The sequence below is a fragment of the Felis catus genome, chromosome B4, assembly GCF_018350175.1.
Source record: "Felis catus isolate Fca126 chromosome B4, F.catus_Fca126_mat1.0, whole genome shotgun sequence".
Classification (NCBI taxonomy): Eukaryota; Metazoa; Chordata; class Mammalia; order Carnivora; family Felidae; genus Felis; species Felis catus.
In genome coordinates this window covers 141,241,335-141,757,500 of record NC_058374.1, presented here as the reverse complement: position 1 = coordinate 141,757,500, position 516,166 = coordinate 141,241,335, and the positions used below count along the sequence as shown (strand labels likewise).

At 56.1% G+C, this 516,166-nt stretch overlaps 22 protein-coding genes and 7 long non-coding RNA genes across 89 annotated transcripts in view; 16 read left to right on the top strand and 13 right to left on the bottom strand.

Moving 5' to 3' along the window:
• PPP6R2 (protein phosphatase 6 regulatory subunit 2) overlaps positions 1-38,361 on the bottom strand; it is an 84,386-nt gene extending 46,025 nt beyond the window's left edge. For all 6 annotated transcript variants that reach the window (XM_023257665.2, XM_023257666.2, XM_023257667.2 and 3 more), the window contains exons 1-2: positions 38,130-38,361; positions 5,222-5,348 (exon numbers count right to left, since the gene is read on the bottom strand). The gene's annotated coding sequence lies outside the window, so the exon portion shown is untranslated. The remainder of the gene's footprint in view (positions 1-5,221; positions 5,349-38,129) is intronic.
• Positions 38,362-54,385: 16,024 nt separating this feature from the next.
• On the top strand, positions 54,386-66,629 carry DENND6B (DENN domain containing 6B). 5 transcript variants are annotated; one of them, XM_019835773.3, is made up of 20 exons: positions 54,387-54,632; positions 58,842-58,880; positions 58,954-58,996; positions 59,478-59,590; positions 60,115-60,195; positions 60,841-60,946; positions 61,066-61,145; positions 61,232-61,294; positions 61,516-61,571; positions 62,062-62,184; positions 62,287-62,382; positions 62,479-62,573; positions 62,720-62,785; positions 63,103-63,167; positions 63,255-63,344; positions 63,420-63,473; positions 63,798-63,907; positions 64,008-64,110; positions 64,210-64,287; positions 64,368-66,629. In XM_019835773.3, the coding sequence occupies exons 1-20, from the start codon at positions 54,471-54,473 to the stop codon at positions 64,488-64,490; spliced, it is 1,746 nt and encodes a 581-aa protein (XP_019691332.2). In that variant the 5' UTR covers positions 54,387-54,470; the 3' UTR covers positions 64,491-66,629. The 5 variants fall into 5 exon arrangements, with proteins under 5 accessions (XP_011282669.2, XP_019691332.2, XP_019691333.2 ...); XM_011284366.3 differs by having other exon boundaries at positions 54,388-54,632; positions 64,213-64,287; XM_011284367.4 differs by lacking the exon at positions 58,954-58,996 and having other exon boundaries at positions 54,386-54,632; positions 60,153-60,195.
• A 1,165-nt stretch (positions 66,630-67,794) lies between these two features.
• PLXNB2 (plexin B2) lies at positions 67,795-96,765 on the top strand. 6 transcript variants are annotated; one of them, XM_045062572.1, is made up of 37 exons: positions 67,795-67,932; positions 79,178-79,230; positions 83,101-84,187; positions 84,489-84,671; positions 84,762-84,890; positions 85,532-85,632; positions 85,735-85,861; positions 86,053-86,206; positions 86,797-86,911; positions 86,989-87,097; positions 87,179-87,280; positions 87,774-87,866; positions 88,133-88,214; positions 88,292-88,452; positions 88,569-88,717; positions 88,863-88,971; positions 89,170-89,306; positions 89,492-89,662; positions 90,136-90,265; positions 90,376-90,603; positions 90,709-90,885; positions 91,001-91,140; positions 91,242-91,342; positions 91,527-91,756; positions 91,881-92,062; positions 92,387-92,453; positions 92,586-92,732; positions 93,165-93,321; positions 93,469-93,569; positions 93,658-93,742; positions 93,891-94,045; positions 94,214-94,374; positions 94,455-94,602; positions 95,114-95,178; positions 95,320-95,395; positions 95,756-95,830; positions 95,915-96,765. In XM_045062572.1, exons 3-37 carry the CDS (start codon positions 83,114-83,116, stop codon positions 96,017-96,019), a joined length of 5,526 nt encoding a protein of 1,841 aa, XP_044918507.1. In that variant the 5' UTR covers positions 67,795-67,932; positions 79,178-79,230; positions 83,101-83,113; the 3' UTR covers positions 96,020-96,765. The 6 variants fall into 6 exon arrangements, with proteins under 6 accessions (XP_044918507.1, XP_044918510.1, XP_044918508.1 ...); XM_045062573.1 differs by lacking the exon at positions 67,795-67,932 and adding an exon at positions 74,638-74,769; XM_019835766.2 differs by lacking the exons at positions 67,795-67,932; positions 79,178-79,230 and adding an exon at positions 79,759-79,782 and having other exon boundaries at positions 95,915-96,054; positions 96,133-96,765.
• Positions 96,766-101,434: 4,669 nt separating this feature from the next.
• MAPK11 (mitogen-activated protein kinase 11) lies at positions 101,435-108,057 on the top strand. Of its 3 annotated transcripts, none has more exons than XM_023257660.2 (12): positions 101,435-101,593; positions 103,973-104,102; positions 104,187-104,245; positions 104,343-104,454; positions 104,531-104,560; positions 104,636-104,683; positions 104,774-104,888; positions 105,279-105,350; positions 105,546-105,625; positions 106,088-106,166; positions 106,255-106,428; positions 106,751-108,057. In XM_023257660.2, exons 1-12 carry the CDS (start codon positions 101,478-101,480, stop codon positions 106,828-106,830), a joined length of 1,095 nt encoding a protein of 364 aa, XP_023113428.1. In that variant the 5' UTR covers positions 101,435-101,477; the 3' UTR covers positions 106,831-108,057. The 3 variants fall into 3 exon arrangements, with proteins under 3 accessions (XP_023113428.1, XP_023113429.1, XP_023113430.1); XM_023257662.2 differs by lacking the exon at positions 101,435-101,593 and adding an exon at positions 101,653-101,793; XM_023257661.2 differs by lacking the exon at positions 104,531-104,560.
• Positions 108,058-110,159: 2,102 nt separating this feature from the next.
• MAPK12 (mitogen-activated protein kinase 12) lies at positions 110,160-119,011 on the top strand. The gene is made up of 12 exons (XM_023257659.2): positions 110,160-110,433; positions 110,523-110,652; positions 113,124-113,182; positions 114,075-114,186; positions 114,318-114,347; positions 114,628-114,675; positions 115,253-115,367; positions 115,597-115,668; positions 115,789-115,868; positions 115,950-116,028; positions 116,112-116,285; positions 118,386-119,011. Exons 1-12 carry the CDS (start codon positions 110,309-110,311, stop codon positions 118,463-118,465), a joined length of 1,104 nt encoding a protein of 367 aa, XP_023113427.1. The 5' UTR covers positions 110,160-110,308; the 3' UTR covers positions 118,466-119,011.
• An 869-nt stretch (positions 119,012-119,880) lies between these two features.
• Positions 119,881-126,210, top strand: HDAC10 (histone deacetylase 10). 6 transcript variants are annotated; one of them, XM_045062571.1, is made up of 22 exons: positions 119,881-119,947; positions 120,319-120,628; positions 120,861-121,020; positions 121,091-121,225; positions 121,455-121,551; positions 121,783-121,880; positions 121,980-122,084; positions 122,241-122,309; positions 122,401-122,527; positions 122,718-122,783; positions 122,970-123,029; positions 123,107-123,196; positions 123,337-123,443; positions 123,516-123,583; positions 123,663-123,927; positions 124,025-124,109; positions 124,471-124,562; positions 124,703-124,759; positions 125,083-125,161; positions 125,303-125,485; positions 125,582-125,741; positions 125,903-126,210. In XM_045062571.1, exons 3-22 carry the CDS (start codon positions 120,962-120,964, stop codon positions 125,917-125,919), a joined length of 2,019 nt encoding a protein of 672 aa, XP_044918506.1. In that variant the 5' UTR covers positions 119,881-119,947; positions 120,319-120,628; positions 120,861-120,961; the 3' UTR covers positions 125,920-126,210. The 6 variants fall into 6 exon arrangements, with proteins under 6 accessions (XP_044918506.1, XP_044918505.1, XP_044918503.1 ...); XM_045062570.1 differs by having other exon boundaries at positions 119,913-120,494; XM_045062568.1 differs by lacking the exons at positions 119,881-119,947; positions 121,091-121,225.
• Positions 126,211-133,822: 7,612 nt separating this feature from the next.
• Positions 133,823-165,849, top strand: TUBGCP6 (tubulin gamma complex associated protein 6). Of its 8 annotated transcripts, XM_045062564.1 has the most exons (27): positions 133,823-134,974; positions 136,245-136,408; positions 140,256-140,466; positions 143,595-143,768; positions 144,767-144,888; positions 145,671-145,728; positions 146,080-146,189; positions 146,329-146,420; positions 146,518-146,657; positions 147,542-147,691; positions 148,356-148,437; positions 148,535-148,623; positions 148,706-148,821; positions 149,738-149,876; positions 150,199-150,267; positions 150,476-151,174; positions 151,418-151,991; positions 152,169-152,221; positions 152,432-152,573; positions 152,661-152,829; positions 152,986-153,127; positions 153,220-153,414; positions 153,497-153,629; positions 153,700-153,913; positions 155,174-155,373; positions 155,477-155,581; positions 156,019-157,261. In XM_045062564.1, the coding sequence occupies exons 1-26, from the start codon at positions 134,234-134,236 to the stop codon at positions 155,566-155,568; spliced, it is 5,070 nt and encodes a 1,689-aa protein (XP_044918499.1). In that variant the 5' UTR covers positions 133,823-134,233; the 3' UTR covers positions 155,569-155,581; positions 156,019-157,261. The 8 variants fall into 8 exon arrangements, 7 of the variants coding, with proteins under 7 accessions (XP_044918499.1, XP_044918497.1, XP_044918496.1 ...); XM_045062562.1 differs by lacking the exon at positions 156,019-157,261 and adding an exon at positions 165,653-165,849 and having other exon boundaries at positions 150,476-151,991; XM_045062561.1 differs by having other exon boundaries at positions 150,476-151,991; positions 156,437-157,261.
• On the bottom strand, positions 155,653-170,420 carry SELENOO (selenoprotein O). Its single transcript, XM_023257658.2, has 9 exons — positions 169,813-170,420; positions 164,610-164,813; positions 163,100-163,280; positions 161,716-161,846; positions 161,064-161,344; positions 157,669-157,819; positions 156,576-156,761; positions 156,247-156,403; positions 155,653-156,144 (listed from the first exon to the last, which is right to left on the bottom strand). Exons 1-9 carry the CDS (start codon positions 170,391-170,393, stop codon positions 155,980-155,982), a joined length of 2,037 nt encoding a protein of 678 aa, XP_023113426.2. The 5' UTR covers positions 170,394-170,420; the 3' UTR covers positions 155,653-155,979.
• A 1,704-nt stretch (positions 170,421-172,124) lies between these two features.
• LOC101080391 (angiopoietin-related protein 5-like) lies at positions 172,125-175,157 on the bottom strand. Its single transcript, XM_003989417.5, has 6 exons — positions 174,726-175,157; positions 174,621-174,648; positions 174,005-174,096; positions 173,120-173,246; positions 172,787-172,972; positions 172,125-172,467 (listed from the first exon to the last, which is right to left on the bottom strand). The coding sequence occupies exons 1-6, from the start codon at positions 174,810-174,812 to the stop codon at positions 172,166-172,168; spliced, it is 822 nt and encodes a 273-aa protein (XP_003989466.1). The 5' UTR covers positions 174,813-175,157; the 3' UTR covers positions 172,125-172,165.
• Positions 175,158-175,308: 151 nt separating this feature from the next.
• Positions 175,309-185,036, bottom strand: TRABD (TraB domain containing). 6 transcript variants are annotated; one of them, XM_045062557.1, is made up of 11 exons: positions 181,283-181,362; positions 180,852-180,989; positions 179,671-179,739; positions 179,185-179,263; positions 178,589-178,755; positions 178,127-178,267; positions 177,568-177,678; positions 177,336-177,475; positions 176,934-177,106; positions 176,738-176,849; positions 175,309-176,607 (listed from the first exon to the last, which is right to left on the bottom strand). In XM_045062557.1, the coding sequence occupies exons 3-11, from the start codon at positions 179,701-179,703 to the stop codon at positions 176,430-176,432; spliced, it is 1,134 nt and encodes a 377-aa protein (XP_044918492.1). In that variant the 5' UTR covers positions 179,704-179,739; positions 180,852-180,989; positions 181,283-181,362; the 3' UTR covers positions 175,309-176,429. The 6 variants fall into 6 exon arrangements, with proteins under 6 accessions (XP_044918492.1, XP_006934260.1, XP_044918493.1 ...); XM_006934198.4 differs by lacking the exons at positions 180,852-180,989; positions 181,283-181,362 and adding an exon at positions 184,908-185,036; XM_045062558.1 differs by lacking the exon at positions 180,852-180,989 and having other exon boundaries at positions 181,283-181,304.
• A 4,084-nt stretch (positions 185,037-189,120) lies between these two features.
• Positions 189,121-196,605, bottom strand: PANX2 (pannexin 2). The gene is made up of 3 exons (XM_023257656.2): positions 196,352-196,605; positions 190,924-192,381; positions 189,121-190,411 (listed from the first exon to the last, which is right to left on the bottom strand). Exons 1-3 carry the CDS (start codon positions 196,575-196,577, stop codon positions 190,068-190,070), a joined length of 2,028 nt encoding a protein of 675 aa, XP_023113424.1. The 5' UTR covers positions 196,578-196,605; the 3' UTR covers positions 189,121-190,067.
• Positions 196,606-200,842: 4,237 nt separating this feature from the next.
• On the top strand, positions 200,843-208,781 carry LOC123386788. The gene is made up of 3 exons (XR_006601226.1): positions 200,843-201,815; positions 206,053-206,958; positions 207,385-208,781. It is a non-coding gene; the product is annotated as an uncharacterized LOC123386788 (long non-coding RNA).
• MOV10L1 (Mov10 like RISC complex RNA helicase 1) lies at positions 204,874-277,608 on the bottom strand. Of its 7 annotated transcripts, none has more exons than XM_045062544.1 (27): positions 277,429-277,608; positions 275,748-275,932; positions 265,085-265,247; positions 258,160-258,272; positions 257,411-257,598; positions 254,978-255,121; positions 254,244-254,485; positions 253,698-253,830; positions 252,179-252,373; positions 249,524-249,638; positions 242,722-242,899; positions 242,246-242,445; positions 238,972-239,063; positions 232,068-232,126; positions 231,555-231,652; positions 220,012-220,120; positions 219,374-219,552; positions 217,997-218,143; positions 217,427-217,548; positions 215,939-216,038; positions 214,850-215,014; positions 211,968-212,141; positions 207,171-207,320; positions 206,231-206,338; positions 205,510-205,647; positions 205,328-205,419; positions 204,874-205,131 (listed from the first exon to the last, which is right to left on the bottom strand). In XM_045062544.1, exons 1-27 carry the CDS (start codon positions 277,526-277,528, stop codon positions 205,122-205,124), a joined length of 3,699 nt encoding a protein of 1,232 aa, XP_044918479.1. In that variant the 5' UTR covers positions 277,529-277,608; the 3' UTR covers positions 204,874-205,121. The 7 variants fall into 7 exon arrangements, with proteins under 7 accessions (XP_044918479.1, XP_044918480.1, XP_003989463.3 ...); XM_045062545.1 differs by having other exon boundaries at positions 220,021-220,120; XM_003989414.6 differs by having other exon boundaries at positions 242,375-242,445; positions 277,429-277,605.
• On the bottom strand, positions 227,746-229,116 carry LOC109501880 (small nuclear ribonucleoprotein G-like). The gene has a single exon (XM_045062556.1). The coding sequence runs from the start codon at positions 228,974-228,976 to the stop codon at positions 228,788-228,790; it is 189 nt and encodes a 62-aa protein (XP_044918491.1). The 5' UTR covers positions 228,977-229,116; the 3' UTR covers positions 227,746-228,787.
• Positions 277,527-279,383, top strand: LOC123378962. Its single transcript, XM_045033186.1, has 3 exons — positions 277,527-277,617; positions 277,785-278,093; positions 278,680-279,383. Exons 1-3 carry the CDS (start codon positions 277,527-277,529, stop codon positions 279,381-279,383), a joined length of 1,104 nt encoding a protein of 367 aa, XP_044889121.1.
• Positions 279,384-280,562: 1,179 nt separating this feature from the next.
• MLC1 (modulator of VRAC current 1) lies at positions 280,563-304,515 on the top strand. 5 transcript variants are annotated; one of them, XM_006934189.4, is made up of 12 exons: positions 280,563-280,705; positions 281,087-281,331; positions 282,853-282,942; positions 284,332-284,385; positions 284,768-284,869; positions 291,333-291,431; positions 291,939-292,010; positions 292,940-293,056; positions 296,348-296,404; positions 297,055-297,177; positions 301,067-301,219; positions 302,466-304,515. In XM_006934189.4, the coding sequence occupies exons 2-12, from the start codon at positions 281,152-281,154 to the stop codon at positions 302,538-302,540; spliced, it is 1,122 nt and encodes a 373-aa protein (XP_006934251.2). In that variant the 5' UTR covers positions 280,563-280,705; positions 281,087-281,151; the 3' UTR covers positions 302,541-304,515. The 5 variants fall into 5 exon arrangements, with proteins under 5 accessions (XP_006934251.2, XP_019691322.2, XP_044918490.1 ...); XM_019835763.3 differs by having other exon boundaries at positions 302,370-304,515; XM_045062553.1 differs by having other exon boundaries at positions 280,569-280,705; positions 281,148-281,331; positions 302,370-304,515.
• LOC111561436 lies at positions 295,575-303,050 on the bottom strand. Of its 5 annotated transcripts, none has more exons than XR_006601221.1 (6): positions 302,913-303,050; positions 301,664-301,774; positions 301,064-301,266; positions 300,781-300,868; positions 299,976-300,233; positions 295,575-299,607 (listed from the first exon to the last, which is right to left on the bottom strand). It is a non-coding gene; the product is annotated as an uncharacterized LOC111561436 (long non-coding RNA). The 5 variants fall into 5 exon arrangements; XR_006601222.1 differs by having other exon boundaries at positions 299,976-300,237; positions 301,678-301,774; XR_006601220.1 differs by having other exon boundaries at positions 301,678-301,774.
• A 1,095-nt stretch (positions 304,516-305,610) lies between the features above and the next one.
• TTLL8 (tubulin tyrosine ligase like 8) lies at positions 305,611-367,153 on the top strand. Of its 5 annotated transcripts, XM_045062550.1 has the most exons (15): positions 305,611-305,755; positions 306,306-306,416; positions 314,130-314,221; positions 317,513-317,651; positions 318,313-318,386; positions 320,151-320,279; positions 321,373-321,487; positions 322,938-323,045; positions 329,602-329,788; positions 342,276-342,424; positions 344,416-344,659; positions 346,678-347,113; positions 347,716-348,196; positions 357,070-357,310; positions 357,485-359,540. In XM_045062550.1, exons 2-14 carry the CDS (start codon positions 306,350-306,352, stop codon positions 357,294-357,296), a joined length of 2,448 nt encoding a protein of 815 aa, XP_044918485.1. In that variant the 5' UTR covers positions 305,611-305,755; positions 306,306-306,349; the 3' UTR covers positions 357,297-357,310; positions 357,485-359,540. The 5 variants fall into 5 exon arrangements, with proteins under 5 accessions (XP_044918485.1, XP_023113417.2, XP_044918484.1 ...); XM_023257649.2 differs by lacking the exons at positions 357,070-357,310; positions 357,485-359,540 and adding an exon at positions 363,206-363,824; XM_045062549.1 differs by having other exon boundaries at positions 357,070-359,541.
• A 659-nt stretch (positions 367,154-367,812) lies between these two features.
• Positions 367,813-392,445, top strand: IL17REL (interleukin 17 receptor E like). Its single transcript, XM_045062552.1, has 17 exons — positions 367,813-369,765; positions 374,304-374,331; positions 386,919-387,068; positions 387,249-387,358; positions 387,589-387,703; positions 387,961-388,005; positions 388,256-388,395; positions 388,597-388,668; positions 388,749-388,803; positions 389,284-389,447; positions 389,516-389,560; positions 389,841-389,898; positions 390,103-390,266; positions 390,460-390,540; positions 390,727-390,784; positions 391,500-391,688; positions 391,952-392,445. Exons 1-17 carry the CDS (start codon positions 369,451-369,453, stop codon positions 391,975-391,977), a joined length of 1,815 nt encoding a protein of 604 aa, XP_044918487.1. The 5' UTR covers positions 367,813-369,450; the 3' UTR covers positions 391,978-392,445.
• Positions 382,101-388,411, bottom strand: LOC109501876. Of its 2 annotated transcripts, none has more exons than XR_006601225.1 (3): positions 388,273-388,411; positions 386,900-387,873; positions 382,101-382,457 (listed from the first exon to the last, which is right to left on the bottom strand). It is a non-coding gene; the product is annotated as an uncharacterized LOC109501876 (long non-coding RNA). The 2 variants fall into 2 exon arrangements; XR_002160221.2 differs by lacking the exon at positions 388,273-388,411 and having other exon boundaries at positions 386,900-387,165; positions 387,694-388,261.
• A 9,965-nt stretch (positions 392,446-402,410) lies between the features above and the next one.
• Positions 402,411-406,859, top strand: LOC109501877. Its single transcript, XR_002744082.2, has 5 exons — positions 402,411-402,514; positions 404,074-404,206; positions 404,518-404,674; positions 405,479-405,541; positions 406,507-406,859. It is a non-coding gene; the product is annotated as an uncharacterized LOC109501877 (long non-coding RNA).
• A 10,410-nt stretch (positions 406,860-417,269) lies between these two features.
• PIM3 (Pim-3 proto-oncogene, serine/threonine kinase) lies at positions 417,270-420,394 on the bottom strand. Its single transcript, XM_023257647.2, has 6 exons — positions 420,025-420,394; positions 419,801-419,910; positions 419,646-419,696; positions 419,193-419,562; positions 418,472-418,648; positions 417,270-418,387 (listed from the first exon to the last, which is right to left on the bottom strand). The coding sequence occupies exons 1-6, from the start codon at positions 420,107-420,109 to the stop codon at positions 418,200-418,202; spliced, it is 981 nt and encodes a 326-aa protein (XP_023113415.1). The 5' UTR covers positions 420,110-420,394; the 3' UTR covers positions 417,270-418,199.
• Positions 420,395-429,016: 8,622 nt separating this feature from the next.
• On the bottom strand, positions 429,017-430,375 carry LOC109502002. The gene is made up of 3 exons (XR_002160324.2): positions 429,680-430,375; positions 429,404-429,572; positions 429,017-429,128 (listed from the first exon to the last, which is right to left on the bottom strand). It is a non-coding gene; the product is annotated as an uncharacterized LOC109502002 (long non-coding RNA).
• Positions 430,376-450,190: 19,815 nt separating this feature from the next.
• CRELD2 (cysteine rich with EGF like domains 2) lies at positions 450,191-459,318 on the bottom strand. Of its 3 annotated transcripts, XM_011284354.4 has the most exons (10): positions 459,036-459,304; positions 458,431-458,513; positions 457,783-457,893; positions 457,215-457,306; positions 456,122-456,298; positions 455,180-455,275; positions 453,657-453,740; positions 452,247-452,342; positions 451,517-451,663; positions 450,191-450,465 (listed from the first exon to the last, which is right to left on the bottom strand). In XM_011284354.4, the coding sequence occupies exons 1-10, from the start codon at positions 459,159-459,161 to the stop codon at positions 450,419-450,421; spliced, it is 1,059 nt and encodes a 352-aa protein (XP_011282656.2). In that variant the 5' UTR covers positions 459,162-459,304; the 3' UTR covers positions 450,191-450,418. The 3 variants fall into 3 exon arrangements, with proteins under 3 accessions (XP_011282656.2, XP_044918478.1, XP_044918477.1); XM_045062542.1 differs by lacking the exons at positions 450,191-450,465; positions 451,517-451,663 and adding an exon at positions 451,673-451,962 and having other exon boundaries at positions 459,036-459,314; XM_045062543.1 differs by lacking the exons at positions 450,191-450,465; positions 451,517-451,663; positions 455,180-455,275 and adding an exon at positions 451,670-451,962 and having other exon boundaries at positions 459,036-459,318.
• Positions 450,622-453,073, top strand: LOC109501874. The gene is made up of 2 exons (XR_006601219.1): positions 450,622-451,022; positions 451,718-453,073. It is a non-coding gene; the product is annotated as an uncharacterized LOC109501874 (long non-coding RNA).
• LOC109501875 lies at positions 455,080-457,578 on the top strand. The gene is made up of 2 exons (XR_002160219.3): positions 455,080-455,574; positions 457,393-457,578. It is a non-coding gene; the product is annotated as an uncharacterized LOC109501875 (long non-coding RNA).
• ALG12 (ALG12 alpha-1,6-mannosyltransferase) lies at positions 457,893-469,115 on the top strand. 5 transcript variants are annotated; one of them, XM_019835750.3, is made up of 10 exons: positions 457,893-458,035; positions 463,072-463,296; positions 463,368-463,500; positions 464,994-465,167; positions 465,811-466,005; positions 466,335-466,438; positions 466,887-467,110; positions 468,080-468,249; positions 468,347-468,422; positions 468,548-469,115. In XM_019835750.3, exons 2-10 carry the CDS (start codon positions 463,129-463,131, stop codon positions 468,783-468,785), a joined length of 1,482 nt encoding a protein of 493 aa, XP_019691309.1. In that variant the 5' UTR covers positions 457,893-458,035; positions 463,072-463,128; the 3' UTR covers positions 468,786-469,115. The 5 variants fall into 5 exon arrangements, with proteins under 5 accessions (XP_019691309.1, XP_011282653.1, XP_011282655.1 ...); XM_011284351.4 differs by lacking the exon at positions 457,893-458,035 and adding an exon at positions 459,522-459,674; XM_023257646.2 differs by lacking the exon at positions 457,893-458,035 and adding an exon at positions 459,724-460,000.
• A 145-nt stretch (positions 469,116-469,260) lies between these two features.
• On the top strand, positions 469,261-472,259 carry LOC123386787. Its single transcript, XM_045062541.1, has 2 exons — positions 469,261-470,347; positions 470,487-472,259. The coding sequence occupies exons 1-2, from the start codon at positions 469,723-469,725 to the stop codon at positions 471,119-471,121; spliced, it is 1,260 nt and encodes a 419-aa protein (XP_044918476.1). The 5' UTR covers positions 469,261-469,722; the 3' UTR covers positions 471,122-472,259.
• A 9,324-nt stretch (positions 472,260-481,583) lies between these two features.
• Positions 481,584-509,393, bottom strand: ZBED4 (zinc finger BED-type containing 4). 3 transcript variants are annotated; one of them, XM_023257645.2, is made up of 3 exons: positions 509,226-509,393; positions 500,077-500,175; positions 481,584-486,743 (listed from the first exon to the last, which is right to left on the bottom strand). In XM_023257645.2, the coding sequence occupies exon 3, from the start codon at positions 486,394-486,396 to the stop codon at positions 482,893-482,895; it is 3,504 nt and encodes a 1,167-aa protein (XP_023113413.2). In that variant the 5' UTR covers positions 486,397-486,743; positions 500,077-500,175; positions 509,226-509,393; the 3' UTR covers positions 481,584-482,892. The 3 variants fall into 3 exon arrangements, with proteins under 3 accessions (XP_023113413.2, XP_023113412.2, XP_044918474.1); XM_023257644.2 differs by lacking the exon at positions 500,077-500,175; XM_045062539.1 differs by lacking the exons at positions 500,077-500,175; positions 509,226-509,393 and adding an exon at positions 508,492-508,786.
• Between the last annotated feature and the right edge of the window lie 6,773 nt (positions 509,394-516,166).

Here is a 516,166-nt window from a genome sequence, read left to right as displayed (position 1 = left end):
AGTTGGATGCTTAACTGACTGAGCCAACCAGGTGCCCTTGATTCTGGAACTCTTACTCAGATTACAGTACATATGTGGCTTCCAAAGGTTTCTGGTATCCCAGCAATTGTGCACTACTCTGCACAGAGATGCTAGCATCTTGTCAGTTGGCACTTACCTACATGGAAGGTCATAATTTTCCTTCCCTAGATGACTGAAAGACCCACCACTGACAGCATCTTTAGGACAAATAATTGGCTCATGAACTGGCTTGAGATGTCTCTGGTATTCACAAAGTATCAACACAGCCCAAGGGTCCCTGGCACACCCTGACAAGGCCCTGCACAGTCCATCTGCAATGTCAACCAAACTGTTACCAAAATCTTCTGGATGCTTATCCAACATTTAAACAAAAGGAACCTGAAATTCTTTATTTACTTTTACAGGTTAGCATAACCATCACACAGAAGGTAGATTCTAAAGAGAAATGTTGCCCATATGAACCTATATAATTCCATGAACAGAGCTCTCCAGAAAAAGAACGTTCTGTGGTAGAAACTGTTCCTAAGAAAAACTAGAATCCAGAATGCACCCTGTACCCATCTGGCCACAAATCAATTGGGTTTTTGTTGTTGTTGTTTTAATTTATGATCAAAGCCCTGGCTCTGCTGTATGACCTGAGGCCAGTTATAAGACCTCTTATGCCTTGGATTCCACCCCTGTAACCCAGGGATAATGACCATCTCACAGAGCTACTGTGAGGGCTGACTCCAGAACAGTGGCTGGCACATTTTACCCTCATGGATTCTGACTGCAAAGAAGAGAAAGAAACAAATGAGGTCACCTTGCCACAGAGGACAGATTCACAGTGGCCAGAGAGGCACACGCCTCTCCCAACCCCACCTTCGGTGGCATCACACTGCCCACTTAAATCAGACATGATGGAAGTATTTGCACTATAGAAATCGACAAATGCTTCAAACAACAAGGTTTTTTTACTCTTCCAGAAAGCCAGTTGTTAAACATTTACCAATGTACCACTGGAATTCTGTTTGGCCTAAAAAAACGGCAATTCGAGTCCATGGAGAACAGTAATTTTTGCCCAATCAACAAATGACACCATGTCGATAATGGACACACTGCACTGGAAGAAAGATCAAAACAAGGGTCTGGGGCGCCTGGGTGGTTCATTGGTTAAGCAACCGACTCGATTTTGGCGCAGCTCATGATCTCACGGTTCGTAAGGTCGAGTCCCACATCAGGCTTTGCGCTGATAGTAAGGAACCTGCTTGGGATTTTCTCTTTCTCTCTCTCTCTCTCTCTCTCTCTCTCTCTCTCTCTCTCTCTCTCTCTCCCCCCCCCTCCCTCTCTGCCCCTCCCCTGCTTATGCTCTCTCTCACTCAAAAATAAACAAACTTAAAAAACTTAAAAACTTAAAACTTAAGTTTAAAAAACTTAAAAACTTAAAAAAAAAAAAGAGTCAATTCTAAAAAAGGGTTGGGGTTGGAGGAACAGATGAGCAAAAACAGAAAATCAGAAGAGAAGAAGGATGCCTGGGTGGCTCAGTTGGTTAAGCGTCCCAACTCTTGATTGCAGCTCAGGTCATATCTCATGGTTCATGAGGTCAAGCCCCGGGCTGGGTTCTTTGCTGACACCACAGAGCCTGTTTAGGATTCTCTCTCTCCCTCTCTCTCTCTCTCTCTCTGCCCCTCCCCTGCTTGTTCTGTCTCTCTCTCCTCTCAAAATTAAATATTTTTTTTAAAAGCGAAGAGAAGAAATAACCACAAAGGTAAATTAAAATGACTGTAGAAGAATAATTTACACAGATCTATGCAATGCATTCAAAGCAAGTTGCAGCCACCTGAGACTGTCAGAAACACACTGTGCCAGCCTGCCTCTTGGAACAGGGCCTGGGCTCCACAAGCTGAAGCTCAGAGGGGCTAACTGAGTGACCAGAGTGTGCACCTTGCCTTCTGTCCCAGCTCTTCTCTTCACTATATATAATTCAGTATGAAGCCTATACGTGAAATTCTTAACAGTGGATACTGCAATCCGGATTTCTAGAAGTTCTATTTGTTTTGTTTTTCAAATATTCTAGACCACTTATTATACTTTCCTACAGATATTTTTATTTTTTTAAATACTTATTTAAAAATAAACAGCATGCTTGTGTTGAGAGTTTATTTCTGATAATTCCAAAAATGAAGTCTTGGAAGGCTTCAGATTTTGGGTTTTACTCATGGTGACTTATTTCCTTGTGTGCTTGGTCAGTTTGGTCTGTGCACAAATCCACGTCCTTAAAAAATATCTATAGGGATTTTTTCACATCTTAGGATAAAGGTAACTTCCTCCACAGAGGTTTTATGTTTGCTCCTGCAGGACGCCTGAAGGCATAAACCAAACCAGAAAATCTTAAACTAAATTTGTGCTTGACTTCCCTGAACTACAGGTAATGTGAACCTAGGTTATAAATCCTCACAAAGGCTAACCCATAGCTGCAAACATTTCCCCCCCCCCTTTTTCCTGCTGTGTTTAACAGTAAAAGACAACCAGGTGGTAGCAGGGAGGGATAGAGTGAGGTAGATCTGCTTCTAGTTCACTCTTGCTCTGAGGATAGAGCCTTCAGAGCCCCTCTCACACGGGGAGAGTCTCCTTTGGGCTCTCCACCTTGAGAAGACTGTGGATCTTAACTCCTACTCTTCCTACCCTACAAGACCTCTGAAATCAAAGTCCCACTTTGTCCAGATCAGCAAATGCCTTCGGAGCAAAGGCAGACCCTCTCGTGCTTAAATTGTCTGGGTTCTTACTTTCTGGTTTTGGTCTAGAACTTCTTTGTTACATTCTCACTTGTTTGTTTTTGTTTTTTCAATCCAACGCTTGTAGTTGTTTTCCAAAAGGTAGGGGGTGGGAGGTTAGAAGGTAGTCCAAATGAACTGGCTCAACATTTATCAAAAACATTAGGGATGCCTGGGTAGCCCAGTTGGTTGAGCATCCAACTTCAGCTCAGGTCAGTCTCAAAGTTCATGAGTTTGAGCTCCTCATCAGGCTCGCTACTGTCAGTGCAGAGCCTGCTTTGGATCCTCTGTCTCCCTCTCTTTCTGCCCCTCCTGTGCATGCTCGCTCGCTCGCACTCTCAAAAATAAGTAAAATATTTTTTAAAAATTTATCAGTAACATTGTTGGGAGTTTTTACCAAATATACCTGATACACAATTCTATACTGAAATTTATATTCGCTTAACACTTTGACGAACTGTTCCTCTCTCTATTGGCTTCTACTCATGCTAATGTGACATCTGTTGTCAACCTAACAGATGTTCTTTTGTAGGAAATCTATCTTTTACCTACAGCTTAAGAGCTTTTTGTCTTTGTTGCTAAATGATTTCAATATATAGGTGTGGGTTTCTTTTTGTTTATACCACTTGGTACATAGTGTGCTTCTAAATCTGTGGATTTATCTCTCTTATTAGTTTCTGAAAAGTCAAAACTATTAATACTTTGAACAATGCCTCTCTTCCATTTTCCCAACCCTTCCATTCTGGGATTCCAACTACACATTTATGACACATTTTTATTCTATCCTCCGTCCTCTTATCCTCGTTTTTCCATTCCCCATCTCTCAGTGCTGCTGGTAATTTCTTCAGACATATACTACAGTTCACAAATTCTGTCTTCAGCCACATTTAATCTGTTTAATCCACATACACTGAGTTTTTAATTTCAACATCATTTCCATTTCTGAAAGTTCCTCTCGGATCATTTTGCTACTTTGCTTTTCATTACTAATTTGTATTCTGTTTTGTATTACTTCAAACACTCTATACTGCATCCAGTTATTCAATCTGCAGGCCTTGGGGCATCTAATCATGCTAACTTCCTCCCAGGGGTGTGTGAGTTCTGACTATTAAGTTCAAGTTTGCTTAAATTTACTCTATAGAGGGGCGCCTGGGTGGCTCAGTTGGTTGGGCAACCAACTTCACTCAGGTCACGATCTCACAGATCATGAGTTCGAGCCCCGCATCAGGCTCTGTACTGACAGCTCAGAGCCTGGAGCCTGCTTCAGATTCTGTGTCTCCCTCTCTCTCTGCCCTTCCCCCACTCACATTTTCTCTCTCTCTCTCTCTCTCCTTCAAGAGTAAATAAACATTAAAAAAAAAAATTACTCTATAGAAATCCTGAGGGCCAACACTGAGTATGCTTTCTTCTGAAGAGGACTGGTTTTCTTCAGTGAGGAACAAAAGACAGCTATCACAATGCTCATTGTTCATATTTTTTTAGTTTTTTTTAATGTTTATTTATTTTCGAGAGAGAAAGGAGGAGAGCTTAGGGGAGTGGCAGAGAGAGAGAGAGAGAGAGAGAAAGGGAGGGGGGAGGGAGGGAGAGGGAGGGGGGAGGGAGGGAGAGGAAGAGAGAGAGAGGGAGAGAGAGAGAGAGGAGACCCAGAATCTGAAACAGGCTCCAGGCTCTGAGCTGTCAGCACAGAGCCCAACACGGGGCTCCAACATGGGAACGGTGATATCATGACCTAGGTTGAAGTCAGATGTTTAACCTACTGAGCCACCCAGGTGCCCCTCATTGTTCCTTTTTAAAATTTTTTTCTCTATTGGCCTTTGGAGAGTTATCTCAGCTTTTAATGCACTGAAGTGCTCACAAGAAATCACATTTATTGTGGGGCACCTGAGTGGCTCAGCCGTTTAAGGGTCCAGATTTGGCTCAGGTCATGCTCTCACAGTTCATGAGTTTGAGCCCCATGTTGGGGTCTCTGCTCTCAGTGCAGAGTCCGCTTTGGATCCTCTGTCTCCCTCTCTCTCTGCCCCTTCCCCCCAAAAAGAAATTACATTTGTTGCAATTTACTCAGCATCTAACTGGATTGCAATGGTGAGCCTTTTGACATTATCTTACACTGCAGGAAATCAAGTCCTCTCCTCAATTTTCATGTTGTAAGAGGAGTGTATGTTCTGGATGGCAACTGTGACAGTGTCTGTGCCCTGTCTCATGTGTTCCCCCGAAGTGAGAATGTGCCTCACTACACACGACTCTGTTTTTTTGTATTAGAGAGACTAAGTGACTTTTCCACAGCAGAGCAATTAAAACCAGATACAGAAGGATCAAAAACAACCAAAAGACAATAATTATACAACACCTTCTAGGCTAATTTTGCTGTCATCCATCTTTGAACTTCCACTTATACAGTATATTTACATAAATTACAAAAAAAGAATTAAAAAGGAAAATTATCTTACCTTCTATGAAAACTTGTTTATGTTTGAATTCAAACAAAATATAAAAACATTTGGGTTTTTTTTCCTGGACTATATGCAACTTTAAGAAAGATTTTTTCATTCAGTGGAAGATTTATAATCTCTTCACCTGGAAAATAAGAAAAAAAAAAACTTATTTTAAGTTCTGTCTTTGTAAAGTTAACTTACCAAAACAGTAGAGGAAAGGAAAACAAAAATCAGAAATTTTACTTAGTATTCAAATTATCAGATTTTACGATTATTATTATCAAATTATTTTATGATTAAGGAACTAAAAATCCCCTGGTCTTTGCTCGTGTTAGAGAGAATGGAATTGATGATACAACCCATTCTACATCTGGATAACTAGTGCCATGGTTTGAATATCACTCCAAAGAATCCATATGAGAAGGATCTCAATGAAATTGTCCAGTTTCATAACTATACATTAATACCACCTCACTCTCCACCACTCCCCCATTGGTTCTCTCTCTCTCTCTCTCTCTCTCTCTCTCTCTCTCAAAAAAAAAGACACGGGGCGCCTGGGTGCCTCAGTTGGTTAAATGGCTGACCCTTGGTTTCGGTCAGGTCATGGTCTCAGGGTTCGTGGGTTTGAGGCCCACATTGGGCTCTGCACTGACACTGTGGAGCCTGCTTGCAATTCTCTCTCTCCCTCTCTCTGCCCTTCCCCTGTTCACACTCTGTCTTTCAAAATAAATTAAAAAACTTGAAAAAAAACCTTTTTTTAAAAAGACAATAAAGTTGTGCTAAGCCACAAATCAGTGTTATCATCTTCTAGATAGGTAACTCTTTTTACATTTGGCACTTTAAATTATTAAGCTAAATAATTCAACATTGGCTTTTCAGCACTTTATACAGTTTTCAAAGTAAGAAAGTATTTCAGTAAGACTGACTTTAGGCCTGTTTATTCTAAATTTGAACCAGTGTTTATTAGAATATATTTATATTTAACTGGGGGAGGGGGGTTGCCTATTTGCTATTGTTTTTTATTTAATTTTGCTTTCAACTTATGTAAAATATTTACATGGTTGCAAAGTAAAAAAGTACAAAGAGGTGTCCAGCTACACAGACCCAGTCACTGGAGAGGTATTGGCAGTTCCAACCCAGGCAGACAGAGCACCACGAGGTACACAGCAAACATCCCAATAAGGCCCTGCCAGCAGAGTAAAAATTACAACCTGGAGCAAAGGCCATAGCCAAACACAAAGTTCAAATCCAAAATACACTACTCAAAGAGTAAGGCCAAGCCTGACAGGATCAAAATGATCTTCCAATAACTTAACCATCTGCCAGAACAAAACTCAAGATCATAATCCAGATACAAACATATAAAAAAATTATTAGACATACAAAGCAGCAGAAAATGTAACTATAATTTTTTTTTTTTTTTTAATTAAAAAGCAGCTAGGAGGCACCTGGGTGGCTCAGTTGGTTAAGTGTCTGACTCTTGATTTTGGCTCAGATTAGGATCTTACTCATGGTTCATGGGATCGAGCCCCACATTGGATGTAGAGATTACTTAAAAGTAAAATCTTAAGACGTTTTTTTTCTCATACTACCCAAAGCAATCTACATATTTAATACAATCCCTATTAAAAAAATACCAGCATTCTTCACAGAGCTAGAACAAACGATCCTAAACTTTGTATGGAACCACAAAAGACCCCGAATAGCCAAAGCAATCTTGAAAAAGAAAACCAGGAGGTGCCTGAGTAGCTCAGTTGGTTGACTGTCCAACTTCGGCTCAGGTCATGAATTCGCGGTTCACGCGTTCAAGCCTCGCAATGGGCTCTGTGCTGACAGCTCAGAGCCTGGAGCCCGCTTCAGATTCTGTGTCTCCCTCTCTCTCTGTACCCCTCCCACCCCCAAAAATAAATAAACATTAAAATTAAAAAAAAAAAAGAAAGAAAGAAAGAAAGAAAAGAAAATCAAAGCTGGAGGCATCACAATCCTGGCCTTCAAGATGTATTACAAAGCTGTAATCAAGACCATATGGTACTGGTACAAAAACAGACATTAGATCAACGGAACAGAATAGAGAACCCAGAACTGATCCCACAAACATAGGGCCAGCTCGTCTTTGACAAAGCAGGAAAGAATATCCAATGGAATAAAGACAGTCTCTTCAGCAAATGGTGCTGGGAAAACTGGACAGTGACATGCAGAAGAATGAACCTGGACCACTTTCTTACACCATACACAAAAATAAACTCAAAATGGATGAAAGACCTAAGTGTGAGACAGGAAGCCATCAAAATCCTAGAGGAGAAAGCAGGCAACAACCTCTTGGACCTCACCCACAGCAACTTCTTACTCAACATGTCTCCACAGGCAAGGGAAACAAAAGCAAAAATGAACTATTGGGACCTCATCAAGATTAAAAGCTTCTGCACAGAGAAGGAAACAATCAGCAAAACTAAAAGGCAACCGCTGGAATGGGAAAAGATGTGTGCAAATGACATATCAGACAAAGGGTTAGTATCCAAAATCTGTAAAGAACTTATCAAACTCAACACCCAAACAACAAATAATCCAGTGAAGAAACGGGCAAAAGACATGAGTAGACTTTTCCAAAGAAGACATCCAGATGGCTAACAGACACATGAACAGGTGCTCAACATCACTCATCATCACGGAAATACAAATCAAAACCACAGTGAGATACCACCTGACACCTCAGAACGGCTAACATTAACAGCTCAGGAAACAACAGATGTTGGCGAGGATGCGGAGAGACAGGATCTCTTTTGTGTTGCTGGTGGGAATGCAAACTGGTGCAGCCGCTCTGGAAAACAGTATGGAGGTTCCTCAAAAAATTAAAAATAGGGGCGCCTGGGTGGCTCAGTCGGTTGAGCGTCCGACTTCAGCTCAGGTCACGATCTCGCGGTCTGTGAGTTCGAGCCCCGCGTTGGGGTCTGGGCTGATGGCTCAGAGCCTGGAGCCTGCTTCCGATTCTTTTTTTTTTTAATTTTTTTTTTCAACGTTTATTTATTTTGGGGGCAGAGAGAGACAGAGCATGAACGGGGGAGGGGCAGAGAGAGAGGGAGACACGGAATCGGAAACAGGCTCCAGGCTCTGAGACATCAGCCCAGAGCCTGACGCGGGGCTCAAACTCACGGACCGCGAGATGTGACCTGGCTGAAGTCGGACGCTTAACCGACTGTGCCACCCAGGCGCCCCCTGCTTCCGATTCTACGTCTCCCTCTCTCTCTGCCCCTCTCCCGTTCATGCTCTGTCTCTGTCTCAAAAATAAATAAACGTTCAAAAAAATTAAAATAGAACTGCCCTACGACCCAGCAATTGCACTACTGGGTATTTATCCAGAGGATACAGGCGTGCTGTTTCGAAGGGGCACGTGCACCCCAATATTTATAGCAGTGCTATCACCAATAGCCAAAGTATGGAAAGAGCCCAAATGTTCACTGACAGATGAATGGTTAAAGAAGATACAGTATATATATATATATATATACACACACACACACACACATATATATATGCGTATATATGTGTGTATATATATACATATATATGTATGTATATACACATACATACAATGGAGTATTACTTGGCTATCAAAAAATGAAATCTTGCCATTTGCAACAACGTGGATGGAGGGTCAGAGAATAGACAAATGATGACTTTGCTCATATGTGGAATTTAAGATACAAAACAGGAACAGAAGGGAAGGGAAGCAAAAATAATAAAAAATAGGGAGGGAGACAAAACATAAGAGACTCTTTAAATACAGGGAACAAACTGAGGATTGTTGGAGGGGCTGTGGGTGGAGGGATGGGCTAAATGGGCAAGGGACTTGTTGGGATGTGCACTTGGTGTTATAAGTGGGGGATGAATCACTGAATTCTACTCTTGAAATCATTACTGCACTATCTAACTAACTTGGATGTAAACTTAAAAAAAAAAAAAAGAAAAAAAGATACACTAAAAAGAGTTGAAAAATCAAATTTCTAGAAAATGGTGGGAAAGGTTCCACTACACTGTATATAAGAATCTGTAGCCTTGGGGCGCCTGGGTGGCGCAGTCGGTTAAGCGTCCGACTTCAGCCAGGTCACGATCTCGCCGTCCGTGAGTTCGAGCCCCGCGTCAGGCTCTGGGCTGATGGCTCAGAGCCTGGAGCCTGTTTCCGATTCTGTGTCTCCCTCTCTCTGGCCCTCCCCCGTTCATGCTCTGTCTCTCTCTGTCCCAAAAATAAAAAAAATAAAAAAAAAAAAAGTTGAAGAATTTGTAGCCTTATTAGTAGCAGTCATCATTAATAAAAATTAATATGATTTATTTTTTTTAAATATGAACAAATCAGGGGTGCCTGGGTGGCTCAGTCAGTTAAGCTCCAACTTCAGCTCAGGTTATGATCTCCCGGCTGGTGGGTTCGGGCCCCAAGTCGGTCTCTGTGCTGACAGCTCAGAGCCTGGAGCCTGCTTGGATTCTGTGTCTCCCTCTCTCTCTCTGCCCCTCCCCAACTCGTGCTCACACACGCTCTCTCACTCTCTCAAAAATAAACATTAAAAAAAATTTTTTTTAAATCATCTCATCTCAAAAACAATTTTTTTAAACAGCTATTAGGAAATAAATAAATAGCAGCTATTAGAAACAGACCATAGGATGTCTCAGATGATAGACTTACCAGAAATACACCTTAAAGCAGCTATAATAAATGTTTATAAAGACTTAAAGGAAAAGATAGTGATAATAAGTGAAAAAACAAAATTTCAGAAATAGAGATGGAAAGAAACAGAAATTACACAGAAAAACAAACGATTTCTAGAACTGAAAAGTAAAATATCTGAAATAAAAATATATACTGGATAGATTTAATAAAAAACTGAGACTGAAAAAGAAAATGTCAGTGAACCTAAGACAGATCAACAGAAACTAGCCAACCTGAAGAGAGAGAGAGAAAGGTTTTATTAAAAATGAATAGAGCCAAAAATAAAGAAAAAAGAAAGAAAGAACAGAGCCTCAGTAACCTGTGGGACCATACCTGCAACTGGTAGTGGCCTACCATACCTGTACTGAAATCTCAGAGGAAAATGAAAGAATAGAGCATAAAAATACCTGAAGAAACTACACCCAAAGTTTTTCCAAATTTTGTAAAAGAACTTCATAAGAAAATAGCTCACGAGTCTCATCCCATTCCTGCCCCTTCATCATGCTTCCCTCCTCCCTCTCAACATAACTATTTTTATTAATTTTCTGATTTACTGCTTCACTGAAAAATTTTTTTTGATACTTTCCAACATTTCTTGTCCAAAAGGTAACAAATTGCTATTGTGTCTTGTTTTTTTTTCATAAAACTCTTCCTTATTTCTTTCTTTAAACAAACTTTTTACTAATTTTAAATACACAATAAAAGGACATAAATCATAAGTGAATAGCTCACTGAATTTTCACAAAATAAACCCATCTACGCAACCACACCATCCATTTCAAGAAACTAGATTACTGGGGCACGTGGGTGGCTCAGTCAGTTAAGCGTCTGACTGTTGGTTTTGGCTCAGGTTGTGATCTTGTGGTTCGTGAGTTTAAGCCCAGCGTTAGGGTCTGCACTGGCAGCACAGAGCCTGCTTCGATTCTCTCTCTCCCTCTTGCACTCCCTCTCTCTCTTCCCCTCCCCTGTTCGCATTCTCTCTCTCAAAATAACCAAATATTTTTTTTAAAGATTTAAGGGAAAAAAAGGAGAAAAGAAAAAAGAAACCGGATTAAGAGCACCCAGAAGTACCCCTCATGTCCCCAAAGGTGCTAGCCAGTACTCCATCATGTGGACTTATCCCTAGTGGTGGACACATGTTGTTTCCAGTCTTTTGCTATTACAAATAATTCTGCAATGAAGAGCTTCTAACAAAGTGATTTAATATTTTTGCCAGCATATCTTTAAGACAGATTCCTAGATGTGGGATTGCTGGGTCAAAGGACAAATGCACATATAAATCTGCAAAATATAGACAAATCCTCCTCCAGAAGCATTGTATCATTTTTGCATTTCTATTGGCAAGAGATCAGTTTCAACACAGTTTTGTTTGTTTGTTTGTTTGTTTGTTTTGAGAGAAAGAGACAGAGCACAAGCAGGGGAGGGACAAAGAGAGAGGGAGACACAGAATCCGAAATCCGAAGCAGGCTCCAGGCTCCATACCATCAGCACAGAGCCCCCAATGTGGGGCTCAAAACCACAAACCGCGAGATCACGACCTGAGCTGAAGTCGGATGCTTAACAGACTGGGTCACCAGGCACCCCTCAACACAGCCTTGTCAAAAGAATATATAAACTTTTGGATTTCTGCCAATATGTAGGGTGATCAACTGTCCCAGTCTGCTGAGGACTGAGGGGTTTCCCAAAACAGAGGACTTTCAGTGCTAACACCTGGAAAGTCCTGGGCAAACCAGGAGAGTTGGCCATTCTACCAATATGGTAAGCAAAAAGTGGTGTCTCCATAAAGCTTTGATTAGTATTTTTATTACAAGAAATGGTAAGCATCTATTCAACTATATAAGGTCCATTTTCATTTCTTTTCCATAAACTATTCCCATCTTTTGCCCATTTTTTTCTATCAGGTTGTTTTATTTTTCTTCTCAGTTTCTACTGGTAATTTTTTAGATACATTTTTAGTAATCTCTACACCCAACATGGGGCTCAGACTCACAATCCCAAGATCAAGAGCCACATGCTTCTCCAGCTGAGCCAGCCAAAGCCCCTCTACGAACGAGTATGTATGTATGTATATATAGTTTTTAGTTAAATTCCAGTTAGTCAACATACAGTGTGTGTTCATTAGTTTCAGGTGTAGAGTTCTTTTAAATATTTGAGATAAAAGCTCTTTGCTATGACAGAAGTTCAACATATCTTTCTCTTTGTCATTTGTCTTTGACTTTGCTTACGGTGATTTTTGCAATGCAGTTTTTCTGTTGTTAATGTAATCAATTTCTGTGAATTTTCTACTGTTTCTAGATTCTGAGTCATAGTTAGAAAAGTTTTCCCCATTCCTAAGTTCTAAAGAAACTCACCTTTGTTTTAATACTCACACGGCTTAATTTTTTATATTATAACCCCTGATCTATTTGGAGTAATTATTTCATTGTTTATTTGACTATACAAGGGTTAAAATAAAAGAATAATATAAAAAACTCACCATAAGGACTATGACCTATATAAGATACCTGTCTCCAGGAAAGGCGTATGTGACATTCACCTCAAAATGTGTCCCACGTATTATCACTCTATACCACTAGATTTTGTTTTTGTTTTCTTTTCATTTATTTTTGAGAGAGAAAAAGAACGAGTGGTGGGGGGAGGGGCAGAAAGAGAGGGAGAGAGAGAATTCCAAGCAGGCTCTGCACTGTCAGCTCAGAGCCCCAAATGGGTTTCAATCTCATGAACCAGGAGATGACGACCTGAGCTGAAATCAAGAGCCGGATGATTAACTGACTGAGCCACCCAGGCACCCCATTTTTGTTTTCTTTAAACATGTTCTATTTGGTTTAATACACTTGTCTGTAGGGGAATAAGCCAAAGAGAAGCAATTCTACTATTTTCCAACAGCTACTGGAAGAAGCCCAGTGAGCAAATGAAGGTAGAATGAAAAAAAAAAAAAAAAAAAAAAACGTTTGAACACCTAATCAGACATCACACACTAAGAACCAGTCTACCTCAACAGAGAACTGAACCAAAACCTAAAGGAATAAACTGCTATGTGGACAGACATCCCCAGAGTTTAATGAAATAAGGATAGTCAACCCATCCTAGAATGTACATAAAATGGAAAGGGAATGTTTTAAAATCCAGGTCTCCTGTGGAAATTACATTAAAATCCATCAGATCCACACCTGTTCAGTTTTCCTACCTAAAAAAAGTTGTACCTAAGTCTAATCACCCTGTCAATCTCTTTACTGGAAACATGAGAGAAAGGGGAACAAGTTAACACAAAAGGAAGCAACTAGTGAAATTCGGAATGTAGGAATTAACAGGACTAATAACCAAATTTCTCCAACAAATCAATGATACAGAATGGGGAGGCACTCTAAGAATAAGAGATTTAAGAGACCCTCAACAAAGTGTGACACTTGGACTTTGGTTCAAAGAAACCTACAGAAGACACTTCTTAGGCTGAGTGTGGACCCATCTGCAGGCAGGTAAAATGGCATGATTGCTAGAATTCATTTTTTAATGTTTTTTTTTTTTTTTTTTTTGAGAGAGAGAGAGAGAGCAAGAGCGAGAGAGCGAGCAGGGCAGGGGCAGAGAAAGAGGGAAACACAGAATTTGAAGGAGGCTCCAGGCTCTGAGCTGTCAGCACAGAGCCTGACACAGGGCTCGAACTCAGATCCGTGAGATCATGACCTGAGCCGAAGTCGGACGCTTAGCTACCTGAGCCACCCAGGGGCCCCACTAGAATTTGCTTGTAAATCCACCAGGGGAAAAAAAGATTGGGAGGAGTACAGATAGACAAAACAAGATTGGCAAAATGTTGTAACTGTTGAAACTATAGGGGCCAAAGGCAGGCTGCCCCAAGATAGACCACTTTGGCATGAAGATTATTTTGAGTTGAAAAGCAATCAAAACCCAGCAGATCCAAGAAGAGCTCTTTACCTCCCCCTCAAATTGCCTAAAAAAATTTTAGATAGAGGACCTCCTCCAGGAAGAGAGCTATCACTATGAAAACTACATCATACTATGAACTAGGTACAGCAGACGGGGAGAAATCTAGCAAGGCCCGTTTGATCCAAGTCCTCTCTGGGTCCCATTGTTCCTGGGGAGCAGCAAACATTTCTTTACAAAACATTTCCTCTTTTTCACCTTCCTGTGAATTGCATCCCTTCCCCCCTTTGACATCCCAAACTCCCACCCCATTCTCCTTATTTCAGAATGACATATATACCAGTTTGACCATCTTTGGAATTTCGGTGGGGGGGGACAGTTAGGGGTTTTTGGTTTGTTTGGTTTTTTTTAATTTAATTTACATCCAAGTTAGTTAGCATATAGTGTAAAAATGACTTCAGGAGTAGAATCCAGGGATTCATCCCCTACATATAACACCCAGTGCTCATCCCAACCCATGTCCTCCTTAATGTCCCTTGCCCATCTGGCCCATCCCTCCACTCCCAACCTCTCCAGCAACCCTAAGTTTGTTCTCTGTATTTAAGAGTCTCTTATGTTTTGTCCCCCTCCCTATTTTTATATTATTTTTGCTTCCCTTCCCTTCTGTTCCTGTTTTGTATCTTAAAGCCCACATATGAGTGAAGTCATATATTTGTCTTTCTCTGACATTTAGCATAATACTCTCTAGTTCCATCCATGTTGTTGCAAATGGCAAGATTTCATTTTTTGATAGCCAAGTAATACTCCATTGTATATATGTGTGTGTATACATACACACACACACACACACACACACACACACACACACACACACATACTGCATCTTCTTTATCCATTCATCTGTCAGTGGACATTTGGGATCTTTCCATACTTTGGCTATTGGTGATAGCACTGCTATAAACATTGGGGTGCATGTGCCCCTTCGAAACAGCACGCCTGTATCCTCTGGATAAATATCCAGTAGTGCAATTGCTGGGTCATAGGGCAGTTCTATTTATAATTTTTTGAGGAACCTCCATACTGTTTTCCAGAGCGGCTGCACCAGTTTGCATTCCCACCAGCAACACAAAAGAGATCCTGTCTCTCCGCATCCTCGCCAACATCTGTTGTTTCCTGAGCTGTTAATGTTAGCCGTTCTGAGGTGTCAGGTGGTATCTCACTGTGGTTTTGATTTGTATTTCCGTGATGATGAGTGATGTTGAGCACCTGTTCATGTGTCTGTTAGCCATCTGGATGTCTTCTTTGGAAAAGTCTACTCATGTCTTTTGCCCGTTTCTTCACTGGATTATTTGTTGTTTGGGTGTGGAGTTTGATAAGTTCTTTACAGATTTTGGATACTAACCCTTTGTCTGATATGTCATTTGCACACATCTTTTCCCATTCCAGCGGTTGCCTTTTAGTTTTGCTGATTGTTTCCTTCTCTGTGCAGAAGCTTTTAATCTTGATGAGGTCCCAATAGTTCATTTTTGCTTTTGTTTCCCTTGCCTGTGGAGACATGTTGAGTAAGAAGTTGCTGTGGGTGAGGTCCAAGAGGTTGTTGCCTGCTTTCTCCTCTAGGATTTTGATGGCTTCCTGTCTCACACTTAGGTCTTTCATCCATTTTGAGTTTATTTTTGTGTATGGTGTAAGAAAGTGGTCCAGGTTCATTCTTCTGCATGTCACTGTCCAGTTTTCCCAGCACCATTTGCTGAAGAGACTGTCTTTATTCCACTGGATATTCTTTCCTGCTTTGTCAAAGACGAGCTGGCCCTATGTTTGTGGGACCAGTTCTGGGTTCTCTATTCTGTTTCATTAAGTGTCTGTTTTTGTACCAGTACCATACGGTCCTGATTACAGCTTTGTAATAGTCCAGGATTGTGATGCCTCCAGCTTTGGTTTTCTTTTTCAAGATTGCTTTGGCTATTTGGGGTCTTTTGTGGTTCCATACAAATTTTAGAATTGTTTGTTCTAGCTCTGTGAAGAATCTGGTGTTAATTTGATAGGGATTGCATAGACTATGTAGACTGCTTTGGGTAGTATCAACATTTTAACAATGTTTGTTCTTCCAATCCATGAGCATGGAATATTTTTCCATTTTTTTGCGTCTTCTTTAATTTCTTTCATAAGGTTTCCATAGTTTTCAGTGTATAGGCTTTTCACCTCTTTTGGTTAGATTTATTCTTAGGTATTTTATAGTTTTTGGTGCAGCTGTAAATGGGATCAATTCCTTGATTTCACTTTCTGCTGTTTCATTATTGGTGTATAGAAATGCAACCAATTTCTGTGCACCGATTTTATATCCTGCAACTTTGCTGAATTCATGGATCAGTTCTAGCAGTTTTTTGGTGGAATCTTTTTGGTTTTCCATATAGAGTATCACGTCATCTGCAAAGAGTGAAAGTCTGGCTTCCTCCTGGCCGATTTGGATGCCATTTATTTCTTTGTGTTGTCTGCTTGCAGAGGCTAAGACTTCCAATACTATGTTGAATAAGTGGCGAGAGTGGACATCCCTGTCGTGTTCCTGACCTGAGGGGGAAAGCTCTCAGTTTTTCCTCAGTGAGGATGGTATCAGTGGTGGGTCCTTTGTATATGACTTTATGATCTTGAGGTATGATCCTCTTTCCCTACTTCCTTGAGGGTTTTTATCAAGAAAGGATGCTGTATTTTGTTAAATGCTTTCTCTGCATATATTGAGAGGATCATGTGGTTCTTGTCCTTTCTTTAATTAACATGGTGTATCACATTGATTGATTTGCAGATACTGAAGCAGCCCTGCATCCCAGGTATAAATCCCACTTGGTCGTAGTGAATAATTCTTTTAATGTATTGTTGGATCCAGTTGGCTAGTATCTTGTTGAGAATTTTTGCATCCATGTTCATCAGGGAAACTGTCTACAGTTTTCCTTTTTAGTGGGGTCTTTGTCTGGTTTTGGAATCAAGGTAATGCTAGTCTCATAGAATGAGTTTGGAAGTTTTTCTTCCATTTTTATTTCTTGGAACAGCTTCAAAAGAATAGGTGTTAACTCTTCTTTAAATGTTTGGTAGAATTCCCTGGGAAGCCAACCAGTCCTGGACTCGTTTTTGGGGGGAGACTTTTTGTTACTAATTAATTCAATTTATTTACTGGTCATGGGTCTGCTCAAATTTCATTTACTTTTTCCTGTTTCAGTTTTGGTAGTTTATACTATCTTTGGAATTTCTATGTCTGTTTGGATTCCCCCTACCTACATCAAAATTAAATTTAATTTCTCCTGTCTATTTGATCCTTGGTCTGGCCAGAAGGACCCTGATGGGGACAGGACATTCTTGCTCCCTGACAAATCTGAGTAATGGGTACATAAAGATTCATTACATAATTATCTCTACTTGTGCGTATGTGTAGGTGTGTGTGTAACTACCCATCAGAAAACTCTGGCCTAGTAAGCCACATTCTAAAAGTCCTGGGGGCCTTTCACGGGAGATCACCAAATCTAAGAGAAGATAACTATTGCCCTTGCCACACAGACCAGTCTCTGCCAAATGCCCAACGGTGGGACTTCCCCTGGATGTGGGAGGCCAGATTCCTCCAGTTTAAGATGGAGCACATCTAACCAGTCCCTGGAAAGAGGGATGTTTGAAGGCTTTCTGGGACAAGTCACCCAGACTGGATGGGGCTCCTTGGTGAATCAACCCTAGGAGTACTTTCAGCAACCATCCCCAAGACATAATCAGCCAGTGGAAGTGTCAGACAGCAGAGGAATGGGAGATGTTCTTTTACGACCACAGTGGTCAGGCTGTCTAACAGTAGAGGACTCCGCAATGTCTTGCACGGTCACCCAATGGGGTATCATAGCAGGTCCAAAGGTTAATGGAGCTGAGCTTCAGAGTCCGACCTTCTAAGAATTATATCCTCTTCTCCCTGAGGCAGGCAGAGGGCCATGGGCATCTATCCTCAATCACTTCCTGGGCCTGAAAAGTTTTCTAGAAGCTAAGACCCATGGTTATGGTCAGAAAGCAAAGTAGGGCAGGCACCTCCATTCTATAGTTTGGGGGCTCCAGCTACCCAACAAGGAGCCTAACAATTAAAAGGATCTCTAAGCTGGGTCAAAACAGATGTTTTGTTTTTTAAAGATTTTGTGTTTTTTTTTAAGGTTTCTTTTTTTTAATATTTATTTTGAGAGAGAGAGAAAGAGATACAGCATGAGCAGGGGCAGGGCAGAGAGAGAGGGAGAGAGAGAATCCCAAGCAGGCTCTGCACTGTCAGCCCAGAGCCTGACACGGGGCTTGATCCCAGGAACCGTGAGATCATGACTTGAGCCAAAATCAAGAGTCAGATGCTCAACCGACTGAGCCATCCAGGAGCCCCTAAAGATTTTATTTTTTAAGTAATCTCTACACCCAACATGGGACTTGAACTTACAACCCCGATATCAAAACTAGCATGCTCCACAAACTGAGCCAGCCAGGTTTAATGGTTCTTATAACTCCTCAGAGTCATCTCTGCTCCTGCCAATTTGCCTTGATCCTCATGAGGGGCCAGGGTGGCTGAGCTCAGCACAGACTGGGAAGCTTAAACAACTAGAAATTTCCTTTCTCACAGTCCTGGAGGCTGGGAGTCCAAGATTAGGGCCAACGTGGCTCTGGCGCAAGTCCTTTCCTGGCTTGCAGACGGCTGCCTTGGTGTGTGCATGTGAAGAGAGAGGCCTCTCTCTTCCTCTACTTTTAAGGCCACTGAATTAGGATTCACCCATATGACCTCATTTAACCTTAGTTACATTTCTAAATTTTTTTTTACATTTATTTATTTTTGATAGAGACAGAGCACAAGTGGGGGAGGGGCAGAGAGAGAAGCAGACACAGAATCCGAAGCAGGCTCCAGACTCTGAGCTGTCAGCACAGAGCCCAACGCAGAGCTCTCACTCACAAACCGCGAGATCATGACCTGAACCTAAGTCTGACACTTAACCGACTGAGCCACCCAGGTGCTCCTACCCTGGTTACATTTCTAAAAGTCCTATTTCCAAATATGATCACATTGGAGGTTAGAGCATCAACATATGAATCTCGGGGACACACAAAACAGTTCATAGCACAGAACCCCCAAGAGGGTCTTCCTGTGACCATATCAAGAAACAAGTTGATGGGGCACCTGGGTGGCTCAGTTCATTGGGCATCTAGCTCTTGATTTTGGCTCAGGTCATGATCTCATGGTCATGGGATCGAGCCCCACATCAGGTTCCACACTGGGCATGGACCTGCTTGGGATTCTCTCTCCCTCTCTCTGCCCCTCTCCTGCTCGTGCTTTTTCTCTCTCTCAAAATAAACAAGTATTTTTTTTAAAAAGAAGAAGGTGACAACAGCAAAAGGTGGAAGCAACCCAAATAACCATTGATGGACAAAGGGATAAACAAATTGTGGCCCATCTATATAATGGAGTATTATTCAGCCTTAATAAGGAACTTCTGCGGCGCCTGGGTGTATCAGTCAGTTGGGTATCCAACTACTCTTGATTTCAGCTCAGGTCATGATCCCAAGACCCGTGTCAGGCTCTGTGCTGAGCGTGGAGCCTACTTAAGATTCTCTCTCTCTCCCTGTGCCTCTCTCCCCAACTCGTGCAGTCTCTCAAAAATAAGATTCTCTCTCTCTTCCCCTGCTCCTCTCTCCCGCTCACATGTGCGCTCACTCGCTCTCTCTCTCTCTCTCTCTCTCTCTCTCAAAAATAAAAACAAAAAGGAAAGAACTCCTCACACCTGCTGCACCGCAGGTGAACCCTGAGGGCACTGTGTTCGGTGAAAGAAGCCATCACAGAAAGACAAATCCTGTGTGGTTTCACGTCTATAGGAGGTACCAGAATCTGGAGTGGTCAGATTCACAGAAGCAGAAAGTAGAGACAGTGGTGCTGGGGAGGGTGCTGGGGGGGGGGGGGTGGTGAGCGTCTGATGGGGAGGGAGTTCCAGTTTGGGAAGATGGAGAAGTTCTGGAGACGGGTAGTGGGGTGGATGCACAACAACATGAATATACTTAGTGCCCCTGAACTATGCACTTAAAAATTATTAAAATAAGTTTTTTGTTACATATATTTTTACCAGAATTTAAAAATTAAAAGACAAAAAACAGAGGCCCTGGTCAAGTCGCCTCTGTGCCTCATTTTCCTCATCTACGAAAGGTGGGTAACAACACCTGCCTTGTACACTGCCAGTGAGAACTGAAAGAAATCAATGTAAAGATCTTAGGAAGGTGCCTGACACGTGAAAAGCCTTGATACATGCGAGCTGCTACTAGTTTTTACTATTATTAACTTATGGAAGTTAACTACCAGAATTAAACAGCTATCAAAAGTTCAAAAATAGTTGTTTCTTTGAAATAGAACTAGAAGATGGGAAGGCTCCATGTAAGAATAGATTTTTTTAATTAGAAGCCCCATATATTTGTTACTGTGTTAGCAATTAAACATCCACTTCTTTAAAAAGCTCTATTAGAGAATCAGACATACAAATATATAGAAATAAACTTGAAATTCTACAGGAAAACACTTTCTAGCAAAATAAATAAATGGGGAAACAACAGAGAAAAACTGGACCCCAAAGCAAGTGCCGGTGGGAGGGCTGCAATCAAACTCCTTCCCCAGCCTGCCCGTCTCCAAGAGCAGGAGGGGTCAGCAGGCTGAGGAGGGAGCAGCTGCTGACAGCTGAGCCGGCTGCCTCTTCTGCATGCAGCTTCCCAGCTCCTAACTCTGGTAGGTGTCCCCACAAAGAGGGGCCAAGAAAAAGGCGGAGAGTCTTCCTGGAGAATGAGTGCACGAGTGTTGTGGTCAGAAAACAGGAAAGCACAGCCTAGCTAACTCCAGGTGCCAGAAGGATGCAAAAGAATTTTTTAGAAAGGAAGCTAGCTCCACTAAGAAGCGAACAACCTAAACCCTACGCTTCTGGAGCAAGAGCTGTCCTACGATGGCAATAGGAGAGCGCCCAGTCACCGAACTTCCAGTTCTTCGGCCACATCCTAATGCAAGGCTACAACGCAAAAAAGGCCTGTAGAGCAGGAAGGTGTTAAGTGGAAGGAAGCAGCCAGACAGAGAAGACAGAAGGAGGAGTGAAGCCTGCAGGAGAAGCACAGGGCCGTCCACGGGCAGGAGCAGGGAAGATCCATGGCAGCCGCCTACAGGCCTGCAGGGACACAGGGCACGAGGACACATCTGCCAGTTTCTACAAGAAAGGCCAGAAACCCAGATTTTCTTAAATCCCCCAATCTATTCAAATGTTAACTTATTTTTTTATATTAAATATAACTTATTGTCAAATTGGTTTCCATACAACACCCAGTGCTCATCCCAACAGTCGCCCTCCTCAACAACAAATTTTTTTAAGTGTATGTATTTATTTATTTTTGAGAAAGACACAGCATGAGTGGGGGAGGGGGAGAGGGAAGGAGGGAGGGAGGGAGGGAGGGAGGGAGAGAGAGAGAGAGAGAGAGAGAGAGAGAGAGAGAGAGAGAATGCCAAGCAGGCTCCACACTGTCAGCACAGAGCCCGACACGGGGCTCGAACTTATGAGCTGAAACCAAGAGTCAGTCACTTAACTGACTGAGCCACTCAGGCGCCCCAACAACTAATTGCATTTTTTAACACTATGTGGGCCAACACTGAAAAATAAGTGAAAGTGCGTCTTCAGGCTGACAGTGTCTCTGCCAGAGAGCTAGCCTGCCTTCTTGCCCCTGCTGACCCCAGCCCAGGAGCTGTGAGGACGAGATGAGACCCACATGCAGAGGTAGCATCCACCCCACACCTGGCCTACAGGGAAAACCCAACAATTTGCCATCAGCCTGAGTGCCACCACCCCAACCACAGCCTGCCTAGGTGGCTGCACACTCCTGGGGCTCCAAGCTACCAAAAGCAGCATTTCTCCCCTTGGTGGTGGAGCCCAGCTGGTCTCCCACCAAAGTCTGATAAAGGTGTTCGATACACAGCCCCACCAGACACCTTGAGCAAGAGCTCTGTCGGGCCTGAGAGGGCTCTCACCTTCTCCTGGTTTTCTCAAGAGCTTCCTCCTGGCTGTTGGGTGTGATGAAGAGAAGACTCAAAGTGAAAGCTGAAGACCTTCTGTCTGCACGCTGCTAGTAATCATGGCCACTCTGCCTGGTTAAGGACAGAGCCAACTGGCACTGTTGGCACACACTCTCTCCACATATGCTAAGCACCTGGCCCCCATCCTCCCTCCTGGAGACAGACACAGAACCCAAGCAAAGAACCCACCAGCGCAGCAGACCTGACCATGGGAGGTGTTCTCTGGCATGAAGTCCAGCCTCCACCACTGACTAGTTCTGCAATCCTGGTCCAATGTGTATGTGATGCAAGTAAAAATGTGACTCACTGACAGAGAGATGTCATGACTGCTACCACCGGTCTAGGACAGAGAAGAGGAATCAACTGTAGATCTTCCTCAACCTACATGTTAACATACTGAATGCTGGATTCAAAATGACAAACAGAATGGTGGTCTGGGTACAAGATGATTGTTGCCCTCGTGCTGATGGGCTGACCGGGAGCTGAGGCCACTGCCCAGAAACACAGGAGGATCGTACCACATACCGCTAGCCCAGGAAAAGATGTACATTCAAAATTCCAAGTACAGTTTCTATGGAATGCATACCATTTTCACACCATCATAAAGTTGAAAATATGTTAAGTTGAACCATTCTAGATCTGGGCTTGCCTGTACAGGGACCCAAAGACACACCACAGCAAGGCCCCAGTGTACATGTGCCCCACACAACAAACAACAGACCATGCCTGCACTGCATGTGTTCTCAACACTGTGGTCCTGGAAGGACCAGCTCCAAGGGCAGGCAGGGCACATGCTGGGCCGAGACTCTTGGAAGGACAAGTAACTGGAGACATGTGGCTAAAAAGCATTGCCAAACAGGCAGAGAAAAAGCCTCAACAAGCACAGGGCAGAAGCCAGGGCAGTGGACAAAGCTGAGTCCAAACAAGAGCACAAGAGAATTAACTCGAGGAACTCTGCAGGGTTACACCTGCCACAAGAAAGGGAATCGACAAGAGCCGTTTCACGGACACTCTACTGTGTGCAAGCACTGCATGAGCCCAGGAGAACTCAGTGCAGCAGGGAGTTTACCACTAATCCCAGTTCACAGGTTAAAAAGCAGAGGTCTCAATAATTATAGGACTAGCCCAAGGCCACAGGTTAATAAACATCAATTCAAAACCTGAACCCAGATTGTCTCACAGCAAAGTCAAGTTCTCAGTCTCCACATGACACCAGATACTGGTCCAGTCAATAAAGAAAAAAAGGAGGTATCAAAGGAGATACAAAAAGAATTATCATGATGGAGGGAGATAACATGAAGGTACCAACCAGGACTGGCCTGGTCCACGGAGGACTATGCGGCAGAGCCAAGAAAGGGTGAGAAAGAGGGTCTCGTAGGCTTGAGGGGAAATGAGGCCCTGAGGAGAGAAGAGCAAGTCTTAAAAATGACGCAGTCAATGGGCTTCTCTGTGGAGTGATAAACTGTTCTGGAATCAGTGATGCCGGCTGCACTTGTGAATGTACTAAAAGCCCCTGACTTGCACACTTTAGAAGGGCGACTTTATGGCATATGACTTCCATCTCAGTGCTGTATGGGAGCAGTCGGTGGGCTCACAGATGGGCACATCCCTGAAGAGGAGCTCTGAAAGGTTTCTTTTTTTTTTTTTTCCAATATATGAAGTTTATTGTCAAATTGGTTTCCATACAACATCCAGTGCTCATCCCAAAAGGTGCTCTCCTCAATACCCATCACCCACCCTCCCCTCCCTCCCACCCCCCAACTCTGAAAGGTTTCAATGCTGATAACAGCCCACAGAGAGGACACTGGGTGTCCTCTACTCAGCAACAAATGAAGAAAGGACACAAACACAGCCCCACCCCCCGAGGCCTGACCTCCAGTAAATCTTGAAGGACCCTGCCCAGAGAGCTTCCTACCTGCAAGCCCTGAGGACAGAGTCACTGGTCCCCTGTGCCCTGGGGTGTCCTGGTGGACAGGGATAAAAATAACATCCTCCTAAGGTGGACGTGAGGACTGTCCAGGGCAAAGTTCACTGCAAGGAACCAGAGGCACCAAGAGTGCCTGCGTGTGTCAGCTACCATGGTGGTCACGCGTGGAAGACGTGACGTCTGCAGCCAGTGCGTCAAGGTGGCTACAAGCTCAGCTCCAGATGCGACTGCCTGGCCTGCATCAGCGCCTCCACATACTGACCTGAGTTACATTTCTTAAACTCTATGTCTCGGTCTCCCCAGCTATGAGATGGAGATGATGATGGTATTTACCTCAAAGGACAGTGTGAATATTAAGCAAGATAATCTGAATCAAGTGCTCAAAATACCTGGAAAACAGTAAGTGCCCAATAAATGTCATCAATTATCATTAGTCAGGGAGCAGGAAGTTGTTGGTCAGAGAGGGCTTCCGTGAGGAAACCTGGCCTGAGTTTCACTTGTTTTAAATTAACGACCACACATCTCAAGTGAACATTAAATACAGCCTAGCCTTCGAACTCTTAAGAAGCTAGCTTCCCTCTCTTGAGACAACTGTGACAAATATCAGATGGGTACAAATTCTATATAGCTCCTTGCATCAAGAAGTCAAGTCAAAAAATAAAATCATAAAATATAAAGTCTATCCACCCACCAGGTGCCTCCTGGGACCTGCTGTAACCACCAAAAGGCAGCAGAGGACAGGTGCCATTTTGAGAACCAGCTGCCAGTCTTGCCCTCTTGGAGTCCTGTGACAATGTGGCCTCCCTGAGGCTGACAGAACCCTGGAGAGAGGCCTAAACATGCAGCTGAAGCCCCAATCATACAAGAAGCCAGGCAGACAACACAAGGAGCAGAGAGGAGCCATGCTGGCCACGCCTGGACCAGCCCAAACTGGGCTCAACCCACACTCATAACCAAAAACAAAGATTGCTATTTGAAGTTCCCAATCATTGTTGGGATGCTCTGTTACAAAGCAATAGATACTTTCTTTCAACTCTTTCTTCAACTCTCCAATAACCTTACCCCTTAATTCACAGAAAAAGCACAAGGCTTCAAGTGTGAACTCTCCCAACTTCCTTCCATCAAACCTACCAACCCTAATCACCACATCCACTGCATTCCCTCCTATTACAATGGAGAAATGGTCCTTGCTCCCACCAAGACCAGCCTCTCCACCTATGCTCTGGACCCCACCCTTCATGCCTTCCCAAGACTGCTCCTCTGGTATCTCCAGTCCCTCCTCCTTTGCTAGCACAGTCCCGTCAGTGTGCACACACTTACACACACACACACACACACACACACACACACACACACACACACACACCTCTGCCCCACAGACATTTCTTTTTTTTTTTTTTTTAATTTTTTTTTAATGTTTATTTATTTTTAAGACAGAGAGAGACAGAGCATGAACAGGGGAGGGTCAGAGAGACGGAGACACAGAATCGGAAACAGGCTCCAGGCTCTGAGCTGTCAGCACAGAGCCCGATGCGGGGCTCGAACTCACGGACCGTTAGATCATGACCTGAGTCGAAGTCGGACGCTTAACCGACCAAGCCACCCAGGCGCCCCCCCATAGACATTTCTCCAATCCCCGTTGACGCGATGCTTCCTTAAAGAGCTGTCTGCACTTACTGTCCCTAATCCCTCTCCTCCCATCGAACCTCTCTCCCCAGCATGCCACCAGACCACTTTTGTCAAGGAAGCCAATGAAGGAAGCCAATGAATTCCCAGGACCACCTCTCAGTCCTTCCCTCACTCTACATCCCAAAGCTTATCACAGTGAAGTACCAGCCTCTCTTAGCTTCTGCGACACCACACTCTCCGGGTTCCGTCCAGCACCCAGAGCTACTCCTGGTCAGCTTCCATATCCTGTGCTCACCTCCACAAGTGGACACACCCCCACGTTCCCCGTGGTCTCCCTTCTCTTCCTCTGTCAGGCATGTATAGCACAGGGTTTAAAAGTGCAGATCTGACAGTTCTGGTTCCAGCTTCTATCTGACTGATCTTCTTACTGATAATAATTATAAACTGCACAAAATATTTTTAAAAAACCCGCTATCTGAAGGTGTTGGAGAACAACCAAAAACACAAAGAAACTGGAGGGAGCACAATCAGTATAAGGAGAACAAACTATGAGCTCTGCACTGAAATGTCTTGTGACCTGCAGGCACTGCCCAGCTCTCACTGAGCATGAGGCAACAGTGCTAGGTGACAGCAGTGCTAAGCATCTCACTACAGGAAGAAAAGAGGTCAGAGTTCAGGACTATCAAAATGGCTGAAACTGAAAGGAAAAACCCAAAAGAAGCAAAAATCTCACACATCTGCATTAAATTCCTCCCAAATCCTTGACTGACTCCTAAACTGCAGATGGCGGGATGAGACACCAATAAAGCAAGCAAAAAAAAAAAAAAAAAAAAAAAATCAAACTCCCAGAAACAGAGCAGAAAAGTGGCTGCCAGGAGCTGGGTGCAGGGCACACAGGGAGAGGCTGGTCAAAGGGTCCACACACAGATGACTACGGTCTAAGAACGTCATGTAAGACACGGTGACTACAGCTGAGAACGCTGTAGAGAGCACAACTTAACTGAGGTTTTTTTGTTTTGTTTTGTTTCTTAAGTAGGCTTCATGCCCAGCACAGAGACCAATGCAGGGCCTGAACTCATGACCCTGAGATAAAGACTTGAGATCAAGAGTTGGATGCTTTACCAACCAAGCCACCCAGACACCCCAACCTAAGTGTTCTCAAACACACACACACTAAGATAAATATGTGAGGTGACAGATGTAACAACTAACCAGATGGGGAGAGTCCTTTCACAATGCATACATACATCAAATCATCATAACCTACTTCAATAACTTACAACTTTGTCAATTATATCTCAATAAAGCTGAAAAACTAAAAAGAAAAACAAGCAGAAAGCAACTGTTGTGAGAACAAAGAGCTAAGCAAAGACGCCAGCTGCTGTCCAGTCCTGGGAAGACAATTTAGAGTTTCAGTTCTGGCAAATTAGAAAGGTTTTCCATTAAAATCCTAGACAGGTCACACCTTAGAGGAGTAAAAACCATATTCCAGAACTAAAGGTCATGTCTTAAAACACAAGGCAAAACAAAACAGATCCACCCTACAGGCTACAAGCTTCTACAGGGTCAAGATGATCTCCCAGTAATTTAAGTCTGCCCTCACAAAACTCAAGATCCTTCATAGGATTAGAACCCCAAAGAGAGTCTCTATAATGCACCGTGCATAATGTTCATTGTATGATAAAAAATTACTAGACATGCAAACCAGGAAAAGGTGACCCATGATGAAGAGAAAAAACAATCTATAGGACCCACAAAGATCATATGTTGGAAGTGGCAGATGAGAACTTCAAAACAGCAATTATAATATATTAAAACATTTGGGGAAATGGTCAGAAGGAATGAAAATATTCATTAGCAGAGCTAATATTCATTAGCAAACGTGATGGAAAAACCAAAAGGAAATTCTAAACTGAAAAATACAGTATGTTAAATCAAAACATTACTGGATAGAATTAACACAATGATCACAAAACAGAAAACAGGGACTCAACATAGATGAATAGAAAATATACATATATAAATAGAAAGAAAAGGAATATTACAAATACAAACATTCAAAACCTATGGGAAAATGTCAAACCATGTAAAATAAGTATCACTGGAGTCCCAAGAGGAGAAAAAATATGAAGCAGAAAAAATATTTAAGAAATATTTAAGAGTCAATGGCCAAAAATTTTCCAAAGTTGATTAAACACATCAACACAAAGATCCAACGAACTAAATAAATCCCAAAAAGGAAAAACACAAAAACACTATACCTAGAAAAATTATAGTCAAATTGAAAAAGAAAAACAATAAAACTCATTTAAAATAAGTAAATAAAATACCTTAAACACAGTAGGAAAAAAGATACCAGGTGAACAAGAACGATAGCTGACTTCTTAGAAACAACAGATGCTAAAAGCACTTAAAAGTGCTAAAAGAAAAAAAGCTGTCAACCTAGAATTTTATATTCAACAAAAATGTCCTTCAAAACTGAAGGAAAAAGACCTTCACATCTTCACTGTACAGAACACACTGATGGTCACCAGAGGGGAGGTGGGTGAAATAGGGAGGATGGGAATTAAACACGGAACGAGAATTAAAAAGTACACTTATCATGACAAAATAAAATAATAATAAAAAAAAGACCTTTTCAGACAACCAAAAACAGAGACTCTGTTCCCAGCATATCCACAATGTAAGCGATACTGAAGGAAGTGCTTCAGGCTGAAATAAAATGATCCCACATAGAAAACGGATCTGCAAAAAGGAAAGAACAACTTCCCAACTCATTCTAAGGTGCTAGTATTACCGAAACCAATGATATCATATAAAAAGAAAGTCATTCACAAATCTCTTATGAATATATATAAAGTCTTCAACAAAACACTAGCAAACCAAATCCATCCACCTATAAAAACCATTATAGGGGCACCTAGGTAGCTCAGTCATGGTTGAACATCCACCTCTAGATTTCAGCTCAGGTCGTGATCCTGGAGTCATGGGATCAAGCCCAGCGTGAAGCTCCACACTGGTGGAGCCTGTTTGAGAGTCTCTCTCTCTCTCTCTCTCTCTCTCTCTCTCTCTCTCTCTCTCTCTCTGCCCCTGTCCCATGCTCAAGCTCTAAAATAAATTATAAAAAAAAAAAAAAAAAAAAAGCATTATATACCACACCAAGCGGATTTAACCTAAGACTCCAGAGTTGCTTTAACATCTGAAAATTAATATAATACACCGTATTGAGGGGCACCTGGGTGGCACAGGGTGGCTCAATCAAACATCCAACGTCAGCTCAGGTACAAGATCTAACCATTCATGAGCTTGAGTCCCCCACTGGGCTTGCTGCTATCAGCGCACAGTCCATTTCAGATCCTCTGTCTTTCTGTCTCTCTGCCCCTCCCCTGTGGGTGTGCGTGCTCTCTTTCTCTCAAAAATAAACATTAAATAAAATAAAATAAAATAAAATAAAATAAAATAAAATAAAATAAAATAAAATAAATCTACAGATTCAATATAACCCCAACCAAACTTCTAGCAAAAATTTCTGTACATAGTGAAGAGGTTATTCTAAAACTGGCAAGACAATTTTGTGGAGGATTAAAGGTGGAGGACTTATACTACCTTTAAATTACAGCAATTAATACACTGTGGTATTGACATAAGATAGAAAAACAGACCAAGAGAATGTAACAAAACCCAGAAAGAAGGCTGCACACGCATGTTCAATTAATTTATGACAAAGGCTCTAAAAAATGATGCTAGAATGATTACATAACCCCATGAGGGAAGGGCAGGGAGGAAGTATCCTGATTTCACCTGACATTAAAAACTAATGCAAGGGGCACCTGGGTGGCTCAGTCGGTTGAGCATCCGACTTCAGCTCAGGTCATGATCTCATGGTTCATGAGTTTGAGCCCCACATCAGACTCTGTGCTGACAGCTCAGAGCCTGGAGCCTGTTTTGGATTCTGTCTCTCTCTCGCTCTCTCTCTGCCCCTCCCCAATCACGCTCTGTCTCTCTCTCTCTCTCTCAAAAATAAATAAACATTAAAAAAAAAAAAAAAAAACTAATGCAAGAACTTAGCCTGGGTGGCTCAGTTAAGCGTCTGACTTCGGCTCAGGTCATGATCTTGCAGTTCACAAGTTCGAGCCCTGCATCAGGCTCTGTGCCTGACAGCTCAGAGCCTGGAGCCTGCTTCAGATTCCTTGTCTCCCTCTCTCTCTGCCCCTCCCCCTGCTCACGCGCGCTCTCTATCAAAAATTAAGTAAAAACATTTACAATTTGTTTAAAAATAAAAAACTAATGCAAGAAGGATTCAGAAAGGAAATCTGTATTTGCTTGGAGATGGAGGCAGGAAAGGGTGGGAGGGACGGTTCCCAAAATGAAATGAGGAAATCTGGGGGATGATAGACATTCACTACACTGTGGTGATAATTTCACAGGTATATACATGTCAAAACTTATCCAATTTTACACTTTAAACATGTGTGGTTTATTGTACATCAATTACATCTCCATAAAGCTGCTAAAAAGAAAAAGGTGAATCATAAACCAAAATACAAAAGCTACCACTATAAAACTTTCATAGGGGTGCCTGGCTGGTTCAGTCAGTGGAACGTGTGACTCGATCTTAGGGTTGTGAGTTCGAGCCCCACATTGGGTGTAGAGGTTACTTAAAAATAAAATCTTTAAGGTGACTCAATTAAGCGTCCAATTCTTGGTTTCAGCTCAAGTCATGATCTCGTAGTTTCATGGGTTCAAGCCCCACATCCAGCTCTGCATTGGCAGCACAGAGCCTGCTTGGGATTCTCTGTCTCCCTCTCTCTCTGCCCCTCCTCCACTCGTCCTGTCTCTGTCTCTCTCAAAATAAATAAACTTAAAAGAAAATGTTTTTGTTTTTTTTTTTAATTTTTTTTTCAACTTTTTTTTTTTTGGGAGAGAGAGAGAGAGAGAGAGAGAGAGAGCATGAACGGGGGAGGGGCAGAGAGAGGGAGACACAGAATCAGAAGCAGGCTCCAGGCTCTGAGCCATCAGCCCAGAGCCTGACGCGGGGCTCGAACTCACAGACCGCGAGATCGTGACCTGGCTGAAGTCGGACGCTTAACCGACTGCGCCACCCAGGCGCCCCAAAAGAAAATGTTTTTAATAAAATAAATAAAATCTTTAAAAAAGAAAACTTTTACAAAAAAAAAAAAAGATAGTGTCTTCACAACACTGGTGCAGGCAAAATTTTGTAAGGACACATAATAAACATAAAAGAAAACTACCAACAGGGCACTTGGCTGTCTCAGTCGGAGGAACGTGCAACTCTTGAACTTAGGGTTGTGAATTGGAGCCCCATATTGGGTGTAGAAATTACTAAAATATGTATATATATATTGACAAAAATTTACTTCACCTAAATTAAAATTTTCTGTTCATCAAAAGACACCATTAAAAAAAATAGGCAAGGAGTGAGTGCCTGGCTGGCTCAGTCAGTAGAACATGCAACTCTTGACCTTGGAGGTCATTTTAACTCTTAAAATGAATAAAAAAAAAAAAAAAAATCCAATGAAGAATGGATTAAAAACCTGACACTTCACAAGAAAAATACTTAAGTAGCTAATTAGCATATAAAAAGTTGTTCACTGGGGCACCGGGGTAGGTCAGTCCTTTAAGCATCTGACTTGGACTCAGGTCATGATCTCTCAGCTCTCTCTCATGAGTTCGAGCCCTTCAAACCCGTGTCAGGCTGTCTGCTGACAGCTCAGAGCCTGGAGCCTGCTTTGGATTCTGCTGTGTGTGTGTCTCTCACTCTCTCTCTGCCCCTCCCCCACTCGTGCTGTGTCAGTCTCAAAAAGAAAAAAAAAAGGTGTTCCCCAAAAAACCAAACCAAACCAAAGTTGTTCACCATCATTATTCATCAGAAAAATGCAAATTAGGGGCACTTGTGTGGCTCAAGCAGTTCAGAGGTTAAGCATCCAACTCTGGCTTAGGTCATGATCTAACAGTTGGGTTCAGTTTGTGAGGCTTGGTTTGTGAGTCTGAGTCCCGCATCGGGGCTCTGTGCAGACAGTTCAGAACCTGCTTGGGATATTCTCTCTCTCTCTCCCCCTCTCTCTCTCTCTCTCTCTGCCCTCCCCACTCACACTTTCTAAGTAAACTTTAAAAAAAAAAAACTTAAAAGAAAAATACAAATTAAAACCATAGTGAGATATCACTCACTACCAACTGAATAGCTAAAATTAAAAAGGCTGACATACATACATACATACATACATACATACATACATAAAAGACTGACAACGCCAAGGGCTGGCATAGATGTAGAGAAACTAGAACTCTCATACGTTACTGTGGGAGTGGAAAATGGTATCAGTTTGAAAAATAGTTTGCAGTTTTTGAAAAAAGTTCAAAATGTATCTACACTATGACCCTCAGCAGTACCACTCCTAAATATTTACCCCAAAGGAATAATGTACGTCCACAGAAGACATGCATAAGAATCTTCAGTGACTTTAGTCATACTAGCCAAAAAGTAAAAACAACCCAGACACCCATCAACAGGAAAAAAAACGTAAATTATATTTTCATACAAATGAGTACTACTCAAATGAAAAGCACAAACTACAGATATAGGCATTAAAATCAATAAATCTCAAGGGGCACCCGACTGGCTCGGTCAGTAGAGCACGCGACTCTTGATCTCGGGGTCATGAGTTCAAGCTCCATGTTGGGCATGGAGATTACTTTTTTTCTTTTTTTAATGTTTGTTTATTTTTGAGAGAGAGAGAGACAAAGTATGAGCAGGGGAGGGGCAGAGAGAGCAGAAGACACAGAACTTGAAGCAGGCTCCAGGCTCTGAGCTGTCAGCACAGAGCCCGATGTGGGGCTCGAACCCACAAATGGTGAGATCATGATCAGAGCCAAAGCCGGACGCTTAACCCACTGAGTCACCCAGGCACCCTGGAGATTACTTTTTAAATAAGTAAATAAGACCTAAAAACGTTACACTGAGCCAAAGAAGACATACACAAAAAAGCATATATTTTATGATTTCATTTACATGAAGTTTGAGGACCTGCAAAATTAATCTGTAATGACAGAAATCAGAACAATGGTTGCCTCAGGATTTGGGGTTGGTTGTAGTAACTGAAAAGGGACACAAGGAAACTTTTAGGAGTGATAGAAATGTTCTATATCTTGACACGAGTGATGGACACACTTTTGTGTACACACTTGTGGTGTACACATTTGCTAAAATTCATCAAGCATATTTAAGATCTGTACATTTTACTGGGTATAAAATATTCTTCAATAATTTTTAGTGGTAGAATATTTTTAAACAAATAAAAAATCGTACATTCTGTGTTAAAAAGAAGAAAGCTGCTTGCTGTACATGGATGTGACATGTTTTCTAAGAAGTCAATGGCTGAGGAATGGGGTGAGAATGAGACTAACTTCACGATACCCATTTTGATGCCTTCCGGAATTATACTCTGAGTTCAGACTACCCTGTGTATGAACCACAGGAGGTGAGAATGAAAAACACAACCTCTAGAGTCTGACCACCTAGGCTGAGTTCTGGTTCTCACATGTATTTACTGTGACCTTAGGTACATTTCTTAATTTGTGCCTCAATGTTCTCACATAAATGGTAATAGGAATATTGAGAGTAGCTATAGGAGCACCTGGGTGGCTCAGTTGGTTGAGTATCCGACTGGAATTCAGCTCAGGTCATGATCCCAAGGTCACAGGCTCAAGCCCCACATCGGGCTCCACACTGAGCGTGGAGCCTGCTTAGGTTTCTCTCACTTTCCCCCCCTGCCCACCTCTCTTGCACGCACATGAGCGCTCTCTCCCCAAAATAAAATTTAAAATGTTTAAAGAAAAAAAGATTAGCTATATCATTAAGTTGTTTTAAGAATTAAATGCTGGGGCACCTGGGTGGCTCAGTCAGTTAAACATCCAATTCTAGGTTTCAGCTCAAGTCATGATCTCATGGTGAGATCAAGGCCCGCATCAGACTCAGCACTGTCAGTGGTTAGGATTCAGCCTGCTTGGGATTCTCTCTCTCTGCCCCTCTCCCACTCCACTCATTCTCTCCCTCTCCCTCCCTCTCTCAAGATAAACAGACCAAAAAAACAAAAACAAAACAAAACAAAAAAAAAAGAATTAAGTGCTGTGTTAGATGCCAAAATAGAAAATTTAGCACTGGCTTTCACTCTCTGGTTTATAATAAATTCTGTACAAGTCATGTACCTGCTTTCTGTCAAAATGTCTGTTAGATCTCACAAGGATACAAAGATAATAAAACGGTAAAGCACTTTGTTTAAAAAAACAAAAAAGAATTAAATAAGATGGTATAGGTAATGTACTTTAAAATGTGCCTGGGCTTGTTTTCCTAAATAAATAAGGCTTTATTGGAACACATGCATGTGTGCACACAAATATGCCTGGTACGTAATCAGCTACCATTATTTAAAAATTTAAAACAGTATTTTGAAAGTCAGCCTTTTCCTTAACCTAAAGAAAAAGTAGGGGGAGGGGCTTTAGTCAGTCTGGCTGGGGTATAAATCCTGAGTCAATCACCTACTTTGTTGTGTACCAGTTTTCTCATCTGTAAAATGGGAAATAATAGTTTCTATACCCTTGAATTCTTGTGCAGATTAAATAGTTCATTCATATAAAGCATTTTAAGCAGCAGCACACAATAAACGATCAGTACATTCTGCTGTGCGTCTGTGTAAAAAAACTGCCATTACCAAGGTTTTAAACGTTACCCCTGTGCTGAGGTCCTATATGCCTGCAGCCTGACCTCTCCTCTGGGCTCCAGATTCTTCTGCGAGATACCTTCGTGCCAATGACCCGTGGGTAAGTCAGACATCGCCCACTACTTAAAGCCAAGAGAAAGCCTTACTTTCTACATCTAACCTACCATTAACGCCCTGCACCTGCCACCACCCCATCCTGCTTCCCCATCTCAGCTGACAATGCCACAGTCCCATCAAGAAGCCCAGACCTCACCTTGGGCCCTCTCCCCCACACCCTCTTCTCATCTATCAGGAAGTCCTAACAGCTCTGCCTCCCAAACATCTCCCTAAGTCGACCCCCAAGGTCTAAACTGCAACTACACCGCTCCCACCACCTCATCTCGCCCCCTCTCCTGCACGTCCTGCCTCCGTGATGATGGCCCTTCCCACCTTAACGTCCATCCCGGTCCCCCTCACAACTCAGGCACACACCTGCCAAGAACAGATGATTGCAAGGCCCACGCTGTACCCTGTGCTCCTATCTCCCCCTTACCCCAGCCACACATTAGTCTTATCTAGGTTCCTAGAGAAGATCCACTGCAAGGCCACTGCACGTGCTGTCCCCTCAATCTGGAACGCTCTGTCCCCCCGCTCTGCGGGGCTTGAACGCACAACCCTGAGATCGAGACGTGAGCTGAGATCCAGAATCTCGCACTAAACCAACTGAGCACCCAGGCGCCTGTCCCCCACTCTGCTCATAGCTGGCTGCTTCTCACCTTCCAGAGCTTAACTGACATGACTTAGAGTGGCCAAAATGGAAGAGAAACCAGAAAGGAAGGAACATGGAGAAGTAAACAGCTGAGAGTGTCAGTGATGGCCCCAGCACTGAAAGGCCAAAGGCATGGCAGGGAGTGGCAACAGGGGCAGGTGACAGGCGGGGCTGGAGAAGGCCACAGGGACAAGACAGGTGGGTACAGTGACGAAATGGGGGAGAGGCGAAGTGAGAGGCAGGGACTGAACAGAAATGACAGAGTGGGTGAGCTGGGGGTGACAGGGCACTGTTTCAGTGGTGAACTGAGAGCAGTGAGTGACTAGGGGGTGAACAAGGTAAACAGGTGTCAAGGCCACGAAGAGGCAGGTGGAGGTGTGTAGGAGACACCATAGCAAGGTCAGGAAGCCACTGAAGAGGGCCGATAAGGTGCACGGTGAAGGCAGAGATGATGGAGATGGAGGAAGAAAGGAGGCAGTGAACGGTAAGGAGACAGGCCAGGGAAGGGGACAGGTTCATGGAGCGCTGAAGCTACAACAGTGATAGAAAGAGGGGATGCTGACAGGAAGAGTGAGGGAACAGGGGACTGATTACAGTGGGCACTGGGGAGGGGAGTCCCAAAGCAATAGGCAGAGACGGGGACAGGCAGAGAGGGGGGACAGGTGGGAGGGACAGGCGGGGGGGGGGGCAGGCTGGGGGGAAGCAGGCAGGTGGGGAGCAGGCAGAGAGGGGGACAGGCAGAGGGGGGACAGGCAGAGAAAGGATAGGCAGAGGGGGAGCAGGCAGAGGAGGGAGGAGGCAGGGGGACATAGGCAGAGGAGAGATAGGCAGAGGGGGAGCAGGTGGGGGGAAGCAGGCAGTGGGGGGGAGAGCAAGCAGAGGGTGGGAGTAGGAGGTGGGGAGACAGGCAAAGGAGGGATAGGCAGAGGAGAGACAAGGCAGAGAGGGAGCCAGTGTGGGGGGGGGGTGGGCAGAGGAGGGAGCAGGCAGAAGGAGGGAGGGAGGGGGGAACAGGTGGGGGAGCAGGTGGGGAGGAGGGAGCAGGCAGAGGGAGGGAGGGAGGAGCAAACGGGGAGCAGGTGAGGGGGAAGCAGGTGGGGGGAGCAGGTGGTGAGGAGGGAGCAGGCAGAGAGAGGGAGGGGGGAGCAAGCAGGGAGGAGCAGGCCAGGGGGTGGGGGAGAGCAGGCAGAGGGGGGAGCAGGCAAAGGTGGGGAGCAGACAGAGAAGGGGGAAGCAGGTGGGGGCAGGAAGGGGAGGAGAGCAGGCAGAGGGGGGAGCAGGCAGAGGTGGGGAGCAGGCAGAGGGAGGGGGGGGAGCAAACGGGGGAGGAGCAGGGGGGGAGCAGGTGGGGAGGAGGGAGCAGGCAGAGGGAGGGAGGGGGGAGCAAACGGGGGGGAGCAGGTGGGGGGAGCAGGTGGGGAGGAGGGAGCAGGCAGAGGGAGGGGGGAGCAAATGGGGGGAAGAGCAGGTGGGGGAAGCAGGTGGGGAGGAGGGGGCAGGCAGAGGGAGGAAGAGGGGAGCAAACGGGGGAGCAGGTGAGGGGGGAGCAGGTAGGGGGAGCAGGTGGGGAGGAGGGAGCAGGCAGAGGGAGGGAGGGGGGAGCAAATGGGGGAGCAGGTGAGGGGGAAGCAGGTGGGGGGAGCAGGTGGGGAGGAGGGAGCAGGCAGAGAGATGGAGGGGGGAGCAAGCAGGGAGGAGCAGGCCAGGGGGTGGGGGAAAGCAGGCAGAGGGGGGAGCAGGCAAAGGTGGGGAGCAGGCAGAGGAGGGGGAAGCAGGAGGGGGGAAGCAGGAGGGGGAAGCAGGTGGGGGCAGGCAGGGGGGGAGAGCAGGCAGAGGGGGGAGCAGGCAGAGGTGGGGAGCAGGCAGAGGGAGGGAGGGGGGGAGCAAACGGGGGGAGCAGGTGGGGGGAGCAAGTGGGGAGGAGGGAGCAGGCAGAGGGAGGGAGGGGGAGCAAATGGGGGGGAGAGCAGGTGGGGGAAGCAGGTGGGGAGGAGGGAGCAGGCAGAGGGAGGGAAGGGGGAGCAAGCAGGGGTGGCAGGTGGGGGGGGTGGGGGGAGCAGGCAGAGGGAGGGGGGAAGCAGGAGGGGGAGGGGGAAGCAGGCGGGGTGGGGGCAGGTGGGGGGGGAGAGCAGGCAGAGGGGGGAGCAGGCAGGGGGGTGGAAGCAGGTGGGGAGAGGGGAGCAGGCACAGGGAGGGAGGGGGAGCAAACGGGGGGGGGGAGCAGGTGGGGGGGAGCAGGCAGAGGGAGGGGGAAGCAGGAGGGGGAGGGGGAAGCAGGAGGGGGAGGGGGAAGCAGGCGGGGTGGGGGCAGGTGGGGGGGAAGAGCAGGCAGAGGGGGGAGCAGGCAGGGGGTGGAAGCAGGTGGGGAGGGGGGCACTAAGAAACAGGTCAGGGCACTGATGGTAGGGGTCCCTACTGAAGGGAAGAGAGAAGGAGCAGGGAGGAGGTGGGTGGGACGCTGACAGGACTGACAGACGGGAGACCTTGACAGGCAGGCACGGGGTGGACACTGATGGGGGGATGCTTCCTCGGGGGGCACTGACATGGGGGACACTGGCAGCACAGGGCAGGGCACTGATGGAGGGGACTAGGGACAGGAAGGAGGAACTGACAGAGGAGCGCGCTTGGGGGGGGCACCGATACAGGGGTCACTGACTGGGAGGGCACCAAGAATGGGGGTGGAGGTGGACACCGCCTGGGGGGGGGAAATGAGGGGAGGGAAGAAAAGAGGTGGGGGGAGTGACAGGGAGTGACCACTGATGGAGGGACACTGTTGTGGGGAACACTGACGAGGGAGGACACTGACAGGGGAACACTGACGGGGGGGAGGGACACTGTTGAAGTGGACGCTGACGGGGGGACACTGACGGGGGGACACTGACGGAGGACACTGACAGGGAGACAGTATCGGGGGAGGGACACTGACGGGGACACTGTCGTGGGGGACAGTGTCGGGAGGGACACCTGACAGGGGACACTGTCGTGGGGGTCACTGACGGGGGGGGAACACTGACGGGGGGACACTGTCGTGGGGGCACTGACGGGGGGGGGGGAGACACTGACAGGGTGCGCACGGCCGTGAGTGACAGAGGCGAACACTGACGGGGTGGACAGACGCGGGTGCACTAACAGAGGGGTGGCCACTGGCGGGTGAGCACTCGGGGTGGACACCTCAGGGGCACCGGCAGGCGCGGGCACGGCGGGGTCGGCGGGCGGCCGCACTCACCTGCCCCGCGGGCCGGGCGTCGCGGCGGCTCCTCGGAGGCCCGGGTGGAGGCCAGGGCGCTGGCGGAGGCGAAGCCCGGGCGACCTGGGGCTAGCCGCACGCACATGGGCCCGGCCGGGCGCGGCGCCCACGGACACGGCGCCCACGGACACGGCGCGGGCCGGCCGGCGGCTCGGGACCGGCTCGGGCCGCGGGCGGCGCTCGGGTCGCTCCAAAATGGCGGCAGCGGCGGGAGCGCGCGCGCACGCCGGGGGCGGTGCCTGGCGCGGAGGGGTGCGCGTGCGCGCCGGGGCGGGGCGGCGGGCGGAGCCGCGCTCGTGGGCGGGGCTGTGTTGTGGGAGGAGGCGGGGCCGCGCGCTCGCCACGAAGCGCCGGCTAGCTCGAGCGCGGGGGTTGGACCGCCTTGGAGCGCGGTGGGGTGGCGAGCGGCCTTATTTCGCTTTTCCCTCTGGGGTGCTACTGAATAATGATGCGAATATACAAGCGTAATTAACTTGCTTGGGGGTAATGCACTTGCGGTAATGAATTTGCTAATGCCATGTCAGCAACAGAGCAACCCCTCCAGATGCCCGAAATGATTTGAGGGTCACATACCCCGGGCAGGGGTCTCCCTGTTTTCTGCAGGCCTTCCTCTCTGCTCGAAGGTCTTTCCCACTGGGTGTTTCCTGAACCCCTCAGCATGTGGGGTGGGCACGGCCAAAGCAAGAGTGAGCAGTGGTCAGCCGTCTGTACCCCGTACCGAGGTCCCCTCTCCGTCCTGAGCAGCAGCCACCAGACTTATTCTTTTTTCCAGATGCAATGTTTTGCACATTGAAATATGTGCAAATTAAATTTTTTTGGATTTGTTTAATCCAATCAAACTAATCTCTAAGATGAAAATTATTATTTCAGGTGTCAGGAATATCCAACTTGCCAGGTACAACTGCACACCCCTCCAAACTCACCGAGGCCGTCCGACAGTGCATCCGAGCCCTTGCTATGCTAAACTTTATCAGTAGACGGCGCAAGAGAGACGCTGCGCTCTGGGGGAAGGGGTTTTTGCTCTGGGGCTTGCTCTGCGGTTGCAGGAACTGCTTCCCCAGTTGCCTGTCTTCCCGGCATCCAGGTCCGCGGCCCGCATCTCAGTACCCCTTTGGGTTACTTTATAGCAGATGTCTCTAGTGAGACGTCTTCCCCTGAACACTTTTCCCCAGCATTCTGCGGTGCAGATATCTGGCAAGTTCTGTAGGGTGAGCTTCCAGGAATTGGAGGTTAAAAAAAAAGCATCGGCCTTACAATTGAGAAAAGAAACGCCCTTCAAGCCCTGCAAATGAAGGCCCCTTACAACCAAAGCTGGAGGTGCAATGGATTGAGCAGCAGAATGGGGGGCTCAGGGCCAAGGGGCCTAATGCCAGAGATGTTTCCAGTGATTTTCCCACTATGTAAGCGCCTGCAACCCTCTACCTGATCTTGTTCTTCCTGCGCTCAGGCCAGAGAACCTGAGGTCTGCCTGGGCCCTTCTCTTAGATTCCACACTGGATTTATCAGCAAATCCCTCCACTTTTAAATATGGCCAGTTCTCCACAACCACACCCTGGTCCAAGACCAGTTTCTCTTACCTGACTGACAACAGCAGCCCCCCATGGATTCCCTGCTTCTATTTTGGCATTTTTGCTAGAGGCCAGCTTACATCAGCATAACACCTAGAGGGATCAAATGGAAACAAGTCCATCACACCCCTCTCCCAGGGGCTTCCAGCTCACACAAGGAGAAAGCCTCGTCCTTGCTGTGGCTCACAAGGTCCTACAGGATCTGATCCCATCTCCCCTACTCTACCCGTGTTTATTTGCTTCTAATTACGATAACCTCCTGCCATAGCCCACTTGCACGTGTCCTTCCTCTAGTTACTGCTGTGCCTACTAACTTCCCTCCTAGATCTTACTCATTCAGCCCCTTCTCAGTGAGGGCTTCGCTGACCTCTCTATTTCACAGCTGAAGCCTGCATGCACACATGCACACTTCAAAGCCTCTTTCCCCTGTTGTTTTTTTCTGCCTTGTATCAATAGTCATGGTCCAATAACCGGACGGAAACCACACAATGACTTCAACAGAGAAAGCTTGGTATAAAACTATTGAGGGGCGCCTGGGTGGCGCAGTCGGTTAAGCATCCGACTTCAGCCAGGTCACGATCTCGCGGTCTGTGAGTTCGAGCCCCGCGTCAGGCTCTGGGCTGATGGCTCGGAGCCTGGAGCCTGTTTCTGATTCTGTGTCTCCCTCTCTCTCTGCCCCTCCCCCGTTCATGCTCTCTCTCTGTCCCAAAAATAAATAAACGTTGAAAAAAAAATTAAAAAAAAATAATAAAATTATTGATAGCAAGGGATTATCATAAAAGAGTAAAGAGGACTCCATATTCAAGAAAGGACATAACCTGAAGGGGGTCCCCTCCCGAAGGTGGGAATTCATTCTGTGTTGGTGGGGTTTGTGGCCGCAGCCTGGTGGGTAACAGAGATGTTCCTGGGTTGTCCAGGGATAGAGCTGATATAAGCATTGCAAATGAGCACATGCCCGTTCCCAACTGTATCACTGTATCTATGATTGGCTTCATTCATTACTCCTCAAATTGTGCCATTGTCCCTTTGAGCATTCTCTCATGCTCTTACATTAAAGCTAAATAATAAAGCTAACCTCTGAAAACTTGTATATTTAAAAGAATGGAAAGGAGAAAGAAGAAAATGATTAGTATATGCAAATAAACACTGTAACAGTCAAAGAGAAAATACGTAAAGTTACCACAAGCCCTGTTTCTGTAACTGCTTACAAGACATGGTTGACATGTATGGCTGTTCAACAGACTTCTCTTCTAAACTGCCTTATGGTGTATACAACACAGCTAAAACAGAGCCAAGCTGATTTCAGTATTTCTGACACAGAAGGATCAACTAAAGTAAATTCTATCACTAAGAACACCAAATGCAAAATTACTCGCCAATAAATTGGAAAAGGGAAAACTTGTGTAAATGAGTGCTGCCTAGGGACACTCAGCTGGCTCACTCGGCAGAATCTCAGGGTTGTGAGTTCAAGCCCCACGTTGGGTGTAGAGATTACTTAAAAATAAACTCTTAGGGCACCCGGGTGGCTCGGTTGAGCGTCTGACTCTTGATTTTGGCTCAAGTCGCGATCCCAGGGTCATGAGATCAAGCCCCACATCAGGCTCTGCACTCTCAGCTGCTTGGGATTCTCTCCCTCTCTCTGCTCCTCCCCAGCTCACACTGTCTCTCCCTCAAAATGAATAAGGAAAAGAAAAGAAAAGAAAAAGAATATCCATTACTGACAGATCTGCCTTATCAGAAATACTAAAGGGAGTTCTTCAAGCTGAATGGACATGACATAAGATGATCACTCAAATCAACAGGAATGAATGAAGAACCAAGTTCAGCAGCAAGTAAAAAGTGTTACCTACCAAGATCAATGGGGCTTATCCCATTGGAATGCAAAGTTGGTTTAGCAACAAAACTCAGTCACTGCAATACACACTATTGAGAGAACAGAGGGCAAAAATCACAGGATTGTCACAATAGCTGCAGAAAAGGCATTTGACCAAAGTTAATACCAATCATAATAACTACTACTCTGAACCAACTGGGGATGGATAGGCAACTCCTCAAGTTCATCAAATACATTCGGAAAAATCTATAATATCAGACTTAATGGTGAAATGTTTAACAGTCTTCCACTAAGACTGAAAACAAGACAAGATTGTCTGCTTTTGCCACTTCAATTCTACCTTCCAGGACTGCATGTTGGGAGCTTGGAAGTTTCCATTCATCCTAACAGGTAAAAAGCTGAACAGAATGAAAAAGCAGCTCTTCTTGGATCTCTAAGAGAAGCGGGACCCAGCAAAGCCCTGCTCCTGAGATGACAGAACAGGTAAATCCCAGCCATCGTGGCCCAGAGTGAAGACTCACCAACAGGAGCCGCCGCGGGAGCTGTGACTCATGGATCTCCGGAGGCTCCGAGTGCACAACTCAGAGTTCAAAACCTCGGGAGATCCAGCCATCGGGGTCCCACCGCATTGTGGGGTTGAGCCCCGGGACCTTGGCCGGGTTCCCACAGTAAACACCTGAGAAAAGGCCCCTGATGCTTCCTGCAGGGGACAGAAAAGAGCCCTTTGGTCGTTCTGCTCACCAAGGCCTGACCTCAAGGAAAACCACTTAACCAGAACCTCACTTTCCTCAGGGAAGGGAAATACCCACCTCCAGCCCCTCTGGACACCTGTCCCAGCTAAAAGGAGAGGAAAACAAACAAACAAAACCCTGAGGAGCACCGACAGTCCAGAGGCACAGGCTCACGGAAGACTGAGGCCTAATCACAGGACTAGAATTCTTCCTCTCCCCCCACACCTCACCACCACGTTACTAAAAGCCGACTTGACCCAGCACATCATGTCTGCCTATCAAGAAAAATTTCCAAGGCAAATTACACGATCCAAAGGCAAAAAACACAATTTGAAGAGACAGAAGCAGACGTGGCGGGGATGTTGGGACGGTCAGAGGGAGACCATGAAACACTGTGACCAATACACTAAGGGCTCTAATAGGTAAAGTCGGCCGCGTGCAGGAACGGGTGGGCGCTGTAAGCGGAGCGATGGGAGTCCTGAGAAAGAACAACAACAAATGCCAGAGAAAACACACTGTGGCGGGAGTGGAGAATCCCTCTTGTGGTCCTAGTAGACTGGACATGGCTGAGCAAAGAATCTCTGGGCTAGAGGATGTGTCAGAAGCATCCTTGAAAACCGAAAAACAAAGAGAAAGACTACACAAAACAGAACATCCAAGGGCTACGGGACAACCACAAAAGGTATAACATGCATGGAAAGGGACACTGGAAGGAGAAGGGACACTGAGGAACAGGAGAAATATTTGAAATGATTCTACATTGTACTAAAGGTTCTAGCTAGTCAATAAGGCAAGAAAAAAAAATAAACGCAGATTAGAAAGGAGGAAGCAAAATCATCTTTATTCACAGAAGATATGATTATCTGCTTAAAAATCATAAGGAGGGGGCGCCCGGGTGGCTCAGTCATAAGCATCCAACTTTGGCTCAGGTCATGATCTCACGGTTTGTGGGTTTGAGTCATGCATCAGGCTCTGTGCTGTCAGCACCACTGAGCCCACTTGAGATTCCTTCTCTCTTCCTCTCTCTCTGCCCTTCCCCACTTGCGCATGCACACGCTCTCTCTCTCCCTCTCTGCCTCAAAAATGAATAATTAAACTTAAAAAAAAAAAAAACATAAGGAGGGCCGCCTGGGTGGCTCAGTCAGTTAAGCGTCCAACTCCTGATTTCAGTTCAGGTCATGATCTCACAGTTCCTGGGATCAAGCCCCGCCTCAGGCTCTGTGCTGACAGCTCAGAACCTGCTTGTGATTCTCTCTCCCTCTCTCTCTGCCCCTTCCCCACTCTCACACTCTCTCTTGCTCTTGCTCTCTCTCTCTCAAAATCGATAAATAAAAAAAACTTTAAAAAACAAAAATCATGAGGAATCTACAAAAAGAACCACCCTGCTAGAAATAATAAGCTAGTTTAACAAGGTCAGAGGATACAATATCAATGATAAGTAAGAGTTATATTTCTATATACCAGCAACAAGCAATCTGAAAATTTTTAAGAAAAAACTCCATTCACAGGAGAAGTGGATCGGGAATGGGTGAACTAGATGATGGGGATTAAGAGCAGGGGTGCCTGGGTGGCTCAGTCAGTTGGGTGTCTGACTTCGGCTTGGGTCACGGTCTCGCAGCTTATGGGTTCGAGCCCCGCATCGGGCTCTGTGCTGACAGCTCGGAGCCTGGAGCCTGCTTCGGATTCTGTGTCTCCCTCTCTCTCTGCCCCTCCCCTGCTTGCACTCTCTCTCTCTCTCTCTCAAAAAGTAAATAAACATTTAAAAAAAAAGCAATATGATTTATACTGAGCACCCATTTTCTTTCTGGGTGTCTGGAATTTGGGCAGGCACTAGACGGAGACTGCCTATCTGACCAGCCCTGTCGTGGGTTGAATGGTGCCTCTCTCCCTAAAGATATATCCACTGAAAACCTGTCACTGTGGTCTGTGGAAATAGGGTCTTTGCAGATGTAATGAAGTTAAGAATCTTGAGATAGATCATCCTTGCTTCAAGATGGGGGTGTGTGTCCTAAATCCAATGACGAGTGTCCTTCTCAGGAAAAGAGAGAAGACACAGAGGACAAAGTGACACAAAGACAGAGATTAGGATGATACATCTACAAGCCAATCAGATTTGCACGTAGCAATCGGCAGTTAGCAGAGAGGCCTGGAACACACTCTTTCTCACGGTCTCCAGAAGGAACCAAACCAGCTGACACGTTGATTTCTGACTTCTGCCTACCAAACTGTAAGACAATAAATTTCTGTTGTTTAAAGCCACCTAGTTTGTATCAATTTGTTACAGCAGTCTTAGAAAAGAAATATAAACTCCAGATAAGAGGATAAAAGTCTCTAATGAGCTTCCCTGGTTGCCAACATTTCACACACTCTTGTCACCGCTCATGGAGACAATTAAATGCCTCTTGTGTGACTCCATTGAGAGAGGGCCCTGGAAGCTGGAGGCTGGTCTCCCCCAAACTTTTCCCCAAGGGCCTTTTCTCTTTGCTGATTTTATTTTGTATCCCTTTACTACGATAATGATATAATGTAACAATATAGAATGACTATTTGCTGAATCCTATGAGCCCTGCTGGCAAATTGTCAAACCTGGTGTGTTTCTGCAATTCCCAACCAATAAAAACATTGCTAAGGGGGCCTGGCTGGCTCAGTCAGTTAAGCATCTGGCTCTTGATTCAGCTCAGGTCATGATCTCACGTTTCCTAGGATCAAGCCTTACTCTGGGCTCCATACTGACAATGCGGAGCCTGCTTAGGATTCTCTCTCTCTCTCCTCTCTCTCTCTCTCTCTCTCTCTCTGCCCCTCCCCCCCTTTCAAAATAAATAAATAACCTTAAAAAATTGCTAAAATAAGTTAAAGAAGACCTGAATAAATGGAGTGACGTGTCACGGCCATGTCATGGTTAGAAGACTAATATTAAGATGCCAGTTCTCCCCAAACTGATCTATAGGTTCAATGCAATACCTGGGAAAATTTCAGCAGGTGGTTTTGTTTTGTTTTTTTGTTTTTCTTTTTTTGTAGAAATTGACAAGCTAATACTAAAATTTATATAGAAATGCAAAGGATCAAGATAACCAAAACAATTTTGAAAAAGAACAAAGTTGAACAACTTACACTACTATTTTTAACTATAAAGCTAAAATAGTCAAGAAAGTATAGAATTGGCATAAGGATAGGCATATAGATCAATGGAACAGAATAGAAAGTCAAAAAATAAACTCTCACAAATGTGATCTTTCATTAAGTCAATTCAATAGGGAAGCAATATCTTCTTAACAAATGATCATGGAAACAGTGGTTATTATAAGCCAAAAAAAAGTGGGGGGGAATGGGGGACTCAGCTGCTTGAGTGTCCGACTTTGGCTTATGTCATGATCTCACAGTTTGTGAGTTCAAGCCCTACATCTGGCTTGCTGCTCTCACCCTGTCAGCACGGAGCCCCCTTCTTGGATCCTCTGTTCCCCTCTCTCCTTGCCCCTCCCTCGCTCATAGACTCTCTCTCTCTCTCTCTCTCAAAAAATAAATAAAACATTTTTTTTATTAAAATTTTTTTTCGACGTTTTTTATTTATTTTTGGGACAGAGAGAGACAGAGCATGAACGGGGGAGGGGCAGAGAGAGAGGGAGACACAGAATCGGAAACAGGCTCCAGGCTCTGAGCCATCAGCCCAGAGCCTGACGCGGGGCTCAAACTCACGGACCGCGAGATCGTGACCTGGCTGAAGTCGGGCGCTTAACCGACTGCACCACCCAGGCGCCCCAATAAAACATTTTTTAAAAAAGTTAAATCCTTACTTTACCCATACGCAAAAATTAATGATTCACAGACCTCAATGTGAGAGGTGAAATACTTTTAGAAGAAAAATAGGAGAAACTATTTGGGTAAGGGCCTTGGATTAAGAAAAGATTTCTTTGGGGTGCCTGAGTGGCCCAGTTGGTTGAGTGTCTGACTTCAGCTCAGGTTATGATCTCATGGTTCATGAGTTCCAGCCCCGCATCGGGCTGTGTGCTGACAGCTCAGAGCCTGGAACCTGCTTCGGATTCTGTGTCTCCGTCTCTCTCTGCCCCTCCCCTGCTTATGCTCTGTCTCTCTGTTCAAAAATAAATAAACATAGGGGCGCCTGGGTGGCGCAGTCGGTTAAGCGTCCGACTTCAGCCAGGTCACGATCTCGCGGTCCGTGAGTTCGAGCCCCGCGTCGGGCTCTGGGCTGATGGCTCAGAGCCTGGAGCCTGTTTCCGATTCTGTGTCTCCCTCTCTCTCTGCCCCTCCCCCGTTCATGCTCTGTCTCTCTCTGTCCCAAAAATAAATAAACGTTGAAAAAAAAAATTTTTTTAAAATAAATAAACATTAAAACAAAATTTATATATATGTATATGTATATATATATATATTTTTTTAATTTACATCCAAATTAGTTAGCATACAGTGCAGCAATGATTTCAGGAGTAGGTTCCTTAATGCCCCTTACTCATTTAGCCCATCCCCCCTCCCATACCCCCACCAGTAACCCTCTGTTTGTTCTCCATATTTATGAGTCTCTTATGCTTTGTCCCCCTCCCTGTATTTATATTATTTTTGTTTCCCTTCCCTTATGTTCATCTGTTTTGTCTCTTAAAGTCCTCATAGGGGTGAAGTCATATGATTTTTGTCTTTCTCTGACTAATTTCACTTAGCATAATACCCTCCAGTTCTATCCATGTAGTTGCAAATGGCAAGATTTCATTCTTTTTGATTGCCGAGTAATACTCCATTGCGTATATATACCACATCTTCTTTATCCATACATCCATCGACGGACATGTGGGCTCTTTCCATACTTTGGCTACTGTTGATAGCACTGCTATAATCATGGAGGTGCATGTGCCCCTTCGAAACAGCACACCTGTATCCCTTGGATAAATACCCTGTAGTGCAATTGCTGGGTCATAGGGTAGTTCTATTTTTAATTTTTTGAGAAACCTCCATATTGTTCTCCAGAGTAGCTGCACCAGCTTGCATTCCCAAAAACAACTTTTTATTTATTTATTTATTTATTTTTTAAATTTTTTTTTAACTTGTTTTATTTATTTTTGAGACAGAGAGAAACAGAGCATGAACAGGGGAGGGACAGAGAGAGAGGGAGACACAGAATCGGAAGCAGGCTCCAGGCTCTGAGCCATCAGCCCAGAGCCCGACGCGGGACTCGAACTCACAGACTGCGAGATCGTGACCTGAGCCGAAGTCCGACGCTTAACCGACTGAGCCACCCAGGTGCCCCAACTTTTTTTTTTTTTTAAAGAAAAGATTTCTCAACTGTGACACCAAAAACATGACATGGGAAAGAAAAGAACTGATGAGTTAGACTTTATCAAAATTAAAAATCTCTTCTCTTCGAATGATTCTACTAAGAAAAATAAACAACAAGCCACAATAATTTCAAGCCATATATCTCATAAAGGACTCGATTCCAGAACATATATATCTATATACTTTTTAAGTTTATTTATTTATATTTTTAGTAATCTCTACACCCAACGTGGGGCTTGAACTCACAACCCTGAGGTCAAGAGTCACATGCTCTTCTGACTGAGCCAGCCAGGCGCCCCTCAGAATATATATTTTTAAAAACTCTGACAACCCTGTGATAAGAAGACAACCCAATCTAAAAATAGGCATAAGATTTAGGGGGGCCTGGGTGGCTCAGTTGGTTGAGTGTTGTATAATCACTTGGGAAAGCAGTTTGACACTTTCTTTAAAAGTTAAACATGGGGGCACCTGGGTGGCGCAGTCGGTTAAGCGTCCGACTTCAGCCAGGTCACATCTCGCGGTCCGTGAGTTCGAGCCCCGCGTCAGGCTCTGGGCTGATGGCTCGGAGCCTGGAGCCTGTTTCCGACTCTGTGTCTCCCTCCTTCTCTGCCCCTCCCCCGTTCATGCTCTGTCTCTCTCTGTCCCCAAAATAAATAAACGTTGAAAAAATAAACAAACAAACAAACAAACAAATAAATAAATAAATAAAAGTTAAACGTAGCCATACAGCCCAATATTTTCCCTTCTAGGCATTTACCTAAGGGTGTGTCCACACAAAGATTTTAAAAAAAAAATTTTTTTTTCAACGTTTATTTATTTTTGGGACAGAGAGAGACAGAGCATGAACGGGGGAGGGGCAGAGAGAGAGGGAGACACAGAATCAGAAACAGGCTCCAGGCTCTGAGCCATCAGCCCAGAGCCTGACGCGGGGATCGAACTCACGGACCGCGAGATCGTGACCTGGCTGAAGTCGGACGCTTAACCGACTGCGCCACCCAGGCGCCCCCACACAAAGATTTTTACACAAATGCACACAGTAGCATTACTTACAACAGGCAAAAATGGGAAACGATCCAAATGTCCATCAAGTGTTGAGTGGACTGACAGATGCCATATATCCAGATAATGGAACACTATTCATAAGAAGGAACAAACGGCTGATACAGGCAACGACATGGATAGACCCCAAAAATATGATGTTAAGTGCAAGAAACCAGACAGAAAAGACTACATATTATATGGATTCGTTTGTCATTGCTGCTGTAACAAATCGCCACAAACTTAGTGGCTTGAAACCACACATATTTACTATCTTACAGTTCTGGAAGTCAGAAACTTGAAATGCGTCTGAAATGAGGCTTAAATCAAGGTGTCAGCCGTACTGTGTTCCTTCTGGAGGCTCTAGGGGAGAATCTGTTTCCTTGAATGTTTCAGCTTCTAGAAGCTGCCTACATTCCTTGACTCATGGTCCCTTCCTCTGTCTTTTGTTGTTGTTGTTGTTGTTTATTTATTTACTTTTGAGAGAAAGAGAGAGCACGTGAGAGGGAGACAGAGAATCCAAAGCAGGCCCCAAGCTGTCAGTGCAGGGCCCAATGCAGGGCTCGAACTCATGAACTATGAGATCATGACTTGAGCCGAAGTCAGTGGCTTAACTGACTGAGCCACCTTGGTGCCCCTACCTTCTTCTATATTTAAAGCCAGCAGTGAGGCATTTTCCAATTTCTCTCTCTCATCACATTGCCCTCTCTGACTCAGATCCTCTTGCTTCCCTTAAAAGGACTCTTACAGGGGTGCCTGGGTGGCTCAGTCCGTTAAGCGTCTGACGTCAGCTCAGGTCATGATCTCACAATCTGTGAGCTCCAGCCCCACATTGGGCTCTGCGCTGACAACCTGGAGCCTAGAGCCTACCTTGGGTTCTGTGTCTCCTTCCCTCTCTGCCCCTCCCCTGCCCATGCTCTGGCTCTCTCTGTCTCAAAAATAAATAAAAACATCAAAAAAAATTTTTAATAAAAAAATAAAAGGACTCTTACAATGGGTCCACTTAGGTAATCCAGGACAACCTCCCTATCTCAAGACCCTTAATTAATTTTTAAAGGTTTATTTATTTTTGAGAGACAGGGAGAGAGAGACAGAGAGAGCGCATGCGCGCACAAGTGGGGGAGGAACAGAGAGGGAGGATCGGAAACAGGCTCCAGGCTCTGAGCTGTCAGCACAGAGCCCAACAGGGGGCTCGAACCCAGGAACCGCAAGATCATGACCTGAGCCACAGTTGGTTGCTCAACCGACTGAGCCACCCAGGCACCCCTCAAGATCCTTAATTTAAACACACTTGGAGAGTCCCTTCTACCTCATGTAAGGTAAAATATTCACAGGTTCCAAGGGTTAGAATATGAACATCTTTGAAGGTAACGATTCAGCCTGCTACATGGTATGTTGCATTTATATAGAAATTTTGAGAAAAGGTCAATTTGCAGAGAAAAAATGCAGATCAGTAGGTACCTGGACCTCTGGACCTGAAGAGCGAGTGGGGATTGGCTGTGAACCGGCACAGAGGAACTTTTTTGAAGTACCATATTTCATTGATTGTAAAATACACATTTTGGGGGGCACCTGGGTGGCTCAGTTGGTTCAGTATCTGACTTTGGCTCAGGTCATGATCTCGAGGTTCGTGGGTTTAAGCCCCACATCGGGCTCACTGATTCCAGTGCAGAGCCCGCTTGGGGTACTCTGTCCCCTTCCCTCTCCCCCTCCCCTGCTTGCATTCTCTCTCTCTCTCTCAAAAATAAACATTTTAAAAAATGCACTTTTTTTTCACAATATAACACCTGAAATCAAAATACATCTTACAATTGATGACAGGCAATAAGCACATGAAAAAAATGCTCAACACCATTATCAGAGACATTCAAATTAAAACCACAATTAGATATCACTACCCACCCACTAGACTGACTAAAATTTAGAAGACTGATAATATCAGATGTTGGCGAGGATATGCACCAAACAGGAAGACATTGTTGTTGAATTTTAAAAATATATGGTTGATTCTGGAAAAGTTCTGGCTGTTTCTTTAAAAAGGTAAACAGGGGCACCTGGGTTGAGCTTCTGACGCTTGATTTTGGTTCAGGTCATGATCCCAGTATGGTGGGATCAAGTCCCACATCGGGGGTTGTGCTGAGCATGAAGGCTGATTGAGATTCTCTCTCTGTCCCTCTGCTCCTTTCTCCCATGCTCTTCCTCTCTCTAAAAATTAAAAACGAAAAGGTAAATAAAAATCTTTGTGACTATGCTATGACTTAGCAATTCAGTTCCTAGGTATTCGGCTAGGAAAAATGAAAATGTACTTCCACAAAATATCTTGTACAGGGATCTTCACAGCAGTTTCATTTATCACAACCAAAAACTGGAAAGAGACCGGCTGTCCATCAGCAGGATAATGAATAAACAAACTGTGGCATATTCACAAAATAGAAGCATACACAGCAGTAAGAAGGGGTGAGCTCATGAAATATACCACAAAATTGATGAATCTCAAAAACATGATGAGTGAAGGAAGCCAGACACACAAAATTTCATACTGTATGATTCCATTTTTATGACGTTCTAGAACAGGGTCACTCATGGTGCAAAGAATCAGAATAATGGAGAGTGGTTGTTCAGAGTGACTGGAAAGAGGCATGCGGGAACTGAGGTGATGGTAATGTTCCTTCCGTATCTCGCTAGTTCTTTGGGTTACTGGTTCTGCCCATCTAAGATTCATGTATTTCATTATATATAAATTTTCCCCCCCAAAAAGAAAAAAAACCTAAAGATTACTAGTTAATAATACACATACTGAAGTATTTAGGGGTGAAGGCATTGATGTCTATAACTGTCTTTTAAAAGTAAAAATATGGGGCACCTGGTGGCTCAGTCGGTTAAGCCATCAAAACCCTAGAGGAGAAAGCAGGAAAAGACCTCTCTGACCTCAGCCGTAGCAATCTCTTACTCGACACATCCCCAAAGGCAAGGGAATTAAAAGCAAAAATGAATTACTAGGACCTTATGAAGATAAAAAGCTTCTGCACAGCAAAGGAAACAACCAACAAAACTAAAAGGCAACCAACGGAATGGGAAAAGATATTTGCAAATGACATATCAGACAAAGGGCTAGTATCCAAAATCTATAAAGAGCTCACCAAACTCCACACCCGAAAAACAAATAACCCAGTGAAGAAATGGGCAGAAAACATGAATAGACACTTCTCTAAAGAAGACATCCGGATGGCCAACAGGCACATGAAAAGATGTTCAACGTCGCTCCTCATCAGGGAAATACAAATCAAAACCACACTCAGATATCACCTCACGCCAGTCAGAGTGGCCAAAATGAACAAATCAGGAGACTACAGATGCTGGAGAAGATGTGGAGAAACGGGAACCCTCTTGCGCTGTTGGTGGGAATGCAAATTGGTGCAGCCACTCTGGAAAGCAGTGTGGAGGTTCCTCAGAAAATTAAAAATAGACCTACCCTATGACCCAGCAATAGCACTGCTAGGAATTTACCCAAGGGATACAGGAGTACTGATGCATAGGGGCACTTGTACCCCAATGTTTATAGCAGCACTCTCAACAATAGCCAAATTGTGGAAAGAGCCTAAATGTCCATCAACTGATGAATGGATAAAGAAATTGTGGTTTATATACACAATGGAATACTACGTGGCAATGAGAAAGAATGAAATGTGGCCTTTTGTAGCAACGTGGATGGAACTGGAGAGTGTGATGCTAAGTGAAATAAGCCATACAGAGAAAGACAGATACCATATGGTTTCACTCTTATGTGGATCTTGAGAAACTTAGCAGAAACCCATGGGGGAGGGGAAGGAAAAAAAAAAAAAAGAGGTTAGAGTGGGAGAGAGCCAAAGCATAAGAGACTGTTAAAAACTGAGAACAAACTGAGGGTTGATGGGGGGTGGGAGGGAGGGGAGGGTGGGTGATGGGTATTGAGGAGGGCACCTTTTGGGATGAGCACTGGGTGTTGTATGGAAACCAATTTGACAATAAATTTCATATATTGAAAAAAATAAAATAAAAATAAAATAAAAGTAAAAATATGGGGCACCTGGTGGCTCAGTCGGTTAAGCGTCTGACTTCGGCTCAGGTCATGATCTCATGGTTCATGAGTTCAAGCCCCACGTAGGGCTTTGTGCTGACAGCTCAGAGCCTAGAGCCTGCTTCAGATTCTGTGTCTCCCTCTCTCTCTGTTCCTCCCCTGCTCGCACACTCTCTCTCTCTCTCTCAAAAAGTAAATAAAGATTAAAAATTTTTTTTAAATAAATAAAGTAAAAATAAGATGCATTGATGGATGGGGACAGGAAAGGACAAATGTAGATATAGGATAAAACAGATATAAGAAAATATTAACTATTGATGTAGATTCTAGGCTGTAGGTAAAAGGATGGTCTTTGTACAGTTCATCTATCTTTTATGTATTTTTGAATATTTCATAATAGAATGTTTGAAAACATTTGATTGCACATCACTGTGTAAATAGCAGTTTATCTTGATGACTTATAAAATAGCATCTTAAACTCAATGACACATGATAATTGTAAAGGATAATTGTGTGGCTCATCAAGTATCCCTGTCCTTCATTTTCCCTGCAGTTAGGTTGTATCCATGTGACTAACTTTGGCCCTGGGACTGTGAATAAAATGTTGACACGTCACTTGTTGACCAAGGTGGTTAACAACTAATGGGCCTCATCAATCTCTTTTCCGCTGCCGGTGACCTCAGAGGCATGTATTCTGGGGGTTTAATGAAGGAGAGCCCCCCAGCTCTCCCACCAGTCCAGGCACGCGTGAAAAAGCCACTGGGGACTTGGAGGTTGTTACTCCAGCCTAGGCTAGCTTAGCCTAACTTTGGAACGGATTTTCATACAACTCGAATATACACGGCCTGTCTTACCAGTTATTGTCCTTACTCCAAACTCGCCCTTGGGTGAGGGGACTCTGCAGCCACATTTCAGGAGGCCACATTTCTGCAGGCAAGGCTCGGCCAACAGGGGACGCCAGAGGGACACGGGAGGCCAGAGAGGGAGAGGCGACCTGCCCGCTCAACCTCACTTCTCCCCCGTGGCAGAAAATGAAAAGGCACAGGTGGCTCGAATTACATGTTACAGGCGTTATCTAGTTTCGACAGACAGGCCTGAGTGAGCGTGCAAGGTAGCCCACGAGGGTGACAGAAATATTTGGGAGCGCCGGACCCTAGAGGCGATAGACACGGGCGTGGGCGCAGTCTGCACGCAGGTAACAGCTATGCTCCAGTGTCCGGACGCAAAGCCAGGACGTGACACCTCTGCAGGACCCCACACCTCGAGGCGACCCCAGGGAGGAGACCAGGAATCTCTAGAGAATGTTACAACTAGACTGGAATTCGTGTCCGACGGGTGGTAGGTAGTCAGCAACTACGCAATTTGGACTTGAACACCGGCCGCGTAGGCCCCCGCCCCACACCCCCCTCCAGCTCCCGCAGCGCCCTGGCAGCGCCCCCGGAAACCGCGGCGCCCCCGGAAGCCCCGACCCCAGCCTGGGCAGTCTTCCCCGAGTCTCTCCCGGCTCTACAGCCCTCCCCGGAAGTTCTTCCTCCTGGCTAGGGCCGCTCTGGCCCGCGCGGGCCCTTCTCGCTGGTGGACTCGGCGTCGCCCCGCCACACGACGCTCCTCCGGCCGCCAGGGTGCGGAGGCCGCGGCAGGGCCCCTCTAGCCCGCGGCGGCCGCTCGACTGCTCTGCGGCGCTCTCCCTTCCTGCGCCCAGGCCGCCGCCTTCGAGCAGTTCCCCCGGCAACGTCTCCGAGCCGTTCCCCCGGCAACGTCTCCGAGCCGTTCCCCCGGCAACGCTCTGCAGGCGCAGTCCCGGCCGCCATGGATTCGCTGTCGGGCGCTGGGCCTCGTCGGGCTCGCGGCCGCTTGGGCGAGGCGTCCCCTGGAGCGCGGGCTGCGGCGGCGCCCTGGGCGCGCTTCTCGGCCTGGCTGGAGTGCGTGTGCGTGGTCACCTTCGACCTGGAGCTAGGCCAGGCGCTGGAGGTGAGCGGGGCGGGGGGCCGGGCGGCGGGGCGGGCCTTCCTCTGTCGCCGCCGGCCGACTAGGGCCCGGCCATCGCCCCCAGGCGGCCTGAGCACTGCCCGCGCGAGAGGTACTGTCGGGCCCACCCCCCAGGTGGCCTCTTCCTCTTCTGAAGCCCCGCACCTGTCACCTCCTGGAAGGTGCCCCACCCCCGCTCCCGGCAAAAGCAGAAAAAAAAAAAATTGCCAAGACTTCCCATTGCGGTGCAGGAGAGAGGGGCCCCGCACTTGGGGAAACCAAGGATCTTTCCCGTAAAAATCTGTCCCGTCTTTCCCCTTTCCACCACTAGCCCTGATACCTTCCCTCCCCATTTGTTCCAGCCAGAATCCCAGGGGCCAACAAGGATTTGAAGTGCGTTGCCTCTGTTGCCGTCACCCCCTTCTAATTGTCCTTCAAAGTCCAACCTTTGTGGCTTCTCCTGCTTGAAATCCATCCACACCTCCTTGTTCGCTTACAGTCAGACCCGGACCCCTTGGAGTCACGTTGCAACCACACTAGTCATCTTTCTGTTCGCCAGCCGCACCCACCTCACCGGGCCTGGGCGTCCCCACTGCCTGTACCCCCCTCCCCCCCACCTCAAACAGCTTATCTTCCTCCACCTATAGATGAAAATGTGGTCTCCTCGGGGAGGGGAGGTCTTCCGCAGGCCTGTCACAATGGTCATTTCTCTGCTCTGAAAGCGGTGACCCACACCAGGGAGCTGAGCAGTGCAGGGGCGTCGCCAGGTTGTCAGAGAGCCTGACAGGTAGTTGCCAAGATGAGGCTCAGCAGCCATCCTTGGGGAAGCCAGTGAAGGCATGTTTTCTCAACCTTTGCTGAATTCCGAGAGCCTGCGGGGAACCCGAGTCTTCTAAACACAAAGGGCCTGCCCTTCCTGAGACCTTTTTGGATCCCAGTGCAGTGCCCAGGTCTCTGTGGAGACCCCACCCCCACCAGGCAGGCATTACTGTGATAGCCCCATTTGACCGAGGGACCTGAGCACAGAGGTGAGGTGAGGTGATCTGCCCAGTGTTACAGAGCCCACACTCATGCTGTTGCCCAAATTGTTCCCCATAAAATCACAAGAAAAGGCATTCTTACGTAAGTTTTTCTAGAACTTAACCGTTTAGAAAGCTAATTCTAAGCAAGTACCATTAAAGGCTCTGTGTGCCTGGGCTTCTGAGCCTTTGGTGAGGCTACACAGCTCTGGGAGGGGATGTTGGGGACCCAGAGCCCCTCAAAATCATCAAGTCTGTGCAGGAATCGGGCTGTCACTCTTATCAGTGCAGCCACAGTCTTTATCAGGTCTGCCTCTTGATCAGGGGTCATTTCAGCTGCATCTTCTGGCTTTTGAGGATGTCTTGGACTGCCTGAGCACCGGAAACACCCCGGCTCTGTGCTTGGCGCTGGGATGTGGACAGAACAGCCAGAGGCTGCCTTCCAGGAGCTCCTGGCCCACAGAAACCCCATGGACAAGTGCAGCTCAGAGGAAGGCATAGGGCTTGGCCAAATCTTGGAGGATGAGAAGGAGGCAGCCAGGCAGGGGAGAAGGGGCTGTTTCAGGTAACCCCTCCCTCAAAAAACCAGCAAGAACAAAGGCAAGGAGTTGTCCACTCACTCATCCGATAAACCCAAGTACTAAGTGGCTGCTGCCAGCCAGGCCCTGCAGCACCGGGGCTGGACACGGGGAACACTGACTTAAGTGAGAAGACAAGGCCCTGCCCCCCGGAGTTCACGTTCTGTGCTAGAGACACAGACAGTAAGTGGACAGGACACCCGCAGACACACAATACGGGGAGGGGGTTCCAAGCAGATGGGTGCACTGAAGCCTGTGGGTGAGGCAGGAGTCCCACTTGAGAGGAAGGCAGGCAGGGCCTAGTGGGGGGGGGATAAGAACATGCGGATCAGCCAAGGAGAGGGCCTGGCTCTGCCCTGGATGCCCAACTTCGGCTGGAGGCCCAGAGAGCCCCTCTCCGCTGTGGTGTTGACGTCCTTCCCGGACAGAGCTCCTGCACAGTCTCAGGACCCTTTCTAGTCAAAAGTCATCGAGGATCCCAAAAAGTTTTTTGTGTTGGCGACACCTATCAGCGTTTACCAGAAGTTAAAACTGAGAAAATTTTAAAATACTTATTAAGCTATTGTAAAAAACAAAACCAAATGAAAAACAAATTATGTGTTAACATAAATATTTTCAGGAAAACAGCCATATTTTGCAAAACAAAATTTAGTGAGAGGAGTGGCATCATTGACACTTCTACAAACCTTTTTAATACCTGGCCAGAGAGAAGGCAGCCGGCCTCCCGCGTGGGTTCTGCTGTGCGTGCCGTGACAGTGTGCGTTACAACCTCCGGAAGCATCAGTGCATGTGTGAGGGTACAGCTTGGGCGTCAGAGTCCTGAGGCACCTGGGCATTCTCAAGGGACACTTCACGTCTGTCTTCCTCGGGGAAGACTGCGTCCCAGGAGCAGCGGCTGTGCTGACTGTCTCGGGCAGAGAGGACAAGGCCCTCATGGGCCTACGGGGATGTGGTCCTCAGGCAGCACGACTCCTTGCTTCCTGCCTTTCTCTGAGGGTCTACTCCACTTCTTCCCCCATCGAGGCGTGGCTCAGTTTGGCCTTCCCTCTGGTCTCCATTCTCAGGAGAGACTGCACCAGGCCATAAACGTGTGCTGTCACCAATTTTTCCAGTGGGGTCCGTGGACATAGATGCAGAGGCCAAGGTGGCCTGCTTAGATGCTGCAAGACTCCTGTCAGACCCCTGGTCTCAGTGCAGAGGGTCCATTGCCCCAGCTGCCAGGCACCTGCCTTTCCTTGGCCTTGACACACATGAGGGCTTGGCCTGAGTGGTCCTGTGGCCCTGCCCCTCCAAGCCCTCCCAAGGTTCCTCTGTGGGTCCAGTCCCATAGACAAAATGCCCTTCGATCTTATTGCCTCCTTAGCTGACATGTCCTTGAAGTTGCCACACGACCTGCCTGTTCTGTTATCCCTCAAATATGTGTTTTCACACACGTCATAAATACTGTATCTGGTGAGGGTATAGTCCCTGCCGGGGCCAGGAGACCAAAGTATCTGGGACATGGTCCCTGTCCTCAGGACACTTGGTGTGCAGCAGAGGAGACAAAATGGGAGCACAGCAGCAAGCCCGAGCATAAAAGGACAAGAAGCTACGTCATTCCGACAGTGCAAACCCCAGAACCTGGCGCTTTGCTCTGGGGGCTCAGGGAACACCCCAGGAAAAATCTCAGCTTAAACCCAACTCCTCCTCAGTGTTAGAGTTTGGGGGACAGAGCAAGGGGCCCATGCACACAGGCCCTTGGCTCCTGGCCCATTGTAGACTCCCAGCACTGCCTCTTCCTGACAGCACAAGCCAGGGCAGCAGCAAGGCCCACGGTACGCCTGCTCCCCAGAAGTCCCCTTGAGGCCCACTGAGGGTGAGGGCTGTGGGGCTCCCTGCCATTTTGGTCCCCGACAACGAAACCCATTCTGGCCACGGGCCTGTGCATGGAGTTGCTGAGCCTGAGAGCCAAGCCTCAGCCCCCTGCCCCTCTGGGGCGTGGCCTGCCTCCTAGATCACTAAGGGCCTGCTTCTGACATGGCTGGGGCCCACGGTGTTCTCCTGGGGCTCTCGCTCCAGGTGGGGCACGAGCCAGAAGCTCCTGGATCCCCGAACGGCAGAGGTTGGGGTGAAAGCACTCAAGGTGCTGTTGACAGGCAGGGATGCCGCTGTCTCGGATGACACCTGAATCGAAACCAGGAGATGAGGTTGACAAGTCCCGTCTAGGGGAGCAAGTCTGGGGATGGTACAGCCCGAGACTCTGGCTGAGTAGAGGGGTTCAGGAGGTGGAGAGCAGGAGGGGCAGGGGCCAGCAAGCAGGGCCATGTAATCACACTCCAGAAGGAAGAGGAGGCCACGGGGGGGCTCTGAAAACCACCTTCTGAAGCTGTGGGGGCAGACCTTGGAGATGGTGGAGGCAGGGGGGCCACCACAGTCTGCATGAGGGGTCTGAGGAGGGAGTTGGGGAGCTTGCCCAGGTGTGGCAGCCAAGGCAGGGGAAGGATAGTGTGGTCTTGTGCTGAGAAGGGCCCAGAGGGAGCCCAGGGAAGAGGAGGGGGGGGCAAGGGACAGACTCCTGCCAACCAGCATGGCACTGCCTGCCCAGCCGATGTTACCCGGTGCTTGTGTCCCTGCAGCTGGTGTACCCCAGTGACTTCCGGCTCACGGACAAGGAGGTGGGTCCTGGCCTGTTGGGAACGGATGTGGCCCTGCACTGAGCCAGGCCTCACCGGGTTTCCTGTGTTTCAGAAAAGCAGCATCTGCTACCTGTCTTTTCCCGACTCCCACTCAGGTAGGCAGCCCCAACTGGGATGTCAGCTCTGGGGCTGGCGGGAAACAGGAAGGAGGTGGGAGGTGAGGCTGTCCCAGAGCCCCGCCAGCCCCACTCCCCTCTCTACACTGCCTCAGTGGTGGTCACGTTCCCAGATTCTCGTGGAAAGAAGGGTCTCTGGGCAGAGGGATGGACGGATCTGGTGCCCTTTACTTCAACACAGCGGCCACCAGGACCTGGGACCTGGCCTTTGCTCTTGTCCAGGCAGGCCTGTTTTTCTGTCCCATGCAAGCTGACTGGGCCCCACACCAGAGTGTCCCAGTATCCCACCTGTGCTAGTTGACAGCACGGATGCTTTGGGGCTGTCCCTGGTGCTTCTGTGTGCTGTGTTTATTGTGAAACTCTCAGGGGCATGAATTAGGACACAGCCTTCCTGGCAAGCTGGGCTTTCGTCTCTGGTTCCACCCTGACACAGTCTGGTGGGGGCTGCCTCCCTTCCCAGGCTGCCTCGGAGACACTCAGTTCAGCTTCCGCATCCGGCAGTGTGGTGGGCAGAGGAGCCCCTGGCATGCGGAAGACAGACATTACAACAGTGGGGCTCCCGTGTCCTTGCAAGTGAGTGTGGCTGCCTCTCCCCACAGGCCAGGGTGGGACTGGTGTGAGCAGCCCCTTTAGGGCACCTGGGCTCTGTGTGGGAGGACAGGCACTGGCCAGGCCCAGCCAGTAGGCTTTCCAAGCGCCACCAGCCCCTCTGCGCCTGCAGCACAGGCGCCCCCACCTCCTCTGGCTGTCAAGTCCCGCCAGAGTTGCCAGAGTTGTTTCATCATCCTGGCCTCTGCTGGGGTTAGGCTCACTCTTCCGGGGACTCTCCAGGGTCCCTGGAGCTTTTCGGTGCATTGTGTGTGCGGCAGGGCGTGGCCCAGTGTGTGGAGGCCAGCGTAAGCCTCCGGTGCACCCAGGCCCCGGAGCTGCAGGGACCGCCGTGTTTGCAGGGACCTTCTCTGCAGAGGTGTCACCCACCTTCTGAGCCCAGGACTCTCCTGGCTGGGGAGAGCTGTAGCAGCCTTGGCAGGGAGTTGGGTGGGCGGGACGGAGCGTGGGCAGTGGGCTCAGCCTGGCTGACACTGCTCCCCTTCCAGAGGGAGCCGGCACACTACTTTGGTTATGTGTACTTCAGGCAGGTGAAGGACAGCTCCGTGAAGAGGGGCTACTTCCAGAAGGTGAGCCACCTGGCTGCTCGGGGGTGGTGCTGCTATAAGGCAGGGCTGGTAGCCATCAGGACAGATGGACCAATAGGCTGGGGGTCCTGACCTTCCAGTAGTGCCCACTCCTCCTGCAGCCCCCAGCCACTTGGCACTGGGCAGAGCTCACTGCCCTGGGCCACATAGGCCGCCCCACCTGGGGGCAAGGGGTGGGGGATGGGTGCCGCTGTACCCAGCTCTCCTGCTGGCCTTTTGGGGCATGGGCTCTGCTGCTTGCTCCTTGCTGCTGACTGGGGAGGGGCCCTCGTCACGCTTTCAAGATTAGGAGAACTTCCACCTTGAACTCAGACACCATAAGCAAAAGCTGCTTGCCTCCTGGGAAGATCACCCCAGAAATCTTGGCCACGTACATTTTCCTGAGAAGGCCCAGGGTCCAGCCCCACTCTGCTGTCGCCTGAGGTTTCCCTGTCTCATCAGAGGCAGGCTTTGGGTTTTCTCCTAATAAGCCTGGGGTCCAAGTTGGGCCATTTCTGGGGACAGGTGTCCTGTGGGGTTTGTGGGATGTACTGCCCCGGGCAGACTCTGGCTGAGCCAGGCCTCAGGGGTCCCTGCAGACTCCTGAGTGGCTGGGATTCCATCTCACCGGCCCGGCGCGCCCTGCAGTCTCTGGTGCTGGTATCCCGCCTGCCCTTCGTCCGGCTGTTCCAGGCGCTGCTGGGCCTCATTGCCCCTGAGTACTTCGACAGGCTGGCACCGTGCCTGGAAGCGGGTGAGTGGCTGTCAGGTCCTGCCAGAGTGGTTTCATCATCCTGGCCGTAGCCCCCAGTGGCTTCAACAGGCACCTGCTGCTTGGGGCAGGCTCCTGACGCTGGCCACCTGTGTCCACAGTGTGCAGTGAGATTGACCAGTGGCCCGCCCCCACGCCTGGGCAGACCCTGAAGCTGCCTGTCATGGGAGTAGTCCTCCAGGTGAGCCTGGCTGGCTGGGTTGGGAAGGCCGCAGGTTCATGGGGACACCCACTCCCAGCTGGCGTCTGTTCCTTTTGTTCCCCCAGGTTCGCATCCCGTCCAGGGTGGACAAGCCAGAATACAGTCCTCCGAAGCAGTGCAGCCATGAGGTAGGGGTGCCACTCCTGGGCCCGGGGCCTCACACCTGCCTCAAACCTCCCACCTCCTCGGGCCTCCCCGCCCCACTTGTTAGGGGCCCTGTGGGGGTGGGGGTGGGGGTGCAGGGCAGGGGCCACGGCCCCCAGTGCTCTCCTGGGGTGAGGGGTGCTGCTTGCGGCTTTGGGGATGCCAGCCTTGCCCTCGGCCTCACCCTGCCCGCCCCTCGTCTCAGAGTCTGCTGCCCACCCCAGTGGTCCTTGCCAGTGTCCACGAACTGGACCTGTTCAGGTGAGCCCGGCAGGCTGCCGCCTGCTACCTGAATACATGGGGAGGGGTTCCCCGAGGTAGACCCTGTGCAGGGCGGGGGCCGCCTATCAGGAAGGAACCCTTGGCCAGTTCCATGAGGGACAATTATACAGAAGAAGAGCCCAGGATCCCGGTGCCTCTACCTAGAGGAGGTGGGCACGGTGGGCAGGAAGGTTCCAGAGGTCAGGTGCAGGGAGGGAGCAGCTGTGTTGGGAGATACTCGCTACCTGAGGCTACTCCTCTCCAGGCAGGTCTATGAGGGAGCCAGGCTTTGGAGACTGAGCCGCCCTGCCCAAGAGGCAGGGCAGGGCCAGGCAGGCACGCCGGCGGAGTGGGGGGCGACCCTAGACACCCCTCGGCATGGCCTCATGTCCTCACTGCCTTCCCTCCAGGGCAGTGCCAGGTGTGGGCGGGTCGGGGCTGGCAGGCTCTGCCCCCGCTGGGCTTCCCTGACCGCCCCCGCCCCGCACAGGTGTTTCCAGCCAGTGCTGACCCACGTGCAGACTCTGTGGGAGCTCATGCTCCTGGGGGAGCCCCTGCTGGTCCTGGCGCCCTCACCCGCCATGGCCTCCGACCTGGTGCTGGCTCTGATCAGGTATGCCGGGCGGCACAGGGCGGGGCTGGCCGGGGCACTGGACCGGCCCCTGCCGTGTTTACTGGCCCTGCCACGCTCCCCCCCCGCCCTGCCGCCCCACAGCTGCCTGCAGCCCCTCAAGTTCTGCTGTGACTACCGCCCCTATTTCACCATCCATGACAGCGAGTTCAAGGAGTTCACCACACGCACACAGGCCCCGTGAGTCCCCCGTCTGTGCCCTGTCCCCAGCCTGCTGTATTCCACCTCCCTGGGCCTGCTTCTGCCTCTTCTCTCTCTCTTCTCTCCTCTCTCTAGACCAAACGTGGTCCTGGGAGTCACAAACCCTTTCTTTATCAAAACACTCCAGCACTGGCCCCACATCCTCCGTGTTGGAGAGCCCAAGATGTCAGGTGAGGCTGGCCTGTCCTCTGCCCAGGGGACCTGGGAAGGTGGGGTGAGGGGCTCAGAGGCCCACCCAGAGAGGAGCCTCAAGGGCCCTGAGCCTGTGAGTGGCAGAGCTGCGGCACTGAGGCCCAGCCACTGCCGTGTTTCGTAGGGGATCTTCCTAAGCAGGTCAAGCTGAAAAAGCCCTCTAGGCTGAAGACCCTGGACACCAAGCCAGGTGTGTGCCCTTGGCGGGAGCCCTCCTCTCCTCCAGAACCCAGGCAGTAGGCTCTGAGTTCTCGGGGAGCCTTCTCTGCTTCACAGGGCTGGAGAGGGGAATAGATGTGCAGGTGCATCCAGAGGGGGTAGGGCTGTGGGGGGTGGGAGGGGGCCCTTCGGCTGGGGGCCACTTCTGCCCTCCCGAAGGGTTGGGGCTGTGGGGGGAGGCCTGGCTCTGCCCTCCCTAGGAGGTGGGGCTGTGGGGGGGTGCCCCCCCCCCGCCCTTGGGAGGGGGTGGGGGCAGCGGGGATGGGGCCAGCTCTGCCCTCCTGCCAGGCCTCTACACGGCTTACTCCGCCCACCTCCACCGAGACAAGGCGCTGCTGAAGCGGCTGCTCAAGGTACAGGCTGGGGGGGGGGGGGCTCGGAGGTGGGGAAGTGTGAAGCTCTGCCTTGGATTCGAGCCCACGCCTCCCCCGCTCCCTTAGGGCCTGCAGAAGAAGAGGCCGTGGGACACACAGACAGCATCGCTGAGGCGGCACCTCCTGGAGCTCACCCACAGCTTCATCATCCCCCTGGTGAGGCCCAGGGCAGGAGGGGGAGGGGAGCGGAGGGCCACGGCCCTGGTTCACTCCCCTCCCCTTCCCTGCCAGGAGCACTACATGGCCAGCCTCATGCCCCTGAAGAAGAGCATCACACCTTGGAAGGTTCGGGTCCAGGTGGCATCTGGGGAGGGTCCGGGAGGAAGGTAAGGGAGGAGGTCATGGGTACGCAGGAGGCTCCAGGGCTCCAGGCTGTCCCCACACATGCCAGACGTCCCTCAGAGGACAGAAGAACGGGGCCCACCCCGGAGGGGCTCGAGGCCCTCCTCTCTGAGAAGGGCCATCCTGGGATCTGTCCTGGGAAGGGTGGGGGCTGGGGGTCCTCACGTGGCTGAGGAGTATGGCAGCGAAGGGTCCTGGCCAGCCGAGGTGCGGGGCCTGTGAGGCTGCGTCCCCCACCTCCCCGCGCTCACCAGGCCCCTGTCTCAGACTCCTCCCCAGATCCGCCCCTTCCGCCAGGATGACTTCCTGCGCAGCCTGGAGCACGCAGGGCCCCAGCTCACCTGCATTCTCAAGGGCGACTGGCTGGGCCTGTACAGGTGGGTGGATGGCAGGTGGCCTGGGGCCCCTGCAGTGGTCGGTGTAGACCCTGCCCTCACCCAGAGTCAGTCCACGGCTGCTGTATCTCATCCCCCACAGGCGGTTTTTCAAGTCCCCCCACTTTGATGGCTGGTACCGGCAGCGGCACAGAGAGATGGCCCATAAGCTGGAGGCCTTGCACCTTGAAGCTATCTGTGAGGCGGTAAGTGGGGGAGCTGGGGCTGGGGGAGGAAGTGGGGGTGTGCAAGCCCCTGGGGCAGGGGGCGGGCCCTGGTGATGGCTGGCTCCGTCTTATTCCCAGCAGAACATTGAGACCTGGATGAAGGACAAGTCTGAAGTGGAGGTCGTGGACCTAGTCCTGAAGCTTCGGGAGAAGCTGGTGAGATGCCTCCTGGCCCTGTCCAGCCTCTGCCAGCCGGATGTGGAGTCACCTGCCCCTGACCACCACTGCCCCTGCAGGTGCAGGCACAAGGCCACCAGCTCCCGGTGAAGGAGGCGACGCTTCAGCGGGCACAGCTGTACATCGAGACAGCCATCGGCTCTTTGCCCAAGGACCTGCAGGCTGTCCTGTGCCCCCCCTAGGACAGAGCCAAAGGGCAAGGTCCAGGGATCTGGGTCTGGCCCAGCTTTCTTATCCTCAGTGAGAGGTGGTCCCAACCAAGCGCGAGCTCCCTGCCGCTGCTCCCCAGCCTTGGCCTCCTGTCAGCACCACTGTTGTTCCAGCAGTAAAGGTGGCATTTGGAACCACAGCCTGGCCCCTGACTATTGGCGGATCACATGCTGGCCAGAGCCTCACCTCCCCCTGGGTCCCACCTGCCCTCTGCAGGGCCTGAGGGCTGGGAGGCGGAGCTGGCTGGGAGCCCTCACTGCTCTGGGCACATGGCTACCCGCCCCCTGTGGTGCCCACCTGCCCAAGCCCTGCAGGCCCTGTCCTCCAGCCCCACCAGGCTGCCCAGCCCGAGACGGAAGGAGGCAGCTGTTAGGCAGACCCCTCTTCTCATGCAGCCACCCACCCATCCTGTGGGGGAGGGGGGTACCTCGCTGTGGTCACTGGCTTGGGATGGGCAAAGGCCTGTTTGCAGGGGTGGAGCTCTGCCCTGTAGTTTGCTGGGAGGCTGCCAGGGGGGTCTGGGGCATCATCCTGGATATCACTCTTGGCATACCCGACTGGGCACCCTCTCTGCTCCGCCCAGTGCTGCTTCCTGGCTGACAGGCCCTCGAGCTATGTCCCCTGTGTCCATCCACCCCCACGTGCAGCAGGAGGGGTCCTGGACTCAAGCCTCACCGGGTCCTCTCGGCCAGAGCCCTGCTGCCACAGCCTCGGAGCACCAGGCTGCTTGGCAAGGCACAGAAGGCCCAGAGGTGCGCCATGGTAGAGTGCCGGGCCCGGCGCTGCCCTGGCTTAGCGCAGGTGACGGTGCTGTCGGCCAGCGGGTGGGTGGGCGTGAGGTGTGGACCGAGCGCCGTGGGCCGTCAGGTAAGTCTCCCGACCTCCCGACTTCATCCAAGAGGTGAGGCTGTGTGGGCGCCTGGCTGGTCTTGGCCACCTCCCTGCACGGTGAGTGGGCGTGGGCTGGGCGAGCTGTTCCCCTTCCGCGTGCCTGTAGATCCGAGTACTCACTGACCACTGCGCCCCTTCTGTGCTGGGCTTGGCAGAGTCACCAGATGACAGTGGCCGCTGGTCTCAGAAATGTTGGTGTCGACTTGTGCAGCCCTGACTGGCCTAGGACAGCCTGTCACTGCCGCCATTCTGCAGGCAGCTGAGCCCAGTCTGGCACAGGGTCCAAGGACACGGCTGTGAATTAGGCAGAACGGAATAGAGCCGGGCGGAGGCGCAGATCCACTTTTGCAGGACTGGGCTGGAGCTGCGGGTCAGAGGCCCTACACTGGCCCCAAATGCCACTCTGGCCTCCCTGCCCTGGCTGTCAGCCTGGAGGGGAAGCCTCCTTATCCAGGATGTGGTGTTCAAGGGGGTCTGCAAAGACACCAACACCTTCTTTGTGACTGGCTCTCTAGTGTGCCAGCTAGGGACAGGGCCAGTCCTGGGCCTGGGCCCCCAGAGGGCCATGGCTTCAAGGTATGTGGGTGGCTTGGGAAGTTGACCTGGGCCCCTCTCTCGGCTGTGACCCCAACTGTGAGGGGTATGCTCCAAGCATCACTCTAGCTTGTGCTTGCCACGCTGTGGGCCGGGGAAGCACAGGCTGCAGGGAAGGGGCTGGGAGGGGCCTTCTCCAAACCCCCAGTGACCTCCCGGATGGCCCAACCAGGTTCTCCCAATTCCCTGAGCCCTCCTGTGTGGTGGAGGCCCCGTGGCTGTCCCTCATAGTTCATCCCAAGGACCACTGTGGGCAGGAGCTCGGCGGAGGGACTCCCGGAAGGCTGGGCGATGCAGCCCAGGGCGGAGAGTCCAAGGCTGAAGTGTGGAGGTGTGAGGACGCATCTCTCCTGGAGCCACGAAGGGGGTCCCTCTTCCTTGTAGCCTGACCTCTGGGCACAGTACAGCCTTGGTGGGGGGGGGGTCTCTGGGGTGTTTTGGTTGGTCAGCGAGGGCTCTTGAGGTTGGAAGGCTGTGTGTGGTGGCTGTGGGGACGCCAGTCAGCCACACCAGGGACAGGAAGGACGGTCATCACCCCCCAGCTTCCTGTGCTTTATTTAAAGATTCCCTTTTAGTCTGGGATAGTGGCCTTCCCACATTTTTGGTATTAAAATGTTCTTCTGTGACCATGCTTGTCTTTTAACTTCCTTTTTTGATAAAAAGTTGGCATCCTTGTCAGACCCTAGTAATTTTAGGGTCCTCTGCAGTGGGGATTGGGTAAGCCAGGGTATGAATGCAGTTCAGGGCTAAAGGAGAGAAGGTTTGGCCTGGCTGGTTGGGGTGGAGGGCGGCTGAGATGCTGAAAGAACAAGACATTCTTCTAATGCTCTTAATGGCTTCATCTCGTTGGGGGAGTTCTTGATCACTGGGGGTGGGGGGAGCTGAAGGGGAGGAGATGCTTGAGGGTGTGTGGAGGTGCCGGAGGAAGTGAACAGGAGCAAGTGAACAGTGCGAGGAGGAGCTGGGGCAGGGAGGGGGCATGCTGGTGTAGGAGTGTGGGTCAGGGTTTGGGAAATGTCCCCATCTCTTCTCTGGGTCCCCAACTGCTGCCCAGCACACGCCATCCAGTGGTGGGAGACTGCACGTATCTCAAGTCCAGGCACTGAAAGTCCTGATGCTGGACCTGGATACAGGTCCCCAAAGACCCTCTGGAAGTAGGTGAGGAGGGAGAAGGGCCGCTGGGGGCTGATGCCAAGTCGAGAGGCTGCTCCCAGCAGGCTCGCTCCTCCCCTGAGACACTGGGGGGCTGAGGCTCCAGGGAACTGGTCAAGGCGCAGGCCTCCCCGCCCCCCGGGGAGAGCAGGGGTGTTGCCGGCCCGACCCCCATCTGAGGTGACGGTACTAGTGCCGAACCTGCTTCGGAGCCAACCGAGAGGGGTTCAGACGTGTCGGGTGGCTCGGAGCGCTCCCCTGGCGCTGAGGCCTGAGCTCCCGAGTGAACCCGGGCGCTCCCAGGGTGGTGCCAGGCGGGGGGTGGGGGGCGCACTCTGCCTGCAGTGAACCGGGGCTCGAACGCTGCCTAACATACCCTGCGCTGCGGCGCACTCGCTGCGGGCGCGGGTACGGGGTACGGGGTATTCGCGGCGAGGGCGGGGGGCGGGGGGCGGGGGGCGGGGCCCTCCCTCCTCCTCCCTCCTCCTCCCTCCTCCTCCCTCCTCCTTCCCCCCCCTTCCCGCCCCTCTCTCCTCCCCTTGCCCTCGTCCTCCTCCCCGCCCCTCCCTCCTCCCCCTCCTCCGCCTCCTCCCTGTCCCTCTTCCACCCCGCTCTCCCCGCCCTCCCCCTCTCCCCGTCGGGGGCGGGGCCGCTGCTCCCGCGCGCTCCGGCCCCTCCTCGGCCACACAAAGGCCCGTCTCCATGGCAGCCGCGCGGGCCGGAGCGCAGCGCCGATCGCGGCCCGGGCGCCATCGAGCCTCGGCGGCGGACGTGCAGGTATCGCGGTGGGGGTAAGGGCCCACGGTGCGCCCGCGCGGGTCGGGGGGCTTCGCCGTTAGCGCCGCCCTGTCCCAGCCTGCGCGCCCTGGGCGCGGGGACCCGGGGCAGCTGCGGCTCCGCGGAGGGCGATCGGGCCTCGGCCGCCGTCCGTGTGTCCTCGGCTCTTCCAGGTGGCCGGGGAGGCCCGCGGCGCCGGGGGCGAGCGGGCTTGGCCCGGCCGAGGGCCCCCAGCCGGGCGCCGCGCCCTCTGGACCGCTCGGACCCTTTCTGGTTCCGGACCCTCCCTCCCCGCCCAGGCCTCCCACCTCTCCAGCCACTGAGATCCGTGGGCAGGGCTGCAGTTGTCCCTGCTGTGCAAGAGCTCGGGACCCCCAGCCACCTGCCCCCACCCCGGCAGCGGTTCCGGGGTGTCTCAGCCCAGGCTTCCCCAGGGGAGTGACCGGCAGTCAGGGCTTGGCTACCCGGCCCCCCCCCCCAACCTTTCCCCACACACCCGCTGGGGCTGCTTTTGAGGAGGGCTTCGGCTGGGACCACCCTGTGAGCCCCCTGGTCTGTGCTTGGCCCCGGCAAGAAGGTTGGCAGCAAGCGTTCTGTCTTGGGACTAAGGGCAGCTTAGCACCGACCCCGGAGTACCTGACGAGTCCTGGTGGCCCTGGGCCTGCTTGCGTCTCCCCAGGGCCTGCTAAGGCCGCTCCTGGTGTGCTTGATTGGAATAGTGTTTATTACTGAGAAAATCTCAGACTGTGGGGGGGGGGGGAGCATACCCAGTCCCTGGGCCCTCCCCTCACCCTCTGACCCTACATTTCTGCTGCTTCCTCCTGCGGGAAGCCCTCCTGGATGAGCTTCTCCCCACCCCTCTGTGCTCAGGCTGATTGGCAGATTTCTGGGGTCCCTGAGCTCAAGGGCCCCGGAGTTTCCTGCCACGTCACGAAGGCTTCTCTTCCCAGCAACTTGGAAAAGGAAGGAAGGGGTCCATCTGTCCCCTCTGCCTGTGGCAGTAGACAGGACGGGGGCGGGGGCGTGAAGCAGGGCCCCAAAGCTAGTGGAATATCCTGGGCCTTGGAGGATTTTCTAGCGCATGCCTGCTGCGGGAGAGCTCTCTCTTCCATGTCGAACTTAAGCCCCTGTGCCCTCCCCAAACCCAGGGCTGGGCCCTGTGAGAGCGGAGCGGTGCAGGTCGGCCCATGCCCAGATGTTACCCTGGCGTGTCCGGGAGAGGCCGTCTGAGAGTCTGAAAGTTGGACAGCTAGCACGAGCGGCCATCCCTCTGCCCTGAGGAGAGGGTCCCTAGGAGGGAAGGTCAAGCATTGGCCTGGCTGGGCCTGCTGGCTATGTTTTGTGGCATGTCAGCTTTCAGGAATTCCCAGAGGAGATTAAGGACAAACAGGTGGTCTCCACAGATGTGAACCTACCACCTCTTCCCACCGTGTCCCTGTGGGTGCCCACCTTGGTCTAAGGGGTGGGCCCCTCAAGGAGGGCCTGAGGTTTAGCCAGGGGTTCCTTGCCCCAGGAGGGGAGGGAGGTTACCGAGAAAAACAAGGGTTTGGAATGTGAGTCCCCCCTCCCCCGCCGGCTGCCTGCCAAGAAGGAATTATTTTGGATTATCCAGCCGTGTCCAGCCACCCAAGGGGGGAGGCCGCAGCCCTGCCGAGGGATCCACTTCCGGGGCTGAGGGTTGAGAGCCCTGGGAGGGAGGGACGGGCTAGTCTGGGCAGCTCCACCGCCTCCTGAGGCTGCTCAGACCGGTCGGGGGCGGGGTGGGAGGGGATGCGTCACCCTCGGGTTGGAGATTGCAGGCCCTGCCTAGCCAGCCTGGAGCCGACCCAGGCCCCTCCGAGGGAGGCCACAGGGCTGGAGGAGCCCCAGATCCTGTCCTCAAGGGCTTGGGGGAGGGGCCCAGCCGGGGGTCCCCCTTCAGCCCCAGAAGGCTTCTCACCGTGGCCTGAAGGCCTCTGAGGCCACTCTCCAGAGCTGGGTTCAGGGACACACCTTGGGTTACTCACACCTGGTGCTTCCCAGGGATGACGAGGAGCAGGTAGGGGCGTGACTTAGGGTGCTGCACAGGGGTCTTCTCCGGCTGGCCCTCAGGCCACCTCCCTGTCCCCGCCCCCCAAGACCCACTGACCAGCCGCTGACTGATGCGCAGCCCCCTCGAAGCCCTACTGACAGCCCAGCCTGCAGGTGAGGGGTTCCCAGGTGAAGAGATACGAGCCATTCATGAGTGAGGAGCTCTCTGGGGCATTGCCTCTGCTGTGTGGGCCCCCTGGCTCTGTGCCTGAGTGTGCCCACAAGCCCTGTGCTCAGCAGCCCCTGTGGGGACCCCATTGGAGACACAGAGCTGGCAGCTTGGGCACAGAGCAGGAAGCCCAGGGTCCTGGCCCTAGCCCAGGCAAGTGGGGCAGAAGAGATTGGGTTGGAAAGCACTGGGGTGGGCTGGCAGCCTGGGGAGGGGTCCATATGGCATATGCCTATCTTTCCCAAGAGGGCACGGTTGCAGGCACTTGAGCCATCCCAAGACCAAAACCACTCTGGGAACATGGCATCCTGTCCCCTGCCTTGTCCCCACATCCTGGGGCCAGAGCCAATGATCCCCCTGGGACGTTGGGTGTAGGTGTGGGTGCACCGGGGGAGAGGCTGTGGGTTCCAGCACCCTCCCATTTCGCCCCTGCTCAGATCTGAGCAGGGCCACGCTGAGGTGTGATGCCCTCTGCCACTGAGGGCTGTCTCCCGGTCACTTGCCTCAGTCCTTGCTGCAGCAACAGGTGCTCGTGGGCGGGGACATAAGCTTTTCTCCCCTGTCTGAGGAGGCTCCTGTGTCCAGAGCCTGCCTTGGACTCGGGTCTGGTCCGGGTAAGGCTGGGGACCAGAGGGTGGAGGAGGAGGTGAGCGGATCAGACCTCCTGGAACCGAAGCCCACGTGTGACCAGTTGGGGGGGCCGCAGTGTCCCTCCAGCCCCAACCTCTGAAGTAGTCGCAGGTTCATTGGGGCGGGTTCCTTGCTGAGGGTGGGGGCTGGGCAGAGTCCCTGCACCGGAGCCTAGTGGGAGTTTGTGTTTGGGGTGGGGCTGTGGGGTGGGGTGGGGTGGGGCCAGCCTGCAGCTAATTGTCTTTGGACTCAAATTACAGGCTGAGAGGGCGGGATCAGTGACCTGTAATTGACTGGTGGGTGGGGGGACCTGTGGGGGGGCCCTGCACCAGTGCTTCCCTTTTCTCTCCGTGGTCCTTGTACTCCCTTCCCCTCCATGGTTTCACATCTGACAGGCTCTGCTTCTCTCTGCCCAATGATAGGAGGACCTCGGCCCCTTCAGCTACCCGGGCAAGAACCCTGCCCTGTCCTGGCCTCCCCTGGCGGCCCCTGAACCAGGCCAGCACAGCTCACCCTGCCTCATCTCGGCCAGAGCATTTGAAGGGCTGGGCCTGGCCTCTGCTGCCCTGCCTCCAGGTCCCACCCAAGTGGGTCTGCGTTCTTCTGCTCTGTGGTTGATTCACACTCTTGTGACAATGACTGGACCTGGGCTCTGGAGGGAGCCTGGCGCAGCCATGGTTGGCAACGGGGGCCGTTTGTGGGGACACCCCCAGGGCAGGCCCGGACCTGGAGCTGGGGTTCTCTTTCCCACTTTGTTACTCTCTGTGGTCTCCCCACCCAACCTTTCAGGCATAGAGACTGGATCACTCACTGCTGCCTCCCGCTGTGGCTGGGGGCTAGTCCACCTGAGTGCCTGGTATGTCAGTGTGCTGGGCACAGGAGGGTCTCGCCCTGGGCTGGGATCGGGGACATCTGGGCGCAGGGCCTGGCTCAGTGCCCACATCCTTGTCCTCAGATGACATGATGCCCACCAGTTCCCCATCCTTGTGCTAGGCGGGTCCTGGCCCGAGTGCTGTGGGGAAGGAGAGGGAAGCCTTTTGGGTGCAGCCTGGGTTCTGGCCTTAGCTCTGCCATCAGCGTGGCCCTGGACACATCACTTTCTGGTGCAGGGACCAAACCCCCGGCCCCTCCTCAGGAAAAGCAAGAAAGAGAATCAGGGTTGATGTCGGTCTTTCAGGAGGCCACCTGTGTCAACAGAGCAGCCGGGCAGGGGTGTTGGCCTTTTCCTCTGGCCTGTGTCCCCTGAGCCAGCATGCCACCTATGTAGACCCTAGGCCTTACTGGGGGGTGTACTGGCTCCCCTCCCGGCATACCAGCCCCAAGCTGAGGCAGTTCTGGGGTCCTGAAAGGCCATAGCAGGCAGCATGGGTGACAGGGGAAGAGGGTGTTCTCCCTGCTGGGAGGAAGTATGCTGGGCAGAGGTCTGGTGCAAGGGAGCCTGTGGCACTTGTGTGGTTCAGAGGCCGCGAGGGGGCAGTTGGACAGCATGGGGGTGACCTGGGTGGTATGGGGGCCCAGCTATAAAGCGGTGGGTTTGAAGGCCAGTAAGAGGTCGGGGCTCTGGGCCGCATGTGGATTCTAGCCCTTTCTGTGTATGGGGCTGCCCCCACCTTTCCTGCACATGGTCCCACCCTGGAGGCCAGCTCTAGGCCTGCCCAGCTCTGCCAGCCCTCTTGGCCCCTCTGGGCATCCTGGGCTAAGCCAGTGCTGGGCCTGCCCAAGACCCTTCCCACACACAGCCTCTCACAGCCCAAGAGCCCAGGTCTGGGGAACTTCCCACGGACTCTTTGTCCTGGGGATGCTGTGTGGGTGTTGGGGAAGGACCCCTGCTGGCATCACAGATGTGTGTGCCTGCACATGTGTGGTCACGTGTGTGAGCGGTGGCTGGTTTGCCGGCTTGGCACAGTGCCCCAGGCTAATTGTGGGGTTCCGTAGTGATAGAGGAGGCGGGGCTGGGGTGACCGCCGAGGCGCTGACAGACTGATGGGGAGATTATAGGCCTTGCTTGCTCCTCACTTGCTCAGGCCCTCACCCGTCCGCCCCCCACGCCCACTCCCGCCTCCTGCACGCGGCCCAGGAAGGGGGCTCTGGGTGGGGGCTGGTCCTGGGCCATGTGCAGCTGCCGTGAGCCTCAGGCTGTCGTGGCCTGCAGCATCCAGTCAGCTGTGAGGTGAGCCTGCAGAGGGGAGATGGTGAGGCAGGCAGGCAGGGAGGTGCTGGTGTGCAGGGAGGCCAAACATGAGAACCAGTGGTTCACGCCTGCCACTGAGGCCCAAGTGCCCACAGGACTGCCCTTAGCCTCTCCTAGCTTGGATGTAGGGGCTCGGGGACTCAGCTACAGGGGCCCCTTCCGCAGCTGTCTGAACTGCTCTTACCTGGGTGGTGGCTGGAGGCCCTGCACCCTCAGCTGGCCCCTGCCCATCTCTCACCCCCGCGTCGTCTCCCTCAGTTAGACCATAGGCTACCCACTGGGGAGGTTATCTCAGGACCTAAGGGCCAGGCCCATCCTTGTCATCTATTTAAGTATTGACTGAGGCCACTGTGCCGACTCGTTCCTGGGTCCCCGGCACACAGGAAGCTGTCGGGGGCTTTGGGCTGAGCAGATGGGACAGGCCAGTGGGCCCAGGTTGGGGTTTCCCAGGAGCACAGGGATGTGAGTGGAGGGTGTTGAGCTGTGGAGCGTTCTGATGCAGAACTGCTGTGCAGAGGAGGAACCTGGGGGTGAGGCCAGAGTGAGGAGACCTGTGTGGGGCCCAAGCACGTCCTGGTGTGACACAGTGGTGGATAGGACCCAGGAGGGGTGGTTAGGGTGGAAGGGACAGGTCTTACAGCAGCGGTGGGGGCAGCAGGTGGCCAGCATCAGAACCTAACAAATCCTACCTCTGTCCCAGGAGGCCACCACTGCCTGCAGGCAGGGTCCCTGCAGGATAATTTATTTTCCTGTGTTCTCAGCCATTTCTTTCTCTCTTTCTTTCTTTCTTTCTTTCTTTCTTTCTTTCTTTCTTTCTTTCTTTCTTTCTTTCTTTCTTTCTTTCTTTTCTTTCTTCTTTCTTTCGAGAGGCAGAGAGAGAGAGAATCCCATGCAGGCTCCATGCTGTCAGCACAGAGCCCGATATGGGGCTCAAACTCAGAACTGTGAGATCGTGACTGGAGCCGAAATCAAGAGTCCAACTCAGCTTAGCCGACTGAGCCACCCAGGCGCCCCCCAGGGTTAGGCAATGAGTGGGACGGAACAGTGGCCTGATTGCCAGCAGCCTGTGGACCCTGGTGTACGTGGGCACCCACAAGAGGCAGACAGGGAGGGGCTGGAGCACACACTCCCGGGCTCGGTTGGGCCAGCTCATGAGGCACCTGAGGGCGAGGGCTAGATGCAGATACCCTGGTGACAGTGACCTCAGGTCTCAGGCAGGGTTGCTGAGAGAAGACTTGCGTGCACTCAGGCGGACACACCATCAGAAGCTTGAGTGGGAGGCTTGCGGGGGAGCACCGTGGGGTCACAAGGGGCTGGGGTTTCCCTGGGCACACTCTCCTTAGATTGAGTTTGCGGCCTGTGACTGCTCACTGCCACCAGCCAGGGCTGACTTCATGCTGGGACCCAGAGTCCAGACTTCAGGATGCTAACTAGTCCCCCCAACGAGGCCGAGGCCGAGGCCGAGGCCGAGGCCGAGGCCGGGTTTGGGCAACCTGGCCCCACAGTCTAGGCAGGTGGGAGGGACCTGGGGGAGCAGGGGTCCTGTGGGAGGCTCTGGTGGCGCTGACGCAAGTCTCAGGCTGCGACGTCAATCTGTCCCCAGGGCCCCGCCCCGCCCCACCCCTGCCCTAGGTGCTTGTGTTGGGAGAGCTCAGCCTTCGGCGGGGTCGGGGTCATGCCAGCTGCCGCTGGGGCCCAGGTGGTGCGTGGCCGGCTGGCAGCGAAGGGGGTGGCCGAGCCCTGGGACCGACCCGCTGGGCCCGGAGGACTAAGGCAGGTAATGGGCAGTCGAGCGCGGGGCCGAGCCTGGCGCCAGGTGAGCGCTCGGTGGCGACGGTTCCCTGTGCCCACGTGACCGCCGCCGCTGTCATTGTTACTGGAGGTCGGGCTCCGACCCGCCGGCGCGCCTTGGGGTCCCCGGTGAGGCGCGTGGGGCGGGGGGGCGGCGCCGAGGTCGCCCCTGGCCGGCACCGGGGCCCGGCTCGTCCTCCGCCGCGTCCCCGGGTACCCGCCCCGCGCCCTCCGCTCTCTGCACCCGGCTGGGTCCCGCGGGAACGCGGCCGGGGCGGCCCCCACCCCCCAGCGGAACTCTGACCCGGGTCACCAAGGGGAGGGGGGGGCTGGGCGCGCGGGACCGAGGGGAACCGACCCCTCCCGGGCAGGAGCGCCCCCCTCCTCCCCCCCCCCCCCCCAATCGCGCCGCTCCCTCGCGCTTGTTTTGAAAACAGCCGAGGCTCGGATTTGCCGGCGATTTGCCGGCGTTTCGGCCTGTTTTGTTTCCTCTGATTTGTTTAACGCTCCCGGCTAATTGCAGATTTGCATTTTCGTCGGGAGAGTTGAGGCCCGGTCCCCTGGCTGCCAGCTGCCCGGCGGGGGAGGGGCGACTCCCTGGCTTCTCACGTGGCGCCTGGCCGCCTGGAGGCTGGCTCCCCGCCCAAGGTGGGGGGGCTGCCAGGGGCCTCCGCTCACGGTCGCTGGGGTGGGGTGAGCCGCGTCTGTCCCCACCTGGCCCTGCGCCTTCCCCCGAATCATCCCTTTTTCTGTGTCTGCCTGCACCTTAGTCCTCGTCTTGGTCCCTGGGCACCTCTTCTGCCCCCTTGTCCCTTCCCAGCCCCATCCGGGTTCTCTTCCTGAACTACAGGCTGGCTGGCCTGGCCGAAGACAGCCCCCACGCTGGACCCCACTTCACCGGCCGGATGCTTGTTATTGGTTTGATTTTAGCATTAAGAAGAGATCACTTAGTCTGTATTTACTAGAGAATAGCGACCTGGAAAGAACCCCCACCTCTGGCGCATACCCCAGGCAGAGGCTTCCCTCGGGTGGGGGAGGTGGGGGGAGAGGAAGGGCCAGAGAGGCCCCAGCTCCTGGGCCTAGTCTGGAGCCAGGCCTCTGCCCTTCCTCCGTGGGGGTGCATTTCTGTCCCTGCCGGGGGCCTGGTGGCCCTGGGTTAGAGGAAGCTGGAGCCTGAAGACAGACAGTACAGGGACCCATCTGGGAGGGGACCACTGCTTCCCGCTCAGGCTGAGGTGTGGAGGACAGGTGGGGGCTCCCTGGGCAGCGCCTGTCTCCTGCCCCTGCAGGGCATCTGTGTTTTCAGCCCCCCACTCTGGGATGCGTCCGCCTGCCCGGTTCCCTGGGCTTAGGCCCACAGGTGCCTACCTGGCCAGCTCCTGTGCTCAGATTTGCTCAGGGAAGGCCCATCAATGGAGACCCATAGACCTTAGGGATGAGTGAGTGACCTGCAGGGTCAGGGTGGGTGTCTCAAGACTCTGAGGGAGGGGTAGGAGTTTTCTGGGTGGGGTGTGGGACAGCAGAGCAGGGACAGGGTGACATCAACCCCCTTCGCTGTACACACACACGTGAGGATTTCCACACGTGGACATGGTTACACTTCATGGCAGCTCACGGAGATCGATGCTGTTATTACTCCCATTCCATATGGGGACACTGAGGCACCGTGTGGTTTTGTGAACAACCCACACAACCTAAGCGGAAATCGACAGAGCTGGGGTTTGAACCCAAAAGTCTGGCTCCAGAGTTCTGCCCTTGAGGCCCCTCTGTGCAGCAGTGTTTGGCGTGTGTGACTGTGGTGGAGGGCTGGCCACAGCCTCAGTGGCCTGTGGGTGCTCCCTCCTGAGAGCAGGAGGCTTTGGGGGAAGGATGGACAAGAGGGAGACTGGAGCAGGATTGGGTAGTCGAGAGAGCTGACCTCGAGTTAGGATGGGCCCCAGGCCCGGGTGTCTGAGGAAGGCGAGGGGTCCAGGTTTCATTGTGCAAGAAGTTTTGGCTGGAGGAGCCAGATGTTGGGGGGAGAAGTCACTGGGTTGCCTCTGGGCCGGTGTGAGAGGAGGACCCAGCATCATCAGTGGGTCACTCGGGACAGGTCTCTGGAGGGGGTTGTGTGCCTGTGTGGGCCCAGAAAGAAGGTGTCCCTTGGAAGAGACCAGCCTCCCTTGGCTTTGCCTGCAGCACAGAGACAGACAGACACACACACACACACACATGCGCACACACCCTGCCTGGGGGCCGGAGACTCCAGGGCACGCTGTGCTAGGGGAGGGAACAGGCATGGGGTACCTGGAGGCTGGTATGCTGTCCCTTCAAGGTGGCAGGTCGGCATGAACTGCAGTCTGTGTGCTGTGGGCCCCAGTGTGGTTTGCACCTGTGCCGACCACGGCCTCCGGTCCAGGCTCGCCCCAGCTTTCTCATGAGACTGCGTGGTGCTGACGCCCTGTGGTTTGGCCCCTACATTGGTCTGTGGAGTGGCCTTTGCTCCTTACACAAAGGCTGCCTTTAGGGCCTGTGGCAAAAGGACATCCCTCATCCCTGTGCCCAGAGCCCCGAGCCCCTCAGCCAGGGGCTGGGGGACCCTCTGCCCAAGCGCCTGCAGCCCTTGCCCTCCTTGCCCCTGCCAGTTCCCCTTGGGCCTGCCATAGGTCCCGCCCTGGGTCTTGCCCTCCAGGATGCAGGTAGATGGGGGGGGGGGGGGACTGGTCCTTAAGGAGCAGGTGCTGAAGGCACAGTGCTGGGGGAGGGGCGCAGCCAGTTTGGGAGCCAAAGGGCCAAGCAGGAGTGGCTGAACCTTGGATGGGGGGGGGGGGCATGGCGGGGATTGGCCAGGAGAGACGGTTGACCCAGAAAGCCATATCCTAAGGTAGAGTGGAGCTGCAGGGGGTGAGCTGGGGGGCGGCACTCATTATTATTAGGTACATACCTCTTTTTATTTAGACGATATGCAAATATATTCTTGTAAAAACTTTTCAAAAATTGGCAAAGGAAGTTACTTTGCTATCCCAATTCCCTCCTTCCTGCCCCCAGGCCTTACTACTGTTTTCAGGTTTCTTTTTTAAGTTTATTTATTTTGAGAGCGAGAGGGAGAGAATTCCCAAGCAGGCTCTGTGCTGTCAGTGAGGAGCCTGATATGGGGCTCAGTCCCACGAACCAGGAGATCATGATCTGAGTTGAAACCAAGAGTTGGATGCTTGACCGACAGAGCCACCCAGGTGCCCCTATTTTCAGTTTGAACGAAGGCTTCTAGAACTCAGCAGTTAACCCCACACCCGTATACACACCCATGAAGGCACCTGGAGTCCTGTGCCACAGCCATCACTGTCCTGTCTGGGCTCCGTGGGATTCAGCATGGACCACCCATGTGCGTCGGCATGGTTGTTTTTTGGGGGTCCTCTGGTTGGATGCTGGGTGGTTGCCACATTTTCTTGGTAATCAACCATGCTGAGAAGTATCCTTGAACATGTCTCCCCCCGTGGACACACGTGGCTATTTATCCAAGGTGGTAGGAGGCAGTAGCACTGCTGAGTGCTACAGTGTAACTGGTCTGCCCAGGGTTTTCATGAATGAATCATTTGGCCCTTACAAACTCCCGGGGGAGTTCACTGTGACTCCATTTTACAGGTGAGGAAATGAGGCAAAGGGAAGTAATTGACCAAAGTCACACAGCTAGTAAGTAGAATTTGTATTCTACTAATTCGTAGTAAGTGGGTATGCTCATTTTTCAGAAAGTAATTTATATTTTAATCAAGGTAATATACGTACCTAGTTTTAAAAAGGCAAAAAAAAAAATGGGGCGCCTGGGTGGCGCAGTCGGTTAAGCGTCCGACTTCAGCCAGGTCACGATCTCGCAGTCCGTGAGTTTGAGCCCCGCGTCGGGCTCTGGGCTGATGGCTCAGAGCCTGGAGCCTGTTTCCGATTCTGTGTCTCTCTCTCTCTCTGCCCCTCCCCCGTTCGTGCTCTGTCTCTCTCTGTCCCAAAAATAAATAAACGTTGAAAAAAAAAATTAAAAAAAAAATAAAAAGGCAAAAAAAAAAAAAAAAAAGAAAGAAAAAAAAGTCAGATGATACCGACAGACTTCTAATGAAAGAAAGCTGTTCCCTGCCCCTGTTTTCCCCGGCTTCTTTTGAACAGAAAGAGGGATGTGTCAGGCTTGTATTCTGGGACGACCAAATGGGTGTTTATGCACTGGGGGCCTGGAGGCTGGCATCTGAGGGCCGGGTGTGCTGGGAGCAGGGTGGAGGAAGCAGAGAAGGTTGGGGGTCTCCTGCGCCAGGATAGCAAGGGCCAGATGGGACCCCTTGAGTCGCTCCCCGCCCCCCAGACACGGAGCAGAGGAAACTGGTGCAGCTGGGCCAGGCTTGTGGTGAGACCACTGTTGCTCCTTTGCTTCCTAGAGAATCTTGATGCTGGCCCAGAGCAGACACTGAGCTGGACTACGGGAGCCTCGGTGAGTGGGGGCTGGGCCCCACCTGGGGAAGGCAATGGGGTTAGACGCGCTTTCTACTGACCACGGGGCGGGGTGGGGGGGGGGTGACCTTGAGGCCCCGGTCTGGCTGAGCCCAGTGTGCACACATCAGCGCAGACCCAAGTGTCCTGCCCGTGGGGGCCACTGCCAGCACACATACCCCCCGCCCCCCGCCCCAGTTCTCTGAGATCAAGCTTTCCTTGGGAGGGTGGGCTCTTCAGTGAGACTGGCAGGGGGCTGGGTTCTGAACACTAAGGCTGGGAATTTGGGCTTGGGGGAGGAGTGCCCGTCCAGACATTTTCTGGGCCAGCAACAGGCCGGAGTTTGTGCAACTTTTTGGAAGTGCACCTCTGGACCCTAGCCAGGAAGGAGGCCGTCTGATGCCCTTGAGGAAATCCCCGGCAGCCCCGGTGAGCCAGGGGTCCTGGGGCTCTCTGCAAAACAGGAAGCGCCCGTTCCAGGAACACTAGCCACAGGAAGCTTTGCTGGCTGTGCCTGGCGCCTCCTCAACAGTGGCCTGAGCTCCCTGGTCAGGTGGGTCACCCTTTGCTCCGGGACCTGGCCTGGCAGGTCACCTGAGGCTTTGTTTGGCCGGGAAGTGGAGGGGAGCTGCGGCCTCTGGAGTGTGACCCAAGTCCCTCCTACCACCCCAGGTGACCTGGGCTTGGTATGGGTGGGGGGTAAGTTTGCAGCCCTGGGATTTAAGCCTCACTTTGCCCACCACCCAGAGGGGTCCTGGGGCAGGGAGCCTGGGTCTGGCCCAGCTCTCCTTGGTGACTCACAGTGCTACTGAGCAGGTACGGTGTCCCAGACCTGGCAGGGCCCTGGGGCAGAGGGCAGGGCTGGGCTCCTGCCCTAATGGACTAGTCAAATGGATGTGAACCGGAGAGAGACCGGAGCATTCTTTTTGTGCACTGTGACCCCTCTGCCTCTTGGGTCCCCCCAAGGCTGTGAGTTAGCAGGGCTGAGGGAGGGGCTGGGGTTTGAGTCAAGCTTTTTTACAACAGGGGTGCCCCAGAGCTCCCCCACTTGGTCAGCTAAGTGTTCAAGCCCTGGTCCAGACCAGTAGAGGGGCCCTGGGCTCCTTGGGTCCACGTGGGGCGATCCATCCGGACTGCTGCCAGGGTGGCCTGGGCTCCGGTCCCGCCCCCACGCCCCACCCCCGCCCGCCCGCAGTCCCTCCTTGGGCCCCGGGAACATTCCATTCATTCCGGGCTCCGGCAGGCGGCGGGTGGGAGCCAAGCAGGGCCAGGGGGCTGGGGTCGCAGTGGCGGCGGCGGCTCCGGGACTCCGGGTGAGCGGGGAGCCAGGTGGGGGAGGGCCAGCCTGGCAACAAGACTGAGGGGCTAGGAAGTCCGCCCTCGCCCTCACCCTCGCCCTGGCCCTGGCCCTCACCCTGGCCCGCGCCCTAGCCGGCGCCACTGAGTGGACTTTGAGCCCAGACTGGGCCCTAAGCGTGGGGGCAGGGGAGGGGCCAGGGGGCGGGTCCTCCAGCCCAGGCCCTTTCCTTCCCGGGGAGGGAGGGAGGGAGGGACCAGCGGCAGTGACCGTGCCAGCTGGTGCCCAAGCGTTCAGGGCCTCTTGGTGCGCCTGGGTCTGTGTGGTCTCAGAGTCCGGGGCATCTCCCAAACCCTGATCTCCTCTCCCCACAGATGGGCAGCTGAGACCAGAGAGGAGTCTGTGCTGGGGGGGACCCCCTGCCATTCTGTGGGATGACCTCAGGGGCTTGTGACATCCTAACTGACCAAAGTCTCCCCAATCTAGCTACCCTTATCAGGGGTCACCCTGGCTCTTCTGCAGCCCTGCCCTGGACCACCTTCCCCTCTCCCTGGTACTACCCAGCCTTCTGCCCCCAGCAACCAGGGGCCGGTTCCTAAGTCCCTGCAGTCTCCCCCTGTGGACCCCCTCCAGCTCACCTGTGGGTGTTTTCTCTTCCGGTGGCTGGTGAGGAGGGCATCTGGGGTCGCCAGGGGCCAGGCGAGAACTTCCCTTGCCAGTAGTAGGTGGGGGTTCTCAGAGGCAGTGGCTGCCCCAGAGAGGTGGTGTCTTCCCAAGCCTTGCAGTGATTCTGAGGGAGAGACGGTTTTGTCAGTCGGTTGCTTCTTGGTTTTACTTCCTCAAGACGTTTGAGGAAGGCTGCGGTTGCTCAGAACAGAGGGTTGCAGGGGGGATGGAGAGCAGCCACAGCCTGGTCAGGGTTTTCCTAGCGGCCCAAGCAGAGAAGGAAGTTAGCTTGATGGAAGAATCACGGGTTCCATGCGAAAAAGCCAACTTATTCTAGTAAGCACAGCTTTGCGCAAAGTCAGTGCTCCAGAGCCACGTCTCCCCTGGCCAAGGAGCAGAGCAGATCCCTTTCTGCCTTCTTGGAAGAGATGGACAGGACACAGGGCAAGTCAGGGTGTTGGAAAAGTCATTGTTTCTCAGAGGAGTACCAGCATATCCAGGTGTGTCGTGCGTAAGAGCAGCCACCTTTGCCTGTGCAGGGGTAGACTGGGCCCCTCGTGCGGGGGTAGGCGGTACGGGCGTCTGGGACCGTGCAGGAGTAGGCTGTATGGGCGTCTGGGAGACGGGGGGCCTGGGCCCCTCATTGCCTTCCGCCATCTGGGTCTGGCTCCACTCAACGCATGTGGCATGGGCAGGACTGCTCTAGATGTCATGCCAGGCACAGGTGCCCTCAGGGAAGGTTCCAGTGGATTCGAGGCCAAGGGCTCCAGCATGCACCCAGAGAGGGCAGTTTGTGAGGGAGCCGGCACAGGGTGGCACAGGGGATTCTGACCAGGGTAGAGCAGGGTCTCCAGGGTGGGGCATATGGGACTCTCCCAACATGGAAGAGGCCTAGAGGCAGAGGGGCTTGAGCTTCCCCGAGATCCCTGTGTCCCTGAGGTGGGGAGGGAGAACCATGTGCGTTCTAGGTCCCCTAATCTGGGGACACTTCTACACATGGACGGGGGCACAGGCCTGTGTATGTGCAGGAACGTGCTCAGAGACACCTGCGCACCGACTCGGCCTGCCCTGGCCGTGAGGGCAGCACGCGCCCCACTGCCGCCTCCGAGTGTCCCCACCTCGGAGAGCTGGTGGTGTCTGGGAACTCGTCCCAGGGTCTCTGAGTGTGTCTGTCCACCGGGAGGGCATGGGCAGGGTTGGTGGAGTGTGGCTGGCGCCTCTGCTGGTTCTGGAGGGGAGGTGGGTGGGGAGGCCGGGGTGGGCAAATGCGGATAAGCGCGTGCCAGGCTGGCTCATTCGGAAGGGTGTGCGACTCGGTCTGTGTGTATTTGAGCCTCACGCCGGGTGTAGAGATGACTGAAAAAACAATAAACTTAAAAAAAAAGTGCGTGCCTTCATTGAACACAGCTGGTTCCAGCTCCTTTTCTCCTTATTTGCTGTCAGATGCCCGTGTGCAGCACTTGGCAGGGCTCGTGGCCTGGAGCCCTGGGGTCCTCGGGTTGGGGGAGGGCACGTGCGTGGGGGCCTGAGAGACTTCCTGGAGGGGGTGCTTTGAGAACCTGGAGGTGGAGGTCAGGGCACAGTCGTGCAGGGGCTGCCTTACCCTGCCCGTAGCACACAGTGCTGGTGGCTGGACCCTGCTCGTTAGTTTGCGTTATAGGGGAAACTCTTGAGACGGTCCGGGAGACCGTCTCCTTTGAGAGGAGGCGGGCGGGCGTGCCTGCCCAGACACACGGAAGGCAGAGAAGCGACCGGGCGCTCTCGGGGTATGCGGCACAGCCCTGACTCTCTCTGGCCTGTGTTCCGCTTACTCGGGCGGGATCTGGAGGGGCCCATGAAGCGGGGGCTTCCTGTGCGCAGGTGGATCCTCCGGGCTGGGGCTCCCCTGACCCTTGTCTCTTCCCACAGGGTGCCGGGGGCGATGTCTCTGCAGCTCTGGGCCCTGGCCCTCCTGGGCCTCGTGGGCGCAAGCGCGGGCCTGCGGCCCCGGAAGCTGGACTTCTTCCGAAGCGAGACGGAGCTGAACCACCTGGTTGTGGATGAGGCGTCGGGCGTGGTGTACGTGGGGGCGGTGAACGCGCTCTACCAGCTGAGTGCCAGCCTCCAGCTGGAGCAGCAGGCGGCCACGGGCCCGGCCCTGGACAACAAGAAGTGTACGCCCCCCATCGAGGCGAGCCAGTGCCACGAGGCCGTGCTGACCGACAACGTCAACCAGCTGCTGCTGCTCGACCCTCCCGGGAAGCGCCTCATCGAGTGCGGCAGCCTCTTCAAGGGCATCTGCGCCCTGCGTGCTCTGAGCAACATCTCCGTGCGTCTCTTCTACGAGGATGGTAGCGGCGAGAAGTCCTTCGTGGCCAGCAACGACGAGAGCGTGGCCACGGTGGGGCTGGTGAGTGCCACGAGCCCCGGTGGCGAGAGGGTCCTGTTCGTGGGCAAGGGCAACGGGCCCCATGACAACGGCATCATCGTGAGCACCCGCCTGCTGGACCGGACCGAGGGCAGGGAGGCCTTCGAGGCCTACACGGACCACGCCACCTACAAGGCCGGCTACCTGTCCACCAACACGCAGCAGTTCGTGGCCGCCTTCGAGGACGGCCTCTACGTTTTCTTCGTCTTCAACCAGCAGGACAAGCACCCGCCCCGCAACCGCACGCTGCTGGCGCGCATGTGCAAGCAAGACCCCTTCTACTACTCCTACCTGGAGACAGACCTGCGGTGCCTTGACCCCGCCGACCCCCAGGCCCCGGCCTTCGGCACCTGCTTGGCGGCCTCCGTGGGTGTGCCGAGCGCCGGCAGAGTGCTGTACGCGGTCTTCAGCAGGGACGGCCGGAGCGGCGGGGGACCCCGTGCGGGCCTCTGCCTGTTCCCCCTGGACGAGGTGCACGCCAAGATGGAGGCCAGCCGCAACGCCTGCTACACGGGCACCCGGGAGGCGGGCCGTGACACCTTCTACAAGCCCTTCCACGGCGAGATCCAGTGTGGAGGACACGGGCTGGTATGTGGGGCTTGTCGGCGTGTCCGGGTCTCGCCAGCTCGTGAGGGTGCGCGTGCGAGGCGTCGCTCTGGTCGGGTGCCGCCTTTCTCTTCCACGTGTCTGATCACTCGCTCCATCCCCTGCCAGGCCCGTGCTGGGTGTCAGGGGCGTGCGGCAGTGACACGTCCCTGCTGGCATGGCGCTTGTTCCTGGGGGTGGGGGGGTGGGGGGGTGGGGGAGGGCACGTGTGCTGGGAGCCCTCGCAGGGAGAGGCCTCCAGCGCGAGGGGGTCTGTGCCCAGCGCTGACGCTGTGGTCCACAGGGCGCCAGTGAGAGCTTCCCGTGTGGCTCTGAGCACCTGCCTTACCCGCTGGGCAGCAGAGACGGACTCACAGCCACAGCCGTGCTGCAGCGTGGAGGCCTGAACCTGACAGCCGTGATGGTGACCGCGGAGAACGGCCACACCGTTGCCTTCCTGGGCACCTCAGATGGCCGGGTCCTCAAGGTGGGGCCTGGGGCTGGGGGAGGGCAGCTTCTGGCGGGGGCCGTCTGCACACGGCCCCCCATCTTCATGAACCTGCCCTCGTGCCCACAGGTGTACCTGGCCCCGGACGGCAGCTCCGCGGAGTACGGCTCCATCCTCGTGGAGATCAATAAGAGGATCCAGCGGGACCTGGTGCTTTCTGCAGACCTGGCCAGTCTTTACGCTCTGACCCAGGACAAGGTGGGCCTGTGGAGCCCCTAGGGAAGGGGCCTTGCTGGTCCGGGCCCTTGGGACCGGCGGTGTGGAGGGAGGTGCGGAGGGGGGCGGGAAGGGCTCCTGGCAGCATCCTGATCCCGTGTCTCTCCGGTGCCTTCCCTGTCTGCGGCCCTGCCCTGGCCCCATTCTGATGGAAGAGACAAGTCGGTGCTCTGAGTGGGCCTCCTCCAAGGGTGGGCAAGGTGGCAAGGGACCCCGTGCAGCCCTGTGAGCTTGGGCGGCGGGGGACATGGGTCGGGCCCGCAGTATAGGAAGAGCCCTTCGGGAGCACCGAGGTTGGCCAGGCGCCTCTCTCGGGGTGCGGAGTTAAAGGGCCTGAACTGGCATAGGGAGGCTCCGTAGCTTGGATCCCCCTGGTTTCCTGGACTCCGCATCACCTGGGCCAGCTGTAGCCACTGGACAGGGTCATTCAGAGTCTGGAGGGCAGCTGTTCCTGGACGCTTGTCGGTGAGCCTTGAGTTAGTATCAGGCTTTTAGGCTCAAAGATAAGGGTGGGATCAAGCCTGTGGTCCCAGGAAGGTCCAGGGCCCAAGAGACAGGTGCTTGTGGCTGCTGGCCGGTCGCCTGTGACTGCAGTAGTCCCCCTCACTGCCCTGCTGGCCCAGGTGTTCCGGCTTCCCGTGCAGGAGTGTCTGAGCTACACGACCTGCACACAGTGCCACAGCTCCCAGGACCCCTACTGCGGCTGGTGTGTCGTCGAGGGCCGGTGAGTGCCCGGGAGACCAGGAGTCTCAGCCCTGCGCTGGGGGCATGGGGTGTGGCTGGCTGGTGCCAGGACTGAGCCCCCCCCCCCCCCCGGTCCCTGTAGATGCACCAGGAGGGCCGAGTGCCCACGGGCTGAGGAGCACGGCCACTGGCTGTGGAGCCGTGATGAGTCCTGCGTAGCCATCACTGGGGCTCAGCCACAAAACATGAGCCGCCGGGCCCAGGGCGAGGTGCGTGGTAGGGGCGGGATAGGGGGTCAGTGTTGGGGGCAGAGGTGGGGCTTCCACTGGCCTGGGGGCTCTTGGGGACAACATGAAGAGCCAGCCTGGTATTACCGTACTCCCACCAGAGGACAGGGCCGTGGTGCCCCAAGGCTGGGCGGGCGGTGGGGTCCTGGCGTGAGCCCACGTCCTTTCCCCAGGTGCAGCTGTCTGTCAGCCCCCTCCCGGCCCTGAGTGAGGACGACGAACTGCTGTGTCTCTTTGGTGACTCACCACCACACCCGGCCCGTGTGGAAGGCGACGCCATCATATGCAACTCCCCGAGTAGCATTCCTGGCACGCCGCCTGGCCAAGGTGAGGCCCCCGTCCGGTGACTAGAGTGGGCACTTCACTCTCCCTTCTGCGTGCCGTGGGGTCACGGGGGCCTGCAGTCCCGGGGGTGCAGGATGGAGAGGGAGGCTTGCAGTTCTGATTCTGGGCTTCCTGAGCCGTGTGCGCGGGGACCACGCACTGTCGGCCCCCACTCCCCGCTGCAGGGCTCTGAGTGTGGGCCAGCGGAGGATGGCTTGCTAGTGAAGGCGGGGGCCACACGGTGACATGTCAGGGACCCAGACGTCGGCCAGGAACCATGGCCCTCAGTGCCTGTTGGGACAGAGAGAGGGTTCAGCAGCACAGGCCCCTGGGGAGCAACTTGGACCCATCCCCGGGAGCTGGCCCAGGAGCCGAGATCCGATAACGCTGGCAGGCCTGGCTGAGCCCAAACGACGTCAGTGGGGCAGCCCCTGCAAGGCCCCCGCCCCCCCCCCCCCCCCCCCCCCAGCTCACAGGCTGGGATCTCCTCCCTCGGCCTCTGCTTCTGGCTGGGCCACCGCGCCCCCACCGTGCCGGCCGGGCCCAGAGCTCTGAGGCCCCTGCCTGATGCCGCCCTCGGGTGCCATCCACAGACCACGTGGCCGTAAACATCCAACTGCTCTTCAGACGCGGCAGCATCTTCCTCACCTCTCACCTGTATCCCTTCTATGACTGCCGGGAGGCCATGAGCCTGGCCGAGAACCTGCCGTGAGTGTCTCACTGGCCCCGTGTGCCTGCCCCGCCTCTGCCGGGGGCCCCGCGTCCCTCACCACCCTCTCCCCCAGGTGTATCTCCTGCTCAAGCAACCGCTGGACCTGCCAGTGGGATCTGCGCTACCGCGAGTGTCGGGAGGCCTCCCCCAACCCCGAGGCTGGCATCGTCCCCGCCCACATGGTGAGGCGCTGCGAGCACCTCGCGGGAGCTGGGTGGCCCAGCCACAGCCAGGCAGCACCTGACCAGCCCTGTTCTCTCCAGGAGGACAGCTGCCCCCAGTTCCTGAACCCCAGCCCGCTGGTCATCCCCATGAACCACGAGACGGATGTGACCTTCCAGGGCAAGAACCTGGACACAGTGAAGGTGGAGGGGGGCTTGTGGGGTGCCGGCCTGGGGGCCCTTCGGGGGCCATGGGGGCTGGTAGAGTGTCTGTGGGGCTTCTTCAGAGCCCTTTTCCTGCAAAACCAAAGTCAAAGTGCGTGGTCTGCATTCGAGCCTCCCCTGGCTCAGGACCCAGCCAGTGAGGGAGGCGCTCTACATATGTTTGGGGACAGAAGAAGGCAGAGAGGTCCAGTAGGATGGGGGTACATTCCTGTGGGCCTTGGAAACATAGGCAGGAGCAGGAGACAGCGAGGTTTGAGTTTCAGGTGCTGAGTGGCTGGGGAGCTGGGGTGTCACTTGGTGAGAAGGGGGCAGGGCCGTGGTTGGGAGCAGCCGAGGGCTCAGTGGGGCAGGGAGCGCCCGACTGCTGGTTGTGGGGCACAGAGAGGGCACCAGCACTATGAACACTGGGCTCAGGGAGGGGCGGGCAGGGCGGGGGGGCCCGTCTGGGGTTCCTGACCAGACTGCCTTGCAGGGTTCCTCTCTGTACGTGGGTAGTGAGCTGCTCAAGTTTGAGGAGCCGGTGAGCACACAGGAACCAGGAACCTTCTTCTTTCGGACACCAAAGGTGCGGCTCCCCAGGCGGGCCCGGCTGCTGGATTCCAAGGAAGGGCCCTGGGGGTGGGGGGTGCACAGGGGGGGCCAGCCATTCGTGTGTGGCCTTAGAGTGTCTCTGTCCCTGCCGACGCCGTGCAATCAGAGTGACCCTTTGTATCTCTGAGGCTCCAGCTTCCTGCTGCCTCTCGGCCGTGAGGGGACCACACGGGCCCTCGTGGTCACCCTTGGGCTTGGGTGGGCTCAGGGAGTGCAGCCTGTCCCTGCGTGTTCCCCCAGCTGTCCCATGACGCCAACGAGACGCTGCCCTTGCACCTGTACGTCAAGTCCTACGGCAAGAACGTGGATAGCAAACTCCAGGGTAGGGAGCCGGCAGCTGGAGCTAGAGGGGCTAGGGGGGCAGGGCAGCCCCCTGACCACCGGCTGCTGTCCCCACAGTCACTCTCTACAACTGTTCCTTTGGCCGGAGCGACTGCAGCCTGTGCCTGGCCGCCGACCCCGTGTACAAGTGTGTGTGGTGTGGCGGGCAGAGCAGGTGCGTGTACGAGGCTCTGTGCAGCAACGCCACCTCCGAGTGCCCGCCGCCCGTCATCACCAGGGTGAGCCCTTGTGCCTGCGGGGGAGGGGGGGAGGGGGGAGCTCCAGCCTGGCCCCGGCCCCCGCGCACGCCAGCCTGGCCCCGCTGCCGGGTCAAGCTGGGCTCTGCCGATTCCAGATCCATCCTGAAACGGGCCCGCTGGGCGGGGGCATTCGCATCACTATCCTTGGGTCCAATTTGGGGGTCAGAGCGGATGACGTCAAGAGGATCACCGTGGCCGAGCAGAACTGCGTCTTTCAGCCAGAGCGCTACTCTGTGTCCACCCGGTGAGTGGACGACCTGAAGCCTGTGCTGCCCTGGCCTGGGGGGCCAGGCGACCAGGTGGATGAGGAGGAGGACGGGACTTGCACGGCCACGGACGTGTGGGGAGGGGCTCGAGAGAGTGTCCCACCTCGTCTGTTATTCTCCCAGGATCGTGTGCACTATCGACGCTGCAAAGACGCCCATCACGGCCGGTGTCGTCGTGGATGTCAATGGGAAGCTTGGTCATTCGCCGCCCCACGTCCTGTTCACCTACCAGGTAACGCCTGGCCCCGGGACCTGCGTGGGTCTTGCAGTCTGGGACAGACGTGAGTGGGACGTGGCTGTTGCTGCTGACCTCTGGACCGTCGGGGGCTGCGTGTTGACACGGGGTGGGGCAGAGCTCTGACAACAGTTGACGCACAGTCAGGTCTCCACCGCCCCAACCCTGACCCGAATGCACCTGTCACTCTTGTAGCAACCCCAGCCCCTCAGTGTGGAACCAAAGCAGGGGCCACAGGCAGGCGGCACCACGCTGACCATCAATGGCACCCACCTAGACACAGGCTCTGAGGAAGACGTGCGGGTGACCCTCAATGACGTCCCTTGTAAAGTGTGGGTGTCACCTGCAGGCTGGTGAATCTGGTCTGCCCTGGTCCTGGGGGTGGGGGTGGGGCTCTCTGTGACCTGGCGTCTGCCCTGGGGAGGGCCGTGGAGCCAGCCTGACCCGTTGCCCCACTGGCCTGGGGCTGGGGTTGGTCCTGGAGCCGAGTTCACTGATTAGCAATTTCCACCCCCAGGACACAGTTTGGGGCCCAGCTGCAGTGCGTCACTGGCCCGCAGGCAGCTCTGGGGGAGCTGCCCCTAGAGATTTACTACGGGGGCTCCCGTGTGCCCAGCCCTGGTGTTGTCTTCACCTACCGTGAGAATCCAGTGCTACGGGCCTTTGAACCGCTGCGAAGCTTCGTCAGGTGTGGCCTCCCTCCCTCCTCCCTGAGGGGTCATGGTGCCCCCCGCTTCCACCGCCAGCCATGGGACCCCCCCCCCAACACACACACCACAGCCCACCCCTTTCAGCTACTTCCCAGGCTTTCTCCGCCACTTAGGCTTCGGAGGATGTCTTCGGGCTGGTCTGGGTGCCCCCAGATCAGCTTCCTCCTAGAAACCCAGAGGGGCAGGCCCCACGGCCCCCCACCCCGCCCCGCTCCTGACAGGCAGCGGCAGTGCCCATGGTCATGTGCTCTGAGCTCAGCCTCGCAGCAAACACTCGTTCACACAGACCTGCACCCGTAACCGACTGCACACTGGGTCCAGGGACTCTGGGCCCTGCCCTCCCCCCAGAGGGGAGGGGGAGCTGCTGGGGGCACAGCTTTGCAGGGCACCCCCTCCAGAGCTGGCTCGCCGAGCTGTGCCCACTCAGGCACTGCCCACCTCCCGTCCCCAGCGGTGGCCGTAGCATCAACGTCACGGGGCAAGGCTTCAGCCTGATCCAGAGATTCGCCATGGTGGTCATCGCTGAGCCCTTGCAGTCCTGGCGGCGGAGGCGGGAGGCCGGACCTCTGCAGCCCACGACGGTCAGTCCCGGTACTGGCTGGGGACTCGGCTCCGACGTGGGCCCCCGGGAAGTGCAGGGTAGGGATGGGGCCTGTGCCACGTGGCCTGACGGCCCGGCCTCGGCCTGCAGGTTGTGGGCACGGAGTACATGTTCCACAACGACTCCAAAGTGGTCTTCCTGTCGCCGGCGGTCCCCGAGGAGCCCGAGGCCTACAATCTCACGGCGCTCATCCAGATGGACGGGCACCGCGCCTTGCTCAGGACCGAGGCCGGTGCCTTTGAGTACGTGGCCGACCCCACCTTTGAGAACTTCACGGGGGGCGTCAAGAAGCAGGTCAACAAGCTCATCCATGCCCGGGTGAGGACTGGCCACAGCCCGGGGTCGGCGGGGGAGGCGGCCCCAACTCCACAGCCCTGACGCCCTCCCGGTGACTGTGACCTCTGCCCCCCCACCAACCCCCAGGGCACTAATCTGAACAAGGCGATGACGCTTCACGAGGCCGAGGCCTTCGTGGGCGCTGAGCGCTGCATCATGAAGACGCTGACCGAGACGGACCTGTACTGCGAGCCCCCTGAGGTGCAGCCCCCGCCCAAACGGCGGCAGAAGCGAGACACGACACACAACCTGCCTGAGTTCATCGTGCGTGCGGGTTGGCCGGGTGCCGGGCTGGGCCAGTCGTGGGGACGGAGGGAGGGCAGGAGGGCAGGCTGGGCAGCCGTGGGTCCTTGCGAAGCCACACCTGTCCACAATACAGGTGAAGTTTGGCTCCCGAGAGTGGGTGTTGGGCCGTGTGGAGTATGACACGAGGGTGAGTGATGTGCCACTCAACCTCATCCTGCCACTGGTCATCGTGCCCATGGTGGCCGTCATCGTCGTGTCCGTCTACTGCTACTGGTGAGCCCCGCCCACTCCTGCCTCTGCCCCTCTGGCCACACACCCAACACAACACACAGGCTCAGGGCCACCAGGTCCCAGGAACCTCCCTGTGCCCCCAGGAGGAAGAGCCAACAGGCAGAGCGCGAGTACGAGAAGATCAAGTCCCAGCTGGAGGGCCTGGAGGAGAGCGTGCGGGACCGTTGTAAGAAGGAGTTCACAGGTAGGGCTGCCTGCTAGGGGCGGCGGGATCCTCGGGCTGCCCTGGGAGCCCGCTGCCGAGACCTCTTGGGGGCTGGAAGGCCAGGGAGGATGACCTTGGAAGAGGCTGCATCTGGAGAGGCAGAGGTGGGCAGGGTGGCCCGAGGCTCGTGGCTGGGACGCCTCACCGTGCCCCCCGCCCCCAGACCTGATGATCGAGATGGAGGACCAGACCAACGACGTGCATGAGGCGGGCATCCCCGTGCTGGACTACAAGACCTACACCGACCGCGTCTTCTTCCTGCCCTCCAAGGACGGCGACAAGGATGTGATGATCACGGGCAGGCTGGACATCCCGGAGTCACGGCGCCCAGTGGTGGAGCAGGCCCTCTACCAGTTCTCCAACCTGCTAAACAGCAAGTCCTTCCTGGTCACTGTGAGTGGGGCCAGGGCTGCAGGGCAGGGTCGGGGGGGAGGGGAGGGGGACAGCCGGAGCCTCGGCTGCTGGCCCGTGCCGGGGCCAAAGTGCTCAGGCGGTCTCTGGCTGGTGGCTTTCGCAGTTCATCCACACCCTGGAGAGCCAGCGGGAGTTCTCAGCCCGCGCCAAGGTCTATTTCGCGTCCCTGCTGACGGTGGCGCTGCACGGGAAGCTGGAGTACTACACGGACATCATGCGCACACTGTTCCTGGAGCTCATGGAGCAGTACGTGGTGGCCAAGAACCCCAAGCTGATGCTGCGCAGGTGTGTGGGGGGGAGAGGCGGGAGGTGGGCCAGTACCTGGCGGCCAAGAACCCCAAGCCGATGCTGCGCAGGTGTGGGGGGGGGGGGCGCCAGGTGGGAGGTGGAGGTGGAGGGTTGTGGGGTGGCACCGGCTGAGTCCAGTCTCCAGTTTGTCAGCAGATGTAGACAGTGCAGGTAGGGAGAGCGGAGGGACGGCAGGGGTGGCGCCCCTGGCTTTCTGTCAGGGACCCAGGGCCTGGATAGGGGTGTGTGGGTGCCTGGAGGAGCCGGCTGGGCCCTGGGGCAGTAAGGGAACCCTCAGGAAACATCTCTTTGTACCTTCAGGTCCGAGACGGTGGTGGAAAGGATGCTGTCCAATTGGATGTCTATCTGCCTATACCAGTACCTCAAGGTGGGTTTAAGCGGCCTGGCCAGGGTCGGGGCAGGAGTGAGGGGGTGCTCTCCCCGACCTCCCCCCAAACATCCACCTGCCCGGGGGGCATCTCCAGTCTCACCCGTGGCTGAGCTGCCCTTTGCTCTCCAGGACAGTGCCGGCGAGCCCCTGTATAAGCTTTTCAAGGCCATCAAGCATCAGGTGGAGAAGGGGCCAGTGGACGCTGTGCAGAAGAAGGCCAAATACACCCTCAACGATACGGGGCTGCTGGGGGATGATGTGGAGTATGCGCCCCTGGTGAGCACTGCGGCTGGGGAGCCTGGGCCGCCTCAGGAGCAGACGCTGGATGCCATTCACAGACTCGCACAGGCCCACCTGAGTTCGGGGGGGGGGGGGGTTGTGCACCCTCCGTGGGTGTTGGGCCCCAAAGGTGTCCCTGCAGAGAGGCTCCGAGTGTCCCGAGTCACCTGCCTCCCGGGCACCTGGGTCCCCTGCAGCCCTGTGTGGGGCGTCCAGGTGTGCCTGGTGGTGAGCCTATGTGCACACGAGAGGTGGCGCGTGGCTAGTGATACTCTGTCCTGCTGAGCCAGGGCTTGTGAGGAAAGGCCAGGTCAGGCCGCTCTAGGGGCACCGGAGGGTGTGACCACGGGGGTGCCCGAGGCTGCTCCCACACCGGTGGGCAAGAGAGAGGCCCCCCACACTGGCTCTTCACCCCACGTCCCCCGGCAGACGGTGAGCGTGATCGTTCAGGACGAAGGCGCCGATGCTGTCCCGGTAAAGGTCCTCAACTGTGACACCATCTCCCAGGTCAAGGAGAAGATCATCGATCAGGTGTACCGTACGCAGCCTTGCTCTCGCTGGCCTAAGGCTGACAGCGTGGTCCTCGGTGAGCAAGGTCCTCATGTACCCAGCTCTGTGCCCTGGGGCGGGGTCCTGCCCTGGGGACCCTGGGTGGGCAGGTGGGTGGAGGGACAGCAAGAGGGAGCCGGGTGGGGTGTGGCTGGGTTCCAGGAGCTGGGCTGTGTCCTCCCAGAGTGGCGTCCTGGGTCCACAGCCCAGATCCTGTCAGACCTGGACCTGACCTCTCAGCGGGAGGGCCGGTGGAAGCGTGTCAACACCCTGATGCACTACAACGTGAGTGCTGGCGGCTGGGCAGGGGGAGGGCCGCATCCCCAGCCTCGGTGGGGAGCCGGGGACCCGCTCTCATGACTGCATGCCCCAGGTCCGGGATGGAGCCACTCTCATCCTGTCCACGGTGGGAGTCTCCCAACAGCCTGAGGACAGCCAGCCGGATCTACCTGGAGAGCGTGAGTCCCTTCCTTTTGCCTGTGCTCTTGTGGGCTCTGGAGGTCAACGTGGACCAGTCTGCCCCCCCACCCCCCCACCCCGTGCTGCCCTGGAGGGGCGGGGGGCTACTGAGCTCCAGTCTTGGCCTTCAGTGCCACCTCCCCACAGGCCATGCCCTCCTGGAGGAGGAGAACCGTGTGTGGCACCTGGTGCGGCCAGCGGAGGAGGTGGACGAGGGCAAGTCCAAGCGGGGCAGCGTGAAGGAGAAGGAACGCACCAAGGCCATCACCGAGATATACTTGACCCGCCTCCTCTCTGTCAAGGTGGGCGCTGCGGGGGGGCGGGGAGGGGCGCGTGGGGGGGGCGGGGCAACGTGTGGACGGTCACACGGGGGCGGGGCCTGTGGGCGGAGCAACGTGGGGGGCGATCACACGGTCCAGCGCCCACTCCCTGCTGAGTTCCCCCACACACACACTGCCCCAACCCCGCAGGGCACGCTGCAGCAGTTTGTGGACAACTTCTTCCAGAGCGTTCTGGCACCTGGGCATGCGGTGCCGCCCGCTGTTAAGTATTTCTTCGACTTTCTGGACGAGCAGGCCGAGAAACATGACATTAAGGATGACGACACCATCCACATCTGGAAGACCAACAGGTGGGGGCTCCTCCACCCTGCTGCTGCCTGCCCTGCTCCAGGGTCTCGGCAGCCCCTCACTCCCTGTTGCTCTGCCTCAGTCTACCACTGCGGTTCTGGGTGAACATTCTCAAGAACCCCCATTTCATCTTTGACGTGCATGTTCATGAGGTGGTGGACGCTTCCCTGTCAGTCATCGCTCAGACCTTCATGGACGCCTGCACACGCACAGAGCACAAGCTGAGCCGCGTGAGTGGACCCTGAGGGCAGTTTCGGGGGTGGGGAGATTTAGGTCGTGGCCCTGGAGTTCTGTAGGGTCCGGGTCGAGTAGTGGGGGGTGGGGGGTGGCCCGGGGAAGCCATGGTGTGATGCGGGTGAGGAGGTCCGTTTGGGATGTGCCGGGAAGTTTGGGGTGTTGGTTTGTACATTTGGGGCCCGAACTCATGAGAAAGGCAAGTGCACGGTAACTGGGGCTGTGGGAGGTAGAGGGCCTGGGTCACGGCCTGTGGGCTCTGGAGGTCAACGTGGACCAGTCTGCGCCCCCGTGCTGCCCTGGAGGGGCGGGGGGCTGCTGGGGCAGAGCCTGGGCCCTCCCTGCCTTCCCCTCGCGTGGGTACCCAAAGCACTGGGCGCTCCTCCCCTGTTGGGCCTCTGTCCCCCACACACCACACCTCCGGTTCTCTGTTCCGTGGGTGTCCTGGGTGGGGGCGAGCTCGGCTCTGTCACGACTCAGGCATCTCTTGGCTCCGACCCCCCACAGGACTCTCCCAGCAACAAGCTCCTCTACGCCAAGGAGATCTCCACCTACAAGAAGATGGTGGAGGAGTGAGTGCTCCCGTCCCCCCAGCTAGACCCTGGGCACCCACCCTTGACCCCACCCAGTGGGGCCCCTGGGGGTGGTTCCGGCCTGTGACTGGGGACCCGCTGCCCCACCCCTTCCCTGACCGTACGCCCACTCTCCTGCAGTTATTACAAGGGGATCAGGCAGATGGTGCAGGTCAGCGACCAGGACATGAACACACACTTGGCGGAGATTTCTCGGGTAAGAGAAGGTGATGCAGGCTGTGTGCGCGCCAACTGACCGTCTCCAGGCCGAGCACCCCACCCCTCCCCCAAAGCCCCCCGCTGAGTGGCGCTGGAGACTGCCCTTGCAGGAGGGAGAAGCAGGGTGGGGCCGGGTGTGCCCCAAGGAAAGGGGTTTGCGAGCCGTGCTGACCTGGCCTGACTGCTGTGTGTCTGTGGGTGAGAGCGGATGTCTGTCTGTGGCCATCCCACGTACCTGTAACCCTCCTACGTGTGTGTGTGCTTGGGATGCTACACGTCGGCCCTTTCCTCCACCGGGGACAGCCTCCTACCTGCGGGGTCACACAGCCCCTCTCGGACACCCCCCCCAACCCCCCAGGCACACACAGACTCGCTGAACACCCTCGTGGCCCTGCACCAGCTGTACCAGTACACGCAGAAGTACTATGACGAGGTGAGGGGTGTCCTCCCAGGGGTGGGGGCCGGCACCCAGGCAGCCCCCTTCCCTGGCGTGTGGTCTGACGCGGCCCACCTGCAGATCATCAACGCCCTGGAGGAGGACCCTGCCGCCCAGAAGATGCAGCTGGCTTTCCGCCTCCAGCAGATCGCGGCTGCGCTGGAGAACAAAGTCACAGATCTCTGACCTCTGGCCTCTGCCACCACTGACTCTGGGCACAGGTGCGTGATGCTCCGTGTCAGGCGTCGGGCAGCCCCTGAGAAACGAGGCCGAGCGGTAAGGCCCTTACCCTTCACCAGCAGGGGAAGAGCCCCGGGCATCCGCGTGTGGGTGCAGCGGGGGAGCCCCTACCTCCGCGTCTGTAGCATCTATCTCCTGAGCAATAGTGCCGTGCGCCCTCCAGCGCCAGCTCCCGCAGAACCAGCATCAGGTGTTGTCTGTGTCACATCTCCCGCGCGATTCGCAAATGTGCCTTACGCCCCTGGCACCGCGCCAGGTCGCTGGGGGCAGTGGGGCCTCAGCTCCCCCTGTCTGAACACCAGCAGCCACCTCAGACTCCTGGGTTTGGCCTCTTCGGGTGGGGTCTGCTTGCCCGTGGCCCGCAGGGCCTCGCGCCCAGACTGTGTCTGTCTGCCCCGCCGGGACTGGAGGAGAACAACGGTACGAAGCCTTCCTGACCTCACGTGGCCTGCCCTGCGGGGCGCTGGCACTCCGGGTGGACTCCGTGCCCTGGGCCCCACCTCAAAGGTCAAGCTGGACGTCAGACGTCGAGGCCCAGGTGGCCAGAGGGGACCCAGAAGACTGGGCCGTGCTGGAGGCCCTGCCCAGGTCGGAGGGGTCTGGCAGCAGCTCCACCGGGACCACCCTGACCCCTACCCCCTTTTGTAAATCTTGTTCATTGTAAATCAAATACACCTGTCTTTTTCACTCTGCTGCGTGGCTGGGTTCCTCCTGTGGCTGCAGCAGATTGGCAGTCCCTGCTTCTCCACTCCCATTCCTCCTGTGGACACTGGCCCGAGGGTCTCCCCTCAGGCCAGCATGTGCTTTCTGGTGGGGGGGGGCGGGCAGGGGAGAGTTGAGCTGAGTCCAGGCCCTGCCCTCCCCGCTGCCCCAGGGCTGAGAGATGCGGCCTGGGGCACAGAAAGGGGCTGGGCGCCACCGCCAGTCAGTGATCCTGGAAGGATTGGTTCCAGGCAGGGGAGTGTGGATCAGGCGCCATCTGGTGGCCAGGATGCCCCTGCCTGCCTTCCTTGGGCTGGGCCTGCTTGGGCCTGGGGGGGCACTCGTGGGCCTGGCAGGGGCTACTGTCTGGGCCCCTGATAGGTCAGGGACCAATGATCCTCTTTTCTAAGGAGGGGGTCCAGCCAGCATACAGGTAGTAAGTCACTGCTGTGTGCAGACCCCACCAGACACTGGGTGACTCTGGGAGAGAGGGCCCTGTGTCCCCCAGGGTCGGCTCCTTGGTCCCGAGAACAGCCCCAGGATGACTTAGGACAAAAGTAAGGCTGAGTAGTGCCCCCTGCCAATGCCTCACGGAGGGGGTGGTCCAGGATTCTGGGGGTGGAGGAAGCATGCTGCTCCCGGCCCCCATGTTGCACGCAGGGCGGCAGCAATGAGATGCACCGTCCCGGAGCATCAGCACACAAGCGTGTGCGTAACACAGGGTCCCCTGGGCCCTGGGAACACAGCAGTAAATGGCATAGACGGGCTGCCCTGAGGGAGCCCTGGTGCTCCAGGAATACCGCGCAGCCGAAAGGGGATTCGGTGGCTCCAAGATGAGGGCATGCTGCTGGTCCCACCTCAGATCTGGCTGGACCCAGGTGCTCACGTGTCTCAGGGTTCCATCTTGTCTGAACTGCTTCCCGGCCTATGTGGCTGTGTCCCCAGACAGCGGGGACGTTGTTGATGGGCAGCCCCAGACTGCGTCTCCTCCACTTGGGGCATCGTGGTGGCTGGGCATAGGCTAGGCCTTTGATCGTGAGCTACCTGTGCACTTGGAATGAGGGTGGGTCTCTCCTACAGGGAAGCGTACTAGGCAAACGCTGACACCCCCTACCCCAGGGACCCCTAAATGATACTGTTACGACCCACGCGAGGTTTCCTCTTCCCTGAGATCTAGCTGTTCAGAAGCAGGTGGAACAGAGTCTGGAAGTGCTAGGCTGGGGGTGCCTGGGGCAAGGAGGCCTGGCTTCCAGACTGGACCTCCACAAGCCACTACTGCCCCTAAGAAGCCACTACTGCCCCCTACAGACTACATTCTGCAGTGTGAGGACCCCCTTCCCATTCTGTGAAGGTTAGAGACAGGAAGGGCTCGAGGTCCAACAGATGGGGTATGAAGAGGTCCAGGGGCTGTCCTTTCATGCGGCTGTTGAAGGCATAGATGTTGGGGTGCAAGGTGGCAGGGGGCAGGCCAGCCTTGAGTTGTCAGGATGGTGTCAAACTGAGGGATGACCCACCTTCCTGTTTCTACTTCACCATTTTCCTCCTGATGTAGTGGCTGGGGGGGGGGGGGATGCACACACAACTTCACAACTTCAATGACCTTTCCTTCCAAGTTGCAGGGAACAGCCTAAGGCCACACCCTGCTTGCTTAACGCGAGGACCCTCTCCTAAATCACCAGGCCTCCAGGATAGAGCTACATCAGCTTTTTAGGAAGTTCATTCTGACCACAGGGAGAAGTGCAGCCAGGAGGCCAGCAAGTGGCCAGTGGAGGGGAGAGTGGACATGGAGAGAGTGGGATCTTGATACTGGAGTGTAGGGTGGAGGGAGACCAGGGATGGGGGTCCTGAGACTCAGGGCTTCCGTCTGGGTAGGAGGCCCTTGGGTGTAGCCTCCCCATCTGCGCCCCATCCTCAACCTGCTGCCCCTGCCGCTGCCCGCTGCTCTCCACGCCATGACCACCGACTTCTCTAGGCTCAGGCCTCTCACCCTCCGGACCCGGTGGTCAGGATTACGCTGTGAAAATGTCCAGCGCAGCTTCCCATCACCCTGAGAGCAAAAATGAAATCCCTGCTGTGGCCCCACCCAGCCTGCCTCAACCCTCCTCTCTGACCACCTTCCCCCTTTCTTGTCCCTCAAGCCGAGCTCAGTCCCGGGGAGGCAGGACGGTCTGAAAGCTTGGCTCAGCTCCACTGGTGTCTCTCTCCAGGGGACTTCCTGACCTGTCCGGCTTTGTGCCCTCTCCTCACCCTAACCACCACCGGAAACTCCCTGGTTTCTCTCCAGGACCCTCCCCAGGAGGCAGCTTGGCCAAGACCCGCCAGCCTGGGGCCAGGTGGGCCGACGGGTGTGAATTCTGAGGGAGGGTCTCCATTCTGCCTGACTCACTGAGCCGGCCGGGTAGTCCACTCCGCTCTGGTCAGTTACGACCACTCAGCCCGGATTTGGGGCAGGTAGGGGGAGGCCGGGCGCAGGCTCCCCTAGGGGCGGCACGACTCCACCCCCGGGCCGCGGAAGAAGGGCGGAGCCTGTCGCCCGGGGAACCTGCTTTGGTTGCGGGTGGGGGGGGGGGAGCGCCCGCCTAGCGCGAACAAAGGCCGCCTCCTCTCCCCGCAGCCCGGGGCTCGGCGCGGCTCCGCCCCCCGGGAAGGCGGGGACTCTGGAGGAGGGGCGGAGCGGGGCGACACCGGTGTCCTCCCCCCACCACCGCCAGACCAGCACTGGCTCCCAGAGGGGAAACTGAGGCCAGGGATGGCTCGGGACTTGGCCTAAGTCACGCAAGGCTGGCCGGAGCGAGACTCGGATCGCTTTCTCTGTGGTTTCTTTTTTTTTTTTTTTTTTAATTTTTTTTAACGTTTATTTATTTTTGAGACAGAGACAGAGCATGAACGGGGGGCGGGGGGGGGTGGGCAGAGAGAGAGGGAGACACAGAATCGGAAGCCGGCTCCAGGCTCTGAGCTGTCAGCCCAGAGCCTGACGCGGGGCTCGAACTCACGGACCGCGAGATCGTGACCTGAGCTGAAGTCGGACGCTTAACCGACTGAGCCACCCAGGCGCCCCTCTTTGTGGTTTCTTGGCTCCCGCCAGAGTTGTTTTGTTTTATTTGGTTTTAATGGTTATTTTTGGGGGGCGAAGGGCAAAGAGAGAGAAAGGACAGAAGATCCCAAGCGGGCTCTGCGCAGGCAGCAGCAACCCGGACTGCGGGGGGCGGGGGCTCGAACTCACAAACCCTGAGATCATGACCGGAGCCAAAGTCCCAGGCTTAACCCCCTGAGCCACCCAGCGCCCCCCACCCAGCCACCACCCCCCGCCAGGGTTTCGATTCGCTGGGCAGTTATGTCCGTTTGCCTGGCACTGCCTTGAGATGTCTTGTTTTAATTTGGTTGCCAATATTTAAAACTCAGGAGATTTCACGTAAAAACTCAGGTTTTAGTTTGTCTTTGAGAGGTGGGGGTTCGGGCCACGCAGAGCCTGATTTCCCACTTTTCCAGGAGGCTGCAGCCCAGACCTTACTCACTGCCCTCCCAACATAGAGGGCCAGGAGGCGTCTGTCCTGGGGACAATGCTGTCTGCGAACACGTATCACTTCAAAATGGAAAGTAACTACGCGGGTGCAGAGCAACAGACAGTCGCGGGAGGCTGTCTTGCTGGAATGAGGAACATCTCTCCCCCACTCCCCCCCCCCCCCCCCCCCCCCCCCGTCAGTTACAGCAGCCTGCTTGAAATAATCCTTCCAGGCCAGGAGAGGAAACCAGGGAACGCGCTGAGCGCGGAGGCGTAACAGCGGTTACGCGCCAGAGGAGCTCCTCTGTACATAGGAAAGTCAGGGTGGGCTTCCTGGAAGAGGTGATAGCCGAGGGTGCGTTTAGAAGGAGGCAAGGTACCAGGAACCAGAAAGGACACACTTGGGGATAGCATTTGATGGGTGCAGTGCCTCCGAGGTCCCCTGGCGCTGCCGCTGTCCCTGGTCCTGACAGGGCTGGTTCCCCAGGCCCGCCCAGCAGCCACACTTCTCCCCAGGGGCGGCCGGACGGCGCCCAGCGGCCGGCTTCGGACCACGGAAGGTTCCCAGCGGAGGAACCACACGGCCAAGCCGAGAACGGCCTCCAAGGGAGAGGGAAGCCAGGCTGGCCCGGGATGCAGGGCGCCGCCATCTGCACACCCCAGAGGGGGACCCAGTCAAGTGTCCAGTTGTGATTAGGTAGCATTTTCTACATCGATGGAAAAACCGCTCCCACGGCTTGATCTTGAGGGAGCAGGCTGGGGGGTGGGGGTGTCGTGCAGGGCCCGGAGCAGGAGCGGGGAGAGGAGGGATGAGCGAACCCGAGGTGCCGGCACCGGTGCGGGCAGGGGAGGGTGCGGGGAGCGGAGGCGGCCTGGCAGGGGCGGGGCGCGGCCGAGGGCCGAACGCGGGCGGACGCTGGGGCCAGTGCGGACCCCAGGAGGCAGAGGCGCCCCGGCCGCGACCCCGGGAGGGGAGGGCAGGGCTGGCTTCCGGCCGGCCGCCGCCCGGCAGGGGCAGGAAGCCGCGCGGCCGTCCCCGCGCACCCCCACCCCGGCCCCGCCCCGCGCCGCGCCCGCCGCCGCCTCCTCCCGCCGCCCTCCGTCCGCTCCGCTCGGGCTCGGGCTCCGGCGCGGGGCGGGGGCGGGGGCGGGGGCGGGGGCGCGGGGCGGGGCGCGGGCCGAGCGGCGGCCGCTTCGGACATGTCGGGCCCGCGCGCAGGCTTCTACCGGCAGGAACTCAACAAGACGGTGTGGGAGGTGCCTCAGCGGCTGCAGGGGCTGCGCCCGGTGGGCTCGGGCGCCTACGGCTCGGTCTGGTAGGGGCGGCGGGGAGGGCGGGGAGGGCGGGGAGGTGCGGGCGGGACGGAGTGCGCGCCCCCTCCCCTCCCTTGGCGAGGTTCCTGGCGTGGGGAGGGGCCTCGCCCTGCCTCCGCCCCCGGGCCGTTCACCGATCGCGGGAATGAATGGGGGGTCGGGGGCAGGAGGAAGGAAACTTTCCTACCGGACGCCGCTCCGGGTGAAGGAGAGGGGTCGTTCTCCCCCCCCCCCCCCCGTCCCAGCCGGAGCACCCCCACCGGGCCCAAATCCTGCGGCGTCACAGCCGGCCAAAGGGCGGGTCTCCCGGGCCCCTAAATGTGCGAACAGGCGTCCAGGGTGCCACCCCCTCCCCCGTCAAGGGCTGGGCAGCTCTGGGGTCTGCCCCGTTCCTAGGATGGGTGGTCTTGTTTGCAAAAGAGAAAGCCCAACTTGAGGGAGGGCAGGACCCCTCCCCTTACATTGGCTTCAAAACTCCCCTGGGTCCTGCCCCCTCCCCTGTTTTCCAAAGGGTCTCAGACTCTGGATGGGGCTCAGGCCTGATCAGAGAAGCCTACCATGCCCCCTGCAGTGCTTGTGGGGGTCTACCCCTGCTCCATTTTTGCTCCCACCAAGAGAGCTCAGACCACAGCCCCACAGTTGAGCCCTGGGGCCCTGACAGAGGACAGAGTCTGGAAGTGGGAGACAGGGTTGGGTGTTTGGCTGAGACCTGTGTGGGGCTGTGGAGGGACTGGGGGTGGGGCTTAAGGTGAGGTGGTTCCAGGTGGTGGGGGTGCAGTTACAATACCTTCAGGCTGAGTGTGGATGTGGATGTTGAGAGGTGCTCCCCCCAAACCCAGTGGGGTCCTTACCAAGGCCTGAGCTGGTGGCTGCCGTCCACTGAGGGGGTCTTAGGTGGGGAGGCCAGAGCCCCTCGGGATGGGGCTTTACTCCTGGCTCTGACAGAAGGTTACCAGTGGCCCTTCCTGAACCCCTCCGGAGTCCCAGTGCTGTAAGGGCTGGTGTAAGGGCTTGGCACCCCCCATCCCCACCTCCCATCTGCAGTCATCCCTGCCAGCTTGTCAGAACCCGCAGGCTGGCCGTTTCAGCTGGTCCAGCCTCTGGCCTCTGATTTCATCTCTAAGACCTCAAGGGCAGGAAGAGGGTCAGGGATGATGCGTTAGTGGCCCCGCATAGAGTCTTTGCTGGATTCACCTCTCAACTGGAGCCACCTTCGGGAGTCCCTAGCGGGGGCCAGCTCCCTAGCGAGGCCTGGGTCTCTCCCCATTGCTCTGTTGCCCCGGTGCAGGTGACGGCCCTCTCCTGGGCTCCCACGGTGAAGCTGGTGACCTAGTGCCAATTCTGTGTCACCAGATTGTGCAGACAGCACTGGGGGAAAAGGTCCGCTGCCCCACATGAGGAGCCACTCCCCTGCTTGCCTCCCCGCAAGTGACTTGGACCTTCCCCAGCAGGCGACAGGCTGGGGGAAGGGGCCTGGGTGCCCCAGGCACCTGGCTGGCTCTCCTCCACCACCACCTGGGCCCATGAGCGTCCTGTCCTGTGCACACTCATTCCTGGGGGAAGCAGGGTCCTAGAGAGTGGAGGTAAACTGGGAGAGAGGGAAGTTCTGGGCATCAGTGACCAAACAGTCTTGGTAAAGGCATGGCTGTTAGCACGGCTCCAGTGCTGGGGGCAGTGGGACTCTGAGAGGGTGGGGGTGACAGACTATTTGCATTTGGAGATGATGCCAGTGACCATTTTGTCTCTGCTGAGGAAGAGTAGGTGGGTGAGGCTGGTGAGGAGCAGGGGAGTGGAGTGGGGGTCCAGATACCACCCTCTGTTGAACATTTCGTGTTGCCCAGTTTTTCATTCTTAAAAAATAATAATCCAGTAAACACCCTTGGCCAGCTTTTTGTCCATATTTTGAATATTCAGAGGCGTTGGGGGTCCAGGGGCTTTGGAGGTGGCTCTGGAACCACCTGGGGAGCCCCCCCCCCCCCCCGCCCCCATGCATGGGCCCACAGGGGAACAGGAGAACAATTTGCAGTGGTTGTTTTCCCGGCCTGGTCATTGGAGACCCTCCCCCAGCCTCATGCTGAGTTGGGGGAGAAGATCCGGGTCCTGCTCTAGGACTCCCAGGTGGGGGCAGGCCAGGACCTTGTGGGCCTGAATACTGGTGGGAAGGGGCGGACTGGAGGGTGCGATCCGGCCCAGAGGAGGCTCAGAGGAGAGGCTTTCCAGGCGGGTCAGGGGCTGGCTGCACCGAAGGCAGTGCACCCTAGGGGTCCCCCGAGCAAAAGTGCGCTCAGAGGGCGAGATTAGGCCCAAAAGGAGCAGGGCCTGGGGGCGCACAGCTGGGTCCCCCCTCTGCGCCCGCGCTGCCTCACTTGCCCGCCTTGCAGCTCGGCCTACGACACGCGGCTGCGCCAGAAGGTGGCAGTGAAGAAGCTGTCGCGACCCTTCCAGTCGCTGATCCACGCGCGGAGGACCTACCGCGAGCTGCGGCTGCTCAAACACCTGAAGCACGAGAACGTGAGCAGAGAGCCCTGGGGCGGGTCAGCGGGGCGGGGCGGGGCTCCCCGGGCGGGGCAGGCCTGACTCCCGCCCCCCTCCCAGGTCATCGGGCTGCTGGACGTGTTCACGCCGGCCACCTCCATTGAGGACTTCAGCGAAGTGTGAGTGGCAGCCACCGTGGCAGCTGGGCGGGAGCTTGTACGGGGCGGGGGGTGGGGGTGGGGCGGGGGGGCTGTCCTGACCCCTGACCCCTCCCAGGTACCTGGTGACCACCCTGATGGGCGCCGACCTGAACAACATCGTCAAGTGCCAGGCGCTGAGCGACGAGCACGTCCAGTTCCTGGTTTACCAGCTGCTGCGCGGGCTCAAGGTGGGCGCCACGCAGGTGGGCGCAGGGTGGGATGTGGTGGCCACAACCTGACGCTCGCCCCGTCTCCCCCTTGCAGTACATCCACTCCGCGGGGATCATCCACCGGGTAGGTGTGGCCACCGGGTGAGGGTCGGGGCTGGCGCTGCCTTGCTCCTGCGCTCACGCCCTGCCTGCCCCACAGGACCTGAAGCCCAGCAACGTGGCTGTGAACGAGGACTGTGAGCTTAGGGTGAGCTGGCCGTGCGGGCGGGGCGGTCACCCTGCTGGCCGGCAGACGGGGCCTGCCTGGAGGCACTGACAGGCCTGGTGGTCACTCTAGATCCTGGACTTTGGGCTAGCCCGCCAGGCTGATGAGGAGATGACCGGCTATGTGGCCACCCGCTGGTACCGCGCGCCTGAGATCATGCTCAACTGGATGCACTACAACCAGACAGGTGATGTCAGCCCATATGGGGGCACACGGGTTGTGTTGGACCATGGTGGGCAGGCAGGCCAGGGCCTGGGGAGGGTGGGGGCTTATGGGGCCAAAGGTCAAGGACCTTGCGTGGTGGTGGTGGTGGGGGGGGGGAGTGCTTGTGTCCAGCCTTGGGGACAGGCAAGGTTTGGGACCATCGTTCCAAAACAGACCTTAGAGGTACTGAGCACAGCAGGTCTTGGGCTAACTCCTCCCCCTCCCAGGGTTGGGTCTAGAGGAGTAAGCGGGCTGCTGTCTTTGGGCCCGGGTGTGACCAAGAGGCCACTGGGCTGGCACTGTCCGGACAGCCCCCTGATTCTCTGAGGGGGGCTTGGGGAGGGCAGACTAATGGAGACTCCTTCGCCAACAGTGGACATCTGGTCTGTGGGCTGCATCATGGCTGAGCTGCTCCAGGGAAAGGCCCTCTTCCCAGGAAATGACTGTATCCTTGCCCCAGGCTGGGTCCCTTTCTGCTGGGTGGGTCTCAGGGGATGTGGCACTGGCCCTTTCTGGCTGGTCTTGCCTCCTCTGCCCCCCCGCTGTAGGAGAGCAGGTTTGGGGCAGTGTCCCAAGGTCTGGGATCTGGGGGCTGGGAAGGGTCTACTCCTGGCCAGTGGTCATTTCCTCAGCCAGGCAGACATCGACCAGCTGAAGCGAATCATGGAGGTGGTGGGCACGCCCAGCCCTGAGGTTCTAGCAAAAATATCATCGGAACACGTGAGTCACCAGCTCCCGGCTCCCTCTGCTAACCATGCCCTCAGGTACTCTGGAGGGAGAGGCTCTGTGGGAGTAGACCAGGGAGCCTGTGGGGAGCATGGGTCACAGCGGAATGGAGCCTGAGGCAGTGCCTGACCCCTTAAGGGAGAAACAGGTGAACAGGGAAGACGGTCCTTGGGGCATGAGGGACAACGAGGGCACAACCCCAGCACTAACCAACAGTGCCCTTGCCCAGAGCAGTAGGGCGACACCAGGCCCCGGGGCTCCAGGCATCGAGAGCCAAGTGGGGTGCTCGAGCCGCTAAACCCCAAGTGGGAGATCCTTCTGGTCTGTGCATGTTCTTGTCTAGGCCTGTTGGAGGGAATGAGTCTGGGGGCTTCTCTCAGCAAGCGCCTGCCTGGCTTGGGGCCAGGGGAGGGAGGGTGTGAGCAGCCCCCTCAGGCCCTTCCTCTGTGCCCCCAGGCCCGGACATACATCCAGTCCCTGCCCCCCATGCCCCAGAAGGACCTCAGGAGCATCTTCCGTGGAGCCAACCCCCTGGGTGAGGATGCGCCCTGGGTCTGGGCTGGGCTCCACATCTGGCCCTAGATGCCTAACTGACCACCCCCTTTCCACTGGCCACTCTGTAGCTGTGGATCTCCTGGGAAGGATGCTGGTGCTGGACAGTGACCAGAGGGTCAGTGCGGCTGAGGCCCTGGCCCATGCCTACTTCAGCCAGTACCACGACCCCGACGATGAGCCCGAGGCTGAGCCCTATGATGAAAGCGTTGAGGCCAAGGAGCGGACCGTGGAGGAGTGGAAGGGTGAGCTTGAGGAGGGCTGGGTGGGAGAGGTGGAGCCCAGGGCCTGAGGGCTTCATTCCCCTGGAGGCTAGGAGTTGCCTGCTTCCTTCTGGAAGTGTTCTAGTTCCTCCCAGAGCGCTGCCCCCCCCCTCCAGGGTGGGGCAGGTAGAGATGGGGTGAGGGGTGTCCAGCAGGGACCTGGGGGGCGGGCAGCACAGGGCACACTCCAGAAGGAGGGGGGGCGGGCAGCTGAGGCTGCCCTCGGGGTGATGGGCTGGGGTAGCAGGGGAGACGGGCCAGCCACCAGGGACCGCAGGAGCTCACCCTTTCCTTGGCTCCCCAGAGCTCACCTACCAGGAGGTCCTCAGCTTCAAGCCCCCAGAGCCACCGCAGTCACCTGGCAGCCTGGATATTGAGCAGTGAGGGGAATGTGCCGGCTGGCCACTCGAACTGCAGGATTCCCTCAGCCTGCCGGATTCCCACGAGGAGTGCCTCCCAGCACCTCTGTGGCCAGCAGGCCCGACCCTAGCCTGGGACCCCTCGCCTGCACACTGCTCCTTGTGGGCAGTCCTCGTATGCATGTGAACGCACAGAAGTGTGCCTGTGTGCAAGCCACTGGGGCAGGAGTCTAGGCAGAGCATCCTTGCTCCCCCTGCCTCCTCCCAGCAATCTGGGTCTCCCTCAGGACCTCACCTGGATGCCATAAGGGGTCCCTCTGGGGAGTGTGTCTGTCTCCAGATCTCCTGAGTCCCAGAGGACTGTCTCTGGAGGGCCTCCTGGAGACTGAAGTGGGGGTCTTAGTTGTCAGAGCTTCTCAGCCCCCAAGTACGGCGCTACTCTGGAAAATGCGGAGTCCCGAGTCTGAAAGCTGGGCGGGGTCTTTCCTGGAGGCTGGCAGGGTAGGGACAGCCACCAGGTATCAAATCAGAAAGTCATTCTGGAGCCGTGTGTTCACCTGTGCTGTGTGTGGCACGTGTGCACTAACGTGTGCTCCTGGTACCTACGTGTCAAGGCGTTTGCAGGCACGTGTGAATCCGTGGCTGCCCGAGGGGAGGGCCAGCTTCCATGACCAGCAAGAAGCTTGAACGGAGGTGGCCGCACTGTCACTTCCCCTTCCCTCCGTGCCTGCTGTGGGGGTGCAGGGGTGGTGGTGCTGCTGCTGAGATCCTGTGTGTACCGTTCGAGGGGCTCAGGCGGGCGGCGGCATCCAGTGGACAAAAGCCAGCGCTTTCTCCTTGGCTGTGGGGGCTGCTGCAGGTGCTTCTAAGGTGTGAAGAGCTGGTTGGCACAGGGAGCTCCAGCCTGGAGGGGGCGGGGGGAGGGGGCACACAACCAGTGCAGACTTGGACTCAGGCTCCGGACCTTGGCCCAGAGCTCTGCACGCTCTACCTCTGTCCACCTGGCCCTGCCACTGAGAGCCGGGGGTTCTGGTCTGTGGGTGACCCTCATCCTCCCTTCTTCCAGGATGGAGCTGATCTAGTAAGCTCTGGACACGAACCTGCTCAACATGTTGGGGGTGTGGGTCCTCCGTCGAGGGGCTTCTCTGTGGGGTGGTGGCACCCTATGCAGGAGCTGGTGACCTCCCACCTTCCAGAGGCCTCAACGTCAAGTGCCTGCACCAGGGTTTCACAATAAAGGGGTTCTCTCTCACTCGGCTTGTGTCCCAAGTCTCCAGACCCCGCTGCCTGGCTGTCTGCACTGCCTGGAGTGGGTCGCTGGATCTGTGCACCACATCCCCAGCTGGCTGGCCCCACCAGACCCCGCACTGCCTCCATCCCTTGGGTCTCCAGGCGGACAAGCAGCCATCGCCGGCATAGCACCCTCCCTGCTCCCCAAGAGCTCAGGGGGACCGGGGTGGGGTGGACTGGGTTCTCCACCCAGGCTAATGGGTTCTGAGGAGGGACGAGGCAGGATGGCCACCCACAGATGGACCCCAGCTGCCTTGCTGAGGAATTCGTTGGGCAGGCTCAGCTTCTGGCCCAGATACAGACCTGTGCTGCCTTTCAGTGGTCAGGGAGGCTGCTGGGGGACAATCGGGGGTCTCTGGGAGCAAAGGCCTGTCCTTGCTTGGAACTGGGTGAAGCGGGTGTGTGTGGGGGGAATAGCTTCTTTAAGGGGAAAGAGGCCACCTGCTCTCAGGACACACTTGCATTGCAGTTCAGTGGAGGAAGGGCACTGGCCTCAACAAGGACAGTCGTGCCCTTGCCCTGGGCCTTGGGGGTGGAGACCATGTGGGAGTGGGGCCTCCAGGGGCCTGGTCAGTATGGCTACTGGGCCTCAGGTTCTGGGGAACCCCTGGAAACCAAGCGAGGCTGGGTGGGGGGTAGGGGATGGGAGAACTGGGACACGTGCCACCTAGGGAAGCCAACCAGACGACCAGACCCCTGGACCCCACCACAGGGAGTAAGAAGGCCAGCTAGGGGCCTCCTGGAAGAGGCAGGTGGAGTGCCACAGGCAGCCCAGGGCGTGAAGGGCACAGGTGGCTGTGGCTCCAGTGACCCCGGGCTGCTCCCACTGACTAGTCTCCAGTCCTGGGTGCTGCAGATCACCAGCCCGCAGCCCACGTGCAAAGCTGCTCTGGCCGCCTCTGAGCTGCTGATTCATGGCGGCAGCGGCCGGCAGGGCACAGAGGGAGGGGCAGGGGGCCTCGGGGATCCTGTTACTCCACTGGTTCTCAGGCCTAGGTCGCTGGGTGGAGGAGGTCGTGGAGGGGGCTCTGTCCTCCAGGAGCATCTGGTCCAGGATGTGGCCAGACATGGAAGGACGCTGCCCCCATCGAGGGTTAAAGAGGGCGCAGAGAGCCCAAGTGGGGCCCTCCTTCACCCCCGGGGTCAAGCACAACTTTCTGGAGAGGGTGGAGAGGCTCAGACCAACCTTGAGACAAACCGGAGGGAGTAAGCTGGGCAGAAGGGGGGACGGACAAAGGGACTTGCAAATGCTGGGAGCAGGCTTTCCCACTGGGGGGTGGGGATGGAGAGGAGGGGGTTGGGAGGTGCACAAGGGCCCAAGGGGGGGACCCTACAGGAACAACTTCTCTGGCTCCTGGGGTCGGGAGGTCACAGGGAGGGGTGTTGGGGATGCAGCCTAAGTTTGGGAAACGGAACCAGCTTCTCCACAGGGAAGCGGATGCCGGCAATTCGAGGGTTAGGGGGGAATCCCCATACTGGGACAGGATGGTCAGCCCCAGGGGAAGGGCGTGTCCTGCAAGGTGGGCAGCAGACTAGCGGAACTCGGAGCTCGGCCCGGTGGGGGCGGAGGGGGGCTCAGGGCTGGGGGACCGGGTCGGTGGGGTGGAGTTGGTGAGGCGGGTGGACAGTGACCTGCGGCTGGGAATAAGAGGTCCTCGGTCGGGGCCCAGCTCCCCGGGGGCGTGGCTACTGGGGAGGAGCCGGGAGCCCCAAGGCGCTAAGGCTGAGACACCCCCCGACCCGGGCCGGGGGAGTCCAGCTCCGGTGGGGAGGCGGCGGGGGCCTCCGGCGGAGTGCGTTCGGGCGGGCACTGCCCTGCGGGGCGGCGCTCCCCCGTCCCCGGCCGGCCCTCCCCCGCCGCGGCCGCCTCGGGTTTCCGCAGGGGCCGGAGGGCGGGCGGGGGCGTCACGTGCGCGCGGCCCGGGGGCGGGTTGGTCGGCGGGCAGGGGAGGGACCGCGCGCTACCCCGGGCCCGGGTTGGGGTCGGGCCGGGGTCGCGCGCTCCCGACAGCCGGGAGGGCGGCGGCGGGAAAAGGGGAGAGAGCCGGGAGCCGGAGGACCCGGGCGGCGCGTAGCGGGCTGTGCCCAGGCGGCGGTCCCGGGCGCGCGCCAAGGGAGTCCCGCCGATCCCGGGTGTCCCCCCCCCCCCAACACCGGTCCTCGGGGCGCAGCGCCCACGGGGTCTGCGGCGGGGGGCGGCGCCCGGGGCTGCCATGAGCTCCCCGCCGCCCGCCCGCAAGGGCTTTTACCGCCAGGAGGTGACCAAGACGGCCTGGGAGGTGCGCGCCGTGTACCAGGACCTGCAGCCCGTGGGCTCCGGCGCGTACGGCGCCGTGTGGTGAGCGCAGGCCGGGCGGGGCGGCCGGCGGGCGGCGGGGGCGCGCGGCGGGGGCGGGCCGGCCTCCCGCTCAGCGGTGCGCCCCGCAGCTCGGCCGTGGACAGCCGCACCGGTGCCAAGGTGGCCATCAAGAAGCTGTACCGGCCCTTCCAGTCCGAGCTGTTCGCCAAGCGCGCCTACCGCGAGCTTCGCCTCCTCAAGCACATGCGTCACGAGAACGTGAGTCGCGCTGGTCCCCGCTCAGCCGGGCTCAGGGCCTCCTCGTCGCTCCGTGCAAGTCCTGCCCTGGGAGGCTGAGGCCCTGGTACCCAGCCCCTGGGCGACCCCGCCCGTGTGGCAGGGCGGACGTGCGGGATCAGGGCGTCGAACGCCACGATGCTGGTGGGGCTCCACGTGCTGAGGGCCGGCCCCCCGCCCCCTTTCTGAGAGAGACCGCTTCCCCAGGCTCCAGTCCTCCCTGCTAGGCCAGGCCCTGCCAAGGGCTTAGCTCCTTGGCTCGTTCCTGGGGCCACATCTGGCTCCTCAACCCAGATCCCAGTCAGGGGACGGTGGCTGGCCCAGGCCAAGGGCATCCTCCGGGCCTCACCCCAACCCTGCCCCCAGCCGGAGCCTGGAGGTGAGAGAGGACACAGTCATCCTAGAGGCACCAGCCTCTTCCCTCTCCCCAGGCGTCCTCCACAGCTGCGCCCCAGGCCCCCTTCTGCACCCGTCGGGTCCCTGTCCTGCGCAGTCTGCTCCAGTCCACCGCCCCAGCCTCGGTTCAGGGGTGCAGAGCTAGTCACCGAGCAGGAGTTGGCTTGCCGGCATTGTCACCTCAGAGCCCTGGGGTGTCCGGTGGTGATGGGGTTTACAGAGCTGGCGTGTGGAGGGCACTAGGCAGTGGCCAGCGCAGAGACGCCTCCTCCTGTGCCGGGAGAGGGCAGGTCTGGGTCCCTTCTCTCTCCTAGGGGAGTCCCTGTTGCTTCTCGATGTTCTTCCTGTGGCCCTGAACTCTGTCCCTCCCACACCAGCCATTCCTGCCTCACCCCTAGTTTGGACTGCTGGTGTGAGTACTCAGACCCTGGGCTAATCATGCTCCTGATGGTCTGGCCCCTCCTGGGTCATCAGAGCCACCAGCCTCCTTCGGGGAAAACGAGTCCCACGTCCACCAGGAAACTTGTCCCCTTGACACTGGGTCCTTCATTCACTCTGACTTTCCCTCTCTGCCCTTGGCCCTTCCCGGGAGGGGGGGGCGGGGGGACGGGGGCAGAATCCATTTGGGATGGACAGCAGCCCAGCGCTGCCCTCCCTACCTTCTGGTTACACCCAGTCATGCCCAGGTTGGTTCCCATGAAGGCAGACCCATCTCCTCAAGGCTGCATACTCCTCCCCAACTGCCCCCCTCTCCTGCCTGCCTTGCCCATTCCCCAAGGTCTCAGGGCTTTCCTTCAGTTGCTGGGCCCCCTGGCCCAATCCCCCCCTCTGAGCCTTCCCAGCTGAGCTCCCAACCCGCTAGCAGCCAGCTGCCGCTGCCTGCATGGTGCCTGAACGCAGCTAGGAGGCTCAGCCCATCGTAAACCCATTTTCCTACAAGAACACTGAGGCTATGAGGGGCTGGGTGCCATGGCGGGTCCCACCCTTCCACCCACGCTTCGGGCCTTCTCCCTCTCCTTCCCTGCACTTTAGGCCAGAATCCACGCCGCAGAGGTACGGAAGCCTCCATCAACCTGATGGACCCTCCTTACACTTGGGGACCCTGTCCTCTGTCCTCTTCTTGCAAAGACACTGTCCTCATTCTCTAGTACTTGCCTGCCTCCAGGCCCTCACTGGACCTCCCTCTCTGTCCTCTCCTTCCCTGTCCCCATGGCTCTGGCTGGCGGCTCTGAAGGCCATCTAGCCGTCCCTCCACCTTGTGTCCACTCTTGCCTCACTCCTGTCTGTCCCCATACAGCACACAGAGGGACTCACTCAGCATCACACCTATTTAAACCCTTTCTCGGCAGCTCTTAGGATCGAAGCCAAACCTTCACCTGGCATGCAAGGGCCTACTTGGGCTCCCTCGGGCCTCTCCTTGGCTGCTCCCTGGCCTGGGCCTCGGCCACCTGGCCTTTCTCCCCGTGTTCCTCAAACGCTTGGAGTGTTCTCCCTTCTACCTCGGCCCCCATTTGCATGGCCTATACCAGGGGTCCTCCCTCCTGGCACATCCAGCTGCCCCTCTGGCCACTAGGATGTACAAGCTGCCCAGGGCCCTGCGGGGCTGGGTCTAGCTGTCAGCTCGATCATGGTGCTGTCAGCCTGGGCCTCTCCAGCGGAAACTAGGCTCCCTGGTGGACCTGCGGGGGGCTGGCACTCCCCTGGGGGGCTGTCCCACCCTGGTCTCGAGTCTTCCGTGGAGACAGGAAGAGGGGGACAAAGGGCCAAGGGGCTGGAGCTCCTTGGGTGGCTGGGAGCTGACCCAGACTTGGGGCTGCCCCTCCCCCAGGATTCCTGTGGTCATCACTCAAAAATAGCCTGTGTCTATGGGCATGTGTGCCAGCGCTGGGTTGCGTGGCCAACAGACAGAGCCAGGCCCTGTGGCCAGTGGGAAGGGACGGGGATATCTGTAGGGGGCTTTCCTGCTCAGAGCACAGTGCCAGCCTCAGGGGTTTTCCTGAACCCCCATGCCCTCCACTGTGTCCCCATCCCACCTGTCACTCTGGCCTCCTCCCCAGGTCATCGGGCTGCTGGACGTGTTCACTCCTGACGAAACCCTGGATGATTTCACAGACTTGTGAGTGCCGTCCTGGGAGGGCTGGGCAGGGCAGAGGGGTGTTGGGTTGCTCTTGGGTGCTGACTCGGGTTCTGTGTTGGCATGTGGGCCTGTCCCTGCGGCCCAGCGGGGTCGGGGTGCACACTGCCCACCCCTTCCCCACACCACAGTCCACCCCCTGCCACGCACCCCTGGGACCCACGGCACTGGCGCAGCTGGGTGCAGCCCGGGCCTCCTTGGACCACGCTTGGCACGGGCTGTCCAGTGCTGGAGGTGTGAGCGTTGGACCTGCGTCGGTTAGCCAGCAGGCCCCGTGCTCTGGGACCCTGGCGTCAAGTATGTGGCTTTGTAACTGGAGCTGCTGACCTTTGCTGGCAGGCAGGGGAGGGGCGGCAGGGGGCCCGCCTGTGGCTGCCATCCCTGGATTCATACTGTCGTCGGCCAAGGCTGGGGGCTGAGCCTGGGAAGGGCTGAGGACAGGCTCCTTGCCGTCTGACCTTGCAGAGGTCGAGGACACACGTAGGCCTCAGTGTCCTGGCGAGGTGTTAAATGTCTCTGCTCTGTGTGTCTCTCCCTCCACCTACAGGCCCAGCCTGCTCCTCTGAGCCACGTGTCCTCCTGTCCCCACCCCTGCCCACAGGCACTTCCCTCCTTCCTCTTGCACCCTCTTCTGTCTGTGATCCCTGGTGCTCCCTAGACCCTAGCCTCCATGTGGCCCTGCAGGAAACCCCAGAACACGGCCCTGACCCACCTGACATTCTGGGGCAGGTGTGCGTTGGGAAGGTGGGTGGAGCCTGGTGCTGCACTGTGGAAGGTAGAAGGTGCTGCCAGGCGATCCCCAGGGTCTCCAGGGTCTGAGCCTAGGCCCAGGGGGTGTGATGCCCACTGTCCGCACCCACCCCGGTCCCTGCAGTTACCTGGTGATGCCGTTCATGGGCACCGACCTGGGCAAACTCATGAAGCACGAGAAGCTGAGCGAGGACCGAATCCAGTTCCTTGTCTACCAGATGCTGAAGGGGCTAAAGGTGGGAGCGCACAGGGGTGCTGCAGGAGGGGCAGGGCCCCCCAGGCCAGGCCGGGGCCAGGGTGGGATTGCTCATCCGTGGTTCTGAGGTCCCAGAGCTGACTGCCACTGACCCTCTGTCTGTCCCCATAGTACATCCATGCTGCTGGCATCATCCACAGGGTGAGTCCTGGTGCTGGGTGGGAACTTCCTGTGGCCTGTAGGTGTGGGAGGGGCCCGACTGCCAGGAGCCTCCACTGCTGGCCTGTGAGGGGGCAAGATGGGGCCAGTGGGGAGCGTGTGCGAGGCTCACGCACGGCTGTGGGGGCCTGGGTACCTCTGTCCTTCCTGGAAGGGCATCCGGGTGGGGATGGCCGAGTCTGGCTGCCCCACATTCGGGTGTCCAGGCTCTGGCCCTGGTGTGGTGGGAGGGGCTGCTCGCCCACCTTTCTTGTGCCCCCAGGACCTGAAGCCTGGCAATCTGGCAGTGAATGAGGACTGTGAGCTGAAGGTGTGTGTTGGTTGGGACGGGCGGGGTGGGGGGGTGGGAAGCTGGGCATCTCTCCCCGCCTGTCCATCTGCCTGTAGCCCTGGGCCCTCAGGCCTGGGGGAGTGTTGGCTCGAGCCCAGGCAGAGGGACCAGACCCCAGCCATCCAGGCCATGGTTGGCAGCTGACGGGCAGATGGGCCCTGGGGAGGCACTTGATGCACGGGGAATGGAGGGCCGAAGTGGGCGCACTCTCACACCTGATTAAGGTGAAGGGCGGGAGGTGTCCCCGGTCCTCCATACGTGAGCCAGCATAGGGCCGAGGGGGCCCCTGCAAAGCGCTGGCCAGGTCCTGGGGTCAGCAGAGAGTAGAGGAGCAGGGAGAGGAGACCCATGGGAGTGCCCGCTCCTGAGGGTAGGAGAAGGCAAGGTCGGGTGGGGCTGGCGGCACTGGCCATGGGGAGGAACTCATGGAGAGGCCATGACCTCAGGCCCTGGAGGGTTGGCAGAGGCCCCGGTGTGCCCGGTGCTCCTGGGTCGTAGGCTGGCCCACCTGCTCCCTGGGGGCCGTATTGCCCCACCTTCCTGATTCTGACTATAGATCCTGGACTTCGGCTTGGCCAGGCAGGCCGACAGCGAGATGACTGGGTACGTGGTGACCCGGTGGTACCGTGCACCTGAGGTCATCTTGAATTGGATGCACTACACCCAGACGGGTGAGAATGCCCAGAGACGCAGAGCCACCTGGCCTTGCCCACCTTCTTCCCTTTCTTCATGGGAAGCCCAGCGGTGGCTGCTCCACGGGGAGGCTGCTGACCTGGGATGGGATTGGGGCGAGGGTGTGGCAGGCTAGATGGCCCCTATGTCCACGTCCCCCTCCCGTGTCTGTGTCCCCTGCCCCCCTCCCTGGCCCACAGAGCCCTGATGCAGGGGCTTCTGTCTCAGTGGACATCTGGTCAGCGGGCTGCATCATGGCAGAGATGATCACAGGGAAGACGCTGTTCAAGGGCAGTGACCGTATCCTACACTTGTGGGGGGTGGGCTGGGTCTGGGGGGGTGCTGGGCATGCTGCCCCAGCCAGGTGGGGGGGTGCGCCCTGCTCTCTGGCCCCGTGCTGTGCTCCTCATCTCAGCACAGACCTGGACCAGCTGAAGGAGATCATGAAGGTGACAGGGACTCCTCCCGATGAATTTGTGCAGAGGCTGCAGAGTGCCGAGGTCAGTGGGGAGCTGGGCGGGGGGCTGGAGGGGCTGGGCCCGGGCCTGTGGGTTGGCCCCTTACCCTTTCTTCCTTAAAAGGCGAAGAACTACATGAAGGGCCTCCCCGAGCTGGAGAAGAAGGATTTTGCCTCCATCCTGACTAACGCAAGTCCTCTGGGTAGGGCTGGACTGGGGGGTGGGGTGGGGTCAGTGACCAGGGCGCTGGGGCCTGCGACCCTCCCTAACCGGTTCTCCCCGCAGCTGTGAACCTCCTGGAGAAGATGCTGGTACTGGATGCAGAACGGCGGGTGACTGCGGCCGAGGCGCTCACGCACCCCTACTTCGAGTCACTGCAGGACACGGAGGACGAACCCAAGGCCCAGAAGTACGACGAGTCCTTTGACGATGTGGATCGCACGCTGGACGAGTGGAAGCGTGAGTGGGGGGCTCCGGGCAGGGGCCTGTGCATGGGCTCTGAGTCCTGGGATGCAGGTCAGCTGAGGAACACGACAGACTCAGAGGGCAGTGGGGCTTCTGGGTCAAGGTGACCTCTGGCTGGAGCTGAGGGATGAAAGAATGTTCCTGGCAGGAGGTTCGGCACAAACGAGAGCAGGAGGGGAGTTCTGGAAGTTGCAGGAGGCAGCTCTCAGCTCAGGGCCGTTGTGAGCACTTGGCTTCTCCCAGCCCTGCCGGCCCTGCCCAATGCTGCCCACATCCTCCCCATGTCCTGGCCATTCTGGAGCCCCTCCACTCCCACTCATCCCCCAGGCCTCCACTCTTACCTCTTGAACTCGTCCTTGCCTCTCTGCCCTTTTCAGGACCCCTGCCACCTGCACAACTCACACCTCTCATGTCCTGCCAACAGCAGAAGCCCCCCACCCCCAGCCCCAGCCAGCCCCCTCACCACCCCTCGCCTGTTCCTCCAGTCCCACTGAGCAGTTCAGGTGTACCTGTAACTGCTCTGTACTGCCAGGCTGGCTGTTGCCTTACACTAAGGGCCCTTCCCTTCCTCCCTGAGGGCCAACCAGCAGATATTAAGCCTCAGGCTGGGCTCAGGGACACCTGCCAGGTCCCCAGGCCTCCCTCTGCTGTGGTCCTGAAGCCCTGTGCTGGAACTGTCTTGGCAGAATGGCAGGCAGTGAGGGCTGGGCTTGGTGTCTCTCTCTTGGTGGCTGCAGGACCAGCCTGGAGGGTGCTGGGATGTCCGAGGGCAGCGGTTAGCACTGTTGGGGCCGTGGCACATGGTGGCCACTGTGTCCTAGGCCCCATCTTGGCTCTGCCTCAGACATAGGGCCTTGGTCCTACACATGGGGGTCAGGGTGGGACTGGACTGGTGGTTCCCGAATCACGTTCCTTAAGCCACGGGGTGCTTGTAACTCTCAACAGAGCTCCGCCCTTGGTTGTGCTGTTTTGTGCTTTTAAGTTTCGTTCAGTTTGGGGAAAGTTTTCTGCTGCTAAAAAAGATAACATGAAAACCACGGGCCACAGGCTCCTCTCTGTGGTCCCCACCCACACAGACTGTGGTGAGAGGTTTTACTTTTACTAGAGACCATGGGGAACACGTGACTTGTTTGTGGCTAAGCCCCTGGTCAGGAATGCAAACTCTCATCGCCTCCTGTTTCCCTGGGAACAGCCAGCTTCACATAGACCTTCCGTGTGTGGGTTGAGCCCTGTGTTAGGATCAGATGAAGGGCCTAGGAGGCACCACAGGGGGCGGGAATACATCCACGCCACAGGCAGGGCAAACCGCAGATCGTCTGCTCTAAATGCACAGTGTTTCCTGAACTGGGCTCTGGAGGAGCAGGGTCCCCCAAACAGGTGCTCCACTGGCCAGGTGAGCCTGGAAACAGTGAGGTAGGCTGAGCAGAACCTGTCCCGCTGCAGACTGGCCAGAGGAGAAGCAAATCAGGCTTTCTCCTTCCTCTGGGATGGCTTGCTCTGGGGACGGGGGACAGGACCACTAGGCAAGGAGGGCAGATGCTGTGGGTGGTGGGAATTCCCCTCGTTTAAGTTTCTATGGATAGTCTCGATCCAGAAATCGAGGTGTGCCCTGCTGGGGCCCTGAGTGGCTCTGCTTGAGTAGACACATTGATTTACATTGCCAGGACAGCCTCTGCTCACTGCAGAAGGCTGTGGGGCCAGGGCCTGTCTGGCCACGCCAGGGGCAGTGGGTTTGGGTTACAGGAGCCCCTTCGGGGTGGAGGGGCACAGGTGGGCTGAGAGTGGCCGTAGCCTCGGATGAAGCGGCACCTGCCCTCCAGCAACGACCTCTGGCCCTGATGTTTTTGGGAACTGGCTGGGCCCCTAGGTCAATGGCTAACAGCCTGTGCTCTAGGGCCGGGGAGCTCTTCCCACCCCTACCCTGAGCCGCCCCTCACAGGACTCAGTGCTGGTCAGGGCAGGTACCAGTGAGCTGGGCCCAGTGTTCTTCCTGGGTCACTGGCTTCTGCCTTTGGTGTGAATTGTAGGAACTGATTCTGAAGGGTGATGGGGCCCCTTCTCCCGTGATGATCTGTCTCCCTCACCCCACCCCAGGTGTCACATATAAGGAAGTGCTCAGCTTCAAGCCTCCCCGGCAGCTGGGGACCAAGGTGTCCAAGGAGACAGCGCTGTGAAGACCCCTGGGCCCTGAGAGCGGTGGGGAGGGGGCCTTGAGGACCCTGGCTGGGGCTTCCACCTGGAAGGGGATCCTCATTATCACTGTGACTCTGGCTGGGGTTTGCATCCCAGGAGACCTATGGTTCCATGGACCCCCTCCCCCAGCCGTTACCCTGCTCTCAAGGCTACCACCTCAGTCTAACCTTGGGGGGGCATCTGGACCTTCTGAACAGGATGCCAAACTGACCTGGGACTGGCCTCTGACTCCCTGGGCAGTGGTCCCCTTCCCCAGGTGCAGCAAGAAGCCTCAGAGCCTGTGGGGGATGGGGGTGGTGAGGCTTGGGTCAAGGTTTGGCCTGACCCTGTCCGCTCCAGCCCCTGCTGGAACCCAGTTCACACAGCTGAAAGAGACACACAGGGAGGGCACTGAGTGCCTACTCAGGGATGTCTCTCCTGGGGGGGCGTTGGTGTGGACTCTCCTGAACCCCCAGCCCGGAATGTAAATTGGCCCTGTGCTATGCCCACATGACGGGAAGGAAATAAACCCTTTTGTAGAGATCCCACTCTGGCTTTCCTTCCTAATTCTCGCGCTGGATCTCCACCTTTAGGTCTCTGAGCTGCAGCCAGGCATAGAGAAAAGAAGCTGGCTCCCGAGCCTCAGGCCGGGGCACGCCCTTCCAGGTGCACAGTGAGCCCAGAGCCTGAAGCCCCCGGGGTAGGGATTGGCCCCGCCCCTTCTGAGGACTTCCTCTAAAGGTTTAGACTCTGGAGCCAGGCCCCAGGCAGAGCCCGCTCGGGACGGGGCGTTAGGGCCCAACGTGGGGCTCAGTCCCAGCTGTCTGAGCTCCCAGCAGTCTCCAGGGCCAGGTTCCTGGAGAGGAGGGGTCACGCTAGACGCTTTGAGGCACCTGTCACACACAGTACGCCAGTGGGTTCTGTTGTCATTTGAAACCTCCCGCCCCGGCGTCCACATGCCAGCGCCATCGGCGAGCCCGCGCAGCCTTCTGCCAGCCAGTGGACGTCTCGGAGAGCCGGGCTCTCTAGGCTCCAGGGCTCCTGCGTTCGCACTGGCTCCTCCCACTTGTCCCCAGGGCAGGTACGCCCAAAGCGGGGCCAGGCCGTCCCCTTTCTGGCCTGGAGTTCGGCCGGACACGTGAACAGTTGGCCCAGCCGAGTTGCCACAGTGGACACCGGCCTTCTCTGCTCAGGGGCTCTCTGGTGCTCCCGGGGCCGACCCTTCTCTGGACCCCCAGCTCAGGGAGATCCGGGAAGGGCGGTCTGCCACAGGCCTCGCCTCTGGGACCACGTGTGCCAGGATGGCCAATCAGAGTACGCCAGCCCCATAGCCACCGTGATTGGCTGAGGGGTGGGCACCTGACCCCAAATGACCCAATCGGAGTCTTCCCGGCGCTCGTAGCCTGTCCGTTGTGGACTCTGGCAGGTGCCTCGACCGGGACGGTGGGAACCCCGGTGGGGCCGCGGGCCGCATCCTTCCCGCCGTAGGGGCCATTCCTACACTTCCGGGGCACCCACGAACGGGGTTGGCTGCACTCCCGCCCAGGGCCCCGCCTCCTACGTGCCCCGCCCCCCAGGGCCTGTTCCCTTCAGAACGCCGCCTCCGTGAAGCCCGCCGCCTCAGGATTCGGGCCCTGGGCGCTGTTGCCAGAGCCCTTATGTTTCAGGCCCCTGGCTCCCACTTTCCTCCTCTCTGGCCATCTGGCTCGGTTGCTGGCCTCATGCATGCATTCCTCGCCCAGACCCTCCCTCTGTTCGCCTTGCCCTCCTGCCTTGCCTCGCCCCACGCTTCCGCGGCTCTTGTCTAGCGGCTCTGCCACCCCCTGACCCTCCGAGTGGTCTGCTCTTTGGCCAGGGTCTTTCTGGAGCTCAAATCGGACCCCGCCACTCCCTTCTTACACCTCGGGGGAAGCGCTGCGCGTCGACGTCGCTCAGGCCCGGGCTCCCCTACCCCAAGCGGCCCTCGGATGCGTCCCAGGGCAGCGCCAGACGTGATGGGCTGAGGACGCGTCTGACGCCTTGGCCTGCGCGGTCAGGCTGGGTCGGGGGAGATTTGGGGCGGTCCGCGGGGTCCTGGGCACACTGGACCTCACCCGCCCCCTCCACCTCTAGAGGGAGAGGGAGGCCCGCGACACGCCTCAGGCTCCGGGCTGGGGTGGGGGAAGGTAGGTCTTGGAGCCGCAGCCGGAGCGCAGAGTAGGAGAGATGGGGCAGCACAGCCCCGGCCCGGGCCCCAGGCGTCTCGCCAGCCCAGCTCCCGTCAGGCCGCGCTTCAGGGCGGGGTTTTGGGCGCTGGGTCAGAGTCGGAGGAAGTGGGGAAATCTGGCCCTGGGAGCCCCCCTGTCGGCCTACTTCCCTGCCTACTTCCCTGCCTGGATTCTGCGTGTTCCTGCCCAGGCTCCCTGCCGGTCGTCCCAGCTCCCGGGGGCTGCAAGGAGGGGACAGGCAGTGCATTCACCTGCCCAGCCAGGGTGGCCCAAAGTGACCACGGCTGTGCCATGAGGACTGCGCTGGTGTACCACGAGGACATGACAGCGGCCCGGCTGCTCTGGGAAGAGTAAGTGTGACCTGGCAGAGGTGGGAGGATGGAGAGGGGGCTCTGGACCCTGAGCTCTGTGTCCACTCAGCCCTGAGTGTGAGATCGAGCGTCCGGAGCGCCTGACTGCAGCCCTGGAGCGCCTGCGGCAGTGGGGCCTGGAGCAGAGGTGTCTACAGTTGGCAGCCCGAGAGGCCTCCGAGGCAGAGCTGGGCCTGGTACACAGGTCAGACCCTGGGGAGCCACATGCCACAGAGGAGGCCAGCTAGGACCTGAGGCCACCCAGCCTGCCAGCATCTTGAAAACAGAGCATCTCCCCTACCTGCCTCAGTTTCACCATTGGGTGGGTGGGTGACGAAACAGTGAGGTGGGCGGTGCCCCCAGGGGTCCAGCCCCTCTTTCTCCTCCTCTTCCTGCTAACCCTAACCTTGCCTTGCCTACCTGTGCCCCTGCAGCCCAGAGTATGTGTCCTTGTTGCGAGGAACCCAGACCTTGAGCACCAGGGAACTACAGGCGCTGTCTGGACAATACGACGCTGTCTACTTCCATCCGGTGCGGCCCTGGGGACACACCACTTCCTGGGTGGGGACACGCTACCTCCCCACCGCACATCCACATGCCCGTGCCTGATTTATGGCCTTGCCACCAACCCTGGCCAAAGGCCCCACATTCACGAATGTGCACGTGGCCTACACGCCCTGCTGCCCGCTGTACCCTGCGCGGGCCTGGGCGGAGCCTGTGAGGTGCGGGGGGTGGGGGCTCATTTGCACCCCTGCCCCACAGAGTACCTTCCACTGTGCCCGGCTGGCCGTGGGGGCTGCGCTGCAGCTGGTGGATGCCGTGCTGACGGGGGCTGTGCACAACGGGCTCGCCCTGGTGAGGTGAGAGCTGTCCCCTTCCTGGGTCGCTCCCACCCGTGGGTGGCCCTGCGAGGGCACAGGATGACCCCGATGTGCCCCACACCCAATTTTCACCCACAGACCTCCTGGGCATCACGGCCAGAGAGCTGCTGCCAATGGATTCTGCGTGTTCAACAATGTGGCCATAGCGGCCAAATACGCCAAGCGGAGACACGGGCTGCACAGGTGTGCACTGCGAGGCAGGGGCCCGGGCCTGGCAGGAGGGTGGTAGAGCGGGCTGCTGAGAGACCCCGTCCAGCCCCTTGTCTTCCTGGGGTGGGCTGTGGCCCCAAGGTCAGAGGCTCTGCCGCTCAGTGACCTCTGAGCACTCCCTGTCCCCAGGATCCTCATTGTCGACTGGGATGTCCACCATGGTCAGGGCATCCAGTATATCTTTGAGGATGACCCCAGGTGAGCCGGGGACGCGACCCTTCCCCAAGACCCTTTGCTGGGAGCCATGGGGACAAGGTCTTGACCTCTGGTCGTGGCTGGTTGTCCACAGCGTCCTCTACTTTTCCTGGCACCGCTATGAGCATGGGCACTTTTGGCCCTACCTTCGAGAATCGGATGCAGATGCTGTTGGGCAGGGGCAGGGCCGTGGCTTCACTGTCAACCTGCCCTGGAATCAGGTGCCTGCCTCTCCCGCCAGCCGCCTACACAGAGCCCCTCACCCAGGCCTCGCCCCTGCCCCGCAGCCCCAGGCCTCCTGAACAGAGTTCAGGGTGTCCTTCCAGGGTCACCCCCAGAGTTTGGGCCCCAGGGACGGAGACTTCATAGCCCTCTGCCACGGGGCCCAGCACTGATGCCCCATGGCCACAGGTTGGGATGGGAAATGCTGACTACGTGGCCGCCTTCCTCCATGTGCTGCTCCCCATGGCCTTTGAGGTAACTGCATGGGGGGCAGGAGTGGTCTTGATGGCAGGAGAAGGGGAGGGCGATCCTCTGTCCAGAGTACCCCCCCCACACCATAGCAGAATGGAACCCTCCGGATGGGGAGTGCTATCTGGAGGGGCCTCCTTCACCCCTGCTCCGGTCTCTTTCCTGCCCATCCCCGCGTGGCCCCGCCCACAGTTTGACCCTGAGCTGGTGCTCATCTCAGCAGGATTTGACTCTGCGATCGGGGATCCTGAGGTGAGGGCCTGGCCTGGCAGGGGAGGGCTCCCGGGGTCCCAGGGCCAGGCGCCCATCACGCTGGGCTCTGGTTCCAGGGGCAGATGCGGGCCACGCCGGAGTGCTTCTCCCACCTCACGCAGCTGCTGCAGGTGCTGGCCGGCGGCCGAGTCTGTGCTGTGCTGGAGGTGACCGTGACAGCTGGGAGGGCTCACTGGTCAGATGCAGGGGTGCCATCAGAGGGGGCCTGCTGTACAGGACGGGGTATCCTGCCTGGGATGGCGACGCCCCGGCCCAGTCACATCCCTTCCTTTCTTTCTCCTCCCAGGGAGGCTACCACCTGGAGTCGCTGTCCCAGTCCGTGTGCATGGTGGTGAAGGCGCTGCTGGGTGACCCTGCCTTGCCCCTGTCGGGGCCCATGGAGCCTCATCACAGGTTCGGGGCCGGGAAGGTGGGAAGGGCTGGGGGTGCGATGCCAGGCCTCACTGCTCCTGCTTCTCTCCACAGTGCCCTGGAATCCATCCAGAGTGTCCGGGCTGCCCAGGCCCCTCATTGGAAGAGCCTCCGGCAGCAAGGTCAGTGTGGCCTAAGCTGGGAGGCAGGGTCACATCCTGGGCTCCCACGCAGTGGCTTTGACTCTGAACCACCCCCTAGGGTCGACCCCCATACTGAATCCCAGCACCTACTCCCTGGAGCGGAGAGCCTCACCTGTATCTCCCGGGGGACCCAAATTCAAGGCAGCAGAGGCGCAGGCCTCGGCCGCACTGAGTTCCCTCCTAGACCAGCTGCACCTCAACCCCACACTGCCTGTCCGCACGGCTGTTTCCCTGACTGCACTGGATGCCGCTCTGGTCCTACCCGCCGACGTCCTCCGTCAGGAGGGGTCAGCCCCACAGGAGGAGACACGGGCCTGGGCCAGGTGGGCAGCGTGGGCCTGGGGAGGGGGAGGGGGCTGTGTGTGTACATGTGCTGCGGTCTGTCAATTCCTGTCCATGTGTCTTGGTTTCCCACCATAGGCTACACGAGGCCCTGGCCCAGGACAAGGCTCTCACTGCACTTGGGAAGGTCCTGCACCTCTTGAATGGGATCCTGGATGGGCAGGTGGGTGCACCTGGGATGGGCCAAGGGTGGCCATGAGCCAGGGGCAGGGCCCAGGGCCCAGGACCTGCCCACAGCAGATGGCCTGTCCAGGGGAGTGCTCGGTGGCGCACAACCACATGGACGTGAGTTACCTTGTGCCTGGGCCCTTTCTAGAACAGTCCTCAGGGACAGGGTCATGAGTTCAGGGTCACTCAGTCTTCCCAACTAAATACTCCTTGACGGAGAGGTGAAGGGGATGATGTAAGTTAGTTTTAAGCATCTCACAGATGGCAGCTATGTAGAGGGGGGCCCAGAGAAGGGGCAGATGTGTCTGTTTATCTGGTTGGGAGTGGTCCTGTGCGCCCACTGTCGACCCCTCCAGGTGAGCAGTGGCATCGCAGCAACCCCGGAGCCCGCGGCGGCTCCCACCCTGGATGTGGTCATTCGGCGCAGCTTGTCCCACGGAGCGCGGAGGTGAGTCTTCAGGGCATGGCCCGTGGGCACCCCCTGCCCTGCTGGCCACCACTCCTGCTCCCCGCTGCGTGGGGAGGGCTCTGGGAATGGATTCCAGGTTGGGTGAGTGCAACCTGTCCCGGGGCCAACTTTTCCTCCAGGCTTCTCTGTGTGGCTGTGGGACAGCTGGATCGGCCCGCAGACCTTGCCGACGACGGGTATGACCCTTGGGTCAGGTGTACATCCAGTCTTGTGTGTGGGTGGGCACGCAGTCCTGGGTCCCCATGGGTGATGGGTGGGCAGGGCCTTCCACAGCTGGGGGCTGGCAGAGGAGTCCCTGGGAGGGTCTCCAGCACAGAGGGTCAGCAGTGCCCCCTCCCCCCGCCCCCCAAGGTCTCCTCCACCTCCCCTTCTGTGGTCTGGGCTCTGGAGGGCAAACAGCAGCTCACTCCCCGCGCGTGCTCGCTCTTCCCTGCTCACCCCCCGTGCGTGCTCCCTCTATCCTGCTCACCCCCCGCGCGTGCTCGCTCTTCCCTGGAAGGAGGAATCTGTGGCTGAACATCAGAGGCAAGGAGGCGGCTGCCCCATCCATGTTCCAGGTCTCCGTGCCACTGCCAGGGGTGAGCGGTGATGTCGAGGGCAGGGTGTCCTCGTGCTGGCTGGCCCGCTCCTCCCCCTGCCCTTCCTGGTGGGGCTGTTGGTGTGGCTGCGCACCTGACACTGGGAGGCAGGGTGACCCCTGACTGCCGTTCTTCCCACAGACTACTGGTGGGTTCGTGAGCTGCGTTCTGGCCCTTGTGCTGCCCCTGGCCTATGGCTTCCAGCCTGACCTCGTGTTGGTGGCGCTGGGGCCAGCCCACGGCCTGCAGGCCCCCCAAGCCGCACTCCTGGCTTCTCTGCTGCGGGGGCCGGCGGGGGGCCGAGTCTTGGTCCTGCTGGAGCAGGTGAGCTGGGCAGGGGGCGGATGTGCTGGGGGTGGGGGTGGGGGCAGGTGGGGAGCGACCAGTGACTTGCTGCTTCCACCTCTGCTCCCGGCCCAGGGATCCACATCCCAGCTTGCAGGGATCCTGGCCCGGGTGTTGCAGGGAGAGGCGCCCCCCGGCCTGGGTCCCTTCTCCATGGCCTCCCCAGAGGACACACAGGCCCTGATATACCTGAGAGGGCAGCTGGAAGCAGAGTGGAAGATGCTGCAGGTGGCCGGTGAGGCTGGGGGGGCACGGCCCAGGCTGAATACTGGGTCGGGGGGGGGGGCAGTCCAGTCTCAGAGCTCTATGGGGAGAGGGGCTCACATCCTGGGGCAGTGAGGTGCTGTCCTGAAGCAGCTCACCGCAGTGACAAGCTGACTGTGCACCTCTTCCCAGCTCCTCAAGTGCCGTGACCGGGCAGCTTGAAATCTGCCAGGGTGGGAGTCTTTGCACTCCAGAGGTGACACCACAGACTAGTCCCCCAAGAGCCGGCTTTAAACACTCACGTGTGCACCACTGCCTGAGGCCTCTGTCCTGATGGCCAGGCTACAGAGCTGTCCGGGGCTCTGGCTCAGGGACACTATGTCCACGGCCGTGACCGGGAGCCCCCCCCTCCAGTGGTCTGCCTCTGCACAGATGGTTCCATCCTCACTTCCTGCACGCCTCTTAATCTCAAAAAATAAAAGTCGTTTTACCAGCAAAAATGGGCTTATTCAGGAATAGCAGAGAACTGAAATTCAGGATAAGTAGACTATGGCAAAGCCATAAGCAAGTGTAACTAACAAAGAAGAGGAACGTTATTTTATGGAAAAGGAGGCAGTGGGGAGGGATCGTTTTGAATGAGCATCCGTTGGAGAAGGATGATGAAGATTTCTGAGGATTCTTTCCTGCTGACGCTTCTGTTGGGTCTGGAATTGACGATTCCTCCTGTGATTGGCCGAATGGTGCAGCTCCCGTCCTGGCATCCCAAGCCCATGCCAAAGAAGGAAGGTCAGGAAGGCCAGGCACTCCCATCTAAAGTCTCTCTCTTCTCAAGGTTATAAATATTGGAGATGATTTCCTTATTGTGCCCGGCACATCATTTTTACAAAAGTTTGGCAGGCAACAAAATATAAAACCTAAAATAAGTATATAAAACAAGACAGTAGTGTAACAGTAGTGTAACAATCCCAAAGTGAATGATGGTTCTAAACCAGGACCCTTGGTCTACAAAGAAGCCAACTTGAGGTATTTCTTGGCACTTACTCCAATTTAGGGGAGAAAAATTCCCCCTGTGGAGGCAAGCCCAGCATCCTGTACACCTTCTGCTCTCATGGCCCCCCTCCCCAAACCCCTCCAGCAACCCTCAGTTTGTTCTTTGTATTTGAGAGTCTCTTATGTTTTGTTCTCCTCCCTGTTCTTATATTATTTTTGCTTCCCTTCCCTTATGTTCATCTGTCTTGTATCTTAATTCCACATATGAGTCAAGTCATATGATATTTGTCTTTCTCTAATTTCATTTAGCGTAATACCCTCCAGTTCCATCCATGTTGTTGCAAATGGCAAGATTTCATTCTTTTTGATTGCCGACTAATACTCCATTGTGTGTGTGTGTGTGTGTGTGTGTGTGTGTGTGTGTAGGGCTTTTTCCGTACTTTGGCTATTGGTGAAAGCGCTGCTATAAACATTGGGGTGCATGTGCCCCTTCGAAACAGCACGCCTGTATCGCTTGGGTAAATACCTAGTAGTGCAATTGCTGGGTCGTAGGGCAGTTCTATTTTTAATTTTTTGAGGAACCTCCATACTGTTTTCCAGAGCGGCTGCACCAGTTTGCATTCCCACCAGCAACACAAAAGAGATCCTGTCTCTCCGCATCCTCGCCAACATCTGTTGTTTCCTGAGCTGTTAATGTTAGCCATTCTGAGGTGTCAGGTGGTATCTCACTGTGGTTTTGATTTGTATTTCCGTGATGATGAGTGATGTTGAGCATCTGTTCGTGTGTCTGTTAGCCATCTGGATGTCTTCTTTGGAAAAGTCTACTCATGTCTTTTGTCCATTTCTTCACTGGATTATTTGTTGTTTGGGTGTTGAGTTTGATAAGTTCTTTATAGATTTTGGATACTAACCCTTTGTCTGATATGTCATTTGCACACATCTTTTCCCATTCCAGCGGTTGCCTTTTAGTTTTGCTGATTGTTTCCTTCTCTGTGCAGAAGCTTTTTATCTTGATGAGGTCCCAATAGTTCATTTTTGCTTTTGTCTCCCTTGCCTGTGGAGACATGTTGAGTAAGAAGTTGCTGTGGGTGAGGTCCAAGAGGTTGTTGCCTGCTTTCTCCTCTAGGATTTTGATGGCTTCCTGTCTCACACTTAGGTCTTTCATCCATTTTGAGTTTATTTTTGTGTATGGTGTAAGAAAGTGGTCCAGGTTCATTCTTCTGCATGTCACTGTCCAGTTTTCCCAGCACCATTTGCTGAAGAGACTGTCTTTATTCCATTGGATATTCTTTCCTGCTTTGTCAAAGACGAGCTGGCCCTATGTTTGTGGGACCAGTTCTGGGTTCTCTATTCTGTTCCGTTGATCTAATGTCTGTTTTTGTGCCAGTACCATACTGTCTTGATGATTACAGTTTTGTAACACAGCTTGAAGTCCAGAATTGTGATGCCTCCAGCTTTGGCTTTCTTTTTCAAGATTGCTTTGGCTGTTCGGGGTCTTTTGTGGTTCCATACAAATTTTAGAATTGTTTGTTCTAGCTCTGTGAAGAATGCTAGTGTCATTTTGATAGAAATTACAATATTTATTTTTGAGAGACCGAGACAGAGCGTGAGTGGGGAGGGGCAGAGAGAGAAGGAGACACAGAATCCTATGCAGGCTCTAGGCTCCGAGCTGTCAGCACAGAGCCCGACGCAGGGCTCGAACTCATGAACCGTGAGATCATGACCTGAGCCTAAGTCAGACGCTGAGCCGATTGGGCCACCCAGGCACCCCAGCATGGTTACTTTTATCAGAAGCCATGAGGCCTGTACAGTGTTGAAGTAGATCTCCTTAACTGTAAGTCAGAGGAGGCAGGAGCCAAGTGCATTCACTATACGTCCTGGATATCTCAAAGGGTGGGACTCCAGGAGTTCCAGAGGGGTGGATCTGAGGTTTAGAAGGACCAATTGCCATGCTGTCAGCCAAGGTATTTGGAAGGTCTACGGATGTGCCAGTTGAGGCCTAATGGTGCTGTACTGCGTGTGACTAATGCCGGGATTGCGGATGCAACGTGCAAGGAAAACGTAAGGCCTGCTGAGCAGCATGGATGTCCTAAAGCCTCTGTACAAGGAGACCCCAGTGACTACGAAGTTTAAGAGGGGTTCTCCGGGGTCGGGATAATATTTGCTAACAGAACTTTAGCCACAGAAGAAGCACTGGCTTGTCTAGAAGAGAAAGGTTTGGCCCAGTGAGAAAACCTACAAACCATGGCTGAACCGTTTGTATCCAGGAGACAGGGAAGCTGTATGAGATCCATTTGTGTGAACGGGTTTTCCTGGATGATACTTTGGACAGGTGGAATGGGCGAGGCAGGAACTTTGTGTGGCCTTGTTATTTCTCCCCCAATCCACCAATATTGGCTCACAAACACTATCTTGTTTTTTTAAGTTATGATCTTTTTAAAGTTTTATTTACTTAAGTAATCTCCACACCCAACATGGGGCTGAGACCGGACCGCAGGATCGAGTCGGGTGCTCTACCTACTGAGCCAACCAAGTACCCCTGAACACTATCGTTTTGTCAGTAGGCCAGTAGTTTAATGCATGTACTGTGGTGAGCAGTGGGAATTCTAGAATTTCTGGTAGGGCCAGATTGTTATTGGTCCAAACCAGAGTTCTCCCTTTTTACCAAACTGGCAATCATTAGATTTCCAATATCATTTTTCCTTTTCTAGGGCCAATTGCTCAGGCATCTCTGGTCAGTATTCCAAAATTACCATTTGGGAGAACATCACTTGGGACCATGACAGAGATTTGGCTACTGGTTTTGTTTTGTTTTCATTATTTTTTTTAATGTTTATTTATTTTTGAGAGAGAGGGAGAAAGAGAGAGAAAGAGAGACAAAGTGTGAGTGGGGTAGGGTCAGAGAGAGGGAGACACAGAATCTGAAGCAGGCTCCAGGCTGTGACCTGTCAGCACAGAGCCCAGTGCTGGGCTCGAGCCCACGAATCGCAAAATCGTGACCTGAGCTAAAATTGGGATGCTTAACTGACAGAGCCACCCAGGGGCCTCGTGTTTTTTGTTTTTTATTTTTTGAAGATTTTATTTTTACGCAATCTTACACCCAATGTGGGGCTCGAACTCACAAACCCTGACACCAAGAGTCGCGCGCTGCTGTGACTTCAGCATTTTTTTAATGATGACTTTTTTTTAAAGTTTATTTATTTTGAGAGAGACAGTGAGAGTGGGGGAGGGGTAGAAAGGGGGGGGAGAGAGAGAGAGAGAGAGAGAGAGAGAGAGAGAAAATCCCAAGCAGGCCCCACGCTGCCAGCGCAGAGCCCGCTGCAGGGCTCGAACCCACGAATTGTGAGACCATGACCTGAGCTGAAACCAAGAGTTGTACACTTAACTGACTGAGCCACCCAGGTGCCCCTTTCCTGGTTGGCTATTTTGTTTACTATTGTCAAATTCTAGAATCATTTCCTCCTTTTTAAAGGAGTTCTGTCATGTTTTTCTGAGAAGTCTCAGCCCAGGAAATGAATGCGGCAGGTACCAAGGAGAACAGGGTACGCATCTCCAGAAATCTCCAGAAGAGCCTAGACAAAGGAACAGGTTCAGAGACAGGAAGCTGTTGAGGGTTACTAGAAACTCTCCCCATCTGAAGGGTCTAGTGCTCGCAGCCGATACCGTCCTGACCCGGACAGGGGTTCCTCCGGATGGATTACAAGGGAGGACTGTGATGGCTCCTTGGAGCCCCACTGCTGGGGACTGGGACATTGGAAAGCTGGCTGAGGGCCCTGAGAGCACTGATGTCTGTAACAATCGTTTAACCAGCATCCCAGCGCTCCGCAAGAACACAGAAATTAGGCTTTGGTTTTTGCTCAGGGGCCTTCATTTCCCAGAGTTGAAAATCTAGAATTTTAGTGGTTTTGCTTTTAGGTGACTCATCTAGGATACAGGTGAGCCAGTCTGCCAAAACAGCTAAATCTGGCATGGATGTAGTTTCCCGTTCCAGCCTGGTCCTTTTTTTTTTTTTTTTTTTTTTTTTTAAGATTTTATTTTTAGGTAATCTCTACACCAACATGGGGCTCGAACTCACAATCCTGAGATCAAGAGTCACTCGCTCCACTAACTGAGCCAGCCAGGCGCCCCTAGCCCGGTCCTTTTAACTACCGGAAGAAGACCTGGTTCAGCCTGTTAGTAAACAAAGTTAAATGTTTCCAGGTGGATTCAACATCTAAAGGAAGACCAGGGGCACCTGGGTGGCTCAGTCAGTTAAATGTCTGACTTTGGCTCAGGCCGTGATCTGGTTCACGAGTTCAAGCCCCACGTTGGGCTCTGTGCTGACAGCTCAGAGCCTGAAGCCAGCTTCGAGTTCTGTGTCTCCCTCTCTCTGCCTCTCTCCCACTCACACTCTATCTCTCAAAAATGAATAAGCATTAAAAAAATTTTTTTTAAAGGAAGACCAGAATTTTGTTTGAAAACAATTTGCAGTTAATTCTAGTAGCCGTGAACAAGTCACCAGGCTTTTGTGTGCAAGCCTGAATTTTGCTCCCATCAACAGCCTTGGGAAAGGCTCCTATCGTTGTTCTGTAGATATTTCCAGTGAGTGTTCTAGCATCTTGCCCAACATAAGGGGTTCGTTTCTCTAAGTCCCCTTCAGCATGTACCCGTGGGCCCGGCCCTCACCAAAAACCCGTATGGACTTAACTGACGCAAATCGGAGAAACCAGGTTGGTGAGCTTGAGTCACTTAACGTTAAGTTCTTCAACAAGCCTGTGGGGTCCTCAGTCACTTTAGGAAACTCTAACAATGCTTACGAGCCAGCCTTATTCCAGGCAGTGTCAAAAACTTGGGGTCTGTCTGGATCCTCAGAAGACTTAACTCCAAAGGTGCAGGTTTTGACAGTTTTAGGAAAGGAAGGAGTTGGGGAAGCTTGGAGGAAAGGGAAGCTTGCTGAGATAATCAGAATAGGGAAACCGAGTGTGCAGGAGGTGGGACAAGGCGGCTGCCTCTTGTCCTGAAACAGAAGACAGGGCGGTGGAAAAAGGCTCGGAAGCTTTTTTGTCTGTTTGCTTGCCTCAGTCTAGAAATTGTATTTTGCAGGCAGGCAATTTTAGATTCCTGGCAACATTTTGAAGCTTCAAAATTCCAGTCAAAGTAGGCATCCTATTCAGTTTTTGTTGTTTTTTATTTAATTTTGAAGTAATCTCTATGCCCAACATGGGACTCGAACCCACGACTCTCGAGATCAAGGAATGCACGCCATACTGACTGATCCAGCCAGGCCCCTGCCCCCGCTCCCCTGCCCTTTTAATCAGTTTTGACAATTAAAAAAAACAATTTTTTTTAACGTTTATCTATCTTTGAGAAGAGAGAGAGCATGAGCAGGGGAGGAGAGAGAAAGAGAGAGACACAGAATCCAAAACAGGCTCCAGGTTCCGAGCTCTCAGCACAGAGCCCCACGTGGGGCTCAAACTCACAGAGTGCGGGGTCATGACCCGAGCGGAAGTCTGACGCCCAACCGACTGAGCCACCTAGGCGCCCCAGTTTTGACAATTTTAGAGCCATGGCTGTCCGGTTTTGAAAAAAGTAAGTTAGGGGAGATCGAAAGTTCCTCACAATGGCCCCTGACGTTCTAAATTACTTTTGGTTCCGTGGGTCTGTTTGGTTAGAACCGCACGAGAGGTCACCATAGTTTTTAAACATACAACTGGCTGGGGTCCCAGAAAGGGGGGGGATGTCCTCAAAGGAGTGTGATGTCTGGGCTCCCATTTCTTGGAGGTTTTCAGAGCAAACATGATGAGGGAGAAGGCAAGCGGACACCCCACAACCCTCCCCCAGGTGGGGTACATGTGACGCTCCTCAGGCACTCCCGCTGCCCAAGGACAAAGGAGAGGACAGAAAACAAATGGTCAAACTGAGAGTCTCCAGAAGTTTACAAATGTCTTAGTAAATTACAAGAAAAAGGCAATCTCATCAATAGTCTCATCTGCAGAAAACTGTGGACTCAGTTTCCTGGAGCCCCAACACTACCCTCCCCTCCATGTGATGTGGGAACAAAGGCAAGAAGGAAACGGTAAATAACATTAAATTTATTACCTGCTGCCCGTTGACAAATGCAGAGTATAACATTTCTCCAGGAACCCCATACTGTCCTAATGTTAATGCCTTACTAGAAGAAAACAACCATAGCCCGACAATAGAGAGGTCTCCAGTATCTTAGGAGTTCTCTTCAGCATATCAAAGTCCTTCTGGAAAACTCTCTGTTGCCTTTACCTCGCACAAGTCCATAGTATGTAACCAGTCCAGCCCAACCCAGCCCCTCCTGCCCAGGGGTCCTGTCCTCCTGCTTTAATAAAGCCACCTTTTTGCACCAAAGAAGTCTGGGGAATTCCTTCCTAGCCGTGGGCTCCATACCCCCATCAAACAGCTTCCCGAACCTTCTAGTTCTGAGGAGGTTGACCCACGGCCATCACACAGACGCCGAGGGTAACCTGGCACTCACACACCGAGCGCCGAGCAAACTCGCCCTCCAGCTCCAGGGTGGGCGACAAAGCCGGGCGCTCTGGCAGCTGCGAACCGGACAGGTTCTCGCCTGTCCGCTCGCCGGCTCCGAGCTAGTTGCCGGGTTTCCTGTCGGGACTCCAGGTCACCGAGCAACGTTAACCTTAAAAATGAAAGTTACTTTGCCAGCAAAAATGGGTTTCTTCGGGAAGAGTGGAGAGTGCAGTCCGGACCAAGCGGGCTACGGCAAACCCCAGGCGAGCCCACAGAGGAACGGGGCTTCGCGGGGGGCGGGGGCTGGGAAGCTGGGCGGGTCTGAGCCAAAGCGCACTGGAGGGAAGCGGGGCGCAGGACGGGGGGGATGTCCACGCAGACGCAAACCTGGCGGCGGGCCAGCGGGGTTCGGGGGACACTCCCGTCCCAGCCTCCCCTCCGGCAGGGCCGAGCCCTCCCCCAGGCTCATTTTCACCTTCCCAACCTGACTCCGCCTCCTTTATTTAGCCCGCGGTAGGCCTCAGTTCCCCCACCTGGGCCGCCGTGCTCCCAGCCGGAAGTGCCCTGCCCGCCGCGACCTCCGGGTCTGCCCGCCCCTCCCGATGACGCAATTCCGGCGCGCCGGCTCCAGCGCGCTTGCTGGGTCGCTGGGCAGTGACGCCGCGCGGGGGGCGGCGGTGGCGGGAGCTGGAATCGCGGTCGGTTAGCGGGGTGAGCCCCGTGCGGGGACGCTGCCCGCCGCCAGCCCCACGCCCGCTCCGCCCCTCTGGAACGGCGGCAGGGCGTGCGAAGCCGGCCGCGTGCCCTGTGCCCGGCCCTGGCGCAGGCTCTTGGGCTTTGTCACGCTTCCGTGACCCCCCAAAGGTTGAAGGCTGCTGGACGGGAGCGCTGCCGAGCTGCGGGCGGCGGGCCCGCGGAGCGCAGGAGCCTGGGAGTGCAAGTTGTGAGCCTCTGGGTGTGGGTTTAGGGGGCCGCCTGGCGTTCGGCCCCGTCTGAGCCTCTCCCGCGGCTGGGAGGCTTTCCCGCCCCAGGGCCTGGAGCTGCGACCCCGGGGCCATGGCCAGCGTCCCCCAGCTGTTCGACGACCTGTGCGAGGCCCTCCTGCCCGCGGCGAAGGCCCGTCTGGGCCAGCGGGGCGTGAGCCGCAAGAGGGCCAAGCAGGGTCTCAAGAGGGTGGCCTACAACGCTCTTTTCACAAATCTGTTTCAAGAGGAGACTCACAAGTTGCAGGCCGACCTCTCGAAACTCCCGGTGAAGAACAAGGTCCTCCTGCTGTCCTTCGACCTGAGAGCAGGCGGTCTCGGCCCCGAGGCTGACCGTTTGGAGGAGCTTGTGGAGGAGCTCCAAGCAGCCCCTGGCTGTCCGCTGACGGAAGTGGCGTCTGTTTTGGACCTCCTGGTCCGGCTGGCGGGCAGCGGGCCGCCTCAGGTTCTGCAGCGCAAGCGGGACTACTTCTTTAACAACAAGCATGTTGGGAGAAACGTGCCCTACAGCGGCTACGACTGCTACGACCTGAGTGTGTTTGAGATGGACGTTCAGTCTTTGATCTCCAGAGAGGAGTACTTATGTCAGGACATGGTCCGGAAAGCGCTTCAGGTGATGGAGGCGGCACCAGGCACTGGCCTGCCCACCGTTGGGCTCTTCTCATACGGTGACCCTTGCAGCGACAGGTTTGAGAGAGACACCCGGGTCTCGCTTTTCGGTGCCCTTGTGCACAGCCGCACATACGACATGGATGTCCGGCTGGACCTGCCCCCGATGCCTGACAGCGCAGACCTCTCTGGACTAGCCATTAAGGTAGAGTGTTTGCTGTCCTGTCTCCAGCTCCCAGGGCATTTGGAAATGCCTCTTTTGACCTTCCCTGGGTCATGGTAAAGGTAGGAGAGTTCTCCCGTCCCGGTCACTTGGTGGCTGAGCCGTGGTGAGGCGGGGCTGCTGGAGTGGGCTTCCGCTTCGCGGGCAAGGACACCTCTGCCCACCTGCGGACCCGAGCAGCAGGCTGTGAGTCCTCTGTTAAGAGGTGAGGCGGGAGGTCGCTTCCTCTGTTCTCCAGAGTTGCTAGTTACACTTAGGTTAATTACAAGAAAGTAACCAGTTCAGTCCCTCCTTGTGCCAGCCACATGGAGCACTCAGTAGCCACGTGGAACAAAATACTGGTTTGTACTACATGTGCAGCATTTTTCACCTACAATGTGGGATATGTCCTACGTTATTAAATAAATCGTTGTTGGCCTTTATGTTTTGTGGCTTTCTGTTGCTGGTGGATGTGCTGTCATTACTGTTATTCCCCTGATACGAGAAATTCTCACTATCATGAACATCTTGGCGTGCATACATTTTCTTGTGTCCACTGTGATTTTTTTTTTTCCCTGGGTTCCCCAAAATGGAATTTCCAGATCAGAAGCATTTCATGAAAAATTCTATCGTAAGTTATGTTGACACTTATATGTCTTATCAAATTGGAAAGTGATACTGTTTTTTAAATGTTTACTTATTTTGGGGGCACCTGGGTGGCTCAGTCAGTTAAGCATCCGACTTCAGCTCAGGTCATGATCTCATGGTTCGTGGGTTCGAGCCCCGTGTTGGGCTCTGTGCTGACAGCTCGGAGCCTGGAGCCTGCTTCAGATTCTGTCTCCCTCTCTCTTTGCCCCTCCCCTGCTCATGCTCTGTCTCTCTCCAACGTTTATTTATTTTTGAGAGAGCGCAAATAGGGGAGGAACAGAGGATCCAAAGTGGGCTCCATGCTGTCAGCACAGAGCCTGACACAGGGCTCAAACTCCAGAACCATGAGACCATGACCTGAGCTAAAGTCAGATTCTTAACCGAATGAGCCACCCTGGCATCCCTGGAAATTGATAATCCGTTTAATTCCTTAAATGATTCAGTGGTAGTGAAAATGTTGTGTAGTACCTACGTGCTTGGGAGAAATAGAGGAAATATTCCGCTAGGTATTTCTTGTAATTAGTAACTGGAAGCGTATGGAAAAGTCCTGGAATTCTGATCACACTTGGCTGAAATGTAGACCCAAAGGCATACGTGGTGTTTCCTTCTTCCCTGTGGTCTCCAGGTTCCTCAGAGTGTGGATCAGTCGGAAGATGAAGGGTTCCAGTCAGCATCTAACTTGACTCCTGACTCCCAGTCTGAACCAGGCATGACCCCGGACATCGACCTGTGGGATGCTGTGCTCACCTACGAGGCCAGCAAGCGGAGGTGCTGGGAACAAGTTGGATGGTACGTGTGCTTTTAACCGTGAAATGCACCCCCCCCCCCCCCCCGACGTGTGAGCGTGGCTTTGTAGCCTGGCTCCAATGGGATTAGGAGCCTGGCAGTTTCAGTCAGGCTGCTTTATAGAATTGCCCGGGTCACGGGAGGTGAGAAAGATGCCGAGGGGAAGGACCTGCCGGCCCCACAGAGGTTGCCCTGTGCCAGTGACTTCTCCAATTCAGACAGTCCGTTGGCAGCTGAGTTACGTCCTTACCGTGAGGGCTCCCAGTCAGAGGTGTCAAGGGCAGGCTGGTGGCCTCTGTGGTCAGGGTCAGGAAGAGATGCTCCCTAGGCACAGGGTGCCGGTGAGGGGGCGTTGTTCGTGTGCACGTGTCTTCACATCTGGGGCTGACGGTGCTGCTGTCTGGCTGATAAGTTCCAGTCACACAGTGCTGCCTTGACTGGGGCCAGCATCTCCGTCCCTGGGTTCGACTGGTCCAGAGGCCTCTGCACTCAGGACCTCTCCTGAGTCCTCCCAGGATGGGGACAGAGGACACACATTTCCCAGTATTTACTCCTGGAACCTTCTTTTCCCATGTCATCTGCTCGCAGTTCTGTAGTCTGCCAGTTTGGAGAGCAGTGAGGGGAAGAGTCAGGGCTAGCAGGGCATCGAGTGCCTTCTGATGCGGCCCTGGGCTCTGGCAGGGTCTCCCGAGGGTGGCCGCGGGCTTGCGGACGGGCACTTAGGTGCTGGTTGTGCTCAGGCGTGGCTCCTGCTGGGCAGCCACCTGTCCCTCCGCAGGCAGATTCCTCCAGGGATGGCCCTGCTTCCCTCAGCGCCACTGGTGTTAGTGGTCGTGTGGTCTTTCCTGTCCTGTAACCTCCCGTTAGGGCTTCAGGCCTGTCTTGTGCGCGCAGAGCGAGTCTAAATGTTGCTGCTAACCCTTCACGTGTGTCAAGACTGGGCCAAGAAGCTAGCACTTTCTTTTGCAAACATTTGCTTGGTGGTATCTCATTTATCCTACTTTTCTAGGTCACCGTTTAGGAGATCATTCTGTCCACGCCCCTGTTCTGAATGCACTTAATCACCTTGGTGTCCCCCAAAGGCCGCTGACCACAGTGGTCTTCCCTGTGAAGATGACTGGCCGAGCCCCCAGGACAGGAGTCTGTCCTCTCAGCCCACCATGGGTGGCTTCTCCAGGGAGACCTTCAGGCCACGCTTCAGCTAGCTGTGGGCCCCACATTCACCTGTCCTGGTGGGAACCTGACCCCCCCGAACGCTGACCCCTGACCCCCTGACCTCAAGACCCTGGAGGTCTTCTGATCAAACTCATTTGATAAATCTCTGGTGCTTGTTTCAGTTTGGATCCTGGGCACCTGCTAGTTTCCTACCCTGAGTTCAGACTAGTGGGCACTAGGGAAGGTGCTATCCCGCCAGAGGCAGAGCCGTCAATCCCCCAACAGCCCTAGGATTGTGACCTCTGTCCCCCCACAGCCTTAGGACCGTGGCCTCTGTCCCCTCCACAGCCCTAGGACCGTGACGTCTGTCCCCTCCACAGCCCTAGGACCGTGACGTCTGTCCCCCCACAACCCTAGGACCGTGACCTCTGTCCCCCCACAGCCCTAGGACCGTGACCTCTGTCCCCCCACAGCCTTAGGACCGTGACCTCTGTCCCCCCCACAGCCCTAGGACCGTGACCTCTGTCCCCCCACAGCCCTAGGACCGTGACCTCTGTCCCCCCACAGCCCTAGGACGGTGCTCTCTGTCCCCCCACAGCCCTAGGGCCGTGACCTGTCCACTGAGACCCCGGAGGACCTCTCCTCTGTGCCTCACCCTGCCACCAGCTCCGGCACCGGGCCGCCTTCCCTGCTGCTGGGCTTCTCTGCCATTCCTCTGTGGCCGCCACCCGTTCTGGGCGCAACGGTTTCTTTATGTTAAGGGCTGAGTTCCCTGTGGGGATAGGTTTTCCTTCACGCGCTTTTCTCCCTCGGCTCTGAATTCCCAAAGGGGGCGCATGTGGCCACGGTGGTGCCGGGTCGGCCCTGGAAGGGTGGGGGCAGAAGCAGCCAGGGGTGTGGGAGACGTGCACACACCTGCCCGGAGGGACTCCCTGGAGGAGCGTTTGGAAGGACTTCGAATCTTGAGAGGTTTTTCCTTTCTTCGGGCTTTTCTTTCCCCTGGGAGGTGAGGGCTGATGTCCGTGGTCTGGCCACACCCCACCTGCCCATCTGGACGCCTCAGGACTGGCCTCTCTGCTTCCTCCTGCCCCTCCCTCTCGCCTCCACGCAGCTCGTGCTACTGCCGGCACCTCGTTGCTCCGTCTGCCACGCCGGATGGCTGCCCCTGGTGTGGAGCGAGGGCCGGCCCTCCCGTGGAGTCCTCCCATGGAGTCCTCCCGGCCCCCGGCCCCACTGACGCTGACCCCTTTTCTCTTCTCGCTGCTCCCAGGGCCTCTTGTTCCCTCCCTGGCCCTGGGTTCCGAGTCGGTGCTTCCTTGTTTCTTTTGCAGCGCCGGCCCCTGAGGGCTTGTCCACCTGGCTGCTCCCCGATACTTGCTGAACGAGGGGAAAATCCGTTTATGGTGCGTTGTCGATTAAAAAGCATTTGTATTTTAACAGCTTCTAAGATGTGTTGTTCCTGACCTTGTATATCCCTCCTGATGGGATCCAAACGTGCTGGTGGTCAGACACGTGGCTGATGTGGGAATGTCCTGTAGCCTGGAGCTCTTCCCCCACAGGAAAGATTTTTGTCTTTGAAGAATAAATGATCCTCTTTCTGATATGTTTTTGATATGCTAGACCTAAAATTACTTTTTTTTTTTTTTTTTTTTTTTTTTTTGCAGAGGAGGAGAAAAGAGCTGTTTAGGTATTAAAAATGAGAAGAGTTGTAAAAGGGTCTGTATTCCCTGAGCTCCCTTTATTAAGAAATGACTCTCTCGGTGGGTCTTAAAAACCAGGCTTTCATGCTTTTCAGTAAGGGTTGAGAGTTTTCAAAGGAATACCTAAAAAGCAATACTGGGGTTTTTTTGGCTGCTTCTGAACGATATGGCTGTGCTGTGTAGACACCGTTTGTGAGTTCCTGGCGAAGGACCCTGTGGAGGCAGAGCTGCTCGTGCCCAGAGGCACCGTCTGCGAGGCCCAACGTACCTGTTATGTCCTGAAAGTTTGTGAGACTTGCTCTGAGGAACGGAATAAAGGAAACCTCGATAACACGTTCCGGGGGCCCGCAGGGGGCTCTCGCTGTCTCCAGCTGCTCTGGGCTCTGCACCCTCCCAGGAGGAAGCCTGTGGGAAGCCTGGCCGCACCTCCTGCCGGGGAGATGCTGCCCGGAGTCCCTGACCCGGAGTGGTGGGGACCATGAGCTCCCCCTGCCGGCCGCCCGGCGCGTTCAGCAAGCTCTCTTTCACTCCTTCCCCAGGGCGGGCAAAGTGTACACGACGTGAAATTTGCCATCTTAAGCACTTTAAGGATACAGTTTTGTACCTGGATCAGGCAACTTAGCGGGGTGTCTTCAGGGTTCCTCCATGCTGTAGCGTCTGTCACAGCGTCCTTTCCAAGTCCGGATGGTCCCCATTTTATGGACAGGCCATGTTTTGTTAATCCATTCATCTGTCCGTGGACACTTGGGGTGTGAATAATGCTGCCGTGAACATTGTGCTTATTCTTAACATGCAGATACCTTGTGACTGTCACCCTGAGGGCCTCCGGGTGCCCCTTGGGTGCCCACTGGACGGGTGGGGGCGTTTGCTGCTGCTTCGGTTTCACACCTGGCCTTACTGTTGCGAGTCCCCCTCTCTCCTGCCTTCTGTTCGTGCAGCTAAGGTGTGCGTGTCGCCTCGCCTGCTCAGTGCCCCCTCCTCTGTCTCCCCCACAGCCCCCCCGGCCATAAGGAGGAGCCCTACCTCACCGAGGCGGGAAGGGACACCTTCGACAGGTTCTGCAGGCTCCGCCAAGGGGAGCTACAGGTGCTGGGCGGGGGCCTCCTGCAGGCCCCACAGCCCGTCCTGGTGAAGGAGTGCGAACTGGTGAAAGACGCACTGAATGTCCTGATCGGGGTCGTGTCTACCACATTCTCCCTCTGCCAGGTAAGGGAGCGCCGGCGCGCCGTGACCGCACCAACATGGTGTCGGCGGCCTGCCGTCCGCCTGGCGCTCTACGGGGTAGAAGGAAGCCCCTGCAGGAAGCAGGCGGCTTCATGTGCGAACCTTTGGGTGCTGGGGGTGGCTGGAAGCCGGCTCCGTGGCCTGCCCGGAGATCATGGCGACGGTCTTCTCTTTTCAGTCCTAAACAGTGTTTCTTTATTAACATTCTTGTAAAGCTGAACAAAAGTGAGACGTTTATTACTATTGGTGAAACAGTAGAAGTGTGCCCCCCATTTCCCTGCCTAGGCTTAAGAAGTGTCAAGGGGCCCTCTGAGCCTTCCCTGCGCTCAGATAGGTGCAGACTCAGCCTCCAGGCGCACCTGCCCGGCAGGAGGGAGCCATGCCGTTCGGAGACCTTGTCGCTGGCTTTACCCAGGGCTCTTGGCAGCTCCTGGCTGGTGGGCGGGGCCTAGGGCATCCTTTTTGCCTCTTGCCGAGCACTTGTAGAGTAAACAGATGTATTTACAAGCATCAGGCCTTTTGTACACGTTATTCTGCAAACTTACGGTATCCAGCCTTTCTGTATCTTTTTTTTTTTTTTTTTTAATGTGTATTTATTTACTTAGAGCAGGAGAGCAGGGGTGGGACAGAGACAGAGGGAGAGAGAATCCCAAGCAGGCTCCATGCTGGCAGCACAGAGCCTGACACAGGGCTCAAACTCACTGCGAGGTCATGACCTGAGCCGAAATCAAGAGTCAGACGTTTAACCGACTGAGCCACCCAGACACCCCAGATGTTTCATTGCTAGTATATAGAAGTAACTGGTTTTGTAGACTGCCGCTTTGCTGAATACGTTCATTAGTTCTGATGTGTTTTGCGTGTCAGGGTTGGAGTTCTTTAGGGTTCCCTGTATATGAGATCCCATCATTGGGGTGCCTGGGTGGCTCAGTTGGCTAAGCGTCTGACTTCAGCTCAGGTCATGATCTCACAGTTTGTGGGTTCAAGCCCCGCGACGGGCTCCGTGCTGACAGCTCAGAGCCCGGAGCCTGCTTCGGGTTCTGTATCTCCCTCTCTGTCTGGCCCGCCCCCACTCACACTCTGTCTCTCTCCCTCTCAAAAAGAAGCAAACACTAAAAAAGAATTTTTTTTTTTTAATTAAAAGAGTTTTTTTTAAAGATCCTATTCTCTGCAAATAGACAACTTCTTCCTTTCCGGCTTGGATACCTTTTATTTCTTTCTCTTGCCTCATTGCTCTGGCTAGGACTTCCAGTGCTATTTTAAACAGAAGTGGTGAAAGCAGGCATCCTTGCCACTCTCCTCGTCCTGGGGGGAAAGACTCGCCATCGTTGAGTGTGCTGTCAGCTGTGGGTTTCTGTGCGTGGGCTTTATTGTGTTGAGGAAGTTCCCTATATTTCCTACTTTACTGAGTGTGTTCATCATGAGAGTGTGTTGGATTTTGTCAAACACTTTTTTTATATCAATTGAGATAATCGTATTTTTTTTTCTTTTAATGCAGCCTGCTGCATGGATTGTTGTTTTTTTTTTTTTTTCCACTTCACTTCTTTAACGAGTATTTGTTGTTACTTAAGCCATGATTCAGGATCCCAGGGTGGGAGTCACCACGTACACAGGTGCCCCTTCACCACCCTGGGAGGTAGATGGAGGAGAGGTGGGCGGTGCCAGTTCCAATCTTCCCAGGAAACATGCCTTCTGCCCAGTGATCGTCCTGGGCTGACACCCGGGACAGGGACAGAGAGACTTGTCACCATCTGACCACAGACATCACTTCCGCCAGCAGTCATGAAATCCAGATAGTTCTGCCCACGGTTCCTGGTCTGGTTCTGGTTGGGGAAAGCAGCTGTCAAAAAGGGCAGTCAGGGGAGTGGGGGGGCACCTGGGTGGCTCCGTCGGTTAAGTGCGTGACTCCTGGTTTCAGCTCAGGTCATGATCTCACGGTTCTTGGGTGTGATCCCTGTATCAGGCTCTGTGCTGACAGCACGGAGCCTGCTTGAGATTCTGTCTCCCTCCATTCCCCCCCACCCCCCGCCCCCGATAAATAAACTTAAAAAGGTAGGGGCAGACTGGTAGTTCTTGATCTTGGGTCTTGATGTTTTCTGCCACGGGGCTGACTTCTAAAGACAGCTCTGAAGCAGCTCACAGCTCAGTGTGACCCTCAGCAAAGACCGAATTGATGGATTTTTATAGGTTGAACCACCTATTAATATGGTGCTGGATTTGATTTGTTAGTATTTTATCCAAGATGTTTGCATTTCTGCTCACAAGGGATGTTGGCCTGTAGTTTCCCTCCTCGTACTGTCTTTATCTTTCTTTGGAAGCAGGGTAGTACTGGCTGCCTAGAATTAGGAAGCATTCCCCTCTCTTCGGTTTTTGGAAGAGTTTGAGAATAGTTAGTGTCAGTTCTTTCTTTGGTAGAATCATCTGGTCCTGGGCTTTTCTGTAGTTGGGAGGGTGGTTTGTTGTCATTGTTTTCTTTAAACTGTGATAAGATACACAGAACATTTACCACCTTAACCTGCTGGGAGGTCCTGGGTTGGTGGGAATGATGCCTCGGCTGGGAGTGCCTGAGGCCTTCACTCGGGTGTGGGCCGCCGGCTTGCGTGTTGCCCTTCCGCTGCCCGCCAGGTGCCAGTGCTGAGGGGGGCTGGCCTCTGTGGCTCTCACTGTCATTGCGGGGCGCAGCTCAGCAGCAACCATCCATCATTTCCTTGGGACACGTCCCTCGGAGTCAGTCATTAGATCGAATGGCAAGCACTGTTTTAAAGCTTCTGCCCCCGAGGACGTTGTTGTGTGGGCCTCTCTGGGAGTGTGGGAGGTCACTCGTGTTCCCACACCCTTGTCCACGGTTGGCTTGACCTCCTGGACACGTCGTCTTTCTCAGTGTGGTCGGTGAGGAAGGATGCTGTTGTGTTTCTGCGTGTGTTCAGTACTCGGGGTGGGACAGAGGGCTGTGCTTTCTGACCGTCTGCTCTTGGCTTTCGGCTCTTACTTTTGGTGTGTTGGTTTGGGGCACCCGGTCCGGGGGCGCCGGGCAGCGCTGTGGCTGGGTGCGTGGGTGCAAGGGGACGTGGTGCCCGACCTCAGTAGCCTCTCCTCTGCTCTGCCCTGTCCAGCCAGCTCAGACCTTCATGGTGAGGCGGGGTGTCCACGTGTCGGGAGCGTCCCCCGAGAGCATCAGCAGCCTGCTGTCAGAGGTGGCCGAGTGTGGGACACACTACGCACGCCTGAGCCAGTTCTCCCTGCAGCCTCTACTGGACTCTTCATGCAGCAAGGGCCTCGTGCTCCAGGTACAGGCCTGAGTCTCATGGCTGTCAGACCGTCCTGACAGCTATGACAAACTCTGGGAGAGAGCCTCACAGATTCTGCCCCGGGAGCACTGAGACCAAACCTCGTGCCTCCCTTGGTAATGCCTGAAACCCGGTAGTGACTTTTGAGGAACGGGGTCCCCAGTGATTATGTTTCAGCTCATCTGTCACTTAACTGTGGGCCATGGGCTAGAGGTATGGCCAGCATTTGGGGGGCCTGAGCTGTTTGGGGTGGGTACATGCTGCCTGGTCCCCACCGGTCCTCAAGGAGTCGCCCAGTGACTGACACAAGGTCCTCCCTTGAGGCGAAGTTCTAGGGGCCGACCGGGCCGCCTCCAGGCCGGGCAGAGCTCCCCCCTGCCCGGGGACAGCAGGCATCCAGACGGAGCAGGGGAGCAGGGCGTCTGGGGAGAACTGAGTGAAGAGCAACAGGGAGGCTGAGCCAAGGAGGCAGAGCGCTGGGGCCCACGGGGGCCGGGCCGCACGGGTTCCTTCACGTGGGGCCCTGCAGCAGTGTTATTGGGTGATGCGATGAGGCTCGGGTTTTAGACGGCGCAGGCTGGGCCCGTGGCAGTAAGAAGGAGACTGACGAAGACAGGAGGGACTGCATGGGGATTGTGGGACGTGACGGGTGGGTGGACTGACTTTTGTTCCAGAGCGTTCCATGCAGACCTCCTGTGAAGACGGCTGCTGAGCTAGGGCCAGGGCCCAGGGCCCAGGACGCGTGTGCTGCCACCACCCTAGTGGTTTGAGCAGCCAGAAACCCTCTCGAGTTGGCACCTGCGTCCCCGTGGGGTTTCCTGGTGTGGCTGGGGTGTCTGGGCATGACCCATAGGTGCCTGTTCCTTGGAACATGGAGCTGCAGGCTTGGGGGATGGAAGGCGAGCCTTTCCCAGCTCCAGTGCGTCCTTTCACGTTCTGAGCTTGGCGGCCACGTCCAGGGGCCTGGCCGCCCTCCTCCCAGCCTCCTTGCCCAACAGGCCTTCACCAGCGGCCTGAGGAGGTACCTACAGTATTACCGGGCTTGCGTTCTCTCCACTCCACCCACCCTGAGCCTCCTCACCATTGGCTTTCTCTTCAAGAAACTGGGCCGGCAGCTCAGGTGAGCCTCAGCATGGCGGCTGAGCGTGGGGGCAGGTGGGGGACTGGCTTTGCGAACAGCCCTCCCGGTCCGTGTCTGGACGGCCCTCACCCAGATGAATGCGCTGGGTACTGTGTCACCGGGTGCCATGTGCTGTGTATCTGTTGGTGGCTCGCCACGGCAGGCCCTGTCTAGGGCTGGGGGCTCCTGCCTGAAGGGCACACGGGGTTCCTGCAGACCTGGCTCCTGGCACTCGGGGGCCATCTAGCAAGCACAGGCAGAGTGTCAGTGGCAGGTGCCATCTGGAGAAGGGAACATAAGGGCCTAGGGGTGCTGAGGGGGAGGTTCGGTGGGAGAGGAAGCCTTCCAGGAAGCAGGGCTGGAGGTGGGGTGCAGTGAGGGAGGCAGGAGTCTGGGGGCACCTGGAGGGTGTCATGTGGAGCACAGACTGCTGCAGGGCAGAGAGGGTGAGGGACCCGGGAGGGGTCCCGCCAGTCATCCAGGCTAGAGAGGTGGCCTCCTGGGCGAGGCAGTGGGGGTGCTGCAAGTGTAGGGGAGGGGTCGTGGAGCCAGGGCAGCTCTGAGTCTCCCCCGGGCCTGGCGAGGAGGTGGAGATGCACGGGGTGTCCAGGGAGGGGTCGGGCAGGAACCCTGAACCTGGGTCCTCGAAGTACAGGTGCTCTTCCAGCTGGAGCATGGAGGCCGGCGGAAGTGGGCCTGGGACACGTTTGCTGAGGTGTCACGGGCCTAGGGGCCCTGTGTGTCTCTTGCCTGGCCTCACTCGGGCCCGTCCGTGTGTCCAGGTACCTGGCCGAGCTCTGTGGTGTGGGCGGCGGGGGACCGAGGGCCGAGTTCCCGACCGTGAGTTGTGCACTCTTAAATTTTTTTTTTTTTTCAACGTTTATTTATTTTTGGGACAGAGAGAGACAGAGCATGAACGGGGGAGGGGCAGAGAGAGGGGGAGACACAGAATCGGAAACAGGCTCCGGGCTCCGAGCCGTCAGCCCAGAGCCCGACGCGGGGCTCGAACTCCCGGACCGCGAGATCGTGACCTGGCTGAAGTCGGACGCTCAACCGACTGCGCCACCCAGGCGCCCCGAGTTGTGCACTCTTAACCGAGCGGTGGCCCTGTGGGATCCGGGACTGGGGAGGCGGCCGAGGGCAGGCCCCTTGGTGGGGCGTGCGCTGAGCCCCCTCCCCTGCTGTCTCCAGGGGGTGAGGCTGCTGTCCTACCTGTACCAGGAGGCCCTGGACAACTGCAGTAACGAACACTACCCGGTGCTGCTGTCCCTGCTGCAGACCAGCTGCGAGCCCTACACGAGGTGCGGCCCCGCTCTGTCCACGCGCCTGTGTGACCGCGGCCTCTCGTCGGGCAGCTGCGGGGTGCGGGGGGGGGCGGTGTGAGGAGGGGACCGCAGCTCGCCGGGCGGACCGCCGCCTCACCGCCCCCCGCCCTGGCAGGTTCATTCACGACTGGGTCTACAGCGGGCTCTTCCGCGATACTTACGGCGAGTTCATGATCCAGGTGAACCACGAGTACCTGGGCTTCAGAGGTAGGCGGCTGCGGGTTGCTGGGCTGGGCCTCTGCCGTCAGGTGGCTCAGGGCCGGTGCCTGACGGTGGCCAGCCGTGTGTCCTGTCTCACATCCAGATAAGTTTTACTGGACCCACGGCTACGTGCTCATTTCCAAAGAGGTGGAGGACTGTGTCCCCGTGTTCCTAAAGCATATCGCACACGACGTGTATGTCTGCGGGAAGACCATCAACCTTCTGAAGCTCTGCTGCCCCCGGGTGAGCCCCCCCCACCCCCTCTTGTGCTCTTGCTTCCCGTCCCCTGAGACCTGGCCGTCTGTCCTTAGTTTGTGGTGACCGCTCTCTCAGTTTCCCCCGAGTGTCACCAGCAGCTCTGTTCAAAGGCAGGAGGGAAAGTTGAGGCATTCAGAGGCTCAGGGGCAGGGGGCTCCTCCCTCTCTGTGCACGGGGGTGGGGGGGTGCCACCCCGGTGGGCAAGGGTTCCCTCTGTCCCTCTGCACAGGGAGCTGCCCCAGGCGGGCCAGGGCTGGGCCACATCCGCAGGGAGCTGTGTCCTGGCTGGGAGGGTGGGGAAGAAGGGGTTGCCAGGGTTGCCTCCTCCAAAGGGGAGGCCTGGACAGCAGCTTCCCCATCGTCCGTGGGGCTGAGGCCCTGCGCCAGGGGTGCTGCTGCTGTCTGAGCAGAGAGGCAAGCAGGCTGCCTGTATGGGGCTGGGGAGGGGCCAGGCTCAGCCTGTGGCTAACGGGGCCCCTCCTGCGCTGGGCCAAGAAAAAAATGGAGCTGCCCGGACGTGGGGAGGGCCAGGCCTCGGGGGCGGCCAGCAGTGGCGTCTGGGCCGACCGCGGTGTGTGAGTGCCGTGTCCACGGCCCACGCTCCTCCCAGTGAGGGAGGCTGAGGGGATTGCAGTCTTCACAGCTTCCAGAGGGTTGTTCCTGGGAGGCAGGATGGCCTGTGCCGCAGGGCAGCCTTGGCCCGGGCAGAGACCGCCACAGCCCGTCTGTGATGGCCCTGGAGCTGTGCCCCTTGGTCGAAAGAGGTGTTTCTGAGAAAGCGAGCTGTCCCCACGAGTCACCGGAAACAGGAGGAGCCGGCTGTGGGTCTGTGTGTCGCTGGGCTCACCTCAGGTTCTCCCTCTTGGCAGCACTACCTCTGCTGGTCCGACGTCCCTGTCCCTCGGATCTCGGTGATTTTCTCCCCGGAGGAGCTGAAGGAGGTGGAGAGGGACTGCGCCATCTACGTGGGGCGCATGGAGAGGGTGGCGCGCCACAGCTCCATCAGCAAGGAGGAGAAGGTGCCGGCCTTTCCTTGCCCGTCCTTCCCTCTAAGGGCCTTGGGCTGATGGGGAGGGGCGTAGGACATGGTGAGGCTGGCCCTCGTGTTCTCTGTCCGGGTAGGGTACCTGGGTGGGGGGTGCACGGGGCAGGGGCTCTGTCCTCTCTTCTCTGGGACTGGCTGAGCAGTGACTGCAGGACAGGAGGACCCAAGGCTCCTGTACTCGGTGGCCTCTGTGAGCTCCTCCCCTGCTTGGAAGGGGCTGGTGTACTGACCCGAACTTTTGCGTATTTTGTGTACCCGGGGAGGGGTTTGATGGAGAGCCCTTTGTGGCCTGGCATCTGGTGGCCACAGGGAGATACGGGAGGGTGGTGGGGTGGGCAGACCTGAGAGAGCAAGTAGAGGGGGAGGGGGTAGAGCTGGAGGAGGGGAGGGGGCTGGCCCTCCTTCCCTGTCGGGGAGCCCTCCGGGGTGGGCACACACAGGCCTGGGGTCTTGGCCCTGGGTCTCGGCCCTGGGTTGCTCTGAGGGCGCGTAGACTACCTCGCCTTGTTGCTGTGCAGGGTGGGGCGCCTTCATAGCTGGAGGGGCCGGCCTGGGTGTGCGCAGCCCCCACCCCCAGGCTGGCCTGGAGGGAGGAGGGAGGGAGTTAGGATGTGGTGTTTACAGATGGCTCTTTTCAGGAATTACGAATGGAAATCGCCAAACAAGAATTGATCGTCCAGGCCCGGGAGGCAGCATCCAGGGTCCTGCGAGCGCTCAGTGGTGCGTGGGGTTCGGGGCCTCCCCCTGCGGTTCTGTCATCCCCCCCCCCCCCCCGCCTCCCCGCTGCAGGTAACACCGCCTCTCCCATCTCCACTAGACCGGCAGACGTCTGAACGCATGGCCTTGGATGCCCGGAAGCGAGAGCAGTTCCAGCGGCTGAAGGAGCAGTTTGTGAGGGACCAGGAGGTAGGCCGGGGGGCCTGGCGTGGGTGTGGGCCCACGGAGTCTGGCTGTGACCAGCAAGACCGCGTGTGGGTCCTGTGTGCAGAGGCGCCGGGCGGCCAGGCAGGAGGACCCGGATGGCGACTTCGGCTATGCCCGAGAGCTCCGTGACAGGGAGAGGAGGCTGAGGGCCCTGGAGGAGCAGCTGGAGAGGAAGGCGAGGTAGGTGGCCGCCACGGGCTGACCCTCCTGGGGTGGTCTTGTGATGGTCTTCTCTTTCCTTTGAAGATCTCCCAGGTAGGGAGAGCAGGAGTCTGGACGCAGAACGTCCCCCTGAACTGACTGCTTATGTCGCTTTGGTGCCATTAACTTGTCCTGCCCTCCCCTGTGTCCCTGGTGTCTCCCAGCGGCACCTCTGTGGGGCACTGTCACTTGCTGCTTGTCGTCTGTCTCGGGTCCTGACCCGGGATACTGGTGATGGAGCGTGCATCTGCGTGTGCGCCTGGACCCTGGTGTGTGTGGGTGGGTGGGTGGCTGGATATCGTTCTCCTGTTTGTAGCAGAAAGGCTGTGCCCCTGGTCTGAGGCCGCCAGGTGGGAATGAGCCAGCCCAGGTCTGAACCCGGGTGCTTGCGGTGAGAGGGCCCAGATCGCCAGGAGCGACGTGGTGGCTTTGGGCTTTGCTGCTGTGCACCTCTCGATTTGTGCCGCGTTCTCTGCATTTGGCACCGGCAGATTGGCGAGGCACCTTTTGTGCAGCTCAGGAAGAGAGGCCTGGCAGCCCAGGCCCCCTGCCTGTCCTTTCGCTTCGGGCCTCGTAGGGCTCATTTCCACCCCCCGGGCCCCCTGCCGGCCTTTTGCTTCCGGCTGCGGCTGCATAGGGCTCATTCTGGCATTTGTTCAGCAGTCATCTGCTGAGCCCTGGCGGGGGCCTGCCCCTCCGGGCTCCCAGTCTTCTGGGCAGAGAGACCTGCCCGGCGAGGCCCCCACGGGGGCCGGAGGGAGCAGCTGCTGGCCCGGGAGGGTGCCAGCAGTGCAGACTGCCCGCCGAGGGCCTCTGCCGTGAGCCATCCTAGCCTCCCGGGCACCGGCTGGACGGCACCGGGTGACCGTGGCAACATCTCTGGGCGTGGCTTCAGGCAGGCGCTGGTGGACCATTACAGCAAGTTGTCTGCAGAAGCGGCTCGTCGAGAGCAGAAGGCGCTGTGGAAGATCCAGAGGCACAGACTGGCAGGCGCGCGGCTGCGTTTCCTCGTAGAAGATGAGAGGCGCACTCGGGTATCCCTGTGGTTTCCGATGGAGCCCCTCCCCTGGGCCGTGGGGGACTCGGAGCCCCTGAGGTGGCACACGGGCCTGTGTTCTGGGGGAGGGGCGGTGACTCGCATCCGTTGCTCAGAGGTGCCAAGACTGGAACGTGAGCGTCCTGCCCTCAGACGACACAGACGGGGCCGTGGCTCCCTGTAGGCCCAGGCTGCGAGAGAGTGCGGCACGAGCCTCTTCTCGTCTCCGCGCCACGGGGGTGGTGGGCGGTGGGTGAGGGCGCTGAGGCTCGGGGTTGGCTTGAGTGGACTGGATGCCCACCCTGGTGGTTGAATTTCAGGAGATGCTGAAGGACGTGTGCGAGAAGTCCTCGGAGGCCCCAGCCGTCCTCCCTGGTGCACGCTCCCAGGTGAGGGGCTGGGGGCAGGCGTCGGGGGTGCAGCAGGGGGCTCCGTGAGCTGGATGCCCCGGTGTGCGCTGCCCTGGGGGCACAGTGGGTGCTGGGCCTGGCTCGTCCCGACACTTCCCCACCTGGTGAGCTCTGGTGCTGCTTGCAGAACTGAGCTCGGGGGACGGAGCCGGATGACTGGAGGGACCAACACCCACTTCTGTTTCAGGCTTCGTCTCCAGGCCCCGAGCACTTAGCCGGAGGCAGCACCTGTGACTCTGGGTATGCAGGGCGGCACGTGGCTGCTTACGATTGCCCGAGCGCCCAGACACCGCGGCTCCCCCGGCCTCTGGTGGCGGCGGTCTGTGGCCCGCAGCCAGAGCGGGTGGGCAGGCCGGGGCCGTTTTCCGAGGGCCTCGGTATCCAAGACTTCCTGCCCACAGCCCGGGAGGCTGGAGAGGCTGAGCACGCTGGTGTGGCCCCCATCCTGGAGCAGGCGCTGCAGACCATCGGCTCAGACCTGCCTCCCTCTGCTGTGTCTGAAGTGGCGGGCACAGAGCCCTCTGGGCCACAGGAGTATGATTTCAGAACTATCCTGAGGCCGGCTGTGGTCACCTTGGCTTCCCCAGCGTCTCTCCAGACTGTAGGAGGTGGCTCGAGTAATGAGGGGCAGCAGTTGTGGGGGGACAGTCTCATGCAGCTGGAGAACACATGTGTCCCAGATGGGCCAATGGCTGTGCCTCACTCACACCCCCCTAGACTCAGATCCTCCCAGGAAGGGAGTAGCCAGGCCATGGGGCAGCTCCTTGGGCATGTGCCAGGGGGCAGCATTCCCGCAGGGGGTTATGCTTCTGGGATGGCTCCCTCGCGACCACAGTGGAACGTCCACGGACACGTGTCTGACGCCAGCATCAAGGTGGGAGAGAATGTGTGCGACGTGGCCCCTTCCCGACCACGATGGAACGTCCACGGACACGTGTCTGACGCCAGCATCAAGGTGGGAGAGAATGTGTGCGACGTGGCCCCCTCCCGACCTCGATGGAACGTCCACGGACACGTGTCTGACGCCAGCATCAAGGTGGGAGAGAATGTGTGCGACGTGGCCCCCTCCCGACCACGATGGAACGTCCACGGACACGTGTCTGACGCCAGCATCAAGGTGGGAGAGAATGTGTGCGACGTGGCCCCCTCCCGACCACGATGGAACGTCCACGGACACGTGTCTGACGCCAGCATCAAGGTGGGAGAGAATGTGTGCGACGTGGCCCCCTCCCGACCTCGATGGAACGTCCACGGACACGTGTCTGACGCCAGCATCAAGGTGGGAGAGAATGTGTGCGACGTGGCCCCCTCCCGACCACGATGGAACGTCCACGGACACGTGTCTGACGCCAGCATCAAGGTGGGAGAGAATGTGTGCGACGTGGCCCCCGCCCGACCACGATGGAATGTCCATGGACATGTGTCTCAGTCCCGTGTGGTGCTGGGTGCACTCTCTGGGGAAGACCAGCCCGATACACCCGCGCCCTACCAGAGCCCCACTGACCATGAGTCCCAGTCAGGCCTCAGCCTGGGAGCACAGAGCCCTGTCGGGGGGCATGAGCCGCGGCGGCCTGCAGACAGGGCCTCAGATGGTTCGTGTAGTCACGTGGTCAGCTCCGGCAGTGGGGAGGCGAGTGACCAGGCTTCGCTGTCTGCAGTGGCTGCATCTGGGGCTCTGGGAGACAGTATCCCTGAGGAGCCAGGTCAGTGGGGCCCCCACAGCTGTCCTATCATGGGTGGCACCTGTGGGCCCAAGAGGGGTTTGGGGCAAGGAGGAAGGGCAAGAAGTCTGCGGCCCTGGGGACTCGGGGGGAGCCACCTTGTAGGAGGCACTTGACCCTGATACTCCCTCCTGCCCAACTTGTGTTGCTCACGACCAGGGAGAAGTGGGGACACTGAGGACCTCTCTCCAAGCCACCCTTCAAGCTCACAGGTCAGGGCAGACATGGTTGGGGGTCAGGGGTCAGGGGTCAGGGGAGTAAGCCGTGCTGCCTCTACCCGCCCCCACTCCCCCCCAGCCTGGCATGGGCAGTGAGGGCTTTGGCCTTCCGGCATGGGGCAGCATGTTGGGGAAACCCCCTCCCCCTTTCTTTCCTCTTCCGTACAAGGAAGGGGCGGGTTCCTTGAGGCCTGGTCGTTCTAGGAAGGCGTGGCTACCGGGAGCAGCCCTGGCCTTGGTGAGGAGGAGGCTGCGGCCCAGCGCTGGGGCCAGGAGCAGGCCTACCTGACGGGCCTGGCGGAGCAGTACCGCCTGGAGCAATACCCGGACAGCTACGAGGCCATGTGTGAGTGGCCAGCCACGTGGGCAGGTGGGTAGGCGGAAGCCCGGCCGGACGGGCCTCGCGGCTTGACAGCAGCGTGCCGTCCTGCAGCAGAGCCTCCTGTCGCCCACCTGCTACACCACGGGCTTCCGCGGGCCTTCTCCCTCCCCGAGGAACCCCGGGTCCGGTCGGATGCAGATGAGACAGCGGTGGAGCTCAGTGAGCTGCTGCCGCTGCCCGTGCTCATGAAGCACTCCATCACCGCCCCGCTGGCCGCGCAGTGAGTGCCCTCCCTACGGAAAGCCTCGTCCTGCGCCTGAGCCGTGGCCCCGCCCCCAGCTGGCCCTGCCCCCACCCCGACCCTGCCCCTAGGCACCCTGTCCCCAGATGGCCCCGCCCTGCCCCTGACTCTAGGCCCCGCCCTCCCGCCCGCCAGCGTCTCCTTGGTGAACAAGGCTGCGGTGGACTACTACTTCGTGGAGCTCGGCCTGGAGGCGCACTTCGAGGCCCTGCGGCACTTCCTGCTCATGGAGGATGGAGAGTTTGCCCAGTCCCTCAGCGACCTGCTGTTTGAGAAGGTGACCCCCGGGCCAGGGTCGGGTGGGGGTGGGGGGGGGAGGGCGGTGGCGCCGGGACTCCCTCCGGACGCGTGTGCCCTCTCCTGCCTCAGCTGGGGGCGGGGCAGACGCCCGGGGAGCTCCTCAACCCGCTGGTGCTCAACTCGGTGCTGAGCAAGGCCCTGCAGTACAGCCTGCACGGGGACACCCCGTATGCCGCCAACCTCTCCTTTGCCCTCAAGTTCCTGCCCGAGGCGTTTGCCCCCAACGCCCCGGACGTGCTGAACTGCCTGGAGCTCAGGTACAAGGTCAGCAAGGCGTCGCCCAGTGGGCGGGGAGGGGGCTGGGCTGCAGGGGCACGCTGAGCCACCCCCACCCCCCTCCCCGCAGGTGGACTGGCCCCTCAACATCGTGGTCACCGAGAGCTGCCTGAGCAGGTACAGCGGCATCTTCTCCTTCTTGCTGCAGCTGAAGCTGATGATGTGGACGCTCAAGGACATCTGCTTCCACCTCAAGCGCGCAGGTGAGGCCCGGCCGCAGCCCTCGCCCGCCCCTGGCCGGGGGCCCCGGCTGACCCCTCCGCCCTCCCACAGCCCTGGTGAGCCGCGCGGCCGGCTCCGTGCAGTTCCGCCAGCTGCAGCTCTTCAAGCACGAGATGCAGCACTTCGTGAAGGTCACGCAGGGCTACATCGCCAACCAGATACTGCACGTCACCTGGTGTGAGTTCCGGGCCCGGCTGGCCGGGGTGGGCGACCTTGAGGAGATCCAGCGTGCGCACGCAGAGTACCTGCACAAGGCCGTCTTCAGGTGAGCTGCTCCTGGTGCCTCGAGCCGTGGTGGTGGTAGGGTTCCCCGCCCCCCAGCAGCCACCTGTCTCCCACTGGCTGCCCCCCCCCAAAAGCCGCCTGTCTCCCCAGGGGACGGTCTCCCACTGGCTGCCCCCCCCAAAAGCCGCCTGTCTCCCCAGGGGACGGTCTCCCACTGGCTGCCCCCCCCAAAAGCCGCCTGTCTCCCCAGGGGACGGTCTCCCACTGGCTGCCCCCCCCAAAAGCCGCCTGTCTCCCCAGGGGACGGTCTCCCACTGGCTGCCCCCCCCAAAAGCCGCCTGTCTCCCCAGGGGACGGTCTCCCACTGGCTGCCCCCCCCAAAAGCCGCCTGTCTCCCCAGGGGACGGTCTCCCACTGGCTGCCCCCCCCAAAAGCCGCCTGTCTCCCCAGGGGACGGTCTCCCACTGGCTGCCCCCCCCAAAAGCCGCCTGTCTCCCCAGGGGACGGTCTCCCACTGGCTGCCCCCCCCAAAAGCCGCCTGTCTCCCCAGGGGACGGTCTCCCACTGGCTGCCCCCCCCAAAAGCCGCCTGTCTCCCCAGGGGACGGTCTCCCACTGGCTGCCCCCCCCAAAAGCCGCCTGTCTCCCCAGGGGACGGTCTCCCACTGGCTGCCCCCCCCAAAAGCCGCCTGTCTCCCCAGGGGACGGTCTCCCACTGGCTGCCCCCCCCAAAAGCCGCCTGTCTCCCCAGGGGACGGTCTCCCACTGGCTGCCCCCCCCAAAAGCCGCCTGTCTCCCCAGGGGACGGTCTCCCACTGGCTGCCCCCCCCAAAAGCCGCCTGTCTCCCCAGGGGACGGTCTCCCACTGGCTGCCCCCCCCAAAAGCCGCCTGTCTCCCCAGGGGACGGTCTCCCACTGGCTGCCCCCCCCAAAAGCCGCCTGTCTCCCCAGGGGACGGTCTCCCACTGGCTGCCCCCCCCAAAAGCCGCCTGTCTCCCCAGGGGACGGTCTCCCACTGGCTGCCCCCCCCAAAAGCCGCCTGTCTCCCCAGGGGACGGTCTCCCACTGGCTGCCCCCCCCAAAAGCCGCCTGTCTCCCCAGGGGACGGTCTCCCACTGGCTGCCCCCCCCAAAAGCCGCCTGTCTCCCCAGGGGACGGTCTCCCACTGGCTGCCCCCCCCAAAAGCCGCCTGTCTCCCCAGGGGACGGTCTCCCACTGGCTGCCCCCCCCAAAAGCCGCCTGTCTCCCCAGGGGACTGTCTCCCACTGGCTGCCCCCCCCAAAAGCCGCCTGTCTCCCCAGGGGCCTGCTGACCGAGAAGGCTGCACCTGTCATGAATGTCATCCATAGCATCTTTAGCCTGGTCCTCAAGTTCCGCAGCCAGCTCATCTCCCAGCCCTGGGTCCCGGCTGGCGGCCCACGGGGTGCCGAGCACCCCAACTTTGCCCTCATGCAGCAGTCCTACAGCACCTTCAAGTACTACTCCCATTTCCTCTTCAAAGGTGACTGTCCCCTAGGGCCGGGTGGGCTTGGGGGCCGCAGGGCAGGAGCTACGGGGGGGGGGGGTCCTGGCTGAGCCGTTTCCCCTGCTCCCTCCACCACCAGTGGTGACCAAGCTGGTGAACCGCGGCTACCAGCCCCACCTGGAGGACTTCCTGCTGCGCATCAACTTCAATAGCTACTACCAGGATGCCTGAGGCCACGACACAGGTGCCCCCCCCCCCCCCAGCACCTGGCCTTCCCGGGAGGGCGGGTCAGGGCGCAGTGACCACACGGAGACGGGCCGGGGAAGCTGCTGGTTTATTTGGGGACCGTGTCTGCCCGGTAGGTAGGGGCTGGGGCCGCTCTGCCCACCTGGGCCTGCTTCCCCCTGCTGAGCTCCTGTCGCACCTCCTGTCCTCGCACCAAGCGGCTTTCGTGGGGAGCGCGCTGAGCGTGGGGCGGGGCTGCTGAGTCTGTGTCAGACAGAGACGGGTCAGGTCCTGACTGGACGTCTCGGCCGTCATGGAGAGACGGGGCGTGGGGTTGCCCGCTGGGCGCCCACCGCCTCAAGGACTCTGTGGGGCTCGAGGCCTCGGGGGCTCCACGTGTGGAGGCCTCCGAGGCAGTTACGAGGATCACGTCACACACAGTTCTGCCGCCCACAGCGGGGGCTTGCTGCTGTAGGAGCGTCCCCCGCCGTGTGCCCCGCCGGCCCCCTCGGCCTCCAGGACCTCAGCAGCCTCGCCTTCCCTGTGGTAGGGGGCCTCCAGGAGCTTCAGCACCCGCCGCACCTGGAGAAGAGCAAGAAGAGGGGTTTTAGGGCCTGCCTGTCCCTCCTCACCCAGCCCCTGCTGCCGGACCCAGGGACGGAGGAGGGGCAGGCGTCTGCTCGCCTCTGAGAAGTCTCCGTTCTCGGCAGCCTCGATGGCATTCTGTGCGATGTAGTTCCGCAGGACGTACTTGGGGTTGTTAGCACGCATGACGCGCAGGCGCTCGGCCTGCCAGGTGTCACTGTCGCCGGCGCCCTCCCTGTCCTTCTCCAGCCGGGCTCTGGAATCACATCCAAGTTCATCTTTCCAGCAGATAACCCCTCCCACATCTCCCGGGCTTGGTTCCCTGCATGGTGAGTCGTCTGCAGGCACGTCACGGGGAGATGGTGATGCGGGCGGTCAGCGCCCCGACCTGGAGCCTCACCGACCCCGGATGGCAGGGCCGGCCTCACCTGTACTCCTGGAGCCAGTTGGCCCAGTGGCTCCTGTTCCTGCTCAGAAGCTCAGCCGAGCTCAGCTGCTCCAGCCGCGACTGCTGTTCCACGCGCTCCAGCTCCTTGGTGACGTTGGCTCGGGTGCCGATGAGCGCAAAGAGCTGAGGGTTCGACTGCGCCAGCATCAGCATCATGGAGAGCTGCCTGTGCAGAGGGGCAGCGTGAGGCGCGTCCCGACCACTGGGCACCCGGAAGATGGCTGTCTGGGCACGGAGGAGGTGGCAATGGCTTCAGCGGCTCTGCTGTGCCACCGCCGACAGCCCCGGTGTGTGTGTGTGGGGGGTGACCCGGGCCGACGGGCGAGGCAGCCGTCCACCCCTGCTCTGCGACAGCCCTTCCGTGTCGTGGAAAGAGTGCACCCCGAGGGGCGGGTGCTGCAGGCTGACTTCTCCCTGCTGCTTGGCCCCTGCCTGTGTCCCGACCCCACAGTGACTTCCCCCAGGGGAAGGTCACTGCTGGCTGTTTCTCCACAGTGACCACAGGCGGGGTCCTCGAGGGCCCGGCGAGCAGGGACAGCACTGACACCCCCTTCCCCAGTCACGCTGGCTTTGTGTTCCGTAGGCCCTGCTAGCCGGTCCTCCCTGTGTGTCCTGGCAGCCAGCAGCCACTCACCACAGCGCTGCACTAAATTCTCTCGAACCACAGTCTGTTGGCTTGTTTATCAAAACCCGGAAACCATGCTTCCCACGTCTTACTCGGAGCATGGGCTGCACCCTCAGGACACCGTGTGCTCCTTCAGGGGAGATGGTACAGGAAAGCGTGGCCTGGCTGGTGATACCCGAGGGCCCACGGAGTCCTTCCTGGGCAGACGAGAGCCATTCCGGGAAGCTGCCCCCCCCCCCCCCCCCAGCCTGTGCCACTGGCCTCCCTGTGCGGTGGCAGCATTGCTGCCCTTCCCTCTGACCAGTGGGCCTCAGCGCCGCAGATGCGGGGGCCTGCCTGCTTCCCCAGGTGCCCTAGCTAGCTCTCCCCAACATCCCAACATGCTCTGTTCTGAATGGTCCTCTCCTTCTGGAAGCCCATTCCAAGGAAGGGAGACCGGGGTACCCACCGGGGATCCATCTGGGGTCGGAAGGCGAGCTTCAGCTCTTCCAGGGAGGCACACTGTGCGGTCAGCGCATCCAGGAACTCGGGCATGCCCTGGGGCTCTGGCCCAACTGGGAAGGAGCTCAGCAAGTGGAAGGTGTTTGTGAAGTCGGCACCTGCAACACGCCGGCGCTCAGGGTGCAGGCGGAGGCCCGGCCCTCGCCTCCTGCACCGGCGCCCACGACGCCGGGCAGCCTCGTCAGGGTCGGGTCCGAGGGCTCCCGACCCCTGCTCTCCAGACTCCTCCTCATCCCCGCACACCTGCCACCCAGCTTGGCCACCACTCTGAGGTCAGTACGGCAAAGGCACCAGGGTCATCCCTGGCCACTGTTGCTGTGCTCACAAGCCCCCCAGCCTACTAAAGGAGCCACGGGGCGTCAAGGAGAAGCCCCTGAAACACTTCAGAACGAACAGGGCTCAACACACAACAGATACTCAGAGTCCTCGGCCCGAGTTGTTGAAACACTAGGAAAACATCCTAAAAATACACACAGAAGGAAATGAGAAGGGAACCAGGACAATAAACGAAACACAGAAGCAGAAATGGAGGAAATGAGGGACAGAAAACAATAAAGCGGCAGAAGTCCTCATGGGTAAGGACTTTAAAAGTAAATGGATCAGCAGACGGCCTCTCCTGTGCTGTCCCGCCCACCCCTCCACACTGGTGTCCTCCATGAACTGCTGCTCTAGCTTAAAAAAAAAAAAAAGACAACTACAGGAGCGGCTGGGGGGCTCAGTGAAGTGTCTCTTGATTTGGACTCAGGTCATGATCTCACAGTTTGTGGGCGCGAGCCCCGTGTCGGGCTCTGTGCTGACAGCACTGAGCCGGCCTGGGATTCTGTCTCCCTCTCTTTGCTCCTCCCCTGCTGTCTCTCATGCAGACTCTGAAATTAAAACAAACAAAACTACACACTGTCCATAAGATACTTTCAACTGGTTGAGTCAGACAAGTAGACTTTCAGTAAGAAATCGGTAAATGACCACGGTTTTCCTTATCTACTGGTAAAACAGTTCATCAGAAAGATTTTTATAAGTGTATGTGCCAAACGAGCACCAAAACTTACAAAGCAAACCTATGTAAAACGTAACAAGAAACAGAATGGTTCTCTAAGAGCTGGAGGATTTAGCAGCCCACTTTGGATAATGGATGGGATGTCTGGACCGCAGACCAACAAGGACATGGGGAACTCGAATGCTTGTCACGCTACTGCATCAGACCTCAACAGAACTCCGTCCAGTCTTCTCAGGTACACACGGGACAATCTCCAGGGCAGGTCACATGTTCAGCCATACAACGTAAGTCTGAATATGTTTAAAAAGACGTATCTCTTCCAACCACAGCGGGATGAAGACAGAAATCACTAACAGAAGGAAAGCTGGCAAATTCACAAATAATGTCAAAATTAACCAGTGGGTCCAAAAAACAAAAACAAATCACAAGGAAAATTAGGAAATACTTAGAGGCAGGAAAATAAAAACACAGCATACTGAAATTTACAGGATGCCACAAAAGCAGTGGTCAGAGGGAAATTTATGATGCTAAATACCTGTTAAAAGAACAAATCTCAATCGCAAGAAAAAAGTAAATTTGCAATTGTGTGGTGATGGATGTTAACTACACTTAACGGTAGTGATCATTTTGCAGTGTGTGCAAAGAGTGACTCATGTACACCTGCAACTAATAGTGTTAACATGTCATCTCAAAAAAAAATCTCAATAACTTCATGTTATACCTGAGGGATTAGAAGAACAAAATAAGACCAAAGCTGGCAGGAAGAAAGAAAGGTTAGAGCAGAGGTAAATGAAATAGAGAACAAAAACCAATGAAACCAAGAGCTGGTTCTTTGAAAGGATCAGCAAGACTGACAAACTTTTAGCTACTGACAAAAAGAGACACGTTCAGCTAAAACCAGAAATGAAAATGGGGCCAGGAGTGTTGATTAGATTATACAGAAATGAAAGACTCTGAGAAGAGTGAACAACTGCATGCTGATAAATTAGATGACGCAGAGGTAATCAGCAAATTCTCAGAAACACAATCTGCCACAACAGATTCCGAAGAAATGGAAAATCTGAGTAGTCTTGTAACAAGTAAGGAAACGGAATCAGGAATCAAAACTCTGACAACAAAGAAAACGTCAGGACCTCACTGGTAAGTTCTACCAAATATCAGAGAATTATCACCAGTCCTCCTTCAGCTCTTCTGAAAAACAGGACAGGACAGAACATTTCCTGACTCATTTTATGAGAGCAGCATGCGTAGATATTGAAGCCAAAGCTACCGCGGACCAACCTCCTGTACAAATGTCGACTGGGGCCCTCCTGATGGGGTCTGCGCCCTCAGGAGAAGAGCCACCAGCCCTCGCTGCCTCTCTGTTCTCTGCCCTGGAAGGAGCCCCACCCCAGCAACCTGGCCACGCTGCACCCCGATCTCCGACCTCCAGCCTCCAGAACTGTGACAGATTGAGGTCTGCTGGGTAAGCTGCCCAGTCTGTGTGGTTTATTACGGCGGTTTAACTTGACTAAGACGGGGTGCGAAGGGAGGAGCTTCCCCCACGTGTTCATCTCAACTGATGCAAAATGGTAAAAATACTCCAAACTAGGAATAGAAGGAAACCCTCAATTTCACAAAACCCGTATCTAAAAAAGCCAGACAGCCTCATACTTAACAGTGAAAGACAGAGAGCACTCCCCTGAGGGCAGGAACAAGGGAACACCCACTGGACCACTTCCGGTCAACATGAACCAGAAGCTCCAGCCAGAGCAGTCTGGTTAGGTCCACACGGGATCCAGCAACTCCGCCTGGAGGTGCAGCCCCAGAACCGAGAACAGGGACTCACACGCCTACTGGTATGTGTGTTTCCACAGCAGCGTTTTCCTCAGCAGCTCAAGGGTGAAAACAAGTGTGCATCAGTCCATAACCGGGGAACAAAGCGTGGTCCCTGCACACCACGAGGTACCTCTCAGCTTGCAAGGGACCAGAATCCTGATACCCGCTGCCCCACCACAGATGAGCCTTGGGGACGCTGCTCGGTGGAGGAAGCCAGCACACGAGGACGAATCCCGTGTGGACCCCTTTCACATGAGGTCCCTGGAGGAGTCAGATCCACAGACAGAAGGCAGAACGGGGGCGCCAGGGGCTGGGGAGGCAGATGGGGGTGAGAGTGCAACGGGGACACGGTGTCCGCTTCGCACACTGACGAGTCTGGAGACACTGGCTGTGCCACAGTGAACGTGCTTGGTGCCCCGAACTGCTCACTTAATGGCTGACGCGGTACGTCTTACGCGCTGTATTATTTCACCCAAATGAAAAGGCCCCCCCCCCCCCCCACCGTGGCGCACTTGCCTGGCCACACTCACCGGTTAGGTGCATGGTCTCCAGGAGCTTGGCCACCAGCACTCCATCGTCCTCCAGTTCGGCACGCACGAGGCCCAGCTTCCTGCGCATCTTCTGCAGATAGTGCCGGCGGAACTCGGCGTCAAACTCCTCCGCCAGGATGGCCTCACCCAGCTCGCGGGGCAGCTCGGGCTCCAGGGCCTCAACCAGCTTCTGCAGGTTCCATTTGCACACTTCGGGCTGCTTGCTGTATGCGTAGCGCCCGGCGTTGTCCGAGGCATTGCACACGTGGTCAGGGTCGTACCTGCCACACAGGGTGAGAGAGCCATCAAGGGGACGATGCGGAACCCCCGGGGGTGCCCAAAGGCCGTGCCTGTGTGGCCACCGCTCCCCTGCCCCGGCCGGACCCCTCTGGCCGGGTGCATCCCCCCTGCTCACCACCTGCTCCCGCCCTGGCCCCTTCAGCCCACTCCCGATCTGGGAGTGGAGGCGCCCTTTTAAAACGCTTCTCTGCTCAGAACCTTCCAGGGGACGTCTTCCTCTGGGAATGGCCAGCCAGGCACATCCAACAACTAAATGCTGGACAAAACGTCCAGAGCAGATGCATATACCCGCAGGCCTCTCCCCAGCGGTCCCTGCACTGTCGGCGCCCACTTGCTGCCCCGGGCCACTCACCTGTCCAGGAACCCAAAGGGCCCGTAGTCGATGGTGAGCCCCACGATGCTCATGTTGTCCGTGTTGAGCACGCCGTGGCAGAAGCCCACACACTGCCACTCGGCCACCATCCGGGCCGTGCGACGGGTCACCTGCAGCACAACAGGCGCGGGTTGCCCCCTGCCCCCACCCCTTCTTTCCCGCCCCGATTCCCGCAGGGCCTGTCCTCTGGCCTCCCCGCTGACACGTGTGGGGAGGACAGGACGGAATGCGTGCGGAGGAAAAGGCATCTCGGACGAGCAGGTGTGTGGAGGCTCCAACCCCACGTTCGCCACCTCCCTCTTTCGCATACTCCCTGATCGTGGCTTTTACCCAAGAAACCAAAAATGTCAGGGAACCTCGATATCCCCGCGACTCGGGCCCAGGAGGACAATGGCATGGACATGAGGAAGTCCGCACGCGAGCAGACAAATCCTGCCCTTGGTCCAGGCTGCTGTGCCCAGGGCCCCATCTCGTCCTTCGAGCTGCCGAACAAGGAGGCCAATGACCTACCTGCCGCGGCCCAGTGGGCTGCCAGCGGGCCATTCACGCGGCCCCATCCACTGCCCATGCAGCCCCCCTGTGCCCCCCACCCCCGCGCGGCCTCGAGGGTGCCCGGCCAGCACCCGCAGGCACTGGCCCCAGACACACCTGCCCCATCACCCATCACGGCTGCGAGCGGAACCCCGAGACACCTCCCGGCAGCCCACAGCCCAGGCGCTTGCCCACAGAAGAAGGCAAGAACCAGAGCGTGGCTAAAACAGGTCAAGAGAGTGGCCAGGGTCAGGCAGGACGAGGCCCCACAGACACCTGCTTGGCACTCCTTCTCATGGAAGCCGTGCTCAACCGTGCCCCTGCCTTCTCCTTCACCCCCTCGCTGACACTGCAGGCCCTGAGCTGGGTCAGCTGATGGAGTGCCGCGGCCACATTCTCAGTGTCATGGGTGACCTCTGCACGGAAGCCACGCCTGATGGCCCTTGGGGGGAGGGGAGGCGCAGACGCAAGCCGCGGGGTCAGCACCTCCATCAAACCGAGGGACTGGGTCAGAAAAGGTGTGCGTGGCTGGGTACCCAGCGCATTGGGGTCATTCCCTTCACACTTGTCCTGCGGGGCTCGGCGGGGGCACATGGACACACGCCAGTGCCACTGAAACAAAATGATCCTTGGTTTGTCCCAGGACCCCTGACCTTGACGGAGGGTTTCCAAGAAGTCGGTCCTGCTCAAAGCCAACAAGTGGTGACTGGGTTTGGGACAGGGGAGTGACTGACAGGGGCAGGGATACCAAGTGAGAACCTCTGTCCACCAGCCAAGTAGACCGGGTCCTCAGCAGCAGGTAGGGCCGGGGCCAGGGCACCGCCACACCTACCTCCCGGAAGAAGGCCGCATTCCTTTGCACGCTGTTGTCGGCGTGAGCGGCCTGGATCTCGGGATAAAACGTGCCGATCACATAGTCCAGCATCTGTACTCGAATGTCATTCCTCCCCACACTGGGGCCCTCGCGCCCTGTGTGCTCATCTGCAGACTTAAAAATCTCAAAGGATCCAAACCTGGAGGGAAGACCCAAGTTTTTAACAGGTTAAACGTGACTCTGCCCCGTCGTGGGAAGAAAAGTCTGGCTGCTAGATACCCGCCTAGGAGCGTGGGAAGAACACGCTGATTAAAACAAAACCAACAAGAACAGAACTAATCTTTCAGTGACACAGAACCAGCCTGACTCTGGTCAAGTCCCACACAGCCGCGGGTGTGCATGCGGGAGGCCCAGGAACACAGGGCTGACTCCGGGCACGAGGAGGGCTCTGTGCCCCTCCCCCTGCGTCAAGGAGCACGTCAGTGACGGGCATCCCGTGGTGGGGTGACAAGCAGGGTCAGCAGTGGCTCTGCACTGGGTGTCACCCGGAGGGTGTGAGGCACCGCTTGGAGACATTTTTGGTTTTTAGGTCCGGCATCAGCCCCGGGAGGTGGTGGGTGGAGGCCAGGGATGCCGCCCGACCTCCTGCCAGGTACAGGGCAGGAGCAGTCTGGTGCTTCTGCAGGAAGAAGCCCTGGGTCCCCTGGGGTGAGGCCGATCACTGCCCTGGCTCCTCTGTCCCCAGGGGATGAAAGGAAAAGCCAGGGACTCTGAGCTGTAGGCGTGGGTGGGGCCGGCAGGCACCAGGGGAATGGCCCCGTTGCCCCTGATACACACGGGGTCTGCCTGGCTCCAGGAGGGGGCCCTAAGATGCCACAGCCACTTCCTGACAAGCGTGGGTTCAGGTAAGCAGAAGAGCGTGTGACGCCAGACAGCGCGGTGACGTCACGGAGAACCAGGCTTGCGTCAGGAACGGGAACCAGAGAAGGTTCCGGTTCATGAACTGAGTGGAGAATGGCCGCAGCCAACCGGAGCTCGTCAGGTGTGGAGCAGCCTGCGTTCACGGTGACACAAACGAGGCCATTTTCTTGGCGACTTTGATGCAGTTCCTTCTCACGAACTCCCAAGTAAACCGCTCTATACCGCCCCCCCCCCCCCCCCCCCACTGCTGCCTCGGGGGGCCCGCCCACACCAGCCTCCCTCCAGCTACACAGGCTGTTGCCTGGTGGGAACGGGCCGGTCGGGGAGTGTGGGCGGGCGGGGCACAGTGACCCGCACGCGGGACAGGGTTCCCGGCCCAGACACGCCCAGGGCCTTTTGCACCTGCGACTCCGTCCCCGCAGGTGCAGAGCATCCATCTCCTGGACGGTGCGCTGGCGCTGTTCTAGGGACCCGCCGTGGGATGGGGGGTCCAAACGGCGTGTCACCATGGGGCGTTTCATCTACCAGACTTCCCCGCTGTCTAAGCACAGACCTACAGCCTGACAACAGCAAGCGTTCAGACAGCCCGAGGGGACCCCGGCATTACCTTAGAAAAGTGGAAGCTATACGCAACACAACCGTGCACTTTTCATATTTTGGATTACCATCATAGAACACGTCGCGGACAACTGTGGACTGGGATGTGACGCAGGCCCCGGCCCGCGTGGTGGGGATGCCCAGGTGGAACATGGCCTCACTGCACAGGAACTCTCGGATGCTCGACCGCAGGACTTTGCGGCCGTCAGCCTGTCTGAAATCAAACACAGGTCATCGTGCCATCAGGCAGGCGTCCACTCGACACCAAGGTTCAGGCGGCAGATGGGAGGGACTGAAAGCATTCCAAGGGCTTCCTAAAAATCACCCACGGGCAGCTCTAATGTGACCGCGCGAGAACCCTATCACACATGCTACCTGGCACTGATGAGGCCCGAACGTCGCCCCAGACCCGGCGGCCAAGGCACCGAGTGCCGGCCTGTAGCCGGAGGCCAGACCGATGCCGAGGACGGTGAGGGCCACCTCGGGCCTCCCCAGCGGGAAGCAGCCAAGCGCCACACACTCACCCCGTGCATCTGCAACTTGGTTCTTACAAAGAATTCGTTTTACAAAAGCACTCCTACGGTAACGGTAACGCACGACAGCATCGTTCGCATACGAAAGGGGGATCTCAGAGTCCCTCGGACGGATGGACGGACGGCCGGACGGCCTTGGAGGGCTCGAACTGCTTTTTTACCCCAAGCCTCTATTATGATTAAGACTTTATCAGAGCAGTTCCAGGCTCACGGCAATGACGACAGGCCCCCTGCTGCCCTCGTGGCCTCTACTGTCAACGTCCCCACCAGGTGGGACATTTGTCACCATTAGCAAGTCTACCTGGATGCGCCATCATCACTCAAGGTCCACGTTTAAACGGGGTCACGCCCAGCGCTGTGTACCGTGGGGGTTTGGACAGATGGGCGACGACGTGGACCCATCATTATGGTACCGTACACAGACCGCTGCCGCCCTAACATCCTCGTGCTCCACCCGCTCACCCCTCCCCTGTAACTCATGGTCTTTTCTTCCTCTCCGTACTTCCGCCTTCCTCGGAAGCTCGCAGCCAGAGTCGCAGCGCAGACTGGCTCCTTTCTCGTCGTCCTCCTCCATGTCTTCCCACGGCCCGAGCGCTCGCTTCTCGTCTGTGCAGAGTCCTATTCCCTCGTCTGGAGGCGCCACGGTCCATTTGCCTCCTGAAGGACGTGCTGCTTGCTTCCAGGTTTTGGCAGGTCTGAATAAAACCGCTACGAACACCCACGTGCAGGGTTTTGTGTGGACACAGGCTCTCAGTCTTTCGGGTAAACAGCAGGAGCACGACTGCTGGGCCACGAGGTAACGGCACCGCCTTGCACCCACCAGCAAGTGGGTGGAGCACGTGCTCCTGCTGCCACATGGCCTCCCGGCACCTGGTGCTGTCGGTGCCCCGGGTCTGCCCCCCCCCCCCCCTGCAGGTGTGCAGCGGCATCTCGTCGCCGTGAGAATTTGCATTTCCCTGGTAACTCACGAGGCGAAGCGTCTCTTCAAGGAGCTTGCTTTCCATCTGTGTCTCCTCTTTGGTGTCAGGTCTGTTCAGGTCTTTGGCCCATTTTAAGGGCCCAGGTTGTTTGTTTTCTTATGATTGAATTTAAGAAGTTCTTGGTCTACTTCGGACAACACTCCTTTATCAGATGCATCTTTTGCAAATATTTTCCCCCGTCTGTGGCTTTTCTTTTCACTCTCGATTTTGTCTACTGCAGAGCACAAGGGGTGTTGTTTTGTTTTGTTTTTGCAGAGCAAAAAAGTTTTAACTTTAATGGAGTCCGGCTCATCAATGACTTCTTTCATGGATCTTGTATTTGGTGTTAGATCTAAAAAGTCACGTCCGAACCCAAGGTCCTCCGGGCTTTTTATCTTCTAGGAGTTTTATACTTTTGCACTTAGGTTTATGATTGCTCTGAGTTTACTTTTGCGAAAGGTGGCAAGTTCGTGTCTAGATACCTTTTGTGTGTGTGCTCAGTTGTCCCAGTGCCATCTGTTGGCATGACGATCTTTGCCCCTTTGTCAAGGATCAGCTGGCTGTACCGAGGGGGAGGTCTGTCCTTACTCCACTGAGCAATCCCTTCACCGACACTGCATTTACCTAATGCCTATGGTTTTGCAGTAAGGCTCGTCGTCAGTAAAGCTGGTTCTCTGGTTTTGCCATTCTTTGTGTCATGTCGGTCATTCTAGGTCTTTTGCCTCTCTCTGCAAACTTTAGAATCCTGTCACCAGTATCTACAGAATGACCTGAGATTCTGTTGGGATTGTACTGAAGTCAAATTGGGACCAAGTGACATCTTGACAATAGTGAGTCCTCCTGTCCGTGGACATGGAATGTCTTTCCATTTCTTTATTTTTGGCATCTTTTATCAATTTTACAATGTTCCTTATAAAGATCTTGTATATGTTTTGTTAGATTAATACCTATTTCATTTTGAAGGGTGCTAGGGTAAATAGTATTGTTTTTAATTTCAAATTCAAATTGCTCATTGCTTATACGGTAAAGGGATTGACTTTTGTATAATTTCGGATCCTGCAACCTTGCTGTAACTGCTTATTCATTTTGGTCACATCTTTGAGATTTTCTGTGGATGTTTATCCCCAAACTGAGACAGTTTCATTTCTTCCATCTCCATCTGTATGCCTTTAATTTCCTTTTCTTGTCTTACTGCGTTAGCTAGGATTTCCAGTATGATGCTGAAAGGCAATGGTGGGGGAAACAACTTTCCCTTGTTTCTGATCTTAGTGGGAGAGTTTCCAGGCCCTCACCAAGTAGATGGTAGCTGTGGTTTTCTGTAGAAATTCTTTATCAATTTGAGGAAGTTCCTCTCTTCCTAGTTTGTCGAATTTTTGTCACGAATGGGTGCTGGCTTTCGTCAAATGCTTATTCTGCACGTATTGTTACGATCGTGGTCCTCAAGGCTCCACTAGACACATCTAGGCCTCCTGCCTCACCTTGCCTATGGCTCATCCTCGTGTAAGTGACACCTCTAGAAACCAGACCTGGCAGTCACCCCAGAGCTCACTGTGTCGGCCTCTGGCCAGCGTGACCCTCGGTTCACAGCTGCACTCCACTCACCTCCTTCTAGTCTATGTGAGGACCTGTGACAAGGAAACCTGTCCTCAAATGTCATTCCACCCTTCCCTGGCCCTGGGGATTACTTCTAATCCGGTTAGATTTCACATCCAGTAGGAAGTTAGCACAGCGCAATTTAATCTTGAATCTGATAGAAATGGTCCTGAAAATACGCAGCCATATTCTTGCTCAAGGCAGGGTTCTCAAAGCAAAAGCCAGAACTGAACGATTATACAGCAAGGGTAAAGGGCCTCGGAAAGCAGTCCTGCACCCACAGAGCCAGAGGACACATGACAACAGTCCCTTTTCCTGTACACCCATGTCAGTTCCCAGTGCAGCTGCTGGGATGGACCCAACTGAGGAAAAGCTCTTCCGTACCTGCCAGGAGAGGCATATCCTGAAAGCCCAACCCCGTGGCACGCAGGAGGCAGAGGCGAGAGGTCACCTGTCCACCCCCCAAAAGCCACACCTGGGTATCCAGCAGCAGCTGGCTTTAAGCCACTCGTAGCCACTTTGGACGTTAGCCTCAAGTCTTGCTGAAGCTGGGGACCACAGGACACAGGGAGGGGTGGGGTGGGGTAGGTGGGTGCCAACCTGAATAAAGGGTAAATTACTGCTTTCTTTTAAAGAAAAAATATCCTAGGGGCACCTGAGTGACTCAGTTGGTTAAGTGTCTGACTTGATTTCAGCTCAGGTCACGATCTCACGGTTTGTGGGATCTGTCCCACAGATCATGTCAGGCTCTGTGCTGAGTGTGGAGTCTGCTTGGGATTCTGTCTCCCTGTCTCTCTCTGCCCCTCCCCCACTCGCTCGCTCTCTCTAAAAATAAACAAATGTTAAAAAAAATATGTTAGCAGACCTCAGGTCTGAAAACATGGGACTTAAAACTCAAGTCTTCAAATATAAAAAGCAACTTCCAACAGCAGATTACTCACAAAAAGGTTTGTCTTTATAACTGGCAAAAATAAACGACCACAAAGGAATACATAAAGTTTAAAGGTGCTCAAAAGAATGAACAGGCCTTAGGGTGAGAAGCACCCATTCCAATGAGCAGAAACTTCCGTTAGCCACTGGTGCAGACAACTCTTAGCAGGCGCGGGTTGTTTGCAGGGGGTGGCGGTGGCGCTACAGACAGAAAGGTCTGGAGCCTGGGGGATGAGGAAAAACCAGTTATTCTGTGGGTCAGAGATGGAGCTGCTGCGGGGAGACGGGGAGGGGCGCATTCAGTCCCTGGAGGGAGGGCAAAGGGAAGTGGCCAGAGGGGAGACAGGCCCTTAGGATTTCCCTGCACCTAAAACGCCGACTTGGGTGTAACCCTTTCAGCCATTTAACAAACACGGACTACATGCACGAACCGTTTGACGGAAAAGAGCAGAACAGACTGTCTGTACAGAAGAGGCAGGACGGCTACAAGAGCACCCTGCTGGGTCAGGCTGCTGGGATCTGGAGCCAGGCTCTGGCCCACAAGTGCCTGGAAGCCTGTGCTTGGGAGAATGTCCACTCGGGGAACGGGATCTGAGGAGGTCTTTCTTGTCCCTTCCAGGGCACTGGCCGCATCTGGGATGCCAGTGTTGGAGGGAAGCAGACCGCCCAAGTAGCTTTCAGACTGCTGACAAATCACCCCGCCTCCCCTGAGCACCGTGGCCAGGCCGGGGGTGGGCGGGGGGAGGTGGGGAGGACGCGAGTGTCTCACACAGAACTGATTCCAAAGTCCTTGTGTCGTTTATGAGAACGGGACAAGAGCAACTGCCAGTTGCTCTGAGATCAGAGGCGGCAGGGTCCCCTCACTATACCGGTCGGAGGGGACAAGGGCACTTGGCGGCAGCACTTCAGCAGGGGAGGAGGCCCAGCGGCCACTGCCCCTCCTCCTGTCCTCTCCTTTTGATCTCAGGGCCTTTGCACAAGCTGTTCCCGTCTCCAGGATGCCGGACCCCTCTCGTGTCCTATGCCCTTAGGTGAAACTTCCAGGTACATCTCACCCCCAACTAGGGAGGAAAACGGTGGGGCTGCACACACCGGCCCCGCCCCATCCCACCTGGAGAAGGGCGTGCGGGCCGCTTTCGGGGGTCAGCCCCCTCCGGGCCCCAGCCACCCGCCCCGGCCCACCTGGAGAAGGGCCCACCTGGAGAAGGGCGTGGGGCCGGCGCCCTTGAGCTGCAGCTCCCAGCGCTCGCCGGCCGCCGTGCACACCTCGCCCAGGTACATGGCGGCGCCGTCGCCCAGCTGCCCCGCGAACTGGCCAAACTGGTGGCCGCAGTAGCAGTGCGCGGCGGGCTCGGCGCCCGGCAGCAGCGCGTTGCCGCTGAAGAAGAGCGCGACCTCGGCCTCGCGCGCCTCGCGGGCGGCGGCGTCGGCGGGCGGCGCGCCCAGGCCCAGCAGCGCCAGCGCGGGCTCCGACAGCGCCACGAGGCGCGGCTGGCGCAGCGGCGCGGGCCGCACGCGGCTGAAGCAGGCCCCCGGCACGGGCCGCGGCGCGGACGGGGCGCCCTCGGGGCCGGGCGGCGGCGTCTCCACGGGCAGCGCGCGCAGGGCGCGGTTGTCGAAGCGCAGACCCGCCAGCCAGCGGGGCGCCGGCTCCATGGCAGCGCCGCGTGCGGCGGCCGAGGCGGAGCAGGGCGCCCGCGGCGGGCGCTGGCCCAGGGGCGGCGACCGGACACGGGCTGCCGCGAGCAAAGCCCCGAGCGCAGCCCTGAGAGCGGCCATCCGCGGGGCCGCTGCGGCGGAAGTCCCTCTGCCCCGACAGGAAGTCCCGGCCCCGCGTGCCCCGCCACCCAATCACTGGGGGAATCAGTGTTTACTACTGCGCCTGCGCGGGCCGCGCCCGCGAAGGCCGGTCTCTGATTGGTTGCAGAGTACGCCTGTCCGCTCCTGCGGTTCCGCCCCGCGGCCGCGGAGTGGCGGGCGTGGGGATGGGCCGGGAAAAGGACTAGCGCGCCGGGGGCTGGTCCGCTAGAGCGGACCGGGGAGCGGGGGAACGGGGCCGTCTAGAATGGCTGCTCTGCGTGAGGAGCCGGCAGGTCCCTGGAGGTCCGACCCGGGAAACACCGGACAGTAGGGACTGAGTGCTCCGAGTGGGGTGACCGTGCTGAGCGACGTCCCTAGTAGACCGCCAGGGTGAAGCCAAGGTCGGCCCCGGCCCCGCTCTGTGCCGAGGGTCTGTCTCCGGATCGTCCTCTAGCTGCGCCGGGCACCGGGACAGGAGGGAAAGAGGATGTTTGTCCAGGAAGGTCGGTGGGGACCGCCCGGGAAGAGCCCCAGGGCAAAGCCAAAGCTGAGATTGGGCGAGACTCTGGCCTGGAGCCTCTCCGGTGCAGGAGCGCCTTTGCTCCCGCTCTTCCTCTGCTCGGAGCAGGATTCCTCACAGGAGTTCTGGATTCCATGCCCACCCGGCGCCACGCTGCTCCTTGAGTGCCGCCTGGCACCCTGTGTTTTTGCTTGCATAGCACTTCCCTGAAACGACCTGAATCCCTTATTTTCCTGTTTCTTCTGTCTCTCTCCTCACCCGAGCCGCCGCCGGAGGGCAGAGTCTTTGAAGGGTCTGCCCCCCACCCCCAAAGACCCCCTCAGGGTCACTGTTGCTGAATAACTCAGGTGTTCAGTTCAGAGGAGCCTTGAAAAGACCCCTTGATGCCTGCATGGAGCGGGTGGCCCTTGGAAGGGTTTGCCAGTGTCCCCCGCCCCACTCCCGGCCCCACACTGGAACCGGAGACCAGAAGCTGGACAAACATACAAGCTCCCTCCTGGCTGGATTCTACACTTAAGTTCGAGGAGCCAGCTCTGGAACTTTCCCCTGGGGCCACAACGTGGGTTTCCCAGACCTCGTGTGAACCGTCTCTGCCCCTGCCAGCTGAGTGGCATTGGGAGACCCCCTCAACCCCTCTCCAGCTGAGTCCTCATCCGTGTGGGGGACAGTGAGTTTAGGCCCTCATAGATGCTCAGTGCCCAGAGTCTCCTGCAGTCTGACACTTTCCTCCCCACCTGGGCCTGCTGGCACAGTGCCCCGTCCCCAGCCTCCTTCCTAACTGCCTAGGGAACCTGGCCCGAGCCCATCTCGTCTTCCCCAGGTCCCAGGCCCTTCTGACTCATCTCTTTGCCCCCTGACCCCACTGTCTTGCCCACGCTTTGGGATCTGGTGGGATCGGGTTCTTGAAGGCTCAAGAGCACCAGGCTGTGTCCCGCTGGCTGCCCTCACAGAGGTCACAGCCAGTGGGGGCATCGGGTGGGTGCCAAGTGTTCCAGCAGGTCAGCAGGTACGGGCAGTGCCCTCCCAGACCTGGTGACCTTGCTTCTGGCCTCAAGGTTGGGCTTCGTGGACTTCCCCAGGTGCACGGACAGGTGTCCTGGGTGGGCAGCGCTGGGTCTGGGCAGCCAGGCTGGGCAGGAGCTGAGCTCGGCGCCTCCCCTATCCCCATCCCGAGGAAGACACAGCAGACGGCAGGGCTTGAACGTTTAATGAGGCTCGGCCACCGAGGGGCCTAGGCCTTGTGGGAAGCAGTGGTGCGCACGCGCAGCACGCTGGCGCGCAGGGTGGGCCGGTGGTTGCCGGTGGCCCAGCGCATGCCCGAGGCGGCCCCTCCGCGCTCCGGCCACGGCCCGTTGAGGTCAGCTTGGCCGCAGTCGCTGTACCACCAGCCGGCGCCCGAGCGATCGCGGCTGCAGCTGGTGAAGGGCTGGGTGCCGTCCGTGCAGGGTGAGCAGTGGTCGCGGTCGCGGTCCAGCGTGCTGAAGCCACAGCCCTCTTGGTCATCCGTGCGGCCCAAGCCCCGGAACGCGTCCCCTGCACAGCGTGGTGGCGTGGGTGGCGGGCCGGCTGCCCCTCCGGCCCGCGCTCCCGTCGTGGAAGCTGCTCTGGCTGCCTCGGCGTCTGAGACCGCAGGGCAGACGCTTGGGGAGCGACAGCCTCGCCCGGAGCATTGAGGCTGACAGATGTGGGCCGGAAAGCCAGGGTCTCCAGGGACCCAACCTTCCCTACCCACCCTGGCCCCGTGGCAAGACTACCCCTCCCACCAGCCTGGAGAGTCCAGTGGACAAAGCAGGACACTTGTGCGTGTGGGCGGGGGGCAGGCATGAGGCCCCCTTACCTCCCAAGCACTCACCTGCGTTCCCAGAGTACAGGCCAAGGGTCAATCGGTAAAACAGGTCCTCCCCGTCCACGTGGAAGTTGTCATAGTGGGCCTGAAGCGGGTGGTTGTCCGCATCCAGAAGGTCCACCGTGAGCTCTGAGCGCAGGCCCGGCTGGGAAGTCAGGTCGGAGATGTGCTGCAGCCCCAGCCAGTGGTCACCTGCAGGGGTGGGCACCCAGGCTGAGGCTGCCGCGTGACGGCCACCCCTGGCCTCCTCCTATCGTCTCTGCCCTGTGTGCCCGGTGACCCCCAAACACCAGCCTCGGGGTGCACGCCCCTGTGCCCACGGGCACATGGCCCTCCTACCCGTCAAGTCTCCGAAGCCCTGTTTGTACTCCTGCCAGCATCTCTCAAAGTCCAGACGCCTCCGCCTGTCCCGGTCCCGGCTCTGAATCACCGTCCAGCCACCGTCCTCCCGCATGTCGCACAGAGCCTGGGGAAGGACTGCACGTGGCAGGCAGTGCCTGGCTGGACCCACGTAGGCTGCCCCTGTCCTATCTGTGCCCCCCCCCCCCCCAACGCTTTCTGTTTGAAAACCGAAACTTTTCCTGCTTGTCCGTGTCATGTAAACTCTCATCGTAACGAATCCACATTCTCAGAAGCAGGGCGAGGATCCACGGTAGCGCCCCAGGCCTCGGGAGGGCCGCCCGCTTTCACGTCCATTTGCGCCCGCTTTGTGGCTTTGTTTTTTCACCTAACGTTGGATCCTGGAGTCTCTCCTTGTTCGTACCTTTAAGGTGCAAGCTTGGGTTTCTCCCAACCTTTCCTGACTATAAAACAATGTCTGTGGGGCGCCGGGGTGGCTCAGTTAAGTGTCTGACTCTTGATCTTGGCTCAGGCCATGATCTCACAGTTCGAGAGTTCAAGCCCCGGATCGGGCTCTGTGCTGACAGTGCAGACCCTGCTCCGGATTCTCTCCCTCTCCTGCTCCTCCCCACTCGTGCGCATATACTCTCAATCTCTCTTTCTCTCTCTCAAGATAAGCACTAAAAAATAAAATAAAATAAAATAACCACCCCCCCCCCCCGGCAAAGTCCGTGAACATCTCTGTGCCCAGCTGTGTCTGAGGACAGACTCCACCCGGTCCGGCCGGTCCTTCCCTGTTACTTGAACCAGTAACTTCTCTTGTTTTTGCCCAAGCAAGTCATACGGAGTATCTCCTGGACCCTCACCCCGCTGAGGGCTGCTCACCTGGAAGGGGGCGCTGGCTCCCTCGGGCTGGATGGTGTACACACCGCTGGGGGCTCCGGGCTTCTCCACCCAGATCTGAGAGCAGTCCCTCCCTGTGGGAGACGCGGCCAGGAAGGCTCAGGCCTGGGAGGGGGCTGTGGTCCCCCAGTGACCAGAACCGGAGTCCTCCTCCTGCAGAGGCCCTGGGACAATCTGGCAGATGGGCAGCCAGTCTCCCGAGTTTGGGCCACGCCTGCCTCAGGCCTCTTCTCTGGGAGTGGCTGTTCCTTGGGCTCTGCAAATTGGCCGGGCCGCAACCCTCAGCCAGACCCTCAATTCTTCCCGTGGCCCCCAGACAGAACCTCTCCCCTTCACCTGCTGCCCTGGGAAGGTCCCTCACGGTTCCCCCACCTTCCTCCCCCTGGCCTGGCAGTGGCGGGAGGGCTGCCCTGAGCCCAGCGGGCCCCTCCTAACACAGGAACACAGTGGGGCCTGGTCCTTGTCTGCCTTCCTCCCAGGCCGTCTGGGGCAGGGACCCAGCCCGGTCCTCATGGGGAATGAGGCCTGCCAGGGCAGGGCCCGTGGGTGACAGGCCAGAGGCTGCCCAGACCTGACGCCCCCCCCACCCCATCCTGACCTTGGGGTTCCAGCAGCACCGCCTGGACCTGTGGAGAGAGAGGACGTTGGTCGGGGGCGGTCTTGGTAGCCCGGCGAGACCCACCGGCCCGATGACCACTCTTACCGGCTGTCGATGCCGCACCATGGAGCCGGCCTGGGGCACAGAGAGGCAGAGGATAGCAGCAAGACCCAGTACGGGGCGGGCAGCCATGCTTCCGGAGGGTGCAGCCCTGGTGGGGGAGAGCCCAGCCCGCAGCCCTACCAGCCTCCCTTCACGCCCACACCACCCTGGGTGCTCACTGTGGTCCTTCCGGGCAGATCTGAGCCACTGGTCCCGGCACCTTTTGTTCGGGTGCTGGGCTCGCCCCGCCTCCCCCCACCCTCCCCACCCCCGCCCCCCGTGCCAGGGTTGGGGGAGGTTTGAGTAGGGCGGGAAGCCTGAGGGTGTGGACCAGGGAGGTGAGGGGCAGGGACTACTGCCTGTCCCTGAGCACACTTCCCCTTGGCTGGTGTCCTCGCTGGGCCGGGGTCCGCACTTGGGACAGGCAGGTGCCGGGGGCCCCAGGGCCCAGATCTAGTGCTGAGAGGCAGGTGTTGGCGGCAGGAAGTTCTCCAGACCACTAGGCCCAGGCCGGTCACCCCTGCCGCCACCCTCACCTCCTCCCTGCCGCTTGCGCTCATTTCTACACACTTCACGAAACAGGAGCTTCCAAAATTAGACTTTATTTCCATTTCTCAGGAACGAGTACACGTATGACAGGAAAACACGGTGCGGCCCCGTTCACGGCCGTGGGTTTCACCTGGTTTTGTCAGACATCGAGTCAACACAAACACAATCAAGCGTGGCCCCGGGGCCCGGGTGGGCTGCATAGAGGCCGTGTCACAGACACATGACCCGCGGAGCGTGGCCGCAGGGAGGTGCCCGGGGTGGGAGCCCCGCGTGGGCTCGGCCCAACCTCGGGTCTCCGTCTGTCCCGCCCCACAGCGGACACGCGCCCGCTGTCCACTGAGGTTGGGGCCGAGGAAGGCTCCCGACCGAGGGCTGCAGCCCCAGAAGCCCCCAGCCAGAGGCGGGCCTGGCACCCCCCTGCGGAGGCTGACCTTTCTCCCACGGGCTCACCCTCTCGGGATCGAGGTCCCCCCACGCACACGTTCTCTTTGTCCCAACCAGGTTTAAGGCTAGTATTTTCTGACATTTGCTTCAGTTTTTCTCTTAAGTTAAAATTACCTGAGTAAAAAAACTTCAGACATTTTTAAAAACCAAAACCACACACCGTCTGCAGGCAGAGCTGGTGTGCGCCCGCCGCGACCGAGCGTGGCCAAGCTGCCCAGGCGGGAGGGACGCCCCCAGGAGCCACGACAGAGCTGCGTGGGGTGACCTGGCCCTTCCCAAACATGCCGGCCAGGAACCCGGTGGCCCAGAACCCACTGGGACTCGCTCCCGGGCCAGGGCTCCTGCTGCCAGCGCGTGAGAAGGCACAGTGAGGTAGGGGATGGCTGGCCATGCCCACCACGCCCCTTCACCTGAGGGCCGGGGATGGGGGTGGGGCAGTGTGCACCTTTGGCCCCTCCCCCACCAGCGCGTCCTGATGCCCATGAACCCCAAGAGCGGTCCCTGCAGGGCCGGGGATGAGGGTGGGGAGGGGGCTGCTGGGAAGCCTGAGCTCAGAGCAGTTAAATATTTCTTTATTTGGGCAGGTTGGGGGAGGAGAGGCGTGGCCGGGCCTGGACCCCCACAGGGGGTGGCACCCGGCCGCTCCTCGTTGGGGGGGGGCCAGCCCCAGCGCCCCTCAGCGGTGACACGGGAGCAGCCACGTGTTGGTCCTTCCTATTTGCGCGGCCGGGCCGCGGACGCCCTCTGCAGACAGTACTGAGCGACAGGCAGTGACAGGACCAGGCTGGTGGCGCGGCGCCCCATCCAGTAAAGGCCGTAGCCCAGCAGGCCCAAGAAGGCGGCCTTCACTGCCAGCCGGGACACTCTGCCGGAGATGGACGGCGGGGGGACGCTGGGGAAGGGAGGGCGGGCTGGGCCTGGCTGGGGGGCGCACGCTGCCCCCCAGCCCCCAGCCCGGCCCGGCCGCGACCCCGCCGGGCTCCGTGCTCAGGGACCGCAGGGCGCACGTGGGCGGCACTCACGTCATGATCTCCTGGATGTTGAGGTCGGTGGTCCAGTTCTTCTCGATGCCCGGCACGTGGCCCATGCCCACGACACCCACCACCACCGAGGGGACACACTTCCTGGGCTCGGCTGTGGGGAAAGGGAAGCATCAGCCCCCGCCCGGCGGGCACGGCGCCCGGGGAGCCCCCGCCCGGGGCCGGCCGTCGCTGTCACCGTCAGAGGAGCGGGGCAGCTCCAGGCGCCGGGCGGCCTGCCGCAGCATGTAGGTCAGGTAAACGTCGCGCTCCGAGACGATGGTGCGGTGCAGGTCGGGGAACGCGCCGACCATCTCGGCCATCATCTGCTCCAGCAGGTCCTTCTGCTTGCAGCGTTCCACGTCGTCCTTGCTGGGGGCAGAGGGCACGCTGCCAGCCTCGCGGGCACGGGGCGGCCGGCGCTGTTGACCCAGGGCAGGGACCTCGGTACCCTCTTTGTTCGGGATCACGGCGGAAGGAAGGAGCGGGAAGGCCCTGTTTGAGGAGGCTCAGCCCGAGAACAAGGGGGAACGTGCCACGCGGCGGGGGCTGGGCCCCGCTTCCTGGGTGGGGCTGCCTGCCGGAGGCCGAGGGGCCCTACCTGATGGGGTCTGACAGGAAGCACAGGCCCCAGGCCAGCTTGACTTTCTGCCAGAAGGACAGTGCGGCGATGGCCCTCTTGAAGGTGACGGGGATGGGCCGGTCGCCCAGGTGGAACTTGCAGAAAGGCACCTTGCTGGCCTGGGGCAGGGGCTGGGTGTTGGTCGCGGAAGCCTGAGCCCCGGGGCGGCTGCCGTGCCCTGAGCCCCCGTCCCGGCCGGACCCCGGCCCACCTCCTTGAAGGCCTCCCTGAACTCGCCGCCAGGGGCCATGCCCAGCTGCTCGGTGATGTGGGCCGACACCTTCAGCAGCAGCATCTGCATGAGTCCAGACATGACCCCGTTCTGCAGGGGAGGGGACCGAGGGTCAACGGCCGCGTGGGCACAGAGCACAGGCCTAGCCTACGTCGTGGGGCTGAGCGAGGGCCTTGGGCAGGCGGCCACAGCCACGGCGGATGCCGAGGCCCCACTTCCCTCCAGCCGCCCCCGCCCAGGCCTCAACTCCCCCGCCCGTGTCCCCGAGGGGCACACGTCGGCGTGAGGGAGCGGCACTTGGAGCCGGCAGGCAGGCTGGAGCGCACTCCGTGGCCACCCCCCCCCCTCCCCCCCCCCCGGGCCCCAGGACCTGCTCGGCGAACCCCGGGGTCCCCGTCCGGCCCTCGCCTCGGGGGCCGGAGCACCACCCGCCTGTCCTCCCCCGTCCGAAACCCGGTAAAGGGGAGCCCCTCTCCTGCCTCCGGCCAGGGTGGGCGGGGCAGCGCGCTGCTGACCGGAAGGCCGCCCGGCGCCGCACCTGCCTCACGGCCTGCTGCAGCTTCTCCAGGCTGATCTCCTTGGCCTCCTGGAGCAGCGTGCTCTCGTCCATCTTGAGCATGGACACGCGGTACTGGCACAGCTCCACCACCACCACGTCAGGCTGCACCTCCCGGATGGTCTGCAACGGACAGGCCGGCTGAGCCCCGGGGCCCTGCTCCCGGGCCGGCCCCGGCCCCGCAGGCGGAGGCCGCCCTGGAACCGACCGGGAGGCCCGGCCCCAGGGGCTACCTCGGCTGCCGTGGCCGCAACTCGTTTCTGGAAGCAACCGAGAAGCTACAGAAAGTTCGCCGATCGCTAAACAGAAAAGTGCCCAGGCTGCGAGGCTTCCCCGGCATCAGAAACCTCCCTCCTGAGGGGCGCTGGCGTCGCGGAGGAGGAAGCGGGGGCTCACGGGAAGGGGCCGCTCGGCCCAAGGCCAGCCCAGTGTGGCGGGCCTCACCTTCACGACGTCCCTCTTGCTGTCATCGCTGAAGTGGGCTGTGCCCACCACGTACACCCTGCTCCCGTCCTCGGCCACCAGCTCGGTCACGGTGCGCGGCAGGCTGGGCCGTTCCCGCCGCCTCCTCAGCTTCATCTCCAGGAGCAGGGACAGAGCGTCGGCGTCGGCTGCAAGGACAGCAGGCCAGCTGGGGTGCCGTGCGCACCGGGGCCCACCTTCCTGAGCAGCTCTCTCCGCGGGGCTCCCCCGGCCTCGATGGGCCGCCACCCACGCTCAGCACTGCTCACTACAGCGCACGCGGCCGGCACGGTGCCGTCGGAGCAGACCTTCCCCGTGAAAAGGGGCCGGGGCCTTGGCGAGGTCTGCAGTCTCCACGATGAGAATGACCCGGGCATCGAGGGAGCCAGGACGGGGATGGCCGTGACCATGCAGGGCCGAGGTCCCCAGGGCAGCTCTGAAGCACTTAGCCTCCCACCCAGCAACCTGGGGCCGGCTGGGGCCCCCATTCACCATAAACTCAGCCCAAGCCCCGCCTGGCCAGGAGCTGCCCACCCCCACCGGCCCCCCAGCACTGAATGGTGTCAGGGAGCACGCACACAGGTTCTGGGGTTCTCCGGAAAGCACCCTGGGCACCACCTCGGAAGACCCCACTGGGACAACGGGCTCCGTGTCAGCCTGCAGAGGGAACAGGAGTGTCTGAGTCAGGACACCACCCTCCCTGGGGGCTGCGGGACACTTGGCACCCACCTGTCCCCAGCGGGCCCATCAAGAACTCAGGGGCTGCTGCTCCATGAACTCCGTGTGCTCCCCGGGATGAAATCTCTGTGATCATTTCCTCGGATACGGCCCACCCCCAGGGCTCCCTGCCCCCGGGTCCCCCTGGCTGACCCAGAACCCGCCCCCCGCCCTCCAAAAGCCACGTAATGCTCTTCTATGCGTAGAAGCAGCCACGGTGACCCCAGGCGACCACGCTGAGGGGGAACCCACACTCTGCTGAGCAGCTGGCCAGACCCCGAGCCCGAGGTCGTTCAGGAAGCAGCCGCCCCCCTACCCCCCGCCCAGCATCCAGCCCAGGCTCTGACCTCCTGAGGTGACCGCTCCTCCTCCCCCTCCATGGCTGGGAGGCAGCTCCTGGCACTGATGAGGGATACCTGAGGAAATACAGGAAGCACGTTTTCACCTGCGCACGGGGCTCAGGGCACCACGGGGCTCAGTCTGATCTGAAAGATCCGTGGGTGGCATTACCGCCTCTGCCCTTCCAGACTGACACCTGTCAGTCACCAGCTACGGACGGCCGGGGTCCAGGGTCCCTGTGGCCGGCACAGCAGGTGTGAGAGTCTGGCTGTGAGCGGCATACAAACCCTGCACCACGGGGCTAAGAACAGAGCTGGAGAGGCCTGGCTTTGCCCCGGCCAGTGAACTGGGGGTCCTCTGCCGAGCAGACCTGTCACCCCCATCTCCCGTTTACCCCACAGAGAGCAAGGCATTGGAGCTCAGGGACCAGCCCTGAGGGGCAGTCAGGCAGACCGGGACGTTCCCTTTCCGGCTCTGGAACAAAACACACTGCGCCAAACTCCCGCAGGTGAGAAAACCCAGCAGAAGACGTGAGTCTGAGTATCAAGTTGGTGCTGAACGCCTTCAGCGGAGTCATCCAGGCGTCTCTGGAACTCAGACTCAGCGCGACGGCCGCTGCCCCGTCGGGAGCCACAGTGTGAGCGTCAGCATCGCGGAAGCGGGAAGGAGCAAGGCTCTCCGGCCGCCCCCCTCAGAAGGAGCCAGGAGCTTGGGGGGGGGGGGCAGTCATGTGGGCACAGCAGGCGCACTTCCTGGAAAGGGCTTTGTCACCGGGACAAAGGACAGCGTACCATCCGGACCTCCGGGGCCAAGGGGAGTGAGGGGCCCGAGGCCCGTACCGGGACGTGTGGTTCTGGTTGCCAGGCGCGAGACAGCAGCATCGCCAACGCGGGCTTCACCTGTGCTTCCCCGAGACGCCGCGGAAACTCAAGCCGGGGTCTGCTGCTGCCTCCGGGGCCACCTCTGAGCGCAGCTCGAAATGACCAGGCCCCCCGAGGAGTCTGACCAGTGACCTCGTGCAGACTGTGGGATTAGGGAACCACCCCGACCTGTCTGAAGTGGGGCCGCGGTACCGCGGCTGGGTTCTCAAGCCCACCCAGCCCATGAGTGTTACGTGTGCCTCTGGGCAGTGCTGGGGGAACAGGGTGCGGCTGCCCCAGCCCCAGGGCGCCACGGACCCTCGCCTCACCCGTTTTCCTGGGGCTGCACACTTCTCTCAAACTTTCACAAGAAGGAAGGGCAAATGATAAGGCCAGTGCGACGCCGGGCCAGGTTCCTGTCCCTCAGGCCCGTGGTCACGCAGCAGCAGGGAGCAGACAGGGTTCACCTAGGCCATGACCACCGGTGGCTCACCGCGCACCCCTGTGCAGGCAGCCCCCCCTGCGCAGGCAGCCTGGGGCAGGGCAGGGCTCCCTCCCAGTTTAACCAACACTCTCACATGCCCCGGGGCTGACCAAGGGTGGGAGGGGGCGGCCCCTCTAGAGGATGGCCCAGTTTCTGGAAGAGGAACTGGCTTAGGGCTAGAGAACACAGTTGGGCCCCGGCCTCTCCGGGCCAGCAGAAAGGGGTGGCTGCGGAGGGGAGGAGGGCCTGGCCTCCTAAGCACCCCTCCCCCAGTACCTCCTGTCCAGGATCCCCAAAGCCCCTTCTTCCTGCTTCACAGAAGGAAAGCACTCCACCATGCAAGGTGCCAACTGAAATGCAAACAGGAAGCGGAGCCTGGAGCTGGAGGGGTGGGGCTGAGCGGTCACTGGAGCTCCTGCCACCCCGCCCCCCCAACCCCCAGGCCCCAGAGCCGGCCCAGTAGGGCAGCCGGGACGATGGCCCTTTGTCAGGCTCCATGCAAAAAAGCAAACAGTTCTCCCAAGCAGCACACGGCTGCCAAGGTACTAGAAAAACTTTTTAAGAAAACATCCTGTGCCCTGGCAGGAAGGCTCCTGTAAGAACACGCAAGCGGGAGGTCACCACGGAGGTCACTGTGGTGCCTCAGCCCTCCCTCCCACGGTGTGGTGGCTACAGGTCTAGGGTGCAGGTCCAGGGCGAATCCTCCCTCCCTCCCCCTCCCTCTGGCCAGACGACCCTCTGTGCCCACAGGGGACAGGCAGGCCCCACTCTGTGCGGGCCAGGGGCACCTTTCTGGGGAGGCCCTTCCAGGTCCTGCATCCTACAGGCCGGGGGTGGCAGACAAGCCTTGAGTCGGCAATGGCTCGGCCCCCCACTGTGGCGCAGCACCCGGGTCCCCTCCTGCAGCTGCTCCCCAGAGGTGGGCGCCTGGCCTAGTGAGGCAGGAAGGCCACCGAGGCTCCTTCAACACCAAGAGTCTGAGATTCTGAGAAGCCTCTTTGTCTGAGGCTGTTGCCTCCACACACCTTCCGATACCCTGGTTTCCCTCCGCTGCGGGGGCGGGGTCCCCTGGCAATACCCTCGTAGGATGTCATTTCAATGGCTTAACCGCCCCCCACCCCCATATGCAGTTTCAAATATTTACAGCTGAGGCCTGAGCCTCTCCCAGCTGCCAGGAGGGCAGCAAAGTGCCTCCCGCCTCCCGCAGACCTCTGGGCTCAGCCTCCACTCCCTGCACCCGCAGGTAGCTGCTGTGGGGCGTCCACGCGCCTCCTGGTTTCCCGCCACACGCTGTCCGGATCTACAGGTCCTAACAGCTCCCTCCACCACCGCATGCTGCGGGGACCAGGAGACCCCTGGCTGACACCCTCCAGGGGAGATACCCGTGCCCCCTCCTGAATCCACGCTCCAGCACGTGGCCCTGCTACCTGGCCGGGCCACAGCCACCGATGCTGGGAGCCTGTGACCCTGGCACGAAGCAGGAAGAGCCTCCTCATCCCCCTCCAACCGGCTGTCGCTGCCAAGCAGGACTGTCCATGGAGACGACCTGTGGCCAGATGCCAGCGACCAGGCTGCAGGGGATGGCACGCTGGGCCAGACCTCAGACCGGCAAGGCCAGTGACGTGGTGCGGCGAGGCCCCGGGCAGGACCCTTCAGCCCGCGAGGACTCAGCTCCTGCCTCTAGGATCGAGGTGCTCAGAGCAGTCACCCAGCCGTCCCATCTGTCTGCACACACTAGGCCCTCTCCTGGCTGCGAGACAGGTACCACACTCAGTCTTCACTTCAGCCCGTGACCTCCAGACCTCTGTGCACTTACTCCTGTCGGGGCAGGAAAAGAGCCAGCAATCTGGTTCAGAAGACACTGAAACGTGAGTTTTCCCCAACTGTCTCCTTCTCTGGAAAGGGCCACACCACTATCTGGCTCTAGAAATTATAGTCCTGCACACACAGGACAGCAGCACAATCACCCGCACGCTTCCAGGAAGTCAGACTCCAAAGCAGCGGGAATCCCCAACAGCTTTGGGACCCATCTTGTCCAGGACTCCAGCGAAGGGCCTGCTGAAAGGACAGGAAAGCCCCGCCTCCGTCAGGGTCCCACCCGAGCTGTGAGCCCTGAGACACAAATCAGAGTAGCGGGTTAAGCGGTTCTGCATTGGAGGAAGTGTCGGAAATTGTCCTGCCGGGTGCGCATTTCAGGATGGAAGCTGAGAACGTCAGACAGGTCAGTGTGAGTGACACAGGTTCCTGCCTGCCCGGCCCAGGCAGCCGACCTTCTCCTGGGTCCCACCTCTATGCACTGAATTGTGTCCCCCGGAGTTCAGTATTGAAGCCCTAATCCCCATGATGACAGTGTTTGCAGGTGGGACTTCTGGGAGGTGACTAAGGTTACACGAAGTCATGAGGGTGGGGCCCCATGATGGTACTAGGGCTCTTATGAGAAGAGACACCAGGCCGCTGGCCATGTGAGCACACAGGGAGAGGAAAGCCGTCTGCAAGCCAGGACGACAAAGCCCTCAGCAGCAACCAGGTTGGCCGGCACCTTGATCTTAGACTCCCAGCCTCCAGAGCTGTGAGAAAACAGTCTGCTATTTAAGCCTCGTCTCTGCGGTTCTGTTACGGCTGCAGAGCAGACGGAGACACCATCACCGCCCCCTCCACGCTCTAAAAACTGAGAAGCCACAAACTGCCCCCCGGATCCCAGCCCGCTTCTCAGTGTGGCCAGGGCTGACGGGCACCAAACGGAGTTCCCAGAAAAGCCCGCATCTCCGAACCAACCCACTGGGCTTGCTCAGGAAGCCAAAAGTCCCAGACCGGACAGACCAGCGGGCTGCAGACACAAATGACCAAGTGGGAGACAGCGGGATGTGGCCAAAGCCCTGAACTTCCCAACACCCCCACTTCTTAAGCCTGGGCCCCCCTGGCAATGGACACCCCCGGGTCTGGCAGCACCTGCTTTATGGAAGTGTGGCAAAGTCTGGGATTGGGGTAGAGGCCACAGGCCAACTTGCATTTGGGCTGGAGGCCTGAATGGCTCCTTGTCCACCACCCCTGGCTGGCCCTGCTGGAGCCTGCACCCCGCCCAACCTTGGGCCCCCGCCCTGATCACCACTGCAGGGCGCTGTGTAGGGAGCACCACCAGCCTGCAAGACTGCCCAGTGGTCCTAGGGTCAAGGCCCCTTTCCAGTCACACTGCAAGGGGGCGAGCAGGAGAGCAAAGGGGACAAGAGACCTAGGGAGAGGGGAGCCTGCCCAAGAAAGCAGTGAGCCTGGCGGCCTGCCCATCTTCCTCTCCAGGGAACCCCAAAGCCAGTAAGTAGGCTTCCACCTGGAAGCCACCCATTCTCCTAACGAGGCTGTCCTGATCTCCAAAGGTGGCAAGGACTTCCGAGCAGACTTCCTGGCTGTTTTTGAGATGCCGAAGCCAAGGCAGCCTTGCCTGTGCTGGGACAGTTTTACGGAGACTCTCCTACGCGGTACTTCGTGGCACATAAGTTACAGCTCAGTAAAGCCGCTTCACGGAAACGGAGCGCAGACTGCTGCAGGCCTGCGGAGTTCGGCCGCGCCGTCCACCCCGCCATATGGCAGCCCCGCTCGCTCAGCCTGACGGGCAGAGGCCACCGGCACTCGGGAAGAGCCCAGGGTCTCCACCCGCAGAGGTGCGGCCCCCGCTTCTCGCCCGCGGCCCCCGCGCCGGGGGCCCCACCCGAGCCCGCAAGCCTGCTCCGCCCGCCCCCTGTCCCCGCGAGCCCCGGCCGCCGGCCCGGCCCCGCGCGCACTCCTCACGGGCCAGGGCTGACCCTTCCGACCCCAGGCCCCACGCTGGGGGCTGACTGGGCCGGGCCCAGAACGAGGGGGCCCCCGCCCCCGGCCCGTCAGCCGGGACCCTCGCCGCGCAGCGTACCGAGGCGGGGCGGCGCTCCTCAGCCGGCCTCCATGCGGCTCGTCGCCCCACCGGACGGGGCGGACCGGGGCCGGGACCGGGGGCGGGGCGGCCGGACGGCCCGGGGACGGGGGCGGGCGGCGCTCGGCATGCCGGGAAGCGCAGTTCCACGCGCCGCCCGTCCGCTCCGTCGGCGCGCCCGGTTCGCGCCGGTGGACTACACTTCCCAGGGGTCCGCGCGCAGCCACCCGCGGACTACACTTCCCAGGGGGCTGCGCGCGAGCGCCGGCGGACTACACTTCCCAGGGGGCCGCGCGCGAGAAGCCCCGCCCCACCCTGCCCCGCCCCCGGCGCCTCCGGTTCCAGGAGGAAGGAGGTGACGGTGGAGACATGAGTTCGAGTCCCCGGGCTTGTGCCCGAGCACTCTTAAATTCTCTGACTGCAGCTCCCAGTCTGGAAAAGGGATGATGTTTCCACGGGTAATGTCCACGGAGAGGCTTGCAGCCCCTGGTGAGATGCGAGGAGCAGAAAACTCTGGTTGTGGAGCACGCCCGCGTGACTCATCCTGGGTTGGGGGGGTGCCGAGACTCCCGCCCGCGGGCGACCGGGCCATCCCTCGACTTAGTGGGTTGGGTCCCCGGGGAGGGTGGGACCGACCAGGCTGAGACCTGGACCCCAAACCCCGGAGGTCTGTACGGGGAGGGGGAGGGTCTCAGGACAGGCGGACCCTGGTGCGTCTGGAGCTCCCGTCCCACTGCCAGCGGAGGGGCTCCAACCGCCAAGTCTCCGGCCCCTCGTCGTCCCCATGTGACCAAGTGGGCTGTGGGGCGTGGGAGGGGGACTCTCAATGCCCACGACCACCCGCAGTGGGGCGTCCTGAGCCGGCCCTCCGTCTTCTCCGCATGCGGAGCGCTCCCGACCCCTGACCCCCATTGCTGGGCGCTGGAGCTGCGGCGAGCGGGGGGCTGTGGGGGCCCCGGGGGCTGCTGCCCTCGCCGGGCCCTCCGCCTCCGTCCTTGCAGCAGGGCTCTGGGGCTGGGTACCCTGCAGGCGGTGGATGTGGAGATGGCTTGCCTCTTCCCCCATCCCGGATACGTGGACCCCCATCCTGTCCCCCCATCCTGTCCCCTCCCCTCCTCCCCACCCCCCCCCCCCCCCCCAGCCAGCTCCACTGAGCTTGTGCCCACATCCTAGACATCCTAGACCTGACTCAGGGGCCCTCACATTCTGGCCCTGCCCTGGGGCCAGGACTCCAGTCTCCACAGAAAGCTGGTGAATAGCAGGGAGGGATGCCGTTTAGAAAAGGAAGAGGGAGACATGTCTGCACTTCGGGGCCCTGGGACAGGCCGTTCTCTGGGGCCACTGGCTGGAGTGGGGGCCTCAGTAGTGCCTGCCTGGAGCAGGCTGTCCCGCCCCCAGCCTGGAGCCGCTTGGGAGTGAGGGGATAGTCCAGTCCAGACCGGCACCGGGATTCCCCTCAGGTTCCAGGAAGAGAGGCAGTGGCCGCAGTCCCAGGCTTCTGAGCGGCTCTGGCACTGGTGGCTTGTAGGGGTCACAAGCTCCCCCGTTCTTTGGCGGGTGGTTCTCCTGGGGTCCAGCTGATGTGGGAGGCAATGCCCTGGCCACTCCTGGCCGGCAGGCTGGGCTGTTTGCCGGCTGAGCTCTGTATACGAGAGACTGCATGTGGGGCCTCCGGGCTGACACTTCTCTCCTGCAGCTTCTTGGTCCCCAAAGGGCCTAGCTGGCCTCCGGGTGGCCTCTGTCCTAAAGGAGGACACTCTGGCCCGTGCGCCTCTGGTGTGCGCTCGTGTCCAGCTATCGTTCTCCCCTGGGGGCCGCTCGTGCCTGTCCTCCCGACCACCTCGGCCATCTTCACATAGGAGAGCAGCAGGGTTTTGCCAGGCAGTATGCTGAGGGGTGGGGGCACTTCCCCGGGGTCTGGAGTGAGTCTGGTTGAGATGCCCCCGTGGTGCTGGCATGGCCCGCCTGGGGCGTGTGGGATGGAGCGCGAGGTCTTTCCTGAGCCGTCTCCTCTGAGCCGGGGACGGTTGCCCACACCTGCCACAGTGCCCTGGCCAGAGGGAAGGAGAGAGGAGATGGGGCTTCAGATGAACACTGGAGCCCGTGGGGCGCCCCCCTGCCCTCACCGGGTCGGGTGGCATCCCTCAGCACCTGCGCTAAGAGGTGTGCTTCTGGGGGATGATTACAGGGGCTCTCCTCTTCCCCAACAAACCAGGGCAGGGGCTCAGTCACACTCCAAGGACAGACCTCTGGATGAGACTGGGTCTGAAGTGTCCTGCTCGGCCTTGGCCCAGGGGACGGGTGGCCGGCAGCCTGGCAGAGCCTTCTCACCCAAGACATAGAGGTGGCTCCGTGGGACCGGGGGGACTCTCCAGCAGGGGTGCCCCTAGCCCTGCCTGGACCTGCGTGTGTGCGGATGTCCCTCACCCAGCGGTACCTGTGTTCGCTGGCGGGAGGAAGGGTGCGTGAGGCAGACTCGCCGCGCCTCTGCGGGGCCCTGGGGCCGCATCCACTCTGAGTCCACTCTGAGCAGAGCCACGGGGCAGGATGAGCCAAGTGGGGCTGAGCTCTGCATGTGGACGGGCAGCGGTGGGGAGGTGAGCGTGGCCTTGGAGGGTTGGGGACTCCAGCTCCACTCACGAAACGGCAGGGAGGCTGTGGCCAAAGCAGCTGCCTGAGGCCAGCACGACTTGAGTGCCCCAGGTGGACACAGCCACCCCGCCCAGGGTCACGGGGGCGGTTGACGGCGGGGGGCCAAGGGGGGCGCTGCCGAGGGGCCAGGGGCCGGTCCCACCTTGTAGGACCAGCTGGGCTGCTCAGGTCCTACGGGGACACAGGGTCTCTTCCCTGGACACATGGAAACAGTGAGTGCCAACCCGAGGGGCGGTGGGCTTCACGGCCTGGGATGCCCGGCCGGGAGGAGTGTCGTGGCTCAGGTGAGGGGGGGTGCTCTCTGGGGACAGGGCGTATTAATGATGCCTTTTCGTTGCCTCGTGTTCTGACACCGGGCTGTGCCGACTCCTCCCCGGGCTGGCTAATTCCTAGAGACAACAAACTCCCGTGTGCAAACCGGCCAATCCAGAGTCGGCCCAGCACCCCCTCTGTGGGACTCCCATACTCTCTGTCACCTGCCCCCACCACCCAGGGCGGGTGCCCGACAACTAGGGGAACCCCGGGGCCCGCGGACGTGACTCACACGAGCCAGTTCTAAGCCTGCACCTGCCTCACCCACAGGAAAGTCTCCCTCTCTCGTTCCCGCTCTGCCTCCCGACCGCCTGGTGCTTCCCCCTGTGGCCCCCAGCCTGGGCACGTCGTGCCCCCTCCCCTTGGGACCTGTGAGTGATGAGCTGTCTTTCCGATGGCAGTTGTCCCCTGATCTGCTGGCCTCCCCAGACCAGAGTGATGGTGAAACTTGCGTTCAAAGTCAATGGAGGGATGCAGTCCTTTGCTTGTGTCTCTGAATGATCACCCAGCTCTGGGGAAGGTCAGGCTCCCCCCACGGACAGGCCTGCCGAGGGGATCCCAGGGGGCCGGGCCAGTCAGGTCTTTGTGGCACAGCAAGTGGGCCCGCTTGATCTCTGCCAAGCCTGACCGTGTGAGGCCGGCACCCGCCTGCCCTAGCGCCCACAGTTTGCTGGTCTGGCTGCCCCAGCTCGCTGCCTCCAAGGAGCCCCTGTTCAGATTCTCGGGGTCATCAGCCATGGACTGGAGGGCGTGTGGCTGCAAGGTGGACCCATGGGACTGCCCTCGGCCCCAGCTGAGTCCTGGGCCCAGTGTTGAAGGTGCCCTGTCCTGGGTCCCTGTAATATCACGAGCACCCCCAGACCACATCAAGGGTGCCTCTTCCGGGAAGTGTTCTCGGCTCTCCCTGCTCCCCTGAGTGTACCCAACAGGCCCCTGCCCCCCAAGCATCCGATGGAGGGGACAGCTTCCTGGGGGCTCATGCCTTTGTCTTTGCTGCGTCTGCGAGCCCCGATGGGGCAGGGCTCACCTGAGTCACCCCATGGCGCAGAGGGCGGGCATGTTAGAGGCCACGACCTGTCAACCACAAGTGATAAACGCTTGACTGTGGGTGCGGTAGAGCCCCCAAGGTGACCTGGAGGGCAGCGGGGCACCTCCTCGGCCTCCCGTGACCGTGGTGAGCGGAGGTGCCCTGACGCAGGAAGCTCAGAGCTCAGGCCTCCTGCAGACGGACCACACGGGACTCGGGCGGTATCAGAATAATATTTATTGATATGCTCGGTGCTACCTTGTTAATACTGTCACGTTGTCACCGTGGCTGAGGTAATAGGGACAGACCCTCCGAGCGCCAGCCCTGGGTGCCCACGGGAAGCAGCGTGGGCCCTCGGGTGGGGGCTGGTGGCCTGGGTGGGGGGACGTGGTTATTGCGTTGGACTCCTTCCCTTGCACGCTGGCGTCCACACCGTCTCAGCCCCGTGCCCAGTCGCACACCCGTGCGTTCGCGCTGGCGCCCGCCCGCTCGTGCCCACTCACGCACACATCCACTTGCACGCTGGCGCCCTCACCCTCTCGCTCACGCGCCCACGCACACGCCGTCCTGTGTCCTGATAATACGTACACTCGGTAGTTACAGTAATCATAGTAAAATAAAGTACGGGTATGTCGGGGTACGAGGAGAAAGTGCATATGTTGATCTGATGGAGGGTGGGCCCCGGCACCTCCCGCCCCGGGGCTCCTGGTCCCTGCAGCGGGGAAACCTGAGCATGGCCCCTCGGGCACGGCTAGGCCTGGTGGTGTGCTCACCCCCAGCCTCCTTCCAGGCTCAGGACCAGAGGCGTCCTGCCACAGCCTGGCCCCTCAGGGCCGGCATCCTGGACCCAAGACAAAATGGACTAAAAAAATACACTCTTCAATCTCACAGCTGAACGCCTGCTGCGGGGGGAGGGGGAAGGCGGCTCCAGGCCTTGCCGGCTGGGGGCTCCGCTGGGGTCGAGGCCAGCCCCTGGCCCGGCCAGCACCCCGGCGGTGCTGCCTCGGGGGCCGGGTGGGCAAGGTGCCGGGCCCCGTGGCATGCGGACAGGAGGCCAGGAGGTGCGGGCGGTTGGGGGGCAAAGCAGAGGGGCCACATCCACTCGGGGCTGCGGTCAGCGGCACTGCCGGGCCATGCGCTGCTCTGTGGCGGCCGGGCAGCCCTGCCCCTCAGAACTCCACAGTGCTCACTACTGTCCTGGGCTCGTCAAAGGTGGCGATGAGCATCTGCTGGGGCGGGGGGATGGCGATGAGGCTGCCCACGTCCGGGGGAGCCCGGGGGCCCCCGTCCTCCTCTTCCCGGGCTTCGTACAGCGTGCTGATGTGCAGCAGCGGGTGCGTGGCGTTGCGGCTCAGGATAGCCAGGGGGTCGGGCTTGCCCAGGCTGGCTGGCGACAGAGGAGCTGTGGCGGGGGCTGCGGGGGGCGAGCAGACGTGAAACGGGCCCCCGGGAGGAAGCGTGGCGCGGGCTGGCTCTGCGGGGTACAGGATTTCCTTCTCAGGGAGCGGAGCGTCTGCCAACAGCCAGGAACACAGGCACATCACACCCTCGGGCCACCCCTCTCTCCACCGGGGCAGACCCACCCATGCAGGCGGGCTGTGGCTTAAGCCCCCCCCCCCCCCCCCCCCCCAGTGCCGCGAAAGGGCTTGATTCTCTCTCTTTCAGCCTCCTTAGCCAGGCGGGGCCAGGCCAACCCCCTCTGCGCCACCACCTCCCACCCAGCCTGTTTGGGCTCAATCTCCCGCGGCCTCGGGAGCGGCAGTGCCCATTTCCAGACCCTTCTCTGGAGCCGGAGTGACCCTACTGTCCTATCCCCCTGGGGCTCTCCTATCTGCTTCACGGGGGCCCGGCAGGGCCCGCCTGCAATGTCCCCTCAGGTTGGAGGCTGCCCCCCCTCCCCCTCCCCCCCAGCCGCCCACCAGCTTCGCGCACCCAGCCGGCTCCTCAGCGCCTTTCACACGGTTCCGGGAGGACGGCGCGCGGGAGGGCTGCCTTCCCCGGGGCCCGGGGTGCCCGGCTGCCTACCTTTGGTGGGGGCTGCGGCCAAGCCGAGCGCGCACTCCTCCGCCTGGGACAGGAAACCCCCTTCCTGGCTCCGGGAGGCGGGCAGGGCGGCGGCGGGCACGGCCTCGGGCTTGGCCTTCTTGGTGCCCAGGATGTAGGGGTGCACGTCCAGGGAAAAGTGGCGCGCATGCTTCTTGTCGGGGGCGGGCCCCGCGTCGCCCCCGCCGCCCTTGTAGTGGTGCGCGGCGCGCGCCCCCGCGTCCAGCAGCGGCGCGATGAGCGTGTCGGTGGCCGTCTTGCGGCGCACGGGCTTGGGCTTCTCGGCCTTGCTGTTCTCCACGCGCATGATGGCCAGCGGCTCCTTGAAGGGCTGGGGCAGCGGGTTGCTGGTGGGGATCCACTTCATCTTCTTGCGCGGCCGCTTGACCACGGGCGGCTCGGCGGAGCCCTCGGGCTCGGCGGGGTTGGCGCTGGGGTCGACGGTCTGCACGCCCGCGTCGCGCACGGTGGGCGTGGCGTCGTGGTTGGACTGGGCCAGCGCGGCCAGCAGCTGCCGCACCACGTTGTCGTACATGAGGTCGCTCTCGTTGGTGATGAAGTCCAGCCGGTTGAGCGACTTGATGTGGTCGCGGTTCTCGTTGCAGAACATGGCCAGGATGTTGATGTCGCAGAACTGCGAGCGGCGCCACTGCCGGCGCGTCTTGATGCCCACCTTGTGCAGCTTGTCGAAGATGAAGTTGCTCTTGCGGAAGATGAAGAGGTGGATGAGGTTGACGAGGATGATGAGGTTCATGGCGCACAGCAGCACGATGTCCACGCCCGCCACGATGCGCTGCAGCTGCACGGACGGCAGCTTGCAGCTGACGCGCACGGCGGCCGCCCCCGCCGCCGCGCCCCCTGCCGGCCCGTCCGGGGACGCGCCCAGCGCGCACGTGAACTCGTTCTGCTTCTGCGTGGCGTAGTAGGTGCACAGGTAGGAGATGGGCGCCACGCTGAGCAGCAGGATCAGCAGGTGCCGCGCCAGGTACAGCTTGGCCAGGAAGTTGCTGCGGCCGCGGCGCTCCAGGTACTTCTCGAACAGGTTCTGCTCCGGGCTCTTCTCCTTCTCGGCGTTCTCGATGATCTCGCGCCTCTCGCGCTCCGTGATGCCGGGCCCCTTGGACTGGATCTGCTTCTCGATCTTGGGGGCGCGGCCCTCGGCGGCGCGGTGGTAGCAGTTGTCGATCTCCTGCAGCAGGAAGTTGAGCTCCGAGGTGAGGCGGGTGGAGGCCAGGAACTCCCAGCCCAGCGCAGGGACGTACATGATGGCCGCGAAGGCCAGCAGCGAGTAGGGCAGCAGCTTGTGCTCAAACAGCGACGGCCACAGGCTGGCGTCCACGCCGGGCAGTGCGTCCCGCAGCTCCGTCCAGCAGTAGCCGCGAGCGTACAGCGCCTGGTCGCGAGTGAAGTTGTGCGGCGTGTAGCAGTAAATGGGCTCCTCTGGGGGCAGACAGGAGACTCGGGGTGGGGCCTGCTGTTCCCCACACAGAAAGGCTCCGGGGCCCAGGAGATGCTCCATCCCTTACGACCAGCCCGGGGCACGGAGGTCTCACCCAGGTTCCCCCACCCCCCAGCAGTTGGCTGTGGCACAGGGTGGGGGCGGGGTGGGTACAGCCCTGCCAGCCCCAGCCCCCACCCGTGACTGACCTGCACTTCAAACCTCAGGTCCCTCTCCGTATCCAAAGAGTCTCTCTCAGTGTGCACCGGGGGAAACCCAATCCCAGAGGGCAGCAGGACAGGCCCCTCAGCCCAGGGCCCTTTTCCGGCGGCAGAGTTAGACCCTTGGCCCTGCACTGCCCTCGGCTTCATCTTTAAGAGGGCAGATGGCCGGGGCAGGTAGCACCTGGCCAGGGGCACTTATAGATGTGGGCCCTGCCTGCCGTGCAGGGGTGAGGGGTGCCCGTCCAAGACCCATTGTCCCGGAGAACGGCAGACCTGGGAATCCCAGACGCTAGGTGGGCAAGGGCAGGGACCTGGAACCAGACACGAAGCCTCACCAGCAGGACCGCAGTGTCTGCCACCAGGAACAGTGGATGCCACCCGAACTGCGGGAAAAGTGGCCGTCCCTGGGCTTTGTTTTCCCTCCCCGGTGATGACGGCACAAAAACCACAGCAAAAGAATGCGTCTGGTGCTGCAGGGGGCCCCCACCTGGCAGGCTCGGTGCACTGGCTCCCCAGGCTCACGGCCGCTGAAGGACCCGGCCACTCTGCCGTCGGGCCAGCTGGACCCCTCTCACCATGCAGAGCCGGTCAGCGGCCTTCCTCCAGTGCTGCCGAGATCCTACCCCCAGACCTGGCTCGTGGCCCCCACGTCCTCCCAGGGAGACTTGGCCCTGACATGTGTGGCACCCCTCCCCCGAGACCATTCAGCGCCCCCCCCCCCCCCCCGGGACCTCAGGCTCACCAGTCCTGGGAGGGGCAAAGCGCTTGCCTTCTTTTCTTTTGGAAAAGGGCACACACTCTGGGGACACCTGCAGGCCTCCAGGCTAGAGTGGCTCACCCAGGTCACGTGGGGCCACTTCAAGAAAAAGCAGTTGTCGGTTCCCCTGCGCAGACCCCGTATAACGTCTGAGGAACCCGGCTTCCCTTGAGGCTGTCTGCCCATCTGGCCCCTCTGTCCACTGCTCAGGGGTCGGTGCCGGTGGGGGGGGGGGGGGGCTGCTCGCAGCAACCCCGGCCGGGAGCCATGGGGTCTTCCTGCTGCCCGCTGCCCCCCACCCTGGGGATGTGCCAGGTTCTAGGCCAGGAGGCCGGTGCCACCGCATCAGCGCCTCACCACGCTGGGTGGTGCCACAATGTTTACTGTCGTGTCCCCGATGGGCAAACCCTGCTCCAGGGGGACCCTCACGCAGCGAGGACCCAGGCACCGGGCATCCACCCTGGGCAGAGTCGGCGGGGGAGTGTTGGAGGCCCGTGCCCCCAGCCAGCTCCCAGCAGGCAGGTCATGGATCCTTCTGGCCGCCACAGGGCGCATGCTGGACCCTTGCCCCTGGGCCGACACCTTCACAGATGGATGCTGATATGGTGCTGGGGGGATGGGGTCCCCAAGTGTGCTCCTGTTCGGGGCGGGGGCTGGGCAGAGGGGCCTCCAGAGCCTCTGACCTCATGTCCCTCTTGCAGTCCTGCCCCAGCCCGTCCCCATGTGTCGTCGCAGGGTCTCTCCTGGAAGTTCGCCCTGTGGACATGTGGTTCCTGCCTGCAGGGCGCTGTTTCCTGCGCCCCACTGTCCTTGGGCCTGGGGAGGGGGAGGGGACGTGGGTGCTTCTAAGCTCTGTGTGAAGCACCAGGAGATGGGTCACTTCAGACTACGACAAAGCCACTGTCCTGCCTCGAACCTTAGTCCAGGCGAGGGGAGCGACCGCTGGAGCAACGCATCTCAGCGACGCAAGAGAGAACACCTGATCAGCTGGTGCCAGCCCTACTTCGTTCCGTGATCTGGGACACACTATCCTGGGGCAGCCCTGGACCCCCAAGGCCAGGCGTGTTCCACGGGGCATGCCAGGTCACAGGGGGCCAGGCTCACAAGGCCTGCCTTGTCCATGCTCAGGGGCCCAGGTGGACGCGTGCATGTCAGTGTGCAAATGTAGGTCAATGTGGAGGGGCAGGCCGGCACAGGAAGGCTCAGGGCGCCCCCCGGACCAGGGATGAAGGATGAACTTGGGAAACGCCAGCAGCCCAAGCCTGGCTGGATGCAGAGGGGCGCTGAGGCTCCACATGGGGTGAGCTGGACTCACAGAACCTCAGAATGGAGGAGACAGGAGAGTCACCTGAGGATGACAGTCCTGAGCCTGCCCCACTGTGCACATCTGTAGGGGACAGAATCGTGTCCCCCGAAAAGATGTTCCAAGTCCCGACCTCTGGTACCTGTGAATCTGACCTTGTTTGGAAATAGGGTCTTTGCAGATGTGATCGAGATCAGATCACACTGGAGTAGGGTGGCCCCAACCCAATGACTGGAGTCCTCGTAAAAAAGAGGAATTTGGACCCAGACACCCAGGGAGGAGGTGCCCTTGTGAAAATGGAAGCAGAGACTGGGTGAGGAAGCCGCAGAAACTGGAGAGACAGGAGGGACCCTCCCCGGAGCCTCTGGGAGCCAGGCCCTGCCCACACCTGGATTTTGCACCTGTGGTCCCCAGACTGTGACAGCTGTTCTGTTGTTTTGAATCACCAAGTTTGTGCGTATTTGATCCAGTAGCGTTAGAAACAGAACACATCCACATGTGCCCTGAGTGACACTTGTGGGTCACACCTGTGTCTGAGCGCGTGGAGCCTCCCGTCCCCGAGGGAATGTCCTGTCCTGGGTGTGTCTGGGCACGTACTCCATTCAGGTCTGAAGTTCCCAGGTCATGAGGACCCCTAAAAAGCGAGCCCTTTGGGGCAGAACCAATGCAGAGTGCAAGAAGGTCTGCCAATGTCACTCAGGGGACAGGGTCACATGTCCCTCCTGGAGGGGTGCACAGGAGCCCCCACCCCCTCTGCCTTGGGCCGGCACCTCTGGCCCTCGAGCGTGGCCAGTGGAATGCTGAGGGGCCCCCTGGACCCATCGCCAGCCAGATCTGGGTGGGGGGGCGCCACTCCCTGCCTCCAGCCAGCCAGCAGCCTCCGCCTGGCGGACCCGCTCCTTAGGGAGGGCCGGGGCACTGCCCACCACTCTCCTCCTCCTCACCGCCCCCGGCTCCGTGCCTCCTCCCACTCCTCAACCCACCTCAACCAGGGTCCTCCTGGTGCCCTCCTGACAGCCATTTGCGGCCTCGACATCTCAGACTCCCCCTGTGCTGGTTCCCGTCTCTGCCCCTGTCGAGCCCCGTCTTCCACCTGCACCGGCCTCACAGGCTCCCCGCCTCCGGCTTGGCCAGGAGGGTCCACTGCCCGCCAGCAGGGTGCTCGGCCCAGCCTCCCGGACCTCCGCGGCGTCCCTTCGCGGGCTCGCGGCGCCCGGACCAAGGCCTCTCCCCGCCGCCGGCCGGAACCCGCCCGCTTCTCAGGGACCCTCGAGGCGAGCCCGACCCCCCGCACTCCGCCTGCCGCGCGGGCGCTCCGCCGGCCTTTGGCATCAGCTGTCCTTCTCTCCACTCCTCCTCCGCTCAGAGCCTGCCCACTCCCCCTCCCGGGCTCGCCTGCCAGACCCCGAGCCTCATTTACGCCTGAGACCACCGGGTCCCGGACGGGTCCACCCGCTGCTGGCGGGGCGCGCACGGAGAGTGGGAACAATGCATCCGAGGCGGGGGGTGGGGGTCTCGCAGGCAGCCCCGGGCGCCTGGCGACGATGCGGGGAGGAGGGGGGCGGCCTTCGGGGGCGCGCTGGGAGGCCCCCCACCCCCAGCCCCAGCCCCAGCCCCAGCCCGGGCCCGAGCGGGTGGCCGGCGGCGGGCCGCCGGGGCGGGGACTCGGGGCGCGCCCCCAGCCTCACCTGCGAAGTTCTTGGTGAAGACCAGGGTGACGAGCAGGATGGGGACCAGCACGGTGCCGATGGTGACCACGCGGTCGAAGGGCAGCTCCAGCTTGAGCTGCAGCAGCAGCGCGGCGAGCGCGCCCGCCTTGTCGTCCTGCGCGCCCGGCAGGATCAGCTCGCGCAGCTTCTCCCCGGCCAGCAGCGCGGTCGCCATGTCCGCCGACTGCTGCAGGAGGTGGTGCATGGGGGGCGGGGGCGCGGCCCGGGGGCGCGGGCGGGGCGGCGGGGCGGGGGGCGCGGGGCGGCGGGGCGGGGGGCGCGGCGGGGGCGGGCGCCGGGCCGGCGCGGCGGTGGGGGGCGCTCGGCCGCCCCCGCGGGCGGGGGTCCGGCCGCCCGCGCCCCCGCCGCCCCCGCCTCGGCTGCAGCCCCGGCCGGGCCCGGCGCGTCCCTCCGGCGGGGGCGGCGGCCGCTGTCCCTGGCTGGGGCCGGGGCCCCGCTCCCACCGCGGGGAGGGGGCTGTTTACCTGCGGCGACTCGCGGCGTGGCTCCGCCCCCCCCGCCCCCCGCCCCCCCTTCCCCCCGCCACGCAGCTGCGGCGCGGGCGATGACTTTGCAAAAAAGATTTAAATTAAATAAAATGAATTAACGCCGGCTCGCCCCTCCTCCTCTTGCTCGGGGTGGGGGGGGGGGGGCCTCGCCCGGCTCGTGGCCGCGGGAGCCGCCCCGGCGAGGAGGGGGTGTCGTCGTCCCGCCTCCGGCCGCCTCCGCCAACTCCCTGCCCGGAGCCTGGACGCGCGCGCGGGGGCCTGGGCACCCCTCCCCGGTCTCGGGCCGCGGCCCGCGGACACTGCGGGGCGTCTTTCCCGCCCGCCCCGCATCACCTCCCGCGGCCCCGCTTCCTACCCTGCCCTGCACCTCCTCCCCGTCACCCGCCCCAGCCACTTGTCCCTTTGCCTCATTCGGCAGACACGCTGGGGGCCGGCCTGTGCCAGCTCCCGGGGGAGGCTCTGGGGTGCTGGCACCCCTTCCTGACCTTCGTCCCCGCCACCGCCCCCCCCCTCCCCGCGCACCCACCCACTCCCCGGGCGTCCTCGCGAACAACTGCGCGCACACTTCGGGGTCTGCCCCGCTGCCTGCAAGACCCGCGGCGGTTCGTCAGCGTTTCCTTGGATTCTTTCATGGCCGGTCCCCTTGCCACTATTTTGGGACACACATGTGCTGCCTTTGTGAGATACTTCTGGTCGCAGCTTTAACTTGCTCCTGTAGTTCCTGTGTCTTGGGCACCAATGTTCACAGGTCCCGGACCACTGCGGTGAGCCAGTCAGCCCACAGCCCCGCGTGGGGGCTGACAGAGGGGGCGCCCGGCACCAAGCCTGCACTCTGTCCACACTCTGCATGTCTCCACCTTTCTTGAGGGTCTCCGCACTTTTCTTTTTAAAAAAATTTTTTTTTCAACGTTTTTATTTATTTTTGGGACAGAGAGAGACAGAGCATGAACGGGGGAGGGGCAGAGAGAGAGGGAGACACAGAATCGGAAACAGGCTCCAGGCTCTGAGCCATCAGCCCAGAGCCTGACGCCGGGCTCGAACTCCCGGACCGCGAGATCGTGACCTGGCTGAAGTCGGATGCTTAACCGACTGTGCCACCCAGGCGCCCCTCTCTGCACTTTTCAAGATTATGTTTCTGAACGATGGATGCCCACCCTTGGCTTCCAGCCCGTTTTACTTGTCTACTACTTACTGAGGGGGCTGCCTTCAATTTCCCATCCCTCCGGTAACACTGGCACCCACCCCCTGCAACCCAGACACCCACATACAACCCAACTCCCCTAAAGCCCAGCTGCCCCTGGATAACCCAGCCACACCCCCCCAGACCCCTGATGCCCCCCCATAACCCTCACATCCCCCAGATAATCCAGACCCCCCCCAGATAAGCCAGACACCCTAAAAAATAACATAGATGGTCCCTACATATCCCAAACACTCCCCATCTAACCCAGGTGGCCCTGGATAATGGCATGGACATCCCTACAGCCCTCTGGGACACCCCCCCCTCCCCCCTCCTCCTCCCCCTTCCCCCCCTCCTCCCCCCTCCCCCTGCCAGCGGTCCTGCTGGGCACTTACTAGGTTGCTTTCCAGAAAGGCTGGACCACACTCTTCCCCAGTAAAAAGAGGTTCTGTCCCCTAACATTCCCAGCTCTTGTCATTATTTGCTTTCTGGTATGTGCCATTCTAAGGGCTGGAATGTGGTTTCAGTGTTTTCAGTTTGCCTTTTGCTGGTTGCCAGTGGGGTTATCGCCTGGTCAAGCCTTCTGCACATCGAGAGTCCCTGTCTGTGGTTCATTTGGAAGAGGTCTTGGACTTACATCAGCCTTTTGGTTAATCCATTGTAAGGCCTTCTTCAGGTCTGTCTGTTGGGTCTATCCATGGGATCTGGATAGGAATCCTCGATTTAGATGTAGTCAAGACCACTGTTTTATTTGTTTGTTTTATGGTTTGTAGTTTTTTTCTTTGTGAGATCTCAGAGGCATCCCAGTGTCCCTCTAGGAACAGGACAGCCTACCCTCCACACTTATTCTTCCATGGCCTTCAAGCAGATATGTTGAAATGTGCTTCATTTCGGTGTTGCCGTGAATTGGTGAAGTAATCTCTAATCTGGAGATTTCAGATGACTGTACCAGAAGATTGCAACCCAAGCAAATTCCATAGGTAGTATTACTCCTTTAGCAGATACATTTTTAGCTGGAAGACCACGTGTGGAGGTAGAAATGCAGCTTAGTTTTTCTCCATAAAATGAGCTGGTTTTCCCCACACTGTTGACTAAGCAATATATCCTTTCTCAGACCACCAGGTGTCATCACCACATCTGGCATGGGTTTGTCCTTGTGATGGCTTTGTCATATACCAAATATATGGATCGGCAGGTACCCCTTTACCCCTTCTCAATGACGATTTAGGTACTCATGACCTTGACTTTTCCACATATACGTCTCAGAAAGACTTTGTCAAGTTTCCAGAAAGGAAATCTAGCTGGAATACTGAGATTGCCTTGAACGTATACTAACTTGGGGACGACTGAAATGTGGACAATTGTTAAGTTCTCCTGTCTATGAACATAGTATGTTTCTTCATTTATTTAGATCTTCTTTATATATTGTCATAAAATTAAAATCATTTCTCTGTAAATATTGTTGCATGGGTTTGTTAGGTCATGTCCTAGACGTAATTTTTGTTCCTCTGTACACAGCATCCCATTTTCTGCGATGTGTTTCAGCTGGTTAATCTGGTGCAGAGGAACGCTGCTGACCTCGGTGTGATCGCCGAGTTGGCCTGTGGGCATCAGCAGGTTGTGGAGTTCAGTCGTGGCGGTGACCCTGCATGCTGTGAGAAAGGCTAGGCTGCTGTCCTCCCATCCAGTGGGGGAGCGTCTGGACATTATGGGAGGGGCACCCAGGCAAGCCGAGGCCGCCCCCCACCGCCCCATGGCAGCAGCTGTCTTACTGCTGTCCTCGCTCCCCAGCCTGGATGGGGCTGGGGTGGGGGCCAGAGCAGTGTCCGGGGATGACACCCCGGGCCGGGCTCAAACCCTGCAGAGACTTGGAGCCCAGCCCTCCTTTGTTCTCTCCCCAGGAGAATGTGCAGGAAGCACTGGGGAACAGGGGCTACTGCTGTCCTCGCCCCGGGCTGGCTCGGCCAGGCTGAACTGGAGGGATCGTGCTCCACAATCCTGTCTCCAGGGAGGACCACACTGGGGAACAGCTTGCCCGTCTTGTGGTGAGACATTAGCATGTGGCTTTTCACACACGGAGGGATTCTGAGAGATCGAGTGACAGTACTGTGGCCAACGTTTAATCCACTCATCTCTGTAAAGGCAAAACCAGAAACCAGAAACTGAAGTAATGATGGACCCTTACTGCAGCTGTAAGCCGTGCTCTGCCACAAACACCGACAGCGTGTTAACCGATGCCTTCCCAGCACAAGTTTACTTCTGCGTTTACTCACGAACACCTACCACACACGTGTGTCATTTTGATTAAGTACTTACGGTAACTAAAGAACAAGAATCCTGGTGAACTTCTTGTTACCAGGTTCAGTCTTACGGTTTCACGGATCAAAACTAGTGTTTCCCTCAGGGCACCTGGGTGGCTCAGTCAGAAGAGTGCACAGCTCTTGATCTCGGGGCTCAGAGTCGGAGCCCACATTGGGTGTAAAGATTACTAAGAAAAATTAACTTGAAAACAAATGGCTGGGGGGGGGGGGTGCGCCTGGGTGGCTCTGTCGGTTGAGCATCTGACTTTGGCTCAGGTCATGATCTGACTGCACGTGAGTTCAAGGCCTGGGCTGGGCTGTCAGGCGCAGAGCCTGCTTCGGACCCTCTGTCTCCTTCTCTCTGCTCCCTCCCCCCACTCTCTCTCAAAAGTTAATAAGCATTAAAAAAACCCCACAAATGGCTGCCTCAATACACATGTTTGGTCTGGAGAAGAAGCAGAGAGTGAGCAAGAGGCCAGGTAGGAACCAACAAAACAGCACAGGGTCATTCTACCCCACACTGACTATGGGCTGGCTGGGAGCTCTGTTCCTGTCTGTCCCCTCATTCTGGGGACTAGCAGCCACCGTCCCAGGGGTACAGCTTCACACCTTTGTCATTTCTGCTCATTCTTCAGGAGCCAAAGCTCATGCCTGGGGCCTCTGTGGGGTGTGGGCGGCTGGCACACACACACCGTGTGCCCCGGAGAAGACGGTCTGTGATGCCCTCAACGTTCAACCCGGTACATTTTGCAATGGATATACTTGGGCGGGCAAAGTTCTACGGGAAGGGGGAATAAGGCAGAGCATCCAGCCACAAAGGGTCAACTTGCTGGGTCCTTTTTAAGTGGACCGGGGCACTTACAACGTGCTGGGAACCAGTAGTTGTAAACAAGAAGAAAAACGGTAGGCAACTTAAAGTAAGTGACAGTACACGGCTTCCAAATTTCCTTTCCAGGATCCCCAAGCACAGAACTTAAGCCCAGCGTACCTGCTTGCAGGAACCTCTTCGCTCAGTTTCCCCAGGAGTCCTCGCTGCTGTAGGTGGCCTGGCCTCCTGTAGGCGGGGACTCTGTCAAGGGCAGACCCCGTGCGCTTTACCCTGTGCTCAGCAGAGCCTCCGGCTTGGTCACCGGACCTGGCCTCCCACCTTGTCTCCTGCCTGCTCCAGGCCCAGCGAAGCTGCACTCAGTGCCCTCCTGCCCAGGTGCACCGAGTCCTCTGCAGAATGACCCCATCTGGTCTCCCACCACCCCCGATAACCCCTCTGGACCGTTGCTGAAGAGTATCCTGGCCTGGGACACCCGCCCTGCGCGACGGACGCCAGCCCAGCTCCTGGCTGCCTGTAGGACCCCGATTGCTTCTGGCGCCTGCCTCTCCACAGTACGAGCCCCGCACCTGTGGCCTCTTGCAAGCGTGGACATCCAGTCACGGCAGAGCTGGGCAGGGCTGAGCAGGTGCAGACCTTTGGTGGTGGTGGGGGGGGAGGGTCGGCAGGGGGTTGCAGCCCTGGGACGCAGTGTGGGTGGGAGCGAAGGGTCAGTTCTGGGCCCACAGTCTCGGGGGTGGGGACACAACAGAGGAAAACTCGGCCCCTTGGCGAGGAGGGGCAAGGGTGAGGCCCAGTGGGTGTGATTTCAGTGGGTGTGATTTCAGTGGGAGTGGGGCCAGGGGGCAGTGGCACTGGGACTCCAGCAGCTGTCCCACGAGGCCACTCAGAGTGCCTGGCTCTGGGGCAGCCAGTGCAGGAGGCCAAAAGTGGTTTTTGTTTGTTTTCTTTTTTTTTTCTGTTTATTTACATTTGAGAGGGGGCAGGTAGGGGCAGAGGGAGACACAGAATCCAAAGCAGGCTCCAGGCTCTGAGCTGTCATCACAGAGCCCGACATGGGGCTTGAACCCATGAACGGTGGGACCATGACCTGAGCCAAAGTCGGACGCTCAACCGACTGAGCCACCCAGGCACCCCCACAAGTGGGTATTTCTTGAAGCAGCAACACCAGCATGTTCTCCTGTCGCCACAGCTTTGTTCCTGGGTGCAGCCCCTTTGCCACCAGCTGACCCACAGCACGCAAGTGTGAGGGGTCTGGGGTCAGGAGAGCCCCATCCTCGGGCAGGGCGCCAGCATGGGCTCTGGGCTGCACCACTGGGGCCCCTGTCCCCACCTGTAAAGCGGGAGGACGGGATCTCCAGGGCGGCAGCAGTGGGCTGAGGGACAGAGCCTTGATTAGTGCCCTGAGGTCCTGAGGTGACCTTGGGACCCCCAATGTGGGGAAGGTCTTATCTTCCTCCCCTCCCGCCCTGTCCTTGTCCGTTGCAGGACCAACAATTCTCATTTGCCCACCTGCAGCCTCTGAGGGGCCGGTGTCTCACGTGGGTCTGAGTTCAATGATTCCAGAGGAAGGGCGTGTCTCTGGCAAGGCTGGTTTGGGTCTGCGGCAGACACAGCTCGGGCTCCCCATGGCCGGTTCCCTTTCCTTCCCGCTGCATGGCTCCCTCTTCCTGCCACAGCCTTGGGCTCTGGCTGGTGGTGGGGGGAGGGGGCGAGAGGACATGGGGGGTGGGGGGACTCGAGCCGCCGCCCAGGCCCCAGCTGGGCCCGATGCTGTTGTTGCCACCAGAAATCCTTGATCGTTTTACCCCTGATGGCACTTTGTACATGAGGTCGCTGCCCCGTGTTGCCTGAGAGCATAGAATTCTCACTGACCCACGAAGTTTTCCAACTGCTTGCTTGGTGAGGCTCTGGCCGCTCCTGTGGAACAGTGGTCCCTGAGGCCCAGAGAAGGGCACTGGGTCCCACGCGTTCACCGCTGCCCCTTTTGCCCCTGGAGTAGCATGAGCAGTGCGGGACAGGGGCCTGTGCACCCATCTCCCATTTCTAGGACAACTCTGGGTGGCATCGTGGGGCCGCACGGGCCACGAGTAAGCCCCTTCCACAGGCCGCAGGGTGTCAGTGTGTGGGGCTGTCACAGGCAGGCACGCACAGAGGTCTGGACCCCAGGCTCGCCTCCCCAGGGCGGGGCCTCCACACAGAGAGCGTCAGGGACAAGTCCCAGACGTCCCCGAGGCCTGGCCTCTGCTCCCGCCCTGTGAAGATGTGCTCCACGACCAGAGAACTCGGTCCCTCGCTCAGACCAGCTCTCAGTGTGTTTTATGCATGTGATCCCCGCCCTGCCCAAGAAGTGAGCGTGCAAGGCAGTTTCTGGTCAGGCTGCCTCCACTCCCAAACAGCTGTTTGCTCTTGGTTTATTCAGGAGCATCCAGGGTTCCAGAACCACCACCAGCGACCAGCTCCCAGGGCACCTTCCCCAGATCCTGAAGCCAAAGTTGAGAAAAGACAAACAGACCCTTCCGGAGTGCTCTGCCTGGGCAAAAGACCCTGGGAGTGAGCAGAGGACCCGCCCAAGGCCCAGACCCTCAGGAGGCGGGTGTGAAGGTCTGGGAGGGAGCAGGAGCCCTCACGCAGCCAGAGGAGTATCCCCATCTGCCTCCAGGAGCAGACGCCGAAATGGAGCAGGCCCCTGAACCGTGGGAAGGGGGAGTTTGGAAGTAGGTGTCCCCGGGAGGGGCGGTGAGCACCCAAGAACCCCATGTTCTGGCGACAAGCCCTGGCCCTGGGACCTGCACTGCTGGCCTCTGGCCTGGGCAGGACAGCGGAGCAGCAACCCCACCCCCACCCCACCTGCCCCCGGGCTGCTTGCTGCCCTGTCATGTCTGACTCTTCCTGGGAACAGCTGGCCTCATGTCTGGTGTGCGTGGGGTGGGCCCTGCCTGGGCCTCCACACACTCCCCGTGCAGGGCATCATCCTAGCTGCCTTCCTGGAGGAAGCAGTCATGTATTCTAAACACAAGCGGGGACTCGGAGCCTCAGTAAGGAGTGGTACAGCCACCGCAGGCCCCCGTGTCTACGCAGTGGCCTGTGTCTTCATGTGGGGAGTCCTCTTGGGCACGAGGGCTGGGGGTCATGGGCCTCAGTGTCTCAGGGTCTGCTTCTCATGGACGGTGAGGGTGTCTGTCTGGGCATCTCGGAACCCAGGGCCCATCCTGTCTCCTGTGCAGGCTGCTGTGCACCCCTCCCCCCACCCCCCAACTTCACTGGGAGGCACGGCCAGAGACTTCATGCCTTCACTGGGCTCCTGGGTATGTGGGTCCCCAAGCCTGGTGCTGTTCACACAGGCGCAGACCCCAATGTGTATGTAAATGCTGCCTGCCCTTCCTAGAAATGGGTCCCCGAGGATTTGCACCTTCTTGGCCACCTTCTTGGCCAGAGGGGACGGGTCCCACCGAGCTGTACCAGGGTTCTGGGTGAGTGGGATGCTGACCCCACTTCTGCATGGCCACCCATCCCCAGACAGAGCCCCCATAGAGGCCCCGGGCTCTACACGGCTGGCAGGTGAAGGGAACACTGGCTCAAGGACCCAGGGAATGTCTGTGAGCCTGCAGGGATCAGAGGCCACACGGAAGCACAATTGCTTCCCAGCACCCGGTGCATTTCGAGCCGGAAAGCCACACCAGGTGTCCCATGTGCACATTTATTTTGGTGATGGGTTGTAGTAACCGTCCAGTGGCAGGAATGGGCTGGTGTGGGAATAGCAGGTTCCATCGGACCCCGTGGCCCCTACGCTGGCGGCCAAGGCTAGGGTACAAGGCAGGCTGCAGGGGCCCCAGCACAGAGACGGGGACAGCAGCTCCCTGTGGTGTGGCACCAGGCCCAGCAGCCCTGCCTTACCAACTGTGGCTGTGGATCCGGTCCTGGGGGCGCATGTCTAGCCATAGCTGCACGTGGGGAAAGGGGAGGGGGCCAGTGAGCTGGGATCCCCACAGCAGCTCAGGCTGGAGGGCTGGGGGCTGTGGCCTCTTGCGGGGACCCCAAGCGATCTGCATTATCCCAACACTGGACAGAAAGCAGGTGAATGAGGTGGGCTGGCAGGGAGGGGCAGGGCAAAAGCTGGAGGACAGACACAGAGCTCACTCTGGCAGTGACTGCAGTTCGGGAGGTAGATCGCACCCCGTGTAGACACCGTTCGTAATGCTGTATTCCAGTAAGGCACCAAAACAGGGGTCCTGTTGGAACACCGAAGAGCCCGCCTCAAAACCCCAAGCCGTCCCAAGCGGCGCCTTCTACCCAGGCCCTTCCCTCCTCGGCAGACTCACTTTGACCAGCACGTGAGGGTTTCCCAGCACAATCAGCAAGGCTTTGGGTCTGGTGATTGCAACATTAAATCTTTTTGAGTTGGACAAGAAACCCAAAAAATATCTATCGTCTTCAAATCTGTCTTCATTTGACCGCACCTAAAAAACACGAAAATGAATAAAAATGGTATCATATCCATTTTTTTGGCATGGAAAGAAAATCGGTATTTAAAAGCATTTAAAACTATTAAACATCAGCAGAAGCCCATTTTTAGTTAAAAAAGGAAAAAAACACCAGTGGTGTGGAGGGAGCCTCGTCGCCATCGTCTACACAGGAGACCCTCTATCTCTGGGTGTAGAGTTGTAGGCGATTCTGACTTCCATCGTCATGTCTGAATTTCCTAACTTATCTGCTGCTCACACGTTCTGTACAAACATGGAGTTTTGAGAGTCACAGCGGGTTCTCCTGGGGCGGCAGCACCGAGCCACCGTGGCCCGCGTGTGGGACCTTTACCAGCATGTTTACTGCTTCTCGCTGGATTTCGGTTATTTTTTTGTCTGCAGGTGCCGCGTCTTCTAAAGAGCTCCCTGCAGTTACGGCTTGAGAGGGCTCCGGAACATCTCCATCCTGCCAGTGGTCGCCTGTGCTACCGACCAGCCTCCGCCGCTTTCGACCGGAAGGACATGACCCTCAGGTGGTGTCACACACACCGTCACCCCCACTCAAAACAGGAATACCTACGGTGGAGATGATGATGACCAAATATTCTTGCCCTTGAAACTCCTCTACTGATCCAACCTTTATGTCCATCAGATCAACATTTCGCAAAAGAATTTTGATTTTTTCCACCTTTGAAGCAGACAAAAAAAGGACAGAACTTTACAACTCTGACCATTTCTTTACATATTTAAGCACAAGCCAGATATTAACCAACATGCACTGTTGCTTATCACTTCCAAATCGTATTTCATCTAAGTTGATTAGGGCACAAATTCTGATTTCAGACACAGTGCACTGGGGAAAGGGAGAGGGGGCAGAGTGTCTGGAGTGACGTCTCCCTCTCCCCGCAGGTGCACATGCCTGCTGCTGGGCGGGCCTGGCCATCTCAGTGGGGACGGTGCTGGGACCCACAGCCAGGCAGGCTCCAGAGCGCCACACCCCAGGGGCCTGAGGGGCTGGACAGAGGCCCGGAAGCAGGCTCTGCACAACAGCAGCCGGAAGGCAGGGGCAGACGTCTTTGTGAAAGAGCCAGCTCCTGGGGGAAGGGGAGCGGCTGTCACAGAAGCAGGATGCCGGGTTCTGGATTGTGTGTCTAGAGACCAAGGTCTCCCATGGGTGCTGGTGAAGCAAAAACCAGTTTGCAACCTTGGAGAAAAGTGCGCAGAAGACGAAAGCTCAGTGCTAGGGGGAAGCCTGACTGTCCCCCAGGAGGACGCGGATGGTGGCCCGCTGCCCGCGCCCACTGCCAGGTAAGCCCAGATGGAGCGCCCCGGCCCCTGGGAGCAGGGTCTGAGGGTCCGAGCACCAGGACACGGGTGTGGGGCAGGCTCGCGGGGGTGCGGGGAGGCCGGGGGTGCAGCGGCTGTGGAGGGACTTGGTGCCCCCTGAGGGAGCTGGTCTCCACCCGCCTTCCGGACTCTGTGAGCGCGACAGCTCAAAGGAGCGGTGGGCAGGTCCATACCTGCTTCCGGTAGGGTGTGATCACACCAATATCGCTTGCAGACACCTGGCTGGAGATGCCCCTGGCCAGGAGGCAGCAGTAGCGCATGACCTGGACGGCTTCGGCCGCGTTGAACCAGGACGGGCTCCTGCCTTCACGAGCTTCGCTGCCCTGAGTTACAATTCGGAGATAAGAGAATGGCACACCCAGCCCCCAGACTTCATTTCCTCAACAGGTGCTGTGAAGGGGGCTGTGAACAAGGAAGGAGCAGAGCAGGTGTCGGGATACGGCACGCGTGAGGCAGATAAAGTACGCCCGTGCTCCTGCAGACCTCACACTCCGGTGGGCAGACTAACTTCAGTCACGGTCACGTCCGCCACGGCCGCACCAAGGGCCCCGGCGGAGAAGGGCTGCTTGGGGGCGGCCTGCGATTTGCTGACAGGAGTGGATGGGCGGTGATGCACGTGCAGGAATTGCCAGGCAAAGAGCTGGGTGCTTGGCGAGGGTGGGGATGCGGGCCCTGCCGGGGAACCACAGGGTGCGGCCCAAACCTTAGGAGCCGGGGCCAGAGCAGACCACGGGGCCTGCAGGGTGGCGGCTGGCTGCAGTCAGGCAGGTGAGCATACACTCGGGGCCCCCCTCCCTCCCCACGTGTAGGCCTGGGCCCTCTCAGCCAGCCATCAAAGGAGCGTGCCTCTGCCCCACACGCACGCACAGGTGCTCAGCGTCACCGATAATCAGGGAGACACAGGTGAGAGCCACAAGGTCCCCCTCACACATGGTTTCTACGAAGAAACAAAACAAGCGTCGGGGAGGATGTGGAGAAACCGGACCCCTGTGCACGGCCCACGGGAATGTAAATCGGCACGGTCACTGTGGAAAACGGTGTGGCGGCGCTTCTCAAAGAACGACACCGGAAATCCGATGTGATCCAGCAATCCCACTCGAGGGTCTCAGAGACATACCGTATGCCTGTACCTTGCAGCATTCCGAACAACAGCTACAACGTGCAGGCGACCCAAGTGTCCGTGAGTGGATGGACAGATAAACCAAAGACGGTCCATCCAGACAATGGAATGTTATTCGGCCTTAGAAGAAAGGAACTTCTCACACCCGTGTCCTGAGGACTTTGTGCTGAGCGAAATAAGCCATCACAGAAGACAATACTGGAAGACTCCACTCATACGAGGCACCTACAGGAGTCAGATTCACGGAGCCAGAAAGTAGGTGGTGGGCGCCAGGGGCCTGGGAGCAGGAGGGGCAGTGAGTGTTTAATGGGGACAGAGTTTCGGTCTGGAAAGATGGAAAAGTTCTAATAACTGGATGCAAAACAATGTGAATACGTTTAACACCAATGAACTGTACATTTGAAAATGGCTGAAGTAAATTTTATGTCACGTGTTATTTTGCCACAATTAAAAAAAAGAGAGAATACCAGACACAGCAATTGGACCGTATTAGCCTTGAGGATGTCTTTTGCTGTTGTTAAGCCGTACGTAATTTATCTGGGGCAGAAGGAGAGGGAGACACAGAATCCGAAGCAGGCTGCAGGCTCCAGGCTCCGCACCGTCAGCGCAAAGCCCGGTGCGGGGCTTGAACTCACGAACCGTGAGGTCGTGACCTGAGCTGAAGTCGGGCGCTCAACCGACTGAGCCACCCAGGTGCCTTTTTAATTTTTTTTAAAGTTTATTTTGTAATCTCTACACTCAACATGGGGCTTGAACTCACAACCCTGAGATCAAGAGTTGCACGCTCTTCTGACAGAGCCAGCCAGCTGCCCTATAATTTATCTTTGAGATTGACAATAGAGAACTACAAACAATTTCAGCGTGATGGTGCTTAGGCAAGAACTTATTGAAAGAGAAAAAACGCCGAATAGCGACCAATCGCCTACAAAAAATAAGGAAAAGGAAGAAACCATGAAAATTGGTAATAAAGGTGAAAATGAAGAAATAAAGGTAAGAAAGCATAGGTTGGACTGACTCATCTCATTAAAATCAGAGACTCTCAAACTGGGTTAAAGATGAAAATGAGCTGTTCTAAGAAAGATACGTACGGTAAGATGATGAAGAGAGAAAAAGAAGGGCTACGATACCAGATAAAAAGAAACAAGCAACGGCGACATTAGTATGAGTTACCAGATGGAATTTGAGGCGAGAAACAAGAAACAGTAGGGAGAACATAACGTGAGGAGGAAGACAATCATGACTCGTATGCAGGAAGCACCTCGGCAGTGAAGTCCCTGAGGCAGAAGCGACTGGAATTCACAGAGGATTTGATAAAAAAGCACAACTATAACGAGAGACCTCGCCGCGCCTCTCCCTCCGCGGGCGTGCCGACATCAGGACGCAGGGGAGCTGAACCACAGACTCCAAACGTTTGTTTAAAAATGTACACGGAACTTGCATCCCTCAAATAGAGACTATACCTTTCGGGGGTATGGCCTCAGAATATGTACCCAACCTGATACCTAGTTGGCCGCAAATTTTCAAAAGCAGAGAGTTTACGGGCTATTCTTGACCACCTAATAAAATTAAAAACAAACAAAAAAAAGAGGTGGCCAAAGAATTCTTAGCCACTTGAAAATTAAGAAAAAAATACTTCTCTGTAACCCTTGGATCAAAAAAAAGAGAAGAAAGAGAAAGTTATAAATGTCCAGAAAGTGGTGAAAGAAGATCCCTCAGCAGACACACGTGGAAAGGAAGGTACAGGTCGGCATCCCCGGCGTCTTCCTAATTCAGAGGATGAGGAGTTACAACAAACAAAATAGATACGCACGTTAGCAGGGGGATGATTAAAGACAAAGCAAGATTAACGAAGCAACGAAACAAAGCGGAGAAAATGCAAGTCAGTCCGAAGTTGGCGTTTCAATTAGACCAGGGCTTGCCACATCTCTCCTGTCAGGGACCAGAAAGTATCCCAGGCTCTGACAGGGCTAGGCTGTCCTACTCCACTCTGCCATGGCATCAGCCACCTGTCCACCGTGGTGCAGGCTTCCGACCGTTTCTCTAGGAGGACAAGACCACAGCTACCTTGGTGGCTCCTCCTGGGCCGCCCCGGGGCTCAGCCCTGCCCCACGATGTTCACGCGGCACGTTCTGCTGTGCTCCTTCGGCTGAGATGTGCTGGGCACGGGAACGGAGCAGGAGTCAGACAGAGGTCCTTCCAGAGCCTCCGCAGGGGAAGCTGTCAGTCAAGGTAACACTTCAACGAGGGGGGCACCTGCCAGGGAGGGGGCCTGCCGTCGCATCTCGGGAACTGGAGCGGCCTGCAGGAGCCACGGGTGAGGGTGCAGAGGGAGTGCAAGGGGCAGGCCTTGACAGCAGCCCTGAGGCCAAACCCTTTTTGCTCAAATGATGGCAGTCGACTGTTCTCCGCAACCCAGCCCGAGGCCTCATCACCCATTTTATGCTCAGGGCCCAGAGTGGAGCCTGGGACACAAGTAGGCCCTTGAAAAATTCTTACTAAATAAATGTTTTTGGACTTTGTTTCACTGCCTTTGTTTTTTGTTTTTTTTGTTTTTGTTTTTTTTTTTTTTTGAGTCTACAAGTATGCTTCTGTTGGCTATTGCTTGTGGTATATCTAACTGGCTCCGTATCTCATTCTGCTACAAACACTTTTTGCACATTTAAAACACATCTGCACGTTTATAATGCATTCATTTCTCATGAAAAAACCCGTTGTGACTTCTATGTAGACTTCTATGCATTAAATATAGGAATTAATTTAGGCAGAACAACACTGGCCTGTCTGTTCATGAACATCACCTGTCTCACTTCACACGCTCGGGTCCAGTTTTCGCCCTGCAGCAATCCTGCTTACTTCTCCTTCGGCTGAAGTCTAGCGAATGTCAGGGAGATCTCCGACATTTTCTACACTTTCTGCTACGTTTTCTAACTTGTTTTTCTGATACACAGGGAAGCTTCTGAGGATGGACAGAACAGGGGCAGGATGTTCCCGGGAAGGGGGACCGGCATACGAGGTTGGGAGAAAGCACCGGTCAACAGGGCTCTGTGGCGAGTGTCTCAAGCTGAGAGGGACTGGTCTCTTTCCTTGAATTCTCTTTTGTCCAAAGGGTAGCCCCTCCACAGCCACAGCTGAACATGCGACCCCACCCCCTTCCATCCACTTCTGAGAGAGCACACGGCAGTGGCACCGTCACCTGGATTCACGCACCCCCAGCCCCACCGGCGCCTCCTGTCCCGGGGTTGGGGCGCAGCCCCGATTCTGGATGAGAACTCGGGGGCAGTTAATGCAAAAGATGACTTCTGGTTCTAACAACCAAATTTCAATACGGAGTCTCTGATGTTAGGGCACAGTTGTCACTTTTTGGGCTACTGAGCATCTAACTCTTTCCTACTGTGGAGCCCCCCACCTGGTGAGGCCATGGTGACGGGCAGGTGTCCCCACCCCACAGCAGTCCCCTCGCCTGACACAGGCTCACAAGGGGTGCGGTCCTTCTTGGTGGGCACGGGGCCTCCTGGTACCCAGCTCCCCCAGCTCCGCATCACCCCAGCCTCCCCCTCAGTCACACGACGCCTTCAGGCCCCTCCACCCTCCAGTGCCCACTTGGGCCAGCACTTCCGAGTCTGTTCTGTGTACAGTCACCTGAGTGGCCGACGGGCCGGCCTTGCAGGGGGAGAAGCCCTCCTTACTGGTTCTACTCTTCGGCATCAGCGTGGCCGTCTGCCCACTGGCAACTGGTGAATGCCCCACTAACAACGGACTTGAACAAACCACATGTGACGAACACGCACAGACCCACGAACAGCACTGAGGGCTCACGCGGCCACTAGACCACTCTCGGCGCACGACTCACCCTCACGCCGTGGAATATGAGCGGGAAGCCTTTCTTCGGTAACTTCTCCCAGCCCAGCAGGGAGGTCACCACCTTGGGGTCTGCGCACACTTCGAGCTCTCTGTGGTAGAACAGCCTGGATGGCAGTGCCAGCAGAGCTGGGTGGGATCTGTAGTTGTTCACGAGCTTTGTAACCTGCAAAGAGAGAGCTGGAAACGGGTCCAGAGCCAAACTGGCACACAAGTGTCCCACTTCTGTCAAAAGGAGAAATGCCGAGACCCATCTCAGATCGTAGCCCTGGGGGCGCCTGCTTCTGCCTGTCCTCCTTCTCCTGGCCTGTCACCTGCCAGCTCCTCAGGAAGTGTTCTCGCACCTCTAACGACTTTTTGAACAGAGGGTTTGGTTTCTTTTAATTGAAATATAATCAACGTACGGTGTTATATTAGTCTCAGGTGTACAATATAACGATTTGACAGTTTCCTACGTTTCTCAGGGCTCGTTAGGAAGAGTGCATTCTTTTTTTAAGTGTATGTTTTCGGGGGGGGGGGGAGGGGGGCGGAGAGACAAAATGCGAGTGGGGGAGGGGCAGAGAGAGAGGGAGACAGAATCTGAAGCGGGCTCCAGGCTCTGAGCGATCAGCACAGAGCCCGACGAAGGGCTCGAACTCACAAACTGTGAGATTGTGACCTGAGCTGAAGTCAGACGCTTAACCTGCTCTTCTCGCCCCCTCCCTGCCCCAGCCCCCTGGACTGGTTTGGCTCAAGGCTTCTCGACCCACCTCCTCTTCTTTGTGGCTCCCCCGTCTCTGGGCCCAACACCTTCCCGGGTGTCGCCGCTTTCCCGCAAGGCATCGCCTGCTCGCCATCTCAGCCTCCCACCCGGCCCCCCATGCTTCGATCCCACCACCACGCCGCAGGCGGGGGGCGCACCGTCATCCTGCCCTGCTGGCCAGGGCCCGGCAAGAGGGAGGGAGGCTCCCTGGCAAATCAGGTGGTAGGGCAGCTGCTGGGAGGGGAGGCCAACCACACCTGGAGGCTCCCACAGCTGTGGTGGCTGTGGCCGTGACTGGGACCTGATAGTGAGGCAGGAACATGCTCAGTGCTGCCTGTGACGCCTGCCTGTGGCTGTGCTGAGTGCCCAGGCTGGGCTCCCCTCTGGCCACCGAGGCGCCCTTGCCCCCACTGGACTCCTCACTGGCACTAAGCATGAAAAATGCGTCCTCTGTCCCAAGGATTTTAGTGTCCACCACTCGACAGGAATGCACTGTCGCTGCCAGGAGAGCTCTTCACCTGGAAAACGCGTTCTGGACTGCAAAGCCCCAGGACCTATGGACCTGATGACACGGGTTTGCTGAGAAGTGCAGTGCTCCTGAGCGAGCCCCTCTGAACCCACGGGTAGGCTCAAGGGCCTGCTCTCACAGAGAAGGTGAACGTCAGGAAAAGAGAAGAGGAGAAAGCTGCTCGATGGTCCCCCGAGTCCAGACAGCTGAGGGGTCTCCCTCAGGGGTGGAGGGGCTGGTTGTGCATCCGGTCACACATTCCCCTCTATAGCCACTGTCCCGCAGCCCCGGTCTTTCTACGAACCCACGAAGCCTGGTCTCATGTCAGTTGCAGGCAGCCACTGGCTCCTGGGCTGTGGGGCCCTCGTGGCTAAGGGCACATCCCCCTAACCCACAGCCAGCTTGAAGCCTGGTTGGGACCTTGTTGCGAGCCGCTGGTGACGTCATCAGCACACAGAGTGAGAGTGACCTGTGTCCTGCCTCCAACTGGCCTGGGGCCTCATTGGTGGAGGGGGTCTTCCCTCATTCCGGGGTGAGAACCCGGTAGGCCCCAGGACTTTTCTGTTGATCCACGGTGACAAATTTCAGCTCCGCAACTACAACGTGTTCAGCCTCCAAAATGCTAATCAAAGCCCCAAACTCAAACTCAATTTGGCATCTCAGCTCCTTGCACCCCAAGCCAGGCCCTGTGTCGGCCTGTAGAGCACCTGGCGAGAGAGGCCCTCTGCCCCCAGAAACTCGCTGCAGCTTCAGGCGCCCTGGGGAGAAGGAAGGTGCCGCGCTGTCAGGCAGAGGAGGCTTTGCTGCTTGTCAGCCCGGGGGGCGGGGTGGGGGGGGGGGATGTGGACGCCAGGGGGCGCACATGCGTCTCCCACAGGCAGGGCGCTCTTCGATGCCCAGTCTGGGCTGGCGCGAGCCCACTGCTGCCCTGGGCTTGCCTTGGGGCAGTCTTCCACGGCCCTCAGCACCTCCGGAGGGTCCAGCTCTCCCCAGCCCATGCCACTTCCCGTGCTGTCTTGCCCCCTCTGTTCTCCAGGTGGGTAAAGGGCCTGAGGGCCCATTGCCTGGCACAGGTCCCAAGCCGTTTCCAGGAAAACCTGCCCATGATCACCACGCCTCCTTTCTGTTTACTGTTAAAGTTTAGAAGGAACTCTCCTTTTGTGCTGCAGGAACTTACAGAATGTGCTACTTGGCTCACTTTAACGAGGGACCCCAGAGACCCAAGGCTCCCAAACTCCAGTGTTCCTGCGGGGGAGGGGGCTAAAATGCAGATTCCAAGGCCCATCCCTCTGAAGCGGTCACAGTCTGGCTGAGAAGGGAATCTGCAGGTTAACCAGCAAACTAGCACCACAGGAAGGAGACACGGCCTCTTCTTTCAGACTATGAACTAGAAGGCTCTTTCCCGTTTTCCCACGTTAACTCAGATTTAACTCTTCTCGTGTTTGGCCCCACAGAACCTCAGCCATCAGCCTTAGACGGGACTGCCTGGAACGGCTGAGCTACTGGGACAGAGGTGCTGGCAAAGTCCCTTCTGGGATGGGGGAGGGGAATGTGAGCTCAGTGCGCACGGGGACTGGGGTGGAAGGCCATGAGGAACCACGTGCCACGGGGGGTCTGTGCTTACCAACAAGGGGTTGTAGGCGCCACAGGCACCGAAAGCGTCTTCGTCCCTCATATACACCGGCCGAGACATCAGTCTTTCCAGCATAGACACATTCAGCCCGTAGGCCATGGCGAGTCTGGACTTAATAACCGGGCCGAGCTGCATGGGGTCTCCGGCAAGGACAATCTGTGGCACACAGGCAGGCACCCACACTAGTGCAGGGACACAGACTCACAACGACAGCTGGGAGAGGTTTGGGAAGTGGGTCAGCCACGTGTGCACCAGGCTGGCCTCCGCCTTCGGGTGGCCGGGCTGGCTGAGGCTCCCTGAGGGCAGGCTGGGAGGCGGCCGGCCCCCACCATCACTTGGGCTCCAGAAGACGGGGGACGCGGCACGGCTGCCCGAGCAAGGTGGCAGAAGCTCAGATGAGGGCGGCAGGATGTGAAGAACAAAGTGGCTGGGTGGCCTCTGTCTCTGTCCCCTGGAAGTGCACGCTGTGCCCCTTCCCCTTCTGCCTGCGGGCCCTGGCCCACGCCCACCGCCCACGGCCCACGCTGCAGCTGAACCAGGTCTTCTCCCTCCTCTCTGTGCTGCCCCCACACCAGGCAATCAGGATGGGAGGAGGCAGGTGTCTAGGGGACCAGGAGAAGCTAGGAAGGGCCCTCCTGAGTGACGGACGTGTGCAGAGGAGAGGGCCAAGGGAAGCCTGAGAGGACCCCGGGTCACCATCAGGGGGAGTGCTGGAGGAAGCAACAGGTGTTGAGTAGGAAAGAGCCAAAGCATCAGCCTGGGATAAAAGGGGTTAGCAGCAAGGGGCAGGGGGGGAGCAGAGGGGTTAGAACCCTGGGCGGTGAGCCGGGAAACGCCTGGATGTCCCTGTCTGGCTGCACAAAGACTCTTGGAGTCTGTTTCCCAAGCGAATCAATCTAGGCAGAGCAGCCCTTTCTTCCTCGTCCACGCAAGGCCCTAGCGTCACGGAGCCTCGGGGTCCGTGGTGCCTCACCTGAGCCCGTCACCCCTGTGACACCTGTCTCACCCTGTGCTGGGGTGTGCAGAGCGCACGCCAGAGCAGGGGAACGGGATGAGAACCCCACAGCAAGCAGGCCTCACCTGGCCGTTGGTGTCTGAGACCAGCCCCAGAGGAATAAGGCATTCCGGCTCACTGGCCTGTCCTGCTTCGTCCACAAACACGTGTGTGAAATGTCCGACTCTAGAACCAAAGGTGTACTGAATGGTCATTTCTGTCTAAGTGTCTTAGCCAGTGACACCCGACTCACACGGCAGGGCCACGTCTGCCCCAGGGCCTGGCAGTGGGGCCAGGAAGGTGGGTGTCACCTGGGCAGATTAACTACACGCCACGGGCCTGTCAGGAGACCTGAATGAAGTCCTGTCAGCACCTGGGACTCTACAGGACGTAGGTGCGTGTGTAAACAGACAGAGGGGGACAGAGGATGAGGGTGGGAAGGAACAACTGAGGAGAGGCTGGGGCGGGCAGCTCCACGACGGGGCTCACAGCACAGCAGGCCCTCCTCGGTCCCTTGAGGCTCGGACTGACAGCACACGGGGAGCGGGAAAGCCTGGTTGGAACGCTGCTCCTCTACTCACGGACCGTGTGACCCCGTGCCTCAGTTTCCCCCACGTGACTGCCGCCCTCCCCGACTCACCCTCATGAGCGTGCTCTCGGCCAGGACAATACCCCAACCTTCCAAGCCGACGGGGGCGGGGGGGGGGGAGGGGAGGGGCCAGGGGATAGCGCAGAGCACGTGTGCCCTGGGCCCCAGGCAGCCTGCAAAAAGATCTGCAGCAGGGACACGGTGCCGGGAGCCACAGAGCCACTGGCGACAGGACAAACTTTGGGCCGAGACCAAAGAGCCGCCATCAGAGCCCAGTGGTGTGCGGTGAAGTAGAGCTGGACCCTGACTTTCTCCTTCTGCTGGGAGTCAGGCTTCGGCCCCACAGCAACACCCACAGGTCCCTCCCGACCAAAGGGGGAAATCACAGGCTTCCGGTTTTCTACCCCATGTCCCAATTCCTGCTGAAGAAAGGCAACATTATGTACCTTTCTTAGAATATAAGCAGCACTTAAGTTTTCAATTGCATTTCTCAGTTATTTAAAGTTACTTAAAAAAAATTTTTTTTTAATCTTTATTTTTGAGAGAGAGACAGAGTGTGAGCAGGGGAAGAGCAGAGAGAGGGAGACCTAGAATCCGAAGCAGGCTCCGGGCTCCGAGCTGTCAGTACAGAGTCCTAGAGCCCGAAGTGGGGCTCAAACTCACAGACCGTGAGATCATGACGTGAGCCGAAATCAAGAGTCGGACGCTTAACCGACTGAGCCACACAGGCGCCCCTACTGAAAGTTACTTTCATCAGTCGGTACTGTTCCTTTTTACCTGCAAGCCTCCTGCAGCCCCAGCTGCCACAGGCTCCTTCCTTATCCTTTCCCCCCTCGGGACAGCCTTGGGCCCCTCTCGCCGCTGGGGTCTCGGCACGAGTGTGGCTTCCCTGCGCCCCCGCCCAGCAGGCACCCCCCGTGTGGCCAGCCTCCCCTCAGACAGAAGCTCTGGGAGGCCAGAGACCCTGGCCGTGCCTAGTGCCTACCTCACTCCTATTTGGTAAAAGAGCCCCGCACTGCTGCACGTTGTGATTATTATCCTGAAGCGCGAGGCCTTCCAGATGTCTTCTCCATCTTTGCAATACGCTTTGATAGCATCAACGATCATCTGGAGGGAGGAGGGGGGGTCAGTTTACTTTCCAGAGAGTTAAGTGTTTCTTTCAATTGGACATAGTCACAGAGCTGAAAACAATTCTAAAAGATGATGTTGTCCTAGTCCCACTTCTTAATTAAAACTAAGTAAATGACTGAAGATTGTTTTCTTAAATCAAAATATTTTATATCTTCATACCAATTTAGTCCATGTTCTACAGACTCTGGAGCCATGAATATAACACAACATCCTGGAGATCCTTCCCCAAAACAAGTGCATACGTTTTCTAGATTCAGTTTCTTTTGTTAAGCAAACCAGGAATTTCTAATTTTCCCAAAGGGACAGCAGAAGTGCTGCTATTGAATAAGCGGCAAATGCTCATCTCGCAGAAGCAGCAGGAGAAAGGACTTCGAGTTGGGTGCGGGTGGGAGGGCCTCCGTGGCAGCAGGCGGGGACGGCTCACCTCCTCGAACCTGCAGGTGGCATTCACCCGCACCATGGCGCCCGGCCGCAGCACCTGGCTCTCATGCAGTCGCAGACACACGAGGTCGGCTGCACTGTTGGAGGGCGCACACACCAATATGCGACTGTCCGGCAGAGCGCGGTGCACCTTCAACCAGGACACAGGAGAAACAGAGGTGGTAAATGTCAACCTGCCAAGTACGGACACGGGTCGGGAGGCTGACGCCAACGTGCGCGAGCTCACTACGCGGGTTTGGCCGTGTGGGCTCACGTGTGGGCTCAGACTCACGCAGGGATGATTCTTCCCATCGGGTGCAGATGCCAGCAAGACACGAGGGCAGGCGAGGGAGTTCTCTGTCCTCCCAGACCCCAGGCTACCCTCCCAAGGCAGACACAGCGTCAGATTATTCTCGTGTGCACGGCTCGCGGTACGGTGCCAGCTGGACACTCAGCACACACCTGCTAATCTGAATCCCGAATGACACAAAAATACTACACGCGATCTCCACCAATTCAACTTTTAAATAATGGAAATACCAGAAACTTCTGCAGAACGGTGGCTGAGCTACTGTAACGGGAACTTATTTTCTGCAGGAAAATTTCATGATGTGATGAGTCAATGATGATTCTTTTTTTTAAAGTAATCTACCCCCACCATGGGGCTCAGACATCCCACAGCCTCCAACACCAAGAGTCGTATGCTCCCCTGACCGAGCCAGCTGGGCACCCCAGGGCGACTGACCGTTCTACGAATAGAGTCCTTTCTACATTCCATATACGTATATGTTTATTTATTCATTATTTCCACGTGAACAATTTCCATCTTTAAGTGCCTGGCATGATAGGCTACACTTTATTTTTTAAATTTTGTTTTATTTATCTGCTTACTTACCTATTTGTTTACATCCAAGTTAGTTAGCATATAGTGCAATAATGATTTCAGGAGCAGACTCCAGAGGCTCATCCCCTACGTATAACACCCAGTGCTCATCCCAACAAGTTTTCTTCTTAATGCCCCTAGCCCATTTGGCCCATCCCCCCTCCCACAACCCCTCCAGCAACCCCGTTTTTTCTCTGTATTTAAGAGTCTCTCCCTGTTTTTATATTATATTCGCTTCCCTTCCCTTCTGTTCATCTGTTTTTGTACCTTAAATTTCACATATGCGGGCAACAGAGTCCCTTCTAAACCGATGAAATAAGCTTTGAAAACCCTACACGCTCCCATAAACAATACAGAACAGATTCAGCTAAACGTGAAGTAATGGGTTTTTGAGCCCGTCCCCGCTTTCTGACTCTGCAGGAGTTAGCACTTCCCAAGGACGTGAAGGCCCAGTGTAGAGCCGAGTTTACTGCTGGCCGTGTCACCGCCTGTGCTTACCTGTAAAACAGCCTCTATGATTGTCACTGTCTTCCCGGTTCCAGGAGGCCCAAACAGAATGTACGGGAGCGGGCGGCAGTCGCCACTGAGAATTCTTCGAACCGCCAACTTCTGGTTTTCATTGAGCACGGGATTGAAAAACTCCTTTTCTCTCGCCTTGGGGATCTGGGCTTCATTTACTGGATTCAGAGTGGAGAAATGGTGTTAGGCACAGCCGGAGCACGGGTCAGCACGGGCCACCATGACAGCCGGGACACTGCCAGTCAGGCGGGGGGGCTCCTCAGAGCCCACTGCTGAGGCGCTCTTTCTAACAGCCTCGACTCGGGCAGGCAGAGTGGGGAAAATCAGCTTAGCCGAGGGCAAAACCACCGGCCACTTAATTCATTTTTCTGCTTTACACGTGCAGCATCACCTAGCATGTTGGAGACGCACTCCGGAAAAGGTCAACGAAAATAGCCCGTCGTCACATCTCAGGTCGAGGACCTAACCTGAAACCTCACGTCCCCAGTCTTCAGTGGAGACAAGTGTTCGTTGCTCTGGCTTGCGGTCAGACCACACACACCTCCCGACCCGTCTCGCTTCTGCAGGAGCGGGCCGCGCCAGGGGTCGGCCCGTAGGCAGCCCCTCGCAATACGCACCCAGGTTACCTGGCTTTCTGGCAAAGGCTGCCAGCTCCAGTGCGTCCTGGGCACCAGCTTGCCTCTCCTCTGCTGCGTGTTTACTTTGGTCCTTCGTAGATTTCTGATTCTAGAAATAATCATGCAGAAAAACGGCCTTAAAAAAACCCTTGCGTTTGTTTACACAGCTTTGAAGAGTGAATATAAGCACTGCTGACGTCCTACTTTTTTTTTCTTTTTTCATTTTTTTCCTTTTTGCCTGGATCCCCCATTCTACTTGTTTTATTTACTTAACACATCTTTGCATGGATCACAGGTCACGTAGTTTCAAAACATAATAAAAATACACGGCATCTGATAAAAAAGCTGCCAAAAAGGTGTATGTTTTTTTAAATCCCCTTACAAAAATAAATATAACAGACTAAATCCTGTGATGGCGACTCCAGAACAAAGGGTTACATGTATCTGACTAACGTGTATTTTTTTTCTGCATCCTCCCCACTGCACCTGCTCACCTACCAGGGAGATCCCGCAGTGGCTGAAGGCAAGTCCTGGGGTCCCTTGCTCCCGTGGAACCCCTCAGGCAAAACCCTTTTCTCTACAATGTAAACAAGCCCTCCCAAGGACAGCTCAGGTTAGCACTCACTCTGAGCATCACGCGCCTCTCAGGCACCGCCAACGGCTGGCGGTGCTTCTCTACCAGTGGTGTTCCAAATCCTATAGAAGAACCGGTTCTGGGTGAATTGAAACATAAACTGAGTTTGTCCTGGACCGAGGGACCTGGTTTTCAAATTTCCCCCGTTACATACAACGCTGTAACACACAGCTCAGCACATTGATCACAGGATTGCATCACAGGATCACTTTCCTAGGACAAATCCTGCAAGGAAAATTGTTACTAAAAGTTTCACTGAGGGGCGCCTGGGTGGCTGAGTCAGTTAAGTGTCTGACTTCAGCTCAGGTCATGATCTCGCAGCACGTGGGTTCAAGCCCCACACCGGGCTCTGTGCTGACAGCTCACAGCCTGGAGCCTGCTTCGGATTCTGTCTCCATCTCTCTCTCTGCCCCTCCCCCACTCATGTTCGCTCGCTCACTCTCTCTCAAAATGCAAACACTAAAAAAATTTAAAAAGTAAAAGTTTCACTTAGCAATTATACACACGTTGCCAAATTTTTGTCCAGAAGGACACAGCAATTTACCCTCCCATGCAGTGTATGCCTCTAAAGTGGCATGACAAGTATGGACAAGTTGTGTCACACGTACACACGACACTATCACGATTCGACAAACACCCCCGGGCTCATAAAACGTCCCCCGCTGTCAACAGAGCGCTTCCAGTTCCTAGAATGCTTTGTACACGGAAGCCTCGATCATGCACTTTTTGACATCTCTCCAGTGTGACGAACCATCCTGAGGCCCACCTGTGCCACCCCTCTCACTGCTGAGAACCACTGCACCAGGAGAACGTCACGCAACTCCTCTACCCACTTGCACGGGAACGGACGCTGGGCTGGTCCCGCGTTGGCCATGACTGACAGCGCCGCTGTCAACGCTTGTGCGTCACCCCTCGCGCGTGCGTCGTCGGGGCCAGCGCCACGAGTGAAGCGCTTGGACCGTATGGCAAGTGCAGGCCTAGCTTTCTTCAGGAATTCTCTTCGAAAGCGGCCGTGCCACTCTGCATCCCCACCGGCCCGTGCCGGGCTCCAGCTGTTGCACACACGCACGACCCTTAGTGTGGTCAGTCCCGTTAATTCCATTTTCGCCATTTTAATATGGGTGTAGTAGCAGAGTTCACTGTGTTTTAACCTGTGCTCCCTAGGGACTAACGTTATCTTTTCATGACTTATCATTTGCATACAGACAGTCCCTGACAGTGGTTTGTCTTGTGATGGTGTGAAAGTGGTACACGTTCTGTAAAAACTATACCTGGAGTTTTGAATTTGGATCTTTTCCTGGGCTAGCGGTATGAGTGGTGCGATCCTCCTGTGTTGCTGGGCGGCGGCCTCATCCCCCGGTCAGCCCATGATCGCGAGGTCAACAACCATCCTGTACCCAGACAGCCATTCTGTTTGTCACCGAGAGTGTAGCACTCAGTACGTTACACGAGGTGTTCGCTTTATCACCAACAGGCTTTGCATTAGCGGATTCCGCCCCACTGTTACGAGCGCGTCTGAGGAAGGCCAGGCTAGGCTGTGATGTTTGGTAGGTTAGGTGTTTGCACCATCAACTTATGGTATTTTCAACTATGCTGTGTTTAACAAGACGTGACCCCACTGTAAGCGGAGTAAGATCTGTATATTCTTTGGTGAAGTACGTGTTCACGTCTTTGGTTCAGTTTTAAGAGCCTCATGCTCTGGCGACAAGCTGGCTGGGCACTTTGTAGTTGTTTTAAATTGAGCATTTCTTCAATTACTGAGTGTACACACTTCTTTGTTCTCAATACGTCTTTCCTCAGATATGTGATTTGCAAAGATTTTCAGTCTTGTCATCTGTCTTTTCATTGTCTTTAACCAGGTCTTTTGAACAGCAAAATTTACTTCATTGGAGTCCAAATTTATCAGTATTTTTTCTTTATGGATCACATTCTTAGCATCTTATCTAAAAACTCTTTATCTTACCTAAATATATTAAGATTTTCTATCACGTGCTTTTCTAGAAATTTTATGGTTTCAGGCTTTATATTTAGGGCTACGATCTGTTTTGAGTTAATCTTTGTGCAGGCTGTGAGGTATCATACCTCTGTACACAGACACGACTGTCATAGCACCTTTTGTTAAAGGTTATCCTTTCCCTACTTTGACCACCTTTGCACGTCTATTCAGTCAATTGTCCAAATTCCCGGTCTATTTCCAGGCATTCCATTCTGTTCCACGGATACATTTGTCTATCTTGATGCCAGTGGCACACTGTATTGATTGTTGTAACTTTGCAACAAATCTCCAGATCAGGCAGGGTGAGTTCTCCGAGTTTGTGTTCTTTTCCAAAGTTGTTCTGAAAATTCTAGGTCTTGTGCATTTCCATACAGACTTTGGAGCTGGCTTGTCAGTTTCCACAAAAATGTCTGGTGAGATTTGGACCTGACTGGCACAGAGTCTGGAGGTCGGTTTGGGTTTTCTGATACATGAACAGTTTCTCTCATCAGTGTTGTGGGGACTCCAGGGGTACAGTCTTGCACATCTTCTGTCACATTTACCTCCAATGTTTAAGAACATTTGGATGCTACCTTATATAGTACTAAAAATTTGATTCTGGGTGTTTAATGCTAGTGTGTGTGTGTGTGTGTGTGTGTATTATTTTTGTATACTGGCCTTGTATCTTGCAAGTTTGCTACTAATTCCACTAGCTTCTTTTCAGAGTCCATCAGATTTTACACACAATACGGGTGCCTTTTATTCTTCTTGCTGCAGTGCTGGTCTACGACCTCCTGTAGTGTCGAATGTTAGTGGCAGGAGTGGACGTGTCTTGATCCTCATGGGAAAAGTGCATTTGGTCTCTCACTGTGTGGGTTTTTTGTAGGTAAAGGAAGTTCCCTTCCATTTCTAGTTTGCTAAGCCTTTTGATCAGGAATGGATGTTGGGTTTTGTTAGATGCCTTTTCTGTATCTATGGAGATGATGGTTTTTCCTTTTTGGGTTGTTAACATGATGAATATCACGGACTGACTTTGGAATGTTAAACCGGCTTCTCATTCCTGGGATGAACCATTCTCCTGGTCTCTTTCATATACACACCCACACATATGCATATGAGTTCTCTCTCTCTGAGTTCTCTAGGGAAACAATCAACAGGACATACACGTATAAGCTAAAAAGAGATTTCTTAGAAGAAACTGGCTCATGTGTTGACAGAGGCTGAGAAGTCCGGGGTGTGCCTCTGGCACGCTGGAGACACAGAACTGATGGTCCGAGTCCAAAGGCAGGACAGGACGATGTTCCCACTAGAGGCAGTAGAGCAGGGGGTGTCCCTCCGGGCCTGCCTGCTCCATTCAGGCTTCCCAGGAGGGATTACCACCCCCCCCCCGGCCCCCACCCAGTGCACCCACCCACCATCAATCCTACCCAGAAACACGACTGAACTAGGTATCAAACACCCTGGGCCCCAGGCCAGCTGACACGTCAAACGTCAAGAGTCCCCCAGGACTCTTCCTCAATCTTCTTCAAAATCTGCAGCCCGCAGTGACGTCACCTATCTCCTCCCGGATTCTGGTGACCTGCGTCTTCACGCTTTTCCCCCATCAGTCTTTGAAGTTTATCAATTTTATCGATCTTCTCTGAGAACCAGCTTTTGGGTTCACTGATTCCTCTACCGTTCTTCTGTTTTCGATTCCACTGATTCCTGTACCAATGTTTATCATTTTCTCTCTTTTGCTTAGTTTGCATTTTATTTGTTCTTATTTTTCTAGTTTTCTGAGGAGGAAGCGGAGGTCACTGACTTGAAGCCTGGTCACTCAGCACTGTAAATCTGCCTGACGAGGGCTCTGGCGGCCCCTTAGTGTTGGAGGTGCTGTACCATCACTTTCACACTGGGAAAAACACTCGCTTATCTACTGATTTCTTCTGGGATCAGTGGGTTGCCTATGAGTATGTTTTTGGTTTCTTGAGATTTGGGGATTTTCTGGAGATCCCTCTGCTATTGATTTCTAACTTGAGTCCACGCGGTTAGACAACGTATCTTGTATCACTTTCATCCTTTTGCATTTGGTGGCCTTGTTCTATGGCCCCAGATAAGGTCAACAGTAGTGAGTGTTCTGTGTCCACCTCTACACAAAGTGTATGTATTCAGTTCTTTCCAGGTGGGGTGCTCTATAAACATCCCCCTGGGGTGCCTGGGTGGCTCAGTCGGTTGGGCGTCTGACTTCGGCTCAGGTCATGATCTCACGGTTTGTCGTTTTGAGCCCCACACTGGGGGCTCTGTGCTGACGGCTCAGAGCCTGGAGCTTGCTTGGGATTCTGTGTCTCCCTCTCTCTCTGCCCCTCCCCACTCGTGTTCTGTCTCTCCTTCAAAAATAAACATTAGGGGCGCCTGGGTGGCGCAATCGGTTAAGCGTCCGACTTCAGCCAGGTCACGATCTCGCGGTCCGGGAGTTCGAGCCCCGCGTCAGGCTCTGGGCTGATGGCTCAGAGCCTGGAGCCTGTTTCCGATTCTGTGTCTCCCTCTCTCTCTGCCCGTTCCCCGTTCATGCTCTGTCTTTCTCTGTCCCAAAAATAAATAAACGTTGAAAAAAAAATTAAAAAAACAAAACAAAACAAAAATAAACATTAAAAAAATTTTAGGGGCACCTGGGTGGCTCTGTTGGTTGGATGTCCAACTTCAGCTCAGGTCATGATCTCACGGATTGTGAGTTCCAGCCTCACATCGGGCTCTGTGCTGACAGCTCAGAGCCTGGAGCCTGCTTCGGATTCTGTGTCTCCCTCTCACTCTGCCCCTCCCCCACTTGTGCTCGGTCTCTCTCTCTCTCTCAAAAATAAACATTAAAAAAATTAAAAAAAAAACAAACCCAAACATCCCTCAGGTCACAGAGGCTGACTATTGTTCTGCTCCCTTGCACTGATCACTTTCAGTCAGTCTGTTCTGTTATTAACAGAGGGAGGGGTGCTGACATCACTGACCAGCACACGGAACTTGTCTGGTTCTCCCTGCAGTTTTATCAGTTTCTGTTTCGTGTGCCCTGAGTCTGTTATCAGGTGCAGAAGTGCCTAGGATTGTTAGGCACTCCTGAGATACTGTGACACCACCTTGATCCTCCCTATGCTCCGAAACCTACTCTGACATTCACACAGCCACCCCGCCACCCCATGCTGTGACTGTTACTGTCTTTCTTGTTGATACCTCTTCCCATCTTTTACTTTTAACTTATTTGTGTCTTTATATTTAAAATGTGTTTCTTAGTGGGGCACCTGGGTGGCTCAGTCGGTTGAGCATCCTACTTCAGCTCAGGTCACCATCTCACGGTTCGTGAGTTCGGGCCCCACATCGGGCTCTGTGCTGAAAGCTCAGAGCCTGGAGCCTGCTTCGGATTCTGGGTCTTCCTCGCTCTCTGCCCCTCCCCTGCTCATACTGTCTGTCTCAAAAATAAATTAAAAAAACATTAAAATGTGTTTTTTATAGGCAGCATATAGTTGGGTCTTTCCTTTTTATCCAAGCCGGCAATCTCTGCTTCTTAACTGCTGTGTTTGGACTGCGAACACATAATGTGATTACTGATGCCGTTACATGTAACTCTCTCACTTTGCCATTTGTTTTCTCTGTGTCTCAACTGTTCTAGACACACAATTGTAGCCAGAGATGTCAACGCCCACTCTAAGTAAATCACTGCACAGGTGGGTGGGAATTAAGTCAGGTCATGGTACAACTGTCCATGTGTCCGTCTTTTTCTGGCTACTTTTGAATTGTTTTTATAATTCCATTTTATCTCCTTTGTGGGTCTAGCTCTTTATATTTGTTATTTCAGTAGTTGCTCTAGGATTTAGAGTATATATCTTTAACTGATCACAATTTACTTCAAGTAAATTACACCAATATGGTATAAGAGAAGTGATACTCTCTTCTCCCATCCCTTGTTTAGATCTACGTATGTTACAAACTACGTAATACGTTGCTACTATTTCAAGAACTTAAAAAATCAATTATCTTTTTAAAAATTACTTAAGTATCACTTAAAAATGTTACCACAGTAAGAACATTTCACTTCAGATCTTCCCTCTTAAAAATGTTCCTATGTACAGTATAGCATGTAATGCAGGTCAGAGCTGTAGAGCAGACCCCCAGAGCTTGCCCCCCTGTAGGACTGAGACTTCGTGCCCACTTGTCAGCAGCTCTCCATTCCCTTCCCCCAGCCCCTGGAGCAGGCTCCAGGCTCCGAGCTGTCAGCACAGAGACTGACATGGGGCTCGAACTCACGAACCACGAGATCATGACCTGAGCCGAAGTCGGACGCTCAACCAACCGAGCCACCAGGCTCCCCGTGGGTCTTATCATTTTAGAGATCTCATATGTTGGGGTGCCTGGGTGGCTCAGTCGGTTACGCATCCGGCTTCGGCTCAGGTCATGATCTCACAGTCTGTGAGTTCGAGCCCTGTGTTGGGCTCTGTGCTGACAGTGCAAAGCCTGGAGCCTGCTTCGGATTCTGTGTCTCCCTCTCTCTCTGCCCCTCCCCTGCTCATGCTCTGACTCTGTCTCAAAAATAAATTAAAAAAATTAAAAAAAAAAATTAAAAAAAGAGATCTCATGTGAGATGGATCCTGTAGGACGTGGCTTATCTCTCTGAGTATAATGTCCTCCAGGTCCACCCATGTCATCACATTTTATAGGATTTCCTTCTGTTTAAATTTTTTTTTTCAACGTTTATTTATTTTTGGGACAAAGACAGAGCATGAATGGGGGAGGGGCAGAGAGAGAGGAAGACACAGAATCGGAAACAGGCTCCAGGCTCTGAGCCATCAGCCCAGAGCCTGGGCTCGAACTCCCGGACCGCGAGATCGTGACCTGGCTGAAGTCGGACGCTTAACCGACTGCGCCACCCAGGCGCCCCATCCTTCTGTTTAAAAAGTCAGTTACTGAGTGCCTGGGTGGCTCAGCTGGTTGAGCATCTGACTCTTGGTTCCAGCTCAGGTCACGATCTCACAGTTGTGACTGAGCCCCGCATCAGGCTCTGTGTCAAGTACGGAGCCTGCTTGAGACCCTCTCACTTTCCCTCTGCAACCTCTTTGCCGTGTGTGCGCTCGCTTTTAAATGAATTAAAAAGTTAAAAACTCAGTTATCTTTTAAAGAGGATTTTTTTCTGTAACAAAAAATTCTTTACATGTCCACACCCACTTATCATTTCTGGTCCTTTTTGCTCCTCCAGGGAGGCCATTGTGTCCCTCTAGGGCGGTTTCCGTGTGCTTTAAGGGCCTTCGCGGCTGGTGGTATAGGTCAGCGGTAACTCCTGCCCCATCTTTCAGCTCAGGCACGTCTGGAAAATTGTGTACATCCTCTTCATTTCTGAAGTGTAGGTTGGGCACAGAGTTCCAGGCGGACACTGTTTCCTGCCAGCACCTTCCAGAGCCACCCCACTGCTATCAATAGGAAATCTGCTGCCGTTCCTTGTTCTGCTCCCCTGCTTATAATGAGACTTCGTTTCTAAGGTTTATAAGTTCTTTCTAAGCAACTTTCAGGCATTTGATTGTCATGTGTCTTGGTGCAGTTTTCTCCAGATTTCTTGTACTTCAGGTCTGTTAAATTTCCTGGATTATGTATGTAGGTTTATAGTTTTCATCGAATCAGGAAAGTTTCCACTGTTTTTTCTAGTATTTCTTACACTCCCCTCTCTGGGACTCTAATTGTGTGGATGCAAGGCTGTGGGTACTTGTCCCACAGCTCACTGATGCGTTTTTGGATTTTTTTTTTTTTTTTAAGATTCTTCTTTATTGTTTCGCTTTGCTGAGTTTCTATCCGTGTTCAAATTCACAAATGTTTCTGACTGTAGTCTCTAGTCTGTTAGTTGTCTGATATACTTTTCATCTTAAGACCTTGAGTTTTTGTCTCTAGAAATTATCTTTTATTGTTTATATCTCCACTGAATGTGGAGCATATGGAGTATAATTATAATAACTGTTTTAACGTCCATGTCTGCTAATTCCTACCACTGTTACTACTTTTTTGACTATTACAGAAGTTTATTTAACAGGAAAGTTCAATATGAAAATGCACAACCTGATTTTTATATAGTAGGAAAATGTTTATATAGTAGGAGCTATGGAGAGGGGACACGTGGAAGCCACTGGTTTCTTCCGTAACACACCCGTTGTTAACAATGCTCATTCCAAGGCTTCTAACAGGATGACACAATTTCCTGGAATTACCACCATTCCAATGTCGTTCTGCCGCCCACTAGTTGCCATCTCCACATGTCCATCTTTCCCAAGATTCATGAAGGGACTGAACCCCCGCAATATTCCCTGGACATGTCTGCCACCATTTAATCTCAATGATAATTTCTCGTCCATAAAATTTTCAACTTAGGAGGGTGAGCTTTGTTAATGGTGTCTACTCGGCAAGCTCAAAGACGCCCCCAGGTGGAATTCGTGGCATCCTTCGCGCTCCTGCATTATTAGGCCTGGCATACCACTATTATTTTCTTTAGTTGATTTCAACTGATGGAATTTAAAAAAAAATTTTTTTTTTTGGTATGGAAACCAATTTGACAATAAATTTCATATTAAAATAAAGTAGCAATGTTAAGTCCTTAAAAAATAATTTTTTTTTTTTTTTAAAGAGCACAAGCTGGGAAAGGGCAGAGAGAGGGTGGGGACAGAGAATCTGAAGCAGGCTCTGCGTGTTATCAGGGCAACCCAACGTGGAGCTTCGAACCTACAAATCGTGAGATCATGACCTGAGCTGAAGTTGGACGCTCAACCAAATGAGGCACCCAGGCGCCCCTGAAATTCCTTATTATGGACAGTGTTTTTCAGTTTATTTCTGGATTAGATACCAGCTGTTGTGAATTTTACACCTCGTGTGTATGTACTCCCGCAACTATCCTTGACCTTGGCTGTGGGATGTGGCTGCACTGCTTGGAGAGCCACTCTCCGCTGGGCCCGTGGATGGGTGGGGCTGGCAGGCAGTGTAGGGCTAGACTCTCCCCACCCGCAGGCAGCACCCTCTGAGGACTCTACTTGTCGCCCTGTGAGTTCTCTGGCTTTGGGAACCAGTCGTTCAGGCACTGGGGGAAGGGTGGGGGTGGGTTCGGGCTTCCTCTCTGCTTTCCAGGGCTTCTTTCCCAGGCCTGCATTCGTGACACAACTCCGGGGTGGGGGTGGGGGTCTCTGCAGACCCTTCTTGTCCTGTGCTCTCCCCCAGTCCTCTGCCCTGTGAATGCCATCCACCTTGTCCTTACGCTGCCACCAGGTGTGTCTCCTCAATTCTGTAGACCACTGGCCTCCCTTTCTGCTCCCTGGCCCGGGAGCTCTGAAGATCGTAAGCTGGGGCAATCACAGGGTCACCTCATTTGCTTCCTCTGTCAGAAATCACTGTCCTAGGACATGCGATACACAAGTATCTGAAACTGTTGTGTTGTGTGCTTTGTCTGAGTTTTGATTAGTTAAGGTAGGAAGGCAGATTCAGTCTCTGTAACTGCATCTTGGTTGATGTGTGGAATGACCTCAAGTTCATTTGCGACCTAGCTTATCCATAAGAAGATCATGTTCTGCATTTAAACATATTGAGGTTCAGCTGATGAGGAATGTGACCCACACAAACAGCACCACCTCCCCCACCTGGCACTGAGTCCCCATCAGGGTGACAGACCCTCCCTGGGAATCAGGCCACAGGGTGGACCGGCGAGCGGGGTGCTGCAGGTGACGCTGTGTCTGTTCCACTGAAGATCCTTTGCTACTTTTAGATCAGGTAAGAAAGAAAGGTGATTTTAATGGAAACTTTTTAATGTTTCCTTCATAGGATTTTCTGTGAATATGTAGGTAAGTATTCTAAAACTATCAGTTTTGCATTTTTGGAGAGGGGCTACAAAATGGTGAAAGAATTTCTAAATATTAGAATTAAAATTTTGTATTTTTTATAGATTTAAAGCATGTTCAAAAAAGCAAATTCGAACAGCACAGTACTATAGGTTACAACCCCCACCACAGACATGGAGAGTTTTTCTCGTTACTGGAAACACAATGATAAATAAAACCATTTCTGTTTTGCTCATATAAACATTTGGACAGCCTAGACGATAGCTGGCACAAAACAGGCACTATGTAACTATTTACGGAACCGGCTTCCGTAAGTGAAAAATAAACTATCTTTATAATCTTCATAAAGATTACAAATGTTGGGGTGCCTGGGTGGCCCAGTCCATTAAATGTCTGACTCCTGATCTTGGCTCAGGTCATGAGCTCAGGCTTTGTGAGTTTGAGCCCCACGTTGGGATTCTCTCTATCTCTGCCCCCCCACCCCTCCCCTGCACGCATGTGCATAAGCTCCCTCTTGCTCTCATAATAAATAAACTTAAAAACCCACAAAAAAACAAAGATTACAAATGTTAATCATTTGGTGGACGCATGTTCTTCCAGACATTTTCTATGCATATATAATCATATAAATGTGCCTGTGCCTGAGTGTACAAGAAAAGCATATACTTTTAAAATTAAATGATAAGCTCATATAAACAGATCTGCACCTTGGTTTTCTCCACTTACTGTACCGTGTAACTGTATATAAACTTAACGCTAAATCTGTTGTATGACTATCTTAGGTTTTACTTATTTATCGTGAGACAGAACAAATGCGCGCACATGCATGTGAGTGGGGGAGCGGCAGAGAGAGGGAGACAGAGAATCCCAAGTAGGCTCCGTGCTGTCATCACAGAGCCCAACACGGGGCTCGATCCCACAAACCACAAGTTCATGACCTGAGTCAAAATCAAGAGTCAGACCAACTGAGCCACCCCAGCCGCCCCCGAATATCCTAGTTTTATTTGAGCTGTGATCTTGGGCTATATTTGAACGACACCCCTCTAAAATTCCAGGCCATTGAGAACTAACGTACCATCTACGAAATATTTCAAAGTCACCGAAGCAATACCTTGCTGGCGGGCTGGCCATCACGTTTGGTGTCTTGTACGTCGTTCCAGTTTACCGTCACTTGGGGAGACTGTAAAATGATTTCTTCCGGAAACAGCACTTTTAAAACGAGATAAGAAGGTAGGTGTTACCGAAAGCTTGAAAACGATGAGTGGACGGCAGCAATTTTCCCTAGGCTTTTCCCGTCTGGGTCCCGTACTTGGTTTCTCGGCTACAGCAGAACAGCAGTTCTGGGTACTGCTCACCACGGAGCCATGTGCCCATTTGGAGGCACAAAAGTTAATTATGTTACGAAGGGACAAGCACAGGGCAACGGCTTCAGTTTCAGTAATTTCCACACAGATTAAATAGTAAAGAGACACTGAAACTTGCCAGTGGCAAAGAAAAACGTTGGATATCACATAATTTTACTTATAACATACGACCGAAGAGACTGTGTTTTACACAAAATTTTACACGGAATTTGTAAAAATACTCTGGGAAGAAGTGAACTATCATTCCACAAAAATAATACCTTTAACACCTAGGTGGATGACGTGTTCAAGCGCAAAGTGACACCGTCTGCTCGTGGTCCTGCCAGAGAGAGAATATCAAATAATTCACCTCCAGTTTAGAAATACTAGTCTAGTACTGGTCGTGGAAATCTAACCTGTACGAATACTTATAGAGGGGCCGTCTTAGAGTCAGAGCCCCCGAGGTTCTCAGAGGCCCCGCCAGGGAGTCTGGAGCACAGGGGCTCACTTTTCAGTGGGTGTCTGTCTATACACAACATGACAACATTAGGAGGTTTACAGAAGAACTTTAAACAGAGACATCCCATGTATGGGGACAGCAGGGACTCCTTCCTTTCTGGGAGTATTTCTCTTTTAAATATATAAAGAGAACAAGTAGGGGGAAAAAACAGAAAAACAGCCTAAAATATTAATACCACTACCTCCACAGCAAAGTAGTTTTTATTGTAAAGATTTAAACCTCTGAAATTCACAACTCAAAGTTAAAACATAAACTGAGGCTTATGAACAATTTTAAGACTCTGAGTAAAAACTGATCCGAACCAGGCAGCATCCCAGGCAGCGGACAGAGGGGCCCCGAGGAGCTGTCCGACGCGAAGGACTCCCGCAGCCAGAAGGCAGCGGGCACGGCACGAGGGAGTTATCCCGGGAAAAACAGGGGGCCGGCTCTCCCCAGCTCGCTTTCCGTGGGGGCGGGCAGGGGTCCGGCAGGCGGAGCCTCCCCAGTCCTGACCAGTCCTGACCAGGCAGTTCCCGACCGACCAGCCTAAGATTCCGTTTCGGGGGGAGGCAAACCTGTAATCGCCTCCCTGTTTGGTGACGTGGCACTCAGCATAAGCCACTCCGTTGTGGGCCTGTCTTGTTTCTTAACACAACAAACAGAATTAAAAACGTAAAATAAAACCTCATCTTCAATGAAATGGGATGACCAAAGCTCCAAGGCACAGTTGAAGATGGACGTCTGTTCCAGAAAGAACATCTGGCCTTCAAAGAAGCAAAGGTACAAGAGCTGCTCCACACCAGCTCAGAAATCGGGCCGCATACAGGTTTCTGGAAAATTCAGACTTGTGAGCCCAAGGACCAGGTGATTGTTTCTCACCTGAATCATGAGGTGTAGAGCAGACACTTCACGGTCGCCCTCCGGTGAGTCGTGCGTAGGGGGTGGGGGGGCGGGAGGGGGTGGGGGTGTGAAGCTGGCAAAACCGAATGCACAAGCACAGCCCTCAGAGGCCCTTCCTCTGGGGCCCCGGGCACGAGGCTCCTGGCCGCCCCACTCTGTCCCCGCAAGGACTCTTCACACACAGTTACCTGGGCTCCAAGACACTCAAGCGGATCAATTCAAGGGGAAGAAACGGAGGAATGGCCAGGCCTTCCCGGGGGAGGCTTTCCAAGCTCCGTGCCTGGCGAGCCGGGGCCATTCCGCCTCTGCCCGAGAAGCAGGAGGGGAGCCTCCGACACCTTTCAAAGGGCACAGAAGACCGGACATGTCACAAAGGTAGCGCCAGGCAAACTAGACAAGCTGGTCACCCTGCAGGATCACGGCCGTCCTTCTAAAGAGCACGCCAAACGGGAATAAACAGTTTCTCAACAGATCCCAGAAGCACACTACAGGAGGAATTCACCAAGATAAAAGTAACATGTTTTTCATCCTACACATACAAGAAAGGTCTGATCCGAAGTTATCCAGTGGAAATACTTCATCTCAGGGGCACGCCGAACGAAGGTAAGCAATAATGATCTCGAGAAATGCCAAAAAGGCAATGGGCGTAATAGCTTAAAGTGGAGACCGATGAATCATCTCCCAACCTGACTGATCTGAAAAACATCAAGATACTAAGCGGTAAAATCCTAGAGGTATTTATTTGCACTAAAACATGAAACAAGTTAGAGGTGGAAAACCATGAGGAAAACGCTAGACAAGAATTCCAAAGGAGGACAAAGAACAAAAGGAAAAAACACAGAAAGCTTCGCGAAGTGCAACCTATGGTTGAAAAAGAGACTCCACGCTGCCAAGATGCCAATTCTCCCTACATCCACATCACTGTGCAGACACGGAAGACGATTTCCTGCCTCACTATTCCTAACAGCAAACACCTGGGAACCGAACTGGACCCTGGCTGGGTGACTTGTGCTCCGACCTTCCACAGGACAGCACTCAGCACTCACCCAGCACCAAACTCCAAAATCACAAAGGAAGAAAGGTCTCAAGTCAATGACCTCAACTTCCACCACCGGAAACTAGAAAAAGGGGAGCAGATGGAACCCCAAATAAATAAAGACCAAAGCAGAAGTCAATGAAATAACAAGGAGAAAGAGCCTGCAAAATATGAATGAAATCAAAAGTTGATTCCCTCTTCCCTCATAAGGCTGAACTGAGAAGCCTGTAGCCAGACCAAAGAAGGTAGGTATTCCCACTGTCAGGCACGAGAGAGGGGGACATCATCAGTACAGATTCGGAAAGTACTACTACTAAGGAAATACTAGGATATTTCACACAAATGCATTACTTGGACGAAATGCACAAATTCTTTTTTTATAAGACACATACTGCCAAAGCTCACTCAACACACAACTGGTAACCTAAATAGTTACTGATTTATTAAAGAAATCAAATTTGTAGTCAGGAAGTTTCCTGCAAAGAAAGCTCCAAACCGAGAAGGCTTTACTGGCAAATTGCACTGAACGTTTAAGGAAGAGTACCAATTCTACATACTCTACACAAACTAGCCCCAGAACGGAGGAGAAAGTGATGATTTTTAACTTATTGTGAGGCCAACATTATCCTAATACCAAAATCAGAAAAAAGATAATTTCAAGAAACCACAGACCAACACACCACATACGCACAGATGCAAAAATTAATACAATTCTGGCACATCATATCAAACGTATTAAAGGAAATTACATTAGGGCCACGTGAGGCTTATTCCAAAAACACAAAGTTGATTTTACATTAGAAAACCACTCAGTATAATGATCTTAATAGACAAAAAAAAAAAAAAAAAAAAAAGGAAAACCACATGACCACCTGGATACAGAGAGAGCATCTGACAAGACCCCATACCCAGTCATGACTGAACGCTCGCAGAAAGCTTGAGGCCATCTCCTCAATCTGACGGAGGGCTGAATACAAAGGGCTTACATCCAGCTCACGTGGTGCCTGACGTTCAAGACTGAATGAATGCTACACCCTCAGGTCGGGAACAAGGCCACTTCCATGAAATGCTATTCTAGCCAGTGCAGTCAGGCAAGGAAAAACAATGCATTCACATAGGAGAGGAAGCAGTAAAGCTCTTTACTTGAATAAAAAGATGGTCTATGTAGAAAATCCCACATAATCTGTAAAAGCTACTAGAACCATCGGATGCATTTAACAAGCTCTCGGGATACTAAATTAACATACAAAAATAAACTGCATTCGTGAATGGTAGCTAGAAGCAACTTGAGGTTAAAATTACTTACTGTTTACCACAGCATTACATTTTTTTGAGGGCTGGAAAAATCTGACAGAAGATAAGCAAAACACTCCCAGTGAGCAGTGCAGGCACTGGTCAGAGAAATGAAACACAGCCTGACTAGGTGGAGACAGGGACCGTTTTCAAGGGCTGGAAGTCTCGATACGAAGGTGTCAATTCTCCCGTGAACGGACCTAAAAATTCAACGTGATCCCAATCAGAATCTCAACAGGTGTTGTGCAGACACCGGCAAGCTGAATCTAAAAGGCACACAGCAGCACCAAAGACCCCAAAGAGCCCCCACAGCCTGGCAGACCAGAGGAGGAGGACCAAGAGGAGGGCTTCTACTGCCTGGGCTCAAGACTCGGCAGCACGAGAACACGTATGAATGGAAACGAGCACATGGAGAGGTGCTCAGCTTTACTCAGGAGGCAAACGTGCACCCGGGCCACAGAGAGACACCACCTCCCAACTAACAGAAGGACCGAAATTAACAGACTGACCGGCCCAAGGCTTGTGAGCAGGTGGGGCGACGGGACCCTCACACGAGCTGCTGGAAATGCAAATGGTGTAGCTGCTTTAGAAAACTGTTTGGCGCTTCTTTAAGAAGCTGAGTGCCCCGCACCACAGGACCCAGCCATGACACTGCCCCACCCAAGAGAAAGGGACCTGGGTCCATCCGAACACCTGTACGCAGACGTTCACAGCAGCTCTCTTTGGAATGACCGACGTATGGAAAAACCCAATGTCCACCCACAGGTGACTGGACAGGTGAGCTGTGGCAGATTCCTCTAACGACACACACTACTCAGGCCTCAAAAGGAGCCAGATCAGAATCACTGTTACACACCTGACAACTACCACTTTCAAAAAGGCAACAAAGTCACGTAACAGTACGGTCAAATCTCAAAATAATTCTGGTAACGGAAAGGAAGATGCCAGGCAAAAAACAGTAGGTCCTGAACGTTTCCATTTATGTAAAACTGTACAAAGTGCAAACAAACTAGCGACAGAAAGTGCTGCCCGTGGCCCGGGAACGGTGGGCGGAGAAGGAACGAGGAAGGGGCACAGGAAGTGTCTGCGGTGGTGGATGTGCTCTTTCACAGGATGTACACACGTCCAAATCCTCAAACCGTACGTTTCATCAGGCACAGGTGACCACACGTACGTTGTATCTCCGTAGGCCCACTTCTTTTCAAACAGGAAACTTCCTATGGGAAGTAAGCACTCACAGAGATGTGCGGCCCACCTGCCCTGTTCAGAGGCCCCGCCCTCAGCTCTGTTCAACCCGCGGAGCAGTGGTGCTGCCCATCTTCCCGTCTTTCTTAATAAGTGGGGAACACACATTTTTTTGGAAGTGAGAATTCTGGTTTTCCGTAACTTAACACAAGCAAGCAACCTAAACCCTAACCGGGACGGGCAGAGGCTCCAGAGGCAGACAGCTCCAGGCTGTCAGAGGTGGCAGCCGGGCTCGTGCTGAGGTGCCCGCCGCTCCCACCCGGTCTCTTATTTCTTCCACCCTCCGCCTGGCCGCCCACCAGCCTGCTCAAGACCTGGGCCCGTGTCTGTCCGTGCGTCTGTCCGTCCGTTCGAGATCGCTGCCTTTCGGTAGCCCCTTGCTGCCGGTACCAGGCCCACAGACCCTCTGGCTGTTCTTGGACACCTTCTCTCTGGCTCAGCCCCACGGCCTGTCACACCTGCCCTCTGTCCCGCGTCCTTCCGCAGGCCAACTCGTGCACCGCCTTCCGCCCGTGCTAGCTCTCTTCTCCCTCCCCGCCTCCTCCTCCCTTTCAGTGGGCCCACTGCACGGTCCAGGGGGACACTCGGTCAGAAACGTCCACGGACAAATTGGCTCTTTCGTCCTGCCAAGGACCCCTGTGCCACCTGGCCAGGTCCACCTCTTCCCACACATGCTTCCTCACCCCTGTAACCCCTGCCATTGCAGGGACTCTACTGAGCTGGTTTCTCTCATTTCAAGAACCGTCCCCTTCCTGGACCTCACCTAGCTCCCACTCCACCTGCTCTGCTTCCACGGCCAGTAACGGCCTCTCCCTGCTGACCCTCAACCCATTCACGCCCAACACACTTCGAGCTGGTGGCAGTCCCAACACTCAAATGTTCCTTAAATAAAACTAATATAAAAAAAAAATCTCTGATCTATCTTAAAATTAGCACCTTCTCATACTTAAAAGATGCAATGAAACAACAAGCAACAGATCTAGAGAAGTTCTCTGTAGCATGCCTACCCAGGAACAGCACAGCACAAAGGACACGGAAAGGACTCCTACAAATATCAAAAACCAAATTACTCAGAAGGAAAAGATATGAGCCAGTATTTCAGAGAGGAAGAAATCTTGTGGCCAAGAAACATGGAAATTCTGAACTTTATATGCAGTCAGAGAAATGCACCTCCAGACCATAAGGAGACATTATATACCTAGCAAGCTGGCACAAATTTAGAAGGCTAACGAAGCCAGGTTTGGGCTGGCATGGATCAAGAGGTTCTTACAGATGCCGGTTCTGGGGATCTCTGATGTCACCACAGGTAAAAGCTGAAATGTACATCCCCCAAACCACAGTCTCACTTCTAAGTGTACAGCCCAGAAAACATGAGTCTGTGCACAAGGAGGGAGAAGGTGCCCACAGAAAACCTTCAGAGCAGAGACAGGGCCGATGTCCGTCCACACAACAAGTAGAGTAGTGGACTCACCTGGGGGGGGGGGGGCGGGGAGAAAGCAGTAGGTGACACTGAACAGTGACACACAACATGAAGAATCCTGGTAACATGCCAGTGAAATCCTCCTAGACACTAGGGACCGCAAGCTCAAAACAAACCCAAAAAATACTTGGGGCACCTGGGTGGCTCAGTCGGTTGACTGTCTGACTTCAGCTCAGGTCATGATCTCATGGTTTGTGGGTTCGAGCCCCGCGTGGGGCTCTGTGCTGACAGTTCAGAGCCTGGAGCCTGCTTCGGATTCTGTGTCTCCCTTGCTCTCTGGCCCTCCCCTGCTTGCGCACACTTTCTCTCTCTCAAAAAATGAACACACGTTAAAAAAAATTTTTTTTAAATACATTTTTCCTGTGTGTGGGTGTATGAGTGTGTGTGTATAAAGATGCACAAACTGTTTTTTCTTTTTTAAAGCAAGGGAGAAACAAATACAAAATCCCAGTTAGTGGGGGGGGGGTGCAGTGGATGAAAGGGAGGGGACGGCAGGTTGGCAGGGCCACTGCTCCACGCTCGCAACGTGGTAAATGACAAGATCTCCGCGTACTTAAGGTCCAGAAATGAATGAAGAGAAAATGTTTGCAACTTTGGAGTCGTGACCTAGAAACACGAACACCCCACGCTGCCTCCCCCACCCCGGCACTTCCAGGTGGAGAGACGGAAGGAAGAGGCTGCTGCCATCAACAGCGAAAACGCGCTTGCAAGAAGAGACACCGAAAGCCTCACCGGTTATATGTAAATTCCACATCCATGGGTTCAAAGTTATATGCTTGTTCAAATTCTGGGTTAAGTTTAAGAGTTACTTCTTCTTCGTGAATCTAAAAAGGAAACAAACAATTTAATTTCCATACTTTACATTGGATTCGTTGGGACAATCTTCTATCTTTATCTAGCAACACATCATGAAACCCTTTACAGATTTGAGCTACACTTGGGCATTTTAAATCCCTGCAAAAATAATCAAGAGGATTAAATCACAGTGTTGTTTGGTGTCGTTACACTGTCCACACGGGAGGACCCGGTCGGTGGACGCACCCACACCAGCACACTTACTGAGCTTCTCACTGGCTGCACCCTAGAGATCTGGGTTCTGGGGAAACAGTGTGCCACACAGGCCATGTCTCTGAAGAAGACGAGAAAGCAAACAATGACCAATGCAGCGAGGGGTACCTGCCGCAAAAGCACCTCCGTAAAGAGGTCATTCCAAGACTTCCCCTTCCAGAATAGGGAACTACGCATCCTGGGACCCTCCAGCCAAAACTAACGCCTGCACAAAGCTGTTCCTGGACAGGCGGGGCAGAAAGGGAATTTCTAAGGGAGCACAGGAGGAAACAAACAAAAAAAAAACAGGAAGGAAACGGGGCGCCTGGGTGGCGCAGTCGGTTAAGCGTCCGACTTCAGCCAGGTCATGATCTCGCGGTCCGGGAGTTCGAGCCCCGCGTCAGGCTCTGGGCCGATGGCTCGGAGCCTGGAGACTGTTACCAGTTCTGTGTTTCCCTCTCTCTCTGCCCCTCCCCCGTTCATGCTCTGTCTCTCTCTGTCCCAAAAATAAATAAACGTTGAAAAAAAAATTAAAAAAAAAAAAAAAAAACAGGAAGGAAAGCCCTGAGTTGAAAAGGGGTGCAAACTGAATGAGGGCTGCCAGGCAGCGCGGGCTTCACGGAGGCCAGGTGACTGGAGCCGGCTCTGGTTTGTGACAGGAGGCCGGCAGGCACACGGGTGGTGGAGCTGCCCCGTCAGCAGGGCCCCTCCCTGCAGCAGAGCAGAAGCCACAATCCCTGTGGACGGAGGGGGAGCCCGGCACGGGTCCCCAGGTTTCCCAGGGATGGAGACAGATGAAAATGAATCTGTAATTAAAGATCACCAAGCACACAAGGAAGCAAATCACCAAGAGTGAGGGTCAGCAAAAACAGCCATCACAGATCTGGGCCCGAAGGACTTCACACACTGACAGTTATTTCTAGAAACCTGAAATACTACATGTGAAATTTTTTAAAAAATCCATAAAGAAAAAGATAAACAAACCTAATATAAAAACTAAGAGGGCAGGATACCCGGGTGGCTCGCGGTCGAGCATCCACTCTTGATTTCAGCTCAGGTCATGATCCCAGGGCCATTGGGATAGAGCCCCAAGATGGCTCTGCACTGAGCATGCAGCCTGCTCAGGATTCTCATTCTCTCTCTCTCTCTCTCTCTCCCACTTCGCCCCTGCACCCCCCCCCCCACCCCCGCTCATGCTGTCTCTAAAATAATAAAACAAAAAAACTCACACCTCTCTCCCTCCAAAAAAAAAAATCCAGGGCACCTTTAATAAATCAAGCAGAGTGCTTGGAGATGAAAATCATGCTCAATGAGATAAACTAAGCAGGAAAGGAGGACATGACCGTGTCTGTTTCCAGGCACGTGCTCCTGGCAACAAGGAGGCCCCTCTGTGGAGGTGACTATGGTGGCAGGGGTCAGTGCTGGGGCCCCCTGGACTAGCATGAGTACACAACCTGCCAGATGCACAGTGGCCTCACTCTGGAATGTCCCCACCAGCTGCTGCCAGGGTGAGAACACTGGGCCGCCTCTCAAGGAAGAACCAATCTGACATCAATGGAGTAAGTAAGTGCTCATCCTGGATGCGTGTCCTCTGCCCACCACACCACCTGTGGGCCTCTCCTGAGGGGCTCCTGAACCATCATGGTTTCCTATGCCACTGCACTGGCCAAAAATGAAATTCTAGAGAATCAAGTACAGCGATGGGCTGAGGCCTGTAGAGTTTACTAACTCGACCATGAATTCCATCACTCAGAGGCAGATGACTTTGTGGAATATCCCACCGAAGGATGAGTAAGGGTGCTCGACACCCCCAAGGCTTCAGTGTGGGTTTGTCAGCTTATGGTGCTGGCGCCCCCCCAACCAGTGTTCAGGACCCAAGGGGGCCTTGTACCTTCAATCTCTGGCCCTGCTGCTTCTGAGGCTTTAGTCCCCAGGGGTTCCTCCCTGAGGGGCACAATCGGGTCTACTCTTTGGAAGCTAAGACTGTGCCAGTTGGCCATAATGGGCTCCTCATACCTCTTGGTCGACAGCCAGAGTGGTTACAGCCGGGGAGGTTCAGGCTAAGTGGCCACCACTCTGCAGGGGGAGAGAGGGCAGCTCGCTGTGCCGCCACATCCCTGAGGACAGTCAGCGGGAGCAGCTGGCAGGGCGCCAAGGGTCGGCTCCCTCCCCAGTCGTCCTACAGCACTGGTTTCACGACCAGCTGCACTGGCCAGGGCTGGCACTGGTGTGCTGGTGCAGAATGCGGCAAGCGTGGTTGCGGAGGCCGGATGTCGCCCCTCTTGCAAATCCTTACCAGACCCTTCTAGTCCCCGCAGCCCATCCCCACTCCAGAGGCAGGGCTCTGGTGCGTCCTCAGTTTTCTGCCTGAGGCAGTGAGCAGGCTTCCCCTGACCCTTCGCGGCAGTGCTATGAGCAGGGTGGCAATGGAGACCAGCTGCTGAGTCACACAACCTTGCGGTGGGCCAGGAGGGGCTAGAAAAGCCAACAAATCTCCACAGAAGCAGTAAGAGCTGTAGACTTTTAAGTGCATTTTTCCTTCCGAGGCTCTCTCTTCTGGGGCACATTCAGGATGCCCAAATTTGACTAAATGCAAACATCACAACTTACACATGATATATTTAAAAGGTAAATATGGCTATACAGCTTACGTGATTGAAAATTATAGGACTTAAAAATTTTTTTAATTTATTTTGAGAGCACGTGTGCGAGGGGTTGGGGGGGGGCGGGGAGAGAGAGATAGAGAGAGAGAATCCCACCCAAGCAGGCTTTGAGCTGTCAGCACAGAGCCCAAGAGCCCAACGTGGGGCTCGAACTCATAGAACTGTGAGATCACAAGCTGAGCCCAAATCCAACTCAGACACTTAACTAACAGAGCCACACGGGCACCCCAAAAAGTACGTAATTTTTAAAAAGCTATTAAGTTCTCTTTCTGCATCAAATTTATTTAAGTATTTACTTTATCCTGCATCTTCTGAAGTACCGTCAAAGCCTGAAGAAGTGCCTCTGCCCCAGCCAGGGTGGGCAGGTGACCCCCGACTGGCCGGAAGGGCTGGCCCAGCACTAGCGGAGCAGGCGCGCCTCTCACCTCAATCACATAGCCGATGTACTCGATGACATGTCCGCTGTACTCTTGGCTTTTTAAGACCAGCTTATCACCTAGTTAAAAAACATAGCATGACATGTAAAACGATAAAATCACAGAGCTTTGCTGCTGTACTATAAAATCAAACGCTGTGAACAAACGTCAGCGGGGGTCAGCTGCTTAGGAATCGTGTCACCACGGCCAAAGCGCAGGGCTGGGTGCACAGAAAACTCTGAGCCAAAGCAAAGGAAGGGAGACGACGGGACTGCAGTATTGCGGTTCACACGTTCTCCCCCAAAGGGGGCAGCGTCTGCGGTCCCTCTAGAAAACAGGACACGTAACAAACCCACCTGCGTACAGAGAAGGCCTACTTTCAGCCAGTCCTGGGACCTCCAGAACCAGCAAATCCCCATTTCTTTTCAAGGTGACCCCACTCATGTTATACTCTTTCAGTTCTATTTCTGCATGAATCTCCTCAAGCCAGAGCAAAGTCGAAAACTTCTCCTTGTAGTTTGACATGTTCAAAAGCTGAAAAAAAACCCCCAGCAAGTTAGTGAGAACAGAGTCACATGTCCGACACACCCGTATCCAGGAAAGCGGCGGGCACTGGAGCCGCTGTGTCCAAGCTGCTGAAACTCAGCGGACCGGGGAGAAGGCAGCTTTCAAACACCGACCACCACCAGCATGGGACAGTGGCCCGTGTACCCCAGGGAGCCTCGCGACGGCCCCGGCTGCCACCTGAGAGCTGCCAGGCCCTGGCGCAGAGGGCCAGGGGAGCTGTGTGGTCTCTGCACTGAGGGCATGGAACTGGGGTCCAAGGAGGCCAAGGTGGCAGAGCGCCAGGAAGAGAGAGCAGCACAGAGGTGTGGAGCACTTCGGAGGGTCCCCTCCGGGCTGTCAGCCGAGCACTGGTCAGTGCACGAGCATAGGAAACCATGTCATGTTGGGACACCCAACTAATGGGATAAGAGCAGGGCTCGACCAGCACCCGGGCTGCCACCATTCTCTGGGGTGGGGGCCGTTCTGTGCATCGTTGGGCACTTACCAGCATTCCTGGCCCCTACCCACTTGCTGATACTTGCGCCCCCCCCCCCACCCCCGTCATGACAGCCAAAAATGTCTCCAGGGCTGAGAGCCACTGGATTAGATGGAATAATTCCTAGAGCTCACACAGGATCAAGAACAGCGTGGTTCCCATCAGCCCCAATGGAAAGGCTTGTAATAGACGAGACATCAAACCTAGCATTCCAACAGGTATTGGACCCACCTAACAAAGCCTTAAAGCCAGGCTTGAAAGTATTTGTTTCCAAGTAACTTAACTGCGTCCCAGAACAAACTTAAAAATATTTTCAGGAATGGAAAAATATCCAACAGCTGGCAAGATAAAATCCAGAGTGTCTGGCATTGAAAACTTACGAGGCTTAGGGGTGCCTGGGTGGCTCAGTCGGTGGAGTGTCCGACTTCAGCTCAGGTCATGATGTCGTGGTTCAAGAGTCTGAGCCCACGTCGGGCTCACTGCTCTGAGTGCACAGCCTGCTTTGAATTCTCTGTCTCCCTCTCTCTATGCCCTTCCCACTCTTGTGAGAAAAAAAAAAAAAAAACAACCAGCTCTCTCTCAAAAATCAATATAACATTTTAAAAAAACGGTCAGCAGACTTAGAAACAGAAACTACAACTTACAACGGGGAGAAAAACCTCTCAACAGAACCAGATATGACATGTATGACAGAATCTGCAGACAAGGACACTGAAATAGCTGTTCTTTGAAGAACCAGAAAAGACTGAGCACGTGAAGTAGACACACAGAGATCTAAAAAAGAGCCAACTGAACCGGTGGAGAGGAGAACTATCATGTGTGATGTTAAAGCACACTGGATCAGACTACACATTGCAAAAAAAAAAAAAAAAAAAAAAGACTAGTGAACTTGAGGACTGGCAATAGGAACCTTCCAAAATGCAGAGGCAAGTCCTGAAGACATCTGAGCAGAGCATCTCTGAGCTGCGGGGCGGCTCCAAGGAGCAACGGGAATCTGAAGAAGGGGCTCAGCAGAAAGACTATCTGAAGACAGAACGGCCAAAAAATACCCAAATTTGAGGAAAACTGTAAGTCCATATATCCAAGAAGTTCAAGGAACCCCAAGCCCAGAAACTGGAAGAAAACTGTACCAAGGCATGTTGTAAATTATTACTTTTTTTTTACAACTAGTGATAAGGAGAAAATCTTAAAAGCTGCTAGAAAAAAGTGCACATTACATGCAAAAGAACAAAAGGTAAGAAGGAAAGCAACGAGCCAGAAGACAGCAGAGCGGCCTCTGCAAAGCTCCAGCCTAGAATTCAAGACCCAGCAAAAATATCTTTCAAGAATGGAGGTGAAACACTCTTCCAGACATACAAGGGCCGAAAGAACCGCTCACTCGCAGATGAGCACCAAAGACGTTCCCTTTGTTTGGCAGAACAAGGACCCCATGGGGGGGTGTGGGTCCACGCAAAGCAGTGGACCAAGAATGGGAATTACATGGTAGGCGTCAGAAAAGACTTCTCTTTTAAGATGCTTTTAAAAGATAACGGACGATATATACGTAAAGTAAACACGGTAAAACACAGCATGAATCTCAGAGCGTACGTAGAAGCCGTATTTATGACATTAGCAAAATGTCCAAGAAAAGAGACCGGGAAGGTGCTGCCATGGGAGTCTCACCACGTGGGACACACTAGACCCCTAGATGCTTCAAGCTTGTGCTACGCCGACACGACACCACCTTCCACGCGCAGCTACTCAACGCTGCACTGAAGTAAAGTTAAAGAGAACTGAAGACTCCATTCCCCTGGTGCAGCAGCCACACTTCAGATGCTCCACAGTCACCTGTGGCCGGCGACTGCCATGTCAGAGAACACAGATACAGAACATGTCTATCGCAGCAGAAAGTTCTAGTGCACAGCGCTGTCAGAAACCCTGAAGCGACAGGACACACGCTGCAAAAGAAAAGTTACCAGCCGAGAGAGGAGATAAACGGAATTACAAAATAAAAGCAGAAAAAGAAAAAAAAAAAAGGAAACAATGAACAAATACAAATAGCAAAATGATAAATTTAAACAAAGTCGTATCAGTAACCACACAAACGCGAAAGTAAAAACAGCACAATTAAGGCAGAGACTGTCAAATAGGTAAAAGAGCGAGAACCAACTGAGGGCTTCCTATGAGAAACACGTTTTACTGACAAAAATTTTTAAGTATTTATTTATTCTTGAGAGAGAGACAGAGTGTGAACAGGGGAGGGGCAGAGAGAGAGAGGGAGACACAGAATCCGAAGCGGGCTCCAGGCTCCGAGCTGTCGGCACAGAGCCCGACGTGGGGCTCAAACTCATGAACGACGAGATCATGACCTGAGCTGAAGTTGGACGGTCAACCGACTGAGCCCAGGTGCCCCGAGGAACACACTTTAAAGATAAAGTCATAAATGGGGTACCTGGGTGGCTCAGTTGGTTGGGTGTCCGACTTCAGCTCAGGTCATGATCTCGCAGTTCGTGAGTTCGAGCCCCATTATCGGGCTCTGTGCCGACAGCTCGGAGCCTGGAGCCTGCTTTGGATTCTGTGTCTCTCTCTCTGCCCCCCCCCACCCCCCACTCACTCTCTCTCTCTTCCTCGAAAATAAACATTAAAAAAATTTTTTTAAAAAAGACTTAAAAAAAAAAGGTAAAATCATAAACAGGTTAAAAGTAGGACAAAAGAAACACCATGTTAACACTGATCAGAAACAAGTTGCATAAGCTACACGAGTATCACACAGAGTAGATTCCAGAACCAAGAACACCAGGAACAAAGTGAGACGTTTCATGCAGAAAAAGGGGCTAACCAATGAAGATGACATGATAACCATGAATATTTCTGCCCCTAATTACAGAGCTGCGATACAGGAAGTAAAGACCGATGGCCTGGCATGGAAAAACAGACACGTGTCTACGGCTATGAGTGAGACTTGCCTCTCCAGAAGTGGTGGGACAGGAGACAGATGTCAATTAGGACACAGAAGATTTCAATAACACTACTGAGCAACACACCCTGATTTTTACAGAATAACCCACTACTAACGGCACAAAGCATGTTCTTTTCAAGCGTGCAAGAAATACTTAGCAAAATAGATATTTTAAGCTATGAAACAAATGTCAATAAACATAAAAGAGAACAAATGAAACCAAGTAAGCAGAGGAAAGATAGTAAGAATCACAGCAGACATCAATGAAAAAAAAAATAGAAACAATAAAATTAAAAGCTGACTCTCTGAAAAGATTAGTAAAAATTTATAAACATCTAACCAGAATGATCAGGAAAAAAGAGGTGCAAATTACCAACATTATCAACAACTTCATGCAAATAAATTAGCTTAAATAGTAACAAAGTCCTTTAAAAAAAAAAACAACCCACAAAGGCTCACCTAAGAAAGAAGCTGATTTGCCCTATCACTACTAAAGAAATTGAATTCCTAATTAAAAATCTTCCCACAAAGAAAACTGACCTGAACGCCTTGCTGGTAAATTCCATCAGAGATTTAAGGAATGAGTAGTACCACTCCTACATACACACTCGTAGGGAAATAAAGAGGAGGGGACACCCCAAACCATCCTAGGAGGCTCACGCTACGCTCGAATCGACACAGGACCAAAGTGTCACAAGAAAACCACACTACAGACCAACGTGCCTCGTGAACACAGATGAACGCGTGTGCACACACGTGAGTGCTATCAGAGGAACAGAAGGCTGACCTAACATCTGGAAAATCAAAGGAATTCACCACGTGAACAGACTGAAGAAAGAAAACCACACGATCCTCGCAACAGAGGCAGAAAAAGCAGCTGAAACTCACGAGATGGACCATTTTCAGGTGGACAAGTTAGCGCACCGAGCACACTCACGGTGTGGTGCGGCCACCTGTAATGACAGCCTGACCCGGTCGGCACTGCCTCCCCCGGCCCCCTTCCTCCGGCCCCTGGCTGGAAGGCAGCCCACCAGCCTCCGTGGCCAGGTGTCTTGTGACACACAGCCATGCAGTGTGGGACTCCTCCTGTGTAGCATCAGTAGGTGAGCTGAGGAACGCGCTCCCATGGCGACGACACAGCCCTAAGAAGCAGGGACACAGCAGTACCAACTGTGACAGATGTGACCTCGCCTCACGGCGCTGAATCCCAGGTGTGGGTATGGCCGCTTCCTCCTGGAGGCCCCCCGGGGAGAAGCATGTCCTCCTGCCCGTTCTTCTCCGAGAAGCGCCACATCCCCGCCATCACGGGCCAAGCGGCCCGTCCACCTCCCGGGGTCCGACCCTCCTGGTGCCCTCCCACAAGGACTCCTGGGCTCCGCTGGGTCACCTGGAAAATCCAGGGTCATCTCCCCCACCTGCCGAGTCCCCTCGACCATGTGAGGTGACCCAGGTCAGGTCAGAGGTGCCGGTGTGAATCGTGGACATCTTTTGGGAGCCGTTCTTCTGTCTACCACACAGATGGACCTCAAACCAAAATAACTGCGCTGAGTTAAAGGGCCAAAGAAAAAGAATACTAGGATTCTGTTTGTAGAATTCCAAAAAGGAAACAAAAATCTGGCGACAGAAAGTGGAGCACGTGAAGCAGAGAGATGGGGTGGGGGCACACAGAAATGCTGGGGGGACAGGGGCATCCCTCATCTGGACCGCGGTGACACCATGTGCTCATCACAGCATGTGCCCACACTCACGCGGGCTGCGGGGACGCTGACCAAGGGCACGTCTCACGGGCAGTTACATGACTAAACAGACCACACCCGCGACACAAGTCTGGAACCTTTAGCCTCACAGCACTTTTCACAACTGGTACCATCAACGTTATCGCTTCAATTTTCATCTGCGAACTTCTGCCTTCATGAGGAAGGTCCCTTCCCGGTGCCCAGGCTCACGTGAAGGGGAGTCAGGGACACACAGGCTCTAATGATGGTCCAGTCACTTGGCCTCAGGGTGTGCCCCCTCCCCCCAACTATTTCTACGGGCAGCCTGCTGCCACAGAACCTAGTTCAGACCCGGAACTCATTACGGATACTACAACGCCTTCCTAACAAGCTTCCCCGCTTCCAGTTTGCGGCCCGCTCCATCCACGCTCTGCAACACTGGCCCCTCCAAGCGGCCATGCCAGCGGCCCAGCCACGCAGGGCCATCCCACCTGCCCGGTGTCTCCATGCGCTACTCACCGTATGTGGCCTCTCTCTCCCTCTTCCAGAAGGCTAGCAAGTCTGGGAGGGGGGGCCCCTCCGACCTGTGCCTCCCGAACGCACGCCACGGCACCGCGGGAGCCTCCCCTGCCCGGCCGCTGGGGGCCCAGAACCTCGCGGGAAGGAAGGGCCCCACTACCCCTAGGGGCATCTGCTCTGGTTCAGACAACCACTCCCCAGGTCCCCGCTTCCCCCTAAACCTTCTTTCCTCTGCGCACAGCCCCACGTCCATCTGTTCTCCCCTGCCGCACGTGCTCAGCACACATAAGGGTGCCCTCCGGCTGCTGTCTGGTCTCCCTGTCATCACCTGGACACCGCACAGGCTCGTGGACCCCCGAACCCCATGGGAAGTGCCCTCCTGTACACCGGGCAAGCGCTCTCCCCACCAAGCAGATGGACACTTTCCTTTTGCCTGGACTTGGTTTCCATGTGCTCACAGGCATGTGTTCCCTGTCCCTGGGCTCCTCGGTGCCACCCCTCCCCTGCAGGGGCCCCGCTCCAGGTCTGGCTTCAGCCACCACCTCTAACAGTGGACAGGCTGGACAAGACTTCCTCCGGGAGCCACCAATGGGCCCGGGCACAAGGCAGCACCACGGCACCTGGCAAGGGCGGCAGCTGTGTGGCCCTGCCGTCCCGGCTCTGGTCCCCGCCCCGGTCCCGATGGCTGCAGGGCCTTCCCACACGTGACGCCTTCCCAGCTGCTCAGAATCTGACCCTGGAGGGAAAGCCACGCCAAGCAGAGACAGGCTGGGCTGCCGGCGTCCCCACAACTAGTGTCGGCGGCAGGGGGACCTGTCTCCCATGAACTGGAAATTCCCAGCCAACTGTGGCAAAAAATGAACCCGGGTAGGGCTCCCCCTGATTCCGTCAGAAAACTCAAGTTTTTTCTCAGTGAAGAGTATTTTCTCAGACCCTTTCCCTACCTCTGCGAGTAACGGCTGAAAAGTCAGAATGTCGATTTTTTGTTCCACACATTTCTTAAGTCTATCTGGTATTGGATACTGTGGAAGGAAACTTGGAAGTTGGCGTCTTGAGTTCCTTAAAAAAAAAAATTCCCAAGTCAAAAGTAATTCTTAATCACCCACACATTTTCCACCAGCCCTTTTCACTAGACGCCCTTGTCCACTTCAGAAAGGCTAAAGGTCAGTCAGTAACCGAAACTAACACGTGGACTGCTGGTGTCCATCCGTAGTTTGCAAACTCAGCTGCTCTGGGGCCCTTTCCCTCCCCGGGCCCTCTCCTGTCCTCAAGAGGAGAGGGGCCGCAGCACCCAAGGGCCCCTCGGGTCCCGTGAGTCTGAAACAGCCACTCTTAAGCTTCCCCTCAGCTAGCTCTTCTGCCACTTCGAGCCTGTCAACGCCAGAACCATCCCCGCAATGCTGCAGGACCACACGTTCGGTAGAGGCTGCTCTGATGGGCCCTGCCTTTCTCGTTTCCGCCTGGAGCTTCTCTGGGGAAACAAGCCTCGGCTCGTCCCGGAGAGGGAGGTGCGCAGGTGTCACCGAAGCCGGCCACCGCCAGGATGAGGAACATCACTGCTGCCATAGGTGAGTCTGATAGAGAATGACCAGGAAGGAAGCAGCTGGAAGAAGAGACAGTTGGAAAGACGACAGGGGTCACACGGGAGGTCCGGTGAATCTTCGATGCCAGGCTGTCCAGCCGCGTGAAGTGAAGAAAGGCACTGGGCACTCCTCCCTCATTCCAAGTCCTGCTTCCAGCTCAGGCCTGAGCGCAGAGGGTGGGACACCCGTACCCCTGCCTCCTTACTCCACAAACGGTCACCTCGGTTGTACGTCCCTGTAGCTAGGCTCTGGACGGGAAGGCTGCTTAGAGAGAAGCTCCGTGGCCGAAAGGCCCCTGGAAGCGCCAGAGCCACCAGCAGCAGCACCGGGAAGGGCCGCCACCTCCCAGCTGAGACACGGGTTGTGGCAGGAGCTCCATCAAAGCACGGTGCGAAGTGCACGTCAAAAGTGGAGGCGTTCGTAAGTGGCAGCAAAGGATTAACTACGCACGTGGACGGCATAAAGGGGACAGGATCCTCACCACACACACGTTTAGATAAAAGGCCTGAACAGTGTCACGACTTGGCCTCAAAATGCACGCTGAGTTAACAAAACATGTCTGTTTACAGCCTAAAACGGTTGGGAACTCAGCCGAGAAGGTCCTGGCACAAACAGGCCCTCAACAGACTGGCTAAGCAAACACAGACGATGCCATTCTGGGCGGGGAGCAAAGGTGGCAGGACGTGCGTGGTGGGGTGGTGGGCAGGTGCAGGTACTGGGAGTTCCAGGAGGCCCACGCCAACCAGGACACTCTGGGTCACCAGCTTGCCAACAGGAAACCAGTGTCTCCTGCTTTAGAGACACTCCCACACAGCAAACAGGGAAGCAGCTGGTCAGGGGACTGTTGGTCCAGTGCATTCCTCTAGTTAAAGCCAAATGATAACTAGAAAGTTGCCTGGCGTACCACTATGTGACAATCTGGGGTTCTTAAACGTTCCTATAACTCAGGCCTTATCATTCAGGATGTTTTCCTGCCTATAGGCTACGGTAACTGCTCTCGTGTTCCACGTTCCATCCCCAGAACATGTCCTTTCCACGACCAATGGTTCTTACTCCTTACTGATCGCTACTGATCACTCCATGTTGGAAACTATGTCTTTTACATATCTCACCTCATTTAATCTTTGTAACCAAGTGAGGGAGAGACTATCGTTTTATGAATGAGACTGAGGTTCAGAAAGGCTAAGAAACGAGCCCAAGGTCACACAGCACCTTGGTGGCAGTGCTGGATTCAAATAATGATACAACCCCAAAGCCAACCACATACTACTCTAATATTTTCTTTAGTCTGCAAATTAGCAACATCCTTCACACCTTACCTTAAATCGTTACTGGGCAAAAATGTGACCTGACATTCAGGGTTTTCTAATATTAGAAGGGAAATACCCGTTACTCCAGGAACTCTGGGCAGGACCGAGGTTAAACCTGTCAGTTCCTACAGCGGGGGGGTGGGGGTGGGGGAGTCTTCACATCACTGAGCAAAGTCGGGAATCGTCCTCACATCCCTGTCCGATTTTCTGGCACCAAACTTCAAAACAATCTGCTTTGTGGAGATTTCTGGGTCCAGCAGCAGCAGACGGAGGATGTTGTCCTGTAGCACTTTCTGGAAGCCTCTCCCTCAGTCCCTGCCTGGGCGGTCGCCCACCAGCCACATCTTGTGGCCCCCTTGCTGACGGGTGCCTCCGGGTGCCCGTGTGGGATGCGGGATGTCTCAGTAGCCAGGCTGGGCTGCTGGGAACATAGGAAGCTGGGGGGTGGGGTGGGGAGCAGCCGGGGTGGAGTTGGGGGCGGAGGGGGGACACAGCCTACTACTCCGTCCTCACACTGTAGAGCCATTCTGCAGACAAAACTTGACGAGCATCGTGAAAACACACCCCTCCCCCAAGTAAGGCGACTGAAAGAGGCGCCCGCCACAGTGCCCCCCCACCGCCGCTCTCCAACAACACAGCAGCCACACGCGTCTCTCACACCCCACGAGCGCACTGCGGATCCTGAGGTCTTTTCTGCTCACGGTACCTTTTCTGTGTGGTCACGACAACTGTAGCTTTTGTGGATGTTAACGTGGGAGTGGTTTTAGACTTCTTCCAGGAAAACGGTTCTCGGACGGCTATTAGAGACTCCTCCCCGCTGACCACGTTCACCTCCAGGAACCGCCCGATCGTGAAGCTGGAGAAGCAGAGCAGGAGGAGCTCCCTGCAGCGGCCTGGGCTCCTTGAGAAGACAAAACGCATCAGAGTCGTGGTCAGAAGACAAGCGGGCCGGACAGTTTCCCTTCGTGCGCGTGTGTGACACGGGCTACGAAACCACGGTCACCTGTAGTTTTTACTAATTCTTCTCAAAGGAAAAAAGGAACTTTCAGAAGCAAGGAACACATCATTTTCCTATGATCAAATCGGCCACATAAGCTGTAATTCTCAAACTTAAGAACAACAGGAAAGACAGTGTCGTCAAATTTTAATCAGAACACGTACAATGTTACCAGAAATCTTGTTTTCACTTTGCTTTCTGCCCAATTTCCTCCTGCTGCTGTAATTCAGGTTCTACTGGACGCTCCACACATTGTGCCCACCTACTGCCTTTTCGCAGATCTCTTATCGTCACATTCAAGGGATCCTTTAAAGTGGTGGCACCACGTACCGCTGACTGAAGGGCAATCTGTGTGAATGGTCAGTCATCCATGGGTTTGAAGCAAGGTGGCGGCGTAATCAGAGTCACATTTTAATGACGACGATGATTTATTTATTTTAAGAGAGACTGCACACGCACAGGTGGGGGAAGGGCAGAGAGACAGGGAGAGAGAGAATCCCAAGCAGGCTCCAGGCTGTTGGCGCAGAGCCCTATGCGGGGCTTGATCTCACGATCCTGGGATTGCGACCTGAGCTTAGATCAAGCGCTGGACGCTTAACTCACTGACCCACCCAGGTGCTCCCAGAGTTCCATTTTAGAAAAGATTTAGAATTAGCAACGTAGAGGACTACTGAGAGAGGAAGAGGCCTGCAGCCCAGATGCCCAGCTGGCGGGACCAGCGGGCGGTGGGGAGCAAGCAGGCAGGGTTGGGGAGCTCGGGATTCAGGAAAGGAGGCAGAGGAGGAGAAGGACCCTCAGGCTCGCCTGCCTGCTGCACGCAGCCTGCACAGGGAGGGAGGCCTCAGCCCCCTGCCCCGGGAGCCTGCATCGGGGCCAGCTGCCCAGGTGGAGGTGGAGGTGGAGGTGGAGGGCAAAAAGGCCTCAGCTGAGGGAGCAGGAGTGTGAGGGGAACGGAGGAGCAGAGGCTGAGAGTGCACAACAGGACTGAGGGTCAGAAGCCGGGTGAACAGGGTGGGGGCAGCGGGTCAGGCTTGGGGAGCAACTCCTTGGGTCGGTAAACTCACTAAAGCCATTTTCTCCCCACTGATTTTTCTCAAGGTTTTGTCTCATCAAAACAGTTAGGAATATTCTATAACCTCCAACCTAGAAGCATCACACAGGAAATCTACAGAGACGAATGTACAAATGTTCCCAAAGTAAACTCCCTCCCGACCCTCCAGCCACATACTTTGCGTCACACATAATCACGATGAGGGTTTTTCCACCTGGAGGGATGAGCCCTCCGGGGTCCAGCTCCGTCGCCTGCTTCCTTGGTGTTGCCTTTTCTTTGTCTCCGTTTTCTCCTTTACAGGTACAGTCATCTGGGAGATGGAATTTAAACCAAAATGAGATCAAGGGGTAGGCTGCTCCTGACGGCAGGTGCTCGCAGACAGGAACGCTCACCCACAGACAGGCACGCACACAGCCAAAGCACCAGACAGCAGCGGACAGCGGGCAGCCTTTCCCGAGTTCAGAACTATTCACGGGAACCAGCACGTCTGAAGCACTTCTGGGATCTGTCGAGCTATTTCTGCTCTTCTCCTCAGCCACGAAACATCAGAGAAGAGCCCAGAACCAAAAAGCTCGCAGTATAATCCGTTGCACCGGCTGGAGTGCTCTGGCCACGCGGGCCCCCGGCCCCCCCCAGAGCAGCTTCATTGTCACGCGGGCCCAGCAGGGCACACAGGCAGCCAAGCCCCAGCTGGCCGAACACGGTAACAGGTGAAACGTCTACCTGGTGAGATGTCTCCGTTGTTCACCAAACTGCTCTCTGACGCCTGAGAGGTTTTGTTTTTTTGGTGGCTGTCTAGAAAGTTAATATTTTTATCTGAAAAATTCTTCTTCTCAGGAATAGGAACAAGAGACCCTGCCGGGCATGTCTGGCCTTTATCCAGCATTTGAAATCTGAACTGTTTAGCTTTGTCCCAGCCAGCCAGTTTACAGCTGACTAAGTTTTGAGGAATGTCTCCTTTATTCCTGGAAAAAGAAAATGAGCCATGAATACAGATAAGATCCTGAAGCTAAAATAATCAGCTACCATAAAACACAGAATTCAATCTGATGAGTGAGAGATGACTGTAAATACCTTTGAAAGTAAAAAGAATATTTTAGGCTAAAAAGCTAAAAGATTTCCATAAAGGAAAAAATGAACAAAGTAAAGTTGGTTCTACAGAAATTCTTTAAAAAATTTTTTTTTAAATATTTATTTTTGAGAGACAGCACATGAGTCGGGGGGCAGGGGAGCAGGAGAGGGGCAGAGAGATTGGGAGACAGCGGATCTGAAATGGGCTCCACGCTGACAGCACAGAGCACGATGTGGGGCTTGAACTCTTGAACCATGAGATCATAACCTGAGCCGAAGTCAGATGCTTAACCAAATGAGCCACCCAAGCGCCCCTATTCTACAGAAATTCTTAAATCACAATCTAAAACCTGTTAAATGTAACTTTATTTGAGCGCTAAACTTACTCTATCCAGATCACCATATTTTTACTTTCTCCTTCTTTTAACGTTCCAAAATTTGTCAACCTCGTGACTTCGATGTCACCTTTGTTCTTCAGTAAAAGTGCTCCAAGGAACTCGTCGGCAGTCTCTTCAAAGGCAGAGGAGTCCCTGGAGAGAGCACCCATAGAACAGCATCACTGTGGCAGGTGTCCTAAAGCACCACTCCCCCTTCTCCCCAGCACCCAGGGAACTGGGATGGGGAAGACAGCAGGAGGAACTGCATCCGGAGAGCAGAAGCTCGGCCTTTGCGCTCATCAATTGGGACTGTCTTTTGGACATTCAACTGGGCAGGCAGACTGTGGGTGTGAGTGGGGAGCACACACGGGGCCAACGCTGTGGAATGGAGTCCAGCTCATGGAGGGAACCCACACACACAGAGCCTTGATGCCCCGTGCTGCCCCCAGCAGCCTCTTCTCTGGGCACAGGAAACCTGAGTGGGGTGACAGCACCTAAACTCTCCCAACTCTCCCAGGGCAGAAACACGGGTCTTCTCTGTCCAAGGCAGTACTCCTGGGGCTAGAACAGAGCTGGGCACACAGAGGGCATTTGTTGAGCTTGTGAAGGGCGGGACATTCGTCTGTTACAAACTCGGGAAATGGGCACTGACTGCCCACTGGCTGTGAGTTCCCCGGGATCCAGCAAATTCCCTTCATCCACCGCTCACCTGCTGACCCCCCGCTCTGACCAGAGTCAGCAACGAAGCGGGGACACCTCTCTTGCCCGTGAAGATGACTATTTGAGGAGGTCAACAGTCAAGGGAGAAGCCTCATGCGATCTGTCTGCGATTAGAGGGACCCTCCCCAAGGAGAATGAGCACCCCCAGACCTACATCTGAGTCCACTGCAGCCTGGGGGCCACCTGAGGAGACTCCCCAGAAACTAACCATCCACAGCCGGGGAGCCCACTGGTGGTGCCCCTGCCCACTCAACGATGCTAGTCCACACCCACTGTGAGCCACCAAAACAGCAAATCGGTAAGCCACAGGGCATGTTAAAAAGTAAATGTTTAAAAAAACCCAGATTGGGCAATAAGAATCTAGAAGAGGAGACAAACCGTAAGTCATTCCAATGAATATACTTGACCCCGAGGCCTAAGATGGCAACTGCTTTCTGTCGACGGTCAGTCATGGACCGGTCACCATCCTACAACCCTCCTGTGCCCAGGGCAATCAGGAGCCTAGTTAAATGCAGTGTTGTTTTCAAGCATTTCTGAGCTTAAATGAAGAGCCGTGGAAGCGCCTGTTTTCACGATACGGGTGTTTCCTTAAATTGGGTGGTGGCTCCAAGTGACCAGTTGCCCACTCCTGCCCCAGGGCTTTGGGCTGCTGCCTGGTGGGAGCAGGACAGAGCTAGCAGGAGGCCCAAGAGCCCAACTCAGATGCGGGCGGGAACCACTCTCCTCTCGTGGCACCAACCCTGGGCAGCGAGGCCTGCCTGTCTCACGCTCGCACCACTGGGTCCATCAGAGGGAGCTGACACTAGAACTCCTGTGCCTCCCAGGCCTTCTTGGGCTGTGAGAGGAGGTAAGGGCAATGCGTCTGGCTTCGCTGCCCCACAGGTGGGCCTGAGTCATTCTCCAGCGGGAAGCAGGGTCCTGTGGGGCAGGGGAACGGGGGGCACCGAGCGGCCAAGGGTGACAGTGATTGCTACATAGGGTGGGGCAAGGTTCCCACATGGCAGTCTCCCCACCCCACACATCTCCACAGCCTTGAGCCAGGCGGTCCATCCGTGACCCAGTGGCACTCCCCGCGGTGCTGCTCCTCACAGTCCCCACATGTGCCCCACTCCCGAGGTGCACGGACAGAGGTAGGTGCTCAGCGCAGAGCAGGACACAGGACACAAATTCCTTCCGGCATAGAACCTGCATTCTAAGTTTATCCTCTAGGAGAGGATAAACAGAGTCACTAAGGGACACGTAGAGCAAGCTCACCGGAGGTTAAGTGCTAAGGAGAGAAAGCGGGCAGAGGACAGGGCAGGAGGCAGGGCAAGGCTGCCGTTTACACTGGGAGCTCAGGGGAGGCCCCACTGTGTGTCATACACACACGTGGACAAGGTGGGAGATTACTGGGGCCATAGAATGAAAGAAATTCAACAATTCTAAGAACCTACTATGTTCAACACTTTTAAAAAAAACGCCAACCTGTGAAAGACGAACAAAAGATATAAGAACCCACCAGAATGTGAACACTGCCAATAAGACTAAGGGTTAAGAAGGAACCATTAACTCGAATTTCAATCAGACACAGAGACCGCTGAAAACCTTCCAGAAGATACTCTCCCTTTAACTACCCAGTTCAGGATTTGGACAGGCTATGACCTGAGGTTATTCAAGCAACTCTTAAAGTACACTTATATTGGGCCTCTCCCTTCCCAGAGAAGAAAGCCATTTCCCCATTACCGTCTTTTCACTGGGGTCATGCACAGGGCTCTCCAGACGTAGCATGACTGGCTGCTCTCCACCACCACGGCACTGACCATGTCATGTCTTCGAGGCACATACCCTTCAGCAAGTTTCAGAGAGTCCAAGGTGAAAAAGATGCTGTCGTCTATCACCCCGTTTTTCCCACAGAGGCTAGAAATGCAGACCTGTGAGCGCAGCAGCAGACAGCTGTTCAGACGTGTGCGTGCCGGGGGCCTCCCTCCGAGACCAGAAACACTTGTTGAACCGAGGGGCAACACCTTCCCTGGGCCCCACTGTAGACCAAGTCCAACCTCTGGTGGGTAGGGGGGGGCGGGGGGGCTGGTCTCAGAGAAGCAAAGCCATGATGATTTCACGAAAGTGGAAGGACCCCGGAGCCAAGGCCGAGGTAGCACGGTGGGAGCGTGTCAGGCAGCACCCTCAGCCCCAGTGTCCAGTGGCCGAGCACACCCGCTGTCACGGGCAGGCGCCAGTCCCGCACCCACCCCACTCAGTCCCAGCGGTCACACTTTCACATGCTGTGCCAACTACAGAGCTTAGAGTTTCACGGGATGAGTGAGCCAGGCGACCTCCAATTATGTCCCCGCGGAAACCAGTGCTCTCGGCAGGGAAACGGGGGCTTTTTGGCCAAGACTGAGCCTTACTTAGCTTGACTTCCCAACGCACCCAGGAGAAGCCCGGGCTGTGGAAACGCAGGAGGACGAGGGCAAGCGAGGGCCAACACCTACCCTGTCCACGCGCTTGTACCTCAGCGGCTTCACAGAGATGGCCTCGCTGATCCAGGTGCCTGGCCGGATCCAGTACTCTGCCTCCACCCAGTCTCCCTTGCAGGGCTGGAAACCTGCAGGCAGGGAAACCATGGTGCTTACTCAGTAATGCTGGTAATTATCAACGTGTGCAATTCATTCTGAAGTTCTGATTCACTGAAACCAGTTCCGTCCTCTCTAACGAGCAGTTTACCAGTCTTAGTTCTCAACTAGGTTCACCCAGTTGAACGGAGCAGACGATGTTACAAGACCAACCTTTCCGCAGCTTTACCTTCTCTTGCCTGCGAGGGCAAAGGCAGGGAAATCGGGGAGGGCTGTGGCCAGCGCGGTCACACACCTGGGCCGTACGGTCTCAGGATCCTATCTGCTTTCAAATGGCGCCCACTGTTTTCACAAGTATTACTAACGACTGCAGCAAAACAAGCTGAGCAGCAAATTTCTTACACCTCCAGCTTCTAGGGAGGGCAGGCACATGTGTGGTTTCTCTACTAGGTGGGCACGCCTCTGTGCCAACTCTTTCCAGAAACAGTGTGAGTCCCCTCCCCATCAGGTACACACAGAGTACTCGGTGACAAAGGGAAGTGTGCTCAGAGAGTTGGGGAGTACTCTGTGCCCTTGCCAGATCCCAGGTGTGCCAGGTAGCTGTGCTATGGCCTGCAGGATGCAAGGTGCCACTGGGCCACAGCTGGCAGGGTGGGTGGGAATGTTGGGAAACTGTAGGTTCGGTGACATGACATGGCTTAACCTTCCTGAGGTAAAACACAAGTGGTCTGAACAGGTTTGCTATGATGCTTGGTGTAAAGCTACTACCGATTAGAAGCTTTTTGTTATTTTGCAATAAATACTTCTTTTAAAAATACTTCATTTTTTTAAGTAGGCTCCACCCCCAACGTGGGGTTCAAACTCATGACTCCAAGATCAAGAGTCACACGCTCTACCGACTGAGCCAGCCAGGTGCCCCCCGATAAATACTTTTGACAGCAATCCGTTCAGAAAACAAAAGTGCATAATTTAAAACTGACTTTGTTTCTCAAGAAAGCTGGGGATCAACACCTAGAGCCCAAACATCTGCTGACATCTACTGATCAGCACGAGGGTCACGGGGGCAGCACTGGTGGCAAGAAACCAGAAGAGACAAACGTGCTGGAGCACCGGCTTCCACGTGAGGTGGTATTTTAAGAGGACACTCCCAGAAGCACAATTTAACAGACCGTAGAGACACGTTTATATGTTGTTTGATAAACCATGGCTTCATTTATCAAATAACTGTTTAATACAATTCTGCTAAATTTTTATTCCAAATCTCTTAGACATACGTGACATACGTGAAAAATGGAGCAATGTGTCAGTTGGATAAAAGTTACTTCAAAGCGAAAACAGTGAAGCAAATTCAAGTAACAGTTTGATTTTCTTTCCCCATCAGAATTATGGAATCAAAGTAAAGACTGTGGAAGATCACTCTGTCGAAGGAAACATTTCTGACATCACTGTGAATTCGGTTTAGAAATTCAACACTGGAGGTAACATTATTTGTTTTTATAGTACAACATGAAAACAAGTTTTGATAAAACAGTAATAAAGCACCATCACACAAACAAGATCCTGACACGTTAAAAAAGCTAACAGGCAAAAATGTACTTGGAACCGTGGTGTGTAAAGTCACGCTTGCTTCCACACATGCCGCGGTGTCCAATGAGCTGGGACACAAGCTGTAGCAGTTAAGATTTAGATGCGCTCACAGACACATAGAGGCAGCCAAACCATAAAACTTCTATGACAAAAGTCATCTTAACAAAACCACCAAAACCGCTGGGTCTAGCAGCCCTGGTTTGTCTGCTGCTCCACCATCCGAATTTCACAGACGTTTGAACCTTTGCAGATGCACTTTGCAAATCAACCAAACCTACGATGGTGCTCCTTTTCGTGTTTTAAGTGAGACCTCTAAATTTTGATTACGCTTTGTTCAAAATCGGTTGGGAATATTTAATCAAAGTACTGAATAAAATGTGGAACCAAAAATTTTCAGCTTTTGAGGTCTTTTGTAAGTTGCAGTTATTGAAAATACAGCTTGAGGCAGCCTGGGTGTCTTAGTCGGTTGAGCATCTGACTCTTGATTTTAGCTGAGGTCATGGTCCTGGGGTTGTGGGATCGAGCCCTGTACTGGGCTCCGCACTGAGTGTGGAGCCTACTTAAGATTCTCTTCCCCCTCCCCCCACTCGTGTTCTCTTGAAGGAAGGAAGGAAGAGAGAAAGAAAGGAAGAGAGAGAGAAAGAGAAAGAAAGAAAGAATGGAAGAAAGAAAAAGAAAGAAAGAAAGAAAGAAAGAAAGAAAGAAAGAAAGAAAGAAAGAAAGAAAGAGAGAGAGAAAGAAAGAAAGAGAAAGAAAGAAAAAGAAAGAAAGAGAAAGAAAGAAAGAAAGAAAGAAAAAAGGAGATACAGCTTGTAAACAGGAAGACAGTGACACTGATCTGCACCAAAACAATGAAGGAAATGAAATAATGAGACCCCAGGAGCCTGCATGGCACATGCAGATTAAAGCTGAAGTCTTATGACTGGATTCAACACTATCCCAACTTGTGTCAAAAGAGTCTTCTAGGGGCACCTGCGTGGCTCAGTTGGTTGAGCGTCCGACTTCGGCTCAGGTCATGATCTCGTGGTTTGTGGGTTTGGGCCCTGCGTTGGGCTCTGTGCTGACAGCTCGGAGCCTGGAGCTTGCTTCGGATTCTGTGTCTCCCTCTCTCTCTGCCCCTCCCTAGCTCATGCTCTGTCTCTATCAAAAATAAACATTAAAAAAAATTTAAAAAAAGAGTCTTCTAACAAAGCCCTTTACTTAAAAAAAAGTTTATTTATTTTTGAACAGAGCAAGCACACGTGGGGGGAAGGGGAAGAGAGAGAGGAAAAGAAATCCCAAGCAGGCTCCTCACTGCAGCACAAAGCCTGAAACGGGGCTTGAACTCATGAACCATGAGATTATGACCTGAGCCAACATCAAGAGTTGGACGCTCAACCGACTGAGCCACCCAGGCACCCCAAAGCCCTTTACTTTTTATTGGGTAAGTGGATATTCTGTGATGGAATGAATGAAATTGATGAGACCTATAAATTTACAATATCCAAATTTGGTGTAGCATTCAAAAAAATCATAGAGACAACTTATTTGATAGGTTTTAGTTTATGATAATATTGGAATACCTTTGTACTCATAAAGGCAAACAAGACAAAAAAAAAAAAACCAGTACCTGTGAAAACATCTGGCCTGAGATAGTTCTACATTTCAAAAGAAAAAACCCTGGACTTTATCTTACATTTAGCAGAACTTGTTCCGAGCTTACTAGTATTTCCTCAATTAAAAACGTTACGGCCTACAGGGAGACGCAGTCAAAGGTTTCAGTTTCACATTCATCAACCATACAATACCACTTTGAAGAAGATTCCAGACCACCGTATACAAAAATAAAATTAAGACACTGAAAAATGCGTATTATTTTTTAGAATACCAGTGACATGGTGTTACAAACACTGAGAAACTAAGATATTATGTACCAAGAATGCAATGACTAAGTAATAAATATTAAGCTGTTTTTTTTATATTTTATTTTATTTTATTTTTTATATGAAATTTATTGACAAATTGGTTTCCATACTATTAAGCTGTTTTAATAGACCCAAGTATTTGTTTTCTAAAAAGAATTTCAGGTTTTGCAATTTCCGAATTATGCTACTTTAAAGGTCCACCACGGATCAATCCGTTAATTGATATGCAACTATTTCAAAAATGATTTAATTTTAATTAATTTTAACACCCCTTTCTACAGCTCACCTGTGTACCAATCTTGATCCTAACTTATCTGGTCACCCTGGCTATAGCTCTGGCCACTGGAGAGGAATACAGCCATAGTCACAGTGTGAGGTGGGGGTGTGATCCTAACCTTGCTCCCCTCTCTTCTGCTGACTGGTAGGTGCTGGCTAATCCCAACCAGAAGCCAGAGGGCCAGGCTGGGCAGTCCATACTGGGCAGGCCTGGGGGCAGAAAGGGGTGGATGCAGAAAGGCATCAGAGACTGTGTGGTTCCAAAGGATAAAGAACTCTGGCCAAGGGAGAGGGTGGTTGTCAGAGATCTGTTTCGACCCAGGAAGGAGGGGGCCAGCGACTGGGTAGAGGTTTTCAGACAGAACATCTGAGGACCTCAGGGACGTTGCAGATGAAGAGCAGTCCCTGTAGAGGCACACTGGCCACTAAAGAGCACCCTGACGCAGGGCACAGCACCCTGTATGACGTGTGTGGCATTGGGTTCTTGGGCCTAGTGAAAGATCTCAGAAAGGATCCAAGGGATTCACTCTTTATCTCACAAGTGGGTCCGTAAATCAGTTTAATGTGAAAGTAAAGAAACAACCTGACTAATGACCCAGGCTGAGAGCTCAGGCCACACTGGTTATGTGGATATGCAGGTGCCATTGGGCTGACCAGTGCTCACCCTGGAAATAAAGAAGAAGCAGATCCATCGTACAGACTTTAGACCCATTAGGCCAGTGATTCCCACCCAGGGCCATTGTGTCCCCCAGGGGCCATGTGGCAGCCAAGTCTGCAGACGTTCTGGAGTGTCATAGCCGGGGGTTGGGATGGCAGTTACTTGCATCTAGTGGGCAGAGGTCACGGATGCTGCTAAACACATTGCACAAGTCACAGGCCGGTCACCACAACCGAGTGACCAGCCTCAAATGTTACAGGACAGAGCACAACAGAGCCTGCTTTAGGCTGAGTGTTTAACTCCCTTTCTGCCTTGGCCAAAACGGTTAAGGATTCAATGGATATTCATGTGTAAAACAGCTTGAGCCCTGCTACTGATGTTAAGAATTCCTATGAGTAGAAAATAGGGCACCTGGCTGGCTCAATGGGTAAAGAATGTGACTCTTGATCTTCAGGTTGTAAGTTCGAGCCCCATACAGAGGACAGAGTTTATATTAAAAAAAAAAGAGAGAGAGAGAAAAAGAATTCCCATGAGTGTTATCTTTGGGCCTAGATCTGAAATGTCATCTACAAAACTGGGCTGATGGCCACCACTACCCCTGTAGTCTGAGACTTCGGGGAGCCAGTGATCCTGAGACCCTACCTCCCACCTTCACTGTTCAATATTCACAGGTTCCCACCTCTCCCCAGTGACACCCCTTCCTCAGTCACATCTTGTCGTCCTCCTCTGCTCAAGGTACTGTACATAACTGAACTGACTCACCCAGGTTACCTTGGAAGGTTTGGGACATCATCTGTGCTTCACCTGGACCCTCCCCACAGAGCCCTTGGTCTGCTCTGCACTCAGGGAGGCTGAGCCTTCCTGTGCCCTAGAGGCACCCCAAGCCGGTCCGCCTCCTGTCCCATCACGTCACTCACGCAGTTCTCGCAGAGCAGAGAACACTGTGCTGTCGACTCCCCCTCCCACCAGAACAGATTCTACGAGCAGTGGGTCGGGAGACGGCCTTCCAACATCTGCTGAATGGCTGCCAAGAAAGAGACCATATATTCTGACTCTCCCTTAGGGGAACAAAACACCTAGCCCAATTCTTCCTCTTCTTACCTTCAGATCAGACATTCGCATGGCAGCCTGCCTCCTGTTCTCGTAAATAAACCTGCGCCTTTCCACTCAGGCGCTGCTGACCGCTGTGTCCATGCTAGCCCCAACCCAGAGGTAAGGAGCTAGCAGAGAGCACGTGGCCCACAAGCTCTACCATCTGGCCATATCCAGAAAAGGTCTGCAACCTCTGCTTTGGATTCCCGTTACCTTTCTTCGTGTCGTGTTTTCTCTTTCAAGAATGTTCTTCTTGCTGTCTATGGCAGGTCATCAACAATTTGGACTCTCTCAGCTCAAGAAGACGGGAGACTGTGCGGGGAAATCCCTCCACCTATGCCTCAGGTGCCAGTCCTCGTGGTGAACTACTTCTGTACCTTCCCGCAATCGCTGCAGCATGAACCATGTCCCAGTCTGGGAGTGACTTCCTATTGGCGTAGTTACGGGGACCTAGGGATTCCCTTTGGAGCTGAGCAACTGTAGGATCAGTTTTTCCAGAATTGACAGTTTCTCTGACAGAACAGAAAATTTTAAATCCCAGCCACCTAACAATTTCATTCCGGAAACTCCTAGGGTTACCAATAAAGGTCAGAGTCCTGGCTTTTACATCCGAGAAAAGCAGACAAGCAAGCTGCCTGGTGGGCTGACCTAACCGCCCTCCTGCACTGGGCTCCCTGGCAGCCAAGGTGGGAGAGAATTCCGGCTCTTCTCCATGTCTCTATGTGGGGCTGGCAGGGTGAGCAGCTGGAAGTCAGCTCAAGAAGCACCTCCTCCAGGCAGCTTTTCCAATTCCTGCCCAATTCCAAGACGTGTACAGGTCTGTCTCTCATTGGGAGAGAGCAGGTACACAACAAATGGTTGTTGAGTCAAACTCAAAAATGGCATCAACAAATTCTTCATTTAGATATAAAAACAAAATTTGAGTTCAGCTAAAAAAAAAAACAACCCGACACATACTTGTGGAGAGGTACAAAGTTATCCCCAAGCCCTGTGTTAACCCATTTGAAGTACTGTGAGAACAGTCCCCTTATACGTCTGCAACACTGTTGACTTACGTCGGGAACAATACTTCTGTGGAAAGAACAATTACCCGGAAGATTGTGACTCCATTCAACAAATGACACAAAACAAATCACAGCAGTCTATACCACCTACACCACTTGGAGCCAGTGCCTGGTGAAGCCGTTCTAGTCTAAAACCCTCGCAACAAAGCATGCTCAAATTTGACCCTTTCAATATGTATAGCCGTCTCAAATCTCAGTCACAAAATTAAAAAAACCCCCACAAAACCTAACCTTCAATTTAAGTAGAAAGCCATCTGACATACCCTCACAAACACTCTCCAGAGAGAAGTACGTGGTCTGACTGATGTAGCCAGCACCTTCCATCAGCGACGTCACACAGCCAATCAGCACTCGGGGGCTGGAGTCTGACAGCCCTCTGCTGCGGTTTTGGCCGTCATCTTCCCATTTATCAGAGACAGCTTCCACCTGTAAGACAAACGAACCACTATTCAAACCGTAAGAGGACCACAAGAAAAGCAACTGCAGGCCAGTATCTCTTAGGACATAAGAATTAAAAATGCTCCATCAAATACCGGCAAACCAAATACGGCAGTGTTTTAAAAGGGTTACACACCACACTCAAGGCGCGTTTATTCAGAATGCAAAGACAGTTCAACATACCAGTCAATAGAATACACCTCACACTGGGTAGGCATTTGACAAAACAACATCCTCTCACGAGAGAACACTCAAACCAGGAACGTAAGGAGACTTCCTCAACATGATAAAGCCCATGTATGAAAAACCCACAACTAGCATCACACTCAATGATGGTAAGACTAAAAGCTTTTTCCCTAGGATAAGGAACTAGGCAAGGATTTTGCTACCTCTGTTTAAAAAAAGTGTTGAACGATATTTAGTCTTCCAATCCACGAGCACGGAATGTTTTTCCATTTCTTTGTGTCTTCTTCAATTTCCTTCATAAGCTTTCTATAGTTTTCAGCGTACAGATCTTTTACATCTTTGGTTAGGTTTATTCCTAGGTATTTTATGATTCTTGGTGCAATTGTGAATGGGATCAGTTTCTTTATTTCTTTCTGTTGCTTCATTATTGGTGTATACAAATGCAACCCAAAGCAATCTACACATTCAATGCAATCCCAATCAAAATTGCACCAGCATTCTTTTCAAAGCTAGAACAAACAATCCTAAAATTTGTATGGAACCACAAAAGACCCCGAACAGCCAAAGTAATTTTGAAGAAGAAAACCAAAGCAGGAGGCATCACAATCCCAGACTTTAGCCTCTACTACAAAGCTATAATCATCAAGACAGCATGGTATTGGCACAAAAACAGACACATAGACCAATGGAATAGAACAGGGACCAGAACTGGACCCACAAATGTATGGCCAACTAATCTTTGATAAAGCAGGAAAGAATATCCAATGGAAAAGAGACGGTCTCTTTGGCAAATGGTGGGAGAACTGGACAGCAGCATGCACAAGGATGAAACTAGACCACTTTCTTACATCATACACAAAAATAAACTCCAAATGGATGAAAGACCTGAATGTGAGACAGGAAACCATCAAAACCCCAGAGGAGAAAGCAGGAAAAAACCTCTTTGACCTCAGTGCAGCAATTTCTTACTCAACACCTCTCCAAAGGCAAGGGAATTAAAAGCAAAAATGAACTATTGGGACCTCATCAAGATAAAAAGCTTCTGCACTGCAAGGGAAACAGTCAAAAAAACTAAAAGGCAACAGACGGAATGAGAAAAGATATTTGCAGATGGCATATCAGATAAAGGGCTACAAAAATCAGTTGTATCTGTATGCATTTGCAATGATCATTCCAAAAAAGGAAATTAAGAACACAATTCCATGGGGCACCTGGGTGGCTCAGTTAAGTGTCCAACTTTGGCTCAGGTCATGGTATCATGGTTTTGAGTTCGAGTGCAGTGTCAGGCTCTGCACTGGCAGCACAGAGCCTGCTTGGGATTCTCTCTTTCCCCCCCCTCCTTCACCCCTCCCACATGCACGTGTGCTCTCTCTCAAAATAAATAAACTTAAAAAAGAGAAAACAATTCCATTTACAATACCATCAAAAAGAGTAAAACACTTAGAAATAAAGTTGACCAGGGGCACCTGAGTGGCTCAGCTGGTTAAGTGTCTGACTTTGGTTCAGGTCATGATCTCAATTTGTGAGTTCGAGCCCCACGTCGGGCCCTTATGCTGACAGCTCAGAGCCTGGAGCCTGCTTCAGATTCTGTGTCTCCCTCTCTCTCTGCCCTTCCCCCCTCACACTCTGTCTCTCTGTCTCTCTGTCTCTCTCTCTCAAAAATAAATAAACATTAAAAAAAAAAGCAAAGGCAATTAAAAAAAGGATAAATTGGATTTCACCAAAATTTAAAACCTCTGTGTACTGAAGGACACTATCAAGAAATACTGGAAAACTAACCCACAGAATACAAAAAATATTTTGTAAATCACATATCTGTTAAGAGATTAACATCCAGAATATGTAAATTCCTTTTTTTTTAATTTTTTTTTTTTTTTTGTATTTGAAAGAGAGAGAGCATGTGTGCGTGAGCAGAGGAGGGGCAGAGAGAGAGGGGGACACAGAATCTGAAACAGGCTTCAGGCTCTGAGCTGTCAGCACAGACCCTGATGCGGGGCTTGAACTCACGAATCGGGAGATCAGGACCTGAACCGAAGTCGGCCACTTAACTGACTGAGCCACCCAGGAACCCCTGTAAAGAACTTCTCTAACTGAACAAGAAAATAGACAAGACAATTAAAATATGGTTAAAGGACTTAAATAAACATTTCTCGAAAGATGACAGATAAATGGCCAATAAGCATATGAAAAGATGTTCAACATCAATGACTATTAGGGAAAGGTAAGTCAAAACCACAAGATACCACTTCGTATCCACTAGGGTGGCCACTGTCAAAAGAACGTAAAGTAACTGTAATCCCTGTGCGTTACTGGGGGGAATATAAAATGGTGTCTCTGCTATGGAAAGTTTACGGTTTCCTCAAAAAGCTAAACACAAAATTACCATATGACTCTGCAATTCCACTCCAAGGTATATACCCAAAAGAGAACAAGGACTCTAAGACACCTGTTCACAGCAGCACTATTCAGAATAACCAAAAGGTAGAAACATCCCAAGTGTTCATCAACAGGTGGGTGTACAGGGGCGCTTGGGTGGCTCAGTCAGTTGAGCGTCCAACTTTGGCTCAGGTCATGATCTCACGGTTCATGAGTTCAAGCCCCGCGTCGGGCTCTGTGCTGACAGCTCGGAGCCTGGAGCCTGCTTCAGATTCTGTGTCTCCCTCTCTCTGCCCCTCCCCTGCTCATGCTCTGTCTCTCTCAAAAATAAATAAATATCTGGGGCACCTGGGTGGCGCAGTCGGTTAAGCGTCCGACTTCAGCCAGGTCACGATCTCGCGGTCCGTGAGTTCGAGCCCCGCGTCGGGCTCTGGGCTGATGGCTCAGAGCCTGGAGCCTGTTTCCGATTCTGTGTCTCCCTCTCTCTCTGCCCCTTCCCCATTCATGCTCTGTCTCTCTCTGTCCCCAAAAAATAAATAAACGTTGAAAAAAAAATTAAAAAAAAAAATAAATATCATAAAATTAAAATACAACAGATGAGTGTACAAAGTGTAGTCTATACACACAATGGAATATTATCCAACCATCAAAAGTAATGAAATTCTGATACATGTTACATGGATAAACCTTGAAAATATTCTGCAAAGTTTGATAATGCAAACACAAACGGGCAACAATCACATGCTTCCACTGAGATGCTAGAAGTGTCAAATTCAGAGACAGGAAGTAGAATAGCAAATTCTTGTTTTAGGGATGATGAAAAATTTGTGAAAATGGTGGTAACGGGTGCACAACATGAATGTTCTTAATGTCACTGGACTGTACACCCACAGATGATTAAAATGGTAAATGTATGTATATTTTACCACAATAAAACCTACATAAAAATATGCAAAGAAATTGCACATCCTTCATGAAATCAGTCAATACTACCTAACATTGGTGAATCAAGCAAAGGTGTAAGCATATTGTTCAAGTGAATCAGGAATCTACTGATGAGCTAAGAACAGAAACCAAGAAAAGACATTTCCCCAGAGAAGACATCCGGATGGCTAACAGACACTTGAAAAGATGCTCAACATCACTCATCGTCAGGGAAATACAAACCAAAACCATGAGACACCACCTCACACCTATCAGAACGGCTAAAATCAACAACACAAGAAACAAAAGGTGTTGGCGAGTCTGTGGAGAAACGGGAACCCTTCTTGCATTGTTGGAATGGAAACTGGTGCAGCCACCGTAGAAGACGGTGTGAAGGTTCCTCGAAAAGTTAAAAACAGAATTACCCTATGATCCAGGAATCACACTACTGGGTATTTACCCCCAACACACAAATACCCTAATTTAAAGGGATACACGTATCCCCCAGCTTTATAGCAGCATTAGCTACAAGAGCCAAAACGTGGAAGGAGCTCAAGTGTCCACCGACCGATGAACGCGTAAAGAAGATGTAGTAAATACATACAGCGAAAATTTACTCAGCCATAAAAAAAATGAAATCTTGTCATTCGCAACAACATGGGTAAAGATACGGCATAACGGTAAATAAAAGAAGTCACCTAGGAAAAGACATACAATATGATTTCACTCATATGCAGAATTTAAAACACAAAACAAATGAGCTAAGGGGGAAAAAAGGAGAGACAAACCAAAATATAAGACTCATAACTATACCAAAAAAACTGATGGTTACCAGATGGGAGGTGGGGGGGGGGGGATAGGTGAAATAGGTGATGGGAATTAAAGTTTAAAAAATTAAATAAAAATGAAAATGACACTTGAATCCTAGTAGTGTCTCTGCTAAAGGTACAGCAAGCCAAGGATGGGGCGTGGGAGAAATGAAGACTGGACAGGCTGATGAGGTGAGATCATGCTTGAAAAAGAAGCTATGCAGAAAATTCTGCCCAGAGAAAAAGTTCCTGTTTTAAAAGCTTATGGCAGATTGTGGTAACAGTTGCAAAACTCTCTGAATATATTAAAACCCCGAATTGTGCATTTTAAATGGGTGAACTGTACAATATTAATTACCTCTCAATAAAACTCTTACCAAAAAGAAAACTCTAATTTCCCCATATAGAAACTTTAATTTAAAAAAGCTGAACCCAACAAAAAAGGGATAAAGAACATAAAAAATAACTCATGGGAAAAATGTAAAAAATTAATCTGCTTTAAGGCTTAAATTCAAGTTAAATTTATGAGGTCACTTTTCACTTATTATTAGAGTGGCAAAGATTTCAGAGACTGATAAAATACACATCCTTGACAACTCTGAATAACAAGCAGTCTCTTTCTGCTCCTGTGAGTATAAATTAATTTGTATATTACTGGACGATAATCTGATAACCACTGAAATGTTGGGTGTGTATATCCTTTGACTTAACAATTCCACTTCTAAACATTATAGCACAAAAATACCATTTTTAAACGGAAAAAAAATGAACAAAAGAATCCACTAATTATATTTGCTAACTGGATAACAAAGGGTCTACTCTTTCCACCATCTTGGAGCCTGTGGAGGTCTGCTGGGAACAGGACTCTGAAAGTGACAAATACGTCTGGAAAGCTGTGGTCCAAAGTCATTTTTGCTGGCTGCAGCGGGGTCTCTGGAACCAGAGAGAGCACACAGCTCTTCTTAAAAGTGAAGGTGTTTATGCTCCAGATGAAACTGATTTCTATTTAGGCAAGAGATATGCTTACATGTACAAGGCAAAGAACAATACAGTGACTCCTGGTGGCAAATCAAACAAAACCAGATAGAGTAATCTGGTGAAAAGTTATGCTCACGCTCATGGAATCAGCGGCATGGTTCTTGCCAAATTCTGAAGCAACCTTCCTGCTAAAGCCACTGGACACAGAATCCATGGGATGCTGTACCCCTTGAGGATTTAAAATAACTGGAAAGTAAATAAATACAGGTGTAGATTTGTTCTCTTGTATTTAGAAAAAAGGGTCCAATGATTCTTTTTTTTTTTTAATTTATTTTTAAGTAATCTCTACACCCAATGTAGGACATTTTCAAACCCACAACTCTGAGATCAAGAGTTGCACTCTCAGGGACTTCAACACCCCACTTACCGCAATGTATAGATCTAAACAGAAAATCAACAATGAAACAATGGCTTTAAATGATACACTGACCAGATGGACTTAACAGATATATTTAGAACATTTCATCCTAAAGCAGAATACACATTCTTCTCCAGTGCACATGGAACGTTCTCCAAAATAGATCACATACTGGGACATAAATCAGCCCTCAACAAGTACAAAAAGATCAAAATCATACCATGCATATTTTCAGACCACAATGCTATGAAACTCAAAATCAACGACAAGAAAAAATGTAGAAAGACAAATACTTGGAGACTGAAGACCATCCTACTAAAGAATGAATGGGCTAACCAAAAAGTTAAAGAGGAAATTAAAAAGTACATAGAAACCAATGAAAACGATAACACCACAGCCCCAAACCTCCAGGATGCAGCAAAGGTGGTCATATGAGGGAAGTATATAGCAATCCAGGCCTTCCTAAGGAAGGAAGGAAGGTCAGATACACAACCTAACCTTAAGTCTTAAAGAGCTGGAAAAAGGGGTGCCTGGGTAGCTCAGCCGGTTAAGCATCCGACTTTGGCTCAGGTCATGATCTCACAGTTAGTGAGTTCGAGCCCCACATCAGGCTCTGTGCTGACAGCTTAGAGCCTGGAGCCTACTTCGGACTCTGTGTCTCCCTCTCTCTCTGCTACTCCTCTGCTCACGCTGTCTCTCTCTCTCTCTCCTCCAAAAATAAATAAAAAATAAAAAACACATTAAAAAAAAAAAAAGAGCTGGAAAAAGAACAGCAAATAAAACCCCAAACCAGCAGAAGACAGGAAATAATAAGGGTCAGAGCAGAAATCAATGCTATCTAAACCAAAAAAAACCAAAACAACAACAAAACAAAACAAAACAAAACCAGTAGAACAGATCAATGAAACCAGAAGCTGGTTCTTTGGAAGAATCAACAAAATTGATAAACCACTAGCCAGTTTGATCAGAAAGGAAAAGGACCCAAATAAAATCAAGAACGAAAGAGGAGAGATCACATCAACACGGCAGAAATACAAACAAAATAAGAGAATATTACGAAGAATTTTATGCCAACAAAATAGGCAATCTGGAAGAAATGGACAAATTCCTAGAAACATATAAACCACTGAAACAGGAAGAAATAAAAATTTGAACAGACCCACAACCAGTAAAGAAATTGAATCAGTAATAAAAAATGTCCCAAAAAACAAGGGTCCAGGGCCGGATGCCTTTCCAGGGGAATTCTACCAAACATTTAAAGAAGAGTTAACACCTATTCTCTTGAAGCTGTTGCAAAAAACAGAAACGGAAGGAAAACTTTCAAACTCTTTCTATGAAGCCAGCATTACCTTGATTCCCTAAAAGGACACCTAAAAAAGGAGAACCATAGACCAATTTCCCTGATGAACATGGATGCAAAAATCCTCAACAAAATACTAGCCAACTGGATCAAATAATACATTAAAAAAATTATTCACCAGGATCAAGTGGGATTTATACCTGGGATGCAGGGCTGGTTCATCACATCAATAAAAGAAAGGACAAGAACCACGTGGTACTCTCAATAGGTGCAGAGAAAACATTCGACAAAATACAGCATCCTTTCTTGATAAAAACCCTCAAGAAAGTAAGAACAGAAGGATCATACCTCAAGATCATAAAAGCCATATATGAAAGACCCACCGCTAATATCCTCAATGGAGAAAAACTGAGAGCTTTCCCCCTAAGGTCAGGAACAAGACAGGGATGTCCACTCTCGCCACCGTTATTCAACCTGGTATTGGAAGCCTTAGCCTCAGCAATCAGACAACACAAAGAAATAAAAGGCATCCGAATTGGCCAGGAGGGGGTCAGACTTTCACTCTTCACAGATGACATAATACTCTATATGGAAAACCCAAAAAATTCCACCAATAAACTGCTAGAAGTAATCAACGAATTCAGCAAAGTCACAAAATATAAAATCAATGCACAAAAATCAGTTGCATTCCTATACGCCAATAATGAAGCAATAGAAAGATAAATCAAGGAACTGATCCCATTTATAATTGTACTAAAACCCATAAAATACCTAAGAATAAATCCAACCAAAGAAGTGAAAAATCTACACACTGAAAACTATAGAAAACTTATGAAAGAAATTGAAAAAGACACAAAAAATGGAAAAATATTCCAAGCTCCTGGATAAGAAGAACAAATATAGTTAAAATGTCAATACTACCCAAAACAATCTACATATCAAAACAACACATTCCTCACAGAACTAGAACAAACAATCCTAAATTTGTATGGAACCACAAAAGACCCCAATTAGCCAAAGCAATCTTGAAAAAGAAAACCAAAGCAGGAGGCATCACAATCCCAGACTTCAAGCTATACTACAAAGCTGTAATCATCAAGACAGTATGGTACTGGCACAAAAACAGATACTCAGATCAATGGAACAGAATAGAGAACCCAGAAATGGACCCAGAAACGTGTGACCACCTAATCTTTGACAAAGCAGGAAAGAATATCCAATGAAATAAAGACAGTCTCTTCAGCAAATAGTGTTGGGAAAACAGGACAGTGATAGGCAGAAAAATGAACCTGGACCACTTTCTTACACCAGACACAAAAATAAACTCAAAATGGATGAAAGACCTCAATGTAAGACAGAAAGCCATCAAAATCCTCAAGGAGAAAGCGGGCAAAAACCTCTTTGACGTTGACCGCAGCAACTTCTTACTCAACACGTCTCCAGAGGCAAGGGAAACCAAAGCAAAAATGAACTATTGGGACCTCATCAAAATAAAAGCTTCTGCACAGAGAAGGAAACAATCAGCAAAACTAAAAGGCAACCACTGGAATGGGAAAAGATGTGCAAATGACATATCAGATAAAGGGTTAGTATCCAAAATCTATAAAGAACTTATCAAACCCAACACCCAAAAACCAAATCCAGTGATGAAATGGGAAAAAGACACTTCTCCAAAGACATCCAGATGGCCAACCGACTCACAAAAAAAATGCTCAACGTCACTCATCATCAGGGAAATACAAATCAAAACCACAATGAGATACCACCTCACACCTCAGAATGGCTAACATTAACAACTCTGGCAACAACAGATGTCCGGGAGGATGCGGAGAAAGAGATCTCTTTTGCGCTGCTGGTGGGAATGCAAATTGGTGCAGCCACTCTGGAAAACAGCATGGAGGTTCTCAAAAAATTAAAAATAGAACTAGCCTATGACCCAGCAATTACACTACTAGGTATTTACCAAAGGGATCCAGGTATGCTGTTTTGAAGGGGCAGATGCACCCCAATGTTTATAGCACCGCTACCAACAATAGCCAAAGTGTGGAAAGAGCCCAAATGTCCATTGATGGATGAATGGATAAAGAAGATGTGGTATATATATACAATGGAATATTGGCAATAAAAAAGAACGAAATCTTGCCATTTGTAACTACCAGGATGGAACCAGAGGGTATTATGCTAAGCGAAATTAGTCAAAGGAAGACAAATATCATGTGACTTCACTCATATGAAGACTTTAAGATACAAAACAGATGAACATAAGGGAAGGGAAGCAAAATATAAAAACAAAACATAAGAGACTCAAATACAGAGAACAAACAGAGGTTGCTGGAGGGGTTGTGGGGGGGTGGGCTAAATAGGTAACGGGCTTAAGGAATCTACTCCTGAAATCACATGCTAACTTGGATGTACACTATAAAAAATATGTAAATTATAGAAAGTAACAACAACAAAAAGAGTTGCACTCTCCACTGACCGAGCCAGCCGGGCACCCTAATGATTAACATTTTTAACAAATTTTTAAAAGACTATAAGAAATACTCATGTTGGGGCCCCTGGGTAGCTCAGTCAGTTGGGTGTCCGACTCTTGATAACTGGCTCAGGTCACGATCTCACGGTTTGTGGGATTGAGCCCTGAATCTGGCTCTGCACTAATAATGGTGCAGAGCCCACCTGGGATTCATTCTCTCTTTCTTTCTGCCCCTCCCTCACTTGTGCATGCGTGTGCACGCTCTCTCAAAATAAATAAGCATTAAAAAAAGAAATAGAAATATTAAGTGTTCTTTTCCAGAGCATAAAGTTACCAACGAGCTTTACTTCCTAAATTACAAATTTCTGTAGTCTGAATAACATATGATGACCACCGTTGGTTTTTTAAGGCAGAAATCATTATAAAAACAAAAGCAGCCCCAAGAAGGTACATTCCACTCCCTGTCTCTCCCACGTTGTCTGTAAGAGGTTAACTAAACAGAAGGATGGATGGGCACCTGGGTGGCTCAGTTGATTAAGCATCTGACTTTGGCTCAGGTCATGATTGTTCGGGGATTGGAGCCCTGTGTCAGGCTCTGTGTGGAAGCTCAGAGCTGAAGCCTGCTTCGGAATCTGTCTCCCTCTCTCTGCCCCTCCCCCCTTGCGCTCTGTCTCTGTCTCAAAAATAAATAAACATGAAACATTTTTTTATTTTATTTTATTTTTTTTCAATGTTTATTTATTTTTGGGACAGAGAGAGACAGAGCATGAACGGGGGAGGGGCAGAGAGAGAGGGAGACACAGAATAGGAAGCAGGCTCCAGGCTCTGAGCCATCAGCCCAGAGCCTGATGCGGGGCTCGAACTCACGGACCGCGAGATCGTGACCTGGCCGAAGTCGGACGCTTAACCGACTGCGCCACCCAGGCGCCCCATGAAACATTTTTTTAATTGAAAAAAAAAAAAAAAGGATGGAAACATAAAGCCCCATGGCGAAGAGAGACTTCACAAACAACTCAGGCCTTACCCTAATTGCTTTCAGTCCACTCGACACTTTATCTTCTTGCACAAGTGCAATAACTTCCTGTCCAACATTCAGAAGCACTTTGCTAGTCACAGCCTCACTGGAGAAGTAGATCAAATCATCAATCATGCCATAATCGCCGCAGTACCTTGTCACGACACCCTGGACAGTTTTCAGCTTGGCGTCACCTGAGATGCATAAACAAAGATGTTACAAGGCCCATGAGTAAAGCAAGCCCACCCTATAATTAAGCCCCACCAGAGAAAGGTGGAGGACAGGCGCATGCAGGAAGTTTGGAACCCTCTGCAGTGGGGGGGGGGGGGGGGTAGTCTTCAGAAAGCAGGGTGTTTGAGGTAGACTGCCCAAGTTCCTCTGAGGGGTGTCACAGGCAGCAGACTCAGTGGGGGGAGCTCAGACTCGAGAGCCACACCACCTGGGTTTGAATCCCAGCTTTCCTCCTGCCACTTTATCTCTGGGCCAGGTCCTTCCCCATTAACCGTGCTGGGCCTCTTCCCAATTGTAAAGTGGAGGCAGTTACAGTCTCCACCCAAGACAGCTGTCTGGGTGGCGGCGGCGAGCGGTCCAGGGCACAGATTTCTGAGCGGCCGGCCCAGGTTATAAAGCACCACTGTCCTACGCTGGCGTCTGGAGAACCATCGCCCTGTGCTGGGATGACCACCCTCCCGCCTCTCCAATCCCGCCGGCAACGGCGTTAGCAGATTCTGTGTCCCCTCCGCAAACGAGGTGCTCCAGGAGATTCCGGGCTTGGGGTGAAGTCTGGCCCAGAGACAGGGCACGCGCCCGTCCACGCGGCGCGCCTCCCCACCACCGCCAGCAAGCCCGGCGCGGGAGCTCCGGCCGAGGTTCCCAGGCCGGATTTAACCGGCAGGCCCCGGGCTGATTGAAGGGACTGGCTCCAGGTTACAGAGGGCGATGCGGGCGTCAGCAGGTCTGCGTACATACGGCTCGCAGCGCGCTGCCCTCAACTCCTAACGCGCCGGCTGCGGCTTCGGGCCCTTCTCAGGAGGACGTCACGTCTTCAGAGGCCAGAGAAAGCGACTGCACAATCAGCACCCTGAGTCCAGTCAGCTCAAGGTCACCAGGTACCAGAGTCCCAACACGGTCCAGACCGGACCAAGAGAGCCTCAAAGGCCTTCTCGAGAGAAAAGGCAGGACAACATAGGGCTGCGAAAGGACAACTGCGACAGCTCAGGCTGAACTGCGTGCGAAAGGACAACCTGGGACAGCTCGGGCTGCACTTTTCAGAGCTTTCCAAACACGCAACCGCAAGTGGCGGTGACGACGGAAACGAGAAAGCCCGCCGCGCTTATCACTTCAAAGCGGAAACAAGAAGGACCCGGAGGCGGCGCAAACCCAAAGGAAGACCAACGCCCTAAATCATAGTCCACACGAGGCCTTGCTCAGCTACGGTCACACCTTCGCTTTGACCTCAAAGAGCGAACGATAGGCGGCAGCATCTCTCAGAGCGCGCTCACGATGCACAGCGGCTCGCGGCTGGAAACTCCATCAGGGACCCCGGGACCACGACCTCACGACCTCCGGCTCCCGTCCCCCTCCTCCCACTCCCGAACAGCCCTGCATTCTGTTTGGCCTCAGGCTCCGGCGGCTCGGCTCGAGCAACACACCCCGGGGCACCCAGGCCCCGGGCCCTACCCCCAGGCACCTTCCGCGAGCTCGGGCCCCGGCTGCCCGGCCTCCTCCCCCTCGGAGCCGTCCGCCCTCCTCCAGAAGAACGCCACCAGCTTGGCCGCGAGGCGCAGCATGGCCCTGCCACCTCTGTATGTGTCCTCACGCGGGCAAGCGGTCCGCTGCCCAGGACCAATGGACTTGTCGCGCCTGCGCCTGCGCACCCGCTCTCTCGCTTCCCCCACCCCCGCTTTGAGACTTCGGCCAATGGGCTCTCTCCGCCCGCGCCTGCGCAGGCGCCCGCCGTCTCGGCCAATGGGGTTGCCGCGTGCGCCACGACCGTTAGCAGTCGGTGGTTGGCCGTTGGCGACCGTTGACACGCGGCTCAGCTAGGCGAGGTGCCAGGTGGGCGAGAGGGCCACGTGCTGTCGCGCGGTGGGCGGGGCCTCTTGCGTGCGCGCGGCCTACGTGTCCGTCCGCCCCCCTTCAGCGCGCACCTGAAGAGGAGCAGCGAGGAGGTTCTGTCCGACCTTCTGGAGTCCGTCGTGCGCCGCCGGTGGAGTTTTCTCGAAAGCTGGTGGCCGCGCCCTTCTCCAGTCCGGGGCTGTTGGGAGGAGCCGGTGTCCCTGACTCTGCCGCGCCGACCGCCCCCTGCGCCTCCGGGCCAGAGGTTCCCCGACTTCATCCGTCTCTTCAGAAAGCGTGCGTCTCGGTGTCAGTGCGAACTGTTATTATTTCCTGCCTTTTGTCTTTTTTCTCATTTAATTTGTGTTTTTCTAACCTCTTGAGGTGACATGGAGTTCTGGAACTCTTTTGCTCAAAGCTAGGCATTTCAGGCCGTAAGCGTGTCTCAGCTCGAATTCGGCCGCATCCTCCAGAATGTGACCCGTAGTTTTGTTTGGCCTCTCGCTGCCTCTGTGGGTGTTGCTTCGAGTCCTGGGGCTTCCTTGTCTGCAGGAGCAGTGGTTACTTTCCGGGTGTTGCCGGCCTTCGTGCCGGGGTCGGGGAACCGGGGCACTGGCGGCTCGGGACGGCCCTCGTGGTTCCGCCCGAGCGCGGTGTGAGCGGGGTTCCTCGTCCGGGCGGTGAGGACCCCGCGCCCGGAGCCTGAAGGAAGCCCTGCTGAGTCCTGGCCGTGCACTCGGCGCTGGGGGCACCCAGGAGCATGGAAGGGCGCCAGGGCCCCCCGTGGGTGCGTGGGGTGTGCAGCGCATGCTGCCCGCCGGGGGGCGCCACGGACGGGCTTCTAGAGCGAGGGTGACGCGCAGCAGGGGTTTCCACTTCCTAGGACTGTCCCGTGTGTCCGCCAGCCTGGATTCGGGACTCTCCACCCCAGCTTTTCAGTGCGACCACCTGGATGCCCAGCAGAGCCTTCGGTCTCATGGCGAGAAGGACGCTGCGGACCCTCCCTCCGCACCTGCTTCCCCCAGTCTTGTGCACCTCAGGTGGGACAGCGGCACCTGCCCTGCTCAGACTGAAGCCTTCCGCCCCCCTGAACTACTGACCCTCTCGCCCCACGTCTTGCTGACTGCAGATCGTGTTGGCTTTTCAAGCTCTCCCCGAAACCTGACCACTCCTCGAAACCGCCTCTGTGCCCCACCTCAGTCCCGGCCAGCACCTGCTCTCTTGTGGCCTGTTGTCCACCCAGCAGCCGCTTGCTCCTCCACGCAGAACCTTCCGGCACGTCCATCTCAGAGTCCAAGCCAAGGTTGTCTCCATGCCCACAGGTGCCTCCTATCTGGATGCCTCACCTCATATGATTGCTTTGTCCATCGTCCTCCAGCCTGGTCACCTCAGGACCTTTGCATCCGTGGCACCCTTGCTCCAGCTCTCTGCGAGACTCCCCTCTTTGCCTTCTGCGTGTCTTTGCTCAGATGCCTCCTCAGTGAGGCCTGCCCTGACTCCCCCAAGCAGCAACCCCCATTCCTTCCCTCCCCCACCATAAAGCACACTACTTATCTTGTGTGCTTCTGTCCGGCCATTAGAATGTAAACTCCAGGCGGGAGGGACTGTGGACTGCTCTGTTCCTTCTGTAAGCATTCATTGAAGGACAAGGGAAACATTGAAACATGAGTAGGATCTGAGGAGGCAGGAAAAGGAGGAAAGACGTTTTAGGAACAGTAGTGTATGTGAAGATACCGTGGAAACACAGGATTTGTTCTCAACGTTGGTATTGCCAATGGAAACAAGGAAGCATTTCTCAAGTGACTAGGACTCCAGGGCCTTGAGTTTGCTCCACAATTTCTGATTCAAGGCAGCTTGCATTTCTTAAGGGTAGAACAACCTTGGAAAGGCACAGAAATGGTGAAATTTGCTGGACGTTTTCTTCAAACAAGAAGAAACACCAAGGGTTCAATCTCACCGCACCAATTCCTATTAATTCAGTTATCATTTAAAAGGGAGTCTGTAAAGAAGTTTGGGAGGTTTTTCAATCTGTTCAAAATTCCTTAACTTCCCGGGTTATAGTTTGTGAAAACTCTAATCTTTGCTTGGTGGAAAAGCTAAGACAACAGAGCATCCCCTTATTCAAAACCAATGCCTTTGCTCAAGCTTTATGTGGACTTGCAGTTTGAGGAGCTGGTTTTTCAGAATGCTTTGATTCGAGCTACTTTATGGCTCCCATGTCAACAAAGAAACTGTCGCTGTAACTGTCAGGGCGCCAGTGTCTCTGGGCGAAGCATACTCCCGTCCTTTTTCTTTAGCAGAAATAAAAGGCACAGCAGGACTGCTAGGGCTGCCCACGGGAACCAATGAATCAGAATTCCAAGCAGTTCAAGGGCCACGGCAGCCATGTTCAACGTGCAAATGTGCATGTGACCTCGTGAAGAAGGTCTTCCTCTATGATCTCAGAGCATCGATGGAAGAAAGCTGCTTTGAAGGGTGTATGACAAGGTGTTTGGATAGTAAGGTGTTTCAGAAACGGACACCCAGCACTCCACCCTGCCCGGACTGGGTGCTTCGTGTTGTGCTACTCTTAGGTACACTTCTTTCCCGTGAGATGCCTGCCGTGGCACCTGTGTGTGACCCAGCTGCCATCAGTGGAACTGAGGGACCCCTTAATTTTTGGCAGAGTTGAGACGGCACGGAGCAGTGCTCTGAGCCAGCAGTTACACAACCACCGGGGAACTTTCCAGGGTCACTCTCTTCATCTCATTGAAATTCAGGAAGCGGCACTCCTTCCCCTGGCTTAAGTGCAGTTTTGCTGGGCTTTTGTTCCATTTGTGAATAGTTCTTGCTGGAAGCCCCGGGCAGGATGACTTGGTAACGGCCCCTCACCCAGAGACCAGCGCTCCCAGCGCCAGAAACCACCGGAGGTAAGCGTGCCCACGTTAAATCGCTAAGTGTGCGTGTGTATTCTGTGGTCTCACCTTGAGCAATTTAATGTTCTTTGATAACCAGCACGTCATGGAACTCGTAAGTGAAGCTGCTAATGAGTGTGAAGCTTGAAATGTTCTGGAGAGCCCGGAACAGTGAGGCACTTAAAACCTAAAATTCCACCCTGAATCCAGACCGTTCAGGGTTGTTTTACTGGGAAAGTGATTTTACTTACTTATAGACTTGGGTGCTAACTTTTTCTTCAAACTTGTAGCATCTTGGTACGGATGGTGTTTCTTTTGCTGGAAACAACGTGCTTTAATTAGAGTTGTTTATTCAGTTGTTGAAAATAAATGATAATTTTGTTACTGGTAAATAAGCGGCAGCAGAGGTGACTCCAGAGCTCCAGGTGCATCTGTTGTGTGGCTTCTGTCCCCTGAGCACCATGGCACGGGATGAGCAGTGCAGGGAGGAGCTCAGTTATGACCGGATGCCCACCCTGGAGCGGGGAAGGCCGGAGGCCGGGAGCTATACCTCAGACGCCAAGCCCAACGACCTTCAGCTGTCGACAAGGCTGCCTCCATGCTTCAGTCACAAGACATGGGTTCTCTCTGTGTTGATGGGGGTGAGTAGCTCTTCACCATCCACCACGAGGTGTCTTCTGCTTTGGGTGCCATTCCCAAGTGGCCTGGGAGAGGGCAGATCCTAGGTTATTGCTGCTTCTGGAGAGTCTCATGTGTGCTGATGTGCTTACTTTGCTTATTTTTTCTGAATTATTTTTCTCGGTTCGCGAATATTTACCACAATAGCCCTGTTGGCCTCTGGCTGTGGCTTCTCTGTGTCCCACCAGGGTTGGGACAGTCCATGCTGACCATCTGCTGTTGGGGTAGCCTCCATGGTCCTCCACTCCTGGTGGGGGGTGGTCTGGAGTCGCCCTGCAAAGATGGGAGGAGGGGCTGTGCTCTTAGGGCAGACCTCTGGCAGACTGAACAGTGGGTCAGTGTCCCAGGATGGGAAGTCAGGGCCATGGAGCAGGAGAAAGCCCAGGGGCTGGAGGGACAGGGTCAGTAGAGAGCTGGGGGCAGACCTGGTGCCAGGACATTTGCCTTCAGACATGCTTGGGTGTGCACTTGACCACTAAAGGGGTCATTTCAGCCTGAGTGCAGGCTTGCCTGGGCCATTGGATGCACCTCTCTTTAGGCAGGACCCCGGGTCTCCTGTGCGACCCAGGCTGAGAGCCAGGATCCTGGTGGGGACCTCGCCCCTCACCGGGCTTCCCCAGGCCACCCTGCAGCACCCCCAGTGGTCCTGCCCACCCTCTCCCTGAGCTGTGACCCTGTCCTACTGAGACTGGAACCCCCATCTGCCTGGGGTGCAGAGGAAGTTCCTCGTCCCTGTTCCTGGGGCTGACATCACACAGCTGCTCAGCCTCCTCGCAGTCCCAGGGCTGTGGACTCTGTGCGCTGCCCACAGCTGCCTGTAGCCAGGGTACTTAATCTTGCTCCTCCCCTCCTCACTTAGGTGTGTACCATGGTCTCCCTGGCTCCCCAGGCCCCTGTGTCCCAGTGCTCCCGTCACAGTGGGGCATTCATGACTTCCCCCCAGTCCAGACCCTTTGTCTGAGTCGTTTAACACTGACCCCTGCCCCACAGCCTCAGCCTCTGTAGTGAGTTTCTATCTCTCAGACGTGACCTGAGGCCTGGGTGTCTCTTGGGCCTGCAGCCCCTGACTTGAGCATTTTCCAGCTGTCCACTTGGATTAGCTTTGCAGAGAGCATGGGGTGGGGCTGTTTGCCAGCCCCCGAGGCTGGCCCTGAGTGTGGGGGGGTTATCCTAAACCCCCTGAAATTGTACGTATTGGGGTAAGGGTGTGTTCTGGGGAGAAGTGCCGTTTTTTGCTTTAAATTTCAACAGAGACCTCTCCCTCTCTCCCCCAAATAAATGTTGAGGCCCTTAGTCTGGTGCTGGAGGGAAGAGTGGGCCATGGCCATTCTTCAGGGAGGAGTCAGGTCTGGCGGAATCCAGGCATCCAAGTTGGCATTGTACAAACTGTTGAGTTTGACCCAGGAGGCAGAGGACTAGTTGTTTCGCTGTCTGATTTTCCAATGTGCCTGTGCTATAACCTGAATTGTGCTGCTATTTTGCAGAGCTGTCTGCTTGTGACTTCGGGGTTTTCGCTTTATCTGGGAAATGTGTTTCCTTCTGAAATGGATTACTTACGTTGTGCTGCAGGATCGGTAAGCATCGTTCCTCAGTTGCATCTTTTAGTACCGAAATTTGAGGTTCTGAGTTTCTTTGCTCCAAAATTTACTAGTTGGCTGTCCCTTACTCCTCATTAAGCATGTCCTCATCTGGGGCACCTGGGTGGCTCAGTCGGTTAAGCATCTGACTTCGGCTCAGGTCATGATCTCACACTCCATGAGCTCGAGCCCAGTGTCAGGCTCTGTGCTGACGGCTCAGAGCCTGGAGCCTGCTTGGGATTCTGTGTCTCCCTCTCTCTCTGCCCCTCCCCTGCTCATGCTCTGTCTCTCTCTGTCTCAAAAATAAATAAAAACGTTTAAAAAATTAAAAAAAAAAATGAATGTTCTTATCTGACTTTAGTTTTAAATGAGATTTGTTACTTTTGAAAATGATTGATGTAGCAAGTCTGAATGTCACTCCATAGAGTCCCACGCAAGAAACAGCACTTTGATTTCTAACTTACAGCTGCGTGTCGCTTCGGGCTGTCCTGTGGGCTGGCAGGGAACCTGGCTTCTGCCCTCTTAGGACAAAAGTCCTTGCAGAAATTTGACCCATTTCCTAGTGTTCTCTCTGGAATCTTCTAGGTGGTCCCTTGTCACTACTGGAGCAGTCCTCCTTGGGGGGGTGGTCACAGTGATTTCTGACCCCCATGCTCCAGGGCAACACTGACCTGGGATGGGTATCTCAGCCAAGTCCTTGGTGGCGCCCTTTACCTTCAGAAGGGACAGGCTAGGGAAGCAGGTCACATGGTCCCACCAGCTCCCCCTCCGCTCTTGGAGGCGTAGCCCCTGGGGCCCCCTCATCCAACTTATGCTCTGCGTCCTGCAGTCTCTGGGATCCGTTTCCATGGCTTGTGCTGTGCTCACTGCGGGGTCTGCAGGGGTCGTGTCACCCACAGGGGCAACACCTGGCATGGCCCACAAGGCCCGAGCTGATGCCCTTCCCTTCACCTCCCCACTGCCCTGACACCTTCACTCTTGCCTCTTTCTTTACTTCTGTGGGGATCAAGCCTCCTAGAGACCCTGAGACCCCTGTTTCCACATTCTTCACATGTAGATGTTTTTCCCTTTGGGGTAATTCTTGAGGTAAGATGAAGTCTGCTTTTGTGCAATTGGTAGAGGTGACAGTTCGACGTCTAAGTGTATTTAGTGAGAATAGGTTTCACTATCTGTCTCTTTCATCTCTTCAGAAAAACATTTTCCAGAATAAGTCATTTTGAAAGTCACGGGACCTTTCACCATTGCCAACACTCCTGTGCCCAGTTGACTGGTGGCACTTGTTTGGCTGGCATGTCTTGGGTCGTTCTGGAAGCTTAAGCCTTGCAGTGCAAGTACAGATGTCTAGGTGATTCGCCCCTGGCTCACGGAGCTCTGATTTCTTTTCAGTGCCTTCCCTCGGCAATTGTGAGCTTTGCTGTTTCAAGGAGAAACATCAATGCGGTGAGTCCGGCTTTCTGTGTGGTCTCTGCAGATGTGGGGGCAGCAGTGTGGCTTTGGGCTGTGGAAGAGCCTCGGATGGCAGAATGCACCAGCAGTCTGTGGACCCGGGAGGCAGGCCCAGGCCACCTGCAGGGCTGAGGGGCACCTGCGCGCGTGTGCATGCTGGGATGTGCCTCCACTGCCTGTAGCCCTTGTGCCCCCCACTGCAGGGCTGCCTGGAATACCTTGCCTCCTGCCCCTGAGGGGCTGCAAGGGACCCTCCCTGGCTAATCCTTATGTGTATGTGTCGTAATCTTGGGGTTTTTAATTACCTAGAATTTGGCTCAGTGATACCTTTATTTTAGTTATGCAAAAAATAGTGAACCCCTGTTTTTTTTTCCAGATCCCTAACTTTCAGATCCTGTTTGTGTCCACGTTTGCCATCACCACTACATGTTTAATCTGGTTTGGATGCAAACTGGTTGTGAACCCCTCAGCAATAGACGTGAGTCACTGGGTAGTGCTGTGGGTCCCAAACGTTTTCCTGTTTTCTCCTGGACATGTCTTCCTGCTGGTGCAGATACCAGGGGTTCTGGTCCCACTGAGTCTGGGCCTGAGACAGTGCTGTCATTGGGTTGACACAGTACATGTGTGTCATAGCTCTGGAGTCTAACAAATTCTGAGAATTTCATTTATGCTTTTGAGAATTGTCTGTATTTGATTCTTGCATTGACTACAGCAGATGGATTTATTGATAGTATTTCTGATGTCTCTTTGGCAACGTATTTCATCAAATCTGTGATGCTGTTGAGTGGAAGTTATACGGTTACTTTATGAACCACTAAGAAAAACGGAAGAACCTTACCATTTAGACTATGATGCCAGAAGAGAATCCCAGTTTCCTAAGAAACGAAGACTCATCAGAGATACCTCAAAAAAAAAAAAAAAAAAAGCCTCTGTTTTGTGGGAAATGTTGAACTCACTATTTTCAAGATCAGGAAAAGGATGGGGGCCCCGAGGAAGTCTCAGCCAGGCCTGTAAGGCAGAAACATGAACACACATGGACCCGGAAGGGACACTCACACTGACATTGTCTGCAGAAGAGGGGTTCCCACTGACTCCACCTTAGAATTGAGCACATGTAGCAAGGTTGCAAGGTGTGAAAATCAGAGTAAAACAATTGTGTTAGCAACAGAAGACTTTGGAAATGTAATTTAAATACAGACATTATTTTATAGAGACAAGCCTGTGAAGTTCTTGGGAATAAACGAAGCAAAAGTTTTGTGAGGCTGTTTTGTAGAAAATCATGAAGCCTTACTGAGAACCGGTACTTCTTCATTAAACCTTCATTAAGCCAGGACTTCGTTAAAGTCCCGGCTGAGGGCCGGTTAGGGCGCCTCTCAGTGGGTCCAGAGCAATAGCACCTGTCAGCAGGACCCGACACGTTTAGTGACCAAGGGGCAGGGAAGGCAGCCCCTTGACAGCAGGCCGGGAACTCAGCCCACAGCCAGGGGTTACTAAACAGCGGTCCAGGAAGGCAGGGGAGCCCTCCTGGACCAGGCTAGCCTGAAGCCACCCCGCGTGCGCCAACCATAGTCCTGGACTTGCGCGTAGTGGTACTGCGCCCTCGTGTTGGAGCCTAGCCAGGGGAGACGCAGGGGCACATGCTGGAAGGAGGACCTGTCCCAGGGTGTGTGGGGAGCTCCCGCTGCAGATCTAGGGCACCGGGCTGCCTCGGGCACTCGCCGAGGAGGAAAGCCCCGTGCCACCAGGCAGCTGGAGTGACTCTCAGCCTCACTATAATCAAGAGGAGGTAAATGAAAACCGTAAAGAGTTGCCATTTCAAGCATCAGATGGGCAGAAGCCCCAGGTGCTTGCCTCCCGTCTGGGGCAGCTTTTACACCCTTTGGAAACAGTCCGGCATCTGCAGGTACGTTCCGAAGAAGCGCACGCGCTGTGACTCCTTGTACACATCCCCAACAGTGCAGGCCTTGGAGATAACACTTGCATGCTCGACCAGAAAGTGTGGCTGCTAGCAGCACTGGGCATCGTGGCAAAAACCCCAAACCAGAACACATACTCGAATGTCCACGTTGCCTAGGGCAGTGCCCCCGAAGACCGCAAACAGGTAAATAAATGCTGAAAGGTGGGTGAAGCCGCATGCCACCCGGCCTCCTCCTCAAGTGTGGCCGTGGCCACAACGCCACCTCTCCTGAAGCTAGAACTCCAGTCCTCACCATGCCCAGGCCACTGTGCCAGAATCCATGGGTAACCAGGCCCTCACATAGTTGCTGTCACGTGAAGGTCAAGCCACACAGCACTGAAAGTGCTGTCTGTGGCACTAAGGACGCGTGGCTCCAACGTCCGAACCACCGGTGTCTGGGGGCGAGTGCGCACGTACACGAGGGGAAATAGAAAACCACACACAGGATGGGACCCTTGGGACTGTGGCTCCCACACCCCTTCTCCCTGCTCGTGCCGGGCCCTGGATCCTCAGCCTCCACCCAGCTTCCCCACACGATGTATGCAGGGGAGCCCTCCTCCCCCACACGATGTACACGGGGGAGCTTATCTGTTCCTGCCGTTCTGCCTGCACTTGGGGGTCCATCCGGCTCACGATGAGGCTGCTCACCGTTAACACTGTGCCACATCCACTGTGGGTTCCCCCATCTACCCAGCATTCTTCAGGGGTAGATCCAGAGGGTCACCTGTGATGCCCCACTGCCGGGAGCAGGTGCAGACACGTGTCTGCAGGGGTCTCATATACTAAGAGGTGCCGTCTCCCTGGACTCACTTGTTCAAGAACAGGGCCCTGTTCTCACCCTCACTGCATGCGCAGGCTTCTCAGGGCCCAGACCTTCCCTACGTTTGGGGTCACCGATTTTCTACTGTGTCCAGTCAGATGACTACAGCGGGAGCTGCTTGTTACTTCCCTTCATGTTTTCTCATCACTGATGCTTCTGAGCACCCCTTCCTCTGCTTTTATCTCCTAGCTTCCTTTGCTGCTAGTTGCCTGCCCTTAACATCGGCTCATCTGTAGATGGAGGTTGTCTTTCTCTCCTTGAGTCACAGAACTTGCTTCCCCCCCCACACACAATGTGTCAAATTCCCACGCAGAAGTGATTTTGCCACTGTTTCTCACCAGTTTGTCTGTTACTGGGCAACACCATGCTTTTTATGAGGATGCCCTGGGCAGGCCTTAATGTCCTGTGGGAGAGCCACACCCCCCCCCCCCCCCCACTTCACAGCTGGCCTCTCTGACTTTAAATAGATTTTAGAATAGGTTTGTTGAGTTCCTCAACAGCTGTACCTGGGATTATGCTATGATGATTTTAAGTTGATGTAGTAATTTTGTGAAACTTGACATCTTTGTTATGTTAAATCATTCTACCCAGGAGCATAGATGGTCTGTACTCACTCAAATCATCTTCTGTGTCCTGTATTAGGGTCTTAATGTTCTGTTTATTCTTGGTTAAGTAATCCCTAGATCGTTTACAGATTTTGTTGCCAGTATGAATGGTGCTTGTTTTTTAAGTTACATCTTCAGATGAATTATCAGAATGCAGAGAGAGGATATTGATTTAATTTTTTATTTTGCAATATTTTAAGACTCAATAATTTGCACAAATACAGAGAGTTCCTGTGTGCCCTTCACCCAGCTTCCCCAGATGACAGCATCTTACATAATCAGAATATGTCAAAACCAGGAGATTGACGTTGCTGCTATATATTCACTTAAGTACAAACTTATTCAGACTGTACCAGTTTTTAAATAAAAAGGGAATTTTGTCAGTAGATTGGTGTTTGGAAACCTTGCTGAACTCTCTTATTCTTCATAGTTTTGTATTGGTTCTTCGGTGCAGGTGATTACATCCTCCGCAAACAATGACCGTGCGAACATCCACTTCAGTCCTACCATCTTTCCCTTTCTCTGTAGCTGTGGCAGGGTTCCCACCGCAGTGGGAACCAGTGGGGCGTCTCTGTCTTATTCCTGACTTTAAATGAGTTGCATCAAAAGAGTCTCTGTTAAATTCTTGATATGTAACTTTTGCCAAGTTGAAAATGTTCTCTTCAAGTCCTGGTTTGTCATGAGTTTTTCATTTTAAAAATATAATTATGCGTTGAATTTTAATAGTTTGTTTTTGCATATGTTAAGATGACCTTTCCTCACTTTATTAGATTGACAGATTTTTCTGGTGTTGAGCCTTTCTTTCCTGGAATAAACCTTACTCAAACACAGCAGTATTATTTTAGATAGTCTTGACAGGGTGACTAGCTGGTATTGTGTTCAGGTTTTCTGCATCTCCTGGGTGAAATGGGCCTAGATTTCCTTCATCTGGTTTTAGAGTCAAGGCTACACTGGCCTCGTAAAGTAAGCGAGGCAGCACTGATTTCTTATGTTTCAGAACGACTTGATAGAATGAACTGCTTCTTGAAAGTTGGGTAGAACTTGCCTGTGAAGTCCTCTCCACCCAGAGCTGCTGCTGAGGGAGGGCTTCATTATTAGTATCGACGTGTTCTGTGTCGTCTTGTGTCAGATTTTCTATTTTATTAAAAGTTGCTCCAATATCATCCAGTTTTTCAAAATTACTGGCACGTAGTAGATAGTGATATAGCTCCCTATTTTATTTTATTTTATTTTATTTTATTTTATTTTATTTTATTTTATTTTATTTTTTTTAACGTTTATTTATTTTTGAGACAGAGAGAGACAGAGTATGAACGGGGAAGGGTCAGAGAGAGGGAGTCACAGATCCGAAACAGGCTCCAGGCTCTGAGCTGTCAGCACAGAGACCGACGCGGGGCTCGAACTCACGGACCGCGAGATCATGACCTGAGCCGAAGTCGGACGCTCAACCGACTGAGCCACCCAGGCGCCCCAATAGCTCCCTATTTTAAATGTGCTCCGTTTTTAGTTCTTTCCTTCTCTCCTCCCACCCCTCCCCCCCCAGAATTTAATTTGTGTCTTTATTGTGTCTCATTCTTTTCCAAGAACTAGCTCTTGGGGAACCTCCTTTGGTTTGTTTCTGGTTGCCATTTTCTCTTTCCTGGTGTCTGTCATTTCCTTGCTCCCTATGTTTTTGGGGCTCCTCCTTGGTCGGTCGGTCGGTGGGTCGGTCGGTGGGTCGGTCAGTGTGCTACACCCGTCATGAGCTGAAAGCCCAGCCCAGCGGGGGTGCCTCTGGCCCTGTCTCTCAGCTCCAGCTTAGGTGCGTCCCAGATTTGACGTGACATGGATTTTCATCGTTGTTTGGTCCTACGTGTTTGCAGATTTCCCTTTTGGTACCTCCAAACCTACTTCCCACCCACTGTCTCCCTGTCTGTCCAGGAGGTGGCATAGGTGGGCTGGTTCCGCTAGCATTTTGCCTTCTGGCCTCCGTTGGGGTCAGCCCATGAGAGACTCATTCAGATGGGACATTTGAGAGTGCTTAGGCTGTCCCTTCCCCTGGCTCTGAGCCTTTTGTGGGTGTAGTTGGATGGAGGCTGGGTTCTCTCTCTTGGCCACTCCTTCACTGCCCTTGTCCTCAGTAGTCACCACTACCCTTCCAGGTTTCCCTTCACCCTGGCCCAGACTTGAGAGCTATCCTCTCATTAAATCTCCTCTAGCCCCCCCTCTTGGGTGTCCCTCTCTTTCTCACCAGGACCCTGATAAAACAGACATACGGGACTATCTTTCACAGTCTTCCATTGGTGGTAGTTTTTCTGATTATGTTACAGTCAGAATGCCCAACCTGTAGTGTAGGTTCTTTGGAATTTACCAAGGCTTGTTTTGTGGCCTAATAGACGGTCAGTTTTTGTTAGTGTTCCACCAAATACTATAAAAGAATGATGATTCTCTTTTCAATTTTGCAGGTAGAGTTCTATAGATCGAATAATGAATTTCATTTTATTTTATTTATTTTATTTATTTTTTAAATTTTTTTTTCAACATTTATTTATTTTTGGGACAGAGAGAGACAGAGCATGAACGGGCGAGGGGCAAAGAGAGAGGGAGACACAGAAACAGAAACAGGCTCCAGGCTCTGAGCCATCAGCCCAGAGCCCGATGCGGGGCTCGAACTCACGGACCGCGAGATCGTGACCTGGCTGAAGTCGGACGCTCAACCGACTGCGCCACCCAGGCGCCCCTCATTTGATTTTAAACATAGGTTTTATTATCACTGTGGTCTGGGGAGGCCAACAGATCAGGGGACAACTGCCATTGGAAAGACAGCTCATCACTCACAGGTCCCAAGGGGAGGGGGCACGACGTGCCCAGGCTGGGGGCTACAGGGGGAAGCACCAGGCAGTCAGGAGACAGAATGGGAACGAGAGAGGGAGACTTTCCTGTGGGTGAGGCAGGTGCAGGCTTAGAACTGGCTGGTGTGAATCACGTCCCTGGGCCCCAGGGATCCCCTCGTTGTCGGGCACCTGCCCGGGGTGGTGGGGGCAGGTGAGGGAGGCCCTGAGTGTGGGAGCCCCACAGAGGGGGTGGGCCAGGGCTCCATATTGGCTGGTTTGCAAATCCTATAGTTAAATTTACTTTTTTTAGTTTTTTATTCATTGGTTATGAATACAGAGATGGATTCCTCTAATTGCCAACACAATTAAGACGTGGAACAGTTTTATCACCTCTAAGGCCCTGTTCGGTTTTTGGCAGTTATGCATAGGGCTATGTAAAGGTGTGCGGGTTTTCAAAACGTCCTTAAACACCCAGGGGGCAAACCACTAAGGAAGGTTTAGATCCGGTGAGTAGCCTCCAGCTCAATGGCCACAGCAAGCCCTTGAGCTAAGAATGGTTTAAACAAAACAAAACAAAACAGACACACTTGAGTCAGAGAGGATGTATGGCCCCTGTGCCTGGCATCTGGCCTTTGACAGAAAAAGATGCCCAGAGCTTTAAACAGGTGTCTAAGCCTTTGTCTACATTTACAGAAGGAAAAGTGAAGAGAACTAGTCTTACAGACCTATGTGTTCTTTTTTGGCAGATAAATTTTAATCTGATTCTTCTCCTTCTGTTGGAGCTTTTCATGGCAGCCACGGTGATCATCTCAGCACGGTCGAGCGAGACGTATTGTAAGCAGAAGGTGGGTCCAGCCCTGCGCCGCACGGGGCATGCAGCAGGCCCCCCAGAACACTCACCCATGCACACGAGGGTAGGCTGCCCCAGGGCACCGCATGCAGCCCCAGCCTGCCAGGGTCTCATGAGGCCGATGGCCTCAGGAAGGCAAGGTAGAAGATGCGACACAACTTCCCCATGGTGTGATTCTGATCAAGTACCGGTGCCCCATCATTTCCCGTCGAGAGACCAGGTCTGCTAAAAGTGTCACCTTGTAAACTGGGGTCACAGCAGCTAATTCTGTTTTCACATGCAAGGAATAGCTCAAGTCTAAAGAGCCACCAGTGGCACCCACATGCTAGTAGTTTAGAACCCGACCAAAGTGACAGCCTGGACGTGGCCAGCCAGTGCCAACAGCCTGGGCAGTGGGCTGCGAGGGTGCACCTCTCCCTCCCCACCCCACCCCACCCCCCCACCCCCCTGCCACAGCACATGTAAAGTCTCCGGGCCAAACATTTTGTCTGTCTCTCTTTAGGGTTCCATGTCAGATAGCACCAACGTTTTGTATGAAGTGGCATTTCCTGCTCGGATCCTGAAATCCTATTCAGTAAGATAAACTTTAAATTTTTCCTTCTTATTTTATTTTATTTTATTTTATTTTATTTTATTTGGGAAAGGTCCATGGTGACACATTGTCCTGAGTGACATCTGCCATCCACAAGGAATTCTTAAGTTCATGCTGTCACTCGGAATTGTCCTGGTTTGAAGGATAGATTATGTGGCTGCCCTCTCTTGTAAACTGTATTGCAAGTCTTTTATGTGTTTCTAGCTTGTTTCTTTGGTTCACTTGTCCTAATACTGTGGAAGACGTGTTAAGCCCCCTGCTCTGAGCATAGTGCTCGTGATTTCTGTGTGTGGTTCCGTAGCTGTTTGCCATGGGTTTTGGGGGCTTTGTCATGTACAAGTTCACAGTTATTTCCTATTCTCACGATTACTTAGCAAATCTGCCCTTGCTGATGGCTTTTGCCATAAAGTCTGTGTTGACTGGTCAAGTGCACAGCTCTCTTTTGGTTAGCACGGGCGGGCTGTGTCTTCCTGCCCTGACTATCAGCTTGTCTCGTCCTTGTGTTCAGGATGCTGCTGTCACAGCATGGGACTGCGTCTCATCCTTCCCCCATCTGTCACCCTCTCAGTGGCCTCACCTGTGAGTTTGCGTCCTGCACTGCCACGTCTGTACTTTGTTTTGCCACCTTTCTGTTTCCTAGTTTCCGTGCCTTCTCTTGCTTTTCCTGCCTTCCTTTGAATTGGTGGGAGCTTCGTCCTTTCTTCTCCCACTTTTTTCCTTTTCCAGTAATTTTGAGTTGGGAGCTACACATTTTTTGGTGTTCTTTTAGAGATCATCCTCAACATTTCAACATAGGGCCTATGGCTACTTTGCCCTGAGCTCTTTAGAACATCCTCTTCACGTCCCCCTGCCCACCTGCAGCATGAGAGACACTCCCTCAGCGGCCCTGCCTATGTGCTCTGTCCCTCCAGGTCATCGAGGTGATTGCTGGCGTCTCTGCCGTCCTGGGTGGGGTCATCGCTCTGAACGTGGATGATGCTGTCTCGGGACCACACCTCTCCGTGACATTCTTTTGGATCTTAGTGGCCGTGAGTACACCCTTGTGGCCCTCATATGTGCGCGGGTCACCCGGCCACTGGCCGAGCCCTGGCTACTGTCCCCAAGACAGTCACTGCCAGTCTTGGAGCTCAGCTTTGGTGGATTTCAGGCAAGGGAGCAGCTGGAAGAGAAGAGGGTGGAAGGTGGCTGCTGGCAGGCCAAGCAGGACGCTTCTTGGCTGCCATGCCAGGGTCCTTGCTGGCCCCACAATTGGAGGAATTTGAGAATCAAAGATAAAATGGGTCAGAAGGTTAACTTTTTTTTTTTTAATGTTTATTTATTCTTGAGAGAGAGAGAATGAGAATGAGCTGGGGAGGGGCAGAGCGAGAGAGGGACACAGAATCTGAAGCAGGCTCCAGGCTCTGAGCTGTCATCACAGAGCCCGATGCGGGCTTGAACTCACAGACCATGAGATCATGACCTGAGCTGAAGTTAGATGCTCAACGAACTGAGCCACCCAGGCACCCCTGTTAATTGTTTCAATGTGAATCAATATTGTTTCATGTTTTTATGTTACTTTTTCTCGAGAAGAACGAAGAATGATTATTTTACATTATTTTACATCAGGTCTAGAATACGTAACATATTGTTTCCCAATGTGTGTTTTGTAAAATGTAATATATTTATGCTATTATCTTATATTAAATACTGCTGTGGTAAACTCCCAGCACAACGCTTCGTGCGTACATGATAAGTGCCTGATATATGTGGTCACTGTGTTACATATGGCTCGTTCATCATTTTATGAGCGACTAAGTTTGTTTACACAAGTTAATGTCGTTTAGTGTTTAACGGAAACGCAGCCCGTGGAGCATCTGACCCAGTGCCTCCCATTTGGGTAGGGGCCTTGGCTGGTGTGGGCTCCTCCCATCTGCATGGAACAGTTCAAATCAACCCCTGCGTGCCTGAAATCCTACAGTCAAGTGACACATCCCAAACACCTGCACCCTGTGCTTCCGGACATGGTCATCCCATGACTATTTTGCAGTGTCACTGTGTCACATGGTGATGCCTGCGGGAAGGGCCTGGTTTGTCCCACCCTGCTGTCCGGGGTCATCCTGGATGAACGACTAAGACACAGCATATGCAGCTCGTCCACATGCTCTTCTTCCTGATGCTGCCTCGAGAGGGTGGTCTTTGTCCCGACCACATGTGCATTCAGCTGCGGGAAGGCCGAGAGTGGCGTGGCTGGGCCGCAGCAGCCTGTGTTGGGTGCTGGGGCTGGACTCCTGCTGCGTCCTGGGGCTCAGCAACACTGGGGGTGCCTGTGCCCAACCTTGCTGAGCCCTAGGTACTCCCCGAGGACTGGAGCCTGGGGGGAGAGAGCAGGCAGGGAGGCCGTGGGATGGGGTCACTCACCTGGTCACCCGCTGCCAGTGCGCAGGTGGGACTCACAGAGTGCTTGCCTCTGTGCCTGCCCCAGTGAGTGAGGCTGTGAAAAAGGCGCGTCTGCATGTTTAACTTCTGAGGTGACACGGAAGCACTTGGAATTGTGTCCTTGAGTTACTGAGGACGGAGACCCAATATTGCCCTAAAGCTTATAGTGCAGAGCCACTTGCCTGAACATCCACCACAGAGGCTGTGGCCATCTCCCCGACACCCGGCCTCCCTGGCCCTTTGTCTGCAGATGCTCCTCCCTCTCTGCCCCGGGGTGGGAGGGTCAGACAGCTCTACCTGCCCCAGTCCTGGTTGGAGGAGACCGTGGAGAGGCCAAGGACGTAGACCAGGCGGGGGTCCAGGGCTTGGGGCCTGGCTGAGAGCCTGTCCCTGCAGCCTCCCTAGGCCTGGTACGTGTCTGTATACGAGCGGGTGTGTATCAACTGCCCTCCTCCCCATGGGCCAGTTTCCTGCCAGTCCAGGGGGTGGTAAGCAAACTTGTGCCCCCACCCCGCCACGTTTGTTGGGGCCACTCCAGTCACTTCCTCAGTGGCTGTTCCACATCCGCAGCCCCTCCTCTGCTTACAGCCATAGAGCCCTGATGGAAACGCCAATCTGGGGGGAGGTTCCTGCATGGACACCTTCACCTCTCGCATTCCTTAGAGCGAGCAGACTCCCTGGGCCAGGCCCACCCACCCCTGCAGCCATACCCACACCCCTGTCCATAACGAGCTTATCTGTCGCACCCACACCAGGGCCTCCAAAGCGCTGCTCTCCCCGCCATCCTTGGCCTGCTCCCCTCTCAGCCCTCTAGCTGCTGCCGGGGATCTCGTGGCCTCAAGCCTGCCTCTGTCCCACTCACCCTCAGGCCAGATTCCTGAACAAGTATAGATGTCCCCCCAGTGTCCAGGGTGCTGAGATACTCCCACGAAGGGGAGGAGTCTGCTGCCACCCAGCGTGTGGTCACTTCCTTTGCTGTGCGTGTGGCCAGGTAACTAGACCTTGGATGCACCTGGGCCCGTGGGCTCAGTGGGTTTAATAGGCTCAGCACTCGGCACCTGGGGAAGGACGTGCCCTGCTATGCTTCCCTCTCTGCTGGAATGGCGTGAAACTAAGTCAAGCTTCTTAAAATAAGTGGAAAAAGACGTTTATTGAGTATAAAGAGGAAAGGGCCCTCTTAGTGGAGGAGAGCCACTGAAGAGCCCACCTAACCGCTAGGTCATAGTGTGGTGGGTGGCCTGGCGGGGAGCCATGTCTCCTGGGGCTCCCTGAGTCTGATGATGAGGAAGCACCAGACTGGCCCCAGCTAATGCCCGTCTGCAGCTAGCTGGTGTGCTCTTCAGGACCTCTGCATCTGACAATGACCTAGGTCTCCCTGGTCAAGGGGACTCATAAGCACATTGTGATCACTGATTGCATCCTAAACCAGGAACAAAGAACACCTATGACAGGACATCACTGGGGTAGTTGGGAGAATCCGAACACAGGTAACACACATAATCCGTATGACATTTCCTCAGTGTGATGCTGAGTTGAGATGGTTCAGGAGAATGGCCTCAGTTTCAGCAGGCACACGCACGCATACTTAGGGCAGGTGTCCCCGATCTCAGCCGAGGTGGCAAAACGTCACAGGCAGCAATTCCGGGACGTCCAGGCCACTCCTGGTGTGGCTCTTACAGCTTCTTTGCAGACGTGTGTTGCAGCCATGGAACAGAGCACACGAGGCCTCGGAGAGGCCACCCCGCTTCCCCCCGGCCCTTTCCAGCCCTGCCAGCCCCCTAGCCAGGAAGGCAGCCTTTGGCTCTACTGGCCACAAGGATGTGCCCATCAAAACAGGAGCACGTGATTGGAATTAACTTCCTTGATTGTCACCTCTGAAATCTTTGTGTTTTGTTTTCTCTTAGTGTTTTCCAAGCGCCATTGCCAGTCACGTCACAGCTGAGTGTCCAAGCAAGTGTCTGGTAAGTGAGGCCCTGTCCCCAGGTACCAGGGACCTGCTGTGCACTGCTAGGGCCTGGCTCACCCCTTCCCGGGCTGCCATGTGACAGGGCTCTCCCCCATGGTGATAGGGCTGCAGGGCTGAGCCTGAGAGGGTGCCGAGCCAGGGGCGGCCTGGCGAGGGCTGTGCGGCACTCTGAGGGCTGGAAGTGAGCACATCTGGTGTGAAAGTCAGGAGAGTCCTGTGACTCAGCGTAGGAAGGACGACACCTGGTCCTTCCGGCCCATCCTGAGTCTTGTCAGGTCTGTTGTTTGACAGTGACACCTGAGTTCGTGCTTTATCAGCACCTGCACGCGGCTGTGCGGCCTCCGATGTGGGTGGGGTTTTAAAAGAACAGGGTTTAGGGCAGTGGGAAGGCCGGCCGTTCTTTTGTGTTGCTCTTTGAACAGAGTGGTTAGTTGTGTGCGAGGCAGGGGATCTGGTGGGACACAAGCCACGCGTGGAGCTCATGGTGACCGAGTGCAGAGAGCCTGGCGAGGGCCTCGTGCTGAGCCTAGGGCCACGTCCACCCTCCCTTTACGTTGTGGCAGACGTCCACCCCTGCCTGTGCAGACAGCGGCTCCCAGGCCCCTCGGGCCGGCCAGACCCGCGTTCTCACCTGCTTCCCGTCAGGTGGAGGTGCTGATTGCCATCTGCAGCCTCACATCCCCGCTGCTGTTCACTGCCTCTGGGTACCTGTCGTTCAGCATCATGAGAATCCTGGAGATCTTCAAAGACTACCCGCCAGCCATCAAGGTATGCGTTGTTCTGTCAGAACCCTGTGGGAACCTGGTGTTGCTGCCAGAGGCTGTGTGGGAGGAGAGTCTCGAGGGACAGGTGGCCCGCGTGAGCGTCTGACCTGCGTGCAGCTGCTTCTGCATGTGGCACGAGGTCACGTCTAATTTGCTTCTCTGCGCGGACAGCCAGGTGTCTGCACTCCCTTCTCTGATGCCCATGCAGTCTTGTTCCGTGCAGGCTGCCTCTTCTTCTAACTTCGGGAGATTCTGCCTGGTCTCAGGCGGCCCTGCGTCCCACCTAGACACCCCTCCTTCATGATGCTGTTGGATTTTCTCAGCCCTTCTTCCTTCCGTTCTCACTTTGGAAGCTATCCTTCATCCAGTTGTATGAGAGACCTTGTTGGAATTTCCGTTGGAATCACAAGTTTATAGATAAACGTGAGGAGAGTTGGGTCTCTTTGCACATACAGCGTGCCTCTAACTAGAACTTGTCTGGGGTCTCTCAGCACTTCATTGTCTCCACAGGCTCAGACACACGTCACGAGGCTGGTTTCTTAGATGCCTTACGTTGTCACCAGCACACGTGGTATTTGCTCCCAGGTGTTTTTCGTGGGCCATTTCCAATGTACAGAAAAGTTGAGAGAACACCGCAGTAAACACCAGGATTCTAAGTGCTTTATGTGTTGTGTGTACATGTGTCTTCATACTGACGGGTGGGACCGTTTCTCGGGAGCATCTGAAAGTGAATGGCAGGTGTGGGACAGCAGGACCCTTTACCTTAAATACTTTAACTTTTCTAGAAGGACTGCCTCTTACACACGCACAGTCCCACCACGGCATGTGAGAGGCCCAAAATCATGCAGTGTCACGTTCAGTGTTCACAGACCGTCCCAAGAATGTGCCTCATAGGCTGAAGCTCGCAGAGCAGGACCCGCTGAGGGGCACAACTTGCCGTCGAGTCTCCCTCGAGTCCGGACAGTCCCCACCTTTTCCCCTGTGGCCCTGATAGTTTGGAGTCCTGGCCAGTGGTCTGGGAGAAGGTCCCACGTGTGGATCTGTTTCCTGTGACACCAGTGGGAGTGAGGCCAAGAGCACGTGCTGTCACCTCCCGCCTGGTTGGGCGGCAGCCGCCAGAGTGTTCTTGGTGGTGGCGGTGGGTGGGGCTTTCACAGGAGGGAGACAGCCGTGGTGTCAGCCGGACACCTGCGGGTGCCTTGTCCCGACACCTTGTGCGGGGCCGGCCCTGGCGGCTGGCCCCGGCCTGAGCGCTCGTGTCACACCTAGGGGTGAAGAGAGGTGATAGACGCCCAGCTCTCCTGTCCCTCTTCCCTTCCGAGCACCGCCAAGGACTCACGGGTTTTTGTTATCTGCACAGTGCTGCTGTTATTATTCTCTGATGCTCATGTTGGCCCAGCTGTGGCCGGAGGGAGCACCTTGCAGCCCGGTGCTCCCTGCAGTAACCCGTCAGCCTCTCCTTGCAGACGTGGGGGGTGACCCAGGCTCACCTCATCCTGCCTCGCCCCAGACCCACGCAGGCCCCTCAGAGGGAGGCGTACATAGACATCAAGATCTGAGGGCTGCGTGTGCTCATTCATACGGGGGCATCATTGCTTCTCAGTCTCCGTCAAGATCCCGAATTGATATTGTATTTCCAGTTCAGAATTACACGCTGGATTTTTTGTTGTTGTTGTGAACTTCTGTTGTTTTGTATTAGTATTCTTTTTACTCCAAAATCTCGTTTCCTGATAATATTGAGGGTAGCTATTATTTTATCTTGTATGTAAAAATTGTCACAATTGCACCACCAATGTTACCACCAGCAGCACACCTGCCAAGTGAGTTTACAGCTCGCTTTCACCCCACTCAGGACAGAAACAGCCCCCTTTCTGCGTGTTTGTAGTATTGATTTGATACGTGGCCGACTTCAATATTTTCTGTTTGCATTCTTCACATCGAGGACAGGAGCTTTTCTGTGTCCTTTAATTATACACGCACATTGTGACGCCACACAGTTTTCCCAGCCTGTCCCCAAAGGGTGGAGACGGATTGCTCCCAGTTTCTGCTGTTGTTACGAATAACTCAGTGCCCACGCCTGGTTTGGAGTCGGTATGGTGCGACATTAGGACAGTGAGCTCGGAGAGGGGTTGCTGGGCCAGAGGGCAGACACATCTCCGGTCTGGGGAAATGGTGACGAGTCCCCCTCGCGGGAGGCCCTATTTTCTGTCCCACCGCTGGTACGAGCACCAGCCCAGCACAGAGTGTTGTCACCCAGTGTTGTCACGTGGGTGAGCCAGCGTGCCTGGTGGGGCTACAGCGTGCGTGTCTCTGGACACGAGACTCTGGGCCTTTGTGCCTGGTGGTTTTGGCATTTCTTTTCCAGTAAGTTCTGTCCTGTCTTTTGCTCACTGTCTAGTGGACTTTGAGCTTCACCAGTATTTGGGTGTCTCCTCTGTAACAGAAGATTTGGTTAGTGGCTCCCACGGCCAGCTGGTTTTTGTTCCACTCGTGATTTTTGTCGTGAGGAAGTTTTTTGTTTGTTTGTTCTTTGTGGTCAAATTTATCAACATATTTATTTGTTGCTTTGGGATTTTAAGCCGCAACCAGAAAGGCTACTACTTGATTTTGGCTCGGGTCATGATCTCACGGTTTGCGGGATTGAGCCTCAATGCAGAGCCCACTTAGGATTCTCTGTCTCCCTCTCTCTGCCCCTCCCCTGCTCTCTCTCACTCTCTGTCTCAAAATAAATAAACATTAAAAAAGAAAAAGACGACTACTGTGCGTCCAGTGGGAGTTTATCCTGGAGCATAAAGAACTCACCTTCCTCTTCAGGGCTTCAACACCCATCGTTTTCCTCGGCCATCCGAGATGCTGCCCGTATCACACGTTAGGCTTCTGTCTGGGTCTGCACCTGTCGTTCTGCGTCTGCTGTCTGGTGCCGCCCTGTCCCGATTATGGGCGCTTTCGAACAGGCTTCGCCAGCTGGCGGGCCGGATGCCCGGTTCCTGACCACTCTGCTCTTCAGGGTTACCTCACTTTTGTTGCGTGTTTTTTATGTAAGTTTTAGAATCGACTTCCCTGGCTCCAGAAAAAGTGGTTTTTGTTGTTTTTTTTTCAAATGGGGCTTGTGGCTAAACTTCTACATTAGCTTGAGGAGAGGTGTTTCTGTTCCCTCCCTCCCTCCCTCTCTCTCAACAGTGACACAGTATGGAGCTGGGGGTTTTGTGTTATCATTTGGTTGCTTTGTGTCTCTGCCGAAGGATGCCTGCGACTGGGAGGGCCGGGTGCTCACTGGACCCTTTGCTCGCCAAGGCTCCCCCACGCCCCATCCCCCCCTCTGACCCCAGGCACTCCTCAGCCCCCTTCCCTCCAACAGCTGCCAGCCTGAGCTCCAAGAGAATCTGCTGATGGTGTCTGTGCCCCAGTGCCCAGGGGCCCCGTCTCCGGCTCAGAGCCCTCGTAACCGGTCACCTCACCCCATACGGACACCCTCTGTGTCAGCGGCTCCATTGGTGGTGGCTACAGGATGTGGGAGACTTGACTGTGAGCCCCCGGGCTACCCACAGGGCTCCGCTGCTTGTGGGCCATTTTTATGGCCTCTGTTAAACCCGGGATGGCAACTTACAGAATTGATTTCTTTGACTCCCACTCACGAGACAGAATGATTACCGCTCAGGTTCCTGAAATCAGCAGAAGTGTACGTGCCTGAAAACCTGAAATCGATTCACACCAACTCACTCAAGTGCTCTAGGGAGGTCCTGGGGAGAAGGGGGGTGTGCGGGAGGAGGGGAGCTGCCTGCACGGCTGCCTGGGCTGGAGGGCATGGCGTCCCCGGTGCAGGTGGCAGGCCCGGGTGGCTGAGAGCCAGGGGCCGGGGCGGGCCGTGAGCTCACCGCCTTGTCTCCTACCAGCAATCCTACGACGTGCTGAGGTTGCTTCTGATGCTGCAGCTGCTGCTGCAAGCCGGCCTCAACACTGGCACCGTCATCCAGTGCGTGAGCTTCAAGCTGGGCGCGTCCTGGGATGCTGCGCAGACCGGCCAGCAGGAGCGCCCAGCAGGGGAGGTGAGTGGCCTTCAACACGGTGATCTCCCCGTCCTTGTGGGGTGGCCCTAAACACAGATCCAGTCCTGAAAACGGTATAGACTGAATGCCTTCAGTTTTACTCCTGCAAACATGGATAGGAAGCTGGCCAGGATCCCCAGAAGCCACAGAAGTTCCTTCTCTGGCCCCTCTCAGGGGCGCGGCTCTGATGGGAAGGGGTGCCCACTGAGCTCCTTATAGATGTGGCCTCAGTGACCTCTGTCCGGCAGGCTCTGGAGGGTCATGCAAGCCCCTCTGCCAGTCTCCGGGCCACCGGGTCTTGCCCACCCCCCACAGTTGGAGGGCTGAGGGGGCCAGGGTCTCCTCCCCAGGAGCTGCTGGCCCAGAGGTGTTTACGCTGTGTACTGGGGAGGCTGCCACAGGGTCCACGAGGGACGCCGTGGGTGGACCAGACCCTCCTCCCACCTGGTACTACCAACCACGGGGCCTTTGTGCGAGTGTGCCTGTGTTCCCACCGTCAGCTCTTCCTCAGCAACCCTGGCCTTCATCCTCTTCTGCGCTTTCCTTCATTGAAACCTGCAGATGGGGTCATTTCCTTGTTTTTACCAGTTAGGCTGGGTCTCCTGTGGGGATGGCTTGGCCCCCAGGCCCTTTGAGAGACCCACCTGGTTCTTTGTGGGGGCACCAAGTCTGGTGAATGCGTGCTCCCACCGGGTTCCAGAACAGAAGGTTCTAGAGGCTCTGGGGCCTGCAGCTGCCCTCCCTGTTTCTGGAGGTGTTTGGTCACCTTTGCCTCAAGTGCCCTCCTTCCCTGGGTGTCCCACCCCCGATGGTGCCTGCATACACGCAGGGCCGGACCCGGGGCCTTCTGTGTGGGGGCACCCGTCCCTTAGATCGATGGCACCATCTGTGGGTATGTTTTGGGCACCCACTGTATGTAGTTGCTTGCTCTGCCCGATGCTGGGACGCAGGCCACGTCCTGTCAGCTGTCAGGCAGGTGCTCACCCCATGGCAGCCTGCCCCCCCCGCCTCCCCCCCCACAGCCCACCCCTGCCCAGGCTGTGTTTCTGCGGGGACCGGGACAGAGGGGCTGGTCTGTGGGAGGGTGGAGGAACGGGGGCCCCCGTGTTCCCTCGGGGCTCCAGGGCTGTTTCCTGTCCTTTTTTCACAGGCTGAGAAAAGCTCTCGAGTTAACAGAGCTTTCCCACCTGCCTCCTGCACTCGGGTGGCCCCCGGAAGAAATAACACTTTGCCTGTTTGGCCACAGGTGTCCAGAAGCCCCCTGAAGGAGTTCGACAAGGAGAAAGCGTGGAGGGCCGTCGTGGTGCAGATGGCCCAGTGACCGTGGGGCGGGGAGACCGAGGCAGGAGCAGGGCCCCTGCCTGGCTAGTTGTCTTGAAGCTACCACTTTCTAACTTGCCCTTCACCTTCGTCCAGGCCAGGCTGCAAGGTGGAGTCTTCATTTCTTTTAGTAGTTTAGTTGTTAAATAGGCAAGTGTTGACCATTTTGTGCTTAGGAGTCTTTCAGTTCCTCACCCCCAAGGCGCCACCGCACACACCGTGGTGTGGGGCTGTCAGGTGAGGAAGGGGCTCGTGCTGGAGCCAGACCCTCCCGGCACCGACGCCTAGGCAGGCCTTGCACGTGCGGCCAGCCGCCCGTCTGCTCCTCCTTCACCTCGCTGGCTTCCCGGGCCCATTCTTGTCGAGCACTTACCTTAAGCGGTCGACAGCCGGGCTGTGGACGGCCCCACGTGGGTCTTACCGACTCGGGCGTTTCTCTCTGGAGACGTGTCTGCCAAGCACCGTCTCTGACCACGGAGCAGAGCTGTGTGGGGAGCCCCTTCTCCGCAGGACCGTGGTCACAGGCAGCCCCCACACCCACAGCTGTGCCTGTGTGGCGCTCACGTGCCCGAACTTCTGCCCTCTGTCTTAGACCGAGCCGTTCCAGAAGGACCCTGCCCACTCACTGGTGCCGGTGATGTCCGTGTCATGCGTGGTATGCAGAGCCCAGGTCAGCAGGGGCTGTCTGCACTTGTGCTGGGTGGTACCCAGCTCCTGAGCCCTTTTGTCAACACCCACACTAAGAGTGACCCTGGCCACTGTGACAGCTCAGTGTTCTTTGGGGTGGGGCCAAAGGTAGAAACTTGGGCCACGTTTCTGGGTCTCGTTGGCTTTGGTGATGCAGGTGGGGCTGGGCCCCCTACCTCCTCTCATGGGTTCTGCTGGCACTCCCATTACCATTCTCAAGACGTGAGACAGATGCCCCCCAGAACCCTCATGGGGGTCATCACTGGGCATTCTCCAGCTTCCTCCGTTTCCTGACCTCACTTACCTGAGGTCCAGCCCAGGCCACGGGTCTCTTCCATCTGTCACTGCCCCTCCTGCCGGACAGCGAAGACGGTTTGGGTGTGAGAATAACATTTGCTTCAGTTAAAATCACCGCCAAGAATTGTGTGCTGTCTCCTTGTCCCCTGAGTATACCTGGAATTTTCTGGAAGAACGATTAGCTTTTCTCAGTTGACATGGGCACTGGTAAGTCTCCAGTGGGCGGGGAGCACCTTCTGAAAATGGAAACGTTCATGGTTTCAGGAACTGTCTTGGGGCCAGTATCTGCATTCACAAGGCTGCACGTGCAAGTGGTTGTGTCTGTCTGCTTCACGTGAGGAGCTCTGGTTGTGCGGGAAGGTGCTGATGTTTGCTCTTTCCTGTAGCTTGTTAGTGAGGATTGGCGGGGGCTGACTGGGTATAGACCTGGGGGGGGTGGGATTCAGGGATCCTCCCCGGTTTCTCATTGCTCAGCACAAGTGACTGGCTGCCAGGGTGTCTTCACAGCATTCATGGCAGGTTGGGTCAGGAAGAAGGCAGAAGAGACATGGGAAAGGGGGAGAGTGCCAGCCGAGGAGGCATTGTCCTCAGCCAGCCCCTGTCTGCTGTCCTTGGCCATGTCCCCAAATAAGCAAGAGCAGGGGAGATGGCTCTTTCCTGCACACATGCAGGCCCCCTGGCCACAGTCGAGGTCACCTCCCCTTCCTACAGCTCCCAGGCGAGGAGGCCAGCGGGGGGGATCTGCTCAGGAGCCTGGGACAGGAGCCACGGAGACAGCACAGGCCACTCTGATATTTCCTTGGATGTCCCAGAAGTCTGAGTCTTAGAGCTGGAATTAGGCACCTAGGGCTTGGTACTGGCTTGCACTTTATTTCAGATAGAGCTTGAGAAATCCAGACAAATGGGGTTTTAAAAATGTACAATTCTTTTTCTGTCAATTTACATTTGTTTGATATGGTTTAATGACTCCTGAATAAATGCTAACATGTAAACGTGGCCTATGTTATTTTGAGTCCCTTAGGGATCTCTTTGTCCAGGGCTTGAACTGAGAGGAAAGTATAGGAGGGCTGGTGGAGGTGAGGGCCACTTTTTAATTTGTCCGTGATTTATGTAATCCCTGAGGCCAGGTGGAGGTGGGGACCCCTGAGAGCCTAGTGGCTCGAGTGGTGAAGACTGGGAAGGGGCGCAAAGACCCCTCCCCACCCAGGGGAACTGCTTGCCGGCACTGAGTTGGCCAGAGCTAATGCGAAATGGGAGCAGAACCTCGCTTTTGGGTTATCCTGGGAAGTTAAGTGCAAAATAAAGAAGCTTTAAAACCAAAAAAAGATGATGTTTCAGAAATTTCCTGCCAGCAAAGACCATTGATTGGATGGGTGGGTCTTTCCTACTCCCCCCTCCCTCCATAAAGGCGGGAGGAAGGAGGACACGGAAGGCTGTGGAGGGATTGGGTGGTGTGGGATACTGGGCGCACTTGGAACACGTGGGGTGACGGCACAGGCCTCCACGAGTGAACCTGGGGACACCAAGGCCACCTCAGGTTCTTTTGCGGGATGGAGAAGCCGTCCTGACCACCCCGATTCCCCACAGCCCAGGAAGGGACAGCCAGTGTGCAGCCCCCCCCAGCCCTGCGTGTCCACCCTGGGGACTATGATCTCCACCTCTGCTCCCCAAGCGCGGGCCTCTAGGGCCAACGGGAGTGAGGGTCCGAGGGAGACCTGGGGTGGGGTCCAGGGCCGGTTGTGACTCTTTCGAGTCTTTATGACTTGGGGGGCCTCTGATTGCCAGGGCGGGTCTGTGTGACCCCGACAACCCGCGCCGGGCGGGGCCGCGTGACCCCCGAGCGGGGGGCGGCGCGGCCACTCCTCCCCGTGGACACCATGGCCCGGCGCCCCGGCCCCCGCCCCTGCGCCTCGGACCGCAGCCCGGGCCTCGGTCCCAGCCCGCGCGCCACTGACCGCGGCCCGCGGGCATCGGCGGCCCCCGCGCGCCGCCGTCCGCGCCAACCCAGCCGCAGCTGCTCCCGGCGCCCCCTGCCGCCCGCGCGCCCGCGCAGCCCCACGCCCGGCGCCGGCCGCCGCGCCGCGCCCCCAGGGCCCCGCGGGCCGAGCACCCTAAGCGCCGGGGTTGCACAATGCGCCGCACCGCCCCGGCCCGTTGCCCCGGGCAACCGCGGGACGCCGGGCGGCGCGGCGGGGGGCGGGGGCGCGGCTTGCGCCACCGGGTCGGTCCCGGGTGAGCACGCGGCCCCCTCCGCGCGGAATCCCGACCTGTGCCCCCGTGGATGCCAGACAGGACCCCGTGCCCCGCCCCACTTGCCCTTGCAAGCCCTGACCCGCCCTCCCCCGTCCCGGGACTCCAGACCCCCCCCCGCCCCCAGGATTCTAGACACCCCCGTCGGAACCCCAGAACGACTCTGCCGTGGAACGCCAGACCTTCCACCCCACCCCAGACCTACCCACCACCCCTCCACCTGTCCACGCTGCCCTCGGGAGCCCAGACCTGATTCCCAACCCCTCGGCCCGCCCTCTCGCTCCCCTTGGAGCTCCAGCCTTGCCCACCCCTTCAGTCCTCGGGAGCCCAGACCCACCCCGGAAGTCTAGACTTGCCCCCCCCCCCGGGGACCCCGACCTGCCCTTACAAATCTAGACTTACCCCGTCCCCCTTTCCCCCCCAGACCGGCCCAACGCTACACCTTCCCTCCCCTCAACCTGGCTTCCGAGCCCAGGCCCAGGCCCGCCCCACCCCGCGGGGATGCCCTCCCTGACGCCCCCTCTCCTTGCAGGGGCGCGAGCAGACGCGAGGAGGGGCGAGCTGCCGGAGACCGGAATGGAGCCCGGCGAAAGGAGGAGGCTCTCACCCGCCTCCCTGGAAGGAGACCTGAGAGAAGAAAATAGTCAGTGTCGTGCTCGCCCCCTTCTGGCCGCCCGCGGTTTAAGGCGCGAACGGGGTGGGGGCAAAGGGCTCAGGCGCAAAGCGCAGGGCGCTGTGTGGACTAAAGGCGTCCAGGGGCATGAAGCTCCGCGAGGGCGGTCGGGGAGACGGGCCGCAGAGAGTGTGCTGGGGACCTTCCCCGGACCCCTCCTCCGCCTCCCTGCCCCCTCCACCCCTGCTCCAGACCCCCCCTCATCTTCCAGCCCCCTGCCCTCCACCTTGCTGCCCTCCAAACTGGCCGACCTCAGAGCTCCTCTTGGGAAACTGGTGCAAAGTCCAACGCTCACGTTGAGGCGCTGTCCTGGAGGACTGAGTAGTGGCGAGCCCTTTCCTGGGCCCGAGTGAATCCCTGTGCATGTGCTCGTTCCTGTTGGTAAATGTCTCGGGGTGGAACCCCTGCGTCCAGGCCCGTGTGTAGCTTTATGTTAACCCCCGGGGGAGAAGAGGCCAAGTGGCTCCACATCCAGGCCAGTAATAGGTATTGTCCTGTTCATTTTGGACATTGGGTGGGTGTGTAATGGCACCTCACCGTGGTTTCAATTTTACCCTCCCAAAGAGATGTCAAGCTCTTTTCATGTGCTTGCTCGCCATCTGGGGCTCTTTTGTGGAGTGCCCTTTCCAGTTTTTTGGCCCTTATTAGATTGGGTTGTGGGTCTTCCTGAGTTGTAGGAATGCCTCGTCTATTCAGGATACCAGTTCTTTCTCAGATAGACATAAATACTTTCTGGTAGCCCGTGGCTGGTGTTTTCAGCCACTTAATTACTTTTGAGAATCAGAACCTCTTAATTGTAAGGAAGTGTAACTGTCGATCTTTTCTTCTATAGTTAGTGGTTTTTGAATCTTACTAGGAAATCTGTACTCACTCCATTGTCCAGAAAATAGCATCCCATGTTTTCCTTTAGAAACTTTATAATGTTACATTTCACCTCTACCTCCACAATTCATAGGGATTCACTATATTGTATGGAGTGAGGTAAGGGTCAGAGGGCAAATGTTCACTCTTCCCCCATATGACTATCTAATTGACCCAGTTTGTGCCCTGTAAACAATGTCATCTTTGTGGAAAATCAGACATAGTCCTACTTTTTGTTTTCCATTCTGTTTCTTTGATCTCTCTGCCTATCCTGAGTCCATACTACCCTGTTTTAATTCAGTAGCTTCATAATAAGTCATAATATTTCATAGTATGACTTCATCATTCAAGACTTGTTAAGGTTTTCTTAGACTTGGCATCACCATGTAAGTTTTAGAATTAAATTGTTAATTTAACCCCCACCCCCTACACACACACACACACACACACACACACACACACACACACACAAATCCTGCTAGGATTTAATTTTGGTTACAATGAATCTATGGATCAATCTGGGTGAAAATTAACATTTTATCAATATTGAGTCTTCCAACCCAAGAACATTTAGTTCTTTAATTCTTATCAATAGTATTTTGTAGTTGTTAGGGTACAGGAATGGAAGACCTCTTGTGTTAAATTTACTCCCAGATACTTGATGTTTTTTTAGAGATCACATTGTTGAGTTTCATTTTCTAATTGTTCCCAGTATATAGAAACACAATTAACTCTGATATACTGACTTGGCATTTGGTGACTTTGCTTACTAATTCTAATAGGTAGTAGATTCATTTAGATTTCTTAGGTATACAATCATCATCTACAAATCTTTTCAGTCTTTATACCTTTTATTTCCTTTTCTTGCATTATTGCATTGGCTAGTACTTTCAGTATGATGTTGAATAGAAGTAATATACTGGACGTCTTTTTTTTGTTCCCACACTGAGGGGAAAAGTGCTCAGTATTTCACCACGAAGTATGATGTTGCTACAAACTTTAAAGGAATTTCCCTTTTATTCCTGGCTTACTGAGAATTTTTAAATGAAGAATTATTACATGTGATAAAATGAATAGTTATTACATTTTATCACATGATTTCTTCATCTGTTTAGATGATGATATTTTTTTTTTCTTTTAGTCTGTTAATGTGGTGGATTATGTTGATGAATTTTCAAATATAAACCAACTTTGTATTCCTGGAATAAACTTCACGTGGTCATGTATTTTATATGTCACTGGATTTGATGTACAAATTTTTAAGACTTATACGCCTATTTTTATTAATGAGATTGGGTGTACTATTCTTTTCTTGTAATGTCCTTGTTAGGTTTTGGTGTTAAATTTATGACCACCTAAAAAGAGTTGAAAGGCTTATATAAGGTATTTCACCTCCAAATGTTTGGAAAGATTGATCTGTGATGCCATATAGACCTGGAGTTCTCATTGTAGGAAACTTTTTAATTACGGAATTAATTTCTTTTTTTTTTTAATTGTTTTTTCAACGTTTATTTATTTTTGGGACAGAGAGAGACAGAGCATGAATGGGGGAGGGGCAGAGAGAGAGAGGGAGACACAGAATCGGAAACAGGCTCCAGGCTCTGAGCCATCAGCCCAGAGCCTGATGCGGGGCTCGAACTCCCGGACCGCGAGATCGTGACCTGGCTGAAGTCGGACGCTTAACCGGCTGCGCCACCCAGGCGCCCCTGGAATTAATTTCTTTACCAGAAATAAGCTTACCTGGATTTCCCATTTTATGTCAGTTTTGATAAAGCTGTATTTTTCAAGGAAAATGTTTATTTCATATGAACTGTCAAATTATTGGCATGGGGATGTTTATAATATCTTATTATCATTTTAATATCTGTACAATAAGTAATGATGTCCCCTTTTTAATTCTTGATATTGATAATTTGTGTTTTCTTTTTTCTTGAGCTATTTAGATATTTGTCAATTTAAAAATTGTTTCAAAGATCCAACTTTTGGTTTATTAATAATTTTCTCTAGGGCACTTTGGTTTTTTGTTTAATTGAATTCTGCTCTTATCTTCATTATTTCTGTCTTTGTTCTTTTTGTTTAATTGTTCTCTTGCTAGCCTCTTGGGATGGTAGATTAGATAGTTTTCAATTTTTTTCTAATGTATGAGTTTAAATTTATAAATTTCTCTCTAATCCCTATTTTAGCTGCATTATAGTGCTTTGAAATGTCATATTTTTATTATCATTCAACTCAAGTCATTTTTGAGTTTTCACTTCATTTCTCCTTTGGTCTATGTTTAATTTTTAAAGTGTACCACTTAACTTGAACATTTGAGAAAATTCCGGTTACGTTTTGTTATGAATTTCTAGTTTGATTTAAGAGTTTTCAGAGAACTTAATCTATATCATTTCAATCCTTTGAAATTTATTGAGACTCTATGGTCTAGGATGCAAGCTATATTGGAAGACACGTTAAGTGAAGAAAATATGTGTCTCAAGTTGTGGAACATGGTGTCTATGTACATCATTTAAGTGCAGCTGGTTAATCATGATGTTCAAACCTGCTACAGTCTACTGATTCTTTGTTTAATCTTTCATTTACCGAGAAGTAGGTCCAATATCAATATGATTGTGGATTTTCTATGTCTTTTTTTTTAGCCTTGCCTACTTATATTTTTATATACAGTGAAGTTTATGCCCATTTGGAACTTTTATTTCTTCCTGACAAATTGATCCTCTTGATATTAGAGACCATCTCTCTTTTGTTTTTAATAATGATTTTATTAAGTTTTCTTATTATTGATAAGTAAACACTATGTATCTAAATACTTACTAAGTGTCTCTAGAAATGACATTTTTTACATAACTAAACTCTTTTTTCCCATTTGATAAGATGGACAATAATTCCTTAATAAAATCCAATGCCCAGAATATATTTGTATTTCCCCAGCAAGTCCCAGAGCTGGTTTGTTCAAATCAGGATCTGGTCAAGGGCCACCCACTGCATTAGGCAGTCCTGTCTCTCAACTATCTTTTACCCTTCTCTTGCCTTGTGCTTTCAAGAGCTAGACTTACTGATGAGAATAGCCTCTTGTTGTGTAGACAGTCCTACCTTTGGGACTTGTCCGGCTGTTGCCGCATGGTGGTCTCCTCTCCTCCTCTGTCGCCGGCATGACCCTTGTGATCTGGAGATGAGCTCCGGAGGCTTGATGAGATTTGGGTTGAGTATTTTGTCAAGGCTCCTTTGGGGGTGGCGCTGTGCCCCGATTTGCCCACCGTGTCTGGCTGCCCCGTCAGCAGTGCCCCCACCAGTCACTGGAGCAGTGCCGTCCGCACCCCTCCCTCGTACAGCAGCCTTCCTCGAGGCCACAGGAGGGGTGGTGCTATGGCACCTGGTGACTGTCCACGTCCCCTGTGTGGGGTGGGGGTGGGGGGGGTTCCCTAGCGAATCCCTCTGAGGTGGGACTGGGCCGAGGTCTCCTGGATCAGTGCCTGCAGAGTCCTGAGGGAAGGAGGCCTGGGCAGGGGGTAGGAGGGGCACCATGACGATGCTGTAGGCTGTGGCGGCCCCGGCCCCAGCTCTGGCACCCGCTCACCTTCCCCCTGGCTCCAGCTGCCCTTGGTGGCCCTCGCGTGAATGGCCGTTTCTCCGCACCGAGGAGGTGGTGAGCTGCGGTCTGTGAGAAGTGCTTCCCTCCCGGGCGGGCCTCCTCGGCCTCCGCGAAGTCCACGTCCTTCCGGAAGGTCTGCTTCGGTGCCTGTTTGTGCCCGGCAGTTATGGGTTCCCAGGGAAGCCGCTGGAATGCCAGGCCTCGCCGACGGCCTCAGGGGAGGGTTCTGTTGTGGCTTTCTCACCTCTGAGAATCTCTCCGGACGTCTGCACCATGTCTGGCCAGTCACCATCACGTTTTGTGACGCTCAGGCGGCCCACACTCAGCCCCCTGCTTCTGTGTTCCCATCTCTTTGCTGTCCCTCCATCCAGGCTGTAAGTGCGTCAAGATGCCCTGTATCGCCTGGGGCGTCCGGTGTCCCCGACCGGGAATCCCAGCTCTCCTGGGGCTCGGGCCCTCGGGTTCAGGGCCGGGCGCGCTTAGAAACCAAAGGCCGGTGTCACGAGGGTCACTGCCAGGCCGGTTGTGGGTGTCTTAGTCCACCAAGAGCTTGCAGCCTGAAGGGAAATCAGGGCCTGTGAAGACCTTCCCGTGTCTGTTGGGATGGCATTTACGATTTTTCTTCCTCTCTTCACTTGGTGAATCAGGGTTTGCTTTTCTCATGCAGCCTTGAGACTGCATGGCCGTGGCCGTGACGTAGTGACTGTTCTCTGCATCGCTGGGTGCAGTTTGCTCCTCGTTTGTGTATGATTCTGTCATCCGTGGTTTGAGTCACGCTGGCCTCGCAAAACAAGTAAGGCATGGCCACACTTTTTCTCCTCTCGAAACGAGTTGTACAAGACTAAGTGTTGGGTAGCATTCACCCATGAAGCCATTAGCCCTGGAGTTTTACTTATGGGAAGGTTTTTAATTACAGTTTTATGCATTTTCTCTTTTTTATTAGTTGATCTCACCAATTGTTTATTAATTTTGTTAGTTTTAAACCTTTGGCTTAAGCCTCTTTATTGGATTAAAAAATTTTTTTTAACCCTTATTTTATTTTTGAGAGAGAGAGAGAGAGAGAGAGAGAAAGACAGAGTGTGAACAGGGGAGGGGCAGAGAGAGAGGGAGACACAGAATCCAAAGCAGGCTCCAGGCTCTGAGCTGTCAGCACAGAGCCTGACACAGGGCTCGAACTTATGAACCACGAGATCATGACCTGAGCCCAGGTCGGATGCTTAACCAGCTGAGCCACCCAGTCGCCCCCATCCTCTTTATTGGATTTAAAAAAATACTTTATTAACGTCTCCTTTCTATTCATTTTCTTGTAATATCTTTGGGCTTAAATTTAGCATTCTTTCTAAGGTCTTCAGATGGATGCTTTTAACTCATTCCTTTTAGCTTTTATTATTTTTGAATATATGCATCTGCAGCTAAAAATGTCTGTAAATACGACTTAACTTCAGCCCACGAAGTTTGATACTTGGTGTTTTAGTTATCATTTGGGCAACAACTATGCAGCCCTTTCCCCTCTGCCTCCCTGACACGTGTGTATTAGGATCTGTGTATTAAACGCGCAGGAGTTTTCTGGGACATTCTGTTCTGTCGCTGACTCCTCAATTCATTGCTCTGTGGCCAGAGGACAAACCAGAGCCTCTCTACGGTCTATTTTAACCCACGCTCCCTGCGTCCTGGAGGTCGCGTGCGTGGCTGCTGTTGAGCGGGGGCCCCGCGTGTGTTCACGAGGCGCTGTCCTGAAGATCTTAGTCCTCACTGCCCCTGGCTTGCGTTTCTGTCAGTTCCTGGCGGCTGTGCCTGCACGACGTGTGCCTGTGGCTTCCATGGCTTCCGTGGCTTCCGTGGCTTCTGTGGCTTCCGTTTCTTGTCTGTCGTTCTGCTGAGCCTGGCGTCGCGCGTTCCAAGGCGATGCTGTTGGACTGTTGGTGCCACGGGCAGTTTCCTCGTGCCCTCCCCCTCCCCCCCACTCCCTCCCCTGTCCTGGCTTTTGTCTCCATGGGTTAATCTTGCTCCGGAACCTCACGTAGATGGAACCACTCGTCACCTTTTGTGTCGGGCTTCGTCTGATAGACACATTGTGAATATTTTCCCCCCGATCCGTGCTTTCTATCTTTCCATTTCCTTAACACAGCCGAACGTTTTCACTTCACCAATTTCAACTTTTACAGTTAGTGCTTTCTGTGTACCTCTCAGGGATTTTTGCCTGACCCAGGGCGGTGCTTTCTGCCAGACGCTTTGTGCCCAGCATTCACACTGAGGCCCGTGATCGACTTCAAATTAATTGTGTGTGTTGTCAGGTGGGGTTGGGATTTGCTTTCTCCACGTGGACGTGTAGTTGTTAGAACAGCATCCCCACCGAATGGCTCTGCTGCTTTTGTCTGTACTGATGGGCCGCGTGGCTCCACAGGGCGAAGGTTGGGGGGTGGGGGGTGGGTGGATGTCTGCTGCTGGCTAGCCCCGCCTCCGATGCTCCTGGGATATCCAGGCACCAGGCGTCCAGGAGGGGTCAGGAGGCCGGGTGGTCTGCATGGAAGGCACACATTCCAGGGGCCTGGGGACACTGGAATTTAAAGCCACCAGGCAGGATGAGATGGCCCAGGGAGTGGGTAGGGACAGCACAGCATGGAGTCTGAGGCCCAGGCCTGGGCACCTCCAAGGTTAGGGTGTGGAGAGAGAGGAGGGGCCACAGTGAGGAGGGGAAGGGGGGCCCAGGGGAGTGACCATGGGACCAGCTTGTGTGTGTGTCCATGGTGGAGCCCAGCAGGTGAGGGTGTGGAGGGAGGCTGAAGGCAGGAGTGTGCAGGACGGTGGGCTGCAGAGAGGAAGGTTTTCATTTGAATTTTTAAGGCGTTTGCACTAAAACTGGGTGTGTGCTGATGGGAGTCTGGTGGCCAGAGTCAGGGACAGGAGCAGGGAGGGGCTGGTGGAAGGAAGGACTGACCTGGACAGGTGGGGGGTGGGGGTGGGGTTAGGGTGAGTTGGGGCCATGGTCTCCAGAAGGAGAGAGGGTGCCCCAGCCAGAGCTGCCCAGAATGCAGCCTGGGGAGGGGCTGAGGAGTTGCAGGAGGAGGGTGTGGGGGCGGGGGGGGGGGGGTGGGTGGGGGGAGGGGGTGGGGGGAGGCGGGCCGGGAGGAGGGCCACGGGGGTGGGGGTGGGGCTTCTATGATTAAGGCTCCTTCCCAAGTGTCCACCTGTGTGCTTTTACCTTTGCCTTGATGCCTGTTTCTCTTCTGCAGAATTAAAACGAGGGATTTCCCAAGACTTGACATCTTCCCCCAAATCAGACAGATACAAAATAGCAAGACAATTAACAGAAAAGGCCATCAAGGTAAAATGCGCTTTGGGGCTGGGGGGGATGGGGGTGGGGAGCACCTTTTTTTAAAGTTTCATTGACGTAAGTAAGCTCTACACCCGGAGAGGGGCTCGAACTCACCACCCTGAGATCAAGAGTCCCATGCTCTTCGGACTGAGCCAGCCGGGCGCCCCAAGGCGGGGGTACTTCTTAAACATGGAGATTTACTTAGGAATTTGGAGAGGGACTGGGTCGCCTTTGAGGCCCTCGGCTCCCCTGCTGCCCTCGCCTCCACCAGCCTTGGTTCTGCCCTGGCTCCCCAGTGCCAGCCCCCAGGTGGCTGGGATTGAGGCAACTGCTGGTGACCTTTTGTGGGGGCAGAGGGCTGCCCTCGCTGGGGAAAAGCCTGCGTTCTCTGGCTTTACCCTGCCCAGCTCAGAAGGCTGGCGCATAGGAGCTCCGAGGAGCTCAGCACATCACACACAAAATGTGGTTCCAAAGCGTGAACGCACAGCCCACGTGTGACCGGCTGGGTGCACCGAGTGTGCACAGCCAGACCACAGCCACTGCACTGTGACGGGGCGCCTGCCGCCACCGGCCTGGTCCTGGTGGCCGCCTGGCGTGCTCTCTGGGGTTTCATGCCAATGGAACCATGCCAGCTCATTAATTTTCAGGTTTTCTACCGAAACCTAAAAACGTGAACATTTGGGCTACAAATATCCCTTTAAGTATTGCATTAGCTGATTTCACAAGCTTTTTTTTTTTTTTTTTAATATTTATTTTTGAGACAGCGTGAGAGAGAGAGAGGGAGACAGAGGATCTTAGAAGCAGGCTCCAGGCTCCATGCTGACAGCAGGGAGCCCGATATGGCACCGGAGCTCACGAACCTCAAGATCATGACCTGAGCCCAAGTCAGACGCTCAGTCAATCAGGCGCCCCTGATTTCTCAAGTTTTCATAGTACTCTTGTTGAGATGTAGTTCAAAGTATTCTATAATTCATAGATTCCTTTCCCTTGATTGTGGGTTACTTAAAAGCATAGTTAATGTCCATCCTTGTGAGTTTTTTCTACGTATTTTGTTGCTGATTTCTAGCACGGGTGCACTGTGGGTGAGAATGTCATCTGCGTAGTGCTATTCCGTTGACGTGGGTTCCGACTCGCTGTATGCCCGGCATCGTGTGCGTTCACGTGAAGGCCGGTGCGGGTTCTCCATTCAGAGTCGTCAGGGCTGAGATGGTTATGTGCTCAGGTCTTGGAGTCTTATTGCAATCTTTGGTCCAGGAGAGAAGCTGGTCAACGCCCGGTGATAACCGTGGATTCCTTCACTTTGTGGGAATGTCAGTTTTGGCTTTATGCCGTTACAGCCCTCTGAGTGGCTGCATACAGAAGTACCTTCCTGGTGAGGTGAATCTTTTTGTAAATTATGGGATGATTTTCTTTAGTGGTTTACTTGTCCCAAAGGATATTTTGTCTCAGATTTAGATCCTTTTACGTCCTACCTGTCTGTAGGCTCAGGCTTTTGATTTTCTCTTGTAAACAGCATTGACTGAGATTTTTAAAACTCCAGCCTGGAGCCTTTGCTGCGTGTATCTATAAGTGCAGTCCTGCTGTCCTCAGGCATCCCCATGTGTCCCGTCTCCTTGACCCACTCAGTTTTTCCTGGCTGCCCGGCTTCCCCCTCATTGTGTGCCTCCTTGTGGACCGATGACTTTTAAAATTCCATTTCCCCTCTCTTACATGTTACGGGTCTTGTACTCTGTAGTTCCCCGAGGAACTGTATTCTGTCGATTAAAATTAATTAGCTTTCCTAAAGTTGTTCAATTTAACTATAAGCAAGCCAGGTGTTGGGGTGGCCAGGAGGTCTTGCTGGGGCACGGGGTGCTGACACTCTCGCAGGTGGCCAGTGGTCATGTTCCCTGCCCACCTCTCCATCAGGGCAGCCCCTCTGTGGCCAAGTTTGTCCACATCCCTCTGTCCTGGTTCACAGTCCTGTGGGTGGCGAGGACAGACTTTGGACAGATTTTCTGAGTGGAAGGAGGCTCGGAGAGGCCCTCTGACCTGCTGGGTCTGTCACGTGGGTGCTGGAACTTGAACTCACGGCTTCTAGTCCCAGGAACACGCTTTATCGTATGTGTTCCTGGGTGTGGACACATCCTAGGATGTGTTAGCTATCAGGGCTGTGTAACAAATCACTCTGAACTTAGCCGCTTAAACATTTGTTATCTCACAGCTTCTGTGGGGTCCTCCGCTTAGGGTCTCTCAAGGCTGAAATGAGGCATCAGCTGGGCCGGGGTCTCATCCGGAGTCTCAACTGGAGAAGGACCTACCTCCAGGCTCCCTGGGCTTGTTGGCAGGATTCATTCCCTTGTGGCCGTAGAACTGGCTTCTTGAAAACTAGCAATGGGGCGAGGTCTCTCCTGCTTTGAATCTCCAACTTCAGGGAAGCCCTGGACCCCCTTTTAAGAGGTGCATCTGATTAGGTCAGGCCCACCCAGGATAGTCTGTCTTCTGGTCAATTCAGTCAGCTAATCAGGGACACCAGTGAGCTTGAGCCACTTGCCCTCTCTGCCTGCTCCCACAAACTCGCAAGGCCCTAAGCTCACTGCTGACTATGCACCTGTTTCCTGACTGCCCTGCAGCTGTCACCCTCTGTGACCCTAACGCAGGTGAATGTGTCCAGGCTGTGCCCTCAGCAGCATGAGACCCAGGGGCTCCAGCATGACCATTACTCTCCCGTCCCCCAGCTGCGAAAGCCTAGGTACACTCCACCAGCTGCCAGCTGCCTGCCTGGTGCCCAGGCATCTGCGTTCATTCCCACAGTGACTGGAGGAGTCCCCAGCCTTCCTGGTGCTGGCACTCCTGTCCCTCAGGCCCTTCCTGGGTGGATGAACGACTCCTCCCCCTCATCCCTCCTTAAACCTCGGGCACCCATCCTCTCACCCCCAAGCACGAGGGACTGTTGCCTTCGTCGAGAAGAGAGAGTGTAGGTCGCACCCCCTCCAGGTTCTGCCGCCCCAGGCCCACCTTCCAGACCCAGACCTGCCCTGAGCCGAGGCTACACCCCTGGTCCTGCTTGTGCTGGACCTCTGAGCCTTTGTGCATGTGAGGCCCATGTGTGCAAGGCCCACAAAGTGGACACACACCACAGAGGAGGACCCAGCCCCATGCCCATGTGTGTGCGTTCTGGGTGTTTCCGGGTGTTTCCTTGGAGCAGGTGTTTCCTGCTGGTGCAGTCTGTCTGTCCCTCCTGCTCTGAAGCCTCCTCTCAGAGAATTAGCTGCCTTGTCTTTCAATTCTTTCATTTAAAATATGCTCTTGCAATTCGAGGAAAAGAAGATTTTCTCCATCTACGGGCACTACCCAGTGATACGGGCCGCCCTCCGAAGAAAGGGCTGGGTGGAGAAGAAGTTCCACTTTCTGCCCAAGGTCCTCCTGAATGTGGACGATGACGGTGTGGGGGTGACAGGTAGAGTATCGAAGGCGTCATGTCTCTCGGAGTAAGGCACGCGTGTGTCTGTCAGAGGACCAGATGAGTCACACTGCCCCGGAGATGCTGTTCTGGCCACAGGGCCTGTGACCTGGGCCTCCGCCCCAAGTGTCCCGGTCACCCTCCTGGCCTGCCTTCCGCAGGTGACCACGCACTGCGCGTGTGCTCTCACGCCCTGGTCTGCTTGCTTCTCAGTGTCCCACTGCCCATGCCAGGCGTCGTCCTCCCGGGTCTGCCCAGTTGCCAGGCTCCTTCAGCGCCCCCCGCCCTGCCCGGCCCTCCTCTGGCCTCTCCCCGGCTCGCCCCGCCCGAGGCCCCGCCTCCCGCTCCGCTCCGCGGACGGCAGGTGCACCCTCAGTCCCTGGGGTCTGCGCAGGCCCGCTCCGCACATCAAAGCCCAGCCCCCCTGCCCGCTCCCCGCGCCCCTCTCCGCCACGCACGACGCACGCCCGAAGGCCGCCCCGCCCTACGCCGGTCCGCGACCCTGGCGCTGAGCCCCCGGTGGAGGGTTCGCGCGGCTGACGCTCAGCTCAGACGGGCGGAAGTGGCCCGAGCCCCGGAAGGTTGCTGAGGAGTCGCGAGGGCGCTGTGGCCGCGGGGCCCTGCCGTGCTGACGACTCTCTGGGTGTCGTGTTTGCAGAACAGAAACGTGCGGAAGGCAGAGAACACCAAGAAGCGGCTCCGGAGAAGACAGATGACATCCACGATGTGATGGTAGGTCCCCCCGCCTCCTCACACTGCCACCTTCCCGGTGTCCTGGGGACAGGCGACAAGGCCAGGCAGGCCAGGCTGCAGGACACATATGCGTGCGCTTGCTGGTGTGCATCCGTGCACGGGCTCATTGAGGGGGGGGGCGGAGGGGGAGGGGGCATGTGCACGCGTTCTGTGTGTCCGTATGCTCCTGCTCTCCCGTGTGTATGTGTGTGCCTGTGTGCGTGCTCGTGTTCGTCTGTACATGCCCTTGTTCATGTGCTTGTGTGTGCCCTGTGCACGTGCTTGCGTGTGTCCATGTGTGCGCATGCGTGCAAGGAGACAAGCTGTGACTACAACTCTGTGGAAGCCGTGGGAAAGGACCAGAGCAGGCAGGAGGGCACACAGGCCACTTGGTGAGGCCGCGATGGTGGGGACAGGGGTGCGCAGGCGGGAGGCAGAGTCAGGTCCAGAGCAGGGCCAGGCTTGTGGGGCCTCACCCAGGTCAACGAGCAAGGTCAGCGCTGAAGAAGCAGCGGCTCCTGGAGACAGCACTGGGAGACCGTGCACCTGCTGGGGTGGGGGTGGGGCGAGGGGGGAATGTTGCAAGTTGCCTGATGTGGGGGAGGGGAGAAATGTGAAACCCTGCCCAACAGCTCCACAAGGAAGACAGCTGATACCTCCGACGGTTGGAAGGAGGACAGGTCTTCTGGGTCCCCGGAAGACCCCTGAGGGCAGCCGGGAGGCCAGCCAGAGCGGGGCACTCCACGGACCTGGGGCGATCTAAGGTCCAGAACGTGTGCAGGGCTCACAGAGGAGCAGTGAACAGACACACGGGGAAGTGGGCCCAGCCCCGGATGCAGACACTAAGCTCCAGAGTTGACTCGGGGAACCCTGAGGAGGCGCCGTGTGGAGTCAGGGGGCTGAAGGTCCACGCCCTGCTAAGACAGTCCGTCCCACATTTGAACAAATGGGACTTGCGCCAGAAAGTGGCAACAAAAGCTAGCCGTCACTCTGGAGTAGGAGGGAAGGCCATGCGTCCAGCACTGGGATGGGTTTTAGGAACTGATGCTGCTGGCCAGCTCCCCGCTCCCTCCGGGCGCTCGTGTTGGCATTGGGGTGGGGGGAGCCCGGTCCTGCCCTCACATGGGGTCCAGGTAGGCTAGGCTGCGTTGCAGAACATTAGGTGTGCCCTCAAATGCTGGTCTGCTCGGAATGACCCTGAAGGGTCTTGAGGGTGTCAGAATTTTGGACAATGTTTTCTTTTCCTTGTGTCTCGTTGGTAAGATATTTTGACCAAACAGGTGCTTCTACTTGTGAACAAAAGCATCGCCGCCAAGGCCACCCTGGGTCTAGCTCAGTGGCCCTGCCTCTTGCTCGGCAGGAGTGGGGAGGAGGGGGGGAGGCCGTCTCCCATGGTCACCCAGGCCACGAAGCAGAGAGTTCACCCCATGCCCACGTGTGGCATGTCCCCAAACCTCACGTGGGCATCCACGGGCAGGCAGCTCAGACCTCACTCAGCCACACACTTTTGGTGCCCCTGCAGCTGCTAGCCGGAGCCCCGCACTTGTTTCTTGAGAGCAGGGCCCCTGTGTGCTGGTTGCTCCCAGCACAGCACATAGTAGGCCCTCAGGGAACAGGTGTCTCTAGCTTTCCAGACGAGAATCACAGAATACACACTTTAAGTGTCGTTTAAAATCTGATTTCCTTCACTCTTACTGACACCCCAACACCCAAAGATATGAACCTTGGATGTCGGGTTTTGATGAGGGTTTTTTTTCTTGCCAGTCCAGGTTGGTCAAAAACGAAATGCCGTACTTCCTCTGGACCATCAAAAGGGATGTCGTTGACTATCACAGCTTGAACTGTGACCAGATGCTGAATCACTATGGGAAGACGGCTTCCTTCACCACCAAGGTGAGTGGGAGGGCTGGCGGGGAGGCTGGCGGGACAGGAGCCCCAAGCACCAGGGCCCTGAGGCTGGGAGGACGACATGTGGACTGGTCACCTCCGGGCTCCTCCCTGGGACTGCTGCCTGGTCAGAGGCCACACCATGCAGTATCGGTGTCCAGAGTCCCTCAGCACCTGCCCCACTGCTGTTCCCAGGGCCCCAAGTGCCCTTTGGCCTGTGACTGCCCTCTGGGCACGCAGGCCAAACCCCAGGCAGGGCGGTGGGGGTTACCGGCACAGCCCGACCTGGGCTTTGCACCCTGGAGGGGCTCTGGGTCTGAGGGAGAGCCAGGCCACCGCCCCTGCCCTGGGGCTTCCGGCCCCTCCTGTCACCCCCTTTCAGTCCCACGGCCCCCTCCCTGCTACTTCAGGGGCCTGAGGTCCACCCAGGGTGGACAGGCCTGCATGTATCCTCTCGGGAGAGGCTGGGTAGAGGGGCTTCCTGGCAACAGGGATAACCCGGAGGCTCAGGGGTGAGGCTCACACTGCCACCAGTGCTCCCCGTGGGGGTCTGGCCCCTACACACCCTCGCCAGGCCTCCTGGTGACTTCCTCTGGGGTGTGGGCCGTGCCCACAGGTGGCACAGTCAGGCCAGAAACCCCACAAAGACCCCCTGGCAGAGTAGCCACCAGTGTGCCCAGCAGCCAGTGGGCGCTGCATTTCCCGGCCACTTGGCACTTTTTTCCAAGTGGGGCAATGAGCTGGACCGTGGGGTGCAAAACTGCCAAGCCTGTGTAACAGCCAGTGTTACTTTTGTGGGGCAGCCGTGAGTGTGCCCATGAGCGAGCCCACTCCCTCCTTCCCGGGGCCTGGGCCCAGCACCATCTAGGCGCCTGGGAGGTGAGCACAGGACCTACCACCCCTGTTTCCTCCTGGCCTGCACGTCGGCCAGCACAACCAGCTGACCGGGGGTCAGGAGGGACTGGGAGGCCGGGGGGGGGGGCATCCCCGCCTCCCGAGAGCCCCTTGGAGCCGGTGCTGCCGGCCGGTGGGCGTTCAGGCTGGTCTGAGTGGACCAGCACACGGCCTGCGGGGGCCTGACGTGCCGCTGTCTCTGGAGATCGGGCTGTGTGTGAACATGCGGAACCTACCGTGGTACGTCCAGGCCGACCCTGACTCCTTCTTCCCACGTTGCTACGGCCTCTGCACTGAGAACGAGAAGCAAGAATTCCTGGGTAAGTCCGTGGCTGGAGGCGAGACCACCGGGCGTCAGGCGGCCAGGGCCCCTCTGTGGCCCACTTTCTCGCTGAGGTGGCTGCGGAAGCCTTTGGAAGGGAGGGGGGGCTGGGCCGCAGCTGCAGGGCTGGACCGGTCCCGTCCCAAGGCCCGGGGGCTCAGCTCCGTCTCACGTGGTGAGGGCCGGTCCAGACGTTTCCATGGGCCGCAGCTGCAGGATGGGAGCAGGAGGCCGACGGGGGCTGTGGAGCCGAGCGTCAGCAGCTTGGTTCTGACTGGGCTTCTGGGAGAGGCTGGCGTGGGGCTGGTCCTGTGGGTGACAGGCTCTGGCCTGGGGACAGAGGGAGGACTCCTGGATTGACCCGCCAAGGGAGGAGAGAGAAGGGGAAGGTCAGGACAGGTGAGCACTGCCCTTTTGGGGGTAACTTGTGTTTCCTGAGCACGGGCCTGGGGCCATGGAGACACGGCGTTGCCCTGCCGTGTGATCTGACCCCACCCTGGAGCTCCCAGGAGCAGATGGCTACAGGCAGGACAAGGTGGGGTCTGTGCGGGCTGGAGGTGAGAGGTGCGGGGGAGGAGAGGGTGGTGAGCAGGGGCCTCTCAGAGAGACCCAGAGGACAGGAGCTCGGAGGGGACCGGGCCGCAGCGGGCAGTGTGCCTGAGTGTGACGGGCAGAGGGGCTACAGGTCAGCTGGCGAGCTCAGGGTCTTTGTTCCGGTGGACAGAGGAGGCTCAGGAGAGAAGCTCTGAGGTCCTGGGGAAGCTGGGGAAGGGAGCTCAGGTTCCGGATGTTTCCCACGTGGCAGCAGCTGCCGGGCGGGCGGGTGGGGTTGGGGTGGGGGGCAGCTTCCTCTGCAATGAGGAAGGGCAAGTTTTGGTGAGAAGGTGTGGGCGTCTCTTGTGGACCTCCCCGAGGGCGCGGGTGGGAGGTGAGTATGGGCTGGCTCACGGGGGTGCCGGCCGCCTCTCCGGGCACGAGCCAGCGCTCCAAGCCAGGCCAGCCCCCAGCCTGCGTCTGTGGGACCCAGAGCTGTCCTCTGTGCCCAGCCCTTCGGTCCATGCACGCCAGGAGCTGTGGGAGCCAGCATGTCCAGGGAGGTGCAGAGAGGCTCCTGGGGTGGGCAGGGTCCTGGTGTGTCTGCGGGGGTCTTCTGTCCTCTGTGCGGGGCCGAGGGCACAGGAGCAGGGGGAGGTGGTGAGGGTGTCCATGCACTGTGGCCCCGGGTGGGGGGTTGGGGCGAGCAGGAGAGAGGCAGGGAGGGGGTGCGTGGGTTCTGCTTCTGGGCCCGTTGACAGGGCCCATGAGAGGCCGGGGCAGAGGGAACGGCCCCCTCGAAGGCAGCGAGGGGGAGGTGAGGCCTGTGGGGCGCCTGGGCTGAGGACAGCTGGTGCTGGCCAAGGTCCCTGGTCCCTGGCCGGAGAGGGGGCGAGGCCTGGGTGTCCTTTCAGACGACTTCCGGCGGACGGTGGCCTCCAGCATCCTCAAGTGGGTGGTCAGGCACCACAAGTGCGGCAGCAGCGGGGAGGCCGGCGACCGCGGCCCCGGCAGCAAGAAAGGTGTGTGGGGCCCGAGGCTGCACCGTGCGGGGAGAACAGTGCAGGAGGGGCAGCGGGCCGTGCGTCCAGGATGGGGTCCTCCCTCCCTGCAGAAGAGGTAGATGGGGAGTGGCTTTCCCGCGTGGTGCAGAGCCACCGTGGCGTTAGGCCTACGAAACCCAAAGAAGTTGTTGTTGTTGATTTTGATAAAGCAGCTTTCGGTTCGCAGTGCACTTGCGCAGAAGGTGCAGGGATTTCCCATAGGCCCCCAGAGCCCCCTCCGCCGTCAGCGTCCCCACCGGCTGGTGCCTTTGCTGTGACGGATGCCCCCGTGTGGACACGTCCTTCTCACGGCGTTTGTACTGAGCTGCGGTCTTGTACGTGGGGTGGGTTTGGACAGCTGCATCAGGGCGCGGGCCCGCCGTCACGGTACAGACACAGTGCTTCTGGTGCCCTGACGTCCCCGCCTGGGGACGGGCCCCTGGCCCCCGCCCCTGGCCACCACTGGTCCTTTCGCTGTCACCGTCATTCCGCCTTTTCCAGATGTCATACGGTTGAGAGCATACGCACGTAGCCTTCCTTTTCTTTTCCTTTTTATTTATTTATTTTTTTCTTCTAGTTTTTTTTCTTCTAGTTTTTTTTCTTCTAGTTTTTTTTCTTCTAGTTTTTTTTTCTTTTTTATTTTCCTTTTTAAGTTTATTTACTTATTTTGAGAGAGACGGGGGGGGCTCCCACATGAGCGGGGGGGAGGAGGAGGAGAGAGAGAGTGGGGGAGGGCAGACGGAGAGGGAGAGAGAATCCCAAGCGGGCTCCACGCTGTCAGCACAGAGCCCGCCGTGGGGCTCGAACGCTCAGACCGTGAGATCATGACCTGAGCTGAAATGCAGAGCTGGACGCTTAGCGACTGAGCCCCCCGGGCGCCCCCAGCGTGGCCTTTTCTGGCCTCTTTCACTCAGTGATGCGCAGCTAAGGTCCCTCCAACTCCATCATGGCTTGGTAGCTCATTTCCTTTTAGTGCCACATCACACTCCATTGTGTGGATGGCCCACCGTGTGGCTGACTTTCTCCATCACCTACTAAAGGGCATGTTGGCTGCTTCCAAGTTTGGGCAGTTATGATCTGGGTGCAGGTTTTTGTGCAACCATAAGTTTTCAACTCGTTTGGCTAAATACCACAGAGCCTGATCGCTGGACACGATGGTAAGAGTGTGCTTTGGGGCACCTGGGTGGCTCAGTCGGTGAAGCGTCCGACTTCGGCTCAGGTCATGATCTCGCGGTCCGTGGGTTCGAGCCCCGCGTCGGGCTCTGTGCTGACAGCTCGAAACCTGGAGCTACTTCGGATTCTGTGTCTCCCTCTCTCTCTGCCCCTCCCCCGTTCATGCTCTCTCTCTCTCTGTCTCAAAAACAAATAAACGTTAAAAAAAAATTAAAAAAGAGTGTGCTTAGTTTGGTAAGACACCACCAAGCTGTCCTCCACAGTGGCCGCACCATTTTGCACCCCACCAGCAATGAGTGCTTCGCGTCCTCCCAGCGCTCGTGGCGTCCGTGGTCCGGATTTGGGCCGTTGTGACAGGTGTGCAGTGTCTCTTGCTGTTTTCACCTAAAGTTCCCCAATGACACGTGGCCTTGAGCATCTTTTTTTGCTTTTCAAAATACACTATTTTTATTTATTTACCTATTCATTTGTTTACTTATTTATTTATGTGTTTTTTTTTTAATTTTTTTTTTCAACATTTATTTATTTTTGGGACAGAGAGAGACAAAGCATGAACCGGGGAGGGTCAGAGAGAGAGGGAGACACAGAATCGGAAACAGGCTCCAGGCTCTGAGCCATCAGCCCAGAGCCCGACGCGGGGCTCGAACTCACGGACCGCGAGATCGTGACCTGGCTGAAGTCGGACGCTTAACCGACTGCGCCACCCAGGCGCCCCTATTTATATGTTTTTAGAGAGTGTGTGAATTGGGGAGAGGGAGGGAGAGAGAGAGAGAGAATCTTTTTTTTTTTTAAGTTTTTTATTTCTTAGAGAGAGAAAGCAGGAAAGATGGGCAGAGGGAGAGAGAGAGAATCTTAAGCAGGCTCCATGCTCTGTGTGGAGCCTGATGTGGGGCTCTAGCCCATGTCCCTGGGATCATGACCTGAGCTGAAATCAAGAGTCAGACTCTCAACCGACTGAGCCACCCAGGCGCCCTGTGTATCTTTTAATATACTTCTTTGCCATCTGTAAATATAGTCTTTGGTGAGAAATCTGTTCAGCTTCCCTACCATTTGAAAATGTTTCTGGTTGAGGTTTAAGAGGGGTTTTGTGTGTGTGGTGTGTGTGTGTGTGTGTATTTCGGATAACAGCCCTTTACCAGAGTGTCTTTTGCAAATATTTTCTCCAAGTCCTCGACTTATCTTCTCATCCTCCTGACAGTATTGAGTCCTGCTTATCAAGTATTTCTTTCATAAACTGTGCCTTTGGGAATGTGTCTAAAAACTTACCACTGCACCCAGCTTCATCTTGGTGGTTTCCCATGCTGTCTTCTAGGAGTTCTGTACTTTTGTGTTTCACACTTGGGTGTATGATCCATTTTGAGTTAATTTCTATGAAGGGTGTAAAAACTGTATCTAAATTCTTTTTTGTGTGCTTTTTTTTTTTTTGCACCTGTTTCAGCACGATTTGTTGAAAAGACCACTTTTTTCTGTTGTATAGCCTTTGCGCCTTTGTCATGGATCAGTTGACCATATTTTTGTGGGTCTATTTCTGGGCTCTTTATTCGGGTCCAGGGATCTATTTGTCAGTTATTTCACCAGTACCACACTGTCTCGATTACATAGACTTGTGGTAAGACTAGAAGTTGAATAGTATCAATTCTCCAATTTATCCTTCTCCTTCAATATTGGGTTGGCTGTTCTGTATCCTCTGCCTCTCCATGTAAATTTTAGAATCAACTTGTCAATATCCATAAGATGCCTTGTGGGATTTTGATTGGGATTGCATTGAATTTATAGATTGAGTAGGGAAGAACTGACATCTTTTTTTTTTTAAGTTTATTTATTTTGAGAGAGACAAAGACAGTACAAGGGGAGGAGGGGCAGAGACAGGGGAGAGAGAGAGAATGCCAAGCAGCCTTTATGCTGTCAGCATGGAGCCCGACGCGGGGTCTGATCCCACAAACTGTGAGATCATGACCTGAACCGAAATCAAAAGTCTGATGCTCAACCAACCACGCCAACCAGGCACCCCAAGAACTGACATCTTGACAATAAATCTTTCCTATTCGTGAACATGGAATATCTCACTATTAATTTCATTCTTCTTTGATTTCATTTATCAGAGGTTTGTAGTTTTCCTCATATAGGTCTTGAACGTATTTTGTTAGATTTATTTATTTATATATTTATTTAAGTTTTTGGGTGCTAATGTAAATGGTGTTGTGTTTTTATTTTTTATTTATTTTTTAATTTTTTTAACGTTTTTTTATTTATTTTTGAGACAGAGAGAGACAGAGCATGAACGGGGGAGGGGCAGAGAGAGGGAGACACAGAATCGGAAGCAGGCTCCAGGCTCTGAGCCATCAGCCCAGAGCCTGACACGGGGCTCGAACTCCCGGACCGCGAGATCGTGACCTGGCTGAAGTCGGACGCTTAACCGACTGAGCCACCCAGGCGCGCCTGGTGTTGTGTTTTTCATTTCAAATTCCAATAATTCATTTCTGGTATGTGGGAAAGTGATTGACTAATCACTTATTAGTTCTAGGAGTTTTTTGTCCATTCTTTCAGATTTTCTACATAGCCCCATCTTGCACTTGATTTTAGAGTGTAAATTTCTCATTTCTCACCATTAAGTATAATGTTAGCTATAGGGGGTTTTTGTATATATTCTTTTTTTTTTTTAATTTTTTTTCAACGTTTATTTATTTTTGGGACAGAGAGAGACAGAGCATGAACGGGGGAGGGGCAGAGAGAGAGGGAGACACAGAATCTGAAACAGGCTCCAGGCTCTGAGCGGTCAGCCCAGAGCCCGACGCGGGGCTCGAACTCACGGACCGCGAGATCGTGACCCGGCTGAAGTCGGACGCTTAACCGACTGCGCCACCCAGGCGCCCCTGTATATATTCTTTATCAAGTTGAGGAAGTTCCTCTCTATTCCTAGCTTGCTGAGAGCTTCTATCATGAATGTGAGTTGAATTTTGTCAAATGTTTTTCTGTATCGATACGATCATGTAATTTTTCTTCTTTAGCCTTTTGATGTGTAATAGATTACATTAATCGATTTTCAAATGTTGAGCCAGTTTTGCATACCTAAGATAAATCTTATTTGATTATGGTGTATAATTCTTTTTATACATTGTGGATTTGACTTGCTAGTATTTTAGTGAGGATTTCTGTATTATTATTCATGAGAGATTTTAGTCTTTAGTTTTCTTTTCTCATGTCTTTCTCTGGTTTTGGTGATAGGGTAATGCTGGCTTCATAGAACGAGGAAGGAAGTATTCCCTGTTTCTATCTACTGAGATTGTGGAAAATTGCTATAATTTCTTCTTTAAATGGTAGAATTCACCAGTGAACCCATTTGGACCTGGTGCTTTCTGTTTTAGAAGGTTATTAATTGCTGATTCAATTTATTTAATAGATATAGGTCTCTTCAGATCATCTATTTCTTTTTGTGTGAATTTTGACAGGTCGTGTCTTTCAATAAATTGGTCCATTTCATCTAGATTATCAAATTTGTGTGCAGAGAGTTCATGGTATTTCTTTACTATCTTTTCAATGTCCATGAGATCTATAATGATGTCTTCTCTTTTTTAAAAAAATGTACTAATTTTGAGGGAGAGAGACAGAGAGCGAGCAGGGGAGGAGCAGAGAGATGGGGAGACACAGAATCTGAAGCAGGCTTCTCACCTTCAGTGCAGAGCCTGATGCGGGGATCTATCCCATGCCCATGGGATCATGACCTGAGCCGAAATCGAGTCTGACGCTTAAGTGACTGAGCCACCCAGGCACCCCAAGAATAATAAAAATATTCTTATTAAAAATAAGAATAAGAAAAATAAAATATCAAGAATAAGAAAAGTAAAAGTTTGTACTTTACCTTCATTCATTCCTTTTCTAACACTCTTCCTTTCTTTATGTGGAACTGACCTATGTTATTTTCCTTCTCTTTGAAAAACTTGAGATTTCTTGGCAGGTCTACTGGCAAAAAAAAATTTCCTCAACTTTTTTTAAAAATTTTGTCTGAAAGAGTGTTCTATAATCTCATGATTAGGTCTCAGTCTTTAGTGAACCTGTGCCCCCGGACTATGAACGTCACTGTGCTTCTCAGTTTTTACCCCCTTTGGCGGGACAGAGGGCTAGCGGGGGCTGGAGTTGGGTCTTTGCCTTCTCCCAGCAGGTCAGGCTCTGGCAACTATTTCTCCTGAGGGCGGGCCTCCTGAAGAGCAGAATGCTCTGGCAATTTGCAAGATGGTCCCTTTTCCCTTTCCTTGCCAGAAGCAGGAGGGGATTTTTCTCCCATACTCACTGTGAAAACCAGGTCAAGTTGCCAGAGGTAAGACTGACGAAAGCATGCGGGCCCCTGAGCCGGACGGTCCTGGAATTTTTAACCCTCAGATCTGTCCACACGGAGCTTTCAGTGGCTCATCAATTACAGTTCAGGTTTCCTGTCCGGGCGTTGGCGTCTGGGGGTTCTGACCTGGTGAGGGGTGGTTCGCTGTATCCACCTGACTGTCTCTGCAAACTTCGGGGACGACGGTTTGTCCGGCGACCTCAGCTCTGAAGCAGCAAAGAAGAGTTGTTGATTCTTTTTACTTGGCGTCAGGCCGGGTTGACAACTTCCAGGCTCCTTATGCGCCTGATCAGAAAACAGAAGTGCAGTTTTCCCTCGAAAATGGTTATTTTTATGTTCTGTGAATTTCACCACAATACAGGTTAAAAACGCACGTTGTACTGTCTACAACAGCCGTGTGAATGCAGCGCTTTCTCCCGGGCCCAGCACTGCCGGGGTCTGTGAGGCCTCCGCCCGTGCAGGGCCTGACCCCCGTGCCCACCCTGCCCCGGTTTGTGGAGTTGTTTTCATCCCAACAAGCCTCCTGGTCCCTGGGTTTACCTTTCTTCAGGCTGCTTCCCCATCAGTGCGCGCAGACAGATGCTGGCTGTGAGCTCCCTCTCCCTCAGTGGCTTGGGGGTGGGGGGGCCCGGGCCCGGGCTGCCTCGCGTGGGAGCTCGGCCTCTCGAGGGTCGCTTTCGCCTTGCCGGGGGAGCTCCCCGTGCTTCCTGAGACCCAGGGGTCCAGCTTGACTCTGGGGTTCCAGGAGAGTGAGATGCTGGGTAAGAGTGGGTAAGCTCACAGTGGCTCGCGGGCGTCAGGCAGGACTGCTCACCAAGTACTTACCGGACACCAGCGTGGGCTCAGGAAAGCCGGGCTTTTGTAGCAAGTCAGGAAGTAGTGTCGCGTTCGTGGGTGCTGAGTGTGGCTGGAGGGCGGAGCAGCGGGAAGGCCAGACGCAGGCGCGGTGCCCGGGTTGGCCGGGCTGGGGCGGCCTGTGTCCGGTGCCCCAGGTGGTCCCCCCTCCACGAGCCTGTGTTTGGGTTTCAGTTCCCGAGAATGCGGAATCCAAGCCCATGGGCCTCTCGGGGGAGCTCGTGGACACCGCATGCAAGGTGTGCCAGGCCTACCTGGGTCAGCTGGAGCACGAGGACATCGACATCTTCAAGGACGCCGCCCAGGACCTCACGGAGGACGAGTGGAAGGACCTGACGCGGCAATACTACTCCCTCGTTGAGTAAGACGCGCCCCGTGTCCCCCGCTCAGTAAGACGCACTGGGCAGCAAGGCTCACCTACACCGGGGTGGGGGTGGGGGGCGGGGCGTCTGGGGGGGCGGGGGCTTCAGGAGCTGTCCAGGGAAGTCCTGCCCTGGGACACCTGGAGCACCTGTCCGGGGTTGGGGCTCCTGTCAGGGTGCTGGGGTACGCAGATCCCACCAAGTCCCTGTTGGCTCATAAAAGGATGACACTCCCCTGGGGGCTCCTTTGGGTAACGTCGCCTAAAGCATCTTCCACACGGTTCTTGTCTTTTACCGCATTTGAACCCCACGAGTGGGCTCTGGACAGAGCAGAACGCTTGCTCGGCCCAGCCCAGCTGACTCTCCACGGCCTTTAGGGCTCCCTGCCACATGGGAATCCAGAGGCTGAGCTTGGCTCTTCTCCCCGTCTCCCGAAGGGAAGGCCGAGTCCTTCCCGGGGGGCGGGGGGGAGACCCAGCACCCCCTGAACAGCGGCCAACAGAGGAGCTGGGGCAGAGGTGACCCAGGCGCCCCTGCAGCAGGAGCAGGACTGCGAGGAGGGTCTGCCCAGAGCCCCCACCACCACCACCCCAGGGACACTGTTGTTCTTTCCTTCCTTCTTTACTTCTTTTGGATCAATCGAGTATTTTCTTTTCCTTTGGATCGAGTACAGCTGCGTGTGCTGCTATCTGTCCAGCCGATGTACTTCTGCACATGTACCCACCCGGCGAGACCACCACCCAGCTCGGGATGAAAACCATTTGCAGCCCCCATCAGGCCCCCTAGGCACCCTCCCAGGCAGAGACCCCACAGAGGTCGCACCTGACTGCTACCGCCGTAACCACTTTCGTTGTGGGATTTCACGGTCACGGACTAACGTGACTTTCGCTTGACGCGGAATCTGTGGGGTTCATCCACACTGTGCGCGTAGCGGGGTTTTCTGCTATCCACAGGGCACAGAACTTTCCCTCCTGACGTGGGTGAGCAGCTGGGTTACCCCCGGTGTTTGAACATTTTCCAGAGTGGTTCCACGTATCTAGAGGCCAACAGCATTGAGCGTGGGCTGCGCTTCCTGCACGTGGCAGGCAGCCTTGTCGCCACGAATCTTTTCAGTTCTCTCTTCTTGTTCTTCGTTTGCACTCCTCTGACGACTGGGCGGTTGGATATCGCTTCAGATGCTTGTCAGGCATTTGAGTATCTTCTTTTGGGAGGTGCTTGTCTGCGTCTCTTGTGTATTTAAAAATCAGGTTGGTTGTGTCTTTTTAAATCGTATTAATTAAAAAAATTTTCTTGATTATTTTCTTGTCATTGTTAATGTTTGTATTATCACCGTCACTTTCCTATTAGCTTGGCAGTCTTTTTAAAATGTTCTCTGTGTCCTTTTTGAAGTCCAGAATAGTTGGGATACAGTGTGATGTTAGTTCAGGTGGGCAATCTGGTGACTCAACGCTTCTATCCGTCACCCAGCGCTCAGCCCAACAGGTGCACCCCTTAATCCTGATCACCGGTTTCTCCCATCCCCTGCCTCCTCTCCGGTGGCCATCGGTGTGTTCTCTGTAGTTGAGTCTGTTTCTTGGTTTGTTTCCCTCATTTTTCCCCCTTTGCTCATTTGTTTTGTTTGTTGAGTGAAATCACGTGGTATTTGTCTTTTTCTGACTTCTTTTGCTCAGCATTATACTCTCTAGCTCCATCCATGTTATCGCAAATGGCGAGATTTCATTCTTTTTCATCACTGAGTAGTATTCCACCGTGTGTATGTATACGTACCGCATCTTCTTTATCCACTCATCAGTCAATGAACACTTGGGCTGTTTCCATAATTTGGCTATTGTAGAAAATGCTTCAGTAAACATAGGGATGCACGTATCCTTTCGAATTCGTGTTTTTGTATTCCTTGGGTAAATACTCAGTAGTGCAATTACCATTTTTAACTTTCGGAGGAACCTCCACACTGTTTTCCAGAGTGGCTTCGCCAGGTTACGTTCCCGCCAGCAGTGCAAGATGGTTCCCCTTTCTCTACATCCTCACCGACACCTGTTACTTCTTGTAGCTATTCTGACAGGTGTGAGGTGGTATCCCATCATGGTTTTGATTTGTATTTCCGCCATGATGAGTGATGTGGAGCATCTTTTCATGTGTCTGTTGGCCATCTGGGTGTCTTCTATGGGGAAATGTCTGTTCATGTCTTCTGCCCATTTTTAAATTGGATTATTTGGTTTTTTTGGGTGTTGAGTTGTATAATTTCTTTATATATTTTGGATACGGATCCTTTATTGGATATGTCCTTTGCAAATACCTTCTCCCATTCCAAAGGTTGCCTTTTAGTTTTTTTGGTGGTTTCCCTCACTGTGCAGGAGCTTTTTATTTGATGTGGTCCCAGTAGTTTATTTTTGCTTCCATTTTCCTGGCCTCAAGAGTGGTCGTCACATCTTTAAATGGATTTCTAAGAGTACTCTAAGCATTCCTCATTGAGTCCTTTGTTGGATATGTGCATTAAGAATACCCTTTCAGGGATTGTTGGGGTGTGGGAGGAAGGGGAGGGTGGGTGATGGGTATTGAGGAGGGCACCTTTTGGGATGAGCACTGGGTGTTGTATGGGAAACCAATTTGACAATAAATTTCATATTTAAAAAAAATAAAAAAACAAAATAAAATAAAGAATACTCTCTCAGGGTGCCTGGGTGTCTCAGTCAGTTGAGCATCTGACTTCGGCTCAGGTCATGATCTCACGGTTCATGGGTTCAAGCCCTGCGTCGGGCTCTGTGCTGACAGCTCAGTCTGGAGCCTGCTTTGGAGTCTGTGTCTCCCTCTGTCTCTGCCCCACCCCGACTCATGTCATGTTCTGTCTTTCTCTCTCTCTCTCAAAACTAAACATTAAGATAAATAAATAAAGATTGATTAACTATACTATATAAAAAAAGAATACCCCCTCTTAGTGTATGCCTTGTCTTTTTACCTCTCAATGATTTCTTTTTTTTTTTTTTTTTAATGAAGCCCAGTGTTTTGAATCTTTCTATTATGGTAGGGCTTTTAAGAGTCCTGTTTAAGAAACCTTTACTTATCCAATGTCATGAAAATGTTCTCCTCTGAGTTCTTCTAGATGCTTTAATGTTTTTTCTTTCACTTTTAGCCTTTTACGATTAATCTTAAATTAAGTTTTGCGTATGGTAAGGGATAAAGATCAATGTTCTGTTTTCTATATACAGACATCCACCACTGATAAACAATAAACATGAGAGGCCATTAGCATAATTAAATGGACATGGGTTTCCGGGGCAGTAGGCCTGAATTCAAACCCTAGTTCTATTAAAGTGTGGCCTCGGGCCCATCACTTAGAAGAAGGAGAAACATGAGTTTTGTTGAAACTTGCTTTTGGCCCAGCATGTGATGTGTTTTAGCAAACCTCTCATGCAGACTTGAGGACTAGTAGTGTGTTCTGTAAAGTCAGTTGAGTCAAGTTTCTAAGATCTGTATCTTCGCTGATAACGTTGCCTGCTTATTCTCTGAGTTACTGAGAGAACGGAATTAAAATCTCCAAATACGTTTGATGTTCTTGCATTTCTGCTTTTAGCTGTGTGATTATTCACTACATCCAATTCAGGACTGTTTTGTCTTCCTGGGGTCAGACCTTTTCCTCGTTACAGAATGTCCTCTTTAATGCTATCGATATTTCTTGCGTTAATTCTACTCTTTGTGACGTTAGTGTAGCTTTCCTTTGGTTGGTGTGTGCAAGGTGTGTAGCTTTTTCAACCTTCTTGCTCTCAATCTGTTGGTGCCTTTATCTTTTGAAGTGGGTCTCATATAAAGAGCATATATCAACGGCCAGGTTTTGCTTTCTGCCCAGTCTTACAGTCTTTTTCTGTTGGAGTGTTTTTTCCGTTTACACTGGGTCATTATGAATATAGCTGGGTTTAAACTTATCATCTTTCTCTTTGTTTTCTATTTACTGACCTCCCCTTTGTTTCATTATACTTCCTGTCCTGACTTCTTCTCATGAGTGAACTAGTTCCAATTATTCCGTTTCATCTCCTATACTCTATTTCAAGCTATATATTTTTGTATTTTTAGTGGTTACACTAGATATTACAATATGCAATTTTGACTCATCACAGTCTATCTGAAATTTTTTTTTTTAGCACTTCTTGGACGATTTGAAACCTTACAATAGTTCAGCTCCATTTACTGCCTTCTTCCCTCTATGCTGCTTTGTCATACATTTTACTTCTGTGTAGATGCAAACCCGACAAGACATGACTGTTACTGTTGCTTTAAACAATCATGGGGCTTGCATCGGGCTCTGTGCTGATGAGAGAGAATGCTCCCTCTCTCTCTGCCCCTCCCCCATTTGTGCTCTGTCTCTCTCTGTCTATCAAAAATAAATAAAGTATCAAAACAAATTTTTAATAAAAATTAAAAACACAAATGGCCAATAAGATGCTCAATACCACTGATCATTAAGGAAATGAAAATCTAGCCTACAATGAGATACTACCTCACACCCATTAGAATGGACATCATGCTTTAAAAAGCACAGAAAATAACAAATGTTGGCAATGATGTAGAGAAATTGGAAGACCTGTGCACTATTGGTGCGGTTGTAAAATGGTGCTGCTGCTGTGGAAAACGCATGGCGGTTCCTCAAAAAGTTAAAAATATCATTACCGTATCACCTAGAAATCTCACCTCTGGGTATGTGCCCGGAGTAAGTGAACGCAGACTCTCGAAGAGATATTAGCACGCCCCGGCTTATAGCAGCATATTCACAATGGCTAAAATGTGGAAGCAACCGAGTGTCCATTGACAGACGAACAGATAAGCAGAATGTACTACGTACACACAACTCAATTATTATTTACCCTTTAAAAGGAAGGAAACTCTGACAGCTGCTACAACACAGATGAACCTCGAGGACAAATGCAGTGTGGTTCTACTTGTATGAGGCGCCTGGAGTAGTCAGATTCACGGGGACAGCAATTAGATGGTAGGGGCCAGGGGCTGGAGGGAACATGGGGAGTTGGTGTTTAATGGGGACACGGTTTCAGTTTTCCAGGATGAATAGAGCCGTAGAGACAGAGGTGGCGATGGTCACACCACATTATCGAGGTATTTAATACACTTAAGTGAATATTTTTAAATGGCTCAGATGGCAAATTTTGTTATGTTTCTTTTATGACAATGAAAAACGGAAAAAATATAAGTAGAGGTGAAATAAATGACAAGAGCATAGCAAATGAGAAGGGAGTGAATGGAGTCCCCCTGCTGGGATGCTGTTTGGGAACTGGTAAAGGTCTGACTGAAAATAAGCAATAATAAATCAAGAATGTATATTGTAATCTCTAAGGTGAATCCTGAAAGACAGAAGCAAATGTGCATAATTAGAAATCAAACATAGGAGATAAAGTGATGAACAACATTTAATTAGGATGCTTCCCTATTTAGGTCATAAGTAGTAAGCGGTGGCTACCTGTCATGACAAGTAGGAAAAAAAACCCAGATAAATTGCAAAATTCATGTTTTTCAAAATGTCGGAGGGTTGTGGAAAGGAGGGACAGGTGAGCTACAAGTGGCACAGAAAAGCCGCTCCCGGGTGAGCCGAGTTTGTTGGCCAGGTTATTCCCTAGGAATATCTGACAAATCAGGGTGAAGGTTCAGGTCCAGGCTTGGCCTGAATTTCTTAAGGAATGAAAAGCCACTTGGCCATGTCAACTGCCGTGAAAGACCTAAATCTAGAGGTCAAAACACACGGCCAGTTTTTCCCAGGGCACAGAAGATGGTCTGCCTGCGCTGAAAAGACAGTGAAGCCTTCTAGTTCCGAGGGATTGGGGAAGAAGTTTCTCCTGAAGGACAGGACCTGCAGCAGCATCTTTCAGTCCTACTCTGGAGACACCTGACGCCAGAGCGCACTGAACCTGTCCAGCTACAAGCTGGCTTTGCTCCCGGCTGCCCAGTTGAGGACGTGAGCGCCACACCATATCTACGACGGACGAGAGTGTGAGCCCACCCTGGGGAAAGAGTGTAAACTTCCGCCTTGTACACCCTTTAGGGGCAAGGGCCAGCATACAAACATTACGAGACTGAGAAGAGGCAGGAAAATCTGACGGAGAGTAAGGGCAAAGACAAGTGATGTAAGAAGGATGGTCCTCATGCTGGAGTTAGAGCTGGGTAGACGTAAAATCAGCCCGGAGATAGTAGAAGACAAGGCTGGTAAACCTCAGGATGGGCCCATAGAAACTATCCAAACTTAACCTCAGAGCGGAAAAAAGAACGATGAAAACAGCGCAGAGCAAAGAAACAGATGAGCCACAGTCACACGGGCCGCTATGCATATAACCGGAGTCCAAGAAGGGGAGGAGCAGAATGAAGCAGAAGGAACAGTTGAAGATAATGGCTGAGAACTTTTCCAAATTGATAAAAGACTCCAACACACAGATTGAAAAACTCTGAAAACTCTAGGGAGAGGACATACAAAGAAAACCACATTGAGGCACCGTAAAGTCAGACTTCTAAAAAAGGAAAAAAGAAACAAAGGACATCTTAAAAGGCAGCTTGAGGGAATAAAATCAGTGTTTCAGAGCAGCGGTGGTAAGACTGAGGGAGACAGCTAATTTTCAACAGAAACTATGAACACTCAAAGGCGATGGAATATCATCTCCAGAGTGCTGGGGGGAGGGGTGGGGGTGGGGGAGTGGGGAGCTGCCACTACAACTCTACACCAGCGGAAGGACCTTTGAAAATGAAGACAAACTAAAACCGGAGGGTTCTTTAGCAGCAGAACATGACTGTAACAAATATTAAAGGAATTTTGTCACCCTGAAAGAAATCATCTCAGAGAGAATCACATAATCGCAGAAAGGAATGGAAAGCCCCATGATTGTTGTTTTTTAAACGTTTATTTGTTTTGGAGAGACAGAGAGAGACAGAGCATGAGCAGGGGAGGGGCAGAGAGAGAGGGAGATGCAGAATCCGAAGCAGGCTCCAGACTCCGAGCTGTCAGCACAGAGCCCGACGCGGGGCTCGAACTCACAAACCACGAGATCATGACCTGAGCCTAAGTCGGACGCTCAACGGACTGAGCCACCCAGGTGCCCCTCTTATTGGCCATTTGTAGGTCTTCTTTGGAGAAGTGTCTGTTCAAGCCCTTTGCCCATTTGTGAATCATTTTCTTTAGTTGTTGAGTTCTCTGTTATGGATATACAGAGATGCATCTAATAGCCCCTATCAGATACATGACTTGCAAACACTTTCATTTCATGGGTTGCCTTTTTATTCTGTTGATCATATCTTTAATGCACACATTTAAAAGTTTTCATGAGGTCCAATTTTTCTGTTTTTTTCTCTCCTCATCGCCTGTGCTTTGCTGTCATAGAAATTGCTGTCAAATGATGTCAGAGAAATCACTGTGAAATTCAGTGTTTTGAAGATATTGCCCTGAATTTTTTCTAAGACGTTCATAGTTTTTTTGATCTTACATTTAGGTCTTTGATCCATTTTGAATTAATTTTTTTCATATGGTTTTAGGTAAGGGCCCAAATTCATTCTTTTGCACATGGATATCCAGTTTTCCCAGCACCATCGTTAAAGAGTCTGTCCCTTCCCCATTGAATAGTCTTGGCTCCCCTGTCACTGGGCTCTCTGTTCTATTTCATTGGTCTTATGTCTGTCTTTATGCCAGTAACGCACTATCTTGATTCCTGTAGCTTTGTAGTAAGTTTCGATATCAAAAAGTGTGTGGCACCCACCTTTGCTCTTCTGTTTCAAGATTATTTTTGGCTGTTTGGGTCCCTTGAGATTCTGTTTGAATTTTAGGATGGGTTTTTTTTTTTAATTTCTGTGAAAAATACCATTGGTATTTTGATATTGTATGGAATTTGTAGATCATTTTGGAAACTGTTAACACCTTAAACAAAATTAAATCTTTTAAATTTTTTTTCAACATTTATTTATTTTTGGGACAGAGAGAGACAGAGCATGAACGGGGGAGGGGCAGAGAGAGAGGGAGACACAGAATCGGAAACAGGCTCCAGGCTCCGAGCCATCATCCCAGAGCCTGACGCGGGGCTCGAACTCACGGACCGCGAGATCGTGACCTGGCTGGTCGGACACTTAACCGACTGCGCCACCCAGGCGCCCCTAAAATTAAATCTTTTAGTCCATAAACATGGATGTGTTTCCATTTATTTCTGTCTTCTTTCAAGTCTTCCAGCAATTTTTTGTTTTCGTTGTGCCTTTCACTTCCTTGGTTGGTTCCTACACACTGTGTGTTATTCTTCTTGATGTGGTTATAAGTGGAATTGTTTACATCGTTTCCTTGTTTCCTTTCCAGATTGTTCCTTGCTAGTGTATAGATACACAACTGATTGTGTTGTTGCTGTTGACGTATCTTATTACTTTGCGTTTCATTTATTAGCTGTAACAGGTTTTTTTTGTGGTGGACTTTTTAGGATTTTCTACATATACAATCATATCATCTACAAACAGGTCATTTTACTTCTCCTTGTCCCGTTGGAATGCCATTTATTTCTTTTCCTTGCCTGACAGCTCTTGCTAACACTTCCATCAGTGTGTTGAATGTTGAAAGTAGGCATTCTTGTCCTATTCTCAGTCTTAAAGGAAAGCTTCCAGTCCGTCACCACTGAGGATAATGATTGCTGACGTTTTCATACACAGCCTTTATTACATTGAGGTAGTTTCCTTCTGTTCCTAGTTTGTTGAGTGTTTTTATTAGGAAAGGTTGTTAAATTTTGTCAAATACTTTTTCTGCATCAACATGACCATGTAGGTTTTCTCCCTTCACCTGTTTTTTAATTATTTTATTTTATTTTATTTTACTTTATTTTATTTTATTTTATTTTATTTTATTTTATTTTATTTTATTTTATTTTTAGAGAGAGAGTGTACAAGCAGGGTGGGGTAGAGGAGGAGAGAGAGCAAGAGAATCTTAAGCAGGCTCTACACTCAGCACAGAGCCCAGTGTGGGGCTCAGTCCCACAACCCTGGGATCATGACCTGAGCCGAACTCAAGAGTCAGGCGCCCAACCAATTAAGCCACTCAGGTGCCCCTCCCCTTCTCCTGTTAATTTGATATATTAACTCAATCAGTTTTCACATGTCGAACCATCCTTGCGTTCCAGGAATAAATCCCACTTGGTCGTGGTGTATAATCTTTTAATATGCTGCCGAGTTTGGTTTGCTAGCATTTTGTTAAAGTGTTTTTGCATCAGTGCTCATAAGGGGTATTGGTGTGTACTTTTCTTATAGTGTCTTTGTCTGGCTTTGGTATCAAGGCAGTGCTGGTGGCCTCCCTCATGGAATGATTTAGAAAGTGTTCCCTCTTCAGTTTTTAGGGAAAATTTGAGAAGGGATGGTATGGGGCTTCTCTAAATGTTTGATAGAATTCACCAGCAAAGCCATCAGGTTCTGGGCTTTTCTTTGTTGGGAGATTTTTGATTACTGATTCAGTCCCCTTAGTAGTTATAAATCTATTCATGTTTTCTGCTTCTTCATGATTGAATCTTGGTAGGTTTTGTATTTCTTGGGGATTTGCCCATTTCATCTAGGTTATTCCATTCATTGGTGTACAACTCTTCATAGTACTCCCTTATAATCTTTTTTATTCCGGTAAAATCAGTAGTAATGTCCCCAATATCATTTTTTTATTTTAGCAATTTGTGTGTTCTTTCTTTTCTAAGTCCATCGAGCTAAAAGTTTGTCCATTTTGTTGATCTTTTCAAAGAGTCAACTTTTAGTCTAATTTTCTCTTTTTTCGTTAATTCTGCTCTAATCTTTATCGATTACTTCATTATGCTAGCTTTGGGTCTAGTTTCTTTGTCTAGTTTCTCTCTTTTAAAAAAATGTTTATTAATTTTGAGAGAGAGGGAGAGAGAGAACACTAGCTGTGGAGGGGCAGAGAGAGAGAGAGGGAGAGAGAGAGTCCCAAGCAGGCTCCACACTATCAGTGTAGAGCCCGATGCAGGGCTTCATCCCGTGAATCTTGAGATCATGACCTGAGCTGAAATTAAAGAGTCAGATGCTTAACCAACTAAGCCACCCACGTGCCCCTCTAAGTATTTTCTAATTTCCTTGTGATTTCTACCCATTGGTTATTTAAGAATGTGTTAAGGAGCTCCTGGGTGCTCAGTTGCTTAAGTGTCCGACTTTGGCTCAAGTCATGGTCTTGTGATTTGTGAGATCAAGCCCCATGTCGGGCTGTCTGCTGTCAGAGCTCCTCTGTGCACCTCTCTCTCTGCCCCTTCCCTGCTCATGCATGCTTGTGCACTCTCTCTCACTCTCACAAAAATAAACATGAAAAAAAAGGAATCTTTTAATTTCCACAAATTTGTTTCTCCTCTTGTTTAGGTTTTTTAACATGGATGTCAACAATGTTTTGTGGTTTTCAAATTGTGCATTTCTTTTGTTAAATGCATGCCTATGTATTTTATTCTTTTTGATACTCTTATGAATGGAACTGTTCTCTTAATTTTGTTCTAGAATTTTTTTATTGGCAGAATATAAAAATACAATCGATTTTTTTATATTGGTCTCGTAACTATGACTTTGCTGAACCCATTTATTATTTCTAGTAGTTGGTACTGTGTGTGTGTGTGTGTGTGTGTGTGTGTGTGTATTCCTTAGGATTTCCTACATATGGGAAGGATATGTCATCTGTGAATAAAAGCAGTTTTATTTCTTTATATCCAACTTAAGTTCCAGGAACTCAAAATTGGTTTAACGAAGTTCTGGTCTCTGCTACAATATGAATGAATCTTGAGGACATTAGAAGTGAAATAAGCCAGTCAAAAAATACAAATATTGTGTGATTTTACTAGTCTGAGGTACTTAGAGAAGCCAGAATCATAGAGACAGAAGGTAGATGGTGGTTCCTGGGGTCTCAGGGAGGGAGACCGGGAGTGAGTATTTAATGGGGACCCAGTTTCAGTTTGGGAAGACAGAAGACTCCTGGAGATGCATGGGGGTGATGATTGCACAACAACGTACATATTCATAATACTATTGAACTGTACCCTTAAAATGGTTAAGATGGTAAATTTTATATGTATTTTTCCATAATGAAAAAGTTTTGAAAAAAGTCAATTGGTAGATTTTATTACATTACAGAAGAAGAAAACCATATAATAATTCCAATAGATGCAAAACATTGATGAAATTCAATACCTGTGAAATATCTTGTTTTTTTAACAAACTGGAAAAAGAAAGAAACTTCCTTAATTTGACAAGTTTATCTACAAAAATCCTGAAGTTAATATCTTTCTTAATGAAATTGTTAGCACACTTAATTGAAAGTGTCCCTGGAAATCAGAATGAGATGTCCGCTATCACGGCTCCTCAGTATTGGCTGGTCTGTTTAGTTTAAATAATGTTTCTGTTTAGTACAGAAAAAAGAAATAAGAGGCTTAAGATCAGAAAGAAGCAAATACTGACGACCTGATTATGTGCATAGAAAAATTTTAAACTCACGCAGAAAGTTCATAATTATGTGAGTTTTGCCAAGTCAATATACAGAATTCCATTGCGTTTCTATGCATAAACAACAACCATGAAATGGGATTTTAAAATACAACCTACAATAACAGCAACTATCCAGAAAAAATATAATAAAATATATTGAAGACCCTAAACACATTATAAAATTAAACAGAGAAATTAATGTCCTAAAAAGTGTGTGTGTGTGTGTGTGTGTGTGTGTGTGTATAAAACCGTGTTTGCGAATTAGAAAACTCAGTGGTATAGAGATTGTTTTCTTCCCAAACTATAGATTTTCCAATCTGTAGATTCAGTGTAATCCCAGTCAAAATCTATGCAGGGATTTTCCTTGAGGGCTGAGGTAGAAGGAATTGACAAACTGATTCCGAAATTTATTTGGAAATATAAATGATTTAAGAAAAGCCAGAAAACCTTGATCTAGAAAAACAAAATTAGAGGACTTCTACCCATATTTCAAGACTTACTATAAATCTACAGTAATCGCGACAGGGTGGCAATGGGCTGCCTGCACTAACAGACCAGTGTAACTGAACAGAGTCTGGAAGCAGATCCTCGTGCACATGGTCACTTAAGATCAAGGTGCCACCTGCAGATCCGCAAGGAAGAGTCAGTCCTTCCACTAAATGGCGCTGGAGCAATGAGCATCCTTACACACAGAAAAAGTGTATCTTGAGTCCTGTCTCATAAATACACAAAGATTAATTTGAGATGTATCATGTGATATGCGAAAGTTAAAAAAAAAAATTGGAGTATATTTTCATGACCACAAGGAAACAAAGGTTTCTTAAATAGTTCACCAAGAGCACTAATCATAATAGAGAAAGTTGATAAATTGCATTTTGTTGACATGAAAAATGCTGTTTATCAAGAAACACTACAAAGAGAATGGACAGACATGTCACAAAGTGGAGGAATATGCTGACTACATGCTTACGCGACAGAGGTCTCACGAATCTCACGGACTCTCTGGATCTTGCCTTGTAGCGGTGATGCTTTCATCTCCAATTCGAGAAATCACTTTTCGCAGTGCCAGGCCCTGCTGAACAAAATCACGTCTGTGAACCCTCAGACGGAGATCGACGGGCTTCGGAACATCTGGATCATCAAGCCCGCAGCCAAGTCCCGCGGCCGAGGTGAGTGGAGGCTGGGGGCCGCGAGCGGCCATCTGCCGCCCCCAGAACACAGTGCGCCAGGTGCAGGTGTGCGGGTGCAGGTGTGCGGGTGAAGGTGCTCAGGGGTGCAGGTGCATGGTGCAGGTGTGCAGGTGCACAGGTGCTCAGGTACAAGTGCGCAGGTGCACAGATGCATGGTGCAGGTGTGCAGGTGCTCAGATGCAGGTTCACGGGTGCAGGTGCTCAGGGCGCAGGTGCAGGTGCACAGGGCAAGTGTTCAGGTGCAGGTGCACAAGTGCACAGGTGCATAGTGCAGGTGTGCAAGTGCACAGGTGCTCAGGTACAAGCACACAGGTGCGGGTGCTCAGGTGCATGGTGCAGGTGTGCAGGGCAAGCGTTCAGGTGCAGGTGTGCAGGTGCACAGGTGCTCAGGTGCAGGTGCGCAGGTGTGCCGCTGCAGGCTCGAAGCAGGGCAGACAGCTCCATGACACTGGTCTTCACGACTGGGTTCCAAGTTTTGCGCATTAACTAGGATGTTCCCAAGTTAAACTGGGCTGGAGTTTCTTTTTTTATGTCACCTCTCCCAGTGTGCCAGCTGCTAGGACAGATTGAGGACTTCCATGTCAAACAACAGTGGAACTCCTGTCACTTGGTTATTTTTTAAAACTCACCTGTGAGCACCCGTCTCTGTTGGAGACACGTCCTTAACGCCTGTAACTTTTGTCTGTGGTTTTTGTCCGATGGGCTCAGGTTTTGAACCTCATTTTGTGTTGTAGCTATGACTGTGTTCTCTTTATTCCTAATGGTGAATACTGTGTGTTCTTTTTTAAAAACAGATTTTCAAGGTTTTTAAACCTTAATTGTGCTTGCAGAGAACCAACCTTAGGTTGCAGTTTTCCAATTTCCTGTGAGGGATTTTTTTACCCCCTTGGCTCTGACTTTAATGCTACGCCTATTTATTTCCAGTCTTTCTTGTACAATAAAAGCCTTAAGTCTATGAAATTTCCTCCAAAGATGGTGCTCGCTGCAACCCCCATGTTGTTAGTGTTGTAGGGTGTTCTCACTCTCCTGAGTGTCTAAGTAGACTTCCCTTTTTTGTTTGGATATTTCATTTTCCCCTTGAGTTATTCGAAGCGTTTTGTTGTTTCAAATTCATAAGTGGTTAATTTTTATGAGACTTAAAAAGCTTCATTAAGTTGCGATGCTACTGCATTTGGTCCTGCACCTCTGGGCCTGTGCCCACTCTCCCGGAGGGCCTCCTCCCCTCCAGGCTGGGCCCTCCCCTCCAGACTGGGCCCTCCCCTCCAGGCTGGCCCAGGGACTCCTCCCCTCCAGGCTGGCCCAAAGGCTCCTCCCCTCCGGGTTGGCCCCTCCCCTCCGGGCTGGCCCCTCCCCTCCAGGCTGGCCCAGAGGCTCCTCCCTTCCAGGCTGGCCCCTCCCCTCCGGGCTGGCCCCTCCCCTCCAGGCTGGCCCAGGGGGTCCTCCCCTCCAGGCTGGCCCAGGGGCTCCTTCTCGGGCTCTATCCTGAGCCTGATCCTCTTGCCACTAGCACCTGTCTGCTCCCTCCAGTCCATCAGGCCCGACCTTCCTCCCACTGTAGAGCGTGGAGCCTGCTTGGGATTCTCTCTCTCTCTCTGTCTCTCTCTCTCTGTCTCGGTCTCTTTCTCCATTTCCCCCACTCACTTGCTTTCTCTCTTTTTCAAATAAAAAGACAACAAATGGTGACAGATTATCTTTGTCACTGTGATAAAAAAAAATAAAAGTGCCTCTGTCCCCATCTCTGCCCCTCCCCACTCTTGTGTCCTCCGTTGAGTCTTGTGTCCTCTGTTGGGCTGGCCCCCTGCTGGGAGAGTGCGGGGGATGCTCTGGTTGTGGCCTCCGCGTGAGGACAGAGCCTGCCTGGCTGCCCAGCTGTGCTGTCTCCTGGTCCTGGATCAAAGCCGTCTTGGGTCCCGGGGCTGAACCGCGACCACGTGTGCCGTGCCCCCGGGCTGAGCGCGGACCTCTTGCAGACATAGTGTGCATGAACCGAGTGGAAGACATCTTGCAGCTGGTGACCGCAGACCACCCGTCCGCCAAGGACAACAAGTGGGTGGTGCAGAAGTACATCGAGACGCCGCTGCTCATCTACGACACCAAGTTTGACATCAGGCAGTGGTTCCTGGTCACCGACTGGAACCCCCTGACCATCTGGTTCTACAAGGAAAGCTACCTGCGGTTTTCAACACAGCGCTTCTCCCTGGACAACCTGGACAGGTCAGTCGGAGCGTCAGCCCAAGGGGGCGCGTTGGGCGCAAGGGGTGCGCGGTGCGCTCCCGCCAACAGCCGCGGGAGATGGGCGGGGCGCCAGGCCACGTTTGCCGGCACCCGTCACCGCCTGAGGCACCACTGAGGAAACCGAGGCTCGGGTAGGTTAAGTGATCTCCATCCCCAAGGGGCAGGCCCAGGCCGACTGTCCTTCAGAGCCAGTGCTCTGCACCCCCGTGATGTGGGTGTCTTCTCCAGAAAATCCTAAAAGCACCATTGCCATGTGCCCACGAGGTGCCAGCCGGCCTGGGCATGGGGTCTCCACAGCGGGTCCAGAGCCACCCTCGTGGCGGCGGCTGCACCCTCTGCTAGGAGGGCTGGGTGGCCGGCCGTGTTCCCACGCACACCCCCAGCTGGCCATCTGGGTGTGCATACCCGCCCGCCTCGCTGGCCGTCTCTCTCTGGATCCGCCCGACACGCAGGCCAGGGCACTTTTGGAGGTTCCCAGGGCACATGTGCTTGTGCCAGCCCCTCAAGCCCCTTCAGTAGTCCCTGCCGTGCCTCTTCTTTGTGAGTCCCAGAAGCCCTGGGGTGGGGGGTGGGGGGTCCTGCAGATGGGTAGGGGGGCTTGCTGGAGCTGCGGGGGAGGTAGGGGTGCAGCCCCTGACGGGGCAGCCTGTGGGATGTGACAATGCCTGAGGGGTCCTCTGAGGCCCCCGGCCGTGCCAGGCGAGTGGGAGCACCTGAGCCAGAAAAGGCCAGAACAGTGTGAGCAGCACCCCAGATGTCAAGGCCCCCAGGGGGCAGGGTGCTGGGGAGGGTGTCTCATGGAGGTGCTGGGCAGAGGCTCCGACATCCAGGAATGGGGTGCCAGGGGTCGGTGACCCCACACTCGCCGGGATCTCCAAGTGGGCAGGATGTGTGTGTGTCAGAGATGGTGAGGGCCTCTTGGCAAAGCCTCAGGAACACGCTATCCTCAAGGCGGAGAATTTCCATGGACTCTGTCCAAACCAAGGGTTCCCTGTTCTGCTTTGTGACCCCGTCGGGCGTGTGGGGCTGGGTGCCTAGGCGTCCTGACCGGGGGCTTTACAGGGGAGCCGTTGAGAATTGGGAGGACTGACCGCTGTTCAGCTACTAAACGGGGCCCCCAGGCTAGGGGCTGTGGGGAGTGGAGGTTCCGGCTGGCCGCTCACGGAGCGAATTCGTCTCTGCCGGGCCAGGGGCTCCTGCACAGGCGAGTTGAGCTCACTGTGCACAAGAGCCTCCTGGGCAGCGAGAGGCCCACGGAGGCCCTTCCAGCCCTCCCGCCCGAGGCCACCTGGCCCCACCAAGCCCTGAGGGAGTGCCTGGCAGAACTCTTGCCCTCTCTGAGCCCCATTTCTCCATCTGGGACCATAGCCCTCGCCCCAGGCAGAAGGAGATTCCCCGAAGTCGTTCTGACAGGGCATCGCCCGGCCTGGGACGTGGCGGCAAAAATCAACGTTGGCACTGTGGGTCGGTCCACCACCCAAACTCCACTGTTTTCGGGTTGCTAGACCCTTCCGTGTGCCTATATCTTGTTTCTTCTGTCTGTCCCATGGAAGTACGACCTATCCGGGGTCACAGGACAGGCTTCACCATCCAGATCCAGATGGTTCATCTAGGCCAGGGTATCTGTTTCAAAACCTGTTTGCAACAAGGCAAGAGTATCAATTGATCAATGAAACTTTTACAGAGACGCTTTCTCACTTTGTCTCACCCGACCAGCTTTTCAAGGGCCCCATGTCCATTGCCAGGTGCAGATGGGGAAACTGAGGCTCTGGGAGCTCTCTGAGTCCCTCCTGCAGCCGCCCTGAGCCAGGGGTCTGGGCCACGAGAGCTGAGTCCCGGAGGGGGGTTGGCGGTGGCGCGGGGGTCCGTGGGGGGAGGTGTCTGCGCGGGCGTCAGGGTCCGTGGGGCATAAGGGTTTTGGGGGCCTGGGTGGCAGGGTCCGGGTCGCAGGTCCAGAGTCCCCGGGGCCACGGCCTGACCGTGGCCTTGGCTCGCAGCGCCATCCACCTGTGCAACAACTCCATCCAGAAGCACGTGAAGAACGACGAGGAACGCAGCCCCCTGCTGCCCTACCACAACATGTGGACCAGCACCAGGTTCCGGGAGTACCTGCAGAAGAGGGGCCGCGGGGCCGTGTGGGCCAGCGTCATCTACCCGGCCATGAAGCGGGCCGTCGCCAACACCATGAGGGGGGTGCAGGACCGCGTGGAGCCACGCAAGAACAGCTTCGAGCTGTACGGGGCCGACTTCATCCTGGGCCGTGACTTCCAGCCCTGGCTGATCGAGATCAACTCCAGCCCCAGCATGCACGCGTCCACGCCCGTCACGGCACAGCTGTGTGCCCAGGTGCAGGAGGACACCATCAAGGTGGTGGTGGGTCGCAAGGTTGACCGCAACTGCGACGTCGGCAACTTTGAGTTGCTGTGGAGACAGGTGAGTGGGGGCGGGACGGGGGGGGGGGGGGGGCGGTCGCACCTGCTCCTGCCTGTCCCTTCCTGGCTGCAGCCACTTCAGGCAAACTGGGCAGTGACTCCGGACGCCCCCCACCCCCAGGGGAGACGCCCCCGGCTCCAGCCACCTTTGCTCCGCTCCTCCGCAGCCATCCCCCCGCTCTGTGGCCACCACAGGGAGGCCCCTGCCTGGACTCGTGGGAGGTCCATGGTGTCCAGACTCCGAATACTAGGCTGTTCCTTTCCAGCCTGCAGTGTCCCCCCTCCTCCCCCCTGATGAAAACCGAGTCGTCCTTCAGGGGTCTTTCCGACGCCCACTCCCTGCTGGGAGTCTTCCTGCCGGCCAGGCCGCGGGGCGGGGTGTTCACTTTGCGGGGCCCTCTGGCTGCCTGGGGAGGACCCCGTGTCCGAGCCTCCTTGGAGCAGGGGGCGGGCGGGGGCAGGGGGGCTGGTGGGCAGCCCAGCCACAGGGAAGCGCGGCCCGTGCTTCTCCAGCCAGCGGGCCGGCCAGCAGGTGCGGGAGAGGGGAGCACGGGTCTCTGGGCAGGGCCAGCCGCACCCCCAACGCGGCCCTCCTCCTCCCAGCCTGCGGTGGAGCCTCCGCCCTTCCACGGGTCCGACCTGTGCGTGGAAGGCGTTGGTGTGCGCAGAGCCAGGAAGCGGATGCCGCCCATTTCCGGCGCTGACTGTCCATCCGCGCTCCTGGACCCTCGGCCGCTGAAGGTGCGGTCCCCCTCGGCCGTGCCAGGCCTGGCTCCGGGCCGCCCCCCGACGGCTGTGCGCGGGGACTTGAGGCCGGACGACGCACAGGCGCCCGCTTGCACCCTGCCCGCGCCCCTCAAGAGGCCGGCCGAGAGACGCTGCGAGGCGCAGTCCGCCAGGAAGTCAGCGGTCCCCACTCGTGACTTTCAGCTCGCAGACGGTCAGGCCCCGAAAATCCGCCTTCCCAAAGCCGAGTCCGACAGACGCTCGGGGGCCGACACGGTAAGCGCGCGGGCACGGCCGGCCGTGCTCCCGAGCGTGAAGACACCGGAGGGCGCCCTGTTTCAGCCGCTCACGCCACCAGGTAGCGCTGCGGGGGCGCTGACACCGCGGGCTGCTCGGGGTGGCCTGCTCCGTGGCCTCCAGGGCGAGGCGGGGGCGGGGAGCGTGTGCCGTGGGGGCACCGGCCCGGGCCTGGGACTGGCCGGGCTGTTGGGGTCGCGGGGTCCCCGCAGCAGCAGTTCCCGGGACCCCTCACAGGAGCGGGCGGTGGCCTCTGTGTCACTCTGTGTGCGGTGTGGTGCGCATCGGGTCGGGACGGGCGCCAGCAGGCCATTGGGCTCCTGCATTCAGTTTTCCGAGGTTCCCGACGGAGCTGACCCTGCGTGGCCTGCCAGCCTGCCCTGGGCCCCGGCTCAGGGCACAAGACAGGTGTGGGGCAGCCCCGAGTCTCTGGGGGTGGCCCTGCCGGGTCTGTACCTCAGTGCCCTTCCCCAGAGGGGCCGGAAGGTATGCGTGAGGAAAAGGCAGGAGCCCGGCGGCTGCCACACCCCTGCCTGGTTCAGCTCCTCCTGAAACACACCTGCTGTTCCCTCCACCTGCCTGGGTCTCTGTCTGTCTCTCTCCCCACACCTCCCTCCCTTTCTCCCCCCCTTTCACCCCACCCCTCCCTCCCTGGCACCAAAGCGTCCTTGCCGTCCGTCCGTCTGCTGGCTGGCTCTCTCCCCTGGAGTGCAGGTCCCTAATGGCAGCGATCTTCTGCTGTCTTCACCGCTCACCCCGGCAGCTGGGGCTGGGCGGGGGCCCACGGGCGGTGCCCGGTAAGTGTCTGTGGGGCGAAGGCACGGGTTGTCCTCAGCGCTGGCCGGCCTCGGCCGGGAGGACACCCCCCGTCCCGCCCACTCTCCTCACCTCATGTCCAGTCTGCCACTGAGGCCGCTCGGCCCTCCCGCTCAGCATCTCGCCTCTTTCCGGGTTGTTTGCTGTTACGAAAAAACACAGCGTGCACCTTTCCGCAGGCATCCTTCTAGAAGCGTAGCGTTGAGGGGTGCACACAGCCTCAACTTAGCTGCGGTAACACAGCACTGCCGACGGCTGGCTTAATGACAGAAAGGTGTTCTGTGAACGTCCTGGAGCCTGAAGTCTGGAGTCAAGGTGTTCGCAGGGCCGTGCTCTCAAGGCTGTAGGGAAGAATCCCTCCTGGTCTCGTCCAGCTCCTGCTGGCTGCTCGTAATGCTTGGTGCTCCTTGGCTTGTCCTTGGGCCACTCCAGGCTGCGCCCCGTCCTGACGTGGTGTTCCTTCTCTGTGTCTCTGTGTCCAAAGTTCGCTCTTGTAAGGACACTGCTGTTGGATTGGGGCCCACCCCCTCCCTCCAGGGTGCCATCTTAACCTGATGACCTCTGCAAAGGCGGTTTCTAAATAATGTCAGATCCACAGGTTCCAAGTGGACGTGACTTCATGGGGAGGGGGTCTTGAACCCGGTACACTGGGCCTTATGAGCACGGCCAAAGGGGCTGCACTCTGACTGCATTCACACCGGGGCCGTGCCTCCTGCTGCTGCCGACACTTGGTGTCAGCATGCGTCTTCGTGTTCGCCTCTGGAGACAGCGCGATGGCGCTCATTTGCATTTTGCTGCTTACCAGTCAGATGGCCCATTTTCAGACGTGTTTCCCCTCCTGAGAAGTACCCACCTGAGCCTTCCGTCCAATTGTCCGTAGACTCTTCTTCCGGAAGGGTCTCTTTCTTCTCGACTTGTAGGAGTGACGTCTATTCTGGATTCTCCTTTTCCGTTGACTGTTGCGAATACTGTCCCCACTTTGTGATTTGTCTTTTTGCTTCCTTATGACATGCAGAGCCACCTTGATTTTGATAAACCCAAGCTGGTCAACCTTTTCCTCTACGGTTGGTGATTTTTGTGGCTGGTACCCTTACCCTGAGCTCATGAAGACAGGCCCCGGTGGCGGCTTCTTCTGTAAGTGCCGCTTGCTCGTGCATTTCGGTCTTTAACGCTCCTGGAGTTGATTTGGCATGCGGTGTGAGATGGGTTTGATCGCAGTTTTACGGGGCTCCCCACTGTGGAAAGGCCCTCCCCACCTACCTGCAGCTGTCACGGACGGTGTCCCTGGACTTTCTGGTGAGCTCCTTCGGTCTGTCCGTCTGCCCTGGGCCAGTGCCACAATGTCCTCGTTACTGCAGCCCACTAGGGCGTCGCTGGGCTGGTCAGGCAAGTCCCACGATCTTGTTTTTCTTCCTCAGAGATGACTCCGCTCTTCTGGACTCTTGACCCCTTTACTTCCATACCAGTTACAGAGCCAGCTTGTCAAGACGCACCAAAAAAAGTTTTACAAACACGTTTAAAGGATTTTTACATTTTATTTATTTTTGAGAGACAGATGTGAGTGGGAGAGGGGCAGAGGGAGGGGGAGACACAGAATCCGAAGCAGGCTCCAGATCCGAGCTGTCAGCACAGAGCCCGATGTGGGGCTCGAACTCACAGACCGAGAGATCGTGACCTGAGCCGAAGTCGGACGCTCAACCGACTGAGCCACCCAGGCGCCCCTGTTTGCACTTTTTTAAAGTTAGATTTAGTCTTATGTGTGTTTTTATTTTTGATTCTAGGGTAAGTAGTATTGAAATTTGTGTTTTTTCTACAGATTGTGGCTGGTTGATAGAAATGGAATTGATTTTTATGAACTGATTTCTTTTTAATCCAGCCATCTGGCTAACATTTCTATCAATTCTGTTAATATATCTGAAGATTATTTCTCTGAATAATTTTGTTTCTCCTGAATAATCTGAAGACTATTATTATTTCTCACACGCACAGTTATGTCATCTGAAGAGTTTTCTTTTTCCTTGCCATCATTGTACCTTTTGTATCTTTTTCTTACTTTATTGCACTGTGTGCAGCTTCCTTCATTCGTTGCATCTCAGGGGCATATGCTCTGGTTGGTCATAATCCCTGGTTCATGGCATAGTTTCATGGTTTGTCCTTACATGGCCCGTTCTTACTCAGATTGTCTTAAAAACATATTTAGAACCAAACAGTATCTGCACCCACCCGTCTCTGGCACCCCTGTCTGCCTGAATCACCCCTGAGGGGACCATTCTCCTTTTGTTGCATCTATCGGTATCCTTCAAAGATTTTTCATTTTAAGCTGTTTTTACTTCTTTAAGAAGGGCATCGCGCTTACACGTTCACCAAATATCAAATGGCTAAAATTCATCTGTGCTGCTGAATCTTTACTCTAGCTCATTTCTTTGTGCGACTATCTCACAGTTATTCTTCCGTGTTCCTGTGTTGTGTATTTAGATCGTTTCCAGACTTCGCTGTTGCGGTCGATGACTCTTGGAACATTCTTGCATGTGTCTCTTGTGCACAAGTGAGTGTTTCTTGTGAGTAGATGCTTCTGAACGGGATTGCTAGCGCATTTTCACCAACCAAATGGACCTAAGAAAGCAGTCTTGTTGTGATCTTGATTTACATTTCACTGGTTGTGTTAAATATCTCAGTGTGCGTTTGTTAATTATGTAAATTCCTCTTCTGGGAAATATCTGTTCACCTCTTTTGCCTGTTTTTCTGTAGGGTTGTTATGCTCGTAGTATCTGTTATGAACAGTTTCTCCCAGTTTGTAACTGCATTTTCAGTGTTTTAAAGGTATCTTTTGATGAAAACTGTGAATTTTAATGTCGCCAAAGCTATCAATATATATTTTCAAAAGTCAGTGCTACTTTTGTCTCGAGAAACTCAGGGGCGCCTGGGTGGCTCAGTCGGTTAAGCGTCCGACTTCGGCTCAGGTCATGATCTCGCGGTCCGTGAGTTCGAGCCCTGTGTCAGTCTCTGTGCTGACGGCTCAGAGCCTGGAGCCTGTTTCAGATTCTGTGTCTCCCTCTTTCTCTGACCCTCCCCTGTTCATGCTCTCTCTGTCTTAAAAATAAATAAACACCAAAGAAAGAAAGAAAGAAAGAAAGAAAGAAAGAAAGAAAGAAAGAAACTTTTCCTTAGGGCACCTGGATGGCTGGTTGGGATTCTCTCTCTCCCTCTCTCTTTGCTCCTCCCCTACTCTCATTCTCTCTCTCTCTCTCTCAAAAGAAATAAATAAAATCTTTTAAAGAAAAAAGATAATTTTCCTTACTGTGAGGTTTAAAAGATTATTTATCTACATTTATTATTAAGAGTTTCAAATTTTGTCTTTGACATATAAGTCCTAACCTATCTGGAGTTGATGTTTGACTATGGTGTGGTAACAATCAAATTTTATCTTTGGGGCGCCTGGGTGGCTCAGTCGGTTGAGCGTCTGATTTCGGCTCAGGTCATGATCTCACAGCTCATGAGTTGGAGCCCTGCATCGGGCCTGGAGCCTGCTTCAGATTCTGTGTCTCCCTCTCTTTCTACCCCTCCCACACACTCTCTCTCTCTCTCTCTCTCTCTCTCTCTCTCTCTCAAAAATAAACATTTAAAAATTTTTTAATTAAAAAAATTTATTTGAAAAATTTTATCTTTCTCCATAGGAATAACAACTTTGTTTCATTTATTTGTTGAAAAATGCCTTTCTTTCCCACTGTGAACTGACATCTCACTCTGTACATGCATGGGTCTGTCTCTGGAGTGTCTGTTCTATTCCACAGATGAATCTGCACCACCACCCCCGCCCAAGGCTGTACTGTCTTCACATCTGAGGGACAATTTGCCTCTCTGCCCATCTTCCTAAGGGTTCTGGTCCTTCTTGGATTCATTCCCTTCTATATAAATATCATAATTGTTTTTGTCAAGTTCCACCACAAATCCTATTGAGATTTTGATTGGATTTGCGTTGAATCCCTAGATCAATTGGGGGGAAATTGACAAATTAATGAAGTCTTATCTTCCTACCGATGAGCGTGATATATTTCTCCATTTACTTATGTCTTCTTTAAGTTTCACAACGTACCCCATAGAGATTGTGTCCATCTTTCATTAGGGTTATTCTTCGTACCCTGATAGTCTTGCTGAGTGTAGGATGTAACTGCCTTTCATATTTTAATTTTCTATACTGCCACATTTCTAAACTCTCTCACGGTTTCTAAAAATGTGTACATATATTCTGAGTTTTCTACGTAAGTAATTCTATATCACGTGCAAATAGCTTCATACCTTCCATTCCACCCTTGTCTATAATTTCTTTGTCTTGTCATATTGTCCTGGCTAGAACTTCCTATACAGTATTGGGTATTGTTTTTGAATTCCTGATTTTAAAGTGAAGGTTTCTAACATTTCCTCATTGATAATGACGTTTTTCCTAGGTTTTTGTAAGTCACGGCTATAAATGTAAATGTATCGACACTCTAGCATGTTAAAGAAGTTTCGAATTCTTACCAATTATTAGTCTACTTCTTTATAATTATTCTAATTTCTTTCAAATTTGTATTGTATGTGATGAATTTTCTCAAAACCGTTTTTTGCATCTGTGAAGTTACCATCAGCTTTTTCTCCTTTGTACCGTTAAAGTAGCGATGACATCAATTGGTTTTTTAACTTTGTTTGATGTTGGACTTGACGTACGGCTGGATTTTTTTTTTTTCTCACGTGTAGTTAAAATTCATTCTCAACCAAAATTTATTCACACTACTATTTCTTGGCATTTACGTCATTTCTGATTCAGACGATTACAAATAGCGCTGCTGTGACTGCTCTTCAGCCTAGGGAACACACATCTACTCCGTTCCGTCGCAATGGAACGCGGAGTCTTGGATTCAGCTTTGGCAGGCGCTCCTAAGGAATTTCCCAGAGCGAATGTGCCAGTTTACATCCACAACGACGTGAGGGCATTCCAGTGGCTCCGTGCTCCTACAAACACTAGCTGTTGTCTTTCGATCTGGGCCATTCTGTAGACGAGCGGTGGCTTCACATCGTAGCTTCGGTTTGCCTTCCCTGATGACTAATGAAGTCCGGCACCTTTTCCTATTTATGTTCCATTTGAACATACTCTGGTGAAGTGCCATTTTTGCATTTGGACAATGTTTTTGGTTATTCTATTCCTATTGGCTTGCAGGAGTTCTCTAGATAGTCCAGATTTCAAGTCCCTTGGTGGGTTTATCTATTAAAAAGATCTTCAAGGCACCTGGGTGGCTCAGTCTGTAGCCCATGTGACTCTCCATCTCAGGGTTTTGAGTCCCACGTTGGGTGTAGAAATTACTTTTGTACTTTTATTTTTATTTTTTGAGAGAAAGAGAGCACGAGCAGGGAAGAGGGGCAGAGGGAGAGAGAATCTTTTTTTTTTTAATGTTTATTTACTTTTGAGAGACAGAGACAGAGTGCAAGCGGGGGAGGGGCAGAGAGAGAGGGAGACACAGAATCCGAAGCAACTCCAGGCTCCGAGCTGTCAGCACAGAGCCCGATGTGGGGCTCGAACCCACAAACCGTGAGATCATGACCTGAGCCGAAGTCGACGCTTAACCGACGGAGCCCCCCAGGCGCCCCTGGTTTTTCAATGAGGTTCCTGCAGGACTCACGCTACATGGCAAAGGCACCTTTCTCCCCTACCCCATTGGCATCTATCCAGCAAGCATTTATTTTTCACGTGTCTTCGGGTCAGCTGCAGCAATGCTGGGTTCAGCTGGGGAATGCTGATCTGGGCTCCAGCCTGCAGGTTGGTTCAGATTTGCTCCACGTGTCTCCTCCTCCTGGGATCCGTGGCTCCCCAGGGCGTCGTCTTCACGTGGCAGGTGGTATCAGCGTGAGAGAGCAAGCCAAACCGTGCAGGCACCTGGAAGCTTCTATCACAGCTGCACACATGGCACTGGCCAGACTCAAGTCAGTAGGCGAGGAAGGACACTTACGACAAGAAGGAGGAGGAGGAGAGGAGTGAATATGTTCTGAACAATAACCAAATGTACAACAATCCAATGTCTTGGTCACCAGTATTCACTTACCTTCTACAGAAAAGATACGCTCACCACCTCCTGCTCCAAATGTGTCCCAATCACGGTGTCAGGCTCCAAGTCCCAGACGTGACGATCCTACATCTTCTGGATTCTACATCCTCTCTCCTTCCTCCGGATAGCCATGAGCCACAAAGACAGATCTGGTCTGGGATTCACTTGGCCCGTGGCTGTTTCGTGGATGCTGGCAGAAGACATGAGATTCCTAGGTCAGAGACAAAGGACATTATTATTCGCTGCACAGCACGGGTAGCAGCACATCTATGACAGTCCCACGAAGATGATGTGATATGGCCCAGGTGTGTGCTGCACACAGTGTGTTTGTTGTGTCACTGATTCGGGGAATCCGCCACTTTGGTTTTTTTAATGTTTGTTTATTTTGAGACAGAATGCACGTGTGCAAGTGAGTCGGGGAGGGGCAAAGAGAGGGAGAGAGAGAATCCCAAGCAGGCTCTGTGCTGTCAGCGCAGAGCCCCACATGGGGTTAGATCCCACCGAGCGTGAGATCATGACCTGAGCCCGCTGAGCCACCCAGGCGCCCCTGCTGCTTTAGTAGCAAGCAGTAAGCAAGCCTGCTCTCGGCCTGGAGGGAGAGACCATCTCATCCCTCAGGACTGCTCACTGCAAACATGACCCTGAGAAATGGCCCGGGTAAAGGGCAGTCAGGGCCTTGCATTCTTGGCACACCCAACAAAGCGTGTAGGGTGCTCAAAAGACCCGTGGAGGACCGTCCCTCCCAACAATCCCCCCATCGGTCCTCGGCCTCTGGCGAGTTTTGACACGAGTGTCCACTCTACTGGCCGCTCAGATCAGTCTGGCCGACAGAGACTGACACCAAATCCGTTCAACTTGTCTGGTACGTGTTTGTTCAAGGCTGCCTTCTTCAGGCTCCAGGTGGCGGGAAGAGGCCCGCCTGCGGCGCTGACCTCAGCCGTGTCCTCCACACCTAGGACTCGCGTGCGGTGGGTCCCAGGGGGCACTGGCGGGTCTTATTTCGGACAGTCAGGGCACAGTCCGTGGCAGACCTGTTACTCACCAAGACCCACACGACGGAGTCGAGACCGACCTCTGATCTTTGATGTCATTGCCAACATGGGGTGCAATAGACGGGCTGAAAAGCAGCCCCCCACGCCCCCGGAGAAGCTTCTGTCCGCTCGGCTCCCACCCTTCACGCACGGCCTGGAGAGCACAGGTCTCTCCAGTTGGGCTTTGCTGTTAAACTTGCTTCGGCTGTGCCACATGGGCCGTGTGGCTGAGACGCTGCACCTTGGTGGCCGTGCCTGCCATAACCCAGCTGGTTTCACAGCCCACGGATGGAGGTGGGAGACCCAGTGGCGGGTCAGACCCAGTCACAGCCGCTGCTAGATGCTGCCTCTGGGCCGCATGCCGGGTCTGCAGGACGGACAGCACCCGACGGCCCCATCCTGCACCTCCAGGCTCTAAGAGCTCCCCGCAGGTGCATGCTCCTGTCCCCCATCCATGGCCACAAAATCAGTTCTCCTTTTCTTCCACCATCCCTTACTCCCTTCTGGAACATTCATCTGAAGGGCCAGGGCTACTGGGGATGGACCCTGTTTTGGTGCTCAAGGACCCTGCCGCCCCCACAGGAGAATCTGGTGGCAGAGCCAGAACTCAGCCCTCCTGGGGCCCAGCTGCCAGCGGAGGGTGCAGAGACCCGGCGGCCTGGGGCAAGCTCCGTGCCCAGCAGCGAGGAGATGGCCGCGTCCCCCGGAGGGGGCGAGGAAGCAGGGCGCAGGCCCAGCACCGACTGCACAGTACCACACGGGTGGCAGGCGGCCTGGGGTGCCACCGAACACCCCAGCAGTCGCCTGTTGCTGGTTGCCAAGGTGACAAAAGGCACACCACCGCATGCTGGGTCAGGGGTCGGCAAACCGCAGCCTGTTTCCATGTGGCCTGTGGGCCAGGAGTGGTCTTTACCCTTGTAAAGGGTTGTAAAAAAATAAATACATACAAGAGCGAAGAGGCGACAGACTTCCCTCTGTCCCTGTCACGGCATCTGCTGCCCCCTCCACAGATGGCGACCGAAACCCAGGTTGCTGCCCCCAAGCACTCCTGCCGGTGCCGCAAGCGGATCAAGGGGATCTTCTGCCTCCTGAGTCACCGCAGCCGAGCCTCACGCTTTGCCGCCACCTTGCACAGGTGTCCCTTCCGGGGCAGGACACGTCCCCACCGCCCACCGGCTGTCCCCAGGCCAGCACCACCTGTCCGGGGCTTCTCTCCGTTCCGGGCACCGCAGAGTGAGCCAGGAGTCCGCGGTGAGCATCCCACGCGGCCAAGGGCTCCGGCTGGCGGGACAGAAGCCAGCGTGTCCCTGCCACGGGGCGGCAGATCGGCTGCGCCGGGAGGGCTCCGTGCAGGCTAGCCCCGGGCTTCCGGGCCACCAGCCGGGCCACCGGCCAGCTCCACGAGACCCCTCGTCCTCCCGGCAGGTCTGTGTTCCCAGCCAGCTGGCCAACCGAGCGGTGTGCCTGGAGCCTTCGCTGCACCGCGACCCTGGGCCACGGCAGGTCCCCAGCAGGCGGGAAGCACGTTGTGTTCAGGAGCTATTCTTGGTCCCCTGCATTTCCGCAGAGATCTCAGAATCAGCCTGTCGACTCCGAAGGAAGGAAGGAGGGAAGGAGGGAAAGAGGGAAGGGGAGAGAAGTTGCTGGGGTTCTGTCTGGGATCACCTTGAATCTGCAGGTCACTCTGGGGAGAACTGATGCCTTTCTCATATTGCGTCTTTCAGACCGCGATCACGATCTGCTCCTTTTAACTGAGGCTTCTCCTCTCGGCTGTGTTCTGTGTGCTGGCGGTAGGGGTCTGGCACGTACTTCGCCGGGGTTCTTTCCCCAGGCGTCGGTGGCCTTAATGCCGTAGCAAACGGGACCTCTTTTTACACCACGTTCTCGAGGCACGGCATGCACACGGTGAGAGCAGGTCTTGCACAGACACCTGCATCACCCCCGCCCGGGTGAGGGGTCCCCGCTGCGGGAAGCCCCTGCGCCCCGTTCTGTACTCCGGCCGTCGGCGACAACCGCTACCCGCTGGTCAGCACGGATGGCTTCCCACCGCGCGCTCACACCGCCTGTCGCACCCGGCCTGTCGTGCGTCTGCCACGCGGCGGTGCGCTCGCTGTCCCCGCAGAGGTCCGGGGGTCCGCCCGCCGCGCCTGCGACGGCCGGGGGCCTGCGTCCCGTTCGGCGCGGCCGTGAGGGCGCCGGTCTGTGTGGACGCCAGAGGCCGGTCCTCCTGCTTTGCCGGCCACCGCGAGGCTCACCCTTGGCTTTGGAAGAAACCGCCCGTTTTCCGCCGTGGGCCCGACCTTCCGGGCTCCCTCCCGCGTCTGTGAGTTCTGGCTGTCGCGCATCCTCGCCCACCTCGGTATCGTGACGCTTAGGTGTGCGGCCGCTCTGGTAGGCGTGCTTTGATTTGTGTTCCCCTGGCGACAAATCACGCTGGACACGTCGCCCTGTGTTTGCCGGCTCTGCAGGCGTCCTTGTGAAGCGCCCGTGGCTGCCGTCTGCCCACTTTTAAATTAGGTCGTTTGTCTCATTATTTACTTGGCGCTTTTCACATAGGCTGCCGGGTCTGTGTATTGAGAATCGTTTCTCCGAGTCAGTGGCCTGCCCTTCGCTTCCTTGGTGACGCCGTTCGAAGGCTAGAAGTGTTTCGCGGAGCCTAATTTGTCAGCTTTTCCCTTTGTGACAGGGCCCTTGGCATCTCGTCTGAAATGGCTTCGCCCACGCCCAAGTCGTAGAGATGCTCTCCAGTGGCTCCTTCTGGAAGCCCCGTGGCTCTGACCTTCACAGTTTGATCTGTCATCCATCCTGAGTTAATTTTCGCGCAGGGCGGGAAGGCGCCAAGGTCCATGTGGTTTTCGTAGCGACGGCCAGCGGACCCGGCGCCGTTCCCGAAAGGGCTGGCTTCTCCGCCCTGAACTGCTTGGCGCCTCGTCAGAAACGGACTCTCCGGAACGAGTTCTGGCTGCTCTGTGCTGTGCCCTGTTTCAGCTTACCTTTCCTTGTACCAACACCACGCTTCATCACTGTCTCCACTAGTTTGGAAAACTGTTCTGGAACGCGAGAGGGCACGTTCTCCCGCACGATTTCCTCCTCGATGCTGCCCTGGCTGTTCTGCGTCTGGGTTTTTCTGGTTTGTTTGTTTTTTTTTTTCCTCCACAAAAATCTTTATTTTAACATTTAAAAGAAAGCTATTCTCTGTCTTTTGAATTTTCCTATAAATTTGGCCACCCGCTTGCACATCGCTCCAAGAAAGACCTGGTGGGCTTTTGACTGCGATTCCATCAAATCTGCAGGTCACTTCGGTACGGAGACGTCCAGCGTGAGGTGTGACGCGTCCCAGGCCACCTACATGCTCCTTGGGTTTCCTCTGCGATGTCTTAGTGCAGAGTTTTTTTCTTTTTTAATTTTTTTTAATGTTTATTTATTTTTGAGACAGAGAGAGACAGAGCATGAACGGGGGAGGGGCAGAGAGAGAGGGAGACACAGAATCTAAAACAGGCTCCAGGCTGGCTCTGAGCTGTCAGCACAGAGCCCGACGCGGGGCTCGAACTCCCGGACCGCGAGATCATGACCTGAGCCGAAGTCGGACGCTCAACCGACCGAGCCACCCAGGCGCCCCTAGTGCAGAGTTTTTAAGTCAAACTTACTCAGATGTATTTGATATATTCTTGATACTTTTATAAATGTATTCTATAAATTTTGATACTTTTATAAATGGTGCTTTTTTATCTTTTTTTTTTTTTTTGGTGAGAATATATAAAATCTACTCTCTGACAAATTTCAGTTATTCCATACAGCGTTCTCAGCTGTAGTCACCGTGTCTTACACGGCATCCTCAGACCGTAGTCATCTGTGTGTGGACCCTTTGACCAGCCTCTCCCTGTGTCCCCTGCACCCAGCCCCTGGCAGCCACTTGTCTGCTCTTTCTGGGAGTTTGACGTTTTTCTTTTGAGATTCCACTCGCAAGTGTTACCAATGGTGTTTTAAATTTTATTTTCCAATTCCTTGCGCCAAGGTATAGAATATTCCGTTGTTTTTTGTACATCGACACTATAGCCCAAAGTGCTGGTAAATTCACTTCTTGGTTCTCGTAGTTTGTAGACGCCTTTGGATTTTCCACAGAACCACATCACCCCGTGTCTTCCTTTCTCGCCTTTAGGCCTTTGTTTCTCGTCCTTGCCTCGTTGCACTGAGAACCTCCGGTAGTGAGACTGGGCAGGAGCCCACCCGGGTGCCGGCCGCGGAGTCTCCACACACACCTCGTCACGTCAGTCAGACGCGGCTCCTGCCGCCCCCTTGTTTGCTGAGTGGTCTTCCCCTCCTTCCTCCATCCTGCCCTCGCCCTCCCTCTTGGCTTCCTCCCTCCCTCCCTCCTTCCTCCCTTCCCCTCTTCCTTCCTTTCCTTCCTCCCTTCCTTCCTCCCTTTCTTCCTTCCTCCCTCCCTCCCTCCCTCCTTCCTTCCTTTCCTCCCTCCCTCCCTCTTTCCTCCCTTCCTCCCTCTTTCCCTCCTCCCTCCCTCCTTCCCTCCTTCCTCCCTCCCTTCCCCCCTTCCTTCCTTTCCTTCCTCCCTTCCTTCCTCCCTTTCTTCCTTCCTCCCTCCCCCCTTCCTTCCTTCTTCCTTCCCCCTTCCTCTTCTTCCTTCCTTCCTTCCTTCCTTTCCTTCCTTCCTCCCTCCCTCCCTTCCTTCCTTCCTCCCTCCCTCCTCCCTCCCTCCGTCCTTCCTCCCTCCTCCCTTTCTCCCTCCCTTCCCTCATGAATGACACAGAATGTATCAGGTGATCTCCCTGCTTCTGTTGAGATGATCTTAGTATTCTGCTGATGTGGCAAATGGCACTGATGGATCCCGGAATGCGAAACAAACCTTCCCCCTTCCCAGCCTCTTCCTGTCTATAGCGGGATGATGCCACTGTCACCTTTGTTCCTGACACTGGTTACCCGCCCCTGCCCTCATCAGTCAGGGTTTTGTCAGCTTTCACTCGGCTTTTTCAGAGAACCGGTATTTTGTTCAACTTTGTATTTCCCATGTTGCTTACTTTTGTTTTTACCTTTACTATCCGATTTGTTCCTTTAGTAACTTCTTTAGCTGGACGGGTGGCTCAGTAATTTGCAACGTTTGTTTTCAATACATGCATTTAAGAATCTGTTTCTTTTTATTTTCTCCTGTAACTGCATCCGAAAATTGTTGAATATCGTATTTTTTGTACTGTTTGGTTCAGTATTTTCTGATCCCCATTACAATTATTTCTTTAATCCTTCATTATTTAGAAATTGGTTTCCTATCAATGTGTTAGCATCTGGTTTTATAGTTAGCTTTTGTTTTCTTGTTAGCGTAACTGTATCTTGACCAGAGGCTATGGTCTGTCTCACTACAAAACTCGGGCGTTTGTGGTAAGTTGCTTTGTGTGGTCATTTTTTTGTCAGTGCCGCTCAGTGCTCAAAAATAATGTGAACCCGGGGCGCCTGGGTGGCGCAGTCGGTTAAGCGTCCGACTTCAGCCAGGTCACGATCTCGCGGTCCGGGAGTTCGAGCCCCGCGTCGGGCTCTGTGCTGACAGCTCAGAGCCTGGAGCCTGTTTCCGATTCCGTGTCTCCCTCTCTCTCTGCCCCTCCCCCGTTCATGCTCTGTCTCTCTCTGTCCCCAAAATAAATAAACGTTGAAAAAAAAAAATAAAAAAAAAAAAATAATGTGAACCCTGCAGTTGTCGGGTAAAGTGGGATCAGGTTTGTTCATTGTGTTGTTCAAATCTTTTGTATTATTAACCGAGTTGTGGTTTTTTTTTTTTTTGGTTTTTTTTGGTCTGCTTTTTCTATCGACTGCTAAGCAAAGTACAGTAAGAATTTTGGGGAACGTATCTGTCTCTCATAATTCTGTCCACTTTTGCTTTATATTTTTTGGACTGTGATTGATTTTATTTTGGTGAGAATTTGCCTGGTGTATCTCTTCCTTTCAACCATTCTCTAACCTTATATTTTACCTATTTCTCTGCATAAAATTTGACTTTTTAATTTTTTTTTAACGTTTACTTTTGAGAGAGACCGACTGTGAGTGGCAAAGGGGCAGAGAGAGAGGGAGACACAGAATCTGAAACAGGCTCCAGGCTCTGAGCTGTCAGCACAGAGCCTGAGGCGGGGCTTGAACTCGGGAACGGCAAGATCAATACCTGAGCCGAAGTCGGATGCTTAATCTACTGAGCCACCCAGGCGCCCCTGAAATTTGATTTTTTTAATCCAGATATTGACAACACTCTTTTAAGTGATGCATTTAATATTGATGTTTTCTGTGATCATTTACACACGTGTATCTGTATATTCTGTAGTAATCTACTATTGCATAACAGACTAATCCAGAAGTTAAGCAACAGGGCCCCTGGGGGGCTCAGTCGGTTAAGTGGTTGAGTGTCTGACTCTTGGTTTCGGCTCGGGTCGTGATCTCACAGTTCACGGGATCGAGCCTCGTCAGTCTCTTCGCTGACAGTGGGGAGCCTGCTTGGGAGCCTCTCTCTCCCTCTCTCTCTCTCTCTACCCCTCCCCCACCTGCTCTCTCTCTCTCTCAAAATAAACAAACGTTTTTTAAAAAGTTAAAGCAACAAACACCATCCCTTGAGTTTCTGGGGGTCAGGAATCCAAGGGGGGCCTAACTGTGCAGGGCTGGCCCCCCAGTCTCTCTCACGGGGTCAGATGCTAGCAGGGCTGTATCTGCAGGCTTGACGGAGGCCGGGCCCACCTCCACGAAGGCCCACTCACGCGGCTGGGGGCCTCAGCGCCTTGCCACGGGGCCTCCGAACACGGCGGCCAGCTTCCTCCAGAATGGGTGAGCCGGGAGAGCAGTAGGGAGTGCAAAGTGACGGCGTCCTGCTGGTCCGAGGGCACAGCGGGCAGGAACCTGGAGGCCGACAACTTCACTTACCTGCTTGGATTGTTTCTTTCTTTAGCTGTTCCTTCTTCCGGTTTGGAGGTGATCCGCTCTATTTCTGCTCCTTCAGGGGCTGCCTCGAATTACTAGTTACCAGAGTCTGAAGTTAAGAAAATCGTCGTCTACCCCCGCGCAGCCCAAACGGTGACCCTCCGGCCCAGCAGGTGCCACACCCCTGGTTTCTTGCAGCTGTCGTCTTGCAGCTTAATCCTGTCTTTATTTTAATCCCACTAGGTGTTGTTCTTATCACTGCTTACACCGTCTGGGTCTTTCTGTACCTACCCACGTACATTCCTCTCGCCCTTCATGCCTCCACGCGTCTCAGACTTTCAACATGGACTCTGCTCAAGTCAGCTCTAGAATGTCCCTCGGGCGGGGCCCGGGGGCGGCACGCGCACCCTCCTTTTGGGGCCGCAGAGGTCTTTCTGGCTGGCGCTCCAGAGACGGCTCCTCCTCTGCCGTGGGGTCCCCCCACCCTCGCTCGCTGCCCGGGCCTGGCGGCTGCCTTCCTCCCCAGGAAAGCCTTCTGTTCCGCCCGCCGCGTCCAGCTGTGCTGTCCTTTTTTATCCTCCTAACTGGGACTTCCTTGATCTGCATACTGGTGCCCTAATCAGTTACGGGAAACTCGAAGCCATTGCCTCCTTCCCTGGTGGCTCCATGGTGTTTGTGAAGCCCTGTGGCTCGCCGACCTCCAGACCTCCCGTCCCTCGCTTGTTTGGTCTCTGGAGCGGCCTCCCGACATGTCTCATCAGTGCCTGGTACTCTGTGATCCCGCCCCAGAAATTCTAATTTTAGTTATCTTATAGCTTCACTTTTGAGAAGTTCTGCTTTCTGATAAAGCTATTTGGTCGTATTTGTGGCTCCTTTCCCTGCCGGTGGGCCCCGAACCCACCCAAAGGCACGTAGCTCGCAGTCTGTCGGCTGATGGCCCGTAATTCTCACACTTGAAGTTTGGGGTCAGGCTCTCATACACTTCCTGAGGCTCGCTCACATTTTATTACAAATGCCTCATTTTCTTAAAATAAATTACTCGTGGGGATTGGGGAGTGGTGCCCCCGCTGCCCCCAGGAAGGCCGCTCGTCTTAAGTCCAAAGCCTGATGCTCTGGGACCCTCACCCCACCCTCACCCCAGCCCAGGGACAAGAAGTTGTCATGAAAATCTGTTCAGAGGCTAGCTCAGGGTCCGTTTCCTCTGGGATTTCCATGGCACTGCTCAGCACCACGTGGCACTCTCCAAGTCCCCGGGGCGCAGGGCAGGGCAGGGCGGGATATTTTCGTTCACCTTTGCACCTAGGGTGGGTGTCTCTCACCCCTCTTCTGTCCTCCACACCCCATGAGGCCTTGGAACCTTGGGCTCCTGGTGACCCTGGCTGGCAGAGCCCCAGAAGAAAGGCCCACCTGCCCGCAGCCTTGTTCAGATAATTCCTTGCTTTTTGCCAGTGTTTTGTTGCTTTTAAGAAAATGCTTTTCATATTTTATGCCCCGGGTCCGGTGGTTTCCACCGCAAGGGTGGTCTGGACCCCAGACCACCCGTTCCTGAGTGCACCCCCATCCAGCGCCCCCCACCTTCCCTTTCACACCCGCAAGATGCCTGAGGCGCGGCTGTCCTGCTGCTTAGCCCTCCCCCCAGCCGGGCCCAGGGCTCAGGGTCAAGGCCTCTCCTTCCAAATCCCACTCCCTCCACCCACCTCTGGCTACCAGTCCCTGGCCCCGTCCTCCTTGGCTTGAAGCTGGCCTGGCCTCTGTCCCTTCTGGCCCCAGGGCGGGCTCTGTTTGGCCCTGGGGTGCGTTGGTGGGCAGAGCTGCTGTCCTTGGCCAATGTGCCTGCCTGCACCCCCGCCTCTCACACCCTCGTGCCCCACGCAGGCCCTGGCGTGTCCTGTGGGACAGGCTTGTCCCAGCCCCTCAGGGTGGCATCGTGCCCGGGCTCTGGCTCAGTATCTTCTCGAGGCTCCAGGAAGCCCTCGGCTGCTTTGCATAGGGGTTGGGTGGCCCTGCTCCCACCCACCCCGCCCAGACCCCCGGAGGAGTGACTCAGCACCGGCCATTGGTGGTGGGTGGCTCTGATAGGCGTGGCGTCCGGCCCGTGGCACTCCTGGGCTGGGCGGCTGCTGGCTGGGGAGTGCCCTGGCCCCCAGGCCAGGAAAGCCTGGGGAGCCCTGCCCTGCCCCTGCACGCTTGCCAGCTGGGCTTCTGGGCCACGGGCAGCCCGAGGGCTGACTCAGGCCTCAGCACAGCGGGGGAGCGGAGGGAGCTTGGCCCAGGCCCACCCCACGCCCTAAAGAGGGCTGGCCAGACCCCTGGGGGCAACCTCGGATCAAAGGCTGGAGGCCAGGAGGACAAAGGCGGAGGGAGCCTGGCCAAGGTTGCAGCTTCTTGGAGACCTTGACTGCCCCCCCACGAAGGGCACACGATGTCACTTGCCTGCTGGCCTCCCCCATCCTGGGGTGTCAGAGTAGCTGTGTGGTTATCCTGAAGCACAGGGGGATGACCTCTCCAGACGGCCAGCCTGCCCACCCTCACCTGTCACGGACACTGCCGGGCCACCCGTCCGCAGCCCTGCTGGCCACAGCACCCTCACCCGACAAGGTCACCACCTCCTGGGCCAGCGCACTGGTGTCCGGGGGGCGGGGGCCAGCACAGAGACCAGCCTGCCTGTGAGGTGGACGGCTCCCCCGGGGGGCCAGTGCCCCCACCCCCAGGCAGCCAGTGGGCAGAACAGCAGCACTGAGACCAGGCCTCATCTGTCAGCTCTGGCAACCCCCGGCCCCAACATCCCAGCCTCCCATCGGAGCCCCTCCAGCCACTGGGCTGCCCGGGGCTCCGGGTCCTGACCCAGCACACTGGCAGTGGGCATGGGTGGCTGCCACCCGGCCCTCACCTCTTGAGACCCAATTGCGTGCCCACAGCCCGTCTTGGTCCAGGCCCAGAGGGGACAGGGTCTGAGCTCAGACCTGCCAGGGCCAGTGGAGCTGGGTCCTTCTGGGCACAGCCTGTGGTGAGGAGGGCTGGGGGGACTGAGGAGGCTAGAGGACAAGCTGGAGACAGTGGCCCCTCTTCAGGCACCAGTGGGAGAGTTCGGGGGAAGAGGGCCAGAGGTCTGGGGTTCCCGCGGCCCCCTCCATGCCCACACGGCCCGGGAACCTCCACCCTTCGCAAGCAGGCTCCTCCCTGGCCTCCTAAGCAAGGGCTGCGGGACATTCCGGGGGCACTAGGCAGGTGCTCCTGGGCCCTGCTCCAAGGGGGGGACACCAAGGCTGGCTATGGGGAGCAGGGTCATGGGTGATAATGGGGCTGTGGGTTCCACGGACTTTAAATGTGCTCATGACCTCTACGGCAAGCCCTCTGCTTGCCTCCCTACAAGTGGAGGGCCAGGGCCGCTGAGCGGGCGCCTAGTCTACTTGGCTAGGACCACCCACCCCTCGGGAGGGGAGAACAGGCAGAGGGTTGTGAGGGCAGATGAGCAGGGCAAAGGGGACAATCCCCAGTCCCCACAGCCTTCATTCCAGGGATGCCCCTAGACACGGACCCCTTGGCCTTGAGTGTAAGTCTGGGGTTTTCTGAAAGCCGGGGAGAGAAAGTTGGGGTCTGTGTGGAAGTGGGTGGACTTGGGAGCCGCTGGGACTGGACTAGACCCTGGCCTTGCCCGGGGTGGCCATGAGGTAGGCGCGCCCTAGGGAGCAGCGTCAGCAACCAGCGAGTGTGGCCAGGGCGCGGTCTTAGGGCAACAGGTCTCTGGGGCCAGCGGGCCTGCTCCGGGGCGGTGGGCGTGACTTCCCGGCCGTAGGGCCGGGGGCTCGGCGGGCGGGCGTGGCCGGCGGCGGGCGGGCGTGGCCGGGGCAGGCGGGCGCGGTCTCAGGGCCTCTCTCTCTCCCCAAGGGCCGCCCAGGGACCTCCCAGCGCCCTGCCTAGTGTGCCGCGGCTCGCTGCCGCCCGCCCGGCCCTGCAAGCGCTGCCGCTCCTTCTGCGCCGCGGTCCTGCTGGGCGCCTCCTTCGTGCCCTTGGGCGGCGGGCGGGGCGGCGGCGCGTCGACCCCGTGACGCCGAGGACCAGGACGCCGAGGACTGGGATGGGACAGACGCGCCCTGGCCCCGCGGCCCCTAGAGCGTGGCTGGTTTCTCTGGAAACCGACACATAGATGTGAGACCTTGTATACGGAGCTATTTTAGCGAAATTGTGCGACTTCAGCATGGTATTTCTTACGGACCCCCACCCCATCGCGGCGCCTGCGCCCCACATCCATACACCCACGTACCCCTCCTCCGCCAGAGGAGGACGCCCCGCGCCGCCCTGGGCAGAGGAACACAAACAGCCCCCTGGCGTCCCGGGCTCCTCCAAGGAGCCCCCTCCTCTGGAGCCCCTCCTTGCTGGAAGGCACCCCCATCCCGCGCCTCCCCTCCCCCCACCCCGTGTCCCAGCCGGAGGTCTCGGGGAAGGCGTTATTTATTCACTCATTTGTTCAACAAAAATCTCGCTGTGCTGGTCCAGGTTCTTTGCACCAACCTGGTGCCGAGTGAGGGGCGTGAAGGGGGTGCCCTCCCTGGGTCAGACCCCTCAGAGACAACCACAGTTGGACTTCTGGGCCATCTGCTCATCAGGGGGCCCCTCCGGCTACAGAGGCTCCTAGGAGGGTGGGCCCCTGCATCCTCTCTGGGCCCAGGCTGGGTGTCTCAGCCCCCCCCAAGCCTACATGGAACAGTGGGGCTTGTGAGGAAGAACCAGGACCAGCACTTTGTGGACACGGAGAGAGTCCATAGCCTGCCCTTGCCCCCAAGACAGGAGCCCCGGCGGGGGAGGGGGGGCGGAGGGAGGGAGTGGGGGCGGTGGGGGGTGGGCATCCCCACCATGCTTCTCCACACCCCCACCCCCGACCATGATGGCATGTGGTCGGTTGGATCCGCCACCCACTTCTGGTCACCTGCATCCCTTTGGCACTGGGATGGCGCATTCGGGGTGCCACGTGGTCACCTAGCAAGTGGGCCCATCCTGGGGCAGCCACAGAGCAGGGACTTGGGGCCTGAGTGGCCATATGGCCTCACTCGAGGAAAGCCTGTGCCCTTGAAGTCATGTGGTACCCCAGTTCCCACTTGAGTCCACGCAGCGTGAGCCCCTTGGGGAAGCACATTTTCTTCTGACTCAGCCCATCTGGCTGACCCAGAGGCCGAAGGCGCTGGAGGCGGGCTAGACCAGGGACAGTGGGAAGACCAATGCCTGGCCTTCCTCGGTGACGCCCAGACATGCCAGCCTGCTGCCACTCTGCTACTCAGCACAGTGGCTGGCGTCGGGTTCTCCCTCTCCTGGGCATCGCGGCCACAGGGGAGCAAACGATAGGATAGGAGCCCCATCTCTGTTCGCTCTGCCTCACCAGCAACGTGCGGTGGGGTGCCCAGAGCCCAGCAGGGACCACAGAAGTCCCAACCCGTGCATGCTATAAACCAGGTGGGGCAGAGTTGAGGCCCTGGCCCAGCGTGGAGGGAGGCTGGGTTGCGGGCTCTGGAGACTGGGCCAGGGTCGCGGGAGGGCAGGGACCACGGCCTTGGGCGATGTTCATTGGCAGGTGCTATCCTTGGGGCAGAGGCTCCTTCATCCTGGGTCACTTCATGGAGCACGTGGGCCAGTGCAGCTGCACCGTCCCAGGGGCCCACCCGTGCAGGGCGCCCAGCCTGGGGATGGTGCCACTCAGAGTCCGCTCCCCTCCAAACCTGGGGTGCCCTGTTGGGGTTCCAGGCAGATCCCCAGCCGTCTATCACTTCACGTGCCCCCACTCGGAGCGTGGTGCCCCCCCCCAGGGCCGGAGACGCTCACACCTGCCCACCAGATGCAGGAAGGAGCCCGGACACGGAGTCTGGGCCTGCCCGGGCGGGGAGGAGACACAGGGGTCCCAGAGCCCTGCCTCAGTCCTTTCCTTCCTGCTGCCCTGAAGGGAGGCTGGAGCAGACGAGGTGCCGTGAGCTTCTGCCTGGAAACGTCCATACACAGAAGGATTCCGATGAGAAAAAAAGGCACAGGGTGATTCCTGAGCAGAAGCCAGGCCCCGGGTGTCGCCCTCTGGGGTGAGGGCTCGGCGGAGGGGGCAGCCTCTCGCGTCTGAGGGATGACGGGGACACCCTGGAAGTGGTGTGGGGTCCCAGGTCCCGCTCCGGGAGAGAGTTCTCCTGCACGGCTGGCTCTTGGCACCTGGGAAGACCCAGCCAAGCCTAACAACCGGGGCCGTCGGCCCCCCATCCATCTCCCACCATCAAGATGAGTGCCTGAGAAATGGGGGTACACCCAGGAGCCACGGGGCACGGGGGACAGCTCCCCAACCCCATGGGCCCACAGCCAGCCCTGATCCAGAGACTAGCCCCGAGGGGCACCCAGTAACCTGAAACCCCAAAGACTCGAGGTTCCAGATGCCTCCTTTGGCACCCTAAAACTGCGTGGGCCTCTGGCCAGAGTCCGAAGGCCCCACAGCCCGAGCCAGGACCTGGCAGGAAGTTATGGGGCTGTGGTTTCAGCCGGCCCACTTGGGCTCCTTTCCACCAGGATGGGGAGTGTCTGCCCCAGGGAGCAAACTCACTCAAGACTCTCCCGTTTGTCTCTGGGGCTGGAGTGCAGGCTGGGCAGGCAAGCGGCAGCTTCACAGGACCTCCCGCAGGCTCGCCCCCATGCGCGCGCACACCGTGCTCCCTGGCAGCTGTCACTCGGGCCGGATGCCCGCTGGGCACGCTGTGGCGCTCCTGGCCCTGACCTGGAGCACTTACCGGAGCCTGGCCATCCCCCAGATTGCAGAATGTGGCCTCTCCTGCTCTCAGGTGAGCCCCGGCCCCCCCACCACCCCTATGCTGTGCATGGTCAGGTGGCCTCCCCGGCTCTCCAGTGTGAGGGCGTCGGTTCCTCCACAGGGGGCACTGGCCGGGCACCCCCACACGAACACGGCGGCAGGCAAGGGCCGCGGGAGGCCCTGGGCGATGAGGAGGCCGAGGGGGGCCTGGGAGCCCCTGCGGGGTGCCGGGCCCAGCCTGCAGCGCTGCCCTAGGAGATGTTTGCTGAGAGCCCCAGGGTGGGGGCAGGCTGGCGTACCTGTGAGCCGTCCCTCTGCCAGGAGCCTCCCGTGGCTTCGGCAAAGCATGTTTCAGCATCCACGGTGCGGGGCTTGCGTGCACAGCCCGCTCCGGGAAGGCTGCGGGAGTGTGCCCCCCTGGACCGGAGGGAGCCGCGGGGCAAGGATGCAGCTCAGGAAGGGTGGCGGCAGTGGCGGCCCCAGACTTTCGCACGGGCCAGCTGACTCAGCCTTACCTGAGGGAGGCGTTCAGCAGCACCGTGACCCAGGCGGTGCCCCCCGGCGCCCACAACTGGTCTCGGCGCGGTGGGGACGCAGCCTGGAAGGTGTCATGGGAACAGTGGGCGATGCAGCAGGGACATGCGCACAGAAAGGACATGAACGTGGGGCGGAGGGAAGTCTGAGGGCCCACTGCGTGCCCTGTGACCTCGGGGATTTGTGTTCTAACTGGTAAAGCGCACAACAAAAGATGTCGGTGGTGGTGACTGTGAAGGGGACTGGGGTGGCCTCCAGGGGCGGTGCCCAGGCCACCCTGGAGGCACTTGAGGACGAGTTCCCTCTTCTGGGAGGAACAGCAGCCTCACAAGCCCTGGGAGTGTATCCAGCAGAGGGTCCGGGGAGCTCAGCGAGGGGCTTGTGGGGGGGCGGAGCAGGGGGCCAGGCAGGGGCACCGGGCTCAGATCCGAGGTGCAGGGACCCGTGAGTGCCCAGGACAGTCTCCCTCTGGCTGCTGGTGGGACCGGTGGGTGCAGAGGAGACAGCTGGGTCCAGGTGGGGGGGATGGTGGTCTGGGCCCTGCCCACAGGGAGCTGGCTTGGCGGGGGGCGGGGGGGGGGAGGATCCTGTGCCCAAGGCGACATCAAAGTGGACCCTAGAACCTGACTTCAGCTTCTTGGCTGCTGGAGATGCTTCCTGAAGTGGGAGGCCCGGGGGAGGGGGGCAGATTTCGGGGAAGGAACCTTGGTTTTGCAAGGTGGGGCTTGAGAAGCCCATCAGACATGGAGAGCTGAGGGTGAGGGCAGCTGGGTGTGAGTGGAGGCCGCGCTGGGCCCCAGCCGAGGTCCCACATGGGGACAGGACAGGGTAGGACTTAGCCCCTTCGACCCAGCGGCTGTGAGGAGGAGAAAAAATCCTGGAGAAAAAGGGAGGAGGGGTAAGGGGAGAGCAGGGGCCCGGAGGGGGCAGGGTACGCAGCGCAGCGCGGGGAAAGGGGGTCTCTGCGCACTCAGCCAGGCCCTGCGGCCACCTCGGTGCCCGGCTGGGGGCGGGGTTGGGGGAAGAGGGGGTGAGGGGGCAGCTGAGCGGTGGGGGAGGGGCCCGCAGCGGGCTCAGAGGAGGGGTTTGCTCAGAAGGGAGGCGAGCAGGGAGAGGGGGGCAGCCTCTGGCGACCCCCGCGCCTGCGCCCAGACCCTTCCAGCCCACAAGTTCCCACGGGAAGACTGTTCCGGGGCCTGGGGAAGCGTTCAGTGAAAACCGTCCTTGCTGAGCTGACTTCGAGAGCTGGGGGGACAGAAGCAGAGGACCCCAGAGCCAGCGATGCCCGCGGCGCGGGGCAGGGGCCTCGGTGCTGAATGCGCCCTGGTGCTTGGGGTCACGGCCCCGTGGGCTGCGCAGAGCAGACCCGCCGGGGCCGGTGGAACCCAGGACAAGGTCCTGTCCTCCGGATGGAGCTCGGGGCCGGTGGGGGCAGCTTGGGGGGAGGGGAGAGACGCAGATCCCGCCCCAAAGACATGCTCCTGGAGGGAGGGTCCCTGCGTACAGACAGCCCCCAGCCTGGCCCGGGAAGCCCCGAGAAGTCCGACGGAAAACCCCGGGGAGGTGGGGGCGCGGCTACTTCTCTGTCCCCACCCCACCCACGGCAGGGCCCTGGGGCTCTCAGCCAGCCCCCCCCCACGCCCCACTCCCTGCCCCACTGGAGTTCCTGGTACACCAGCGACCCTGGGCCGCATTGCCCACAGGTGCTTTTCTGGCCTGACCTTTGTCCCTGCTCGTCCCTCTTTCTGTGTCCCAGAGGGGAGAGGGTCTGGGCGCTGAAGGGCCCACCGGCAGACGGCAGCCACCAGCGGGGGTGGGGGGGGATGTTGCTTAAGACACAGGGGCAAACAGGCAGTCCCCAGAGGGCAGGAGGTGCCCAATGGCCAGGACACAGGCATTCCACCTCTGGGGAAACACCCGGGCCCCTCTCCTTCTTGGAGCTCTGGGGTGGGGGTGGGGGGCGGTTTTAGGCTCAGGTCACAGGTAAGAAGACAGTGCATGCCGAGGAGAGATTCCCAGCATCTGAGGCTGAGGCAGGCATCGAGGGTGGCCAAGGGCCCAAGCCACTGCCCCTCCCTCATCCCCCCGGGGCTGCAGATGGGGCCCTGCTCCTGCTCCCCCTTGTCCCACCTCCAGGGCCTGCTGGACTGGGCTGCCCACCCCTACCCTCCCACCCCTGGGCTGCCGTGCCCCGGGGACCACTCCGTCCCATTCTGGAGAGGGCACCCCGGTTGGCTCAGCCCTTCCATCTGAGCAGAGCCCTCTTGCCACCCCCTGGGTCAGTGCCCTTGGGGTCCGGCCGTCGGGGTTCTGCTCCTCACCAGGGGGCCATGGGCAGGTCCGCCGGGGTCAAGACATCCAGTCTGGTCTGCTCCTCTGACCTTGGCAGGTTTTGGGGGAACTGGAGATTGGGGGGGGGACACATCAGCAGCCTCCAGAGAGATAACGGTGGCCAGAAAATGGGGGTGGTGACAGCGGGGTGAAGAAGGGCAGGGAAGGCCGAGTACAGCATCACACAGAAAACAAGTGTTGGTGGAAAACGAGTTGAGCTGACTCCCTGGCTTTTACCAATGCACCATCGTGACGTGGGATATTGATATCAGGGGCAAACTGTTGGGGCCACCTTCACAGCTTTTCTGTACATCTAGCACTGTCCCAAACTAGAAAGTGTATTTGGACCGGGGGTGGAGCAGGCGATGCGGCCACCAGTAGCCCCGTCTCCACGGATCCAAGGGGCAGGAGTGGGCCTGGCTTGTAGTCTCCATGTCCCCACCTGTGCTACCAGAGGCAAGTGCCGGAGCTCCGTTCTGAGCCCCCCAGCTGTCCGTGCTTCCTGGGTCCGCAGAAGGCCAGCTCTCCCGGAAGGGAGCAGAGGGCCGCCGCTCCTCGCTGCCACGTGTGGGGGCCGTGGCGCACAGGCCCCGCGCAGCGCGGTGCCCCGGGGCCCCAGCCACCCCGCCGCACCCTGCCGGCACTCTCCCCAACTCTGCCCTGGGGCATCACGGTGCAGTCCGCAGTGATGGTCACAGTGAGGTCCGCAGCCTGGACGTCCAGCCGCCTCCCCCCGGTGCCCAGTTCAGACGCCCCCTGTCCACGGGCCCCTCCGTCAGGCAGCGGTCTGGTGGGGGTAGGAGCCACGGAGGGGGGAGGCCAGCCTGGACAGGGAGTGTTCACGTGCTCTCAGCGGCCCTTGCTCCGCGTATTCCCGTGGCCCACAAGGCCCTGAGCACGCCTGCAGATTTCCTGATTCCTCTGGGGTCCCCCACACCCTTCCTCAACGTCTAACCTAAAGTGTAGTTTGCCGATGTCTCACAGTCTGGGTTGTGGCCCCGGCCTCAGAATGCAGGCTCCCCGAAGGCAGGGTGCTTTCCCATTTTCTTTCATTCGCGAACCCCAGCACCTAATCAGTGCCTAGGAGGTACTCAACCAAGGTTCGCCTAAAGAATGAATGGGGGGTGGGGTAGGGGTGCCTGGGTGGCTCCGTCGGTTGAGCGTCTGACTTCAGCCCAGGTCATGATCTCACAGCTCGTGAGGTCGAGCCCCATGTCGAGCCCCATGTCAGGCTCTGCATCGGGCTCTGCGCTGACAGCTGGGAGCCTGGAGCCTGGAGCCTGCTTCGGATCCTGTGTCTCCCTCCCTCTCTGCCCCTCCCCCACTCGCATTCGGTCTCTGTCTCTCTCAAAAATAAACAAATGTTAAAATTTTTAATAATAAAAAAAGAACGAACTGGGGAGGGGGGAGGGGGCGCTGGGGAGCTTCCGGCACCAGCAGCGGAAGTTGGGAAGTAGTTGGCTCCGGCCGGTCTGGGTCGGGTCCCACAGTTTACTGACTGACCACTGAATGCAAGGCCTTGGGCTGGGCTTTTGTGGAGCCAGCACACGCGGACACGGAGGAGGAATGGGGGACTGTGGCACCCCCAGGCCCCTGCAGAGAGTGAGGGGCCGGGTGACTCTCCTGGCCCTTCGGGGCTGGGTTCAGGGGGCGGGACAGCAAGTGGCCGGGCTGACCTGTCACCCTCTCTCGTTCTGTCCTCAGGGCTTCGCCTGCAAGAACCGAGTGAACCGTGAGTACATCTCAGGCAGAGGGGGACTGGCTGCCTTTCCAGCCCTCATCCACCCAGGTCACCAGGGTCCCCTGTCCCCTCCCAGGGGCCAGAGCAGGGAGGCCTTCCTGCTCTGCACGGGCCTTCCCTGCCTGCCTCCCAGGACAGAGCATCCCCCGGATGTCCCTGCCCACCACCTGGCGCACATGGGCAAGGCCCCCAGCTCACAACAGCGGTGTGCCTGCAGACACAAGTCGCCCCTTCCTACTTCGTTGGACGAGGCCACTTTCCAAAGGGGCCACGCAAGTTGCCGCCCCAGCAGGAGTATCTGGAAACCTCCATTTCCTCTTGTCAACTTTTCCAGTTTTGTCCAATGCAAAATGGCCCCCATTTAAATATAGCTTCGTTGTCAGTCACGGCCTTGGCCCACGAGTGTGGTCCGGCGTGTCCCCGGGGTGCCCCTCTCACCAGAGCGCGTCCCCGTTTCCCGTTGACCCGTAAGGCCGCGTACGAGTTTTCCAGTTGGACGCGGTCTCATTTACCAGTCTCCTCTTAATGGGTTTTGTGGATCTGGGGGGATCTTTCAAGAAATTCTTCCCGGTCCTGAGGGGGTGACACCGTCGCCCTGTTTCCTGCTTTGCTGTGTTTCTAAAGGTTTTCAGGTGTCGTTTTCCTTTAGCTCTTTAATTCCCTGGGGTCTGTTTGCCGTCGGGGCTCCATCAGCGGGGCCCGACCACTTACCGCTCAGGTTGTGCGCTTCCTGCGCCCACGCGGGGCCCGCTTTTCCAGCGGGGGGAGGGGGTGGCTGCCTCTGATCCCAGCTGGTTCCCGACGACGGAGCGAGTCTCCCTCGTTCCTTCCTTTCCTCACCTGTGCCGCGAGATGCGGTGGCGGTGCGCGCCCGCGTCCCTGAACCCGCAGGTGCAAACTGGACGGTGGGGGTGACACGGAGGCGTGGCCCCAGGTGAGCTGGCTTACCTGCGGCTGCGCCCCCGATGGCGGGGGGGAGGGGGGGACGGGGGCACAAAGCCCAGGGCTTTGGGCTGGGCTTTTGCGGAGCCAGCACACGTGGACACGGAGGAGGAATGGGGGACTGTGGCACCCCCAGGCACAAGGCCTCCCAGCCATTGATGACCCCCCGCGGGAAGGCGCACCTGCCCCCTACCCCGGCCCCTAGACCCGCGGCGGGAGCGGGAAGGCGCACCTGTTTCCCCCACTCCCCACCCCCAGACCCGCGGCGGGAGCCGGGTGTCGGCGCCCCCCCAGTGCCAGGACCCCTCGTGAGACGGCCCCACACCGGGGAGCTTGAGGTGCCCTCGAGGCTGAACAGAGAACAGGGCGAGGACCGCAGAGGACGTGGACGGGGCGGGGGGCGGGGGGAAACCGTCACCCCGCTTCCAAACGCTGCACCAACACGACAGGAGAGGGCGCTCTGTGGCCGGAGCTGCGCCTCCTGCGGGAAACTCAGGAAAACTGGTGTCAGGGACAGAGGCCAGACCCCTCACGGTGACATAAAAGGGTACAAGGAATATAACAACGTCCCAACGGACGATGGAGGTGCACCAGAAAGGCACGCAAACTGTAAACTTTTATTTCAAAGTTAGAAATTCTCGGAAGTGAGGTGACAGCACCCAGAATGAGAAATAAAGGAAAAATAATTTTAGAAATGAAGACTTACAGTAGAAGAACCTGCGTGAACAGACCCGATATTAAACACCCAGAAGGGATACAAGGTGAAAAGGGGAAATTTACAAAAATAAAGAACTGAAAGAGAGGTTACAATGATGTGTGAATAGATGGTATGTGTCGTAGGTTGGCGGAGAATGTCCAAAATACGGCTGATGTGCATTTCTTCTTTCTGAAGAAGCAAACCAAGGCCACAGAACAGATACTAAGCACTACACTTCCCGGAAGATTTCAAAAAGTTTTTTTCTTGAACCTAGCTATTGAAAAGGCAAACCATGAACCCAAGAATATGGATTCTGAATATCTAACACCAAAACGTATTCTAGTAAGATTACTGGATCGTAAAAAGAAAGAGAGAAATCTTTTGGGCAGGTAGGCAAAAATAGCAGACAACTTACAGTGGAAAGAAAAGTATATTAGATCATACTCTTCAACATTTTCCACCAGAAGGACAGTCAAACTGTAACGCATGGTGCAGTGAATATTACCACAATGTTGTATTCCGATCATCAGACTTGCTAAGGGACTGGATCTTAATGATCCCAAACTCAAAAAAGTAAAGATAATTATGTGACCCAGTAGAGGTGCGGTGGACACATCAGCCATATTGTAATGTATAAATGTGTCAGATCAACGGGTTGTGTATCTTAAATTTACACAATGTTGTGCGTCAAGTATATTTCAATAAAACAGCCAACGTTCATGTACAGCACAACAAGCAGGGACACCCGGAATATTTCCCCCAGGGGCCCCTATGAGGCACCTGCTAGGAATCTGTTCCCATGAGGAACAGCCAAGCCGCCTGATGAGACGAACGTGGGAATTAGGTGTGTAAATTACATACGCGGCTATTTGCGAGACTGAGACTGTATGTTACAAGACAGACAGTGTGGAATGTCACGGCTTTATGTTCTGATGATGTAGGTAGGGAACAACCATGAAAAGTGGGGAAAGATGAGAAAAGTATATGCCAAGACATGTTTTTACCGTTTCTCATCATCCTGACTGTTGGTGCCGTGACTAAGACTTGCGCCTGTAATGTTGTTTGCATACAGCCAGCGACAGTTAGGACGGGTTTGCCTTGTATTATCTCGTGTCCCTGAGCATCCACATTTCAGCATGGAAGAAAGGAGAGGCAGATGTCCTATCGAAAAGGTGAAGTAAAACCTTTACTCTGAATTGGTGACATAAGTATGACCTCGTGAGTCATACTTACATTTATATAAATATATTGCCACTCTTTCCACAGAAAAATTCTAGAACCAGTGACCAACGCATAGCCATGAGCCTCCGTAGTGCCCAGACTGTGGTCTTAAAATACCATTTCCCACCAGAAGGAACCAGGCAGGGCTTCTGAGGGAAGGGGCTGATTCCCAGTCTGGGGCAGAATGAGTTTGGAAGAACCTGGGACATCTTGTCATAGCAGAGAGCAAGGAAGCTGTCAAAGACTGTGGTGCTTGTCAAAGGTACTTGGGAGACATCCTGAAGACCCTATTAGCCAAGTGGATATTATTTGAGCTTTAAAAAAAGAACAAGAATTGCAATAAATTGCAACCCATGTGTAAACCCATGTATTCATAATGATAACGTTCAAAAAAAAAAAAAAAAAAAGGAACTCTTCATCCTCCCTGATCAAGCCTTGATTCTGCCTTGTGCGAATGCCACCTGGGAGTAAGTAGGTATTCCAGCTCATAAGTGGAAACAAAACCGTAGAATTCGATCACCGTTTTGCATCTCCCAGTGACAGAAGTGCTGGTGACAGCTAGCGCTGTCACAACGTCACATGTGGCCGAGGTCCAGACACAGCATGCCTCCTTGTGATGGCATTCAACACCAGCTCTAGCCTGCTGAAGATCTAGACCCTGAGAGCAACCAGACCTCTGGGTCCTGCTGCTGATTTGCCAGGAATACAAGGGCCTCAAGACGGGTGCTGGGCTGCACCCCTGAGGGCGCCTGGCCGGGAGGCCGATTCGGCAAAGGGGAGGAGACATGTAGACAGACTGGATAAGCCAAGTTTGACAACCAGACAAGCCTCAGGTATAGTGTGTGAAGAGTGTGATCAAACCATAAAGAAATGCAAAATCGTTACTACGGAAGTCAGCGTGCTCGTTCTGGAGTGAATGACGGGGTTTGATTGGCTGGGGACTGGCTGTCTGGTGATGATCAGGCCATCTGCTCTGTAATAATTCACAAAGCTGTTTTTTGGGGTGAGCTTTTCGGTATCTAAATTTCATTTTTACATTAAAAAGCTTTAAAAAAAAAAAGGGTCCTAACATTTTATACGCTCTCACTCCTCCAATATGAATTTTTGATTATTTGTCAAATTTACTGAAATTATCAGTAGGTATTTTCCAATGTGTGTATTTTTTAATATTACCAAACAATTAACTCAGTTCCATGTTACCTGGACCATCAGTTTATCCTCAGAGCCCCCAGGTTAGGGGGGCTTACCTCATTAACATAAACTCAGGTGTGGTTGAAAGTGGTTTGTTATAAAGGACCAAAGACACCTTCCAGGCTCTTATCTCTTGGGAAATTCCAAGGGTTTTAGGATCTTTGCACCAAATAATGGGCACAGACCAATATATATTTATTATTAGTTACAACATTACACATTTTGATAGGAATTGCATTGAATTTATTACTTAATTTGAAACAGAAATGACATCAGAGTTGAGTCTTCCATCCATGAACATGGTATGCCTTTCCATTTATTTACGTCTTCCTCAAAACATTTATTCATGGTCTTTAGAGGCAGAAGGATACTGTAAACGGTTTCCTTATTTTAGTGTATTTTCAGGTTGGTTTTGCTTGTGTAGAGCAATGCTGTTTTTGTATATTGATCTTGTGTCCAACACATTTGTTAAAAACTCTTTGTTATTTCAGGGATGCCTGGGTGGCTCAGTTGGGTAAGCGCCCGACTCTAGATTTCACTCAGGTCATGATCTCACAGTTCATGAATTCGACCCCCACGTTGGGCTCAGTGCTGGCAGCATGGAGCCTGCTTGGGATTCTCCTCTCTTCCCTCTCTCTGCCCCTCCCCAGCTCCCTCTCTCTCTCTCTCTCTCTCTCTCTCTCTCAAAAAACAAAACAAAACAAAACACCTCTGTTATTTCTAATAAATTTCCTGTTGAGTCTCTTAAGTTTTATGTATAAGTAATTGCATATTCTACAAATGATGACAGTTTATAAACGTATGATTTTTGTTTGTTTCTGGTCTTATGGCCCTGGCTCCAATCACCAAGACAATGTTAAATGGGGAACCCTTGTCTTAGTTCTGATATTTATGGCAACGACTCCCAAGGCTTACCATCAAATATTAGGTGTATGAGGCCTTCGAAGTAGACGGCCTTGATCTAGACAAGGAGGTGCCTTCCTTTTCCTAGTTTTTTAAACATTCTTTTTAAACTTTGTGCATCTGTGAAGATAATCATATAGTTTTCCTCCTTTAATCTTTTAATGAGGTGAATTGTCCTGATAGATTTCCTCATGTTGACTACACTTACAGTCCTGAAACAAATCCTATCTGGTCATGTCTACTAAATTATTAAATCAAGTTGCTAAAATTTTATTTAGGATTTGCAACCATGTTCATAAGGGAGACTTTTACTTTATTGTGTGAGCCTGTTCAGAGCTAGCTGTGACCTCTGTCCTGCCCCTTCCCTCCCCTTCTGGGACGCCCTCAGACTCATCTTGGCCATTTTACTTCTTTCTCCACATTTCTTCATGTGTCTGCTGTGTTCCCCCCACACCACACCCCCACCTTTTTTCTCTCTGCCGCCCTCTGGATCATTTGCTGTGATCATTCACTTCTCTAAGTCTCTGTTTGCTGAGGTCCAGTACGCTCTTAAAATCGTTTGTTGCATTTTTAATTTCTATTTCTGTGGGCTTCATTTCTAGAAATTGTTTGTTTCTTTGGAATATGCTTGGTCCCTCTTTGTAGTTCTCCCTACTGCACGTTTTTTCAAGCTTGTCTCAGCATGGTTGGTCTGTAGCTCACATCCGAGGTACCTGTCACCGGAAGGCTCTAGGGGTTGTCCAATGCCTGTTTCTGCTGGTTCTCCCTCTTAGCACTTTGTTTTCTGGCCTATTTATCTTTAAATATGTCTGCTCGCACCTGGGTGGCTCAGTCAGTTAAGCATCCAACACTTGATTTTGGCTCAGGTCATGATCTCATGGTTCATGAGTTCAAGCCCCCGTGTGGGGCTCTGTGCTGACAGGGAGGAGCCTGCTTGGGGTTCTCTCTCTCTGCCCCTCCCCCACGTGTGCTCACTGCCTCTAGGGCTCTCTCTCTCTCTCTCTCTCTCTCTCTCTCTCTCTCTCAAGGTAAATAAACTTAGAAAATAATTTGTGTGCTCAATGCCCTTGAGAAATGATTCTTGGCATTCTCCAAGGCCTACGATGAAGGGGCTTCTCCAGACCAGATTCACGTCTGTTTCTGAGCGGTACCCAGGGGTAGTGCCTGACGGTCAGGGCCATCGGGACCATTTTGAATTGAAAAACAGGTTGAGGTCTCTCGGACCTTCCTAGAGATGCAAACCAGGGCTGGGAACCGGCACCCTAACCCACCAGAGGTTGCGGGAAGCTCTCTCTTCCTCCCTGCCTGCTCAGACCAGCCACCGCCGCACGCGGCCAAGGGTTGGGGTGTCCCTCCCGGCTCCCCCCACCCAGGGCGACACGGGGGCAGCTCTGTGATGCCCTCAGCAGACGTGGCTTCCTGTGCACTGCATCCCTCTGCCCTTTCTCAGGCTGTGGCCTGAGGATCCTGATTCTTTCATCACCTTTCACAAGCTTTGGGGAGGCTTTTTATATGTACGGCTTTTCGTCCAGCAGGAGCTGTCTTCAGCAGCAGGCTGGCCCAAAGGGCCGGGTCCACCGCGTCGCGGGAAGCGAACCCCCGCTCGTTTTTAAACACACAGAAGCTTTCTTTCTCCTCCTCTTCCTTTGTCAATATGCGTTTGAATTCACCATCATGTTTGATCAACTCCTGTGTTCCCTGTTCCCTTTTGTAACCTACTTCTTCCTTTTGGGGTCCCATTTTCTGCTTTTTAAAATACATCTGTTAGGCCTTCTTCTAGTAAGGCCCTGCGGCAGTTCTGAAAACCGTTTAGAGACCACGTGTGTTTACTTCTCCCTGGGTCTTCGTGATAGACTTGGGGTTCACGATGATATCCACAGAATGACTGTCTTGTTTCCCGGTTTTGCACCACAAATAGTCTAACATGCCTGTATCTCTTTGCCTTTCCTCTAGATACTCTCTCCCCATTTTGTCAGCTAACTGGGGACAAGAGCCTACTCTTAGACATTTTATTGTGAATAAGCAGCTGTCCGGGGTGCCTGGGTGGCTCGGTCAGCTAAGCGTCCGACTTCTGCTCGGGTCACGATCTCAAAGTTCGTGGGTTCGAGACCCACATCGGGCTCTGTGCTGATGGCTCAGAGCCTGGAGCCTGCTTTGGATTCTGTGTCTCCTTCTCTCTCTGCCCTTCCCCCACTTGTGCTCTGTCTCTCAAAAATGAATAAATGTAAAAAATTATTTTTAAAATAAGCAGCTTTCCATCCATATAGTTCACTATTTTCCACGCTGACCACGAGCCTTTCTTTTCAATGGCTCTACCTTTTTTTTTTTTAAGATTTTATTTTTCAGTAATCTCTACACCCAGCGTGGGATTCGAACTCCCAACCCCCAGATCAAGAGTCACGCGCTCCTCCAACTGAGCCAGCCAGGCACCCCAAGCCTTTTTAAAAAAAATTATTGCTTTATTTTTCCCACTTCTGGTCTTGTATAAATTAAAATTTTTTTAAATGTTCATTTATTTTTGAGAGAGAGACACACACACACAGAATGCAAAGCAGGCTCCAGGCTCTGAGCCCCGAGCTGTCAGCACAGAGCCCGACACGGGGCTCAAACCCACGAACTGCAAGATCATGACCTGAGCTGAAGTCGGACAGCTAACTGACTGAGCCACCCAGGCGCCCCATGGTCTTGTACAAATTTAAACTGGGTTGGGAGAAACCCGCTCTTCTGGGGCCCAGCTCAGCACAACATCTCGCCAAGGACACCACCTGCCTCTTGTGCATACTGTAGACGAACAGGAAGGAGGAAATTGCTTTACGGCATTATTGACATACAGCCGACCTAAAACAAACTGTATATATTTTAAATATCCAGTTTGCTAAGGTTTTACGTGAAGCCTGTGAAACCATTACCTCCGTCAGGATAATGGACAACCACATATCTGCTTTCTTTCCATAGCGATTAGCTCACATTTTCTCAAATTTTAGACGCATGGAATCAGGCAGTGGGTACTCTTGTGTCTGGATTCTTTCACTCTGCGTAATCATATCTAGATTCATCCGTGTGTGGCGTGTGTCAAAAGCCCGTTGCACTGGATGGCTACACCACGGTCTGGTTGCCCAATCACCTGCTGATGAACATTTGTGCTGTCTCCAGGTTTCGGCTTCTAAAAACGAAACCACAATCAACATTCATGGGCAAGCCTTTCTCATCACTCTGGGGTGAATATCAAGGCATGGAATGTCTGCATCGTATACTAGAAGGTGTATACTTACCTTCTAAAAAATTGCCAAATCGTTTTGTAAAGTGGTTGTGACATTTTCTGTTCCTGCCAGCAGTGTGTGAGGATTCTTATTCCTGGACATCCTTGTCTACACTTGGTGTGGTCGGTCCTTTCCATCTGAGCCATTCTACAAGGTAACACTAGCTCATTGTGGCTTAAGTTTGCATTTCCCTAACGTCTATCGATGTTGAGCATTTCCTCACGGGCTTCTTTCCCACTTTTATCTTCCGTGGTGAAGAATCTGTTCATTATTACTCTTTACTGGGCTGTTGGTTTCCTTGTTATTAAATCTGGAGCGCTCTTCACAGGTTCTGAATACGAGTTCCTTACCAGGTATATGATTTGCAAGTATTTTCCCTCAGTCGGTGACTCGTCTTTTCATTCTCTTACCAGCATCTTTGAAAGACGAATCTTTGGCAGGCATCCAAATGTTTTTATACGTTGCTTTTTCATTTTCATTCAGTTCACAGTAATTTCTTATTTCCCTTTTCATGTCTTCTTTGTCCCAAGGGTTATGTAGAAGTGTATGGTTTAGTTTTCAAATATTGGGAAATTTTCCAGAAATATTTTATTGATTTCTAATTCCATTTTGATCAGAGAAGATGGTTTGATCTGAATCCTTTTGAATGTACTAAGACTTTTATGTGCCAAAATATAGTCTCTCTTGATAAATGTTCCATTTGAAAAGCATGCAGACTCTGCTGTCGTCGGTGGGGTGTTCTGTAAATGCCAATCAAGTCAAGCTGGTAGGTTGTGCTATACAAGGTCACTCTATTCTTTCCGGTTTTCCGCCTGCTAGTTCTGTCAAGTATAGAGGAAAGACTATTGCAGCCAACTATAGTTGTGGGCTTGTCTCTTCCCCCCTGTAGTTTTATCAGTTTTGTTTTATGCACTGTGAAACTATGATATTATGTGCATGATATCAATCCTGGATGTTGTGTCCTCCTGATGAATGGTTCCCTCTATTACTGTGAAATGAATATCCTTATCCCTGATAATATCCCTGATAATATCCCATTCTTTGCCATGAAATCCATGTTGTCTGGTAACAGCTACTCCAGCTTTCTTTTGATTAGCCTTAGCATGTTGTGTCTTTTTGCATTTGTGTCTTTCTATTTAAAGTGTATGTCTTATAAGCAGTTTACAGTTGGGTCTTGCTTTTCTGTACAGTCTGAAAATCTTTGCCTACCTGTGGTATTAAACATTTACGCTTAATATGATTATTGAGATGGTTAGGTTTTTTAAATTTTTAAAATGTTTTTATTTATTTTTGAGACAGAGAGAGACAGAGCACGAGCAGGGGAGGGGCAGAGAGAGAGGGAGACACAGAATCCGAAGCGGGCTCCAGTCTCCGAGCTGTCAGCGCACAGCCCTATGCGGGGCTCGAACTCACCGTGAGATCATGACCTGAGCTGAAGTCGGATGCTCAACCGACTGAGCCACCCAGGTGCCCCGAGATGATTAGGTTTAATTGATCTTCTTCCTATTTGTGTTTTGTTCCATCTCTTCTTCATTAACCTTTTCTTGTTCTGCCTTATTAGTTATTTCTGTGTGTGTGTGTATGTGTGTGTGTGTGTGTGTGTGTGTGTGTGTGATTTCATTTTATCTTCTTAGTTGACTTATTAGTTCAAACTGTTATTTTAGTGATTGCTTTGGTGTTTTTTGTTTTGCTTTTTGGATTTTTTTTTCACATTTATAATATACATCTTTAACTCCTTCGAGTCTCCCTTCAAGTGACAATGCAGCACCTCAAAAATAACCTACGATCCTACCCTTGGCAGCTCCACTTCTGCCCTCTGGGCATTTGTGCTGTTGTAGTCACACCTTCTCCCCCTCATGATTTTTTTCATCTTTCTTACACTTGGCACTCACCAAGCTTCCTGGATCTGCGAGTTTACAGTTTTCATCAAGTTGGGAGATATCTATCACTTCTTCAAGATTTTGTTTCATTCCCCCTTCCTCTGGGGATTCCAGTTACACGTGCATTAAGCCACTGAAGTTGTCCTGCCAATGCTTCTACTGTTATACCATCATCATCATTATCTCTTTCCATTTACTTTTGGATACTTTCTATTGCCATGTTAGGTTCTCCGGTCTTTTTTTTTTTTTAATATCTCATCTGCTATTAATCCCATTTGATGTATTTTTTCATCTCAGACATTGTAGTCTTTCTCTAGAAGTTGGATTGGAGATCTATCTACCTATCTGTCTAATCTTCCATATCTATAATTAACTTTTCGAACATACGGAATACAGTTATAATAATTGTTTTAATGTTCTTGACTAACAATTCTAATACCTGTATCAGTTTCAATTAATCGATTCTTCTCATTATAGATTGTATTTTCCTGGTCCCTTGCATGTCTTGTAATTTTTTATTGGATGGCAGACATCGTGAATTTTACCCCGTGATGTGCTGGATATGTATTTTTGTTCGTACAAATACTGTTGAGGCTTTCCTGGAATACAGTTAAGTTGCTTGCAAACAGCTTAAACTTTTTGGGGTCTTGCTTTTAAGACATGTTGGGCGCGATGAGCGCAGCAATCAGTCTGAGGCTAATTGTCCCCTATTGAGGCAAGACTCGCGTGTGTGGCACCTACCCAGTGCCTGGCTGAGAACAGGAACTATTCTCGGCCCCGCACGCGTGCAGGACACTCTTCCCTCAGATCCTCTGGGCCGGTTCCTCCCCTGCCTCCGGTAGTTCCCTCACACGCGTGTGCTGACCTGTGCCTGGCAGGGTGGACGTTCTTCGCGGTTCTCTCCGAAGCCTTCTCTCCTGTCTCGCACTCCGTCCTGCTAGTGCTGGTGCTTTGGTCAGCCCAGGCTCTCTGCCCGTTTCCTCGACTCAGGGAGAGTGCCAGGCTCCCCTGGGTCCCCTCCCTCCACCACAGCCTGAAAACGCTCTCAAGACACTGTCGCATGTGCGGAACTCACGTATGTGTCCCCTGTGTCAAGGACATCGCTCTCCTTCTTTTCCTCGTGTCATGTCGTGAAACCACCGCTCCACACATTTTGTCTGGTTTTCCAGGCTGTGTCAGGCAGGAGGGTAAACCTCACCACCGTGACTCCATCTTGGCCCCAGTGGGATCCACGGAGCTGGACTTCTTTCCCATGAACGTATTCAGATCTCATGGAGTCTGTTTCTGAAGCCAGTCAGTATGGGCCCTGTTGAGTGACAGGCTCCACGGTGCCTTACCTACCACAGCATGTTTGCCCGTGCCCCCGTGGTCGGGCCACTGCCCTCCTGCAAAGACCTGCCTTCTCCATGGACCATCTGCTTGCATTCCATCTGGAGAAGGTCCCTGAGCAGAAGCAGCCTGTGGCCCCAGGCTTGGGGACAGATGGCTGCTCTGTGCCTTCAGGTCGGCGCCTCAGGCCTCGAGCGCTAGGGCCTTTGAGGAGCCTCCGTTCCCGCCTCAGTCTCACCGCAGAGGCGTCTGGTCGCCATCTTCCTCCCCTCCCCCTTGATTTGCGCGGCAGCGCCTCAGCCTGGTCTGACAGGCTGTGGTGCCTGCACTTCCCCTGAGTTCTGTCCCCGGTGACGTCCTCCTCATATGCCCCGTGGGGACCCTGGGGGTTCTGAGCCCCCGAAGCACCCACCGAGCACACGCACCTTCCCCTCCCTGGACACATGGTCCCACCTCGGGGTTACTCCCTCCACCTCACGTGGCACCAGGACTCAAGGCCATCTCTCATGCCTGCAGACGAGCCACAGCCCTGCACGCAGGAGGGCACCCGGGCCGCTGACTCTGGGGGGCACAGGCCTCCCCAGGGCTCCACGGCTCGTGTGGAACTAACTCCACTGTCCCCCAAGTCCCCAGCTGCAAGCCCGGCCAAGTGAAGGCCACGACTGCTGCTCAGCCCCAGGGCCTGCCCCAGCCCCAGCCCCGCCAAGGCCTCCGGGCCAGTCCTGCCTGCACCAGGGCAGCCGCTGGCCTGTGAACAGAGCCCGAGGCTGCATGACATCGGGGTCATGACCCAGGGGCCCCCTAGCAGGCCTTTTCTGTTGCTCATCTTTGAAGATGGGCGATGGGGCTTGCCAGCTTATGGGAAGGCAGGCTCCATTCACCCCTGCACCCCAGGCAGGGCAGCAGCTACCCACACTCAGGTGTGGCCGGCTCCCGGGCCTGGCCCCACTCCTGATCCCCAACAGACAGTTGGCTCAGGGGCAGGTCCACTACTCACTGGGGGCCAGCTCCCTGATGGCTCTGGGGCGAGATGGTGAGGACCCCTCCCCAGACATGCCGCCCGAGGGCTCCCCCCAGGCCGGGCCACCCACACAGCCTAACCGGGGTGCTGGGGGGGAGAGCCCTGTGGCACTCACCCTCATCTCCCCTCCTCAGGGAACATTCTTAGCAGCTTCTGCCGGCAGTCCCCTTCGTCCATGTCCAGGTCCATCCTGGAGGCCCTGACGCTCTCCACTGCCATGAGGTGTGCCCCCCACGACGGTTGCTCCCTGCTCCTGCGTGTGCAGGCCTCCCTCACGCTGCACGGTGAGAGGCCTCGGGGTGTGCTGACTGTGAGGGGGGTGGGCTCCGGGCTCCTTTAGCCCCCAGCATCCAACGGGCCCGGTGGGGCAGGGCGGCCCCGCTAGCCGCACATCGAGGAGAGAGGAGAGGACAGGACTCACCGCCCCGTCTGACAAGCCCTGCCCGGTCCCTCCCTTCACCCAGAGAGCCTGCGGGGCCTGGAGGCCTGCTCCATGAGCCTCGACACCCAGGAGACCCAGTGTCAGAGCGTGCGGGTCTCAAGGGCCTCCCGCCGACTACATGTGGGGCAGCAGGTGAGGCCAGGGCCTGACCCACACCTGCCGGGCCACCCAGCCCAAGCCTTTGTCAGGCAGGAGCAGCTGTCCCGGGGCTGCCCCCCCTTCCTCGACACCTGACCGACCCGATGCCCAAGGAACGGGCACCCCTTCTGCGGGGCTCCGGCTGTGCCAGGAGGGGCTGGCCTGGCCGGGGGTGGGTAGGTGGAGACCCCAGGTGCGCCTGGCTCACACCTGCACCTGCCCAGCTCCAGGTGCACTTTGAATGCTTCGAAGTAAGCGTGGCCCAGAGCCTCTACGTCACCCTGAGGACAGTGCCCCACTTCTGTGGGGTCCGGCTGGACCAACAATACCATGTGGAAGGTGAGAGCCCCTGGGGTGGGCCCCGCACGGCCGCCTGCCGCTGGCGTCTAGGGGCCGACTCGGGGTGGGACACGCGAGGCCGGGGGCAGGGCCCCATGCTGCACAGCTCCCAGCAAGCGCCTTGGCTTAGCTCCGGGGTCACGGCCTCCCTGGAGAGGCGGGACTTCTTTCTGTGGAGCACATGGGCAGAGGCCCACCCGGGTGTGCGGCTCCTGGGGACAGAGTGGCTGGGCCCACCACTGCCTATGCGTTTGCAGACTGCAGAGACCAAGACGTGGGGAGGAACCTGCCCTTCTGCTTTGGTGAGGCCTCCTCCCCGGGTGGGACCACAGCCCCGCAGCCCCTGGGAAGCCCCACAGGTTGCTGCGGGCACCCACCGCCCTCCCACCGGGATCTTCTGCCCGCCCCACTTGGGAAATCACGATGGGTCCCCAGGTGCCTAGGGCTGGCAGGGGTCACCACCTCGAGGCTCTCAGGACAGGTGGGGACCTGTGCCCAGTGACCTCTAGTCCCAGCGTGGCCTCCACCTGCCGCCCGCCCGCCTTTTTGTAGCCGGGAAGTTCTCCTACTGGGTAGACCGCGGCCGCAAGGTCATTCTGGTACAGGTGCCCGAGGCTCCCGCGGACTCCGACTACTACGTGCGGCTCTGCCTCAAGTGGTTCACCTGTGAGGACGTGGGTGCCCCAGTGCGGGTGAGCCCGGCCTCGGACACCGCCTCGGGGCCCAGACCAAGTTCCGCCCCACACCCGAGCCCGGGCTCCACCCGCCCCGGGGCCCGCGCCCCACAAGCCCCAGGCCCCACCCACCCCGGGCCGTCAGGCCCCGCCCCGTCCCAGCCCAGGCCACGCCCACCCACTGGGCCCCCAGCCCCTGAGCCCTCCACTCCGCTGCAGGTGACGGTGAACAGGGTCTCCCGCGCCGTCTCTCTGCCCTACAGCCGAGAGCTGCCGTGCCTGTGCCTTGAGGTCAGTGAGCGTGTGGCCTTCACTGCTGGGAGGAGACGAGGGAAGGGCAGGACCTGCGCTGACCCCGGCCCCTCCCGCAGGGCTGGTCTGCGACCCCTGATGCAGTGCGGATGCAGGCCTGTCCCTTCGAAAATGGCAAGTGCCCCGTGGTGTGGAGTAGGGGGCGGGAAAGGTGAGCGCGTCCAAGGTGCCTGGCAGGGTGGGGGCCGGGCCGGCCCAGGTCCTTGAGCGTGCCTCGGGCAACACGTGGCCGAAGGGGTGTCCCAAGCAAGCCCTTTCAGTGGCAGAATCTGCAGACATGGGTGTGCTCGCGTGCGCGCGCCCAGCGTACACGTGTGCACGAGCCCCGGCCCTGCTCACCCGGAAGAAGAAGCAAGTGTTGTCGAGAGCGGCTCTCTGGGGGGTGGAGGAGTGTTACCCTGCGCTGGGCTCTGCTCCCTGACACCGCACAGGCACACGGACACACACACACACACACACACACACACACACACACACTTGGCCAGGGCCCAGAGACCCGCAGGGAAACTGCACCTGAGTCTCGACGTGGCCCAGCAGTTCCTTAAGCAGGTGCTGGGCTCAGCTGACTGGAGCCCCCCGGGAGGGTCCCTGCAGACACAGAGGCACTGTGGGACGCCATCCGCTACCACCCTGGAAGCCAGGCACTGAGCTGGGAGCCCGCCTGTCCCGTGAGCGGCCACGTGAGCCTGTGCTGGCGCCCGGAGCCAGGGGCCCTCTGCCACGAGCTGGAGCACTCCGGCCGGTCGGCACGGGGCAGGGTGAGTGGCCACCGGGCGGGGTGGGGGTGGGCACGGACGGCCAGGGCCTGACCCGAGCCCCCCCACAGGTGCAGTACCCGCTGGTGGACACACAGCCCCAGCTCTGCCTGAAGGTGAGTGGGCCGGCGCCAGCCTGGCGCTTAGGGGGAGGCAGCAGGGAGGCCGGCAGAGGGGTCGGCAGAGGGATCGGGGGCGTGGGGGCGGGGACGTGCAGCCACACTCACTCCAGACCTTGCCCGGCCCTGGGGTCCAGCCTGCCAGTGACCCCTCTGCCCCCCACCCTGGTCTGACAGCGGGTGCAGCTGAATGGTTCTGCGGGAAGGAGGCCCAGCCTGCCCGAGGCCCCGGCCACCCCCCACCTGCCACAGCTCACCCCTCATGTCCTCTCTGCAGTTCTCCACCAGCCGGGGCTTCTGGGTGAGGTGCCCTTTCGAACGACTAGGCTTCCCAGGTGAGCTCTCCATGGGGCCGCAGGGCAGGGAGGGCGCCTGGGCCTTTTGCTGTGTGGTTGCAGCAAATAATGCCCTTTTCTGCGCTCTGAGAGATGCCTCGTGGCCAGGCAGGCAGGATGACAGGGTGCCGGGTCAGTGAGAAGGGGAGTGGAAGTGGCGGGGGCGGGGGGGTTGCTGCTGGGCCTCAACCCTCCACCCCACAGCCTGGAAGATGACTGTCCGGCCAGCCGCGTCTCAGGACCACCTCCGGGTCACCTTCTTCTCGCCCAGTGCTGCCAGCTTCAAGGTGCACCTGTGTCACCAAAGGAAGATGTGGCCCCCTGCCTGCCACCCAGCAATCCAGGCCACGCCTCTCCCTCCAGCCTCAGTGAGCCAGGCGGGGTGGGCACCTTCCTGGGGAAGGTGGTTGACCCCTTGGCTTCCCTGGAGACCGCCTGGTGTGGAGGGGTGCAGGGCTGCTCTGCTGTGTGTGACACCTGTGTCCCTGTGCCATGGCGACACACTACGGCCGGTCTTGCCCCCACCCCCACTTCCCGCGACCTGCCCCTCTCCCAACCCAGGGTGGCTTCATGGCTGACTCCGTGGTTGCCTTCGTGGACATCCCCAGGGACGAGGCTTGTGTCCCCAGCACCTGCATCCAGGTGGGTGGTGCTGCCCCACCCTGCCCCCACCCACCTGCTCCAGTCCCAGACCTGTTTCCCTGCCATCAGCCCACAGGGGAACTCCTGCCCCCCAAAGCTCCTCTCCAGGCTGTCGCTCTGGGGGACACGGTTGGGGTGCAGGGAGGGGGCCGCGGGCTGACCGAGCTGCCCCCCCTCCGCCTGCAGGGCTGGAGGACCGATGTGCACTTCTCCACCCCCCAGCAGCTGTGTGATCTTCAATGCAGTGAGTGCCGGGCCTGGGCCTCGACCCCGGGGGTGCGGGGGCAGTGGACGCTCACGGGCCGCAGGAGGCCGGGGCTGGACCCCATCCTCAGCTCGGAGCCGGTCGCTGGCTCTCACTCTCAGGGCGGGGCTGGTGTGCGCTGCTCGGGAGACCGGGCGCCAGTGGGGGACAGAGGGGCCACCTGCCTTGGAGTCAGGCCAGGCTTCTGAGCCAGGGCGAAGCCAGGCCGGATGGGAGGTAGGGGCCCGGCCCCACCCCCACCCCCGAGGCCCGTCCTTGGGCACCCGCGGTACAGCTTCCTCCTCCCTGCGTGCCCACCCCCCCCCGGCCGGGGTTCTGGTTCCAACTGTCGGGGACCTCGGGACATCCATCAGCCCGCCTTCACCCACCCAAGCCGCTTAGGCCCAGACTCCTGGGATCTCGGGCTTAGCGAGAGGCAGAGCGAACCGTGTAGGTCCTGGCTGTGGCCCAGGAGGGTGGCCTCTGCCTGCGGGGCCTGAGAAGGGCACCGGGCTGTTAAGTGGGAGGGGGCATCGCCACCTGCATGTGTGGAAGCCCTCTGGCTGCTGACGGAGAGTGGACGGCAGGAGCCCTGGAGGGAGAGGGAGATGGGAAGGGGCGGGCTCGCACCCAGGCCTCCGGGCGGCTCGCACCCTTCCCAAAGCTGGTGGCCTGGCCAGGGCCTCTTACACCCGTGTCTTCCAACCCCTCCCAGCCCCCAGAGGAGCTTCTCAGTCGAGTCTGGGCCCCCGTTCCTCAGCCAAGATCCCCTCCAGCAGATCACAGGCCAGAGGGGCGACGGTCACCCCTGAGGGCCCGTATCTGGGGCGGGGCTCCACCGCCTGCCAGCCAGGTGACCTGGGAGCTGACCCCAGCCACTGCCAGAACCTCCATGCCACACCGGGTGAGTCCCAGGGTCCCAGGGACCGGCCTGTGAGCAGAGAGACCTGGCTGCTTTGGGGGTCTAGGTGGACTGCCCCCGAAGAAAGGACGGGCAGCCTGGAAGGGCCTGGAAGGGCCTGCCCAGTGAGCCCGGAGCATTTGGAGCCCACGGCTCCCTCTCCTTCCCCCGGCCACACAGCTGGGGGTGAGCTGGAGGAGGCTGTGCCCCCAGACAAGGTTGGTATTGTGTAGACTGAACCAGCACTCCCGTCCCTCTCTTTCCAGCTGCCACCCAGGGGACAGCGGACTGAGGCCCGGAGCCTCACGGAGCACAAGCAGGTGCCCTGGCTGAATGCTGGGGTGCAGAGGGCTCACATCTGGGGCTCCGAGCCTCCGGCAGCAAAAGCCAGGCCTCAGAACTTAGAAGTGGCTCGCCTGCACACGGGCTGTGGGGCCGGCCACCTTGCGTCTCCCCAGCCGCGCACAGCTCCCTGGGGGCCCTCAAGCGGGGCGGGGAGCTTTGGGTCAGATGAAGGGCCCTCAGCCCCTCCCTGAACCCCCTGCTGAAGGCCACGGAATGGCTGGGTGGGCTGCCCTCTCTCCCGGATGGCCTGGCCTCTGACCTGTCCCGTCTCAGCTTGGTGCAGGCTCCCTCCGGACCACCCGGGGTCACGGCCACCATCCCCGGCCCCTGCCTGAGCGCTGGAGAGCAGAGTGCGACCCCACACTTGCTACGGCTGACCAGGCTCCGTTGGCTCAGGACCACCCCCAGCCCCCGCCCAGAGCGCTCCCATACTGACTGTCCACATGCTAGCAGGGCGGCCCCCCACTGCCCAGGCGGGGCCTCCGCCCGGCCCCCTGCACCCACCCTCCCAGAGCTCAGGTCACCTTGCGCAGCCCAGCCAGTCGGGCCAAGGCTGGCCACTTCCTCTGGCCTCAGGGGCCACCCGCCGGGATGTGCCCTTCTCAGAAGTGTCATTAAGGGCCACTGTGTGCCATCTGTGCTCAAAGACCACAGAGGGACCCTTGGCCCTGCAGCGTGATTTCCACACCCAGGCCAGGGGTCGCCCAGCGGCCGGCCCGGCAGATGTGCCCCCACAGAACTGTCCTGCTTGCTCACAAGCACCGCCAGGCTGTCCCTCCTGCATCTGGAGTCCCGCTCGTGTCCACCTGACCACAGTGGCCCCCCAGCAGGCACCCCGGGCCTGGCCCCTTTCCTGCCTTTTGGGGGGTGGGGGTGGGGTGGCTAAAGCAGACCAGGGGTGGGCAAAACCAGTAAACACTTGTGCCCCGAGCTCGCCTCTTCCCTTGAGGACAGACACGGGGTCTGCAGGGCGACCGAAGCCCTGCGGCAGGTGGGGTGGGGGAGGGTTATGGCGCCCAGCTGTACCTGTTAAAATGGGGGGGGGGGCGGGATTGCCGAGGAGGCGAGGGCGGAACCACAGACACAGGCCACAGACAGAGCCTGCTGCCCTCCCCCTGCGACCGCCACCACGTACGAGCCCCAGGCTGTCCCCCGAGGACACCCCATAGGCTGGAGATGCCAATACCTCGGCGACCTGCCCGGGGCCACGTATGGGAGGGACAGTGGGAGGAGAGGGGTGTCCCGCTGGTTCACCCCTGCTGGCGCTCAGCCCGGAGATCCGCCCCTCACATTGAAGGGGCGGAGCAAGGGGGCGCCCTTTCCTGCAACCCCCTCCAGCGTCTGGTCCCGGAAAGGGGCCGTGAGAGGCCGGGTCAAACAGGAGCTGAAAGGAGGGTGAGAGGGGGGTGGGCGGAGGGGCAGAGAGGCCTCACCCTCGGGTCCCAGGCCGCCCACCCCCATCCCAGGTCAGGGTTTCGGGGGTGGCGGGCTGTGGTCTGCGCTCACCACGTTTTCGCATTGCCCGGCACTTGGAGGCGAGGGGTCCTCTTACCCCCCCAACACCGTCTGCCCGCGGTGCCCCCTCCCCGTCAAGGCGCAGGGCTGGGAGGGGGACTGAGCGCTGGCTACCGCTGTGCCGCCCCTGCCCTGCGTTCCTGCTCCCCTCACCTGGACCATCCGGGCTCGGACCCAGGGCTACCCCCGAAAATCCTCACCTGCCGGGAGGTGGAGCAGGGAGGGGGTGCGGGAGCAGACCAGAGGCGGGCGCCTTCAGGACTTGCGGGAGCCCTGGCCTTCCACGGGTGGGGGAAACCGAGGCCCAAACAGGCTATGACTGCGAGCCTGTCGAGGACATTCGGGGCTGTAGGGACTGGGGTGAGGAGGGGCCTCCTCCGCAGGGCTTCCCGGCTGTCCGCGTGTGTGCTGCCACCAAGTGGCAGCGGCGCTCAGAGATCAACCTCCAAGCCAAGATCTTAGGCCACACCCACGCCCCCTGGCCTGGCAGGCCCGCTTTGACCCGGAACACCCTCCCCCATCCCAGGCCACTCCTGCCCAGGAGAAAGACGCTGAGGAACTCAGGCCCCAGGATAGGAAGGGCTAAAGGTAGGTGGCTAGGTCACCCCGGCCGGGGCTCTCACTTGACCCACAGGGAGTCTTTGGGACATCTGTGTGCCTCATTCATTCACGCATTCATTCACCCATTTCTCAAGCAGGTGCTGAGTACCACTGGGTGCCCCGCTGACCCAGCATCAGGAAGTAACATTGACAAAGATCCCCGCCCTTGCAGCTGGGGACCAAGCCTGGGTCTGCCCTGGACCGAGGGCCTGATTGGGTCAGGATTCTCAGTCCTGAAGCCCAGGCAAACGGGACCGTTCATCACCCTGCCAGGAGCTGAGTTTTGCGTGCGGGAGACAGACGACTAAATACATACATTATATGGGGTGCCCTGCGCCAGGCTGAGGCTGGGGAGAACGAGGCGGGAAAGCAGACAGGAAGTATGCGAGAGGGCACCTTGTGAGCCAAGACTGCAGAGGCGAAGGGCCATGAGCTGCCTGGTTCTAAGGGGATCTGACAGGTGAGAGATGGGATCTGACAGGCAGGCAGGTGGGGCCATGGGACGTCCAGCATGGACACCATGGGTATGAGCAAAAGTGACCGGCATTTCAGCCTCAGTGACTGGAAGGCAGAGCTCCATCGGCTGAACAGGGGACACAGCAGCTATAGTGTTTGGACCTGGTAAGTTTGAGCTGCCTATTGGACATTCATTCATTTACCAGGACTTATGTAGTGTCTGCTGTGTGCCTACTCCCTCAGTGAACAACATAGACACAGGTCCCTGCCCGAGGCAGAGGAGCAAGGCAAAAAAAAACATAAAACAGTGAGTACATTATCTGGGATGTGAAAAGGGCATTCAGAAAAGGCAGAGGGGTGCCTGGTAGCTCAGTCGGTTAAGCAACCGACTTCAGCTCAGGTCATGATCTCCGCAGTTCGTGGGTTCGAGCCCCGCATCGGGCTCTGTGCCGACAGCTCGGAGCCTGGAGCCTGCTTCCGATTCTGTGTCTCCCTCTCTCTCTGTTCCTCCCCTGCTCTTTCACTGTCTCTCTCTGTCTCTCAAAATAAATAGACATTAAAAAAAGAAAGAAGGAAAGAAAGAAAAGGCAGAGCTGGATAAAGGAAGGAGCTGGTCCTGGGGGCATAGTGGCAGGTGGGTCTCATGCAAAGACAAAAAGGTGATAAGGGAGTTAGAGGACACCATTGGGACCAACGGTTAAAAACAGTCTCCTGCCAACCCGGTGAGTCCTCTCTACAAAGGCTGGGAAGAATTGAACGGTTTTGCTATTGAATAAGTGTTAAGAGATTGCAAGGCAGAAAACTCACCCTCTCACATGAGCTGGGCAGGTACAACCCTTTCTATACACGATCGTGAGAAATGATAACTTGTCCAAAGGGCACCTGACATACAGCCTATTTCATGTGATAATAATACAGGCACCCCAGCTCTCTTTGATTACAGTTTGCATGGGATATCTTTTTTTTTTTTTAATGTTGACTTATTTTTGACAGAGAGAGCATGGGCAGGGGAGGGGCAGAGAGGGAGACAAGGACCCAGAGTGGGCTCTGCACTGAGAATGGATGCGGGGCTCCAACTCACAACTGTGAGATCATGACCTGAGCCGAAGTCAGATGCCTAACCAACTGAGCCCCTCAGGCGCCCCTGCATGGAGCACCTTATTCCATCCTTTGACTTTCCACCTCTTTGTGTGTTTTTATCTAAAGTGAGTCTCTTGTACAGCATGTCGCAGGTGGATCATGTTGTTTTATGCACTCTGCCAATCCCTGCCTTTTAATTGGAGAGTTTAATCCATTTACGTTTAAAGAGATTCCTGAAAAGAAAGGATTTACTTCCACCAGTTAGTCATTTCTTTGCTGTGTGTCTCATATGGTTTTTCTTCCTCATTTCCCCCACTACTGCCTGTTTTTGGTATTTAGTTGATTTCTGTGTGGTACCATTTTGAGTTCCTTCTCATTTCCTTTTCTGTATATTCTTTTCGGTATTTTCCCAGTGGTTGCCTTGAAAGTTACAATTGAAATCTTAGAATTATAACACCATAGTTTGAAGAATACCAATTGAGTCTCAATAGTGTACAGACATTCAGCTCCTATCCCCCGTTGTTGTCACAGATATGAACTGTGTGCCCACTGACGGATTGCTTCCTGCATTTCTAAATCATATGGGGGAAAAAAGGACGACTTACAAACCAAAACTGCAGTAATGCCAGCTTGTATGTCTTTCTGTGTAGTCACCTGTTCTGTCTTTCTTCATGCAGCTTTGAGTTACTGTCTAGGGTCCTGTCATTTCGGCCAGAAGGACGCCCTTTAGCGTTTCTCATACAGGACGTCTACTTGTGATCAACTCTCTCAGGTCTTACTTATCAGGAAATATCTCACTTTCCCCTTTGTTTTTGGAAGACAGTTTTTCTGGATACAGAATTCTTGGTCGACAGCGTTTTGTTTTTGTCTTTCATGACTTTAAGTATGTCATCCTACTGCCTTCTGGTCTCCATGTCTTCTAATGAGAAATCTGCCTAAAACCTTTTTGAGGATCTCTTGTATGTGACAAGTCGGTATCTCTCTCGCTGCTTTAAAGATTTTCTCTGACCTTGGCCCTTGATAGTTTGATTATAATGTGTCCTAGTGGGGACCTCTGAGTTTATCCTGCTTGGAATTTGCTGAGACTCCTGGATATACAAATTCATCTCGTTCATCACATTTGGGGAGTTTGGGGCCATTATTCCTTCAAATATGTGTACGTCCCATTCTCTCTCTTCTCCTTCTGGGATGCCCACGATGTGCATGTGAGTAGTCCTGATGGTGTTCCCTAGGTCTCCCTCGCCCTTCCCTTTTTCTTCATTCTTTTTATTTTTGCTTCTCAAACTGGGTGATTTCAATGGCTTCATCTTCCAGCGTGCTTAAACGTGTTGTAGAATCTCCCTGGTGAATTCTTCATTTCAGCCACTGTACTTTCCAGCTCCAGATTTTCTATTTGGTCCCTTTTCACAATTCCTGTCTCTTTACTGGAATTCCCTCTTTGTACCTTGTTCCCCTGATTTCCTTTAACTTGTTACACAAATTAAACACGATGATTTAACATCTGTGTCTATTAATTCCAGTGTGTGGACTTCTTCAGAGCTGGTTTCTGTATAAATCTCTTTTTCCCCTAAGAACGGGCCATATTTTCTATTTCTTGGAACACTTTGTACTTTTTTGTTGAAGACTGAACGTTCTGAGTGTAATGTAACTCTGCAGATCACATTCTCCTGGGGCGTCTGGTGGGCTCGGTCAGTGGAGCACACAACTCTTGATCTCAGGGTTGTGAGTTCAAGTCCCACGTTGGGTACAGAGACTACTTAAAAATAAAAAATCTTAAAAAAAAAAAAAAAAAGACCACACTCTCCCGCTTCTCATGAATTGTTGAGTGTTGCATATTGAAGGCTAATCTTCCATTTGTTTAGTGACTTTTCCAAACTATTTATGCAAAGTCTTTATTTCTTGTTACATGTGGTCATTGAATTTCTGGTTCCATTATTTCTGTGATCATTCAGTGACTTAATAGAAATTTCCTTAAATGTGAATATGTATATCCTCCAGTAGATGCCACAATTAGGAACAAAAGGCAAAACCCAGCAAACTACACTCAGAACTAGTAGGAGGAAGGAAGTAATAAAGGTTAGCGTGGAAATAAGTGACATGGAGAGTACAGAAATAGAGAAAATCGATGAAATCAAAAGTTAGTTCATTAAAAGTACCAACAGAATCAACGCACTTCTTTTTAGTCAGATTGACTAAGAAAAAAGAGAGAAGACTCAAATTACGAAAATCACAAGTCAAGTGAGGATATTACTATTAATTTTACAGAAATAAAAGGGATTACAAAAGCATGCTAAAGGCAATTGTACAGCAACAAATACAGGGTAACCTAAATGCAATGGACAAACTCCCAGCACGCAAGCTACCAAAACCGAGTGAAGAAGAAATAGAAAATCTGAATAGACAAAAACCAAGAGATTGAATCAGTTACGGAAAACCTCCCAACAAAGAAAAGGCCAGGAGAGAGGGCTTTGCTGGTGAATTCAATTAAACATTTTAAGAAGAATTAACTTCCCAACTCTTCCAAAAAAATAGAAGGGGAAATATCCTAACTCATTGCCAATTCCAAAGCCAGAAAGACACTATAAGAAAACTACAGTTCAGGGGCGCCGGGGGGGCTCAGTCGGTTTAGCATCTGACTCGCATTTTGGCTCAGGTGATGATCTCAGGGTCATGAGATCAAGCCCTGTGTTGGGTTCCACATTGCAGGTGGAGCCTGGCTGGAATTCTCTCTCTCTCTCTCTCTCTCTCTCTCTCTCCCCTCCCCCACTCACACTCTCTCTCTCTCAAGACAAATAAACTTAAAAAAGAAAACTACAGGGGCGCCTGGGTGGCTCAGTCGGTTAAGCATCTGACTTCAGCTTAGGTCATGATCTCGTGGTCCGTGAGTTCGAGCCCCGTGTCGGGCTCTGGGCTGATGGCTCAGAGCCTGGAGCCTACTTCCGATTCTGTGTCTCCCTCTCTCTCTGCCCCTCCCCCATTCATGCTCTGTCTCTCTCTGTCTCAAAAATAAATAAAAAAATTAAAAAAATAAAAAAAAAAAAGAAAACTACAGTTCAATACCCTTGTGAGTATAGGTGTCGAAATCCTCAACAAAATACCAGCAAACTGAATTCAGAAGCATCTTGAAAGGATTACACACCATGACCAATTGGGATTTACTCCTGGAACACAAGGGTGATTCAATATCCAGAAATCAATCAATGTAATACACCACATTTACAGAATGAAGGGAAAAGAACACACACGATCATCTCAATTGGTGCAGAAAAAGCATCCTTCTTTCGTGATAAAAACTCTCAATGAACTAGGAATAGACAGGAACTTCCCTGACATGATAAAGGTCACCTATGACAAGTTCACAGCTAACATCACACTCAATGGTGAAGGGCTGGAAACTTTACTCCGGAACAAGACGAAGACACTCACTCTCAACATTCAACTCGGCACCAAGAGTGCTAGCCAGAGCAATTAAGCAAGAAATAGATATAAAAGTCATGGAAATTGGAGAATTAAGTTATCTCTATTTGCAGATGACATGATCTGATATGTAGAAAACCCTAAAGATTCCCCCCAGAACACTTCTAGGACTGACAAATGAATTCAGCAAAATCGGACACAAAACCAACACACTAAAGTCAGTTGCAGCTTGGGACCTGGGTGGCTCAATCGTTTGAGCATCCGACTTCGGCTCAGGTCATGATCTCATGGTTCATGAGTTCAAACCCCACGAAGGGCTCTCTGCTGTCTGCACTGAGCCTGCTTCAGATCCTCTGTCCCCCTCTTTCTCTCTGCCCCTCCCCCCCCCTCAAAAATAACTAAACACTTTTTTAAAAACTCAGTTGGATCTATATGCATTCGCAAAGAACACTGGCAAAAGGAAATTAAGGAAACAATTCCATCTACGATAGCATCAGAAAAGAATACTTAGAAATAACTTCAACCAAGGAGGATGACGACTCCTACGATGTAAACTACAAGTGTGTTTCAGCCTCTGTGGAAAGGCATCTGTGTTCATGGATTGGAAGGTTTAATACTGTTACGATGTCAGTACTACCCTAAGTGATCTACAGATTCGAAGCAATGTCTTCCATGGTGTTTTTGAAGAAACAGAAAAATCTATGTTAAAATTCATATGGAGGGGCACCTGGCTGGTTCAGCTGGTAAAGCGAGTGACTCTCGATCTCAGAGTTGTGAGTTCAAGCCCCATGCTGGGTGTAGAGACTACTTAAAACAAATCTTTAAAAAATAATAATAATAATAAGGGGCGCCTGGGTGGCTCAGTTGGTTAGGCGTCCGACTAAGGCTCGGGTCATGATCTCCCGGTTCATGAGTTCGAGCCCCATGTCGATCTCTGTGCTGACGGCTCAGAGCCAGGAGCCTGCTTCGGGTTCTGTGTCTTGCTCTCTCTCTCTCTGCCCTCCCCTCACTTGCGCTTTGTCTCTCTCTGCCTCTCAAAAATAAATATTTTAAGATAATAATAATAGATAAAATTCATATGGAATCACAAGGGAACTGAATAGACAAAATATATACTGAAAAAGAACAAAGTTGGTCTCACACGTCCTGATTTCAAAACTTACTACGAAGCTACAGCAATCAGGAATGTGGTATTGGCTCAAGGACAGACACACAGACCACTGGGATAGAATCGAGTGTCCAGAAATAAACTCTCGTATATGTGGTCGATTGATTTTCAACAGGTGAAAAGACCATCTCAATGGAGAAAGGGTGTCTTTTGAACAGACGGTGCTGGGAAAACTGGATCTCCACATGCAAAGTAGTGAAGTTGTAAAGTTGTACCCTCCCCGTGTGCCCATCGACGGATGAACCAAATGTTGCGCGTCCACAGTGGAATATTAGCATTGGAAGGAACGAGGTCCTGACACCTGCCTACGACTACAACAGGATGAGCCTCGAAAACACTACCCTCAGCGAAACAAACCAGACACAAACGGCCACGGGCTGTGATTCCACTCGTAACAGCTGTACAGATAGGCACGTGAAGACCACAGGTCACCGTGGCCTGAGGGACGAGGGGTGGGGAGTTTCATAGGTACAGAGTTTTTGTTTGGGATGATTAAAAAGTTCTGGAAATAGGGGCGCCTGGGTGGCTCAGTCGGTTAAGTGTCCGACTCTTGATTTCAGCTCAGGTCATGATCCCGGGGTCGTGGGATAGAGCAGCACGTTGGGCTCTGCACCGAGCAGGCACTCTGTGATTCTCTCTCTCCCCCCCCCCCCGCCCCTCCCCCACTCGTGCACGCTCTCAAAACACAAATGGTGGTAGTGGGTGCACAACGTGAGCGTTCCTGATGCTGCTGGATTGTACCACTTAACCATTGTTCAAATGGAAAACCTTTCCTTAGGTATATTTTACCCCAATAAGACTTTTTCTCCCCAAAGGCTTTTTTTAAGTGTTCTCGAAACCCAGCGTGGCCTCCACCTTCCAACCCAGAGATCAAGAGTTGCGCGCTCTCCTGACCGAGAGCCATAAAGCCTTTCTTCAAAGGACTTGTCTGCGCCCTGTGCGGCACGGTTCACTGTAAGTTTACCCGGTGATTGGGCGGTCATTGCGGCGGCTGTCCCCTTTCATTCCAAGCAAATTTTAAATGACCCTATTTCTGTGACAGCTAGTATCCACTTGGGGCCAGGCTTCTAAGTCCCAAGGGGGAGGAGTACCTTCCCTGTTGTTTCCATTTCAAAGAGACCCTCTGAGACCATCACGAAAAACGTTGCTGGAAGGCAAAACTGGCCCGAGGCTTGTTTATAGCTTTTCAAAAAGTTTGCATCCATCTCAAAGGGACAGAAAGAACTTACTAGTTTTCTATAGGAAATGCTCTAAGAGAAGGGAGTGGGAAGTCTTCTTCCCTGTTAACAGCAAGGAAAATTCAAGTTTGAATCAAGTTTGATTCCTCTACGTGCTTACGACACGTAGAGGAAAAACTTTAGGGGAGAGGGAAGAGTCAGTGCAAAGGCCCGGGGGTGGACACGGACAGAGTCACAGGAACCGAAGGGAGGGAGGAGGAGGGGCAGAGCGGGCTTCCCACTGAGAAGCGGTGGGCTTTCTTCCCCCGTGAAGGGTGTGGGAGGGGCCTCGGACTCCGTGAGCAGGGGTGCGGGGCACGCAGAAGCGTGGAGAGCAGAGCCGCTGCGAGCCGCTGCAACACCCGGAGCGAGAGGCCAGGGGGTCGCCCTGCAGGTGGGGAGACACAAGGGGTTCGGGGAGGGGGCGAGGCAGGGGCGGGGCGTGTCCTCGGATCCGGGTCCGGGGGGCGGGGCGGACCCGGGGGAGGGGGTGGGGGTGGGAAGGGGCGGGGGCGGGGCGTGTCCTCGGATCCGGGTCCGGGGGCGGGGCGGACTCAGGGGAGGGGGTGGGGGTGGGAAGGGGAGGGGCGGGGGCGGGGCGTGTCCTCGGAGCCGGGTCCGGGGGCGGAGCGGACCCGGGGGAGGGGGTGGGAAGGGGAGGGGCGGGGGTGGGGCGTGTCCTCGGATCCGGGTCTGGGGGCGGAGCGGACCCGGGGGACGGGGTGGGGGTGGGAAGGGGTGGGGCGGGGGCGGGGCGTGTCCTCGGATCCGGGGCGGGGGGCGGGGCGGACCCGGGGGAGGGGGTGGGGTGGGAAGGGGCGGGGCGGGGCGTGTCCTCGGATAGGGGGGAGGGGGCGGGGCGTGTGCTTGGAGCCCGGGGGCGGGGATGGGGTGGGGCGGGGGGGTAGCCTCAGATCCGGGGAAGGGGGTGGGGCGCGGGCTCGGGTGCCGGGTCGGGGAAGGGGACGGAGCCAGGCGACCTCGTGGTCATCCGCCTCCCCCAACCCCCCATCCCCCAAGGCGATTCCGAGGTCCGGTTTGAGCCCGGGTCTCGGGGGCAGGCTGGGGAGGGTCGGCAGCCGGCGCGGGCAGGGCGGGGCGGGGCGAGGGAGCAGCTGCGGGGGTTGGGCCCGGCGACCTCGGACGCCCCCCGAGCGGCTCTTGGGGGGAGGGAGCTGTCCCGGGGGAGGGGGCTGGGGCTCGGCTTCCGGCCCCGGAGGGCGAGAGTCCTGCGCCACGTCTGTCGCGGGGAGGGGGCGGCCCTGTGAGCCCTCCCGAGTCCTGTAGGGGCGGGCCTCGGGGGCCAGGGAGGTGGCTCCAGGTCCCCCCTGCCCCCCAGCCTCGCTTTGGCCTTTCCCGGGGGAAACGTCTTTGAGGACGTCTCGCTTTTCTCGGCCCCCGGATTCCCCCCGCAGGTGGCTCTCTCGGCGCCCCCCACCTCGCAGCGCCGGCCCTGACCCGCGAGGGGCACCCCCCACCAGGGTGCAGGCGCACGGCTGCGCCCTGGTGGGACCCCCAGGCGGAGGGGGTCCCCGAGGAGGTGACCGCCCGTCCCCCTCTGGGAGAACTCGCTCCAAAGAGAAAGCCCGGCGCACGCAAACGAGGCCTGAAATGTATCTTTTAAAAATCTTTTGTGCGGCTGATTTTTAATTATCATACTGAAAAATTGCCACTTTTATTTGCGTGGACGGTTTCGTGGACTGTTTGGAGAGTCGTCGCTCGACCGGGTTCGGAGCAGTTCCGTTACCCCAAGGACCGCCTTCTGCTGTGGCTGGCAGACCCCCCCCCCCAGCCTCCCTCCACCCCCTCCACCCCCCCTCCACCCCCTCCACCCCCCTCACACCCCCTCATCACCCCTCATCCCCCTTCACCTCCGCCTCACCCCCTTCACCCCCTCACCCCCCTTCACACCCCTCTTTACCACCCTTCACCCCTTCTTCACTCCCCCTTCACCCCTCACCCCCTCATCCCTCCTTCACCTCTCCCTCACCCCTTTCACCCCCCCTCACCCCGCACCCCCTTCGCCCTGAAGCCCTGCTCTGGTCCCCCCGGCGGTGGCTGGGTCTGACCTGGGCCCTGGCCCCGCCCTCCAAGCGGCGGCCGCAGCAGCAGTCCTCTCGGTGCCTCGGTGTCCCGCGGTGTAGACGGGTGGCCGGTCACGCACTGAAGAACGTTCGGTTGTTGCCTCCTATTATTGCACACAAAGCTTCCTACCACGTTCGTGCCCGGTTGTTGTGTGAACGTGCATCCCGTGTCCGGGTGACCGGCCAGGGCTGGGATTGCCACATTCCGTGTCGGGTGCGAAGCCGGAGCCGCGACCGTCGTCCGGGGGCCGCTGCCCGCCTGCTCCCTCCACAGCTGCTCCCTGGCCTCCCGTAGGCCGTGGGGGCGCCTCGTCGGGGCTGGGGGGTGGGGGGCTCCCCGGCGTCTAATGACACCGAGGTCTTCTCGTGGCCTCTTCGTCGTCCCCGCATCCGGTTTGGATCAAGACCTTTCCTACGTGCAGGTAGTGCTGTCTCAGTGTGGACACTCCGCGTCCCTCCTCCGACACCGGGTTCACGGCACCTGTTTCCTGTCGTTCTCTTGACAGTGTCTCTGGGGGAGCAAAAGTCTGCGTTGGGAAGAGGTCCAGTTTATCAGTTTCTTCTCCGATGGCGTCTCTCCAAACTCCGAGCAAGCCCATGTCGTGAAGATCGCGTCCCGTGATCTCCTGCATAAGTTGTGTATGTTGTGCACTTAAACCCTTTGAGCTTACCTTCGCCGAGGTGTGGACTGGAGGTACAGGCTCCCCCCTCGCGCGTGGGGGACACTGGCCCAGTTCCATTTGCTGAAATAGCTGCTTGTCCTGCGCTGAGCCGCACTCACATGGCTGCCAGAGTTTTCCGTGGCTCTGTTTCTGGACCACCCATCTGGTCGGCGCCCGGGTCCCTCTAACACCAGTCCCACCCTGTGTTGCTCACGCAGCTGTGTGGTCAGTGTTCCAATCAGGTGGCTTCCAGCAGTTTTGTTCTCTTTCCACTTGTTTTACTTCTAGTTCCATTGCTGTTACATAGGCATTTTAGAATTTGCCCATCTCTGTCTACAAAAAAAAAATCTTGCTGGAATTTCGCCTCGTGATGTGTGAAGTCTATAGATCACTTTGAGGAGAACTGACATCTTTGCTACGCTGAGCCTTCACATTCATGAACATGGTAAGCCTTTCTATTTATGTAGATCGTATCTGATTTCTTTCAACAGCATTTTGTCGTTTTCAGTACTCATAGCCTTTTCGTACTTTGCTAGATTTGCACCTAGACGTTTTGGGAAGCTTTTGTAAAAAGTGATAGTCTTAAAATTTTGGTCTCCAATTATTCATTGCTTGTATCTATCTGGGCATACAGTTGATTTTGATGTACCAATCTCGTATCCTGCAACCTTGCTTAAACTCACTTACTGGTTCTAAGAGTTTGGTTCTGTTTAAAAAATAGATTCCCTGGGATTTTCTACACAGATCGCTGCATTGTCTGCAAATAAGGACGGCTTTATTCTTCCTTCCCAATCAACATGCCTTTTTTTTTTTTTTTTTTTTTTAATTTTTGGGACAGAGAGAGACAGAGCATGACGGGGGAGGGGCAGAGAGAGAGGGAGACACAGAATCGGAAACAGTCTCCAGGCTCCGAGCCATCAGCCCAGAGCCTGACGCGGGGCTCGAACTCACGGACCGCAAGATCGTGACCTGGCTGAAGTCGGACGCTTAACCGACTGCGCCACCCAGGTGCCCCTCAACATGCCTTTTATTTCCTTTTCTTGCCCCATTGCACTGGCTGGAGTTTCTAGCACTGTGTGAAATAAGAGTGCTGAGGGAGGGCACCCTGGCCGTGATCCTAATCTCAGGTGGAAGCATTCAGGCTTTCACATGAAGTACGATTTAGCTGTAGGACTTTTACCAATGCCCTTTGTCAGGTTAAGGAAGTTTGCTGGATATAGAAATCTGAACAATGATTCTTTTCTTTCAGCACCAAAAAGATACTGTATCACCGATAAGAAAGTCTGGCATTCAAAGCATCGTTCTTCTATAGGTAACACATCATTTTTCTCTGGCTGCTTTTAAGATTTTTTTTCTCTGTTTTTAGTTTTCAGCAATTTGATTATAAAGTGTCTTGGTGTGGGGGCGCCTGGGTGGCTCAATCAGGTAAGCGTCCGACTTCGGCTCAGGTCGTGATCTCACGGTTCGTGAGTTCGAGCCCCGCATCGGGCTCTGCGCTGACAGCTCGGAGTCCGGAGCCTGCTTCGGTTTCTGTGTCTCCCTCTCTCTCTGCCCCTTCCTTGCTTGTGCTTTGATCCTCTCTCAAAAGTAAATAAACATAAAAAAATTTTTTTAAGTGACTTGGTGTGGATTTTTTTCAGTTTTTCCTGGGTGGGATTTGTTCTGTTTTTTTAAATTATAAGTTTATGTCTTCCACCAAACTTGTGAAGCTTTCAGCCATAATCTCCTTAAATATTTTTTCAGTCTCAACGGTCTTTCTCCTCTCTTTCTGGGACTCTAATGAAACAAACATTAGCTCTGTCGTCCCGTGGGTCCCTGAGGCGGTTCATTTTTTTAAATCTTCTCTCTTGGTGAGATGAATTTCTGTTGCTGTGTCTTCAAAGTTCATTGACTCTCTTGTCGTCTCAATTCTGGTATTCGATCCCTCCAGGAGGGTCTTTTTCCTTTTCGGTTATTCTACTTTTCAATTCCAAAATTTCCATTTGCCTCTTTTTTTTTTAAATGTCTTTCCCTTTGCTGAGCCGTTCTATTTCAATTTGTGTCAAGACTTTTTGCAGTTTCTGGTTAAAGCATTTTAATAGCGCTTGAAAGTCCCTGTCAGATCATTCAAACATCGGTGGTATCACATCATCCGTGTCTGTTGTCTTTACCCACGTGAATTGAGATTTTCATGTTTTTCCAAAACTTAATCTCATGGGCTAATTTCCCTAGGTTTCTTTCTCTCCATTATTTTCCTGGTACTTTCCAGTTACCTGAGGTTCCTTTTTCCTCCACCAGAAACTGTCCACTTCTGCATTTGTGACGCATCTGGGGCCAAGTGGCACGACTTAGAGGAAAAACTTCTGCTAATTATCAGGTTCAGCACGGTTCCAGGATCCAAGATCAACATACAAAAATCAGCCACATTTCTTTATGTTAGCAATGAGCAATCCAGCGATATAATTGAGAAAAAATTCCATTCACAACAGCATTGAAAAGAAAGTAACTAGGAGTCAGTTTAACAAACGGAGTGTGAGACTTGAACACTATGCAGCATTTCTTTTTTTTTTTTTTTTGTAATAATGATCTATTTTTGAGAGAGACAGAGCGAGAGGAGAGGAGGGGCAGAGAGAGAGGGGGACACAGAATCAGATGCAGGCTCCAGGCTCCGAGCTGTCAGCACAGAGTCCAATGTGGAGCTCGAACCCATGAACCAGGAGATCATGACCTGATCCAAAGTCGGATGGTTGACTGAGCCACTCAAGTGTCTCTCTTTTTTTGTTGCTTATTTTTGAGAGAGACACAGAGAGAGAGAGCACAATCGAGGGAGGGGCAACAAGAGGGAGGGAGACCCAGAATCCGCGGCAGCCTCCAGGCCCCGAGCTATCAGCGTAGAGCCTGACGCAGGGCTCGAACCCACAGACCATGAGATCACCACCTGAGCCGAAGTCGGACGGTTAACTGAGCCACCTAGGCGTCTCCACAGCATTTCTAAGTGATATTAAAGAAGATCTAGATAAATACAGAGACACCCACTGTTAATGGGCTGGAGAACTCAATATTGTTCAAGTGGCAATATTTGCCAAATTGATTAATAGATTGATTGCAATCCTTCTCAAAATGAGTGTTTTGGGGTTTGGGGAGCAAAATTAGCAGTCTGATCGTAAAACTTGCATGGACATGCAGAGGACACAGGACAGCCAAACAATTCTGAAAGGAAACAAAGTTGGAGAATTTACGCATTCCAATTTGAAAACTTACTACACAGTAACAGCAATCAACACAGCGTCTTCTGACATAAGGATTGACATATGGATCAATGGAACCGCACTGAGAGTCCAGAAATAGATTCATAGATTTATCGTCAATTGATTTTTGACAAAAGTGCCACGGCTTTCAAGGGGGGAAAATGCTCTTTTCAGCAAGTGGCGCTATGACAATTGGAAACCCATGTAAAAACAGAATTTGGACCCCTACCTTACGCCGCACAAAAATTAACTCGAAATCAACCATAAACCCGAGTGTAAGATCTAAAGCTATAAGATTTTTGAAAGGACACATACGAGGAAATCTTTGTGACCTTGAGACAGGCAGTGTTCTTGGGTGCAACGCCAAAAGCAGGGTTCCACGAAAGATGAATCCGAGTTGATCAATAGCGCAGATTCTGTGCTTCGAGTGACGATAAGATAACGAAACTGGGATAAAATGTTTGCAGGTCAGAAGTAATAAGGGGTTTGTCTTTAGGACACTTGCCGCTCAAATACAAGACAAACGTACGCTTTAGATTATTAGGTGTATTTTACAACAATTAAAACCAGATATAAAATTTAAAACAGTAATCATAAGACAACCGAGCAAGTAAAAAAAATAGGCAAGAAAAAGTTAGCCATTTCATCAAGGAAGGAGGAGGAACGCCGGGTATCTTCTTTGGTGAAACGTCTAATCCAATTTGCAAAGATGCTCGGCACCAGTAGTGACTAGGAAAATCCAAACTGAAAGCGAACGCGTCACCACCTCGCACGCACCAGGGTGGCTGTACCACGAGGAAGGCCCGACGCAAGTGTCGACAAAGGTACGGAAACACCGGAACCCTCCTACGTCGCTGGCGGGAAAGTAAAACGTGCAGCCAATTTCTTCCAAAGTTGACATAAACTCACCACACGACCCAGGATTCCACTCCCAGGTGTTTACCCAAGAGGAACGACAACGTGTGCACCCAAGAGCTCGTGCATGAAGGTTCACAGCAGCTACGTTCGTAATAGTCACCCTGTGGCAACAACCCGAATACCCATCGACTGGTGAACAAACCACGTGTGGTGTATCCACACCATGAAGCATCATGACGGGAACCAACACGGGCGAACTTCGGGACGACTATGCTCGCTGAGAGCAGCCGGACAGCAAACACTCCACGTGGCGCAATTCTGTGTGCGTGGAACGTGTGCAAGAGGCAAGTCTGTGAGGACAGAGAGGGGGTGGCTGTGGATGGTCCAGGAGACCTTGGAGGTGAGGGCAGCGTTCTAAAGTTGGACTGTGGTGGTGGTTGCACAACTGGGTAAATTTACTAAAATCATTGGACGGTGGGTGGATCACTGAAACTGTTGAAAGTGGGTGGATTTTATGGTATGTAAATTACACCTCAATAAGGCTGTTTTAAAAATACTTCTCAGGGTTTTTCTTTTTTAGATTTCCGTTTAATTCTCTGAGCAATCTTTAAAGTGGCTCAGAGCATGCGTTTAAGAAGTTTTTCATTAAAAATTTAGCTGAAAGCAAGAGCCTGACCTGGACCCTGCCCCTGGGGCCGTGCCCTGGTGGAGGTCTGCGCCGCGACCGTCCCTCCCACGTTCCCCCCGCCCCCCGGAGGGCGGCCACCCCAGCACCCTGTCCACCCCCCTGTGCACCGCGGGGCCACCAAGCGCTGAGCACTCCCCACCCGCCTTTCCCAGGACTGTGGGCCCTCCTGCCCCTCCCCACCCGCTTCAGGACCACCACCACCTCCTCCTCCGGGAGGCCCTCCTGGATCACAGCTCCAACACCACCTCTTCCCACTCCCCGTCCCGCCCCGCCCCGCCACACACACCACACTCACCGCACACCAGACACCGTACACACACACACACACACACACACACACACATGCACACCACATGGTGTGTCTACCGTCTTGCACACTGGGCCTCCTCTGTAGGGACCTCGCAGAGCTTGGCCAGTTTGGAGGCTGCGGGGGGGGGGGGGTGGGGGGTGGGGGGGGAGGGGCGGAGGATGGGGCCCGGGCCGGCCTGGCTGGAGGGAGCAGAAGGCCCCAGGCCCAGGACGTGCCCGCCTTCAGAGACGTGGAGACCTGGACCGTTGCTCCCTGCCTGCCTCCCCGTGTGGGACCAGAGGGGCGAGAGAGGTTGGGGGGCCCCCAGGTCGCGGCCGGTGGGCAGGGCCCGTGTGTCGTCACCTGGGCTCTGATGGCAGAGGAGGTCGGGGGCGTCTGACCGGGTCCTGCCGGCAGCTGCCCACCCGGATGGGCACAGCTGAGTGGCGGGCATGAGGGGAGCAGAAACGGGGGGCCCGCGGGGAGTGGGGAGCAGGGCCCAGGGGGTGTGGCCCCAGGGAGGCGCCAGGCACATCGTCCACGGTGGGGCTGGGTGAGCAGCACAGGCCGCGGTGGACGTGGCCCCGAGGCCTGGGCCACAAGTGCCCCCACCCCCCCAGCTGCCTTGGGCTCTGCCCTCCCAGGACACCTGCCTCCAGGCCGGGGCTCACCCGCTCCCGCCCCGTGGCCTCCAGAGACGGGACTGCTGCGGTGGGCCGGGGAGTGAGGTGACAGACGCCCTGGCCACGTGGCCACGCGAACCTACTGTGCCCCGGCCCCTGCCTTCCTGGAACCTGGCGGGCCCCACGGGCCCCCGGGTTCCCCATCTCCAGCCCCTTTCTGCCCAGGCGGGAGTCAGGCGGGGGAACCCAGCGCACCCAGAACCAGGCTTTCTGTGGGTCGTGGGGCCAGGGAGGCCCTCGCGGGGGCTGGGTTCGTGGTCCCGGAGACGGTGTGCCAGCTGGTCCTCCTCCGCCTGCTTCCCCCCTCCCCCCACACCGGGGTGGTGGCCGGACCCCGGTTTCCCTGGGCTGCCGCTGTTGGTTCCAGCGCCCCGGCTCCGGCTCCGGGCGCCCACGGCTAATCCGCCCATCAGCTCTTGATAGCTGCGGGCCGCAGCCAGGCATGGGGGTCAGGTGCCGGGCCGGGTGGCCGCGTGAGGTGAGAACGGGGACAGAATGTCCCACAGACGAACCAGCACGGGGGTGGGGAGGTCAGTGGGGCCTAGCTCTGAGTCCCCGATTGCCCCTGGGCCTCGAGTCCCTGCTCACCACGGGCAAGAGGCCCCCTCGGGCCGGGCCGGGTCTCTTGCACTGGCCTGAACCAGAGCGGGCCTTTGTGGGCTGGCGGTGGCTGCCTGGGTGCGCGGACGGGGTCCTCTCAGGCCTCCATCCCTCCTTGGGTGTCACCGACCTTGTACCTTCCAAAGCACCCGAACCCACCCCAGCTTGGTCTCCGAGGACACGCGGCCCGGCCGCTGAAGATCCCCCCCCACCTCCGAGGGGACTTGGCCCGGTCTGCCCCACCCCCAAAGCCTGCACTGCCCACCTCCTCACCCTGCAGCTCCCCTCGGCTCCTAGACCCCACCTCCTCCTCAGATCTCAGCCCTCTGGGAACCCCTGCTTCCTATGACCCCAGTGCCCTCACGGTGGCTCCCTGGCCGTGAACTCTGTGAGAACCAGCAGGGGCCCAGGGATGTTCTTGAACACACTTCAGGGCTCCGGGAGGTCGACGAGCCTGGTTCACAGGTGACAGCACTGCTACCCAGAGCTGGGAGGGGGGGGGGGGCTGGGGGGCAGGGCCTGGCCCCTTGGTCTGTCTCCTCTCTTCCCCCGCTGCATCCCCACCCCCATGTGCTGCCACGCCTCTGAGGGGTGTGTGGGTCACTAGGGGTGGAGAGCGCCCCAAGTCTCGGCAGCAGGCTCCGCCTGGGTGCACACGCACGTGGACACACGTGTGCACAAACCGTGCCACATCACACACACGTGCAACGTACAGACACACGGGCGCCCCCCTCTCCACACCCACGCGCACACACACTTGGAACGTGCACAGGCACACACACCTACGAGTGCACTCACAGGTGCACACGGTAGGCACGTCGCACGCACCTCGTGGGCATACATGTACCATTTTTGTGGCCCGATGGTTCTCCTGGCCCTTTCTAGAGGGGAGACTGAGGGGGCTGCCCCGAACTGGACTCGGGGACCCCGCAGCAGCCCCTGACCTGCTTCCGCGTTAGCCCAGGTCAGCGGGCTAGCCGAGGGGCCTCCTCTGGGCCCCGGGTGTGGGATGCCCTCTGCCATTCTGGGCCCTGGTGCCGGGGTCCTCGGCACCCCACGTGCGGGATTGCCACCCCTGCTCTGTGCCGGCGCCCGCCTCTCCGCGGGAGGAGTGAGGGGGGCAGAGCTGCGGCAGGAGGGCCAGCCGGCCCCGGACTCTGGTCCGGAGCTGGCCCTGCTGTAGCAGGTTGTTGGGGGGATGCAGGCTGCTGAGCGGGCGTGGGAAGGAGCCCTGAGCCGCGTGCGCCCCGAGGAAACTCTGCAGCCCCTCCCATGCGTGCCCTTCTGCTCCTTCGTGGAGCAAAACGGGTCTGGGCTCCTCTCTCTGCCTTTGGGCCTTTGCACCTGCTGTACCCGCTCCCAGAGCCCCTCTCCCTGATCTCTGCAGAGAAGCTGATGGTGACCCCTGAGAAACTCACTGCCCTGTCTGTCACATCCTAAACCTATCATGCCAACGTGCCTGGGTCACTGCCCCTCTGGCAGAGGTGAGCCCCCAGGAATCTGGACTGTCTGGTTCTCTCTGGAGTGAAAATGTCCCTTTGAGCTCATGTGGGAGACGCCTGGTGAGCAGAAACCGGACGACGCGGGGAGGCCGGGAGCCCTGGGGTAGACCACACCTCTGGAGCGCACCTCGAGGCGAGGGTGTGGACCCCAGCACACGTGCTCCCTAGGACGTGGGGTGTCTGCTGGGCAGGCCGCGCCGTGGCCTAAGTGCTGATGTGGGCCTCCCGGGCTCCTGGCCCCCAGACAGTGGAGGAGCACCCCCCCCCCCCGGAGCAGCACCCAGGGGCCCGGGATCCCTGACTCCTGGCTGGCCTGGCCCAGTAGGTGGGGCCTCCCAGCCCTTCCTGGACTCTGGGTCCCAGGACCAGGGGCATCTGCGACCCAGAGAGATCCTGCCACCTGCAAGACAGGCACCTTCTCATCCTCAAGGTCCAGCCCTGGGCCAGCAGCCCAGGCCCTGGCAGAGGCCCCAGGGGCCCCAGGAACAGGAGAGCCAGGCCACTGGGCTGGGCCTGGCCGTGGGCACCGGCCCCTCTGCTTTCCACCCCTCCCCCCTGCCGAGGTGGCCAGTGGGGTGGGGGTCACTGAGCACAGCGTTTCTGGGTGAGGACCTCAGGGCAGTACGGGTGGGCAAGGCAGGGAAACCTGACGGTGCTTCCCGCCGGGTGGCCGGGACCCATGACATTGGCCTGAGCCTCAGATCAGGGCTGGCAGCCTCCTAGCAGGACAGCTGACGGGGCCAGAGGCCAGATCAGAGGGCGCTCGCCTCCGAGTCCCGTGCTGGGAAGACGAGGTTGTGCCCCAGGGTGACCTCTTCCTCCTTCCTGGACGAAATGGGTCCACTCGGCTGCTTGTGGCCTTTGGGGGGGGTCCTGACCCCCCCCGAACCCCGGTTTCCTCCACCTGGGGGTTCCTGACCACCCTGAGCCCCAGTTTCCTCCACCCTGAGCCCCAGTTTCCTCACTCGGTGTTGGGTACAGGTGACCCACCCCGCAAGGAGGCCCCTATTCATCGATCCAGGACTGGACCTCCCGTCCCTGCCCACCTTCTCCTGGCCACTATCTGGGGCCCAGCCTCCAGGAAGAGCTTTCCCGCAGGGAGCAGGCCAGGAGGAGGGCAGCGACCAGTGCTGGAGGGGCAGGCCCTGCCCCCACCCTGCCCGGCAGGCCTGACTGCCAGGAACTCCAGGGGTCAGTTGTGTAACCGAAGCCCGGGGTTTTGCCAAGGTTGCCTGGAAAGCCGGCCGGCCTGGAAGTCATGTGCCAGAGGCTAAGGCAGAGCCCCCGGCCCCCCTAATCGGAGGCCTCCGGAGGGGAGAAGGGCCCCCCGAGAAACCCCAGGGCTAGCACTTCCCCGTGCGTCCTGCACCCCCTCACCCACAGCCAGGCGTCAGGAGATGAATGGGGGCCCCTCCCTTAGCTCCATGGAGAGGAGCCAGGCCTGGCCGACACCCTCCCTGCGGCTTGCCCAGGACCTCAGGCCTGCCCATGCCCAGCGCTGGGCCCCTCCAGAGGCCTTCTCCAGAGCGGCCAGGGCGCCTGCAGAGGGGGCGCGCGGCCCTGCCCCCTCCTCCGGGGCCCCGTGTGGTGCGGGCATCCCCTGATCTGGGTGTCCCTCCTGGCCACCGGGCCCCACGGCCCCTGGCCGTCCAGGCCTCCGCCACCGGCCCCAGGCCCAACTGCCCCCTTCACGTTTCCTCCTGGCATGGCTTCCGTTAGCATGGGGACTCCCACGTTAGCATGCCAGCTGGGGTCTGCATGCCCAGAAGGGGCAGGTGGGGCTCCGGGGCCCCTGCCAGGAATCACTTCCTCTTCTGGGAAGCTTTGGCACCAAAGCCACGCCAAGGTTTCGTTTTGGGGGGCTGCACCGGAGAAAAGAAACTTAACACGGCTCCGACCCGGGTCTGCGTCCCAGCCGCTCTCGTCCGGGAGCCGGGCCGGTCTCAGGCCAGTGGGTGAGGGCCCAGGAGGGGCGGCCTCCGACGCCTCCCCCCGACCCTGTGGGCACAGCCAGCACCCACCCAGCCGCCCTCAGAGTGCCTGGCCATGAGCAAACCCATCAAAGCCGCCCACAAATAGAGCACAGGGAGCGCTCCAGGAGGGAAGGCCCGGAGGAGCGGACGGCAGAACCTGGTGGGCGGCCGCTCGGGGTTTCTGTTCCTTCCATGAGGACTTCTGGGTTCCACGCCACCCCCAGCGGAGTCCCTGAAGGATGGAACCTGGGAACTCAACCCAGTGGCTCTAAAGAACCCTCCACGTTAAATGGACCCAAGATATGAAAAGACGGCGAGATGGGCACCAGCCCAGTACAGGACAGTCAAGCCCCTGGGCAGAGGGAACTGGCCCCGCTTCCCTCTGCAGGGAGAGGCCAGGAGTGCAGGGCCCGGGGGGTGGAGGGGCAGGGGGCAGGCCGGCCCCTCGGGTCCTGACGAGCTCCAGGCTTGTGTCTAGGAGCAGGGAGGAGGGTGAGGGGCCCACACAGAGAGAGGGGTGGCAGGGTTGGGGCAGGGCAGGGCCTGCCTCAGCCGCAGCTCTGAGCTTCTGTCTGAGCCTCAGACCCGGAGCTCTGCCCACTGCGGATTCTCGGAAATTTCGGGAAGGGGCTGGGAAAGCCCCTCGGACAGTGCTGCACCCTCCGCCTCTCCGGGGTCCTGGGGGCCCAGATGCAGCCAGGCCCACCATCCCCCCCCCCCCGCCCCAGCCTCCAGCCTGGCTCTCAGCGGCGACTACGTGCAGGGACACAACAGCGGGGCCAGCGTCCTACTCCAGCACCTACAGGAGGTCCCTGCCACTTGGGCCTCAGTTTCTGCAGGCACGACCTGGCTGAGCCCTTGCCTGCTGGAGCTGGGAACTGGGAGTACAGACAGCATCTAGCCCTGGACTGGGCGGGCCAGGTAGGGGGGAGGGTGCTTTAGGGGTGCCCGGGCTTGTTCAGTCAACACTGAGGCAGAGGGGGGCGGGGCCGGGCCGAGGAAGTGGAGGTGGCCCCGCATGGGCGGCGTCAGTCCCCCACCTTCTGCCCACCCTCGGGCCCCAGACGGAGGCCACGTTCCCTATTGGCCTTGACACACGCAGGCCAGCACCCTCTCCCTGCCTACTCTCCCCTCCATCAGAGGGGCCTCCCCGCCGCAGGCAGGGGGCCGCGTCCCATGTGGCCACACCCATGAACCCATCGATGGCCACCCTCCGGGCCGTCTGCCCGGCGCCAGCCTGAGCCTGCCACACCTTCAGAGGTGTCACTGGGCACACAGGCCGAAGGGCTGAGGAGCCTCGGGTGAGGCTGGCAGAGCCCCTGACCGCCAGGGACCCCAAGGAGGGCAGCGTTGCCCAAACTCGGCATGGCGCTGTGCCCTCTGTGCCAGGGGCAAACTCAGGGACACACTGTCCCCCAGGCCCCTCCTGAATGTCCTGGAGACTTGGGACGTTCAGGCCTTACAGATAAGTGGGTGGCGGCCTTGGGCCAGCGGCACGGCCTCACCACGTGGGATCGGGGACGTAGAACAGTGTGTCCCCCTGGCCCGGGCCCGGCCTGCGGGGGCTTCCGCGCTCAACAAGCAGGGCGAGCCTCCCCCACTCACCTCCGGACTTTGCCCGCGCACGTGCCTCTGACCCCGTGTCCCTGAGCATCCTCACAAGGTGCCTCCGGTGGGCAGGATACCCGCTGTACCGGGGACCGGCCTTCCTCGGGCCGTCCAGACCTTACGCCTTCCCCACAGGCTGCACTCAGCGCCCCGGCCCTCTGCAAGCGCCCGACTTGGGGTCCCCCACAAGGATGAGCTCCGTGAAGGATTACTGGAGCTTTAGGTGGGTGGCCGGATGGACAGAGGAGGATGGGTGGACGAGGGGCGAGGGGTGGTGCCCCAGACCGGCCCAGCATCCTCAGCTGGCAAGTGGGGGGCTGGGATCACAGGGACGCATGAGTCACTGTCACCAGAGTAGAGGGCGGAGGCCCAAATGCCGCAGAGACACCACGCTCAACTCTCCGAGTGTTCCCCCAACAAGCTCCAGCCCACACGGGCAAGGCTGTCTGAAGGGCCCTGTCCTCGCAGAGGGTGGGGGAAGCACGGAGAGCCCCAGCGAGTCAGGGGGTGGCCAGGGCCAGGGAACAGGTGCACTGTCTCCCCACGCAGCCCCACTGCCTCATGCAGCTGCTCGGGGGTCCCTGGGGACCCCTGAGCCTTAATGATTCCTCAGGAAAGGCCGGCCAGGCCCCAGCAGGCCCCAAGCACCCACTGAATCCCTGCAGGGCCCAGGCCCCACCACGGTCCCCCCCCCCCCCTTCACTTTCTCTAGCTCTGCTTTCTAAAACTTCCTGTCTGCTCTTGCCTGTGGTCTCAAGATGCTCCGTTTATCTCACTCTGTGCTCCCAGGGACGCACTGGCAGGCACACAACGGTGTGCGTGCTCTGAGCACAGGCACATGGCTGGCACCTGGGCTGTGGGACACAGGGACAGGCCTCCAGCTGTGTGCGGGGACCCGGGACACAAGACGGTCACCCAGCAGGTGCCCCGCTGTCCCATCACCAGGGGCTGCTGAGCAGATGGCCCCACAGAGGGCCCACAGAGGGGCGGGACGTGACCAGACCCCCGCTCAGCTTGCCCTGCGTGGTGTCTCGCCCATGTTTCCGCATCTGAATCTGGCCGCGGCTTCCACCCTAACCGTTCAACCGTCAGGCCAAGGCCCAACCAGCCAGCACTTGCCCCCTGACCCCACCCACCCCTGCTCTCTGGGCTTGGAATGTCTTCTCACACCCTCCACCCAACAAACTTCTACTTATCCTTCAGAACCCCTTCCCTCCATCTATGGAACAGCACGGACGCCTCTCCCTGGACGCTTCTGCCCACGTGGCCTGAGCAAGGGCCGTTTCCTCCTCCCACGGCTGACTGGGCATCCCCGGGAACAGAAACCGGAGGTCCCCTTGTGGCCACCCCCAGACACAGCCTCCAGACTAGCGGTGACAACGTCATCCCAGGCCGGGGCTCCCTGCCCCCTCCCAGAAGACCCTGATAGCACAGCCTCCTGCCCTTGGGGAGTGGGGGGCGAGAACGGGGTGGCAAGGAGGCCAAGGAAAGAGCCTAGGTCCCCACCATGTGCTACCTCCCCACAGAACGAGGAGGGGGCTGCCCAGAGACCCCAGGCCCCTTCCTCCAAACCTCCCCGCAGCCTCCCCGCCTCATAAACACGGAGTAACTGTTATATACAAAAACGATTTAATTGAAATACCTGTATAAAAAATAGGATCTCCAGACATCTCACTTTTGAACCGAAAGAAACCCCATCCACGGTGCGCATGCACCTGGGCTACAGAGACAGCTGCTACAATAAATTAAAGGCTTGAGACTCTGTCCCCCCACCCCCCCAACCTCCAGAGCCAACAAGCGGACTGTACAAGGTCAATAATTTAAACCCCACCCCCACCCCCCCCACGCCCAGGCGCAGAGCCACGAGGTGGGGGAGGCACCCTCTCCCCCCAAATTAGCCACTGTACAAGTCCACCTTCCGACAGACACAGGTAGGACCGGGACCTGGGGTCCACACACACGGCCACCACCCCCACCCCCGGGGCCTGCAGAAGGTGGGGGCGCCGGGAGGAGGGAACGCCCGCAAATAAATTAAACAATAAATAGCCCTCCTCAGGGTCAGACCATAAATAGACGTGCGCGCGCACAGGCGGTGGAGGCCCCAACGTTGCATTGCTAGTGCACAGACGTGCCCGGACGAACACTGACGGACAGGCGGGCGCGGGAAGGGGGGGGGGGGGAGCGGGCACCAGAGGCCCCGTGCCCCCCGTGAGCTGAGGCCACAGGACATGCTCCTGGTCCGACACAGTCCAACAGGCCTGCCTCCCGGAGCAGCACAAGAGAGGGACGGTCTCGGGGCCCCGCACCTGCCCAGGCCAGGCCGGACGGGACCCCGCCTGGACCGGAGCGTCTTTGGACAGACAGAGATTGAAAAGACCAAGTCCCGCGAGAGCAGCGTTCGAAAAGGCACTCAAAGCGAAGGAAACAGCCCGGTGCCGAAGGCAAAGGTCACCAGGAGTCAGAGGTCACTGCCTGTGCAGGAAGCAGACAGCCCGGGTGGGGTGGGTCCCTCTGGCTCCACAAGCCAGGCCCGGGCCCCTCCTCACAAGCTCTCGCTGCTGGAGGTGGTGCTGGCCCCGTCGTCCACGTCCAGTGTGCGCAGCCGCAGGTCACAGCTCTCTGCGGGGCCACCCTCCGCCCCCAGCATCCAGGGGTGTGCAGAGATCTGGTCCAGCGACGGCCGCTCCGAGGGCCGCAGGGACAGACACCACTGAATGAGCTGCTGGCACTCTGCGGAGAGGAGGGGGGACGGTCAGGAGGGGGCGGGCTCCTCGGGCTCCGGTGCTCCGCGCGCTCCCCGCAGCCGGCACGCACCTGGGGAGACCCTCCTCCGGAAGAAGAGGCGGCCTCGCAGGATCTCCTCGTCCTGCTCGAAGGGAATGTCCCCACACACCATGTCGTAGAGCAGCACGCCCAGGGACCACACCGTGGCCGAGCGCCCGTGGTAACGGTGGTAGCGGATCCACTCCGGGGGGCTGTACACCCGGGTGCCTGGGGGGACGCACGCGGGTTAGGACGTCCGCCCGGGGATGGGGGGTAGGGGGGCCGGCGCCCCACCGAACGAGCACCGAGACCCTGCGCTCTACGCTCTACCGAGTCACCTCCGAGGCCCGGGCCGCGGGAGGCAGGGAGGCAGCCGGCCTCGAACGAAACCCTGCCCGTCATCACCCTGGAAAAACCCGGCGCGCGGCCTCCCCAGCCACCCCGCCCGGCCGGGGGAGGAGCGGGTCACATGAGCGAGGGCTCGGGTTTCACAACAAACAGATGCGAGCCGAGGCTCGGGAGGCGGGCGGGGCGGGCGGCCCCGGCTTCCCCGCGCTCCGCAATGCGGGGATTTCTGCGGCGCCGCCCCCGCCCCCGCGCGGCACGCACGCGGCCCCCGCCCCCGCGCAGGGGGAGGCCCCGGCACTCCCGGCGCACACCCGCGCGCGCCCCGCCCCCGCCCGCCCGCCGCGAGCCCGCTCCCGGCGCGCGCGGCCTCCAACAGTCACCGGCCCCTCCGGGCGCCCCCGCCCGCCGCCGCCGGCGCGCTCACCGTCGAAGTCGGTGTAGACCGTGTCCTTGAGCAGCGCGCCCGAGCCGAAGTCGATGAGCTTCAGCTCGCCGGAGCGCAGGTCCACCAGCAGGTTCTCGTCCTTGATGTCGCGGTGCACGACCCCGCAGCCGTGGCAGTGGCGCACGGCGGCCAGCACCTGAGCGAAGAAGCGGCGCGCCAGGGGCTCGTCCAAGGCGCCGCGCTCCGTGATGAAGTCGAAGAGGTCCTGGGCCGGCTCGGGCCGCTCGAGCACCAGCAGGAAGCCGTCGGGCCGTTCGAACCAGTCCAGCAGGCGGATGACGCCGCGCGCGCCGCCCGCCGCGCCCACCTTGCGCAGCAGCACCACCTCGAGGGGCACGGCCGCGCCGCCCTGCGGGACACGGTGGTCAGCGCGCGCCGCGCCGCAGCGGCCCCGACCCCGGCCCCGGCCCGCCCCACGGCGCCCGCACTTACGATGGTGCCCCACTCGGTCACCCGCTCCTTCACCACGTGCTTCACGGCCACCTGGGGACGGGGGTGGGGGGAGGACGCGAGTGGTCAGGCCCGAAGACACGCGACGACGCGCGCGGTGGGCGAGAAACCCGGGTCCGCCCGGCGGCCCGACTCACCGGGAGTCCGTCGGCGATGCGGCTGCCCGCGTAGACTGTTCCGAAGCCTCCGCTGCCCAACACGGCGCCCACCTGGTACACCTTCTCGAAGCTCTCCTTGTCCGCCTTAACTGTGGGGACCGCGCGCGGGTGGGGTTGGTGCGGCCCGGCGCGTGCCGGTCCCCCTCCCCCGGCCCGGGCGCCCCGGCTCCTCCGCCCCCGGCGCCCCCCAGCCCCGCGCGCACCTGGCTGCAGGATCTTCACCGGGAGGTGGTCGACGCCGCCTGGCCCGCAGAGGTGCGCCAGGGAACCGAACTTGGAGAGCAGCATCGCGGGCGGCAGCGGGGCGCGGGCCCGCGGCCCCCGGGCTCTCCGCCGCCTCTCACCCGGCCCGGCTCCCCGCGCGGCAGCAGACGCGAGAGGGCGGCCTCCCGGCGCCGCGCGGAGCCCCGAGCCTCGGACGGAGGCGGCCGCGGCGGCGAGGCGGGAAGCGCGGGGACCCGCTCGGGCGAGGCAGTCCGCGCGGCGCAGGGGCCCCGGGCCGAGCCGCGCGTGGACCGCGTGCGCGCGCAGCAGCGAGCGGCTCACACGCCCCGGCCGCCTCGCCCCGGGGTTTTGGGCCGCGGCGACCGTATCCCTCCGCGGGGGCGGGGCGATCGGAACCCCGCCCCCTTCCGCGGGGTCTGAGCACCGGGGGCGCTCCCGGGGGCGCGCGCGGGCGGCCGAGACGACGGCCTGGCCGGGCCGGGCGCCTCCACCTGGGCTTGGCGAGGTCTGGTGGGCCAGGGGTGCGCGGAGAGACGCCCGGAACTAGCTCGCTATAGTGGAGCCGCGGAGGCGCACAGAGTGGCGTGGCGGTACACGTCACCCCCCCCTCCCGCGCGCGCGCACACACACACCGCGCACGCGCAGCTCCTGCGCGGGCGGCGGCCGAGACGTGTGGGGCGGGGCTGCGGGAGCCAATAGAAGTCGGGGTTTTCAAAGGGCCCCGAAGCCCCGGCCAATGGTGGTGTGTGGGCGGAGCAGGGACTCACCAGCCCCGCCCCAGGCCTTGCCGGGGAAGGTCAACCGCAGAACGCGCGCCCCCCTCCGCCGCGTCCCCAGCGGACAGCTAGACCACGCGGGCTGCTGTAGGTTCAGGGTTCCGAGCAGAGGCGGGAGTCCTGGAGGCGACCCCCGTGGGCCCCGGACCCCGTGGGCCCCGGCATTCCGCGCCCAGCCCGAGGAGGCAGTGCCGCCCTCTCGGGGACCCCCGCTCAGCGGCTGCGCTCTGGAGATCGCAGCCCGTGGCGCGGGCGAAGCGCTGACCCTGTCTCCGGCGTCCCCGGTTCACCCCCCCCCCCCCCCGTCCCCGGTTCACCCCGGGGCCGTTGTTCTGACCGGGACTTGACCTCGAGCCCGCAGCCTGAGGTCCCTGACCACGCATCCCCTCCTTGGAACCTTTGCTCTGCTGTCCCCATGCCTAGAGCACCCTTTTTTGCCCTCCGCCCACCTGGCTGTTCTCCAGGTCCAGCTGCTGACCACCTTTCCGAGGGACTCCACCTTGACCACTACACATGGCTGTAGTCTGGACCCGAGCCTGTTCCTTGACCTCAGTACCACACAGAATCACCCGTGTGGAGTGGTCAAACCTTGAAGGTTGCTGACCTCGGCCCAAGGTCACCAGCCTGAGCTGCTCAGGACTCGAATGTGAGCCGCTGTCTGCCAGTTACAGTAGCAGTAGCGCAGTCTCCCCCCAGCCCGCTGTCTCGAAGGGGGTCGAGGGTTGGGGGAGCCAAGGGGCCGAGGCGCTGGCAGGTGCTCTCTGTGGACCCTGCCGTCCAGCCTGGGGTCTAATCATTGCAGGCCCATTTGGGGTCCCCTTCAGGTGTGCCCCCCAAGGATGCACACTCAAGGGCCTCAGGGGCCTGGGCTGGCCCGCTGGCTCCCGCAGCACACCCAACCTCCCCCAAGCCACCCCCCTTCACTGCCATTCGCTGCCACTGTTACGGCCCCAGGGCAGAAAGTAGGCCCTTCACTGATCCAGCTCTCAGATTCTTGCTACAGGAACTCTGTCCACCGTCCTCCTGCAGCATGGGCCTGTGGGGGCAGGGGGCCCCACAGGGTCAGATCCAAGGTAGAGGGCAGGAGCCCACCCCTTCAGCCAAATCCACACAGCACCTGTTGTGGGGCTATCGTCCACTTGTGGGTCCTCCCGAGGACCAGCAGAGGGTCCCAGGACCCGTCCGCCAGAGAGTAGTAAACCTCAGGTCAGGCTGTAATGGGTTCCTGGACCCGGCCTCCGCCTGCGCTGGGCTGGGGAGGGTGGGAATGATGTAGGGTGTCCTGGGTGTAGGTGATAACCACGGCAAGGTGTGGTTCTGAGATGGGCCTGGTTCCACCGACAGGAGCTGATGTCTCCAGTGGCCTCTCTGGTGTGCCCCAGTCCATCGTGTGAATCTCCAGGCCAGTCCTCCTCACATGCCCTGGACCCGTGTGCCCTGTGCGTCCCTCATCTTGGGAGTTAGCCTTGGGAGGCCAGCATCCCAGGGGCGGAGCACCCCCCCACCCCCAGCTCCCGGGTCTTGGTCTGAAAACCTCGAGTCTCCCCAAACTCAGAGCAGGGTTCACTCATACTTCTTCAGAAAGCGGTGGAATGAATATGTGTCCTGTCTACAGTCCCTCAAGCTCTGAGGGTGGTCTGGGCCATCTGTGGAAGCCTCTGGAAGGCTCCAGGAGTGGGGAAGGGGTTGCTGGCCTCGTCTGGGAGGTAGCGGACGGGGCAGGAGGCAGCCTTTTTTCTGGGGTGGGGATTTTCTCACAGCCCTTATCTGTTGTAGACACCGCCCTGTGTGTTGCCCGTGTGCTGTCGCGCGACCCTGTGTGTGTGTGCACGTGTGGGCCGGTGTGTGCGTAGCCTTCCCCGACTGGGAGCTCTGCGAGGGATCGTGCTGGACCCGGACCCTCCACCAGGGCCTGTCCATGGCTGTCAAGGTCTCTTTCAGCCTCCCTCTGGCCTGAGGAGTGGGCAGGGGGCCGGTATTTCTGCCTGTGCAGCCACCCAGGGCCCCAGGTCCACTCTGGCCGGGTGCCGGGGACCTCTCCCCGCCCCTCCCTGCAGTGGGGCACCACCCACCCCTTTCTCAGCTTGGCAGACGAGGCTCCGAGGGATTCTCCCAGTTGTGGAGTCTCTGTCCTCCTTGGTAGGGGTGGTGCAAAGCTGGATCAGAGTCAAGGAGCTTTTGCCCTTTGCCCTGGGTGTGGCTCTTGGAGATGACCCCAGGCCATCCCGTCCCTGCAGGTCTGGTTCCCACACCACCAGCAATGTAGAATGCCAGTCCCTGCTGGTTTTTTTCTCCTGGTTTCTTGAAGGCCTACCCGGTGGACCTTAAAAATAGCTCTGGAACCCACAGGCAGGTGTGGCCCAGGCGAGGACCTCCATGAGCAGCAGAGCTGGGGACAACTCTGCTCACAGACAGGAGAGGCCACCAGATGGTGGGCTCGACTGGGGTTGAGGTGCCGGGTCCTCAGCCTGCTGCCCCACCGACCACGGAGAGCCAGGCCCTGTCCCTTGGCCTCCCGTGGCCCTTGAAGGCGTCGGAGGTCAGGCCAGCGTGCTAAGGGTGTCTCCATCCCGGGACCATCCTGCCGAGAGTGGCAGCCACAGCCGGCTTCCATAGGGCAGACCCTGTGAGAGGGTCCCTGCCCCTGGTGCTGGAAACAGCCGGCCTGTGGGTCACCCTACCCTGCTGGCAGGAGGGCTGCACTGTTGCTATGGTGACTGGAGCCAGGCTCGTCTCCGGGACAACGAAGGGAGAGGGAAGTGGACAGAAGATGGCCTGGGTCACTCACACCCTGTGTCTCCTGCAGACACACAAACCCCGCACAGACACACTTGTGCAAACATACATTCGCTCACACGCTTCTGAACATGCCCACAGAGCTGGAGAAGGGGGGGCGGGGAGGGAGGGCACACACAGGGGGCTGCCCTCCAAGCCTCCAGGCCCCCTCAGGCCTCCCCCGGGCCCTCTTCCCTGCTCTCTGGTGGTCTCGTCCACCCCGGTCCCCGTACCAACAACTAAGTCCTCCTCAATCTGCCCCTTTCCAGCTGTCCCTGACACCCCACAGGTTTGCTCGGCCCTGCCCTGGCCTCGAGATACCCCTCAACCTAGGCCATGCCTCTGTCCCATCTCCCTAGCCGCCCCCCACCAGCCCACCCGTGCTCCCCCTGGACCCCCTCCCTGCTTCCAGCCTCCAACAGCCCAGTCTCTACTTCCTCTGCAACCCGTCTTTCCAGCTCCTGCCTTCTGCCAGCATGCTGCCACCAGGACTGCCCTGGCCGGCAGGGTTACCCCCGGTGACTTGGCCCACGGTCACAGCCACCACCCTAAGCCACCTCTGGCCTCTGCTCTGACTGCAGGAACCCCTGGCCTTCCCGGGTCTGTCCTCTCCCGGGCCCGCACACCTGGCTTGTTGGCTCCCAGACAACACCCGGCTCTGTACCAGCACCCGCTCCCGCCCCAGCCCCCAGCTGGGCCCTGAGAACTCGGTGACACAGCCCGGCGCCCCCGGCCCCTCCTCCAGCGCCTGCACAAGCCGCGGCAGGGGCCTCTGGATGAGGCGGAAGGGCCTTCCCTCCGGCCTCCACTCGCCTCACCTCCGTTGTGGCCTCTCACCCGCTAGGGAGGGGAGCCAGCAGGACTGGGCCAGGGTTTTGTAACGTTTCCCAAAGGCAACCGGGGCTAGGGCCTGGGCTGGGGTGGGGTGAAAACGCGTGGGAGCCAGTGGGCGGCGGTGGCCTGCGTGAACTCTGGCCTCCCTGCCTAGGGGGCCCCGGTCTGGCCTGACCCCCGGCCAAGGCCGGCCTGCGTTCGAGAACTGTCGCCCCCTCTTGATGGCACACCCACGCCACCGTGGACCCTTTAGCCAGCGAGCCCCCTCAGGCCTGGCAACGGCTGCCCCTGCTTCTGGTGGGCAGGGCCTGAAAAATGGAAGAAGCCGGGGGAGGGTCCAGGCCTAACCTGGGGAGGGGCCAGGTCCCCAGTAGAGCTGACCCGAGCACAGCTCGACTGGACACCCCAAGCCCAGCCTTGAGGGTGGCGGTGATGGGAACGGTGACCATCTGCCCACAGAAACCCTCTCCCCACAGAGACCCTCAGGCCAGCGACGGGGACCAGGCTGGCCCCGGACGGTGGGCATCAGCTCCCCGGCCACTTAGCTAGGGCCTTTCTCCTCCCTCCCTTGGGACCGCCCTCTGACCCAAGCTGAGTAGCCTCAGCTGGTCCCCACCCACCCCTCAGGCCAAGTCCCTGCTCTGCCACCAGCCCATGCCAGGACCATGGGCACATCCCCAACCTCTCCTCACCTGGGCCTCCCCGTCTGCGGGGACTCTGATCACCCTCGTGTGGGTCCGGAAGGAGGACCCAGTGAGGTGCCTGTGAGGTGTTTCCCACGGCACGCAGGAGGCCTCTGATGGACATGACTGCGGGGTCTCCGTCTGTTGTCCTGGGCACGGACCCTGGATTTCATCGATAGAGTCAGGGGTTTCCCCGGGACCGGGAGACGTGGGACCGGGCCCAGTTCACCCGGGCAGCTCCACCCCCACCATGCTGAGAACCTCAAGGCCAAGGAGCCCTGCCTGGATTAGGGGAGGGCTGTCCCACATCCCTCCTGCTTGGCCTGGGGCCCCAGGGGCTAGGGTGGCCGTGCCACCTTCTGCGGGGACCCCACACCCTGTCCCCCCAGGACCGGGTGCAGCCTCTGAGAACCTAGCCAGGGAAAGTCCTGCAGCCTCTGTGGATGACGTCCAGGCTGGACGGGACCGTCGCCCCACTCCACTCCAACCTCCAGCATGCAGACAAGGGTGAGGTGTGGCAGGGGCTATGAGGGTGATCCCCAAGGAGCCAGAAGCTGGCTCTGCCTGGGTTTGCCTCTGATTTGCATGAAGCTCCCACTGGCCAGGGTTCAGGATCCACGCAGGCAGTGGGTCCCATGTGGGATCTTCCTGCAGGAGGAGGCCCAACTCAGCCGGGTCTCCAAGGCTGACCGAGAACAGAGGGAGGGCGTGGGGGGCTCTCAGCACCTGTGACCTCCAGGGCCCAGGCTGGGGCAACAGCGGGGCCAAAGGTGTGGGGACCGGACTTGTGCCATTTGGAGCCAGTCAGGGAGTCTCTCTAGAGCGGACGGGGCTGGTGTTCTGAGTCCCGGAGGGATTCAGGGACCTTGAGGCCCCGGGGCCCAAGCAGTGATGACGTAGTCTTGGGCCAGTCCCAGGACTGGCCCAGGCCACTCAGACCACACTCAGGTCGTGGAGGAACTGTCCCCTGCAAATGGACCCCCAGAGTGTCCGGAGCACAGACCCCCTGAGGGCCTGGTCACGGCAAACATGAGCTCGGGACACAGTATGGCCTTGGATATGTGCGTTTAGTGAGCACTTCCTGCATGCCCGCTGTGCTCCGTCACTCACATACCCCCACCGCAGCCCTTGTGGGGACATTGCTTTTGTACTACAGCAGGGACAGCAGTGGTCTTCGGGGACACTGAGGGGGAAGCCTCAGGAAGGATGAGCCCACGGGTGGCCACTGGCCCAGCCGAGCGCACGGGAGAGTGTCACTGCGAGGGCAGGGGCTCCACCCAAGAACGGGTGAGGCTTGGGGAGAACTTCAGGGGAGGCCTCAGCTGGCCCCTCCCTGCCGGCCCCAGGCAGCACCCACACAGCTCTGAGCCCGTAAGGCGGGGAGCACTGTGGGTCTTCTCCTTTAATGGTTCGGAAATAGCCAGCCTGGAGCGAGTCCCCGATGCCCAGGCGTGTCAGTGGTCCCAAGGAAGGTCCAGTGTGGCCCAAAGTTCTGCTCCTGGCTGAAGGGCGAGACGGGCACTGGCTGAGGCCCGTGAGGTGCTCAGCACCCTGGAGGCCTGAGGTGGCACACGAGCACCCTTGGACCCGAGACTCAGCCGGCCCCTGCTTTCCGTGCCCGCTGGGGGTGGACCCGGGCCGTGCGCAGGGGCCGGACCCCGGGGGCCGCAGGCCGGAGCGGGGCTGGGCAGGGCAGAGCACATCTGCCAGGTGAGCCCCAGGAGGCCCCATCTAGCCTTCCAGACCCTCCTCACTGCGGGTTTTGCCAGAGGGACCAGGTCTGGCTCCCGGAAGCGTCCCCAGTGCCGGCCGGGGTTGGGCACTGAGAGGCACGTGGGCATTCGGATCCCAAGGTACGGCAGGAGTGTGGGGGCTCAGGATGTGGGCCCGCTGCGGGAGGTCAGTATTCAGGGGCTGCTGGCCGCACCCGTGAGGGAGGAAGAGGACGGTCTGGCCACCCTGAGCCCCAAGCCTGGGCTAGAGGACTTTCCCGGCTTATCATGTTGTTCTGTGGGGAGGGGGAATGGAGGGCAGGTAAAGGAGAAAGGGTTTGGGGCTGCTGTGGCTCTGCCCCCCACCCCGAGTCTAAGCTCCAACCCAGACTGGGGGCGGCCAGAGAGCCCACCGAGGCCCTGTCTCTGTCCCCAGGCAGGAGGTGACCTGGACAGAGCATCTGGTTCAAAAGAAGTAGCTGGGCTGGCTTCCACCTCAAGGCCACTCCCCTGTTCCTGAAAGTGACAGTGGAAGGGGGGGCAGGGCCAGGGAGGACCCCAGCCAGCGCAGAAGCTGAACAGGCCTCTGGTGAGGAGATGCCCCCATCCCGCGTCCCCCTGCTCACTCCTGCTGACCCCCAAGTGGGACTGGGCCACCGCGGGGCTCCCCAGGTATTCTGGGGCCCAGGGGCTTAGAGGGACCCAGTCTGGCTGGGAGGACAGCACAGAGCTCCCCAGTGGCTGGTCAGCCTGCACCAGGGTTCAGACGATAGGTAAAGCACTGTGAACAGGTGAGCACACGGGTCTGTGTGCGTGAGGCCAGCCAGCCCGTGTGGACCAGGCAGGTGGTGACCAGATGTCCGTGGTGGGCACTCCAGCACGGGGGCTCCTTATCATGTGTGCTCCCTGTCTTCCCAAGCCCCTTCCCAGCCAGCAGAGGCACCCTGGCAGGTGGAGCAGCCCCCTGGCTCGAAGCAGGACAACTGAGTCACGGTGGGGTTGTGGGCAGGGCCTCGCAGACCCTGTGTGGACCCTCCCCCCCCCCCCCCCGCCGGCACTGGCACCCACGCTGGGATCCAGGGCCCAGCACCCTATAAAAGCCTGGAGGCTGGAGTCCAGGCTGGGTTGGAGATGGGTGTGGCCAGGGTGGGGGACCAGGACGGGGGGGGGGGGGGGTGGGGGGGGTGGGGAGAGCAGCGCAGGGTGGAGGGTGGGGGCTGAGCTGGGCCAGGCCACACCTGACTGGGAAGAGAAGTTGGGCTGAAGCACAGCAGGGGGGGGGCGCTCACCCCACGCTAGAGGTCAGGCGCCTTCCGGGGGCTGACGCAGTCACCCGGGGTAGGGGGTGGGAAGGGGGGGAACAGCTACTGAGTCACCACAGAGAAATGGAAAGAATTCTGTGCTTTTACTCCCTGGCTAAGCTCCCCTACGCCCAAGAAATTCCCCATCCCAAGCCACCAGCGCCTCCCTGCCCAGACCCCCTTCCTGCTTCCTGTGGGCCTGGCTCCCCCCCACTGCCCTGGGGGGACAGTTTCCTCAGGGCACGGTGGGGGAGGGCCGGGGGGCAGCCCTGCGCAGGGGGCCGGAGGTGGGGGGGAACCAAGAGGTGCCTAAGAGCCAACCTGGCCCAGAGTGGACCCTGTGCCAGCCCCCTCTACCTCCTTTTGGGGCCCCCCCAGGGCCTGGCTGGGCTCCAGACGGGGGCCTTGTCTCTCCTTCATCAACAGCACAGCAGCGTCAGCCCCTTGGGGGTCTGGACCCCCGGGGCTTCCGCGCTGAGCCTGTCATCACCCAGCACTGCCCGGGAGACCCGATGGGGGCGTTGCAGGTGCCCCCCACTCGCAGCCAGGCCAGGCTCCTCCCTTCCGGCCCAGGCCCCACCCTGGGGACTCGGTCCTTCCCCTGAGGGCCCCAGGCAATATCCGACACTGACCCTCTGCCCTCTCACCCCCGTCTCTGTGCCGCACCCGGGGCGTTCCCAGAGTGGCTTTCCAGGCAGCGTCAGCGGGAGGGGAGCCGCTGACTTGTGGTTTCTGGGACGCGCTGCCAGTCCGGTGTTTCGACCCGGCCCTGGAGTCCCTCCCAGGCCGGTGAGGCAGGTCCTCTGGGACCCAGGGCCGAGCCGCCCCCCCCCAACTACAGTGGCCCCGGTGTCCACCCCACCCCCGCCCGGCCCTCCCCCAGCCCCAGCGCCCAGGCTCTGCTGGTCTCGACCCCCGCTGGCCCTCCTTCTCGGGACACCTCTGGAGCCTGCTTCCGAACACCACTCCCTGGCTGGAAACCTTCAGTGGCTCCCTCTCGCCTGTGGAGGAAAGACAGAGCCACCGGGCCTCAGTTCTCTGAGCTGCAAGATGGGTCTCCTGGGAGCGCCGTCTGCCCCCACAGAGCCGCTAGGGGAAGGTGTGGGTGGGGAGGCGCCTGACGGGCTGGGTGGGTAGGGTGCCCATAGTGTCCTGCAGCCTGGTGTGACCCGCTTCTGTGTCTCCCGCCCCTTCCTAGCACCCAGACCCTCTGCCGATGCCCCCTGACCTCTAGGCACAAAAACACACCATTCCCATCCCCCCATCCAGGCTTCACCTGGGCTTTGCCTCTTCCCAAGGCCCGGAGCCCCGGACCAGGGCAGGGCCGGCTGGGCAGGCTCGGGGTGCGTGTCGGCCTGAAGTGGGGCGGGGGGGGCAGCTGCGGGAACTAGCTCAGGCCTGGGGGCCGTCCTTCGGGTCCTGGATTCCAGGTACCGGCATCCTTCCTGGGGCCGAAGCGTATCTGTTGGTGAGCAGGGGCAGGACAGGGAGGGGAGGCAGAGAGCCACTGCCACACCTCTGCGCAGGACCCGCCCATCACCCCTCTCCTCACCTGGGGCTCTCAGGGCAGAGATGGGGCACGCTGTCCTCCTCTTGCTCCCCATTTACATATTGGGAAACTGAGGCTCAGGAGCGCAAACAGCCAGCCAGGCCGCGGTTGCCGCCCCATCACAGGCTAGACGCCTGAGGCTGGGGCTCACTGGGCCAGGAGCCAGGGGAGGGGAGGTACGGGAGCTGGGGCGGGTGGCCAGGCCTGGGCTCCGTGCGAGTCCCGGAGGCCGGGTAGGAGGGGCTGGCTGCGCCCCCGGCTGGCGTTCCCCATGTCCAGCACCACCAGGGCGCAGGTGGGGGGCGTCTCCCGTGGGGACGATCTAGGGTCCAGGAGGCTGGGAGAGGAGGTGGGGGCAGAGGGACGCCAGCCAGGCCAAGGGGAGGTGTCTTAGCGAGGCCTGCGGGGACAGGGTGGCGGGAAGGAGCCCAGGATTGGGGCAGGAGGGGCGGGCTGGGCCGCGCCGGGCAGAGGGCCTCTGTGGACGGTCTGCGGTCCTGAAGTCTCCCTTCCAGGATTTGGTGACTCCAGCGCAGGCCGGGCTGCGGCGCTCTCAGGGAGGCGGGCGGGGGCCGGCGTCCGGGCAGCCTGGGCACCGTGGCCGCAGGCGTGCCGACGCAGGGCAGCGCGTCGACACTGACGCCGGCCTTCTCTCAGCGAGCACGGGGGTCTGGAGGGCACGGGCCGGGCTGACCTAGGACTGAGGGTGGGGTGGGCAGAGCCAGGGCAGGGACGCAGAGGGCGTCTCGGCAACTACCCGGTGGCCAGGCCCCGGGCCACATATGGCCTCCCATGCACCTGTCTCTGTGTCTCTGACCTGTGGAGGGGAGCAAAGCGGCTGCCTCCCAGCCCCTCCCCCCCCCTTGGCCCGGCCTTCGGGGCTCTGCTGCCTGGTACCAGCCCTGCCATCTGCCGCTGGGCGGGGGCCCTGGGGTGCTGCCCATGACGCACGCTGCGGCCTCTGTTCCGCCTGCCTCCTGGCAGGATCCCAGCGCACGTGCGCACGTGGACATGACCCCCCCCACCACACACACACGGTCAGACCGGTTCTACATGGCTGGCTGTTGGCCTGTGTCGGACAAGCCTGCCCCACGGATGTCCGCCCCCTCCTTCACCTCTAGCCTTGGTTTCCCCACCTGAGACCTCACTGGGCCGGGCCCAGGAGGAGCCTCACAGCTGCAGGGGGAGGGGAGCAGGAAGAGGGCAGACCCGGGTCAGTGGGGGACCGTGGAGACCCCCAAATGCGGCTGAGTGGCGGGGGGGGTGTGATCACACACGTGTGCCCGCCCCCCTGAGTGGGTGGGTGCACCAGCTGGGTCCTCCCCTGGTGGGGCTGACCCACTGACCCCAAGTCGCTCCAGCAGGGTGCCCGCATCAGTTCATCCCTGTCGCTTAGGTAGCTGCTCCGATGACTCATTAACAACACACCTGTCCCGTGGCTCACCCTGTCCCCTGGGCTCCCCTGTGGTGGATGGTGACACCTTTCCCCACCTGTCACTGGGACCATTTAGGTCATCCTGGCTTGCGGGTGCCCCCCTCAACCGCTTCTGGCCCCTGCACCGGAGGGGTGCAGGTGGCCCCCCCACGAGCCCCCCGTCCACTGAGAAGCCCCGAGGCCCCGACGCCTGAGCCGCTGCAGCCCTCACAGCTCATGACCAGGCCTCACCCACAGGCTTCCTCTCTGGGCCGGCGTAGCCAGCCCCGCCCCCCTCGCTGGGCAGCAGTGTGGCTCTCCCATGAAGGGACCCCAGCCCCGAGCCTGACAGAGGGCACCGAGGGCCTACACTTGTCCCCTGCCACCCCCAGGACCCTTGGACCCACCCAAGCAATTGCCACCTCTCGGGCCCCCTCCAGTGGGAAGCCCCTGCGGCCCGAGGGGCTCTGCTCTGCTCTTGCCCTGCCTGGGACAGTCGGTTAAGAGGGTCTCCCGCCCTGGGTGGGGCAGAGGAGAGGAGAGGGGGGCAGCCCCGGGGCACTTGGATGCACCACCAGGTGGTGTCTAGGCAGGGAGCGGCTCCGGAGATCAGGATCCAGGAGGCCTGGGCCCAGCGGGCAGGCAGGGTGTGGGCTGTCAGGGGCGTCGGGGACTGGGATGAGGGACAGGCTAGGGGCACAGGCCAGGGCGTGCAGCGGGGAGACGGTGGGTGGTGCGGTCAGGAGGCGGGGGCGGAGTCGGGGGGGTGGGGGACCCGGTGGGAGCCTTGTGGCCTGTGGCTGTGGGGCAGGGGCAGCTGGGGACACAATGGGCCCTTGTCCGGCCTGCTGAGGCTCCTGGGTGCCGAGCAGGGACCCGTGGGGCGCCCTGAGCAAACACACGCCCTGTTCCGGCTGCACACGGTGTCCTGGGACAGGCGGCCGTGGCGCGGGGCCAGCAAAGAGGGTGAAGGCAGGGCCAGGGCACAGCCACCAGCCGGAGCTGCCCCTGCCAGACGCCCGGAGTCTCCCCCTCTGAGCGCGGCCTCGACCCCTGCCAGGCCCGGATGCTTCTGCAGCCACACGGACCCTGGCAGAAGCCCTTGCCTGGTGGCGGTGGGCTCTGTCACTTAGCGGGTCTCCCCAGGCCTGGCCACGCTGGACCCTCGTGGCGACTGGACCCGGAGGCTGCCCACCTCTGGCACTGGCTCACCTGGGTGGCCCAGTCTGTGCCCTGGACGGGCAGAGGGCAGGGTGCGGCTAAGAGAAGACGCACCTTGTGGGGAGACACGCCCTGGCAGGCTCGGCTCTCAGGCCAGGCCGGGCACCGAGGCTGCGGCGGGGCTGAGTCCCAGGCCAGCGTGGGTGTCCCACGGAAGCCCCGCTGCTTTGGGTCTCTGAGCTGTGCCGCCCGCTGTGGGGTGGCGGGGGGGGGGGGGGAAGGGGGGAGGTGCGCAAGACCCAACGGATCCAGCAGGGGGCCTATCTTAAGCCCAGGACGCACCCCGGATGGGGGACATCTTTCCAACACTCTGGGGTGGCTGGTGGGGCCCCGAGAGGGGGCGGGGCGTCTACAAGACAGATGAGCTCCCTGGAAGGCTGCCCCGCTCAGGAGGCCCCAACGTGTGCGTGTGAGTGTGTGCACGCGTCCGTGAGCGTGTGTGCGCGTGCCCGGGGGCACTGCAAGGGCAGACGGCACCCCACCTGCGTTCGGCCAGGCAGCCAGCCCCAGATCCTGAACTCGCAGCCACCCCGAGCCGGGCCAGCCCCTCGCACACCCGGGTCCCTCGGGCCTGTGCCGCGGCGGAAGGTACCGGCTGCTCTCGGGAAAAGCCCCGCTCTGGGCCACGAAGCCGGGGTCATAGCCCAGCCGGCCTCAGAACATATCCTCGTCTGCTAGGAAAACCTCACTCAGGCCCAGAGCTGCTCGGTGCCCCCAGGGGCCTCCCCCTGGGTGGCGGTTTTCAGGCCAGGGGCACCCAAGTGTCTGCCGTCTGGGACTGGGCCTCCTCTGTCTCCCCTGCCCCCGTGAGGCTTTGCCCCAGCCCAGATCCGAGGAGCACGCGGGAGGGGTTCTGAGAGACCCCCAAGGCCTCCTCCCAGGTTCCCGGTCCCCAGCTTCTGGGGGAAGAGCTGGCCGGGTCGGGGGAGGGGAGCGGGAAGGTGGGGAGGACACTGCCTGGTGGGGGGGGGTCGGGGGGGGCCATCAGGGCTCGTCAGATGGGGCTGGGGGCCTGACGCACCCCCCTCCCAAAGGGCCCTCTGGAGACATTAGGGGGAGAAAAGGAGCTGACCTAATTCACCGGTGGCAGAGGGTGGCCCTCTAGACAGGTGCCACCAGATGAAAGGTGAATGTGGGCCACTCGGGTAATTAAAAGTAGCGAGAAACGGGTGAAATTAATTTTAATCATTACTCTTGTTTAACCCGGTCTCCACAGCCATTTCAACATGCAGCGCACACAGCCACGCGCTAACGAGAGCGCCCGCTCACAGCTGTTTCTCTGCGGAGGCCTCACCCCTGCACCCTGCACACCACAGGCAGCTCTGGTTCCTTGCCGGGGCCCGGGGCCCGGGGCCTGAGAGAAACCCAGAACATTCCCTGATGGTCCCCGGGCACCTGGGTTCCCAAGTCCGGGAGGTAGGGGGCAGACACGCCCAGGGAATGCCTTTTTTTAAAATATGCATGTTGCAATATCCAAATTACTAAATGCAGCAGAAACGAACACAAGCGTTTGTGCCGTTTGGACGACAGAAATGACAAGAAGGCTGTGCCCGGGGTCACCCGGCGGGACCTCGTGGGACCTCTGCCAGCCCTCCAGCCCCTCCGGCAGAAGTCTGCACGTGAGTCACCCCCAGACCGTCCTTATATTGACCACCTGTGCTGACGTGGCTCTCGTGTCAACGCGGTTCTGCGGGAGCCCCTCCCAGACCCCTTCCCAGCCTCTCTGCCCACAGGCAAGAGCAGCCTGCCAGCCTGGGGAGGCTTCTGGTGGGCGTCCCGCTCTCCCCCGGGCAGGCATTCCCCCCCCCACCCGGGGAGGCACCCCGCTCCCCCCCCAGCAGGCACCCCACCCCGGGAGGCACCCCGCTCCCCCCTCCAGTGCCCGTAGAAGGGACACTGAAGGACCTAGAAAGGAAAGCGTTTTCCTTTTTTCCGTGGTGTCTTTCTCAACTAGCCGTGGTTGTTTGTTATTTGTTATTTCACGTTCGGAGTAAAGCAACACTGAATTGTCAAATCGGTATCGTCAATGTTCTCCTTTTTACGTTGTGCCGGGCAGGTGTTTGGCCGTGAGCTGGTCGCAGACGTGGAAATCCCCGAGGTTTGTGTTTCGGGGCTGCTGCCCGCCGCTAACTCAGCAGCTTTTTCACCGGGTAAAATCTACACCACAGACGATTCGCCAGGTCAGCTAACGGTTTGTAAGTGCCTGGTTCAGGGGCACCAAGTACATTCACGTTGTTGTGCACCCACCCCACTACCCGTCTCCAGAACTTCTCCATCTTCCCAAACTGGAACTCCCTCCCCATCAGACGCTCACCCCCCCCCCCCACCAGCACCCTCCCCAGCACCACCGTCTCTACTCTCTGCTTCTGTGAATCTGACCACTCCAGATTCTGGTACCTCCCGTAGACGTGAAACCACACAGGATTTGTCTTTCTGTGATGGCTTCTTTCACCGAACACAGTGCCCTCAGGGTTCACCCGCGGTGCAGCAGGGGGGATGCGCCCTTTCTAGGGATGATCGCCTACACGGATGGACCGCGTCTTGCTCGTCCCTTCGTCCATCAGTGGACACTCAGGTCGCTTCCCCTTTTTGTGCACCGGGATAACGGCGTGTACGGGTGTGTGTGCAGGTGTGTGTGAGGCCCCGCCTTCCGCTCCTGTGGGCACGCGCCCGGGACGAAAGCCAGTGTCCCTGGCGGCTCCACGAGGGGGCTCCGGGCTGTCTCCCCAGTGGCTGCTCCCGTCAGCAGTGCGCAGCTAGTGGCAATCCTAGGGGGCATCTCGGGGTGGTTTCGATTGGCAGCTCCCCCAGGGTTCGCTGCCCTCGCTGTCCTCTGCCCCCTGCTGAGATCCCCAGCCACCACGGACCCGTCTCCCCTCAGCCCCTCTCATGGCCACTCGCCCCTGACCGGGCAGCAGGGTGCAGCTGGGGACACCCATCCAGTGGCCTGCTCCGTCTGCTCTGTGTCCCTTCCTGTGCTCTCCCCACCCCCCTCCTGCCCGCCCTGTCACACCTGTCCCCTTCTGGCCCCTCCTGCTCAGGGACCCCTCAGAGCTCCCCCGCCCCGTCATCGGTTTTCCCTGTGACCATGTCCAGCGGGCACATTCGGGGCATCGTCTCATCCTTACAAGACTCTCTGGACTCCCCACCCCCTGCCGCCGTGAGACTTTACCGCTGACCTCCTGCAGGGGTGGCCCCCCTCGCTGCCCCTCTCCCCTCCTGAGCTCAGGCCCACAGCCGGCTCTACCTTTGCGGGGGGGCTTTGACAGTGGGAGCAAATTACCCCAAGCTTCACTGGCTCCCTCCAACCCCGGCTGTGTGGCCTCGCGGTTTCCGGGGTCCGGCATCCAGGTAGGGCGGGGCCGCGGTCTCATCCGAAGCTCACTCCTGGGGGTGCGGATTCGGGTCCTCGCCGATGGGACTTCCCGCGGCTGTGCAGCGCGTGGGCCTCTCCGTGCGGCGGCTTCCGGCACAGCCTTTCCGAGTCAGCAGCCGGGCCCCCGCTGGAGGGGAGGCCACGACACAATACGCGAAACCAGGAGGCGGGATGCGGAATCCGCCCAGCGCTCACCACCCACCCTCGCCGCGATGACCCGGTGCCCCTCCTCCCTGACCTCCCTCCTCCCCCCCTGCAGAGTGGCCAGAGGGCCTGGGACGACCTAGGTCCTGCCCCGCCACTGCTCTGTCCTCAGTCCTCCCAATGGCCTTCTCGCTGTCGTGGACACTGCCTCCAGCTGGGACCCCCAGCAGCTCCCGGCCGGTGACCGAGCAGAACGGCGGCGGACAGCCTGGCCGGCCAGCTGGGGAAGGGAGGACAGCCCTGCAGCACTGCTCACCCCATGACTCCCCGGCTGCTCTTCCAGAGGCCCAGGGCTTCACTCCGCAGCCGTCCCCCGGGGAGATGCCGTCTGCACCGGCACGGGTGCCTGCAGAGCTGGGGCGCTGGGCCCGGATCATAAACCGGGTCCTGGGTAAGCTGAGCCGGTCCGCGGACCACAGTGCTCAGGACTCCGGTCCCCAAATGAGTAAGTGCGGTTGATGTACCCCGCCCAGGGGCGGGGCTCTGTTGGTGGGGACAGTCCAGCAGAAACTTCAGGAACTGCCCCCACCCGGCCAAGATGGTAAATAGCAGACTACCTTCCCGGGGTGGTGTGGCACAGGTGATACACCCTCACCGCCCTGAGGGTGCGGGCCACGGCCTCGCCTCGCGCGTCAGCACCGCCTAACTCCCCGGGGCGGCCCCTGCAGAGCGCGGGCACCCTGGGGACAACGCAGGCCCCGGGCTCTGGTGCGCAGCCAGCCAAACGCAACGGGACGCGGGTGGTGCGGTGCCCGCGGACGGGGACGGGCGCAGTGGTGATCGCTGCCGTGACTGTGTGGGGACTCTGTGCTCCTGTCCCCGGAGCTCCGGGCTCCACGGTCAGCGGCCCCGGTGCCCATGAGACCCGGTCCCCCCAGGGAGCCCTGCAAGGAGCACGGGCTGAGCCGAGTAACATGCTGGGGGGGTAGTGGCTGGCCCGGCCAGCGGGAGGCCGCCGCTCGCAGCCGCGCCCCGGCATGGCCACGGACGGACACGACCGCCAAGTCCGGGCCCGTCCGAGATGAGAGCTTGCATCAGGGAGGGCTCGCCAGCGGGGGACCCCAGGGGCAGGGGTCCTCATTAACGGAGGGACCCTCCCTTCTCGACATGACCGTAGGTCCCTTCCTGAAGACCCGAGGCCCCGGGGACCCGAGAGTCACAGACGGGAACACCCTCGAGAGCCAGGGTGGCTGTGGGCCACGTACCCCTCCAGCCACACGGCCCCCACCACCCACCAGCTCCCCCGCGGGTAGCTGCTGCTTCACGGGGTCCGCCCTGGGTGCGGAGGCTTGGGGACAAATACCTGAGGCGATCTGGGGGGAAAGTGACTTTCAGGTGCAGTGTTCAAAACTCCTGAGGTTGTTCACGGAGCTTCCCCTGCCCTGCACCCGCCCAGGCCTGAGGCACTAGCCTCCTAGTCCCCCGGGGCCGCCCCTTGATCTGCGCCTGGGCAGGCAGCAGAAGCCCAGGTCCCCATTTAGGGGACCCTGTCTCTTGCTGTCACAGTCAGCTCAGATGCGGGCGAGGCCGACTCCGGGTCTGGGGGCCCTCATGGGTGACGACGGGACCCCCACCACGATCCGGGGGGTACCCCAGGCACTCCGGTGGCCAGCCTGGCCGTCTGACCGCCACCCAGCACCGGGCCTGCTGTGGCAGGGAACAGCTGTGGCTTTGTGTCCCCAACAGTCAGGAGGTGGCCTCAGCCACCCAGACGTCTCAGCGCTGCCACTGGCTTCTAGAAGCTTCATGCACAGCATTTTGGGCCATTCCTCCTGTTTGCCTGGAGCGTCAGACAGGCTCCGAATGTACAGGGTCAGTGGTGAGCAGACGCCCACGTTGGGCGCCCCATCGGCCTGCCTCCTTCCACCTCCACTCATTCCTTCCTGGGTTCATTCTGTCCTTAATCCACCCACTTGTGGTTACTCACCTGCGCCTCCCCCACTCGGCCCCTCCTTCCCTCATTCATTCGTTCACTTCCTCCCCTACTCATTCACTCCCTCCCTCCTTCATTCATTCACTTCCCCCTCATTCATTCATTCACTCCCTCCTTCATTCATTCACTTCTTCCCCCACTCATTCACTCCCTGCCTCATTCATTCATTCACTTCCTCCCTCATTCATTCATTTACTCACTCACTCCCCCCTCATTCATTCATTTCCTTCCTCCCTCTTTCATTCATTCACTCCCCCCGCATTAATTCACTCCCTCTGTCTTTCCTTCATTCATTCACTCCCTCCCTCACTCCCTCCCTCCCTCCCTCATTCATTCACTCCTCCATGACCCAATAGGTAGCTCTTCCCTGGAGTCAGCTGGGAGCCAGGCCCACGTCGGGTCTCAGGAAGGGAGGGCAGAGGCTGGATAGGTGTATTTTTGCATCTACTCACGATTAAACGAAGCTTCCTGGTGAGCTTATAGGTCTGCAGCACTGCAGACGGCTGGACAGATGGTCGGATGGACAGACAGACACACAGATTCCCTGGCTGTGGGTTCTGGCCGAGGCGCCCCTGAAACAGTCACCTGAAGCCCCCGGTGCCCTCTCACTTTCTCAGACACAGGTGGCCATCTGGTCGGCTGAAGCGGACGTGGCCACAACAGCGCGACAAGGCCCGGATGCAGGAACACAAACAACGGGCAGCACCCCCAGACTGAGCACCCTGCCCCGAACTTGGAGCGGTCCCCTCCCTCATTCACTCCAGTCTACCAACAAATGCCCTCCGTGCCGCTGCGGCCCTCACTCCAGCCGGGCATTCCGTAGCCCCCCGGCCCCGGCCCCACCGTGCGGCAAAGGGACTTCCTAGTCTCTGTCAGCTCATGGCCTCTCTGTGCAGAAGCCACCAGGCTCCCACCCGGCAGCGCAGAGGCCAAGTCCCGCCCGGGTCTGCCCCCTTTTCCCCCTGAAGCCCCTCACACCAGCACCTAAAGACACTCTGCTCCCGCTCTCCCGGCCCCCATGCAGCATCCTGTAACCCTGGGGCCCCCGCCTCACCCCCACCAGGCCCCCGTGGTACCCAGCACTCCCCAGAAACAGGCGGGCGGCAGAGGGAGAGCAGGTGAGGGGCAAGGGTCCTCTGGAGGCCCGGCTGTCTCCTGCGCTGAGCAATCCACGCGGCAGGGCCGGAGCCAGCGGGCCAGGACCCTGGGGCCCTCCTGCGTGCCCGGCTTCCTTTCTCCCTCGCTGTCCCCCTACACCCTACCCAGGCCTGCGGTGCGACACCCACAGCCTCCCCAAAGGGCCGAGGTCACCGCAGGACCACGGGATCCACTCTGGCCCGTGAGAGCCCAAGGGGGACACGCGTGTGGCAGGTGGGGCTGAGCCAGAGGAGCCCTGGGCAGCGGGCGAGGGGCGACCTGAGGCTGGGTGGGGGTGGGGACTGTCACCCTGCCGTGGGGCTGGCCCCGCTCCCTCCCAGTGCCAGGCACCCTGTGGTACCTCACAGCTGCCCGCCGGCCTGGGGCCAGAACTTCACATGGGGTTGGGGAGCGGCCGACTCCCAGCAATGCCGGTGGGCGTGGGGGCGAGGGGTGCGGATGCTCGTGGCCTGGCCCCCGGGGCCGGGGCCGGGGCGACTGTGCTGACGATCGGGGCTTGGAGGCGGTGCGTGTGCGCCCGTGCACGTGTGTGAGAATGTCGGGCGTGTGTGCCGATGCGTGTGGACACCCTCACGTGCACACTTGCCCGCGCTGCGGCTGGTCCGGCTAGGGAGCAGCGAGCGGGCCACGGGCCGGATGCGCAGCAGTGACAGGGTGACCGCTGGGCCCGAGACGCTAGCGGCCCTGGGCGGAAGGGAGCAGAGGGGCTGGGCTGTCCGGGGTGCCCGCTCCGCCGGGCCGTGTCCCTCTCTCCCCGTGCCTGACAACGCAAGGCTCTGTGCTCCTTGGGCCTTAAGTCCAAGGCCACCCTCCCGGGCACCCCTGGTTGTTGTGACCTGACAGAGACCCTTCTCCACAGCCGGCAGTGTGGGGCTGTCCTCAGTGGGTTTCCACAAGGGTCTGGGACTCCAGGGGAGCCGGGCCTGCCGTGCTCCCAGTTCTGCCTGAAGCTGGGCACCCAGTGGGCACCTGTTAGGTGCTTGTCCCTGTGTGGCCCGGGGGCAGGAGACACTAGCATCCAGGTGACGTCCCCCCTCCCCCCCCCACCCCGTACTGTGGGACTGAGCACTGATTGCGGCTTCACCCCAAAGCTGGAGGCCTGGGTCTTGTGATCAGAGGGACTTACAGACAAGGGGATAGACAGACAGGCAGCTGGTGGCCATAGAAGCTGCTGAGAATCAGAGGAAGCTGGGGCGGGCGGCCGGCGGGTGGCCCGATGGGTCCTGGACATCCTCTCTTCCTGTTTTCCCGACAAAGGGCCTCTGTCCCCCCAGGACGGCCGCCGGCCAGTGGCAGCGGACGCGCCTTTTCCGTAAACAGAGTTGTTTTCCTTTTCTCCTTTCTGCACAGTAACAGCGGGCTCCGAGCCCCCCACCCTGGCCCTGGGTGCCACCAGCCACATGGCCCTCCGGAGGAGATTCTCCAGGGGTCACAGTGACCTGAGACAAGGCCCCGGGAGGAGGCAGGGCACAGGAATTCACTGGTGCCCGTCCCATGGGCCAGGTGGGAGGCAGGACCAGCCTTGGGGCCCCCCAGGGTGGGTGGGGGCTGCGCCGAACTTGTGACTCCTTGGGGCTTGGCGGGACCCTATGGCTCTCAGGGCCCGCCTGGCAGCACCTGGGGCGGAGGGCCAGGGCTCAGGCCGTGCCCGAACCGGTTTCCTCCGGAGGGAGCGGTAGGGTCCAGGGCCTCCCTCCAGGCTGGCTGAGCTGCTGCCCCTGGATGGTCAGGCGGGCGGACGCTACGGTGCCTGCCCCGCAGATGAAAAGCTTGAGGATCTGGGAGGGCCTCTGGGTGGGACCCCCGGGGGGAGACTGAGGAGGCCTGTGTTTGGGGAAGGGGGGCCAGGCCAGACCAGGCAGAGGAGGAGGGGCTGGAACGCCTGCCCCGGGCCCCTTGGCCGCATGGCCTCAAGAGTGGACGACAGCTCGGTGTGCCAGCTCAGGCCGTGGGAGGACCCGGGAGGGTGTAGGGACGGTCTCAGCTGACAGCGGCTGGGGCAGTGTGGGCCCCTCTGTGCGCCTGGCCGCAGAGCAGAGCAGGAGCGGGCTCGGTGCCCGGGCTCGCGTGGCTCTGCGCGGGCTGGTGTGTGGGTGGCTGTGTGTGCCCAGCGGCTGAAGGGGCCTGTGTGAGGGGCTGGGGGGCTATTTATAGCTTGGCTTCAGGGGAGGAGCTATTAATGGGAGGGTGGAGGGTGAATGGACAATACGGCAGGGAGGGGGGCGGATGCCATTCTCCACCAGAGACACGCGGGGCTGGTACCCCAACCCCCACCCAGGCGGCGGACAAGGGCCACTGTTATGTGGCCAGCAGCTGAGCTGGGCCCGCGGCTCACCTGGGAGAGCCCCGGGCTGGTGCCCACCGCCCCCCCCCCCCCGCATCTCCCTCAGGGGGTCATCGACCAGCCTCCCTTCACCCTAACCGGGGATGTGCTGATGGTGGGGTGAGAAAGGGCTCGTGCGGTCACAGGGGCACCTCAAGCCCTCGCTGCGACGTGTGTGCTCTCAGGGGAGCTGCCTGTTTCCAGTCTGAGACCAGAGTAGATTTGACACGGGGTCCTGGCTGGCTTTGCAGGTGGTCCCCGCCTCTGTCATCACAACTCGGTGTCTGAGCACTAGGCGGGGACAGCTGGGCCTCTGGGCTACGGCAAGGGATGACGGTGGAGGGGAGGGACCGCTGCTCCATCCGACTGAGGGGAAAGGTCAGACCCAACTCCACTGCGGGGCAGCCGCCCCTGGTTTCCCTGAGCCTCGGAGGTGTGGGATGTGCCCAGGGGCGCTCGGGGCAGAGCCCTAGCCTCCCCGGAGGCGGGGGGGGGGGGGGGGGGGGGAGGGGGGGGAGGAGCTGGGCCCCAGGAGGCTGTGGGGGCCCGGGCCCCGCGGAGACCGGCTCCCCAGACCCCTGCTCTCCGGAGACAGAGCCCGAGGTCCTGGAGGGCACGTGCGGCTGAGTGGGCACCTTCGGTGCCTGGCCTTGGAGGGCAACGCGGCGGGGCGGGGCTCCAGGGTCCCGTCTCCCGCGCTGGGGGCGCCCCCAGCCGGACATCAGGGTGGGGGCTGTCCTGGGGGCGCACACCCTGGCTGGGGGCAGCCAGATCCCCGGAGCCACCTTCCCCGGCGGGGACACGGGGGCGGCCGCCCGCGCCCCCAAACTTGCGTCGCATTCGCCGGCCTGCTTCCGGGGGCCCGTTTCCCGCGGGAACACCCCCCGCAATGACGTAACGAGGGGCGCCAGCGTCCCGCCTGCGGCCACCTGTCGCCAGGCGCTTCCCAGAAGGTCGCGGCCGACCGCGCACGCGCCGCGCCTACGTCCCCGAAGCCTCGGGGTTTCCCGTCAGCGTCACTGCCCGCGTCCCTCCCCCGCCCCCCCCCCCCCCCGCCCTCGCCGGCTCCGGGAAGGGGGGCGGGCCGGGCCGGGAGGACCCCCCCCACCCCGGGCCCACCCCCGCCCCGCCCGCGGGGGGGAGCCCGACGACGCTTCCGGCACCGCCCCTTCCCGGCAGGGCCCCGCCCCGTTCCCGCCCGCATCTCCAGCCCGCCCCGCGCGGACCGGAAGGGGGCGGTGGCCGGCTCGGGTCTGCGGGGGGGGGGGGGTGGGGGCGAGAGGAAGGGGGGTGATCTGCTGCAGATGGGGCGGGGCCCCGGGGGAAAGGGGAGGGGACCCGGAGGCAGGGCAGGGGCCCGGAGGGGAGGGGAAGGGGGGGTCTGGTGGGGGCGCGGGGGCCCGGATGGGGGCAGGGCGGAGGCCTGGAGGAGGGCAGAGGGACCAGAGCGGGGCGAGGGACCCTGAATTTCTCTCTGCACGACGGGGTCTCCTGGGAGCCTGAGGTGCCCAGAGGGTGGGCCGCCGTCTGGAGGGTTCCCGCTCCCCACCACGGCGGGGCTGCTGGGCCCCGCGGCTGACCTCCCCCCCCCCTCCCCCCGGCCCCGGGACAGGGCAGGAGGCAGAATGGGGAGGTGGCTGAGTGGCTGCTCTGTGGTCCTCAGGGCTGCGGGGGGCTGCCCTGGACCCCCGCCATGAGCGCCCTGGGCCTGCAGAGTTGAGTGGCAGACAAGGTTGGATACCCTTTCCCTGCCCTTCCTCCATCCATTTCAGTGCAGCCCCCCGAAGACGTCGCCACCCCCCACCCCCAGACCCTTCCCCGCTGCAGGTGGTGGCCCTGGCCCTGGCCCTGGCCAGCTGTTTGGTGGTGAGAGGTGGGGGTTGCCAGGCCGACAGGAGAGGAACCCGTGGTAGCTGCCCAGGCCCAGCGTGATGACGTCACCTGGAAACTTGGGTCCTGAAAAGGAGCCCACTGGGTCTGGGAGGAGGGGTTTCTGGAAGGCTAGGGGTCCCACAGTCCACACCAGCTCACCAGCACAAACCCGGCGGCTGCCCCTCACTGGTGTGGAGCCAGCCAGCCTGGCGTCTGGGATGATCCCAGCCACAATGGAGGCTTTGAGGGGCCCCTGGACTGGGAGGGGGACACGTGTCCCGAATGGCAGCCTGTCCCTGAAGAGACTGGAGGCTGATCCCACCCAACTCCAAGCAGAGGCTTCTGCCGCCATCGCCCCCTGTAGGACTGAAGCTTCTGCCCTACGCCCTGCCCTAGGCTCCAGTGCCCCTCCCCATATCCCTGAGGTGCTCCCACCCCAGGGAAGATGAATTTGGTGACCAGTAGAGCAAAGAGAATGAGCACACCGGGTGCCACCCCCCAGTCACCTGTCTCACAACCATCCTTCATCAAGTAGTGGCTTGAGGCCCCCCAGCCCAGGCCTGCCTGTCTCCAGGGCCCTGACACCCACAGCCCGAGTGAGGCCAGCAGTGCCGCAGGGGTCAGAGGGCAGACCCGGTGGGGTCTGGGAAGGCGGTGGGGGTGGGAGCATATATGAGCTGCGAGCAGTGCCTGGGCAGGGGTCCTCAGGAGTCCCTCCTCGTCCAGGACCCGGGCAGGTAGCGAGGGGCTGGGGAGAGGATGACCCACAGAGGGTGGCCCTGGGCTGAGAGGGGTGGTGGGGTGTGGGAGGGGCAGTCTTTGGTTGGGGGCTGCTGGGGGTGGTCCCTGCCCTTCTGCCAAGAGCCCTCACAGAGAGTGGGCAGGAGGAGTGGGGCTGGGGACCGTGGGTGGGTGCAGTTGGGGATGGGGATGAGGGAGGCCAGGCAGGTGCTGCGGCACAGGAGGGGCAGGCGTGGGTGGGAGGTGGTCTGCACACCGGCGCGGCAGGAGGCGCAGCGTCAGGCTGGTGCCGGGATTTGTGGCCGGCCACCGGGGAGTGGGAAGGAAGGGCCTGTCCTTGGCTGTTGGGGCCTCACCTTGGCCCCTGTGGGCATGACCATGGCCATGCTCTTCCCCAGCGAACAGTCCCTCCATTGGGGATCCAAGGCTGGCCCCCGAGTCACAGCGCGGACACTTCTCAGGGGGTCAGCTGAGGACTGACTGCCCTTCTGGGAACAAGTGCAGGCGGACAGAGCCAGGGCAGTCCAGGACAGTCACCGCAGGGACAGGAGGACCTGGCTCGTTCCGCACAGTGGGAACACCAGTGGTCACAACTGTCACCGTGGTGTGGGAGGGGGCCGCACTCGCTGGGCAGAGTCCGGTGGTCGAGAGTGTGGGTTAATGGTGTCGTCCCCTGTCACTCTGGGAAAGGGTCACATGTCGTGGGGAGCCTGGGGGGACCCAGTGGTCAGAGGATCTGGCTCCCATGAGGGTGGAACCCAGCCTGGCAGGTGTGCTGTGCTCCCGTGAAGGCGCTGGCTGGAGGGAATGGCGCACAGGGGGTGACCCCCAAACCCCCCGTCCTTGGGCCCATACAAGTGGCTCGTGCCTTTATGGGAAGACTTCCTTGAAGAAAACAGGAATATCACACCCCCAGGACCTGTCTGTATCCCTCCCGGAGCTAAGTAGTGACATAACCTGTTGGGGACACGGTGGCCCAGTGCAGGGCAGAGGGGACTCGGGTCTCAGGACCCAGGACCTCATCCCGGGCAGGTTAAGGGGAGCTCATTGACTGTGGGGGCTTTCCTGAGGTCTGGGACTTGGACCCAGAAGGTGGTGCGGTCACGGCGCCGGGAAGACAGTTAGAAGCGTGGGAGGTGCTTTTGAAAAGGGCAGACCGTCACAAGGGCCACAGCAGATGTTGGGAAGGGGCCGGGCGGCAGGGGGTGGGTTCCTCAGGTGGCCTGGAGGATACACCGTGCAGCCCAGCCGTCAGGAGCACACTCGGAGAGGCACCGGCTCTGTGGGGAGGTCAGTGGGGGCTCCCGGCAGGGTCTGCTAATGGGGAGCGGCTGTCGCAGAATGGACAGTGACAGGGATGATGGTGCCTGGCCACCAGGGGCTAGGTGGACGCAGGTGGAGCTGGGCCGGGGCCTGAGGGGCCGAGGTTGTGGTGAACACAGTGTTCTTGGAGACTGGACAGGCGTCCAAAGAGAAGAGATCGAGGGTGCCCGGCCAGGAGGTCCCAGTGAAAGTTTCTTCGTCCAGTTTCCAGGCTTAAGGCAGATTTCAGACCCAGAACCCAGAGAATAAAAGGGGGCCGGGTCCTCGGGAAGCAGACTTCGCAACATCAGGTAAGTCGGCGCCCTGGGGAGGGTGCCAGGCCTTCCCGTGACCCCGTAACTGAACACAGGGGAGGGGACACGCCTGAGCATTTGAGGGCTGTGGACACGAGGTTCCAGCTGATGCCAGTAACCTGAGGCCCGAAGCGTCACCGTGGCTCCCCTGTTAGAGTCAGGGGCTCAAATGTGATTGTGGCCAGGGTCTAGTCCCTGCCTTTGTCTACACAGGCACCCGATGGCCGTTTCCCCACGCCCAGAATGGACAGGTGGAGTGGACATACTTGGTGGCCGACCTCGTTCCCTTGGCCACCGTGAGGGACAAGCCCCACGGAAGCGTTCACAACTGCCCCCCACCCAGATAGTCAGAAACAGCAGGACTTCCCGGGCAGTGACGCGGTTAAAGACTGCCGGGTGCAGGCTGGTGCTGCCACACGTCTACACCCGCCAGTCTGACCGCGGCCAGAGGCCGGTGGTGGCGGCTCCGGGAGGACAGCTGGAAGCACTGGGCCGCACCGCCCTCCGTCCCGATGAGGAAGAGAATCCAAAACCGTTTTCGGAGAGACGTGTGGTCCCCCCGGCCACCGTGACTCTCCTGCCCAGGGTCCCCGGCCCAGCACACCTGTCCCCCGGATCGACCACCCTGTGAATCAGCACAGCGAGGCCTTCGCAGGACACGCGCTCTCCGGGGAGAGGTCAGGGGCCTGAGGCGCACGGGGCCCCCTCGGGCAGAGGACGGGGAGCGCAGACCTGGGGGCTTCGGGGTGCTGGAGCGGTGTGCACCCCTGAATTGTGCTCCAGTGCCAGTGCCACGGAAGGCCAGCGCTGCGTGGGGCCCGCTGCGTTGAGCTAAGGGGCTCCAGGGCGGCTGGTGTCTCCGGCAGAAGGGGCCTGGCTCCGGGCCTGAGAAAAGTGGCCCCCCTGGCACGGGACCACGGCGGGCTGCCCGGCGCTGGCTTTCTCAGACCTGCCCTGTCAAGAGGTCGGGCACGTGGGGTGAGACGTGGCAAGGCCACAGGTCAGTGGCACGCTGCAGGCACGGGTGGTCCGGACCTGCGTGGGCTCCACCCGTGTGACGCCCGCGGGCGGCCCCTGCCCCTTCGTCAGTCCCACCGCTCCCACGTGCGGCCTCCCAGGAACTCCCGTGACCAGCGGAGGAGGAGGAGAAGCTCCGTCACGGTCCAGGGACGGCCGGCACAGTATGTGGGCACACGTGGACGATGACAGTGGCGGAGGGGGCCCGTGGGCAAGCGGCCCAGCTGGCCAGTCAGGGGCGTGGAGGAGAAAAACGGTGCTCTCAGGCGCGGGGGTCTGGGGAGACGCACACAGGGGACTCTGGGGCAGGCACGGGGGTGAACATTTTAAATCCCGCGTCCACACCTGCCGGAACATACCCACCGTGCGGCAGGTGGACAGAGCCCCTTGGCCACGTGACAGCGGCCAGCCTGTCCTCAGCTTGGGTGGCAAGCCGTTGTCATCGGGTGGCACGACTGCGTACAGACAGAACAGCCAGGACAGTGGAGGTGATGGCTCCTCACGCGTCTGTCCTGCGGCTGAGCCCGGCACGGCTACCCCTAGTCAGCGTCACGGGGATGGAGGCCCGGGCCTGAGGTCGGCATCCCCCCAGAGAGGCGGGCGGTGGGGCAGGGGCGTTCTCCGTGGGGGCATCCTGGGCACTGAGGGTGCTGAACGGCTTCCTGCCCCCCCATCTTGAGCCAGTAGCACCCCCTCACCCAGTTGTGACCAATGTCCCCGGGGTCCCCAGTGGAGAACACCGGCTTACCAAACGTTTGCCCCTGTGGTGCAGGACCCCACGGAACGACACAGCAGACCGGGGGACCCGGGGCAGGGTGGGCCGTGACCACGGGGCTCTCACACACCACACTTCTGGAAGCTCCTGGCCTGACAGGGTACATACAGGCCACGCCCTGCGGGGCTGGAAGCCACGCCAGGACCCTCATGCGGTGCTATGTCCCCAGAGGAGGACACCTGTCCTCCAAGCCCCTCGTGCCCGGCGCCAGCAGGGGAGGCAGGCTGCCTGACGGTGGTCCTGAAGCCGGAGGAGGTGTCCCAGAGGCAAAGGGTGGGCTGGGTCGCTGCCCTGCAGGCCCCTCCGCAGGGGGCGTCCAGGGTGGGAAGAGGGAGCAGAGGGTCATCCGGTTTGGGCTCCCTGCCGGGCACTGAGGCCACAGTGCGGGGTCACGGTGGCTGTGTCCTGCTTGGCTTCCTTTCTCCCTGTTTCTTCCACAGGTTTGATCTCCGTCGGCGTAGGGGGCTGGGGGGTACCGCTCACAGAGTGTCCTGCCCTGGGACCTCAGTCCTCCTCAGGGTCACCCACCTCCGGCCCAGGCTCCAGTCGCAGCAGGGGAGCCCGGGGTGGTCCTGCAGCGCCACCTGCTGGCCGCGTCCCCACCAGCCGAGCCCGTCGGTGGCTCCGCCTGAGGGAGGGGTCCCCGCTGTCCATTCGCTATCCTTTCTGGCGGCCGACCTGGGGCCAGAGGGGGGTCCGCAGGGCCTCGGCAGGGGTCGCCACCAGGGATGGGGGGTTCCACAGTCACCCAGAGACCCGGCTGGGACCCTGACGTTCAGGCTCGCAGCCCCTGCGTCCCTGCACCTTGGCACCTGGCTCCTGCCTGCACCTGAGCCCCACGCTGGGCCTGGCAAAGTGCTGCTGGGCTCAAGTCCGCCCTGCCCGCCCACGCCTCGCCCCAGTCCAGCCCCTACACACACGAGGGGCTGCGTGGGGCCCTCCGCCTCCATCTCCAGGTCCCTTGTCTGGGGACGTGCTCCTGTTCACAAGCAAGGAGACTGAGGCTGGGGGGCTTCACCAGTGGCTCCAGACCTCAGCCTCAGAGCAGACAACCCCACCCCCCCGGCCAGGGAAGGGAAGTGACTTGGGGAAGAGGCCACTCTGAGGGGTGACACCGAGCAGAGAGGAGCCAGACCCAGTGTCCCCAGCAGGACGAAGGCCCTGACCTGGACCCCGCTCGGCGATTCCAGGAGCCAGGTCAGCCTGGCACTTCCAGTCTCCCCCTGGGAGAGAGGCAGCGAAGGGGCTGGGGGCCCTGAGCGGGACGAGATGGGGTCAATGGGGCACACACCCCAGGCCCATGGCCACAGCTGCTGTCGGCACGGAGATGCCTACACTGGCCCTATCCCTCCCCAGCGGCCCGGGCCGAGTGCCATGGTGGGGGTCCAGGGCGGGGCCTCGGTGGGGCAAAGGGCAGGGTTCAGACCCCACAGAGGACCCCACAGATGTCGGGGGGCCAATGTGGGGAGCCAGCTGCAGGGATGTCTTAGCATCCACAACGGCAGGGCCTGGCCCTTCCCACTGCCAGGAGACAGCCCCTCAGACACCTACCAAGGTCACCTGTGCAGTGGCGGGGAGGGGGCGCCACTGTCCACAGAGCCCTGGGAGGGGTGGGCTGCTGCCCAGGTGACCCACCAGGCAGACTCAGGAGCCTCTGGCTTCCAACTGGAAACTGGGGTCGATTCCATGCCAGCCACGTGGCCTGTGGCTTTGGCTACTCGGGCCTGGTCTGGGTCCCACATGCCCACCTGCTCTGGCCTGGCCCTCTGCTGGGGCTCGAGCTGTGGAGGGAGCCCCTCACCCACCGGGGGCCTCCCTTCTGGGCCTCCCCGTCCTTGCCCCCACCCGTGCGGGGCTCTGCCAGCCCCTGGCTCTCAGGTTTGCCCTCCCTCCCTCCACGAAGCCCCCAGCCCACAGGGTTCTCTGGAAGCCGCCCAAGTACAGGGCTGCGTCCTCCCTTCCCAGTTCACGTGGCCATCAGCTGTCTGGTGGTGACCTCTCCCACCACCGTGCTCCCACTGCCTGGACCTCCAGCCCGGTCCCCAGAGCGTGATGACAGGGCTGTCTCCCGTGTGAACTCCCCAACAGGCCTGGCCTGGACGAGAGCCGCAGGCTGGCCTTGCCCGGTCAACTCGGCCCTGTCTTCTAGGACTTCAGGGGCGCTTGGCCCGGGAGGGAATGCTCCCTGTCCCCCAGCACAGACATGGCAACAGAGCAAGGGAGGCCAGCCGAGGGGCACGGGGACCCGGGGAGAACCAGGGACAAGACTTGGGGCAGGGGTGTCCCCTGCGGCCGCTGGGGTGCCCACCTTGGGCCCGCAGAGCAGGTGCCACAAGATGTCGCGAGGATGCCGAGGTCCTCGGTGCCAGGCCAGCGGGAGACAGGAGGCCGCCTCCCAGGGTGACCCCCCGTGTGGACGGCAGTGGGGCGGGGGTAACAGCAGTGGGGCAGGCAGGGTGCTCGGGGAACCGGGTGTTCACGTGGGTGGGGGGTTCCTGGGGTGGCCGCGCCGACTGGTGGGGGGGAGGGGGCCCTGGGAGGCCTCCCCGTGGAGCCACAGCCTGTCTCACTCTCAGCTGCTTCATTCAAGGATGAGAAACTGGCCCTGGGGCTTGTGACGGACGCTCCTCTCCGGCTGCAGCCTGCCCGAGGGCCCGTCGGTGGCACGGCTGTCCCGATCCCGTTGTGCTGAAAGCCCAAAGCGGGCTGCCTCAGGGCGGGCAGGGCTGTGTCCTCTCCGTGCGGGGCGGTCAGGGGTGCCTTCCAGCCCCAGCGGGGGGACAGCGACGGCGGACGGAGCTCACGCCGTCCCAAGTCGTTCGTGCTTTTCAGTGAGACAAACTCACACGTGTTCTGTGCCTGACTAGCTCCAATGGTCAATTTTATTATAAAGAACGGTAGCAAAATATACAAATCTGCTCAAGAACAAGCAGGAACTGTGGTTTTCCAGATGCCAGACGGGCACAAGTGTTTGAGGGGGAGCAGCTCGCCCTGGACCGTCCGTGGAGGAGCGCGGGTGTGGGGGCCGCCTTCCCCGGGCGTCAGTCTCAATAACTTAAAGGGCAGGTCCGGCTTCCGGCTCCGGACCCACGTCACAGATCTTCCCGCGCGGGCGGCTGCGTCGGGTCTTCTGGGACTTCTGCCAGGAAACAAACAGATCAGTTGGTAAAACCCCCGCACGAGGGCCCCGGGGCTGAGGCCGCAAGGTTTTCACGGGGCTGGGGCGGAGCGCGGGCACAAACGTCCCGAAGGGGTGGCGCTGGCCCCACAGCGAGGGGGGGGGGGGGGGCGGCCAGGCGCTCCGGAATCAGCTGGGCGGGACGGGGGCCCGGATGATGGGGAGGGGCGTGGGCGGGGAGGCCACGCCGAGGCAGAGGTGGCGTGTGGCTGCTGTCCCGTCCTCTGCTGTGTCCTCGCTCCCTTTGGCGTCTGGTGCGCTCCTGTCCTTGGTGCTCGGGGTGTCCTACGAGGCTGTGTGCTCGCTGGGCTTTACCCCGCTCGGGGCCGGGGGCTCCTGGATTCTGCGGCACAACCTACTCGCTGGGGAAGACGCCGTCCCTTCCACTCCGTGCTGTCGCAGCACTTCTAGGAGCCTCGTGGGAAGAGCCACATCCCCCGGGAGCCGTGGTGACCTCCTAACCCCAGGAGCCGTCAACTGGGCCTAGTGTGCAAACGGGCTCTTCACAGATGATCAAGGTAAGGTGAGGTCACTGGGGCGGGTCCTTCTCCAGTCACCGGTGTCCATACGGGGAGAGGGAAGCGTGGACACGCACAGGCCACGGGAAGGCCACGTGGACAGGGGCAGAGACTGGAGGGATGGGGCCGTAAGCCCCGGGGATCCAAGACGCACAGCCACCGGAAGCCGGAGGAGGCCAGGGTCCCTGCCCACAGGCTCAGAGCGGGTCCTGGCCTCAGGCCTCCGGGAAGCTGGCGCACGGACCACGTGGGGACCGTCCGGTGGCTCCTCTGCCGTCAGCCCGCCTGCTGATTCCGGTGTCACTGACTCTGCTTCCCGCCCACACCTCAGTCTGCGCATGACCTCTGGGACTCCCCACGGGGACCGTCACCCTCTTGTCTTCCAGGAAGCCCAGCCATCACCCTCCCGGGGCCACTTTTTGTGTGTTTCTGAGCCGGCAGCTGTGGCCCGGTGGCCGGTGTCCCTGCCCGGGCTCCGCAGCCAGGCCACTCACCGTCCGCGGCGGTCTGCGTCCGCACACAGGCTGTTTCCGTCTCCTCGAAGCCCTTGGGACACACGCACACGTAGCTCCCGGGGGTGTTGTAACAGTTCTCGCTTTCTCTCGTGCACACTTTTTCCGCCAGCGAGCACTCGTCTACGTCTGCGGTAAAGACATCCCACTGTAACCACTGTAACGGATTCCTCTGTTCGGCAGACACACGTCGTGATCACGAGATTCTCATAACTCGCTCGCGCACAGAGAGCCGAAGATCGGAAACATCTCGTTGGAGAAGAGAGGGAGAGGGCGGAGCTTAACAGAGGCGTCGGGGGTCAGGCCACGCGCGGCCGGAAAGCAGAGAAGCACGGCGCCGGCGAGGAGGCGGGAGGCCCGGCGTAAGCTCGCCCAGCGAGGTCGGTGGATTCGCTGCCCTTTTCCAAGTGGGTTCCAGCCGGCCCCAACTGTGGAGGGGACCACGGGGGCCGGGTCACCCCTGGCTGACGGGGAAACGGGGGTGGGGTGCGGGAGCCCCAGACCACAGGATCATCAGCACCACGCACATGGTTTGGGGGGGGGGGGGCGTATGCTGCTCCCGTGTCACACGCTCTTGAAGCTGGAGGAACGGGGTCTGTGGAGAAGAGCCAGAGCCGGCGCCCCCCGCCCCCCAGCTCGTCACGGGAGCGGTCACATCGTGGCCTCCCTGCAGCGCTCCATCCGAGTCCGGCACAGACACGACCGCACTGACCTGCACACTGGCCGCTCTCCTTGGTGTAGCCCGGGACGCACTCTTTACACTGTTCTGGACCCTTCCCCGTGCAGCCCACACACGTAGAATCACATTCTAGAAACAAGGGGGAAAGGCAATGACAACATCAGACACCGTCCTGTGGGCACACGGGGTCTGGAGCCACGCCACGTGGGAACCCGGGTGCTCCGGCCTCTCCCACCCCACCCCCACCCCCAAGCACGGGCTTCAGGCGGCAGGGCGGAGACTCGGTGACCGTGCACGGGAAGCCCACGGACAGGCACCCTCTGCACCCTCTTGTTGGAACCGGTATCGGGGGTGGCCGCCTTCCTCATGACGGGCGGCTGGGAGCTCAGTACGAATAACCTTCCCGGGCGAGGCCCACGCGTCACAGAGAGGGGCACGCGCGGCACGCGGGGAGGCCCCCAGCCTCCCGGGGACGGCGTGGCCCTACAGTGCACACCCCCAGAGCAGTTTGGAACCAGTGCGAGAAAACAGTGACCAACACGAAGAGCTTTATCTACCAAGGAATTCAAAGTGCGTAACTGCGGGAGAACCGGTCTGACTCCAACAGCCAGCGATACAGATTGTCGAAGAAACTGGCCGAGTCAGGACGTGCTCTGCAATCGCGCACACACGTGTACGTGACGTACACGACGTGACAGGACGGACGAAGACGGTCACGGCCTTGTTGAGTGAAAAAGGCAAGGAGACACTGGGGAGCGTCTTAGGACTAGTAACAGAGGCTCCCTCTCCGTGGAATTGATGGCTTTTAAATATTACTTTCAACTCCTTTGAATTTTCTGTAACAAATACCTATCACTTGGGTTGCCACCTTAAACTTTTTTTTTGAGAGAGAGAGAGAGAGAGAGAGAGAGAGAGCGAGCCCGTGCATAGGGACGTGCATGTGGGGGAGGGGCAGACAGAGAGGGAGAACAAATCCCAAGCAGGCTCCACGCTCGGTGCAGAGCCCGATGCGGGGCTCAGTCTCACCACCCTGAGATCATAACCTGAGCCGAAATCAAGAGTTGGACGCTTAACTGACTGAGCCACCCAGGCGCCTGTCACCTTCAACTTTCTAAAGTAGGTAGAGAGGCGCCTGGGTGCTCAGTCGGCTGAGCGTCCGACTTCGGCTCAGGTCGTGATCTCACAGTTCGTGGGTTCGAGCTCCGTGTCGGGCTCTGTGCGGACAGCTCAGAGCCTGGAACTGCTGCGGATTCTGTGTCGTCTTCTCTCTGCCCCTCCCCTACTCGTGCTCTTTCTCTCTCAAAAATAAATAAACAAACATTAAAAAGAACTTAAAGTAGGTAGAACCTAAGAAAGTCACGTGAACGTTTGAAAAGGGAGAATCGGCAGGGCCCAGGGCCCAGGAGGTGCGTGCCCGCCCCGGAGGAGCCCATGCCCAGGCACCTTCGCACACGAACGAGCCGTTGACGTTCTCGCAGTACTGCTGGTCGCCGCACGGAGGCGTCTCGGCCGCGCATTCGTCCACGTCTGGAAGGCAGCGGCACAGCCGTGAGGGGCCGAGCCCGGACCACCTTCGTGATGATGCAACCTGGGGCTGGGGCCGGACAGGGAGGTGGCCTCCCATGTGCAGGGGTGACAACCAGGGACATTAAGTGGTCCCAGGGGAGGGGCCGCTGCGAGGGACCAATGGCTACCACGTGAGCACTCTGTGCTTCCGCGTGGACTCGGATGAGCTCCAGGTCGGTGTCGGGGCCCCTCCCTCCCCACTGGAGGCGTCAGGTACAAGCCTGACACCCCTAACTGAGGGGCGAAACCAAAGCTGACATACGAGGGGAGGAGGGCACCCCGGCCTCGACCCGCCCCTCCTCCCACCTGCCCACCGGCATTCGGACCTGGGGAAGAGCCCCTCGGCCACTGCCAGACCCTCCCCGGGGCCTTCTGCAGGGCTGGGTTTGGAGCCAGTGCTCCAGGGCCTGCTGCAGCTCAGAAAAAGGATACAGCCGAAGTGGGCAGTGGCTACCAGGCTGGGTGGGGAGGGGATGGGTGGGGAGAGCCAAGGCCCGGGGCCTCAGCTCTGGAACGTGTGTCAGAAGGCATGCCTCCTCTCTGTGGCTGTGAAGCACCTGTGTGTGGCTCTCCAGGTCAAAGGGAGGCCTGTGCCTCAGTTTCCCTGCCAGTGGCCGCACACCAGCAGGTCCTAGAGAAAGGAGAGAGAGGGAGGGAGGGAGGGAGGGAGGAGAGAAGTGGGAGGAAGGGGACGAGGGCTGGAGGAGAAGAGAAGGGGGAGGAGAGAGAAGAGGAAGAGAGAAGAAGAGAAGAGGGAAGGAGGAGAGGGGAGGAGTCGGGGGGTAGGAGGGGGAGGAGGAGGAAGAGGGAGAGAAAAGAGGATGGAAAGGATGGAGGGAGAAGAAGAGAGAAAGAAGGGGAGAAAGAGAGGAGGAAGGAAAACAGGAGGAGGGGGTGGAGGGAAAGAGGAGGGGGAGGAGGATGAGGAGGATGAGGAGGGGGAGGAGGATGGGGAGGAGGGAGAGGAGGGAGAGGAGGGAAGGAAGAGGGGGAAGAGGGGGGAGGAGGAGGAAGGAGGAGGGAGGGGGGAGGGGGAAGGAGGAGGAGGAGGGGGAAGGAGGAGGAGGAGGGGGAAGGAGGAGGGGGAGGGGGAGAGGGAGGGGGAAGGAGGAGGGGGAGGAGGAGGGAGGGAGGAGGGAGGGAGGGAGGGAGGAGGGGGGGAAGAGGGAGGAGGGAGGGAAGAGGGGGGAGGGGGAAGGGGGAAGGGGGAGGGGGAGGGAGGGAGGGAAGAGGGAGGAGGGAGGGAGGAGGGAGGGAAGAGGGAGGGAAGAGGGAGGAGGGAGGGAAGAGGGAGGAGGGAAGGAGGAGGGGGAGGAGGGAGAGAGGAGGGAAGGAGGAGGGGGAGGAGGGAGGGAGGAGGGAAGGCCAGGCCCCAGGAGCCCGAGCAGCCTCAGCCTCACCCACGCAGGCGCCGTCCTCCCGCGCCCAGCCCGCTTGGCACTGGCCGCAGTCTCTGTTGGTGGGACCCGTGCACATCTTACACGACTCGTCACAGGCTGGAAAGCAGAGGCGGGACGGCCGCCAGTAAGCGTAAATCCCGCTCTGAGTGACAAGCCCGACACAGAGATCATCTCAGAAATTTACCTGCAGTGGAACGAAAACAAAACCCAGAAACAAATAAGGAAGAAACCCCCGAAAGCGGCTCTCAGTCAACGACAGAAAAAACCACTCTTGCGATTCGTGATCCGGACGTGACCGGAGAAAACAAACGGGGGGGCTCCCTCCTCGACTCCAGGGAAATAGTTCAGGGCCTGAGCGCTCACCCGGAGCGCCCAGGACACCTCTGAAGACCCAGGTAGGAGAGCCCCCCCCGCTCCCCCCCGTACTCGATGCCGGGGTAGCCGAGACGGTGTGTCCTCTCAAGGGGACCTGGGGCCGGGAGGTCCCGCCACGTGACCTCAGCCCCCCCCCCCCCCCCGTTCCCATGCGTGCCCCCTCCCCCCCACCTCCTGCAGCAACGCGGGCCGGGGCCCAGGGTGGCCTTCGCTCACTCCAGATGCTCCGCCTCGGTGACCGCGCGCTGACGACAGCCGCAGAGGGAGGGCAAGCCCGCGGGGGGACACTAAAGGCAGCAGGTCACCAGGAGCCCGATGAGCATGGCTGTGACACACCGTCCACCCTCCCCTCCTTCTCCGGAGGATGTCGGGAGAACGGGACTCACTTCCCTCCCGGGGGCTGTTTAGGGCTGGGAGGCAAGAGCACCGTGGCCCATCCTCCTGCTTCCCTTCCCGTGGCTCCTGCGTGCCCCCTGGGCTCCCGGGATGCGGGTAAGAGCCAAGGGATGTGTCCGTCGCGCCGAGGACCGTGGGCTGAAGCCCTGGCTGCCCGCGCTGCTGCGGTACCTGTGCAGATGCTGTGCGTCTCATTCCTCAGCGAGCTGAAGTAGCCGTCCACGCAGTCAGTGCACGTGGCCCCCTGGTACCCAGGGTGGCACTGGCAGGACCCGTCCCCCTGCCTGCTGCCGTCCCCGCTGCAGTGCCCGTTCCCGCCGCAGGGCCTCTGGGACCCGCCCTGGCACGCTGGGGGCGACACAGACCCACCGCTCAGAGCTCAGCCCCGGGGCGGGGGCTGGGCTCACACCCAGAGGACGCCCCCCACCCCCGCTCACAAAGTAGCTTTCTGGAAGTCCCGCTAAAATCCAAGCCACGCTTCACCCCCAGAACAAGCGCCTGGGGTTGGGATTTACAGGAGCCTGCATGCGACCTGGGGGGCCTGTGGGCATGTGGGTCACTGCCCGGGAGCCAGCCGGGGGCTCTGGGCAGCCTCACCTGAAACCCGGGGACAAGGATGCTCACACGTGGAGCGAGTAGGACTGCTTGGGACCGTGACATCGGCCCGCTGCAGCCCCGTGGCAGCGGGACGGGAGGAAAGGTAGGCAGGAGGGGGCCGCGGCCAGGGAGAGAGTCTGAACTTGGAAAATGTGCCACTTGATCCAGCTGATCAAGGTGAGTGACTTTGGTGGCTTCGGTTTCGAAGCCCATGTCTTGACGTAAGAGTGTGGCTTCCCTCCTTAAGGCTGGCACGATGCATCCATCCCGACAGATGTGACTGTGTCCCCCCCCCCCCCCCCCCGCCCCAGACTTGTCTCTGCTCCTCCGTGGGCAGAGCTGGGCCGGGGACCACGCAAGCCACAGAGCCACCTCCTTGCACTCAGGGGGCAGCGCCCATGCGGGCAGGTTAAAACTGGCCCACAGGTGGACTATGGGAGGTCTGTAGAGACTGAATTCAGAGCCCAGTTGGGATCAGATGCTCAGAGCGGTGCGGCCCAAAGGAGAAGGTCCCTGGGGTGAGGGCAGCAGCGACACAGCAGCCCCAGGGCCAGGTGGAGGTGGCATGGACCGTCCCTTTGCCGACCCTGCTCCCGCCCGCCCAGGAATCACCACACGGGCACCGGCAATGACCTGGGGCACTTGAGAGTCCCCGAGAAAAACATACCAAGGCAGTCTGGCCCGTACGTTCCTGGCGAACAGCAAACTTCCAGGGTTTTCACACAAAACCATTCAAATAAGTCAGGATACTCCTTCTTCCTGAGGAATCGAAAACGCGTTCGTTAAAGCTCACGTGACAGATTTCTTCAACACAAGATCATAGTTTATGACGACGTGTGCTCCAGGGTATCGTAACGTCAGAGAAACACCAGTGCAGGCGGGACGGGCTTCTCCAGTTGCGGACCTCACCGGGATTATCGTGTTAAGGTAATAAGAGACGCTAACGTGCAGACAAGAGAGAAGACGAGCGTGTGGAAACTCTTGGCGGTCTGAAGTTATCTCAAAATTATAAATTAAAAAGTAAGAAGCCACTCGTGTGTTTCCACGAACACCCAGGGAGAGCAGGGTTGGGGTGGGGGGACTGGAGAGCCAGGCTGGGGCACGCGAGGTGGGCCCGGTAACGGGGCGGGGGGTGCGGGAGATGCACTGGGTGTAGGGGTGCAGGGCTGGGGGAATGGGGGGGCCCCGGGGCTGGGGAACAGGGTGGGGGGGCGCAGAGGGTGTGGGACACTCACAGCCTCAGCCACCAGGCCTCCAGGCGTTCCTCATGCTCCTCCAGCATGCTGTGACAGTCGAAGTCACTGCTGCCACACAGGCTCTCCATGATCTCCAGCAGCCGGACCTCGCTGAAACACAAGCCCATCAGCACCACAGAGTGAGAAGGCGAGTCGAGGTGTCAGTGTCCATCCCACAGGACATCCCCACTTGGCGCGAGGCGGGAAGGACGGTGGCACTTCAGTAGGAAAAGACCCTCAGCAGACACATCAGGTGGGCTGGGTGCCCTGTGATGAATGAAACTCAGAGAACAGGTGGTTGTGTGGCAGGTGTGGGGCCCACCAGGGGAGCCCCTGAAGTTGGGAGCAGGGGCTGGAGTCCTGGGTGGAGGAGAGAGGGCTAACCCCACCAGCAGGGGAAGCCAGTGACATTTCACGTGGGGGGACTCACCGTCCAGGGTGCATCATTAAGAGACCACCCAGTCCACTGTGTGCGGACTGGATACGGGGATAAGTGTGGAAGCCAAAAGGCCACGTAGGGGCCAGCAGACAGGTGACGCTATGGGAGGGACCCTTCCGTGTACTTGTCATCAACGCGGGTGACAACGTTCACAGGAACATGTCAAGTACCGAAGCTGGGCTGCCCAGAGCAGGGGTGGTGGCACCCACCTGAATTCATACTTGGATAGCGCCTTTTCCTCCCAAGCCGTGTTCCCGCCGCCAAAGTTCTTCTTTGCGGTGTCCACCATTCCCTGCGGGGACACGGTGGAGACGGGGCTCAGTGCCGCTGCCCCCACGCACGTCCGTTGTGAGAGCAACCCTAGTCCATCATGGTGACTCCCCAAGCCCCCTGACAGGTCGCCGCCATTCACTGCGTGGGTGATCCTGGGTCCATCACGAGGGTGATGTCCGTGTCAGGTCTGACTCTGGCCCATCTCTGGGCTACCCTGGGTCCCTGACCCTGGTCCCTTGTGGGCTGACCTCAGGTCCATGGTGGAGTGACTCCGGCCCACTCAGGGTGACCCCGGCCCACGGAGGGGTTACCCTGGATCCTTGAACCTCGTCCGTTGTGGGTTGACCTCAGGTCCATGGTGGAGTGACTCCGGCCCATCTCGGGGTGACCCTCGACCGTTGTGGGCCGACCCCGATCCACCGCAGGCTTACCCTGGGTCCAGGACCCCGGTCCACCGCGGGACGACCCCGGCCCCGCCGCCCCCCAAGGCCGGTCCCGACCCCGACCCCGACCCCGCGTCTGCGTGGGGTGACCGGCCCACCTGGTTGAACTTGTCCACCAGCTCCCGGCAGCGCTTGCAGGGCGTCGCCTTCTTGGCGGTCTCACCAGGCGGCGGCGGCAGCAGCAGCAGCAGCAGCCCCAGCGCGGCCGGGGTAGGGGGGCGCATGGCGGGCCGAGGCGGGCAGCGTTGCGCAGGACGCGGCCGCGCGGGCACTGGCCGAGGTCCGGCGGGAACCGGCGCAGCGCTCGGCCTCTGCGGCCGCCCACCGCTCCGCGGTGCCGGCAGTTCCCGGGGCTACTTGACGGTGCCGGGCGGGATCCCGCCCCGCGCCAGCCCTCGCGCCGCTATTGGTCGGAGGGACCCACCCCGTCCCCATGTGGCCCAATCCGGGCTCGCCACGAGAAGCGACCAATAAGAAGACCCCGGGTCAGCGTCCAGCGGGGAGGGGGTGGGGACGGGGGCGTGGAAATCGGAGCCTGCCCCTCGCGCGCACCGGCCGCGGCGGCCATCTTTACTCCGGGCAGGGAGGGCGTCCCGCTGCGGTGGTAGCGAGGTTTTGGCGGCCATGTTAGGTTTGGGCAAGGGCTTCGCGTCCGTCCTCCGCTTCCGCCACCCCGCTTCCGGCCGCGGGCTGCCTAGGGCGCCGCGCATCGAGGGACGCCGCCGACGGCAGGCGAGGTCAGCGCGCGGTACCGCGGCCGGGGCTCTCGGGACGGGCGGCGGGCGAGGGCAGGTTCTCGGTGCGGGCGGCGGGGATCCCGAACCGGCGCTCGCGTCGCGCTCCTCCGTCCTCAGCGCCGGTGCTCCTCGCCGGGAGCCTGGGGACAGCGTCCTGGGGCCCAGGTCCCGCGTTTCCCTGCCTGCCCGAGGCCGCTGGCTCGGGAACCGAGGTGGAAATAGAACTGAGACGAGCGCGATCTGGGTGCCAGCGACGAAGCGCCGAAGGAGGACGCGCACAGGGTGGCTACTGGTCTGCGGTGCACCGGGCCGCTTCTGTGCCCAGGGTGAGCGGAGCCCTCAGCGCCCGCAGTGGCAGGGGCCGGACGGCCTTCACGGGTCGCCTCCTCAGCGGAGACGAGCCTGGCCTGTCCACCTGTGCGCGCCCGGGCTGACCCGCGCGGCCGGACATGCGCTCACGCCCTCCGCCCGGCTTCTGTGCCCGCTGCCCGCCCGCCCGTCCTGGCCCGGCCTCGGCAGTGCTGGCGTCCTCCGGGATCAGGGGCGCACCTGCTGCTTCTGCCCGTGGTCGGTCCTCAGCAGAGAACACACAGTCCTGGGGCTGAGACGCCCCTGTGGCGAGGGAGCCCGGAGTCCCGCACACTCGTGTGCCCCTCACAGCTTGTGAGAGGACAGTGTGGGGTTCCCTGCAGGGGAGCGTGCTCTGGGCCCCCCACACAGGGGGTCTGTGGGGCAGGCGGGTTCTTAGCTGACCTGGGACCGCTGTGAACCGGAGTCAGGTTCCCGCCAAGCAGCATTTCTCCTGCAACCGTTTGCACAGCTTGGTGTGTAAATGCTTTCTGTTTCTTTAACCTTTTTTTTTTTTTTTTTTCCATACCAGTAAGAGGAACAGAGAATAGTGTGTGAGTATTCTGTGGTCTCCTTGGCTTTACTGGAAATTAAAACGTTAATGCTGTTGTTTTGTTTTTTTTTTTTTAAATGTGGAGAGAGAGCGCATGAGCAGGGGAGGGGCAGAGAGGGAGAGAGAGAATCCCAAGTGGGCTCACACTGTCAGCACAGACAGAGCCCCGCTCGGGGCTCGAACTCAGGAGCCGTGAGATCATGACCTGAGCCGAAATCAAGAGTCAGATGCTTAACTGGCTGAGCCATCCAGGTGCCCCAGCGCCAATGTACTTCTAATGAAAACGTAAGCCGGCGTGATGAGACCCACGTTGAAGAGTTTTACCGAATTTCTTCTCCAAGTAGTTTGTTGAGCATCTACTGTGCGCCAGGCTCTGCTGCTGGAACCGTGAATCAGGCATGCAGGCCCTGCCCCCAGGACATGAGCCCAGCAGGGAGACAGTCAGCCACATGTTTCATTCACATGTGGGCTCCTGTGATGACCAGAGTCCATCCTTGCTGAGGGTTCTGGGGGCGGGGGCGGGGCGGGGGGTGGACCAGAGAAATCCCATCAAGGAGCTTACACTTTAGAAAGAGGGAGACAAATTGGGGCGCCTGGGTGGCTCAGTCGGTTGAGCATCTGGCTTCAACGTAGGTCATGATCTCTCGGTTCGTGGGTTTGAGCCTCGCTGTGCTGACAGCTCAGAGCCTGGAGTCTTCTCTGGATTCTGCGTCTCCCTGTCTCTCTCTCTCTCTCTGTCCCCTCCCCTGCTCATGCTCTGTCTCTGTTAAAAGTAAATAAACATTTAAAAAAAGTTTAAAGAAAGAAGGAGACAAATTATAACACCCTTGTTCATCCATGGTTTTTATATCTGGGAAGAGGAAAAGTTAGGTTACTTTTAAGGGAACTGCTACTTTGGTCGTTCTTAATTATTAAAGCCCCTTTCCCCCCTTCCTGGCCCCACCTCACCACCGCCGGCATTGCCACATCAGGCAGGATTCCTGCTCCTTCCCTTGTCGGTTCCCCCCCAGTTGCCATCTTTGGAGACTACAGACTTCTTTTTTTTTTTTTTTTAATTTTTAAAAATTGTTTCTTTATTTTGAGAGACAGAGACAGAGAGTGAGCAGGGGAAGGGCAGAGAGGGAGACACAGAATCCGAAGCAGGGTCCGGGCTCTGTGCTGACGGCTCAGAGCTCAAACCCACGAATCGTGAGATCATGAGCTGAGCTGAAGTCAGACCCTTAATCGACCGAGCCACCCAGGCGCTCCTGGAGACTACAGACTTCCGAAATCTCTAATCACAAGGTAGTTTTAGGGGGGCCTGGGTAGGGTAGCTCAGTCGGTTAAGCATTGACAGTTTCTGCTCACGGTTCCTGAGATCGAGCCCCGTGTTGGGCTCCACGTTTGGTGTGGAGCCTGCTTGGGATTCTCTCCCTCCCCCTCCCTCTGCCCCTACTCTGCATGCGTGTGTGCACACGTGTTCTCCCTCTTTCTCTCTCTCTCAAATGAAAAAATAAATAAGAAAAAAAGTAGTTTTAGCAAACAGTAAGCACTCTGTCCTTTCTCTTCTGGCCTTTCTGGTTCTGATCAAATAAAATCAAACCTGTTTTAAGAGTAGCCAGAAACACGAAGAAGAATTTGCCATCTTCCCCCCACACAAGCGGGACAGTCTAGGTGTCTCCCGGGAAGCTTTGTGCTGTAGGCTCTTCCCCAAATCGTCCTGCTGTATTTGGGTGATTCGGGGATCCACTGCAGACACATCTGTCTGAACACCTCGGGGACACACTCATGCTCTTTGTCATCTGCATGTTCACGTTCGTGACCGGCGTGGTGCCTCTCAGGGGCTCCACACGGCTTCCGGCGGGCAGGCGTCCACAGCTCCTGTCCGGTTGTACCTGGACTGCGGGGGCTTCGTGGGCTGTCCTGGCCCTGTGTGCCACCTCCTGCCCTCCTGTGGCTGCCCCTCTGTCATCCCCCAGACGCATCCCTCCCACCCTACAGCTGCCTGTCCCGGGGTCTCTCAGCCCGTACCGTGGGGCCCTACTGCCCCCCCAGAGTTGAGCCTCTCAATTGCAGGGGCCGTCCCGCTGCCCTCCAGAGGCTGGGTCAGCCCGGGGCCCGGCCACGTGGAGGACTGACTCAGTTCTGCAAATAAAGTCTTCCTGGAAAAATACACAGCTTGAAGCCTGAGCCAGCCGGTTAAAGTGTGGAAGGGGCGCCTGGGTGGCTCAGGCTGTGTCCGACTCTTGATCTCAGCTCAGGTCTTGATCTCAGTCAGGGTCACGAGTTCACGCCCCGCGTGGGGCTCCGCGCTCGGTGTGAAGCTTGCTTTCAAAAAAATGTGAAAGGCGCTCAGGCGTGATTTTTCCTTGAATTCTCTAGTTGGAGGCCTTCTGATCTACAGAAGTTACAGCAGTAGTTCAAAGAGTTCACACTCCCCCTTCACCTGGATCCCCCGGGTGTTAGCTCACGTGTGACTGTGGAAACTCAGCGATCTGCATTTTCGTTTTGTCCCAGTGCTCACAGGGCAGCAGCGTTGATGGTCGCTGAAGGCACGTGAAGCGGGACATCGCCATGGCGGGGAAGAGGCCGTCGGGCCCAGGCCGGCAGCGCTGGCTGCTGGGGCTGCTGGCGGCTGTGGGCGCCGTCCACCTCTTCACCTGCCCCTACTCCAAAGTGGAGGAGAGCTTTAGTCTGCAGGCCGTGCACGACCTGCTCTACCACCGGCTGGACGTGGACAAGGTGAGCGCCCGCGTCCCGGGCCGTGCGGCACCCCTGCGAGACGTCCGCTGACGCCCCCCTTCTCCCTGCAGTATGACCACCTCGAGTTCCCCGGCGTGGTCCCCAGGACGTTCCTCGGGCCGCTGGCCGTGGCGGTGCTGTCCAGCCCTGCGGTCTGTGTGCTGTCCCTGCTGCAAGCGCCCAAGTTCTATTCTCAGCTAGTAGGTAAGGGGGAGTCCGGACGAGGACAGGTGAGGAGCCGTGCGAAGTCAGGGCTTCGGTTGGCCGGGCTGAGGCCCCCCGCCTTCTGGGCCGTCCTTCCGTCAGAACCCAGGCTGCTTCGTGCAGTGGTCCAGAGCTCGGGTGGAGGCCCGAAGTCAGCCCTTTCTGGGCCGTGACCCGGGACAGGTAACTGGGCACCTGTCCACCTGTTCCCGAGACCATGAGGTGAGGGTGCCAGCCGGCCCTGCCCTGGCCGCGGTGGCCGGAGGGGAAGCAGGCGAGATGCACCTCCGGAGGTGGCCGCAGAGGGGCCGGCGGCCACACCTGGAGAGCCGTCCACCCAGGCGGTACGGCGCCTGCATTGGAGGCCTCACTTCCCCCACCTGGAGGCCACCGTCCACAGGGCTTTGTGCAAAGCGTTCTGGGGCTGTGTGCCCATGTATTTTTTTTTTTTTTAATTTTTTTTCAATGTTTTTTATTTATTTTTGGGACAGAGAGAGACACAGCATGAACGGGCGAGGGGCAGAGAGAGAGGGAGACACAGAATCGGAAACAGGCTCCAGGCTCTGAGCCATCAGCCCAGAGCCCGACGCGGGGCTCGAACTCAGGACCGTGAGATCGTGACCTGGCTGAAGCCAGACGCTCAACCGACTGCACCACCCAGGCACCCCCCATGTGTTTTTTAAAACCAAATTCAGAACATTCTGTGTATCTCTCTCTGAAATGTCATTTTTGGTCGATAGTCATCAGTTTTCCATTTCGGTGAATTTTTAAAAATTTATTTTAAGAAAAATTTTTTTAGACAGAGAGTGCAAGTTGGGGAGGGGCAGAGAGAGAGGGAGACACAGAATCAGAAGCAGGCTCCAGGGTCTGAGCTGTCAGCACACAGCCCGACGCGGGGCTCGAACCCACAACCTGTGAGATCATGACCTGAGCTGAAGTTGGACGCTCCACCGACTGAGCCACCCACGCGCCCCATTTCGGTGAATTTTTATCGTGGCCGCACCCAGACATTTGGATCTCCCCCGCTAAGTCAGACACGCTCTCCAGCTAGTTTGTCGGCCTCACGGGCAGGACGTTAAAGACACAGATCCCCGGGGGAGAAGCAGGCCTGCTTCCTGAGAGAACAGATTAGGAAACGGAAATCTGCCGCCACGGGGGGCGGCTGCACAGGCTGTGCTGGTTCGGGGGTGTCGGGGAGCCCCGGACAGTCTCCCTGCCTGGGGAAGGGTGGCCCTGGACACGTCCTGTCCCTGTGGCGTGGGCTGTGCTGATGATGCCACGCCTGTCACACGGTCCTGCAGACGCCCGGTGGCCGTGTCCCTCCGAGCCCCCTCCCCGGGCCGCATGGTCCCGGCAAAGCTTCAGGGTCCCCTCTTTCGAGGTGGTCTCACTGCTACTTGGTCGTCAACTTGCACCGCGAGCGGCACTGGCGGAGACCTGCTTTGCCGGCGTCCTGCACGCTGTGGGTCACTCACGGTGCCCTCTTTGTTTAGTCAGAGCCGTCCTGGGACTCGGCGTGATCTCGGGACTCTGGACTTTACAAAAAGAAGTGAGGCGGCAGTTTGGGGCCACGGTGGCCACCATGTTCTGCTGGGTGACGGCCACACAGTTCCACCTGATGTTCTACTGCACCCGGACGCTCCCCAACGTGCTGGCCCTGTCTGTGGGTAGGCGCTTGCCGAGCCGCAGTCTCGCTGGGCACCACGGGGCGGGGGGGGGGCGTACCGGCCCGGCGAGGGTCAGGGTCAGAAATGCCCGGCGAGGGGAAGGGGGGGCCTCTTCTTGGTGCCGGATGGAGGCACGCTTCCCCGCACGTGGCCGGGGCCGCCTGCGAGGGTCTCCCTGGCCTGTGGACAGCTCTGTCCGAGAGTCCTGGGGGTGACCCAGGCAGACAGGGGGAGGCCAAGTGTGGGTAGGAGGGGGGGCCGTGGATGGCGTGGGTTTGGGTGGGGGGGGTCTGTGCCGATCGGGGCCGGGCGTGGCCCGGACGTCCGCGTGCCCGGGGAAGGTGGCAGGCAGGGTTCCCGTCCGAATGAACCCCGCGGGGGGCCAGCGGGACACGCCGCAGGCCCGGGTGCGCAGGAGAGGAGGGGAGGCGCTGGGCGCGTGGAGCCCGGGGGGGTTCAGGGCACGCGGGGGCCAGGTGCCGTCAGGCCTGAGAAGCGGCCCCAGGCTGTGTGGTGGCGCCGTGGCCGGCCCCGTGTCAGCAGATGTGGGTCTGAGCGGCGTGTGCCGTCCTCTGGCGGGTTCTGCGTGGCTTTCGCCGGGAGGAAGCAAGTCGGCCTGCTTCGGGCACCCCGTGTCTCGCAGTCCTGCCCGCCCTCACGGCCTGGCTGCAGCTGAAGTGGGCCCGCTTCATCCGGCTCTCGGCGTTCGCCATCCTGGTGTTCCGGGCGGAGCTGAGCCTGTTCCTGGGCCTCGTGCTGCTGCTGCTGCTGCGCTCGCGGAGGGTGACGGTGGCGCGGGCCTTGCGCTGCGCCCTGCCGGCCGGGGCTCTCTGCTTAGGTGAGTGGGAGCCGCCGTGGGCTGCTGTGACTGAAAGCGGGGCTCTCGGGAGAGCTGGCCTTCACGTCCAGCAGAGAGAAAATGTCTTAGCGCCTCCATCCGCGGGCCGCCCTCGTCCTGGCCGGGAGGGGCGGCTGGCCCCGTCGGGGGAGCCGAGGTCCCGACGCGCCATCCCCCTCTGGAGCAGGGGGCTCGTGGCCGACGCGGCTGCTTCACGGGACGTTGACCTGCGACCTGGGGCTCTGGGGCTGCCGTCCGCGCCGCAGCGGTGACGTCCGAGTGGCTCAGGTGGCCGTGTTCTTTCCTGAGGGACTCCTTTGTCTTACCAGGACTGACCGTCGCCGTGGACTCCTGTTTCTGGCGAAGTCTCGTGTGGCCGGAGGGAAAGGTGCTTTGGTACAACACCATCCTGAACAAAAGTTCCAACTGGGGAGTATCCTTCCCGTGTGTCTGCGGGGCAGCCTGCAGGGTGGGGCGGGGCGGTCGTCCCCCCTCCCCCCTCATCCTCCCCCCTCCTTCCCCCCTTCCTCCCCTCCTTCCCTCCCTCCTCCCCCCTCCTCCCCTCCCCCCTCCTCCCCCGGCCTCACCCAGGCAGCCACACCTGCCGAGACACCGCCCTGCTGTTGGGCGCCATTTCCCCTTTAGCCTTCGGGACGGTCTTTAGCGGGAGCCCGTAGCGTTTTGCTGCGGAACCGGACAGCGTACACACGGGCGGGAAGTACAGCGCGCGAGTCCCCGGCGCACCCGTCCCACCGGCACGAGCTGTTCTGCAGCCAGGGGGAGGGACAGGTGGCGGGGGGGGGGGGTCCCAGGTGCCGCGGGCAGGAGCGCCTGTCGGCCGTGGCTCGCTGGCGTGTGGCTCCTTGACCCTGCCCCCGCAGACCTCGCCGCTGCTGTGGTATTTCTACTCGGCCCTGCCCCGCGGCCTGGGCTGCAGCCTGCTGTTCGTGCCGCTGGGCGCCGCGGACAGGCGGGCCCTGGTGCTGCTGCTGCCCTCGCTGGGCTTCGTGGCCCTGTACTCGCTGCTGCCGCACAAGGAGCTGCGGTTCATCATCTATTCCTTCCCTGTGCTCAACATCGTGGCCGCCAGGGGCTGCGCCTGCCTGTGAGCGTCCCGCCACCCCCGCGCCGCACGCGCCCGCTGTCACATGGGGGGGGTGTTGAAGGAGGAGGGCCCGGGGTTGGGACGGGCTGGCCTCCCACCCACCGTGTCGGTGGGGCTGTGGTCAGTCGGGCTGGTCTCCGCGCTCGGTCTCGGTCACTTGGGGGAGGACGTGCCCGGAGTGGCCCCCGCACGGGGTGGCCAAGTGGGCTTCGGCCGGGCGGATGGTCTCCAGGGCTGACTTCGCTGAAGGGCCAGGCCCCACCGAGCAGAGAGCGGCAGAGCGGACGACAGGGGAAGGGTCAGGGAAGCGCTCGACCCACGGGCGTGGGGCACAAGGTGGTGTGGGGGTTTCCGGGGGAGGGGGATGGCCCGGCGACAGAACGAAGGTGCCCCGAGCAGGGCGTCCGGGATAAGGCAGGTTGGTCGAGCGGGGCTGCCCTTCCCTGGAGCAAGGCGGTCACTGCCACGGTAGGAACAGGAGTGACGCGGCCGCTCGGCCGGGCTGAGGGCGCAGAGGGTTGGCCGGGAGAGGAGGCCCCGCCGCACGGCCCCTGCAGGAGCCGGGAGCCAGGAGCAGGCCGTGCTCCCAAAGAACCAACGCCCGTGAAGGGCAGGAAGCGCCTTGTGCCCGCTCTGCTCCGGGCCGTGAGCCTCAGCCTCGGGCTCCATCTGGGTTCAGTGGCGGGCGTGGTGCTGGAGGGACGTGCACCCGGCCCGAGGCCACAGGGGGAGCTGCTCAGAGCAGCGGGCGGATTCCACCTCGAGGGCTGGGACGGGAGGGAGGAGGACTCCGTTCATGGAAAATCTGGGCGTCTCAGGTTAGCGAAGCTGGGGCGAACCATGGACAGACCGTTCAGGAGTCCGTGACTGTGCGGGAAGGGGGTTCAGTTCTTGAAATGAGGCCGCAGACTCCACCGGCTGGTGTTGCTGGGGGAGAGCAAGCCTTTCTGTGAAACGTGCTCTTTCCAGACTGAACAACTACAGGAAGTCTTGGCTGTATAAAGTGGGTTCCGCCCTTGTGGTAGGACACCTGGTGGTGAACGCCATGTACTCGGCCACGGCCCTGTACGTGTCCCACTTCAACTATCCTGGCGGCGTCGCGATGCAGCGGCTGCACGAGCTGGTGGCCCCCGGGACAGGTGGGTGCTTGGGGCCGAGCTGGGCCAGCTGCGGCTCTGGCGGGGGGCAGGGGACCCCAGCTCGCCATGCTGACTGAACACGCGTGGTTGTCCACAGACGTCGTCGTGCACATCGACGTGGCCGCCGCACAGACCGGTGTGTCTCGGTTTCTAGAAGTCAACAGCGCCTGGAGGTACGTTCCCGCCAGTTGTGACTGCGGGCGGTGGCGCTCCTCGCAGAGGCCACGTGGGGGCTCCCTGGGGGCATCCGGGCACTGGCGTGGGGCCACAGGTGCACGGTCACGCTCTTCCCTCGCAGGTACGAGAAAAAGGAAGATGTGCAGCCTGGGTCGGGGCGTATGCTGGCCTACACGCACCTCCTCGTGGAGGCGGCCCCTGCGCAGCTGGCCCTCTACAGGGACACGCACCGGGTCCTGGCCAGCATCGCGGGCACCACCGGGGTGAGTCTGAACCTGACCCGACTGCCTCCATTTGACGTCAACCTGCAGACAAAGCTGGTGCTCCTCGAGAGGCTCCGCCGGCATCCTGGCAAATGAGACGATACGAAGAGCCGAACCGGGGACGTGCCCCGGACGTACGCCTCAGGGAACAGGCCGGGGTCCTCCACGGCCAGCCCAGACCGAGCACGGCCAGCGGGGACTGCGGGCCTCACCCGGGGGCCTCTCGGAGCACCTGAAAAAGCGCCCCTTCGGGGGAGCTCGTGTGAGACTTGGTGTCGAGGCAGCACCGCTGGACGGCGTCCCCCGCCCACGCCCCGAGCCGCAGGGAGAATCCTTCGTGGGCACAGGCACGCCGTGGCGTGGCAGCTCACGTGAAATTGTGGGAATTTAAAGAGGATGGAGAATAAAAATTTGAATGTTTCCTTATTAGAGATTTAACGATACGTGGTATTTCTAGAGACTGCCTCCGCGTAGGTTGCGTTTTATGTGGTAACTTCGGCATCTTTACGCTTCATCGCCCGAGAATTTATTAAGGACCCAAAACGCATCTGACGCCACCAGACGCCGAAGACGATGCAGGGAAACGGGTGCGCTGCACACACACGCACACACCGCGTGTGCTCACGCCAAGTGCACACACGTACCGTGCACTCACCACGTGCACTCCTACCACGCACAGGCACACATCGCACTACGCGTGCTCACACTTCATCCGCGTCACTCGTACCACACGCGTACCACGTGTGTACACACACCATGCACACACACACCACATGTACTCATACTGCACGCACGCGCACACCGTGTGCTCGTGCCGCACACGCGCACACGTCACGTGCACCCTACCACATGCACTCGTGCCACACACACACACGTGCTCACGTGCATAAAGAAAGGCTACCTTTTCCGAGCCGCTCGAGAGAGTAGCTCTCGGCATGGAGCACCTCTGCGTGTCCTAGGAGGGAGGCGACGGCCTCTCCCCCCTGTAGCCGCTGGGTCTCCACTGCAGCTGACAGGCAGTGTGGGCACAGACATGTCCGCTGGGCGCACCTGCTCCAGCCTCTCCCCGACTCGATGTCGTCCGATGATCCCTGAGGAGGCTGGCCTTTGCAGCACCTCCCGCCTCCGGCTGGTGCCCGACACTCTATGCGAGCCAGCTCCCGCCTTTCCCCTTTGGTCTAATTGTCCCAGTGTTTATTATGTACGTATTACCGGCACTTATCGCTCATTTATAATTGGTCAGGGCTCAGATATTTGTCATCGGTTATCAGCATGCATCCGCGGATCGCTGCCGGCCCTCACGCTGTGCCGGGGTTGCACGGGGAGCTGTCATGTTGTGACGTGTCATTGCCTCCCTACTTTCCGGCACAAGGCTCTCGGGTCCCTCTGTCCCAGCCCAGAAATCAGCCATTTGTCCGAGGGGCCCTGCCTCCTCTTGGGGAATGGTCGTGGAGACAGGCCTGGGTGCAAAACCTGCGTGTTGCTTTCAAGATGTCTGTTTTTAGGCCGTGTCTGTGGACAGCGAGGGAGGACGGGCACACCCACACGCACACACCTATGTGCGCTTTTGAGAGACCGCGGCGCCATGCCGACACCTCCAGTTCCACCTCCGTGGGCTCGTTTGCCTGCCTTGTCTGTATCTACATCTGCCCTCCACGGTGAGAATTCTGTCCCCAGTGGCTTCAGGTTCGTGGTCAAATACCGTGTGTGCACGGTCCTCGGATGAACCCTCCTGCTTCACTGTGGTGGTTTTCATTTAAAATATGATTGGGCTGTCGTCTTTCCGTTTGCTTTCAGTCTTGGGATCTGACTTCCCATCCTCCTTATTGGTAGAACGTGATCGCGCTTCCAGAAGTCTGGACTCTTCCCAAAGGCACGCTCAGGGACATGGCTCCCTCCTGTCCCGCCTCCACGTTTTTGCAACTAGCGTCAGTTTTCTGGTTTGTCCTCTTTGTGAAGATGCCTGTGTGCTGACTACACGTTGTTTCTTCTCCTGGAAAGCACTCTTCTACTCGGGGACGACTCCCTCTTGGAGCCACGTAGTGCTTCATCGTGTGGATGAACCGTGGCCGACTCAGCCAGCCTCCCGCATGCTGGCGTTTTCGTGGTTGCCAGGACTTCATGACTCCCAACAGAGCTGTTTGAATAACCTCATGCACGTGTATTTTCATGCTGTTCGAGGTGCGTCTTTATGGCGAAGTCCTACAAGTGGGAATGCGAGGTCACGGGGAAGCGTGGATCCAGTTGGCTGGGTATTGCCACATTGCCCTGCCCTTCTCCCCTCGCTGGTCTGGTGGTGGGGCAATGGTGCCTCTGGACTTTGCTTCATTCTTTTTTTTCTTTTTAATGTTTATTTGAGGCAGAGAGAGAGCAAGGGGGGGAGGGGCAGGCAGAGGGGGAGAGAGATTCCCAAGCAGGCTCTGCGCTGTTAGCGCAGACAGAGCCTGATGCGGGGCTTGAACCTATGAACCGTGAGATCATGACCTGAGCCGAAATCAAGAGTCGGACGCTTAGCTGACTGAACCCCCCCCAGATGCCCCTTTGCTTCATTTCTTCACGCGTGAAGGCGAATGTCTTCATAGGTTTGAGAACCATCTGTTTTTATAAGTTGTCTGTTCATATATTTTGTCCATTTCCCATTGGACTCGGGGCATATTCCTCTCACATTATGTGCACACGCTTGGGTGATTGCCCTTTATCTCCAGTATATGCTGCACAGCCTCCATCTGTCACTTTTCTTTCCACTCTGAGTGGGAAGTACCTTCCCGTGTGGAAGTTTCCGGTTTCCTTTTTGCAGGTTTATTGCTCGTTTTGTGCCGAGTCCTGGTTGGGAAGCTTTTCCCACAGTCAGTTCCGCCGTGTTTTCTGTCCACGTTTGCTTAGTGTCTCTTCTGTATGTAGACTTCGGGTCCGTTTGGAGCTCACTTTTGTTTGTGTGAAGGTAGGCCTTATTTTATCTTTCTCCAAGCGGCTGTCCGCTTACTGAAGGCCCATCATTGCCTCAGAGATTTGAAGTCACACACCGAACATGCACATTTCAAGTTTGGGCAACTATGAATAAAGCTGCTATAAACATCTGGGTGCAGCTGCTTTGAGGACCCATGATTCCAACTCCTTCGTGGAAGTACCAGGAAGCAGGAGTACTATAAAGTAAGAGAATGTTTGGTTTTGCAAGAAGCCGCCAAACTGCCTTCCACAGTGGCCGCACCATTTTGCATCCCGCCAGCAAGGAGTGCTTCACATCCTCCCAGCACTGGTGTTGTGTGTGCTCCGGATTTGGGCCATTCTGACATGTGTGGTGTCCCTCGTTTTAATGTGCATTTGCCGGATGCACATGATGTGATGCTTACGTGCCGTCTGTACATCTCTGGTGTCCGTTAATGTCTTTAAGCCTATTTTCCAACTGAACTCTTTCCTTATTGTTGAGTTTTAAGGGTTCTTTGTACCTTTTGAATAACAGCCCTTTATCAGATGTGTCTTTTGCACAGGGGTTCTCCCAGTCTGAGTGTCTTCTCGTCCTCTTGACATTGTCCATCACGGAACAGAGAATTTTAATTTTAACAAAGTCTAGCTATCAATTCTCTCTCTCACGGATCATGCCTTTGGGGTTGTATCTGAAGACTCCTCTCCACACTCAAGGTCGTCCAGGCTTTCTCCTACGTTACCTTCTAGGAATTTTATAGTTTTGCATTTACATTAAGGTATGTGATAAATTTTGCGTTGTGTTTATGAAGGGTGCAGGTCTGTGTCTATATTCTTTTGTGTGTGTGTGTGTGTGTGTATGAGTGTGTGTGAGTGTGTATCAGTGTGTGAGTGGATGTCTAGTTGTTCCAGTACTATTAGTTGAAGAGCCCATCTCTACTCCATTGTATTGCCTTTGCTTCTTCATCAAAGATCAGTTGACTGGATTTATGGAGATCTATTTCTAGGCTATTTTGTTCCACTCATCAATTTGTATATTATTTTGTCAATACCACATTGTTCTGATTAACTGTAGCTTTATATAAGGCTTGAAGTGAGGTAGTGTCACTCTTCCAACTTTGTTCTCCTTCAATATTCTGTTGGCCATTCTGGGTCTTTTGCTTCTCCATGTAAACTTCAGAATTTTTATCAATATCCACAAAATAACTTGCTGAGATTTGATCGAAATTGCATTGAATCTATAGATCAAGTTGGAAAGACTGACATCTTGACAATATTGAGTCTTATCTATGAACATAGAATGCCTCCCCAATTGTTTACTTGATTTTGCTCATCAGAATTTTGTTCTTTTCTTCATATAAATGTTGTATATAGTTTGTTAGATTTATGCCCAAATATTTCACTTTTTTGAGTGCTAATTAACGTAAATGGTATTATGTTTTTAATTTCAAATTCCACTTGTTCATTGGCAGTATATAGGAAAGCTATTAACTTTTGTATATTAACCATGCAACCTGCAACCTTACTATAATTGCTTTATTCCAGAAGTCTTCTCGTCAATTCTTTTAGACTTTCTACTTCGATGATCATGTCACCTGTGAACAAAGACCATTTTATTTCTTCTGTACCAATCTGTATACCTTTTATTTCATTTTCTTGTCTTGTTGCAATAGCTAGCACTTCCAGTTCAGTGTTGAAAAGGATTGGTGAGAGAGGACATCCTTGGAGTGTAAGGGAAACTTCTGAGTTTTTCACCATTACGTGTAATGATAGCTGTAGGCTTTTTGTAGATGTTCTTTATCAAGTTGAGGAAGTTCCCCTTTATCCCTAGGTTACTGAGAGCTTTGGTCATGAATGGCTATAGGATTTGTCAGATGCTTTTCCTGCATCTATTATGATCATGTAACTTTTCTCATTTTGCCTGTTGATCTGATGGAATACATTCTTGATTTTCAAATGTTCAACAAACCTTGCATACCCGGGGTAAATCCCATTTGGTCATGGTGTATATAATTCTGTTAATACATTGTTGGATTTAATATATTTTTTTAAGATTCCTGCATCTATGCTCATGAGTGATTTTGGTCTGTAGTTTTCTTACAGTGTCTTTCCCTGGTTTCGGTTTTAGGGAAATTCTGGCTTCATAAATGAGGTAGGAGGAATTCTCTCTGTTTCTATCTCCTGGAAGAGATTGTAGAGAATTGGTATCATTTCTCCTTAAATGTTTGGTAGAATTCAACAGTAAACTAATCTGGGCTTGGTGCTTTCTGTTTCAGGTTATTAATTGTTGATTCAATTTATTTAATAGAGATAGGCCTATTCAGATTGTCTATTTCTTGTGTGACTTTTGGCAGACTGTGTCTTTCAAGAAATTGGTTAATTTCATCTAGGTTATCAAATTTGTGTGCATAGTTGTTCATACTATTCCTTTATTATCCTTTTAAGTCCATGGATCTGTAATGATGTCTCCTCTTCCATTTGTATTATTAGTAATTAGTGTCCTTTCTCTCTCTTTTCTTAGTTAGCCTGGCTACAGGCTTATCAATTTCATTAATCTTTTTAAAGAACCAGCTTTTGGTTTCATTGCTTTTCTCTATTGATTTCCTGTTTTCAATTTCATGAATTTCTTCTCTGATTCTTATTTCTTCTGCTTACTTTGGACATAAAACAGAAAAAAGAAAACAGAGGAGTTACAAAGCATCGTTACAACAGGTGCCCGTGTGCTTACCTTTTGTGACTGTGCTTCTTCGTGCAGCTTCCAGCTCCAGCTCGTGTCCTTCTCTTCGCCGGCGTGACCCCCAGAGGAGGTGTGCTGTTCACGTGCTGCCTCGGCGTCTGGGTGCCGAGAACATCTTCATTTCTCCCTCGGTCTGGAAGGGCAGTTTTGCCGGATGCAGGATTCTCGATGGGCAGTGGTTTCTTGTAGCACTTTGATGGCAGCGGCCCGGTGCCTTCTGTCCCGCAAAGATTCTGGGGGAGGTCTGCTGGTGAGCCTGCGGAGGATCTCATGTGTGAGGATGCTCGCTGCTCCAAGACTCGTGTCTTTGACAGTTTGGTCATATAATGTGTCTCCACGTGCATCTCCTTCAGTTCACTGCATGGGGAGTTCACCACGCTTCTTGGATGTTCACATTCGTGTTTTCCATCACATTTGGGAAGTTTTCCGCCATTCTGTTTTCCAATGTCTCTCTCTTTCCAGGACCCCCACGATGTGCACGGTGGCTGTCTTGACTGTGTCCCATGGGTCCCCAGGCTTTGTTCGCTGCCCCGGTCTCATTTCCTTCTGTTTCTCACACTCGCTAAACCCCACTGCCCTGTCTTCAAGTTCACATGTTCTTTCTTCTGCCTGAGTCTGTCCCGGTGACAGGGCGCTGCAGTCATGGCGCTTGCCAGCCCCTAATCTCCTTTTGCTTTCTTTTTAGGTCTGGTATTGTTTATTCCATCTTGTTCCCGTGTCACCTTCCTGGCTTTCTCCACATCCACATGTAGCTCTGTGAGGATCTTCGGCCATTAAGTCTTTGTCCAGTAGGTCCGCCATCAGGTCTTCACAAACAGCTGCTGTGGACTTATTTCCCCTTCGGGCAGTGATCTTCTCCTGTCTCTGTGCCTCGTGCAGGGACATTTTAGCCCACTGGTGCCGTAACTCTGAACTCAGAGTTCCCCTTACCCAGGGTTTGCTGTTTTTGGTTATTTTTAAATGTTTTGATGGTTGTAGGCTGTCTAGGGGCCAAGGAGCAGCCTGAGGGGTAAACTTAGTGCCTTCTCATGTCCTTTCAGAGCCTTTACCTGGAACAGCAGGGTCACATTCTAACTCTCCCACACGTGTGGTTGCCTTTAACCGCACGTCTTTCGTGTCTGCCTCCTCCAACTGCCCCGCAGGTCACTTCAGGAGAAGGGGCCCGCCGCGTGGCCACCTGCCTCCGTGTCTCTGTCTGCACCTCCCTCATCAGGAGTAACCGGCCTTCAGAGCGCGGGCCTCTGGTACCTGGAGGCCGGGGCCCGTTTCCCAGCCCGGCTCCCGCAAGCCGTGTGCGAGCCGCTCCGGGAACCGGCGTGCAGCTGCCCGCCGGGGGCCGGGTGGGGGTGGGGGGCTGCTCCTGTGCTCAGAGCAGACGCTGAGCAGCACGAACACAACTGTGCACACCTCCGCCGGGAAGCGCAAACCTTCGACGCTCTCCTCAGCTCCAGAAGAGCCACCGCACACAGCTTCTGCCGCTGCCGTCCTGGCGCCTACGCCGCTGTCTCCGCGGGCCCCTCTCGCTCCGATGCCAGCTTCAGAAACGGGTGCCCAGACGTCCTGTCGACGGCGTCCTCCTGGCGTTGGACTCCCTGTGCTCCTTGTGGGCTGGAGATGAGGTCTAAGGGTTTGAATAAATTCAGGCTAAATCGTTTTGGCGCGAGGACCTCCCACGTGGACTTTAGTTGCTGCTGCATCGGGCACGCGTGAGGACGCCAAGCCCTGGTGCCCAGTGGCGGGGCGTTTGACCCCACGGTTACGATGGTTATTGGCAAATGCTGCCGTGGGGACAGAACCTGCAGCTCTTCCACTTCCCTTCCTGAAAACTCCAGAAGCCGTTAGGGATGGCCCGGCAAGACCGCCTGCCACAGAGGGGTGAGGGAGCTGCCAAGGCCCGCGCCGCCCCCACGGCGGGGTCGGTCCTCGCGAGCCGTCTGGCAATGCTGGGAGAGGCCCCAAGCCGTTTCTTTTTTAAAAAAATTGATGAATTAACTTGTTTATTTTTCATTTACATACAAGGTAGTTTATGTAAAAATGACTTCAGGAGTAGAATCCAGGGATTCATCCCCTACACATAACACCCAGTGCTCATCCCAACCCATGTCCTCCTTAATGTCCCTTGCCCATCTGGCCCATCCCTCCACTCCCAACCTCTCCAGCAACCCTAAGTTCGTTCTGTATTTAAGAGTCTCTTATGGGGGCGCCTGGGTGGCGCAGTCGGTTAAGCATCCGACTTCAGCCAGGTCACGATCTCGCGGTCCGTGAGTTCGAGCCCCACGTCGGGCTCTGGGCTGATGGCTCAGAGCCTGGAGCCTGTTTCTGATTCTGTGTCTCCCTCTCTCTCTGCCCCTCCCCCGTTCATGCTCTGTCTCTCTCTGTCCCAAAAATAAATAAACGTTGAAAAAAAAAATTAAAAAAAAAAAAAAAAAAGAGTCTCTTATGTTTTGTCCTCCTCCCTGTTTTATATTACTTTTGCTTGCCTTCCCTTCTGTTCCTCTGTTTTGTTTCCTGAAGGGCCCCACTCCGTTTCTAAAGAGATCAGAAGTAAACAGTACAAAAAAGACGTCGTCTGAAGTATACCTATGACACAATTATGTGCCCCAAATTGATCTGTAAATTCAATTAAACAATCAAAATACTGTTGGGATCTTTCGTGGAACTTGGCAATCAATTTAGAACTTTTAGAGCATAAAGTACCACGGAAAATTAAAAAGCTGAGGGGGAGGCGTGGCACTCTGGAGATCAGGCCACGGTGCCGGGGGCAGGGGGACAAATGGGAAGAGACCGGCAGAGTGGACAAAAGCCGACCGGGGCGTGCAGGACAGTCGGTCTCTGGAGAAGCTTTCAACCCCGGAGACCACGTCTGAGTCTCGAGGGGAGCGGCAGCCTAGGTGTCCCCGCTCGGGACGCGAACACGAAGGCACGACACCTGGGTCTGTGGCAGCCGTTCGGAAATGGAGGAGGACAACTGGAGGTCCGGGCCCGGGGCCCCGTGGCCCCAGAAGCCTGTGCTTGAGACCCGGGCCCGCCAACAGTGGTGGGGTGGCCTGTGCGGGACAAGCGTGTTCCTGGAGGGGCCGGCACGGGCGCCAGGGCCGGCCCGCCAGCAGTGGGGCCCGGCAGTGCCCACGGCAGGGGGCTGTGTCCCCGCACCCACCTCGCCCCGGCCCCCACTCAGCGACTCACTTCCCGAGGTAAAAATTCAGTAGGTTTATAGATACAAGAAACTCCTTTCATGGTTCTGAATTGGTGACCGTGACAGAGTGCTTACTGAACTGTAAAACCCCAGCGCCAACTGAAAACGTCACGGGAAAAATTCCCGGGTACAAGCCCAACCTACGTCACAAAGTATGCAAGCGAGGATGAGGCGCCACGACAGCGCGATGTGTCAGCCCCGAAGCACGGAGCGGGGACGGCCGTGCCGCTGGGAGCCTGCGCCATCGGAGCCTGGGCGCGAGGGCCCAGAGATGGGCCCACGGGAGGAGCCGGATCTTTGACAGCGACAGGAAGACGGGGCCGCGACACTCGTGCGTGTGGACGCTCGCCTCCCTCCTCGACGCCCTCGGCCTTCACCCCACCTCTCCCTCCACCCCTCCCACCTCTGCTTCTCCTTGACCAGCCGGGCCCAGCAGTGCCTCTGTGCAGGGTGGAGGCCGACCCCTCGCTCCTCCTCTGCACCGTCCTCGTCCCCTGGGGGCCACGCAGCACTGCGAGTGCCCGGCCCGGGTGAGGGGTGGAAACTGAGGCAGCACAGGTCGGGGGGGGGGAGGGGGCGGGACCCGTTTCCACACTGAAGCCCACGGCCCATGCCGGCCGTGTTCTGGGGTTTGGGGGTCCGAGGACGGTGTCGTCCACTGAACGTGCAGCTCTCTGGAAGCGCTTCCTGCCTGGAGCCCGCTGACTGCTGTGCACAACCCAGCACGACCTGACGGGCTCTTCCCTAGCGGCCAAACTCCCCCCGTTCTGGGCTGAACCCGCCCCCGTTTACTGTTTGCTTCTTGCTATCTCATCTGTTCCTTCCTTTCCTTCTTTTGGATTAAAGTGATTGTTAAATCTTTTTTTTTTTTTTTTAACTTTATTTATTTGAGAGGGAAAGAGAATCCCAAGCAGGCTCTGCACTGAGCCCAACATGGGGCTCGATCCCACGACCCTGGGATCATGACCTGAGCCAAAACCAAGAGTTGGACACTCAATGGACTGAGCCTCCCAGGTGCCCCTGAATTATTTGTTAATCCATTTTTCTCCTGGTCAGTTTCTTAAACATTTTTATTGCCTTTAGTGTCTGTCTTTGAGAGTACGTGCATCTGAGTCTTTAGAATTCGGGTTCCTGCCTTTACCGCCTCTGGGGCCGCAAGGGCCCCACACGGTCCCTTCTCTGCTGCTGCCTGTGTGACAAGCTTTTAAGTCTGGCTGTATTCCAACCCTGAAAAGATGTTCCTGTTTCGGAGTCATTTCGATCTCCCCACTTTTTACCCAGAAACGTTCTCCCTTCTGCCCTCTGTCTGGAGGGCTCCCTTTGGGGCATCTCAGGGAAGGGCTGGTGGTGACAGATTCTCTCAGGCTTGTTTGTCTCAACGCCCGAATCCTGTCTCATCTTGAGGCCCCTTTCCAGGAGCATGAACTGGGCTGGCCGTTACTCCTGAGGACCCTTGGCAGACGCGCTCCACAGCGACAGCCCCCGCGGCTTCTGTTAGAAGTCTCTCTGAACGTGAAGGTGTCTTTTTTCTCTGCTTTTCGGATTTCCTCTTTGTCTTTGGTTCCCGGCACTCAGCTGTGATGTTTAGTTTTAGTTTATCCTGCTTGGGGCTCAAGGCACCTGCCGCGGATGGCTGAGGTCTGGGTCAGCCGGGCACAGCCCCGGGCGTCCCCACCCTCGACGGCCTCTGCTGCGCTTCCTCCGACACCCACTGGGTCCCTGACCTGTCCCGTTTCAGTTTAAGATGTCCCTGTGTTGACGGATTGTCACTCGCTGGTGACAATCCCTACCCTTCCGTCAACTTTCCCAAGTGGATCAATCACAAAGTCCGAGTCTGAAAACTGGATCGGATCACCTGTGACTCTTATATTTTCTCAGCAAGAGTCCGAATGAATTACGTAAAGTCACAGAAGCTCTGGATCCTTTCACTGAAAGACACAGAAACGTTCCTCTGGGCGGAAAGGTTACCTTGGTGCAGCCGAGCCCGCTACGTGCAGGCCGGCCTCCCGCTGGCCCCCCAGCTCCCGTGGGGACGCTGTGGCTGCAGGACCCACATTTGAGCTGGACTCTTCCCGCAGATCCTGGGTGCCTGCCCTCTGCAGTTCTCGAAAAGCCCTTTTTAAAGCCCTGCTTCCTCCGGCCTGGCTGGTTCTCAGGGAGCCCTGGTCTGCCGCCAGCTGCTGCCTCAAAGCCAGAAGTGGAGGAGGAGGGAATTTTAACTTTAAAGAAGGCCCAGTGTTTGTTCAACACACGTTTATTCACTGAAGTGAGATCCCGAGTTCATTTCATAAGGGCTTTCTCTTACGAGTGACTGGAGAAATCGAGCAGCATCTGAAATACGCAGCTCACGATCTGGGTTTGCGTGGAGAGCAAAGGCGGGAACACGGGAGGACAGACCCACTTTCCTGAAAAGCCTCGCCACGTCCCCCTCGCTCCCTGCCGTCAACGTGGGCCATTTCTTCCTGCGGGACCGTCAGCAGCTCAGGAGCACACACGGTCTGCTGTTCCCACAGTGCCCGCGGCACCCAGTTCCATAAACACCTGCCGGCCCTGGCGCCGGACGAGCACGCGTGCTCACGAGGTGGTGAACCTCCGTGCGGCCGGCACCCGGGGGGCCGAGCTCCGTCCCCCGGGATGAGCCCGCGCTGTCCGCAGCCCCTCTGAACGCCCCCCGTGCACACGGTCACTCGGCCTCACCGGACAACAGCAGCCCGGCCCACGTGAGTTAAGGGCTGGACAGAAAGGCAGACCCGCTGAGAAGCAGGAGAACAAGTCTGTCCTGTGGACGCCGCGCTCTGTGGGCCAGCGGCTCTGCCATCGCAGCTCAGGGGCGGGGTGGACGGCCGGGCTGCGCTCCAAGAAAACCTCCCTGAGAAACAGCACAGACCGCCGGCGGGCTCCGAGGAGCAGGGACCACGACCCCTTTAAGCACCGCCCCGTGCCAGCAGCCGGCCTGGGCCCCTGGGTCCCAGAGCGGACCGGTTACATCCTGCAGGTATGCTGTGCTCCCTTGATTTGGGGGCACAATCCACGATGCTCGGTGTCCCCCGATTCTCACGATGTTCCCTCTCAGGACAGAACCTTAAGAAAAGCAGGTCAGCGGGTCGCCCCCTCCTGCCCTCGGGCAGCCCCACAGCCAGGACGGCTGGGCTCCAAGCGCCTCCGGGGTGCAGCCCTGCTCACCAAACTGGGAGGCTGTCCCAGCGGGGGCCAGGGACGACGGGGTCCGTGGTCCTTGGGCGGACCCTCCCACATGCGGAGACCGGAGTCAATCCTGGAAGCGCGAACAGAGGAGGAGGAAAGTGCGCCAACACCTGTCTCAGACGCCCGCCTGCAGGCAGATGAGCACACGGCGCCTGCCCCGGCCCCGACCCAGCCCCCCCCCGGCACCCCCCCCCCCGCGCCCAGAACTCACTAGCAGCCGCGCGCTGCTCTCCGTGTCCCAAGTGGGGGGCGCGAGAACTCCTGCGGGGAGAGCCGGGGGCTCCAACTGAACTTGGTAGCATCCGTCCTAGCCTCCGGGACTCACTTGGTGGAGCTTGGTTAGACCCCGGGTGGGGAAGACTGGTGAAAGCCTTCCATACGGCATCGCTCTCAACACCCGTGGGAGTTCTTGCGGAAACCATGGCAGCGCGATCCCCTGCTGTGTCCTTGGTTGGCCCTCCTTGGACATTGGCACAGAGCTGCCATCAGGAGACGTGTGCACCGCCACACGGCAGAGACGCGTGGGACGGGCGTGCACGCGTGCTCAGGCTACACAGCGGAGGCGACCGTGTGCTGCCCGCCAGGTTCTTCTCCCGCGCGCCAAATGCGTAACAGGGCTCGCCGTGGACACAAGACCCGGGGGTCTCGCCAGGGGGTTCCCGTTATCAGAAATGCCACTGTGAGAACTGTGTCTCCACCGCCCCCACCCCCGCCGGCCCCCGCCGTCTGGGGCCAGGATGGAACCAATGTCAAAGGCTGCACGAGTGTGGTTCCCCACAGAGCAGGACCCTTCTGTCACCCTAAGAATAAAAAGCCAGTGTCCTCCAGCAGAAAATTGCAAATAAAAAGTTTAATTTCAGAAACTGAGTTCGCCGTTTATAAATACACTAAAACATAGTCAATGCAAATCCAGATTAATAACAGGTACAGGTTTTTAACAAAACAATTTTTCTAAAAGGTCACAGGCAAACAAGTGACTTGCTTCATCCAGAACATTTAATTGGTTTGACATAGGAAAATGAACCCTTTTCTGGACGTTGCAGCAAAAACTCTGAAGACGTATCATTGTTCAAACAATCTGACAACTGACGCTTCATTCTGATGTCCTTGGGATTCTGAAACGCCCCCGTGATGGCTGACTCTTCCCTATTATATATAAAAAAATCTAAACACCTAAGGCTATTCTTACAACTGCGATATAACAATCTTCTTCCCTGTTAATAAGCCATCTCTTCTAAAAAGAATTTTATACATAATTTGATCAAAGTGGGGTCAGCGGGGTCAGTGCACAAATTTCAAAGGATAGCTTCGTGGTGTCGCGACACCAGGTCCGAGGCTCGGGGCGTCCCCGACAGGACCGCCGTGAACTGGCCACTGCGCGTGGCCCACGGCAGGCGTCCGGGGGCTCGTGATCAGCGGTCGGGGCATCTCTGAGCGAGCCGACCGTGTAAAACCTGAATGAAAAGCATGAACCGGAACCCTCTCTTTACCACATCACTACACAACCAACATCGCGGGACACATCTAAACTTAATTTTGTCTTCAAATGCCACACCTCTGTTGCAGTAAACAGGTATGTTCCAGAATATTCTCTGTACTCCTCGACATACTTTATAGAGCCTGCAGTTAAAAACTGCTCAGCCAGGATGGCTTGAACTCCACCTCCTATTTACAGATTTCATTAAACAGCCACAAAAGCTGTTTTGTTGAATTAAAGCAATTTTTTAACTAAAATACAGTACCTGATTTGTGGTTTTTACATAATTGAATAAAAAGCCTACAGGATAAAATCGTTTACATCTTCTCTGCCAGTCTAATAAAACAAATTACTAACCCCCAACTTTTAAAAAACTTTACAGTTATGAATGAAACCCTAGTCATCGTATTTCATGATCGGCAAGACAGGCTCTCTGTAGCGGGCCGAGAGCCCGCGGTGACACCCGGCCTGCGGTGCTGGGAGTAAGGCACACGGAGACATTACAGTGAAGCTGGACGGTGAGGCTCGTGCCACCTCAGGGTGCCGGCCGCGGCGTCCCACGCGCCCCCACCCCCACCCCCCCGAGCGCGCCACCACCCGGGGACAAACAGCTGGTGCCTAATAACCAACAGTATTTTCCGTTCGTTCGGTGGCTCCGCGGTGAGTTTCAATACTGAAAGTATATTAAGGGAAGATTCACTTTCAAAAAGATGAGTTTTTCGAAGTGTTCCATCATGAGCCTGGACTGGCCAAAGCCTCCGTTCTCGGTGGGTGTGCCGAACAGCCTTTCGGAAGGGACGATGCTCGGGGGGCAGCCCAGAAACCTGACGGCCAGAGCGGAGAGGCCTGGCCAGGCCGACCTCTTCAGGCTCCAGTAGGTGAGGGGGTCGCAGCTGTGTTCGAGCACCTCCTCCTCCAGATACGCAAGCACCATGTCCTCGGGCACCTTCGTCTTCTCCTTGGGGCCCTTCCTGGTCATCTTGGCCACGAGCGACCACAGGTCTTCCTCCCCAACCGAGTCTCTGGAGGGGGAGCCTGGGTGGCACCCGTTGGAGACGGGTGCATCCTCTGAGGTAGAGTTGAGCTCCTCCAGTTCCCTGATTAGATCCTGCTTGTACTGCGTGGCCTCCTCTTCCGAGAACAGGGAGGCCTTGTAGCGGGGGTCCAGCAGCGTGGCAAAGACGTACCTGGGGTCGTGGAGCGTGGCGGCCAGCCGGCTCACCATGGCTTCCTTCAGAGACTTGAGCATGGTGTCGATGCCCATGGTCTCCTCGAAGAGCATCTCGATCTTCCTGTTGAGGATGTGGATCATGGGGATGACCTGGCCGAGCGTGGACGCGTGCGCGCTCATCTCCCGGCTCGCGGCGTCGAAGGGCTTCAGCGCGTGGCACACGGACTGCATGACCTCCCACTGGTCGCAGCTGATCAGCTCTCTGAAGTTGCACTCGACGGACATCTCGTTGATCGCCCGCTTCTGCTCGATGAGCCGCTCGAGCATGTGGAAGGACGTGTTCCACCTGGACGGGACGTCCTGAATGAGGTGGCGCTGGGGCAGCGCGTACTCCTTCTGCAGCTCCGCCAGCTTCTCCTTCGCTTTGGGCGACCGATGGACCCGCTCACATATCTTCCGCGCGATGCTAAGCAGATTCTGGACCATCCGCTGGCTCTTGATGGCCTCGCCGACCACGAGGTCGACCGTGTGGCTGAAGCACTGCACGCTCGCTCGCTCCCCTTCGCTCAGTGTCTTCCCTATGCTCGGGTTGTCGGTGACCGTGATCCCGACCTGAAGGCCGGGGGACGTCACCCAGGCCTCCCACCAGCACTCGAGCTGCTTCCTGATGCCGTTGCCGCCGTAGTCACAGTCGACCTGCGACACGTCCAGCAGGGCCGAGCAGTGGCGGTCCTCACGGTACGGCCGGGCCGACGACGCGAAGGTGACCCAGTGCGCGGTGAGCGTCAGGTACTCGCGGGTCTGGTTACTCATCCATATTCCAGACGTGAAGTGGACGACGCCGCTCTCCGCCTCCTTCAGGTGGGACATAACTATCTGCTTCACATTATCGTACATGCCTGGGATGGCGGTCCTGGAGAAGTAGGAGGGCGAGGGCAGGGAGTACTGAGGTTTCAAGTATTCGAGCAGCCTGTTAAAGCCAACATTGTCTACAAAAGAATATGGCTGGAGGTCAAGTGCAATCATTTCGGCTATGAGACTTGTGATTTTTTTGGCAACTGGGTGGGAATCATAGAACTTCTCGGCGGTGTCCTCCAAGGAAGAGGCTCCCGACAGCTCTGCGCCCAGGGGCCCGCGGAGGCCGGGTGAGGAGGGCCGCGCGGCCCTGGGCGCGTCCGCCTTCAGCGCGCTGCCGTGGAACCTCTGCAGGTGCCGCAGAAGGCAGCTGGTGCCCAGGTTGGTGGGCTTCTTCCCCCTGCTTATCGTGCGGCCGCAGTGCAAGCACACGACTTTCGTGGGGTCTGCGGAGCAGACGGAGAAGTGATTCCATAGCTTGGAGGTCTTTTTGCTGTGAATGGGAAACATAACTTGATTGTGTTTGGTAACCGTCGCTGGCAGGTCCGTCAACTTGGAGGAGGAACCCTCCGCGGAGGCCAAGGTCGCGTACGGAGAATCTGCCAAACCCGCACCCAGCAAGCCCTTCTGGCTCCCCACGACCTCGGGGTGGCGTCGGTAGAGGTGCCTCATCAGACAGCTGGTGCCCACGTCGCCCCTCTTCCCCCGGCTGATGACACAGGTGCAGTGTCGGCACACCGCCTTGAGGCTGTCCGTGGGCGCCAGCGAGAAGTGATGCCAAACCTCCGACTTCAGCCTCTTCATGACCTTCTTGTTCTGCTGGAACACGGCGCCGGACTCCAACAGGCTGGGGCTCAGCCCGTCTCCCTGCGGCTTCTCGGGGGAGGACGCCAGCAAGGCCTCGCCCACGTCGTCAGAGGACAGGGCCGACGCGTCCTCCGGGAGCGCGTCCCCGGGGTTCAGACGCCCCTGCAAGTCCTCGGCCGGCCGGTCGGGGGACGCGGAGGGGGACTCCTGGGCCAGCGTCCCGGGCGAGGACGACACGGAGCCCGGGCCCCCCTCTGGGGGCGGCAGGGCGGGCAGCAGGGTGGGGGGCGCGGCGTACGGGGGCGGGATGCCCGGGCCGCCCCCGTTCTCCTGCAGCACGATGGAGCGGTGCGCCCGCCACATGTGCCTGATGAGGCAGCTGGTGCCCAGGTCCTTCCCGTTCTTCCCTCTGCTGAACTCGTTCATGCAGTGGATGCACACAGCCTTGGAGTTGTCCAGCGGCGACAGGTAGAAGTGCTTCCACACGGCAGACCGCCGCCGGGACCCGGACGCGCTCTTCGGGAGCGGGGGGTTTCTCTCCGGGCCGCTGTCCGAGGTCTCCTCGCAGTGGAGGGTGGGGAGGGGCGGCGGCCCCCCCGGGGCCTCCTCCCTGCCCACCTTCTCGGAGGCGGACGCGTCGGAGGGCACTTCCTCGGGGGAGACCGCGGACTCCTCCGCCACGTCGTCGCGGGAAGGGACCTTGGACGCCAGTCTGGGGGCGAGCTTGGCGGGCGAGAGCACGGCGCCCGGGTCCCCGGTGTCGGCGGGCGCCGGCGGCAGCCGCAGCGGAGGCGGCGAGAGGGAGGGCGGGGCCGGCACGCCGCCGTTCTCCGGGAGGAGCACCGTGGGGTGCGCCCTCCTCACGTGCCTCATGAGGCAGCTGGTGCTCAAGTCCTTCTCGTTCTTCCCGCGGCTGAACTCCTTCATGCAGTACGTGCAGATGGCCTTCGTGCTGTCCCGGGGGGAGATGAAGAAATGCTTCCAGGCCGGAGACTTCTTCCGGGAGCTCGCGCCCCGGCCGGAGAGCAGGCTCTGCGTCACGGCCTCCATGGCCACGTCGTACAGCGTGCCGCTGTACTGGGAGAACAGGGACCCGTACTCCTCCTCCTGGTCGGCAGGGAGGCGCTGGCCGGGGGGCTCGCGGCCCCCGCCCGCCTCCCCGGCCTCCGCCCGCTCCCCACCGCCGTCGGCCCGCTTCCTGTCCTGCTCGCTTTTAAACTCCACTCCTTCCAGACCGTGATTCGGGAGTCGAACATCTTCCCCTTCTATTTTAAAATTTCTTTTAGCAGAAACAAACTGGCCATCCCCTTTGGGACGAGGCTCCTGGTTATTCTCCATGACTGACCATAACTATTCTGGCTGCCTCGTCGCGTTACCTTAGGTGGGCGAAAACCTGATCCAAAGGCTCATCCGCACCCCCAGACGTACGTCGCCTTCAGCTTTTTCAAGACGATGCCGTCTTCCCGGACGCGCATGAGTGTGGCCGATCGTCAGTCTGACTGGAGAAGAGGGCCTGTGACCGGTGAGCGTGCCGTCTCATCTCAGGGCGCGGAGCACCGCCTGCCAGGGGCCCCAGCACGGCCCGCCGCTCGGCACAGACACCAGCTGACGCAGCGCAGACCCGCGTCCTGTCTCGGAGACCGGAGCGCCGTCATCCTGACAGCACGATGACCCTTGTGCATGATCTATCAAAGAAGACGAAACGAAGGTTAGCTCTGACCTGAATCATACATTTCAAATCTATACTGTTGTGAGCAGATCAGCAACGCGCAAAGAAAAGATTCTATGATGGTGAATTAACATTAAAAAACTTGTTCCTTGACGTTTTACAATCCACTTATACGAGGAAAATACCCTAAAACTGCAAAATAAGCACAAGATAAAGACATGAATTTAAATTCCAACTGCCTGTTCATAAAGGGCTGCAGGACTGAAAACACGCTAAGATGGCATAAAAGGCCGCTGGGTCCCCGGTACAAGGAGCCGCCGGGGACCCTCCCTCTCCCCGCCCTGCCGTAAGAGCCAATACGCAGAACAGGGACTGAACCCTGCTAACCTGTCAGGTCATCAGGTCACAGACTCAACACCGAACAGAACAGAGAGAGCGGGGACTCCCAGCATCTAAGAGGGGAGCCAAGTCCACGAGGGCCGAGCAGCGTCTGCCCCGAGAGCCGCGGTGCCGCACGGGCACCGGGCTGGGCACCGGGCACCGGGCGGGGGGTGGGATCGGCCCCCGGGAACCCAAACGCCGCGCAGACGTCAGGAGCCGGTCTGCAACCGCGAAGGCAGGCGCGTGGGCAGGATGGGTGGGAACAGGAGGTGGGGTCAGCACACAGGGACAAAGTGGACACGTGGGGTTCACGTGGGGGAGGGAGCAGCTAACGGGAAAGTACAGGAAGGGGCACAAATACCAGCACCGGCGCGCTTACCATTGAAGAGTGGACCCCGGCAAAGTACAAGAAGCTTACTTTTTTTGCTACAACAACCAGGGGTTTATTATAAATACAACCTGCACAAAAACTTAAAACTACACACAAATCAAAACCAGAATGGCCCACGGGAAGACAAAAGGCAGATTTCTGACGCTTTGGCTCAGCCAGCCCCCAGATAAAAACCAACAAGGAGAAATCAAGGAAGCACGAAGCGAACAACCTGCGGGAAGAGAGGGGTGTGTGTCACACGGGGTGGCCACGGAGGCCCCGGGTCAGGGAGGACAGGCCCCCTCAGCGACACTCGGCCAAACCCGAGCCGCCCGGGGCGCTGGGGCCCTGCCTGGCTGGGAGGCCGTGCCAAGCCCAGAGCAGCGCTCGGGCGCCAGCCCCGTGGGGTCACTTGCTGGCTACCCGGGCCTGCTGGGCTGGGGTCTGGCCCAGGGGCTGCCTCGGCATCCAAGCGGCCCGGGGAGGGGACGCGGTTACTGTCTGGCCCCAGACTTACTCCGTGGCCTCCCGCGTCTGTGCAGACACAGCGTCCTCGGCCACCACGGGCCCACCCGGCCCACCCGGGGCCAGCACGGCCTGGATGAGGCCGCCAAAGGGCACCGGGTGCCCAGGGCTGACCACCTGATGAGGTGCCAGCCGGCAGGGCCTGCGTCCCAACACATGGTGAGGAACACTTCGTCCTTGTCACGGCAGCTGCAGGACAGCCCGGGCCCTGGGGCTCCAGCTCAGGCCCGGCCAGGGCCAGCTGGCCATCTCGGGTCTGCCGGAGCCAGCGCCAGCCAGCCACTCCCCGCAGGGGCAGACGGCCCTCCTGCCGGGGCCTCTGGCCACGGGCGGTGGTGCTGGTGGGATGTGAGTGCCGAGAGCCACCCGGTCTGTACCCCTGCCCGTGCCCCTGCCTCGGCCAGCTGCCTGGCCCCTCCACCTCACCCGTCAACGTGTGGCCAGGCACACAGACACGGACGCCTGAGCGGGGGCTGAGCCGGGCCCTGCCGTGCAGACCGAGGCTGTCCACGGGCAGTGCCCACCGGCGGCCACACCGAGCAGGCGAGCCATCGCCGAGTGCAGGAGCCACAGCGGCGACGCCGGCCCAGAAGGCGTTCCGGACCAGCGCGCTTCTGAGAGAAGGAAGCACGGTCGAAGGTGATGCCGCAAGACCTGCTCGGGTGAGCCTGCCGGGCAGAGCAGGGTGGATGATCGCCCTGAGGCACTGTGCACGCTTTTCAAAATGGCTATTCTCACCAGAAGCAAACACGGGTTTTTCAGAAAGCATCCCAAAGAACGAACTCCACAAAGTTCGGCCAAATGGTCAGAATAAAAAATAAGCCTGTGAATCAGTATCAGTAAGCACACAGGAGCAGGCCACCGGGGGGGAGTCGGCAAAGAGGGCAAGAGAACTACACAAACTGCATTTCCAGGACACCGTCTGTAATGACACGGTTCACACGTATCATTACACAGAAAACACAGAGAACGAAGAAAAATGAGCAAAAAGTATGACGCTATAAAAACGAAAACCCAGATTTGGAGGAGAGTTTTTAAGAATTAGAATTACGAGTATATATAAAATCAAAACATCAATGAGACACCCACCAGGACGGCTGAAATCAAAAAGACAGCCAGTGACAAGCACGGACACAGATGTGGAAAAACACTCATCCACCACCGGTGGGGATGAAGGCGGTGTGGCCCCTTCGAAAACCACCAAACGTAAAGTCGCCCGTGACCCAGCAATCCCGCTTCTGTGTAGATACCGAGAAGTGAAGATGTGTGTTCACTCAAAAACCTGTACGTGGACGGCATCAGACAAAAAGCGGACACGACCGCCCCCCCCACCCACGAGTAGATGAAAAACGTGACGTATTCCTCTAACGGCAAGACCGTGCTCACCACGACACAGACGAACCTCGAGGTCATCGAGCTACAGGAACCAGACATAGAAGACGGCACACCGTGTGCCCGAATTCATACGAAATGTTCAGAGAGAGACAGAGGAGGGGAGAGGAGGCCAGGGGGTGCGGGAGCACAACGGCAATACTGTTGATGGGCTGGGGGCTTCCTCCGGGGCGATTACAAATTCTGGGATCAGTTGCAACCTTACCAATATACCGCAGAAAGGTTTACCCTGTGGTGTGTGAATGACATCTCAATAGAAAGAAATTATAAATGCGTAACTATAGAATCAAAATAAAGGGAAACGGGTGATTAAAAGCAGCTGAAGGAAAAAATAATCAACTGAAGACGGATCCAAAGAAGTTCCCAAGAAGGCAGCGCTGCCACGGGAGCAGACGGGAGACGCGGCGTGCCGGCTAGTCACACGGTTGAGAAGCAGGTGGGGACGGAGAGGTGGCATCTGATGGGCTCCTGACGGTGTCCAGAACGACGGACAGATGTGGAAATACATGCAAGCATAAAATCCACCACACAGACCGAGCGGAGCAATTATCTGAATCTTGATCCAAATTGACACGTTAATGAAAGCGAAGAACAAAGAGGGTGGGAGAGGGACGTCATGCGGTGAGACTAGCTGGAATCCAAAAAACATAAATCTAAAAAATTATGAAGACGACTGGAGAAACCTGAACACTAAGTGAGCCTCTGAATCTATTAAGAAAGTATTTCTGTGGAGAGTGAAAATGGTATTTGGTCTTTTATGTTCAAGTATTGACAGATGAAGCGATACGCTGCTGGGGTTTTGCCTCAGAATAATCCAGTTTGGGGTGAGGGCGGGCAGAAGCTACAGATGGAACGAGACTGACCGCGTATGGACGATCATGGAGCAGGCACAGGGTGGCGGTCACTGGGGGCACTTTACGGTTCTCTCTACTTGTGGGTATGCTCGAATTTTCCATAATGAAAAAGATATTTTGTAATGTTTATTTTTGAGAGAGAGCATAAGTGCAGGGGAGGGGCAGAGAGAGAGAGAGAGAGAGAGAGAGAGAGAGAGAGAGAGAGAGAATCCCAAGCAGGCTCCATGCTGTTAGCGCAGAGCCTGATGTGGGGCTTGAACCCACAAACCCCGAGATCATGACCCGAGTGGATGATCAAGAACTGGATGTTTAACTGACTAAGCCACCCAGGCGCCCCCTTAAATAAAAAGATTTTAAAATTAAAGACCGGTGCTCCCCCTGCGTAGTCTGGCCGGAACCTGCACAGAGAGCCCGGGAGATCCGTACAGGGTTCCCTTGTCGTCCTAGGCTGATGGATCTGCGTCAATTTAAGGAAACCGTTCTTGGAGGATCAGTGGGAAAAGCTGATGGAAGGACCACCTGGGCTCCTAAGAGGAAACAGCAAGAAACCCAGCAGGAGGCTGAGAAGAAAGGCTGCCCGAACAAGCCAAAGAGGGCACACTGCAGCTAACGTAGTCGTGCCCCAAAACAAGCCTCAGCGGCACCGAAAGGAACGTATGACGTCCCGCGCCCAACAAAGGAAATGAGTGTTCAAAATGGCCGACATCAAACAAAAATTACCAGATGCACGAGAAAGCGGAACGAGACCCCTAACCGGAGACAGCCATCAGTAGACGGAGACCCAGCTATGACACAGATGATAAAATTAGAAGAGCGTTAAAACAGGTAATATGAATATATCATTTGAGGTAAACAAAATGATAAATGTGATAAGGGGAAACTATAAATGAAATTTCTGGAGACGAAAATACAGTATTTGAAATGAAAAATATACCAGACGGGGTTAACAGCAATTTAAACACAACGAAAGATCAATAATTATGAAGACACAGCGATAAAAATAAAACAGGAAGGGGGCGCCTGGGTGGCTCCGTCGGTTAAGTGTCCGACTTCAGCTCAGGTTGTGATCTCGTGCTCCGTGAGTTGAAGCCCCGCGTCGGGCTCTGTGCTGACAGCTCAGAACCTGGAGCCTGCTTCTGACTCTGTCTCCCTCTCTCTCTGACCCTCCCCCCATTCATGCTCTGTCTCCGTCTCAAAAATAAATAAATGTTAAAAAGAAATTAAAAAAATAAAATAAAACAGGATGAAACAAAAAGAAAAAAACTGAGAAATTTAAAATTTGTGCATCAGGGGCACCCGGGTGGCTCAGTCAGTTGAGCATCCAACTCTCGTATCACCTCAGGTTGTGATCTTGAAGTCATGGGATCGAGCCCCACATCGGGCTCCATGCTGAGCAGAGCCTGCTTGGGATTCTCCCTCTCTCCCTCTCTCTCTGCTCTTCCCCTGCTCACGCTCTCTCTCACAAAATAAACTTAAAAAAAAATCAAACAACTTTGTGTATTAAATGAGATTGGGTGGAAAAATGCAGAATGAGAAAAAATATTTGCAAATCATGTATTTGAGAAGGACTTAATACCCAGGAGAAACAAAGAACTCCTACAACTCAACAATGACCCAATTCAAAAATGGGCAGAGGGCTGGACTAGACTTTCTCCAAGGAAGATACACAAAGATGCTCCACACCATTAATTGTTACGGAAGTACAAACCAAACACACAGGGAGAGATCACTTTGTACCCACCAGGAGGGCTAGCACTAAAACATAATAGTAAGAAAGAGATAAAGAAAAAGTGTTAACAAACATGCACAGAAATCGAAGTGATGTTCCTCAAAGCCTGACAATGCTGAGTCTCTTACGTGGCTTTCTGCCGTTTGTGTCTTTGTGAAGTATTTGCCTGAGCTTTTACTAGGCTGGGTGTTTTTTCTTTTTTTTAAATGTCTATTTTTAATTCTTTTAAATGTTTGTTTATTTTTGAGAGGCAGAGCATGAGTGGGGAAGGGGCAGAGAGAGAGGGAGACACAGGATCCAAAGCAGGCTCCAGGTTCCGAGCTGTCGGCACCAAGCCTGACGCGGGGCTCAAACTCACGAATCGCGAGATTGTGACCTAGGCCGAAGTCGGACACTTAACCGACCGAGCTACCCAGGCGCTCCAGAGTGTCTTCTGTTCTAATGAGGCGACTCTGGGTGGGCTCCCGGGTGGGCACTGGTCACCAGAAAGACCACACCATGATTAGAAGCTGGGATTTTCACCCCTGCTCCCCATTCTCCAGAGAGGGGGATGGGCTGGGGGATCCAGTTAATAACTGATCACGCCGATGTGATAAAACCTCCATAAAAATCCCCAAAGTGTGGGCTCCAGGGAACTTGTCGGTTGTGAGCACGTCCGTGTGCCGGGAGGGTGACGCGCCCCAAGTCCACAAGGACAGAAGCTGCTGTGAGTGGGCCCCTCCCCGCACGCACCCTGCACCTCTCCATCCGCTGGTCCGCTGTTCGTCTAACCCTTCCCTACGTGATCGACGGACGAATGGCGCAAGCGTTCCCCTGAGTTCTGTGAGCTGCTCGAGCAGGTTATCAAACCCCAGAAGGGGCTCACGGGAATGTCATCTGGAACCGAGTCGGACAGAAGTTGTGGGCAACCCGGAACCTGCCAGTTGGGAATGGCGTCTGAAGAGGGGGGCAGTCTTGTGGGACTGAGGCGCTCCCTGGGGGATGGGACGCTGACTCCGGGCAGACGGTGTCAGAACGGAGTTCAGCTGTAGGACACCCCGTGGGGGCTGGAGAACTGGTCACTGCGGGGAAAAGTACCCACACATTTGGTGGCCAGAAGTGAAGTATTCTGTGACCTCAGAGTAAGAGTAAAGGAGAAACCAGAGAGCCTCCCTAGACACACAGATAAAAAGATGCTTTCTAAAACGCAGGAGCTGCCAGATTGAATAAAAAGCAAGACTAACTCTGCCTACAAGAAACACACATTTTTTTCTTTTTTTTTTTTTTTAACTTTTTTTTTCAACGTTTATTTATTTTTGGGACAGAGAGAGACAGAGCATGAACGGGGGAGGGTCAGAGAGAGAGGGAGACACAGAATCAGAAACAGGCTCCAGGCTCTGAGCCATCAGCCCAGAGCCCGACGCGGGGCTCGAACTCACGGACCGCGAGATGTGACCTGGCTGAAGTCGGACGCTTAACCGACTGCGCCACCCAGGCGCCCCCCTTTTTTTCTTTTTTAATGTTTATACTTTTGAGAGAGAGAGACAGAGCATGAGCAGGTGAGGGGCAGAGAGAGAGGGAGACACAGAATCCAAAGCAGGCTCCAGGCTCTGAGCTGTCAGCACAGAGCCTGATGCGGGGCTCGAACCATGAGATCGTGATCTAGGCTGAAGTCGGATGCTTACCCGACTGAGCCACCCAGGCGCCCCAACAAGAAACACACTTTAAACATAAAGACACAAACGGGTTAGGAGCCAAAGATGGAAAAGGCATACCACACTGATACTGATCCACAAAAAGCTGCAGTGGCCACATCAGGCTCCGATGGAGACTGAGAGGGACGTGCCAGGGACAACAGGGATGCTACGTAAAGTGACAGAGGGCCAGCTCATCAGACGTGCACACCGGACAGAACTAAAGGGAGACTAGAGTGAGTGACAATTACAGAGATTTCAACACGTCTAATGCAACAGTTAGCTCAACGAGCAGTCAGTAAAGATAACAGGAGTTTTACGGACACTATATCACATGCCCCGAGTGACATTTATTGAATGTCCAACCAACAAAAACAGAACACATGTTATTTACAGGTACACACAGAACATTCATCAAGATCAACTGTTCCAGGACAATAAAGCAAACGTCAGTAAATGTGAAAGGTCTCCGATAAGAGGGGGACTGAACGAGAAACCAACAACAGAATGATATCTAGAAAAATCCAAAATATGTTCAAATCAATAACCCTTCTATATTAAGCCAAGGGTCAAAGACAAAAATCACAAGGACAGTAAAGCAAATTTAATCCCAAAGGAAGCAGAGAGAGAAGAAAACAATAGAGAAAAGACATGAAATCAATGAAACCAAACACTGGTTCTTTGGAAAATCAATAAAATTGACAAACTTCTACACAGACAAAGACAGACATCACCACCACCAGGAACGAAAGAGGGGTACCATCTTAGACCTCGCAGATAGTCAGGATGATAAGGGAATACACAAGCAACTGTATGACGACAAAATCAGCAACTTCTAGGAAACCGACAAACTCCTGGAAAGACACATTACCGAAACTCAATAGAGAGATGACCCGAATAGCCTTTAAGAAATTAAATTTGTGGGGCGCCTGGGTGACTCAGTTGGTTAAGCATCCGACTTCGGCTCAGGTCAAGATCTCACGGCTCGTGGGTTCGAGCCCCGTGTTGGGCTCTGTGCCGACAGCTCAGAGCCTGGAGCCTGCTTCGGCTCCCTCTCTCCCTGTGTCTCCCTCTCTCTCTGACCCTCCCCCACTCGTGCTGTCTCTGTCTCTCTCAAAATAAATAAATAAACTTAAAAAGTTTAAAAAACAAAACAAAAATACCAGAGTGATGAAATCAGCAAAACCCAGATTACAGGAAATTCTTCAGGAAACAACCCAGTTTCCCTAACAAACAAATTCCACTTGAATCCTGACCTGAACTAGCAAATCTATATAAAAATATTTTTTAGAGAATGTGGGAAGTTTGGATACCAGATATGTGATAGAGAGGTTACTGTTAGTTTTAAAGCTGTGATAAAGGTATTGCAGATACAACTTTTGAAAGAATGCTATCTTTTCAAGACACTGAAACACGTCCAGGTAAAGTAGGGTTTCTGGTGTTTGCTTCAAAATAACTGAGGGGGGGATCCAGCTAAACGAGTGGCCACGAGCGAGCAGCTGCTGCAGCTGGGGGACGGCGCGTCCTAATCTCTCACTTCCATAACAATTATTTTAAGAAGGAAAAAAAAAAACCCAATTAGACGGACTGCCGACTTTTCAAGAGAAGCAATGTGAACCAGGAGACAAAGGAATGGTACCTTCAAAGTTCTGAAAAAAGGCCAAACCAGAATTCAACACTCAGCAAAAATATTCCTGCAGAAACTGATCTAAAATAGAAACCCCGTCAGACAAGGCAAACGCCGAATGTGCCTGTACCGAAGGAAAGGCGGACGGGGTTCCTTCAGGCAGGAATAACGCAGCCCCACAGGGAGGCTCAGTGACGCGGAGACGACGACAAGAATAATAAAAATAGTGGTGGGTGCTCGGTACGCCCCTCACACCTGGGGACCCGTGCTTCTCGAAACTGATCAATGGAATTAACTAAAGCCATCAAGACACCCGCAAACCTACGTGCATGTGCATCGTGAATAAAAACCGTAGTTCACCCTGATAGCTCCCACCTCAACCCAACACCACAGATCCTTCTAGCCTCCCCCTTTCTGCATCTGTGGCTTCTTTTTCTGGCTCCCGCTATCCTTAAAGATTTTCCCATTTGCTCAATCCTACAACATCCACAAAGTAGTTTCAGAATACTAACGCGGACCACCGAGGAAAAACAAGCGTTTGAAGTCGAGACGGTGATTTATAAACGTTTGTGTCTGGGCTTGTGGGTTCAGCACTGGGTCCAAGAGTTTCTTGGGTCGGTCTTCCCTCTTAAACGTAGTTATTTTATTCCTTTGAAACACAATTAGGTTCACTCGTTTCTGTCGATAACACAGCACAGAACTAGAACAGCAAAACCAAGATCTCGAGGAGGACGTCACCAACGAGGCAAAACCAACAAGCAATTTCCTTCCCTCCAAAATAGAAGCACAGAGAACAAACCAAAAACGTGTACAAGGCCTACGTGTACGAGGTAGCAGACCTGCACGGGACGGAGCCGCCCGGGGTCTGACACGATGGCAATCCCAAAGCAGCCGCAGGTATTCACCGGACGTCCGGAGGACGGCGTTTCCCGCCCCGCGACAAAGCTGATGTGTGTCGGCGGTCCGAGGTGAGGTCCAAAGAGGCTGGGCGGAACAAGCAGCCAAAAACTTCCTTCCGGGGCAGAGACCTGCGTGAAACTGCCGGGAACGGACTAAATGGAGCAGCCTGGGGAGAAAAGCAGCAAAGGGTCGAGAAGGGGCCTCCGAAAGCCAGCCGCTGCTCCAGAGCGTCAGGACGAGGGCCTCTGGAATCCGCGTCGTCCGCGTCAGACCAGCCAGCGCTCCAGGGCGTGACCGGAGGCTCAGGACACAACTTGTGGCGTCGGAACTGCCACCCTCCTTCCCCGCGGGAGCCATGGAAGCACCGGCCCTGCAGAGTCCCACTCGGCAGCTCGACCGCTACCTGACCTCCATCACGGGTCCCTCGAAAAGCCCCATTCACAGGGCACGGCTGTCACGTGAGCCGATTCAGAGCTCGCTTTGTGACAAAAACCCCTTCCCCGGGGAGTCTGTTGAAAACAGCTGCCAAGGCCGCAGGGCCAGCTGGGGCCAGCAAGCACCTGGTCACAGGTGTAAAGGGAAGATCCGGGACCAAGAGGTCTACAGGGAGCTTTGAAAAACTCCGGCCAACTCCCAGGGATGCAGAGGACACGCATGTGCAGAATGGTGCATGAGCCCAGGAAAGATGTGAGCGGCCACCCCAACCCCTGCCCTCTGGCCGCAAGCAGAGGGTGAAGGTGACGACAGAGTGCTCCGGGACAGACGCACACACACAGCCCCCGGCAGGGACGGCAGACACACCGGCTCGAGGCGTTTAAGGAGGTCTCGGACCAGGGGTGGGGGGTCGGGGGGAGGAAGTCTCGGACCAACACTCAACTGACCACTAGGCTCACCAAGCAGAGACAGCAGTGGCCAAACGCTACAAAGAACACAGACTTTCTAGAATTAGTTCGGGAAAGCCATGGAAGAAATAGATTAAAACAAAACAAAACTCCAGCCACGAAAACAAACACGAGAGGGAGGAGGATCTGATGTCGTTTTCAACAAAATCAAAAGTATTACAAAACATGCAAAGAAGCAGGAAAGCATGGGCCAGACACAGAGGAAAACAGTCAAAAGAAACTGTCCCTGAGAGGACCCAGATGTTAGACTTACTAGACAAAGACTTTTTTAAAATGCTTTTTCTGAGAGATATGGAGAGATGGAATGTGAGGGGGGAGGAGAGGCAGAGAGGGAGGGAGACACAGAATCTGAAGCAGGTTCCAGGTTCCAACATGGGGCTCAAACTCACGATCTGCGATATCCTGACCTGAGCCAAAGTCGAATGCTTAACTGACTGAGCCACCTAGGTGCCCCGCTAGACAAAGACCTTAAATTGGGCATTATAAATGTGTGATCTGAATTAAAGGAAACAATGTACACAGACGATGTATAAAACATATAACAGCTCATCAAATAAACGTCAACATACAGAGAAAAATCTTAAAAGAGAACCAAGCAGGAATTACGGGATGTTGAACTGCAGGACAACGGACACATTCACTAGAGGAACCAGCACACTGGAAGGCAAGTCAGCGAGAACAGCCACGTGGAAAGCCAGCAGGGGAGCACGGCCCTCGACACACCTGCCCAACATGGCCCACGTGGCCAGAAAACACGGGTTACACTTCAAAGGGCTAAAACTATGCAAGTGTCCTTCACCCACAATGCAGTTAGGTTATAAAACACTAACAGAAGGGAATTTGAGAAATCAATAAATATTTGGAAATAAAAGCACATTTCTAAATGATCTGAGTGTCAGAAAGAAATTACAAGGGAAATTAGAAAGTATTTTCATCTAAATGAAAGTAACACACCAAAATTTGGATGTTGAAAGGCTCAGAGAGGGGCGCCTGGGTGGCGCAGTCGGTTAAGCGTCCGACTTCAGCCAGGTCACGATCTCGCGGTCCGTGAGTTCGAGCCCCGCGTCAGGCTCTGGGCTGATGGCTCGGAGCCTGGAGCCTGTTTCCGATTCTGTGTCTCCCTCTCTCTGACCCTCCCCCGTTCATGCTCTGTCTCTCTCTGTCCCAAAAATAAATAAAAAACGTTGAAAAAAAATTAAAAAAAAAAAAAAGAAAGGCTCAGAGAGAAATTTATAGCTTTAAATACCTGTATTAGAAAAGAAGAGGGGTGCCTGGGTAGCTCAGTCGGTTGAGTGTCCCACTCTTGACTTCAGCTCAGGTCACGATCCCACGGCTCGTGGGTTCGAGCTATGCTGACAGCATGGAACCTGCTTGGGATTCCCTCTCCCTCTCTCTCTCTGCTCCTCCCCCACTTGCCTACATACTTTCTCTCTCAAAAATAAACAAACATTAAAAAGAAAAAAAGAATAAAAACTAAGCTAGAAGCACCATCAGAACAAGTAAACTCCACAAATGATCACTTAAGACAAACAGCAAAGAAAAATAATTTTTTTTAACGGAAAAAAAAAAGGACTAAAAAAGACTAGAGAAATGGAGTGAAAGGCTGATGAGAAGATCCAACAACACACACGGAATGGGAGCCCCTCTCCTCCCCGCAAAGTCGGAGGGGACAAAGCAAGGGAACAGAGCACTGAAAACTTAAAAACCTTTCCTGAAGTAAAACTTGTGACCCTACATATTGACAGAGCAAGCCGTGTGGATGAGAATCCATGCCCAACAATTAACACTAAAAGAGAATTCCATTCCAGCCAAAAACAGAGTCACTTATATTGGAAAGAAAGTAAAATTCTCATGCATCTGACAACAATGTTTTATGCTAGAAGAGAATAACATATTTAAGATATTCAAAGGAAGAAAATGTGAGCCGAGGACTTTATATCCAGTCAAACTGACTTTTTAAAAAAATCTTTTAATGTTTATATTTTTTTTTTGAGAGAGAGAGAGAGAGAGAGAGAGAGAGAGAGAGAATGTGTGTGTGGGGGGGGGGAGGGGCAGAGAGAGAGGGAGACACAGAATCCGAAGCAGGCTCCAGGCTCCGAGCTGTCAGCACAGAGCCCAACGTGGGGCTCAAACTCATGAACCGTGAGATCATGACCTGAGCCGAAGTCGGACGCTCAACCGACTGAGCCACCCGGGTGCCCCAGTCAAACTGACTTTCAATTGCAAAGGACACGTAAAAACTGTTATTGGGGCACCTGAGTTCAAGCCCCATGTTGGGTGTAGAGATTACTTAAAAATAAAATCTTTATTTATTTTTTTATTTATATTTATACTTATACTTATATTTATATTTATTTATTTATTTATTTTTAACGTTTATTTATTTTTAAGACAGAGAGAGACAGAGCATGAACGGGGGAGGGGCAGAGAGAGAGGGAGACACAGAATCGGAAGGAGGCTCCAGGCTCTGAGCCATCAGCCCCGAGCCCGATGCGGGGCTCAAACTCACAGGCCGCGAGATCGTGACCTGAGCTGAAGTCGGACGCTTAACCGACTGAGCCACCCAGGCGCCCCAAAAATAAAATCTTTAAAATGCATTTAATATGCTTAAATCTGAGTTCATGGGACGCCTGGGTGGCTCAGTCGGTTAAGCATCTGACTTCAGCTCAGGTCATGATCTCATGGTTTATGAGTTCAAGCCCCACATCGGGCTCTGTAATGACAGCGCAGAGCCTGCTTGGGATTCTCTGTCTGTCTCTCTCTCTCTCTCTGTACCTACCCAACTTGCATGCTCTGTCTCTGTCTCTCTCTCTCTCTCTCTCAAAAATAAAAAATAAATAAGTCAACAATAAAATCTTCAACTGGTCACCTTTGGAGGAAGATAGAAGATTGGTTATTTTGAAACCTGGCAGAGAGAAGAATCAAGCATTTACCTCGGGTGTCCTATGTGAACCCGAGCCCTAGATAACCAAATGACGATGACAGGTTTCTCTTACTGGAAGTCCGGCTCATACACGCAGCTGCAGTAACTCAGCAGGAGCATCACCGTTTTGTAACTTGTCTGGAATTAACGCATGTCGTCCGTGCGTCGTTGGCTGCCAACATCGAGAAAGAAAGACATTGCACGTTAGGTGTCTCCTGATGGACCACAACACCCCTGTGAAGGAGCCTTGCCGAGTCAAACCCGCATCTGATCAAACCTCTATATCCAACTACCCCTTTCCAGGAAACCAGGGAGCGATAACACTACACGGGAGGACCGCCATCGGCGAAATCCAGACTGTGAGAACCACAGGCCAACCACAAAAAACTTCCACGGGAGGTGGGGGGCGAGCTCCAGATAATACTGAAATGCCATCTAAGTCAACAGGCAGAACTTAACTAGGACCTGGAGGTACGTGATTCGGTCACAAAACTACGTAGAAAAGCAGGGACGGACTTGCCATACAGGCCAGGCTGGCAGTTACTTCCGTCAGGACGGCGGGGGGCGGTGGGGGAGACACGGATGAGGGGTCTGGGGAGCCAGCAGAAGTCCGTTTCTTGACCCAAGTGATGGTCACAAAAGTGTCCACCTTATAACAACCCATCAAACCACACACTTACTTCCTGGTTTCTGCGTCTGTGCTATACTTTAAAAAGGCTTAAAAACCCAAACCGTATGAAACTATGTTGACGAGGGTGCTGTGGTGTTGGTTCCAGGGGCCAACAGACTGGCAGAGACTGGAGAGCCCGGGGACAGGCCCACGCACAAGGTCTGCACACAGCAGACTTTTGACGCTGGAGACGCTGGAGAGCAGCGAGCAAGGAGGATCTTTAAACACATGGGGCCACGACAATTAGATCTCCGCGTGGAAAAAATGACACCTGACCCTAGTTCGTGCCATCCCCCAAATCGACGGTCACGCTAAAGGCAAAACAATAAAGAACGTAAGATGGAGAAACATTCTTACGACCTTGACTTAGAGCAAAACAGAACTACCAAGGGAAGATGGACAAACCAGGCCACATTAAAATTAAGAAACTTAAAAATCAAGGAAATACAAATGAAATCCAGAACACCATACACCCTGTAAAGCGGCCACACACACACACACACACACACACACACGCTGAGCCGACAGTGCCAGGGGCCGGACTAGGACACGGAAGCCCAGCCACCCTGGAACACACTGCAGCCCCCCACGCTATCGTGTGACCAGTCACAGGGTCACGCCCACAAGATGCCTGGAGACCTGCAACAAAGGACAAATCCAAAAACGTTCGTGGCAGTAATCACAGAGGTGTAGGTGGCTCCTCACCGCAGATAACATGTTGTGATAGATCCGTGCGTGGGATAGCCCACAGCCACAACGAAGAAACCGTCATAATATCCAGCAACCACGACAGTGAGCAGAACACGCACCGCGTGACCCCCGTATATGAACGACAGTGGCACAGGCCGGGAAAACAAGGGACTTTGGGACTGGGGAGGACAGGGGTGGCGTCCGTCTCTCGAGCTGGTGACGATTCACAGAGATGAGCACTTGTCCGCGTGTCTTATGCTTCACGACACAAGACTTACACTCTGGAAATCACCCACACAGCCCCGGCAGCCGCCCCCCAGTGCCCACCACGGCTGCCTTCCTGGCGCACGGGAGGTCGGCCAGGACCGTGCCGGGTGCAAGTGGGCGCCCACACAGACACACGTCTACAAGGGGATACGCAACTTAACTGCAGTCATCATGAAAGGCTTTCACTTTCTATTTTATACAGTCCTCTGTTGCTTGACTGATTTTGTGCCTATTATTTCATAATCAGAAGTAGCAACGATATTGCTAATTTAAGAAAACCACTGTCATGGGATCTAGCAGCTTACTACTAAAGAAAATCAACTTTTCCTACTATTTTGGTACAAATTAAAGGGGAAAAAAAGAAGCGTGTTATCTTTGGTTTTCAAACCACAAAAGGATTATGCTACTGTGGCAGTTTTGATCAGTCTGCATAGATAAAAAGGACCAGTAGGTTTTTGCCACCTACCCCTGGAGAGGATTTCTCTGGATGGTTCTGACCCTACTCTCCAGCAAACAGAAACAGGGTGACCAATGACAACGTGTCAAACCCAGAATCCTTCTAGAACAAACTTCATCACCCTGTCCGCGGTTGGCTGCCGCCGCTTGCAGCCCGGGGCCCCCGGGGCCCCCGGGATAGGAGGCCGTCCCAGGTCTCTGCAGCCCCTGGGGCTACCTGACGCTGACTGAACATTGAGCAATTAAGGAAGTGATGGCCCCCTCGGAAGGTGCGACAGCAATGTCAACTTCCAGAGCAATGAAAGGGCGGGGGGAGACAGAAAGAATGCACCCCAAAACCAAAGTTCCTTCAACTTACGGTACGTTTCTTAGGTTCAAAGACAAAAATACCAAAAAGTAAAAGGTAGCTTCAGAGGTTCCTTTCCATAGGCTAGAAAAAGTAAGGCGTATGGACGTGCTCGGACTCAGAGAAGTTGCTGTTCTTTTATCAACGGGACGAAAGAAACCACCTTCCAACTCCACGGCGCTGAAGTCCAGAGCAGAGTCAGTGCCCGGGGGGCAGAGCTGCCCGGCTGTCACCCTGGGCCACTTACTAACACAGCCGTCTGTTTACTGATCTCAGACACTCTGGGCGACAAACAGCCATTTTAGTATTTTTCATTTCTCACAGCCACATCGAAGCATATTAAACGAACACCACTCCGAGATACCAGGTCTCACTGGGTCGGGCTGGCAAAGACTGGGTGCCGGACACACCCTCCGTCTGCGAGGCTGTGACAAGCCTTCAGGGGACCACACGCTTGGAGGGGAATCTGGGAACCCCTGCTACAGTGACATCCTTGGACACAGCAATCCCACCGCCAGGACCAGACCCCAAAGACAGCCCTCATCCAATACAAAATAACATCTGCCAAGTCTGGTGACTGTAGCGTCCTTCCGAGGCCGGACCACCACTCAAACACCCGTCGGGAAGGACGGACACATTCACAGGTGCTGAATAAAACAGCGAGGCACACACACAGTGTAAGAGTACCTGCTACCTTTTATGAAAGACCAGCCGGGAGCTATACACAGACGTGTACGTGCTTGGCTTTGGGGGATAAAGCAGACACAAAGATGACTGCCTGTGAACAGTAGAGGAAACAGGGACGGGGTGAAATTTCTGATATCTTCCATAGGATTTTGACTTTTGAGCCGTGTAATTATTTTGAACGTAAAAATAAAATCTAAAAATTCCTCATCTGAAACAAACAAACCGAATTTTTTGTATCAAACGAGCAACATAATGACAGACAAAAGAAGGCTTGTTTTATTTTTTTTTTTAATTTTTTTTTCAACGTTTATTTATTTTGGGGGCAGAGCATGAACGGGGGAGGGGCAGAGAGAGAGGGAGACACAGAATCGGAAACAGGCTCCAGGCTCTGAGCCATCAGCCCAGAGCCCGACGCGGGGCTCAAACTCACGGACCGCGAGATCGTGACCTGGCTGAAGTCGGACGCTTAACCGACTGCGCCACCCAGGTGCCCCAAGAAGGCTTGTTTTAAAACGCACTGTTTTATTACTAATACGTAATACTAAGAACAAAAGGAAAACCCTCAAAAACAAAAGCACCTTATGGGCGCCTGGCTGGCTCAGCTGGAAGAACACGGGACTCTTGATCTCAGGGTTGTGAGTTCGAGCCCCACATTGGGTATAGAGATTACTTAAAACTAAAATCTTAAACAAACGCGAAAGCACCTTAAACTCGGCTAAGTAGTGTCAGTAGTAACCCAGCATTGTAACATCACACCCTATTTTATGTATACTTGTCCATAAAACAAGTAATTATGCCAATGATATTAAGAATCAAGATTTTTGTGGCGCCTGGGTAGCTCAGTCGGTTGAGTGTCCAACTCTTAATTTTGCCTCAGGTCACGATCCCAGGTTGTGGGACTGAGCCTCGCACTGGGCCCCAGGCTGCGCATGGAGTCTGCTTGGGATTCTCATTCTCATTCTCTCTCTCTCTCTCTCTCTCTCTCTCTCTGTCTCTCCATCTGCCCCTCCCCACCCCACAAGCCTGTGCACGCACGCTCTAATTTAAAAAAAAAAAAAATGTATGTATGTAAATCAAAGAAATTAAGTAAAACTTTAAAATAATTTCAAATCTGTACTGAAAAACTCAGGAGGATCTTACAATGTTTTAAAAAACGTTTCATAGTTCTGTCCACGAGACAGGTGCTTAGAGCAGCAATCGTGCACAAACACAGTGAACACATCCAACACCCAGGTCTCGGCTTCTAAACACTTTTCTGCACTAACAGGAGGCAAAGCACTTTGGAGCAGTGGCTGATGGCAGGTCGGGAGAGGGAAGGAAAGGGCCAGAGAGGTGCTCTCACAACGATGCCGAGTGAGGGGCAGGCGCCACATCGCGGGGGCTCACAGCTGCTCAGCTATCACCGCGTGCACGCCGAAACACAGAAGACGTTAATAGCCTCTAACGCAATGAGTAAATAAAATCCATCAGTCTGCACTGATACTCAAAACAGAAAAAGGAAAAACAAAAGCGTTTGCCACGGTGAAGGTATGACCGTCTGCCCCCCTGACGAGCGGTGATAAAGGGAGAGGGCCCGGCGTCTGTCCCCTCTTCCCAGGATGCCCGGGTGAGAGGGACACGGATAAAATACACAACATAAGGAAGCGGGCCTCGGTGGCAGGACGGCCTCCGAGAACGGCGCGGCAGGCGGCATCCCCCTTGGGAGAACGTGCCGCCTGACTCCCACCCTCTTCCCGCCAGATCACAGCACACGGGGAGCCAAGTTAAATGACACAGTGCAAAACAGATCCTGAACACGAGGCACTCACAAGACGACCGTCCTAGTCTCTTCAAAGAGTCAATGTCACGGAAAACAACTGGGGTGTGGGGGGTATTATTCAAGAAGAACAGACACTAAAGAGATGTGACAGCCAATGCAATGACACAGAGTAGACTCTGGTTTGGAGAAATCAGCTACTGGTTTCAGAGCGGCCGGCCCACGGGTGCGAAGAGACCACTGTTCCACGTTCTAGACGTGATCAGCGATGGTGCTGCTGGTCACACAGAAGAGTCTCCTTTTGCCTCTTCTTTGGAGAAAAGGGCATTTAGGGGTGAAGCGCTGGAAAACACGCAATTTCCTTTGCAGGAGTGCGGCCAGCGCCAGACGGGCCGAAGGTGGCGGTGATGGCGACACGCCGCCAAGCGCTGTCAGAAACTCCACACGTAACCTTGAAAACACTGAAGCATATTTGCACCCAGCTCTCCGTGAGCCGTCCAGCGCCCAGGGAATCAATGAGCCACAGCGACAGCCCGCCCGGTTCACACTGGACACGACCGTCTTCCCACAAGGTCATAAACCGGGACCAGGTGTACGTGGGCGAGTCACTTTACACACCCCGAGCGGGAGTAACCGTAACCGACACGTTCTAGGGCTGGACACAGCACCACGCGCCTCGAAGCCGGAAGTGCCACCAGGGCCGCTGTGCTCACACAAAGGAAAAGGATAATCCAGTACCAGCTCCACGGATCTGGGGGACAGATCCGAGAGCACGGACAGCTGCTAAGGGTTAACATCGGAAACCCAGAACCAGAGCCCTTCCCGTGAGACGCGGTCAGACACGGCGATAAGGCTACCTTGGAAACAAAGCACATTCCAAAGCAAGCAAACAGACTGTGCTAAGGTCAGCCGGTCCCCGTGCTGTCCCTGAAACGTTCTGGGTCGCAGACCAGGGCTCCTTGGTCGGTTCCGCTCACTCGTCTCGTGGGTCCCCTTTACCCAACACCAGCACCCTCGCTCGCTGCCTCCCCCTTCCCGTGGGGTCCAGGGCAGTCCCGCGAGGGATAGGCTGAAGCTGCTACTGTGGCTGGAAGCTGCTAAGAGTCCTGAAAGCGTCCCTTTACCTACAGGATGTGGAACACGGCCTCTGTGACAGGGAGACCGGAGCGTCCAGGAAGAGCCCCCTGCCACCGACGCCGCTCCCCCGAGTGGAGAGCAAGCGAGCAGACCCTGAGGCGACGGTCAGTTTGCGGTGGCCGTGGATAAAACGCAGCCCCTCACGCTTCACCTCTGTGGGGGCGCTGAAGCAGGACAGAGCGCGTGCGGGGCCACCCAGGCGGAGGAGCCATCGCATGGAGGGCACTCGGGTGGGCCAGCAGGGCACAGCCCACTCACCCTGCTCCCCAGCCCAGGAGCAGCGGTTTCCAGGGCACTCGGACCGCTGGGGAAGGGCCGGGTGCGGCTGCGGACAGGCCTTCACACGGCAGGTGCCCACGAGGGGCGCAGCCTGCCGCACACCGGGCGGGACCCGCGGGACTTGGGCTCAAGCAGACGGGTCAGCCTCTCCACCACACCGCCCCTGCTTCCTTGGGGTCTCCGTCTGTAGCCCCCAGACCCCTGGGCTTGGACTCCGTCCAAGAAGGGGTCTTCCTGGAACGTACTTCTCAAGCAGAAACTGCCCTCACCTCTGCCCGCACCTGCCTGTATTTTCCTGGCCGGGCCTTCTTCTCTGGTGTAAGTCTATGCCCAGCGTCACCGCTCAGGTCTCCTTTTCAAAACCACTACTGCCCCCCGCAGGTAGAACCCTGCTAGGTACAGCGTGAGAGGCCAGCATACCTCCCAGTCAAGCACCTGTCTCTCTCAGGAACCCCTGCCTCAGAAACGCGGAGCACGAGAAGGAAAGGCTTTATTTTTCTCCCAGCAACGCTTCCAGAATTTGAACTGCCCGCAGCTCGTTGTCAAATAACCGGCAAGGGAGTGATGCGAGCTATTTCAGAATGAAGAAAAATCCGGGCGGTGGAAAGTGCGGTGAGGGAGAAGGGCAGGAAAGACAGGGCTGTACCAAGGGGGAGCCCCTGGAAGGGGAGAGGACCGGAACCCTGTGGAGTCCAGACCCCGAGGCCGCAGGACGGTCGGGGCCGGCGGCGCACTGTGACATTTCCGCGCAGCTAAACTCAGTAAAACACAGAAGGTAAGTGAGAGCCACGGACTCCGACTGCTTCCGTTCTCGAGCCCTGAGATTCAAATAGTGTCTTCGACACCAAACAGTAATTAGAAGAAAGGCAGTCCAGCCTCGAAACGGTGTGTTGTGTGCAGAGAATGCTGGCGAGGAGGAGTCCAAGGGGCCGCTCGCCACCGGTCCCAGGCCCCCGGCACCAGGTCCGCGCCACGCCCGGCGTCACGCACCTGCTTCCCTCCCCTCACCACGCGATCATCGCCGCGAGGGAGTCAGACCGCAGTCTGGAGACCACAGGAGCTGGCGCCAGGCGAGGAAAACCGCGACACGAGGTGCAGAGAGGCCTGCCCTGGCCACCCCCGCTCCCGGACCCCCCCTCCCCTGCCGCTCCGTCTCCAGACTCTGCGCCGTGGGGACAGGGTCTGGATGGCAGGTCCTCGCGCTGCCTCTGCTCCGTGAACCCTGCGTGCCGCTGCACCGCAGCGGAATGGGATTCAATCGACTGCTCCAATAACTTCCTTTAAATCTCCCTCCGAGCTGTCAGGACGTTCTTTCCGCAGCCTGTGTTTTGCACAAACCTCCTCACTTGCACGTAGGGACGTTAGAGAACAGTGTTTTCACACCCAAAATACCAGGAACAGCCAGAACGGTATCAGGAAGGGGTAGCCGTCAAGGAGACTACCTGTCGGGTAGACTGAGTCCAAGCTCCCTTCTGACACAGGAGGCTGACCGGGTCCCGTGGAACTTCTGAGGACGCCCAGAATTTCTCTTACCCCGTGCTAGGTCTTTCAGCGAGAAAACATTAAGCAGATATGCCCCGAGCAAGGGTCAGGGAGGTGAGCACAGGGATGGGCGCCAACAGCCCACAGGAAGCCCTCCGAGGAGATAGAGTTCAGCTCCTGTGAGCGCTTTCCTCTCAAAAGGAAACTGTTGAGTGACCAAAATTAATTCCTAAGTGAAATCTGACTTAGTCAAAGCACTTTTTTAAAAACTCCGACTAACTCCTTCCAAGCCTCCCGATTTTATCACCACAATACAGACAAAACAAACATTAATATTTCTAATAAAAAGCCACCAGGATGCCCTTGCCCTAACGAACTGGCCTCGTTAAAGCCTGAAAAGCATTTTTTTTTTTTAAACCATGCACTCGATTTAGTCAGAGTTAACTTCAAAACAAATAACTTCCCTTTTTTACAAAAAGAAGAATGCCAACAGAAGCTGGTCCTGATGCCTGGCGGAGACCTCTTCCAGAGAGGTGCGCGGGGTCCCCGAATGTCACCCCAAACCCGCGGAGGGCGCCAGGGGGTCGCCAGGGCTGGGCTGGGGGAGCCCCCGCGCTGCAGGCGCTGCGGACAGAGACACAAATGCCCGGGTCCGGGTCCAGACCGACAACCACAATTGAAACCCGTGTGAAATTACGCTTTGCCATTTGATTCCTACCTTACTGATTAAATCTGAGCGGCGGTGCCCAGAGGCACGACGACCGAGGGACCCGCAAGCATGCGCCTCCTAAGACACTAGGACGACGGGCCGTCTCTTCCTGGAAATACCCCTGAAGACGAGCTACACCGAGAAAAAAACCCCAAATGCGATTTGTAGGGCAACTCGCTGTGGTGATGGGGGGCCAAGCGCTGGGAGAAGACGCGCCCAGGACCCCCGGCCCCCGGCCCCGCACCTCGGGGCTCCGCACCCCGTCCCGGCCGCACCAACTTTCTACCACTTGAGATATTTTGTCAACAAAATCCTGCCGTCCGGAAGACGCGTCTCGGGCGCAACCGGCGCGGCCCGCCACACGCCAGCTGTCAGCCGGGGGGCCGGGGGGCGCAGGGCGCGGGCCGGGGTCGCGGGGCCGGGGCCGGGGGTCCCGGGGGCGGGGGGCGGGGTCGGCGTCGACCCCAGCCCTCCGGGCACCGCGGCCGAGTCGGGGGCGCGGGCGGGGTCCAGGCCACCGCAGGCCGCACCCCCAAAGCCGCCCCCGGCCCGGCGCAGACAATGTCGCGGCGCCCCCGGCCCCCCAGCCCCGCAGCCCGACCCCGACCCCACTTCGACCCTCGCCCCCTGCCCCCGTCCCCGTCCCGGACCCCGACCTCCGACGGCGCACCGGGACGGCCGGGCCCGGGGCGCGAGCTCGCGGCCGAGGCACAGCCCGCTTCGGCCGCCCGCCGCGCACTCACCGCGGGCGCTGGGCTCGGGGCGGCGCGGCTCCCGCCCGGCTGCGGACGACGGCCGGCGCGGGCGGACGCTCCCATTCATTAGCCGCGGCTTTGTCTGCCCCCGCCGGCCCCTCCCGCCGCCGCCGCCGCCCGCCCGCCGCCCGCGACGCCGCCGGACGCTGCGCCCCTCCCAGAGCCCCGCGCGGCGCGGGGCGGGGTCGGGGGCGGGGCCGGGCGGGCGGGCGGCACCAGGGAACCCAGGCGCGACTGTCGGGGCGAGCCCGAGCCGACCGCGCAGGCGCGGTCTCCGCCCCCGCGCCCGGCCGGAACGACCACGCAGGCGCGGCCCCGCCCCCAGGCCGGAGCGGGCCTGCCACGCAGGCGCAGTCCCCGCGCGCCGGCCCCGCCCCCGGGCTGTTGCGGACCGGCCTCTGAGGCGCCGATTCCGCACGCCGGCCTTGTGCCCGGGCCCGGCTGAGCCAACGGCGCAGGCGCAGTCCTGTCGCGGCGGCCCGGTCCCCGGGCCCGACTGGGCGGCGGCGCAGGCGCAGTTTGGGCGTCCCGGCCCCGCCCCCGGGTCGGCTGGCGGGTGGGCGGCTGGAACGTCTGCGGGCGGTGGCGGGTCTGGCGGCCTGCGACGCATTCCTGGGTCGCCTGTTGGCGGCGGCCCGCTCGCGGTGGCCCGGCGCCCAGCCCGTCCTGCAGCAGAGCCGCGGAGCCTCGGGGCGGGGACCCTCCCCCCCACCTGCGGCGGACGCGGGGCCGACCTTCCTGCGGGGCCTACGGTCGCGGGACGGCCGCGCCGGGAGCCCGGCTTACCGTGAAGCCGCGCCGAGTGTCCTCCTTCGTGCATGGTGCTGCGAGGGCTGCCGCGGCTTCGTGCGCCGTGCGTCTAAGCCCTTAATTCTAAGACGATAAGGTGCTTCCATGCGCGGCCTCGCTCACTGCAGCACGGGGATTAAAACTTAAGCCCTGCGGGGGGCCGGGGAAAGACCCTCCGTGCAGCGCCCGGCGCCCCGGCGACCTCGTCCTGAGCAGCCCCTCGGGGGAAGGCCCGGCGCCAGCAGGTGCTGAGCGCGCGGGAACGCGGGCGGGCTTCGGGGTGTGTACGCCTCTGGACGTGTAATGTGCAGTTGCCGAATACAGACTTGTGTGCGGGCCACACAGATGGTGCACACTGAATTTACCTTGTGTTGTGCGAACGTGAGACGAGCGTGCACTTTACAAAATCTGAACGATTAGGTGAGTAGGCTGTGCCCGCTCCCGCCCAGCGCCCAGCACGCCTCCATGACCCTCTCCTCCCGGCTGCGCCCTCTTGGGACGTTTCTTCCTCTCCAGCCTCGGCGCGTGGGGGCTTGACTTCCGTGACTGAGCGAGGCCGACTGGCCCTAGGACCTTCACAGACCCGCTGTAACGCGCTTGTCTGCTACCAATCCCAATGGCAGCGACTGTTTTCTTCTGTTCTCGCTGATGGGTCCCACCTTCTAGAATGCTGCCTGGCACAGAGTCCTGGTGGACCCTTGTCATACAGCTCAGGGGGCAGCATACGTATTATGGCCACCGTCCAAATCCAGCCAGCCGTCTCGTTTGTTTTGGTTTTGTTTTTATGGCCTCGGAGCTAAGAATATTTTCTCACTTTTCAATGGCTGGGGGAAAATCAAAATAAGAATAATATTTCATGACGTGAAAATTACAGGAGATTCAAACGTCAGTGTCCTGATGGAGTTGTGCTGGAAGGGGACCAAGCCCGCCCACTCACGTCCTGCCTACAGCAGCTTTCCCAAGGCACAGGCCAAGTTCAGGAGTCGAAAGAGACACGTGACCGCAACAGCTATGAATACCTGCTATCTAGCCCTTTGCAGAAGTCGTGGACTCCTGCTCTGGATGAATGAACAGCCTCCTGCCTCATCCCTGCTGTGCTCACCTGTCTACTGACACCCTCAGGGGGCTCTCTGTTTCCCCCAAAGCCAGAGTTCTTACAGCCGAGGTGACCAGGCCCGCACTGCCCTCCCTCGCTGACCCGACTCCAGCCACCCTGTCCTCTGTGCCCCACCTCAGGGCCTTGGCTCTGGCTGTTCCCTCCAACCAGAAAGCTTCTCCTCAATTGTGGCTGCCTCACCCCTCACCTCTTCAGGTCTCTGCCCACATGTCACTGTACCAGGGAAGCTCTCTCTGACCACTCTGTGAGGCACGTCCCTCCCCTCACCCCCTCTCCCAGCTTCGTGGCCGGCCTCCCTGACTACAATCAATGCTCCGAGAGCGGAGGGCCTTGTTTGTCGTGTGCACCGACGTGTGCCACCCAGCACGAGAAGACCAAGCCCGTCCTAAGTCGTGGCAGAAGATGTTGACTGAGTCCCCACGACTGCCAGGAACCAAGCTAGGTGGGGACGTGAAAGGTTCCGCTAGCAGAACGGCAGCGACTCTTCCTCCCTCCTACGGGTCAGCCAGGTGTGGTCCGCGCTGACCCTTCGTAGGAATGATTGGGTCCACATGGCGGCCGTGTAACTTATTGCCTGAACGGGACACTCTGGGCACGAAGTGGAGTGCTACTTCTAGTGGCGAAGCCAGCACCAGCACAAACTGGAACTGTCCCGGTGAGTCGGGATGCACGGTGACTGCATTGAACGGCCGTGTCCATCCATTTAGTAAATCTTTGATGAGCACTTTCCACAAGGCCGGGGCAGGGTCGAGAGGTGAGGGGTGGCGGCAGGTGGACGCCAAGCCTGGCCTGGGAGGGGGAGCTGCGGCCGCCGGGGTGCAGTCGGACAGTGACAGCAGCTGAACCCCAAAGCTCTGTACTCCGGAATCGACGTGCTCTCAGTACTCCCCGTCTGGATACCGCGATACCCGCATCCGGGTGTCTCCATTGCTGCTCTCCCCGGGACCTCTCAGGCCTCCTGGGGTGGGGGCTGGAACGGAGGCTGCAGGGCCCCTGGGGCCAGCAAGAGGAAGCGCCCCTGCGGCCACCACCTGTGAAGTGTTTTCATCTTCCCTTCGCTGTTAGAGGCAAGAGAACTCCAGACTACTGATGTAGGTGTGTGAGGGTGTCCCCACAGTTTGCCTCCGGGGACTCTTGGCCTGGAGTGACCTTCCTTTTTGGGGGTAGATGAGCTTCCAGAAAGCCTGCCATGCAGCCCTGAAACCTCGGAGCTGTGCCAGATGGTGCTTGCCTTGGTGACGTCGATGTCATGGTGCCGCCAGCCTGGGGAGTGACGCGGCCAGAAACAGGAAGGTGCGGAGTCCCCTGGCACAGAGTAGGTGTGCCGTGAACACTGGCTGCCTATAGCTGACATCAGGATAGGCGACCCAGTGTGCCTGGGGCCACCGCCCAGCCCCCAGCCACGGCCCTGCCGCTGAGACCTCAGGGCTTCCCTTTCCCCACCTCTCAGGTGATGTAGTGAGGGGCATGAGGACGGTGTGAAGCAGGAGGGTAGGAGTTGTGCCCGCTGGAACCCCCACACCTCCAGACCTGCCCCTCTGCTCCGAGGGTGGACGGGTCCTGTTCAGGTAGGGGCCCAAAGGGGGAGGCACCTGGCTGGCTGGGAAAGTGAGGACGAGGAAGCAGCTGGGAATAAGCCCTGGGAGACTCCATTGGGGTTTGGCCCCTTCCTGGGGTGTGGAAGAGGGGAGTGGAGGAGAACTGGGGATGACCGTGTCAGGTCGCTCATGGTGCGGGGAGGTGCTGAGGCGATGGTCCAGGGGGTGAACCGTGGCATGTTCACGTGCAGACCCCGCAGGGGCCTAAGGAGAGAAATGCCAGAATTGGCAAGGGACCCAGGCAGACAGGAGCTGCAGATGGGGCACCAGCAGCAGTGATGACCTCAGGGGAAATGGAGTGAAAGCCGGAAGCTTACAGCAGCGCCTACCTGGAGGGGCCTTGTGGCTGGGATGGGGTCCTAGGGAGCACACAGGGCATCAAGCACCAGGGCCCTGGGCCAGGAACCAGCTCCTGTGGTTCCTTACAGGAACCAGTAAGCTGAGCAGGAAGAGGCCAGATCAGGAAGGGGCTTGAGGGTCTTCCAAGGTTGGAGTGGGCAAGGGTCCAGGGAGGAGGAGAGGCGGTAAAGCCAGACTGGATGGTGACATAACCCCGGGGAGCAGCTGTGGCTGCTGCTGGAGGGAGCCGAGGGAACCCAAGAGGCGTCCTAGAGAAGAATTCGAAAGGGATGCGCCGGTGGGAGCAGACCCCGAGTGGTGCAGGGACTCGGGTGGACGCCCGCGCTGGCCCCGGTCTTCGCTCAGGAGGACACCAGCCTGCGGCAGCTGGCTCCGTTTTATCTTCCAAGGTGGAAATGGCTTTGCAGTTTATGGCCATTTCTAGGGTTGCCGGATGTAGCAAATAAAGGTACACATGTTGTATGGGACATCTTCACACTAAAAAATTACTTATTTGAAATTTGAAGTTTATCTGGGTATACTGTATTTCCTCTAGCAACTGTAACCATGACAGGTATAAATAATCCAGCTAACACGAAAATAAAAAGTGAGAACTCTCTACAATCCCACCCCAAAAGGGTAATCTCGAAAGCAATTCGATGTGTATCTTGCCCAGGTTTTTTTTTTTTTTTTTTTTTTTAATGTTTATTTTTGAGAGAGACAGGGCATGAGCAGGGAGGGGCAGAAAGAGAGAGGGAGACAGAATCTGAAGCAGGCTCCAGGCTCCAAGCTGTCAGCACAGAGGCCGACGCAGGGCCCAAGCCCACGAACCGTGAGATCATGACCTGAGCCGAAGGCAGGCACTTAACTGAGCCCCCCAGGTGTCCCTTGCCCAGGGTTTTCATACAAGCTTGCAGATCAAAAGAACAAAAAAGATTTTGCTGTATGTATTCTTCTCTAATCTGATTTCATTTAACGAAACACCTATTTCCATGTGAAATCAGCCCAGCTGTGTCCAGCTCCCTGTCTGGAACCGTTCTCGGAGAAGCCGGCCTGCTCTGACACCGCGGTGGGTCCCTCCGGTTATTTCATCAGAAAACATGCTTAGCAGTGGAATTTTTTTAAACTGGTTCCAATTTCCCCAGTTTTACTTGTCCTAATGTATGCATCAAATTCTGTATGTTTATTTTTATTTTTTTTAATATTTATTTCTGAGAGACAGAGTGAGACAGAGCATGAGCAGGGAAGGGACAGAGAGAAAAGGAGACAGAATCTGAAGCCAGCTCCAGGCTCTGAGCTGTCAGCACAGAGCCCAACATGGGACTCGAACTCATGAACTGTGAGATCATGACCTGAGCCGAAGTTGGACGCTCAACCGACTGAGCCACCCAGGCACCTCTTACTTCCCCGTTTTAAAAGTTGTATTTAGTTGGATGTACAGAGAGAGATGAGTCCACATCATCTACTCTTGAACCAGAAGTCCCTGGTGTTATTTTTTCGTTTTACTTATGTATTTCTTCAATGTATTTTTACAACAGCTTTCTTAAGATATAATTCACATACCATACAATTCACTCATTTAAAATGTACAATTTAATGGTTTGTAGTGTATGTGTGGGGTTGTGAAACCCTCACCACTCAATCTTAGAACACCATCATCCCCAAAGAAACCCCATACCCATTAAAAGTCAGTCCCCATTTCTTCTTCCCCTGAGGCCCGACAACCACAGATATGCTTTCTGTGTCTATAGATTGGCCTATCATTGACATTTCACATAAATGGAATCATTCAATATGTGGCCTGTGGGCATCTTTCCCTTGCGTAATGTTTTCAAGATTCATCCATGTAATTTCAGTACTCTGTTCCTTTGTTTGTGGACACATAACATTTTATCTGTCTGTTCATCAGTTGATGGCCATTTGGTTTATTTTCACTTACTGACTATTGTGAATAACATTGCTGTGAATCTCCCTGTACAAGTTTCTGTGTGGACATGTGTTCTCATTTCTCTGGCGTGTATGGCCAGGAGTGGAATTTCTGGGTCATATGGTAACTCTCAGTTTAGCATTTTGAGAAACTGTGTCCAACTGTCTTCCAAAGCAGATGTACCTTTTTGCATTTCCTCCAGCAACATGTGATGGTTAGTTTCCCCATATTCTCACCAACACTTGCTATTAGCTGACTTTCTTTTTTAAAATTTTTTACTTGGGAGAGAGAGAGAGAGAGCATGTGTGAGCGGGGGAGAGGAGAAGAGGGAGAGAGAGAATCCCAAGCAGGCTCCATGCTCAGTGTGGAGCCCAACATGGGGCTCTATCCCACAGCCATGAAATCATGACCTGAGCTGAAACCAAGAGTTGGATGCTTAACCAACGGAGCAATCCAGGCGCCCCATTATCTGACTTTTTGATTCCAGCCATCCTAGTGGGTATGAAGTGGTTTCTCTTTGTGGTTTTGATTTGCATGTCCCAAAAGACCAATGATGCTGAACTTTTTTTCATTTGCTTATCGGTCATTTGTGTATCTTCTTTGAAGAAGTGTCTATTCAAGTTCTTTACCCATTTTTAATCTGGTTGGTTTTTTTTGTTTGTTTGTTTGTTTGTTTTTTTGGTTGTTGAGGACTTTGGCTTTTATTTTGAGAGAGATGTGGAGCCGCTGGAAAGTTCTAAGCACAGAAGTGGCAGTATCACTTGTGCTGCTGTGTAGAGAAAAAGTACACAGTTTCACAGGTAAAACAGACACTAGTTAAGATACTGAGATAATCCAGGTGTGAGATAATAGTGACTGGCCCTGGCATAGTAACAGGAAGTCATGACACAGGGCCGGTTCCAGACACATTTTGAAGGGAGGGCCAACAAGATTTGCTAATGGATCCGATGTGCCCAGTAAGGCAATGCCTCTCACGCAGGAAACATGGGGTTACCCTTTACTGAGAAGGTGGATTAGTATCCTGTGGCTGCCATAACAAAGTGCCACAAACTGGGTGACTTAAAATAACAGAAATGTATTGTCTCATAGATTAGAAGCCAGCACTCCCTCTGAAACCTGCAGGGCGGGATCCTCCCCGGCCTCTTCCGGCTTCCAGTGA

What these genes read in the sequence shown, in the direction of transcription:
- DENND6B (XM_019835773.3), top strand. Translation starts at nt 54,471, where the DNA reads ATGGATTCGCTGTCGGGCGCTGGGCCTCGTCGGGCTCGCGGCCGCTTG. An exon ending in TCCGGCTCACGGACAAGGAG is followed by an intron (nt 58,881 to 58,953) that starts GTGGGTCCTGGC and finishes CCTGTGTTTCAG; the next exon opens with AAAAGCAGCATCTGCTACCT. An exon ending in CACGAACTGGACCTGTTCAG is followed by an intron (nt 61,572 to 62,061) that starts GTGAGCCCGGCA and finishes CGCCCCGCACAG; the next exon opens with GTGTTTCCAGCCAGTGCTGA.
- PLXNB2 (XM_045062572.1), top strand. Translation starts at nt 83,114, where the DNA reads ATGTCTCTGCAGCTCTGGGCCCTGGCCCTCCTGGGCCTCGTGGGCGCA. An exon ending in TGGCACGCCGCCTGGCCAAG is followed by an intron (nt 86,207 to 86,796) that starts GTGAGGCCCCCG and finishes TGCCATCCACAG; the next exon opens with ACCACGTGGCCGTAAACATC. An exon ending in CACATCTGGAAGACCAACAG is followed by an intron (nt 94,375 to 94,454) that starts GTGGGGGCTCCT and finishes GCTCTGCCTCAG; the next exon opens with TCTACCACTGCGGTTCTGGG.
- MAPK11 (XM_023257660.2), top strand. Translation starts at nt 101,478, where the DNA reads ATGTCGGGCCCGCGCGCAGGCTTCTACCGGCAGGAACTCAACAAGACG. An exon ending in GGCGCCTACGGCTCGGTCTG is followed by an intron (nt 101,594 to 103,972) that starts GTAGGGGCGGCG and finishes CCCGCCTTGCAG; the next exon opens with CTCGGCCTACGACACGCGGC. An exon ending in GACCGTGGAGGAGTGGAAGG is followed by an intron (nt 106,429 to 106,750) that starts GTGAGCTTGAGG and finishes TTGGCTCCCCAG; the next exon opens with AGCTCACCTACCAGGAGGTC.
- MAPK12 (XM_023257659.2), top strand. Translation starts at nt 110,309, where the DNA reads ATGAGCTCCCCGCCGCCCGCCCGCAAGGGCTTTTACCGCCAGGAGGTG. An exon ending in GGCGCGTACGGCGCCGTGTG is followed by an intron (nt 110,434 to 110,522) that starts GTGAGCGCAGGC and finishes TGCGCCCCGCAG; the next exon opens with CTCGGCCGTGGACAGCCGCA. An exon ending in CACGCTGGACGAGTGGAAGC is followed by an intron (nt 116,286 to 118,385) that starts GTGAGTGGGGGG and finishes ACCCCACCCCAG; the next exon opens with GTGTCACATATAAGGAAGTG.
- HDAC10 (XM_045062571.1), top strand. Translation starts at nt 120,962, where the DNA reads ATGAGGACTGCGCTGGTGTACCACGAGGACATGACAGCGGCCCGGCTG. An exon ending in ACGCTGTCTACTTCCATCCG is followed by an intron (nt 121,552 to 121,782) that starts GTGCGGCCCTGG and finishes CCTGCCCCACAG; the next exon opens with AGTACCTTCCACTGTGCCCG. An exon ending in GAAGAGCCTCCGGCAGCAAG is followed by an intron (nt 123,584 to 123,662) that starts GTCAGTGTGGCC and finishes ACCACCCCCTAG; the next exon opens with GGTCGACCCCCATACTGAAT.
- TUBGCP6 (XM_045062562.1), top strand. Translation starts at nt 134,234, where the DNA reads ATGGCCAGCGTCCCCCAGCTGTTCGACGACCTGTGCGAGGCCCTCCTG. An exon ending in CCACATTCTCCCTCTGCCAG is followed by an intron (nt 140,467 to 143,594) that starts GTAAGGGAGCGC and finishes TGCCCTGTCCAG; the next exon opens with CCAGCTCAGACCTTCATGGT. An exon ending in GCCTGGAGCTCAGGTACAAG is followed by an intron (nt 153,415 to 153,496) that starts GTCAGCAAGGCG and finishes CCCTCCCCGCAG; the next exon opens with GTGGACTGGCCCCTCAACAT.
- LOC101080391 (XM_003989417.5), bottom strand. Translation starts at nt 174,812, where the DNA reads ATGGCTGCCCGCCCCGTACTGGGTCTTGCTGCTATCCTCTGCCTCTCT. An exon ending in TGGTGCGGCATCGACAGCCG is followed by an intron (nt 174,649 to 174,725) that starts GTAAGAGTGGTC and finishes CTCTCTCCACAG; the next exon opens with GTCCAGGCGGTGCTGCTGGA. An exon ending in GGTGCTGCTGGAACCCCAAG is followed by an intron (nt 174,097 to 174,620) that starts GTCAGGATGGGG and finishes CGTCTCCCACAG; the next exon opens with GGAGGGACTGCTCTCAGATC.
- TRABD (XM_006934195.4), bottom strand. Translation starts at nt 180,543, where the DNA reads ATGCTGCTGTCTCGCGCCTGGCAACCAGAACCACACGTCCCG. An exon ending in AGGAGCGGTCACCTCAGGAG is followed by an intron (nt 179,264 to 179,670) that starts GTCAGAGCCTGG and finishes TTCCCTCTGCAG; the next exon opens with GCTGACACGGAGCCCGTTGT. An exon ending in TTCCTGTCAGACCCCATCAG is followed by an intron (nt 177,107 to 177,335) that starts GTAGGGCCCCTC and finishes CTCTGCCCCCAG; the next exon opens with CAAGGACGACGTGGAACGCT.
- PANX2 (XM_023257656.2), bottom strand. Translation starts at nt 196,577, where the DNA reads ATGCACCACCTCCTGCAGCAGTCGGCGGACATGGCGACCGCGCTGCTG. An exon ending in CTTCACCAAGAACTTCGCAG is followed by an intron (nt 192,382 to 196,351) that starts GTGAGGCTGGGG and finishes GTCTGCCCCCAG; the next exon opens with AGGAGCCCATTTACTGCTAC. An exon ending in GGCCGCAGCCCCCACCAAAG is followed by an intron (nt 190,412 to 190,923) that starts GTAGGCAGCCGG and finishes GGCTGTTGGCAG; the next exon opens with ACGCTCCGCTCCCTGAGAAG.
- LOC109501880 (XM_045062556.1), bottom strand. Translation starts at nt 228,976, where the DNA reads ATGGACGAGAAATTATCATTGAGATTAAATGGTGGCAGACATGTCCAG.
- LOC123378962 (XM_045033186.1), top strand. Translation starts at nt 277,527, where the DNA reads ATGGCCCTGCCACCTCTGTATGTGTCCTCACGCGGGCAAGCGGTCCGC. An exon ending in GCGCCTGCGCCTGCGCACCC is followed by an intron (nt 277,618 to 277,784) that starts GCTCTCTCGCTT and finishes CGGCTCAGCTAG; the next exon opens with GCGAGGTGCCAGGTGGGCGA. An exon ending in CATCCGTCTCTTCAGAAAGC is followed by an intron (nt 278,094 to 278,679) that starts GTGCGTCTCGGT and finishes TCCACTTCCTAG; the next exon opens with GACTGTCCCGTGTGTCCGCC.
- MOV10L1 (XM_045062544.1), bottom strand. Translation starts at nt 277,528, where the DNA reads ATGCTGCGCCTCGCGGCCAAGCTGGTGGCGTTCTTCTGGAGGAGGGCG. An exon ending in GTGGACTGAAAGCAATTAGG is followed by an intron (nt 265,248 to 275,747) that starts GTAAGGCCTGAG and finishes TTTGTCTTACAG; the next exon opens with GTGGAAGCTGTCTCTGATAA. An exon ending in GTGGAATTTACATATAACCG is followed by an intron (nt 232,127 to 238,971) that starts GTGAGGCTTTCG and finishes TCTCTCTGGCAG; the next exon opens with GACCACGAGCAGACGGTGTC.
- MLC1 (XM_019835763.3), top strand. Translation starts at nt 281,152, where the DNA reads ATGGCACGGGATGAGCAGTGCAGGGAGGAGCTCAGTTATGACCGGATG. An exon ending in CAAGGAGAAACATCAATGCG is followed by an intron (nt 284,386 to 284,767) that starts GTGAGTCCGGCT and finishes TTTTTTTTCCAG; the next exon opens with ATCCCTAACTTTCAGATCCT. An exon ending in AGGAGCGCCCAGCAGGGGAG is followed by an intron (nt 301,220 to 302,369) that starts GTGAGTGGCCTT and finishes CTTTTTTCACAG; the next exon opens with GCTGAGAAAAGCTCTCGAGT.
- TTLL8 (XM_023257649.2), top strand. Translation starts at nt 306,350, where the DNA reads ATGGAGCCCGGCGAAAGGAGGAGGCTCTCACCCGCCTCCCTGGAAGGA. An exon ending in ATGACATCCACGATGTGATG is followed by an intron (nt 318,387 to 320,150) that starts GTAGGTCCCCCC and finishes TTTTCTTGCCAG; the next exon opens with TCCAGGTTGGTCAAAAACGA. An exon ending in CAATACTACTCCCTCGTTGA is followed by an intron (nt 329,789 to 342,275) that starts GTAAGACGCGCC and finishes CTTGCCTTGTAG; the next exon opens with CGGTGATGCTTTCATCTCCA.
- IL17REL (XM_045062552.1), top strand. Translation starts at nt 369,451, where the DNA reads ATGGGGCTGTGGTTTCAGCCGGCCCACTTGGGCTCCTTTCCACCAGGA. An exon ending in GTGGCCTCTCCTGCTCTCAG is followed by an intron (nt 369,766 to 374,303) that starts GTGAGCCCCGGC and finishes TTCTGTCCTCAG; the next exon opens with GGCTTCGCCTGCAAGAACCG. An exon ending in GCTGTGTGATCTTCAATGCA is followed by an intron (nt 390,785 to 391,499) that starts GTGAGTGCCGGG and finishes AACCCCTCCCAG; the next exon opens with CCCCCAGAGGAGCTTCTCAG.
- PIM3 (XM_023257647.2), bottom strand. Translation starts at nt 420,109, where the DNA reads ATGCTGCTCTCCAAGTTCGGTTCCCTGGCGCACCTCTGCGGGCCAGGC. An exon ending in GGTCTACACCGACTTCGACG is followed by an intron (nt 418,649 to 419,192) that starts GTGAGCGCGCCG and finishes GCGTCCCCCCAG; the next exon opens with GCACCCGGGTGTACAGCCCC. An exon ending in CCGGAGGAGGGTCTCCCCAG is followed by an intron (nt 418,388 to 418,471) that starts GTGCGTGCCGGC and finishes TCCTCTCCGCAG; the next exon opens with AGTGCCAGCAGCTCATTCAG.
- CRELD2 (XM_045062542.1), bottom strand. Translation starts at nt 459,161, where the DNA reads ATGCGCCCCCCTACCCCGGCCGCGCTGGGGCTGCTGCTGCTGCTGCTG. An exon ending in GAGGCCTGGTGGCTGAGGCT is followed by an intron (nt 457,307 to 457,782) that starts GTGAGTGTCCCA and finishes TCGATTCCTCAG; the next exon opens with GAAGAAGGAGTATCCTGACT. An exon ending in CGGCTCGTTCGTGTGCGAAG is followed by an intron (nt 452,343 to 453,656) that starts GTGCCTGGGCAT and finishes CCTTGTTTCTAG; the next exon opens with AATGTGATTCTACGTGTGTG.
- ALG12 (XM_019835750.3), top strand. Translation starts at nt 463,129, where the DNA reads ATGGCGGGGAAGAGGCCGTCGGGCCCAGGCCGGCAGCGCTGGCTGCTG. An exon ending in GCCAGGGGCTGCGCCTGCCT is followed by an intron (nt 467,111 to 468,079) that starts GTGAGCGTCCCG and finishes TGCTCTTTCCAG; the next exon opens with ACTGAACAACTACAGGAAGT. An exon ending in GAAGTCAACAGCGCCTGGAG is followed by an intron (nt 468,423 to 468,547) that starts GTACGTTCCCGC and finishes CTTCCCTCGCAG; the next exon opens with GTACGAGAAAAAGGAAGATG.
- LOC123386787 (XM_045062541.1), top strand. Translation starts at nt 469,723, where the DNA reads ATGTCCGCTGGGCGCACCTGCTCCAGCCTCTCCCCGACTCGATGTCGT. An exon ending in ATCTACATCTGCCCTCCACG is followed by an intron (nt 470,348 to 470,486) that starts GTGAGAATTCTG and finishes GTTTGCTTTCAG; the next exon opens with TCTTGGGATCTGACTTCCCA.
- ZBED4 (XM_023257645.2), bottom strand. Translation starts at nt 486,396, where the DNA reads ATGGAGAATAACCAGGAGCCTCGTCCCAAAGGGGATGGCCAGTTTGTT.